Raw genomic sequence first — 496023 nt, forward strand, 5'->3', positions numbered from 1 at the left:
TCCATGTAGTTGTGCAATTTTGAGTGAGTTTCTCAATCTTGAGTTCTAGTTTGATTGCACTGTGGTCTGAGAGACAGTTTGTTGTGATTTCTGTTCTTTTATATTTGCTGAGGAGTGTTTTATTTCCAATTATGTAGTCAATTTTAGAATAAGTGTGATGTGCTGAGAAGAATGGATATTCTTTTGATATGGGGTGGAGAGTTCTGTAGATGTCTATTATGTCTGCTTGGTCCAGAGCTGAGTTCAAGTCCTAGATATCTTTGTTAAGTTTCTGTCTTATTGATCTGTCTAATATTGACAGTGGAGTGTTAAAGTCTGCCATTATTATTCTTGTGTGGGAGTCTAAGTCTCTTTGTATGTCTCTAAGAACTTGCTTTATGAATCTAGGTGCTCATGTATTGGGTGCATATATATTTAGGAGTTAGCTCTTCTTGTTGAATTGATCCCTATACCATTATGTAATGGCCTTCTTTCTCTCTTTTGATCTTTGTTGGTTTAAAGTCTGTTTTATAAGAGACCAGGATTTCAACCCCTGCTTTTTTTTGCTTTCCATTTGCTTGGTAGATCTTCCTCCATCCCTTTATTTTGAGTCTATGTGTGTTTTGCATGTGAGATGGGTCTCCTGAATGCAGCATACCAATGGGTCTTGACTCTTTATCCAATTTGCCAGTCTGTGTCCTTTAATTGGGGCATTTAGCCCATTTACATTTAAGGTTAATATTGTAATATGTGAATTTGATCCTGTCATTCTGATTCTAGATGATTATTTTGCCCATTAGTTGATGCAGTTTCTTCATAGTGTCGATGGTCTTTACAATTTGGTATGTTTTTGCAGTGGCTGGTACTGGTTTTTCCTTTTCATATTTAGTGCTTCCTTCAGGAGCTCTTGTAAGGTAGGCCTGGTGGTGATAAAATCTCTCAGCATTTGTTTGTCTGTAAAGGATTTTATTTCTCTTTCACTTATAAAGTTTAGTTTGGCTGGATATGAAATTCTGGGTTAGAAATTCTTTTCTTTAAGAATGTTGAATATTGGCCCCCACTCTCTTCTGGCTTGTAGGGTTTCTGCTGAGAGATCCACTGTTAGTCTGATGGGCTTCCCTTTGTGGGTTACCCAACCTTTCTCTCTGGCTTCCCTTAACAATTTTTTCCTTCATTTCAACCTTGGTGAATCTGATGATTATGTGTCTTGGGGTTGCTCTTCTTGAGGAGTATCTTTGTGGTGTTCTCTGTATTTCCTGAATTTGAACGTTGGCCTGCCTTGCTAGGTTTGGGAAGTTCTCCTGGATAATATCCTGAAGAGTGTTTTCCAACTTGGTTCCATTCTCCCTGTTACTTTCAGATATAACAATCAAACGTAGATTTGGTCTTTTCACATAGTCCCATATTTCCTAGAGGCTTTGTTGATCTCTTTTCACCCTTTTTTCTCTAATCTTATCTTCTTGCTTTATTTCATCGAATTGATCTTCATTCTCTGATATCCTTTCTTCCACTTGATTGATTCAGCTATTGATACTTTCATATGCTTCACAAAGTTCTCGTGCTGTGTTTTTCAGCTCCATCAGATCATTTATGTTCTTCTCTAAACTGGTTATTCTAGTTAGCAATTTTTCTAACCTTTTTTCAAGGTTCTTAGCTTCCTTGCATTGAGTTAGAACATGCTCCTTCAGCTTGGAGGAGTTTGTTATTACCCACCTTCTGAAGCCTACTTCTGTCAATTCTTCAAACTCATTCTCCGTCCAGTTTTGTTCTGGATGGTTTTGTTCTCTTTGCTGGCAAGGAGTTGTGATCCTTTGGAGAAGAGGCACTCTGATTTTTGTAATTTTCAGTCTTTTTATGCTGTTTTTTCCCCATCTTCATTGATTTATCTAACTTTGGTCTTTGATGTTGGTGACCTTTGCATGGGTTCTCTGAGTGGACATCCTTTTTTCTGATGTTGATACTATTCCTTTCTGTTTGTTAGTTCTCCTTCTAACAGTCAGGACCCTCTGCTGCAGGTCTGCTGGAGTTTGCTGGAGGTCCACTCTAGACCCTATTTGTCTGGGTATTACCAGTGGAGGCTGCAGAACAACAAAGATTGCTGCCTGTTCCTTCCTCTGGAAGCTTTGTCCCAGAGAGACACCCGCCAGATGCCAGCAAGAGCTCTCCCGTATGAGGTGTCTGTCAGCCCCTACTGGGAGGTGTCTCCCAAACAGGATACACAGAGCTCAAGGACCCACTTGAGGAGGCAGTCTGTCCCTTTTCAAAGCTTGAACGCTGTGCTGGGAGATCTGCTGCTCTCTTTAGAGCTGCCAGGCAGGGACGTTTAAGTCTGCTGAAGCTGTGCCCACAGCCATCCTTTCCCCCAGGTGCTCTTTCCCAGGGAGATGGGGGTTTTATCTATAAGTCCCTGAGTGGGTCTGCTGCCTTTTTTTCAGAGATGCCCTGCCCAGAGAGGAGGAATCTAGAGAGGCAGTTTGGCCCCAGCAGCCTTGCTGAGCTGTGGTGGGCTCCGCCCAGTTTGAACTTCCTGGAGGCTTTGTTTACACTGTGAGGGTAAAACCACCTACTCAAGCCTCAGCAATGGTGGGCGCCCCTCCCCCAACCAAGCTCAAGCATCTCTGGGCGACCTCAGACTGCTGTGCTAGCAGCGAGAATTTCAAGCCAGTGGATCTTAGCTTGCTGGGCTCCATGGGCATGCGACCTGCCAAGCCAGACTACTTGGATCCCTGGCTTCAGCCCCCTTTCCAGGGAAGTGAATGGTTCCATCTCACTGGTGTTCCAGGTGCCACTGGTGTATGAAAAAAAGAAACTCCTGCAGCTAGTTCAGTGTCTGCCCAAACAGCTGTCCAGTTTTGTGTTTGAAATCTAGGGCCCTGGTGGCGTAGGCACCTGAGGGAATCTCTGGTCTGCTGGTTGTGAAGGCCATGGGAAAAGTGCAGTATCTGGGCCAGAGTGCACCGTTCCTCCTGGTACAGTCTCTCACGGCTTCCCTTGACTGGGGGAGAGAAATCCCCTGACCCCTTTTGCTTCCTGGGTGAGGCAATGCCCCACGCTGCTTCAGCTCACCCTCCATGGGCTGCACCCACTGTCCAACCAGTCCCAATGAGATGAACATGGTACCTCAGTTGGAAATGCAGAAATCACCCACCTTCTGTGTTGATCTCCCTGGGAGCTGCAGACCAGAGCTGTTCCTATTTGGCCATCTTGCCAGCCACCCCACTTTCTGCTAATCTTTAGAGTCAATAACCATTCATTGTTGAGCACATACTTATGTGGTAGGCCCTGTGCCAGGTTCTTTCATTTATTAAAAATATTCAGCAAATTGCAGTTCCAGATTGTACCTGGCACTGTACTAGGTTGAAGATAATTATGCCTTCAAGAATCTCATATGCTATTAGGTGGTATCACATACATTACATCATTTAACTCACATAAAATCCCGTGAAGTAGATATTGTATCTCCATGGCCTCTACTTTCTTATCTGCAAAAAAAAGAAACAATATCTCTTAAGGCTACTATGAGAATTAAATAAGATAATGACTGTGAACATGGTACTTGCTCTCAAGTTCAGTGCTCCTCCCACAGTACCACACCTGCCAGTACCAGCATTTTCTGTTTGCTTCCTTCTGCCCCTTCATTATTCATATACCATTTTGAATTTCCACCTGCTTTATAGTTGTAATATCTTTACTCAATTTCAATTCCTCACTTTCACCATGACCTTTCCCCTGTCTTTCTCCCTCTGTTAAAATTTGAGCTTTCTGTTGTCTCTTCTCTAGCCACCCAAGATGCTAAAACAAAATAAGACCAAGGGGAAGAAGATGGCTGGGGCCCCTGCTGTCATGAAGAAGCAAGAAGCCAAGAAAGTGGTGAATCTCCCCTGTTTGAGAAAAGGCCTAAGAATTTTAGCACTGGACAGGACATCCACCCCAAAGGGATCTCACTCACTTTGTCAAATGGCCTCATTATATTAGGTTGCAGCAGCAAAGAACTATCCTCTGTAGGTCACTGGAAGTGCCTCTTGTGATTAACCAGTTTACCCAGGCCTTGGACCTCCTAACAGCTGCTCAGCTTCTTAAGCTGGCCCACGAGTACAGACCAGTGACAAAGCAAGAGAAGAAGCAGGAATTGTTGGCCCATGCTGACAGGAATGCTGCCAGCAATGGAGACATCCCCACTAAGAGTTCACCTGTCCTTCAAGCAGGGGTTAATACTGTCACCAACTCAATGGTGAACAAGAAGTCTCAGCTGGTGCTGACTGCACAAGATATGGATCCCATCAAGCTGGTTGTCTTCCTGCCAGCCCTGTGTTGTAAAATGGGGGTCCCTTACTGTGTTATCAAAGAGAAGGCAAGGCCGGGAAGTTTAGTCCACAGGAGGACCTGCATCATTGTCACCTTCACACAGGTTAAATGGAAAAAACAAGGAGCTTTAGCTAAACTTTGGGAGCTTCAGGATCAATTACAATGACAGATATAATGAGATCCACCATCAATGGGGAGGCAACATCCTGGGTCCAAAATCTGTGGCTTACAATGCCAAGCCAGAAAAGACAAAGGCTAAAAAACATGCCACTAAGCTTAGTTAAATGCACACTGTTGAGTTTTCTGTACAGAAAGATAATAAAAAATTCTCCTTCAGCCAAAAAGAATTCAAGCTTTCTTTTCTGACCTCTTATGCCCTACATCCCCACCCAATTGAAAGTATTTTTTTGAAAGAATGCCTTACTACTGATACAGTGTCAATTGGTGCTATGATTTGAATGTGTTTCCTCCAAAATTCAGGTGTTGCCAATGTGATAGTATTAAGAGGTGGGATCTGTAGGAGGTGATTAGGCCATGGGGTTCCTCCCTCATCAATAGAATTAAGGCACATATAAAAGAGGCTTCACGTAGCATTTAGCTAGCTTTCCAACTTGTCCTTTCATCATGTGAGGATGCAGCAAAAAGGCCCTCACCAGAAACCAGATGTGAGCACCTTGATCTTGGACTTACCAGCCTCCAGAAGTATGAGAAATGTATTTTATTTTATTTATCATAGATATAAATTACCTAGTCTCAGATTTTTTTTGTTACGGCAGCCCAAAATGGATTAAGACAATGAGAATGTAATTGGTATTAATTATGTGGAAAATAAATTGGCATTATTTATGAAAATTTTAAATTGATGTGCTCTTTTAAAAGCAGCAATCCCACTTCCAGGAATTTATCTCACAAATACACTCATATATGAGAAAGTATAAAAGAAAAATATTCCATAAAGCATTGTTTGCAATAGCAAAATAGTAAAACAAATATCTGTCAAGATACACAAATAATTTAGTATGCATAGAATATTACTGGAAGAATATAAAAAATGATTTAAAAATTAGAGATAGTGTATATAGTATTTTTATAAATACATAAGTATATTTCATAAGTTTATAATATTTTAAAAACTAGTCACCTTCAAAGCCAAATGTGGTGGAATGCACCCATAATCCCAGCTACCTGGGAGGCTGAGGCAAGAGGATCACTTGAGCTCAGGAGTTTGGAGGCTTGGGCACATAGCAAGACCCTGTCTCCAAAAAAAAAGAAAAAAAAAAACTGAGCCCAGGAGTTCAAGACTGGCCTGGACAAGATGGCAAGACCCCATCTCTACAAAAAATGAAAATGAAAATGTTAGCCAGGCACAATTGCACAAGTCTTTAATCTCAGCTACTTGAGAGGCTGAGGCAGGAGGATCCCTTGAGCCCAAGAGTTCGATATGGCAGTGAGCTATGATCATGCCACTGCACTTCTGCCTGGGTGACAAAATAAGACCTCATCTCTTAAAAAAAACAAGGCAAAACAAAAACCTGACATTTAATATTTTTCACGGTTTTGAACAATTAAAAAAACACTAATCACCTTCAGATAATGATAGAGAACCAATTTATTATGTTGATAACTGGTAAAAAGGGAAAAAAATTAAAAATTTATCTTGCTTTTCTCTCATGAATTGTACCATTGGATAACCAAATAGGTGAAGGGAAGCTCTCTTTATAAAAATATTTTAATTAATGCATTTATTAAATGGTAGAAATGGAATATTACCATTTTGTAACCCCCAACAAATAATGGATGCACTCAATGAGCGTCGATGGTTGCTAACATTCCAAAGAGAGACAAGAAGATATCTGCTTTCTGATGGAAGAAGATACCACTTCCTATAATCTTCCCAAAGGGATTAAACATGAGTATACTCCCTCTGCATCCAGCTGTCAATATGAAAAATATACAACTGACAGAACATGCAGACCTCCACCATAAATATAAAATCAGCAAAATCCAGACTGTGAGAAACTGCAGGTCAAACAGTTCACATTCTTCCACAGATTACTGTAAGGGAGAGAAAGAGATATATACTAAAATTATTTAAAATGTATATTAGTTGTTTTTTTTTTTTGAATGGGCAAGATTAAACTTAAGTGCCTTGAGATACACATTTGGGTGCATCACTTCCTTGATGACTACGAAAGTGAAAATAGCGGTTACTTTGAGGTGGAAAGAAGAGATTCTGGGGTGGCTGGCAAAGTTCTATTTCCTGACACAAATACAAGGGTGTTTATAATAGTTCCATTACATAATACACTTTTTCCGTATTCATGTTTTAGTTCATATTAAAGATGTTTAAAGATCAATTTTTTGAAAAAAAGGAATATGTGCATTATACAGAGGGAAGCAAAAGACTCTAATATGTGGAGCCTCTCCCTCTGAGCCATCTCTTAGATATTTTACATACTTGCTCATTTATTCCTTATAAGTAACCTATGAGGATTGAGGAAAATATTTTTGTAAACTTTGTAAACTGAGTTTACAGAGGTCGAGTAACTTTCTCAAGGCTAAGACCATGTCACTAATAAGTGGCAGAACCAGAGCTCTAATTTTTCCAGTACTCTGCACTGCCACTCATGAGGCTAAAGGAGAATGCTGCATGAACCCTCATCTCTCAAGCTAGACATTTCTCGGTGAAACACCTTCCTTCCTGTTGATCAATGTCTGCCACTACTTGAATAACTTAAGGTCAAGCATAGGTTAGGTATCCTGCAGTGGTTTTCTCTGATCTATCACTTGTTTTTCAGCCTAATTTGTGATGTGATTAGAGAAAGTTGCCTCCAAGGGAGAAACATAAATTCACCTGTAAAAAAAAAAAATCACACCTTTCCTCTAATAAGATCCCTTTATGTGCCAAGCCAAAGTGCATGACCACTTGGCCCTTCCGTACAGCTCCTTCACAGTCTGAAGCATTTTCTGCTAACTAGAGGCACCAGCTGTGCCAAGACAAGCTGTTTGTCCACCCCTTGCCTGCCTTGAGTGGGAAATAATAACATGACATTGTAAAACACAGGGGTGCCCAGCAGCCTTTCATTTGGTGAAAGTAACTGCAAGGGCTCAGAGCTGGGTTAATGGATACAACAGTGCCTGTAATCAGATCCAGGTGCTGTATATACTTGTTATTGATTACGACTTCAATAATTGCAAAATCAACCAACCAAAAGAATCATGAAAAAAATATTATGCAAGATGTCTAAACAGAGGCCCCAAAACCAGCAGTTGCTGGAGAAGTATTTATCACCTTTTTCAAGATCCAAGCTTAGGGTATTGTATGTTTGGCAAAATAGCTATATTTCAGCAGGGCTTAAAGAGATTACTTGTCTCAGGGCTTTCAGTTTGGCCGGTAACAGATGAAGACAGATTGATTGAAAGCATTTGAACAAATATAAACTTGAACAAGCTGAATGGACGTGATTAAGTTAATTAGGGTCGATAAATGCCATTGACAATATCTTACAACTCTTCCTTTATCTTGGAGTATTTCTTTCTTATATAACACAGGCAAGTGGATATGGTGACTCTAATATTAAACCTGTAACTGAGTAGCCATTCAGCCTAATTAACTAGACACCATCTCTCAATGGCCTGCTAGATAATTAACGTTTTATTTTATACATGTAATATTACTCATCATTTACTGTATGCCTATTATGTACCAGACACTATGGCATTTACCCTGTATTTTTTGTTTTTTTAATTTATTTAACTTTTATTTTAAGTTCAGGGGTACTTGTGCAGGTTCTTTACATAGGTAAACTTGTGTCATGGGGGGTTTTTGTACAGATTATTTTGTCACCCAGGTATTAAGCATAGTACCCATTAGTTATTTTTCCTGATCCTCTCCCTCCTCCCACCTTCCACCCCCCAATAGGCCACAGTGTGTGTTGTTCCCCTCTGTGTGTCCATGTGTTCTTATCACTTAGCTCCCACTTATAAGTGGGAACATGCCATATTTGGTTTTCTGTTCCTGCATTAGTTTGTTAAGGATAATGGCCTCCAGCTCCATCCATGTTCCTGCAAAGGACATGACACAATCTCATTCTTTTTTATTTTAAGACAGGGTCTGGCTCTGTCACCCAGGATGGAGTATAGTGGTGCAATCTCAGCTCACTGCAACCTCTGTCTCCTGGATTCAAGTCATCCTCCCACCTCAGCCTCCCAAATAGCTGAAACTACAGGCACATACCACCATGCCCAGCTAGTTGAGCTCATTCTTTTTTATGGCTGCATAGTATTCCTTGGTATACATATACCACATTTTCTTTATGCAGTCTATCATTGATGGGCATTTAGGTTGATTCCATGTCTTTGGTATTGTGAATAGTGTTGCAATGAACATATGCCTGTGTCTTCATAATAGAATGATTTATATTCCTTTGGGTGTATACCCACTAATGGGATTGCTGAGTTGAATAGTATTTCTGTCTTCAGATATTTGAGGACTTGCCACACTATTTTCCACAATCATTGAACTAATTTACACTCCCAACAGTGTATAAGTGTTCCTTTTCTCTGCACCCTCACCAGCATCTGTTATTTTTTGACTTTTTAATTGCCATTCTGACTGGTGTAAGATGGTATCTCATTGTGGTTTTGATTTGCATTTCTCTAATGATCAGTGGTGATGAGCTTTTTTCATATGATCGTTGGCCACATGTATGTCTTCTTTTGGAATATGTCTGGTCATGTCCTTTGCCCACTTTTTCATGGGGTTGTCTTTTTCTTGTGAATTTGCTTAAGTTCCTCATAGATGCTGAATATTAGGCCTTTGTCGGATACATAGTTTGCAAAAATTTTCTCCCACTCAGTAGGTTGTCTGTGCACTGTTGATAGTTTCCTTTGCTGTGCAGAAGCTCTTTAGTTTAATTAGATCCCATTTGTCAATTTTGCTTTTGTTGCAATTGTTTTTGGTGTTTTCACCATGAGATCTTTGCTCATTCCTACGTTCAGAAAGGTATTGCTTACATTGTCTTCCAGGGTTTTTATAGTTTTTGGTTTTACATTTAATTCTTTAATCCATCTTGAGTTAATTTTTGTACATGGTATAAGGAAGGGGTCCAGTTTCAATCATCTGCATATAGCTGGCCAGTTATCCAGCACCACTTATTCAATAGGGAATCCTTTCCCCAGTGCTTGTTTTTGTTAGCTTTGTCAAAGATCAGATATTTGTAGGTGAGCAGCCTTACTTCTGGGTTTTCTATTCTGTTTCATTGGTTTATGTGTCTGTTTCTTGTACCAGCACCATGCTGTTTTGATTACTGTAGCCCTATAGTTTAGTTTGAAGTCAGTTATTAATAGCATGATGCTTCCAGCTTTGTTCTTTTTGCTTAGTATTGCCTTGGCTATTCAAGCTCTCTCTCTCTCTTTTTTTTTTTTTCTTGAGACAGTCTCACTCTGTCACCCAGACTGGAATGCAGTGGCGTGATCTTAGCTCACTACAACCTCTGCCTCCTGGGTTCAAGTGATTCTCCTGCCTCAGCCTCCCAAGTAGCTGGAATTACAGGTGCACACCACCATGCCCGGCTATTTTGTATTTTTAGTAGAGATGGAGTTTCACAATGTTGGCCAGGCTGGTCTCAAACTCCTGACCTCAAGAGATCCACCCACCTTGGCCTCCTAAAGTACTGGGATTACAGGCATGAGCCACTGCACCCGGCCTTTTTTTTTTTTTCCAGCTTTGTCACCAGGCTGGCGTGCAATGGCATGATCTCAGCTCTCTGCAACCTCTGCCTCCTGGGTTCAAGTGATTCTCCTGCCTCCGCCTCCCAAGTAGCTGGGATTACAGGCATCAGAGCTTTTTTAAATTCCATATGAATTTTGAAATAGTTTTTCCTAGTTCGTGAAGAATGTTAGTGGTAGTTTAATAGGAATAGCCTTGAGTCTATAAATTGCTTTGGGTAGTATGGCCATTTTAACAATATTGATTCTTCCTATCCATGAACATGGAATGTTTTTCCATTTGTTTGTGCCATCTCTGATTTCTTTGAGCAGTGTTTTGTAGTTCTCCTTGTAGAGATCTTTCACCTCCCTGTTTAGCTGTATTCCTAGGTATTTATTTTATTTTATTTTTGTGGCAGTTGTGAATGGGATTGCATTCCTGATTTGGATCTCGGCTTGACTGTTTTTGGTATGTAAGAATGTAAGTGGTTTTTGCACCATCATTTTGTATCCTGAGACTTTGTTGAAGTTAATGAGCTTTTGGGTGGAGACTATGGGGTTTTCTAGATTAGAATCATGTCATCTGCAAACAGGGATAGTTTGACTTCCTCTCTTCCTATTTGGATGCCCTTTCTTTCTTTCTCTTGCCTGATTGCCGTGGCCAGGACTTCCAATACTGTGTTGAATAAGAGTGGTGAGAGAGGGCATCCTTGTCTTCTGCCAGTTTTCAAGGGGAATGCTTCCAGTTTTTGCCCATTCAGTATGATATTGGCTGTGGGTTTTTCATAGATGGCATTTATTATTTTGAGGAATGTTCCTTGGATACCTAGTTTATTGAGATAATCATGCAGCTTTTGTCTTCTGTTTATATGATGAATCATATTTATTAATTTGTGTATGTTAAACTAAACTTGCATCCAGGGATAAAGCCTACTGGATCGTTGTGGATAAGCTTTTTGGTGTGCTGCTGGATTCAATTTACCAGTATTTTGTTGAGGATTTTTGCATCGATGTTCATCAAGGATGTTGGCCTGAAGCTTTCCTTTTTGTTGTTGTGTCTCTGCCAGGTTTTGGTGTCAGGATGATGCTGGCCTTGTAGAATGAGTTAAAGAGGAGTCCCTTCTCCTCAATTTTTGGAGTAGTTTCAGCAGGAATGGTACTAGCTCTTCTTTGTATATCTGGTAGATTTCAGCTGTGAATCCATCTGATCCTGGGGTTTTTTTGTTGGTAGGCTATTTATTACTGAATCAATTTCAGAGCTCATTATTGGTCTGTTCAGGAATTCAATTTCTTCCTGGTTCAGTCTTGGGAGGGTGTATGTATTCAGGAGTTTACTCATTTCTTCTAGATTTTCTAGTTTATGTACATAAAGGTGTTCATAATATTCTCTGATGATTGTATTTCTGTGGGGTCAGTGGTAATATCCCCCTTGTTATTTCCAATTGTGTTTAGTTGAATCTTCTCTCTTTTATTCTTTATTAGTCTAGTTAGTGGTATATATATTTTTTTTTTTTCAAAAAAAAATCTACTGGATTCATTGATCTTTTGAATGTTTTTTTATGTCTCAATCCCCTTCAATTCAGCTCTGATTTTGGTTATTTCTTTTCTTCTGCTAGCTTTGTTCTTGGTTCTCTAATTCTTTTAGTTGTGATGTTAGGTTGTTAACTTAAGATCTTTCTAAGTTTTTGATGTGGGCATTTAGTGCTATAAATTTCCCTTTTAACACTGCGTGTCCCAGTGTCCCAGGGATTCTGGTATGTTGTATCTTTGTTCTCATTAGCTTCAAAGAACTTCCTGATTTCTGCCTTAATTTTGTTATTTACCCAAAAGTCATTCAGGAGCAGGTATTCAATTTCCATGTAATTGGATGGTTTTGAGTAAATTTCTTAGTCTTTGTTTCTAATTTGATTGTGCTGTGGTCTGAGAGATTGTTTGTTATGATTTCAATTCTTTTGCATTTGCCAACTCAAGTGTCCATGGTGGTTGAGGGGTCTCCTGCCAGGGTTCCAGAGGCCTGTGGTTTCTCCTTGTCAATTCAACTCACCCATTCCTCTGGAGCCATTGTGGGCCAGGAACAAGGTCCAGTGCACAGTAGACCATGCAGGGTTCCCAGCTTTCTCCTCCTTCAGCTCAGCTTCTGGGTCTTCCCTCTGTTCACTCTTGGTGCCTTCCCTCTGAAGATCTATTAGGAGCATGCCAGTCATCTCAGTCCCTCGGTGGGAGCTGTTCCACTTAGCTGTGTCTAGTCAGCCTTCTTGCCCACCCCTAAAGATGATTTTGCACGTACAAATATTGACACTCAGTGGCTGGGCAGAAGTTCTCTCATTTTAAATATCAATTTGAATTGGTAGCCGAAGTTTAAGAATTTACTTCAGAACTGTTCCCTGGTCCTGCTTGCCTCTGTGCAGCACAGCTGGACCATACCCTACAGGTTTCCCACTTCCACTGCAAACACCTGGGAATGCCCTGTATCATTTCATTTAATCCTCTGAACACTGCATGGTCAGTGGTATTAGCTCAATCTTACACAAGAAAAAACTGAGGTTGGCCAGGCGCGGTGGCTCACGCCTGTAATTCCAGCACTTTGGGAGGCCGAGGCAGGCGGATCACAAGGTCAGGAGATTGAGACCATCTTGGCTAACACGGTGAAACGCCGTCTCTACTAAAAATACAAAAAATTAGCCGGGCGCGGTGGCGGGCGCCTGTAGTCCCAGCTACTCGGGAGGCTGAGGCAGGAGAATGGTGTGAACCTGGGAGGCGGAGCTTGCAGTGAGCCGAGATTGTGCCACTGCAGTCCGGCCTGGGCTAAAGAGCGGGACTCCGTCTCAAGAAAAAAAAAAAAAGAAAAAACTGAGGCACAGAGGCAAAATAACTTGTTCAAGGTCACAATCAGTATATGGTAGAATTAGAATTCAGTTTTTTGTCTATAAAACCATGTTCTTCCCACAAATGTTAAGGCAAAAATTGTTAACTGCCTACTCAAATAGTCATTCTCTGCTTCCTTCTCTGTAACAAAACACCTATTTTACTCAGGGTAGCATTATTCCCTATTGAAAGAATATATTTTCCATGCTCCCTTGCAGGCCAAGTCCTGGCCAGAGAGATAAAAATGGAAATGTTGCGTGGAAAATATTATGAAACCACAATACTAGTCCCAGGCTACCAACCTCTAGACTTTCACATGATGACAAAAAACAAGCAAACAGACAAAAATCTTATTTTGTTGTCTCAGATTTCAAAAATTATATATAGCCAAATAATCCTAACCAGCATGCCACATATGTCAGTATTTTACCACATTTTGTTCTTGAGATAGGATCTTGCTCTGTTGCCCAGGCTGAGGTACAGTAGCACAATCATAGCTTACTACAGGTACAAACTTCTGGGCTCAAGTGATCCTCCTACCTCAGCCTCCCAAGTAGCTGGGACTACAGGCACATGCTGCCACGCCTGGTTAATTAAAAAGTTGTGGGGGTTTTTTTGTAGAGATGGGGCCCCACTATGTAGCCCAGTCTGGTCTTCTGGTCTTGAACTCTTGGTCTTAAGTGACCCTCCCGCCTCAGCCTCCCAAAGTACTGGGATTATAGGCTCAAGCCACCATGCCCAGCCCTCACCATGTGTTTTTGTTGTTGTTGTTGTTTTTGAGACAGTCTCACTTATTGCCCAGGATGGAGTGCAGTAGTGCGATCACAGGCTCACTGCAGCCTCGACTTCCTGGGCTCAAGTGATCCTCCCACCACAGCCTCTTGAGTAGCTGGGGCAACAGGCACACACCACCATGCCAGGCTTTTTTTTTTTTTTTTTTTTTTTTTTTTTTTAGAAATGGAGTTCCACCATGTTATGCAGACTGGTTTTGAACTCCTGGGCTCAAGCGATCTGCCTGCCTTGTCCTCCCAAAATGCTGAGATTACAGGCATGTGCCACTGTGCCCAACCACCACATGGTTGGGTGTTTGTTTTTGTGTTTGCGTTGCACAATTTTCTAAAGCCAAATAATTCTGCTCATAATGGCCCATCGATTAGTAAAACAGCTGTCAGTGTCCAAATTATTAGCATTATCTTACAAAAAAAAAATAAACCCAGACCTGGCACGGTGGCTCAGGTCTGTAATTCCAGCACTTTGGGAGACTGAGGTAGCAGAATTGCTTGAGCATAAGAGTTCAGGGCTGCAGTGAGCTGTGATTGTGCCACTGCACTCCAGCCTGGGCAACAGAAAGACATCCTGTCTCTAAAAAAAATAAATAAATAGACCTATAGGTTCTATATTTTTTAAAAAAATACAGAATCCATGCTTGAGGATATCAAAGATATATTTAAAACTTTTCAGATACAATAACGATATTATGGTTGTTTTTAAAACTCTTGTCCTTTAATGATACATACTGGAATATTTCTGGATGAAGTTGTATGATGAGCCAGGTGCAGGCGCTCATATTTGTAATCCCAGCACTTTTGGAGGCCAAGGTGGGAGGACTGCTTGAGGCCAGGAGTTCAAGACCAGCCTGGGCAATAAAGCAAGACCCCCATCTCTAAAAAAAAGTTATTAAATTAAATTGAAATTTAAAAATTAAGAAAAAAATTGTATGATGTATGGGCCTTGCTTCAAAATAATACAGAATGGAGAAAATGGGGGGAATATAGATAAAATAAAATTGACCATGAGTTGATAATTATTGCAATTATTGACCGTGAGTTGATAATTGTTGCAATTATTGACCATGAATTGATAATTATGTGTACATAAAGTATCATTACACTATTTTGCTTTTATCTATGTTGACATTTTCTATAATATAATACAAAGTTAAATAAGATATAGCCAGAATCAAGAGCACTTCCCACAATCTCCAAACTTACTCCTATGGTACAAGTCACCTTTTCTCACCTGCAGTTTACCAGTAGTCTCCCTAGATGGTTTCATTTCTTCTGCCTTTGCCCCTTTATAATCTATTCTACAGGGCAGCAGAGTGACCATGTTAAAATATAAATCCAAATTGCTCCTCTACTCAAAACCCTCCAAGGGCTGCCATTTTACTCTAGGTGAAAACCAAAGTCCTTGCAATGGCCTCCAAGGTGCTGTGATCTATGCCAGTATCCCCCTCAAATCTCATCTATCCTTGCCCCATTCATTGATTTTGTTTCACCCATACCAGAATCCCTGATGCTCCTAGAGAACCAGGAATTCTTTTGCCTTAATGTCTGTGCACATTCTGTTCCCTCTGCCTAGAACATGTTTCATCAAGATTTGTATACTGTTCCCTTCCTCACTTCTTTCAGGTCTATTTTCAAATGACACATTATCAATGAAGCCTTCCCTTGACCACCATACATAAATTAGCAACACTCCACCATCATGACCTTTCCCTGGTTTGTTTTTTCTTTCTCACCCTCACTCAGGCTGGAGTGCCATGGCACAATCACTGCTCACTGCAGCCTTGACCTCCTCCTCAAGTGATCCTTCCACCTCAGCCTCCTGAGTAGCTGGGACTACAGGCATGCACCAGCATGCCAGCTAATTTTTTGTATTTTGTAGAGAAGGGATTTCGCCATATTGACCAGGCTGGTCTTGAACTCCTGGGCCCAAGCAATCTGCCCACCTTGGCCTCCAAAAGTGCTGGGATTACAGGTGTGAGCCACCATGCCTGGCCTTATTTTCTTCATAGTCATTATCACCACTTGATGTACTATACATTTCTTTATTTTCTACCCCTTCCATGCTATGATGCAAATTCCACAAAAGTACCTTTTTTTTATTTTGTTCACTGCTATAGTTCCAGTCACTAGAACACTACCTGGCGCATAATAATAGGTAACTGGCAAATAAATGAAGACAAGCATTGAGATCCTCATTTAACAAATGAGAAAACCGAGGTGAAAACAGGTTAAGTAACTTGTCCAAAATAATATAGGTACTTTGGCCTAAAGCCTTTGTACTCTTCATTCCCTTTGCTCAGAATATTTCCATGTTCAAAGCAGTGTCTTAATCTTTGCCTTGCCTCAAAATCTGTATGCATTGTACTTCAGGAGCTGAAAGTACTTCACAGGGTTACGATGAAGATTAAATATAAATATGAGCATCAGTAAACTTTGTAGAATGTCAGGCCTCATACAGTTTTTAATTCTTGTGGGTTCATCTCTAAGATCAAAGTCAGAAACACTGTTTCTCCAAGCTTATTTTGATCTAGATGTGAAAATGTAACCATTCTATGGCCCGAATAAATTCCAGGCATGAAAATACAGATAAGATGTCTTATATTATTAACATGTGTTTCTTGCAAGTAATGGAAATAAGATATTTCAGTTCCTGAAATGTACTACAGGTCTTGAACTATTCAGATGTGAGCACCTGGCCGAAAGTACACCCATGTGATTATGGTTTAACTATAGCTCGAGGTTTCATCTCTCAGTTGCAGATGCGTTTTGAGGTATATAGATAGCATATATCAATTATAGTCTGCCAGGTAGCAGACATGGAATAACTGAGTCAATTAGTAATAGTGATCCTCAATGTTTTTCAAAATACTGATTTCCAGTTTGCCAAAGAATTGTGTATCTGTAGTATTACACTGCCCATGTGAGAAGCACAATGATCTAAACATTTTGATATTTTAGGAATAAACTGTATTTATGCTTTTTTTCAGTGATCTGTAATGATTTTTATATGAATGAGCATTTTAAAATTATATGCAAGTTTGCAATTTGTCCCATTTAACTAGTGGAAAAACCAATGTGCAAGGCAAACTAACTTGTCCAAATTCCCTTAGTGGTTAAAACAAAGCAGAATGAAAAAACTTAAAGTGGCATTTGCCTGCCAGTCTTTGCTGCTATGACTTACAAGATCATATTGAGAGGTGACAGCATGCTGGCAGCCCGCGCAGCGTCGCTCGCTCTCGGTGCCTCCTCGGCCTCGCCGTCCATTCTGGCCGCGCTTGAGGAGCCCTTCAGCCCGCCGCTGCACCATGGGAGCCCTTCTCTGGGCTGGCCGAGGCCGGAGCCGGCTCCCTGGGCTTGCGGGGAGGTGTGGAGGGAGAGGGACAGGCGGGAACCGGGGCTGCACGCGGCGCTTGCGTGCCAGCTAGAGTTCCGGGTGGGCGTGGACTTGGCGGGCCCCGCACTGGGAGCGGCCCGCCGGCCCTGCCGGCCCGTGCAGTAAGGGGTTTAGCACCCGGGCCAGCAGCTGCGGAGGGTGCGCCGGGTCCCCCAGCAGTGCTGGCCCACCGGCGCTGCGCTCGATTTTTCGCCGGGCCTTAGCTGCCTCCCCGCGGGGTAGGGCTCGGGAGCGGCAGCCCGCCATGCCTGAGTCTCCCCCTCACCACCGTGGGCTCCTGCGCGGCCTGAGCCTCCCTTACCAGCGCCGCCCCATGCTCCAAGGCGCCCGGTCCCATCGACCGCCCAAGGGCTGAGGAGTCCGGGCAGGCTCACGGCGCGGGACTGTAAGGCAGCTCCACCTGCGCCCCGGTGGCAGATCCACTGGGTGAAGCCAGCTGGGCTCCTGAGTCTAGTGGGGACCTGAGTCTAGAACCTTTATGCCTAGCTGGGGGATAGTAAACACACCAATCAGCACCGTGTGTCTAGCTCAGGTTTGTGGATGCACCAAACAGCACTCTGTATCTAGCTAATCTGGTGGGGACTTGGAGAACCTTTATGTCTAGCTAAGGGATTGTAAATGCACCCATCAGCACTGTGTCTAGCTCAAGGTTTGTAAATGCACCAATCAGTGCTCTGTGTCTAGCTGATCTGGTGGGGACTTGGAGAACCTTTAAGTCTAGATAAGGGATTGTGAATATACCAATTGGCACTCTGCATCTAGCTAATCTAGTGGGGACCTGGAGAACTTTTGTGTCCAGCTCAGGGATTGTAAACGCACCAATCAGCACCCTGTCAAAATGGACCAATCAGCTCTCTGTAAAACAGACCAGTCGGCTCTCTGTAAAATGGACCAATCAGCAGGATGTGGGTGGGGCCAGATGAGAGAATAAAAGCAGGCTGCCGGAGCCAGCAGTGGCAAGCTGCTGAGGTTACCTTCCACACTGTGTAGGTTTTATTCTTTGGCTCTTTGCAATAAATCTTGCTGCTGCTCGCTTTTTTTGGTCCACACTGCTTTTATGAGCTGTAACACTCACCTCAAAGGTCTGCAGCTTCACTCCTGAGCCAGCTAGACCACAAACCCACCAGAAGGAACAAACTCCGGACACGGCGCCTTTAAGAACTGTAGCACTCACCGCAAGCCTCCGTGGTTTCATTCTTGAAGTCAGTAAGACCAAGAACCCACCAATTCTGGACACAATATGAGAATGATATAAAATTGCAAGTATCTGGCTGTTTTTGACTTATAAGAATGCCAATTCCATGTGGTTCAAACTAATATTAATAATGGAACAGGTAAAAACCATGACACGTGTGAATTTAGAAAAGAAATTTCTGCAAACACATTCTTTTAGTGAAGGTGCTAAAATAGCAAAATTAAGAGCCTCCTACCAACTGCAGATAAGCTGACATAGGACAATAACAAAATTATAGCAGATGATTTTCAAAGCCCAATACTTTATAAATACCAAATAATAGTGGCAGAAAGGGTTACAGTTTGCCTATGTTCAATTAACTAAAGAACACTATGCCAGAGAGCCCAAGGTCAAAGGTTTGACCCCTTTGTCATCCTGTTAACTCTATCATGTTTCATGACCTACTGTACTCTTAGTCCAGGACATTCATCTCTGAAATGCACGCCCAAGGCAGAGGGTGAGAGGTAAGGATTGGAGTGGAAATGAATTTCAAGAAAAGGTACAAATCTATGACTTTTGCAGTGGAGATGGGGGCATCTAAAAGGCAGACTCTTGTGCCTGCCCTATGGTACATGTTCAATAAGTGGTGAATAAATGGATGGGTGAAGGAGTGAATGTCCTGCTAGTGATGAGTAATCTCATTACTAATTTTGTAGAAAATCTCTAGTAATATCACGTAATGTGTTTTAGCTGGAAGGGACCTTGAAGCTATCTAATCTGGTGTCCACATTTTGATAGTTGGGAAAAATAAAGTTTAAAATGAAATGACTAACCTAAAGTCACACTGACTGGGACTAGAATTTATGGCTTCTCAATGTCAGAACTGGGACTAGAATTTGTGGTTCCTAGTTCTCAGTGTAATACTCCTTCCAATATATATGATAGGATAAAGGATCTTTCTCACCAATAGAAATAATTAGCATGTAATTTTCACATCCTGAAATAGCAGAGTAGTCTCGTTTAGTGTTTATAATCGGAGGAGGCCTTAAAGATTATCTAATCTAGCCCCTTGTTTTATAAAGTAGAAAACCATAGTGCAAATGTTAAATGACTTGTCCAAAGTTAGCCAGTTAGAAAATCAACATTTAACTCAGGTCTCCAGATCCCCCAGATCCAGGGCACATTTTGCACCGTGCTGAAAGACATTAGTACACTTAAAGTTTGTTTGCTTTTTACATATTTTGATGGCATATGATTCTCCAAATGTGGGCAACAGGAAATGTTTATTTATATACAAGTACATGGGAAAGCAATTTCCATTTAGTTTTTTTAAAAAATTGTTACAAATAAAAAGTTTTTAATACATTCATCCTTTGCACACAAAATACATTCTTTTTCTTTTACTCTCAGTATGAATTATTTCTTAATAATAGAAAACATAGGCTACAATGAATGGACAGTCATATGGTTTGGTGATTTGACAAACTTTTTTCAAGAAGCAAAGTCCAATTTTAAAAGACAGACAATATATAAAATAACTTACATATTTAAAATGCTACTTCATTGAATCCTAAAAGATTGAATGAGTACTCTTATCCAGCATGATTTGTAGTTGTCCTTTAAACAATGCAGAGGACAAGAAATCCTCTATGTGATGGCAACTCAATTTCTACAAGACTGAAACAGTCTTCATGAAATTGATTGCTTATCACATCTAAATGACAGGCTCATAGAAAAATTCTTATGGATGTATTGGGGAGTTAGTCTTTATTCAGAGGTCTCCTAATTGATCAATTAAACTAAGATCGTAAGTTGCACTCTCCAAACAGGATTGCAAGAGGTTCTACGTAAATAAACATAAATGATTTGATTTGATTTGTCAGACTAATTGTTTTTAAGAGAGATGTGAAAACATACACCCATACAAAAAACTTTTACATAAATGTTCACAGCAGCATTATTATAATCAAAAGGTGGAAAAAACCCAAATGTCCATCAAATGATAAATGGACAAATAAAATGTGGCATATACATGCAATGGAATATTATTTAAACATGAAAACAATGTACTGATTTATGCTACAACATGGATGAGCTTTAAAAACATTATGCTTACTTAGAGAAGCCAGACACAAAAGGCCACATGTTGTTTGACTATATGAAATGTCCAGGATAGGCAAATTCATAGGGACAGAAAGTAGATTAGTGGTTGCCGGATGCTGGGGGAAGGAGGAGGAGGAGTGATTGCAAATGGTATGGGGTTTCTTTTGGAGGTGATGAAAGTGTTCTGAAGTTAGGGAGTGGTGATGTTGCACAACTTAGTGAATATGATTAAAAACATTGAAGTTTACACCTTAATAGGATAAACCGTATGGTGCATGAATGATATCTTAATTTTAAAAAGAGATGCAACTTCATTTAAGAATATTTTGTTCAAGTTTGTATTCCCTCCCCACTTCCCTTTTTTAATGTTGATTGAATTTTTCATACAATCACCTTTCTACAGAAGGTTTTCAGCTAATTGGACTCGGGTCATCAGTGGGTTATATTTCTAACAGGCTTTTTGTTAAGTAAAAAGATCAATATATGAACACATAAAATATGATGTAGTATACTGTTAATATTTGCATATTAACATTTAAAATCAAGTACTATTCTTATATTGAAGTTGGTTAGATTTTATATAACGCTGTATACAAATAATACTGATATCCTATGCTTAAAACCAATAGCCAAATATCAAGAATCGAGTTCATAAAACTCAGTGATTAACCTGTTTATTAGTTAAAACTATGTATGTATTAATATTAAAGATCCATGTTTCAATGGAGTGATAGGAAATGTGGGGGAGATCAAGGATTCTCTAAGTCTTCATAAAGCAGCTTCTCTAAATATTTTAACTAGCTGCTGAGATCTCCAGAATTATATATTTTGCATTTTATTTCATCTCTATACTAAAAGTCATGCATTAAAAGTGTGTACAAGATATATGGGGCACACTTTTCCCTTCAGATTATCAAAAACCTCTTTTTACTCCTGTATTATCTGAAATTTTGAGCAGAGTTTGTTGTTTTTTCTTTTTTTTTTTTTTTTTGCTGAAAACAGAAATTTTGCTCACGAGTTAGTTCAAATACATTTATGTAGCTCCCTTATATACTATCAAAGGAGCTCCAACCATCTGGTATGTCTGGAAGACACTTCAGTGAGTAGAAATTAGAAGCCAGCATTTGAAATTTTCTATCACAGGGACATGAAAGCCTAAACCGGCCTTAAAGGGATAAGAGGATTTTACATTTTTAAAAAATAAATCAATTAACATTCATTGTCAAATAACCTACAAGAAAGTTCCACTAGCATTCTGCAATTGTATAGAATAAGAGAATATTTGTTGCTAATGATTACATTCCAGAAAGCAATATGTTTAGCAGCTGTTTTTCAAAAGACTTGTCAAGTTTTACTATTGTTATTTAATCCAGGCATAAATGTGTAACCTTAAACAAAAACTGTGCATTATTCAACCAGCTAGTGACAAATTATCTTAACAAAGTAGATTATCTTTTGCTTTTCTGTACATGAATTTTTTCTTTATTAGGCATTTTGTATTCCAATTTTTGTTTTAGAATTTAGTGCACACGTAGAAAGGGGAAGAAACGCTTTTGGATGTTGGTAATTATGTACATCAAATAATGTCATATATGAAATTAAAAGCAGATCACAAAACCGAGATTCATGCCTCCATTTTTACCAAGGGGAGGAAACAAGAGCCATACAGCCAGAATAATTCTTCAGAAGCACACTTTGTTATCAATTATGTAACTAAAGAATCAAAGTATGTATATATAACTGAAGAGTTAATCAACAGTAAGACCGTGATCTACATCTGATACCAATAAGAAGCTAAGAGTAATAAATACCTATCCTGACATTCACTAAGTAAATAATGACTATCATTTTAATAATCATTATTTTTTCTGACTGTTATTTTTTTTAAATAGGCAAAAGAGCAATAATAAATGGCAAATGTGGCTCCTTAAAAAGAAGATAGGGATCAACCCAGTTTTCTTCCCATGAAGAATAGGAACAAGAAGAAAGAGGTTTAAATTGCTCTGTGAGGTATTTCAGTTCTAAGATTAAGCTTCCTGATAATGAGTTTACAACCCTGGAATTGCCTATTGGGAGAGAGAGAGAGACCACCTTGCCTGAAGTTTGTAAAGAAATGGAGGGTGACAGTAGTAATGCCCAAAGGCAAAAGGATGGATCAGACAAATGAATTCCTTTTAAGGCACCCTTTCAGAAATGGAGTTCTTTTCTTTGAAGCCAGGAAAGTTTCTTTGTTTTGTCTCTTAAGGATCTACACTTGGCATCAGACCATTCAAAGTCTGCTCTTAATTAAAGTGAAAAAGAACTAATATTTGAGTGCTAACTGTTTACCAAGCACTGTACTTTCAACTTATCTCATCTAATTTTCACAATAATCCTGACAGGTCTATCTCATAGATGAGAAGATTGATGCTCAAATATTGTGCTTCGTCTAAAGTCTCAGCTAATTTGTGGCATACTAGAACTCCTCACACCTAAACTAGTGTTTCCCCTTCTATATAACTCCCCACATCACTCTCCAAAGTGTCAAAGTCAGCAACCACCACCGATTCCGTCAGGAACTAGAACACAGCATCTCCAAAAATTCTGCTTTAAATCAATGGAAAAGTAAAATTTTGGCTCATACCTCAAGAAGTCAAAGAAGTGGTGACTAGCCTTTGTGCTCTGACCTCTTGTCCAAAGGAGTCCAAGAAAGTCTCAATCAAACTCAAATAGATTTGTCACCATACAGATTTAAGACCAATGACTTAAAAAAACAAAACAAAACCATAAAAAAAGACCAATGAAGAGCCGTCTATCAGCCTTGCAAGGGTGAAAGTTATTTTGCAGGTGGAATAATTTGGGCCATAGGCTTCAATAGCAAAAATTGCTTACAGTTACCTCTAATTTGCAAGTCAAAAATACTTGTTTTTATTGCTTTCCACATAAAGCAATTTGACCTCAGTTCTTTTAAACTCATGTATTCTCAAGAGAATCAAACCAACTAAGGAAATGTCATTGATACTTTTCTAAAATAGATCTTGTGGACTGCTTTATGTCAGTGACCCACCAGCCCATCTCTCTTGGGAGTTGGTCTGTTTGTGAGAACTTTAACAGAAGATTCTGCTCTGTTAAAAAGGCCTATCCTAAAATCTTGAAAGAGACACCCATTATTTATTAAACAGAGCAAGGCCTATGTTTAGCAAGTGATAAATGAATATACTTCATGTAACTTCTACTAAAACAATACCTTTTGATTCAACAGGACATCAATGAATGGACCGACAAAGCAAGTCCAGCATAGGGCATAATGGAGGGCCAGTCTCTTGGCCTAACAACGTGCAACCAACCTCTTCCCTGAAAGATAAAGGTGGGATGCACTTGTGGCAGAAGAACGAGGCCCCATTAAAAAAATCATTAGCTATGAATTAACAGATATTTAATTGAACATGTTATGAGAGGCAAAGTACTACATACAACATGGAATTTAGGTTAATAGGTCACCTGCTCCAATCTCCAACCAATTGGATCCTCTCCACATCTTTGCCTCTTGACAGAGGCTATTACCTGAGGCAGACTGTCCCATAGTGAACCAACTTTTTGAGAATGGTCGCCCTGACATGGAACCCAAATCTGTGTCCCTACGGCCTCATTCAGTAGGCCTCATTCCACCCCTCTGAACCACAGAGCATCTTGTTCTAATGCACTAATTGTATTCCCCTCTTTTTCCTAACCTAAGTCTCCCCAAATCCTTCAAGTATTCTTTAAATGGCTTGCATTTAAAATTCCTTCATCAGACTGGTAATGCCTCAATTTGTTTTTAATTTCAAAGTATGGCTCCTGGAAATGATAATAACATTCCAACATCAAGGGACTGAGGAGAGGAGATGAAATGCCATCTCCCTTACTCTAATGTTGCTATATTAATATGTGTTTTGAAGGGATGATAATTTCTTAATTCAGTATGAAAAAATTACCAGTGTGAAGAATGTAAAGGAAGGCATCTTTCCTTCCAAACGCAAATAGGCTCATGCCACAGAAATGAAATCCAAAAAGAAAGTAAAGAAAACATATCCCTCCCTTATCCCAAAATTAGTGTTTAACCATGCTGCTTAAATGGAACACATTTTGTCTGAAGGATGAGAAGCAAATGTTGTTTCACAGCTTTTAATTCTTTAGCGAAGTCTCAAAAGTATCATAGTATAAACATGTCAGGACCATGGTTGAGAAAAGTAACCAGTTGCAGTTAAAACAACAACAACAACAACAAAAAATTTTGGAAAAAAAGGAATGGCAAACTCTAGAAGATCTCTCCCAGAGGCTAATAGAGCAATGATCCCTAAGTACTCATTACTATGAAATACAGAGTTCTACAAGATTAAGAAATAAAAAAGACATTAGATTTTTGCCCTAAATGACAGGTAATAAATCTAAACTTAGGAACATTTCCTCACAGTTCAAAAAGTTCTGCCCACCTTGATTAACTTGTTTTCTGAATACCTTTAGTTGCTGGCTTAGTGGAGAAGGCCATTGGTTTGATATGCAAAAAAAAAAAAAAAGATTTTTTTCTGATTGTGCTATTTCATTCATGTGGCTTGGCTTAAAAGAAGATGTTTCACTTTAGTAGGAAGACCAATTCAAACATCATTTACAACTGACGTTTATTCAGTATGAGTCATGAACTGAAACTTGGTGTGGGATCTGGTGGAATTATGGGCTAGCTTAAAGGGTAATGTGGCAAATCATTGGCCTAATTCTGTGGGAATCACCAGTGTCCTCCCAAGGCATATATTCATGAATGAAAGAAGATAAGAACCCAGTCCTTTGCTAAATCTGGCGTCTCTGGCCAAATCTAAACGGCTTAAATAATCCTCATCCAAATATCTTATTTTGGCCAATCGTTTCTACCTTCCTTATAAACTCTAAATCAGAACTTGACACATTGTCAAATCAACCCATTTAACTTTCATTTTTAGTTTTCTTGCCACTTTACTCAGGGAGAGATAAAAACGTGAAATGATTAAAAGACCGAGAAAAAGAAAGGCCAGGAAGAACCCATGGCCTAATCTAAGTAATCCATCAAAAAAGATAATTGGCCCTGTAAATTCAAAAAATATTAATATAATTCAACAGATTTAATAAAAGCACACAAAGGGAGAAAAAGCCTTCTATGGGCAAAGAAGCACAAAATCCTTTGAGGATGTAGTCTATACAAAGCCATAAGAAAATATCATTATCAGCAAACTATTATTTCATAGATTTTCCCAAGCCTGACTCCATGACATGAGTATCATGCATTTTCACTGGAAACTGAAAAAAGTTTTGCCATATATTTAATAACTTTATTGAATGAAGAAAAAGATCACACCAAAAATGGAGGAATACATCAACCCTGGTGGTCTTAGTAGACCGAGCCAAATTAAACTATATGATAAAGCAATTTCTCTTTTTTCATCCACCACTAAATGAGAGTTCATTTTTATCTAAAGAAGGCTCATCTTAGCAAATATTGCCATGACAATAAGACTGTTAGGCAAACCAATAAATTTAGGTTCTGGCCTGGGTTAAGATGACTGTATTTAGTGTCCTTTCTCAAGTTCTACTTGAAGGAATTTCTGTTTAATCAAAAAAAGCTCCCCCAACCACTACCACCCCACCTTGGCACTTAAATGTTTATTTGACTAATATTTATTGCACCTACAATATTGTCAGGGATTGTTTTCAAACTTCAGATATATTAGTAGACAAGTATCCATAAGGCCTAATCTGGAATTCATACAACTAAGAAAAAAAGAAACAAAGTCCCACATTCTCATGTGTTCCTGCTGATGGGCTGTGGATGGGTAAGTTATGGAAAGGCTGGGAGGAGCAACAAGGAAGATAGAGGCCAAGACCAGAGCTTTTTAATCCCCTTCTGAGTCTGGCCAAGGGTATATAGAGAAGGCTAAACCCTAGGGAATAATACAAGTGTGACCCTAAAAGGTATTATTTTGCAACTAAATCAGTCCAATCTAACACAGCCATTTCCTCTAAGTTCACAAAGCAACTTTATTTTCAACACACTTGCAACTGTGAGACAAAGTTGGGTCATCATGTGCTGGGGACACTGGATTTTTGCCCTAAATGACAGGTAATAAATCTAAACTTAGGAACATTTTCTTACAGTTTAAAAAAAATTCTTCTGCCCTCCTTGATTAACTTGTTTTCTGAATACATTTAGTTGCTGGCTTAGTGGAGAGGATGGGGAGGGAAAGGCAACAATTATTATAAATTATTTTGGTTTTTATTAAAATGACTTTTCTTTCCTGCAGAGACAGATTCTAAAAGAAAAACAAGTCAAACTTCTGGGATGCCTTTCTCTTTCCCACAGGATCAGGAAAAACACAGTGAGGCCAACCAAAAGTATCAGCCCCTTAAAAAATATGCATAATCTCATGTGCAAGACACTGGTCAATCTAGAACCTGCTAGAGAAATGCCAGAAATGCTTTATCCACATCATGTCTCTACATGACTAATTTCTTTACAATTAAATAGCTTTCAAACATCAACATATCAGAACTGAGATTGTCACCATCTACAGCAACAGTGGAATTACACATCATATCCTTATTCCATTACTCATCCCTCAGTTATGCTAAGCAGCAAGCTACAGAAACATCTGACAGCATCAACAGCATACAGGTTTAATTATTTTCCCAATTTGCATTTATATCAGTGAACAAATTGGAAGCTATCAAAGTATGGCACTGAAGAAAAAGAAACACATATTCAGCAGCACATCTCCCATTTTGAGTCCTGTTTTTAAATTGGCTAAGTAAAGGCATATACACCTCCATTTGAATTGGAGATTTGCAGTAACACAGGCATATAAGGATGGGAGGGAAGGAGGGAGGGAGGGAGGGAAGAAGAAAAGGAGAGACCAGAAAAATAGAGAGGAAAAGAGAAAGAAAAAAGAAAGAACATATGGTTAAGCGTCTGAAGGTAACATTATTACAAGAAGGAGGGGATAAATGACAGTTCAATCTGCTTCCACGAGCAGAATTTTTCTAAGGTTATCATCGAAGATATAAAAATGGGTCGTGAGACTTTTCATCTGTTGCTATTCTCACTTATCATACTAAAAAATCTACAAAATCCTAAGCCTTGGTCTGTCCAAGATGGAGAGTACCAGGAAGTAAAAGATGTGACCTACTATCAAGGACTGTGCTCTGCTAGGAGCCCTGCACTACAGTCCATTAATCCACAGTATTTTGGTCATATCTGGTCTGTTTCCTCATACTACTCAAAATGTGTTAGAGCTAAGTTTTTATATTAGAATGTCATCAACCATTTGTTTATTTTTTTCATTTTGCAAACGTTTTCATTTACATAAAGGGCTGGAGAGACAAGAAAGTGGTAGAGATTCAGAGGGGAACATAAAAGGAAAAGTATTCTCTTTTCCCAAAAATCCACCTTTAAAAAGGTAGTAATGAGACTTTGAGAAAGAGTGCTGATTCATGGACTTCCCCCATTTTTTTATTTCTATATAACACATTTAAGGACATTAATGTACTAAAACGTTTGGTCTGTGAAATAGCGGAATCATTAGCACCAAAAGGAGTTATGGAGCTTGTATATATTATTAAAACAATGATTGTTACTGTTGGTCATGGGTAAAGGTTTCATTTCATTTTTACATCCCAAAGTTCTTGAAAGTGCCTGTGGACAAGAGAAATAACACTTTTCAAAATCTCCATGGGGTCGTCAATACGCACCACAGAGACTGTACTTGGCCTTCCCAGTTTTGGTTTATCTGGTAGACAAGAAAACCAGGGCCCCCAGATGATTACCACCGAAGCCCTAAAGAAGAGTTCCCACATGCACCCACTGATGTGCAGGAGGGATCCCTACAGTACATTTCCCCCCGGACTCTGTTTAGGAATGCGCTTTTACTTGCTTTTTAAAAAAACAAAAGCAACATGCTCTGCAGATCATGGAGTGCCTAGTGCAATTTTCTCCTTGCTCCAACTCCAGACTGGAAAAGGGTGAAACCATTATATGTTCTGCTAATGCTGGCCTGTGGTCGAGGCCCTTGGCCTGCCATGCTTTGTAAGCTCAGGAGCCCACAGGAGTCAGAAGGTCAGAGAGCGGGAGCCACAGTCATCGCCAGATCTCCCCAGCATCTCATGGCCCATCAGGGCAGTTGCTGATTCCTTTTCTTCTCCGTGCCTCAGCCTTTAGTTGAAATTACAACAAGTCAAATAGCTGATGCTTTTCCCTTCTCCAGGTAAGGGTGAGGATACATTGTTCACAAGTGTGTTCTGTCTGGCTTCACTGATGAGTCGGCATGCTAAGTCAAGGAAGAGTTTCTCCACATTATCAGATTCCTTGGCTGAGGTCTCCAGATAATACATGTCCTGAGCTTCTGAGAATTCTTCAGCTCGCTGCTGGGAAACCTCTCTCCTTTCAGCCAGGTCAATCTTGTTGCCTATAACAGTAGTAAAATCAAATAAAGAATCAGCATTTGACTTTTTGCAGGCTGAGAAGCATCAAAATTCAACTCCATATCTGAAGTCAAGCCAGACAGATGGGCGAGTAAAACAAAACAAATGTGACTGTGATTACTGAAATGTTTACTTTAAAATATGAGTGCCAGCTGGGCGCAGTGGCTCACACCTGTAATCCCAGCACTTTAGGAGGCCAAGGCGGGTGGATCACCAGGTCAGGAGTTCGAGACTAGCCTGGCCAATATGGTGAAACCCCGTCTCTACTAAAAATACAAAAATTAGCCAGGTGTGGTGGCACGCACCTGTAGTCCCAGCTACTTGGGAGGCTGAGGCAGAAGAATCGCTTGAACCCCAGAGGCAGAGGTTGCAGTGAGTCGAGATCATGCCACTGCACTCTAGCTTGGGTGACAGAGTGAGACTCTGTCTCAAAAAAAATAAATAAATAAAAAATGAGTGCCATTCATAATGGCAAGAACTGGAGACAACCCAAATGTCCATCGGTAGGGCACTGACTGAATAAAGTATGGCACATCCACCCAATGGAGTATTTGCTGCCATAAAAATCAATTAGGAGTATTTCTATATACTGCCATGTAATGGAAACACTGGGATATACTGTTAACCAAAAAAAAAGCGAAGCAGAAAAAAAAAGCATATACAATACGCAACTGTCTATCCAAGAAAAAGGGAAGGATATGAATACATATATTATACACACATTTTATTTATTTTTTTAATAGAAGACTAGACCAAAATCTTAATTTAAAAGAAAATGGTTACCTATGAAAGGAACAGGGTTGAGGTGAAAGGAATAGAAACCAGACCTCTCTGAATATACTTTGTTTTGTAGATTTTACTTTAGGAACTTAAAAATGCTTTATATAATTATACAATTAATTTCAAAATTAAATTTAAAAAGCAATCCCTAAAAACTGAGAGCAAAATTAAACAAATGAACATGTTCATCATGTGTGGAATAACCACACAGACCGTAACCCTTTTTTTCTTTTAACTGAGACAAGGTCTGGCTCTATTGCCCAGGCTGGAGGGCAGTGGCGCGATCCTGACTTGCTGCAACTCCACCTCCTGGGCTCAAGCCATCTTCTCCCACCTCAGCCTCCCAAGTAGCTGGGACTACAGGCAGGCACTACCATGCCCAGCTAATTTTTTTTTTTTATTTTTTGCAGAGACAGAGTTTCGCCACGTCCAGGCTGGTCTTGAACTTGTGAGCTTAAGCGATCCACCTGCCTCGGCCTCCAGAAGTGCTGGGATTACACGCAATTGAGCCACCGAGCCGGGCCAACAGAGTAACTATTTCAAGGTGCTTAAGATACAGTAATTTAACAGTGCAACCCCAGTGGTATATAGCCTAAGGACAAAAAGAATTGAAGGAAACAATCTTGAACTGTTTCAGTAATCATCTTTTTGGTGGTACTGTTGGTATTATTATTCTGAGGTTGCTATCTGTGTATTATGGGATAAAGCAAATGAGTAATTATGCTGGTACCATTGGGAACTGGGACTTTTGGCATAGGAAAAAGGAAATATAAATATAAAATTAATGTGGTTAAGTAAAATTTCTGCAGTCCTGAATTATAAATAGAAGTATCAGTATGAATAATTCATGATGTATTTTATCTTTAAAAAGTTTTCCACCTACCTCAAATTCTCCAGGAAACCTGACAAAGGTGTGTCAATTGTATTATCTGGCAACACCGCTTATGGTAAAAATGACCCCTGATTGATAAATGACTTCTGGCCTGGGAATTCTATCTAAGAATTATAAATACCTAATGGAAAGCCATAACTTTGAGCTTCCCTGAATGTGGTGACTTCATTTGAAGAGACCCTGGAAGTTATGATTGTGGAGTTGTTATAATAGATTTAGTCTCCTATGGGGTATTGAGGCTGCTAGGCCAAGGCAGATCCTCCATCTGTTTGACATGAGCCTTGTTCCCTCATACTAGAATCGTCTGGGGGTTGCGGACTGGGTAGGAGGTCCTGGAAAATTACGTGGACTGCTACTGGGATTACTTCCACTGAAGAGGGTTGCCGGATGCTGATCTGCTGTCAAGCTGTATTTCCTGTCCTGTGTCCTTCTAAGTGAACACGATGCCACGCGTGGTCTACGGTAGTCTTGTGAGTCGGAACGCTAGCAGAACCTAATAGGAAAACTCTCTTGAGGATACTACAGAATCCACCACACACATGCACACATACACACAAGCTCTGTCCACTGAAAGGCCTAAAAACAATGGCCCATCAGGAGGGCTCCTAACACCTCGGTTGTGGCCTCTAAATACGACTTCCCATTGAAAAGAAAGCACTTCTTGAAGAAATGGCTAATTCCAGGTCTGGGGCAGGAAATGCACAAGTTGTGGCTGGAACACTTGTCATACCAGAAAGCAAAAAAATTATCCAACATTCCTGGGGTCATGTCAAAAGGACTCAGGAGCCCATTTGAAGAAGCTCCCACTGGCAAAGTCGGAACAATGGGAGCATCAATAATAATAATTGCAAGGGACTGAAATACATCAAATTTACTTATTTAGTTAGTTTTTGAGACAGAGTCTCGCTCTGTTGCCCAGGCTGGAGTGCAGTGGTGCAATCTCGGCTCACTGTATCCTGTGTCTCCCAGGTTCAAGAGATTCTCCTGCCTTGGCCTCCCGCTGGGATTACAGGCATGCTTGGCTAATTTTTTGTATATTTTAGTAGAGATGGGGTTTCACCATGTTGCCCAGGCTGGTCTCAAACTCCCGACCTCAAGTGATCCACCCGCCTCAGCCTCCCAAAGTGTTGGGATTACAGGCATGAGTCACCATGCCCAGCCCATCAAATCTATTTAAATCTATAAATTTATAATAATATTACAAATATAAACAGATGTCAATAGTTAACTTTTAGAAGATACTGGAGAACCAGCTTATTACCTTGAAAAGTGGTGAACAAAAAAGAATCAAGCATTCTTCCTGCCTGTTCTATGAGAACTACCCCTCAGAGTATGATATATGTAGTGTTTTGTCTAAAAAGAAAACCAAAAAAATCCTGACTCTCATCAGGCCTCTAGACTTATCTATAAATCTGCAAGAAATATAGGTGATGGAGGTGATATCAAATGACACCTTGGGGCGATAAAACAAAATTTAGACTTGTAAAGCCTATAGGTCAAACAAATGCATTAGCAAAAAATTCTAAGAGAGAAAAAAAATGAGAGTGGAAACTTCATAAAAAAGGATGAAAAGATGTAGCTGTCAATTACAACATATGGACCTTACTTGGCTTTTTTTTTTTTTTTTTTTAAAGAGTCTGGCTCTGTCACCCAGGCTGAATGCAGTGGTGTGATCATAGCTCCCTGCAGCCTTCAACTTCTGGGCTCAGGTGATCCTCCTGCTTCAGCTTCCTGAGTAGCTGGGACCACAGGTAGATGCCATCATGCCTGGCTAATCTCGCTACATTGCCCAGGCTGGTCAGAACTGCTGGGCTCAAGCAATCCTCCTGCCTCAGCTTCCCAGAACACTGAGATTACAGGTGTGAGCCACCATGCCCGGCTTCTGGACCTTATTTGGATCTTAATTTGAACAAACAAACGAAAAAAAATCATGAGTCGATCAGGGAAATTTGAACACTGTCTAAGTTTTTAAGGATACTAAGGAATTGTTAACATATTTTAGGTGTAAAAATGCCACTGAGGTTAGGTTTTCTTTTTAAAAATCTATTAGAGATATACACAGATATTGAAACATGAATTAATACAACCTCTGAGATTTGCTTCAAAATAATCTGAGGGAGAAGGTGGACAGCATTGCTAGGGAAGAGAAAATAAGATTGGTCATGAGTTGGTAACTGTGAAAGCTGGGAGATGTGTAGAAGGGGATTCACTATACTGTTTCTCTACTCTTGTTTATGTCTGAAATTTTCCATAGTAAAATTGTGTTTTAAGCCAATTCCTCTTTCATATTGAACTAACTGTCTCCCCTCAAATCTTCATTTACCTTCCTTAGATAAAATCCCAAGTAGTAATGCTTTGACTCAAGTTCCCAAAGGCTTTCTGTAAAACAGAAGGTACAAATGCAGACCTCTCAAATGCTTTATGGCAAAGGTTCAACATTGTCCAAAAGGGTTTTACAGGGAGCACTAGCTCATAGAAACACAGATGCTTCATCCAGCAGCCTGAAGGAAAAGTCCAGCAATTTGTTACAACGTAACATATTACAGCTGGACAACTACAGGGCTTGGAGTTGATCTTACATGCTATGTGACCTTGGGAAAAGAACTTCACCTCTTTGAGCCGTGGTTTCCTGATCTGTAAATCAGGGATCATGACACATAAAGTTCCTCGTATCATTCCTGGCACATATATACCAATTATAACACTATTCTAAAGTGTTTACTGAGCTTATTATTAACCATAATTTGTAACTTAACAATGCTTCTAAGGATCTCTACTCAAATTTCCCTAATTCAGGTATTGCTAGACTATATAGGAACGTTCCTTTCTAGGAAGAAAATATGTTAATGATCAAATGGTTACTAACACTTTTCCACTACAAACAGAGAAGTTTTTAATGACCTGGTCCATTTCAATGCATATATCAGTCATGATAGAAAATCAAGGGTTGTTTTGTGCTTTCCCCCCATACTAAATAGAGGTTTTATTCTCCTACAAGATGAAACAAACTACAGCATTGCCCTTAGCAGATTCTTTCTGAAACACAGAATTTCTCAAATCAGCCTAAATGTTAGGAAGGGAAAAAAAATTACCAAAATCCACCTTTTAGGCAATAAACAATTGCTTCAATAATGAATTCCATATCAACTTAAAAGATACATTTTTCTTCTAGAACAGCCATTCCTTTCATCTTGTAATTAGACTTTTTAAATTTTTAGCAGCTCACATAACTTTCATGGCCATCCAACTTCTTCCCTAGAGCCTACATTGATAGAAAATGTTTTCTACTTTATTTTTCTAAACTGTCACCATGGGATAGGACCTATTTCATTTTCTCTTCAATTGCAGAAGAACTGAAGGTTGACTGCATGAATTATTAGCTAAAGACTATATTCTTGGAAGGCACCAATGTATAAGCTTTATGTGATTATAAATCCTCTAATGCCCACAAATCAATTTCCCTCCTCGTTAGCCCTTACTTACCCACTAACACAGTGATGACCTTGTTGCTGGCATATTGTTCTATCTCCCGCAGCCACTCAGGAAGGCAACGGAAGGATTCCTCACAGGTAATGTCATAGGTGAGGATCAAGGCATTGGCGCTTCGGTAGTAACTCTGGGTAATGGACCGAAATCTCTCTTGACCTGCTGTGTCCCAGATCTGTAGCTGTAAAGGCATAAGATAAGAATCAGGTGAAGAAGGATCAGGTTGGAGAAAAAAAGAAAAAAAAAGCTTTGCCTTGCTTTGGTTTGAAAATGGGTACACCTTTACCCAAACAATTTCATGGTTATTTTCTGCCCTAAAAAAAAAAAAAAAAAAAAAAAAAAAAGCACTGAAAATTAAAAAAAAAAAAATCTGTTGGGTGTGTTTCTGGTTAGGGAGAGGGGCTTATTTTGTTTTGTTTTGTTTTTTCTTTGTTAAGAGTTTCCTTTTCATTCTTAAAAAAATACATATAGGAAATTCGTCAAGCATTTATTATGTGCCAAGCTCTATTCTAAGCATTTTACCTGTGGCAACTCACTTATTCCTCACAGTAACCCTATGAGGTAGATACTATCATAATACCCATTTCTTGCATGAATAAACTGAGGCACAGTAAGATTAATTAACTTGTTCAGCATCTCATAGCCAATATGTCCCAGAACCAATTCAACCAGGCATTGTGGTCCCAGAGTCCCCGTTCTTACTCACAATGCCATATTACAAAAGGCATGATACAGGGCAAGCTGTGACTGTTGGCATTTAATCAGCAACTGGAGGGAGAGCCAACCTCACCACTTTTCCAGTTCAAAATTCAAATGGATGTATTAAGGTATTATCTTTGTTAAAGAAAACAGGAATCATGCCATGGCAGACAACAATATAATTTTCCTTCAGGTCTCTTAAGTTCTATGACCTTGGCCAAGTCACTTAATCTCTTTGGGCTTTGATTATTTCTTTATAAAAAGTGGTTAATAACACACAACCTGCTGAAGGTTCACTTTTTCTGCAGTTATCTACCAGTTCTAAGTCCTAATAACTAATAATTCTAATAACAAAGAAGAAGACAATACTTGTCAATTTCCCTGCACAGAGTAGACAACTACTGAAAACGAATTATTCTCCAGGGTGGCTGCTAAGTGTAGAACAAAACACAAGGCCTTGAGAAATAAGAACATCAACAAAAACAATAATCTTTCCTTCTAATTGCACGAATTTCACAGGTCACAGGTGTATTCATGTCCAGGGACATAAGATTGCTTCCTCAGGAAGGCTTTCCAGAACCTTCAGATTAGGCTAGGTTCCCCACCCCCCCACCCCACACAGTCTCTCTTGCGATACATCCTGTCATTCTCCCTCATGGCACCTGACATGCCTGAATCATTTATTTGTAATAATTTGTTTAATAGCCATCTTTCCCACTAAACTGAAAGCTTCATGAGGGAGACGTCAGGGTCCATTTAGAGCAAATAGAGCACTTGGCAAATAGGAGGTGCTCAAATATTTACTGATGGTCTCATTTAATCTTTACAACAATCCAGTGAGGTAGGCAAGTGTACACCTCCCCGTATTAATGGAAACTGTCCCTTAACTAACTGGTTATTCACAAAGCTAGGACATGGCATCCAGGCCTTCTATTTCCAGTTGAGGACTCATTCCATGCTCCCATGCTGCTGTTGCCACCAAAGACTAACTAAAATGTGCATCTGTATCCAAAGAGGATGAATCCATTGCTGTCACCCTCTGCTCATACTAGCTTAGCTAAAGAGACTGCTGAGTGACCCGTAGTCCCTGCCATGAATCAGCAGCACACAAAGGCTCTCCTTTGATCTGCAGTTGCAGCTGCTCTTCGATGATACACATGAAAGCCTGTGTATGCTAAAGGCCACTGTACAGATGTTACGGTTTTTGCTGGGACAAAGGCTATTTCTCTTCTCTGCCTCAAACCTAGGGACACGGTTCCCCTCTGCCAGGATGTGTCTTAGAATAATGGGCTATTGTTTTAAAGCTGCACTGAGCCCCTAAAACACTTGTGATTGCGATTTAGGAACTGTTCAGTATTAGAAATCAGTGTGTTCCCACATCTTGAGAACAGCTTCGAGGGTTAAAGTCACTGAAATATTTTCTAGAACAGCGATTGTATGAGCATGCCAAGATATGTTACCTTCTCATAGGGGGCTGCCTGTTTCTAGCTGACAGTTGATTATTGAGGATATTCATATTCTACTGCCTTTGTCACTCAACTTGGTTTCACCATTCTCTGCAATTCATTTGCGCCTTTCGGCATCTATAGGACATTAATATATGCAAGGTACTGTGCTAGGCACATGGAGTATATAAAGATGAATAAAACACAGGGAGGATATAAAGATGAATAAAATCAACGCTGATTTCAAACAGCTCACAGTCTATAGAAAGGACACACACAGTTAATTAACTATAGCAGAATACAAGATGTTCTATTAAAAAGGAAGAGAGCGTCTCCTGCTGTTAGTCTCATGCCTGTCAATATGTTTTCAATACTGTAGCCACGGGCTTTCTAACCACTCTCACCTTCAGCATGTGGCTACATTGTTTGTCTACTCTCTTCTCTGCACCACTACTTAAACTCCATTGCCTCACCGTCATAATAATGTACTGCAATCATTGGTTTACTACTCTACTACTGAGTTCTTTGAGAGCAAAGGCTGTCTTTTATTTGACCTTACACCCCCAGTACCTTCCTAACACAGCACACAGCACGTGGTAGAAACATTTGAATGATGGCTAACTAAATGAACAAAGGATTGTGGAATCACAAGGGAGGAACTGGTCAATTCTACTTAACAGATTAGTAGGGTATTAAAGAAGATTTCACAGATGGAGCTAGATGATAGTAAGTTCCTAAGGGGCAGGGATGCTTTACCACCACAGTGCTTGGCACAAAACATTTACTACAACACAGGATGGAGGAATGAATGGATGGACAGATGGTTGAAGAAACAAATACATATAAATACTTTCATGACTCTCCTATCTATCAACATAGATCTGACTGGAAAGAGATACAGCAAATCTTCTATTTCTATTATGATTTATCTCTTAAGGCTAAAATGGTTTAAATTGAGCTTAGAGTTTTTCTTATTACTCATTAATTTATAATAGACTAAAATATATATGAGAAAGTTCTGTGTTTTTTCCATTTTTTTTATTCTGCTAAAACATACATAAAATTTATCATTTTAACCACTTTTAAGCATACAGTTCAGTGGTCTATATATGTTTTAATTATATTTTCTACCAGAGGTCACCTTCATAATGCAGACCCTTTTAAGAGAAGGGCCTCTTCATTAATTTTGTTTTTACTGATTTGGCGCTTACTTGGCCTTAATAGCTACAAAAATCTAATACCTTGGATTCCCTGCCTTCAATCCTGGGAGCCATCCTGGAAAAAATGATACTTGTAGAGGACACTGATGAGGGTGTCAGGAGAGTGGTCCTGCCACTCACCAAGCGGGTGATGCCATACGAATCACTGGTGGATTCTCTTATCCACTGACTTTATGAGGCTCTGGGAAAGCCCGCAAACTACTAGCAAAAAGACACTTTAACATCACTGAGAAAAGATACTCAGTAAATGTTAAAGAAGAAGGATGACAGGCTGGATGTGGTATCTCATGCCTGTAATCCCAGCACTGTGGGAGGCTGAGGCAGAAGGATTACTTCAGCCCAGGAGTGATCAACATGGCAACATAGTGAGACCCCATCTCTACAAAAAATAAAAATAAAAATGAATAGCTGGGCATGGTGGCACACACCTGTAGTCCCAGCTACTTGGGAGGCTGAGGTGAGAGGATCACTTGAGCCTAGGAGGTCGAGGCTGCAGTGAGCTGTGATTGCACCACTGCACTCCAGCCTAGGCAACAGAGCAAGACCCTTTCTCAAAAAAAAAAAAAAAAAAAAAAAAGATGACAATAAGACAACTATGCAGTTCTGCCCTCTTCTAAGAAAGGATTAAAGAAGTTGTTCCTCATATGCCTACATGTTAATGAGGCCCTTAAATTCATGTGGTTGAAGAGGGCCACCCTGTATCTTTATTTTATATATTGGGCTTGAAAGAATCACAGGCAAGTTGATTTGGACTGGATTTGGGAGATGAGCCAACTGTCACTTTTTATAGATAAAGTTCTAGAAGCCTGAAGAAGTACTGGGGATAGAAAGTGTGCTGTGAATACAAATATGAGTAAGACACAAACCTTGCTCTTGGGGAGCCTGTGGCCTTATGGTGGAGTCAGATGTTATAAAAATATCAATTTTTGCAGTGTAATAAGCACTTTTTAAAATAAGGTTTGCAGAAAGTAGAATAAATGGAATATTTATGCCTGGGAATTCAGGAAAGAAAAATAAGCCTGTTCTTTAACAGCAGGGACCATTCCTTATTCACCCTTATTTATGGCCAGTGCCTGGAAGGTAGTAGGCACTAAATCAAATAAATGAACTCATATATATATGAATGGAAAACCCAAATATCTGGAAGTAAAATGCATGAAATAGTAGTTATCTTTACCCAACTCCTTGGGTAACTACCTCCCCTCCACTAGGACAACAGAAAGCTACAAAAGGCTCCTCCCATCAATGCCTCCTGAGCACACTCCTGTCTCTCTTTCCTGTCCCCACAGCCTAGCTCCTTCTTCCCACCCCCCACACTATTTTTGTTCACTTTTTAGTTAGCATTTATGTGGATTTCATACCCTGCTTTTATCTTCCAGTGCTCCAGCTCCCCATTCACTGCTGTATTTGGTGTGGATGTCTCTGCAGTATGAGCTATTTTAAGGAGTCAGGGCTGGAAGAGACACTGAGAGAGCTTCTGGCCCCCATTCAAGGACCTCCTCCTAAACACTTCTCTGTGATGGCAAGTATCTAGAAAATGCTGAAGAGCATTATGGAGCTTCTCTGCTCTTCCCAAGGCACTCAAAGGAAGGAGAGCATGTACGTATGGGAGAAGGATGCAAATAAATGGACCCAAACATAGGATGCTTAGGTTGGGAATCAAGGTAGAACTCTAAAATGCCAGTTTTCATTGTGCTGCTGATAGCTGGGCTATCCTTCCTTTCCTTCCTTCTTTCCATCCCTCCCCCAGCCTTCTCTCTCTCTTTCTCTCTCTCTGTCACCAACACACACACACACACACACACACACACACACACACGGTCTCGTTCTGTCACCCAGGCTGGAGTGCAATGGCACAATCATGGCTCACTGCAGACTCAACTTCCCAGGCTCAAACAATGCTCTCACTCAGCTTCCCGAGTAGCTGGGACTACAGGCGCATGCCACCATGACCAGACAATTTTTTATCTTTTGAAGACATGGAGTCTCGCTATGTCTTCAACTCCTGGCCTCCCAAAGTATTGGGATTATAGGCGTGAGCCACTGTACCAGGCCTTGGCTATCACTTCTTTCCATAAAACCCAGCTCTGAAGAGCCAACTGTGGAACTTCAGTAACTCTGACGGCAGGTAGAGCACAGTGCCAAACATCAGTATATTTATCCTCCTTCCAGGTGATTTAGTCTCCCTTCACATTTCTTTCCATCACCTTCCTCCTTTCCTTGCTCCAGGTGATAGGCCTAGTGTGCCTTTCTTCCCTTCTTCTTTCATGGCAGAGGAGACCCCAGAAAGGCAGTGGGGTGTACTGGTTGGTGAAATGGGTTCAAATCCTGCCTGTCCCCCTTCCTATACTTATCTATGTGTAGCCATGGATAAGTAAGTTATTTAACCTCTCTGAAGCCAGTAAAACGAGGATAATACCACTTACCCCACAGGTTTACAGTAAGGACTAAACTAAATATAACATATGTAAAAGCACCCAGCAGAGGCACTGACAGATTGTAGGTACTCAATAAACATTCTCTCCTTTGTCCTGTTCCTGGACACACCATACTTCTTCCAAGTACCAAATCATCCAGAAGCCACAAAGGCTGGAGGGGCAGGAAGCAGGGGCTAGAGAGCATGTATCCTTTCCCATACTCCTCATTTAGTGTCTTTCCTTTTTAGAGACAAGGATATGAGAGGAGACAGGATAATTTAAATAAGTGATTCATAATGAAATGTAGAAATCGGGAGGCTCTTTCATGGGGCTGCTGTTTAGAGGAGGTAGCACCTGCTTATTGGCCCAGCTCAAGAGATCCAAAAAGAAATTTCTTCCTTATCTTTATGTCACTTGTGACATGACAGGAGACAGGACAAACTTGCCTTAGCCATTTTCTGTCTTCTAATCTGTAAACACATCATCCAAAATTCCTTCCTTCCCCCATAAAAAAGACTAGAAGAACTCTGGAAATAAGCCATTATGGCTGAGTGCATTGTTTCCATGTGGGTTTCAATTAGGAGATTTAATAAATGGTTATGAAAGCAGTACTTCCCCTAACCTCTCACATAGCACCTGACAACCTTAGTGAATATTTAGCACCTTACCTTTACTTTTTCACCATTAATCTCCACTGTCTTAATCATAAAATCAACTCCAATTGTGGCTCCTTGACCTGGGGGGAAAAGACCCTGAAGAAGAAATAATAGAAAAGAACAGCTAAGCAAATATTTCCATTAAATGAAATTTTCTCCTCTCCCCCAGCAACACCCATCACCGGAGTCCTTCCTTCAGCTGAGGTGACTGGTAGAAAAGAGAACTCTGGTTACTCTCAAGGGAGCCCTGTGCAACTCTGTATGTATGTCTTGAGGGAAAGAGAAAGGAGGGAGAAAGTGGGAGAGAGAAATGCTGAAAGAAGAGGAAAGAGACAGGAGGACAGAGAAAAGGAGATAAAGACAGGTGAAGGAGAAAATTGAGAAAGGGCAGGGGAACCTGATTTTAAGAATGAAAAAGAAAAATCAGACACGAAGATAAGATTGAAGGGCATGCGACCACAGGGATGAGATCAGAATTGGAAGGGTCAGGGCAAAATGGATAGGTTCTTTCTAAAAGATAAAATCAAGGATACTTAAAACTAGTTATCAGTCTTGAGCATGGACAGCCACGGGAATGGGCAACAATATGAAAAAACAAATAAGAACTCAGCATGAGAAGCGGGAATAAGACAGTTTTGGGATCTGTCTTTTTGGATCTCCTGAAGCTTCTGAATTTTCCTTTGCCCCAGGGTGATCACTGTTTTCCTCAGTACAATGTACCATGCATGTGTAATTACATGGGATCAAAGCCAAAGACACTGGGAAGATAATCTAAGAAAATTAAGTCATCAAGGAGACAGTAGGGTAGAAACAGCACTAAACCAGGAGGCAGCAGCCTTAGGATCTCTGTGTAACCTCAAACAAACCACTCACCCTCTCTGGGCCTCAAATTCAATGAGTTTGAGGCTGATGTAAGCCATTTTAAAACAAATAAACAAAATGCTTTACTTCAAACTGGAAACTTAACCAGAAAGATGAGATTTTAACAAAGGTACAAGTATAATTTATGCAATTTACTATTACATAATGTTTCCTATACGCTTAGGGAGGGAGTTGGGAGTAGCAAGAAATTCTGTCAAGAAAGAACTCTTCACCCAGTTTCTCTTCCCTCTTCACTTATATTCCAGAATTTCCAGAAATTAAAGTAAAATGGACGTTATTAGTTCTGGCAACTATGACTCAGATATCTTTAATTAAGAATTATTTAAAGTTTTAGCTTAAAAGACTGAACTTCAAACCAAAAGAAAATGTTCTACTGCATGTTTGCAAAAGATGTAAATATAAACATTCATAACTTTACTTTCAAATATTGAATCAATTTTCTTCTATTTTGGCTTGGCTCAGATACAAAAGCTGTCAAGCTTCAAGTTTATAGCTCCAGATGTTTTGCACCTCAACAAATGCCAAGAAGTTAAACGAATTCTTCCCAATGTTTCACCTACCATTTTGTTCCCAACCTCTGTGCCTAAAAAACAGCTAGATCCAGTTCATTTTAACTGTCTGCTAAATAACAAAAACAAACATAATCTTGCCTCTGACATATGAGTTTATGGTGGAGTTGAGGAGCTGGGAGGGGTAAAACGTAGACATAAAAGACAAATAAGAAAGAAGAAAAAAGAGCTTGTTGGCAAAAAATTACTGTTGAAAATGGAGACATTTTCACATCTAATGACAGAGTTTGTGCTTTTAAAGAGAATGGTCTCAGAAGTTAGAATGTATAGGAGACAAATTATCAGGCTAAGAACCTGGAACCCGGGTTCTAATCCTAGCCTTGCCACTCTATCTAATCTCACAATATAAGATCCTAAGCAGGCATTTAGCCCCTCTAGATCTGACCTTTCATCTATAAAGTGAGAGAGGTGGGTTGAATAATCTCTAAGTGACCTTTCAATACTAAGACAAGGTCAAGGAAACTTTTGATAAAGGGACTGAAAACTTTACTACATCTCTGCAGTCTTATCCTTTTGTCAAAAGCAGAAAATATGACTAATGTTAGGTAGAAGTAAAACCAGCTGGAGTTTCCAATATATCTCCATGGCAGTTGACTGAGCCCAGATGCCTATTAGCTTGTTACTTTTGATTTCACCAGGCCACGGCTTAGTAAAAAGCATGGGTTCTATTCACTTATCATGGGAAAAACCCTGACATTTCCAAAGTGACTCTGGGCCCTCTAGCTATTTGTTATTCAATCTGTCTCTTTCGTTTTCCGCAAAACCACAGACTGTCAGAGCTGGAAGGGGCCTTGGAGCTCACCCAGCCCCTGATGTGCAACAGGCAGTCCCAGGAAAGGGAGGTAACTTACCCAGGCTCACAGAGCAAGCCAGGGGCAGAACCAGGACTAAGACCCATGTCTCAACTCCCAAGCCAGTGCTCTTTCCACAGCACCAGGTTATCCTATGCCTTAGATAGAGGAGCAAGTTCCAACTTGCTGAACAAGTACTTTATGAAAATTCAAGATATGTATGTAATGGTCCTACAAAGGGTATCATTCATATTTTTCAGGGGAAAACACACAAAAAAGGTCAACTTTGGAATGATTTCTATATAAAAGCAGTATATAATCTCCAGCAGTGATTCTCAAAAGGGCAGTCCCAAAGGGAACCTGTACTTAGATCATATGATAAGAATTGAATTCAACCCAGAGAGGCCATTCAATTCAGTTCAGATAATTCTTCACTATTTTCATTTCATTCCTACTGAAGAGGTTTAGAAAATTGGCCTATTTGGTCCTAAATGAAAATGATTCACTCAAGTTTCCTGGGAGGATGTAAGGGGGCATAGGCAGAGTTTGATTGGTTTAATTTGTATTAGAGTTTTAAAAAATTTAGGTTCAGTTTGACGTCCAGATTCATTTGTTTCCACCTGGGGATTATTAATTAGTAACTTCCTTTTATCCAATAATTTAGTTTTGATACTGCACACTGACAGCAAAACCACTTGCCTTTGTCATTAAAGGAAGCAAGAAGAGGCATGGGAGGGTTGGTGGAGACTCCCAGGGCCATGCTCCCGTGAGGTGGTTTAAAAACCCCTTGTCTTGGCTACAAAGCAGATGCAGCTTTCAAAGGGTGCATCAGGAACTCACAGCTAAGACCCTGGCATTGAAACTGGTCATCCATCTCGACAGATTCCCCCAACCCCTCAGGCTAGACTGACAAACCCAACCCTGGGCTTACGAGTTCCCTTACGAGTTCCCTTACCTGAGTGAATCTTCGGACGAGGCACGTCTTCCCCACACCAGCGTTGCCAATTAAAACAATTTTGAACAGGAAATCATAATCTTCCATACTCATTTACACAGCTGCAAGGCAAACACAGGCAAAAGTGAGAAAGGCCCAGTCAGACTTGCCCACAGAGCTCAAGCTGCACCAGCCTTCTCTCCGGGGGAACAGGTCTGACTCATTTAAAGAGCAATTTAAAGCTCCCCTCCGGTGACCCTGCCAGCTAGACAGAAACACAGGTGTTTGGTCACAGACGGACTTTATTCCTTCTCAGCTACCTCATGCCACAGAGAATAAATGACGCAGATGTCGTTTCACCTGGTAACCTTTATTCCTCCAAGCTATCATGTCGCAGTTTCCTCCTGTGATAAATCTGTTTTCTTTCAGCATGAAAAGGAGATGACAAACCTCTGTGCAGGCAAGCTGGGGTGCAAAAAAGCAAGGACAATAGCGAGCCCATCCAGAGCTTAAAGGACGTTTATGGAATGTGTATGACTCTGGAAAGAAGTACTAGTGATGCGCAGACTGAATGAAGAGGAAGGAACTATAAAGGGCCCTTTTAGTCTCCTGCTTCTGGAAGTCTTAGGGTCTTACAAATGGTAGTCATAGCCATCTTTCCCCTCTATCTCCTATACATCTCCTGCCAGCCATGCTGATGCTACAGGGCCTCCCAAAGTGCCTGTCTGTTCACTCCTCTGGGCTTTGGTATGTGCCATTTCTTCTGCCTGGGATGCCCTCCCTTCCACCCCTTCTGCACCTTGAAGTCCTTGAAGGTCCAATGCCAGCAATTCTTTCTCTTTGAATCTTTCACTGATCTTCCCCAAATAAAGTTAAACACTTTCAACACTTCTCTGTCCTAAAACTTCACTTGCTGTATACAATTGTTTGTTCAAATATCTGCCTCATCCTTAAGGGATGGGATTATGCCTGTCAGCTCTATTTCCTAGCCCCTGGGACAGAGTTACTCTTTTAAATGTCTATCCTATAGAAATAAAAAATTAATTAATGGGCATGTTGCTTATGTGTAGGCCTTAGTTTCTCCAACTGCGCTAGAAAGACTGTGACTAAAAGGGCATACTAAAAGAATGCTCTGTCTACTTCAGTGGACTGCTGTGAAGATTTTTTAAAACTTACAAAAGAACCTTATACAAAAATTACCCAGGTGTGGTGGCGTGCCCCTGTAATCCCAGCTACTCAGGAGGCTGAGGCACAAGAATCGCTTGAACCTGGGAGGCAGAGGTTGCAGTGAGCCGAGATCACACCACCGCACTCCAGCCTGGGTGACAGAGTGAGACTCTGTCTAAAAAAAAAAAAAAAAAACCAACCTTGATACACATAAAGCCCTATCCTGGTAAAAGCAATTGTAATCTACTGGGTGCTTACTATAGGATTCTGTTATCACCACAGGAAATACAGAGAAGAGACAATGTCTGCCCTCAAGACCAACATGAGAAAAGTTAAATAATGAAAAAAAAAAAAAGCTAAATAACAATTTGCGCCAACAGTGCAAGAGTGGAGCTCTTTTCTTAAGGTGTAGGCAGAACAGACCCAATAGACTCTGGAGAGAGAGGAAATGGGCAGTTAGGGAGCTCATGAGGGGAAGGGTGCTGGGAGATAGGAAAGCGTCAGGGTCACTCCTACCAGCAGACCTGGAGCTCAAATGCCTGCAGGCTTGTAGGGCAGAGAGGAGAGCCCAATTAGCTGAACCTGTCAAGTAGCCAGGGGAGTAAATTCCCTATGTGCAAAGATGATGTCTGTGTAGATTTCAATTAATCCTTGGAAAAATGACTGACAACCAAGCCAACATGTAGGTAGCTCATGGGGTTCCATCCCAGTTCATTGGGCCTGTGAAGGAAAAACATTTCTCTGTACAAGAATCTGGGTCCATAAGCAGTGGTAGCATTATACTTGGCCCTTTATGTGTATTTCCATTTGTTTCTACAAGTATATAAGGTTTGTATTTACTAACACATTATCTGTTTTACAGATTAGTGAACTGAGGTTAAAGGAAATTAAGAGGGTGGCCTGAAATCATAAAGCTAAGCACCAGATTCATGTTCCAAAGGCATATGGTATCATAAAAAATGGAGCCAGAGAGACCAAGGTTCATACCCTGGCTGCACTGACCTTCTAAGCCTGTGCCTTTGGGCAAATGACAATTTTTCAAAGCCTCAGCTTCCCCATCAACAAAATGGGGCCAATAACACCTATACCACAGAACTGTGATGCATGAAAGAATGAATGGGAGCCCCTAAGGGCAGTACCTGGCTCTTTGTCACCCAAACTCCTTAAAAGGATTCTCAAATTTTCCATGATCTGGTTCCTGCTGTCACTGCCAGCTCTGTCTCCTACCACTCTCCTCATAATCCACATTCTAGGCTCACTGGATTTCCTCAGTTACTTAAATACCATGGGATTGCTTTTCTCCTTAGACCTTCACATATATTGTTCCATCTGCCTAGAACACAAAACACAACTGAACCTCGCACCCTCCCCCACCACCCCAAGCCTCCCTGAGATCTCAGCTTCAACATGACTTCCTCCAGTCTGCTCCTCTGACCTACGAAGGTCCTGGGCCTCCCTGCTCTAGGCTCCCACAATGACCTCCTTTCCTGCTATAAACTCACCATGCTACCTGTAATTAATTATTCACATATCTCACACTCTGGCCCCATCCTCAGCACCTCAGCCCTACACACATGTACACTCATGACTGTGAGCAGCATGAGAGCAGTGACGTGTCAGGTTGAGTCCAGATCCTAACCCCTCCCCATCATCATCATCTCATTCTATATTATTAAGTCACTTAATCTCAAAACAACCCTATGAGGGGGACGCTATACTATTAGTATCCTAATTTGGTAGAGGGGGCTGCTGAGACACAAGAGAAGTTAAAAAAGCAGTCGTAAGGTCCCACAGCTGGTAACTAGTGGAGCTGAGATTCATACCCAGATAATCTGGCTGTCACATTCATGTCCTTGAACCACTACCCAAGTGCCTTTCACAATGCTGGCTCAGAGCAAAAGCTCAAGAAAGATGGATGAATTACATGATGAAGGCAAGCACTTAATCAATGTGATCACCCTTTCCTCTTCACCTCTGGCTTCAAATATAAAACTCTACCACCCTGTAGAAGTTTAAATAAGAATCAAAGTCAAACTCCTGATAAACACTCAGGGACATGATATATAAACTAAAATTCAATAACGCTATTAGAAAGAAAAATAATAAAACTCACGGAAGGCACATGGACAGCAGGAAGGCATGAGGCTCTGTGGACCACAACTCTCTGCTTTCATAAGCCCATAAGAAACAGGAAACACAGGACTGGACTGCATTCTTTTTCTGTGCCTAGATTGTTTGACACACACTCATTTCTACATCTTTGCTGGAGGTCAAAGAACCAAAGCAGGAAATCCAGAGGAGAATGTCAAAAGTAAAGACTTTAGAAACAGGGCTCTTAAAGAAAGTTAACGGTGCCCAAATTATGCACCTTTAGAAAAAGAAGGTGAAAAAAAGGCTTTGTCGGCCGGGCGCGGTGGCTCACGCCTGTAATCCCAGCACTTTGGGAGGCCGAGGCGGGCGGATCACGAGGTCAGGAGATCGAGACCACGGTGAAACCCCGTCTCTACTAAAAAAAAAAATACAAAAAATTAGCCGGGCGCAGTGGCGGGCGCCTGTAGTCCCAGCTACTCGGGAGGCTGAGGTAGGAGAATGGCGTGAACCCAGAAGGCAGAGCTTGCAGTGAGCTGAGATCGCGCCACAGCACTCCCGCCTGGGCGACAGAACGAGACTCCGTCTCAAAAAAAAAAAAAAAAAAAAAAAAGGCTTTGTCATGGTGAACATTATCTCATGTGGTTACCACCTGGAGCAAGCTACAGAATAAGTTAAGACACTACCCCTTTCTATAAGAAATTACTCTAATGCTCTGTTGAATGTGTTTTTGTTTGTTTGTTTTGCTTTCTTTTGTTTTTGAGACAGGATCTTGCTCTGTTGCCCACACTAGAGTGCAGTGGCGCGATCATGGATCAAGTGATCCTCCTGCCTCAGCCTCCCAAGTAGCTGGGATTACAGACACAAGCCACTGTGCCCAGCTAATTTTTTAAATTTTTTTTGTAGAGACAGGGTCTCACTATGTTACCCAGGGCTTGTCCTGAACTCCTGGCCTCAATCAGTCCTTCCACTCAGCCTTCCAAAGTGCTGGGATTACAGGCATGAGCCACCACGCCAAGACGTTGCATGTTTTTTAAATGGACCTCTGGGTAAAAATTGGTCTTTAATAATGCAGGCTGTCTATGTGTAAAGCTGGACTGTAAACTCCAGGTAATCTGTTGTAGTTACTGTTTTGCTTCTAATGGAAAACACATTACTGAATGAAAAGATCACAAGATTATCTGCAAACTTCTACTCTTTGACGAAGCCCTTCTGTTTGGTACATAAAGTAACAGCCCAGGCATCACCAATCCCCATGTGATGAGACAGCGTTTCCCCCTGAATAAGGGAAACCCATTCAAAAGCATTTACACCCAGCCCTAAATTGACAACAAAAGTCATGCCTCATCTAGGGAGTAGACACGCCACAAGATATGCTACTACCAAACACTACTGCAGTATTTTATATTCTATTATTGTTAACATTGATAACAGCTGGCACTTATTCAGTGCTTTTTATGTCCTGGGTACTCTTCTACATGTATTTGCTCATTTAATCCTCATAACTCTATGATGTAAGTACTCATATTATTATCCCTAACTTGCAGAAGAGGAAGCTGAGACAGAGATATCATCCTAAAATCACACAGCTAGTTAGTCTCAGGAACAGGATTCAAACCTAGATCCATCTGACCCCAAAGCCTAGTTCTTTCTGCAACAGGATGCTGCTACCCCCTGCCTTGTAATTGACATTGTCTCTCTGTCATGAGGGCTAGAGGCTCAGTTGAATGAGTCCCCAGGCCCTTTGAACTACAGTGTTCTAGAATCTCCCTGCTCCGGAAGCAACACACCCACACTGATGGAGCCAGACACTGACTTCAGATTACACAAGCGCTGCTCCTCACCGTGCCCTCCAGCCCAGGATTCTTTCAGGACCTGAAGTCACACTTTAGCTGCATCACTCTCACAATTCAGTCATCATTCATCCCTGTAACTAAGTACCAGGCATAGGGAATATAAACAGGAGCACAGATGAGCAAGCAAAATCCCCAATATCATTGTCACCACAATAGTTGTAAATAAGTGGATATATGGATAAGATTCAAACTGGAAAAATAGATAAGCAAGATGAAAAAATGAATTTTAAAAAGATACAGGAAAAGAAATCTAGTATGAAAAGCTTAAAAAGAAAAACAAAAACCACTGTAAGCAATGTGAATTTGGCAACATTTAAACCATTCTTTAAAAGTGGCCTTTACCAGGCGTGGTGGCTCACGCCTGTAACCCTAGCACTTTGGGAGGCTGAGGATCATTTGAGCCCAGGAGTTCAAGTTTGCAGTGACTCATGATCACACTGCTGCATTCCACCCTGAGCAACAGAGTGGGACTCTGTCGATAAATAAATGAATAAGTGGCCTTAAAAAAGCCTGTATTCACTGTTGCACACCTGTGCATTTTTCCTCTTTCCCTTTGGGGCTCAATATAACAGATAAAGTCAGAGGCCAGGTCTTCTCCCCAACTTTCTGACACACCTCCAAACCCTAGTCCCCTAAAATATTTTGGTGACTTGTCCTTATTCAAAAACTGTGTGTCTCAGGCAGGTCCTTTGGGCCTTGACTTGGTCTGTAAATGGAGGGGCTGGGTAAACAGGCAACAAGGCCCCTTCCCACAACAGCAAGTGTGGTTATGCTTCCATATCAAAGAGGCAGCATAGGCGATGAAGTAAGAGGGCCTGGATCTGTTAGAGAGCACTGTGTGGTTTCCTCATCCATAAAATGGGGATGATATTAGAATCTATACCAGTGAGTTACGTGAGAGGCAAATAAGATAATATATGGAAAGGTACTCCTTTTAAAAATATATAAATGGTTTTTCCCACCATTCTGACAAAAGTCATATATATTGATTGCAGAAAATACAGACAAGCAAAAAGGAAAAGAAAATCATCTATCATCTCTTTCCCTACCCAGACCTTCTCTGGGGAATAATTACAGTTAGCATTCTGGTATATATCCTCCTAGTCTTTTTCTTTTTTCTTTTTTTTAGACGGAATTTTGCTCCTGTTGCCCAGGCTGGAGTGCAATGGCGCGATCTCGGCTCACCGCAACCTCTGCCTCCTGGGTTCAAGCGATTCTCCTGCCTCAGCCTCCCCAGTAGCTGGGATTACAGGCATGCACCACCATGCCTGGGTAATTTGTGTTTTTAGTAGAGACGGGGTTTCTCCATGTTGGTCAGACTGGTCTCAAACTCCCAGCCTCAGGTGATCCACGCACCTCAGCCTCCCAAAGTGCTGGGATTATAGGCATGAGCCACCACACCTGGCTCTAGTCTTTTTCTTTATATACACTCGTGTCTATGTGTATATTTTATTACAAATTTGTTAATTTAAAAAAAAAACAGCATCATAGAATTATATAAATTTTTTTCTATAGAATGGTATTTTCCCAAAACCCAAAATCAGAACTCATGGTCTGCAAATAGAACCGATTACCAGAGACCCTCAAAATTTATTCAACATTTGTTCATATGACCCTAGATACTCAGTAAGTGGGGGATGTAGAGGATAGCTTCACAGTAACATAACTTTGAGAAATATTAAATACTATCACCCAATCTTGGAGGTTTAAAATGTTCTGAAAATTCCCATAATGAAGGCCAGTTAACTTCATTTAACACAGGATTTACCAAACATGATTTTAGCTGAGAATTCTTTTCTCATATAAAACACCTTTTATATATGCCTTGCTACTAGGGCTCCATGAAACATTAGTGTAGTAAACACTATTATATTTTATAGCATTTGAAATAAGAGCTGCCCAGGTAGGGTTGCCAGATATAGTTTTTTAAAAATAAATAATAAGAAATCCAGGTCATATCACCCTGACCATGTCAAATTTCAGTTTCAGATGGTCAGATGTCAACAAATACACTTTAATATAAATTTGTTCCAAATATTGCATGAGACATATTTTAAAGTTTGTTGTTTACCTGAAATTCAAAATGAACTGGACATCCCATCTGAGTACTCAGGTCACAGTAGAAATAGAGGCCCTAGGCATAACACCATGCTTGCCCAGAAGCTGTGGAGGGCGATGGGCAGGGCATGAGAAACAAGATATCCCTGATAAATCCAAAACAACCAGAGGAATAAAAAAGGGCAAGTAAAACTTCAAGAAGGCATCATAGGGGTTCTTTAGAATCTGGGTCAGACTCTGGAGGGTGGGTTCAGACTGGCACGGGGGCTCAGCAGGTGAATCTCACCCTCTTTGATGATCCCAGAGCACTGTGGACCTTCCTCCAAGTATATCCCCACATGTGTGTCAGGCCCATGGAAGGAGCCATGCTTTATGTGTCTCTCACCCCCTACTATCCTTAAGGACAAAGACTGTACCTCAACAAGACACCTGTCTCTGCTTGTCCCACTGCTGTGTTCAGTAAGTGTACACTGAATTGAAAGCCTTTCATCCATCTTTCCGCCTAACAAGGTTCTGTCCCTGGAAGCTCATTATTGCTTAATTACTAGGAGGCAATTACTAACCATTACTATAATCAACTGCTACAAGCTCACTTGCTTTACATCAGCTGCTAATTTCATGTTATTGCAAGTTAATTATTCTCCTTGGCCACAAATGTCAAACACCCACCTGTGCTGTGGCTGCTCCTTATTCACCAGACTGTAAACTCCAGCATTTTTACATTGCCCTTTATAGTTTACAAAATTCTTTCACAGACATTATCTAATCTGGACCTCCCAACAACCTCAAGAGAAAGCTCTAATCATTCATTCTGCAAGTGAGGAAACTGAGGGTTTAGGTAATGAAGTGACTTACTTACTCTGACACACTGGTGAGTCACAAGGTGGCCTCTGTATCCTGGCTACCTAGAATTTCTCCTCTGCCAGAACACACTATGTGTCCCCAGGTTCCTGGCCATTTGGACCATGATTTGAACACACTGTGTGCTAGGAACGGTGCTAAATGTTTTCCACATGTAATCTTATTTAATCTTTTCAGTAGGCCATCAAATGGGTATTAATATTCCCATTATACAGATAAGAAAACTGAGGTTCAGAGAGATTAATTAGTTCAAAAATCAAACAGCTAATGAGTAAAAGTGCCTGGATTCAAAACCCAGGTCTTTGTGGAAAAAAATTAAGTTGGAGGTCTGTCTCACTCCTTATACTAAAATAAATTCTGGATGGATTCAAAGTTTGGATCTAAAAAACTGAAGGCATAAAAGTACTAGAAGAAAACATTATATATATACATATATATAAAACCTTAAAGTAGAGAAGGCTTTCTAAGAATTACTCAAAATCAAGGCTATAAAGTAAAAAGGCTGAGAAATTTCACTAAATGTTTCAAAAATTCTGTATGGCAAAACAATAAAAATGAAGAACTGACTGCAATATATATTATTAAGGTCTAATTGATTACATGCATAAAAAGTTCCTACAAAATGAATAAGAAAAATTCAATAACCGACTAGAAAAAATAGGCTAAGGACATGAGCAGATAATTCACAAGAAAGGAATAAAAATAGCACTTACATTTTTTTTTTTAAAAAACTGATCAATCTTACAAAAGTAAATTCAAACTATAGTAAATTTATACTTATAAATTATAATTTTAACTATATGTAGTTATAATAAGAGGCCATTCATCTCAGATTGGCCAAGTTTATCCTGTACTGGTGACACTATGGAGAAATGGGGCACTTGTATACTACTGGTGGGAGGTAAATCAATGCAACCTCTATGGAGAGCACTATTGATTTAAAGCTAAAAACGCTATTACAAACCCTCTGACCCAGCAATTGCACTTCTAGGAATCTATCACATTTATACTCACAAAGGCACATGTAGTAGGATATTTATTACAACAGTATTTGGAATAGCAATTATAAAAACAACCTAAAAGTCCATTAGCAGAAAATGGTTATATAGATTAAGGTAGCCATACAACAATGGACCACCACACAGCCTGCTATGGATATCTGCAAGATGTATTAAATGAAAGAAGCAAGGCAAAGAATGGTGTGTTTACAGTATGAAGAAAGGGCGGGGGCATATGATTCTATATCTGTATAGGCACAAGATATTTTTGGAATGACACAAAAGAAACTGGCAACAGTAGTTGCCCCTGGGGAGGCTATAATATTTAGCTCTTTCTAGGAAAGAAGATAACCTCCAACTCTTAAATTATACTCTGCCTTTTTATTCAGTCTATAGTAGTGCTTCAAAAGCAAGACAGTTTTCCTAATACAGGGAGAGAGGCCCTGTTTAAAAAAAAATCTATTTGGGGTACTCTGTTTCAATCTTTGTGTCTTTCTCTTTGCCCAGCTGCACCCCTTCATGGGACAGGGACCCCAGGAAGGAATGTCCCACCCAGACTCTGGAGTTGCTTTTCCAGTTCATTGTGTGTATCACTGCTTTCTCTAAACCATGTCTCAGCACAGTGAGTCTCTACAAGGAGGATTCATTCTTTCAGACCAACTTCCCTCAAAACCAAGTATCCACAGTATGGCAGCCAAAACCAATGGATCAAACAATAGCTTGCTTGTGTCATGAATAAAAACAAAACTCTCACACATTCTTACAGCTTAGAAATTACTCTCACTTCACTCTGACACAGAACATTTCTGAGGAAGCAGAAGGAGCTCATCTTTTTCTCCCCATTTTACAGAAATGAGATTTGAAACCAAGATAGTGACTTGCCTCAGGCCACGCAGCATGTAAGCAACAGAGCCAGAAGAGCAAACACAGGTCCCCTGACTCCAAATCAGAGCTGCTGCCAGGACAAATAAGATCTGCACATATAAATCTCCATTGGGCAAGGCCACAGACAAAACTGTCAGGGGTGGCTGGCATGAACACATGCCATGGATTGGGGGTGGAGTTAGGAGGAAGGAGCTCAGAAGCAGCCCTTAGAATACTTTTCAAGATATGCAAAAAGTAAAAATGAAAATGAAAAATAAAGCAGGCCTGAGACCTCCATAATACTATTTTCAAAAATCAAGACAATCAAATATTTTATTTTATTCTTCATATATTATGTTTGATATTTTCCTAATTCCTAGAAATACAAAACGGATTTGGGATTCCAAACATGAGAATGATTCCACAAAGCAGCATTTCATCAGCATTAACCCAAGCAAACACCTGAATTATCTTCTGGTGCTCTTTCTGCCATAGTGAGAAGCTGGCCATGGGGAGCATCCCTACACTAAGCACAGATTTGGTTTTCCACATATAGGTGAGAAGAGAAGGGAAGAGGCCACCGCTTAGGACCCACTCAGTTAACTCCCCAGGCGGGGCTAATTTGTTTCGTACCACAGCACCTGGGAGCAGGTGCTTGACAAAGAGGCTCAGATGTGCCTGGAAATACTCCTGCTTTGTTTCCTGGGGGAAGAAAAAGGATACCCTTCCCACTCATCGACCCCCTTCCAAGTTGGAGACTTCTGTCTGCAAAACATGTTTGTTAAACTGCCCTAAAAAAGGCACTTGCAGACCCAACTTGCTGTTTCTGTCTTCTGCACAAGCAGGTGGGGCTCCCTCTGTTGTCCTCCTCCAACAATAAACAATACCACTGCAAAGAGCTCTGGGCTTTGCCCCATTGCCTTCCCCCTTGTATTCTCTAAATCAGGGACCGTGTCTAATCTTTCCTCTGCAGAAGCTTCCCTGCGCCTGCTTGGCTGGACCGGAAGAACCTTCTTATCAGCTTATTCAGTCTCCTCCCACCGGGCTGAACACACAAAGCAGCCTGGCCAGGGAGCCAGAGGTCAGGGCCACGGCTCAGAACTGGGCTCAAGTCTTTCCCCTGATGGTCCTCTGCCCCGGAGATCAGAGGCCTACCAGGAACAGAGATGTCTTCTCCCTGTTGGAAGACTGTCACACTAGGCTGGACCCCTCCTTCAGCTGTTCAGATTCCCTCCTCACTGGAAGCAGGAGAAAAAGTGAGAGGGAAGCAAGTGTCCACATGCTCAGCAACCTGAATAGATGAAGACAAAAAAAGAACTCTCCCAAGTTTGTGACAGGTCCTGTGTCAAGCAAAAGAATGACTACTTGTCTAGAGCTTTACACACACCAGGCCATTATTGCATCCTTGAATCAACCCCATTGGGCAGAATTTCTTACATACTGTTACTATCAATGTTTTTACATCTATAGAGCACTTTTAGTTTCCTAAGTGTTTTCCAGTGCATTATCCTGGCAAATTCCTGTATCATGGCAAATTCTTATGCAGAAGATAGGGTACAAATTTTCCCTCAGCAGGGATGGACGCACACACATGCACACACACTCACACAGCATACCATAACCTATCTGTCACCAAGGCCTGCTTGAATACACCCCTGCTTAACCCCTGTCCCCACTGCACCAACATGGCTCAGGGACTAGTCAGCTCTCCCCCACCCAGCCTACTGTGGACTTCTAACCAGGCTCCCTGCAGCCAGTCTACGAAGTGTTTTCCCAAAAGTGCCAACTAATTATCAGCCTTGAGGATGCAGTTCAACTCCTTAGGTAGGATGGTGTAACAAGGCTCTTCATAATCTGGCCCAAATTCACCTCTCTTCAATTCCCATATACGTTAGACTCCATCACATAACAATGAACCCTGAGCTCCTTAAAGTTGAATTCAACAAGTATTTATTAAAGAAATGGCCAAAAAGCGGGAAACCTTTTTTTTTTTTTTGAGCAGAGTTTCTCATCACCCAGGCTGAAGTACAATGGTGAGATCCCAGCTCACTGCAACCTCCACACCCCAGGTTCAAGCAATTCTGTCTCAGCCTCCCAAGTAGCTGGGATTACAGGCACCCGCCACCATGCCTGGCTAATTTTCATATTTTTAGTAGAGACTGGGTTTCACCATGTTCGCCAGGCTGTTCTCAAACTTCTGACCTCAGGCAATCCGCCCGCCTCGGCCTCCCAAAGTGCTGGAATTACAGGCGTGAGCCACCGCGCCCGGCCAAAAACGGGGAAATTTTTAAGCCAAAATAAGTAGTCTCTTTCAAAGAGTTCCAGATTTCAAAAAGTCTATGAAATCAAGAATTCTGTAACCATGCTGCAGGGTACAGTTTGAGAGCTGGGTGGAAGATGTGGATGTGTAAAATTTAGCAACAGATGGAACCTGAGGGAAATCCTAAAGAAAATATAAATTCTGGGATTTTAATCCCAGGAACAACATGCCCAGGGAGCCAAAAACACCAAAAATAAATAAAATAAAATAAAATAAAATAAAAACAAATAACAAAAGACCAGAGAGGTCCAAACTTATTTCAAGATAAACAGATAAATAAATGGCCACTGGTGTTAACCTACTGAAGGCAGGAATGGCATCCAAACATTAACAGGTGAAGTAGAAAGAGGCACAACTTTCCTCAATAGCAACTTTTCAATACTCATCAAAAGCCTTTCAATACTCATCAAAAGCCTTCACAAGGTCCACACACTTCAACCCAGCAAGAGGAAAATTCTGCTTCTGGGAATTTTCCTACAGAATGCTTCCTAAATGTGCACAAAGATTTACCTATTTACTTACTTTTACTTTCTGTAGAGATGTGGTCTCACTATGTTGTCCAGGCTGGTCTTGAACTCCTGCCCTCAAGTGATCCTCCTGCCTTGGACTTTCAAAGTGCTGGGATTACAGGTGTGGGCCACCACATCTGGCTAAGATGACCCCCAAGATGGAGGGAGAAGTAAAACCTCTATATACCAATAGAGAAGGGCTAACAGAGAAGCCACATGATACAGCATTATGAAATAAATACTTGGACTGGGCGTGGTGGCTTGTGCCTGTTATCCCAGTGCTTTGGGAGGGCAAGAAGGAAGGATCGCTTGAGGCCAGGAGTTTGAGACCAGCCCAGGCAACACAGCAAGACCCAACCTCTACAAGAAATTTAAAAATTAGCCAGGTGTGGTGTCATATGTCTATGCTCCTAGCTACTCAGGAGGCTGATGTGGGAAGATCTCTTGAGCCTAGAAGTTAGGCATTACTGTGAACTGTGATCACGCCATTGCACTCCAGACAGAGTGAAATCCTGTCTCTAAAAAACAAAAATAAATAAATAAATACTTAGAAGGAAATAAATTTTTAAAATTCTTACCTCTGGGTGGTGAGATTATGAATAGCTTATTTCCTTTTTTTCATATTTATATCTTTTCCAATGCACATTATTAAAATATCTTAGGGGCTCAATAGTGGGGAGGGAAACATGGGACAGGTACACATATATGAAGCCAGTGACCATCCACATTCAATGGGCTCTTCCAGAAGGCAGGGTCTTACTTGGCACATACCAAAAGCCATAAAAGAATCCAAACCTTTCATGCAGTTAGCTCACTGCTGAGAATTCACTTTAGGGAAATAACTGAACGAACCCAAAATGCCAAATGAACAAAAATACTCATTACCTCTTATCTAAAACAGTAAAGAACTAGAAACAATCAAAATGTCCAAAGGAAAGTTCCATATAGAACATCAACACCATGGGATGCAAGGCAGCCATTAGAAATGCCAATTATGAAAACTGTGTAGAAAAATGAAATAATGTTGACAATAGGCTGTAAAATGAAAAGAATTTGCAAAGCTGCATTTGTCAGGACTGCAGCTATGAAAAATACACATGTATATCAACAAGGGCATTTCAAAAGTAAAAATGTGTTATGCTAGAATTATGAGATTACAGAGACCTTTTATTTTTGAAGTTTGTTATTTTTTAAAAAACAAGTTGTTAACATTTTGTATGTACCATAGACACATTTTCAGAACTTTGGAAACACAGAAAAGGGAAAAATAAAATTGCCAATACAAATGCAATCACTGTCAACATTTTGATGTGTTTCTCCTAGTTTCTTTTTCCCATGTACTGGCTGGTTTGGTTTTGTTTTGATCGTTGTTGTAATCGCATCAACATTTCTTTAAAGCAGTTACAAAATCATTTCAATTTTGAGAAACCAGAGAACTTAATATAAATCTTGTACTATAACATAATGGTGGCTATCAAGAGACCCCACATAATGTCAGTTTGTAAGTAAAAAAGAGAATATTGTACCACTATGACAAAATAAATGGACCAATCAAGGTTCCTAACACCTGTAGATGACTCTTAGGTCTATTTCAGTAGCCATAAGCCAAGAACATGGCGAGTACTGTGTATTAAAGCTGGAAGACTGAATAATGTAGTTGGAATTAGAAAGGCATTTAACAGACTGAAAACAAGAAGATACAATGATGTACTAAGTTTTCAGATCAGAAGAAAGTTGAAGGAAACCAATTCAATTGGTCATTAGGTCCAGAATATTTAACTTTCTTTACATTTCTCATACCCTTACTCTCCTGGCCTCCTGCCCTGCCCTTCACCAAGGCCAGACTCTGGTAGCTGGGCAGCAGCTGCTGTGTTCTGCTTGTTTTCCCTGCCTTCTTCCTGCCTCCCCACTTGCAGGCTGTCCTTCTTCCATTCTGCTGCCAAATGCAATGCAGACCATCACAGGCCTAATGTGCACCCATATCACTATGGACTTCTCTAGAGAGAGAAACAAGGGCAGGGAAAAACACTATCTAAGCAACGCACAGGCTTGGATATGCACTAAATGAGGGGAGGCTGAGTCTGTTGTCACCACTGAGGGGCTCAGTTTCTGCAGGAGTGTGATACTTTTGTGCTTTTCAAACAAAAGAGTCCCTCAACACAAACTGATGATTCATCTATTATATGCATGTCTTCCAAAGACTCTGTCCTCTGTTCTAAGGATAGAGGAAAAAAGCTGCTGTGTTGGACTGCCTAAGATGTGGTACGCCACCACTAGCATAGCAAACCTCACTCAGAGGCAAGAAGAAATGGAACTTGGCATTTTTTGCCTCCAATGCTTTTAGAAATGAACACTTGTACAAGATGCAATGCGACTCCACTGCAGCCTCTCCAAAGAACTAATCTAATCATGTCATTCCCACACTTAAAACTCTTCCAGGGCTCTGGCTGCCCCCACAAAGTTGTCTGTAAGAAGTAGTACAGTGCCCTGGTTAAGAGGGCAAACTTTGGAGCCACACTGCCTGAGTCTGAATCCTCAGACTGCTCTTTCTGAATGCTCTGAATGCTCTTTATGAGTTGGGTGACCCTGGGCAAGTTCCTTGTCCTCTTGGTGCCTACATTTATTTATTTATTATTATTTTTAAGAACAAATTCAATACCTATCCTATGTGTATTTATTTACAAATAGGGATAATAACAGTACTTACCCCATAGGACCGTTGTGCAGATTAAAGGAATTAATACAATAAAGTACAAAGAAGAGGGCCTGGCAAAGAGGAAGTGCTCAGTAAATGTTAGGTGCTGCTACTGTTATTGTTATTGTTGGGCGAAAGTTCAAATTCTCCAGCAGGGCATGCAGAGCCCTCCACAGCCCAGCACCTCGTATCTTTCAGGCTTTGCTTCTCATGACCTGTTACCACTATGACTACCGCTATGATCACGCAGTCTTGCCAAGTTCCCAGAGCATGGGCCCCTAGACAGGTTCATCCCTTCACACCTTTACTCACAGGGCTCATCTCTCTTTATTGGGTGGTAAACAACCAATTATCTCTCAAACCATACCCCCACCCTCCCTGTGAATTGGTCACTCTCTACTTTGTGCCTCCTCTATGTTCTGCAGAGTTTCTCCATAGACACTTTTTTTTAAAATTTATTTTCATTTTTATTTTTATTATTTTGAGACAGAGTCTCACTCTGTTCCCCAGGCTGGAGTGCAATGGTGTGATTTCGGGTCACTGCAACCTCCGCCTCCTGGGTTCAATAAATTCTCCTGCCTCAGCTTCCCTAGTAGTTGGAATTATAGGCATGCACTACCATGCCTGGCTAATTTTTGTATTTTTAGTAGAGACAGGGGTTTCACCACGTTGGCCAGGCTGGTCTCAAACTCCTGACCTCAAGTGATTCACCTGCCTCGGCCTCCCAAAGTGCTGGGATTACAGGCATAAGCCACTGCGCCTGGCCAGACACTTTATTATTCTTGTTGGTTTATGTATCCTGTTTCCTCCACTAGGCCTTAAGGACAGAGGCTCCTGCAAATTCCTATCTGTATTCTCATCGCCTGACATTTCAGTAGACTAAATATTAAATAAATGCAAAAGAAAAACTGATCAGTACACACAAAAGCTGAGAGTGCTTTTCAGAGAAACTAAACACTATGATGAGGAAATCAAACCCCAAAGCAATTTGATCTTAAGGAGAGTTAATTGGCAAAGATCATATAACCAAAGAGAAGAAAACTATAATTTCCCAAGAGAAAGTCAAACCTTGCTACAATGCAGTGTCTCTGTGTGCGTTGGAGGACCCAAAGTGCAGGTCAATTAAATATAAAATACTGCAGGAGATCCAGACTGCAAGAAATAAAGAAAGAGAACTAACCTTTATTGCATGTCTACAATAAGCCAGATACTTAGAAAATAATAGTTTCTATAAAAACAATGTGCTAGACACAGACCTATCCACTTTACCTGCATTATCAAATTAAATAATGCAAGTCCTCAACAACTCTGAGACATAAGTGTTGGCCTCTCCATTTTACAGGTGAGAAAAACATTCACTCATTTCATACATTTGTACTGGGCATCTACTATGTGCAAGTCACATATCCAGAAGCAGGGGATACCATGATGAACAAGAAGACAAGTTCCCCCTCTCATACAGCATAAAAATAGAGCAATGAATGAATGAATGGGAAAATAAGCATATACACAAATAAACAAGAAAAGTATCAGACAGTGATAAGTGCTAGTAGAGAATTAAAACAGGAGGAAAAGACTGGATAGCTGTCACAGAAGTTCTCTCTGAAGTGGGTATATTTAAGATGAGAATTGAATAAGAAAGAGCCAGACCAGGCTTGGTGGTTCACACCTGTAATCCCAGCACTCTGGGAGGCTAAGGCAGAAGGAACACTTGAGACCAGGAGTTTAAGACCAGACTGGACAACACAGTGAGACCTCATCTCTACAAAAAATTTAAAAATTAGCTGGATGTGGTGGTACACACCTGTAGTCCCAGCTACTCAGAGCTGAGGCAGATGGGTCCCTTGTGCCCAGGAGGTCAAGGCTGCAGTGAGCTTTGATGATGCCAGTGCACTCCAATCAAGGCAACAGACTAAGACCTCTTTCCTTTTGAAAGGAAAGAGAGACAGGGGGAGACAGAAGAAAAGAAAGAGAGAGGCAGAGGCAGAGAGAGACAAAGAAAGAAAGAAGTAAGAAAAAGAAAGAAAGAAAGAAAGAAAGAAAGAAAGAAAGAAAGAAAGAAAGAAAGAAAGAAAGAGAAAGGAAGGAAGGAAGGATGGAGGCAAGGAGAAAAAGAAATAAGAAAGAAAAAGAATGAAAGAGAGAGAAAGAAAGAGAAAGAAAGAAAGAGAAGGGGAGGGAGGGAGGCAGGAAGGAAGGAAGGAAGAGAGAAGGGAAAGGAAAGGAAAGGAAGAAAAGAAAGAGGAAGGAAGGAAGGGGCGAGTCAAGCACATGAAGAATGGAAGAAGTACATTTCAGGCATAGAGATCAGCAAGTACAGGGGCCCTATGTGACAATGAGCTTGGCATGTTCAAGGAACTGAAAGAAGGGACACTGAGGCTGAGCACATGGTCAACAAGAAGAGAACTGGGAGACTGCTGTGGGACAGGTCACATAGAGCTTGGAAAGCCAGGGCAAGGAGTTTGGATTTCATTCTGAGTTCAATGTAAGGCCACGTAGAGGCTTTTAAGAAATGTGACACAAACCAATTAACATTTTTAAAATTTTTTTCTAGTCTCTATAATGGAGGGTATGATGGTGTGGATACCAGTAGAAACAAACAAGACTAGTTAGGAGGCTACTGCAAATAGTCTAGGTGAGAGATCATATGGCTTGGACCAGGGTGCTGGTAGTGGAGATGGAGAGAAGGGTATAAATTTTGGAGTGTTTTTGAAGATAGAGAAGACAGAACTTGCTAAAGGATTGGAAAGAGGATGGGAAAGAAAGAAAGAAATGAAAAGTAATACCTAGATATTTGACTTGAGCACATGGGGGGATAATGGCACCACTTTCTGAAGTTGGGAAGATTGGGAAAACTGAGATTGGAGTGGAGCTGAATCAAGAGTCCTCTTTTGGCCATGTTAGGAAATGTAAGGACTCTCAGACATCTATGTGGACATGAATCTGAAGTTCCAGAGAGAGAGTCTGAGGCTAAAGATACAAACGTGAGGGTCACTAGCAAATGGATGTTATTTAAAGCCATTGAATTATCAGAGGATATCTATGGAGAGTGGATAAATAGAGAAGAGGGCCATTTCAGAACCTGGGCATATCACCATTTAGAGATTGAGGGAAGAAGGTGACTGAAGAAAGCTCAGAGAGGTAGGAAGAGAATCAAGAAGTAGAGTGTCAAAGAAAATGGTGATCAGTCTTGTCAAATGCTGCTAAGAGAATAACTAAGATTAAAACAAAGAGATGGGTTGGGCATGGTAGCTCATGCCTGTAATCTCAACACTTTGGGAGAATGAGGCAGGCAGATCCCTTGAGACCAGCAGTTTGAGACCAGCTTGGGCAACATGACGAAACCCTATCTCTACAAAAAATACAAAAATTAGCTGGTCATGGTGGCACGTATCTGTAGTCCCAGCTACTGAGGAGGCTGAGGCAGGAGGATCGCTTGAGCCAGGGAGGTTGAGGATGCAGTGAGCTCTGATCATGCCACTGTACTCCAGCCTGGGCAACAGAGTGAGACTCTGTCTCAAAACAAAATAAAACAAACAAACAAAAAAACAACGAAGTGGCCTTAGATTTGGCAACATGAAGGCCACTGGTTGACAGAGACAAGGACGGTCCTGATGAAATGAGAGAAAGAGATTAGAATTGGGGGAGTGGAGGAGAAAGTCAGACCAAAACTATGGACAACTTATGTAAGTGCTTCTGAGAAAAGAAACAGAGAAACTAGGAGATAGCTACAGGGGATATAATGTCAACAGATTTTTAAGTTAAAAAATAAATTTATTTTGCAATATTTAAGAGACAAAATTTTAAAAGGTTATGGGAATTTGGGAAGGTTGGTTTCTTTTCAGATAAGAAATACTACAGCATATTTATTTGTTACTGAAAATAATCCAGTGATTAGATAAATTTAATGATGGCAGAGACATGGGGCCTAATTACAAATTACAAAGATCTATAAGACTTAATCTTAAAAAGTTAAAAATGTGCCCAAGGCTAACAAATAACATTGGTAGGCAGTGAAGCCAGGACACTAATCCAGGTGTTTTGACTTGCAAGTGCATTCTCTTTCTACACAATTGACCGTAATATATACAACAGCATTTGCAAAAGGTCCCAACTCCAGGCTCTGAAAATAATCAGAACAGAGTCGGAAGGAAGCTTCAGAGAACTTGGGAGCACCAATGCAAACACACACCCCCTTCTCACTTCAATGTAAGCAACCTCTGTTCCTCACACAGACTTCTATTATTGCATTTTCACTCAAATGTCATTTATGTGTGCACATCTGGCTGGGGTCCTACTAGCTGCAGGACCCTCAATGGTTGCCCTTTCATGTTCAGAAAGAGTTGGAGGGGAGGATGGGGACATGGAAAAATCACAGTGCAATGTAAGTGGAAAAACTTGAGGGGCTAAACTCTTCAGTGACTTAATAAGGTATAGAAGCTGGGCACGGTGGCTCACACCTGTAATCCTAGCACTCTGGGAGGCTGAGTTGGGCAGATTACTTCAGCCTAGGAGTTCGAGAACAGCCTGAGTAACATGGCAAAACTAAGTTCCCACAAAAAATACAAAAATTAGCTGGGCATGTTGGCGTGCTCCTGTAGTCCCAGCTACTAGAGGGTGAAGTGGGAATATCATTTGAGCCTGGGAAGTAGAGGGTGCAGTGAGCCGTGATAGTTCCAGTGCACTCCAGCCTGGGCAACAGGAGTGAGACCCTGTATCAAAATAATAATAATAATGTAGCAAAGAGATTTTTATTTCTTTTTTAAATTTCTTTTATTTAAATAGTTTTTGGGGAACAGGTGGTTTTTTGTTACATGGCTAAGATCTTTAGTGATAATTTCTGAGATTTTGGTGCACCCATCACCCAGGCAGTGTACACTGTACCCAATGTGTAGTCTTTTATCCCTCAGCCCCCTCCCACCTTTCCCCCCAAGTCCCCAAAGTCCATGTCATTCCTATGCCTTTGCATCCTCATAGCTTAGCTCCCACTTACAAGTGAGAACATACGATATTTAATTTTCCATTCCTGAATTATTTCACTTAGAATAATGATCTCCAACTCCATCCAGCTTGCTGCAAATGCCATTATTTCATTGCTTTTTATGACTAAGTAGTATATCATGGTGTATATATACCATATTTTCTTTATCTGCTCATTGGTTGATGGGCATTTAAGCTGGTTCCATGTTTTTACAAGTGTGAATTGTGCTGCTATAAACATGTGTGTGCAAGTGTCTTTTTCATATAATGACTTACTTTCCTCTGGGTAGATACCCAGTAGTGGCATTGCTGGATCAAATGGTAGTTCTACTTTTAGTTTTTAAGGAATCTCTGTACAGTTTTCCATAGTGGTTGTACTAGTTTACATTCTTACCAGCAGTGTAAAAGTGTTTCATTTTCCACTGGGCATGGTGGCTCACGCCTGTAATCCCAGAACTTTGGGAGGCCAAGGCAGGTGGATCACAAGGTCAGGAGATTGAGACCATCCTGGCCAACATAGTGAAACCCTGTCTGTACTAAAAATACAAAAATTAGCTGGGCATGGTGGCATGCGCCTGTAGTCCCAGCTACTCGGGAGGCTGAGGCAGGAGAATCACTTGAACCTGGGAGGCGGAGGTTGTAGTGAGCCAAGATTGTGCCACTGCACTCTAGGCTGGCTGCAGAGCAAGACTCCATCTCAAAAAAAAAAAAAAAAAAAAAAATGTTTCCTTTCACCACATCTGCACCAACATTTACTATTTTTTGATTTTTTAATTATGGCCATTCTCGGAGGAGTAAGGTGGTATCTCATTGTGGTTTTAATTTGCATTTCCCTGATAATTACTGATGTTGAGCACTTTTTCATGTTTATTGACCATTTGTATATCTTCTTCTGAGAATTGTCTATTTATGTCCTTTGACCACTTTTTGATAAGATTAATTTGTTCTTTTTCTTGCTGATTTGTTTGAGTTCCTTGTAGATTCTGGATATTAGTCCTTTGTCAGATGCATAGTTTGTGAGTATTTTCTCCCACTCTGTGGGTTGTTTGTTTACTCTGCTGATAATTTCTTTTGCTGTGCAGAAGCTTTTTAGTTTAATTAGGTCCCATCTATTTATTTTGTTTTTGTTACATTTGCTTTTGGGTTCTTGGCTATGAACTCTTTGCCTAAGCCAACATCTAGAAGAGTTTTACTGATGATATTGTCTAGAATTTTAATGATTTCAGGTCTTAGACTTAAGTCTTTGATCCATCTTGAGTTGATTTTTGTATAAGATCCAGTTTCATTCTTCTACATGTCGCTGGCCAATTATCCCAGCACCATTTGTCAAGGTGTCCTTACCCCACTTTATATTTTGTTTGCTTTGTTGAAGATCAGTTGGCTGTAAGTATTTGGCTTTATTTGAGTGTAAAAAGTTTTTTTGTGCTTTTTGTTTTGTTTTGTTTTGAGACAGAGTCTCACTCCGTCACCCAGGCTGGAATGCAGTGGCATGATCTCGGCTCACTGCAACATCCACCTCCCAGGTTCAAGTGATTCTCATGCCTCAGCCTCCTGAGTAGCTGGAATTACAGGCATGTGCCACCATGCCCAGTAATTTTTGTATTTTTAGTAGAGATGGGGGTTTTGCCCATTGGCCAGGCTGGTCTCGAACTCCTGACCTCAAGTGATCCGTCTACCTCAGCCTCCCAAAGTGCTGGGATTACAGGCATGAGCCACCACACCAGGCCAAAAGGTTTTTTTTAAAAAATAACAACTATGTATTTATGTTCAGCAAAAGTGAAGATGGAAATTAAGGTACAGGTCATTTTGTTTCTTTCCCTTTTGCCTGGCTATCTCAGGAAGCAAGTGGCTAGGAAGTGGCCTCTTGTCACCTGTTTTCTATGCCTACCCTGTTTTACCATGTGGCAACACAAACCCCCACTCCCCTGCCCCGTCTTTCTCTCACCTAGCTTCCCATTAACTGTTCCAGTTTGCTTCTTCCTTCAGGGCAGCAGACATGCCATCTCCCCCACGAAGTCCTCCCTCATCTCTCCATCTCTGAACCTTTAGAACACTAAGTTACTAGTACACACAAATTTAGCTCTTGATCATATTTGGTCTTATAATCATTCTCTGATTCAAATATCAGAGTGGGAGCAAGAGTACTTTTTTTCAGTACGAAATTCAATACAATTGTTGGCTATTGTTACCACGAGAGGTAGCTTAATGGAATGATTCAGATAGATTTGGGTTAAAATTATGGCTCTGTTCCATCTCTTACAGGCCGAATGACTTTGGGCAAGTCATTCCCTGAGACTCAGTTCCCCTAACTAGAAAATGTGAATAATACTGCCTACTGATGACAGTGGTGAGCTGTCTGGAGCAGCCACTGCCATCATGCTGGCTACAGCTGGAAGGCGTGGCCAGGACTGCATGTTCCATGGAGCTGGCGAGAGCCAGGGACAAGCAGGAGCTCCACCCCTTCTGAACTGGGGAGGGAGCTACCCAGGTGCCACTGCAGCTACACAAACCATGGCTGCAGACCCAGGCCTCCCACTCCACGGAGCAGGTAGAAGCCCCACCCTCTCGGGCACAGCTACAGCCACTCAAACCACGGCTGCAGACCCAGGTATCCCTGTACTCTTGGGGGTCCAGGAAGGCCCCCGCTTGCCTGTGCAGGCTCAGAGGTGCCTGCTCCCACTGCCTGGCCTCTCCCCCACTCCTTATGCCTGCTCTAATCTCAGAGCAGGGTTGGGGCCAAGCTCGGGCACTGTCACAGCCTGGCTGGGTGTGCTCATGCTAGGACTCTGTTGCCTCAGCCCCCTCCGGACTTTAGGCACCAACAAACATGGGAAAAAGCCAAGGTGGGGGCTGAGGGCGGCTCTGCGCTGGCCTGCACTTGCCCATTGGCACGAGCAGCCTGTTATGCCTGTTGCCACAACTGAGGCAGGAGGCAGACAAGCTCCTGGACAGAAGGGGGCGAGTCCCTGTTGAGACCCCACCTTCAGGCCAGGGGAGCCTGAAGCCTGGGAGCTGGGCTGTGAGTCCCACAAACCAGGGTGGCGATTTGTGGTGCCTTTTTCAGCCTGCCCATGGCCACCCATGGACCAATTGCATGCACTTCTTCCCCTCTAAGACCCATAAAAGCCCTGGGCTCAGTCAGACCACGGAACAGAGGGAGGATGGGACAACCAGTTGTAGAGAGGAGCTACCTTCTCTGCTGAGAGCTGCAGACAATGGGACAACCTGCTTGTAGAGTGGAGCCACTCACTTTATGGCCTCCTCTCTGCTGAGAGCTGCAGACAATGGGATGACCTGCCCGCAGAGAGGAGCCACTTCCTCTCTGCCAAGAGCTGCAGATGACAGGATGACCAGCTGCAGAGAGGAGTTACCTTCTCTGCTGATAGCAGGAGCTACCCTCTCTGCTGAGAACTGAACACTTGTTGGGACAACCTGCCTGCGGAGAGGAGCTATCCTCTCCGCTAGGAGTTAAACACTCATCAGGACATCCTGGCCATGGAGAGGAGCTGCTCACTGCGGGTCTTCTCTGAGCTGTTGTATTGCTCAATAAAGCTCCTCTCTGTCTTGCTTACCCTTCCGCCTGTCTGTGTACCTCATTCTTCCTGGTCATAGGACAAGAACTTGAGACTCACTGAATGGTGAGGCTAAAAGAGTTGCTGTAACACAAACAGGATTGAAACATGTCCCTTGCTCACCAGGTTATGAGTGAAGAGGAGAGACGAGCTGTGGCCCTCCAGGAAGCCCAGACCTGGGAGCTCCCTGATCCAGGGCTGTGACTCCCTCTTCTGGGCCCTGTGGTTCCTGGTGCCTCCAAGCTTCCAGGCACCACCTCATTCCCCAGTGCCAGCTGGGAAAGCTGCTTGCGGCGCACCTGGTCCAGCTGCAGCCTCACAGAGAGCTAGCGCCCATGCAAGCACCTTGAGCTGCCCGCCCGGCAGCAGCAGCTGGGATGTCTGGCTGTGCAGAGGCCAGACTCCATGCTCACTCACACACCTCTCTCTGCTCCACGCCTGACTCCAGTCTCCCTTGGAGGCATGGGATCCAGCCCGGTAGCATGAGCTGAGCACAGCCTGCCAGGCCGAGTGGGCGGAACAAGCCCAGAAGGCCTGAGCAAAACTAGGGCAAAGGCGCCACCGGCCACAGGTTTCCAGCCAGAAAAGCAACGCCCCAAAGATCCCATGTCACTACCTCAAGGGCTGTTGTGAGATTTAAATGAGATATTTTTGTAAAGCATCTGTCACAGTACCTGGCCTATAGGAAGTGCTCTATAAATATTAATTCCCTTCCTCCTAATGACTTTGTGAATGTCAGTTTTATCTCTCCAACAAGATGTTCTTGAAGACAGATCATATATTTTATGTATTTCATTAGATCATCCACATTCCTAGAACATAGCTCAATGCATCATAGGCACTTAATTAAGTACTTCTTGGTTTGATCACAAGTGAAAATCACGGCTGTACGTATGCCTGACAATAGACCAGTGTTTCCTAAATGCTGGTACCAGTTGAACTGCATTAAACTCATCCAAAGAGCTTCTTCTTATTAGGGGTGGGGGTGAAGGGGTGGGAGAGATAGGGAACAGGGCCTTGCTCTGTTGCTCAGGCTGGAATCCAGTAGCACGATCACATGGCCAGTGAAGCCTGGACCTGCCAGGCTCAGGTGATTGTCCCACCTCAGCCTCCCTTGTAGCTGGGACTACAAGCACATGCCACCACACTCAGCTAATTTTTAAATTTTTCTGGAGACATGGTCTCACTATATTGCCCAGGCTGGTCTTGAACTCCTGGCCTCAAGTGATCCTCCTGCCTCAGCTTCCCAAAGTGTTGGTATTACAGGTGTGAGCCACCGCACTTGGTCCAAAGAGCTTCTTAAAAATAAAACTGCTAGATCCCTTCCCTAGATATTCTGATTAAGAAAGTCTGTTCCATTAACTTCCAATAATGGAGAAAGGTCTTCCAATTTTTACTTTAGTATTTTTATTAGATATTTTTGCATTGCTTGAATTTTTAAATAAGTATCCTTTATTTTATAATTTTAAAATAAAGACAACTTTTAAATAAAAAAAAGAATAACTGACCAGAATCAGAAGTGAAATCTAGAATACTACAAAATGTTTCTTTCATTAGTAATGGGCAATTTAAAAAATAATAATAATGAAGTAAAAATACCCCCTGGTCACAACTGGGGAAATATGAACATGGCCTGATATCAGATGATCATTTTGTTTTTTGTTTTAGATACAATTTTATGTTGTATCAAATGTCTTTATTCTTAGAATACACATGCTGAAATGAGAGTTTCAGGTGAAGTGTTATAACATTTGCAACTTTCAAATGGTCCAGCATATATGTATATATGCATATGTATGTATGTGTATATATATATATGTATATATACACATACACACAAACATGAGAAATAAGACAAAATGTTAACAATTGTTTAATTTAGTTGGTGGGTATTTGGGTGTTCAATTTGTTACTCTTTCAAATTCTCAGTATGATTAAAATTTTTCTAATAGTTGGGGGAAAATATTCTCAGTTGATTCTGGTGATAATCTAGCTTGGGAACCACTGCTTTACCCAATAGATTTGTTCCTGAAGTTAGAAAAATAAGAATTCTGAGATACACAACATATAAATGCTCTGAAAGCAATAGTATTTAAAGAAATCTCATGTCACAATCTCCCCATAAAACACTGTCTCCTAATTAATTGTTCATAAACCTACATTTCACATAGGATTTGCTTAAGGTCAGCGCTCAGATAAGGGCAGACTTGAAATGTTGGTTAAGGGAAGAAGAGGCATGCACAAGCACAAAGCCTGAGGGTTGTACTTGACTCTTGTCTGCTCCTGTCTTGCTGATTTACCTGCTGAATATTTATCAAACCAGTCTCCTCCTCTCTTCTACTCGTGCTACTGCCGTGGGTCAGACTTCATCCTATCTCCCCTGCACCAGTGCTGAGAGCCCCAGCTGATGGCCCTGCCTCAGGTCCTACCCAGCTCAGATTCACTTCCACCTTGGCTAATACATATCCAAAACACGTGCTGGCTCATTGCTCTTCTACTGAAAACCCTACAATGGCTTCCCATTTCAAAATCAAGTCCAGAACTCTTCAATCTGTTTATAATATCCTCTCAATTTTGCCAGCCTCAATTCTCACCAAACTCACATTTTATAGCCCAGTAACAGTGAATTCCCCGTGATACGTCTCACCTCCATGCTTCAGCCCATGCATTCTTATTCCACCTTGCTCAGGCATCACTCTCCTTCTGAAAGCTTTCTTGGATTCACCACCTGCCATGCCTTCCCTCCCATCTCCCATACAGAGGTCAGAGTCTCCTATTTGGTTCTCCCACAATACCTCGACAGAGTTTAATCCGTGCAGTTACCCCACTGCTCACAATTATTTACTTATAAGACTATCTACTCCATATCCCGGGGCCTCTTGGGGAAGGACTGGATTTTATTCATCTTTGCAGCCCCAGTACTTACTTCTGCTTTGCCTTTCTGATGCCCCATTTTCTCATCTAGAGAATCAGAAGAATATCACCAACTTGAAAGGTTAGCGTTAAGTTTAAGTATTCAAAGCTTACCACAGGCATACAATAGGCCTTCAGCACATTTGATTTATAAGGTCAGCATCTCTTGTTTTTCGCTTTCCAATTCTGCCCTTCAGGACCAACTTCTTACACTGGCCCTGTGTCCAGCAAGGACACAGCGAGCAAGCTCCCCACCCATCTACATGCCAAAATAGTGAGGGTCTCAAACTCCAGATCTGCCTCAGGCTTCCCCACCCTGCCAGTGCCCTCTGGACTCTAGGATGACTCAACTAAGGAACCAATGCAGTACTGCAAACATTTCTTGAGCAGTTTTATGGAAGGCAATGTCCCTGATGCAGTGGAAAGTGATATAACATGTACAAAAAATGTATGACCTCTTATAGGGTAGGGGAAGGGTGAGGAGACAATTAGACAAGTGAAGGCAGTACAATTCAAAGAAGGAAAACATTGTATATCTCTGGGGGTAGACAGAAAAGCCTTAGAGGAAGTGGCATTTGAACAAGACCACAAAGGATGGATTTAAGCTAAGAGGCTGTTTCCAGAATTGTGTGTGTTCCACAAAACACAACACTGAAATGCTACTGTTACTCAGATGAAAAGTAAATTTAGAAAATGCTGCCTACGATGTACCCCTCTAGGAGATCTGCAATGCACAGTAACAAGCGTGAAGTAAAGAACCCTACTTAACTGTGTTGAACTCAGCATCCCAAGTTTGTTTGACTACTAGTTAATTCCCTATTTCTTTCCTCCTGGAGGAGAGAGTTATAGCATCTTTCAAGATCTGAGGTGTCTTGAAGTAGGAAACCCTATTTAACTCCGTTTAACCGAGCATCCCAAGTTTGTTTGAACGCTAGTAAGTTCCCTATTTCTTTTCCCCTGGAGGAAGATGTATAGCAACTTGGAGAACACACTTTAAGAAACAACAGGTTAAATGTTACCCTTTCAAAGCTATCCATTTGCATTTTACCAGGACTTCACATTGATAATACCTTCATATCTGATTTTTTAACAACAAAATCAGCAATTTTTTAAAATTCTCCTGACATTTTATCAGAAGAGAAAAAGCAATGGAAGATGCTGCAGAACTAAGAAGTTTCTCATTGTGAAGCACAGTGTAGACCATAAGCCTTTTAATCAAACGAAGGAAACAACACATCTCTGACTGAGTCCATTCATTCTTTGTTAGGATGTTTACACTGTTATAGCTGCCCTCACTCCCTCTGCAACCTGCTGACTGTGTAAAAAACACCAGACTTGAAAGCAAAGGGAACAACATTGCATAACAACAAGCCCTCAGGGCATGTTTTGCTCCTTTATATTTACCAAACAGTTGTGCTTGTAAAAGACAAGAAGGAAAGGGGCACTGCAGCTCATCCCCACTCCTGAAATTACAATGCTGAATTATCCAGTCTGAGAGTTAACATGTTTACTGGGAGTGAGGCACTGTGCTCATGATACAAAGAAAAATAACGTATAGCTGTTACTTCACAAGCCAGGACAGATAGGTAAATAAACTGTAATGCAGCAAAGTGCAAGCAAACACTTCTATAATAAGAGGGGAGTACACAGAAGCTGGGACTCCTTACCTTTGCCTGGGCTTAAGGTCAAAAGAGAAGCATGTTAAAATAAGGAAAAACTCCTCTTTGTTCTTAAAAAATTGAAAAGGAGTTTTCCAGGCAAATAAAATATATACATAGGTATAGATAAACAGATATAGATAGATGATATAGATATAGATACAAGGCCAGGCATGGTGACTCACATCTATAATCCCAGCACTTTGGGAAGCCAAGGTGGGAGGATTGCTTGAGCCCAGGAGTTTGAGACCAGCCTAGGAAACATAGTGAGACCCCCATCTCTTCAAGAAAATTAAAAAATTAGCCAGATGTGGTGGTGTGTACCTATAGCCCTAGCTACAAGGGAGACTGAGATGGGAGGATCACTTGAGCCTGGGAGGTTGAGGCCACAGTGACCTCTGATCATGCCACTGCACTCCCACCTAGGCTACACAGCAAGACCCTGTCTCAAAAAAAAGACATAGATATAGATACACATACACACATACATAAAAAAAAATAAGGCCATAGGGCTGAGTAGAATAGGATACGTGATATGATTTGGATATCTGTCCCCTTCAAATCTCATGTTGAAATGTAATTCTCAGTGTTGGAGGTGTGGCCTAGTGTGAGGTGTTTGGATCATGGGATAGATCCATCATGAATGGTTAGCACCATCCCCTTGGTGATGAGTGAATTCTGGCTCCGGTAGTTCATGTGAGATCTGGTTAAGAGTACGGCACCTCTGTCCTCACTCTCTCTTGTTTCCACTCTCACATGTAACATTCTGGCTCCCGGTCACCTTCTGTCATGACTGTAAGCTTTCTGAGGTCTCACCAGAAGCAGAGGCCAGCACCATGCTTCCTGTAAAGCCTGTAAAACTGTGAGCCAGTTAGATTTCCTTTCTTTATAATTTTCCCAGCTTCAAGTATTTCTTTGTAGTAATGCAAAAATGGACTAACAATAGGATAGGGCAAGATTGAAAAGAAAAAAAAGAGCAGCCAATCTGGAGAAGGTGTCACACTGAACTACTGCATCTAATTTCACTTATTCCAAAAACCCCACAAAAATTCAGTAAAGTGCTTTATTTTTATTAAAAAAAACCTTATAAGTACAGAGAAGATAAGACAATGGTGTCAAATTTTGGAAGCTTGGGAAGCAGATGAACAAGTAGTAATTGACTTAGCATACTCAGAAAATGTGGAATTCAGCTGATTTAAACCACAGAATCCTTAAAAAACACAGGAACTGACAGTACCTTGTACTCCTAGAGCAGGCGTATAGGATGCTAGAATAAAGAACACAAGAGAGAAGGCTACTCAAGGAGTTAGATACCTAGATTCCCCCTCCTCATTAACAAAACTCCAAAGGCCTGTCTCTGGGGAGCACAAAACAGAAATATCCAGCATTTGCTTGAAATAATCTGAGGAAGGGGATTGCGGGATACAAAGCAAACTAAAATATCCATCAAGTGAAAACTAGTGAACCTGAATGATGGGTACATGGGAATTCACTGTATTGCCCTCCCTACTTTTGTAAATCTTTAGCATTCCCCATAAAAAAAAAGTAAGAGTGTCTTTGGCCTGGCAGTATCCAGCGTGGATGAGGGGGAAACATATCACAGATAAGGCACTATGTCTACAGAAGGTAGAGTGCAAAGGTTCCCATGTTTCTTCTCCCGAGTACCAAAACATAGTCAGATAGAACCCCACCATCCGAAGAAGAGTGAAAGACTCTTTGCTGGTGAATGTACCCAAGGGAAAACCTGAAGATGGTAACATCAGGGGAGCCCAACAAACAGCCCATCCAGATCACCGTACCGTGAGGCTCAGAGCTAATTATCTCCATTCTGTATTCAGAGTTTCCTGACAGTACTTTTTAAAAAAAGCTTTATGTCACATACCATATAATTCACCCTTTTAAAATATGCAATTTTCTCTAGGAACTAAATGAAAAAAAATAAAATGTACATTTCAATGGTTTTTAGCATATTTACAGAGTTGTACAACCATCACCACAATCAATTTTAGAACATTTTCCATTCCCCCAATGAAAATCCTACACACATTAGTAGTCACTCTGCATTCCCCCCACTCCCCAGCCGCAAGTAACTACTAATCTATTTTTTTGTCTGTATAGATTTGTCCATTCTGGCCATTTCATATAAATGAAATCCTACACTCTGTGGTCTTTTGTGAGTGACTTCTTTCACTTAGCATAATGTCAAGGTCTTGACAGCTTTTTTCCTCCCCCTCTTAATCAGGAGCAACACAGCCAAGGATCACATTTTAGAGTGACATCTTGGGAAAGCCTCTAATAAAGATACAGACCATGGCAAACACAAAAAAAAGTGACTTGAAGGAAACAGATAATATGCAAGGGCGGAAATACCATTAATATTCTCACAAAAATGAAATAAAACTACATCCATGAAACAAAAATAGGATGCTATATAAAGGAAACATAGAGAACAAAAAGAGCTCTTAGACATTGACAACATAATAGCAGACTTTTTTTAAATCTTCAATAAAAGGATTGAATGATAAAATCGAAATCTTCTAAAGAATAAAATCAAAAGACAAAGATATGGAAACAGCAGAGAGAAGTTAAGAATATTCTAAAGGTCCAGTACAGGAGGGGTCCTATATCCAAATAAGAGAAATTCCCAGGAAAGAGCAGAAAAAAGAAAAATCATAACAATATATTCAATAAAATTTCAGAGAACTGAAGGATGCAGGTTGCCAGGTTGAAAGGGCCCAGCACACGAAGCACACTGTGAAACTTCAGAAAACTGCAGACAAAGAGAAGATTTTACAAACTGTCAGAGAGGAGGGAAAGACAAATAGGTTATATATAAAGAATCAGAAATCAGAACCCTTCCAACTTCTCTACAGCAACAATAAAAAGACAATAAAGCAATGCCTTTAAAATCTGAAGGAAAATGATTTTCAACTTAGAGTGCAATACCCAAATAAACTACCAATAAAGCACGAGAATAGAAGAAAGATACTTTAAAGTATACAAGACCCAGAAATTCATATTCCATGCACCGTTTTATAAGAAGCTCCTACTTTGGGAGGCTAAGACAGCAAGATTGCTTAAGCGCAGCAGTTTGGGAGCAGCCTGACCAACATGGCGAGACCCTATCTCCACAAAAAGTGAAAAAGTTAGCCAGGCATGGTGGCATGCACCTGTGGTCCCAGGTACTTGAGAGGATCACTTGAGCCCAAGAGTTCGAGGCTACAATGAGCTGTTTCACTTCACTGCACTCCAGCCTGGGCAACTGAGTGAGACCCTTTCTCAAAAACAAACAAAAAAAAGCTCCTGGAGGATGTCCTTCACTAAGTGGTATAAAAGAAACATCAAGAGATCTAGTCCAAAGACAAGCAACAGAGGACGCCAACATGACTACCACAGGAAGTAGCCAACCAGAATAAAGAAGTATAACTCAAGAGACAGACACATTGAAGACAGCCATCACCAACAACCCCACTGCCATTAAACCCTCTTTTGTGTTGTGTTCAAATATTTTAAATATATGATTATAAAGTTTTCAAATATACATAAAAGCAGACCCCCCAACACCCATTACCAAAGTTCAACACTTACCAAGATTTTGACACGTTAACTTAATCTATCCCTTTCCCCCCCTATTTTTTTCTTTGCTTAAATATTTTATTATTATTATTATTATTATTTTGAGACAGGGTCTCGCTCTGTTGCCCAGGCTGGAGTGCAGTGGTGTCATCATGGCTCACTGCAGCCTCAACCTCTGGGATGCAGCAAACCACCTGCCTCAGTCTCCCAAAGTGCTGGGATTACAGGTATGAACCTTAGCATCCAGGCTGTTTAAATATTTTTAAACAAATTCTACATCATATCATTTTATTCCTATGTACCTCAGAACTCATCTCTATATTATTCATCTTCTTACATTATACTATTATTATCACACCTGAATAAAAGTAACAGTAATTCCTTGATATCATCTCAAAAATTTCTTTTTACACACATCTACATGCATACTTGTAGCAGCACAATTCACAATTGCAAAGATATGGAACCGACCTAAGTGCCCATCAACCAATGAGTGGATAAAGAAAATGTGGTATATATCCACCATAGAATACTACTCAGCCATAAAAAGGAATAGAATAATGTCTTTTGCAGCAACTTGGATTGAGCTGGAAGCCATTATTCTAAGTGAAGTAACTCAGGAATGGAAAACCAGATACCTTGTTTTCTTACTTAAGTGGGAACTAAGCTGTGAGGACACAAAAACAATACAGAGCAATATAATGAAATTTGTGACCTGGGGAAGGAGTGGGCAAGGGGAGTGAGGGATAAAAGACTACATACTGAGTAGGGTGTACACTGTTTGGTTGACAGGTGCACTAAAATCTCAGAATTCACCACTGTAGAATTTATCCATGTAACCAAAAACCACTTATAACCCAAAAGCCATTTAAAAAAATTTTTTTAATGTCTTTTCAATGCCAGGTGTGGTGGCTCATGCTTATAATCCCAGCATTTTGGGAGGCCAAAGCAGGAGGATCGCTTGAGACCAGGAGTTCAAGAGCAGCCTGGGTAACATGGTGAGACCGCATCTCTTCAAAAAAAAAAAAAAATTAGTTGGGTGTGGTGGTATATGCCTGTAGTCCCAGCTTCTTGGGAGCCTGAGGTGGGAGGACTGCTTGATCTCAGGAGGTCAAGGCTATGTTGAGCCGTGTTCATGCCACTGTACTCCAGCCTGAGAAACAAAGCAAGACCCTGTCTCAAAAAAAAGTCTTTTTTTGGCTGCGTGTGGTAGCTCACCCCTATAATCCCAGCACTTTAGGAGGCCGAAGTGGGCAGAACACCTGAGGCTAGGAGTTCGAAACTAGCCTGGCCAACATGGTGAAACCCCATCTCCACTAAAAAACAAAAGTTAGCTAGGCATGGTGGCACGCACCTGTAATCCCAGCTACTCAGGAGGCTGAGGCAGGAGAATTGCTTGAACCCGGGAGGCAGAGGTTGCAGTGAGCTGAGATCGTGCCATTGCACTTCAGCCTGGGCAACACAGCAAGACTCCACCTCAAAAAAAAAAAAAAAGTCTCTTTGCAATTAAACTAAATTATGTCCCCCCACAAGTTCATACATATGTTGAAGCCCTAATTCCCAGTACCTTAGAATGTGACTGTTCATGTATTTGGAGATAGAGCCATTAAAGAGGTAATTAAGTTAAAATGAGATTGTTAGGGTGGGCCCTAATCCAATCTAACTGGTGTCCTTATAGAAAGAGGAGAATAGGACACGTAGCAGGACACTGGGAGTGTGCATATATAGAGAAATGACCATGCAAGGAGGTGGAAAGAGGGCAGCCATCTGCAAGCCAAGGAGAGAGGCCTCAGAGGAAACCAATCCTGCCAGCACCTTGATCTTGGACTCCTAGCCTCCAGAACTGTGAAAATACTAATTTCTGTTGCTTAAGCCACCCAGTGTGTGGTATTTTGTTATGGCAGGCCTAGCAAACTAACACATAGACTATCCGAATAAAAACAAGGTTCACACATGACATCTGGTTATAATTCTTAAGTCACTTTATTATTTTTTTCATGTCATTGACTTGTTGCGGAAGCCAAGTCAGTTGTCTGACAGAATGTTCTACATTCTAAATTTCTCTGTTTGTTTCCTTAGAGTGTAATTCCACTTGTCATCCTTTCCCCCATCTTTCCAATATATTAAAGTTAGCTCTAGAGACTTGATGAGATTTTAGGAGTCAACATTTGGGTAAGAATATTCCGTAAGTGGTTCTGCGTATTCTTTTTTTTTCTTTTTTTTTTTTGAGATGGAGTTTTGCTCTTCTTGGCCAGGCTGGAGTGCAATGGTGCAATCTCGGCACACCGCAACCTCCGTTTCCCGGGTTCAAGCGATTCTCCTGCCTCAGCCTCCAGAGTAGCTGGGATTATAGGCATGTGCCATCATACCTGGCTAATTTTGTATTTTTAGGAGAGATGGGGTTTCTCCATGTTGGTCAGACTGGTCTCGAACTCCCAACTTCAGGTGATCCGCCTGCCTTGGCCTCCCAAAGTGCTGGGATTACAAGTGTGAGCCACCAGGCCTGGCCTGCATATTCTCTTTTTAACCTGACAAAAAATGCATAGGTAAACTTAGTCGAGGTTCTTTTCTGCCTCTATTTGTCTTGACCATGTGCTGATGAAGCACCTGCTCATCTCCACACTATTTGTTTGGGTTAGTTGGTGACGTTCACTTCATCCTACAGAAGAGTTTTGCTTTGACCTACCCCTTGAGAGCTGAAAGGACGCCAAAGAAAGACTGGAAGTAGAAAAGACAGAGCCGTCCACTCTTTGTGACCATATTCCATATGTCCAGTGTGTGCCCACACTACAACCCTATCAGATGTCTCAATAGTAGTGATCCTTATTTCCTAGGACTCACTCACATCCTTGCCCACTGACTTCCCCATTAGAGCCTTTTAAACCCCCTGGGAATCTAAAGCTATATTATGACCCAGAGTTTAGATCTAACAGTAACAAAGCTTGCTAGGTTTGTGCTTGCTTCTTGGTTTTTTAAAAAACAACATTTGTTTTAGTAATACAAACACAGGTGGTTAAACTGTACAGAAAAGTAAGAGAACGATGAACACAAAAGTCAGGATAATCATTATGTCTGGTGAGGAGGAAAGGGGGTATGATTTCAGGGCAGAGAGTAGACAAACAGCTTCTAGGATACAAATAATGTTCCATCTGATAAATTGGATGGCAAATTCACAATTTTCTTTCTTTTATTTTTTGAGACAGCATCTCACTATTTTGCCCAGGCTGGTCTTGAACTCCTGGCCTCAAGAAATCCTCCAACCTCAGCCACCTGAGTAGCTGGAATTGCAAACATGTGCTACTGCATCTGGTCACAATTTTTATGTTCTTCTTTAAACTGTAAATATGTATTTAAAACATTCTTTCATATGCATTGTATGTTTCGCATTAATTATTTTTATGTAAGCAGTCCACCATAGCTAGAACACAGGGTTTGAAGAGTAGAGTAAAAGGAGAAAAGAATGGAAAAAGAGTGTACTCTAAAGGTAAATAGGAACCTTAATCATGCTCTCTTGGGAGTAACATCAGGGAACATTTATACCCAATATTAATTAAAATGACTTTCTCATAATCTATCTATCAAGAATGATAGGAAAAATCCATTTTTTCTAAGTTACCTAGATATGAAATACCCGACATCTTAAGCATCTCACTGGGGAACATAATAATATGGTTTTGATGTATTTTTCCAGGGAGAGGAGTTTCAGCTTGCCCTAGGGAACATGTTTGCCTCAAATTCTTTTTTTTTTTTTTTTTTTTTTTTTTTGAGACAGAGTCTTGCTCTGTCACTCAGGCTGGAATGCAACGGCATGACCTCAGCTCACTACAACCTCTGCTTTCCGGGTTCAAGTGATTCTCCTGCCTCAGCCTCCGGAGTAGCTAGGATTACAGGCACATGCTACCACACCCAGCTAATTTTTGTATTTTTAGTAGAGACGGGGGTTTCACCATGTTGGTCAGGCTGGTCTCGAACTCCTGACCTCAGGTGATCTGCTCACCTTGGCTTCCCAAAGTGCTGGGATTACAGGTGTCAGCCACTGAGCCCGGCCTGCCTCAAGTTCTTAAATGACACAAAGCTGGGAGGGATGTGGAACAAATGTTTTATATTACAGAATTAAAATATATCTTGGCAAGCTAGAGTGACAGGTCAAATTTAGGCCAATTTCTAATAACATCTCCCATTTGTTGAGAACACTCGATATGCCAAGAGCTTTACATAATTTATCTCACTTAATCCCTACAACCACACTGTGAAGCTGAAATCCAGGAAAGTAACTTGCCCAAGGTCATAAGGCAAGTTAATAACAGAGTTATGATTTGAACCTAGGTTTGCAGGCTCAAGTTTCAGTCTCAAGTGAGATTCCTTCAGCCACCAGAAATTAACATTCAAAACTGAATCCTCTGCTACCACACTGGGAATTAAGAAAACAATAATAAATAAATAAAAATCTCAATCCTCTTTAATTCAGCATGTCACCCTCAGAAAACTGCATCACCCAACCTCAAGCCCCTTGGGCATATGAGGGTATCAAGTACCTCCAAAGAATGATCAGATCAAATGAAAAAAAAACCAAACAAACAAAAACAAAAAAGAATAATCAGATCAGGCCATTTTCATTAATGTAACACTTGGGGACCTCGACAGCTGCCAGGAAACCTCCATCTGTCCTCAAGAGCAAGTCCATCCTCAAAAGCAAGCTGTAACAGGATTCTCTCTGCAACCCATTCCCAGCTCAGCCATGTCTGCCTCCCCATCTGTATTTAAGACTGCAAAACTCAAGCTCTGCAGTTATAAACGGAGGCCACTTACCACAAAGATTGCTGAGCAAGAGCCCTCAGCCAGGCTATTGCCTACCTTCAATTTTCTCTCGTCCTCAGGGGCACTGTGATTTGATGGGTGTGTACAGCTGAGAGAACAGCACAACCGGCTCCAGTGCACAGTCATATCCAATGGAGCTATCCCAAAAGACAGCCAGAGAATTTTAATGAAAACCAGAAAACCCCTGGCTGCTAAGTCCAACTGCGGTTCAGGCCTGCCAGCCCCTCCCCCTGCAGCTAAGAATCTCTGAGCCAGCTTTGCCCCAAAGAGCAGGGAAGAAAATCCATTTTGCACTCAGTAAATCCTTCCATAGCAGCCACTTCGCAGAGTCATTTAGGTTAAAGGTGAGGCATATGATAACTGCAACAGGACCCAGGGACCCTGAGAGGCACAGGGTGTGGCAGCAGCAGATTTGAGCCAACAGATTATGAAACAGTCATTTAAAAAAAAACAAAAAGTCTTTCCTTCTGCCAAAGCTCTCTGCCCACAGCTGCATACAAGGCTAGTGAGGAATCTTAACAAGCTTAAAGGGGCCGTATTTCAGATACTCCAGAACCAAGGTGGGAGGAAATAAGTATTTTGAGCACTTACTATGTATCAGGTGCTCTGATCTCATTTCATCCTCACTGTGAGATGGGAACTGTAAACTGCAGGTAACAGATAAGAACATTGACTCAGAGAGGTTCCATAACTTGTCCAAGGAACACAGTTAGCAAGAGGGGAAGCAAGACTGAAAGTTCAGTGTGGGTGAGGCTCATCAGAAGTATCAAACTTTTTGTTCACAGAGAGCAGAAAAAAATAAAAAGAAAAGAAAGGAAAAGAAATACTAAACTCAAAATCCTGACTAATAAAAAGAATGATCATTTATTGACCACTGGCTATGTGCCAGGCACTAAGCTAATATTTTTACATGCACCGTATCATCTAATCCTCACAGCAACTAGATAAGATACAGGTCATTATTACCTCCATTTAATAATGAGCAAACTATGGCTCAGACATTCAATAATTTGATCAAGGTCACTGCATCACCAGGATTGGAACCCAGGTCTACCTAATTCTAGAGTGCTCACCTTAAAACACTCATCCTAACAGCATTCAGAAGGGAGCCACCTAGATCATCATGCCAAGCACGCAAGTTGCAGCAAGATTTCTGCTCCCCTCCCCAGCAGGTAATGCATATTCCAGACTTGCCTTTCAATTCCTCCCAGCAATCTTCAGTGGAGGCACAGTATCACTGGCTCTGGGGAAGGTGATAGCTATGTCTCTACCTTCCCATGCACCATGGACTCAGTTGTCCCGACATGAGTGAAGGAGAAGGCCACCACCATGATCCAGAGACTCACATGAGTATAGAAGCAGACAGCTTCTTTCCCCAGGCCCTGCTCCATAGGCCCATGCAACCTCAAGCAGCAACCTCTTCCTCAACAGCTCACAGGCCTGTTTTGTATTCTTAACAGGAGACCACGTGCCTCCTTTTTAAGCAACTGTGATTTCCCAAGGGAGATGACTGTCTAGACACAGCATCTATCTTGACAACCAGACTGGGCCACACGATGTTAGGTTTGATAATTTAATTTTAGGGTCTGTGTTCAGCTCTCCAGTGAAGGCTCTGTGCTTGGCACCCCTGGGTAATCAGATCGAGTATCACTCAGTGCAACAGCTGACACCCTGGGTTAGAACTGTCTTTCCAGCCAGGCAAGTGTTACTTGCGGGAAGTCACAGGCATCTTATGGATCACACACACACAGGCACAACACACAAACAGTTCCATTAATGAGGCTGAAACTTGATAGAACTCTTCTATGCATGTTCAGAATTAAGTGCCAGGCTTTGACTGGTGGTGGACTGAATACTTAATATGTATCAGGTACTGTGGTGGGTACATTCACAGCCAATATCTTAACTGACCCGCACAACATTCTGTAAGGTAGATAGAACTGCTATTATACAGATGAGGCAACTAAAGCCCAGAAAGATAGCATAATTTGCCCAAAGTCACACAGGAAGTGGCAAAGCTCAGGTTCAAATTCTTTTTTTTTTTTTTTTGAGATGGAGTCTCACTCCACCTCCCAGGCTGGAGTGCAGTGGCACGATCTTGGCTCACTGCAACCTCCACCTCCCAGGTTCACACAATTCTCCTGCTTCAGCCTCCACAGTAGTTGGGAATACAGGCAGGCACCACCATGCCCAGCTAATTTTTGTATTTTTAATGGAGACAAGGTTTTATTATGTTGGCCAGAGCTGGTCTCGAACTCCTGACCTCAAGTGATCTTCCTGCCTCGGCCTCCCAAAGTGCTGGGATTACAGGCATGAGCCACCAGGCCTGGCCTCAAATTCATTTTTAATACAACTTCAACACCCTTTCAGTCAATTATGAGTCCATTCATTTATTCCTCAGATAGTTATTGAGCACTTTCTATGAGCCAGCTACTGTGACACCTACAGAGGATACAACTGTTAACATAAGGTAGGTCCAGTTACCAAAGAACTACTGTTCTCATGAGGATAGATGACAATGCAGATAGATAATTACAGAATGATGAGATGAGGCCTCAGAGGACTGATGGGATCAGGCCTCTCTGAGAAAGTGAGATGTGAGCTGAGACCTGAAAGATGAGAATAAGCCAGGCATTTGCAAAGCTAGGAAAAGAGCGCAGGCAATAGATACAAGAAGTGCAAGGGTTAGCTACCAGAAAAGGCTTGGCGTGTCCAAGGAACATAAAGGAGAACAGGGACCAAGGCTGGGTGAGCAACAGGGAAAAAAGAACGGTTGAGATGACACAGGGCCTCGTTGACCATGGAAAACACTTTGAATTTTGTCCAAAGGGCAATGGGAGATCAAAGAAGAGTTTTAATCAGGGAAATAGTGTAATCTGACTTGCGCTTTAAAGAGATAATTCTGGTTGCTGTGTGGAGAAGTGAGTGTAGGGAGTGGGCAAGACTTAAGAATAGGGGAGAGATAATGGTGGCCTGGACCAAGATAATGGTAGGGGAGAGGATTTTATATTTGGGAATAACAAAGAAAATACTTGAGGTGATACTAAGTGTTTTTTTAAAAAATAAATAAATAAAAACTTTGAAATTTAATTACAATTTTAAAAAATAAAAAGACAAACGAATTTTTTTTTTGAGACAAAGTCTTATTCTGTCACCCAGGCTGGACTACAGTGGTGTGATCTCGGCTCACTGCAACCTCTGCCTCCAGGGTTCAAGCAATTCTCCTGCCTCAGCCTCCCTAGTAGCTGGGATTACAGGCGCCCACCACCATGCCTGGCTAATTTTTGTATTTTTAGTAGAGACAGGGTTTCGCCATGTTGGCCGGACTGGTCTTGAACTCCTGACCTCACGTGATCCACTCACCTCGGCCTCCCAAAGTGCTGGGATTACAGGTGTGAGCCACTGGACCCAGCCGAATGAATTTTTTAAAAAATAATGAAAATACTTGCTGATGAATGGTATGTGAATGGTGAAGGGAACAAACTCCTGGGTTTCTAGCTTGAACAACTGGGTAGAGAGTGGTACCACGTATTAAGAGAGACTGGAGGAGAAGCAAAATGCTCGTGAGATAGCCAACTATATCACACTAAGAAGAAAAAAAAAGTGGACCCCAGTTGTGTTTGTTCAAGGGGAAGCTAGGAATTAAAGGCCTGAAGCTGCTACTCTGGTGAAGATAAAGTGTTTGGGGGTTATGATAGAGAGTAAAGTGCAAGAATCTGAAAGGATGCCTTAGGAAACAGGGGTTCCACTTACTTCATGTGGCCATCACTGCCAAACTGGGACCAACGTGCGGAAGACAGACAGGAAAGGAATTCAGTCTGACATAAGGAAGGCTGTCTCGTGGTCAGAGTGAAATAAGCTGCCTTGGGAGTGGGAGAGGGTGAATGATGACTTCTCTGTCATTGGAAGGGTTAAAGAAAAAAACAGATGACTCCTTGACTGGAGGGTTAGAGAGAGAATTCAGTAATTGAATAGGGAAAATGCTACATAAAATCCTTCTAAACTCTGGAATTCTGTGGTTTTAAGATAAAATCTTAATTAATCTAACCTTCAGGACTGGAGTTTCTCCAACAGGGCAGAACTCCCTTGGTATGTCCTACCTCTCAGAAGGCAAATGAGATCAACGTTAGCTAATTTTAGTCACTATAAAGTGACTCCTAGTTCATTTCTAAGTGTCAAACAAGATGCTGAAAGGCTTTTTGGTGTAGGTGAAAGGCATATGCTATGGAACTGGATATCCCATATCTGCAATTGATTAGCGCTGTGTCCTCTGGCAAATTATTTAAATCCTCTGAATCTCAGTTTATTTCTTTGAAATAGGGGGAAAGCAATGCCTACCTCAAGATGTTTACTGTGAGGACCAAAGCCTTATGCCTGATACATTCTATTAAGAAAAATAATGAGGCTGGGTGCAGTGGCGCACACCTGTAATCCCAGCACTTTGGGAGGCCAAGGCAGGCAGATCACCTGAGGTCGGGAGATCAAGACCAGCCTGGCCAACACGGTGAAACCCTGTCTCTACTAAAAATACAAAAATTAGCCAGGCATGGTGGTGGGCGCCTATAATCCCAGCTACTTGAGAGGCTAAGGCAGGAGAATCACTTGAACCTGGGAGGCAGAGTTTGCAGTGAGCCAAGATCGCACCACTGCATTCCAGCCTGGGAGACAAGAGAGAAACTCCATCTCAAAAAAAATAAAAAAAAAAAAGAAGAAGAAGAAAAATAGCTAACATCTATTACTACAGATCCATAACTATATGCTAGGCATGTGCTATGTGCATTTAAAAAAATCCAATCCTTACAACAACCCAGAAAGTAGCCACTATTGTTATTCCATTGTAAAAATCAGAAAATTGATTTCTAAAGGTAAAGTAACTTATCCAAGAGTCATATAATTAGTAATTGCACAAATTAGGAAAAAACAAACTTCGACAAAGTTGAAAGAAAAAGACAAAGAAAACCATATTTAGATAATTTGAAAGAAAGTTACCTACTGTTGAATTAACAAACAATTCATTTTACCAACTAGTCATTTAGTAAATATTTATTGAATATATAAATAAATAACTGAATGAATGAATGATTCCAATGAATATTTCTTGAGTTCCTGCTAGGCACATCATCAAGAAGCTAGGGTTACAGAAAATGTCCATCAATTTAATTGAGAGTTTGCCATTAACACCACAATCTTCAAACTCCAAATAAACTGCCAACATAACAACACTTAGTCCATGATAAAAAGTCCTAAGAAATGCCATTCTCAGCTAAGCGCAGTGGCTCCTGACTATAGTCCCAGCACATTGGGATGCCAAGGCAGGCAGATAACTTGAGCTCAGGAGTTTGAGACCAGCCTGGGCAACATGGCAAAACTCCATCTCTTCAAAAAATACAAAAATTAGTCGGCTGTGGTGGCGTGTGTCTGTGTTCCCAGCTACTTGGGAGGCTGAGGTGGGAGGATCACTTGAGCCTGGAATGTTGAGGCTTCAGCTAGCCGAGATCACGCCACTGTACTCCAGCCTGGGGAAGTCAAAATTCTTGGGGAAGTCAAAACTCTTAGAGGAGAGCTCTGAGCAGTAGGCAGATAACCAAGAGCACACAACAATGGAAGCTGAGAAAGGAGGCGGTCTCAAAGAAAAGATGAGTAAGACTTCCACAGGAAGCAGAAATCAAAAAGAAAAAAGGCTGAAAAAATGGCCGACTTAATAAGTAGGAGTTTGTCAATGGACTTCTCTGGAACTGTGGGGAAAGAAACCAAGTTTCAAAGGGCAACTGGATGAATGGGTTAAAGAGGAAGAGGAGGCAGTCTTTTAAAAAGTTTGGCAGTAAAAGGAGGGAAAGGGTAAGAAAAGTAAGTAGTCTGATGAGGAGAAGCAGCAAGACTGTTAATAAGAGTATAAGGTGAGGAGCAGGAGCCAAAAGAAAAGGAAAAGTTGAAGACAGAAGATACATGGAGAAGATGTAAGAAAGAAACAGGAGGACCAGACTCCAGCACGTCAAGAGGGAATAGGATACAACACACAAGTGAAAGGCTACCCTTGGGAAATAAGTCACCTTCTGCTCTAAGACAGAAATGAAAGAAAAGAGATTTTGACAAATGGACATGGTGAAAAGTTACTCTGAATCAACCTTGAATACAGTACAGAGAGTGATCACATTGAATAACACTATTTTGGGCTGGGTGCAGTGGCTCGGGCCTGTAATCCCAGCACTTTGGGAGGCCGAGTTGGGTGGATCACCTGATGAGGTCAGGAGTTCGAGACTAGCCTGACCAACATGGAGAAAGCCCATCTCTACTAAAAATACAAAATTAGCTGGGTGTGGCGGTGGACACCTGTAATTCCAGCTACTCAGGAGGCTGAGGCAGGAGAATTGCTTGAACCTGGGAGGCGGAGGTTGCAGTGAGCCGAGAGTGTGCCATTGGCACTCCAGCCTGGGCAACAAGAGCGAAACTCTGTCTCAAAAAAAAAAAAAAAAAATTGAATAACACTATTTTGAACTTAAAATAATATTGATTTTCTTGGATCACTCCTAACTTGGCATTGAAAAGGACAACCACCATTTGGATGTAAGTTCTATACAGTTAAAAATCAGAATCTTCTTTTTCTGGACAGGAAGTAGGATTTATTGGTGGGCATTAGGAGGGAGCAGCACAGTGGAAGCCTTCGTGAATGCAGGGCCTGCCACTTGCCCAGACTGGAGATGTATTTGACCCCACAGCCATCTGGGATGAGCCACTTCTCATACCAGAGCCACCACGTCTTCAAATTCATCTGCACTGGCTGGGCACGGTGGCTCACACCTGTAATCCCAGTACTTTGGGAGGCCAAAGTGGGCAAATGACTTGACGCCAGGAGTTTGAGACGACCCTGGCCAGCATGGTGAAACCGCATCTCTACCAAAAAAATACAAAAATTAGCTGGGCGTGGTTGCATGTGCCTGTAGTCCCAGCTACTCAGGAGGCTGAGGCAGGAGTATTGCTTGAACCCAGGAGGTGGAGGTTGCAGTGAGCTGAGATCACACCACTGTACTCCAGCCTGGGAGACAGAGTGAAACTCTGTCTCAAAAAAAAAAAAATCATCTGCATCGAACTTTGAAACGCCCCACTTCTTTCAGATGTGGATCTTCTGGTGACCAGGGAACTTGAACTTGGCCCTGTGGAGGGCCTCAATCACATGCTCCTGGTTCTATAGCTTGATGTGGATAGACAAGACAACTTGGCCAGTATGAACCCTGATCAAGGCTCCTTGAGGCTTTCCAAAGGCACCTCCACTGTCTGGAGCCTACACTGGGGACAGTACAAGGTCAGAGACATAAACATATATTAGAAAGGGCTGTCTCCAAGGTCCTTTAGAGCAACCCATACAAGAAACAGGCTGCATACACTACCAAGGAAGCTGCTGTTTGCAGCTATTGAACACCAGGCCCCAAAGAGGAAAGGAACTAGGTCGGCTTAATTGGTTGCAGAAAAATCAGTCTTACTGAGATGTTGGTTACGTTCTGTTTCTTAATCTGGATACTGGTTACCCTGATGTGTTCAGTTTGTGAACTTTATTAAGCTAAAAAAAAAAAAAGTTTTTATAAACTTTTTAACTTTAAAACTTTTTTTAAAAAGTTTTTAACCTAGGCCATGTGCAGTGGCTCATGCCTATAATCCCAGCACTTTAGGAGGCTGAGCTGGGTAGATTTCACTTGAGGCTAGAAGTGTGAGACCAGCCTGGCCAACATGGTGAAACACTGTCTCTAGTAAAAATACAAAAATTAGACAGGTGTGGTGGCACATGCCTGTAATCTCAGCTACTCAGGAGGCTGAGGCAGGAGAATCGCTTGAACCCGGGAGGTGGAGGTTGCAGTGACCACTGCACTCCAGCCTGGGCAACAGAGTGAGACTCTGTCTCAAAAAAAAAAAAAAAAAAATTAGTTTTTAACTTAGAATCACCACTCCTCTACTATTTGTTCAGTTTTTAAAGAGTAACTCAAGAAAACTATATATTCCTTCAGGCAGGGAACACGCCTTACCATTCTTTTAGATCCCCATAGCACTAAATCAGACTAGATATACAATAGGTATCTAATGAATATATGTTGATGTGATTGGAAGGATGCTAACACCAAATGTCGAGACTTAAAACAAATCTAGGCCAGTTGCAGTGGCTCATGCCTGTAATCCTAGCACTTTGGGAGGCCAAGGTGGGTGGATTGCCTGAGCTCAGGAGTTCAAGACCAGCCTGGGCAATACGGTGAAACCCCATCTCTACTAAAAAAAATACAAAAAATTAGCTGGGTGTGGCGGCACACACCTGTAATCCTAGCTACTCGGGAGGCTGAGGCAGAATTGTTTGAACCCAGGAGGCAGAGGTTGCAGTGAGCCAAGATGCACCACTGCACTCCAGCCTGGGCAACAGAGCGAGACTCCATCTCCAAAAAAAACAAAAACAAAAAAACCCACAAATCTTTCTCTAGGAAATGGCAACTTCATGACTACAAAATCTGGCAGCCCCCACTTTAGGCAGTGATTCCACTTAGCATCACTAATGATCTGGACAAACTAAAATTATGTGCCTCCTTTTGTGATGATATGGGAAATATACAACCTCAGCTTTAGAATTCTTGCCCAAAATATTTAACCTGTATATAATCATGTAGAAATAATTATACAAATTCAGATTGTGAGATATTGTTAAGAAAACAGATCTGGAATCTTAAAAATATCATAAAACACAAATAAGCAGGGAGACTCCTATAGATTTAGAGACTAAAGAGGTAAAACAACTACATTTAATGTGTAATCTTGTTTGGATCCTGGATTAAAAACGAACCAACAGTTATAATGATTAACATTACAACATTAACATTATTATTAACGGTATTTGGACAATATGGGTATGATAGATTGCAAAAATGGCTGTGATTGTTCATGCCCCTGTATCCATGCCCTTGAGCAATATGACTTTGCAGTTATTCCCATCAAGAGGAGCATGTGACTTGCTTTGACCAAAAGATTGCAGAAGTGATGCTGTGCCAATTCCAAGCCTAGGCCTTAAAAGGCTTTGCACTCTTCCACTCTCTTAGAACCTTCCCATAAGCCATGGAAACAAGCCTGTTCTAGCCTGTTCTAGACCCCTCTAGAGCAAAGAAAAGCCATCCAAACTGAGGCCGACTTAGACCAGCCAGCTCCTAGTCAGTCCAGCAGCTGACTCCAGAGGTATAAAGGAGCCCAGTTGATCAGCTGAGCCTAATCCACATTAGAAGAACCACCCAACTGGCCCGTGGAATTATGAGCACTAATAAACTGTGGTGGTTTTAAGCCACTAAGTTTTGACATGATTTGTTTATCAGCTAGCTGATCAAAGGCAAAATTTAAATGTGGACTCTATTAGATGACATAATGGAATCAATATTAAATTTCTAAGGCATGATAATGGTATTGTGAAGAAGAATATCCCCCTTACACTTAGGAGAATACTGATATATTTAGAGATAAAGGATCATGATGTCTGCCCTACCCCCTAGTGTAAATATGCATTTATAAAGAAAGATAAATCACATGTGGCAAAATGTTAGCAATTGGTAAACCTAAGTAAAGGGTTTTTTGGTTGTCCTTTGTATTAATATGTTTGTTTTAAATTTTTCAAAATAAAAAATTAGATAGAAAAAAAACCACACACCTCTATTTACCCCATAACACAGCAAGTTACCGTGCAGTGAACAGATCCTTTCCATCTCCCACCCCCTGACCCTTTTTACTGGAGGAAACACTACTACTGCTGAGTGGGGAGGGAAGTAGATATAAAGTGCAGTAAACCAGGGTTATATTATGATATAGTTAAATGAAAGACTCATTAATAGTTAAGAAATGTTTAAAGGTAGATGTTAACAGCAAGCAGCCATTAAGGTTTTCTTCCTAATATAATCAGAAGAAAAATTTGTGTAGGGTTGGATGGGACTTGAAAAGAACAAAGCTTTGGCAAGAAACGTGGGCAGGTCTTTGAATTATTTTTTGTTGGAAAACAAATATTCCTGTGTTTCTCTATTTTAAGAGATTTCTCAAACACCTGCAAATGAGAAGGGTATCTTGTATTCATCTCTACCCCCTGAAAATCCCTAAAGAATCTTACCAATATAACCAAAATCTGTTTATTCACAACCTAATGAAAGCCTTCTTTATTTAATTTGGATTTTCCCTCAAGGGATATGCAGCAATTATTAACGCTGTATATTGACTTATGTGAACAAACCCAGAGGCCTAGGTTCAAAGGATATGGCTTTCTGAACTAAAATCTAAGGACTTCAGCTTTATTATGCCATATAGAAAAATTCCACTTAGAGTGAATGGCAAACAAAGCCCATTCTCTATATAAAAAACAGTAATCCAGGTAGGAAGATTTTTTTTTTAGAAATATCACTACAAGTCTGTTCAAAGATCTTTGAACTTCGAAAAAGTCCAGAGCAATCCCATGTATTACCATTGTCAGATGAGAAAAACATTCAACTTATATAAGAAAGAGAAGAAAATATTGCCAGGTACTCTACATTTAATGAGTTGGTTGTTCTCGTTCATCAGAACTGAAAAATAAATGCAGCAAAGAATTTGTTTTAGGCATCATTGGGCTCAAAGCCAAATCCACCCCTCATTTTTCTTACAGAATTCCTTGATTTTTTAGCCCACAAACCCCAGGATGCTTCAGAATATAGTTTGAAACTATAGCTTTAAATTAAAATGGCTGTGCAAAAGGCAGGTACCACATACAGAGAGAATCTTCCAGTTATCTCTACAAACTTCATCAGATTCAGAGAAACCAAGCAGGCTATCAGGTCTTCAAGGAATCTTTGATGTTCAAAGAGAATTTTACTGTATACATTAATTCTCAAAAATGTTCAGGGGCACTGTAAAAACAACTGCAGGGCAATAGGCTTTCCTAGCCGAAATCTGCACATTAGCCTATCTCATGAAAGGACTAGCCGTCAGCAGACCTAGACATGGTCTAACACAGACACTGAACTCCCATTGACTCATCACCGGAAGTGTCAACTGTTTAAAGAAGGGTGGATTACTCATTTATTCATTTATTCTGTAAACATTTTTTTTTATAGAGACGAGGTCTCCCTTTGTCACCCAGCCTCCCAAGCAACTGAAACTACAGGCATCCACAACTGTGCCCATATATATATTTTTTTTCCTAGAGATAAGATCTTGCCATCTTGCCCAAGCTGGTCTCGAACTCCTGAGCTAAAACGACCCTCCTGCCTTGACCTCCCAAAGTGCTAGCATTACAGGCATGAGCTACCACACCCAGCTCTGTAAACATTTATTGAACAAATTGTATATGCCAAGCCCAGAGTAGGAAAACACAGATTAAAAGGGCATACCCACTGCCCACCAGGAGGTCGCAAATGAATGGAGAAGCACAATCCAAGCACTTAGTCAAACTGCAATAAACAGCCTTGCCACGGTTAAGCACTTGAGCCTAGATCCTGACTCTACCACTTATTGGCTTGGTGGCTTTGGACAAAATTGACTTAACCTGTACAAGTTTTGTCTCCTCAGCTGTAAAATGGGTATGGTAAACCTATTACATTGAGTTACTGTCAGAACTGAGATTACGTATATGACTATACATATTATAGTAACTTTAGGTAAATGTTGGCTATAATTATTAATCTTTGTTATTATCTGAGTGGTTACACTAGGTATCTAAAATCCACCCTGAGATTCTAATAATTAGCTGTGTGACCCAGAGTAAGTAATTTAAAATCTCTGGGTTTCATGCTCTTCATTTGTTAAATGAGAGGTTATAGCTAAGTGATCCTAAAATCTCTTCAAGCTCTGGAATATTAAAAGGCTCTATGATTGATCTTACATGGTTTCATATATGTCTCAATGACACTGCTCAGATAAACTGGTGAAACAAAGCAACTGCCAAATAAATCACCTTTCTTCAGTAGTTGTCTGAATCTTTCATTTTACTTCCTTTAACCTCATTACTTACCCAGGCATATATGGGATATACTAAGCTGACTGAGAGCTAAGGCTTTGTTGTACCAAATTGTGCATCCTTAATCCCAAACACCGTCCTGGAAAGTGATAGGCACCCAGTGTCTTAAAATTAAGATTCATACTTCCCTCGGGACCAAAGCTATACATATGCAAGGTGAGTGGACACTCTGAGGTGTAGGCCTGACCTCTAGGGATCCTTTTCTAAGTGTCACCACTTAGAAAAAGGGCTGGAGAGGTATTCCACCCTTTGGCCTTCAGTTTCCTCATTGGTAAAATGAAGGGAATCTATTAGATCAGGGGTTGGCAAACTATGGCTCATAGGCCAAATCCAGCCTATATCTCTACCCCCAGCTTAGAATAATTTTTACTTTTTTTTTTTTAAGAGACAGGGTCTCACTCTATTGCCCAGGCTTCAGTGCAGTGGCGTGATCATAGCTCACTGCATCCCTGAACTCCTGGGTTCAAGCCATCTCCCCACCTTAGTCTCCTGAGTAGCTACAACTACAGGTGTGTACCACCATACCCAGCTAATTTATTTTTATTTTGTAGAGACAGGGGTCTCACTTTGTTGCCCAAGCTGGTCTCGAACTCCTGGCGTCAAGTGAACCTCCCCACTTGGCCTGCCAAAGTGCTGGGATTACAGCTGTGAGTCACAGCACCCAGACAATTTTTACATTTTTTAATGATTGCAAAAACAAAGAACAATATGCATCAGAGATCATATGTGGCCCCCAAAGCCTAATATATTTACTTTCTGGACCTTTTAATAGAAACAGCTTGCTGCCTCTGGATTAGATTATCTCTAAAGTCCCTTTAAACCCTGACATTTTAACATTCTAATTCTGCTGGGTTTCCTTGAATTGTGTGATTCCGGCTCTTCACGCAGAGCAGTACCAAGTCTGAAACAATACCAAAGGCACAACAGGAACTCAACTACAATTTGCTAACTGCATAAATGAATTCTGCAGCAGCAACCCTAAGAACTAAATCCTCTACCAAGGGGGCAAGTTGGGTCAATGTGTATCCAGTGACTGCCTAATAAATGCCCCCAGGGTGGACGCCACAATGAGAGGAACAATCTACTCTTATTGGCCTTTTGGATGACGGTGGCACCTGGAAAGGCCTGGAGCTCAGATAACCAGGATTAAAACTCACCTTGTTCCACCAAATAAAAAAATACATGTAGCCATCCCCTGAACAAACCCCTTGGGCAAATTATAAAGCTATCTAGAAAGAGCTATCAGAAACACAGATCATCTAAACTGATCATCTTAATAGCCATGGACCCAAGAGAATAAATTCCATCCACAATAAGGCATATAGAATAATTTAGCTCACAACATTATTTCTTTTTCCCTCTATTGTTGTTAAAAATACACGATACCAAAACAAGGAATTCAAATATTTATGTCAGGGCAACAAGCCAAGGAAAGTCTTGAGTATATGATCCTATTAACAATAATAGAAGATAGAGCAAGGTAAAAGAAAAAATAAAGCTCCCTGCCTCGACTCTTGACCACACATACTTTCCCAAAATAAACAGCCAGCAATTATTCTTTTAATGTTCCTCCTCTGTTCACCCATAAATCACTGCTATGTATAAACCTCTTGCTGATTCAAAGGATTTTTTTTTTCTTTCAGTCTTCCTCTTTTTGATTGCTAACAATGAGTTCTGAAAAGGGCTGAGAGTGCTTTTCCACCATCCCTCAGTAGAGCATCTCCATTTACAAGTACAATACACTCCAACCACACACTTCATTGTCATACTGTTACGTATAAATCACAAAGTTGATCTAGAGATTCTGCCTTTTCTCCTTTCCTCTAAAGAAGCAACTTGGGGCTGGGCATGCTGGCTCATACCTGTAATCCCAACACTTTGGGAGATAAGAGGATGGCTTGAGGCCAGGAGTTTGAGATTGGCCTTAGCAACATAGCAAGACCCTGTCTCTACAAAAAATAAAACGATGCTCACTTCTCTCCACAAGGCCCCGTATGCCCAGTAATGACATGGAGTCACAAATCTCACCTTCTCCCCAGGCACCCTGCTCTAGATATGCTGGCCTAGAAGGTTTAAAAAGAAAAAAAATCCCACCTCTAATCCCAGCACTTAGAGGCTGAGGTAGGAGGATCGCTGAAGACCAGGAGTTCGAGACCAGCCTGGGCAACATAGTGAAATCCTAAAAAAGTAAGAAATTAGCCAAATGTGGTGGCACATGCCTGTAGTCCCAGCTGCCCAGGAGGCTGAGGTGGGAGAATCACTTGAGCCCAGGAAGTCAAGGCTGCAGTGAGCCGTGATAACACCACTGCACTCAGCCTGGGCAACAGTGAGACACTGTCTCAAAAAAAAAAAAAAAATCCTGAATATTATAATGCTCATTTCTAAGCTCTTCATAAACCAGAAGAGAGACAGTTTAAATTTGGATTCTTTCCCCGACTCAGTAGGTAAGCTTTTTCTTTTTCCAATAGCCAGAGGAGGTAGGCAAACATTGGCCCCTCTGCTGACCTTTCTATGAACCTCAAAAAAAATCTCTTTACTTCCCAACCTTGGGGTTGTCTAGCCAATCAAAATGAGTTTAATGTTAGCCTGCATCCTTGTTTGAGAGGTAAGGAGCCTGCATTAGGTTCATGCTGTCTGAGCTCTGCGACCTCTAAGGAAAGGTCCTGTCGTGGCTGCTCGCTGATGCCAGCCCCAAACAGCCTCACCCACCGTCTCTCCAAATCCCATTGCTGTAAGCCCTGCTGCTGGGCCCCAGCATGGCCCTGAGTGGCTGTACTCCACCCTTCTTAGATGCTCTGCCCTTCTCCCTGCTGGAGCATGTGAGCTGGAGCATCCACTCAAGCTCGAAAAAGAACCACATGGTTAAAAAGAAACTTTTTAAAGTAGGTAGATAATTAATGTAAAGAGGGGCAGACTGCCTCTACAATAAGATAAGTCTGATATCGCCTTGTTTTGTAACTATAAAAGTCCTTGCAAACTATTTATTAATGTTTGCAAAAAGATGCTGGGTGTGGTGGCTCACACCTGTGATCCCAGCACTTTGGGAGGCCAAGGCAGGCGGATCATGAGGTCAAGAGATCAAGACCATCCTGGCCAACATGGTGAAACCCCCATCTCTACTAAAAATACAAAAATTAGCTTGGTGTCATGGCATGCACCTGTAGTCCCAGCTTCTCGGGAGGTTGAGGCAGGAGAATCGCTTGAACCCGGGAGGCGGAGGTTGCAGTGAGCCGAGATTAAGCCACTGCACTCCAGCCTGGCAACAAAGCGAGACTCCATATCAAAAAAAAAAAAAGGAGGCCAACATTTGCCTGGTTTTTCTGGGGGGCAGAGGCGGGGGGTGCAGGGGGCAGTTTTTGTGTTTTTTTTTTGAGACAGGGTCTCACTCTGTTGCCCAGGCTGGGGTTCAGTGGCGTGATCATAGCTCACTACAGCCTCAACCTGCGGGGCTCAAGCAATCTTCTCATTTCAGCCTCCCAAGTAGCTGGGACTACAAGGTATACGCCACCATGCCTGGTTAATTTTTTTTTTAATTCTTTGTAGAGACAGGGTCTCACTATGTTGCCCAGGCTGGAACATGTGCCTTTTGAAGGTAAAGTTCAATAGAAAATTTGAGGTGATTCAAATAGGCTTTGGAAAACACCTTGGCCTACTTATTGATTATTATCAGGCATCTTTGGAAATAACTACACATCAATTATCCAAAGAGACTATTACTCTTTTAATAGTGTACAATCATTTTAACAGTAAGAATAAGAATGGTACAACTATTCTCACTCCTCAAAGTAGAATTGGCCATTCCCCTTCCTTTTGGGGCCCACAGTACCCTATAGAGATTTTAATAATGGGGCCAAGCATGGTGGCTCATGCCTATAATCCCAGTGCTTTGGGAGGCTACAGTGGGAGGATCACTTGAGCCTAAGAGTTTGAGACCATTCTGGGCAACATAGGGAGACCTCATCTCTAACAAAAATAAAAAATTAAAATTAGCTGGGCATGGTGGTGCATGCCTGTAGCCTCAGTTACTTAGGAGGCTGAGGACTACTTGAGCCTGGGAGGTTGAGGCTGCCCTGAGACATGATTGAGCCACTGCACTCCAACCTGGGCAACAGAGCAAGACCATGTCTTAAAAAAAAAAAAGACTTTAATAATAGGACCTGAATCCCTTTATTTACTCATTTGTTTGCATGATTGTCTCTCAACACCCCGCTCCCCTTACTACCCACACTGTAAGAACCTTGAGGTTCTATAAGAGCCATCATATTCCTTCTTGAGCCCTATTGTTCAACAGACTGTCTGGCACACAACAGGTACTTCATAACAACAGGATGATGGAAAAGGAGGAGAGGGGATCGCTGAAAATGAAAAGGGGAGAGGCAGTAAGAGTTAAGAAGGCAGAAGCTGAATTTGTTTTATTCATTGTTACCTGGCCTGCAAGTATTTTTTAAATGGACTGAAAAAACTAAATGAGCAGTGGTACCAAGGCATGAAATTATAGAGCTTTGTTTTAAAGTGATGAATATGATCCTTCATCAATTCTAAAAATACTTTTTCTTACATTTTTGACTGGTTGGAAACTAGGATGCATTTTATAATGGCATCTTAGCATTTTGTGATAGTGTATTAGGAACCTCATTTTCTTTTTCTCAGTGGTACATAAAATACTTGTACATGTTAGAAATGATGGTGACATAGATTCCATGAAATGCAATCATTTGGTGTGGCTGTGGTAATAAGGGTTGGAAAGGTTGCAGTGAACCGAGATCGCATCACTGTACTGCAGCCTGGGCAACAAAGCGAGACTCTGTCTCTTAACAGCTTTTGAGTCCCTGTGTGGTTCAAACTAGCTAGGTGCTCACCAAACCTATTTTGTTTTCTTCCTGGGCAAACAGGCCTTTCTCAGTTGTTACTGGGTCACAACTAAATTATGGGGTCACAAACTAAATTATAATCAATAGATTGAGGACAGAAGTGATATAAGCCACTTTCAGACCTGGCCCATGGAATCCTTCCATGTGAGATCCTTCCATCTCCTTCTCCATCTGCAGGTTAAAAGGAGAAAGCTCTAAGAACAGAGGAGTCACAAGATGGAAGGAGCCTGGGTGCCCGAAACATTAAAGGCAGCTTAGCCAGGAATAACCATGTTGAACTGCTGTACACACAAGAAATAAACTTCATTTTTATTGAGCCACTGAAATTTGGGGGCTGGTAGGGAAGTTACCTGCTCTAAAACCTCCTGGTTCCGGCTGTACCTGTTCTTTTCATGGTTACATAAAATACCTCAGTATCCTTCCCACACATTCTCTCTTTACCCCAATTAGAGTTGGGTTGCTTCCGTCCATAACTTAAAGAGTTCTAACACAGCCAGGAAGAATGAAGAGCTATCATTTGAAGCGGCAAGAAGGTGGAAGTAAGCAACGATCCCTAAGTGTCTTGGGAACACCTAGAAAATTTGTCAGAACAGGGTAATAATTCCAACAAACTGATGACAGTCCACGAAAGACCCTTTTCACTTTCCAAGGGCTTCTAGCTTTAAACTCATAAAGCACTTACAGTTAAAAAAAAAAAACAAAAACCCTCTTCCCCACCCTCATTTCATTCTCAGAAGCATGTATGAAGTTGTAATAGCCCTGACGTATGGTTTACCTACTAAGATACCCTCAGGAGTTCTCATCTAGCAAGTGAGATACACCTTATTTATCATACATAGCCAGCTCTGCTGTCCCAGAATCTATTGGAAAATGAATCACACATAGCTCTAAGAATTCAAATAATTACTCTGGGGTAAATAGTTCTGGGTATGAGTGTACAACCCTGGCTAGAGTTTTCAAAGATAAATATTCAACAATCACCAAAGCTTCTGGTAGCATTTACAATACTATAAATGAGATTACAAAAATAAACAGGAGAATGATGCCACAAATGCCTCCTTGAGCAATAATCAGGTTTGCCAGGAACTGGAGACCAGTGATGACAGAGCAGGCCTCCTGCTCAATTTCCAGAAACATTTCTCTTTGAGCCAAATTTGGTCTTTAAGAACAAGCTCTGGCATCTGTAAAACACGCTACAGGCTTGTTATAAAGCCCATTTATACTATATATTGAGTTACGTGACTCAGAACAGCAGCATGAAGCTGGGATTGTCATCAGTCCTTCCTTTTCAGCAATAAAAACAGGCTCAAACAGATCAAGTGCTCACAGCCCCAGGATTTGTGACTTGAGCCAAGACTTAAGCTCTGATCTCCTGACCTCGGATCCTCTATCCATTTCGCTATAGCCCAAACTATGGAATACCAGGGAAGAGAAATGGCCTGGCTAGAGGAGACTTTTCCCCACTGCCATAATTCATCAACCCATGTTGGAAGCTAGTTTTCCATGTTGCATGCAGCCATGTGTGGGAACTTAACAGCAAGGGCTAAAGGGCCTGAGAGAGATGTCTGGCCTGCCTCCAAAGCCAGCTGGGAAAACATTCCCTGACAAGACACTGTGCCCACAGGGGAACACGAGAGAAGAAGGAGCCTGAGGCAGCAGATTAGAAGTGCTGAGCCTTCCATGTGATCCTGTCTTAATCTTATAGTTCAAGGCCTCTAAGAACCAGTTGACAAGGTCTCTCAGAACTGCAAAGATAGAATCTGGAGCAAATGAGCTGAAGTTTTCCTTTGTTGGGGAGGGAGAAGGGATCCACTACAAACCTAGCTGACCTCAATCAGCATTCTCTCAGATGATTTTTATGAGCCACTTCTAAAAGACAAATTGCCAAGATCAAACACTCATACATTGACTGGGAAAAGAGACAGTGAGGTGCAAGGCAATATTAATATATTAATGTTTTAGTAAAAAAACTTTCCCTGTGACTTGGTGATCTACCACCTCAGAGAGAAGACACAGGGAACTGGAGCTGTCCTTCAGTGTGTTAGAAAAGTTGAAGAGCTGGCCTCCCCTAACTATCATGAATCCCCTGGGCTCCATAGATGGAAGGGAGGCGTCTATGCCCTGCACCCTGGGTGGTTCCTCCAGAAATAGAAACTCTAGTGTTTTGAAGGAGCATGAAGTAGAGGAAGGAGCCTTAAACCACTGTTTAGTCTCCTTCCAGCTGTGACCTTAAGCAAGTCACAACCTCTTTGAGCCTCAGTTTTTGTACTTATAAAGCCAGGATAAGAACACCTACATTACAGGATTGTGGGGAGGATCAAATAAAATTATAAATGCAAAGGGCAGAGCACAGCTGCTCAATTAATGGTTAGTGCCTAACTTTTGCCCCTCAACCTCCACTTCAATTTCTTAGTATTGAAATTGTATATTTAGTAATTCTAATCCTTAGTAACTCAGCGGTACTTAGTAATTTTGAGAAAATCACATATATTACCCAGTGTCTTGGCAATTTCACTTGCTTTTTTGAAGCATAACCATCTGTGACTTTAGTTGTGAGCATCTCCAATAACTCTGGACCCTTGAGTCTCTTACTAATCTGCTCTATGCTTCCTAAATGCCTTCAAAAAAAAAAAAATCTAACCCACAGGTCCCTTTTTAACCTTATAATCTTTCTCTAATCTGGAAGAGATTCTAAACCTTATAGATATTTGACAAATTGCTGGGAACTTAACTGTCATATATGACTAAATTTTCCATAAGACTTAAAATAAAAAGTTTGCCAAAGTTTTAATGACTTTAATAAATAAGTGGCCAAGTGTTATGGTTCATGCCTGTAATCCCAGCACTTTGGGAGGCCAAGGTGAGTGGATCACTTGAGGTCAGGAGCCTGAGATCAGCATGGCCAACATGACGAAACCCCGTCTCTACTAAAAATACAAAAAGTAACCAGGAGTGATAGCATATGCCTGTAATCCCAGCTACTCAGGAGGCTGAGGCAGGAGAAACGCTTGAACCTGGGAGGCAGAGGTTGCAGTGAGCTGAGACTATTCCACTACACTCCAGCCTGGGTGACAGACAGAGGGAGACTCTGTAAATAAATAAATAAATAACATGCTTATGACCATAGGGACAACAGGAAGGATGAGGTTCTTGTGGTCTTCTTCATTATCTTCCTGGAGTCATTTCCTCTTAACATCCTCTCATCCTAGACAGGGTCAGGTGCCCCTCCTCTATGCTCCAGTAGTTATCTCTATGTACACTGCCAGCATTATGACCATACTGTATGATAATCATCTCTTTTACGTCTCTTTCTTTAGCCTACAATCTCCTTATAGTCAAAAACAGTGTGCTGTCAAATCTTGATTGCTACTACCCATGAGCACAGTATCTGGCATATAATAGATATAAAACTTGTGTTTGATGAATGAATAAATTAGGTTTTTAGATCTGGGAGAAACTTTAGAAATAACCTGGTCTAATACAGGCCTTCATTTCACAGACAAGAAAGCTGAGCCTGTCCCTGGTCATCTAGGTGGCTAGGAAAAACAACATTAACAACAACAACAAAAAAGAAAGTTGAGGCCACGCATGGTGGCACACCTCTGTAGTCCTAGTTACTGGAGAGGCCAAGGAGGAAGGATCACTTGAGCCCAAGAGTTTGAGACCAGCCTGGGCAATAGAATGAGACCCTGTGTCTACGAAAAAAAAAAATACAAAAATCAGCCAGATGTGGGGGTGTGCACCTGTAGCCCCAGCTACTCAGGAGGCTGAGGTGGGCAGACTGATTGAGCATGGGAGGTTAAGGCTGCAGTGAGTCGTGATCATGCCACTGCACTCCAGCCTGGGCAACAGAACAAGACCTTGTCTCAAAAACAAAAAAGAAAAACGAAAAGAAAGCTGAGCCTCAGAAATGTAAGGTATCCTCAGAAGCAGCAAGAAGATGGCAAGTGGTGGCGGCCAGGTGCCATTTTGACTGTAGTTCAAAAGCAGACATCACCTGGCACTCACCTGCAAGAAGAAGCGTGTGGCTTAGTGGACACAGCATGGGCTCTATAGGAAAAGTCTTGCTCCTGCCACCTACCCGTCATGTGATTTTGGACAGGTTACTTCCTCTCTCTGAGTCACAATTTCTGCATCTGCATCTGCATCTGTTAATTGGAGCTATTAATAGCTCCAAAGTTGTTAGGGTTATTAAATCTGCCACCATACATAAAGTGCCTAGCATAGCACCTGGCACTATGTAAATGTTTACTGAATGAATCATGAATGAGTACCTGTCCAGCACACCACAACTTCATGAACCTGGTTTAGACTTTGCTTTCAGGTCTCTGACCACAGCAAAGATGGCTGGGACACCCACAATTATAGAACCATGAACTTGGAGATCTGTTCCTTGCAAGGACTGGACTTTAAAGCATGTCTATAACTTTGCTCACTGTTCCCTTCCCCTGAGTTGCCCTTCTCACCTTCCTCATTGACACACAAATTTTATCCATCTTCTGCTGCGCAGCCAGATCTACCCTGTCTTGGAAGCCATTTCTAACACTTATTACTTCTCAGTCCTTCCTGTCTCACTGATCACTTTCTACCAAGTAGTAAAGGAGTGCTATGATTTGAATGGTTTGTGTCCTTTTCAAAATTCATGTTGAAATTTAATCCCCAATGCATCTGTATTTAGAGGTGGGAACTTTAGGAGGTAATTAGGCCATGAGCGCTCCATGCTTATGAAGGGATTAGCACCTTACAAAAAGGGCTTGAAGGGGTGAGTTGTCCTTCTGTGCCTTCTACCATGTGACCACACATCCTTTGGAGGATGCAGGAACAAGGCACCATCCAAAGGGCACAAGAGTAGAAAAGCAGAGAGTATCCTTCAGCAGACACCAAGCCTGCTGGCGCCTGGATCTTGGACTTTTCCAGCCTCCAGAACTGTAAGAAATAAATTTCTGTTGTTCACAAATTACTCAGTCTCAGATATTTTGCTATAGTAGCACAAATGGACTAAGACATAAGGTGTATCTGTTTGGTTTTTTAGATATACATAACATAAAATTTACCATCTTAACAATTTCTAAGTATACAGTTCAATAACATGAAGTATATTCACATTGATGTGCAGCCAATCTATAGAACTTTTTCATCTTCTAAAACTGAAACTCTACACCCACTAAACAGCTTCCCACTTCTCTCCTGCCCCCAGCTCCTGGTAACCACCATTTTACTTTATATTTCTTTGTATCTGACTACTCTAAATATCTCATATAATTGAAATCATACAAAATGTGTTTTTTTGTGACTGGCTTTTATTTCACTTAGCATAAGGTCTTCAAGGTCATCCACGTGGTGGCATGTGTCACAACTTCCTTCCTTTTTAAAGCTGAGTAATATTCCACTGTATGTAAATACCACATTTTGTTTATCCATTCAACCATCAATGGGCACTTGGGTTGCTTCCATCTTTTGGCTATGGTGAATAATGCTGCTAGGTGAACGCCTTAATCATAAAGATGTGTTTCAACCACCTCTATAGTTCTCAAGGTGCCTGACATGTGATGGGCTCTCAATAAATACTTATCAAGTAAAAAAGGACTCAGCTTTCAAGATTATAAGGTGAAAAAATGAATCATCTTCCACATAAAATTGCAAATTGTCCAGCAGAAAAATCACACAGCACAGACTCTGCAGTAAGACAGTCTTGATTTCTGGTCCTGGATCTGCCTCTTAGCTAGTCATACGATCTTAGGCATGCTACTTAAGTTTTCAGAGATTCAGTTTTCTCATGTGATTTTTGCCAAAATTAAATGATATAACATGTTAACACAGTGCTTGGCAGGTCATCAACTAAAAAAAAGTTTGCCAATATTATTATTATAAAGTTACAGAATGAAAATAACTTACTATACTTGCAAACATGCCATTTTGCTTCCTGACCATAATTTTAAAAGCAAAAAGCATGCAGAATTCTAAGACCAAACAATCTGTGGCAGGTAATAGTCAAAAAAGGACAGTTCCACAGCAGTAACAGTAAGTACAGATTTGTATCATTGAATTTGGAATCTTGAGTTATACAGCTATAGCTCCTCAGAAGGTAGAAATTTTGTCACTTCAAAGGGACAGGCTTAAATGTTACACTAAGGATCTTCTTACTCAACAAAATAGTCTGTCTGATATCTCAGAAATGTTTTAAAATCCGGATCACTTGAGGGTTTTTTTTTTTTTTAGTGCTAAATCTATTTTGAATTTAATCATTCATATTTTGAGGCTGTTAGCAAAAAGATGAAAAAATAGATTTTTATTACTATTTCAGACAGAAGTATATATTTTAATCTCTCTCAAAAGAAATTGAGCTCTCTACCCAACTTCCAATTCCTGTAGGACATGAATTCCTTTTCAGGTTGCTACCTAAATTTTCCAGGCCAGAAACATTCTTTCCAATGTTAACTCTTAGAAAGCAAAGTTCTTGAGTTTTGGAAGGAAAAGCTTATTCAAGTTTCTTTTGTCTGCCAAAACAATTAACATTTAACATGGCTAATTAAAATAGCTCTCTGCAACAAAATCAGAAACTGGGCGTTGGGTTGAGGGAGAGGAAAGGGAAGAAAAGGTAAGAGATAGTTGCCCAAATGCTAGTAGTGGCCCCAAAATGGCCCAGATGGAAAGGGACCATTACCCCTAGCTTTCCTAGGACAATCACAACTTCATATAAATTTAACACTATACTGAGATGATTTGTTAAGTGGATAACTAAATGTGATTTGATGTGTGTACTTTTAGAAACTTTGCAATTAAATGAATTTATAAATAAGAGAGAAAAGTATTCGTCAGACCATGAATTCCAATTGTGGATTCAGAACAATACTGTCACCATATGCCACAGGCCAATTTTAATTTGGCTCCCACATGATGGCTAAGAGCTACTGTCGGCTTTGCCCATCCTACAATGCCAGCCTGTACTGGGAAGCACACCAGGTGACAGGCACCACGCTGAGACCTGAGCCTTGTTTTACCCTTGCAACAAACCCTGTGCTCTAAGTATTGGCATCTCCCCTCTCACCATCTTTACCTCTTTATTTTTAATTAATTTCAGACTTACAAAAAGCTTCAAGAAAACTACTAATTACCCTTCACCCAGATTACTCAAATGCTTTACATTTTCTTTATCATTCTCCCTCTGTAATGGACATTTCTTTACCCTGAAATACTTAGTATTTCCTAGAAAACAAGGACAGTCCTTGTGTTTCCACGGTATAATTATCAAAATCAGGAAATTAACATTCATCCTATACTATTATCTAATCTCAACCCTTATTCAAACTTCACCAATTAACCAAATAATGGCCTTTATGGCAAAAAATAAAATAAAATTTCTCTAATATCCAATCCAGGATCATATGTTACATTTAGTTTTTAATGTGTCTTTAGTCACTTTTAATCTAGAACCATTCCTCAGTCTTTGTTTTTCATGACCTTTACTTTTTTGAAAAATACAGAAAAAAAATATTATGTAGAATGTTTCTCAATTTTGGTTTATCAGATATTTCCTTAGCTATTTCTGATTAGATCAGGTTCTGTATCTTTGGCAGGAATGCCACACGAGTGATACTGTGAACTTCTCAGATGTTGATTTGTCCCATCACTGGTGTAAACGTTGATCACTTAAAGTGGTGTCTGCCTTGTTTCTCCACTGTGAAGTTACTATTTTCCTTGTAACTTGTAATTTCCTTGTAACTATTTTCCTTGTAATAAGTACCTTGTGAAGAAACATTTTGAGACTAGACATCCCCTATTATAGATGAAGAACCTGAGTCTCAGAGCAGTTATGACTTGCCCAAGATCGTGTAGCATGAAAATGCCATAACACAAATTCAAACTCCAGTTTGTAGGCTCTCACACTTGGGATCTTTTTAAAGCATCCCTCTGTCTCCTGACCAGCCACCAATGGCTAAAGCAGCCTTCTCTAATGTCTTTTTGAGACAGTTTCACTCTGTCACCCAGGTTGGAGTGCAATGGCACGATCTTGGCTCACTGCAACCTCTGCCTTCCAGGCTCAAGTGATCCTCCTGCCTCAGCCTCCCAAGTAGCTGGGACTACAGGCACATGACACCATGCCTGGCTAATTTTTGTATTTTTGTAGATCTGGGATTTTGCCATGATGCCTAAACTGGTCTCAAACTCCTGGGCTCAAATGACCTGCCTGCCTTGACCTCCCAAAATGCTGGGATTACAGGTGTGAGCCACCGTGCCTGGCCTCTTTCCAGGGTTTCTGTGTGCAAAATCGAATATATTTTCTTATCCTCAATTTAGTTCACAAATATATACTGTTCTGCACCTTCCTTCTTTCTTTTAATATATCCTTGGAGATTTTTCCATATCTGTACTTAGAGAACACCCTAATTCTTGTTTGCAGTTTCATAGTTTTCCCTTGTGTATACATACCCATTTATTTAACCAGTTCCCTACTGATACACATTTAAGGTGGTTTCCAATTATTTGCTATTAGCAACAATGATGCAAGGATTGTGCTTTCTTTTTAAATTGGTTTCAGCAAGTGACATTCTGTTCATGGTCCAACAGGATGCAGTGTGGAGTAGCAGGAACCAAGTAGCAGGACCAGCTTGAGTTAATCAAAACTGGGTTTTCATCTGGCCACCTCTGCTAACTAGGTATACGACCCTGGGAAAGTTACCTGTAGTTTCTGAGCCTTCATTTACTCACTTGTAAGTGCAAAATCTCGCCTACTTTATCAGATTGCTTTTGGGGCCAAATAAATAAGATAGGCTCACAATAGCTACATTTGGGACAATTTGAATATCAGAAAGCATAAGGTTGAGGGGGAAAAAAGGCAAGAAGATTAGTAATAGATTATAACACATTGTGAGAAAAAGAAATCATGGGTCCAAGTGATATTAACAAAAAAGCGGGGGCGGGGTGGTTGGGGCCAGACACAGTGGCTCATGCCTGTAATCCCAGCACTTTGGGAGGCCGAGACGGGCAGATCGCTTGAAGTCAGGAATTCGAGACCAGCCTGACCAACATTGTGAAACCCCATCTTTACAAACATTAGCCGGACATGGTGGTACACACCTGTAATCCCAGCTACTCCGGAGGCTGAGGCAGGAGAATTGCTTGAACCCGGGAGGCGGAGGTTGCCGTGAGCCGAGATTGCGCCACTGCACTCCATCCAACCTGGGCAACAAAAGCAAAACTCTGTCTCATAAAAAAAAAAAGCAGGGCGGCAGAGGGGTTGGGGGCTGAAAGCTAATCTATCATATGATAAATACAGAAGGAAAGAGAATTAGAAAATCATCCCTTCATGAATACCAATTGACCGAGGCCAGGATTATCGATAGATGTTAAAACTTTTGAATTAAAGTTATTGAGGAACAGGATACTCAAACAATCTCAAGATATCACCTCACAGATAATTTTATTAATTACAAAGGGAAAAGGGTGCCCTTTCAATGGAGAGATCTGGCAATACCACCTCAACCAAATGATCAAACCTCATGTCACCAGTGATGTTACAAACTGACATTAGGTGTCACCTATGATGCACGGGGAGGGATAGAACATTGCAAAAAATTCTCACCACAAGTGTTTAACTTGAATCTAATAATGAGAAAACAATCAGACAAATCCAATTCACAGACAACAAACTTGGAATCTTCAAAAATTTCAATATCATAAAAGGCAAAAAAGGCAAGGGTACTGTGGTGGTTAATTTTAGGTGTCAACTTGATTAGATTAAGAAATACCTAGAAACCTAGTAAAGCATTATTTGGGGGTGTGTCTGCAAGACTGTTTCCAGAGGAGATAAGCATGTCTCAGTGGACCAGGTGTGGAAGAACCACCACCAATGTTGGTGGGCACCATTCAGTCTGCTGGGGGCCTGGAGAAAACAAAAGCAGAGAAAAGGCGAATATGTCAAGCTGTCTGCTGGAGCTGAAATACACTACACTCTTCCTCTCCTGTCCTCGGACAACAACTCCAGGCTACCTGGCCTTTGGACTCCAGGACTTAACACCAGCAGCCCCCCAGTCTCTGGGTCTTCAGCCTCAGACTGAGAGTTCCACTGTCAGCTTCCCCAGTTCCAAGGACTTTCAACTTGGACTGCACTAAGCTACCAGCATCCCAGGGTCTCCAGCTCATAGACAGCCTGTCATGGGACTTCTCAACCTCCATAATCACACGAGCCTATCGCCCTAACAAATCTCTTCCCACCTCTCTCTCTCTCTCTCTCTTTCTCCCTCTCTCTCTGTCTATCCATCCATCAATCCATCCATCCATCCTATTGGTTCTGTCTCTGGAGAACACTGACTAATACAGGTAATATGCTACATTAAAGGAAACTAAAGAACACAACTGTATTGGGTAAGTAGTCTTGATAAGATTCTGGATCAGAAAAATTTTTTAAAAGTTATAAAGGACATTGGAACGACTGAGGAAATCAGAAAAATATGATTGTTTCCATGTAATGGTATTGTGATTACATGGGAGAATGTCCTTGTTCTTAGGGGATATATGCTTAAGGGCCTAGAGACAAAGCATGGCGATATCTGCAACTTACTTTCAAGTGGTTTAGAAAAAGTATCTGTGTGTGTGCACACGTGTGTGTGTATGTGTGTAAAGACAAAAGCAAATTAATCCAGATAAAAGGTACATGGAATGTTTTTCGTTTGTTTTTTGTTTTTTTAGGTGGGATTTTTTTCTTTCTTTTCTTTTTTTTTTTTTTTTTTTTTTTAAAGATGGGGTCTTACAACGTTGCCCAGGCTGCTCTTGAATTCCTGGGCTCAAGCATTCTTCCTGTTCCTGAGTAGCTGGGACTACCAGTGTGCACCACAGTGCCTGGCTTCACTGTACTATTTTTGCAATTGCTCTAAAGGTTTGAAAGGTTTCGAATTAAGTTGGAAAAAGAATCAAATAAAACATAAACCACCTGGCACCCAGTAGATGCTATGACAGTTCACATTATGGCTCCAGTGAACAAAAGGTCTACAGAAAACTCTTCCCCCGTGCCTGAAAATAACATGAACCATATGAAAGTAAATGCCACCAGACGGTCCTGGCTTCATGAAGCTTATATTTTCAATCAGAAGGCAAGGCAAGAACAGGAAGCAGCTACAGAAACAGTATAGTTTTGGTTTCAGAAAGCCTACCTAGGGTCTATATCTGCATTTTTCAGAGTGGGAGGGGAGGGCTAGGTCATGTCGAAAAACAAAACAAGTTTACTTAACCTTACTGAAAATTGGTTCCTCATTTGTATGTAAAAAATTGAGCTAAATTCTACTGCCTAGAATTGAGATAATAAGACAGCATCCACAATACAACTTTGTAGAGCATCTTTTATTGAAGACTCTCATTAAAAGATATTAGTTTCCTACAATTAAAGTGGTGAACAAGGAAAGCACTCAGATGGTTCCACCTTTGTTTTTTTATCAGAATACCCAGCACAGGACCTTGCATTTAGCACACAAACACTGGCTGAAGAAGGAACAATTAGACAACATGAGACAGAATTCCTTTCAAAAAGTCATTCAGCCTACAAAGGCCACTGGAGTTAAAGGAAAGACTAGTATGAACTTGCTCAGTTTGAGAGTTTGAGACATGAACCCTTTGACAACAGAATATATTTATGTGCACATAAATTTGCCAAAGTCCTTTTATACACAACATCTCCTTTGAGCCCCACAATAATCCCCATTTTATAGATAAAGAAACTGAGGCTCAGCCAGGCATGGTGGCTCACACCTGTAATCCCAGCACTTTGAGAGGCTGAAGTGGGCGGATCGCCTGAGGTCAGGAGTTTGAGACCAGCCTGGCCAACAAGGCGGAACCCCATCTCTACTAAAAATACAAAAAAATTAGCCAGGCATGGTGGTGGGCACCTGTAATCCCAGCTGCTCGGTAGGCTGAGGCAAGAGAATCGCTTGAACCCAGGAGTTGGAGGTTGCAGTGAGCCAAGATTGCGCCACTGCACTCCAGCCTGGGTGACAGAGTGGGACTCCGTCTCAAAAAAAAAAAAAAAAAAGATAAGTTGTCCACGTAGCAAACAGCTCAAATTTTTTGTTTGCTTCACCCAGCCACAGTGGCTAAAGAGTGAAAATAATTCATGGCTGCGATCCTCACAATCTCTTCCCCAGGGTTCCTGTTAGGGCAAAGTGACTCACTGATGGCCACTCCTAAGCTCACACCTGCTTCTCTAAAGAAAAATGCCAAAAATCTGCCCTTTGATTGCTTCTACTGAAATTCAGAAAAATGAACACTCGGGCCTTTTAACCACCTGCTTCAGATATTTTAAAAGTGGAGCTTAAATTCTCTTTGCAATGTGGTTGCATGACTGAGATGTAGAGGAAGTGAGCAGAAGATATTTTCATTTCAAGGTTGATGACGTCCACATTTTAGTGAAGTTAACTAACCGTAACTAGAAAATAAAATTTTTCTGCAGAATTCTCTGGGGAAAACTCTTGACTGCTTTATTGTTTCAGTTCACTTTTTAAACACTGTACTGTGTTGCAGGCAGGGATAAAGTATTTCTCTCTTCCAGGGATTTCTACATTATTTACACATCAACTTTTATTACCACCATCACAAAAACCAGCAGGAACTCCGTAGTTCAATTTTTGCCCCCGTTCTGTTCACCCTTCGCAACTAGCTTCCCTTAGTAAAAGAGTTCAGCCCAAGTGGCTAATGGACTTGGCAAAGGTATGTAGAGTTAGCCCTCTCAACATTGCTGACAAGAATTTAAATCAGGGGGCAATGCTAGTGCCCTTGGACTCAGCATTTCTGCCCCCTGAAAGATATCTTACAGAAATATTCCCACAAATTCATAATAAAATGAGGTACTCAAAGGCTCACTGTAGCACAGTTCCCAACAACCATTAAAACAGGTAAGTTGGAGCAATATGCAAATACATGGGGGAAATGCCCAAAATATATTAAGTAAAAGAGAACAAGCAGAATTACATGTGCTATAATAATATTGCTAGTACACATATGGGGAAAAATGACAGAAGAATACACATCAAAATCTAACAGTTGATTATCTTTGTGGGTAGAATTAAAGAGGACTTTCCCTATACAGTCCATGTGTTTTTCTGTAATGAATTTTAATTAATCTTATGTTATTTCTTTCTTTTCTTTTTTTAAGACAAGGTCTCATGATCAGGGCTCACTGCAGCCTTGACCTCTGGGGCTTAAGGGATCCTCCTGCCTCAGCCGCACCCTTCCCCATAGCTGGGACACAGGTGTGCGCCACCACACCCAGCTAAAAAATACAAAAATATCTTCATATTTTTTGTAGAGACAGAGTTTCACCATGTTGCCCAGGCTGGTCTCAAAGTCCTGGACTCAAGCAATTCACCTGTCTCAGCCTCCCAAAGTGTTGGGATTACAAGCATAAGCCACTGCGCCCAGCCAATCTTATGTCAATTCTAGAATCAAAAAACAAATTTGAGATATATATTTAGGTACCTTTTCCCTTCGATTTGGGAACAGCTAATGTTCCTCCTGCATTGCTCCCTCTAGTAATGTCACACATAGAGTGCCAGCTGTAGAAGTTTCCAGTCACAGAATACAGGATTGTATTTAGAAAGGATATAAAACAACACTTACAATGTCCCAAAAAGTGGTATCCCAGCCCATAGGCTGATTAAATACTTGAAATGACCAGGAAAATCACTACCTCCTGAAGCAGCCCTTGATGTGTTCTAGCTTTGCTATGACATTCCTGAAGACATTCAGGAACGCCAGCTGATCATATACCAATATCTACAACGTGTCAGGTTAAACAAATGGAATCATTATCACATCCAAGAAAACTAACATTGTTACTGATTATCTAATATGTAGCTCCCATTCAAATTTCCCCGATTATCCTGAAAATGTCTTTTGTAGCTTTTTTTTTTAAGTCCAGGATCCAATCTAGGATTACATGTTCCATTTGGTTGTCATATCTCTTTAGTCTCCCTTAATATAGATTGTCGTCCCTCATACCTTCCATTTTTGTTGTCTTTCATGCGTGACATTTTTGAAGATCATAAGCCAGTTATTTTGCAGTATGTCCCACAATCTGGATTTGTCTGATTATTTATTTATGGTTAGATTTTTTTTTTCTTTTAATAGAGACAAGAGCTGGGCACAGTGGCTCACACTTTGGGAGGCTAAAATGGGAGGACCACTTGAGCCCAGGAGTTCAAGACTAGCCTGGGCAACATAGTGACAGTTTGTCTCTACAAAAAAAAAATTTAATTTAGTCAGGCATGGTGGTGCACACCTGTGGTCCCCACTGCTCAGGAGTCTGAGATGGGAGGATCCCTTGAGCCTAGGAGGTAGAGGTTGCAGTGAGCTGTGATCACACCACTGCACTCTAGCCTAGGCAACAGAGTGAGGCTCTGGAAAGAAAGAGAGAAAGGAAAGAGAGAAAAGGAAAGGAATGGAAAGGAAAGGAAAGGAGAAGACAGAGTCTCCCTATGTTGCCCAGGGTGGTCTTGAACTCCTGGGCTCAAGTAATCTTCCTGCCGTGGCCTCCCAAAGTGCTAGGATTCCAGATGTGAGCTACTATGCCCAGCCCCATGGTTAGATTTAAGTTAAGCATTTCTGGCAAAAATTCTACATCAGTGATGTTGTGTACTTCCCATTGAATCAGGTTGTGTAGTTACACTAAATTATCTTTTTCCTCATTTTGTCACTGTGGATACTAAACAAGCACCACCCAATAAATAAAATGTTTAAAAGGATAAATAATGTTAAAAACAGCTACCATGAGCACCAGCTATACCAAGCATAGTGTCAGACATTTAAAACACATGATCTCATCATGTGAACCTCCCAACAACCTTACAAAGAAACAGAGGCTCAAAGAGATTAAGTAATTTGCTCAAGGACACACGCGTATGATACAAAAATATGTGCATGTACGTATGAACTCCAGCACATAAATATGTATACGTATACAATTTAACATGATCTCAAAGGTTCATGGTCTTCCTGAGGACCTTTCAGGCATGAATTAAGAACTGCTACGTTAGGCTAATCTTGAGGAGGCCTACGTAGTTCTCAAAAGTTGGCTTCCTATAAGGAAAAAACTAAAAATAAATTAACTGTGGTCCATATTAAATTCCTCCATACTTGGAAATGCCCTTATTTGGAGATGGATCACATTTCCACCACAGCCAAGAAAATAGGGCAATGGTTCCCTAAATTATTACACTATTCTGATGTTTCATTTCTGCAACAAAATGAGAAAACCCAATGTAGAGAATTTTTCATAAAGCTAAATATATTTTCTATGAGATAAAAGTGAGGAGGCATTTTCAATTTACTACAGAAGAATAACTATTGTTCACAGTACATTCAATTTTATTTTTTGTAATTTTACTAATCTATATAATTCAAAACTCTGAGACCCATTGATTCAGGGAACTCTGTGCAATTAGAATGATTTTTTTGAGAAACTGACTTGAATAAAGGAAGTTCAGCCCAAAAAGAAACCAGATCTGAAATATTTCTGAATTTCCCTAAAAGTGATCACAAAATATCTCAAAAGCTGAAAGTGTCAAGAATACTTTTTTTTGTTTTGAGACAGAGTCTCACTCTGTGGCCCAGAGTAGAGTGCCATGGCACAATCTCGGCTCACAGCAGCTTCCGCCTCCTGGGTTGAAGTGATTCTCCTGCCTCAGCCTCCTGAGTAGCTGGGACTACAGGCATGCACCACTACACCCCCGCCTAATTTTGTATTTTTAGTAGAGACGGGGTTTCACCATGTTGGCCACGCTGGCCTTGAACTCCTGACCTCAGGTGATCCACCCACCTCAGCCACCCAAAGTGTGGGGATTACAGGCGTGAGCCACTGTGCCTGGCCTAGAATACATTTTAATGGGTCTCTTAAAAGCATTTTACATTTGGCATCTGTATTATTACTAATAGTCCTCTTCCAATGTGTTGATATTTCCTGCTTTTGAATAGGCCCTTAGTGACTTAGGTTAATTCACTCACTCTACCAACATTTAGAGTCCCTAATTTGTGTGAGGCATTCTGTTGGGTGCCTGGAAACACAGTCTGGAGCGCTTTTGCTTGCCTTCATGTCTAGGATCAAAGGTGTGGATGCCTCCCGCACCCATCACCCCTACCCCCTAGCCTAGTATTGCCAAAGTACCTCTTTGTACGTGATTATTTACGTTTGTCTCCCTCACCTGAGTGAATTCCTCCGAAGTAAACAGTATCTTATTCAATGTTGTTTTCCTAGCATGGTGCATGGAAAACTGTTATAACAAATAAGTAAACTGAGTATACTGTTGTTTTCCATGCTGGGGTAAGTATAAACTATTGGAATAAATACATTGTACAGATGAGGAAACTAAAGCTCAGAAAAAAAAATGTGATATGTCCAACATCATACAGCTAATAAATAAGCAGTGTCCAGTGTGAGAAAGCCTCGTCCAGAGCTCTCTTCTACTCCATCATGCCACATCCTACACATGGACAGCAAGAGTGAAAGATCTTAGATGTCTTCCAGGAACCTCAAACTCAGCATGTCCAAAGGTCCTCCCTTCGGAAAACAAAAAGACCTGGTTCCCATTCAGTGTTCTCTTTCTCTGAAAACGTCATCCCCAGTTGCTCAAGAAAAAAACTCAAGTCATTTCATGACTCCCTTTTCTCCCTATCCCCCCATCCAATCAATCAACAAATCTTATCAATTACAATTTTCAAAGTTAGTGTCGGCCGGGCATGGTGGCTCATGCTTGTAATCCCAGAACTTTGGGAGGCAGAGGCAGGTGGATCACCTGAGGTCAGGAGTTCGAGACCAGCCTGGCCAACATGGTGAAACCCCATCTCTACTAAAAATACAAAAGTTGCCAGGTGCGGTGGCTCACGCCTGTAGTCCCAGCACTTTGGGAGGCTGAGGCGGGTGGACCATTTGAGGTCAGGAGTTTGAGAGATCAGCCTGGCCAGCATGGTGAGACCCTATCTCTACTAAATATATAAAAATTAGCTGGGAGTGGTGGGTGCCTGTAATCTCAACTACTTGGGAGGCTGAGGCAGGAGAATCGCTTGAATCCAGAGATGGAGGCTGCAGTGAGCTGTGATCATGCCACTGCACTTCAGCCTGGGCGACAGAGTGAGACTCTGTCTCAAAAAAAAAAAAAAAAATACAAACGTTAGCTGAGCATGGTGGCGGGCACCTGTAATCCCAGACAATAGGGAGGCTGAGGCAGGAGAACTGCTTGAACCTGGGAGGCGGAGGTTGCAATGAGCCGAGATTGCGCCATTGTACTCCAGCAAGGGCAACAAGAGCAAAACTCTGTCTCAAAAAAAAAAAACAAAAAACTTAGTGTCTCTCTAAACCCTCTGTCACCACCCTAGATCTAAGCACCATCATCCCTCATACAGACGACAAAAATTATTTGCTACTTGGTCTCTACACATTCACTCTGACCAAGTCTTTCCTTCAATCTCCTCTACTTAACAGCCAGGATAATATTTTAATATCATCCTACATATGCCATTCATCTAGTTTTTTAAAGCCAGGCTAGGTTCTCATTAGCCTTAGGATAAAGACCAAAATACACCTGTAGCTCAAAGAACTGCCTACTCTCTAGCCTCTGCCCACCTCTCCAGCCTCATTCTTCATTCTAGTCTTTCTCCTCTTGCTCTGTCTCTAACTTCCTTTCAAATCCTCAGGTTCACCACTCTTCCCTTTGAACTTTGAACATGAAGTTCCCTCTGCCAGAAACCTTTGTCCCACTATAAGCATCTCCCACTGCCATCCTGAATTACTACTTCCGTTTACCCTCCAAGTCTCTTGAAGTGTCACTTCCTATAGGAAACCTTTCCTGATAACCCTAGACAAGGGGAAAGTACCATGTCAGGCACTCCTACCCAACCCTTTTGGAAATGGCATTCATCACACTTGCAATTATTTATTAAGTATATCCCCTATTAGAATATAAGCTCCATGAAGTCAGGGAAAGCATTTGTTTTCACTGATGTATCCACAGTGCTTAGTACATGGTAGCTGCTCAATCAATATAAATTGTCAGAATTATAGGTTGGGGCCAGATTATAGAGGGCTATAACATCAGTAAACCAAAGAGCAAGGATCATTATCCCTTTGCAAATAAGTAAACCGAAGCAGAAAGAAATGAATAGTTATTTAAGGTCCCAGAGACAGCAGTGATGAGGCCAAATCTAACACTACATTCAGCCCATTTCTCCTCCCTAGGACAATAAAAGAAACTTTGGTGGGTAAGGAAGTATTTCAGAAGAAGAAAATTAGGAATGAGAAGATGGTGCATAAAAGGTCTAAGAGGACAGCTTCTGAATCTGCCTGTTACACTAGTTGCCTCCAGATGGATAGCAGTTAGACTTTCCACACCTAGAGGAGCACTGCTGTTACATAAACAAATATAGCCACTATCACACTCTTCCCGTTAAGAGAAGAGAATAAAATAACAAACTTCTTTCCTGCACAGAGGAGAAGAAACAACCAGGGTGGGTGGGGAACTGTTGTCCTCCAAGTATCTTCAAAAAACCAAATGGGCAGTTTGGCCACCTGGATTGCTACTCAGCAATCCACAGGGAACAGGAAGAAAGAGGGGGGAAAGATCAGCCTTCCCACCACCAGCTGCAGCAAGGATAAGGAAAAAAAAAATGTATTGTATAAGGCAAGCCACTTGAAGACTACTTATTCCTTGGGAATTATGAGAACATTTCATGTAGAGCATTTAAAAACCTTGCTAATCCATAGGCAGGTGCCAGTGAAAGGAAAAGTGGCATGAGCCCAACTGCAGCATTTCATTGTTCACATGCTGCTGGGGCTAAATTATGTCTGTCACAGGAACTACAAACCAGACCAGGGGTCAGGCTCATTGCTGCTCATCCTGCCAAGCACAGACTGCAAGAAAAAGAAAAGGCAAAGAAATTCTCTTCAAAGAGGATTCTGCAAAAATATTCACATAGTCTACATCCACCCAGGAGTTCCTAGTTGAAGTGGAGGACCAGGGAGTGTGTTCTAAGATTGAAGAGAAAGAGATGTGATATGCTGGTGATAAAGGAGGGGTTTTGAAACAGAAAGGAAAAATGTAAACTGCAAATGGAGAGATAGAGAAATAAACAGAATTTCAAGAGATGTGGGTGGGATGGGGTGGGGTGGGGGGAAGAAATGAAAGTACAGGAGAGAAGGGTAGGGTGTCCAGAAGAGCAGAGCGTCATCAACAGAGAGACGCAGAGGCAAAGGCTAACTGTTGATCTTTTCCCAAATCCAAAAGCTGCTCATTGGCATCCCAATAAATCACTCTACTACAAAGCCCATACAATGGACTGTCCTTTGCATTCAGCATCAAGCAGCATTTAATGAAATATCACACAGCTACAACTTTGGAGACCTAAGGATCTGAATTTAAAATGAACAAAATTGGCTTAGCAGCAGAAGACAGCCAGTAAAGAATTTCGCCCATGTCTGACTCAGCTAGGAAAAGGTTTAGCATTCTAGAGTTAAGCAAATACTCTGGCATTTCTCCTTCTTTTGACATTCCAAGAGGGGGTGTGGTTGACCCCAGGCCCATTCATTTCCAAGGGTGTAGATCTCTCAGCCAAGACTGGCCCCATCTGTTGTGGAGCCAGCCAGCTGTTTATCTCAAAGTAACATATCTATTGCCCTAATTATCCCTATAACTCTTACAAGAGCATCATGTAAGTCAGAATGCTTTCTCTCCTGTTAAATGTCAGTTCGTTTAAAAAAACAACAATAACAAAACAACCAAAATCACTCTTCCATGGGCACCTTTCAGTAATGGCAAATGAAGGTTAACAGCGCTTCTAACTTTCCCTTTCTCTAATGTGTTAAAATGAACCCCTCTTCCCTAATCGATCTCTTCAAACCGTTATTTGTGAGTAGTGACTATGCCTCAGGAAACAGCAGCTCATTATGGTACCATTGTCAGTGGCAAAGAGCCTATGCAATGTAATTTAAAACACACAAGCACAAATCTGTCGGCTCCACTTCCAAACAATCTTGAATCCAGCAGTCGGAGAACGGAAAACATTTAACAAAAACGCTGCTTCCAGCAGCCTGAAAGAACCTTCGCCAGACACGTGAAATGTTTCTGACTGGCACGGAGTGCACCATTAAAGGACACTGTCACCTCAAATCAGCAGAAAAGGCGAGACAAACCACATAGACATACACACATAAAATAAAGCCCTACAAAACTTAAGCACGTTCATCTTAAAAATTAATAACTAGTGCTCGTCCAAGCGACATTCAAATGTTCTAAAGTAGTGCGACCACATTAATTCACTGTCTCCATTTCTCCCCACGCATCACCCCTTCCCACTCAAACCTCAGCTCTCGGGCCGTGTGTGACAGGACTGCAGTCCCCCACCTCTGCCTTCCTCAGATTTTCCAAGAGCACTCCCCAACATCCTTCCCAGCCCAGCCCCCTCTCTCCGCCTCAAAAAGGTTGAGAGGAGTTGCGACTAGGGAATTGGCAGGCACCCGTCCTCTGGCGGGGGAAGGTTGCTGGAGTTGTTCTTTGCAGTGACCCAAATGGCACAGAGCTTTTCCCCTTAGCTGTGCCTGCAAGCCTCTCCCCAATCCCCCCCACCTCCCCACCGCTCACAGCTTCCCAAAAGAAAGCCTTGAGAACTAAGCGGGAGGAATAACTTGGTAGAAGCATTTGAATAAATCACTTCAACTCACCTGGTTTGGGATTTTTCTCCCCACCCCAGGCATAAACAGAAATGGATGTGCGAATGAGTCACGCACGCAAGGGAAGGTCTGCGATGTCCTGAGTCCAAGGGCTGGAGTCAGTCCCTGCCCTGGTGCTGCTGCTACACTTAGCTCAGCTGGAGCGAGCGGCAATCGCAAGCCCAGCAGCAGCAGGGGGTGGAGAGACCGTAGCACAATGAATGCAGTGGGGCTTTTGCAATGACATCATCCCTCTGTCCAAACGTCCCCAATAGCCATGCTCGGGAGCGGTGCTTTCTGGGAACTGTAGTCTTCTTACGTCCTGAAGGGATACCCAGGCAATCCCCGAAACTACAATGCCCAAAATGCTCCAAGTGGGACGCGCCCAGAGTGAAGGAGCAAAGGGGACTCGGCCGCCATGTTAGGAGTACTGGGACGATTCCGCGGAGCCGGGCAGAGGTTTTAGGGGTGCGCAGGAGTCAAGTGGTGGTTCAGTGGGGACGGTGAGGTGGAGGACGATCTGGTCGGATAGCCGCGGGCACGAACCTGGGAACCAGAGGGTGGAGGCCATGCTGGGGACTGATGTAGGGCGGGACCGACTGGAAGCGGCATCCAGAGGCCCAGTGAGCCTCGGTCTCAGCTCCTGAAGGGGTTGCATGGGGCCCTACGCTTCCTTCTCCATTTTTTAGCTAAGAGATTGAGAGAGTCGGTTTACTTTTGGGCTTGGAGTATCATTTAGATCTGTTAACAGTACAGTTGAGAGAGTTGGTGTCTTTTGTTGAGGTGCGAGGACCCGAGGCGGCGACCCTCGCCTTTATTCGGAGAAGCCCACTTCCACCCACAGAGTTGGGGTAGTCCTCCGAAATGCATTTTTGTTTTGCCGTTTGTTTTCCAACCCCCTTTCACTCTCCCCAAAGCTTCAGATTCACTGATTTTTCATACAGGAATGATTAACAAAGGCGTCCGAAGAAATCGTTGTTGGAAGGTGACCAAGGTGGAAAGAGACGTTGCTTTGGCCCTGCAAGTAAGAAGAGAGAGGGAATAGCCTGAAGGAGTAACACTAAATTTAAAATGACACTTTTTTACCAACCAGCGAAAGCAGATGTTCAAAGGGGATATTGGCCAGGTGCGGTCGCTCACGCCTTTAATCCCAGCACTTTGGGGGCAGACGCGGGGAGATAGCGTGATTCTAGGAGTTCAACCCCAGCCTGGGCAACATGCGGAGACCCCGTACCGTCTCTACAAAAACATTAAACAAAAAAATTAGCTGGGCATGGTGGTGTACCCCTGTAGTTGCAGCTACACTAGAGGCTGAGGTGGGAGGATCGCTTGAGCCCGGGATGTTGAGGCTGCAGTGAGCCTCGATCCTACCACTGTGCTCCAGCCTGGGCGACAGCAAGCCCGTGTCTCAGAAAAGGCGGGAGGGGTGGGATATTATTGATGATAGGCCTTCTGACGTCTGGCAATAGATTCCAGAGTAACATCGGTCATGGATAAATTTTTTTTTTAACTAAGTGACTGAAACCAAAGTTAATTGTCTTTTGAGTGATTTTGCACAGTATCTCAAAATGAACTGTACTTTTTTTCTTGTGTCACTGAAACAGTGCTGTGTGTTCTTTTTCAGAGTCTGTCACACTAAGATGAGAAATGTCCTTTCTTCCTGAAGGTGTCTGATGTGTAAAAATATGATATACTTTGTGCTGTTTCCTCCCTTCCCTTTTGCATATTATTCTGAAACAACATTAACTAGTTACTTTGCGTCATTGAAGGTATGCACTTCCCCTCTATGTTAGGAGTGAATAAAATTAAAAATAGATCCTTATAACAAAGAAAGGCAGATAGAATGATTAAAAATGACCAAAACATGTTAGAAACAGTCTCTCAGGTGTATGCAGATGGTAATTACAAAAATACTTTTTCAAAAAATGATCTTCTGTGTCATGTTTCTGGGAACAAGTCAAGATGAATGAGTTTGATTTTTAAGCAGAAGTAGTATGTGTTGGTGTCATCCATGAATACAACAATGAAAAAGGCTCAAAGTTGTTGTTATTCAGAAACTTCTCTAAGTAATGGTGGTAAGTACAGGAAAAGGAGCAATGTCTACCATTTTCTTTCTAACCTTCGATTTAACTATTGTAATGTTGTAAGCTTAACAGAGACTTACACTTAGGCTTAATTTCAAGCTCTTCAATCATTTTTCCCGGTTGGTGATTCAGGTGTATTCTCATGTCTTATGTAAACTTATCATGAGTGTTGTTGATTTATAATATATTTCTTTATGTAAGCCATAGCCTTGTCAGTTTGAGTTATATGGAAGACAAATTGTAGGGAAAAAGAGCAACAGATTACTCAGAAACCTTCTGTGTGAGCTGGGCATAGTAGTGCATGCCAGTAGGCTTAGCTACTTGGGAGGCTGAGGCAGGAGGATCACTTGATCCCATTAGTTTGAGGCTGCAGTGAGCTATGATTGTGTCACTGTACTCCAATCTGGACAACAGTGAGACTATGTCTGTTTTTAAAAAAGAAAGAAAGCTTGTGTTTGAGAAGTGATACCTCTAGAATACAGTGATTTCTATAATTTGTCATGTGTTTGGGTAGTTTGAAGTTTTTCTATCCTTGTATCTAATGGACATCTGACCATAAAGATGAAAAAATCCTGCACTCATTATAAATTTTATTTATAAAATTGATATTTGAGGAGTTGGGGAGGCCAGCTTCTGAAAAAATAACAGTGTCCCATAGAAACACCACAACTTAGGAAAATATTGTTAAAGTGGAATTAGGAATATCTAGAGGAGGTAAAGCTTTTCATCTCTCAAAAAAGAATTAGGGCCAGGCACAGTGGCTGACACCTGTAATCCTAGCACTTTGGGAGGCCGAGATGGGCACATCACTTGGGGCCAGGAGTTCAAGACCAGCCTGGCCAACATGGCGAAACCCCATCTCCAAGAAATAGAAAAGTTAGCCAGGTGTGGTGGCGTGCGCCTGTAATACCAGCTACTAGGGTGGCTGAGGCAGGAGAATCGCTTGAACTGGGGAGGTGGAGGTGGCAGTGAGCAGAGATTGAGCCACTGTACTCCAGCCTGGGCAACAGCAAGACCCTATCTCAAAAAAATAATAAAGAGAATTAGGACATGGATTTGTATTAAAATTATAGGTAGCTCATTTAAGAGTATGAAGCCAATTGCTGTTAGAGCAAGGGTTTTTTTCAGTAGAGGTGTCAGGATAACCTATACAGCTCTAAAAGTATATGGCTGTTACCTTCCCATCCCTGTTGAAATCTCCAGGGTTAGAACCAAGTATTGTGTTTTTAAAACTATAGGTGAGTCTACAAGAGTTGGGTGGAGTAGTCCTCTACATCCTGTGTTTGTATTTTTGCAGTAAGTCACACAATAACAAAAGCTTTGAGAAAGATTTTAGGTTTATTGCTAATTATACCCATGAATGAATTCTGAAAATGTGTAGATAAGGAATTTACCTGGTGAACGGTTTACACATGGCAATTGTGGGAGGGAGAGGGGAGTGAGAGGAGATGAGATCAGTTTTAGCTTTAAGAGGACCAACCGGGCCAAGCACGGTGGCTCACGCCTGTAATCCCAGCACTTTGGGGCCGAGGTGGGTGGATCACGAGGTCAGCAGTTCAAGACCAGCCTGACCAACATGGTGAAACCCCGTCTCTACTAAACATACAAAAAATTAACTGAGTGTGGTGGCGGGTGCCTGTAATCCCAGCGACTTGGGAGGCTGAGGCAGGAGAATCGCTTGAAACTGGAAGGCGGAGGTTGCAGTGATCCGAGATTGTGCTAATGCACTCTAGCCCGGGCAATAACAGCAAAACTCCCGTTTAAAAAAAAAAAAAAAAAAGGGACCAACCATGATATCCTGACTAACCTGTATATTTCTTAGAATGAGGGTTTAGCCTAATATTAAGAAAGTCTAATGTTAAGAGACACCTAGTAAGAGCTCAACGCTGTGGTAAAATTATGATAGTTATGCAGAAACTTAAAAGCTGAAGTATCCAGAGACAATATATTGTTTAGAATTTTCTGAAAATAAAAATTTTCTTGCCCTAAGTCTTGAATTTTTAAGTTATTGATGTTAATATTTATGATCTTTGAACAAATGATATTATAATAGAGTATCTTTTAGGTCACAGAGACCCCTTTTTAGAGCTGAGAAATCTTACAAATTCCTCAGCCCATGTTTTACAGATAAGGAAATGGGCATGCACACAGTGAAATTAAAAATTGCTAGTGGTCACACTGTACATTGATGGCAAAGGCAGGGCAGAATTAGAATCCAATTATCTTACCTGTTCAGTGTCTTTAATGATACAGCAAGCTCACCACTGTTTCTCTTTACTCTTTAAACAGTGGATTTTTTTTGTCATGATTTTGATTTCTTGTATAATGCAGTTCAATACTTGTTTAATTTTAATGTTGGACTCTCAATTTTTAAGACAGTAGTACACATGAAATGTGCTTTATATTTTATGTTTCAACAAGAAAATACACATTTTCCTTTTAATAGAGGAGCTTAAGTTCCTAATTTAAATAATTGAGTATGAGCTTCAGATACTTCAGAGTGGTATTAATAAACTTTGCTTTTCCAAATGGTTTCAGATAAGCATTTAATATTCAAAGCTTCCTCTTTACAGCTTAGGAAGTGGTCTGGTTAAGTGACTTGAGTTCATACAGGAATATATCGGTATGTTCCTAATTCCCATCAAGTGTACCATTATGTAATCATATAATCTTGCTAACAGATCTAACAGATTACTTTTTTTTTTTTTTTTTTTTTGAGACAGAGCCTTGCTCTGTCGCCCAGGCTGGAGTGCAGTGGCGCGATCTCTACTCACTGTAACCTCCGCCTCCCAGGTTCAAGCAATTCTTCTGCCTCGGCCTCCCAAGTAGCTGGGACTACAGGCAGGCACTACCACACCCGGCTAATTTTTGTATGTTTAGTAGAGACGGGGTTTCACCATGTTGGCCAGGCTGGTCTGGAACTCTTGACCTCAAGTGATCCGTCTGCCTCTGCCTCCCAAAGTGCTGGGATTATAGGAGTGAGCCACTATGCCTGTCCTCTAGGGAAAATCTTTAATTCATTCTGGACAATGAGAAAACTTTTATTTTTACTTTTAGTTAACAATACTCAGGAAAATAAAAAGTGTGCTTTTTAATCTTAGTAACCCAATTTGAGTTTGAAACAAATTTACATAATTTTAGCTGCTTAATATGCTGCTGAAGATAAATGCAGTAAATATCCCAAGGTCAAGATTTGAAATCCAAATGTCCATAGTAATGATTAACAGGAAAAGAGAGTCCTCTGTTAACTTTATTTCTCAATTTTTTACAGGTTTGGATAATTAAGGGAGCACTAGAAAACTTTTTTTTTTTTTTTTGAGATGGAGTCTGTTGCCCAGGCTGGAGTACAGTGGTACGGTCTCGACTCACTGCAATCTCCGCTCCTGGGTTCAAGTGATTTCTCTTGCCTCAGTCTCCTGACTAGCTGGGATTTACAGGCGCATGCCACCATGCCCAGCTAATTTTTGTATTTTTATTAGAGACGGGTTTCATCATGTTGGTCAGGCTGGTCTCAAACTCCTGACCTCGTGATCCACCCGCCTCGGCCTCCCAAAGTGCTGGGATTACAGGTGTGAGCCACCGTGCCCAGCCGAAAATGTTTCTTTGCAAGGATAAATATATGAAGATAAACTTGCCGAGCGTAAATATGTTCATGAATATAGCCACTTAAGGAAATTCAAACATGCAGAGATGTTCAGCTGTATGCAGTTATGTATTCATGAAGTATTCATGTATTCATGAAGCCTTATTTGATGTAGAATCTGAGGGTGCTGCCTATACATAAACTTGCTTAAAGGTTAAAACTTAAGGAATGTTCATCAAAGTCACTTTCTTACACCTAACTCCTGATTTCATGAATATAACACATAGGTGCTTATCAAACTGAATACCTTGGAGATGAGCTGCTCCAGCACCAGAAGATAAAATTCAGTAACTGTAATCCTTGAGGTACCTAAGTGATACATTTTTTTTAAGACTGAGCCAAAATAAAACAGCTTTCCTCCTTCCCTACCCTCTCCGACCAAACTTTTAGCCATTTTATTTATTTATTTATTTGAGATGGGGTCTAGCCATGTGGAGTGCAGTGGCTATTCACAAGCATGATCATAGCAAATGACAGCCACAGACTCCTGGGTTCGAGCAATCCTGCCTCAGCCACTCAAGTAACTAGGACTACAGGCGTATACTGGGGCTTCTAGCCATTTATATGGTATTAAGTGACAGCTTCTATAGTTACTTGGTACTTGTCCCTGTAAAACTGCACAGTGTGTATTCTCTTGGCTCAATTATTAGCATATTCTGCCATTTCCTTGTGAATGTTTTGTATTTTATATAGGAAAACTTAAGTTTTTAAATATCCTGAAATAACTGAAGAATTTTGTTTTTGCCTTTAAGTGGTAATGTATAAAGTATACTATTGCAGAGATACTTACAGAGTGCTTTCATTGCAATTAAAATACTGCAGCTAACTAGCATGTTCCATATGTGTAATCTAAATGACATACTGGTCATGTGCTATTTCTATGGAATACTAACAGTAGTATGGTACATTTATGCAGTCTCAACAGTTTAAAGTGTTATTTTGGTGATAAACTGTTTACATTTATTTGTTTTTATATTTGGCAGTCTAAATGCAAGAGTCTCCATTTCAGCTCTTTACTCTGCATATCTTTAATGTTGGGCATTATGCCTCTTTCTTGAGTTTCAGTCCTATGACTGTTCCATTTTCAGTATTCATGTTTATGTGTCTTTCTAAAATTGTTTTGCTTCTGTTTCTTGCTGCTCTTGAGACAATTTATGGGCAAATTTTGTTACTTTTCAACTGGCCGTGTATTTCCCTGTGAAGAGTTGCTGGATTGTCTCATTTTCCAGATAAACTGAATTAATGTAGTAGTGAGGAGAAGCCAGATTTCAGAGGTTTGACAAGTGAACAAATGGGAATGAGAAAAGAAGTAGGTACTTAAACTTTTAAGAAGTTTGGCTCTGAAAAAGGCAAGAAATAATGGGTTAGAGAGGGCAGGATTGTAAGGATTTAAGATAGGAGAAGAGGCATAAGCATATTTAAATTTCCCTACTTAAGGGCCAAAATCATACTGTACCTCAGTCTGAACTTTTTAAAGGAATTCAAGGACACAAAATTCTGCCCTGCCCTGAAATCCAGTCAGGAGGAAGGGAGAAGAGCTCTGAAGTACTTTTGTAATTTTCTTCTACATAATAATTGATTTTTGTTTGATTATTTTTCTTTCCTATAGCTCCTGTTTGCCAGGTTTTTCATAGCTGCCTATTTAACCAAACTTGTACTCCCAAGAATAGTGCATATTTATGATTCTTAATTCCAAAAACACATGGCAATGATAATGTCTCTGCTTCTTTTGAGAAATTAACTTGGTTCTGAAAGATGGTGTTTGCTTTTCACACCTGTATCATTAATACTTCCTTGCCAAACCTAACTAGGATCCTCACCACCACTGTTAGAGAAAACTGATGCTCAGTTGAACCAGAATGTTAAATGTGAACAGGATTTGTCTGTGTTGTTGCCCAGCTATGTTTATCCATACACATTACCTGGAGGAAGAGAAATCTGAGATAATTGAGTTGATTAGATTACTTACATGAAGATGGTTTAATTGTATCAATACAGAAAAATGCACAAGGAAAGAAACTGACACCTTAAGGCAACAAAGCCCTCCATAAAAAGTAACCGAATTTTGAGAGTTACGAACTAATGTCCATTACCTGAAGTCCTTCTCATTCCATTACCCAGTAACATAAATCAAATTCAGTAAATAAGCTGCTTTATGTCTTGAGAAATTTAACTGGCAGAATAAATGGAAAGAAGTCAGTAAAAAGGGAGCAGTTGAACAAGCATGGTGTCTCACACCAATAACCCCAGCACTTTGGGAGGCCGAGGCAGGTGAATCACTTGAGGTCAGAAGTTCAAGACCAACCTGGCCAACATGGTGAAAACCCATCTCTACTAAAAATGCAAAAATTAGCTGGGCTTGGTGGCAGGTGCTTGTAATCCCAGCTACTCAGGAGGCTGAGGCAGGAGAGTCACTTAAAACCCAGGAGGCAGAGGCAGTGAGCTGAGATCGTGCCACTGTACCCCATCCTGGGCAACAGGACGAGGCTCCATCTCAGGGAAAAAAAAAAAGAAAAAGCTGAGCATGGCGGCATGTGCCTGTAGTCTTAGCTACTCAGGAGGCTGAGGCAGGAGGATCACTTGAGCCCAGGAGTCGTAGGTTGCAGTGGTGCCATTGTGTTCCAGCCTGGGTAAGAGTAAGGCCCTGTTTCAGTAAAAAGAAGGGAGTAACCAAGACAGGTAGGGATTCAGTATAATAAAAGTCAAAAGTAGTTGTTTATTACTAGAGCCTGGCACTGTAACCTGGTATGTCCAAATGTGATTTAATTTGCTCTCAAGATGTGCACCAGAAGAAATAACCCGAGGCATTTCAAAGAAAAAACAAAATGTGACCTGCTAGTTCTGTTACTCTGCCACAAGTTAACACATTTTGAACTTAAGTGCAGAGTCCCATACATCCAGTGTGACTCCCCAAATCTCAAAAATTTAGGCTAAAACCTAATTTTGTGTCCAAGCCAGTGCCTGCTTGTTCCTGCTGAATTTAAAACTTTGGGTCCAGCAATCTTCTATCGCTGGAGGGAGGGAGAGGTATGAAAATAATGTTTAATGGTAATTGTTTATTGTCATGGGCCCATATTATACCCAGATTTAGAGAGCTATTTGACACACCTGTAACCTAATGTTTATTTTAACTTAATATCTGCTCAGTCAGGTAAGAGATGCAACTTCACAGAGGTCCATTTAACGTGCCTAAACCTAAGTAGAAACACAAAAGCTATGTATAGTCCCTTGTTTGAGATAACACTAAATTTTTAGAGAATAGCTTGGTACTGTGGTAGACAGAGTTCACTTAAAATGCATTTAACAATTTACAGATAACTGGAAAGTAATTCATTCATCTTAGAACCCTGGTAGGGACATTCTATTAAAATATTTGTGTACTAGTTAAAGTCAAAATAGAAATACAGCCTATCACACGGTATTTATACTATGCATTATGATTAATAAAGCCACCTAAGGTCGTTACTCCATGATCATGGGAAGTTGTTAGTCATTAAGAGTTCGGGTTTAGCAACAAAAATCTTGCGTTTGAATCTAAACACATTACATGATTTTAAGCATGTTCATCATTCTGAGATTAAATAAAAATTAAGGAAATATATGAAAAATGCTTAATAAGTACCCAAAAGGTAATATGGTGTAGCAACTTAGAATGTAGACTTCAGAGCCAGTCAGCTAGGATTAAAATGACACTTCGGCCAATCACTGTTGACTATAAGCAAGTTATTTAACTCTGCCTCAGTTTTGTCTGTGAAGTAGGGATAAAATCTTCCTCGCTAGGTTGCTATAAGAATTAAATGGATATATTAAGTACTATCATGTGAGATCACTTTATTTGAGGCTAAAAAAATTTTTTTTAACTAGGATTCACTGAAAATACATCTATAAAAAAGCCACTCTTTATCATGAGAAGTATGATTTTCTGTACCTTAGGTGTTATAAAGCAATATCCCCTCAGTTTTAACTTTACCAAAATACCTGTCTTAGTAAATGATACTATATATACCAAATATTGCATATGTGTATATAAACTTCAACTGTCTACTTCTATCACTGACAGTTTAAAAATTGAGATAAAGTAAGTATTATCTGAGTAATATAACCATTTTCTATTTATTTATTTATTTAGAAACAGTCTCACTCTGTCACCCAGGCTGGAGTGCAATGGCTCGGTCTCAGCTCACTGCAACCTCCGCCTCCTGGATTCAGGCAGTTCCCCCACCCCACCCTCCCGAGTAGCAGAGACGGGGTTTCACTGTGTTGGCCAGGCTGGTCTCGAACTCCTGACCTTGTGGTCTGCCCGCCTCGGCCCCCCAAAGTGCTGGGATTACAGGCGTGAGCCACCGCACCCAGCCAATCTAACCATTTTCAAGATTTGATCTGCAAATACCTGAAGTAAGTACAAGCACTGTGGCCCAGTTAAAGAGTGTTAGAACTGTAAGAAGTCCAAAGGCATAGCTAAGAATTGCTTTAGAGTCAGTTGTGGGTTCTGAATTCTTGCTCTGATAGTTAGCAACTATGTCTACTTTGGCAAATTTAGGTTTTGAAGCCTTCCATATCTTTAAAAGGAGGTAACATTTAACAGAGCACCAAATACAAGGTTTTCTGTAATATTAGTTCCATAGCATGGTCTGCAAACTTCCAACATCAGAATCTCCTGGGATATATGCTAAATGCAGATTCTGGTTTCCCAACCAGAATATACTGCTTAAAAATCTGAGGGTTAGTTCTAGGAATCTGCATTTTTTTCTATACAATGTATGTATTAGGGTTCCCTGGAGGGACAGAACTAATAGGAGATACATATATATACACACATATATTTATTAAGTTTATTGAGAACTTACACGATCACAAGGTCCCACAGTAGGCTGGCTGCAAGCTTGAGGAAAAGAGAGAGCCAGAGTCTGAGTCTGAAAACTGAAGAACTTGGGGGTCCAGTGTCTGAGGGCAGGAAGCATCCAGCGTGGGAGAAGGATGGAAGCTGGGAGGCTAGGCCAGTCTCTCCTCTTCACGTTTTTCTGCGTGCTTATATTCTACCTATGCTGGTAGCTGATTAGACTGTGCCCACCAGATTGAGAGTGGGTGGGCCTTCCCCAGCCCACTAACTCAAATGTTAATCTCATTTGGCAACACCCTTACAGACAAACCCAGGATCAGTATTTTGCATCCTTCAATCAAGTTGACACTTAGTATTAACCATCACAATGTATGATTTTTAAAATCTGCATTTTTAATAAGCTACTAGTTTATTTTTCCACCTAATCCAATTCCTAATTTTATTTGAAAGCACCAAGGTAAATAGTTCCTAAATCACTGTTATTTAAATTGTGCTCCAGTACCCCTTATTCTTGCTGCAATTCCAAGACAGAGATAACAAAAATTTTTTTTTCAATGTTTTGTTTTTTTGAGACAGAGTCTCGCTGTGTCCCCCAGGCTGGAGTGCAGTGGCTCGATCTCGGCTCACTGCAAGCTCCGCCTCCCGGGTTCACGCCGTTCTCCTGCCTCAGCCTCCTGAGTAGCTGGGATTACAGGCATGTGCCACCACACCCTGCTAATTTTTTGTATTTTTTTTTTTAGTAGAGACGGGGTGCATGCTGCATGCTCCGCCTCCCGGGCTCTCGCCATTCTCCTGCCTCAGCCTCCGGAGTAGCTGGGACTACAGGCGCCTGCCACCACGCCCGGCTAATTTTTTGTATTTTTACTGGAGACGGGTTTTCACTGTGTTAGACGGGATAGTATTGATCTCCTGACCTCGTGAGCCACCGCGCCCGGCCTGCCAAAATTTTTAATGTTTGCATGTACATAGTTACTCAACAAAGAGGCCAGGTGTGGTGGCTCACGCCTATAATGCCAACACTTTGGGAGGGTTGCCTGAGCCCAGGAGTTCGAGACCAGCCTGGGCAACATTGTAAGAGCCTGTCTCTTAAAAATATATATTTTGGGGAGCCAGGTGTGGCACCTCACGCCTGTAATCCCAACACTGGGAGGCTGAGGTGAGTGGATTGCTTGAGCTCAGGAGTTCGAGATCAGCCTGGGCAACATGGCGAAACCCTGTCTCTACCAAAAAAAAAAAAAAAAAAAAAAGTAGAGGCATCGTGGTGTGTGCCTGTGGTCCTGGCTACTGGGAAGTCTGAAGTGGGAGGATCGCTTGAGCCTAGGAGGTGGAGGTTGGAGTACGCCAAGATCACACCACTGCATTCCAGCCTTGGTGTCAGAGTTAGACCCTGTCTCAAAAAATATATTTTAAAATGATATTAAGTAAAGAATATAGTCCAGCCACATGAGCAAGTATTGCTTATCTAGAAAGACGTATAATAAAGTTCTTTTGGGGAGATAAACTATGATCCATTCTATGTTTCATGTAAATCAGGGGCAGCCAATCTTCTGGCTTCCTTGGGCCACATTGGAAGAATTATCTTGGGCCACACATAAAATACACTAACACTAATGATAGCTGATGAGTTTTTAAAAAGAATCACAAAAGCAATGTTTTAGCAAAGTTTATGAATTTGTGTTGGGCTGCATTCAAAGCTGTCCTGGGCCGCAAGGTGGAAAAAACTTGATCTAAAGTATTTGATTTTTTTAGAAAAGTTTTTGAATGGCCAGGTGTGGTGGCTCACACCTGTAATCCCAGCACTTTGGGAGGCCGAGGCAGGCGGATCACGAGATCAGGAGATCGAGACCATCCTGGCCAACATGCTGAAACTCCATCTCTACTAAAATACAAAAACTTAGCCAGGCATGCTGGCATGCGCTTGTAGTCCCAGCTACTCGGGAGGCTGAGGCAGGGGAATCACTTGAACCCAGGAGGCGGAGGTTGCAGTACAGTGAGCCAAGATCGCGCCACTGTACTCCAGCCTGGTGACAGAGCAAGACTGTCTCAAAAAAAAAAAAAAGGAAGCTTTTGAATAAGAAGCAACTCTACAGTACTCTATTGTAGACAACCAAAGTATTAATATTTGGGGGGCACAATTTCAACCAACTTTAAATTATTTCATTCTGGAAGTATGTGTTGAGTAAATATGAAGTATAAGGCCCCTAGAGGTACAGATGGCTATGGCCGTCTAAACCATTTTACTCTTAACTTTTAGTGTCATGGACCTCTTTGTCAATCTAGTGAAGTCTATGGACCGCTTTTTTTTAAAAAAGCCTTTAAACATATAAAGTACAGTACATTGAATTACAAAAGGATCCAAGAATATTGAAATAGTTACCAAAAAAATTTGATATAGAAATATATGTGGTTTATTAATGAATAAGATCTAGCAGTGGCCTTACTATAATTTCAACACAGTAGCGTGGTGAGCATAAATATTTCAACTTATCTGCAACAATTGTAATGTGATATGGAAATAATCAGTTTAATTGTGACAGTCACATTTACTGCTAACTACTGTGATTGACTGGCTATGTTTACATTTTATTAGAAGTTATTGAAAGTAGATGCCAGGCATGGTGGCTCATGCCTGTAATCCTAGCACTTTGGGAGGCCAAAGTGGGCAGATCATTTGAGCCCACGAGTTCGAGACCAGCCTGGCCAACATGATGAAGCCCTGTCTCTACTAAAAATAAAAAAAAAAATTAGCCTGGCATGGTGGCCTGCTGTAGTCCCAGCTACTCACAAGGCTGAGGCAGAAGAATCACTTGAACCAGGGAGGCAAAGATTGCTGTGAGCTGAGATCACGCCACTGCACTCCAGCCTGGGCAACAGAGCCCGACCCTGTCTCAAAATAAAAGAGAGATGTAATGGACCCCTTTAATTAATCTATAAACTCCTAATTAAGAACCCTGGTTAAAATTTTTTAATAGGAGCTTGTCTTCTTCACTGTTGTATCCAAAGCCTGACTGAAATCTGTAGACACCTAAGCAGTGAAAAATTTGATGCCTTAACCTATATAATTTAAAATCAAAATATTTACACTATAAGGTGAATTTAAGGAAGATCTCATTTTTCTCATGGTGAAGACTAAGATACTTTTTCAAAATTACTAAATTTTCATTTGTTTCATCAGGGATGAGGTTGGGGGAGGATCTAGCTCCTTTATTAATACCTGAATATATAGGTTTTAATATCCAAGCTTGACTATATCCACTACACTTGGTACACAACAGAACAAATGAATGAACATTTTCATGCCTGTAATCCTAGCACTTTGAGAAGCCAAGGCAGGAGGATTGCTTAAGCCCAGGAGCTTGTGACCAGCTTGGACAACATAGGGAGACCTTATCTCGACAATAAATTTAAAAATTAGCTGGTTGTGGTGGCACGTGCTGGTAGTCCTAGCTACTGGGGAGGCTAAGGTGAGAGGATCGCTTGAGCCCAAGAGGTTGAGGCTGCAGTGAGCCATGATCATGCCACTGCACTCCAACTTGGGCTACAGAGCAAGACCTTGTCTCTCAACTAAAAATAAAAAATAAAATTCACGATACTCCCCAAAAGCTGATGATAACATGTAAGAAGCGACTTGATTTTACCTTCTAACTCTCCCTCCCTTTTAGCACAATGCTGCAAAATGACTGGCTCATAAACCACTAAGCTGCCTTGGCAGCCACTTGTTATTGTTACCAGTAGGTAATATGCTGTTTTCTTCTGCTTGGCACATAAGCAGTAGGCATGAAATAATTGCTTAATGGATAAGTAAGTTGTTAAATTATAAAACTCTGATGGATTGCTTAGTCCTTTAACAATTTACACCCCCCTCCCACTTATCCAATTCTTTTGTGACAGATTTTGCACTAGCAAAGTGCACTGTTTCAGACAATCAAGGAAATAAAACATTTCTTGATGAAATCCTACCTCGCCTCAACAGGAAACTGAATTGGAGTCCTCAATTCTCAGTACATCAGAACTAGTGTGTGAAAGGATCAGGAGAGGACCATAGTATTGGAGAATAAAACATTATGTATTGATGGTTGAGCTTTATGTCATCGTGTAGTAAATGCTATGACCATAAAGCCATTACTGTTAACACTTAAGTTTATCTTCTGAAAGAAGCCTATGAAATATCTCCAGAAAGACTAGGGGATTTTCTTCTGTTTGTTTGTTTGTTTGTTTGAGATGGAGTTTGCTCTGTTGCTCAGGCTGGAGTACAGTGGTGCGATCTCGGCTCACTGCAACCTCTGCCTCCCAGGTTCAAGTCATTCTCCTGCCTCAGCCTCTGGAGTAGCCAGGACTACGCACTGCGCCACCACACCCAGCTAATTTTGTATTTTTGGTGCAGACAGGGTTTCCCCATGTTGGCCAGGCTGGTCTTGAACTCCTGGCCTCAAGTGATCCGCCCACCTCGGCCCAAAGTGCTGGCCACCGCGCCCAGTCAGACTTGTTTTTTAGTGAAATAAATTGTTTTCCTTTAGGACCTTATTCTTTATGATAACAGATTCCAAGAATATGCAGTCTTGTCAATGGCTGTTTCATCCTCAGTTTCTTTAAAAATAAAATACAATTAGAACATTTTTAGATATGCTATATCTATCCAATCTATTTTCCTGTCACCCAGTAAGGTTTTCTATCATCAGCACAGGTCTATGAAAGGACAGTAAAGGGTCTCCTGTTACATACCCTAGCACTAATGTTTGTAATAGAATGTTAAGATAAGTTGTTTCATGTAATCGGACTACATTCAGTCTTTCTCTACCCTCTGTCCTCTATTTACCCACCTATGCATGTGGCCTACTAATTATATTGACTGTACATGACCAGCAAGTTGTAAGTTCTTTTAAAAGCAGGAGCTCAACCATATTTGTATTCACATTTCCTTCTGCTTAAAACAGGGCTCTTGTTTCTTCAGTAAATATTCATTCGGTATCCACTAGGTGTCAGATAATATACAAGGTAGGTTCTAGGGATTCCAAGATAAATAAACACAGATATGCCAATATGAGTCTGACAGTTTTGGCGGGGAGAGGTGGAAAATAGATCTGCAAGCCAAAAAAGCTACAGTAGAATAATATAAATATTGTAATGGCAATAAAATACCAGAACTATTAATTTTACATTTAGTAATCATTCAGTATCAATTAAATGGGTAAAATGGATATGTTGGCATGAATGACATATAACTGAAAAAACACTAAGAACTGTATAGAAACTGAATTAGACATATGAGTAATATTAGTAGGAAGGGGAGAGAATATTTGATTCCAGGTAGGCTACCAAGCAGGATGTTTTTTCAGCACAGCCTTGGAATAAAATCTGTAACCTTTGAAAACAATCACATTTTTGTTCTTATGCAATCTTTGTTTTTAAATGTATTTATTGTTTTGGCTCTAGTCCCTGAATGTTAAAATTTTAGTGTCAGTGTTAATTCTCACTTATCTTCTCCAGACCTTACTCCCTAATTTTCTCATTTTCATTTGCCCCAATAAGTGCCAACCTTACCTTGAATAGAATAGTGGATTTATCAGCTTACAAGGACTAAAAAGTCGTCATTTCCAAAAACATCTGTCCAATAAGTCTGCCTCAGTGACTACATTTCTAGCATTACAATGTCATTCTTAGTACACTGATTTGATCTTTACAAATTACATAAATGTATAAAATTGTCGCATGTACCCTAAATTATATACATCTATTATGTATGTATCAATAAAAAAATAATTTTCTGTGCTTTTTCTCCTGTTAAAAAGAATTCTTTTCTTTTTGAGACAGGGCCTGGCTCTGTCACCCAGGCTGGAGTGCAGTGGTGCAATCTTGGCTCACTGCAGCCCCTGCCTCCCAGGCTGAAGTGATCCTCCCACCTCAGCCTCCTGAGTAGTTGGGACTACAGATGGGTACCACCATGCCTGGCTAAGTTTTTGTAGAGACAGGGTTTTGCCATGTTGTCCAGGCTGGTCTCAAACTCCTGAGCTCCAGCAGTCTTCCTGGCTTGGCTTCCCAAAGCGCTGGGATTACAGGTGTGAGCCACCACACCCAGCTGATTCTTTAGAAGACCAGTATTGCATTGTGATTGCCTCTGGGCAGGAAAACTAAGGGGCATCAGTAGACTATGCAATTACTTTCTTCCTCTTTAAAAAAGTATTGTTAATTTTTAAATTTACATATTTTGGTATACAATTCTATGAGTTTTGACAAATGCAAAGAATCATATAACCACCGCCATAATTGAGATACTAAACAATTCTATCACCTCAAAAAAAATCCTCTTGAGCTGTCTCATTTATAATTTTTGTGATTAAAAATGGTTATTTTTCAAAAAGTAACGTTTGGGCCAGTGCGCCTGGAGTGCACCAGTAGTCCCAGCTACTAGGGAGGCTGAGGCAGGAGAATTGCTTGAACCCGGGAGGTGGCGATTGCAATCAGCTGAGATCACACCACTGCACTCCACCCTGTGAGTGGGCTACAGAGTGACACTCTGTCTAAAAACAAAAACAAAAAAACACTTTAAATGTTTCATATAGTTATTCCTTATTCAAAAAGTATGCCTTTTTGGGTTAAGACAGTGCCATTTCAAATAGCCTTGTAGAAATATAAGCAAGGAAATGCTAAATTATACCATTATTGATCATTAGTACCTTAGCTTGTAGTTTAAACTGTTGAAGAGAATTAGGACTCCACCTGGCATTGTGGCATAAGCCAGTAGTCCCAGCTACCCAGGAGGCTGAGGCCTGAGCTCAGGAGTTCAAGACTAGACTGAGCACATAGCGAGATCTTGTCTCAAAAAATGAAAGAAAAAGAATTAGGACTCAGAAAAGGTAAAGGGTGTGTGTGTTTGATTAGATAGAGGATGGGATTGAAGGCTTAAGGAGGAGATTAGGGCCTGAGATGGAACAATGCGCATGGAAGGATAGATATGGGTAGTGTGTTCTGAGTAATATAAGAGACCTAGATTCTCAAAGATAGAGGGCACCAAAGAGATGAGTCCTGTAGAGGGGTGACCTTCATGTAAAAAATGATCTATCTTAATTGGGAGCTACAGACCTGGGATTCTGTACTGAACTTATACAGAATAAGTAATTTACTCTTCAAAAGTCGCTTCCCCAGCTGGGCGCAGTGGCTCATGGCTGTAATCCCAACACTTTGGAAGGCTGAGGCAGGTGGATCACCTGAGGTGAAACCCCGTCTCTACTAAAAATAAAAAAAAAGTAGCCAGGCATGGTGGTGGGTGCCTGTAATCCCGGCTACTCGGGAGGCTGAGGCAGGAGAATTGCTCGAAACCAAGAGGCAGAGGTCGCAGTGAGCTGAGATGGTGCCATTGCACTCCAGCCTGGGCGACAAATGCAAAAACTGCATCTAAAGAAAAAAAAAAAAAGTCACTACGCCTTTCTGGGCCTCAATTTCATAATCTGTAAAATAGTAAGGTTGGACTGAGTATATACCAAGGTCCATTTCAGAGTTCTCCAGCTAGAAGCAAAACCCTTGTGTGTATGTGTTAGTTTTTTTCCCCTAAGGTTTTGTCCTCTAGTTTTAACTAGAGAGACACATTTGGGATATTAATAACCGAATTCTAGCAAGCATTATGATCTCTTCAGATTTCATGTAGTTTGATGTCAGAAGCTGCATAGCAAAGTTAAGCCTGATCTGAATTGGCTTCAAGTGGATAGAGCTGTATGACCCTCAGTCTTCTCATGTATAGAATGACTTATATACTCTAAACTTCCTTGTAGTTTTCATATTTCATGACTATGAAACCTGTGAAAACTTACCAGTGTTTTTTCTATTCATACTTCCTTTGAGTCTGCAGCTGCTGTTCTTCTGATTTGATTTTTTTGTTGTTTATTTTTATTAGCCACTATTCATTCAGTACCTTTTATATGTCAAAACGTTTGATATTTAACCTACGTTATTTAAGGGCTTTTGTACTGCTGCTGTACTTTATAGGTGCATAGATATGGTAAAATCACACCATGCCTCCTGCTCTGACTCTGGATAACATATTCCTACAGCAGGATCTCATTTCAATAAAAATTAAAAGAAACACTAGAGAGAGGAAGAAGGGGAGAAGATAAATGTGGCTTTAAATTGATAAGTGAAAGGCAAGGAACTAACATTTGAGGATCTACTATGTGTTAGACACTTTATAACATGGATCTTCTTTAGATCATTGAGATAAGCAGGTAGAAAGACATCACAAAGGGAGTCTGCTTGTATTGATAGCAAGAAGAAAAAAATGACTTCATGCCATAAATCACTGGAATTATTCAGAATTTTTGTTTTGCATGTTATCCTCCATTATGAGGACAAAGACAGCATAATGTCTCTATGTAGTAAGTGTTTGGTGAATGTTTATTGAATAAGTAGGGATTTTTATCATGCATATAGTAGTGTTTCTTAATGTTTTGGATCCATGGACTTATAAAAATTTTATAAAAGCTATGGCTACATCCAGGATGTTACCTCCCTCCCCTGCCACACACAAAAGGAAACAGCCAAGTCCCTCCCCTCACTCTAACCATTCCCACATCTATATTTGTGTAAAACCCATGATTTTAAACTGTTTGCAGCCCCTCTGTAATCCATTCACATGACCCAAGAACTCAGCCCTGGAAACATCTCTGGGTATCCAGGTAGACTAAAAGCATAGTTCCATTAATTTATAGTGCTATATGGTTCTGCCATGCTTTATTGGTCCTTTATAGACTTGAGAAAATCACACCATGCCTCTTGACCATTAACAAATGGTCATGTTCAGTCTTCCTTTTTATGAGTGGAAATTCCATCCAATTTGCTTTTAGGTTCATTAATATGTACTACAACCAAAAGATCAGCAGCATTATATACTTTATCTTTTTTAGTCTTTTGAAGTACAAATTATGCGATTTTACAGATAAATTATCTCATGGGTAGCATATGTCTGGCTTTCTAGGTGGAATGATTCCTATTTCTTTTTGTACCTCTCCCCATTCAGAACTCACTTTGAGGCCAAGCGTGGTTGCTCAGGCCTGTAATCCCAGCACTTTGGGAGGCCGAGGCAGGTGGATCACCTGAGGTCAGGAGTTGGAGACCAGCCTGGCCAACACGACAAACCCCGTCTCTACTAAAAATACAAAAATTAGCCTGGCATGGTGGCACACACCTGTAATTCCAGCTGCTCGGGAGGCTGAAGCATGAGAATCACTTGAACCTGGGAGGCAGAGGTTGCAGTGAGCCAAGGTTGCAGTGGATCAAGATCACACCACTGCACTCCAGCCTGGGCAATAGAGTGAGACTCTGTCTCAAGAAGAAGAAAAAGAAAAAAAACTCACTTTAAACTCTGCTAGACCATTGCCCTTGTATGTGAAATTTTATCTGGATAGAAGAAGATGAGGAAAAAAATTTTCTTGTCTTTTAGTGGAGGAGAATGACATGTAAAACAAGTATTCTTTAAAAATTCCAAATATGATATGAGAACTACCCCATAAAGTTGTGAAGGTCACATTGGTGAAAGGAAAACTAAGTGCTGTGTAAATTACAAAGTTGTCTAAGTATCCACCTGGTCCTTACCTTGCTATAGAATCTTTTTTTTTTTTAGACGGAGTCTAGCTCTGTCGCCCAGGCTGGAGTGCAGTGGCGCAAGCTCCGCTTACTGCAAGCTCCGCCTCCTGGGTTCATGCCATTCTCCTGCCTCAACCGCCCGAGTAGCTGGGATTACAGGTGCCCACCACCACGCCCAGCTAATTTTTTTTTTTTTTTTGTATTTTTAGTAGAGACGGGGTTTTCCCATGTTAGCCAGGATGGTCTTGATCTCCTGACCTCGTGATCTGCCCACCTCGGCCTCCCAAGGTGCTGGGATTACAGGTGTGAGCCACCACGCCCAGCCTACCTTGCTATAGAATCTTTAGGCCTAATATAGTCTAGCCAGAACAGCTATTTGGATGCTTGCCTAATCTTCAATACTGGTTTCCCTTTTATACATGACTGCAAAACTGACTCTCACCTAGGTTTGTGATGTTAGAAACTCCAGTTGTTTACTATTATTATTAAAGTGGGAAACGGAGTTCGTTGATCAAATGGATTAATGTTTTGAGTACTTACTATACACCAGGGGCTCTTAAATTTTTACATAAACTTTCTGGATGGAGAGTGATAGAATCTCCATTGTTCACTTGCCACAAGCCACACCATTTGTAGCTAACATTTGAATGCTTACTATGAGCAAAGGCACTGTTCCAAGGGCATTACATGCACATCATTCATATTTCTCATTTAATCTTTATAACAACTCCTTAAAATACTGGTAGTATTCTTGTTCCCTAATTTGTCAATAAGAAAACTGAAATTTAGAGATTATACAATTTGCCCAGCACTATTGGAAAGCTGGGACTTTGAAACCTGGCTGATTTGACTCCAAAGTCTGCACTCTATTCCAACAGACTGCCAGTGCCTCCAGAATTAATTAGCATTAATATTTTCTGTTGTTTATGATCTAAGTATGGCTGTCCATGGCAGGGAGTTAATGAGGGAGGCATTAATGGGGAAACACTGGACCACTTCTGAGAGATGTGGTGCCCTCCCTCACAAACAGGTTTCTTGTGGTGAAATCAGGTTGGAAGGATAAGAGAGGCTGAAGAAGGTGGAGGTGGTGTAGTTGGGCCTGTTTAGGAACTGATTACATCTGAGCCTCTGGCCCTTTTTCCTGCCAGCTGACTCAGAGCTGGCAGATGGGCCAAAGTCCAGGCAGGTTGATTTCATGGGCTGTATACTTCAAAGGATCTGATTCCTGGTGCTACTAAGCACATTGCTTTTCCGAAGGCACAGTCTTGTGGGGGAGGGAACAGGATGGTCTCCATGAGGTGTTTGTGAAAGCCCTAGGCAATGTTTGCTCTAATCCAAATATATACAGCTTGTTTTGAGTTTGGCAATAAAACACAGAGCCAGCCCTAAGCAGGGCTGAAAACTGAGTATTTAAACCTTAAGTATTCTGCAATACAACAACAGTTAAGTATATGGGTCCTAGAGTCAGATAGAACTGAAATCTAATCTTGACTTCACCACTCAGCTGTAGATAAATTACTAGACCTCAGTTTTCTTGTTCGTGAAATGGGGATTTTAGTTATAGAGTACCTACTTCATATGGTTGTCGTGAGGATTAAACAAAAATGTATACCACAGTACCTGAGATGTAGTAAACACTCTTGAAACATTAGTCATTATTCATTTTTTAAATTTTTCCTTCAAATACTTTCCTATCCAATAGTCATTATTCATTGAAAACTTCTATTTTATAAGACGATCTCAGCACTTAAACAAAATAAATTGATTCATCATGTTTTCACTTAACAGGCATTCAAAAGGCATTTATTATTGTGTTGGGTAGATGGATGGAGAAAATAGCAATAATTTTTGTTGAACACCTAAAATGAGCCAAACTTTTTAAAAAATATTGTCTCATTTTATGCTCACAACAGCTCTATGAAGTATTTTCCTATATTATAGATGAGATCATGGGCCAAGAGAGGATTAGCAACATGCCTAAGATCATATAGTCAGCACTGTCTAATTCTGAAGCCTATGAATAAGGTAGCATTTATCCCCACGGAAGCATGGTATTCAGCAGGCAGGCAGACACATAAACAAGTACAGCTGGCCCATCTAGCCTCACGTTCTGCATCCATGGATTCAACCAAAAATGGATTTAAAATATTGGGGAAAAAACAAATAATAAAACAACTAAAAAATACAAATTTTAAAATATAGTATAACAACTACTTACATAGCTTTTACATTGTATTAGGTATTATAAGTAATGTAGAGATGGTTTAAAGTATACAAGAGAGTCTGGACACAGTGGCTTATGCCTGTAATCCCAGCTTTTTGGGAGGCCAAGGTGGGTGGATCCCTTGAGCCCAGGAGTTTGAGACCAGCCTGAGCAACAAGATGAAACCCTGTCTCTACAAAAAATACAAAAATTAGCCAGATGTGTTGGTGCATGCCTGTGGTCCCAGCTACTCGGGAGAGTGAGGTGGGAGAATCACTTGAGCCTCAGAGATCGAGGCTGCAGTAAGCTGTAATCACGCCACTGCACTCCAGCCTGGGTGACAGAGTAAGACCCTGTCTCAAAAGTAATAATAATAATAAAGTATACAAGAGGATGTCATATGTTATATGCAAATATTATACCTTTTTTTTTTTTTTTTTTTGAGACAGTCTCTTGCTCTGTTGCCCAGGCTGGAGTAGAGTGGTGCTATCATAGCTGACTGTAACCTCGAACTCTTTCCTGAACTTGAGTGATCTTCCTGCTTCAGCCTCCCAAGTAGCTGAGACTACAGGCATGTGCCATCACATCCAGCTAATTTTTAATTTTTAATTTTTTTTGTAGAGATGGGGTCTCACTGTGGTGCCCAGGCTGTTATGCCATTTTATATAAGGGACTTGAACATCTGCAGATTTCAAGGGGAAAGAGTTTGAGGTTACAGTCAGCTATGATAGCACCACTCTACTCCAGCCTGGGCAACAGAGCCAGAGACTGTCTCAAAAAAAAAAAAAAAAAGAGGAGAGTCCTGGAACCAACTCCCCACAGTTATGGAGGAAGGACTGTACCTACAGTCAAAGTGCTGTCGTTGAGTTTTACACTAGGTGCTTGGGAGAACAGAATGGAATAGGTGAACTCTGGGCATGAAGTGAAGGTAGTCCCCTTCACAGGAATAAATGCTAATAATGGGGCTTCAGGTGAGAATGAGGAAGGAAGCCTTTGCTGGTGGAGGAGTTAAGGGAGTTCTTTCTGGGTTTCCCTAAGTCACACTAGAAGAAAAGGGTTACAGGGAGGCCTTTCTGGAATTCCTCAAGTCAATATGACAGCCTCTTAGATCCAGCATTACAACTGCAGCAAATTTTATAGCTGCAAACAAAGAAACTGTCTCCAGAGAGACAGATTATGTTGTTTACTTGAGGCAAAATGGTGGGGGTTCTATATAAATGATATGTCTGCATCCGAATCATCTGTACCTTTTTGGGCTTTAGAACCAAACCTAATAGTAATAATAGCAACCAATTCTTAACTGCATGATCATTAGGTACTAATCACTGCTATGTTCACAGGCTAGAACTCTCAACTGGAGAAAGGTAGAGTTGTTTGTCTAAATCAATAATCTCAAATTAAGTACACTTAATTTGAGCATATACCCCCAATATATGTATATTACTTTATAAGTTATACACATCCACTATTGGGCTAATATAAAATATACATTATGAAATGTAAACAAAAAGTTTGAAGGAATACAATGAAAATGAATAAACTTTTATCTCAGGGAAAATATATACTTAGGTTTCTGTATCTTGTTATTAAGTGGATACAAATTAATACTGTATTTCAAATAGATTTTTTAATAGTTTTGGATGTTTTGAGTCAGCTGGTCAGATTTTGTTAATCATTGTATTTAACTTCATAATGTGACTGATGAAGGGATCATACTAAGTAAAAGTGTCAGTTCTGCCATTTGAGAGTGGGGGATCCTATGTATCATCTTCAATTCACAGGGTTTTCTTTTTCCCAGCAATTTTTTAAAACCAATTATTCACTTTGTAATATTTCATTTTGTTAAAGTTAGATTTTAAAAATCCATAAATCCCCTTTTGAACCACAATATGTCACTAATGCTCAAAGAAAGAAACTCCATTTGTATCTCATCTGATGTGAGCGTCAAATATAGAAACAATGTGGGGATGCCAACCTCAATCCATATGGATGAATAGGGCTTAATTTTCTCATGATAAACCTAAGTAGAAGCTATGAAAATTCTTACCACACTTCAGTGAATTATCTTGTATACCTCTAGAGTGAGCACATTCCACTTTGGAGATCAGTAGTCTCAGCAACAAGACCTGTGGCCATAAAGTGGGAATAAACAATCCAATTTTTAGCAATGCTTGGCCCAGATTCACTTATGAGTGACATGAGAAAGGTACAACATGATATTCCAGGAAATCAGAAGAGCTAAGTATATCTGAACCTTTGAGAGTATGGCCTGTCCATACAAAGGCAGAATCTACATTTGTCAAGTGCCTTCAAGAAACATTCTACCAAGATATGCACCTCCACAAAAGTAAGAAAAAGAGAAAAAAAAGATTTTAAAATTTTATTTTATTTTTTTGAGATGGAGTCTCGCTCTGTCCCCCAGGTTGGAGTGCAGTGGCGCTATCTCAGCTCACTGCAAGCTCCGCCTCCCAGGTTCACTCCATTCTCCTGCCTCAGCCTCCCAAGTAGCTGGGACTACAGGCGCCCACCACCACACCCGGCTATTTTTTTTTTTTTGTATTTTTAGTAGAGACGGGGTTTCACCGTGTTAGCCAGGATGGTCTCAATCTCCTGACCTCGTGATCCACCCACCTTGGCCTCCCAAAGTGCTGGGATTACAGGCGTGAGCCACCGCACCTGGCCTTTAAAATTTTATTTTTAAAAAATCACACACACACAAAATACATTCTACTTTTTAAGAAAATTGACTTAGATTTAATCCCAGCTCTGCTATTTGCTAACCATGCAATTTTGGGAAAGTAACGACCTATTGGAGCCTGTTTCCCATCTCCAAAGTGAGAATGATTAATGCTATACCTACTTCACTGAGAAGAAGAGTGTATCATGGTCATATTGACCCCTCACTATGTGCATAGAGATGCTGAGCTAAACTCTTTACAAGCGTTTATTTAATCCTCAATATACCAGTGACTAGAGGCTAAGCAGTTTACCAAAGCATTTTCCTTTCCCTCCTTAGCACACAGGACTATATTTCCTGGCCTCCTTTGCAGTTAGGTGCAGCCACATTACTGTGTTCTAGCCATTGAAATATGGAAAGAAATGATCAATACTACCTCCAGCCCTGGCCCATAAAACTTTCCTTTCCATTCTTCGTGCTCTCATTCTTCCTTCATCTGCCGGAGGATTCAGCAGAACCATTAGGTGCACAGAGCTCTTCTCTCCTCCCACTACTTCCAACGTGCATTGAACTGTGATGTGAGCCAGAAATAAACTCTTATTGTGTTAAATCATTAAGATGTGAGAATTGTTTGTTGCAAGAGTTAGCATACCCTGACTAATACAGCAAGGTTTGACAAGAACCCAGAAAAGGGAGAGATAAATTGTTTACAGTGTCTGCTAGATAATGGAAAATAAAACGGGCAATAAGCATCATTAACTTAAGGAAGATGAAGATTACCTTCATGAGATAACTTATGAGCAAGTGTCTGTAAAAGTCCTTTGGGTAAAGTGTGAAAAATGTCAAGAATCACAGATTTACACTCTGCTTTCCAAAGCTTTTTGCAGACACCACTGGGGACTCCTCAATGAATGGAGACATGACCCCTTTAGTATCTCATGCTCTACAGCCTACTAAATCAGTTCAACACATTCCTCTGAGTTAAAAAAAAAAAAAGGAATAACACGTATGAATGCATTTTTTTACACTGCCTTGGGAATCCTTCCTCTACCTTAACAATGTTTTCTGTTTATTCAGATCAAAGAGCTGAAGTGTTTTTAAGATTTTTTCCTCAAGTCGGCCTGAATGTAACCCATAGTTTCCTTTACTCTAACAAATTTTCAGGACATACAGTACTTAGCTGGAACCATATTTTTAGCTTGACTCATTATATTCCTGTTATTTTGATTACCCTTGGTAAACTAAATGATCTCATGGCATATTTTTCAACTAGAATATATTACTATGTTTTTCTCTTTTTCATACTTACTTGCAAAATTGATGTCTATGGAATTGCCTGGATAGCTAATTAGGCTCTTGGTTCATATTTTTTGCTCAAATGCAGATGAATTATTTATTGTTGACTTTGATGAATCAGATCATCAACACAGCCTCTCCAGACTATCTGTTGCTATCATGCTTATCATGCTACTTCCCTCAATCCTATGACTTTTTTTTTTTTTTTGAGACAGGGTTTCACTATGTTGCCCAGGCTGCTCTTGAACTCCTGGCCTTAAGCAATCCACCTGCCTTGGCCTCCAAAAGTGCTGGGATTAGAGGTGTTAGCCACCACCCACAGCCACAATCCTATGCTTTGGAAACATTCAGGACCCGGGCAGTGAGTTTTGAAGACTTAATAAATATAAATGTTCATGGAAGCTATGTGGAGGTTGCAGGGAGCCAAGATGGTGCCACTGCACTCCAGCCTGGGTGACAGAGTGAGACTCCACCTCAACAACAACAACAAAAAATGTAATTTACACCCTAACTGATTAAAGGCATAAACACATAGGGTCATTTCAATAGATGCAGAGAAAAAAATGCTTGACATTTATTCATTAAGAGGACACAAGCCAACTTCATGTTTAGACAGACCTGACTTCCAGGCCTGGCATAGCCACCAATTAGGTATACATGACCTTGGCAAGTTATTCAACCTCTTTGACATCACAAATACAATGGAGATGGTAAAACTCACTTTGCAAAGTAAATGAGATATATAGACTGTTGTCACTTTTGAACCTGGGTACAAAGATCATAAATAAAATACTAGCAAACCAAATTCAAAGTATATATCATAACCAAGTATATCAGAAATACAAGTTTCATTTAATATTTTTAAAAATTAAAAATGTAATTTACAGCCAGGCACTGTGGCTCACGCCTGTAATCCCAGCACTTTGCGAGGTCGAGGCGGGCAGATCACCTGGGGTCAGGAGTTGGAGACCAGCCTGGCCAACATGGCGAAACCCCGTCTCTACTGAAAATATAAAAAATTAGCCGGACGTGGTGGCGGGCGCCTGTAGTCCCAGCTAATCGGGTGGCTGAGGCATGAGAATCGCTGGAACCCGGAGAGGAGGAGGTTGCAGGGAGCCAAGATCGTGCCACTGCATTCCAGCCTGGGCGACAGAGCGAGACTCTGCCTCAAAAAAAAACAAAAAAAAAACAAAAAAAAAACCTGTAATTTACACCTTAACTGGTTGAAGGCATAAACACATAGGGTCATTTCAATAGATATAGAAAAAAAATTGTTTGACATTTATTCATTAAAAATAAAACTCTTGGCAAATTGAGTGTAGATTTCTTAAACTGATAATGGGTATCTATAAAAATACGGCTAAAAAAGCAGAGCTTTTTTAATTGATAAAGAGTATCTCTTAAAAGTATATCATTATACTTAATAAAGAATGAAAAATTTCCTTTGATACAAAACTTAGCCAGGCGTAGTGGTGCATGCCTGTAACCCCGGCTACTCGGGAAGCTGAGGCACGAGAATCACTTGAACTCAAGAGGTGGAGGTTGCAGTGAGCTGAGATTGCGCCTCTTCACTCCAGCCTGGGCGACACAGCGAGACTCCGTCTCAAAAAAAAAAAAGAAAAAAAATCCTTCTGAGACCAAGAATAAGAGACTTCTTTATTTACCATTGTCCTGGAGGTCCTAGCCAGCTCAGTAAAACAAAATACATATAAATAAAAAGTATTAAGGATTGAAAAGGAAGAAACAAAATCTAAAAACCACTATATATACATTATTAGACTTATTAGAAACTTAGAAAGTTTATTGAATACAAGGAAATATGGAAAAATCAATTGCATTTTTATATATCAGCTACAAATAGTTTTTTAAAGTTTTAAAGATAGAAAATTTATCATAGCATTAAAAATATCAAGTACCTAGGACTCTAACAAAAGATGTATATATCTCTAGAGGGAAGACTGAAACTTTGTTCAGAGACATTAAAGAAGACATAAGTCAATGGAGAAATATGCCATGTTCAGACTCACTGTCTCCTTCACCCTCCTTTTTATTGCTCTGGATATAGTACCCTACCTGGAACCCAAGTCCTGTGCTTCAGAAAACTTCCTGCCTCCAGTTCTTCCACGTGGAGGATCAGTCAGCTACAAACAAATGTCAGTATAAGAAGGAAGAACTCGGTGGCTCACTCTTGTAATCCCAGCACTTTGGGAGACTGAGGCGGGCGGATCACAAGGTCAGGAAATCGAGACCATCCTGGCTAACACGGTGAAACCCCGTCTCTACTAAAAATACAAAAATTAGCCGGGCGTGGTGGTGGGCGCCTGTAGTCCCAGCTACTCGGGAGGCTGAGGCAGGAGAATGGCGTGAACCCAGGAGGCGGAGCTTGCAGCGAGCTGAGATCGCGCCACTGCACTCCAGCCTGAGCAAGACTCCATCTCAAAAAAAAAAAAAAAGGAAGAACTAAAAACTGTTCAGAAACAGCTGCTGTTAATCTCAGCACTGTTGTATCCAGTCCTGGACACAAGGTTACTTTTAGTAGCGGGGATGGCAAGGAACACTCTACTGGGGCTGCATGGTGGACCCTGATCTTAGAGAGTTCTCCAGACAGAAGAAGAATAGACCGCATTTGTAGACTGGTTCACTCTATCCAAATCATATTATTTCTTTTGACCCTTAGTACAATCTTATGGGGAAAGAATTTGTGTTATCTCCATTTCATATGCGAGAAAGCTAAGGCTCTTCAAGGTTAATGCCGGCCAGTACCCACAGTCACTCATGGAGCTAGAACTCAAACTAGGCTCTTTGATATAAAATTCAATGCATTCTCATCTATAAAAGCAATATTTCTTTCTGAGAGCAGTCCTGACCTACCACATTCACCAGGGAAAATACAATGTCTTATGGATTCCTGAATTTTGGATGACTGCACAAACCTTTTGCTGGTGCCTCTATTTTCAAAGAATGAGTTTCTGTAGGGATTATATTTTTACCTCTTAAGAAGGAAAGGAAAGAAGAGAAAAAAGAGAGAAGAGACTTTACAGTATTTGTCTTACAAATTGGCAGTTGCTATTTTTAGACAAGCCAAAACCTCCCTTCTCTTACCTGTGAAACTGAGACAATAGACGTGCCTCTCTCTCAGGCTTTGGAGGATTAAATAAAGTAAAGAAAAAAGAGAATTAGACAGGCGCAGTGGCTCACGACTGTAATCCCAGCACTTTGGGAGGCAGAGGCAGGTGGATTGCCTGAGCTCAGGAGTTCGAGACCAGCCTGGGCAACACGGTGAAACCTTGTCTCTACTAAAATACAAAAAATTAGCCGGGCGTGGTGGTGTGCACCTGTAGTCCCAGCTACTTGGGAGGCTGAGGCAAGAGAATTGCTTGAACCCGGCAGGCGAAGGTTGCAGTGAGCCAAGATCGTGTCACTGCATTCCAGCCTGGGCGACAGAGCAAGACTCCGTCTCAAAAAAAAAAAAAAAAAGAGAGAGAATTAAATAAAATTTTTAAAAAGAGTTCACCACTGTGCTTAGCCCATGGCATGTGTTCAATAAGTGCTAGCTATTGCTATTGACAACTACTACACCATCAGAAGATAGCCCTGTGGGCTTTACAACCAGAGTGCTCCCCAAAGCAGGACAGAGGAGACATAACACCAGAATGACTATAGCCTTCTTTTGCCAGGTCTTTGTGCTATTCTTGAAGAAACGTCCGTTCCTGGTGAACTGCAGTGGGGAGAAAGACCCCTAGGAACTAAATGTTTTGACTCTCAGTACGTGATTCACAAGGAAAGTCACATTGTTTAAAATATCTTCTTTGTTCATTTGTTCATTCTTTCATTATTTTATTCAATAGATTCTTTTATTGAAGAGCCAGCTATGTTCCAGGCACTATGCTAGTATGGAAAGAAATATGTCACAAGATGGCATTGCAGAGGAAACTGTGGCAATCATCTTAGGCTTCATAGTATGGGGGTTCTGGGCTGTTCATTGGGAGGAAGAGGGGGCAGAGTATCAGGTATGGTGGAAAAAGCACAAGCTCTGGCATCAGAGAGATCAGGATTTCAAAGAGGTTGCTACTCACTTTCTGTGTGAACTTGAACAGATCCTTCACATCTCTAAACCTCCATTCCCTCATCTGTTAAATGGGAATGACACACATACATTCTATGATGGGTTATTATAAAGATTCAGTGGGTTCATGTAAGTGAAATGCCTGGCCCCTAATGGATCCTCCTTCTCACAAAAGCAATATAGGGGTGCTCTGCCTCTACAACTTCTGCACTCCACATTGCTTTTTTGTTTGTTTTTTTGAGGCAGAGTTTAACTCCTGCCTAGGCTGGAGTGCAATGCTGCGATCTTGGCTCACCGTAACCTCCACTTTCTGGGTTCAAGCAATTCTCCTGCTTCAGCCTCCCAAGTAGCTGGGATTACAGGCATGCGCCGCCACGCCCAGCTAATTTTGTATTTTTAGTAGAGGCAGGGTTTCTCCATTTTGGTCAGGGTGGTCTCGAACTCCTGACCTCAGGTGATCTGCCTACCTTGGCTTCCCAAAGTGCTGGAATTACAGGCGTGAGCCACCGCGCCTGGCCTCCACATTGCATTTTTATCTTTTGTGTCTTCTTTTTCCTTTTAAGCTTGACCTTAATTTGCTGTAAAACCTGCTCTTGTACACATAATAATAATAATAATAATAATATAACAATAATAAATGGAGAAGTGGGTAGAATACACCATGTACTTTGTCCCTAACTAGGAAGCCACCTTCCCACTTCTCTTCCCACACAGCCATTATTGCTTCAAGCACACATTAAAGGATCTCAAAGGCCAGCTGTCCTTAATTGTCCATAACCAAACATTTCAGGCCATCTCTGATTAGTACATCAAACGCATCCATTTGGTGCAGGTGGACTATTTCCACATTTGCTCTTTATACCTCAGTAACTGGTCAGACTATTTAGAGGGAAAAAGAATCTTGCAAGGCAGTTGGCTCTAAAGGAATGCTGAATATTTCATTCTTGGGCTCTTGATGCATCAGAACAAATCCCCTTTGTCTTCTTCTGGATACAGAGTGATGGCATTGGTTCTTTATGTATATTCAAACCCTGCCCTAAGCACTGAGAAAGTTGTTTTGCTCATTTATTTACATATGCCTTTATTCATTCATTTAATAGCCATTTATTGAGCAACAACTATGTTCCAGGCCTGTGCTAGATCTTGGGGATATATCGCTGAGAAAGACCGGCAGACTTACATTCCACCAGGATAGGCAGACCAAAAAACATGTCATCAAATAAGGAACAAGAAAATTGTGACAAGTACTATAAAGAAACTGTATCTGGATAGTGTAATTGGGCAGAGAGGGATGCAAAGAGAGATGGGGTGGTCAGAGTGGACCTTTCTGGGGAGAGAATATTTAAACTGAGTCCTGAAGAATGAGAAGCCAGTTATGTGAAGAGCCAGGAAAGAGGTTTCTCAGCAGGGCAAAGGTTAAATGCAAGGCCTCTGAGTTGGAGAAGAGCTTGATAGGTTTAGAGAAATGAAAGGAGAGTAGAGAGGTTGGCAGAAGACAAGTTAAGCAGGGTTTTGTAAACTAGGACTATAGATTTTACTTTAAGTACAACTCATTATGCATTCAACAAACACTAATTGAGTGCCTAATATGTGCCAGGCACTATTCTAGATGCTGGACATGGAGCAGTAACAAAACATAACAATCTTTCCCTCTTGTAAGTTATATTCTAGTGGGGAAGATAGGAAATAAACAAAATAAATAAGTAAAATAGTAATTTTAGATAGTGCTAAGGAGACTATAACAAACCAAGGAAAAGAGTTAAGAAGTGTAGGACTGTAATTTTAGGTAAGAGTCACCAGATAAGGCTTCACTGAAAAACTTACATGTAAGTAAAGGTTTGAGGTGTCCATGTGCTGCCCAGGAGCAAAATCCTGGGCCACTTTAATATTTAAAGGTCAGGGAGAAGACCAGGAAAGGAGAATGACAAGGACCATTGGGAAAAGTAAAAGAAAAATTAGGCACATGTCCTGAAAGCTGGAAAATATTTCAGGGAGAAGAGAAAGCAACCATGTAAAATGCTGCAGATGGTAAATAAAGATGAGGACTGAAACATGATCATCTGTTTTTTATTTGTTTGTTTTTTGAGACAGAGTCTCACTCTGTCACCCAGGCTGGAGTGCAGTGGCACGATCTCAGCTCACTGCAACCTCCACCTACCAGGTTCAAGCAATTCTCTTGCCTCAGCTTTCCGGGTAGCTGGGATTACAGGCGTGTGTCCCCACACCCAGCTAATTTTTGTATTTTTAGTTGAGATGGGGTTTTGACATGTTGGCCAGGCTGGTCTCCAACTCCTGACCTCAAGTGATCCGCCCACCTCAGCCTCCCAAACTGCTGGGATTACAGGAACGAGCCACAGTGCCGGCCTAACACATATTCATTTGATTTAGCCATGGGGAAGTTATCGATGACCTTGAGAAGAGCAGTTTCACTGCTATAGTGGAGATGAAACCTGGGTAGGAATACGTTCAGGAGAGAGTTGGAGAAAAGAAACTGGAGATTCAGAGTGTAGACAACACTTTCAAGGAATTTGCTGTAAGGGTAAGGGATTTGAAATGGGTCACCGGCCACAGGAGAATTTAGATCAAAAGAGGTTTTTCTCCAACTTTAAAAAAAATGTTCAAATGTACAGAAAAGTTGGAGAATAGTAGAATACTCATATACCCTTCATCTTATTGCAGCAATTGTTGACATTTTGCCATATTTGCTGTCTCTCTAGAGAGAGGATTTTAAAAATTTTTTTCAAATTGCTAAGTGTAATGCATATACAGAAAAATTGACCAGACAAAAATATATAACTCAATAAATGATCAAAAACAAGCACATGTAACCACCACCAATATCAAGAAATGTGCTTTTGGGTTGGGGTTTCGTACATAGCCGAGCAGCTCCCTCGCTGTGATCTATTCAGTCAGCCCTCAACACAGGAGTTTGTAAAAAAAAAAAAAAAAGGTATCATCCTCATAGTCCCCTTGTGCCCCCTCACTCCCATCAACACATAACCGCCATCCTGAATTTATGGTAATAACTTCTTGCTTTTCTTTCTAATTTTACCACATAAGTTTCTAAACATGACAGTTTAATTTTTGCTTGTTTTTGAACTTTAAGAATCAAATCATTTATGTAGTAATATTATTTTATATTTGACTTCTTTAGCTTAATATGTTGTTGTGTGTTTATTGTTCCACTGTAGTGTTCTGTTGTAAAAATATGCCAGCTTTTATTTATTCATTCTACTGTTTATAATGATGTTAGTTGTTTCCAGTTTTTTGCTGCTATGAATAATGCTGAGTGCTGCTATAAATATGCTTGTTTATGTCTCCTGATGCACATATTCATGCATTCTTATCCAGTACATTCCTAGGAGTAGAATTGCTGGGTTGTAGGAATGTATATATTCAACTTCCATAGCTAATACAGAGAGTTTTCCCGATTGGTTATACCAATTTACCTTCCCATTAGCAATGTATGAGAGCTGTTGCTCCATGTCTTCACCAACAATTGGGATTGTCTGTCCTCTTACGTGGGTGCACAGTCATATTTCATTGTTGTTTTAATTAACATTTCCCTGAATACTGACATTCATTGGCCATTTGGATATCTTCTTTTACAAAGTGCCTGTTCAAGACGTTTGCCCACTTATAAAATTAGATTTTTTAGACTTTTTCTTATGATTTGTAGCTGTTTTTCTTGTATACTAGGGATATGAGTCCTAGTAGATTATATGTGTTGCATATATCTTCTGTCACTCTGGTTTGCTTTTTCATTTTCCTAGTGCTATCTCTTGATGAATAAAGCTCTTCATTTTCATGTAGTCAAGTTATCAGTCTTTTCCTTTATTGTGCTTTTTTGGGTTATGTGTAGGAACTTTTCATCGTCTCAAGGTGGATACGCTCCTGTGTTATCTCCTATAAGGTGTGTTGTTCTATCCTTCATATTTAGGAATATAGTACACCTGGAGTTTTTGTATTATCTTTTCATTTTTAGCACTTGGATATCTAATAACCCAGCATCATTTATTGAAAAACTTTTTCCTACTGTTCTGAAGTGTCATTTTTGTCATAAATTAGATGTCCTTATGGAAGTTCATTTCTGGGCTTAGTATTTTCTATCCTTGCAACATTACCATACTGACTTAATTGCTATAGCTTTATAAGTCTTGATATTCAATGGGACAATTACTCCTACCTTGCTCCTTTTCAAAAGTTTATTTTCCATTCTGGGTCCTTTCCATGTTTCTATAAATTTGAGAATCACCTTATGGAGTCTTATAAACCAAGTCCTCTTGGAATTTGGATTGGAATTGCATTGAATCTGTAGATAATCTGAGATGAAGCAGTATCTTTAGTGTAACTGGGTCTTCCAATCCATGAATATGGTACAGCCTCTCCTTAATTTAGTTGTTCTTCTTTTTTTTCAGGTGGGTTGGGGGAGAAGGAGCCAATTCAATGTCTAGTCTTTACTGGAAAGAAGAAACTTTACAGCGCATTTTGAGCAATTTAGTGCAGAGTCTCAGTGGGTCAACTGGCGGGGCACCAGATAGTAATGGATTTCACAGTTAGGGCATTGCTGGGTCTCACCTTTGTGCAGCCAAAAACTAGAGGACAGCACTGTTGTACTCTTCACAGATGCAGCCCACTATTCACTTGTTGGTGATGGAGGAGACTAAATTAGGGTCTTCTTTGGTGCCAGAAGCTTCCTTTTGGAGTAGTGTATTCTATGGGTCCAGTCCCTTTCATGCAGCCATTATGACCTACATCTCCAGTCCAGACACATCACCATCAGTAGGAACACCACCTTCAGATGCCATGGAGCACATCAAGGCCACCCACTGGAACCATGGGCCCTCAGAGTCTGCAAGGGCAGCACTCCAACTCTGTGGCATAACCTCAAAGCCATATGCTCACGACAAGCAGCAGCACTTCTGGGAACAGGCTTCAGAGACAACTTGAGTTCTTCCTTAATTTCTCTCAGTAAGATTTATAGTTTTCTATGTACAGGTTGTGTACTTTTTCTTTGTGTGAACTTATTCCTATTTGAAACTTCAGATGCTGTGGAAATTGTATGTTTTTAAAAAAGTTTTCTAACTGTTTATTGTTGGTATGTAGAAATATATCTGATTTGCATACTGGTCCTTTATCCAGCAACCTTCTTAAATTCACTTTTTAATTCTAATAATTTATCTGTAGATTCTTTTGGATTTTCTATGTATGTAACTATATCATTTGTAAATAATGCCAGCTTATTTCTTCCTCTTCCTCACTCTGACATTCTAAAATGTCTCCTCTTTTCTATAAGTACTTTAAAAATAATGATTAAATAATTTATTTATCTGGAGTTTATTTTGAGCATTGAGTATGCAGTGTGGCTCTAAGCTAATTTTTTTCCCAGATGGATATCCTGATTTTTATGTAACAGTTATTAAATAAACCATCTTTCCTCAATAATTTGAAATGAGACCTTTATAATAGATTAAATTCCTATGTGTATTTGATTTCACTTTTGTGGGTTTTTTTTTGGATCACTGAACTCTTTTAGTTATTGTAACTTTAAAATGTTTTAATATTTGGTAGATCTTCTTATTTATTTTTGGAATATATATTTCTATTCTTATTTAATTTTTCATATAAATTTGGGAATCAGCTTATCTAATTCCAAGACAAAATTCTATTTAGATTTTTATTAGGAGAGCTTAAGTTATAGATTCTATTTATAAAGTTGAGCTTTCCGGATAGGTGCAGTGACTCACACCTGTAATCCTAGCACTTTGGGAGGCTGAGGCAGGAGGTCAAGGCTGCAGTGAACTGAGATTGTGCCACTGCACTCCAGCCTGGGTGACAAAGTGAGACCCTGCCTCAGAAAAAAAAAAGTTGAGCCTTCCTATCTTTTTCTCTGTTTCTTTTCTTTTCTTTTCTTTTTTGGCAGAGTCTCACTCTGTTACCCAGGCCGGAGTGCAGTGTTACAATCTCAGCTCACTGCAACCTCTGCCTCCCAGGTTCAAGTGATTCTCCTGCCTCAGCCTCCTGAGTAGCTGGGACTATAGGCATGCACTACCACGTCCGGCTAATTTTTGCATTTTTAGTAGAGACAGTTTTGCTATGTTGGGCAAGCTGGTCTCGAACTCTGGACCTCAGGTGATCTGCCCGTCTCGGCCTCCCAAAGTGAGCCACTGCACCTGTCCAAGGGCTACCTTTCTAGTGGTTCAAATTGTTTGTGTCACTTAATACTTTAATATAGATCTTGTGCATATATCAATTTATTTCTAGACATTTATCTTTTTTGTTGGTACTGTTAATAAAGCTATTTTCTTCATTATGTTTCCAAACTGGTCATCGTTTGCTTGAATGTTGCTTATTAACCTTTCTGTGAGTTAATTTTGGGTTTTTTGTTTGTTTTGGTTTATTTTGTTTTTGCTTTTTCTTTTTTTTTTTTTTTTTTGAGACAGGATCTCACTCTATTGCCCAGACTGAAGTATAGTGGTACAAACATGGCTGAATGTAGCCTTAACCTCCTGAGCTTAAGAGATCCTCACACTTCAGCCTCCCAAGTAGATGGGACCACAGGCGTGCACCACCATGCCTAGCAAATTTTTTTGTTTTAATTTTTATAAAGATGAGGTCTCTCTATATTGCCCAGGCTAGTCTCAAATTCCTGGGCTTAAGCAATCCTCCTGCCTTGGCCTCCCAAAGTGCTGGGATTACAGGCATGAGCCACTGAGACCAGTCATTCTGTGAGTTAATTCTGTAATCCAACCACTGAACTAAATTCTCTTCTTGTTTGTAATAGTTTTTCAGTTGATTCTCTTGTTTTTCTCAGGTAAGCAATTTATATAATTTTTAAACAACATGTAATTTACTTCTTCCTGCCTGTTTTTTATTTCACTGATTTCTATTAAGAGATTTTAAGCAGGAGAGCCCTCCTGCTTAAATCTAATCTGATTACAACATCAAAAGATTACACTGGCTGCAAAGGTGGAATCAAGAAAATCATTTAGGTGTCCAGTAACAAAAGATGGTATCTTGAGCTAAGAGAGTGGCAGTAGAGGTAGAGAGAAGTAGGGAGATGGGAGATATATTTTGGAGGTCAAATATGTGGCAGAGAAAGGTTAATCATATTATTCTAAAGATTTGGAAAATTCTTGGAAATCTTAGAATATAAGAATCATAGTTTATTAGAAGAGACCGTAAATATAATCAAGAGTCTCTAACCCGATGCATTCTCAGTTTCACTACAATTTCCTGGCTACTTCCAGTGGTAGAGAACTCACTACCTCCCATGTCAGCCATTCAATTTATTCAATTCACTCCACAAACCCTGCTCTTTGTCAGGTACTGTGAGGGACCCTAGAAAACATGGATAATGAAGATCCACTCCCTTCTCTGGGGAAGTAATGAAGATTCACTCCCTTCTCTGGAGAAGCTCATAGAAATGGACAACTCTTTTGGAAAGTCTCTTTCCTGGCTGGGCAATGTGGCTCAGGCTTAGCAACCTTTCTAATGGTTTAAATTGTTTGTGTCACTTAATACTTTAATATAGATCTTGTGCACTTCTTATCAATTTATTTCCAGACATTTATCTTTTTTGTTGGTATTGTTGATAAAGTTATTTTCTTCATTATGTTTCCAAACTGGTCATTGTTGGCTTGAATGTTGCTTATTAACATTTCTGTGAGTTAATTTTGGGTTTTTTGTTTGTTTGTTTTGGTTTGTTTTTGTTTTTGCTTTTGTTTTGTTTTTTCTTTTTTGAGACAGAATCTGACTCTGTTGCCCAGACTGAAGTGCAGTGGCACAAACATGGCTGAATGCAGCCTTAAACCTCCTGGGGTCAAGAGATCCTTCCACTTCAGCCTCTCAAGTAACTGGGACCAGTGGCTCATGCCTGTAATCCTAGCACTTTGGGAGGGCAACGCAGGCGGATCGCTTGAGCCCAGGAGTTGGAGATCAGCCTGGGCAATATATGGTGAAACCCGCATCTCTACAAAAAAATTAAATACATAAATACAAAAATTAGCTGGGCATGGTGGCATGTGCCTTTAGCCCAAGCTATCTGGGAGGCTGAGATAGGAGGATTAATTAAACCAAGGAGGTCGAGGTTGCAGTGAGCCATGCTCATGCCACTGCACTCCAGTCTGGGTGACAGAGCAAGACCCTGTCTCAAAAACAAACAAACAAAAATTTAAATGGCAAATCTACATATGAATTCAATACAGTAGACATTTAAACCTTGCACTGCCACATAATTATTTATTTTGTGAAAAAATGACATACTTTTTGAATATGTATACATCAAAACCAAAAACTAAATGTTTACTTTTTTGTTTATTGACAGCTTTTTGTTTGTTTCTTGTTTTTTGTTTTGTCTTTTGAGACAGGGTCTCACTCTGTTTCCCAGGCTGGAGTGCAATGGCACCATCAAAGCTCACTGCAGCCTTGATTTCCAAGGCTCAACTGATCCTCCTGCCTCAGCCTCTCCAGCAGCTGGGACTACAGGCACGTGCCATCATGTCTGGCTAATTTTCTCCATTTTTTGTAGAGACAGGGTCTCCTTATGTTGTCCAGGCCAGTCTTGAACTCCTGGGTTCAAGTGATTCTCCTGCCTCAGCCTCCCAAAGGCTGGGATTACACGCATGAGGCACTGTGCTAGGCCTCTACTGACAACTTTTTTTTTGTTTTTTGAGACAGGGTCTCACCCTGTTACCCAGGCTAGAGTGTAGTGGCACAGTCTCCACTCACTGCAACCTCCAGGTTCAAGCAACTGTTGTGCCTCAGCCTCCCAAATAGCTGGAATTACAGGCGTGCACCACCACGCCCAGCTAATTTTTGTAGAGACAGAGTCTCATCATGTTAACCAGGATGGTCTCAAACTCCTAGGCTCAAGCAATCCCAAAGTGCTGGGATCACAGCCTCCCAAAATGCTAGGATTACAGGTATGATCCACTTTACCCAGCTTTTACTAGCTTATTAAGTAACCGGAGAGTTTAGTCCCTACAGTTTTATGATGCATTTTTAGGTTTCAGTTCCCAGAGGTCATTTTTTACAAATGTTGAAGATGTACCTCTGTCCAGCTTGCCAGCCTTTTTCTGTTATTTCCTTGACTGTGTTCATATATATTCTGATTCTTTCCAATTCCTTCCTGCTTTACTAGCTGTTTCTTAGTATTAACTCCTTGAGTTGCCAAATAAACTCAAAACTTTAAATTTAATGTGTACATAGAAACTAAATCCACTTTCACTTGTTTAAGTGGGTCCAACTTCTGCAACAACTCATTTCAAGAAACAGACATCATGGTCTTTAGCATATTATCCACAGCACCAGTGTAATTCTCAAGCATTGACAAATATTCATGAATTTCCACTGGATGGTCTTCATTAATTTCTTCATGTGCCTTAATGACTGACTCACAGCCTTCAAATCCAGTCTGCCAGAAAGTGGCCAAGCAATGATGGTATCAATTCATACTTTCATTTTGGTTTAATGTGTACTTTTTTTTTTTATTATTAGAGACAAGTTCTCGCTCTGTTCCTACTGAAGTGCAGTGGTGGGATCATGGCCTTCTGCAGCACAGAACTCCTGGGCTCAAGCAGTCTTCCCATCTCAGCTTCCCAAAGTGCTAGGATTACAGGCATTAGCCACCAGGCTCAACCTAAAAAAAAAAAAAAAAAACCCTGTCTTTTTAGGAATTTATTATATCAAGTGTATGACTAGCTTTGGAAACAATATACTAAACAACTATGTAATCAATTACCTTGCTAGGCTCAGCAAATACTAGCTGATTACCATTACAAAAGTATTTGTCGACTGAAAAGCCTGGGAATAAAACTAATAACACATATGGAAGGAAGTTGATAAATGTTGATAAATGTTACAAGTGAAATAGAAATATTTGATTTATCCAAGATAAGCGATGATACAAAGTCTGCTTTTACAGACAACAGACACGATTATAATATCCATTTCCAAATAATCAACCTTTTTTTAAAATGGGCAACAGTCCACTACTCTTCCAAAGTATTAATAGTTATGTTAATCATGTGTTCAAAATCCTCATCCTAGTTAACCATCAATATATTTAATGAAGATATTATCTTCTTGATAAGGCATTTTAATGCAGCATTTGAATAGGACTAAATTTACAGTATCAAAAGTCTTAATACAATTTGATGTGTTTTCCCAAATGAGTTGCAGAAAAATGACAAGGGGAGAAGAGTGATTTTTCTATAAAGGGGGTAACCCTGGTCAATTCAGAATTAGAGACAGCTGTGAGTTATAATGGGTTCCTCTGAGAATTGCCATGTTTAAATTAAACTGATGATCTGATAGCTCGGGGAATAATTCCTGGTGCAAGTGTTGTGGGCATTTTGCATCCTGCATGATGTAAGATAATTTTTCTCCCTGAATGTTTTCTTTAAATCTAGGTAATTTGAACTAGTATAAACAGCATTGGTGGCCAGGTGTGGTGGCTCATACCTATTATCTCAGCACTTTAGGAGGCTGAGGTGAGAGGATCACTTGAGCCCAGGAATTCAAGACCAGCCTGGGCAACATAGTGAGACCCTGCCTCTAAAATAAAATAAAATAAAATAAAATAAAAATCATTGGTTATCCTATCAGAGATGTCTGACTTTGCATTCTGATATGAATGTTTTGGAGAAATCTAATAGTTTTTTTTATCTTGCACATGTTACTTTTCTAATTTTTTCATACTTAAATAGATTATAATATTTCCCTAATAAAGATGCTGTGAAATTGGATAAATGCAATGTGTTTATTTTCACTCATTTGATTTCCATATACATAAATGTATATATAACTAACATAAACCCTTACTTAGTAGGTGTTTAGTAATGTCAGAGAGCAAATTCCCTACCATGTATTCCCTTTCTTTTTAAGCCATTCATTTGCCTAAGTAATTTCTCTCTCTCCTTACCCGACATTTATTGTGTCATCAAGTTCTTTTGATTTGGCTTCTGCAATGCTTTTCCAATTGGTTTCATAATTTTCATTCTTTCCTGAATTCTCAGTTCAGGATTGCAACGACCTTTTAACTAATTTTTTTCACTCCCTCTAGTCTTGCCACTTCCATTCCATCTTCCACACTGTCCAGAGCTTCTCAAAACACAGTTCTGATTATGAGTCAACATTTCTTGCCTAAATAATTTTAATGACCAATCTTTATATTGCAGGGATCTTGTCTCCTTCATCTTGCATCTCCATAGTCAAACAGCATGTTCCATGTTTACCACCCCATTCTATCAGCTTCTGACGTTTTCTGTGATTGGATTAGGTTATAGCAAACTTTCTGAACAAAAGATCTATAACTAACTTTTTATTTTATTTGAGACGAAGTCTTGCACTGTCACCCAGGCTGGAGTGCAGTGGCACAATATTGGCTCGCTGCAGCCTCCACCTCCTGGGTTTAAGAGATTCTCGTGCCTCAGCTTCCCAAGCAGCTGGGATTACAGGTGTGTGCCACCACGCCTGGCTAATTTTTATATTTTTTAGTAGAGACGGGGTTTCACCATGTTGGCCAGGCTGGTTTTGAACTCCTGACCTTAGGTGATCCACCCACCTTGCTTTCCCAAAGTGCTGGGATTACAGGCGTGTGCCACCGTGCCCAGTCTATAACTGACTTTAAAACACATGAAAAAGATGTTCACTTAAAATAAGGGATGTGCAAATTAAAACTAAGATATTAGCTTTCATCAGTTTGGCAAACATCAACAAGTTTGACCATAAATTATTTTGGCCAGGATGTGGGGAAACATTCTCAAAGTTTATAGGAGGACAAATTGGAACCATCATTTTAGATAACAGATTTTTTTTTTTTTTTTTTTGAGACAGGGTCTCACTCTGTCACCCAGGCTATAGTGCAATGGCCTGATCTCACCTCACGGCAACCTCTGCCTCCCAGTTTCAAGCAATTCTTGTGCTTCAGCCTCCCGAATAGCTGGAATCACATGTGTATACCACCACGCCTGGCTAATTTTTGTATTTTTAGTAGAGACAAGGTTTTGCCATGTTGGCCAGACTGGTCTCAAACCCCTGGCCTCAAGCCATCTGCCCTCGCTTCAGCCTCCCAAAGTGCTGGGATTATAGGCATGAGCCACCACGTTTGGCCTAGAGAATAATTTCTTAATATTTATCAAGAATGACCAAAAGTTTGACCCAACATTTTTAATTTATCCTACAGAAATACACATGCAAAGATATATACAAAGAATATTCATTGCAGTATCATAACATAAGCATCCCAAAAGATGGGAAATAGCCAAAATGTCTATCAACAGGGTAATGGTTATGTAAACTGCAGTGTATCCATAAAATGTAATCCTACGGAGCCATTAAAAAGAATAATGCAGGCTGGGTGCACTGGTTCACATCTGTAATCCCAGCACTTTGGGAGGCCGAGGCAGGCAGATCACTTGAAGCCAGGAGTTCCAAGAACAGCCTGGGCAATATGGTGAAACCCTGTCTCTACTAAAAATACAAAAATTAGCTGGATGTGGTGATGCACACCTGTGATCCCAGCTACTCAGGAGTCTGAGGCACAAGACTCACTTGAGTCCAAATGACGGAGATTGCAGTGAGCCGAGATCACGCCACTGCACTCCAGCCTGGGCATCAGACGGAAACTGTCTCAAAAAAAAAAAAAAGTGATGTGCGTGTACTGATACGGAAAGATCTCTGAAATAAAGTTTAAAAGTGAAGTGCAGAGCAGTGTATGTAGTATAATTTTTATAAAATTTTAAAAAATATATACATATATATTAAATATTAAAATATCTCTGGAGTGATATACAGGGGTTAAGGGGAGTGGTTGCCATTGAGGAGGTGAGCAAGGGACAAGGGATTCAGAGTGGTAGAGAGACTACTCTGGCAAAGTTTTTTCATCAGGCACAGAGCAATGGTTAAGCAAGTTATGGCAGATCACCTTGATGATATGAGTCTGGTAAATCTCATATATCAATTCTGATGTCTATTGCATCTCAAAACAGTCCTATGAGGTGGCATTGTTTATCTCTAACAGAGAGGCAAATTGATGATGGATGAGATTGAGTATCTGGTTGAGATCCTTTTATTGTTAGAAGCAATAGGGATTATGAATCCAGGACTATCTGGCACCAACTCCCTGCAGCCTGCCTGGAAAGTATCTCAGCTGTAAAAGAGATCCCATTGTATTCCAAGTATCATTCATGTCTGTGCTCTTTCACCACTAGACTGAAAGCTTCTTGAAAAGAAGAACCATACATCACTTCATCATCGCCACTATCACAATGACTAGCGCACGACAAGTGTTCAGTAAAAGTTTATTGACTTGAACAGTTAGATGATTTTCTTTAAGCAATCAGATACTTATGAGATGTAAATGCCACGATCTGCCATCTTTTCTAAAAGGTAGACTATTTTGATTTGTGTCCTCATCACACGAAGCAATTTAAGAAAGAAAAAACAGGATGGTGAGTGTAAAAACTACAGCCGCAGAATTCAGGAGCAGGCTGTTTTCTTTGATGGTGTTTGGTTTTCCAGGGCATGAGAGAAGAATTCAAAACTTTCTACAAACACTTGCCTCTCCACAGAACTGACAGGGCTAAGTGTGAAACAGACTCTGCACTTTATCCTGTGAAATGTTTTACTAGATGGCTCTTGTTTCTAGCTCCATTTAGACTGCTCAGAGCAGAAGCTGGCCCCCGCCTGTTTGCCCCCTGGAGGATTCCCATCACATGTCAGTGATGTATGTGTTCCCACTAGCTCTAGTGACCTGCCTCTGCGATGTGCTGCAAACACTACACTCAACGGCAAAGCGTCCAGCCTCTGGAAAACCGGTATTGAGAGACTTTCCAGAGCATTAAGAGCTCTTAAAGGACACTCTAAAGTTACTGGGAATTTTCTAGAACAGTGCTTAAAGCAACATTTAGTTTCCTGAATCTGCAAGAAAGGCACTCTTTTATTGGTCTCCCCTAATTTCCCAGCTTCTCTGAAAGCATGAGTCAGCCAATGGAAGAACAGTGGGGAGGTGAGTATATCAATTTAGACTCAATCTTTGGGCTTAGCAACTTAGAATCTGGCGAATTCCTTTCCTAGGATCACTTGGACAAAGCAGAAAGGTGTAATGGAAATAGCACAGATAGAAAGCAGATTAACCTGAGTTTAAAACTAGCTTCTGTCAACAACCAGTCACATGACCTTAGGCAAATTACTTAATTTCTTAAAGGCTTTGTGTCCTCATTTTGCAATATTCTTGTGAAAATTTGGTAGGCCATCATCAGCACAGTTCCAGGGACAATAAACTTTTTTTTTTTTTTTTTTTTTTGAGAGATAGGGTCTTGCTCTGTTGCCCAGGCTGGGATATAGTAGCACAATCATGGCTTACTGTAGCCTCAAACTCCTGGGTTCAAGCCATCCCCCCACCTCAGCCTCCCAAGTAGCTGTAACTACAGGCATGTGTCACCATGCTCGATTACTTTTTAAAAAATTTCTTGGCTGGGCATGGTGGCTCATGTCTATAATCCCGGCACTTTGGGAGGCCAAGGTGGGTGGATCACCTGAGGTCAGGGGTTTGGGACCAGTCTGGCCAACATAGTGAAATCCCACTACTAAAAGTACAAAAAAATAGCCAGGTGTGGTGGCACGCCCCTGTAGTCCCAGCCACTTGGGAGGCTGAGGCAGGAGAATCGCTTGAACCGGGGGCGGAGGTTGCAGTGAGTAGAGATCATGCCACTGCACTTCCAGCCTGGGCAACAGAGCGAGACTCTGTCTCAAAAAAAATTTTTTTTTGGTACAGATAGGGTCTCACTCTTTTGCCCTGGCTGGTCTCAAGTCCTGGTCTCAAATGATCCTCCCACCTTGGTCTCCCAAAGTGCTGGATTTACAGACATCAGCCACCACATCCAGCCTCCAGCAACAATAAATCTTGTTGAACAAAATGAGTGAATAACATACTTAAGATGACAAGCATGTAGAGGAGCTTAATAAATATTAATTCTTCATCTGGATAAAGGCCAGAATTTTAAAATAAATACATAAATAAATAAATATTCATTATCTTCCCACTCTCTGCCCTACTCACCTTCAGTTCAGGCTATACGTAGCCCTTCAGCGAATTTTTCCCCTTCAAGGTCACTTCCAAAGGTCACCAAGACCTATTTTTAACCAGAAAAAAAAAATAATAAAAAATAAACAAGAATTAATGAAAGCACCAGCCTGGCCAACATGGCAAAACCCCGTCTCTACTAAAAATACAAAAACTAGCTGGGCGTGGTGGCACACGACTGTAATCCCAGCTACTCAGAAGGCTGAGGCAGGAGAATCACTTGAACCCGGGAGTCGGAGGTTGCAGTGAGCCGAGATCACGCCACTGCACTCCAGCCTGGGTGACAGCGAGATTCTGTCTCAAAAAAAAAAAAAAAAAAAGAATTATTGAAAGCAAAGAGGAAACATGAAGTGGAAATGTATTCACTTTCGGTTTCTAAGCCCCTAAAGATGGCCTTGTTTTTCTGTTTGTTTGGTCAAGAATGGACCTATCCATGTTGTTTAACAGAGAAAAAGTTTAATTTTTATTTTAAAGCCCATTTATCTATAGTGTTGCAAAATGGGTTTCAGATAAACAACAGACAGCAGCCATTGCCAAACAGTGCATTCGAAACTTTTATACTTTTCTTATGAAGTCACCATGGCTCAGTAGTTCAGTACATGACTTCAACCTCTGACCAACCTAGATTAGAGTCCAAACTTGTCACTTACTTTCCTTATGGGCTTGGGCAATTTTCTTAATCTGTCTGACCCTCAGTGTGCTCGTCTGCAAAATGTGGCTAACAAGGGTGCTCACCTCATGATTTTCATAAGGATTAAATGAAGTAATTGGCATGCCTACTGCGATGCCTGACACAAGGTTCCTGTCAACTAATTGTAGCTATTATTATCATCATCTCATTAATATAAACCCATGAGGTAGCTACTTCTATTTTACAGGGAAAGAAACAGAATCTTGGATGATGAATATAAAAATATTCAGTACAGCAGGGTGCGGTGGCTCATGCCTATAATCCCAGCACTTTGGGAGGCCAAGACGAGTGGATCGCTTGAGGTCAGGGGATTGAGACCAGCCTGGCCAACATAGCGAAACCTGGTCTCTACTAAAGATACAAAAATTAGCTGGGCATGGTGGCACGCACCTGTAGTCCCAGCTACTTGGGAGGCTGAGGCAGGAGAATCACTTGAACATGGGAGGCGGAGATTGCAGTGAGCCAAGATTGTGCCACTGCACTCCAGTCTGGGTGACAGAGCAAGACTCCATCTCAAAAACAAAAAGAAAAACAAAACAAACAAACAAATGAACAAACAAAAAATATAAAAATATTTAGTACATCACCAAGCAAATAGTAAAAACCCATAGGTGAGCTTAAAAAGAAATTCAACAGTCTCCAACCTGCAGATCAGGAGTACTGACCCTCTATTCTTTGTAAGCATTTTGTGTAGGAAGAAGAAACTGAAAACAGCCTGTTAACTTGTCTGTCTGTCCTTATCTGTTAGGAGGAAATGGTCAGAGTTCCTGTACAGCTAGTATGTAGGCACTGCAGTTGTTCAGTAAGTACTTGTTAATCAAATAAATGGAGGGGTGAGCACCCAGGAGCTCTGGTCTGGATGTTCCCAGTCAGGAGCTGCACCCACACTCATTTCTGCTCCCATCGCCCTATCTTCATTGCTACTTCATTCCTCACCTTAAAGCTTCAGGAAAATCCACAGAAGGTCTTCATTGGAAGATGAGAGGATGTAAACAAAAACCTGAGCCTTCCTTGAGATGTCAACCCTGAAAATTATATCCAAAGTTCAAAAAAATTGAGAAACTGTGGTAGACTATTAAAGTTGGGCACTAGAAAGACTGTAACATTCCTGTGGATGAGCAGGTCTCATGTTGCTTTAGAAAGAAACATGTTTAAAGTCTGAATAAATCAATGGTTAAGCTTTGGAGACCTTAGTTTAAACAAACATATCTTGACCTACAACAGGAATATAAACATGACCCTAAAAACACATTTGCAAATGATTTTCTTGGCCACAGACATAGAAGAGTACAAAACTATGATCCCCAAAAGAATCCTTAAGTTTGGATTTTATTTTGTAAAATAAATTTGAGAGTCCTCTTAGGGATCATAGTTTTGAACTGTTTTATGTCTGCAACAGAAGAAAACATATAGGAAAGAAATGTAAAAATTTAAACATGAAAGCATGTTTGTGTATTTCAAAGAGAGAAACATTAGTCTAGAAGGGAGAAAATGAAAGTCTGTAATAGTGGCTTTAGGGTCAGACAATCCTAGGCTAGAATGCTAGAATTCTGGCCCAGTCAATTACTCGTAGGTGAGGCTGAGCAAGTCATACACATATACAACTACACACACACACACATACACACTCACACACACGATTGTAAGATTAGATGGTTACTGTTAAGTACTTATCACAATGATGCATAGTACACAGAATGTCCTCAGTAAATAATCTTTTTTTCCGCTTTTTTATTTTTATTTTTAAAGAAACAAGGTCTCAGGCTGGTCTGAAACTCCTAGCCTCAAGCAATCCTCCTGTCTTGGCCTCCCAAAGTGGTGGGATTATGGCATGAGCTACCACACTCAGCCAATGATAGTTTCTATTATCAGAGAAAGAACAGAAAGAGAGGCCAAATCCCTTGACAATAATTTCTCTTATCCACCAGAGTTCCCAGACAGTCGCCAGAAGCAGTGTTTTATTGCTATGTTTACAAGGAATTGCCTAGAAGACAAGCACCTGTGATGTGGGGACAGCATGAGATTTAGGATTAGAAGAATCTAGGCCCCCAGTTCTGACCCTGACACTTTCAGGCAATGTGTACTTGAACCAATCACATATCATCTCTGAGATTTGGATTCCCCATCTGAAAATGAGTCCCAGGATTTTTCTGAGTACTAAGAGAAATAACGTGGGTTATAGCCCTTTATAAATTGTGACACTTTTAACCGTAGTGAGTCCTTTAGTCTCTGGCCCTGTAACAGTCTTGCCCTAAGAAAGTATATATAGTCCTGTAAGGTAAGGTGCCAGGTTTCCCATCAGATGGGCTGCAAAGGTCTCATGACCTAACAGCCACACTTATGTCAGATGCCAGGCCACTGACATTTCAGGGTAGAAGGGGACATAAAGGAGAACTCTGACACAAAAAAAGTTCAAAGTCAGCTGTCCCAGGCCCGTCCAGCAAGGAAACTTTCACCATCTCTCACCCTGATCAGAAAAGCTCACCTGTACCCTCAACATTTTCACATAAGAAATCTTTTCTAAGGGATTCAAGAACTTGAAGGAAAAAGAGGGTCTAGAGGAAGAATGCTTTTGCTCAGTAGTGAGAGCAGACTTTTCATCCTCATACCATTGCAAATAATTAGCATGTTTCATGAGCTAGTTCTTACAGCAGCAGTGTGCTGTCATGCAAAAAAGCTTCAGAGTGACTCAAGGCTTGGCTAAAACCCTCCATTCTTTAATTAATGTGTGACCCTCAGTTGATTGCCAGTTCCTTTGAATTATGGCTGCTTTTTGAAGCTAAGCAAAGCCACAGATTTAGAGGAGACACATCTTGCAAGTTCACCCAGTTGCTCTTAAAAGGCACACATTTTTTTTTTTTTTTTTTGAGACAAGGTCCCACTTCATCACCCAGGCTGAAATACAGTATTGCAATCATAACTCACTATATCCTCAAATTCCTGGCCTCAAGTGAACATCCTGCTTCAGCCTCCCAAGCTGTTGGGATTACAGGGGTGAAACAGCATGCTCTTCAGAAGGCACATTTTTAGTTTCCAAATAGGTTTCACCTCAAATTGTTCTTTGAATGTTTTACTTGAGTTAGTCTAGTGTCCCCTTTTTTTTTTGTAAGCTCCAGCACTATCTTCTTTATTTGACAATTTAGTACCAAAGCCTGAACCTAGCACATAGTATGTTCACATAGTGTGTTCACAATACATATTTGTACAATGACTGCCTATAGGAATTAATTTACAACTCACTGTAATCTCCTTGAGTCAAGCCCCCAAAGTACCTAGCAGAATGCATAGCAGATGCTGAAGAAACACAAATTGGTTAATTTATCTGTGTCGTATTTATCATCCCTTCCTCCTGCTTCACTGGCATCTTCTCTTCTCTGGAAAGTTGAAATTTCCTGCTGTGTTTTCCACTTCTCAACTTCCACCAAGCACTGGTACTAACTGCCATACTCTTGGAGGCTTTTGGAATCTCCCTTTATAGGAATGGTTGCCCGATTTAGCAAATAAAAATATAGGACACCAAGGTTAAAATGAATTTTAGATAAACAATGAATAAAAATTGTAAAGGTATAAATATGTCCCATTCAACATTTGAGTTATATTTACACCAAAAAAATTTTCATTGCTTATCTGAAATTCAAATGTTACAGTGCATTTTATGTGGCAACCTTATTTACAGGATCTCACCACAAGTATTGACACTAACATAGAAGTTGTCATTTCTCATAACTACACCTTTTAGGCTCTGTGATATTTATTTATTTATTTATTTATAGAGATGGGGTCTCACTTTGTTGCCCAGGCTGGTCTTGAACTCCTGGGCTCACATGATCCACCCACTTTGGCCTCCCAAAGTGCTGGGATTGCAGGTGTAAGCCACCACACCCAGCCTAGGCCCTGTGCTCATTAATTAGTCAGTTCCAAACACCCTAAGGAGACAGAAAGCTGCTTTATCTTCTTCAAGTACAGGCCTTGCTCAGAGTAATGTGCTGGGGAAGGGAGAATCAAGTACCTCAGTTTTTCTCCTGGATTTGAAGTTTCATTCATTCAACTAGTGAGCTGCTCTCTCTCCTCTCAGCTGAGGGATAGATATTTGTGTATATTCCACCGAGCCCAAATTAAGAGCATCCAAACACTAAGCATAGATTTCCTCCTTTGCATTGCTCCTGACACAGTTTATCCTTCCAGATCACCCAGCTGCTTCCATTGAAACATAGAAATCTTACCTACTTCTCCAAACATCAGACACCTTTAAAACTCTCTCCTTTGTATGCTTCTTAGTGTACTCAGTTACAAAGTTCTGGGTTTGTTTTTATTGCAGTTATTTATTTTCTGTTGTCTTCCCTACAGAAATACTTCTCATATCTGCCTCTTCCTCTTTCATTCCATTTCTCCAGTCTGTCCTGCCCATTTAATATGTCATCACCTGAGGCCTAGATTGCAGCAACAGTGTCTTAGCTCTTCTGGCTTCCTGCATCTGTACACCTCCTAGCAAATGTATCCTAATATAGTCTCCTTTTCCCATCTGGGATTCCCCTTTGGGGAAAGCTGGCATAAATCTTGATTTTCTATTTAACAAATCAATACCAGGCTCCATAGCTGAGGCTTCAAGATACCCCAGCCCTTCTATTTTCTTTGCCTTATCTGTCTTCCATAGACTGATACAGTCCAATTTCTATTTGCTCAGATCTGGGCCTCATCCCTACATCTGGCTGCATGAGCCCCATCATTGCTCCTGCCTTGAATACTCAAATCCCTTCCCTCCTCCTCTGGGCCAATCCATGTCCCTTACCTCCTTCAAAACCCAGCTTTTTAGAAGATAATACAGCCAATCTTGGGGTGGAGAAAGCCTTTTCAAAGAGAAGAAAACAAAAGAGGAAAATGCAAAGGGAAAAGTTTAGTAGATTTGATGACACAAGAATGAAAAGATTCCTTATGTCAAAAAGTACTGTAAACAGAACAAAAACAACTAGAAAAAAATCGCTACCTATAATAGACAATGTTAATATTCTTAACGTAATTTGCAAATTAGTAAGAAACAGACATTCCAAAAGAAAATGAAGAGCAGGTATATTTGTGTGACACACACATGAAGCAGAAGAGGCCAAAAACATGAGAAACCACAAAACCTCAGTAGTACTAGAGAAACACAAATTAAAAGAATGAGTTTCCTTTTTCTTTCATCAGACATTTTTTAAAGATTGATACTCCATGTTGATGAGAGTGAAAGAACAGGATTTTTCTTACATGCTTTAGCAGTGCTCTTTCTTACACTTCTTTTCTTTTCTTTCTTTTTTTTTTTGACACAGACTCTGACTCTGTTGCCCAGACCGGAGTGCAGTGGTGGGATCTCGGCTTACTGCAACATCCGCCTCCCAGGTTCAAGCGATTCTTCTGTCTCAGTCTCCCAAGTAGCTGGGATTACAGGTGTACGCCACTATGCCCAGCTAATTTTTGTATTTTTATTAGAGACGGGGTTTCACCATGTTGTACAGGCTGGTCTCGAACTCCTGACTTCAGGTCATCTGCCCACCTTGGCCTCCCAAAGTGCTGGCATTATAGGCATGAGCCACCATGCCTGGCCTCTTATACTTCTTTAAAATAGCATAGATTAGGAAAACCTTACTACTTGTTTACTTTGTTAACAGTGTTTTCCAATTTTCCTATAATAAATATGTATCCTTTTTAATAATTAACACAATATGTATATGCACTTTTCAAAATCTTATGAAAATTGAAGGGAGGATAAGGCAGGAGGAGAAGGAAAGTGCATTTTTCTTAACCAGATAGGCCTGGTTTAGAAATCCCTCATTGCCTCTAACTAGCTGCAATTGACTTCTCAAGTCTGGGATCCTCACCTCAGTGAGCTGTTAAAATAGAAAAAAGTATGTAACCTGTTATTACAATACCTGGCACTTTGTAAACATTCAAAAAGTGGTGTTATTTGTTATTATTTTGTTGTATCCTCAGAGAGCATATAGTTTCAGTCTTTTGCATGTAGTAGATACAACATTAAAATATCTGCTAGATGGTCTGATTATCATTATTATTATTGTTATTATTATTATTATTTGAGCTGGAGTCTCGCTCTGTCGCCCAGGCTGGAGGACATTGGCCTAATCTTGGCTCACTGCCACCTTCACCTCCTGGGTTCAAGCAATTCTTGTGCTTCAGCCTCCCAAGTAGCTGGGATTACAGGCACCCGCCACCATGCCCAGCTAATTTTATTGTATTTTTAGTAGAGACTCACCATGTTGGCCAGGCTCATCTCGAACTCCAGACCTCAGGTGAACTTCAGATAAGTCTGACAAACCAGCAGCTTTTGGAACTGAGTTTTATTTTTATTTATTTATTTTTAAGACGGTCTTGCTCTGTCACTCCAGCTGGAGTGCAATCACAGCTCACTGTAGCCTCAAATTCCTGGGTTCAAGCAATCCTCCTGCCTCAGTTTCCCAAGTTGCTGGAAACTACAGGTACATGCGGCACTGATTTTTTCTTTACCTTTGATATTCTTCTTCACTAACCCCATTTTCTCCTCCCCCTTTTCCTTTCCTCCTGTCTGTTCCACAACTGTCCTATTCATTCCCTTTCTTCTTATCACACTCTGTTTCTTATGGACCAATCTTTCACAAGTTCTTTGAATAGCATTTTTCAGGCATGGCCGCATGTACCTGTAGTTTCCAGCAACTTGGGAAACTGAGGCAGGAGGATTGCTTGAACCCAGGAATTTGAGGCTACAGTGAGCTGTGATTGCACTCCAGCTGGAGTGACAGAGCAAGACCGTCTTAAAAATAAATAAATAAAAATAAAACTCAGTTCCAAAAGCTGCTGGTTTGTCAGACTTATCTGAAGTTCACCAGCAATGACAATGGGCTCCCTTTTCTCCTTACTGTTACTCTTTATTTTATTAATATTTTGATTGAAACTCATCTGTCTTTGGAATGCTTCCTATGCTTGACGGCACCTGAGTCTATTAACGTCAGTGTTTCCTGGTAATCTGTGACCTATTTGTCTGCTGACCTTCTCTTTCCTCCAGGCAGAAGCTAATTCTGTGTTTCTTATGAGGCTTCTTGCATGTTCATGTTCATCAGTGTTGTAAATTAAATTAATAGTATTTCAGGTCAGCAAAATAGCTTCCCTTCCCTTCCTCTTCTTTTCCCCTTTTGTCCCTTCTACTCCTTTGCCCTCCTCCCTGAAAATATAATTATTAATTATTCCTTTTCTCTGACATAAATCTATATTTGCTTTTGGAAAGTAGAATGAATACTTTTTTACTTATAACCCATATTGAATATATGTCTTTTTAATATTTGGGAAACACGCACTAAACACTTTAGGACAGTTGCTAAGAGATTATAACAACAGCGGAAGGTGATTATGCAACAAGCACTGGATTCTCCCCTCCATATCTTTATAACTATTAAGGTCTATAATTATGGGGCTTGGCATTAGAACAGATGTGAATTCTGTCTCCAATGCTATACAACCTTAGGCAATTCAACTATCCTCTCTGGGATTTAGCTTCTTTGTCTATAAAAAGTTGATAACATCTATAACAAAAGATGGGAGTTAAATGTGTATAAAGTATATAAGAAACAATCTAACACAGAGTAGATGTAGGGATACTATCTAACATAAAGAGAAATGTGAATTTCCCCTTCCCTTTAGGAGGTTCATTCATTTCTTAGGGGATTTATAATCCAGTGGGAAAAATCAAGATCTACATAAACACTAAACATAATCAAAACTAATTTATTAAGCATGTAGGACATAAAATGTGTCATATACTCCACTAAAGGAATTTTGCAAAGACGGTCTTATTTAATCTTTATAACTGGTACTGTTATAACTTTATTTATATCTTTTTTTTTTTTTTTTTGAGGCAGGATTTTGCTCTGTCACCCAGGCTAGAGTACAATGGAATGATCGTGGCTAATTTTAGCTTCTACCTCCCAGGCTCAAGCAACCCTCCCACCTCAGCCTCCTGAGTATTGGGACCACAGGCCTGCACCATCACGCCTGGCTAATTTTTTGATTTTTTGTAGAGATGGAGTCTCGCTATGTTACCCAGGCTGATCTCAAACTCCTGGGCTGAAGCGATCCTCCCACCTTGGCCTCCCAAAGTGCTGGGATTATAGGCATGAACCACCATGCCCGGCCATAACCCCAGTTTTAGGATGAGGAAACTGACATCCCTATAGGTCCTGTAGTTAGTAAGAGGTACAGCCCATACAATTAGGTACCAGTGTCCATGCTCATAACCAACCACATCATATTGTTCTCACTCATGTCTTACACAGAGTAGGAACTCAATAAATATTTTCTAATATCTCCTCTAATTTCTTTTTCCAAAGCAAAGAATAACCGCCACACATCCCAGAAAAGCACATCTTACCTAGTCTTTGATAAAAACAGTTGGCTGCTTTGCACAGTCTAAAACTCAGATACAGTTTGGTGCAAAGAAAACAGGGAAAAAGACCGGGTGCGGTGGCTCACGCCTGTAATCTCAGCACTTTGAGAGGTGGAGGCGGGCAGATCACAAGGTCAGGAGATCGAGAGCATCCTGGCTAACACAGTGAAACCCTGTCTCTACTAAAAATACAAAAAATTAGCCGGGTGTGGTGGCAGATGCTTGTAGACCCAGCTACTTGGGAGGCTGAGGGAGGAGAATGGCGTGAACCCGGGAGGCAGAGCTTGCAGTGAGCCGAGATTTTGCCACTGCACTCCAGCCTGGGCAACATAGCAAGACTCTGACTCAAAAACAAAGAAATTTGGAAGGGCCAGGAGCGGTGGCTCATGCCTGTAATTCCAGCACTTTGGGAGAGCGAGGCAGGTGGATGATTTGAGGTCAGGAGTTCAAGACCAGCCTGAGGAACATGGTGAAACCCCGTCTCTACTAAAAATACGAAAATTAGCTGGGCAAGGTGGCACATTCCTGTAATCCCTGCTACTTGGGAGGCTGAAGCAGGAGAATCGCTTGAACCCGGGAGGCGGAGGTTGCGGTGAGCTGAGATTGCGCCATTGCAGTCCAGCCTGGGCAACAAGAGTGAAACTACGTCTCAAAAAAAAAAAAAAAAAAATTTGGAAGCACTCTGCGTTCTCAACCAACAATCAGGGGTGTAACTCTGGCAATAACAGTTTCTCTTAGAACATTTAGACTAAGTCTTCAGGACAACAAGTTAGTAGCTCCGATTTGAGGATATGATAATGGGCAGAAAACATTTTGTTCCAGCCAGTCTGTGGCTCTATCCATCAAAATTAATGATACCAAAATACTTTGAAGGTTCAGACTGCTATAAAAAGATGAATTGTAAAAGCCCTGGACCTCAACTGTATTTAACCCTGTTTCAGTATGACTAACATTTCACCCTGCTGGTTAGGTTTTACTGTGAGTGTCCCATTAGCACATTCGAGAATGTGGCTAGGAATAAATTGTTGACACCACTGATGTTGGCGCTCCTTATTCAAACCATTGTGGACACTAACTTTTCTTAAAGTAAAGACAAGGTTTCACCATGTTACTCAGGCTGATCTCAAACTCAGGGCCTCAAGCGATTCTCCTGTCTTGACCTCCCAAAATGCTGAGATCATAGGTGTGACTACCATACCCGGCCATGAATTTATTTATTTATTTATTGAGACAGAGTCTCACTCTGTCACCCAGGCTGGAATGCAGTGGCCCAATCTCAGTTCACTACAAGCTCCGCCTTCCTGGTTCAAGTGATTCTAGTGCCTCAGACACCCAAGTAGCTGGGATTCCAGGGATGCGCCACCCAATCCGGCTAATTTTTGTATTTTCAGTAGAGACAGGGTTTCACCATGTTGGTCAGGCTAGTCTTGAACTCCTGGCCTCAAGTGATCTGCTCGCCTCAGCCTCCCAAAATGCTGGGATTACAGGGGTGAGCCACCATGCCCAGCTGAATTTATATTTTTAAAGAGAACCTATGTGCTATCCAAAAATAAACCTGGAATGATTCCATCTTAAGACATATTTTAAATGAGTAAATTATCCAGTTATAAGATGAAGATCAAGTTTATAGCAAGATAACAAATGGATTCTGAATGCTTATTAATGTAGATATCATCTATTTAGACTTAGAGATAATTTTGACAGGGTTCTGGGTAAGTATACTTTGGCTTAGCAAACCCTTTCTTCTAAACATTAAGTCATAACATGGGGTTCCTGGATATTTAAGGGATCTGTAGAAGTGGTAAAGGAGGTTTCAGAACAAACTTCAACCTCAAATGGGGCTGTCCAGGCTAAGTCATGTGTTAACTTAGGGGCTGTGGTGATCAACTCAGAGTGACAGATTAGCTCTGATGGGCACTCACAAATGTTCTTGACTATTTAAAAAATAATGAAACAATTATGAATTAATATAGCTTTGCTGACAATACTTTTCAAAATTTGGGATCCATGATGGGAAGGATAGGGTCTATGTGTACCAAAAAATGTACTTGATGGTGAAATATTTGTAAATCGCTTTCCCAGAGTATAAATTAATAAAATTTTAAGACCATAGAGGAACATTTAAAATACAGTATGGTTTTGGGAGTGATGTCAGCTAGCTGGCAGAATAGGAGTTTTTAGTGCCTGTCTCCTTGCAGAAACACTAATTTAAACAGCTATCTACATGCAAAAATACTTTCATAAGAGCTAAGGAATTCAGGTAAGAGATGAGAGTATGTAGGTGGAACACAGAAATAAGAAAAGATGCATTAAAGAGGGTAGGAAGGACAGTTTTACATTACCCACATTATCTGTCTTCCAAGCCTTCTGAGGGAGGAAGAGGAGTGAACACCCATTTCACCATGAACCACAGCACCAGGCCCTCCTCATTGAACCCTTGTGGCTGGCTGGTCCCTATGGATCCAGACTCTAGGCCATCCCCTGCATCCCTGGGCTCCAGGCAAGACCCCACATCCCAAAGACCCAAGCTCACCCAACACCAGGCTGGCCCCCACATCCCCAGGCTTTAGGCTGGCCCCCACAGACTAAGCCTCCAGACCAGCCCCACAGACCCAGGCTCCAGGACTGCCCCAATGCCATGCCACCAGCCCCCATGGCCCTAGCCACCAGGCTGGCACCTGTGGCCCCAAGTTCCAGCAGACCCAGGCTCTGGGATCCCTCCCATGGACCACCCCCATGGACCCAGGACCCAGATCCAGCTCTGCAGACTCAGGTTCCAGACCTGTCCGAGCACCAGGCTAGCCCTTGTAGACCAGGCCCACCTTGAGAACCCAGACACCAGGCCTGCCCTAGCACCAGCACACTCCCCAGCAGACTCATGCTCAAGACCCATCCCAGGGCCAGGTTAACTCCAATGGACCCGGGCTTCCTGTCAGCCCCTGTGGACACAGGCTGTAGGCCTATTCCTGCAGACTCAGGCTCCAGGCCCTCTCCAGCAGACCCAATCACCAAGACCACACCAGTGAACCCCAGTGTCAGGCCATCTCCATGGACTCAGGATTAAGGACTGTATCCACAGACCGGGGTTGCAGATTCACCTCTGCAGACCCAGACACCAGATCAGCCCATCTGAGGACTTCAGAAGTAAGCCTTGAACTCATCAGATGGTCCTTCCAGAATCACAAAATAATAATCAGGGAAACATGACACCACCAAAGGTAAAAAAAATTAAAGCACTAATAACCTGACCTTAAAAAATTGAGATACACGGCCAGGCATGGTGGCTCATGCCTGTAATCCTAGCACTTTGGGAGGCCGAGGCAGGCGGATCGTCTGAGGTCAGGAGTTTGAGACCAGCCTGGCCAAGATGGTAGTAGAGATGGTGAAGCCCCGTCTCTACTAAAAATACAAAAATTAGCTAGGCACGGTGGGGGGTGCCTGTAATCCCAGCTACTTAGGAGGCTGAGGCAGGAGAATTCCTTGAAGCCGGGAGGCAGAGGTTGCAGTGAGCCCAGATCGCGCCACTGCACTCCAGCCTGGGTGACAAAAGCAAGATTCCATCTCAAAATATAAACGTAAAAATAAATAAAAAATAAATTGGGATACGCAAACTTCATGAATTTGTATCTCAAAATAATTTGTAATTATTTGAAAATTTGTAAGAATTCAAAATAATCATCTTAAAGAAGCTCAAGGAGCTATAAGAGAACACAGATAACTAAATGATTATTAGGAAAACAATTCATGAACAAAATGAGTTCAACTAAGGGAGATCTTCACCAAGAGACATTATGGTGAAATTCTCAAAAGTCAAAGACAGAGGCCAGGCAGGGTAGCTCACACCTGTAATCTCAGCACTTTGGGAGGCTGAAGCCTTTATCTCATACCATATACAAAAGGCAACTCAAAACCAGGCCAGGCGCAGTGGTTCATGCCTGTAATCCCAATACTTTGGGAGGCCGAGGCAGGCAGATCATTTGAGGTCAGGAGTTCGAGACCAGCCTGGGCAACATGGTGGAATCTTGTCTCTACTAAAATATAAAAATTAGCCAGATGTGGTGGCACACACTTGTAATCCCACCTATTCCAGAGGCTGAGGTGGGAGGATCACTTGAGCTCTTGGGGCAGAGTTTGCAGTGAGCCGAGATAGTGCCACTGCACTCCAGCCTGGGTGACAAAGCAAGACCCTGTCTCAAAAAATAAAATAAAATAGGCCAGTCATGGTGGCTTATGCCTGTAATCCCAGCACTTTGGGAGGCCAAGGCAGACAGATCACCTGAGGTCGGGAGTTCAAGACCAGCCTGACCAACATGGGGAAACCCCATCTCTACTAAAAACAAAAACAAAAAAACAAAAACAAAAACAAATAACAAAAGCAAAAACAACCAAAAATCCTTTTATCAGATAAATACAATTGCATCAAACTATACAGCACAAATTATACTGCTCACCAAAGAAAATGATCAACAGAGTGAAGAGACAACCTACAGAATGGGAGAAGATATTTTCAAACCATTTATCTGATAAAAGTTTTTTTTTCTTTTTGACACAGATTAGTCTCATTCTGTCACCCAGGCTGGAAAAAAAATATATTTTATATATATATATACAAATTGGTATAGCCATTGTAGAAGAAAAGCATGAAATTTCCCCAAAAAATTAAAAATAGAGCTACCATATGATTCAGCAATCTCACTTTTGGATATACATCCAAAGGAAATGAAATCAGTATGTCGAAAAGATATGTATATACATGTTCATTGCAGTGTTATTTTCAATAGCCAATATATGGAATCAACTTACGTGTCCATCAACAGAGGGACAAAGAATGAATAAAGAAAATGTGCTATACATAATGGAATATTACTCACTCCTCAAAATGAAGGAAGTCCTGTCATGTTCAAGAACATGGATTAACCTGGAGGACATTATGCTAAGTGAAATAAGTCAGGCACAAAAGGCAAATACTGCATGATCTCATTTTTATGTGGAGTTGAAAAAGTTTAAATTCATAGAAGGAGAGAGGAGAATGCTGGGGGTGAGAGAAGTGGGAAAATGTTCATCAAAGTAAACAAAATTTCAGTTAAACAGGATGAATAAGGTCTGGATTAATAAGTCCAGCATAATAACTATCGTTAATAATATTGTATCGTGTGCATGAAACTCACTAAAAGAGTATATCTTAAATTTTCTTAGCACCAAAAACAAAATTGTAACAATGCAACATGATGAACACATTAATTAGCTTAATTGTGGCAATCATTTCACAGTGTATATACATATCAAAACAACTTATATCACATTGTATAATATTAATATACACAATATTTATTTATTTATCTTTGGAGATGGATTCTCACTCTGTTGCCCAGGTTGGAGTGCAGTGGTATGATCTCAGCTCACTGCAACCTCTGCCTCCCAGGTTCAAGTGATTCTCGTGCCTCAGCCTCCCGAGTAGCTGGGACTACAGGCATACGCCACCACCCTTGGCTAATTTTTTGTGTTTTAGTAGAGATGGGGTTTCATCATGTTAGCCAGGCTGGTCTCGAACTCCTGACCTCAAGTGATCCGCCCACCTCAGCCTCCTCAAGTTCTGGGATTACAGGCGTGAACCACCACGCCCAGCGTAATATATACAATTTGTATTTGTCAGTTATAGCTCCATAAAGAGGAAAAAAAAGTAGCAGTAAGAAAAATAAAATAACATTTTATGTGATATTATGTATATTATTAAAAATTGGATGGAAATAACTGAAATGGAGAAAACATAGGCCAATATAAGGTCCCCAGAATGGCAGGCACAAGTTTGGTGGCCGGAGAGGTTGTGGTGGAGGCGTTGCCTTATTTTGATCAAGGTTATGAAGCCCCTGGTGTGTGGAAAGCTGCTGAGGTGCTGGTGGAAGAGCAAACTCACCTACTAAGAGCTACCTGAGCTGCCTAACAGCCCCGAATTATTCTGCATTTGAAATTCTAGACAGCATTTAACCCAGAGAAGAATTAGGGGAAGGAAAATAATCCATTATAATGACTGACATAATGAGAAATGAATTTGCAAGACTGGCTGCTCGACAACCAATTGAATTGCTCAGTACGAAATGATATGAGCTTCCAGCCCCTTTCTCCCATCAAAAAAATGACACTGCTGCATGGTAAGAATGTGTAAACAATTTTATTGCCCAGTTAAAGCAGCAAGCAGTTAGAACTGAGACTCTGGAACTAATGTCACAGCATGGATATAATGCCTAGAAAGTTTACAATGAAAATCTAGTTCGTATGATTGAACACTCACAGAAAGAACTTCAGAAGGTAAGAAAACATATTCAAGGCTCTCCCTCTCCCTCTCCCTCTCCCTCTCCCTCTCCGTCTCCCCACGGTCTCCCTCTCCTACGGTCTCCCTCTCCCTCTCTTTCCACGGTCTCCCTCTGATGCCGAGCCGAAGCTGGACTGTACTGCTGCCATCTTGGCTCACTGCAACCTCCCTGCATGATTCTCCTGCCTCAGCCTGCCGAGTGCCTGCGATTGCAGGCACGTGCCTCCACGCCTGACTGGTTTTCGTATTTTTTTGGTGGAGACGGGGTTTCTCTGTGTTGGCCGGGCCGGTCTCCAGCTCCTAACCACGAGTGATCCGCCAGCCTCGGCCTCCCGAGGTGCCGGGATTGCAGACGGTGTCTGGTTCACTCAGTGCTCAATGGTGCCCAGGCTGGAGTGCAGTGGCGTGATCTCGGCTCGCTACAACCTCCACCTCCCAGCCGCCTGCCTTGGCCTCCCCAAATGCCGAGATTGCAGCCTCTGCCCGGCCGCCACCCCGTCTGGGAAGTGAGGAGCGTCTCTGCCTGGCCGCCCATCGTCTGGGATGTGAGGAGCCCCTCTGCCTGGCTGCCCAGTCTGGAAAGTGAGGAGCGTCTCTGCCCGGCCGCCATCACATCTAGGAAGTGAGGAGCGTCTCTGCCCGGCCGCCCATCGTCTGAGATGTGGGGAGCGCCTCTGCCCCGCCGCCCCGTCTGGGATGTGAGGAGCGCCTCTGCCCGGCCGTGACCCCATCTGGGAGGTGAGGAGCGTCTCTGCCCGGCCGCCCCATCTGAGAAGTGAGGAGACCCTCTGCCTGGCAACCGCCCCGTCTGAGAAGTGAGGAGCCCCTCCGCCCGGCAGCCACCCTGTCTGGGAAGTGAGGAGCCTCTCCGCCCGGCAGCCACCCCGTCCGGGAGGGAGGTGGGGGGGTAAGCCCCCCGCCCGGCCAGCCGCCCCGTCCGGGAGGGAGGTGGGGGGTTTCAGCCCCCCGCCTGGCCAGCCGCCCCGTCCAGGAGGGAGGTGGGGGGGTCAGCCCCCCGCCCGGCCAGCCGCCCCGTCCGGGAGGTGAGGGGCGCCTCTGCCCGGCCGCCCCTACTGGGAAGTGAGGAGCCCCTCTGCCAGGCCACCACCCCGTCTGGGAGGTGTACCCAGCAGCTCATTGAGAACGGGCCATGATGACAATGGCGGTTTTGTGGAATGGAAAGGGGGGAAAGGTGGGGAAAAGATTGAGAAATCGGATGGTTGCCGTGTCTGTGAAGAAAGAAGTATACATGGGAGACTTTTCATTTTGTTCTGTACTAAGAAAAATTCTTCTGCCTTGGTATCCTGTTGATCTGTGACATTACCCCTAACCCTGTGCTCTCTGAAACATGTGCTGTGTCCACTCAGGGTTAAATGGATTAAGGGCGGTGCAAGATGTGCTTTGTTAAACAGATGCTTGAAGGCAGCATACTCCTTAAGAATCATCACCACTCCCTAATCTCAAGTACCCAGGGACACAAGCACTGCGGAAGGCCGCAGGGTCCTCTGCCTAGGAAAACCAGAGACCTTTGTTCACTTGTTTATCTGCTGACCTTCCCTCCACTATTGTCCTATGACCCTGCCAAATCCCCCTCTGCGAGAAACACCCAAGAATGATCAATAAAAAGTAAATAAATAAATAAATAAATAAAAAGAAAACATATTCAAGAGTTTAACGGGCAGAGAAAGAACATGCAACTCGCTGGATCTAAATTGAGAGAAATGGAGTCAAATTGGGTATCCCTGGTCAGTAAGAATTATGAGATTGAACAGACTATTGTTCAACTAGAAAATGAAATCTATGTGGCCGGGTGCGGTGGCTTATGCCTGTAATCCCAGCACTACGGGAGGTCGAGGCAGGTGGATCACGAGGTCAGGAGTTCAAGACCAGCCTGGCCAAGATGGTGAAAGCCCGTCTCTACTAAAAATACAAAAAATTAACCTGGCAAGGTGGCGGGTGCCTGTAATCCCAGCTACTCGGAAGGCTGAGGCAGAGAATTGCTTGAACCTGGGAGGTGGAGGTTGCAGTGAGCCGAGACTGCGCCACTGCACTCTAGCCTGGGCAACAAAGCAACAGAGCGAGACTCCGTCTCACAAAAAAAAAAAAGAAAGAAAGAAAGAAAATGAAATCTATCACATTAAGGATCAATATGGAGAAGCAAACAAAACATCCCATGAGACTTCTGAAAAAATTTTATAGGTCGAAGAAAAGTTTGGCTTTCACAGAAGGGATGTGAACTTTCAATGAACTATGAAGGATAACAGCATCTTCCAGAAACCATTGATATTTAAATGTTTAGAAATCATAGACTGTGTGGGCCGGGTGCGGTGGCTCACGTCTGTAATTCCAGCACTTTGGGAGGCCAAGGCGGGTGGATCACGAGGTCAGGAGATCGAGACCATTTTGGCTAATACAGTGAAACCCTGTCTCTACTAAAACTACAAAAAATTAGCCGGGCGCAGTGGCGGGCGCCTGTAGTCCCTGCTACTTGGGAGGCTGAGGCAGGAGAACTGCGTGAACCCGGGAGGCGGAGCTTGCAGTGAGCCAAGATCGCACCACTGCACTCCAGCACTCTAGCCTGGGCGAGAGAGCGAGACTCCGTCTCAAAAAAAAAAAAAAAAAAAAATTAAAAAAAGAAATAATAGACTGTGTGGATGGTTGTAGTAATTCTATTTGTATACCCTAGGAAAATAAAAATGTCTAGCTTGACGGTTAAAAAAAAGAAAGAACTGAAATGCAACAGTGGTTGTTTTTGGTTTGTAGTCTATAGGCAACCAATCAATTTGTTCTTTTCAGTATTTTCCAAATTGTATTTAATGTGTGTGTATTAACTTATAATTGGAACTATATATACTTTTTATTGTTAATAAGTTAAATCATAATTTCTAAGTAAGTATTGTGGAAAACACTAATTTATACACATTATGTATTATTCTTATCTGTTTCATTTAATCGAGAACCTTAATCCCTCTACCTTTCCCCTATTTCATCTACTTTAAACCTACCTTAGTCATTTAATGCTTTTAGATTAATGGTGAAATGACCCACTGGGGCCCAAGTCTTGATCTGATCTTGCAATTTTCAGAAAATAATGTCAAACCTGTCAATTGATTGAGATTAATCTGAGAGGGGAGAGACCAAAAGTGTACCCTGCAGATATGGCTACAGAGTATTCTCAAAAAGTAACTAAGTTTGCTCTAGCACCTAAGAGAATGAGGGAGTCAATTAAACTCTACACTGGACATAGCCAAAAACTATTCTTCCAGAACATAACCTGGAAGCTTTATTTAATTAATAATATTTTTAAAATATATATTTTAAAAAATTTAATTTTGTGGATACATAGTAGATATACATGAAATGTTTTGAAACAGGCATGCAAGGTGAAATAAACACATCATGGAGAATGGGGTACCCATCCCCTCAAGCACTTATCATTTGTGTTACAAACAATCCAATTACATTCTTTTAGTTATTTTTAAATACACGGTTAAGTTATTATTGACCATAGTCACCCTGTTGTGCTATCGTATAGTAGGTCTTATTCACTCTTCTTATTTATCTGTTTTTACCCATTAACCATGCCCACCTAACCCACCCAGCCCCCAGTACCCTTCCCAGCCTCTGGTAACCATTCTTCTACAGTCTATGTCCGTGAGTTCAATTGTTTTCATTTTTAGATCCCGAAAATAAGTGAGAACATGTGATGTTTGCCTTTTTGTGCCCTGAAAGCTTTATTTTTAATAAAAATAAAATATCGGTTTTTCTTTTCCCTTTCAAAAAATTAATACTGTACATGGTCAACGTGGAAAATTAGAAAACAAAACAAAGCTATAATGCAAAATAATTTTTAAAAGTTACCCCAGAAAAGTTTTTTTTTTTTATCTTTTGGATACACTTTTAAAATATAGATTCCAAAGTTGTCTTCTTAACCAACTGAATCAAAATATCCAGTGTGGAAGCCAGAAATCTGCATTTGTAAACCAATATGCCAGGTGAACTGGTGGTTCTATGTAGAGAAGACCCTCGTTACAATGTAGTCCACATTGTGCAAAGCACCTACGGAGTGTATCACTAAAGATAAATTGATTGCATAATGTACACCCAGGTTCTCAATGAGTTATCTTGCTGTATAAGGTAATTTAGCTTTATATTCCCTTCTTGTTTATTGTCATTTGGACTTTTTACCTTCTTTTTGGATACTTTGGCCTAATACACCTATGGAAGCCATCCATCTAAATAAAAAATGGAGACACATCTGATATAGGATTATATGATTATTATTACTATTATTTTATTTGGAAAATTGAGGCTTAGGAGGTGAGGTAACTTGCCTGAAGTCACACAAAGTGGTTGGGACCATATTGAAACTAATTCTACTAATTCTGTTCTAAGTATATAAATACTGAAGTTTTAATGGTGGTTTCTCTATAGAAATAAAATAATTATGATCTTAGGATTTGTTAACCTTAAATCATTGTATTACTTTTAGAAAAAATGAACAGCTTTGGTTGTGGAAGTTGTAGCTACTGACTACACAGACTGCCCACAAAAACCAACCATAAAAGAGAAAACTCTCAGAAATGCTCGATCTTTGCTTAGCATGCAAAGTTTTTCTCCTAGGATTTGTGGTTACCCCATATGCATTGATATTTATCTGATAATCAGAAATTGTGCGTGGGTTGGCCTCCCTGTTTCCAGGACTTATTTATTGGATTCATTATCAGTACCTTCAGCAGGGAACACCAAGACAGTGATTGTTAAGCCTGAGGAAGTATTTATGGGTTTTTAAAATTATTATTAGCTGACACCTGGAATTAAACTATCTAAAAAAAAGACCAGCAGGACACTCCAATTAATAGCAGATTCGAAATAAAATAGTAAAAATGCAAAATGATGACCAAAATTCTGAAATTAGTCATTAGTCTGAAATTGAAGAATGCTGATCTTTAAAGTAAATTTTCATCATTATTCATGAGCTCTCTACACTTGAGATTTTGTGAATTTCTATGAAGTTTGGACTGTCTTGTTCCCAGGATAGAAATAGATCAAAGTGGGAGCTCACCCCATGAGGACAGTTTCAGAGTCAGTGAGTGTTTAGTTCTAGATCAAGAGGTTGGAAGTGAAGTGTTGTCTTTTGGATAGGTAGAACCCAAATCAGAAAGAGTCAAAATAGTATAATTAGCACCAGGCAGGGAGAAGGCATAGGATAATTAAAGAAGGAATACAGAGGAGGAAGACCTGTGAGACAGAAAGAGGACTAGATGCAAAACATAACCTGTGTAACAGAATGTTCATTTTTAGCTGGGCCCGTTGCTACCCATCTTAAAAAATAATAATAACAAAAAATGATAACAAAGAAAAACCCTATTCTTCAAGTTTCCCTTGTAGCTAGGTAGGGCCACAAGCAATTAGAAATGATATATGATTCTTACATCTCTCTCTTTTTTTTTTTTTCCTGAGACGGAGTATCTCTCTGCACTCAGGCCGGAGTGCAGTGGCGTGGTCTCAGCTCACTGCAACCTCCGCCTCCTGGGTTCAAGCAATTCTCCTGCCTCAGCCTACTGAGTAGCTAGGATTACAGGCGTGCACCACCACGCCCGGCTAATTTTTGTATTCCATGTGGACCAGTCTGGTCTTGAACTCCTGACCTCATGATCTGCCCACCTAAGCCTCCCAAAGTTCTGGGATTACAGGTGTGAGCCACCGCGCCCGGCCGATCCTTACATCTCTTTAAAAGGAAGAAGGCCCACCCTTCTTTATTTCTCCATCCTGCTGTCTAGATGATGATAGGATTCCTGGAGTTCCAGCATCTGTCCTGGAACATAAGGATTAAAGCCACCTGTTAAGGATGTGGACTAGAGAGAAGGGGCTTGGGCCTCTGATAGTCTGATAACTTGCCATAACCATCTATCTCAAGACTTCTTTTACATGAGAAATAAATTCTGCATTGTGTAAGTCTCTCCTGTATTGGATTTTTCTGTTATGTGTAGCCAAACTAATCTTGAATAATGTATTTCCAGAGCTGATCTTCTCTGTGGTGGTGGCAGGTACCTCTTTACAAAACCCTTATCAACCCCTAACGTATTATTTTTTATTTTTTACTGCCTGTTTCTTCCCACTAGACTTTTTAAGGACAGGGACTTTTCTTGGCTTTTTGTATCCCCAGCTCCTTGAACAGTGCTCACCATATAGTAGGGGTTCAGTAAATATTTTCTAAATAAATGAATGGTGCCAGGAACTGCAAACTGCAGTTTGCACTGCAAGGAGTGGGCACTGCTGATTCAAAAGAGTCACATTAGGAAGTATAACTTTTGCACCCATTAGTGTATAATGAAACACTGAATTCATACTGTCTTATACTTCTATGCCTTTGCATGAACTGTTCATATTGCCAAGAATGTCTTTTCCCCCTTGCCCACCAGACACACTACTACTTATTTCTAAAGTTTTCCCTTAATCATCACCTTCTCCAGGAGACTCTACCCCAGTCACCACAAGTAGAGCCGATCTTTCTTTTACTCAACTCTATATCCAATTCTTAATTGAATTATAGCACTTAGCATGCTACATTACAACTAATTGTTTGTATGTCTGCCTCTTAGACTGGATTCTGGGACCTGAAGGGTAAAGTATATGACTTACTTAACTCTGTGTTCTTAGGACCTAGCCTAATGCCTGGCTAATGGTCAGACTCGGTGTATGTTTGCCAAGTTCTTAGTAAGATCACAGATCTGAGGATGTGGTTTGAATCTGCTAGTGGGAAATAAAAACTGTAAAGGCACTTTTGGATTACATGTTTAGTGGGAAATAAAAGCTCAAGCTGCGCTGCACCAAGAGAAGGACAACCTGGATTCTGGTCCCAGTCCTGGAGCTTCCTACCCAGCAACCGTAGCCCCTTTGAACATCTGACGCCTCATCTATAAATTGGGACATAAAGACCTCACAGGGCTGTTGTGAAGCTCAAGTCAACAACTGTGGACAAAAGCTCTTTTTGTAAACTATACTATTAGGCAAGAACAAATTTAAAACTGTCCAAGTGGAGAGTTTGTCCTTTTTAAGACAACAATAATCCCCGTAAAATTCTCCTCCCAGTTCTCGAGGCACGTAGATAAATATGCAGTAGTTTTGGTCTGCTCTCCATTCTTAGATCTTGAAAGAGCCTCTGTGAAGCTGGAGCAGCTTTCAAATTTTGAAGTCAGTCTTCTTGAATCAGTCTTCTTCCCTTTGACATAGCTTGTCATAGGGATTCGTATGTATTTAGTATTAATATTTACAATAAGGCCTTTCCCTCCCCTTTGAAAATTCTACGCCAAACAACAGCCAAAATCTGAGGCCTTTTTGTCCTTGAAACTTGGGCTAAATGGCTCCAGCATGTGGAAGACTCCTCCTCTCAGCCTCTCAAAATTGTGTCTCTTCAGAGTATGATAAGAGACATAGCTGGCCGCAGTGGTTAATGCCTGTAATCCCAGCACTTTGGGAGGCCAAGGCAGGCAGATCACTTGAGGTCAGGAGTTCGAGACCAGCCTGCCCAACATGGCTAAATCCCTTCTCTATTAAAAATATGAAAATTAGCCAGGCATGGTGGCTCACCTGTAACCCCAGCTACTTGGGAGACTGAGGCAGCAGAATCACTTGAACTCGGGAGGCGGAGGTTGCAGTGAGCCAAGATCGAGCCACTGTACTCCAGACCGGGCGACAGAGCAAGACTACATCTCAAAAAAAAAAAAAAAAAAAGGAAAGAAAGAAAACGAAAAAAAAAGAAAGAAACAGCATCACACTCATTTTGTTTTGCTCTGATCTTTTGAGTCTTACTTTGATTTGCTCTAGTAGGCTAAAGAATTTAACAACTCAGCCAATGGATTCTGAGTTCTGAGGGGCAGTCATGATTTAGTGGGAAGGGTGTATGAAGAGACAGGGGAAGATTGCAATGGAAGAGGTGCTTTTTTTTTCTTTTTTTTTTTTTTTGAGATGGAGTCTTGCCCTGTCACCAGGCTGGAGTGCAGTGGCATGATCTCGGCTCACTGCAACCTCTGCCTCCAGGTTTCAAGTGATTCCCCTGCCTCAGCGTCCCAAGTAGCTGGGACTACAGGCATGCACCACCATGCCCGGCTATTTTTTGTATTTTAGTAGAGACAGGGTTTCACCATGCTGGCCAGGATGGTCTCAATCTCCTGACCTCGTGATCTGCCCACCTTGGCCTCCCAAAGTGCTGGGATTACAAGCGTGAGCCACCACGCCCGGCCAGGAGGGGTGCTTTCTAATTGCTACCCTTAGCACTCAGGGATGTTTTCTCGGACCTCACCCAGAGCTATACGTAGGATCAAATGGAAATACGGGATCATTAACTCAGCCCTGGAATGCAGTCTAGCAGCATTGATGAAGCAGTTGCCATAGTCCGATTCCTCTGGGCTGGCTGTACACAGAATCTGTGTTGTTGTTGGGAGATCATGAGCACTTTGCAAGTTTCTCCAGTGCTCCTACAGCTTCTGTTCTCACGATGGTTGTGGCTACCTTTTCCCATTTCCCTTATGGGGCCTATAAGTTCTCAAGTTTGCCTTCTGGACTGGGAAGTCTTCCCTTCCAGCTCACAGGTGGCCCCATCAACACTGGAATAGCTATGGCCTTCAATTTTTCAGACTTCTACCTCTGCTCCATCCAGATTACTACTACCACACATACCACATTCGATCTTACTTCCTCATTTCTTTCCTCCACTAGTGCCGCCACCTGGAATGCTCTTCTCTTGTTAATCTTAAATCATGCTTTCATACCCAGTTCTCAAGTGACATCTCACTTTAGTTCAACTTTTCTCAAACTCCTACTATCTATTATGAAGTAGGCATTGCATTAGATTATGGGGCCACAAGGTTAATGATACACAAACATGGTTTCTGACCTCACAGAATTTACATTCTGGGAGAGAAGAAAGACAAGAGAACAAATGGAATACAATGTGATCAGAGAAATCACCTAGTGGCATGGGAAATAGAGATGCCTGGGAGAATTTAGGGCAATTTATGTATTTTCTATGAAAACTTCCTTGAACTATTCAATATACCCATGTGTATTTCCCAGGAACTCTTAATATGTTTGAAGTCACTTAGCTTAGTTCATGTTATTTTTGTGTCTCAACCAGATGTCAGGCCCTCATGTTTAAGAACCATGTTCTTTTGTATCCCACCCATTGTAAGTAACATTTCATAATACTTATCTGGCTTAATAGTTGGTTGCTTGCTTTGGGGTAGAATGGAGTTGGAGAAAAAGCTTTGGTTGGGGAACCAGGAAACACTGGGTTCTAATTTTAGTAATGGCATTTGTTAGTGGTAGACTTTGGCAAGACTATTAGCCTAAGTCTCAGTTCTTAAAATGGAGATAAGAACATTTTCTTCACAAGTTGTTATGATTTAATTAGATAATTTAAGTAAAGTGCCTGGTTTTAAAGTAAAATTCTCTTTCTTCCTCCTCTATTTTCTGAGAGGACTGTTCTTTATGTCTCTCCACAGCTAAAGTGGCCATATTTTTACAAATGAAAAATCTGGACACTAGCTTTGAAAAACTTTTTTCCAGTTTGTGAATTTATTCATATAGAAAAGTCTTACAAAAACATAAAAATTAAACCACATCTAGAGCTTGCCTCTTGAGGACAAGGATCATGTCTGTCTTGTTCAACATTGTAACAGTGCTTATCTCATAATAGGTATTCAACAAAAATCCAAGGATAGAACGAATACATTGATAATAGTAAATTTATATGAAAAGGATTATAAGAATTCACAAAAATCGGTTTCAAATATCAGAATAGGCCAGGCACGATGGCTCATGCCTGTAATTCCAGCACTTTGGGAGGCCGAGGTGGGTGGATCACTTAAAACCAGGAGTTCGGGACCAGCCTGGCCAACATGGCGAAACCCCGTCTCTACTAAAAATACAAAAATTAGCCAGGTGTGTTGCTGCATGCCTGTAATCCCAGCTACTTGGGAGTCTGAGGCAAGAGAATTGCTTGAACCCGGGAGGAGGAGGTTGAGGTGGGCAGAGATTACACTACTGCACTCCAGCCTGGGCAACAGAGCAAGACTCTGTCTCAAAAAGAAATAAAATAAAATAAAATAAAATATCAGAATATTTGAAATTTAGACTGTCTCAAAATGTCCAAATCAAAACTGTATACTCTTGGCTTCAATATGACTGCCTGTGGCACGAACCCACTGGCTTAGAGGAGCTTGATTGAGGATGATTGGCAGTAAGATTCCACACTGAAGGCAGTTGCCCCTGACAGGTAAGTGGGGCAGCTGCAAGCAGGATAGGTGGAGAAATGGTAGTTTCACACAGTGAAGTCTAAAAATGCCTCAAAATATTGATTTTAGAGAGAAACAGGAAGAGGGACACATATCTAGCCAACTGTTCCTGAAAAATAAAAACTGAGGCTTTGACTCATTGGTAGGGGAGAGGTAGCACCACATTTCTCCAATATTTTCTGTTTTTTTGAAATACTTTTATACACATTCTGTCATTTGATCTCTACAATAACTGTGTAGACTAGGTAATTCAGTTCAATAACATTTGAGCATTTTCTAGGTCCTAGTTACTGTCCTTAGTACTATGGGACATGAATATGAATGTCATTGTTCTTTTGCTACAATAATAATTACCATGTATTGGGCTCTAACTGCTTGCCAGGCACTATAGTAAGTTTCATTATTTACTTTTAAAATATATCATCACATTTATTCCTCAAATAATGTATGATATTGCTTTTTGTTTGTTTGTTTTGCTTGTTTTAGACATAAAGAAACTCATGCTTAGAGATATTAATAACTTGCCAAGGTCACATAGTTAAGAAGTCATATTAACACACAATTAAAAAGTAAGACGTGGAACTCTAACCTGGGTTTCTGTGACTTCAAAGCCTTTGTTCTCTCAACAGGTTACCAAAAGATGCTAGTAGTAATTTGGCTAACAGTTGATCAACCCTAGAAATGTGTCTCAAATCCCATATGAAATAAAATAGAATATACATTTAAATAATAAAAATGTTGTAGTCCTTGCAAAATAGGCATTTCTTACACCAACTTTTTTTTTTTTTTTTTTTTTGACACAAGATCTTGCTCTGTTGCCCAGGTTGGAGTGCAGGGGCATAATCATGGCTCACTGCAGCCTTGACCTCCCAGGCTCAAGCAATCCGCCTGCCTCAGCCTCTCGAGTAGCTGGGACCACAGGTGCACACCACTACACCTGGCTAATTTTTTAATTTTTTGTAGATACAAGGACTCACTATATTGCCCACACAAGTCTTGAACTCCTGTGCTCAAGCGATCCTCTTGCCTTGGCCTCCCAAAGTGTTGAGATTACAGGCATAAGTCACTGTGTCCAGCCTCTTACACCAACTTTTGTGGACAGCCATTTGGCATATATCAAAATTTAAAATGCTTAACCCTTGAACTAGCAATTCCACCTTTGTAATTATTGAGTGACTCTAAATAGGCAAATACAGTGTTTTAGGCCGGGTTCTTCCTGAAACAGTCGCTGAGACAAGGCATTGAGTATAAGTAGTTTATTTGGACAGTGACCCCAGAATCACTGGTGAAGGAGTAGGGAAATGAGAAAGTGAAAGGAAGGAAGACCATACACAATGCAAGGTTACTAATGTGGGAAACTGAGGCTCAATCCCACTCAAGGAGACTATATAAAATTTGTCTCAGGCCGGGCGCGATGGCTTATGCCTGTAATCCCAGCAATTTGGGAGGCTGAGGCGGGTGGATCACCTGAGGTCAGGAGTTCAAGGCCAGCCAGACCAACATGGTGAAACCCTGTCTCTACTAAAAATACAAAAAATTAGCCGGGTGTGGTGGCGGGTGCCTGTTATCCCAGCTACTCAGGAAGCTGAGGCAGGAGAATCACTTGAACCCGGGAGGTGGAGGTTGCAGTGAGCCGAGATCGCGCCATTGCACTCCAGCCTGGGTGACAAGAGGAAAACTCTGTCTCAAAAAAAAAAAAAAAAAACTGCCTCAGCGGTGCCTTACCCAAGGAAGTTGGGATATTTACAAATTCCTATCCATCATTGGATGGTGGGCTGCTGGGGAGAGGGGGTTCTTAATGCCTTACCCACCTGTGGACCAAGCTCTCTCCTACCACTGAGAAAGCCTAAGGCATAGTCACAGGTGGTCAAAGTAAAGATTTCACTATGCTTAAGGAAACAATGAGTGCCAAGGGACTATCAGTGAGGCACCCACAGTATCTGTTGTAGTAGATTAATGTACAAAGGTGTTAGTTGGGTCATTGTTTATAATAGCAAAATACTATAAACAACTGAAATATATTTTACTTCAGAAGGGAGGGGTTAAGGTTGCCTAAACAACCTATGACAAAGAGAAGTGATTTCTTTTAAGTTTTTTCAAAAACTTAAACCCAGGGGTCCCTCACTAAGTCTGGAGTATCAGGAAAATCCTTTTTGGGAAAGTGACAATAATCAAGTATATGTTTCAGGGAGGGAATGCTGGAGGGAAACAGTCCAAGCAGAGGAAATGGCATGGCTAAAGCCCTAGTGAAAAAGAGGCTAATGTGGCTGGAATAGAGAGAGAACCAAGGAAGACTGGCTTCCTGAGATTTAAGGGATAGGTAAGGGCAGAGTAAGTAGTACCTTGTGGGATTTGGGACTTGATACTGGGGACAATGGGAAGCTGTAGAGGGGTTTAAGTTTTTGCAGCACTACATCAGTGTAGTGTGGGATAAAAATTAAAAAAAAATTTTTTTTAAGTTTTTGCCGCAGATATTTAGAATGACGGCTCTGGCTGCAGAATAAAGAAATAGGAACCCACAGTACACTACATAGCCTCCAAGTTCTTTGATGGTTTCAAGTGAAGAATATCAGGTTGTCAGGAATGTATCTGAAGCTTGGATTATTTAACATGCTGATTATTGTTGTATTTAAACAAAAAAAATTGATATGTTATTTTCAAATAATAAGAGATACCTATAACTTGTATTACCTAATCTGACTCAACAAAGGATTTTTTTAATGAGAATTTTTAAACTGTTCTAGAATTTTTTTTTTTTTTTTTTTTGAGATGAAATCTTGCTTGCTCTGTCGCCCAGGCTGGAGTGCAATGGCATGGTCTTGGCTCACTACAACCTCCACCTCCCAGGTTCAAGTGATTCTCCTGCCTCAGTCTCCCAAATAGCTGGGATTACAAGTGTGCACCACCATGCCTGGCTAATTTTTCTATTTTTAGTAGAGATGGGGTTTTGCCATTTTGGCCTGGCTGGTCTCGAACTCCTGACCTCAAGTGATCCGCTTGCCTCAGCCTCCCAAAGTGCTGAGATTACAGGCATGAGCCACCGCACCTGGCCCTAGAATTGTTTTTATAAATAGGAAAGACTTTTCACGAGTTTTAAAAAATTAATATTCCATATATTAAGATGACAATTGAAGGACTTTGAATTAAAATAAAGCTAATTATTTTATTATTATTATATTGTAAAATATTTAAATTTACCTTATTAATGTTCAATCAACTCAATTTGAATAAATAAATCTTTATCAAACAAACCTATTTTCAACTTAATTAATTGAGTTTCTTTAAACACTTAAATTGCATTTATAAATTCAATACATTTTCTTTTCTTTTTCTTTTTTTTTTTTTTTTGAGACGGAGTCTCACTCTGTCCCCCAGGCTGGAGTGTAGGGGTGTGATCTTGGCTCACTGCAAGCTCTGCTTCCTGGGTTCATGCCATTCTCCTGCCTCAGCCTCCCGAGTATCTGGACTACAGGCGCCCACCACCACACCCAGCTAATTTTGTTTTTGTATTTTTAGTAGAGACGGGGTTTCACCGTGTTAGCCAGGATGGTCTCGATCTCCTGATCTCGTGATCTGCCTGCCTCGGCCTCCCAAAGTTACAGGCGTGAGCCAGTGCGCCCAGCCCATTTTATTTGCTTTTAAGCACTTTAAATGGTTGGCCTCATAAGCAAAACCTTTCTAAGTTCTTAAGTTCTTTTAAATATTGGAATACTATTTATAAACAGTAAAATTATTTTATAAGCCTAAAATCAATTACTCTGTTACATATTTTTAATTGTGAATTGGAAGATCAAGTGTCAGATTATCTAAAATGCAAAGTTATCTAAAATTATAAATAGTACTTTTTAAGAAGACATGCCTAAATTAATATAATACTCAATTTATTTAAACACCACCTATCTCAAATACAACAAGAGTCTCTGAAAGTATCATTGGAAATACAGATTATCTGAGGTATGGTGTGACAATTCTGATTCAGAGGTAGCAAGTTCTTAGAGTCTTTGGTTGTTGAGGCCTTTGATTTGTAACAGGAGGAGAAAAACATTTCATGGATGGTACAAATAAGACCATAGAAACTTGCAAACAGAATCTTTCTTTGATTACAAATGAAGTGAATAAATAGAAACATGAAAATCCTGGCTCCTCTGTGATCACAGAGCAGCTGATTTTTTCTGGGTTAAACTATAAACATAAAAACTATTTAAAAAATAAATGCACGTATTTGCTTCATTGTTATAGAAATACCTCTTAAATGTTCTAGATAGTGAAGATGTAAAGGTCATGAGTCCAAAACAGACTTTTGGTAAAAGGTAAAATATGCACCAAGAGAAAGAAAAGGAAGCAAATTCTCTGAGCAAAGGATTCACTACAGAGCTAGAATGTTAACGTGCTGCTGATGAGATCAAGATGTTTATCAAGTCTCTATCAGTTATGTCAAACTATCTCACTTATGTAATCAAGGTGACTAGGATATAATTGCCAGAAGTTTACTGAATTACATTTTTAACTTTAGATTTTTTTATTTTATTTCTGAGATTTCCATTTCGTTCTTTTTTCTCGCTTTAGGGATTCATTTCTCTGTTGAAATTGTTTCTCTTTCTATTCATTCATTTATATCTTCTCAAATTCCTTGAATACATTTATAGTAGTTTATTAATGTCCTTGTACACTAATCCATCTGGGTCATTTGCTTTTATTGACCTTTCTTTCTCCTTTGATTTTTAGTCACGTTGCCTGTGTCATCTTAAATTTTTTAATTTTTAATTTCTGTCTGCAAGATATTGTTAAAAAAAACATAGACTCAATATGTGCCTGTAGTCCCAACTACTTGGCAGGCTGAGGCAGGAAGATCACTTGAGACAAGGAGTTGGAGACCATCCTGAGCAACATAGCGAGAGAACCTGTCTCAAAACAAAACAAAACAAAACATGCCACCAGCCAACCAAATTATGCACTGAAGTATATAATTTAACACCCTCCTACCCCCGACCCGGGGCATGCCTTTTTTTTCTGTCAAGAATCTAAGGAGCTCATCACTTTGATTAAATCAATAGTTGAACTGGTCAGGAATGGGCTGCATCTTTAATTAGCTCCATCTCATCTTTGGTTTCAAATGTCTCGAGGAAAATACAGATTTTATGTATAATAGAGGGTTTCAATTTTATGCTCTGTCACACGCTGAGCCAAAATCCTGCTGCTGGATCTTCCCGTCTTCCAAGAATGACTCAGTGTGTGGGGGCAACAGCACCTTAAGCTGACATACTCAACAAGGTTGAAAGGCTGAAGAGTCAGCCTGGGTGACAGAGCGAAGTGGCAGCTTACCCTGGCCACAAACCCCTACTGCTGCCACTTTCTTGTTCCCTTCTCCTCCAATAAGGACTTTAAATACCAAATACATACAGATGATCCCTATATGGTTTTGATTTACTTCATTGTCTCTCTATTTACGAATCCAAGGAAACTGGGGTTACCAGCTCAGCAGAATGAAGTTGTTTATGGACCAGAGATTTTGTCTTGGGCTGCATATACCCAGAACCATTGTTCTTGAGCCAGTAAGGACCACTCTTAGCTCTTTTAAAATGATGTGATAGATTGAATTATTATTCCAATGCTTCATGAACTTCCTGTATTAGCATTCTCCATCTATATCCTTACCACATAACTCTTCAGTGTCTTTCATATGACTAAGCAGAGGATACATCTCCTCCTCCCAACTAATGATGTGCTTGGTCTTGTAACTTGCTTTGGTCAATGAGATGTGGGCCAAAGTGACAACTGTGCCAGTTCCAGGCCAACATCTCAAGGGGCATCTTACGTTTCTGCTTACTTTCTTAGACTCCAGTGACCCTTCATGAGAAGAACATGTCTGCGGTAGCCACTGGTCCAAGGAGAATGAGGAAATATGTAGAGCAGCTTTGAACCTAATCAGCAGTCTGAAGTCAAGCCCAGTGGATTCCAGCCAAGCACAGCAGAACCACAGCCAATCTATAGAACTATGAGAGAGGAAATAAATATTTGTGGCTATAAGCTATTGAGAGTTTAAACTTGATTGATAGGCAGCAAAAACTTTCAAATCAATTGTTCTTATTAAACATTTTGCTTTTGTTTTGTTTTGTTTTTGAGACGGAGTGTCACTCTCCTCCAGGCTGGAGTGCAGTGGTGCAATCTCAGCTCACTGCAACCTCCACCTCCCAGGTTCAAGCAATTCTCCTGCCTCAGCCTCCGGAATAGCTGGGATTACAGGCGCCTGCTACCACGCCTGGCTAATTTTTGTATTTTTAGTAGAGATGGGGTTTCACCATGTTGGCCAGGATGGTCATGAACTCCTGATCTCAAGTGATCTGCCTGCCTTGGCATCTCAACGTGCTGGGATTACAGGCATGAACCACTGCACCAGCCCTTATAAAACATTTTTTAAAAGTTTATGCTGATCTGGCTCTATTGGATTGACTAGATAACTCATATTTACTGCCTGATTGACTTGGACATTATTTTTAGAGCCATATTTGGCTATCTCCACAATTATTATGATCATTCTAATAAAAGATTTAAAATAACTGCAATAATCAGGATGTTTGGATTTTGTGTATTTAATTCTAAGGCAGTTTAATAAGTATGCATTCAGGATAAAAGTTTCTCTCAATTGTTTTACATTTTTCCTATTGTTAAAAAGGCTTTTGAAATAATGGTTTTATCTCAGAATCAAAAGGCATTATACTAACTGAACATCTACCAGGCATGTGGAAAGCATAAATATATACATATATAATCTCTTTATTTAAAAACAAATTATTTTTAAGATTTGTTAATACTTTCACAAGCCAGAAAGTTTTTTTTGTTTTTCTTTCTTTTTTTTTTTTTTACTGCAACCTCTGCCTGCAGAGTTCAAGTGATTCTCCTGCCTCAGACTCCTGAGTAGCTGGGACTACAGGCGTGTGCCACCACACCTGGCTAATTTTTGTATTTTTTAATTAGAGACAGGGTTTCACCATATTGGTCAGGCTGGTCTTGAACTCCTGACCTCAGGTGATCCGCTGGCCTCTTCCTCCCAAAGTGCTGGGATTACAGGCGTGAGCCACCGTGCCCAGCCTCTTAAGGTAAAAAGTTTAAAACACTAAAAAGAGAATTAACTGAAAAGATTTCTTCTTGCCCTGTCTTCTGGTTGCCTGGTCCACAGGCAATTATTGTTACCAGCTCTTTTTTATATTCTTCCAGTGATATTACATGTACATACAAATACATATTTATATGTATATATTTTTTCCTTGAATTTTTTTTAGTTAATGCAGTACTGGAATATCATATAAACAGTTCTGTATCTTGCCTTTATTTTTTTACTTATTCTTTCAATGAATTTTTTTTTTAAATGGTTGCTTTGTGGTATAGTTGAAACGAAATATATCTTAAAGATTGCTCTACAGTAGTACAGTTTCTTCATTCTTTTATTTTATTTCCCCGTGTTTGAGTAAATTGGTCTTTAGTGGGATTGCTGGGTCAAATATACAATGGTAAAGTCTCACAATAGAGTATGACATCTCATTCCGTCTTTATAACAACATTACGAGGTGAGAGTTGTCATTATTTTCTTTTTAAATATGGGAAAACGGAAGCTTACAGAAGTTAAATAACTTTCTAAGAGTCATGAGGCTAAGAAGCTGCTGCAGAGACAATCAATCATTTCATCAGACTTCATGCTTTAAACCACTATTCTGATTATGGTTTCTCCATGTAATAATCCATGTATACATCCCTTTGGTTTAACTCTCTTGTCTGATAACAGGCTCTATGCTTGCCTTGGCTTAAGTTATTTCCTGGCACAGGACAGTTCTGGAGAAAGCAGATGAACCAGGCCTCTCAAGCAAAAACCAGTAGCAGAAAACCACTTATGCGATGAGAATGAGCTCTTTTATTTTGACTCACAGAAACCACCACCAATTTGGGAAATGAATTTTACTTTTTTTTCCTTTTTTAAACTTTTTTTTTTTATATAGAGATGGGGTCTCCTTGCCCAGCCAGGAAATGAATTTTAGAATATAATGCAGTTATAACTAATTCACATAATATTTAGGCCTGGCAAGGTGGCTCACGCCTGTAATCCCAGCACTTTGGGAGGCCAAGGTGGGAGGATCACTTCAGGTCAGGAGTTTGAGACCAGCCTGGCCAACATGGTGGAAACCTGTCTCTACTAAAAATACAAAAATTAGCTGGGTGTCGTAGCACGCGCCTGTAGTCCCAGCTACTTGGGAGCCTGAGGCAGGAGAATCGCTTGAACCTGGGAGGCAGAAGTTGGCAGTGAGCTGATATCACGCCATTGTACTCCAGCCTGGGCGACAGAGCAAGACTCTGTCTCAAAAGAAACAAAAACAACTAATTCACATAAGTTTTAGAATAAACTTTATAACCAAACCCATATGTCAAAATAACATATTTGACAAAGAAGAAGCAACAACAAAAAATGGAGATTCAAACCATGGCAGTGTGTAAAATAAACAATCTTACAACCCCCACCAAATGTATGATATACAGTACATTTGCTTTTTCCCCATGACACTTCCACTCTGTCACCCTTCATTAAGCAACATTATATTTTACTTAGGCACACAAAGCAGACAACTCTTTTTTTTTTTTTTTTTTGAGATGAGTCGTGCTCTGTTGCCCAGGCTGGAGTGCTGGAGTGCAGGTGGCGTGATCTCAGCTCACTGCAACCTCTGCCTCTTAAGTTCGGGTTCAAGTGATTCTCCTGCCTCAGCCTCCAAGTAGCTGGAATTACAGGCGTTCACCACCGCGCCCAGCTAATTTTTTTTGTATTTTTAGTAGAGACGGGGTTTTGCCATGTTGGCAAATAATATTTACCTGTTAGATGTTATATATTTGCCTGACCTCAAGTGATCTGCCTGCCTAGGCCTCCCAAGGTGCTGGGATGACAGGCATGAGTCACGGTGCCCCACCCTGGTTTAATTTCTTATCTGACCCAGTTGACTATGAGCTCCTTGAGAGCATGGGCCACACTGAATGAACAAATGAAAGAACGAACAGAAGCAACTTTTTTCCCAAGAATATCTTTTATTCTCTTTCTTTCTCTAAATACGTGTATACAAATACACACACACACACACACACACACACACATATATTCCAGAGGATACTACACATTTTATAAATAAAATTTATGAAATAATATTTTTGGAAGTTTTCTATTAGCTTAGACTTTTTATTCTCTATTTCTAGAGAGAGACCCCAGATAATAATATATAATAATGCAGATTATTATGTGTACAATTAGTTATGAATTCATGTTTTGGAGGTGAGTATTCATTTGCTGCTTGTTCTTTTGCTTTCTTCATCTATATATGGAAGGAGATGCCAATAGATAAGATAAATATATGGGAGCAAAACTTAAAATTAAGAACTATTGTTCACTAAATCATATTTTTCTGCAAATGAGTGAAAAGATTGCTGGCAAAATATATTTTCTAAGTCTTAAAATGATGAACTGGTTTTTGGAATTTGGTTATCACGCATTTGAATTGTGAGCCAGGGTCCTTTCCTGATAATCACTATCTCTAAACTCCATAATACCAAGTTCAACCTCCACCCTAAGTTCTCAACTAATGCTGCATTTGTCTATTCATACTGTTGGAGGATAACAATGGACAAGCAAGGTGAAATTGAAATCAGGGCCTGGATCAGTCAACAAATATTCATTGAATATCTACTACATGCCAATTTTAGAGCCTGGTTTAGAGCCAACATTAGAATGGCTTGATTCTTGCCGTAGCTATCTTTCTAAGCCACAGACTTTAAAAACAAATGCTTTGAATTATACAGCATCTCGACTGTTCTTTAAAGGAAGTCCATGCACATGAAAGGATGAATGTGACACCTTGAGTTTAAAATGCAAGTTAGGACGGGCACTGTGGCTCATTCCTGTAATCCCAGTGTTTTGGGAGGCTGAGGCAGATGGATCACCTGAGGTCAGGAGTTCTTTGAGACCAACATGGCCAACATGGTGAAACCCATTCCCTATTAAAAATACAAAAATTAGCTGGGAATGATGGTGGGCACCTGTAATCCCTGCTACTCAGGAGGCTGAGGCAGGAGAATTGCTTGAACCCAGAAGGCGGAGGTTGCAGTGAGTCGAAATTGTGCCACTGCACTCCAGCCTGGGTGACAGAGCAAGACTCCATCTCAAAAAAAATAAATAAATAAAATATAAATAAATAAATAAATAAATGCAAGTAATTAATATTAAATAGATATATATGCACATGTGTATTATATTTTTGTAAAAATAAAACATAGATTTACACTTCCCAGTCAGAAAGGTGGTGAAATTAAAGAAACAAAAAAAAAGCTTTACATATTGTGTTTATGTGTACGTTCATTGAAAAAGGCATGGAAAGATAGATATTAAACTGTGAGCAGTGGTTACCTTATGGCCAAGGGCAGAGAGATGGAATTTTCATTTTTTCTTTGTGTACTTGTATTTGAATTCTTTAAAATAAGCATGCATTACTTTTGTGGTTATAAAACATGTAAATAATAATGTTGCAGGGAGCAGTGGCTCACTCCTGTAATCCCAACACTTTGGGAGGCCAAAGTGGGAGGATTGCTTCAGCCCAGGAGTTCAAGACCAGCCTGGAAAACATGCCGAAACCCCATCTTCTATCAGAAATACAAAAAACTAGCCGGGTGTAGTGGTGCAGGCCTGTGGTCCCAGCTACTCAGGAGGCTGAGGTAGGAGGATCCCTTGAGCTCTGGAGGCAGAGGTTGCGGTGACCTGAGGTCGCACCACTGCACTCTCCAGCCTGGGTGACAGAGTGAGACCCTGTCTCCAAAAATAAAAAAAGTTTATATAAGTAAACTACATATTTCTAGCAAGAATAAATAAATGTATATGCATATATAACAGGTAAATATTATTGCTGCATATTATCTACATACACTGGGTTTACATATAAAAGGGGGAAATTCTACCTGCTGACAGTGCTCGATAACTATTTGATTTTAAAGGGATTGGCTTTCAATTTTCATTTCCTTTTTTTTTTTTTTGAGACGCAGTCTGGCTCTGTCGCCCAGGCTGGAGGGCAGTAGCATGATCTCAGCTCAGTGCAACCTCTGGGGCCCAAGTGATCCTCCCACCTCAGCCTCCCACAGTGCTGGGATTACAAGCGTGAGCCACAGCGCCCAGTCTATAAATTTTAAAGGAGTAGCTGGGATTACAGGCATACACCACCACACCCAGCTAATTTTTTGTATTTATGGTAGAAGACGGGGTTTTGCCATGTTGGCCAGGCTGGTCTTGAACTCCTGAGCTCAAGCAATCTGCCCTCCTGGGCCTCCCAAAGTGCTGGGATTACAGGCATGAGCCATGGCACCTGGCCTATGTCCTTTCTACTTTTGTGTTTAGTGTCCACATTTCTGTCTTTCTAATGATATAAAAAATTTACATGAGAAGAGTTATTGATTAGATACAACAGAGGTTTCTAAAATTTAAATTAAATTAAAAATTTAATTAATTTATTTTTTGATAATTATTACCACTCCCAGGCTGAGAGATTTTTTTAAAGGAGGAATTAACTCCTCTTGTAAATACTCTGTGAACCAAGGGAAGGGTATAGCTATTTTCCTCAAAAACAATGGAAATGCTTCATATTCTGCAGAAACACAATAATTAGTGGATTTGATTATTGAAAATAGTCCTGGGATACCACTGGTTCCTGGACAAATGTAGTACTTTTTCACATTACTACATGAGGTTATGATTGAGGTATACATTTCATGAAGGTATGGCCAAGGGGCTATCTTGTTCACCACTGCACCTAGCATAGAGATAGGAAATAACCGGGGCTTAATGTTGGTGGAAAGTAAATTCGTTGCATATTCTGATGAAAGAACTGGTAGTGAAAATCCATGAGAGAAGTTTTGTGCACTTATTTGTATTTAAAATTCCAGTTATCTAGTTTGTGCCCTGTCCTGAGTATTTAAAGAAAAAATGTGCTTGTTACAGTACAGCACATGATTTGAATAAGATTGCTAGTCTCTTGAGTTTTCCATGTCATTTGTGGGGACATAAGTTTGTTGATTTATGTGCTAAGATATATTAATTGTTTACTCTGTATATAGTCTGTGAGGGATACAATAAAAGCCAAATCAGAGCTTTGGAGCCTTTTTTTTTTTTTTTTTAGAAGTTCACTTTGCTGTTAAAAGAAAGTTAAAAACTGTAAAAGGCAGACATTTCTATAATGAAATTCACCTTTAAAATGAAAAGAAAATGAACAGAGGACTATTTCACCCTGGTCATTTCCCTCCAGAAAATAAAACCTTTGGACGTTATTAGTTGAAACTTTCTAGTATATCTAAATAGCACCACTAACAATAGTGTGAAATTATTGAGATTATAAATACTTATTTAACAATACTTCTTAGCTTCAAATGAGGGAAGACCAGTTTTCCTCCCCAGGTTTTACTTTTCATTCATGTGTGATATCATGCTAAGAAAAAAATGGAAAATACATGTCAAAACTTAACCTTTGCAGCACACTTTATGCAGTTCATTATGTTTCAATTAGACAACAATAAAGATGCTAAAAAACTCAAAGAAACAAAAAGAAGAAATGAAAATGTTACTTTATATGGGACAAGTAAAGAGTAGTTTGTTTGTTTGTTTGTTTTTTGAGAGAGAGTTTCACTCTGTCGCCCAGGCTGGAGTGCGGTGTTGCGATCTCGGCTCACTGCAACCTCTGCCTCCCGAGTTCAAGTGATCCTGCCTTAGCCTCCCAAGTAGCTGGAATTACAGGCGGCCGCCACCATGCCCGGCTAAGTTTATTTTTTAAGAGCAATTTCTTCTGGGGAGCAACAAATTATCTCTCAAATGCCTAGTAGCCTACGGAAGGCAATGGAAAAGCAATTTTAGGTAATTGACACTTTTTTTTTTTTGAGACAGACTCTCGCTGTCACCAGCCTGGAGTACAGTGGCGTGATCTCGGCTCACTGCAACCTCCACCTCCCGGGTTCAAGCGGTTCTCCTGCCTCTGCCTCCCGAGTAGCTGGGACTACTATAGGCGCACGCCACCACGCCCAGCTAATTTTTGTATTTTTAGTAGAGACGGGGTTTCACCATGTTGGCCAGGGTGGTCTCGATCTCTTGATCTCGTGATCCGCCCGCCTCGGCCTCCCAAAGTGCTGGGATTACAGGCGTGAGCCACCGCGCCCAGCCCGTAATTGACACATTTTAAAAGCTTATATTTAGGTCAATATCGCTACTCAATGAAAAAATTACGTTTGGTTTGTGTTATGTCGCAGCTCCACGGTGAACTATTTGAAAGCTTTGTGTGTTTTACGAGCATCATTTCCAACCTGGGAAGACAGCCCCACAAGTTTAAAACAAAAGTGCATGCGCGTGTGTGTTTTCCTACGTGCCCCAAATAGTGTATGCTAAGGAGGTTCTGAAATGCAGATTCACAGTGGAGATATTACGGTCCAGCTGGGTGTGGCTGTTGTGAAAAACTCTTCCTAGAGCTCATAGTGGGCTCCTTAAAGAGCTCCTCCAAACCCCCAAGGAAAAAGCCTTTCACACTTAATCTCTAAATAAAAGGCATTTTCCTGGGGATTCAAGTCAGGCAAGCTCGCCTAGGTATTTTTGTGGGTGTGGGAAGCGGCGTGCTGGAAGAAACTCTCCAGCAGTGCTTTCCGAAGTTCCGGGTAAATTGGGCACCTCCCTCCCACTTCCCAGTTCCCAGAGGGGCAGCTGGACCCGCCCTGGCTCTCCAGAGCACCTGAGACGCTAAGGGAGAGGGGGTGCGGCGGCAGAAAGCCTCCGCTCCCTCCAACCCCCGCTCCCTCCAACCCCCACCGTCGGTAGCAGCTACGGGGCAGGCGGGAGGAAAGATGATTGACAGGCCCGCTCAGTGGCTGGGAAGCTAGAGGGAGGGACGAAGAGGGGACGGCTGAGTCTTCTTCTCAAAGTGGTTGGGTTGGGCCGCGGGAACTGCCTTCCCAGGCCTATTGGCTTCCCTGAATGGGTTGTTATGGTAACAAATGACCGAACAGTCCCTTATGAATCGGCCAATGAGAAGGGCCGTCTTTTCCAGTGCGCCTCCGAGCAGTAGATGTTGCGAAAGTCCGGGTAGAGGCCGGAGAAGAAGGCGGTGCCAGGGCGTCCTGCGGAAGGGCCGGGGGCGGGGCTCGTGACGTTGCCGGGACAGCCAATCACGCCTGGTTTTATCAGTGGCCCCGCCCTTTTACCGCACATTTCCCCTCCCCTAGTTCATTTCGCACGACGCAGCGGTTGGGAACACAGACATTTTCGGAGCTGGAGCCGCCACTGCCGCCGCCATTTTGTGTCTGTGGAGAAAGAAGCTTCTGTGGCGGCTGGAAGTGGACGGAGATCACCCGCGAGACGGCGGCGTTTCATACCCGAGGTTCCCCCTGTGTCGTCCCCCATCCCCCCTCCGCGGTCAGCATGTGGTGAAGCCGGAGCCGCGAGAGAGCCGGGGAGAGGAAGAGGAGTCGGAAGGGAGGCGGGGTATCCAGAGCGGCTTCAGCTTCAGCTGCAGCGGACCTCGGAGGGGGGCCGCGGCGCAATGTCAGAGCAGACGCCGGCCGAGGCCGGTGCTGCGGGGGCCCGGGAGGACGCCTGTCGGGATTATCAGTCATCGCTCGAAGACCTGACCTTCAATAGCAAGCCGCACATCAATATGCTGACCATTCTAGCCGAGGAGAACCTGCCCTTCGCCAAGGAGATCGTCTCTCTCATCGAGGCCCAAACCGCCAAGGTTTTTATACACCCCGCAGCCTCCTATTACTTCTAATACTCCCTGATTTTAGTGTCAGCCTCATCCCAGGTCTCGCTTCCATCCCAAGGGGGACAGTGTTCCTTCTCTCCAACCCCCCCACCCCCCTCCAACTCAGGCTCGGTCTTTGGCCCAGGCTTCGAGCATGGGCCTCTGGGGGGGAGGGAGTGGGGAGGATAAAGGGTGGAGTCCCACTTCCGCTTTCCAACTCCCTTTTTAGGCCACCGCATTGTATATCCCGACACACACACGCTTTGAATAGAGCCCTTTGGGGTGGGGGAGACTTAAAGGCAGTTTGTGGTTTGGGGAAGTAAGAGTTAACATAAGCCATTTTAATTCCCTGGGAAGTGGGAGAGTGGGTCTCCCATTTTCCCCAAGCACCCTTTTTGGTAATTGTGTTCTGTGGGTTGGAAGGAGGTGAAGGGGGACCTGGGAGCGAGCTGTTGGTGGGTGGGAATAGGGATTTGGCCCCGAGTGGAGCAGCCGCCTGTTAGGAGCCCAACATGGCGCCTGAAAAGCACATGATGCGAAAGGGAAGAGAGGAGAATCCATTCCCTGCCAGCCAGGCAGCTGCTCACTCCCGTCAGCCCCATTTTGGGGTGGGGGCGGCTAGATAAAACTTTTATTCTCCTATTGGAGGGTCTAATTTGTCCCAAAATAGGGGCAAGTGGGGTTGAGGGTGGGGTTTGGGTGGGGGGAGGAGATCTTATCCAACCTGTAGGTGGAGAACTGGCCCAGAGGGTAACAAGTACTTGCAGTTTCTCTGAAAAGTTCAGTCCCTCCTCCTCTTCCTTTTCTCTTTTTCTCCCTTCCCTGATAGCGAAGGAGTGTTTTTCTTTACCCCTTGACAGAAGTGGTCCTCTGCCACCTTATATTTCCCTGTAGTCCTCCTCTTCTGTGGATTCATATGGGAGCGATATGTCATTTAAGTAAAGTTACTGTTCAACTTAGTTACAATGAGTTTTAATAGCGTCCCAGTGCTACATTTTATTTTTCAAGCTTGTACTCACGGTTTAGTTTTTTCTAGTTGTTAGTGATTGCAATTATCAGGATGAGCCTCCTTTTAGCAGAGTGAACCCCTTTTTAAAGGCCACTTTAACAACAACCACCAATATATTGTTTAGAGACGGTTTCTGTCTAGTGTAAAACTTGAGTGGTCTGACTCTAATAAATGGTTTTGAAATGTGTGACTGGTATTATAAAATTTGTGAATAAAACATATAAAATATGTATTTGTCTTTTTTATTTACCTTTGTAAGGTGTAGAATCTGTTTCCAAGACTTATTTTTATCTACGTGGTTGTGTGTTTTAAACAAAAGTCTTTAAGTGACTTGGGTTCATTCTTCTTTAGGTTCCATCCACTCTTTTGGGTAAACCTCTTCACAAGATACACGGTTTCAGGTGGTCCTTTCATAATTTAAAGAGGACGAAAAGGAAGGGTTTTTTTTCTTTTTCCTTTTAAGGACCTCAACAAGTTTATCATGCTCAGTCTGACAGCTAAGATACAAGTTTTCGTTCACTTTTTCCTGTGAAAGTGTATGTAAAACAGCTTTTTTTTTTAAGTGTGAGATTTAAAAAGGAAGCATTCGTCATACTCAACATGCTTTTTATTGATACCACAAACATCTTGGACATGAAAACTTAGTTTTTGCCTTGTTGAAGGCTTAACTTGACATTAAATGCCTTAAAGCACTTGTGTTTTTAAGGCAAAAACATTGATTTTTAAAATCTAATTACCTCGTATCTTGGGATTTAATATTCCACAGCGCCTAATATTTAGCAGCTCAGGTTGTCACTCAAAGAACCTTGCTGGTTTTTAATGGATCCGGAAGACCTTCGAGAACCGAAAACTAAATGCTGAATATAGTGACCACATAAAACTTGTGTTTGTATATCGCTACACAGTGATGAAAATAGATGAGCTCTTTGCTGGTAAAAGACAGCTGAAATTTTGGGGGCACACGTTTCCTGGTTATTTTTGTAAAGCCAGGTTGAGGAAAAGATGTAAAAGTCACTTTGGGGGATCTATCTTAATCTGGGTTGGGATCGAGGGTGAGGGGAGGGATTTCCGTTATTTGGTAGCAAACTGGCCTGGTTTTGTGTTTTGGAGGTGAATGTTTGTGTCCTTATTCTTTAGCTTCTCTGCGTTACTAAACTTAAAGGATTCACACTTAATTTGACTCCTCCCAAGAGAGAGCAGTAGCGAAAAATAATACATAAAAGGACTTCACTTGTACAATAAAAAATTAGCCTACTTAACAGACTTTGGTGTTTAAGAGAGCCTGTTTATCTTCATAAGTACAATAATGACTAAAATGGTGTAAAACATGACATGGTAAGGTAAAGACACAGCAGTAAACCATTTGACATGTTCGTACTTAATATAGTTGACCCACATGCAGTGGGTGAACCCTTTTATTAGACAGTACCTTAAAAGAAATTTTTCATACAAAGTTATTCAAAGCTTCCCTTAGCCAACTTTTGGTTGTAAAGGTGTTATCAGAAGCAAGAGCATTTCCACACACTTGTATGGGCAATTGGTTTTATTATATATGATGGCATTGTGTACTCCAGAACTGTGAGCCTACCCTAGCTTCAGGCAGCTATGGGTAAGTGTTACTTAGGGTTAAGATTCCTATACACGTGGGGTGGGTAAATGGGGATAACCTAAGTTTTTTTTTTTTTTTTTTTTTTGTCTTTTTTTTTTATTTTAAATCATGGGTGCTCCTTTGGAGTCAGAGTTAAAACTATTATGGTGTGTCTTAATGCTCCTCAACAAGTCTGTGAACCTGCTGATGCTTTCTGGAAGCTTGCTGTGCCTTCTAAAAGCCAGTGGTGGGTAGGCATTGCAGTTGAACTGGGGCAACATTTCTTTACTTTGGAAAGGGCCACCTGTATCAGCATCACCACACTGGCTCTGCACAAATTTATAACCCCTGGTTTGTGCATGTCAGAGGAAAATATCTCGGCGGAGAGTCCAGGCTGTGAAGAAAATCTTCAGGACAAATCCTGGTTTCCAGAGTCAAGTTCAACCTGATTTACATGATTCAGCGGCTGCTCCATCCAGTTTTTCTTGTCTGAGTAACAAACTTGCAACTTCCTGCATGTTCGTGTGCAAGTTTCAGTGTTTTGCCATTGACTTCCTAGGTGAAGTGTTTTTAATTTTTGTTCATTTGGATTATAGAGAAGTAATCCTAATGATTTTACAGGTAACAAAAGCTTCATAGACTTGAACATATAAAATATGCCCATGGAAATTAGTTTCTACAAGAGGTCTAAAAACTGCTTTGAGTGTAGGCACACCGTTGTAAGTTAATATGGGTCACAAAACTGACACTTGGATTATATAAAGTAATTTTCCCTCGCCTCCTCCTTATTTTTGTCACTTAAAACACAGGTCTTTTTACCACATGAACTTGAAATTTCATTGAGTGTTAAATGAGTATATTAGGGATTACAGCTGTTGTTCATCCTGGTAATTCTGAGCTTTTTTGTGCTCAACTAAGGATTGTGAGAGTTGAGAGCTTGATTGAACACTTAAGTTTCATAAAGATTACTTCAAAAATATTTAGTATCAACAAAAATAGAGGTCTGTATTGTAGGTTTAAAAACTCATTTTTAAATAATTATTTGGTGGTAATTCATTATACTAAACTTCTCAGTTTCTTTTTATTCAGGCTCCTTCCTCAGAGAAGCTTCCTGTTATGTACCTTATGGATTCTATTGTGAAAAACGTTGGAAGAGAGTATCTCACTGCCTTTACTAAAAATCTAGTTGCAACATTTATTTGTGTGTTTGAAAAGGTACATATGCATTTAGAAACATTTGCGTTTTTTTTTAAAAAATGTGTTCCTGATTAAATAAATATTTGCTTTGTGTTGGGTTTTCTTGGGTGGTGAAATGTTTTATACTTTTGGACATTTATCGTTAGTACCATTTCAAAGAAAGAGGCTGAAGTTAATGTTTTATGTTAGATTTTTAGAACAGATTCTAGGGGTTTACATTATCCATTTAAGAATAGATGGATTTGCTTTTAGAATTGTGCTTTTTAAAAAAATTGAGTGTGTTCATTTGAACATCTGTTTCATCACTTACAAACCAGGCAAAAAGATCTGAAATCGTCAAGAGTAATTAAAATTTCATTGTTTACATTTCTGGTGTTAGGATGTTGACTGTTCTCTTGGGGGGGTAAAAAGCATAATCCCTCAGTGTCTCAACCTGTGATTGGTTCCTGAAACTTGTGTGTTTTTTTGTTTTGTTTTCTGGAAATGTTTACTTTTGTTACATTGTTCAAGGTATGTTTTAGGTGAATGTTGTTGGTATGTGTGAATGGTGGACCAGTTAATTGCTGTTGGTTATTCTGGAAATACTTTTGCCCCTACCTTAGTGTTCAGAAATTAGGCTTATTTTTCATATCTAGAGATTGTAAATTTCTTCCATAACACTGTAACATGGTGGTTTGGTTAAAGCAGTATTATGTTGAGGAGGACAAGGGATTTGCTGAGGTAATTCTCTGCCTGTCAGGCTATATCTTTCACATTGAACAAAAAGGCACTTATGAGATACTTAGGTTTAAAGATTGTTTCCTAACGTCAATATTTGGTGGTAGTTATTATATTTTAGTAGATGAACACCTGTGTGTCAGTTGTCAGATTTGTAGAATTGGAATTTTTTTTGGAAGAACTATTCAGTATTAGATTTTACATGTTTATTAGAAAATAAGTAGTTGCTATTTGAGAAATGTTTTTAAGTTCTTAGAGAAAAACAGTATATGCAGAAGAAATCTGGAAAGCTCTATATCATATAGCATTAAAATGCTTGTTAATAGAATATTGTAGACATTTGCTGAATACTGCTAACCAGAGGCTGTAGTCTTAAGGAGAAGCTTAACCAACCTCTTGGTTTCGGTTTCAGTATGTTCAAATTCACTTGGGTGTTTGGTAGCATACCTTTACTGAATCTAACTGGGCATTAACATGACAGTTGATTAAAATGACCTTGTAATAAATACATTATTATCTGAAGACTTATGAATATAGTTAAGGCTTTACTGTCTATCCTAATGTTGAAAATCTAACTCAGTTTTCCCAAGTCCTAGGTTTCTTGATGGCGAATTTTCTTTCTTTTTCTTTTTTTTGTTTTGAGATGGAGTTTTGCTCTTGTTGCCCAAGCTGGAGTGCAATGGCACAATCTCGGCTCACTGCAACCTCCGCCTCCCGGATTCAAGTGATTCTCCTGCCTCAGCCTCCCGAGTAGCTGGGATTACAGGCATGAGCCATCATGCCTGGCTAATTTTGTATTTTTAGTAAAGACGGGGTTTCACCATTGTTGGTCAGGCTGGTCTTGAACTCCCTCAGGTGATCCACCTGCCTCGGCCTCTCAAAGTGTTGGAATTACAGGCGTGAGCCACCGTGCCTGGCAATGGCAAATTTTCTAAACATTTTTACGCCATCACAAACCTGAACAGAAAAGTTATTTAAAACTAAGGCTTATCAGTGGTTAAGATTTTGTGAATTTCAGTTGTTAAAGTGCTTTCCACACCACAATATCTTGTTCCTATGTACCCAACCATATAGTATTGCTGAGCATTAGTTAGTGAGATAGTTTTGCTTTAATTTTAACTTTGTACTACTATGTAAATAATTTAAAACATTTAAGCCATCAGGTAATCAATTTTTCTAGTTGTTTTATATTTTTTAGTTTTATATTTTCTAGTTGTCTTACATTTTTTTTTCCCAGAGAAAGAGTAACTTTAGGAATATTATACTAAGCTCTAAGATGTGGAAACGTTTTGTATATAGAAAGGCTCACCTGGTTGGTTGCTTGCATGAAGGCTAGGTGAAAATGGTTTTAATTACTCTGTTTTTGAAGGAGAAATGCACCTTTAATAAATTATTACTGTTGTATATACTTACCAATGGGTAGTACAGTTCTGTATGTGAAGTAGAGCAGATTTATATAACTTATATTTAATATATAAAATATTCTATAGTAACTTAACAAGCCATAGAATTGTTCTGTTGTTCTAGGTGGATGAAAATACTAGGAAAAGTTTATTTAAGTTACGTTCTACATGGGATGAAATATTCCCTTTGAAGAAACTTTATGCCCTGGATGTCAGAGTCAATTCATTAGATCCTGCTTGGCCTATTAAACCTCTACCCCCCAATGTGAATACGTCTAGCATCCATGTGAATCCTAAATTTTTAAATAAATCGGTAAGTTTTAATATGAATAGTAAGTAACATACTTTTAAGTATCACATTTTGAATTCTTCTGCAGAACTTACTGCCAGAAAGTCAAAATAGAATACTCGGTAGTGAATTGGTTCAATTTGAAAAAAAAAAAAATAGTGTGTATATGTTTGGAATTTTTATTTAGAAATATATTCACCTTGTTTAGGTATTATGTAACATTTATTTTGGGTTTTAAATTTCTGATAAGTTTTCTGTGTGATAGGAATTTGGATCATATTAAGAGTTAAGCTGATAATTTTTACTCCCTAGCTTCCGTTTTAGCTGATACGTTTTTCTTAAACAAATTGTCTTTTCTTATAGCCCGAGGAGCCTTCAACACCTGGTACAGTGGTCAGTTCCCCTAGCATCTCCACTCCTCCAATTGTTCCTGATATACAAAAGAATCTTACACAAGAACAACTAATAAGGCAGCAGTTACTGGCAAAGCAAAAACAGTTGTTAGAACTTCAGCAGAAAAAGCTGGAGCTTGAGCTAGAGCAAGCTAAGGCACAGTTGGTAAGTAAGGGAGATTGTCATTTTAAATATTTTAAACCTGTCTAACAATAGGGAAGTAATGTTTATGTTTGAATTTTATTAACATGTTACTTTTATTAATAGTGTACTCTTTTTTCACTTTTATTTTACAAATGAGTATATTTATTAGACTATACTTTTATATCTTTATTGTAAAATTCACTTGATTAAAAACTGCATAGGCCAGGCGCAGTGGATCATGCCTGTAATCCCAACACTTGGGAAGTCTGAGGTGGGAGGATCGCTTGAGTTTAGGAGTTTGAGGCCAGCCTGGGCAACATAGTGAGGCCCTACCAAAAAAAAAAAAATTAGCCAGGTGGGGTAGTGCATCCTTGTGATCCCAGCTACTCGAGAGGCTGAGTTGGAAGGATCACTTGCGGCTGCAGTGTGCTATGATTGCTTCACTGCACTCTAGCTTGAGTGACAGATCAAGACCCTGTCTCAAGAAAACCCTCCAAAAACTACAAAACTACACTATTTCCTCCAAACAGTTTTCTGTTAGATTGCTATCTTATAAAATAGCATCTTAATTTTGTTTAATCATTACATTATGTGGACTTAATATTTCAGTCCCAAGATGGTAGGCATGTTGTGGCAAATATTTTTGCATAGTCTTTAATGTTTTATGAGCTTATGCTCCATGAACAGAAATGACAAAATTAAGGAGGCCAGGAAGATTATATCTTTCTACACATAAATGACTTTATACTAAGTTATTTTGCTTAGCATCTGAGCTTATTCGACAGTGAGGTGCAGGAAGGCAGAATTTTATAAGTTCATTAATAGCACCACTTTGGGAGAAACTAAATTTTAGGACTTAGAATTTAGCTGAAATGACTCTGATTCTTGTGCAGCCGGAGTGTAGTGATTTAGCAATTTCTTAGGAGCAGTATGGCTCAGAATCCTGAACAATAAGGAAGAGAAACAATTTTTTTTCATTCTATTTAGAGATTATATTATAAAGTCTCAAAAAATACTAGTAAGAAATAATGGGCAACTTAAATCATGGACTTTTTCTTTTCATTGTAATCTCAATTTATACATTATAAGTGTACAATTTAAATGTAGTGTTGAGTAAATATATTTATTGAATAAAGCATTATCTTCTTCAGTTGTTTGCAATTTCTTGACAATCTGCATGTTCTGCAGTGTTAACATGAACATTTATTTTGTGTTTTAGGCAGTTTCTCTTAGTGTTCAGCAGGAAACATCCAATTTAGGTCCTGGATCTGCACCATCCAAATTACATGTTTCACAGATTCCCCCTATGGCAGTTAAAGCTCCTCATCAGGTTCCTGTGCAATCTGAGAAAAGCCGTCCAGGACCATCCTTACAAATTCAGGATTTAAAAGGAACTAACCGGGATCCTCGTCTGAACAGGATAAGCCAACATTCTCATGGAAAAGATCAGAGTCACAGGAAAGAATTTCTAATGAACACATTAAACCAGTCTGATACTAAGACAAGTAAAACTATACCCTCTGAAAAACTAAATTCATCCAAGCAAGAAAAAAGTAAATCAGGTGAAAAAATAACCAAGAAAGAACTTGACCAATTAGATTCTAAATCGAAATCGAAATCGAAATCACCCTCACCTTTGAAAAACAAATTATCTCACACAAAAGACTTGAAAAATCAAGAATCGGAAAGTATGAGGTTGTCTGATATGAACAAGAGAGATCCAAGATTAAAAAAACATCTTCAGGATAAGACCGATGGCAAAGATGATGATGTGAAAGAGAAGAGAAAAACTGCAGAAAAAAAGGATAAAGATGAGCACATGAAGTCATCCGAACACAGACTGGCTGGAAGTAGAAATAAAATCATAAATGGCATTGTACAAAAACAGGATACAATAACAGAAGAGTCAGAAAAACAGGGGACAAAACCAGGGAGATCGAGTACTAGAAAGCGATCAAGATCTCGATCACCCAAGTCTAGGTCACCAATTATACATTCCCCAAAGAGAAGAGATAGGCGGTCACCCAAACGAAGGCAAAGAAGTATGTCTCCAACATCGACACCTAAAGCTGGAAAGATTCGCCAATCTGGAGCTAAGCAGTCACATATGGAAGAGTTTACACCACCTTCTAGGGAAGACAGAAATGCTAAGAGAAGTACTAAACAGGATATTCGGGATCCAAGGCGAATGAAAAAGACTGAAGAGGAGCGACCACAAGAAACTACAAATCAGCATTCTACAAAGTCAGGCACTGAACCAAAGGAGAATGTAGAAAACTGGCAAAGTTCCAAGTCTGCCAAAAGATGGAAATCTGGTTGGGAAGAAAATAAAAGGTATGATGTTAACATTTTAAGTCAAGTGTAGTAGTGTATATGTTTCAAAAGATAGTGTTAATTTAAAAATTGGAAAATGTTTATTAGGTGCTATTAGTACTTTTTTTCCATCTAATTCTTACATCTCTGTGGGTTAAATACTATTATTATTTCTATTTTACAGATAAGGAAACTGAAGTTTAGAAAGGTTAACTAATCTACCTAAGGCTGCAGTCCAGGACATGCAAGAATCAGAATTCATATCTGTTTTTGCTGATTTCATATTTTGTGCTCTTAATCATTTATTTAATTACTTTTTGTGGTTACATATGCCCATTTTAACCATATCCTTTGAAAAGAATCTTTAAATATGGTCCTGAGTATTTTTTAAAAAAACATTTCAATGTAACATACTGCTTTTATGGTTTCAGCTTACAACAGGTTGATGAACATAGTAAACCTCCTCATCTGAGGCATAGGGAGAGCTGGTCAAGCACTAAAGGAATTTTATCACCTCGAGCCCCAAAGCAGCAACAGCATCGATTAAGTGTAGATGCCAATCTTCAGATTCCTAAAGAGTTAACTCTTGCAAGCAAAAGAGAATTACTTCAAAAGGTAGTTACTATGATTAATCCCATGTAGTCATCATTATCTATCGTCTATTTTTTTGGTATTTTTTTATATTTAAAATATTTTATTTCCTTTTATCACCCCTATACAGACGAGTGAACGTTTAGCATCTGGTGAAATTACACAGGATGACTTCCTTGTTGTTGTGCATCAAATTCGACAGCTATTTCAGTATCAAGAAGGTAAACATAGATGCAATGTACGGGATAGTCCTACAGAAGAAAATAAAGGTGGATTAAAAAAGAAACCTCTCTTATCTGATGCTGAATTAACCTACTATGAACATAAAGCAAAACTGAAAAGGACACAGGTTCAGCATTCATTTCCAAGACTTGATCTCTTAGATCCTGATATTTTTGACTACCCTTTGACTGATGCCTTGTTGTCTGGAATAGAATGTGAGCCATCCAAAAGTAAACATGCAAGTAGGAATAGTGGAGCACAGTTTGACAGAAAAGAACAATTTAGTGAAAGAGCAAGACGTCTTTCTCCTATATCTGGGAGTCGTACTTATGCTGAGAATCTTTCACCCCATGAGGGCCGGAGAAGACATGACGAGCAAGTCTCTGCTAAAGGTAGAAAAAGTTAAATCAGATTATGCCTATTGAATCACACAGCAGTGAAGGGAAAATGAACAAGCTAAGTGGGGATGGATTTTTGTGACTGTTCAGATTACCATTTTTTTTCCCATTTATTTTGTTATGTTTTTTCCCTTTAAGGAAAGGGAAGGGAAGGGAGCTAATATTTCTAAGGCCAGTTGTGTGTCAGGTACTTCATTAGGTATTTTTTATATGTAATTTGATTTAATCCTCACAACAATACAATGAAGTGTATATTCTCCCTATTTTACAGATAGGAAATAAAAGAGAGGTTAAATAACTTGCTCTCAAAATGAAATAATTAGTATGTTGATAGGATGGTAATTTTTTTGTTACTCAGGTGTGTCTGACTCTAGAGGGCATCCTCTTATCTGCTGCTTTACGCTGTCGGTCTCTCCTGCCCCTCTAATGTAGTGAGATAGTTATATATTTGGATAAACATTCATACGAAAATAGAAGATTTTAAGATAACTTTAGTGAAAATAATTTTTTTCCTTTTTAAAAGGTGTGCGAGAAGAGCAGAGATCTCCATTCAATGATCGTTTTCCACTTAAGCGACCTCGATATGAAGATTCAGATAAACCATTTGTAGATAGTCCAGCATCAAGATTCGCCGGCCTGGATACAAATCAGCGACTTACAGCTTTAGCTGAAGACAGACCGTTATTTGATGGACCTAGTAGGCCATCAGTAGCAAGAGATGGCCCAACGAAGATGATTTTTGAAGGACCCAATAAATTAAGCCCTCGAATTGATGGACCTCCCACACCAGCTTCTCTTCGGTTTGATGGGTCACCAGGACAAATGGGGGGAGGAGGCCCTTTGAGATTTGAGGGGCCACAAGGTCAGCTAGGAGGTGGGTGTCCTTTGAGATTTGAAGGTCCTCCAGGACCAGTGGGGACACCTCTGCGGTTTGAGGGCCCAATTGGTCAAGCAGGAGGAGGTGGTTTTCGGTTTGAAGGTTCCCCTGGTCTGAGGTTTGAGGGATCTCCAGGTGGTTTGAGATTTGAGGGACCAGGAGGCCAGCCTGTGGGTGGTCTGAGGTTTGAGGGACATCGTGGTCAACCTGTGGGTGGTCTAAGGTTTGAGGGACCTCATGGTCAGCCTGTGGGTGGACTTAGATTTGATAATCCCCGAGGTCAGCCTGTAGGTGGACTTAGATTTGAGGGGGGTCATGGTCCATCAGGGGCTGCGATTAGGTTTGATGGACCTCATGGTCAGCCAGGAGGTGGAATCAGATTTGAGGGCCCTTTGCTACAGCAAGGGGTTGGAATGAGGTTTGAGGGCCCCCATGGTCAGTCAGTAGCTGGTCTGAGATTTGAGGGACAACATAATCAACTTGGTGGGAACCTTAGGTTTGAGGGTCCACATGGTCAGCCAGGGGTTGGTATCAGGTTTGAAGGCCCTTTAGTCCAACAAGGAGGTGGAATGAGGTTTGAGGGTCCTTCTGTACCAGGAGGTGGCCTGAGAATTGAAGGGCCTCTGGGTCAAGGTGGTCCAAGATTTGAAGGTTGTCATGCTTTAAGGTTTGATGGGCAGCCAGGTCAGCCGTCACTCTTGCCAAGATTTGATGGATTACATGGTCAGCCAGGTCCTAGATTTGAAAGGACTCCTGGTCAGCCAGGCCCTCAGAGGTTTGATGGACCACCTGGACAGCAGGTTCAACCCAGATTTGACGGTGTACCTCAAAGATTTGATGGTCCACAACATCAGCAAGCATCAAGGTTTGATATTCCTCTTGGTCTTCAAGGCACAAGATTTGACAATCATCCTTCACAAAGGCTTGAATCAGTATCTTTCAATCAGACTGGTCCATATAATGATCCACCTGGCAATGCTTTTAATGCCCCATCCCAAGGACTACAGTTCCAAAGACATGAACAAATATTTGATTCACCTCAAGGACCAAATTTTAATGGACCACATGGCCCTGGAAACCAGAGTTTCTCTAATCCACTTAACAGAGCTTCTGGACACTATTTTGATGAAAAAAATCTTCAGAGTTCTCAATTTGGAAACTTTGGCAATATACCTGCTCCAATGACAGTAGGAAATATTCAGGCATCTCAACAGGTAAGTCTGTTATTCTAAAATTGCGTTGTATGCAGATAAGTTAACCATTTTTTAATGTTTCTAGGAGGGTTTTCAGGACATAGTTTATTGTGTAGATTGGAAAGAAGTTTTTAATGTACTCTAAAGCCACATGCTAAGGAAGTGGGATGAGCATCTTTTGGGGATGAAATTTGCAACTTAAATCCAAAATTGATTTTAGCTCTTTCAGGATCTAGGGAAATATCTCAATCAAACCCCCACCTCCAGCTCTGTTTTTTCTTTTTCCTTTTTTTTTGCTTTAAAGCTTTTGAGATATTATACAATTGTGTGTCATAGACCTCTACATTGCAGAACTGTTGAGCCCTGACGTGCTTTAAGGTAGCCATAGAATTGATTGAACTGTTCTTTGACCAAGAATTTCCTTAACCTGAGTTAAATAAGAAGATCAAATTGTGTCCCTGCTTTCACAGTCTACAATTCTTTTTTTTTGGTCCTTTTTTCCTACTTTTTACCACCTTTCCAGTCACTTCAGTTAAACACAATTGTTTGATATTAATGACAACATAGCGAATAGCCTTCCAAATACACTCTGGTTACGAAACATGCACTGTTACCTGTTGGTATTCTTTCACACTTGTTCTGTATACATTTTAAAATGCATACTGAGACAACTTTAAGGCAGTATGTTTACAATTTGTGATTAATTCGGTTGGTTTTGAATGACTACTTTTGCTTGCGTGCTGAAATTCTCCTAGGCTGAGTTTTACTTCTTTTCCAGGTGCAGACATTTTCTTACTATGACAGATTTATTTTATAGTAGTAAGATTGCATGGAAGAAAATACAAAATAAGAAAGATTTTAAAAGTACATTAGGAACATTATTGATAGAAAGTAGTCCTTCTGTTCATCTCTAATGGTACGAAAAAACAGTTGGCTTGCCTAGATTTACTCTACTGTATATCCTTGAAAGAAATGATACTCTTATTGACAGATACTCTAGAATGGTACTTACTTAGTCTTGTTTCTACATTACACAGAATCGGTGGGGTTTTTATTATGTGTACTCACTACCAAAAGTCCACATGTATACTGAACAAGGATTATAAATGGATATTTATTCACATACCAGCAATATGTAGAAGTCCTGCCTCCCTCTGGACTGCAAATGCTGTATTTGTATGCCAGTATAGTTCTTGCTCCATGACTATTCTGTTTTTTAACATTCCCTTTGACATCTTTTACAAGACCTTTTACAAGATTACTTTGTAATGTGGCTATAACCATGTGCAAAGATGATGGCCAAGCAAGATGCTTACCTGCTTGGTAATTCAGAATGCTAATTAGAACAGGCTTTTGATATCTGTGGAAAAGTGGCAAGGGTTAGGAGTTCTGGCCTCAGTTTTGCTCCTAACTAGCCCTTGTGATTGTGTATAGATCATATTGCATTATGTCAGTTCTTCTATTTGTAAAATAAGGGAAAGCACCAGCAAGGTAAAGTGACTTGTGTAAAGTAACACAGCTAGTTACCTTATATTTGCATGGTATCTTACAGTTTCCTTTTTGGGGGGCTACTTTGCCTCTCTAGTAGGTACCTTAAACTTTTCAAAGAAGTTTTAACCCATTCTCAGTAACTTATACCTCTATGAAACAGATAAGGGAAGGTTTTATTGTTCCTGTTTGTAGAAGACCTAGAAGTGAAGTGATGCAGCCAAGTTATCTTTCTAAATCTTTATTTATAAGCCAGGCCTTGTGACATCTATGAATATTTTTATGTAATTAGGATGTTAAAAGTTTTACTTGAAATATAGAAAGCATGTTCTTAAAATTAAGGTTTTTCTTAAAGGTTCTGAGTGGTGTTGCTCAGCCAGTAGCTTTTGGTCAAGGACAACAGTTTTTACCAGTTCATCCACAAAATCCTGGATTTGTTCAGAATCCTTCAGGTATGTACTTTCTGAACTTTGTTTTTCAAAAGACAAATGATTATTGTTTTGTTGAATAGCTAACTTTGTGAATTTTAGGAAATGACAGTTTTGCAAAGGTATATTTAATTTAGAGAAATTTAATCTGGCTGACATATTTTTGTTCCTTTTCTAAGTTTATTTACATTGTGGATGTGTATTCATAATGACCCTATTTACAGCTAGAGATGGTTAGCGGGGACTTGTAGTCCACTAAACAAAGGGAAGGAAACCTATTGGGTGGAAACTGGGAGTGGGAGGGAAGGTATGACATTTGTGTTGAGATAGAATGAAATAAATGACAGACCTTAGAAATCTCAGTGAATACTGAGGATACTGCATTAATAAAGTTGATTAATTTTTATGTTTTTGTGGGCACTCAAATAGCAAAAAGCGGCTTTCCTAGCCAGGTTCACTGATAAGCATCTTTGTTACTATGGGGTGATGCTTAGTACTAGATAAAAGGACTTTTAAAATGGATTTTAGTTTTATTTATTTATTTATTTATGAGGCAGAATCTTGCTCTCTTACCCAGTCTGGAGTGCAGTAGTGTCATATTGCCTCACTGCAGCCTCTGCCTCCGGGGTTCAAGCGATTCTCCTGTCTCAGCCTCCCAAGTAGCTGGGACTACAGGCGTGTGCCACCAGACTGGGCTAACTTTTGTATTTTTACGGGGTTTCACCATCTTGGCCAGGCTGGTCTCGAGCTCCTGACCTCAAGTGATCTGCCCACCTCAGCCTCCCAAAGTGCTGAGATGGCAGGTGTGAGCCACCATGCCCGGCAAAATGAATTTTAGTTTTAATATGTGGTAATAGGGAAGTACATACATTAGTGATACTTGCTTTCATTTCTGAATCATTGAAACAGCTGTTTCAGAAACATGCTTTACTGTAGTATTGAGTTAATCAGTTTACAATAAATTTATGGAGTTTTCCAAAACTTCTGAAGTAATTAGGAAATCCTAGCCAAGCTCTTTTTTATACATTAGTCCTTAAATTGTGTCAAGAAATTCAATGAATTTGGAAGCTTTTAAGTTTTAATTTCTACATGGACAATTATGACTAATTAATATTTGTTATTATTATTATTTTGTTACTATAATGAAAAGAGAAGGAAAGAATTTGGGATCTAAAGCCCAGAAGACCAGGGTTGGAATCTCTACTATGTTACTTTATAAATGCGCAGGCTTTAAGCAAGTATCTCCCCTGAGGTTCAGTTTTTTCCCTCTGTAAACAGCATATGGGCCGGGCATGGTGGCTCACGCCTATAATCCCAGCACTCTGGGAGGACGAGGCAGGTGGATCACAAGGTCAAGAGATGGAGACCATCCTGGCCAACATGGTGAAACCTCGTCTCTACTAAAAATACAAAAATTAGCTGGGTGTGGTGGTGCATGCCTGTAGTCCCAGCTACTCAGGAGACTGAGGCAGGAGAATCGCTTGAACCCAGGAGGTGGAGGTTGCAGTGAGCCAAGATCAGGCCACTGCACTTAGGCCTGGTGACAGAGTGAGACTCCGTCTCAGAAAAAAAACCAAAAACCAAAAAAAAAACATGATATGGTAGTATCAGTATTTGTCTGTTTTGTTGTTGTTTTTTTTTTTTTAGAGAATCAAATGATATAGTATATGCAAAAGTACTTTGTAACTTGTAACTTGTCAAGTGCTATATTAATGTATTTTCCTTTAGAACTCAGTTTTTATTGTTGAGCAGAGGATTTGTTATATTGGGGTTAGTGGCATGAGATGCTCTACAGAAACTACAAATTTTCTTGTTTCTTTCTTTCTTTCTTTTTTTTTTTTTTTTTTTTTTTTTTTTGAGACGAGTCTTGCTCTTGTCACCCAGGCTGGAGTGCAGTGGCATGATCTCAGCTCACTGCAACCTCTGCCTCCTGAATTCAAGCAGTTCTCCCGGGCTCAGCCTCCCCAGTAGCTGGGACTACAGGCACATGCCACTACACCTGGCTAATTTTTGTATTTTTAATAGAGGCAGAGTTTCACCATATTGGTCAGGGTGGCTTGAATCCTGACCTCAGGTGATCCACCTGCCTTGACCTCCCAAAGTGCTGGGACTACAGGTATGAGCCACTGTGCCCAGCCTTGTTTTGCTTTTACAACCTTGGGTTATATGTGTATGTGTACAGGACATAGCAGTGTCACAGAGGAAATCATAATTATTCCCCTTGTTAGGGGGTATTGAATGGGACATTAGGTGTGTCTTCATTCTTCAAGTTCTTCTTACTCTTAAAAGATGTGTCAACAGTTTTCAGTGTGCTATATTTAGCTTCTCTCAAGGTTCCTTCTCTAATTTGAAAGTGTAAACATCCCTTTTCTAGTAGGAAATATACCCATGTTCATTTTTCAGACATATATTAGTCATCTGCTGTATGCTAGGCAGTATGCTAGGATGAATTTAATAAGGTTCATCCTTCAAAGACCTTTATTTTTATTTTTAAAGTTTTTTTTTTTTTTTTAAAGAGGGTGCTCACTATGTAGCCCAGGCTGGTCTCAAACACCTGAACTCAAGCAATCCTCCCACCTCGGCCTCCCAAAGTGTTGGGTTTATAGGCATGAGCCACCACACTCGGCCTCAAAGAGCTTTATAATATAGAAAGGCTATTGATTTTTTTTTTTTGGTTTAACAAAAAACACATAATAATGCCAAACACCTCAGTTCCTTAGAAATATTAATTCATTTAACCTCATATCAATCTTAGGTAGGAACTATTATTACCCTTTTTACAGGCACGGGAAACTGAGGCATAGATAAGGAACTTGATTATGTCACACAACTAGAAAGTGGAATTTCTGGTTAAAATCCCTGGAGTCTGGTTCCACAGTTTATGCTGTTGGTTACTAGACTTGGCTGCCCTCAGACATCTGAATAGCTAATTGTGCATCTTAGGCATATAAATAGCTAATTTAAAGGAAAGTAAAGGTTAAACTAGTGAGTTAAATGTTACTGTAATTGATTATTGAAGTTGATCTCTTCATTCATGTATTCAGACATTTAGTTTGAACAGACATTAATTAGCCTACGATATATAAGGCAGTATGATAAATGTATACAGTGGTTAAGGGTAGGGATTATCTGTATGTGGATGCAAATTGAATTTCTGCCATTAAGAGGAATTTTTAGTGGTTCAGAACTTTTCTGTATAGGTGTAGTGAGATGCATCATAGTGACATACAAATACATTAAAATATTGTTTTCTTTTTTTTGAGATAGGGTCTTCTTGCTCTTTTGTCCAGGCTGGAGTACAGTGGGGTGATCTTGGCTCACTGCAACCTCCTCCCAGTTTCAAACGATTCTCATGCCTCAGCCTTCTGAGTAGCTGGATTACAGGCATGGGCTACCACAACCGGCTAATTTTTGTATTTTTTAGTAGAGACGGGGTTTCACCATATTGGCCAGGCTGGTCTCAAACTCCTGACCTCAGGTGATCCACCTGCATCACCCTCCCAAAGTGCTGGGATTACAGGTGTGAGCCGCTGCACCTGGCCTAAAATATTGTTTTCATAGTTAAAGAATCACAATTATGGCCGGGCACTGTAGCTCACACCTGTAATCCCAGCACTTTTGGGAGGCTAAGGCAGGCAGATCATGGAGTCAGGAGATCAGGACCATCCTGGCTAACACGGTGAAACCCCGTCTCTACTAAAAATACAAAAAGAAATTAGCTGGGTGTGGTGGCACGCACCTGTAGTCCAGCTGCTCTGGAGGCTGAGGCAGGAGAACGGTGTGAACCCAGGAGGTGGAGCTTGCAGTGAGCTGAGATCGTGCCCCTGCACTCCAGCCTGGGCAACAGAGTGAGACTCTGTCTCAAAACAAAAACAAAAACAAAAAAAGAATCACAATTATTAGAATAGTGCTTGGAAAAATATGAGACTGGAATGATTCCTCACCAATGAGGATTCCTTATCAAGCAGAACAAGATTGTTAGGCTTATCTTATTTATTCAAGTTATTGAAGCTTTAGTAACCATGACACCTTTTCAGCAATAGCTTGAGCTGCTTTGCAAGGGCAGTATGCTTTTTAGCAAAGGTCATAGGAGCAGGTATACTCTGAGCCATCTGATTCATCTCCCTGTTTCAGTTTTCCTGTTACGTCAGGGAGCATTGAGGTCAGGAGTACTTCCACTTAGGCTTAGTGCTAAGGGGTAATAAACTATTTCATCTATATAAAACTACTTTTTCCAGTGTACTTAGAAGATGAGGAAGAGAGATTAGAAAGGTGGAAAGTTGGAGATGGGGTGGTGCTGCATTGCTTGGGAGAAGGGAGCATAAAGGGTCATTATTTTCAGTGTTGTCAGCATTTGTTTTAGAATATATTCTCAACTCCAGTGTGGTGATTCCTCAAGCATCTAGAACTAGAAATACTATTTGACCCAGCAATCCCATTACTGGGTATATACCCAAAGGATTATAAATCATGCTTTTATAAAGACACGTGCACACATATGTTTATTGTGGCACTATTCACAATAGCAAAGACTTGGAACCAACCCAAATGTCCATCAATGATAGACTGGATTAAGAAAGTGTGGCACATATACACCATGGAGTACTTTGCAGCCATAAAAAAGGATGAGTTCATGTCCTTTGCAGGGACATGGATGAAGCAGGAAACCATCATTCTAAGCAAACTATCACAAGGGCAGAAAAACAAACACCGCATGTTCTCACTTGTAGGTAGGAATTGAACAATGGGAACACTTGGACACAGGGCAGGGAACATCACACACCAGGCACAGTCGGGGGGTGGGGGGTCTGGGGGAGGGATAGCATTAGGAGAAATACCTAATGTAAATGACGAGTTGATTGGTGCAGCAAATCAACATGGCACATGTATACCTATGTAACAAACCTGCACGTTGTGCACATGTACCCTAGAACTTAAAAGTATAATAAAAAAACAAAAAAAAAAGAAGGAAAAAAGAATATATTCTCAAGTCATGCTGACTTGTAGACCTAAATGAAAAGATAATCTTAGGGGCTTTTGAAATTAAACTTATTAATAAATTAGATTTTGTCAAATTTACTGTTGGCAGGACATCTTGAAGAAAACTTTGAAAAATGCTTAGTATAATTTGCATCTTTAAGTTCTACATTCACTTCAAAAGTGGTTTTTTTTCTTTCTTTCTTTTTTTTGTTAGGAGCCCTCCCTAAGGCATATCCTGATAATCATCTCAGTCAGGTGGATGTAAATGAATTGTTTTCAAAATTGCTAAAAACAGGAATTCTCAAATTGTCCCAAACTGATTCAGCTACAACACGTAAGTGTGATTTTATACTTAAATTTACACAAAGCTTCATTAAGTTTTTGAGATGTATGATGTAATATAATGATATAAGTTATGATAAAGGTCCTTACAATAATTGAATTCCTAGGTATAGCTTTTATTTTTGATTTTCGGTTTATAATGAAATTCTTTTAGATTTCCTAAGATTGAACTACCTTATAGTGGACATGTGTTTCAGTTAACTAACATACCTAATGTGCAGGCTTTTTACCAGTAATTGTATGTTAGATTAACTTTTGAAAAGGTTTTGAATATTAATGAAATAAATGACTTTTATTATAGATGACTTTTAAGAAATCAGAGTTAACATCACATATCAAAATAAAAAATTGTATTAGGTTCCTTGGCCAGTAAACTTGAGATCAGAAGCACTGAATGGACTAGGTGGATTTCTCTATTTGCTTATAATACTATAGTGTTCCTCTGTAGAGAATACATGGAGAATGGTATTAAGAAATTTGTATGTCTCTTCTTAATTGAAGAAGTAAGTGAAGTAACTGCTCAGCCTCCCCCTGAAGAGGAGGAAGATCAAAATGAAGATCAAGATGTTCCAGATCTTACTAATTTTACAGTTGAAGAATTGAAACAGTATGTAATCTAATTTTCTTTAAGATAAAGAGGCAGTGACTTTAATAACACTGTTATAGTGGACATTGTTACTATTAGTGCTTTCCCTTTCCCTTTATCCCTTTTACTGTTTTAACATTTAGGAAGTCTTTTTTTTTTTTTAATGTGGTAAAATATACATAACATAGTCTTTGGGAAGCCTATTTTTAAATCGTCTTTTAAAATATGTCTGCTGTACAAGTACTTGGGCCAAAGGCCACCCCCAAAAGTCTTACTCTGCTGCCCAGGCTGGAGTTCAGTGGCGTGATCCTGACTCACTGCAACCTCTGCCTCCCAGGTTCAAGTGATTCTCCTGGGATTACAGGTGTGCACCACCATACCCAGCTAATTTTTGTATTTTTAGTAGAGATGGGGTTTCACCACGTTGGCCAGGCTAGTCTCGAACTCCTAACCTCCAGTGATCCACCTGCCTTGGCCTCCCAAAGTGCTGGGATTACAGGTGTGAGCCACCACACCTGGTCCCTCAAAATTTTCATTTTTTAATCTGTGATACAGAAAACTTAGGGAGTTTAAATATTAGGTATTGATAATTCATGTATTCCTGTTTAGTTTCATTTTCTGTGTATCATCATTTTTTCTGTATTGATATTCTTAACATTTTTGAGGTTCAGAAATGAGATTTTCATAGTTCAGCATTTACAATTAAAAAAAAATCGGCTGGGCGCGGTGGCTCACTCCTGTAATCCCAGCACTTTGTAAGGCCGAGGCAGGTGGATCACGAGGTCAGGAGATCGAGACCATCCTGGCTAACAAGACCATCCTGGCTAACATGGTGAAACCCCGTCTCTACTAAAAATACAAAAAATTAGCCGGGCGCAGTGGCGGGTGCCTGTAGTCCCAGCTACTCGGGAGGCTGAGGCAGGAGAATGGTGTGAACCCGGGAGGCGGAGCTTGCAGTGAGCCGAGATAACGCCACTGCACTCCAGCCTGGGCGAAAGAGCGAGACTGTGTCTCAAAAAAAAAAAAAAATCTATTTTTCATTTTATAAGTAATGTTAATTGTGGAAAATTAGAACATACTATAAATAAAATCAAGAAAACGTACAACTCTCACTTTATGGATAACAACTGTTAACATTTGGTGCATATCTTTTCATAATTTTCTATTGTATTATAAAAAACATTTAAAGATTTTTCTAGTGAATAAATTCATTAATCCTGTGAGTACTTTATAAAAAATAAAATAGTGAATGAGTTTTTCACTCTTAAAATCATTTTTTAAATTTGAATTAGATACTATAATGTAAAATCCTTTTTTTTTTCAAAGTAATACTTTCACATAAAGGCTTTTAATAAAAGATGGCATCCCTTTCTCCTTCACCCAACACTGTACCCTAGAGGCAATCATTTTATTTTTTTAACTTTTCAAACTATTTTTTCTGCCATTTACCTCTTTTTCCTTTTTTTTTTGAGACAGAGTCTCACTCTGTCACCCAGGCTAGAGTGCAGTGGCCCTGTCTTGGCTCATTGCAACCTCCGCCTCCCAGGTTCAAGTGATTCTCCTGCCGCAGCCTCCTGAGTAGCTAAGATTATAGGCACCCATCACCACGCCCAGCTAATTTTTGTATTTTTAGTAGAGATGGGGTTTCATCATGTTGTCCAGGCTGTTCTCGAACTCCTGGGCTCAAGTCATCTGCCCGCCTCGGCCTTCCAAAATGCTGGGATTACAGGTTTGAGCCACCTATTTCTTATAATACACATAATTTTCTGTTTCTTGATTTACCACATCTGGACATAATCTCTTAACTTTCTGAAAGTGATTTAGGCTGGGCGCAGTGGCTCATGCCTGTAATCCCAGCACTTTGGGAGGCTGAGGTGGGCAGATCACCTGAGGTCAGGAGTTCAAGACCAGCTTGGCCAACATGGTAACATGTCTCTACTAGAACCTGTCTCTACTAGAAATACTAAAATTAGCTGGGCGTGGTAGTGGGCACTTGTAATCCCAGCTACTCGGGAGGCTGAGGTGGGGAGAATTGCTTGAACCCAGGAGGCGGAGGCTTTAGTGAGCTGAGATCGGGCCACTGCACTGCATCCTGGGTGACAGAGCGCGAGACTCCGTCTCCAAAAAAAACGGGCGGGGGGTGGATTTAGCTAGCTCTTGTAGTGTCCTACTAACTCCCCTCCATGTAGTTATAAGACTGTTTTTTATTATTCAGTATTAATATTGTGACTAGATGTTTATTTTGTTGCTGTAACAAAGTACCAGTGTTCTGTTATTTGCTTTATTCTATTTTTTTTTTTTTTTTTTTGAGATGGAGTCTCACTCTGTGGCCCAGGCTGGAGTGCAGTGGCGTGATCTTGGCTCACTGCATCCTCCGCCTCCCGATTCAAGTGATTCTCCTGCCTCAGCCTCCTAAGTAGCTGGGATTACAGGCATGTGCCACCACACCCAGCTAATTTTTGTATTTTTAGTAGGGACAGGGTTTCACCACGTTGGTCAGGTTGGTCTTGAGCTCCTGACCTCGTGATCTGCCCACCTTGGCCTCCCAAAGTGCTGGGATTACAGGCGTGAGCCGCTGTGCCCGGCTATTTTTTTTTTTTTTCTTGGAGTTAATAACTGCTCTGTTTGTTCACTTACTTGGTCTTCTATATATACCTGTTTCTTCCCAAATAGGGAGCCCAGAATTTAAAAAACTAATTATTTGTTGACCACAGCAAACTAATTATTGTTTCCCAATGGTATTCTAAGTTTTCTCTTTAGTTATCCATACTATTATTATTTCTTCTGTCCTTTTTTCACTGTTACACCAGAGTGGAGAAGTTGAATTATTCAGAATGCCAAAGATCTAGAGAGGTGAAATTTAACTGTTCTGCCATGTCCATCTTGACTTGACTCCAAACTAAAATAAGCTAACTATTGCCTTGTTAGCTAGCACAGGATCATTTCATTTTTAGCTAAAAGGAAATAAATAACTGGGTCAGGGCTATCAATAAGAAGACAGGCTCCATCTTCCAAAAGTCACCAAAGTTAAGGTAAAGAGGGTCAATCACATTGTTAGAGAATAATACTGATCTTTGGGTATTAACTGTTTCAGCCAGCTCTTGGTTTCACCATTGTTACAGTATGGAAAATTGAAATATTTGTAATTGGCTTTTAAAGGCCATTAAGCCATATTATCAACACTAAAGATTATTTCTTTTTCAAAATAGACGTTATGACAGTGTTATAAATCGACTGTACACTGGTATTCAGTGTTACTCTTGTGGAATGAGGTTTACAACATCACAGACAGATGTTTATGCAGATCATTTGGACTGGCATTATCGGCAAAATAGAACTGAAAAGGATGTTAGCCGAAAAGTCACTCATAGACGTTGGTACTACAGTTTAACAGTAAGTAACCCATGTGCCTCCATAGTATCTTTTAGGCTTAAATTATATCATTCTAAAAGTATATTAATTTTAATAATTATTAAAATTTAATTTTAATTAAGTAATTTAATAATTTTAATAACTGCTGGAATCTAACATTGAAATTTCCTGAATAAAATTTGACCCCTAGAATATAAACAGATTTTTTAAAAAATGAATTTTGAAGAGTATTTTTTTTTTTAAATTAAGATTAGAGTATAGCATACAGGCTTGTTCTAGCTCTAAAAGTCCAAGGCTTTGACCCCTGGAATATAAACACATTTTTTAAAAAATGAATTTTGAAGGGAATTTTTTTTTTTTTAATTAAGATTAGAGTGTAGCCTACAGGCTTGTTCTAGCTCTAAAATTCCCAGGCTCTAGGACTGTTTTTTGTAAAAAAAAAAATATACTTGAAGCTTGTCTTTTTTGAATTAGTAGTTGTAACTATAGAGTTAATGGAAAAGATCTTAATTATTAGTTTCATGTTGTCATTAGTTATATGTTTCAAAGTATAATTTTAAATAATATTAGAGCATAATGTAGAAAATAGTATACCCCTACCTTTAAATGGCATTATATTGAAGATACACAGTAAAAATTTAGAAATAAATGGAATAATCTTTTAAAAATCAACTCCTTTTAAGGACTGGATAGAATTTGAGGAGATAGCTGATCTGGAAGAACGGGCAAAGAGCCAGTTTTTTGAAAAGGTGCATGAAGAAGTTGTGCTCAAAACTCAAGAGGCTGCTAAAGAAAAAGAGTTCCAAAGTGTACCTGCTGGACCAGCTGGAGCAGTTGAGGTGAGAGAAGAACGTTTAAGTTTTCTCACAGTGGGAGTGTCCCTCACTTCCTTTATGTAAATACTCATAAACACATCACTATATTTATATCCCTGTTTTAATGATTTTAAGACTTCTTGAAAGCTCTACTCTTCAATTTTACTCTTACAATCTAGCTTTGAGTTTCATAACTACAGTGGCCAAAAGCAGTGAAATGTTTACTCTTTTTACTGGAAAGATTGACAGAATCCCATAAATGTATTTTGAATCATACTGTATATTGGACATTATTCAAACTTTTGGAACACTCATAAATTCTTTACTCCACTTAACAGTGTTTGTATATTTTTACTTAATGGGGTTAAATATGGTCTATTATGTAAATTTCATTTTATATGATTCTATTTTAGAGTTGTGAAATCTGTCAAGAACAATTTGAACAATACTGGGATGAAGAAGAGGAGGAATGGCATTTGAAAAATGCTATTAGAGTAGATGGAAAGGTAATTTTCATTTCTTTATAAGGAAGTGTTAAGATTAGTGTTTTTTTGTTGGGTTAACACATTACTTTGAAAGGAGGCGGTTCATAATAGTTTTTGTTTGATTTTTGGTCTTAATAAAAAGGGTATTGGACTTTAGTAATAGAATGTTTGAATTAGAAGGGATCTTAGCAGTCACCCGGTTCTGTACACTTTACACAGGAGGTTGCACTATTAGTCAGTGACAGACCCAGGACTAGGTCTTCTGAATCTAGTTAGTCGTTTTTCTGTCGACCCACACTATTTTGATTGTGGATTTATATTTCATCATCAAACTATACTGTGCTGAAAACAAAGCAAGTTAGGCTAGATACTTAAATGGGCCAAGAGAAGTCAGTTTTTCAGACTCTTTAAGCATAAGGATGAAAATTTGGTTTTATCCATTTTGGGACCAAATAATTTTTGTCTTCTTTCCAAAGACTATCTTCTGGCTTAAAGTTAAAAAGAAATATCAGAATAGCCCATTAGAAATGAATACGCACATATTTACTTTTTTTCTTTTTGCTTCAGATTTATCATCCATCATGTTATGAAGATTATCAAAATGTAAGTTCTTTTTGGTTACTGTATTTGTTCTCATTTGCATTAATAAATTTTACTTTTCAGTTTTTTTTTTGCATCAGAGCAATATTGTTATTTTAAACTTAATATATTGAACTGTTTTTGTTTTTTGATATAGCATTTAGGTTGTTCAGTAAAAACTGGTGCCAGATTGACAGAATTGACATATATGAATATCATTTTCTGTGATAACGCAAACAATTAAAATTTTGAAATTTATCATTCCTTGCATTTTATTCACTTGAATCATGGTATCTTTTACTAGTCCACTAGGCCCAAAGAAATGTGAGGAAAAGTGAAGATAAGGATCCTGATGGGGATACGTTTCTAGAGCTATGGGTAGCATTTACTGCTATTTTTTTTTCTTACATCTCTATTCAGCCATCTAAATAGGTATATTCTTTTTGTTGTTTTGTTCTGAGACAAAGTTTCGCTCTTGTTGCCCAGGCTGGAGTGCAATGGCGCAATCTCGGCTCACTGCAACCTCCACCTCCTGGGTTCAAGGGATTCTCCTGCCCCTGCTTCCCAAGTAGCTGGGATTACAGGCGTGCACCACCACACCTGGCTAATTTTGTATTTTTAGTAGAGACAGGGTTTCACCACATTGGTCAGGCTGGTCTTGAACTCCTGACCTCAAGTGATCCACCCACCTTGGCCTCCCAAAGTGCTAGGATTATAGGCGTGAGCCACCGTGCTCGGCCAAAATAGGTATACTTTTTAATGATCACATACGGAATCTAAAAATGATACCAGTCGTTGACCTTAAAAGTTCAAATGGTCGGCTGGGCGTGGTGGCTCATGCCTGTAATCCCAGCACTTTTGGGAGGCCGAGGCGAGTGGATCACCTGAGGTCAGGAGTTCGAGAACAGCCTGGCCAACATGGTGAAACCCTGTCTCTACTAAAAATACAAAAATTAGCCAGGCATGGTGGCGGGTGCCTATAGTTCCACCTGATTGTGAGGCTGAGGCAGGAGAATTGTTTGAATCCAGGAGGTGGAGGTTGCAGTGAGCTGAGTTCATGCCACTGCACTGCAACCTGTGCGACAAGAGTGAGCTCTGTCTCAAAAAAAAAAAAAAAAAAAAAAGTTCAAATGGTCATATTTGTAGTCTGTTTTTAAAATCAAGTAATGGAATAAATAGGTTTTTAGAGATAATGGGTTGGAGGCAATTTGGAAGGTTTATTTAGGTTGTCAGAAGACTAGTGTTGAGGGTGATGGTTTGTGGGGATTTAAAAAATCCTCAGACTATTTGAAATTAGGGTAGTAACAAGTCCCAGGATATATGTATGAGTTTAACATCTATGTAGAGATTAAAATGTAGAAGCATGTCTAATCAACTTTTTTTGGCTGTATAATGTCCTATAACTTAGCTGTTAACTGCTTAACTCACTGCTGAGTACATATTGAACGTGCAATATATATTTTATTTCTGGTTGTCTTTATGGCACATTTTGTTGGGAGGCAGGTGTTTCATTTGCATTTGGTTGTATGTGTGTTCTCTTGTTCATACAAGGGTCTTACAAGACTAAATGTTATTTAATGTGAGAATTTTGAACTTTCATCAGTACTCATAGGGCCTTTCATTTTGTAGACATCTTCATTTGATTGTACACCATCTCCCAGCAAGACACCAGTTGAAAACCCCTTGAATATTATGTTGAACATTGTCAAAAACGAATTGCAGGAACCCTGTGACAGTCCCAAAGTTAAGGAAGAACGAATTGATACACCACCAGCTTGTACAGAGGAAAGCATAGCAACACCCTCTGAAATTAAAACAGAAAATGACACAGTCGAGTCAGTTTAAATAAAATGAGAAAGGTATGTTTTTCTTTTTTAAAAAAGCTGCTGTTGGATCTAGAAGGTGAAGAATTTTTTTATGTATATATAGACATATCTATATAAATTGTCTGGCTGAGGCAGGGCCTTCAGCTATCATTTGGTTAATAAATACATTTTAGTATTTGCATTTCCTACTGCCTGCAGAGTTTCAGGTGCTTGTTGTGTGAAAGTTCTGTAGATGTGTGCAAATTTAACGAAATGAAATTGTATGTGTAAAAATGTACGATTTTTCACTGTGCAACTGTAAATTATAAATAAAAAATATTTTTGCTATTCATGGAGTGTAATATTTATGCACACCATCAAATAGTTTCTGTACTTTTTATTGGGTAAAAATGGAATTGAACAGCAACCTCAACATAAGATTTTTTTTCTAGTAGCCTCCCACTGATTAAAGAAGCAAGTTTGAGGTTTCATCCTTCAAAAGGGGGTTCCGAGAGAGCACCGTAGGGCTTTTCTCAAATAGAAAAGCCAGATTTTGAAAAAATTTTAAAGATAAAATAGGACATATTTTGCAGATATATATATATATATACACAAACACATCTCCAGGTATAGAGAACCATCCAGATGTTCACTTTTGAAAATATCTAATGATGCAAAGTTTTATTCTTGAACTTGGACACTGATGCCATCAAACAATTAACAAATATATTTAAGTACTAAAGGTGATTTTTTTTTTAAAGACTTTTTCAAATTGTCAAATGATTTAATGCAGATGAACATATTTCTATTTTAAGTAACGGGAATCTGTAAGAATGTTTGCTTGAGATATGGTTAACTTTTTTCTTTTGTTGGTTTTGACTTAGATGGACACCATGAGATGTTAATATTCATACATGTAATAAATAGAATGATGAAGAAACTTTGTTTGTACTTCTTTATTTCTTGAAAAGCTTTAGAATGTGACTTTCTTGTTGTCTTTCATCTGTTTTTTGAAACATGAACATGGTACTTGCTATGAGCCAGGCACTCTGAGACAGGTTAGTCTTTTCTGCCATTTATTGGAGATAGGCATATAAAACACTGAGTTTTATTGAGCACATAGTATGTGGCAGGCACTAGCACTTTCTACATGTATTTTCTCTGGTATTCACATCTAATAACTACATGGTAGATGGTGTCCCCACTTTACAGATGAAATTAAGCCACTCACTTTAAAATTTTTATAAGAATTTGAACGTGGCTTTGTTTCCTCTAATTCCATACAATTTCTGCAATTTTAAAAGATACCCCCAAATTGATTGTTAGGATAGAAATAAGCACACCAAACTACTGGAAGGTGGCTAAGGAAGATTCTACAAAAGTGGTGACATTTGAGTCTTGGAGGATAACCAGGAGTGGAGTCCATACTGATGGGAAGGGTATCTTTGGAAAATGAACAGCAAATGTAAAGGCTTAAAATACTTTTGTGTTTTCAAAAATTGACTTCTTATGGTTAAAACTCAGTAGTTTTGAATAGATTATGATGAGCCATTAATTTTTTTAGTAGAAATGGAGTCTCACTACGTAGTCCAGGCTGGTTTCGAATTCCTGGGCTCAAGTGATCCTACTGCCTTGGCCTCCCAGAGTGCTGGGATTACAGGCATGAGCCACGTGCCCAGCCTTTATTTTTAAGTAGTGAAGAGCCTTCTTGGTCATGCTAAGGAATTTTTATTAAACTGATGACCAGAGCAGCCACTAGAAATTTTAAACAGGGTGACATCCTATCTGCATTTAAGCTTTTTTATTTTTTTAAGAATCAAGTGAATACAATTTTAGAGATTGCTAAATCCAGAGAGGTCCAGTGGGAAAACTGGTAGCCATTGGATTTGAGTTGTAAACACGTAACAGCTGAACTTACGTATATGAACACTGCCATAGGAACTGAGGTCTGTGAATCCAAAAATGTAGGCAAAACTTCCTGTTGAACATTTTTCTGGGGAAACCACCATAGCTTTTATCAAATGCTTAAAGGTATGGAACATTCTAAAAGGAAGGTGATATTCAAACCTAAAAGTGTATCAACGGTATCCACATGGAGAAGAGGGTCAAGGATGGGGGAACAAAGACTGGTAGGTGGGAAGGTCAAAAAGAAAATGGGAAAACCAGCAATGGGAAAATTTTTTTTTTTCTTTTTTTGAGACAGTCTTGCTATGTTGCTCAGGCTGGATCAGTGCAGTAGCACAATCTCGGCTCAGTGCAGTGGCACAATCTCGGCTCACTGCAACCTCTGCCTCCTGGGTTCAAGTGATTCTCCTGTCTCAGCCTCCCAAGTAGCTGGGATTACAGGTGCCCGCCACCACGCCTGGCTAATTTTTATATTTTGAGTAGAGGCGGGGTTTCACCACGTTGGCCAGGCTGGTCTCGAACTCCTGACCTTAAGTGATCTGCCCGTCTTGGCCTCCCAGAGTGCTGGGATTACAGGTGTGCGCAGGAAGAAAATTTCAATGGACGAGGTAGTCAACAAAATGAAGTCAAGAAAATATGTAAGACTCAGAAATACTCTAACTGTTGACCTAAGAACAGCTGAGTATGGGTGCCAACACCTGGTGCAATGGGTAGTGTGGATGAGAGGTAACAAAATATTAAAAGCTATTTTTTTAAATGAAGTTTAACTCCAGAGATTGAATTGTAGTTAGACAAATAGGAGAGGCATTAGCATGTTAAGAGGAGCTCAGTGGAGAAATGGGTTGAAGATGGAGATGACCGGTATACCAGTCTCAAGGTTGTAACAAGATAGTATCAACAATAGCACAGGAGGGGCGGGGCACAGTGGCTCATGCCTGTAATTCCAGCACTTTGGGAGGATGAAGTGGGTAGATTGCTTGAGTGTAGGAGTTCAAGACCAGCCTGGGCAACATGGTGAAACTCCGTCGCTACCAAATATATGAAAAACCAGAGGGACACTGTCTGCCAAAAAAAATAAAAGCACAGGAAGGATTTAGCTTTGGAATGGAGGTGGGCCAGTGTTCTCCAAGATGGCCACTAGTATTTACAGTTGGGTTTGAGTTCAATTCTTATTTTCTCTTTGAGGTAGAAGGCCAGATGTAAGGCAGTGATCCAGATCTGCCCCATATTTGGCTGTGCATTAGAATTATAGTGAATTTAAAACAAATTTTAATACTAAATTTAGAGATGGGGCCTTACCAGGTTGTCCAGGCTGGCCTCGAACTCCTGGGATCAAGCCAGTCTCCCACCTCAGCCTCCCAAGTAACTAGATTACAGGTGCACACCACTACACCTGGCTTAGAATTAGTGAATATTAAGAGATTCCTAATCTCTGGAGAGTCTCATTTAGTTGATTCGCATTCAGGGGCACTTCTAGTATTCAAGCTCCATAGTTTTTTCTAATGAACAGCCAGATCTGGTAAATAATTCAGAAATCAACATCAACAGCATCCCCAAAGATAGAAAAAGAGTCAATACATAACACTGTTAGCTAGAAGTAGTAATCTAACACTGTAAAGTGCAGTAAGGAAAATTAAATGAAGCCTCAGAGATGATGGAACATTTTCTTTTAAATTGAATTGAAGTTTGAGAGAACAAGTAAAAGGAAAAGTATGTGTTTCCTAAAATCTAAAGATTTCATTAAGTTTATATCCTCCTGGTTTTAGTGTAATTTTCCCACTGAAAATGTCCAACTTTGATGCTTTGGAAAATAGAAAGCAATCTCATTGCAATTCAGCTAAAAATAAAAAGCTTTGGGAAGAAAAATAAGGAATTACATATAAAAAATTAAAACATTCTCATATAACAGCTTAGTATATACATATTTTTTATATGACTGACCTTACAATTTAGTACCAAGTAAGCAACCTAATGGAGGTTTACACAAAATATTCAGGAAAATCTGAGGAGGCATCTAACCATGCTGCAGGTGGAAAAATGTAGCTGCCTAAATGGAGGTAGAAATGGAAAATAAAGACTATTATCAAGAAAGACCTGCACTCTTGTAGAATTGGGAAGTTTTTTCCTAATCCTAAATGGGGTCAGCTCCCAGAGATAATGGGCATTGTGTTGAGCAGGTGGGGAAGAGTAGCTAAATAAGAGCCAAAAGGTACCCAAGGAGTACCCCTGTGAAGATTTGGGAGTGAGCACCAAAAGAAGAACAAGAATGACTGGGAAATAACAGAAAATGGCACATAGGCAGAAAGGAGTACAGACTGTCACCAATATCCACTTCGTTTTTTGTTTTTGCCTGGGGTTGGCCCTGCTCCCTTCTCTGAAACAAGATATAAAAAGCTGATTTATGATATCCTGCTTTATCACCCCACTTTAGAAAAACTGAGGTAGAAGTGGAGGACTAGTCATATTTACTAACTGGAATCATACCTTCCTTCCTACTCACAAAAGGTTCCAGTTCTCTAGAATACTGAGATGACCACTCCAGGATGTATTCTGAACCCTGTTTCACTTAAGAAACTTCTTCCAGGCTGGGCGCGGTGGCTCACGCTTGTAATCCCAGCACTTTGGGAAGACGAGGCGGGCGGATCACAAGGTCAGGAGATCGAGACCACGGTGAAACCCCGTCTCTACTAAAAATAAAAAAATTAGCTGGACGTGGTGGTGGGCGCCCGTAGTCCCAGCTACTCGGAGAGGCTGAGGCAGGAGAATGGAGTGAACCCAGGAGGCAGCTTGCAGTAAGCCAAGATTGCGCCACTGCACTCCAGCCTGGGTGACACAGCGAGACTCTGTCTCAAAAAAAAAAGAAAAAAAAATTTCTTCCATAGTCAGGCACTTACCTTGAAATCCCATGCAGTCTGGATATTGCATCTTAGCTTTTTTATTAAAATTACTCTTATTATCAATGACTTCTTGCTAAAACCAGTGTGCTTTTCTTAGCTTCTTAATCTCTTCTGGACCACACTCACTTTATTGTTTTTGAGACAGAGTCTCGCTGTGTTGCCCAGGCTGGAGTGCAGTGGCGTGATCTCAGCCACTCAGATTTTGGATAAGGATTTCAGATTTTGGATAAGGACTGAAAATCTCAGATTTTGGATAAGGGGTGCTCAACGTGTATAATGTTATACAAAATAATTTCTTTCTGATTTTCACAGTCTCCTTTGTAAGATGTCCCTTTGCCCTTTTTTTTTTTTTTTCCCTGAGACGGACTCTCACTCTGTCGCCAAGCTGGAGTGCAGTGGCGCGATCTCGGCTTACTGCAACCTCCACCTCCTGGGGGTTCAAGCAATTCTCCTGCCCCAGCCTCCCACGTAGCTGGGACTACAGGCGCCTGCCACCACGCCCAGCTAATTTTTGTATTTTTAGTAGAGATGGGGTTTCACCATGCTGGCTGGGATGGTCTCGATCTCTTGACCTCATGATCCGCCTGCCTTGGTCTCCCAAAGTGCTGGGATTACAGGCGTGAGCCACCATGCCCGGCCTGTTTCTTTTTTTTTTTCTGAGACAGTGTCTAGCTCTGTTGACCAGGCTGGAGTGCAGTGGTGCAATCATGGCTCACTGCAACCTCAACCTCCTGGGCTCAAGCCATCCTCCGTCCATGGGCTCCTTTGTTTCCAATACCATTTTTTTTCCTTTTCTTCCTCAGATTTGTTGAGTTTCTATTTATTGTTCTTTTCAAACACCAGCTAATTACTATCATCAATTTTATTTGCTATTTCATTAACTTCTGCTTTTATTTTTATTATTTTTGAGACGATTTTATTGAGAAGACTTTATAATCTTGCTCTGTCACCCAGGCTGGAGTGCAATGGCATGATCTTGGCTCACTGCAACCTCTGCCTCTCGGGTTCAAGTGATTCTTCTGCCTTAGCTTCCCAAGTAACCAGAATTACAGGTGCACGCCACTACACCTGGCTAATTTTTTTATTTCTAGTAGAAACAGGGTTTCATCATGTTGGCGAGGCTGGTCTCAAACTCCTGACCTCAAGTGATTCACCTGCCTCGGCCTCCCAAAGTGCTGGGCATGAGCCACTGCACCCGGAGTCTGCTTTTATTTTTAATTCCTTCTATTTTTATTTTGGGAGATTTTACTTTTTCTGCTTCTCTGTTACCTGTTTCTGTTTCCTCTTCTAATCCTTCCTGTCATGTGTGTATCCTTTAAGGATTTGTCACGTGCTGTCTCATTTCCTCAGTAAATTTATCTACTACATATTGTATAGTGAAAAAAATAAAACCTTTACCATTATTATGTAAGTGGCTATAAACACTATATTAATTTGGAGTCAGTCATAGTGGGTTCCAATTCCTCAACTCCTACTTGTGTGATCTTGGTCAAATCTGAGCTGTTTCTTCATCTGTAAAAATAAAAATAACAATACAGATTAAGTTGGGTATTATTTGCAAATCATTTATCACAGAAACTGGCCCACATGAATAACTCGATAAATGCCTGGTATACAAAAGGCCTCAGCTGCCCCATGTCTTGTTTTGTTTTTTCTTTGAGGTGGAGTTTTGCTCTTGTCGCCCAGGCTGGAGCGCAATTGCGCGATCTCAACTCACTGCAACCTCCGCCTCCCAGGTTCAAGTGATTCTCCTGCCTCAGCCTCCCGAACAGCTGGGATTACAGGCTCCTGCTACCATGCCTGGCTAATTTTTGTATTTTTAGTAGAGATGGGGTTTCGCCATGTTGGCCAGGCTGGTCTCAAATCCCTGACTTCAGGTGATCCGCTCACCTTGGCCTCCCAAAGTGCTAGAATTACAGGCGTGAGCCACCGCGCATGACTCAGTTGCCCCATCTCTAAAAGTGAGGGGATTAGGATGACTAATCCCAAATTCACTTCCAACAGTGAAAAACTTTATCTTCAGCCTATTAGTTCACCTGCCTGACAGTTAACTCATCAACCCACCCACACAACAGTTACTAAGCCCTTCTCTTAAATGAAATATTCTAGACATCAGAAATGCCAAGATTTTAAGATACAGTCCCTACCTTCCAGAAGCTCAGGGTCCTTTAGGGGTGAGGAAAAATTGTTAAACAGATAATTATAATACAATGGGATAAGTGATCTAATAAAAGGTTGTGGGAATTCAGAGACTTTGAGGAGCTCCTGCAGAAAAATTCAAGACCTATTTTGGAATCCTAAGTCAGGTATTTATTATTTACTAGTGAAGGGGGAATTAATGAATTTTATAAGTATATTAGTCAAGAAGTTTATTCTTTTCCTTAGAGGTAGAATGAAATATAGCCCCCCACCCTCCGGAGGCCTGGGTTAAGAGAGAATATTAACCGCTTATTTCTCCTCTACGCACGGAGAGGCTTATCTGTGTTCCACCGTTTCACGTTCCTTGAGGCACCACGAGTTCCTGCTTCCCTCCCTAGCGCGCTGTAAAGTCACAAGGTTGATAAGCAATTGCTACAAAAGCATGCATTCCCAAGGATGTAAGACATGTGGTGTAACAAATGTAAAAGAATAATTAACTGCCTTTGTTCTTGCTTCTGCAAGTAGGCTTCCTGTAGCACCAAACTCCCGCCACAAATTGCTTAAAAGGTGATTGATCCCTTTGTTCCGGGCTCAGACTTTCTGGACCCCAGTCCGACTGAGCCAGTGATCACCTTAATAATAAAGGGTTGTCCTGAATTCTGTTTGGCCTCTCCCGTCTCTATTTGTCCCGCAACACTAGCAGTATATCCTCAGGCAATTAACTTTTTTTTCCCTTGTTTCTCTCTCTGTAAAAAGGAAGAGGAATACTTATTTTGGCAGGTTATAATAAGAATTGAGTCAAACTCATTTATGTTGGCATAAAAAAATGAACAAGAAAATATAAAGCACTTAGTACAATGCCAGGCAGATCATAGGAACTCAGTAGATGGCAATTGTAATATTACAAAAGGTGATGGAAGTCAAAGACAATTTACTGTACCTCAAGAGAGTAGCGGTAGGATCAGAAGAATTTCCCAAATGTGTTCACAGACCAAAACTGGGGGAAAAGCAGGGTAGTTTCCTGGTAAGACGAACAGCACATGACAAGGCAGAGATATTAAAAAGTAAGGTACGCTTCCAGGACGAGTTCATTATTCCTGAAGGGAGAAGGCAATAAGGGTGGAAAAACTGGGCCGAGAGGGGAATCCAGGTTGGTGATGCCCCTGGAGGGCAGGTAATTCTTACTAATTTCTGTATTTTCTGCTGCTGGCACAAAACGTGACCCATACGTTTGCAACAAATGGTGAAATAATTCATTCCTGTTGTTAAGCAATAGGGTTGTAGAAATATTTGAGCAGTAAACATGCTACAGTGAAAGGATTCTCGGATTTGGAGTCAGGAGACCTGAAGCACTCTTTTGACTAATGACCTGTGTTTTTTTACTGGTTTTACAACTTACCTGCTGCCTGGCCTTACCAAAGTACTGATATATTGAGTCTCTTGACCCATAAAACAGGGGTAACAACTAACAAGCGATTATTAAAGAGTTGGCGCTAGTAAAGTACGCAATAAAAACAGCGGCTGCAGCTGCTAAATTCTCCTTTAGGTCTTTTTCCATACTTGCGAAATGACAGGGCAACAAATTTCCTTCCAACCACCACTGAGAAAGTATACCACGTTTGCCCAAGGACAAAAAGGCCCCGCCCGGCCCGCGCCACACAGGTCACCTACGCAGAATGCAGTCCTGGGGGGTTCCACTTGTGTCGCTCAGCGATGGAGGGCGCGATCGATGACAGGCCACTCCAGAGACGGACCTAGATAGGTTCGCATGAGGCCGAGCCGAATTTCACCAAAAACCAGTTTACACCACCTCCCGATTTGTCCACACGAAAAGCCATGGAATAGCTGAGGGAAAGGAAACCGGAAGTAGCGTGGGCCGTGAGGAACGGGAAATGACCTCAGCACGTCGGAAGTGTACTCGTTTCCAAGGCGACGGCCCTGCTGCCTCTCCAGCCAAGTGGCTGGAGTCGGGAGGCTGGAAAGAGACTCCGAGAAAGTACCAGCGGAAGGCGGCCGCCGCTACGGCGATTCGCAGGGAGTAGCAGACGAAGACGGTGGCCGCCGCACTAGCCACCACGTGTGGAGGATAAACGGTCTACACGGCCATTCCGGCGCCGAGTCTAGGGAAAGAGTTAGCGACGACGGGGAAAGAAAATGTGAAGAGAGCGACCGCCGCTCCAGGGTCGCTGCAGGAAGCCTAAGTGCAGACGCCGGCTTCTCCCGCAGTGACTTGAGAAGGGTCAGTGAAAACCTCGGCCACTGCCGCAGCGTCTCTAGGGAGAGAGTTAGGGGAGATAGTGGCCACAGTCACAGCTGCTCTTGGGAGAGAGTTAGGGGAGACAGCACCTTCTGCAGCAGCGACGTGAATTTTAGTGAAGTTGGAGGCCACCAAACTACCGACTCCAGGGGAACAGCCAGAGAAGACCGAGGCCTCCGCCTCAGTGGTCCTTGGGAGGGAGTCAGTGACATTCGGGACCCGCGAACTAGTGACTTCGGGGATAGAGTCAGTGACGATCGCAGTCGCCGCTTCAGTGGCTCCTGGGAGGGAGGGAGTGTCGAAGGCGGCCACAGCGTTGGTAGTTCTTGGGAGGAAGTAAGTGGAGACCGCGGCTACGCAGCCAGCGACTCCTCTGGTGTGAGCGGCAGTGAAGACGCCAGCTACCGCTTCAGTGGCTTTTGGGAGAGAGAAAGTGAAGACGAAGGTTTCCGCTGCAGCTTCTGGGAGAGAGCAAGAGAGGACCTTGGGCCCCGTCCTAGTGACGACGGAGAAGAGGGCCGCTGCCGCTGCAGTGGCTCGTGGGTGAGAGCAAGTGAAGACCGCCGCAGCATCAGGGGCCTGGACTCAACTCCTCCCCAGAGTCGGAGGTGTTGCGCCATGCCCGGGGTGGCCAATTCAGGCCCCTCCACTTCCTCTAGGGAGACTGCAAACCCCTGTGAGTCAGACTGTCATTGGCCTTCATCTCTGTCGTATTCCTTTTCTCACTTAAGCCCGCAACAGCCTTAGCCCTTTCTGGCATTTCCTTTTCTCAGCCGTCACTCCCCCCTTTCCCTTTTTAATTTATTTTCAGGGGATACCAAAGCTGTTCAGCTCTCCCCTGTTCTGTATTATTTCCGCTTTCTTTCCTTTTTTCCATCCACACTATTCCTCCGAGTCTTCTTGCCCAGCTTGACATCAACTCTTGTTCAGTCTTAATGGACGGACCCTTTTAAGTTCTTCCTTGACTTCCCTGCAGCATTTGACCCTGTGGAGGTGACAAATTAGTACTTACTTAGTTTTCTTCTTTCACTCCATTGAGTGACCCTTTCCCTTACCGTTTTCTTTTCTTCTGCCATCTTCTTAAATGCAGCTTTTACCCCTTGATGATGCCATCATTGGTTCTCTTTTTCTTGTCATTTACTGTGACTTCAGTCCTACTGGTGGCCCTCAAATCGGTTACTCATTCAACCATCCAGTAAATATTTACTGCATATGCCTACTTTGTGCTCCGTCTTAAGGAACTTAAGAAGACAGGCACATTCTTTACCTTCTAGTGAGGAAGATAAATGCTGAGCAAATAATGACAAGTGAGATCAGTGTTATAAAGGACGGTAGAATGCCACTGATTCCAGTAGGGGGTGAGTATGGGTGTCAGAAAAAGCATTCTAATACAGAGACACACGTAACACTGAGACCTGAATTCCGTATCTCTCCTCGGAGCTGCAAACATATATATAGATATCTCCCTTCTGGAAATTTTCCTTGGGTACCTCAAGAGCAGCATGTCCAAAATGTAATTTTATATCTATATATCCTCTCTGTCCTTCAGTGTTTGCTGTCTCAACTAATGGCACCACAGCACTCAGATGATAAAGCCACACACCTTGGAGTTATCTTATTACTTTTCCCTTGTTTCACCCACTGTATCCATTCCAGTTTAGTTCATTCTAATTTTATTAATATTTGTTGAATCTTTCTCCTTTTCTTTTCCCAGTGTTCAGAGTCTCATTTTTTCTGGTCTAGACTATTGTAAACTGTATTCTTACATGATCTACCTACTCTCTCTCTCTCTCTTTTTTTTTTTTTTTTGGAGACGGAGTCTTGCTCTGTCCCCCATGCTGGAGTGCAGTGGCGCGGTCCTCAGCTCACTGCAATCTCCGCCTTCCAGGTTCACACCATTCTTCTGCGTCAGCCTCCCGAGTAGCTAGGGCAACAGGGGCCCACCACCACACCCGGCTAATTTTTTGTATTTTTAGTAGAAACGGAGTTTCACTGTGTTAGCCATGATGGTCTCCTCCTGACCTCATGATCTGCCCACCTCGGCCTCCCAAAGTCCTGGGATTACAGGCGTGAGCCACCGCGCCCGGCCAATCAACCTACTCTTTAGTCTTGCCTTTTTGCTCCCCATTCAGTAAATTCTCTTCCCTGAATTTAGCCTTGTAAACTCAGCCTTACAGCTCTCAATCATTATAATTCTTCTGTTTAAAATTCCTCAGTGATTCTCCACTGTCTGCTCAAGTCCAAGTTTTTAAAAATAAGTTTCACCATTGTCTGTTTCTTGTCTAGTTCTAGCCTATTTATCCCCTTAATACTTTAGTAGTAGGATTTGTGTGTGAGTGTGTGAGAGTGTGTGTGTGTGTGTGTGTGTGTGTGTGTGTGGTTTCTTGACCATGTCCTACTGTTCATGCTGTTTAGGCCTACTCACTGCTCCTACTTGCCTTGGCAAACTCCTGTTAATCCTTGAAGATTCTATCTTAGATGTAACTTTCCCCAGGAATCCTTCTGTGTTCCCCTTCCCTCCTACCCTGGCTGAGTTTGAAGTCATCTGTGCTTCCACAGGTTCCTATGAATATTTCCATCGTTGCTTTTACCACATTATTTTGTATTTTGTGTTTGTATCTTCTCTACTAATCTGTGAGTTCCTTGAGGGTGTCTTCATCTTTTTATCCTTATGGTAGACACCAGACTTACGTTGAGTAGATGGATGAGTGGATGAGTGAATAAATCGGGATGGAATGTAGTGAGAAAAAAGACCATAAAATTAGATGGAGCCAAATTATGGGAGGCCATAGAGGTCATACTGAGAGTTTGGGTTTTGTTTTGTAGAGTAGCAGTGACCAACCAGTGGCAGTTTAGAGTAGGGGCATGAAGTGATTAGGATAGTTGGTCTGTGTAAGATGGATTAGAGGAGTGTCTCTGTGTAAAATAAGTAGAGTGGATAGAACATCATTTGTAGGTCTGGCTGTGCTAGTTTAAAGAAGAATGAAGGTCCGGCCTAGGGATTAACATCACTGAACGTTTATTAAAGGTGTGTGTGTGTGTATGTGTACATGTGCACACCTTACAGATGCTCTCGTTCCCATTTGCCATATATCTTAATTGTTCTTCAAGGTCTTGCTTGAATGTTTCCTCCTCCTCTGTGACTTGTTTTGTTTCTCCTTAATTTTACCTGTACTCTCTGAGGACATTGCTGTCAGGTTTTTGTTTTCATTATGTATTTATCCAAATAGATTTTAATGTGTTGGCGGAAAAAAAATGTATTAAATCCATGTCCATTTTCTATCATGTTATCATAGTGCCTGACTCATGGTAGATGTTCAGAAAGGCTTTTTGAGTACAGTTATAGCAGTTTGCTAAGAGCAAAGATATAATTAGAGTATATAAAAAGATGTAATAAAAGTAAGATATAATTCCAGTGTAAAATATTATTTTTGCCCTTAAGAAATTAACATTCTGATTGTGGAGAGAGGACATGTACATAGATAAATAGTAGTACAAGGTTGCACAGATCATTTGCCAGATGTGTTGGTGAGCTGTTTTCAAAACAACTTCAGGTCAGGAATCATGCCTGTTTTATTTAGAGAATGCTGAAGTTGAACTGCTTACTCCTTCATTCTTCTCTAATAGTTATCTGTTCGTGCTTAGATACCTTTATTGCCTCTGGTTCACAATGCTTATTAATTAAATTATAAAATATGAAGCACTAAGAGTATGTGAATTAAAAATCGTGGCCTGCCATTCCTTTCTTAGTGTAAGACATAAATTAGAAATATAAGAAAGATGTTGATAAAATATATTTGCATGTATGAGATGAGGCTCTGGTGAAGTCTTTTTCACTAGGGAGGCCTTTGTTATGGAGAACAACACATGGGGCATATTTCAAAATGGTTACTTTCCCCTTCTCACTGCCAAAAACATGAGTTCCTGGCTTTTCACAATGGTAACCTGGTGAGGTTTCTGAAGGTAAAATCTATGAAAGTGTAGTGGCTCCCTAGGTAAGAGTGTGGCCCTTAGAAGTTTCTCATTCTTTGGCTAGTATGTACTCAACCTCTGGCAAGTCATCAACATTACCATGTAAGTGCTTCTACCACTTTATGGCTCCAGGACTGTATTTTTCTGTATTTGTCTCTCCAGATTTGGGGTGGCAGTTTGCCCTGAGACCTCAGTTCTCTGATGGGTCCAAGAAAAGTTGTTCATTTTCTGTTCATTCATTTTTCCCTATAAGGATGGGAGTGTCAACTTCCATGCTTTTTACATGTCAGTGTTGGAACCAGAAGTCTGTTTAAGATATTAATGACAAACATCTTTGTAGTAAATTATTTGGAAAGCCAAAGTAATTTTGTGCTTTCTGTTATATCACTGTTTTAGTCTTTTTTTTTCTTTCATAGTTTTGTAGTACATTGTAAGTAATTTGATTTTTCAATAGGTTCCAGGAAGAAGGTGCATTTTGGCAGCATACATGATGCAGTACGAGCTGGAGATGTAAAGCAGCTTTCAGAAATAGTGGTACGTGGAGCCAGCATTAATGAACTTGATGTTCTCCATAAGTTTACCCCTTTACATTGGGCAGCACATTCTGGAAGTTTGGAGGTAAGAAACTATACATATCACTAAACTGAGGTAAGTTTTAGCTATAACAGTTTTGTAAATTTAGCAAACAGGGCTGAGACCTTATGGTAGGTACTGCATATATTTTCTTTTCAGTCATAGTCAGTTTAATATTTGGGTATTCCACTTTGCTAGGGCTTTATAACAAATTATCCTAAAATTTAGCATAATAAACTAATGATTTATTTATACTCATGAACAAACCCAAGAATTTGGATCCCGGAGACAGCTTGTCTCTGCTCCATGATATCTGGGGCTTCAGCTGGAATATTAAAAAGCTGGGGCTAGATTCTTCTGAAGGCTTATTCACTCAAGATGTCTCTGGTGGTTGATGCTGGTTATGGATTAGGCACCTTAAACTTCATCCCTGTGGGCCTATTTGTGAGGTTTCTACATGTGAGCTAGTTTCTACTTCCTCACAATATGGTGACTGGGTTCCAAAGGTGAGCATAGAGGATTACTTGGAGTGGATAATAAAATGAATATGTATTCTAACATTTTTGCTTTAGTAGTGTCAGATTTTTAGAAAAGGAATGGAATGTTGCAGGTACATTTGAAGTCCCTAAGTACCCCTCTCAGGTGCCATTCCTCTGCTTCCAACTCCAGAGATAACTATTACCCTGATTTTGGTGTTTATTATTCCTATCTATGTTTTATGCTGTTATTACATATGATTATATCATTATTTTGAATGACATACATTATATAAATGATATCACATTATGTATATTATTCTTTAGCTTTTTTTTGTTCAACAATATGTTTTTGAGTTTTATCCATATGGTTACATATATGTACTCTAGTTCATTTCTTTCAGCCATGTCGTTTATTCTATTCTTAGACTGGTATCAGAATTTATCTGTTTTTGTATTGTTGGATATTTATTTGGTTTCAATTTTTAGCTAGTACTAACTGCTTAGTGAGTATTTTAATGCAAATCTGATCCTTGGGCTCTGTCCAAGGCTAACTAGCACTTTTCTCATGATTCAAGGTTATGTGTATGGGGGGCTTATTTTAGCTACATTTCCCCAGCCTATAAGCTACAATAGGTCTGTTGACAATGCATTGTCTTTTTACCCCTACCACACACACATGACTTCCTTCTGTGAGTATGGCAGTCCTGTGTGATATCTTCTTTATTTGTACTTCTTTGCTTCTTGTAACCAAATCTGGTTCAGAGACTCTCCCTCTACCAGTTTGTGTGCCTCACTTAAATGTTATTATAAACAAAGGATTTTTACTTGTGCCTTTCTTTGGAGCCTGATGGTTCTTTGTGAGCTGGTATCCGTGGGTAGGTGGTTCTCTCTGCTGTTTCCTCCCACATTCCTATTTGTTCTGCACTTTGGCAGGTTTTTTAATCTGTTTGTAGTTTGAGTTACAGATGTCTCCTAGTTTCATCTAGTTGGAGTTTTCTGGGTTTTTTTGCTCTTTGCTTTTGGGTGATTTTGGAGAGAAGGGGGAAGTACTGATTTTACTCTGCCATATTCTAATAGACATCAGGATATACCATTTATTTCATCTCTTTTCTGGTGCCCTTTCAGCTTCTCTTACTACTCTCACTCAGTCTACTTTGGTTAACTCACTCCTCCTATTGTGTAATTGTAGTATTGTTTACATTTCTTTCCTACTTTACAGTTTCTCCAGTCAGTCTTTTAAACTTCTTTGGCTTTATCGCTTCTACATAATTCATTTATTTGCTCTCTCTCCTGACTTTTGGATTATGTATTAAGTGCTTGATCATAGCTCATGCATATCTGACTGGCATCTCAAATTCAACTAGTCTAACACTAAAACTGTTATATTTTTCCCTCCATTTTGTAGTTTTCTAGGGCAATAGCCTTTGAATCATCATTGAGTTGTTTCAGTATTTCATATAATCAAAACACATTATCAGCATTTGTCTAGATGAAGGTGCAGTTCGTGTTACACATTGATGCAGTGAGAACTAGTCACTAGGTCAGTTGATTCTGCTCCATCTTTGTCTCCTGAATTTGTCCTCTCCATCCCCATAACCATGTTCTTAGATTTAATTAATTTTATTTTTTTGTGTGTGTGGTCCACCTGTAGTCCATATACTATATACAAAGCTATTTTCTCTGTAAAACTAAAATCTAATATTACTTGAGACCTTCCTTAAAACCCTGTAGTAACTCTCTGCCCTCCATAGGATAAAGTTCAAGCCATTTAACATGGTAGACTTATTTCTCTAACCTCATCTCCCATCATAATTGTTTTATGCTATAGTACTGGTGACTACCATCATTTCCCAAATTAGTCTACTGTTCCATATTATCATAGGCTTTGCACATGCTGTTTCTTTTCTTTTCTTTTTTTTTAATACTTTAAGTTCTAGGATACATGGGCAGAACCTGCAGTTTTGTTACATAGGTATACATATGCCATGGTGGTTTGCTGCACCCAACAACCAGTCTTCTAGGTTTTAAGCCCTGCATGCATTAGGTATTTGTCCTAATGCTCCGCCTCCCCTAACCCTCCACCCCCCGACAGGCCCCAGTGTGTGATGTTCCCCTCGCTGTGTCCATGTGTTCTTATTGTTCAACTTCCACTTATGAGTGAGAACATGTGGTGTTTGGTTTTCTGTTCCTGTGTTAGTTTGCTAAGAATGGTGGTTTCCAGCTTCATCCATGGCCCCGCAAAGGACGTGAACTCATTCTTTTTTTATGGCTGCATGGTATTCCATGGTGTATATGTGCCACATTTTCTTTAGCCTATCATTGATGGGCATTTGGGTTGGTTCCAAGTCTTTGCTATTGTGAATAGCGCTGCAGTAAACATACATGTGCATGTCTTTATAGTAGAATGATTTATAATCCTTTGGGCATATACCCAGTAATATATGACCAGGATTGCTGGGTCAAATGGTATTTCTGGTTCTAGATCCTTGAGGAATTGCTACACTGTCTTCCACAATGGTTAAACTAATTTACATTCCCACCAACAGTGTAAAAGAGTTCCTATTTCTCCACATCCTCTCCAGCATCTGTTGTTCCCTGACTTTTTAATGATTGTCATTCTAACTGGTGTGAGATGGTATCTCATTGTAGTTTTGACTTGCGTTTCTCTAATGACCAGTGATGAGCTTTTTTTCATATGTTTGTTGGCTGCATAAATGTCTTCTTTTGAGAAGTATCTGTTCATATCCTTTGCCCACTTTTTGATGGGGTTGTTTTTTTCTTATAAATTTAAGTTTCTTGTAGATTCTAGATGTTAGCCCTTTGTCAGATGGATAGATTGCACAAATTTTTTCCCATTCTGTAGGTTGCCTGTTCACTCTGATGATAGTTTCTTTTGTTGTGCAGAAGCTCTTTAGTTTAATTAAATCCTATTTGTCAATGTTGGCTTTTGTTGCAATTGCTTTTGGTGTTTTAGTCATGAAGTCTTTGCCCATGGCTATGTCCAGAATGGTATTGCCTAGTTTTTCTTCTAGGGCTTTTATGGGTTTAGGTGTTACTTTTAAGTCTTTAATCCATCTTGAATTAATTTTTATATAAGGCTTAAGAAAGGGATCCAGTTTCAGTTTTCTGCATATGGCTAGCCAATTTTCCCAGCACCATTTATTAAACAGGAAATCCTTCCCCTGTTGCAAAAGTCAGATTTGTTGAAGATCAGGTGGTTGTAGATGTGTGGTGTTATTTCTGAGCACTCTTGTTCTGTTCCATTGGTCTATTTATCTGTTTTGGCACCAGTACCATGCTGTTTTGGTTACTGTAGCCTTGTAGTATAGTTTGAAGTCAGGTAGCATGATGCCTCCAGCTTTGTTCTTTTTGCTTAGGATTGCCTTAGCTCTACGGGCTCTTTTTTGGTTCCATATGAAATTTAAAGTAGTTCTTTCTAATTCTGTGAAGAAAGTCAATGGTAGCTTGATGGGAATAGCATTGAATCTATAAATTACTTTGGGCAGTATGCACATGCTGTTTCATCTGCCTGTCTCATCTCTTCCCACTGGTTACCTGGTTGAAATCCAGGTCAGTCAGTACCCACTTGGTAAAGCTTTCTGTTTTCCCCCTCAATATCTCCCAACTAGTTACTGACTCCTTAGTGCTACCTCTAAATCTTATAAATTTTAAAAAGTGTATAACTTTAAATTTTATTCTCTATTAGATTTTGAGCTCTTTGAAGATACCATTTGAGTCTCATTCATCTTTTTTTCCACAATACCTAGTGTAATATCTGGCATATTATAGGAGTCACATCATAAGTTCACAAGAAATGTTTCTCATGTTGCTGAATTTGTTGAATTAAATTTACGTTTATATTTTTAGTGTCTAGCACAGTGCCTAGCAGATGTTCAATAAATGTTGGTTGGATTTTTTTTTTTTTTTTTTTTCAGACAGGGTATCGCTCTTGTTTCCCAGGCTGGAGTGCAGTGGTGTGATCTCAGTTCACTGCAACCTCTGCCTCCCAGGTTCAAGCAGCTCTCCCACCTCAGCCTCTTATGTAGCTGGGACTACAGGTGCATGTGCCACCATACCTGTCTAATTTTTTGTATTTTTGGTAGAGATGGGGTTTCACCACGTGGGCCAGGCTGGTCTCTAACTCCTGACCTCAAGTGATCCACTTGTCTTGGCCTCCCAATAGGGATTACAGGTGTGAGCCACCATGCCCCAGCCTGTTTGTTGGATTTTAACAAGCATAAACAGAAACCAAAAGATTTTAGTGCTTTTCTCTATTCCTACTTAAAGGTCATCTCCTAAGTTTTCCTTTTTTTCTTTCTTTTTTTTTTTTTTTTTGAGAGGGAGTCTTGCTCTGTCGCCCAGGCTGGAGTGCAATGGCACCGTCTTGGTTGACTGCAACCCCTGCCTCCTGGGTTCAAATGATTCTCCTGCCTCAGCCTCCCGAATAGCTGGGACTACAGGCATGTGCCACCACACCCAGCTAATTTTTGTATTTTTAGTAGAGACGGAGTTTCATTATGTTGGCCAGGCTCGTCTCAAACTCCTGACCTTGTGATCCACCTGCCTTGGTCTCCCAAAATGCTAGGATTACAGGCATGAACCACCGCGTCTGGCCCTAAATCTTTACTTGAGCACTACGTTAACACCTTTACAGTTTTTTAACCTTTCTGAATTTTCTTAAGATTTTTGATATTTATATATTGGTTGCAAGAAATAATCACTAAATTAATAATTGGTAAAAAACCATGCTTTATTGGACTTCAGTTTTTTTCAGATGAAATCTGCTATTGAGCTCCTAGTAAACTTTTCATTTCAGATATACTGTTCAACTCCAGAATTTCCATCTGGTTCGGTTCTCTTCTCTCTTCTCTCTTTTCTCTTTTCAAGACAGAGTCTGGTTCTGTTGTCCAGGCTGGAGTACAGTGGCATGATCTCGGCTCACTGCAACCTCTGCCTCCTGGGTTCAAGTGATTCTCCTGCCTCAGCCTCTTGAGTGGCTGGTACTGCAGGTGCCCGCCACCACGCCTGTCTAATTTTTGTATTTTTAGTAGAGACAGGGTTTCACCATGTTGACCAGGATAGTCTTGAATTCCTGACTTTAAATGATCCACCTGCCACAGCCTCCCAAAATGCTGAGATTACAGACATGAACCACTGCACCCAGCCGGTCAATTGATTTTTAACAAAGATGCAAATGTAATTCAGTGGAGAGCAGATATATTTTCATTAAATGATGTTGGCACAATTACACATATTCATATGTAAGAAAATGAACCTTTTATCCTAAGTGAATTAACACAGAAACAGAAAACGAAAAACCACATATTTTCACTTATATGTGGGACCTAAATATTGGGTACACATGGACAAAGAGATGGGAACAATAGACACTGGGGATTCCAAAAGTAGATAGGGAAGGAGGCAAGGGTTGAAAAACTACCTGTTTGGTAACCTGGTCACTATTTGGGAGATGGGTTCAATAGAAGCCCAAATGCCTCAGCATCATGCAGCATATCCATGAAACGAACGAACTTGGCACATGTACCCTCTGAATCTAAAATTAAAAAAAAAAGAAAATGAAGCTTGAGCCATACTTGGTACCATATGCAAAAATTTACTCAAAACAGATTGTAGATAAATGTAAAACTTATAAAACTTACAGAGAAAATAGAGAAGAAAACCTTTGCAAATCACGTACCTAAGAACTTGTAACCAGATTATATAAGGAACTCTCAGAACTCAGCAGTAAGAAAAAAAATTTTAATGGGCAAAAGACTTCAGTTGACACTTTCTCAAAGAGTACATATGGATGGCAATTAAACATATGAAAAGATGTTCAACATCATTAGCCATTAGGCAAATGCAAATTAAGACCACAATGAGATACCTGTAAGAATAGCAGAAAAAACAAAAAACCAAAAAAATGGCAATACAAAGTGTTTATAAGGATATCGAGAAACTGGAACTCCCATACATTGCTGGTGGGAATGTAGAGAGGTACAGCCACGTTAGAAAACAGTTTGGCAGTTTTTAAAATAAAGTTAAATATATACTTATTTTATGTTCTAGCAATCTCACTTCTACATATTCACCCAAGACAAATGTAAAACCAGTACATGAATGTCGACAGTGGCTTTATTCTCTAGTACCTGAACAATGCACATAATAGTCTTTTCATAAATATTGTTGAATAAATGAATGACTTACTATGATTATTATTGAGATTGAGGTTTTTTAATATTTTATTGTCATTAGTCTCTGCTGCAGGAAAATGATATTTACTTGATAAGCCTTTTAAACAAATAATATGATTATGACTTCTATGACAGTGTATCCCAATGATATGATCAATTCTTTTAAAAAGGAAGAGGTGGTAGCATATACAAACTTGAACATATAAAGACAGTAACACCGTATGTGGTACAGACCTTTAAGTACTGTATTATATTGAGATTTAGATTAATTTTTAAAAATCTTAAAGATACATTTGACTTCTCTCATTTTTTTTAAATAAACCATTTATTTTTTAGAATCACTAGAATAACAATGTTTGCTCTGATGCAAAAGCTCTGGACCCGTTTAAAGATCTATGTTTGAGATTGAAAACTGGCAGCCTTTGAGTGAATTTGACTCTTAGATCTGTTTTCTTTGGCCTGCACAGTATTGGTCAAACAGAATATTTACAAACATTGGATAAGCATTTCACTCATAGCAACCACTGACTGTAATTGAGTAGTGTCTACACCTTACAGACAAGAAATATGGTCTCCAGTTTGCCACAGTTCCCACTAGTCTCTATTGTTTACCCAGCAGTGAGGCCAAATGTTGGTTGCCATGTCACTGTGCTTGTGCTTTTGTTTTTCTTATACATGGATCTCTCATTCACTACAGTCTGCTATTTTATGATAACAGACCAAATTTAAAAGATAAAAATGTTAAAAACATCCACTTTATCACTTGTTAACATGGTTATTTTCTTAGTGTCTTCATTGGCTGCTCTGGCATGGAGCTGATATCACACACGTAACAACGAGAGGTTGGACAGCATCTCACATAGCTGCAATCAGGGGTCAGGATGCTTGTGTACAGGTAATAATATTACTTTTTTCAGTAAGTTCAATTACTTTAACATAGTTCTGTTGGGATATTGCTATTATTCTAATTATTTGACTCAATAGATTTAGTTTTATGTTCTAAACAAGAACTTACTGGATTCCACAACTCAGATATTCTGATACCAGCTATCCACTTAAACAAATGGTATGTGACCAGAAATCCTCTTATCTCTGATGTAGTTGGCTGTCTGCGTTGTTTTAAGAGATCTCACAGTCATAACCAGATTATCTCTTTTATAGCTTGCTGCTGTGGTCTGAATGTTTGTGTCCTCCAAAATAAATATGTTGAAATCTTAACCCCAAGGTGATGGTGTTAAGAGGTGAGGCCTTTTGGGAGGTTATTAGGTCATGAGGGGTTTGCCCTCATAAATGGGATTAATGTCCTTTTGCAAGAGACCTCAGAGAGCTAGCTCTCTAGCCTCTTCCACCATATGAGGATGCTGTGAGAAGGCACTATCTATGCAGAATGAGCCCTCACCAGACAGAATCTGCCACCACCTTAATCTTGGACTTCCCAGCCTCCAGAACTATGAGAAATAAATTTTTGTTGTTTATATGCTCCCCAGTTTATGATATTTTGTTATAGTAGTCCAAACAGACTAAGACACTTGGCCATGCCTAAAATTTCGTATTTAATGTATTGCCTGACCAGGGTGACACATTAATATATGGTAGGATCTAGTTTATTAGAGTAATTAATTTATTCAGTGTTTTGAAATAGACTGGAATTTGGAGGAGTACAGAGTCATATAAGCAAACAGCTGGTATTAGTCCATTCTCACACTACTATGAAGAAATACCTGAGACTGGGTAATTTATAAAGAAAAAAGGTTTAGATGACTCACAGTTCCACATGGCTGGGAAGGCCTCAGGAAACTTACAATCATGGTGGAAGGGGAAGCAAACACATCCTTCTTCACAGGATGGCAGGAAGAGAGAAGTGCTGAGCAAAGGGGGAAAGCTTCTTATAAGACCATCAGATCTCGTGAGAACTCACTCACTATCATGAGAATAGCATGGGGTAACCACCCCCATGATTCAATTACCTCCCACTGTGTCCCTCCCATGACACGTGGAGATTATGGGAACTACAATTCAAATGAGATTTGAGGGGGAACACAGCCAATGTACATCACAGTTCCTGCCAGGAAGAAGCGTGAGATTGTTTGAAGGGACAGGAGCTCTACTCAGTGAGTTACAAAACAATACAAAGCAAAATGTATGATTAAAGTTCTAATGAAAAATATAGATGAGAAGAATTGTGTAATTTAGGAGGAGGTAGAGGGATCATAAATGGAGGAAATAAAACATCAGCTAAGCCCAAAAGAGTGGGTTGATTTTAAAGAGGTAAGTAATGAGGAAGTATTATAGAGGCAGGCAATATGTTAGGAGCAAATAAAAATAATGATTGTCATTCATTGGAGATTTATTGTGTGTTAGTCTCTCATGTATCATTTCATCCAACACAAACAGTTCTGTGAGTTCCCTTTTATATAGGTTACAAAACAAATTCAGAGTGTTAAGTACCTTGCCTAAGCAAGTGACAGAGCTAGGATTTGAACCTAGACTTGTCCTATTAATCTCTATGCTATACTTCTGTAAGAAGCTCCTGAATTGGAAAATTGGGCTGTGTTCAGGGGATATACCATTATATTAGTTTTACTGAGTATAGATTATTTGTGGTGTGGACTGTTAAGAACCACGCTTGGATAGACTGGTTTTGTAAAGTGCCTCAGTAATATAATGAAGATTTTGGATTCATTTGTATAGAAAGAGAGTTTTTCCCCCCCTCCTCAACCCTGTGATTACCTGGAAAGAAAAGAGAGGTTTTGTTTTTGTTTTTGTTTTTTGAGACAGGGTCTTGCTCTGTCACCCTGGCTGGAGTGCAGTGCCCTGGTCATGACTCACTGCAGCATCAACCTCCTGGGCCCAAGTGATCCTCCCACCTCAGCCTCCCAAGTAACTGAGACCACCAACATGCATCACCTTGCCTGGCTAATTTTTTTTGTAGAGATGTCTGTGGGAGGGGGGGGTCTCCCTATGTTGCCTAGGCTGGTCTTGAACTCCTGGGCTCAAGTGGTCCTCCTGCCTTGGCCTCCCAAAATGCTGGGATTACAGGCATGAGCCACGGCATCTGGCTGAGAAAAGAGAGTTTTTATATACGTGTGTGTGTTTGTGTGTGTGTGTGTGTGTGAATATGTTTGTATATATATTTACACGTACACATAAACATCCACATGGACCTTAACCGGGGAATGAGATAATGAAAACAGTATTTCAGGGAATTATTCTAGCAAAGTGTGTCCAGGATTATTAGGATGAAGGAAGAGTTAAGAAGATCAGTTAGAGATTTTTTGCTGTAATCACTAACCAGAGAGGGTAAAAATAGGTGGTGGCAGAGGGAAAGAAAGAAAATGAGCCAAGATATCTTGCAAAGCAAACATTGACAGAGCGTAGTGAAAATTCAAATTTTGAGTCAGAATAACAGATAATTATGATGGAATGAATAGGGAAATCTGAAAAGCAAGGAAGATTGGGAGGAAAGATGTTGAGTTCAATTTGGCATACGTTGAGTTTAATGTGTCTGTAGGTCATCCAGGTAGAGAGGGCCCAGGCAGTTGAAAAGGGGGCTGGAGAAAAAGATTACAGGAATGGTAAAGTATAGAAGAGTCTCTAACTCCTGGGCTCGAGTGATCCTTCCACCTCAGCCTCCCAAAGTGCCAGGATTACAGGCATGAGCAACCACTCCTGGCTGGGACTAATCATTCTTTGAAGCCAATTACTCTGGATATGGTATAACCCATATATAGAAACTAGGCCAATTGCAAATTCAGATGGAACCTCTTTAGATGTAGTTAGAAACTTGATTTGGAGCTTAGAACTAGTCACTTTAATAATTAATTATTTTATTGAGTCCAAAACCCTGTTAACAAAGGATTCTGCTTTTGAATTAGTGAAAGTTTAATTTCAGTTTTATCAGGTTAGAATTAAAGAATTTAACTTAGCGGCAATTTATCTGTGCTCATGAAAGATGTGTCTTATAAATTATATATACATGCTCAAATCAGAATGTAAAATCAATATTATAAGTGTCTTCTAGGCAATGTTAAAACATTTTCTTGAGGCCAAAGTGGGTGGGAGTGCGTGCTGCTGGGAGTTGCTTGGAGGTTGGCAGCGCGGGGCTGCAGGCTAGCAAACCGAGCGATCATGTCGCACAAACAAATTTACTATTCAGACAAATACGACGACGAGGAGTTTGAGTATCGACATGTCGTGCTGCCCAAGGACATAGCCAAGCTGGTCCGTAAAACCCATTTGATGTCTGAATCTGAATGGAGGAATCTTGGCGTTCAGCAGAGTCAGGGATGGGTCTATTATATGATCCATGAACCAGAACCTCACATATTGCTGTTCCGGTGCCCACTACCCAAGAAGCCAAAGAAATGAAGCTGGCAAGCTGCTTTTCAGCCTCAAGCTTTACACAGCTGTCCTTACTTCCTAACATCTTTCTGACAACATTTTTTGTTGCCTTCTTGTTTCTCACTTTCATATTTAGAAGATGTTCAATGTACTGTTTCAATGTGCTGGTAACTGCTTTGCTTCTTGGGTAGAGCCACCACCACCATAGCCCAGCCAGATGAGTGCTCTGTGGACCCACAGCCTCAGCTGAATATGACCCCAGAAGCCACGATGTTGTCTGTATCCAGAATACACTTGGCAGATGGAGGAAGCATCTGAGTTTGAGACTGTGGCTGTTACAGGGATCATGTAAACTTGCTGTTTTTGTTTTTTCCTGCCGGGTGTTGTATGTATGGCAACTTGAGAATTTATGTTTCAGTGTACTGGAAACTTTCCATTTTATTCAAGAAATCTGTTCATGTTAAAAGCCTTGATTAGAGAGGAAGTTTTTGTAATCTAAAAAAAAAAACAAACATTTTCTTAGCATTAGCTGAGAATTTCTTATGTTTTGCCTGTAGCACATATGTAAGAACATACATAAGAATTTAGCTATAGATTAATAAATTGCTTGCCTTTGTATAATCTGCATCTGCATTTATGGTTTAACATCTATACTCATGTAAAGTCTTTCCTATTTCTCTATTTTTAGGCTCTTATAATGAATGGAGCAAATCTGACAGCCCAGGATGACCGGGGATGCACTCCTTTACATCTTGCTGCAACTCATGGACATTCTTTCACTTTACAAATAATGCTCCGAAGTGGAGTGGTGAGTGACTCCTGTTAATATGTGCTAATGTGTGATAATATAGATGGAATAGCATTTGGTAGTCTAGTTATCTCTTCCTGACTTTTTAGATCTCTTAATATGACTTTGGGAAACTAATTTAATTTTTCTCTCTAGCTTTTCTATCTTTAAACATAGAAGCAATAATTCAGACAAGTCTTCTCTTCCCCCCCAAAAACCAATTCAGTATTACAAAGTACTTGAGAGGTTTTGGGTTCTTCATGCCAGTTCAGAGTTTAACTGGTTAGATTACGAAGCTTCAAACGAATCTTAACCAGGTGATTGTAAATCTTTATGAATTTTTGTGTGTCTACCTATGTGTTTGTTTTGAAACTCTTACTTCATATAGTGATTTAGAAAGTGATTTATTTCTTCAGAAATTTTGTTTATTGCAATATTTAATTTTATTATGTAGTGGTTGTAATAAATAACGTAGAAGAAGAGAACTAAATATATTGAAGACATTGTGGTAAGAGTTGGTGTTTCTATAGTTTGAGAAAGAGTGAAAACTTATTAAATATTTTTTATTAACTCTGTTTATATTCTCAATGATAGTATTTGATCATTCAATCTATCCCTTTCATTTTATTGGTCAGGAATCTGTGACTGGTAAGATGACTAGTTAAGTTCGTTTTTAAAAACTATTTTATGTGACTCGTTCTTTTGAAAAGCCTGTTTTATAAAATTTTATTAGCTCATATATTCAAATTAGTGGTTGCAGTACATTTTTCTATTAAGTGTTTGCCTTCTTGTATTAAGAACAGCCTCCAATTCTTATTTACAGAATTAAGCTGCTAGGCTTAGTATTTCCCCTACAAAATGGGGAGAAACTAAGTCCTTGTGAATGTTACCTCTAGGATCCCAGTGTGACTGATAAGAGAGAATGGAGACCTGTGCATTATGCAGCTTTTCATGGGCGGCTTGGCTGCTTGCAACTTCTTGTTAAATGGGGTTGTAGCATAGAAGATGTGGACTACAATGGAAACCTTCCAGGTATTTTAAATAAAGCAAATATTTTAGTTTTTCATTGATGTAAACTTTTAAATGTTTGATCTTGTTTAAGAAATTTAAACTGTTGGTTGAGCGTGGTGGCTTACATCTGTAATCTCAGCACTTTGAGAGGCTGAGGCTGGAGGATCACTTGAGGCCAGGAGTTTGAGACCAGCCTGGGCAACATAGTGAGACCCACTCTCTACAAAAAAAAAAAAAAGTAAAAGAAAGAAAAAAGCTGGGTATTGTGGTGTGTGCCTGTAGTCTAACTTTTTGGGATGCTGAGGATTTGGGAGCCCAGGGATTTGAGGCTACAGTGAGCTGTGATTGCACCACTGCACTCCAGTGAGCCTGGGCAACAAAGTGAGACCCCGTCTCTTAAAAAATAAAGACATTGAAACCAATTGTTTTGTTAGTCCCTCACAAAACGAAGTAGTATATATGTTGACATGAATATTTTTTATCTTACATCACACCCATCTTATGTACCTTTCATTTGATTGATTTTTTTCTGGAACCATATCAGCAAAAGAGAAATTGGCAAAATTAAACATAGATTTGCTCTTCCTGCCAGCTCTTTCCTTCATCTGCTATCTAGTGTTTTTATTTTTTAACTTCACCTCTCTCTGCCCCATAGACAACTTATTTATTTTTAAATTTTTTATTTTTTTTTTGAGATAGGGTCTTGCTCTGTTGCCCAGGCTGGAGTGCAGTGGTGTGCTCTCAGCTCACTGCAACCTCTGCCTTCCAGTTCAAGCGATTCTTATGCCTCAGCGTCCTTCGTAGCTGGGTTTCAGGCACCTGCCACCACGCCTGGCTACTTTTTGTATTTTTAGTAGAGATGGAGTTTCACCATGTTGGCTAGGCTGGTCTCGAACTCCTGGCCTAAGAGATCTGCCTGCCTTGGCTTCCCAAAGTGCTGGGATTGCAGGCAGGAGCCACCATGCCTGGCCCAACTTTTTTATTTTTTAAACACTACTGCATAAATGGAGGATACTAGTTAATTTGGGTTAATTTGCTACTTCAGTTGTCTAACCTACAGTAAAGTGGCCAGTGGAGACTTAGACTCCACCTTCTTTAAAAAGTGGTCTACAAATTCTAAAGGATAGATCACAGTGAGATTGGAGTGAAAATGATACTTAAATGATACCTTAAAGAAACAAACACACAAAGGGGAAGGGCAGAATAATATGAACAGGCCTGATCAAATCACTTTGCTATTTAGAACCTCCTTAGATCCCTGTGGAGCCTCTGATTCCTTGGCTTGGCATGCTGGACTTACATAATTTGGCACCTACCTACCTGCATGGCCTCATCTTTCTATATCTTTACACTACTGTCCAGGATCATTTTGTTTTTTTCTGAAGGTCGTCTTTCAGTGTTCATTTAGTGAAGTCTTTTGGTATGAACTCTTTCAATTTTTGTGTATCTGAAAATTTATTTTGTTCTCATTCTTTTTACTTTGTATTTTGTAAGTTTTTTTTTTTAAAGTAAAATTTAAATTGAAGTCTCAAAAAACAAAAAGCCCCTCTCTCGGCGCTGCCTACGGAGGTGGCAGCCATCTCCTCCTCAGCATCATGGCCACCCTCAGACCCCTTGTGAAGCCCAGGATCATCAAAAAGAGAACTAAGAAGTTCTTCCGGCACCAGACTGACTGATATGTCAAAATTAAGTGTAACTGGCAGAAACCCAGAGGTATTGACAACAGGGTTCGTAGAAGGTTCAAGGACCAATCTTGATGCCCAACATTGGTTGTGGGAGCGACAAAAAAAACAAAGCACATGCTGCCTACTGACTTCTGGAAGTTCCTGGTCCACAACATCAAGGAGCTGGAAGTGCTGCTGATGTGCAACAGATCTTACTGTGCTGAGATGTTTCCTCCAAGAACTGCAAAGCCATCGTGGAAAGAGCTGCCCAGCTGTCCATCGGAGTCACACCAACCCCAACGCCAGGCTGCGCAGTGAAGAAAATGAATAGACAGCTCATGTGCATGTTTTGTGTTTAAATAAAACTGTAAAAACTGCAAAGAAAAACCAAAAAACAACAACAAAAAATTATTTTGTGTTAGGCTTCCTTCGCTTTTTCAGACTGCTTTCAATTTCCATTTTCACATATGGTATTATTAGTTTTTTTTTTTAGTTTTAGTCTTTCTGATGGATGTATCTCATTGCAGTTTCAAATTTACATTTTTCCTGATGACTAAAGATGTTGAACATCATTTCGTACGTTTAAAGGCTATTTGGTTTTTTTGTGTGTGTGATGTACTAGTTCAAATCTTTTGCCTATTGGCTGTTAGAGTGTGTCTTTTTCTTATTGAATCATAGGAGTTCTTTATATATTCTAGATACAAGCCCTTTGTCAGTTACGTTTATTACCAATATCTTTTCATGCAAATATCTTTCTAATCTTTCTACTTCATGGCTTGCTCTTTCATTCTTTGGTATTTTTTGATAAATGAGGTTTTAATTATTTTTTTTTTTTGAAATAGAGTCTTGCTCTGTCGCACAGGCTGGAGTGCAGTGGTGCAGTCTCGGCTTGCTGCAACCTCTGCCTCCCGGATTCAAGCGATTCTTCTGCCTCAGCCTCCCGAGTAGCTGGGATTACAGGTGTGCACCACCACGCTTGGCTAATTTTTGTATTTTTAGTAGAAACAGAATTTTAGCATGTTGGCCACGCTGGTCTTGAACTCCTGACCTTGTGATCCACCCACCTCGGCCTCCCAAAGTGCTGGGATTACAGGTGTGAGCCACCGCGCTTGGCCAGAGGTTTTAATTTTAACGTAGTCCATTTTAATAATCTCTTCCTTTGTAGTTAGTCCTTTCTGTACTTTCCCTATTTTGTGATCATGAAGACATTCCTTTATGTTATCTGTTAGAAATTTTATTTATCTTTCATATTTATATTCCCAATCCTCCTAGAACTGACTTTTCCGTGTGTAATACAAGGTAGGGGTCAGTTTTATTTTTGTATTGTCCTTTATCAAATATACTTGATCATTTTTGTTGGTCTTGTCTGGTCATTAAAAAATCCAATTGTTTCTTTAAACATGTATGATTATTTTATTTATAACCAGGTAGAGTATTTATAATAATATAGATGTTAAGAAAGAATGTGGCCTTAGGTCTAGACTGCTTGTGTTCAAATCGCTCTCATAAAATTATTTTTTATTGATAAATGTACATATTTTTGGTGTACATGTGATAATTTGATACATTCATTTGTATCAAATTTGATAATGTATAAAGATCAAATCAAGGTAATTGGGGTAGCCATCCCTTAAATATTTCTTTTATACTAGGAACATTTGAATTATTTTTTTCTAGTTATTTTTAAATACACAATAGATTATGGTTAACTATAATCACCCTACTGATCTGTCAAACACTAGATCTTATTTCTTCTACTCAATTGTATATTTATACCCATTAATCAACTTCTGTTCTTGCTCTCTCCGTGCTACCCTTCTGGCCTTTGGTAATCGCCAATCAATCTACTCTCTATCTTCATGAGACCAGCGTATTTTAGCTCCCACATATGAATGAAAACATATAATATTTGTCTTTCTGTGCTTGACTTATTTTACTTAACATAATGACCTCCAATTCCATCCATCTTGTGGCACTGACAGTATTTCATTCATTTTTGTGTGAATTATATTTCGTTGTGAATATACATTACATTTTCTTTATCCATTCATCACTGATGTGCACTTAGGTTGATTCCATATTTTGGCTATTGTGAATAGTGTGTTAATAAACATGAGAGTGCAGTTATCTCTTTGATACATTGTTTTTTTTTCTTGTGGATATATACCCAGTAGTGGAATTAACTTATAGTTTATTTAATATAAATATAGCTACTCTTTTTCTTTTTTTTTGCTTCTAGTTGCATGGAGTATCTTTTAGTCTACGTGTGTTTCTATAGATGAAGTGGGTGTTTTGTAGGCAGCCTATAGTTGGGTCATGTTTCTTTATACTCTGTGCCTTTTAATTGGAGAGTTAAGTCCATCTACATTCAGTGTTGTTATTGGTAGGTGAAGACTTACAGCTGCCATTTTGTTGCTTGTTTTCTGGTTGTTTTGTAACTCCTACGTTCCTTTCTTCTTGTCTTTCTTTGTGGTTAAGTGATTTTTCTCTGGTAGTATGTTTTAATTTTTTGCTTTTTATTTTTTAGTAAATATAGGTTTTTGCATTGTAGTTACCATGAGTCTTACATTTTATAGATATAACAGATTATTTTAAAGAGATGACGACTTACCTTAGGTCACAAAGAAAGGAATAGAAACAAGGAAAAAGCAAAATGCCCTACATGTTAACTGTTTCTCCCACATTTGGCCTTTTTGTTGCTTCTATTTACATATTTTTGGGGTTGTTTGTTTGTTTTTTTCAGATGGAGTCTTGCTCTGCTACCCAGGCTGGAGTGCAGTGGTGTGATCTTGGCTCACTGCAACATTCTCCTCCTGGGTTCAAGAGATTCTCCTGCCTTAGCCTCTCAAGTAGCTGGATTACAGATGCCCACCCCCATGCCCAGCTAATTTTTGTATTTTTCATAGAGATGGGGTTTCACCATGTTGGCCAGGCTGGTCTCAAACTCCTGACCTCAAGTGATCCACCCACCTCGGCCACCCAAAGTGCTGGGATTACAGGCGTAAGCCACTGTGCCTCACCTATTTACATATTTTTGTATTTCCTATCTCTTAACAGGTTGCTATAGCTATTATTATTGTTGTTAGATTTGTCTTTTAGTCTCATACTGGAGTTATCACACACCACAGTTACATTATTGGAGTATTCTAGGGTTGTCCATGTTTTTAATTTCACCAGTGATTTTTATACCTTCAAATGTTTTCCATTTGCACATTAGTGTTTCTTCTTCCTGATTGAAGAAGTCCCTTTACCATTTCTTTTTTTTTTTTTGAGACGGAGTCTCGCTGTCGCCCAGGCTGGAGTGCAGTGGCGCAATCTCGGCTCACTGCAGGCTCCACCCCCTGGGGTTCACGCCATTCTCCTGCCTCAGCCTCCCGAGTAGCTGGGACTACAGGCGCCCGCCACCTCGCCCGGCTAATTTTTTGTATTTTTAGTAGAGACGGGGTTTCACCGTGTTAGCCAGGATGGTCTCGATCTCCTGACCTCGTGGTCCGCCCGCCTCGGCCTCCCAAAGTGCTGGGATTACAGGCGTGAGCCACCGCGCCCGGCCCCTTTACCATTTCTTATAAGATGGTTCTGGTGATCGTAAATTGTCTCGGCTTTTGTTTGTCTGGGAAAGGCTTTCTGTCTTCTTTATTTATGTTTTGGTGTAAGGCATATTTTAAGCATATATCTTCAATATTATCCATCCAGGACCGAAGTAAGTTCTGATGCAGGAAATGAGTGAGTTTCACAGCTTTCTGAGCCACTACTTGACCCAGGAAGCCCAGCTGGCCCCTCCTCTGAGTCCCCCCTCTAAAACAGGACACCCCAACTGCTGTTGGGAACTGGGCGGCAGTCATTCTGGCTACTTCCTGCTGGTTAGGGGCGAAGAAGGGGCCCTGCAGTTGTGGTGTCCTCCAGAGGGGATCTTTTTAGGCCAGTCGGAGACCAACAGGTCAATCTGGGGGTCCTCGGTAGAAGCTGTGAGTTGAGCTCATTTGAGGTTCCATTTGTAATACCATTTGTAGCTTGATGGCCTTGATCTTGGAGGAAACAAATTTGACAAGGAGGTTAAAAATGCAAGGCCCAAAGGCAAGTAATAGTAGGATGGCTGTCACAGGGCCTAGAAAGGGGAGGAGCCCAGGTATCTATTGGTTAAACATATTCCAGGGTACTGAATGTTCAAGCTCCTTTTTCCTCTCTTAAATGTCTAACAATATCTGTAGAGGACAACAAATTGGTAATTTGTTCCCTATATTCATGTAGATAATAGCCCCAGCTTTGGCTAATATGTTCCTCCCTAATAAGGGTGTGGGACTTTTGGGCATAACAAGAAAGGCATGTGAAAAGAGCAAAGTCTCCTAATTGCAACCGAGCAGGCGAGAGTAATACCAGGTTACAGGCTGTCCTAAGATTCGTCGGATAGTAACAGACTTTGAGGACAGTCATCCGAGGCAGGAGATTGAAACTGTGAAGGCTGTGCCAGTGTCCAGGAGGAAGTCCACTTCCTGGCCCTCAGTGGTCAAACTTACCTGGGGCTCTGTGAGGGTGATGGCATGAGCTGGCACTTGCCCTGGCCACCCTCAGGCCTGTTGCTGAATCATCTGGTTGGGTGCTTCTGGCCCAGAGGGCCTTTGTCCTCTGGGGCAGTGCGCCTTCCAGTGATTGCCTTGGCATATTGGACATGGGTGAGGAGGCGGTTTGTTTCTGGTTGGACAATCTTTAAGTATCCTTGCAAACTGCACTGATAACAAGCCCTACTAGGCAATTGGCCTGCTCCTCTTTTGGTTCCCTCTGAGCCACCAGGGTCTACCTGTCTGAGAGCCAAGACTAAGGCTGCAGCCTTTTTCTTATCTTGCTTTTCCCTTTTGGCCTGTTCCTCTTGGTCCCTGTTACAGAACACCGAGGTTGCCAGGTTTAGTAATGCCTCCAAATTTTCTTCTGGGCCTAAGGCAAACTTTTGGAGTTTTCTCCTAATGTCAGCCACTGATTGGGTGATACATTTATCCTTTAGAATAAGTTGGCCTTCCAGGGAATCTGGAGTTAGGGAGGTGTGCTTTCTTAGGGCCTCCCTTAGCTTTTCTAGAAAAGCAGAGGGGTTTTCCTCTTTCTTACTGTGTAATTGTGGATAACATTGCGTAGTTCATAGGTTTTTCCTAGTCTTCCTCAACCCTTCTAAAATGCAAATTAGCAAATGCCTGTGGCTCTAATCTCCATGATTTGAGTCAGTATCCTAATGAGGGTCTACAGTGGGTACTGCCTGTTGCCCTGTGGGGAATTTTTCCTTTTCCTCCAGGGTCATTCGATCATTTACCTGGCTGAGATACCATAAATGTCCAAATTGCTGGGCTGCCGCTAAAGCTGCCTCATTTTCAATAGGACTTAAGGTCTGATCAAGGAGCAACATGATGTCCTTCCATGCTAGATCAGAGGACTGCCCTAACCCTTGTAAAACATCTGTATAGTTATAGGGATCATCCGAGAATTTCCCTAAATCTGCCTTTATTTGTTTTAAATCTGAGAGTGAGAAGGGGGCATGCAAGTAAATGGGCCCAAATTCTCATCCTACTGTTTGTGAGGGACATAGTTTGGGTGCCTGGCTTGCAGAGTTTATGTTCTCTTTCTGGGGTGCCTTTAACACTTCGGTGGGGCTGGATGAAGGAGAGTCAGTGGGGGAGGAGAGTGGGGCTGAGGGAAGAGGCCCTCAGTACGGAGGTAATTGTGGGCCTCTGTCATTTGGGCAAAGCTTGCAGGCTTGGTACAAGGCAGTATTGTCACGAAGGGCAAAGAAAGCCTGTACATAAGGGACTTCACTCCATTTACCTTCCTGTTTACAGAAAAGACTAGTTGTAGAAGGGTGTTATAATTAATACTTCCCTCAGGGGGCCAAGTTTCTCCATTTTGTAAGGAATACTGTGGCCAGGCAGTGGTACAGAAGAAAATTAGCCGCTTCTTTTTTAAGGTTTCAGGGTCAAATTTGTCCCAGTAATTCAGGATACATCTTAAGGGAGTGTCTGGTTTTCAAGGTGTGGTGCTCATCCGGAATTTTAAACAGAGGGATGTCTGCACCTCTGGTTAGTCCTGGGACTCGTCTTCCCTAAAGGCATCCCCTAAGGGTCAGGTCCAGTTGTATTCAAAGCTCATGGCTGCTTTTCCTGAGTCTTCCATCTACCGGATTTAACCATGCTTACCAGCGGGATGGAAACGTCCCTTGCCCCTGCCATGTGCCTGTTGACCACTAAGTGGGGCACAAGGACTGTTGAATTTATTGTGGTTCTTCTGCCAATGCGTCTTACCTATTCCAGGGTGGCAAGGCCTGGGTCGGGGGCACCACTGATGCTTGCATGCTAAGGACCAATTTATGTGGTCCTGGCCATAAAACTGTCCTTCAAGGAGAAATCTCTGAATTAGTGACAGGAGGCGTATAGTAAGTTTAAAGGGGGTGGTGGATGTCCTCTAGGCCAGGGCCAAGAGAACAGCTGCTGTACTTTAGCCTCTGTCCCCACTTGCCATCAAAGGAGTAAGCCCCTCTCTCAAGGCGGTACCAGTATCCTGTGTCCCAACTGACTATATTTTCTTCCCTCCAACACCAGTTATTGAATGGTCGAAACAACAATTCAATGGCTTTAAGACCTGTGCCTATGCACCACAGATTGTACTTGAGAGGCCCCAAGGAAGGGGAAAGTTTATCTGGGGAGCAATGGAGGAAATGCCCTAAGACTTCTACTATCCACATGAAAATTACCTGTCTTTAAATTGTCCTGATGTGGGGGACCATACGCTATGGTAGGGAACTGGCCCTTCAAAATGGCCATCAAATGGTGACACTTGCCTAAACCCTGGAGGGCACCATGAACAGGGATCTTCCAGGTGCCACTCCAAGAATTCAAGACTTCTAAATAGGGAGTCTTGATCCTGCCTAGTGGGAATAACCTTGCTTGCAAGATGAGGAAAGAAGTCTAGCCGGCAGACATTAGCATCCAGGAGGCAGGAGTCAGAAGATGTGGCTGTCTCATACTCAGTAACCCATGCAGGGGGAGCCTCTGGTGGGACCATTGTCTCAACCAGGATATCTGGGAGACTAAGACGTCCGCTGAGCACTCCCAGGTGTATTTTGGGACCACCACGGAAAGTGAAAGAGTTGGAACTGGTTCCAGGCCAACTAAAGCTCCCAACCCCGAAGGGTCGGGGGTTGTTAGAGAGCCCTTTTCCAGACAGCCTGACACCTGTGTCTTTAGTCTGGCGGCTGTGCTAATTGCCTTTAAGTGGCTGACAGGTGCCCAGTTTAGCCTCTGAATTCTAAGGAAGGACAGGACAGAATAGCAAGTGAAAGAGGTCCGATTGTATTCACCACGTGACGATCTAGATGCCTTTCCTGGACACTCCTGGCAGGCTCGCCAAAATGTAATGCCTAAGGTTCTTACCTAGCCATGCCAAAGAATTGGTGTGGTGGCTGACCGCGGTGAGTCACGGACTGATAGAAAAAGCTATAGGCTTTATTGAGCAGAGTGAAAGTACAAAGCTTCCACGGCATGGAAGGGGTCCCGAATGGGTAGCCCTTCTGTCTTCTTTATAGTTGAAGAAGCTTTGCTGGATTCTTGGATGGCAGGGTTTTGTTTTGTTTCCTTTCAGCACTTTGAAAATGTCTTTTTCCTTCCTAGCCTGTGTGGTTTTTCTTGAGAAGTTTTTTTTGCCAGACAAACTGGGGCACCTTTATATGTTATTCGTTTCTTTATTGTTTCTGCTTTTAAGATCCTTCCTTTGTCTTTGACCTTTGAGAGTTTGATTATTTATTATATGCCTTGGGTGGTCTTACTACGGTTGAATCTGTTTGGTGTTCTGAGACCTTACTATTTCTGGATATTTATATTTATCTCAAGTTTTGGAAAGTTTTCTGTTATTATTTCTTTGGATAAGCTTTCTACCACTTGTTCTTGCTCACTTTCTCTTGAACACCAGTAATTCTTAGATTTGGTCTTTTGAGATAATTTTCTATTTCTTGTAGGTGATTTTCATTTCTTTCCATTTTTTTTTTCTCCTATGACTGGGTATTTTCAAATAGCCTATTTTTGAGCTCACTGATTCTTTCCTCTGCCTGATCCATTCTGTTATTGAGAGCCTCTAATGAATTTGTTAGTTTGGCAAATATGTTTCTCAATTTTAAGATTTCTGTTTGATTTTAAAAATTATTTAAAATATTTTTGTTAAATTTCTGTGATCAATTTCTGAATTGTTCTTCTAGGTTTCTTTGAGATCACTAAGTTTCCTTAAAACTGCTATTTTGAATTCTTTGAGAACTCACATATTGCCATCTTGTTAGAGTCAGTCAGTAGTTTATTGCTTTGTCTGTTTGGGTAGGTTTTGTTTCCCTGTTTGCTATGATTTCTTACGGATGTACATCTATGTCTTTGCATTGAGGGATTAGTTTTTCCAGTCTTCTCTGTCTGGCTTCTTTTGGTTTTTATGGGGTATGTTTGTATAGAGATTCTTTGTAATTTTCTTGTTGATTTTCTTTCTTTTTCCAGGTAGGTCTCTGCCTCCTTTTTGGCCCTAAATGGCACCTTATGCTCAGGTTTGCCTTGACTCTAGTAAATAAGCCATCGGAGTGTAGCTCATTCCAAATTGGGGAGGTCCTAAATGGGATATTTCAGCAGTATGGGAATGCTTGCTAGCAGTTTGTGCCCAGGGGACCTGTGGAAAGAACCTTAGTATGGTGATGCTGAACAGCCACTCTGATTTGGTGTCTCCTTTGGCTTAGTTACAGAGCAGAGTTTCCAGGACTGAGGATGGTAGTCCTACCTCTCCCCTTTGTCTCTGGCTGTCCTTAGGGATATATTTGTCTTCAGGCACTCCCAGTGCTTCCTGTGGCTTGAGATAGGGACAGGTCTTCTGCCAGGGAGCCCAAGATGATAGGGAAGCTGCTTGTTTACTTTGATTTCACTTTTTCCAGTATAAAAACTGTGAGTTGGGAGAAATTTCCATGAACTTTGTGCTGGGCAGAATTGGGGGAGACATGTCTTGGATATGGAAGTCCAATTCTCTTACTGTCTGCTCTGAGTTTTTTCACTTGACTGTGGCCCCAGGACCTGTCTCATCCTCATATTTGAATTCTGGGCTATTGCTAGTGATAATCTCAGTGCTGTATATTTGTTTTTGTTTTCTTTGATAGAGCGTGAAATTAGCTTGCTTCTTCAGGGCCATTTTGGAACTAGAAACCCTCTCAAAAATTTTTATTAATTTGACATACATTTATTGAGCACATACTATGTGTTAGTTATTTGGGGTGCTGGAGATATTACAGCAAATAAAAGACAAAGTCCTGCCTACATGTGGTGCTGAGGGGAGAGACAGGTAATCATCTAAATAAATGAGCAAAATATATATTATATAGGGATATGTGTTTAGATAAATGTAAAGTAGGAAAGGAGAGAAGAGAGTATTAGAGGGCATGGAATTTGAAATAAGTCCTCAAGAAAGCCTTCACTGAGGAAGTGACAATTGGATAAACATCTGAAGGAGCTGAGGAAGCAGATTTTGTGGATATCCTGGAGGAAGAACATTTCAGGTAGAGGTAACAGCAAGTGTAAATCTCCTGAGGGAGGGATGTGCGTGGTGTGTATGAGTAATAGTAAGTCAGTAAGTTCCAACAGAAGTGAGGGGGTGAGTATTAGATGTTATGGTTGGAGAAGTAAGAGGAGCCATTAGAGGGTTTGTTTGTTTTTTCTTTCCTTCTTTCCTGTCTTTCTCATTGTGTTGCCCAGTCTGGTCTCAAACTTCTGGGCTCAAGTAAACCTTCTGCCTCAGCCTTTGAATACCTAGGACTATATGCATGTGCCACCATGCCCAGCTTTATTGGAGTGTTTTGATCACAGGAGTGACATGATCTGACCCATGTTTAAAGGGATCATTTTGAGCTGGGCATGGTGGCCCATGCTTGTAGTCCCAGTAGTTTGGGAGGCCAAGGGCGGGTGCATTGCTTGAGGCCAGGAGTTTGAGACCAGCCTGGCCAACATGGTGAAACCCGTCTCTACTAAAAATACAAAAAATTGCTGGGCGTAGTGGCACACACCTGTAATCCCAGCTACTTGGGAGGCTGAGGCACCAGAATCGCTTGAACCCAGGAGGTGGAGGTTTCAGTGAGCCAAGATTGCGCCACTGCACTCCAGCCTGTGCAACAGAGCAAGACCCTGTCTCAAAACAAAAATAAAAGGATCATTTTGCTGTTGTATTTATAATAGACTGCAGTTGAGGGTGCGGTAGTGGCATGCGTAAGAAATAGGGAGAGTAATTGGGAACCTGATGCAATAATTCAGGCTACTATTTCGGTTGGCCAGTATACAGGCAGCAAAGGTAGTGAGAAGTAATCAGGTTCTGTATATATTTTGAAGGAGCCAGTAAAATTTGTTGATGGATTAGATGTGGGGAGTAATGGAAAGGGGAGTCAAGGATGGCTCCAAGGCTTATGGGCCTGAACAATGTGGAGAGAACTTCCATTAACCGAGACGGGGAGATAATATAAGGTAAATGTGTGTGAGGAGGCTAAGGAGCTCAACTTTTGACATATGTTAGAAATGCTTATAAGACTTTTAAGTGTAAATGATGAGTAAGCAGTTAGAGGAATCTGAAGTTTCAGGGGGGCAGGGCCTAGTGTGAGGGGCAGCTGAGGGAGGATAGATTGATATGTGCCAGCAACTTGTCTTATCTGGACTTCTTTTCTGGTACTTCTTGTTTCACCTGAATTATACTGGCCACTTGGACATTACCCTGCCTCTCCATAATCAAGATATGTGAATTGGGCTTATTTCCCAAGCGGTCATTTCTTAAGTGTAAAGACTGTCTTGGTCTTTGTAATCATTGCCTCAAAGCTTGTAACAACTCCAGATTCATTCCTTTTTTTTTTTTTTTGCATGAAGTTTTAGGTTATGGCTGTCCCTGAGTCTCATCCAATATACTTTCTTTCAGGGATTCCTTAAAATTTCTTGTCTGTTCATGGCATTCTTGTTTTTTTCTTTAGTTTTTTATAGCTTTAAAAAATACCTTTTCTGTTATTTCCTGAAGGGCTATAAATGTTGAAGTCAGTGTATATACCTAGTCTGCAGTTCAATCCATTCTTCTTGTTTATAATAAAAAGAATAAATTATTATAGAAAAGTGACAAATGCATAGTGATAAAATATTATAATGTTCTTATTTGCAGAGTGACTATTGGTTTATTTCTTCCACTTCTTCCCAAAATATTAAATTTTACTTATTTATTTTACTTATATAATAAGCATTTTATCCTGTAATTATAAACTGCATAATTGGGATTTCACTTTCTAAGATAACTTTCTGGGCCTGCTCTTCGGTGACCCTCATCTGGTCTTTATAGACTCATGGTAAGTGTAACTATTCAACCATTTACTCACTGCTTTGAAGTGACTAGAAGGCTGACTGTGTAAAGAAATGCAGGCTGGGAAAAAGGTCTCTTCTCCGTGTTCCTGTCATTTGGGGCAGGGATAGTCATCTCCCTATAAGGAATAGAGCTAATGTGTTATTTCTTTTTTCAAGTTATTTTAGTTTCAATTTAAAAAATAAATTCTGCCAGGCATGGTAGCTCCTGCCTGTACTCCCAGCTACTTGGGAGGATGAGGTGGGGGGAATCACTTGAGCCCAGGAGTTGGAGGCTATAATGAGCTATGATTGTGCCACTGCACTCCAGCCTGGGTTACAGAGCAAGATCTTGTCTCTAAATACATACATACATACATAAAAATTTTAAAAAATAAAAATTAAATTAATTTTTTTTCCTTTCCTCTAGTTCACTTAGCAGCCATGGAAGGCCACCTTCACTGTTTCAAATTCCTAGTCAGTAGAATGAGCAGTGCGACGCAAGTTTTAAAAGCTTTCAATGATAATGGAGAAAATGTACTGGATTTGGCCCAGAGGTTCTTCAAGCAGAACATTTTACAGTTTATCCAGGGGGCTGAGTATGAAGGAAAAGACCTAGAGGATCAGGAAAGTAAGTAATTAAGTTATATGTTCTAGCATATAATGTGATGATGATGATGATGATAATATAATGAGTAGAATCAATGAAATAGGAAAAGATATAAGGCAAATGTTATATACGTTATATGTAAAAATATAAACATGTTTAATATATAACATATTAAAATTTATTACATATCGTTGTCTATACATTCATCTAGATTCTTTACTATGAAATATTTTAGACAAAAATGTGTAGAGGTTGGTTGCAGTGGCACATGCCGGTAATCCCAGAACTTCGGGAGTCTGAGGTGAGTGGATTGCTTGAGCCCAGAAGTTTGAGACCAACTTGGGAAATATAGTAAAACCCTATCTCTACAAAAAATACAGAAATTAGCTGTATGTGGAGGCATGCCTGTAATCCCAGCTACTTGGGAGGCCGAGGTGGGAGGATGGATTGAGCCCAGGAAGTCAAGGCTACAGTGAACCGTGATTGTACCTCTGCACTCCAGCCTGGGTGACAAAATGAGACCCTGTCTCAAAAAAAAAAAAAGAAAAAGATTAACATAATGAGCAGTGAATCACTAAATTTAAGAATAAAATATAGAGGCCAGATGCGGTGGCTCACGCCTATAATCCCAGCTACTCGGGAGGTTCAGGCAGGAGAATCACCTGAACCTGGGAGGTGGAGGTTGTGGTGAGCTGAAATCATGCAATTGCACTCCATCCTGGGCAGCAAGAGCGAAACTCCATCCTGGAAAAAAAAAAAAAAAAAAAAAAAGGAATAAAATATAGAGTTGAAGCCCTTTGGAGCTCTCTCCCTAATACCATTACCTTTTCTTCCTCCTCAAGGGTAAACTATTATTTTAGATTTTTCATTCCATTCTGTGGTTTTATATTTTAGTTATATATATGAGTTGGGGTCTCACTATGTTTCCCAGGCTGGTCTCAAACTCCTGGCCTCAAGTGATCCTCCTGCCCCAGCCTCCCCGCAAAGCACTGGGATTATAGGCATGGGCCACTGCATCCAGCCTGTATTATTCTTTATGTGCATTATTTGTTATTGTTGTATTGTTATTTTTATTTGTTTCTCCTTCAAATATTTTCCATCTGTTCAATCTGCAGATGTGGAACTTGCAGGTATGGAGGGCCAGCTGTACATCTGTACACATACATATGTACACATACACACACACACACACATACACACACACATACACACACACAACTGGAAGTACCTAACCTGATCCCTAGCATATAGGTGATGCTTAATAAAATGTCTTTAATGATAGTAACTACATAAACTGAGTCCTTACTAAAAATGCCAGACATGATAGTAAGCACTTGTAAGGATTGCATTGTTTTGTCTTTTTTAAAAATAAGATCTTCTTGATACTTGGTTACCAAAGAATTCATAATTTAACCCTCTCAATGCATCTGAAATGTAGCTATTCTCATTTTTACATATGGAAAGAAACAACCTAGAATAGCCAAAGAATATTTTTAAAATAACAAAGTTGGAAGGACTTACACGACTTGATTTTAAGACTTTTACTATAATGCTATGGTAATCAAGGCAGTGTGTAGTAATGGCAAACAGACATACAGATCAGTAAGACAGAATACAATAAAGACCAGCAAGAGTAGGGCATGATGGTGCATCCCTGTAATCCTAGCTACCCGGGAGGCTGAGGTGGGAGGATTGCTTGAGCCCAGGAGTTCAAAGTTACAGTGAGCTGTGACCACACCTCAGTGACAAAGTGAGACCCTGCCTCTAAACAAAACAAAACAAAACAAAACAGTATGACAACTATTTACATAGCATTTCTATTGTATTAGGTATTGTGAGTAACCTAGAGATTATTTAAAGTATATGGGAGGGAGGATGTGCATAGGTTTATATGTAAATATTATACCATTTTATATAAGGGACTTGGGCATCCACAGATTTTGGTATCTTTGGGGGTCCTGGAACCCTTAGGATTCCAAGGGATGACTCTATATGTGTGTGCACATACAGACTTCTTATTTGCTTCTAGTCTATTTTGCTGTTTTCACTATCTTATAAGCAGAAAAGGAGAGGTCTGTGCAACTGCAGGCCGTGAGAACAAGTGTGTCTTTATTTATTTATTTTTTTTGAGATGGAATCTCACTCTTGGCTCACTGCAACCTCCACCTCCCAGGTTCAAGTGATTCTCCTGCCTCAGCCTCCTGAGTAGCTGTGATTACAGGCGTGAGCCACCACACCTGGCTAAGTTTTGTATTTTTAGTAGAGACAGGGTTTCACCATGTTGGCCAGGCTGGTCTTGAACTCGTGACCTCAAATGATTCACCCATCTCAGCCTCCCAAAGTGCTGGGATTACAGGCGTGAGCCACCATGCCCGGCTTCTAAGTGTGTCTTTATACAAAGGGTTTTAAAGGGTTTTAAATGACCATCCCCTGTGTTTTGTGGTGATATGAGAGAGAAAGAGAGTATGGCTAAAAATTGTCCTGGTACAATACTTCTGGCATGTTTGAAGTCCTGAGGGTAAAAGGAGTAGAATGATTAGTAATAATCTCATTTTATAATTCTCTTTTTACTGGTAGTCATCAACTGAACTCATCCGATTACAACAGCCTTATATTTGAGAAAATATTGAAACCTGAAATATATGACAGCTTAAGACAGGGAAAAGAATAAACTCTTATGTTTATTGAAATGCTGAATTTTTTTATTCATAGCTTTAGCATTTCCAGGTCATGTGGCTGCCTTTAAGGGTGATTTGGGGATGCTTAAGAAATTAGTGGAAGATGGAGTAATCAATATTAATGAGCGTGCTGATAATGGATCAACTCCTATGCATAAAGGTGAGTTATGATTCCTCCTTTCAGTTCGGATACAATAGCTGCTGAGTTATTCATCTTTTAAAGTAATTATCAGTCAGAAACACATGAAACATGAAACTTTTTTCTGATACCCTAGCAGATATCAGTCTATCTTGTATGGTATATAGAATGCCTAATTTTCAATTCAAGTGTAATGTTTCTTTTATGATGCCAGATATTCATACATTATCTTATTCAAGGGTAATTCCAATAAAATTTCTATAGTGACATTGTCATGTTAGTTAAGATGTGAAATGTACTGCTAGAGAAGTTTCTTAGGATAACATTTTTAAAATGACCTATTAATTCATACTAAAATAGAAATCATCCCTCTCTCTCTCTTTTTTTTTTTTTTTTTTTTTTTTTTTTTTTTTTTTTTAGACCGGGTCTGGTTCTGTCACCCAGGTTGGAGTGCAGGTGGAGACCTCCTGGGCTCAAGTCATCCTCCCAAGCTCAGCCTCCCTAGTAGCTGGGATTATAGGCATGTGCCACCACACCCGGCTAATTTTTTGTCTTTTTAATAGAGATGGGGTTTCACCATGTTGGCCAGGCTGATCTTGAACTCCTGGCCTCAAATGATCCACTCGCCTTGGCCTCCTGAAGTGCAGGATTACAGGCGTGAGCCACCATGCCTGGCCTGATGGCAGGTGATTCTTACTAAACTCTTAGATTAAAATGATAGTAGGCTTATTAATATAATCGTGTTTGAATTGGACTTTATTTCACAAATACTTCTGGCAGTCCTCAGATCATATATTATGTTCCCATTGGTTAGGTTTTTAGCTTACTTTGTTTAATCCATAATGTATCTCAAAGTACAGAATCTAAGTGCTATGTGTACCAATGGTTTTATAAGCAAGGGAAATGAGAAGAGATGGGATGCAAAGGATGTTTTCTCCTACACAGAGAGAGGTCCACAGATTGGTGAGCTCTGTGCCCTCGATTTGGAGTATCTCACTCCATCCATTTCTGCTGGCCATCCAGGAGTTAAACTCTCTACTGTGAGATATGTGAATGGGGAGGAGGCTGAACATGTACCTAAAGTTTTTTTTGTTTTTTTTTGTTTTTTTTTTAATGTGGTTTCTTGGAGCAAAGCCACTGTATGAGTTTACTAGGGCTGATATAACAAAATGCTGCAGACTGGATGGCTTAAGCAACATAAATTTATTTTCTCAGAGTTCTGGAGGCTAGAAGTCTGAGATGAAGGTGGCAGCAGGTTTGGTTTTTTTTGAGGCTTCTCTCTTTGGCTTATAGATGACCTGCTGCCTTCTTGCTATACCCTCACATAGTCTTTCCTCTGTGCATGACCATATTTGTGTCTTGATGTCCTCCTCTTGTAAGTAAATTAGTCAAATTGGATTAGGGCCCACCCATATCACCTTATTTTTCTTTAGTTACCACTTTAAAGGCCCTATCTCCAAATACAGTTGGATTCTGAGGTACTGGAGGTTAGGACTTTAACATATGAATTTTGAGGGGAACACAATTCCTCCTATAACACATCCATTTTATAGCCCCCATTTCATATCCTACATATGTTTTTTATTGCTAATGCGCGTGTGTGGGGGTGTCATTTAGACACAGTAGGAAAAGATAGGCTCACTCATGGTGCTCATAGTACATCTTTGTGGGGACAGTAAATTAAGTTTCATTGATGGCTAGTTTTCAGCCTGTCCTAGTCATTTCTTCACCACTTGAACTGAAAGAGAAATGAGGGATCTGGAAGCAGGTTCTAAAGAGACTGTTCTACAACAACAAGGTGTTTTTAATATAGATGTTGGAAGTTGGGAAGGTGAAAGTGATGAGGAGCCAAAAGAGTTTGCTCTTCACCCTCTTTTCGTGAGTCCATCCATCAAGGACTCCTAGGGCTAGGAGTGGATCAGATGGTGTGGTGGAGGGGGATTATAAGTCGCAACAGCTGGAAAAGAGCATTGTTGGGGGACATTTACCTTTTCTTTTTTTCTTTTTAGTTTTTGTGGGTACATAGGTGTATATGTTTATGGGGTATGTGAGATGTTTTGATACAGACATGGAATGTGAAATATTCACATCATGGAGAATGGGGTATCCATCCCCTCAAGCATTTATCCTTTGTGTTATAAACAATCCAGTTACCTTCTTTTAGTTATTTAAAAATGTACAATTAAGTTATTATTGACTATAGTCACCCTGTTGTGCTATCAGATAGTCTCACTCTGTTGCCCAGGCTTGAATGCAATGGGGCGATCACGACTAACTGCAGCCTTGACCTCCTGGGCTCAGGGGATCCTCTCACTTCAGCCTCCTGAGTAGCTGGGACTACAGGCACATGCTACTATGCCTGGCTAATTTTTTGTATTGTTTGTAGAGACAGAGTTTTGCCATGTTGCCCAGGCTGGCCTCGAACTCCTGACTCAAGTGATCCATCCGCCTTGGTCTTCCAAAGTGCTAGGATTACAGGCATGAGCCACTGCATCCAGTCCCATGCTTTCTATTTTTTGGTACCCTTTAACCATCCCTACCTCCCTCTGACTCCCCTACTACCTTTCCCAACCTCTGGTAACCATCCTACTCTTTGTGTCCGTGAGATCAATTGTTTTGATTTTTAGATCCCACAAATAGGTGAGAACATGCAAAGTTTGTCTTTGTGTGCCTGGCTTATTTCACCTAACATGATGATCTCCAGTTCTATCCATGTTGTTGCAAATGACAAGATCTTATTCTTTTTTTTTTTTGAGACGGAGTCTCACTCGGTCGCCCAGGCTGGAGTGCAGTGGCGCGATCTCTGCTCACCGCAACCTATTTCTCCTGGGTTCAAGCGATTCTCCTGCCTCAGCCTCCCGAGTAGCTGGGACTACAGGTGTGTGCCACCATGCCCGGCTAATTTTTTGTATTTTTAGTAGAGACGGGGTTTCACTGTGTTAGCTAGGATGGTCTCGTTTTCCTGACCTCGTGATCCGCCCACCTCGGCCTCCCAAAGTGCTGGTATTACAGGTGTGAAACACTGCGCCCAGCTGATCTTATTCTTTTTTATGGCGGATTAGTACTGCATTGTGTATATGTACCACATTTTCTTTACCATTTATCTGTTGGTGGACACTTAGATTGCTTCCACATCTTAGCTATTGTGAACAATGCTGCAACAAACATAGGAGTGAAGATGTCTCTTTGATATACCCATTTCCTTTCTTTTGGGCATATACCCAGCAGTGGGATAGCTGGATTGTGTGGTAGCTCTATTTTTAGTTTTTTGAGGAACCTCCAAACTGTTCTTCATAGTGGTTGTACAAATTTACATTCTCACCAACAGTGTACGAGGGCTCCCTTTTCTCCACATCCTCACCAGCATTCGTTATTGCCTGTCTTTTGGATGTAAGTCATTTTAACTGGGGGGAGATGATATCTTATTTGTACTTTTGATTTGCATTTATTTGACTATCCATGATGTTGAGTGCCTTTTCATATATCTGTTTGCCATTTGTATGTCTTCTTTTGAGAAATGTCTGTTCAGATCTTTTGCCCATTTAAAAATCAGATTATTAGTTTTTCCTATAGAGTTGTTTGAGTTTCTTATGTATTTTGGTTATTAATCCTTTGTCAGGTGGGTAGTTTGCAAATATTTTCTCTCATTCTGTGGGTTGTCTCTTCACTTTGTTTCCTTTGCTGTGCAGAAGCTTTTTAACTTGATGTGATCCCATTTGTCCATGTTTGCTTTGGTTGCCTGTGCTTGTAGGGTATTGCTCAAAACATTTTTGCCCAGACCAATGTCCTGGAGAGTTTCCCCAATGTTTTCTTTTAGTAGTTTCATAGTTTGAGGTCCTAGATTTAAGTCTTTATTCCATTTTGACTCGATTTTTGTATATGGTGAGAGATAGGGGTCTAGTTTTTTTCTTGTGCATATGGATATCCAGTTTTTTCCAGCACCATTTATTGAAGAGACTGTCTTTTACCCAGTGTATGTTCTTGTATGTTCTTAGCATCTTTGTCAAAAATGAGTTCACTGTAGGTGTGTAGATTTGTTTCTGGTCTATTAGTCGGGCATGATGGTGTGTGCCTGTAATCCCAGCTATTGGTCTATGTGTCTTGTTTTTATGCCAGTATCATGCTGTTTGGTTACTATAGCCCTATAGTATAATTTGAAATCAGGTAATGTGATTCCTTCAGTTTTGTTCTTTTTGCTTAAGATAGCTTTGGCTACTCTGGGTCTTTTGTGGTTCCATATAAATTTTAGCTTTTTTTTTTTTTTTTTCTATTTCCGTGCAGAATGTCATTGGTATTTAGATAGGGATTGCAATGAATCTGTAGATTGTTTTGAGTAGTATGGACATTTTAACAATATTGATTCTTCCAGTCTATGAACATGGAATATCTTTCCATTTTTTGATGTCCTCTTCAGTTTCTTTCATCAGTGTTTTATAGTTTTCCCTATATAAATCCTTTACTTCTTTGGTTAATTCCTAGGTATTTAATTTTATTTGTGGCTATTATAAATGGGATTACTATTTTGATTTCCTTTTTGGATTGTTCACTGTTGGCATATAGAAATGCTACTGATTTTTGTAAGTTGATTTTGTGTTCTGCAACTTTACTGAATTTGCTTATCAATTCTAATAGGTTTTTTGTGTGGGGTCTTTAGGTTTTTCCAAATATAAGATTATATAATTTGTAAACTAGGATAATTTGACTTCTTCCATTCCAATTTGGATGCCCTTTGTTTCTTTCTCTTGTCTTATTGCTCTAGCTGGGACTTCTAGTACTGTGTTGAATAATAGAGATGAAAGTGGGCATCCTTGTGTTCCAGGTCTTAAAGGAAGTGCTTTCATATTCACTATTATACTAGCTGTGGGTCTGTCATATATGACTTTTATTATGTTGAATTTGTCCCTTCTATACCCAGTTTTTGAGGGTTTTTATTAAGAAGAGATGTTGAATTTTGTCAGGTGCTTTTATCAGCATCAATTGAAATGATCATATATGGTTTCTGTCCTTCATTCTATTGATATGTATCATATTGATTGATTTGCATATGTTGAATCATCGGTGTATCGCAGAGGTAAATCCCACTTGGTTATGATGAAATGATCTTTCTAATTTATTGTTGAATTTGGTTTGCTAGTATTTTGTTGATGATTTTTGCATGAATATTCATCAGAGATATTGGCTTGTAGTTTTATTTTTTGATGTGTCTTTGTCTGATTTTGGAGTCAGGGTAATACTGGCCTTGTAGAATGGATTTGGAAGTATTCCCTTCCCTTCTATTTTTCAGAATAGTTTGAGTAGGATTGGTATTAGTTCTTCTTTAAATGTTTGATAGAATTCAGCAATGAAGCCATCGGGTCTGGGGTTTTTTTTTTTTTTTTAACTGGGAGACTTTTTATTATGGCTTTGATATCATTACTCATTATTGGTCTGTTCAAGCTTTGGGTTTCTTCCTGGTTCAATCTTGGTAGGTTGTTTGTGTCTAGGAATTTATTTCTTCTAGATTTTCCAATTTATTGGTATATAGTTACTCATAGTAGCCACTAATGATCCATTGAATTTCTGCAGTATCAGTTGTAATGTCTCATTTTCATTTCTGATTTTATTTATTTGGATCTTCTCTCTTTTTTTCTTAGTCTGGATAAAGGTTTGTCCATTTTGTTTAACTTTTCAGAAAAAGCCCAGCTGTTTGTTTCATTGATCTTTTGTATTGTTTTCATTTTAATTTCATTTGTTTCTGCTCTGATCTTTATTGTTTCTTTTCTTTTACTAATTTTGTATTTGGCTTGCTCTTGGTTTTCTTGTTAAGATGCATCATTAGATTTTGTTTTGTTTTGTTTTGTTTTGTTTTTGAGATGGAGTCTCACTGTGTCACCCATGCTGGAGTGCAGTGGTGCCATCTTGGCTCATTACAACCTCCACCTTCCGGGTTCAAGCAATTCTCCTGACTCAGCCTCCCAAGTGGCTGGGATTACAGGCATGTGCCATCATGCCCAACTGATTTTTGTATTTTTAGTACAGACAAGGTTTTACCATGTTGGCCAGGCTGTTCTCGAACTCTTGACCTCAGGTGATCCACCCGCTTTGGCCTCCCGAAGTGCTGGGATTACAGGCATGAGCCACGGTGCCCGGCCTCATTAGATTTTTTATGTGAAGTTTTTTCTCTTTTTTGATGTAGGCACTTATAACTACAATATTTCCTCTTAGTACTGCTTTTGCTCTATCTCATAGGTTTTTGTATGTTGTGTTTCCATTATCATGTGTTTCAAGAAATTTTTCAACTTCCTTCTTAATTTTTTCATTGATCCTTCAGTCATTCAGAAGTACATTAAGACATTACCCTTTTCTTGGGTACCATCTATATGTTTCTACTGTACTAAAATTGGTCATATAAAAGTTGACATCTGTTTATAATTTAATTCATGTTTCTCACATTTTATCATACTGCTTTTTCCTTTAGTTTTAATTTCATTTAGTAGATAAGCTGTGGTATTTATTATTGAGGCATTCTTTTTAGTTATTTAATAATTGTTTAGAACTATGACTTCTCCTTTTTAAACTTGGTCTTAAATCTTAATTATTTCAAGTCATTTCTTAAAAATTTCTAACAACTATATAATTTTTCTTGTTCCTTTTAAAACATTGGTCAAATTAGTCACATATCCTAATCAATATTCAATAAAAATCTTGGGTAAAATTCTCTTATTGCATTTCATTGTAGATACATTACTTAACCTCCCTCCCTCCTGTTTTTAAACATTTCCCATATGATAAAATGAAATGTTGGGCTAAATTCATTCTGTCTCGTAAAATTCAGCATTATCCATGCTCATAAATATGATTTTTTGACTCTTAATGACAGAAAAGATCAATATGTTGCCATTTTTGTCTAAAGTGGGGTTTTTAATAGAGGTCTGAGAAATCCTGAAGTTTCTGTGTTAGTGGGTTCTGGATAGGCTGTAGGAGAGAGAGAAGCCCCAGACTCTGCAGAAGCCAGCTTGTAATTTGGCAGATGGCTCTGAGGCAGAGGACAACAGAACCAGAGTTCTTAGAGACTTGCCACCTGGGCTGTAGGACTGTAGTGATAGGGTTGTTTAGTCCCTTGATATTCCTCTGTGTCCTCTCTTTTGCCAGTAATGGAGGTGGGTTCGCTTTTTAAAGCACCAAATTAACACCCAAAGTTCCTGCTCTTTGATTTATTTTGCAAGGTCATGTATACATATTCAGCACCAACCATGTGCCTGTACTGTGAGCCAGAATGAGATCTGGACCTTACTGTTAAAGAGTTACACAATTATACCATAAAAGAACTAGAGATTTCTTTTTAAGATAGGATGCAATTAATGGCCAAAAATAATTAGGTTCTTAAAATACATGTCATAGGAGTTTGGGAATAGGAATTGAGGGATGGAAGAAGTTGCTAAGGATCAAATTATTGAGGAGCTATTCATAGGGATTTGGTAATAATACCTGATGTATATATACTACTTAGTAGAGTGAAAAGCTCTTATCACATTTAATACTTATTGCAGTTTTATAAAGCAGCAGTGTGCTTTGCTTATAAAACAATCGTCTATGTTAAAGATGAGGAAATTGATGTTTAGAGAAGTCAGGTGGCTTGACTGAGGTTAGATATATAGCTAGTAAGAGCAGAGCTAAGATTGCATTTTTTAAAAGTATTCATTCACTCATCAACTCTTTAGACATTGGTTGAGGGTCTGTAAGTTGCAGCCACTTGCTGTCGTCTGAGGATATGAAGATTATAGCCCTGTCCTCACATCTTATTGTTTAATAGACCTAAACTCAAGTCTTTCTTTTAAGTCTATTCAGTTTGTTTTCTTCAGCTTCCTTGAGTTTCAAGATGGATGAAGAAGAATAGTTACAGGTTAAATGAGCACATTGTTGAGTGATTGGCTTTAGGTGGGAAGACACATAAGCAGAGTTGTGAAGGTGAAAATAAAGACAGCATGTGTTATGAGGTGAAGATTTGGACAAAGGTGGTAAACAGTTTAGGTAATTAAGTGTGGCTTTACAGGCCTATAAATTTTGAGTTGTAAGAATCAGAAGAATACATATATATCATACATCTATCATATAAATATATGCTGAAGCAAGACTTTTTGAAGTCTGTGTAGGTCCTTATGGTTAGAATGTGCTCACATTCTTGTGAAATACAAGATTGGTTAGGAGCTATTTATAGCAGGAGATAAGCACTGGATAGTATTAGAAAAGCCTGGATTCTAGTTTCAAACTACTTTTTACTAGCTGTGTGATTTTAAATAAATACATAAATAACCTTTTTGAGTTTCAGCTTTTATATCCGTGTGTAAAATTATCTGTGTGGGGCCTGAGCACAGTTGATTAAATGTTTGTCTAATGAATCAGTAAGTGAAATAGAGAAAATAATATTTGCCCAATGTACTTTTGCCAGTTACTGCAAGGATCAATACTTAACTAAGTACTCTATAATGGTACTGTCCAAAATTTTAGAAAATTGTTACTAATAACTAACTTTTTTGTGTGTAATTCCTGTTCTTTTTCCTTTTTTTGAACAGCTGCTGGACAAGGCCACATAGAGTGTTTGCAGTGGTTAATTAAAATGGGAGCAGACAGTAATATTACCAACAAAGCAGGGGAGAGACCCAGTGATGTGGCAAAGAGGTATAAATCTCTGTCTTCTTTACTCCTTTCTTTTCTCTTTAAAGTTTTGCGTATACTTTTTTGGACTCAAAAATCTCTGAAGTTTTAATGGAATTTTAGAGGACTCAATCAAATACAGATGGAATGACAATTTTCAAGCTGAATTGACAGCTGCCATTATATCAGCTTTTCTTTTTCAAGCAGTAATTCTCCACTGGGAGGTAATATTTTCCCGTTTCCTCATGGGAGGGGTCTTTGGAAATGTTGGGGAAGGTTGTCACAATGACCAGAGACCTTCACCAACTGGAGGTCCGGTCTGGGAATGCTAAATGTTCTGCAGTGCTCAGAACAGTAATTCATGATTTGTCCCATCCAAATGCCTGTAGCATTCCCTGTTAAGAAATGCTGTGTGATAAAAATAAATAGTCAACATTAATAATAGAAAAATAAGTGACTTGGATTTTGAAACATATTTTGCAATTTACATCCGAATTAAATATAGCATGTATTTTTAAACCTAGCCAGCTCATTCAGGTTAGGTTCTCAAGAAATATTTACTCCATCTATTTGTTCGTTTGGTTGTTCTTTCATTCAGCTTCCCGTATACTTACCATGTTCCAAGTTCTGTGATTAGTGGTAGAAATACAAAGGGGAGAAAACACAGTCACCGCCCTCAAGGAGTTTACAGTATTGTGGAGAGACAAATATGCAAATAAAATTCTTATTAATTCTAATCATTATACTGTATTACATGGTATGTGTAAGGTACACTAAGAATATAGAAAAAAATCTTTCTGTTTGAAAGTTGTAAGGGAGAAACTTTAATACAGAGGAAGGTAAAAGTTATGAAGGAAACTGCATGGGGACAGAATTTAGATAGAGGTGAAAGAAAAAACTTTTCTTTTGAGGAAGCAACATTTCTGTTGACACTTGTAAGCGTAAGTGTAAATGTAAGGAGGAGTTGTAAGACAACACCTTATATGTTTGAAGAACTGCATGTGGATTAGAAGGCTGGAATCTAAACTAGGAGTGTGGGCTAACAATGGCAGATGAGTCTTGACAGTATGCTCTGGTCCAATCATTTGCTAAGTTGCCATGCAACTTTTGTTTGTGAGCTCATGTTCCCTAAAATTTTGTTTATGGAATTTCTTTGATGACTTGGAGTGTGGTTTTGTTGTACCATGTACCTGGGATCATTGTCAGCTCAAGTCTATTTTATTGGTTTAAAATGGCTTTATCAAGGTATAATTGACACACAATAAAATGCATATATTTGTACGGTACAACTGATGAGTTTTGATGTATGCGTATCCTGTGAAACCATTGCCACAATTAAGATAGTGAACATATTCATCACCGTCAAAGTCTCCTGCCACTTTATAACCTCTCTCCCTTTGACTGCTCCCCAGTGTGCCCAAGTAAACGCTGATCTGCTTCCTGTCACTGTAGATTGGTTTGCATTTTCTAGAGTTTTATATAAATGGAATCATACAATATATATTTATGTCTGGCTTCTTTCACTCAACGTAATTATTTTGAGATTCATCTGTGTGTATTAGCTGTTCATTTCCTTCTTACAGCTGAGTAGAATTCCATAGTATTCCATAATTCAATTATCCACTCACAGGTTGAAGGACATCTTGATTGTAGTTCATTTTCTTCTAACAGCTGAGTAGAATTCCATAGCATTCCATAATTCGATTATCCACTCACAGGTTGAAGGGCATCTTGATTGTATCATTTTTTGGTGGTTATGAATAAAGCTGCTGTAAACATTACTATACAGGTTTTTGTGTTAACATGTTTTCAATTCTTTGGTAAGTCTATGAGTAGGATTGTTGGGCCATATGCCAAGTGTATGTTTAACTTTATAAGAAACTGCCGAAGTGCCTTCCAAAGTGGCCATACAGATTTGCATTTCTAGGGGCTGGGTGCAGTGGCTCACACCTGTAATCCCAGCATTTTGGGAGGCCAAGGCAGTGGATCACTTGAGGTGAAGAGTTCGAGACCAGTCTGGCCAACATGGTGAAACCCTGTCTCTACTAAAAAGGAAAAGTTCAGGCCGGGCATGGTGGCTCATGCCTGTAATCCCAGCACTTTGGGAGGCCGAGGCGGGCGGATCACCTGAGGTCAGGAGTTTGAGATCAGGCTGACCAACATGGAGAAACCCTGTGTCTACTAAAAATACAAAATTAGCCAAGCATGGTGGTGCTTGCCTGTAATCCCAGCTACTCAGGAGGTTGAGGCAGGAGAATTCCTTGAACCTGGGAGGTGGAGGTTGCTGTGAGCCGAGATTGTACCATTGCACTCCAGTCTGGGCAACAAGAGCGAAACTCTGTCTCCGAAAAAAAAAAAAAAATTCAAAAAATTAGCCTGGTGTGGTGGCGTGCACCTGTAGTCCCAGCTACTACTTGGGAGGCTGAGGCAGGAGAATTGCTTGAAGCTGGTAGGCAGAGGTTGTGGTGAGCCTAGATCGCACCACAGCACTCCAACCTAGGCGACTGAGCTAGACCCTCAAAAAAAAAAATTTTGCATTTCTGTCAGCAATGGATGTCAATTTCTGTTGTTCTACATTCTCACCATCATTTGGTATTGTCAGGGTCTTTTTTTAATTCTAGTAATGAAATAGGTATGTAGTGGTAGCTCACTGTGGTTTTAATTTGCATTTTCTAATGAAAAATGATTTTGAGCATCTTTTAAATATACATACTTGCCATCTGTATATTTTCTTTGATGAAGTGATTATTCAGATCTTTTGCCCACTTTAAAAAATTGAATTGTTTTCTTGATGTTGAGTTTTAAAGGTTCTTTGTATATTCTGGATACTAGTTCTTTTTCAGATATATACTTTGCAAAGATTTCCCTTTTTTACCGGTTGTATCTCGTTTTTTCATTCTCTTAATGTCTTTGAAGAGCAAAATTTCTTACTAATTTATCCTTTTATGTATTATGATTTTGGTGTCATATCTAAAGAAGTCTGATTAACACAAAGTCATAAAAATTTTCTTTTATGTTTTCTTTTAGAAGTTAGTGTTAGCTTTTATATTGAGGTCTGTGATCATTTTGAGTTAATTTTTGTATATGATATGAAGTATGAGTCCAAGTTCTTTTTTTGCATATGGATATCCAGTTCTAGACTATTTGTTTAAAAGACTATCCTTTCTCCACTGCCTTTGTGCCTTTGTCAGATCAGTTCTTGATGTATGTGTGGGCTTAATTCTGAACTATTTTATCCATTGGTCTATTTGTATATTTTTGTATCAGCATCAAATAGGTGATTGAATACTATGGGTATATCTGAAGTTTTCCATAATTTCTGGTCCACATTTTTTTCTCATGCACCAAAATGCTTGGTGTGGGTGTAGGGTTATTTTAGAGATAACTTTGAATCTAGCATAAAGTAAGCACTCAGTAAATGACAGCTGTTAAATTACAACCTAGTCGTAGACTTAATGAATTCTATAAACCTTACAACTTCCTGCATATGTTTATTACTATGTCTTTAATGATTTGCAGTATCTGGTAGGAGGTAATGTGTGTGTTTGGTTATGTAAGTATGAGAAAATAGGATTTAAGGTTTTTATGTTTAGTGAGTAATTCTTCAAGTTGTAAGAAAATATATTAAAAATTCCAGTTAGCAAAATTGCGGAAAATATGCAGGTTGCATGCAATCACAACAACTCCAAAACCAAGAGTACATTACTGGAACGTTCACAGAGATGCAGGAAAGATTAAGGAGAATTAGAAAACATGAATGGAAAGGTCATTATTTTTTCATTAAATTTCAAAGCCGTACCAAATGCTTTGGCTTGAGGAAGGGTGAAGATAGAGGGGGCTAGAGCTATATTAATAGTTAGCCCTAAAACTGGAATGAAAATGAATTCTATAATCTAAATTAGGCCAAGAAAAGGCAATAACTGTAGGTAATCAAGGAGGGTGGTTCTGGGCCTTCTATTCAGTTGAGCAGCTCTGCTTGAGAGCATACTACATATTCCTTTGGTATTGGATCTCCATTCCCAGTGTATTTTTGCCAATAAAAATTATGGAATCAGTGTTTAATATGAATAATTGTCCGTAGTGCCAAGTAACTGAGTTTCTTACATAGTTGAATATATGTCAAATTGTCACTGACCTTCAGATTTTGGCTCCTTGGCTGGTGAGTGGATTGATGGCAGGGTGTACAGAGTGTAATCCCCTAAGTTAAGTGCAAGCTGCAGTTTCAGTTTGAAGAAGATTGTGGATCTGGTTAGTTATTGATTCTTTTCTACAGGTTTGCCCATTTGGCAGCAGTGAAGCTGTTAGAGGAGCTACAGAAATATGATATAGATGACGAAAATGAAATTGATGAAAATGATGTGAAATATTTTATAAGACATGGTGTTGAGGGAAGCACTGATGCCAAGGATGATTTATGTCTGAGTGACTTGGATAAAACAGATGCCAGAAGTAAGTATGCTGCCTCTGTTGTGATTTATCCTTTCAGAAATACCACAGCCACTTTTTACCACAAATTTGGAAACTATTCTAAAGACAAATACTGCCTACAAAGTAAAATAATTTGATATTTTTGGAGGAACTAGAACTAATATAAGTTTTTGTACTAGGGTTGTTGAACATATAAAAAGTATAAGACATAATCTCTGTCCCTCAGGGGGTGGAAAGTTATATAAGAAAATACTTAAGTATTTTCTTCAGTGGATCAAGGAAACAGGGCAGGGAAAGAGACATCTCAAGGATTTCCATGGTTAGTTGGCAAATGATTGTTATAGATAATAATAGCAACAAATATTTATTGTCTACTATGTGCCAGACACTGTTGTAGTTATTGAAGTAATGGTGAACAATACAAAGGAACTTCATTCGAATGGTGGTAGTCAGGAGGGAGGGTGATAAATAATTGATAAGAAAATAGATATATAAAGTAAATAGAGTAGAGTGGTGCTATAGATAAGAAAGTCATTAGGCCTCTCTGAGGTGGTGATGTTTGAGCAGAGACCTGAGTGATGAGAATGAGTCATATTAAGATCTTGGAAGAACGTGCCAGCAGAGGGAGCAGTGCACGTAAAGGCCATTATGTAGCATTGAGAATGGTCAGTGTGGCTTGAGTAGAATCCCTAAGGAAGTGGCGACAGATTGGTCTGAAAGGTAAGCAGGGACCCAGTCAGATCATGTAGGGCCTAATAAGGATTTTAGATTTCGATTTTTATTTGTTCATTTTTCCCCTTTTTTCACTACAAAATCTCAGCATATAGATTTTATTTTAAATAGCCATTGTTGGGATTCAGGGTGGGGAATGATGTGATCTGATTCACATTTAAAAACAGTATCACTCTACCTGTTGGGTGGGTGATAGACTGGGAGGTGGAAAAGAGCATAGCATTTCAGATGGGGTATGAATTAGGTGGGAAGAGAACATACTCCATCTAACAATATAAGGTTGGATGAAGTTCCTGATATAATTATATCCTGATGCCAAGGATACTAAATTAGAATTGTACAAGAGCAGACGTAGAATATCTGCACAGATTTCCTGGGCTCCTAGAGTTCCTGATGTAGGCCTGTAACTACCAGTGATATTGGACATCTCCATTCTTGTTTTGCTTCCACCTTTTCATATTAGAGGCTTTCATCACCATTTAAGAAGAGCTTACATTAACATTCTATGTATTCCCTTTAAGCAATATTTATATATATATCCTGGTTCTTGAAAAAAATCAGCATCAGTAATACCATACTTTGTTGGGAAGATAGAGTGAAAGCCAAGCCAAGATCTTGTTTGCCTTGACTGTTTTTGCCTCCAGATTTCTGGTGTTGTGGAAAGCCCATTTTCCTTCATAGGGCAAGAGTGGAAGCAGGGAAATCAGTTAGGGGGCTATCGCTATAGTTCAGGAGAGAGTTGTTTATGGCTTGGACTGGAGTGGAGATGATGGGGATAATGAGAAGTGGTGAGATTTGGTGTATTTAGAAGAGAGAAAGATGATAGGATTTGCTGATAGATGTGGCTATGAGGTGTTAGAAAAAGAGGGTAATCAAGGATGACAGATTTCTGGCCTGGGGAATTCGGTGAATGGTAGTTAAGTTTTTTTTTTTTTTTTTTAGATGGAGTCTCACTCCGTCGCCAGGCTGGAGTGCAGTGGCACGATCTTGGCTCACTGCAACCTCCGCCTCCTGGGTTCAGGCAGTTCTTCTGCCTCAGCCTCCCGAGTAGTGGTGACTACAGGCACGTGCCACCACAGCCAGCTAATGTTTGAATTTTTAGTAGAGATGGGTTTCACCATGTTGATCAGGCTGGTCTTGAACTCCTGACCTTGTGATCCACCCGTCTTGGCCTCCCGAAGTGCTGGGATTACAGGCGTGAGCCACTGTGCCCGGCCGCACCACGTTTTCTTTATCCGGTCTTCTGTTGATGGGCATTTAGGTTGATTCCATGTTTTTGCTGTGTGAATAGTGCTGCGATGAACATGTGTGCATGTGTCTTTATAGTTTGAATATAGTGTGAATATAGTATGAATATAGTGTGATATATATTCCTTTCTGTTTTGAGTTCTTTGAGAAATCGCCAAACTGCTTTCCACAATGGTTGAACTACTTTACACTCCCACCAGCAGTGTATGAATGTTCTTTTCTCCACAACCTCCCCAGCATCTGTTGTTTTTTGACTTTTTAATAATAGCCATTCTGACTGATGTGAGATGGCATTTCATTGTGGTTTTGATTTGCATTTCTCTAATGATTCCTGATGTTGAGCATTTTTTCATATGCTTGTTGTCCATGTGTATGTCTTCTTTTGAAAAGCATTTCTTCTCTGTGAGGATTAAAATGTGTAAGGTACTTAGTGTAGTGTCTCGACATCACAGACACTGCATAAATACGTGATTTTTATTGTTTTCATTGGAAATTTCCTCTTTTGTTGAATTGAAATCTTTCTTCCTGGAGCTAATTCCAATTAATCTTAGTTCTTACCTCTGAGGACCCCATAGAACAGGCTTTACGAAACACAGACTTTCAAATATTAATGAAATTATTATATAAGCTAAATACTCACTGCTCTTTCAGTCTTTTCTGACATTTTTTATCTTAATCCCCTCTATCTTCTTACTAGTGGTTATGGTGGTTCCCAAACCTGTCTGCCCTTGAGAATTGTCTGAGGAGACATTTTTATGTATGTATGTATTTATTTATTTATTTATTTTGAGACGGAGTCTTGCTCTTGCCCAGGCTGGAGTGCAGTGGCGCAATCTCGGCTCACTGCAAGCTCCGCCTCCCGGGTTCACGCCATTCTCCTCCCTCAGCCTCCTGAGTAGCTGGGACTACAGGCACTCGCCACCACGCCTGGCTAATTTTGTTTTGTATTTTTAGTAGAGACGGGGTTTCACCATGTTAGCCAGGATGGTCTCTATCTCCTGACCTCGTGATCTGCCTGCCTCGGCCTCGCAAAGTGCTGGGATTACAGGCGTGAACCACCTCGCCTGGCTGCCCTTTTTTTTTTTTTTTTTTTTTTTTTTTTTATTGAGACAAAGTCTCACTCTGTTGCCCAGGCTGGAATGCAGTGGCACGACCTCGGCTCACTGCATCCTTCATCTCCTGGGCTCAAGTGGTACTCCTGCCTCAGCCTCCCGAGTAGCTGGATTACAGGCATGTGCCACCACATCCAGCTAATTTTTGTATTTTTAGTAGAGATGGGGTTTCACCATGTTGGCCATACTGGTCTTGAACTCCCAACCTCAAGTGATCCGCCCGCATTGGCCTCCCAAAGTGCTGGGGTTATAGGCGTGAGCCACTGCTCCTGGCCGAGAACCTTTTATTAAGTACATATTCTTGAACTTATAGGTCTGGAATGGGGCTCAAGCACATACATTTTTAAAAAGCATCCCATTTGATTCAGGTATATGCAGTTTAGAACCTGCAGCTCTAACCTGTTGATAGATAAATCATTGGTGTTAGGAACAAGAGGCTGTGATTTGCTAAGCTGGTCCTGTAAAGCAGTTTCTCAACTTCTGTACTCTTGACATTTTGGGCCAGATAATTATTTTGTTGAGGCAAGCTTTTCTGTGTGCACTGTGAGATGTTTAGTAGCATCCTGAGCCTTCACTTACTAGATGCCAGTAGCACCTCCCTGTTCCACACTCTCAAGCTGTGACAAGCAAAACTTATTCAGAGGTTGCCAAATGACCCTTGGCAGAGAACCACTGCCATAAAGGATGGAGAATTCATAGTTCTAATAGTTGGAGAATAGTTCAAAATATCTCTCAATGTACTTCCTTCTCTTACTATTCTCTTGCATAGGTACTACAAGTGACCAATCACAAAATTTGTGGCTGGTACTTTAAAATCAAGTATATTTCAGTTTTTCTAATTTTCTGTTACATAGTAGATTGCACGTGGTCCTGTAATCCACCATTAGTCCTAAAACACTGCTAGTCTTTTTTTTTTTGAGACGGAGTCTTGCTCTGTTGTCCAGGCTGGAGTGCAGTGATGTGGTCTCGGCTCACTGCAGTCTCTGCCTCCCGGGTTCAAGTGATTTTCCTGCCTCAGCCTCATGAGTAGCTGGGATTACAGGCACGTGCCACCACACCGGCTAATTTTTGTATTTTTAGTAGAGACGGGGTTTCACCATGTTGGCCAGGCTGGTCTCGAACTCCTGACCTCAGGTGATCCACCCGCCTCGGCCTCCCAAAGTGCTGGGATTAAGGCGTGAACCGCCATGCCTGGTCAATACTGCTAGTCTTTTAAAACCTTCTTGTTCATAGCGTTAATAGTCATAACAACCTGATACATGCTCCAGTAGCAGGGAAAGAATCCTCCATTTAGGTATTCCATTGCGTGCTCATTTTAGTATTCTGTTACTGATATTTATCCTTCTTTGTATATACCAACCTTCCTCCACCCCCCTCTCCAAACCATACAGACACTAGTCTAGAGGAAGAATATGCTCAAGAATACCAGCACCCAGTGGACACATGAGCTGTTATATGTCTAACTAGGTTCCTACTCAACTCTGTCTTGCAGTGAGAGCTTACAAGAAAATTGTAGAATTGAGACACCTCCTGGAAATTGCCGAGAGCAACTATAAACACTTGGGAGGCATAACAGAAGAAGATTTAAAGCAGAAGAAAGAACAGCTTGAGTCTGAAAAGTAATGTCCTTAAAACTTTAATGATTTGTTTTTAAATACCTCTCTAAATGCCATGTGAGGGTTTGTTGATCAGCAACTTTTACTTTCATCTTGCCAAAGGGTGTTAGGTTCCATCCTGTTTTTCTCCTAAGCCCTTAGATGACAAAGGAGTTAAAATTTTTAAATAATTGTGATAAAATACACATAAAATTTACCATCTTAACCATTTTTTAAGTATACGGTTCAGTAGTGTTAAGTACATTCCCATCGTTGTGCAACCAATCTCCAGAACTCTCATCTTGCAAAACTGACATTCTAACATAGTCTCTGAACATTTTCATCAGGCTACACTGCCCATTCATAAATCTGAGACTAGGTCTTGTGTTCACTGATTATAGTACCCAACAGAGAATGCTCTTGCATCTAGAGGCAGTGAGCAAGTGCATGGTTGTCTCTGCCTTTCACTTCCTGTACCCTAAATTGGCTCTCTGGACAATGGGTACCTCTCTAATAGCAGTTGGCTCTCTATATCTGTGGGCTCCACATCATGGATGCAACCAAACTTGGATAGATAATAATCAGGAAAAAGAAATAGGATGGTTGTGTCTGTGTTGAACATTTGTAGACTTTTTTCCTTTGTTATTATTCCATAAATAATATGCTACAACAACTTATTGTATACTACTATAATAAGTAATCTAGAGATGATTCAAATTATACAGGAGAATGCATATAGATTATATGCAGATACGTATGTACTATACCATTTTAATGTAAGGGACTTAGCATCCGTGGGTTTTGGTGTCTGGAGCTTCCTGGAACCAGTTCCTCTTTGATACTGAGAGACTACTGTAGTTAATAGCTGCTGGGATAGAGGATGCCTCGAGCTTCTTTCATCCTACTGTCTCTCTGCTTGTCTGTCTATCTGCTTTCCAGAATGGACAGGGAGCAGAGAGAGACAGGAGAGGGAACTTTGGATTTAATCAAACATGGGTCCAGAAAGAGAACCACACATGGATTCCCTTCTTTGTCCTCTGCTTTTCCTGCCTTTTCCTTTGGTCGTGTCTTGTTCCGTCACACTCTTAGAACTGCCTGTTTCCCTTTCCTCCACCTGTTTCCAAATCTAGTTCTGAAAGAGGTCTGCTAACTGTATTCAGAGTAACATCTAAATCTTTGATAAGGATTAATGTGGTTAAGCTGACATTTGGCTCTAGTTTAAAAGAAAGAAAATAAAAAATAATATAAGGATTAATGTGTCATTCTTCCATGGATGGATACTTGGGAATTTAAACAGATGGCAAAACATTAGGCCAAAATACTCTTTTTTCTGTTTTTTTCCCTGCTACCCTATTAACTGAAACTACCTCTTGATGTGATTTTAGACACCAGGAAGCTGTGGCAGACTGATTTTTTTGTTTTTGTTTTAAATCAGGAGCTTTCTTGGTATCTCACAAATCATATCATATAGGTGGCTGTCCACTGCCTCTATACTGTTTGAAGTGTTTTGAGATGTAGATTTTTTTTTTTTTAGTGTTAGCCTTGGTCTAAGAGCCTAGCTGAAAGTTCTTAGATTCCTTGTAGTCTAGAAAAGTACCTCATGGTGGAAAAATTATTTCCTACTAATGACTTTTTTTTTTGTATTTTTAGTAGAGATAGGGTTACACCGTGTTGGCCAGGCTGGCCTCAAATTCCTGGCCTCAAGTGATCCACCTGCCTCCGCCTCCCAAAGTGCTGGGGTTACAGACGTGAGCCACCGCGCCTGGCCTCCCTTTTATTCTTTAAATGATTCTATCACATTGGCTTCTGTTTTTCTTGTACTTCATCAGGCATCCTTCTACTTTAGGGCCTTTGCACTTGTTCCTTTTGTCTGGAATGCTTTTCCTCTAATGTCTACAGGGTTATCTCTCTTATTTCCTTCAGGGCTTGGCTTAGAAGCCCCCTTCTCAATAAAGCCTTCCCTAGCCACTGTGTATGAAATGTTAAGCCCCTCTTCCACAACATTTTATACTACTCTTTCCTGCTTTATTTTTGTTTTCTCCTTTAGCACTTATTACCTTCCAACATACCATATATTTTACTTATTTATTTTCCTTGTTGTCTGCATATCTCTATTACTAAAGTAAGGTCCAGGAAGGCAGATTTTGGGCCTTTTGTTCACCACTGTATCCCCAATACCTAGGTCAGTGCTCATTCTTAGTAGACCCTTAATACATATTTGTTGAATAAATGATTTCTTTGTTTTATTTGCCTTAAATACAATGTATGAATGCTTTCCACTACTAAAAGTAATTATTAGTTGACATTGATGATTGATTTTTAAAAAATTTTGTTTTTGATAGGACCATCAAAGAACTGCAGGGCCAGCTGGAGTATGAACGACTACGTAGAGAAAAATTAGAATGTCAGCTTGATGAATATCGAGCAGAAGTTGATCAACTCAGGGAAACACTGGAAAAAATTCAAGTCCCAAACTTTGTGGCTATGGTTGGTGTCCTTTTTAATACATTTATTTTTCTCAAGAAGTATATACAAGAGTGGCCAAGAGTACAAGCTTTGGGCTGGGGCTCTTTGGACTTGAATCCTGGCTATAGTCTTTTTTGATTTGGGCTACTCATTTAACCTTTTTGTGCCTCAACTATAAACTGGAGATGATAACTTATACTTTCTAGAGCTGATGACAGGATTAAAGGAATACACACACACACACACACACACACACACACACACACACACTCTATATGTAACTATAACTTTCTAGATACATACACACATCTGTCTATCTATCTTCAAACAGCAGCCTAGTTCATAAGTATTATTGTTAACATTGTACCATAGAAGGAGAAAATGTTTTCATAAGTAATCAATCAGAATTCTAAGACAGCTAGAGGATATGTATATTTTAATATTCTAAATAACCAAAATAAAGTGCTTTGAATGGAATCCATATTTTCTTTCCATAGGGAAGTTTCTTCATCAATCATCATGGATGAATTAATTCTGTTTGAGGCTTGTGTCACCTCAAATCTGATCTATTAATATTATAGAATCTTCCTGGCTTCTTTTTATTTTGCACAAACTAGTCATTGGTCTCTTTAATAACCACTTTAAAAATATTAAAATAATAAAACATGTTTGTTGTATAGTGTTAAAAACAAGATAGATGTTCCTTCTGACACTAAGTTCCACTCTCCAGAGGAAGCTATTGTTAACAATTTAGTACATACCATATTAGACAAAATTCTATTTATCTGCAAACATGTATGTGTATTTCTATGCATATGCAAATATAACCACTTCCTCAGTTTCTCTGGGTTTTGGTGTCTCACCAGTGGTTGATTTTCCAAGAAATATAATTAACTATAATAATTAATCTATTCTCTTCATTTTGCAACCCTCTTCTTGTACGATCTTTAGCACATGGGGAAAATTTAGTATCAGAGAGGCCAGCTGTACAGTCATGTGTTGGTTAGAGGGCTAGAGGACACAGCACCATTTATAACTCACTGCTTCCAATCAAATCTGTTACCCCTCCACCTTGTGGCAGGGACTCTGTGACTCCCAGTCTCCTCAAAAGTAGAAAGGTAAGTTGTAAGTTGTTGTTCTTCGTTTTTTCTTTTTTTGGACAGGGTGTTGCTCTTGTCACCCATACTTCAATGCAGTGGTGCCATCATAGGGCACTGTAGCCTCGAACTCCCTAGGTTCAAGTGATCCTCTTGCCTCAGCCTCCCAAGTAGCTGGGACTGTAGGCATGCACCAACACACCTGGCCAATTAGTTTTTTTGTTTGTTTGTTTGTTTGTTTTGTAAGGACGGGATCTTGCTTTGTTGCCAAGGCTAAGTTGTTGTTCTTCAGCTGCCTAGGTGGGACAATCTTTTGGGGTGGTCACGCAAGCTGCACATTTTCTTTTGAGCCATTCCAAACTGTCTACTTTAGGAATGTTTCTGTCTTTTAGCTATTTAGAAATTCTCTTTGCTTACTCAGAAGCATCTGTTCTCAGGTTGGATCTGGTTTCATACTTCACAGTTTTGCTTCCCTAAAACTTCACTCTACCAACAATGTGTAGGCTTTCAGGAGAGCTGTCTCAAGGTCCCTGTGCTCAGAGTTCATTTTTTTTTGCATTCTTGCTTTAGGTTATACCTAATTTTTGTAAATAAGCAAATGTCACTGAGCTTTCATGGCAGCTGCAACTCTGGCACTGCTTATTTTCACTTGCAAAAGCTTGAATCTCAATTTCCTCATCTTTAAAATGAGGAATAATAATACCTACCTCATGGAATTGTATTGATGTTAAATGGAATATTGTGTAGAAATCCTGAATTTGGTTTCTAGCACGCAGAGGTATTCACTATATAGTAGTAGTCATTGTATTATTTACTCCCTTTCTTTTTTTCCATTTTCTATATTACAGATGAGTTGACATGGTCAGTGGATAAATAAATGTGTAGAGCCACATGCAGCTAAGGATAGGAAGAATTTATCTGGGAGTCTAATTATATGTAATGTATAAGTAAAATGAACTTTTCGTTCAGGATTATAAATACGGAATCCTCAAGAAGCTCTGACTAAGTCTTTCTCCTGCCACCTTCTGGTCAGGACCTATGATTGCATACTACTGTACCTTAAGATCCTCGGCCCCCAACATAATCTGCAATAGTATAATTTTTACTGAGAAAAAAAATTATTCGAATAGTTTCCTAGGATAGTTTGACATATATAAAGCACTTAAATGGTTTTTTGATAACAGCTGTTTTTATAGCACTTTCTCAGATATTATCTCATTTTAGTCTGCATCAACCCTATGAGGAGGTAGAATGATATATATATTTTTGATCCCATGTTATAAATGAGAGGGCAGAGGCTCAGAGAAGTTGAGAGTCTTGTTAGAGCATACAGCTAGTGTAAGGCAGGAGCAAACTCAGAATCTCTGTCTCCACATTATATTTTTCTAATACTTCTGTGGAAATGACTATCAAATCCATACTTAAGTACTGTGTCCCCACTAGGGATCCCCACCTGTATTTCCCACTGCTCGTCAACTGGACATTTCCACCCGAAATTCCTGGTGGTGCTTGAATTAAAAAAAAATGTCCAGAACCAAGCTCAATATCAAGACCAGATTCTCTCCCCTATCTCTGCATTTAAATTAATGGCATCACTATTTTCTCAACTACCCAGTCTTGGACTCTTAATGATTAGCCATGTTTTCTCCTTTAGATCATACAAAAAGCGAGTCCATCCTGTAGGTAGGAACATGTTCTCTACTTTCACTGCTTCCCTAGTTTAGGTTTCTATATCTTTCTATCTGAACTACTGTGATAGAATTTTGGTATTTACTCCTTCCCTATCCAAATCCATTTGACTCACAGTGGTCAGCTTGATTTTCTTGTCACTCCTTGGATTGAAAATCTTCCTTACCTGAATAAGTACTGATTCTTCAGTTTGACATTCAGCCTTAACCTACCTCACCAACTTTATTTTTGTCTGTTCTCCTATATATATATTAATAGCTTATTTTTTCTTAAGCTACCCTATGCTTTCCCATCATTAAGCCTTTGTTCAATTTGTCCATATACCTTGAAAACTGCCTGTTGACTCTGTAAAATCCCCTAGGAGCCATCTCATTTATCACCCCTTTCCTAGTCTCCCTGGTCACACGTGATCTCTCCTTCTATCAAGCACCTTGTACTGGTCTGAGGGCTTCTCGTCATCTGTATCACAGCATGATTGGGCACTTACTTTACCCGCAGTACTGAAAATCTAAGTTTTATAAGATCACTTAACTTATGTTAATAACATCATCTTAGTCATCATTAACAACAGGTTTTGAGTATGTTGGGCTTAGTGTTAAGACTTTATATTCAGCAGATACCATCTTCATTTTATAAATGAAGAAATCAACTCTCAGATAAAATAAACAATTTATAAAGTTACAAAGCTTGTTAGATGGCTAGCCATGATTTCAACCTGTCTAGCCCCAAGTCTATGCTTTTAACACCACTTGTTACTGCTATTATAAACCCCTCACATTCCCTCTTTCTGTGCTTTTAAGAACATTTATTTTGAAAATTTTTCTTTGAAAACTTTTGATGATAGCTTTTTAATTTTAGTAAATTAATTTAGTAAATTAATTTTAGGGTTAATTTACTTATGAAAACTTAAAAATTGGTAAGAATTTTGTTAAAATGTTACACTATAAGTTCAAACATATATTTCAAGATATGTCTTAAATTGGAAGTTGAGATGATAAAATATAACGTAGGATATCTTCATGACCTTGGGGTAGGAAAAAAATGTGTAGACTGGACTTCATTAAAATAAGACTTCAGTTCATCAAAGATTATATGAACAGACTTGAAAAGGCAAGCCAAAGTGTAGAAAAACATATTTCCTTTCTTTCTCTCTGCTTTTCTTTCTTCTCTCCTATCTGAAAAAGAAGTTGTATCTAGAATATATAAATCAACGTGAAAAAGACAGTCCAGTAAAAAAACTGGGCAAGACTTGTGTAGGCATTTCACAAAAGAAGATATCCAAGTGGCCAATAAACATGAAATTGTGCTCAAAATCACTGGTTATCAGAAATGTAAATTAAAACCCAAACAAGATACCAATATATACCCATCAGAATGGCAAAAATTGAAACAGACGTTACCAAATGCTGGTGAGGATGTGGAACAACTGGAGATTTTATACACCAGTGGTGGCAGTGTAAATTGGCTACCACTTTGGAAAATTAATTCCTAGTGGAATTAGTACATGTTTCTTTGTGTACACAGATGGACACCAAAAATATATAATGTTCTTGTCAGCATTATTACATATATCTCTCAAACTAGAATCATCTAAAAATTCCCTCAACAGTAAGAATCAATACATTTTGCTATATTCATACAATGGAATATTATATAGCAATGAAAATGTGTGAATTGCTACTCTACACATCACCACGAATGAATTTCACAAACACTATGCTGACTAAAAGGAAACAATATGAAAGAACACATACCGTGTGATTACATGTAGTCCACAAATCAGTAAGATAAATCAAGTCAGTAGTGCCTAGGAAGGGGCAAATGGAGGCTTCTGGGATACTGGTAATGTCTAATCTCTTTATCTCAGTCATGGTCACAGGGGTGTGTTCACTTTGTAAAAATTCATCAAGCTGTACCTTTTTTTTTCTTTGTGCTCTTTGGTATATATATTGTACTTAAAACATTAAATTTAAACTAATATTTTAAGTATAATATATATTTAGATATATACTTAATACATATACTTAAATATAATGTAATAGCTTTGGCAGAGCTGTCTGTCCAGAGAGAGAGTTATGTAGCACTGAACTCATAGCTTCTGTCTCCAGAACCAGTATTATTCAGGAAGTCCTTGATCTACAGCTTTGGGCCATGTTTGCTAATCAAGAGTGACTGACCGGGAACCGGTAATATTCCATGGTTACCTTCCATGTTTCACTTAACCTTATTTTCTACCTACAAAGGTCTGGAACAAGGTTGAACTTTGATGTGGTCTCTGCTGGGCTTCTCTCTGACCTATGACATCCTAGCTTATGTACCTAGAGTGGCCCATGGAGCAATATGAGGACTTCAGTGAGTTTATCCATGTTCAACTCTTAGCTTGGGGAAGTTCTAAAAGTTTGTGATTTCCCTTTCTTTCTCTTTGTTTATACCCTACTTTTTTGGGGGAGAAGGGTTAGTTTTGACACTGTTAAGAAGAGTCTGTACTGGTAAGCAAGAAGGTGGAATTCTCTTATAGTTTCATATGCTGTCTAGAATTTCTCAGAGTGCATAGGCTTTTTGAAAAATAAGAATTCCATATATCCCAGCAGTAATTTGTAGATCCATAAACTCTTTCAACAGTTTTATATGTAGAATTTTAATCTGTTCGACAAACCTGTTCTTTCAGGGCAAAAAAATACATACATTTTCCCCACAAGGATTTTTGTCTAATTTTGTTGTAGTAATAGACTGCATTTACATTTAGAATTGCTTTTGGTGCCTAAGCATTATGATTCATGTATTTAGTATCTTAATATACAGTTCTATTGAGTTTAGGAGAAAACATGTATTGGGGAGAAATATATTTCTTGGCTATGATGTAAGATAAAGAAACGAGTAATCTTGGTGAAAAATGTTCTCCAAATGCAGAAACTTTTAGAATTGGGAGATTTGGAACCTTCAGTGAACACTTATGGAAGGCCTGTTGAATGCCAAGCACATATTTTCTTTTGAAGTTGTATTTTAAGACTTGGTTTGATAGAACAAGTTACATATTTGGTGTTAGGAGGGACTTTGGAAAATTTGGAATCCTCTTCTAATACATAAAAGGTAAAGAAAAATAAGTATTGCTGTCTTTGGAAGTCTTTAATTAATTTTTTTGAGACACTATCTCACTCTGTGCCCAGGCTGGCATTCAGGGTCATGATCTTGGCTCACTGCAACCTCCAGTTCCCAGGCTCAAGCAATCCTCCAGCCTCAGCCTCGTGAGTAGCTGGGACTACAGGCATGAGCCACCATGCCCAGCTAAATTTTTTTGTATTTTTTTGTAGAGAGAGGGGATTGTTGTCCAGGTTGGTCTCAAACTCCTGAGCTCAAAGTGATCTGCCCACCACAGCCTCCTAAAGTGCTGGGATTACAGATGTGAGCCACCATACCCTGCCTGTTTCTGGAAGTCATAACTCTATTAAAGCACTAGGAAATTGGCTACATCTGACAAGTAGCCACCTCTTCCCCCTAAATTTTCTATATTCTTTTTCTAGTTCCATCTAGTTGGATTAGGTTAAACTCCTGCCCCACCTGAGTGTTTTTCTTTTTTCTTTTCTTTTTTTTTTTTTTGAGACAGGGTCTTGCTCTGTAGCACAAGCTGGAGTGCAGTGGCGCAGTCTTGGCTCACTGCAGCCTCTGTCTCCTGGGTTCAAGCGATTCTCCTGCCTCAGCCTCCTGAGTAGCTGGGATTACAAGTGTGCAGGACAAGCCCAGCTAATTTTTGTATTTTTAGCGGAGATAGGGTTGGCCAGGCTAGTCTTGAACTCCTGACCTCAAGTGATCTGCCTGCCTTGGCCTCCCAAAGTGCTGGGATTATAGGCGTGAGCCACCGCACCTGGCCTCATCTTTAAAATACTGGTAATGCTACTTACTACACTTGATTTTGTATGTATAGTATGAAGAACAGTTGTATCATATGCTAAGTCCCAATCAAAGGTTTGTTATTTTTCTTCAGACTAGCCGCTAAACTTTTTTTCAAGAGACCATCTGTATTACCCTATGCCCACAAACACCTGGCCACTGTAAGAGAAAGCTAGAAGTTTATCCTACTCTCAAGTTTGCAGCTGAGGGATATGGGAGGGACCAGATGCATGGTTGTTTTTCCAGGCGGTGTTGGATAATGGCAGCTTACTTACGTGTTCACACACTATTGAGTTAAACTAACTGGACTCATTAGAAAAGGTGTGGGCAGGAACACCTTGGAGAACTAACTCCAGCCATGGGCTCTCCCCAGGGATATGCACCTTTTGCTGTTCTTGGAGCCTCTGTGTTCGGAGCTGGCTTGCCTAACTAGATGCAGAGCATGTTTGATTAGAAGAATTACTCAAAGATGATTAATATCTAGTGACCATCCATTGTGTTTCTAGCCCTGCTTGCTCCTTCCCATGGTATTTATTGATTTTTCTGTGCTGGGTCTTAAGAATACCAAGATGGATAAGAAATATTTAGAAACAGTGAGACCAGGAGACCAGGCAAAGTGCAAAATGAGACTAGAGCAGTAGAGGGATGCAGTACAAAAACAAAAGAGGGAAGCGGGGAAGCTAGGGAATGATTCGCAGCACTATGGGACTGGCAAAAGAATCCAGAAGATGACATACTAACACTTGCAGTTACCAATATGTTGTTAAATATTAGTGTCTGGGGATCTGTTAGGTAGAGATAAAACTTAATGAGATAAGACGGAAAATTGGCTATATCTGACAAGTAGCCACTTCTTACCCACTAAATTTTCTATATTCTTTCTCTAGTTCTTAAGGTGCCTCCTAGTGATATGATTCAGCACAATATAATGCACTGTTACTTCACATTTGGGAATTTATTCACATAAAATCCTAAAAGAAATTTAATCAGAGTTGAAAATACTAGCATGGTTAATTTTTTTTTCTTTTGAACAGGCAATGTAGAAAGACGAAAATGTGTGCTAGCATGAAAATTGTATTTGACCCTCTTTTCCTTTGCTTATAGGAAGACAGCGCTTCTTGTGAGTCAAACAAAGAGAAGAGGCGAGTAAAAAAAAAGGTTTCTTCTGGAGGGGTGTTTGTGAGAAGGTACTAATCAGTGAAATAACTAAATTGACCTGCTAGATTTTTCTCTTTCATTAAAAAAATTGATATAAATGTGAGTCTATACAAACTATCTCAGAATTACTCTGATATGCTTCTGTTCCAATTCTGATGGCAGAAATGTTATATTAAAGAGATTTAGAGATTTTTTAAATGACACGGACTCAGTTGTGCACCTTCTCCCGATATTCTTCTTATATATCTCTACACAGGCAAGTCAAGAGATTTATGAGTAATTAATTTTACAAGTATTCACATAAGCTTTAAAATATTAGCTGGTATAGTAATCAAAAGAAATCTAGTTCTAGATATTAAAAATTATTAAAAATTCAATTATGGTTCCACAATAGAATTATATTTCTTTCACTTTCTAGAGAGTACCTTTCACTTCTAGTGTGGATATGTTTAAAAAAATTTTTTTTCAAATGGCGTAACTGCAAGCTTTTTAAGAATATAGAGAAGAGGCAGATTGGACAGGATAAGAAACACTTGGCTTTATTTTTTCCTCTTTTTCTCCTTGATCTTAAAGATTAGTAGTGCTTGGCCAACTAAAAAACAACTATGGCTTTTCAGTTCAGTTCTGACTTCAATTCCCTCTTTTTTCCTACCCCCCTCTCTTTTCTCTTCTCTTCCCTCCATGAGCTAGCAAAGATTTATAACTCTTGGGTCCAGCTGTGTAGCTCTTGTCTCCCCCTGAAGATCTGTCACTGGTTTTGGGCTTCCCTGGCAGCAGCCATCTCACCATTCCATAGACTGCCCACCCTTTGGACCCTTGCATATACTTCATGTGGACGCTAAAGTCATTTTGACATGGTATCATCAGAACTAGTTTGCTGTGACAAGAGTGCATTTGATTGCTGAAACCAGTTCAGCAGGTTAAGGGTCTGTAAACAAGTGTTAAAAAATGAACTTTGGCTTCCAAGGTTAATCCCAGCTCTGCATTGTTGTGTAATCCTAGGCACAACTACTTAATCTCTTTATATAAAATATACCTACCTCATATGGCTGTCATTGGGAGAATTAAGAGGTAGTAGAGGACTTGGAACAGATCTTATACAAAGTGCCCAATAAATGTTGACAACTGTTATTACTATAGATTGAAAGCCACAGAAGAACTAAAAATAGTGAATATAAGGGTTATTAAAAGGATAGGTGAGTCATTTTTTAACACTTGCTTACGGACCCTTAGCCAGCTGAACTGGTTTCAGCAATCAAATGCACTCTTGTCAGGGCAAACTAGTTCTGATACTAGGTCAAAATGGCTTTAGTGTCCATGTGAGATAGATGCAAGGGTCCAGAGGGTGGGAAGTCTGGGGTATGGTGAGAGGGCTCCTGCCAGGGAAGCCCAAAACCAGCGACAGATCTTCAGGGGGAGACAGGAGCCACAGAGCTGGCTCCAAGAGAGTCATAATTCTTTGCTAGCTGGAGGGAAAGGAAGAGAAAATAGAGGCAAGTAGGAAAAAAGAGGGAATTGAAGTCAGAACTGAACTGAAAGCCATAGTTGTTTTTTGGTCAGCAAAGCACATTTATTGGGCACTTTGTGTGAGATTTGTGCCAAGCCCTTAACTATCTCTTAATTCTCACAAGAGCCATATAAAGTAGGTATATTTTATAGAGAAAGTAGTTGTGCCGAGGATTATATAATGCTGATCTGGGATTCCAACCTTGGCAGCAAAAGTCTGCATTCTCTTAACCATTACTGGGATTTCAAAACCATTTATCTTCCCTTCTGGGACTACAGACAGCCTTACTTTTCCCCTCTAACTTGATGCTAAAGTTAATCCCAACCCTGGAAATAGTTTGTTGTACTTGCTCCAGTTTTCTCTAATTTCTTCCTGTACCAGTGAGGTAGAAAACACCAGAATAGTGTTGTAATAAAAGCATACACACCCTGTGGCAGAGGTTCCCTGGTTGTCCTCCAAAATCCATTCTCCCTTCTTCTGTAGTGGGAAGGATTTATGTGGTCTGTGGCCGCGCAGGATAAGAACTAACTTCCCAGCTTGCCTTTGCAGCCAAGAGACCAAGTTGTGTTCAGAAGGATGTGAGCAAAAATGTTACGTAAAACCTTAGGGTCATGGCTATAATGCCACCTCTTGCTCTTTTCTTCTTCTGGAATGTGGATGTGGTGGTGAGTCAGCCACTGGACCTTGTGAATGAGGGCAACACCAGGATGGCAGAGCAGTAAAATAAGGAGCAAGGGCCCTGACACCATGGAGCTGACATATTAGCCCTAGAATGCTTACATTGGACTGTAAGAGAGAAATAAACCTAATCTTATTTAAGCCACTGCTATTCTGGATCTTGTTACAGCAGCTAAATTAAAATTATAATACAATTCCCAAATTGTGTATATTTATTCATAAATCATATACCTATATTATTGACACATTTAGGTTAATGAAACAAAAAAAAAAGGTTATTAAAGAGATTTAAGTTATTTTGTTCCTATGACTTAGTAGATTGTCCATCTCATGAGAAAGAGTACTCAGGTTGAACCCTACTAGTATATTGAGTGACAGCATGAGAGGGTGAGATTTGGAGTTAAAGACTTGAGTCCCTGTGACTTACTTGCTGGGGGACTGTGGACAAGTTACTTCACTTGGCTAAACTTGTTTCTTCAGCTGTAAAATGAGGATACCATCTACCTAAGAGGAGAGCTGTGAAAATAGGTGAGCACATATATGTTATTTAGCATATTTGCCCTCATATAGTCAATGATAGCTATTTTTTTTCAAAATAGCAATCAGTAGTTTCAGTGATAATGACTACAGCCTTTCCCACTGCCCTTTTTTTAAATATTAAAAAATACTTAAAAAATAAACAAGTGTTACATATCCAAATTCTTCAAGTTTGACAACATTATAAGCTTTTAATTGTTTTTCCAATAGGTGAGGGTTTTTCCTGACTCTTGCCAAGTCCTTACATACTCTTGCCTGGCCTATTTTGTCACCAAAGCAGTATGGATAGGCAGGTTAGGATCTACACTGTGGCTATAAACATGGTGAAAGTAGCTAATCCTTGTGGAGGCTTCTTACCACTCATAGAAAATGCCTAAAAGGTGTATTACGCTCACTCAGTATGAATGCAGTATTTTCAGCATACCCATAATTAAATATTTAAAATATTAAAAAGTTTGGATTAAGGTCAACTGAGATTTATGAGTATCATTTATTCCACAGGCGTTTAACAAGTACCTCACATGTGTCTAGAGGCCTTCTGAGAACTTGTAGTTTAGTGTAGGAAAAAGATACGTATAATTGCTGTTTCATAGTGAAGTGCAAGTGCTGGAATAGAGGTATAGTTTTAAGGCATATAGAAACACAATCCTCTCATCCTTATTTCATATATTTCCATCACTGAAACAAAAATTTACCTGAACCCCAGAACCACCATCAAAATGAAGTTTCATGGAAAGGATATAGGATCTAAAAGTAATGGGGACAGGGTATGGTATGCATATTTCTATTCTTCTGTTATTGGATACAAAGCACTTTGTTTGCTAAACCCCTACAATGAGAAAGAACGCAGATCTATTTAATATTTAGTGGCTGTATAACCTGGGAATAAGTATATTTATTTGTTGGGGCTTGAGAAGGTCCAATAAATGGCATACCTCCTTTCCATTCTGGGTTGTGAATATAACTAAGATGAAGAATGAATAAACTAATATAGAGGCCTAAAAAACACCTTTATTTGCTGATAAAACTATTGGAGAAGTTTTTTTTTAGGAGACAGGGTCTCATGTGTTGCCAGGCTGGAGTGCAGTGACTATTTATAGGTATGATCATGGTACACTTTAGCCTTGATGAACTCCTTGGCTCAAGCAATCCTGCTGCCGCAGCCTCCCAAGCAGCTAGGACTATAGATGTGTGCCACTGTGCTCAGCAAGAGAATATGGGTTTCATCTTAAGGCCAGTAAGCTTCTTATCACTGAACTCTAGAACTGGACAGATTTACCCTGTCTCAAGCATTGCTCTACTGGGCCAGGCCTCATCCTGCAGAGGCAGAGCCTGATCCCATAGAAGCAGAACAGAATGAATGTCTCTTCAGATGGGCTGGTCCCAAACAGGAGTGGGGAGGAAGTGGGCTAATTGCACCTTGTTTCTCCTTCCAGATTTACAATTGGGCAAGTCACTTTACCTAGGGCAGAGTGGATAAGGGGATGAAGAGTGACGACAGTGTTATGCTACTGGAGCTTCCTTCACATGGAGGAAAGACGCATTCCCTCTTAATATTTTAGAATATTTTAAATCTTAACAAACCAATAATTTACTTGTTTATGTCTCTCTCCTTAAGATTGTCAATTCAATGAGAATGAAACCATGTTCATCTCTGTGCACACAGGGACTAGCATGCTGTTTGGCATATAGCAGGCAGTCATATTGGTTAACTGAACAAATGCAGTATACTTTGTTACAGTGGACTTTAATATATATGGTAACTTATTAATTGACTCAGTGAAAATTAATCTATAATATACTAAGAACTCTCTTAGGCAATAGAGATAAAAATGAATCAGAATGTAACAGGATAATGTCAAGGTTTTTCTTTTGAAAACAAACCAGCAGTTAGATTTTTGAGGAAAATATAGTTGGAAAGCCTGACTCTCACTCACTGGACCATATGGACCAATCTCTTGACTGCTCTATACTGCAGATTCCCTGTTTATAGCTAAACAAATGACAAGGCTATTTTGAATAATGATTGTCAAACTTTTATAGCTATTACCAAGGCATTATGAACTCAAAATGTTTACTTTCTGGTCTTGTCTTCTTGATCTGGGTAAGACTGAAGAACTAAGATGAAAAGGATATTTTAAAATTTCTTTGAAATTACATATGATTTACTAATAGATATTACTTTGTAAGAAAAAATATATCTAATAACAAAACAAAATACGAATTTAAATTTTCCTATGAGTTTCTTGAGAGTAGGTACTAGATATCAATGTTTGCTGAATTGAAGTCATTAAGAAAAGCTTTGTTTTATGTAATAAATTTAAGATGGGTTAACTTAAACTACATTAAGAAGCAGGGATAAACTGGTTTTTGAGTATCAAATATTTAAAAAATACATGTAATAATCAGAGCTCAATATTTAGCAACTCTACAGATTTCATATTAAGTGTTGTAATTTGCACTAAAGCACACATTTATTTATTTAGGTAATGGAGTCTTGCTCTGTCACCCAGGCTGGAGTGCAGTGGTGCTATCTCGGCTCACTGCAAGATTCTCCTGCCTCAGCCTCCCGAGTAGCTGGAATTACAGGCATGTGCCACCATGCCTGGCTAATTTTTGTATTTTTAGCAGAGACGGGGTTTCACCATGTTGGCCAGGCTGGTCTAGAACTCCTGACCTCAAGTGATCCACCCGCCTCAGCCTCCCAAAGTGCTGAGATTACAGGTGTGAGCCACCGCGCCTGGCCTATCATTTTAAAATTTATTGTTTTAGTTCATTACCAAAAAGAAATCAATCTCCAACTATATGGTAAGTCACTTTGAAAACCCACACAACTTTGTTGTAATAATCTTTCATTTTATAGAAAAATGTAATTATGCAATGGTTATCAGGAAAGTTAATTCAGTAATAAATATGTAGGCTAGGGAATGGTTTACAAATATTCAACCAATACCCACAAAATCCTGTATGATTTACACAACTGTTCAAGCAAACATAAGAAAACTCTGGTTCAATTTCTATTAACTATCAAAAGGACAAAATGCTCTTCTATCTCAAACCAGGTCTGAGTGACAGCTTTTCAATATAATAAAGACACACACCTGCACTCACACACACACAATAAAGACACAGTATCTCTTCTCATTCTAAAACACTTCCTCTTTTAGTCCGTATACACTTCGAATAATCTTGTGTAGTAAATTTTTGCTGCAACTGACAATGTTCAAAGTAAATCTCTCCCGGTTTGGTGTTCTAAGAAGCCAACAGCCACAGCAGGATGAGCATTAATACTACTTCCAGAATCTATAAAATCCCAATGCTATTGCCAGGCAAGTAAACACCGAAGCTGTGAAAAGAAGAAACTGTGTTATAGGTCTTGTATCTGTAATTATTTTGCAGAGATAAAGAGAATAATGTTATCTTTAAGTGAAGAGCAAAAAACAGGAAATCCAACCAATTTTCTATCCTATGTTTTTTATTCCCTAGACAATTAAGTATGAAAGACATTCTTAAGGGCAGCCTTAATGCCTAATTCTTCTTAAAAGCACCTGTATATTAAAATGTAAATTATGTCATTTAGAAACCTATAACCTGTATTTAAAATCATTAACGCTAGCATTATTGACTACTTTAAATAATTATAAGCTCTAATTTCAGATCTCATGATAAATGAAATCTTTCTTATATTAAAAAATTACGTAGTTAGGCTAGTAAAATATACATATATCTGTGAGAAGAGAATTTTAATTGCCTTTTCAGTACATTTTTAAATAATTTCTCATAATTCTTAATAAAATTTTAATAAAAACTCTTTAAACTCAATGAGGTAGAAGAAAAGGCAGAAAAAGCATTAGGTTTTTAAAATAGTTAATATACTACCTGTACTTTAGCTTACATCATTTTGGATAAAAAAAAATTCAGTTTTCCCAGCTTTTAGAAGGTAAGTCTGAGTGAGGCCTTTAGGGACTCCCTAGTCTCCAGTTTGTTTAAAACACCGATGAATGAATTTTTAAAAACAGACAAGTGAGAGATGAATGGAAAACTTTTATGAATAAAGACACAAGAAATTAGCCTTTCAAAGTAAAGTTATTCATAATGTATAAACCCATTTGTACACCACCCCATTTGATCCTACTACTTACTGAAACTTGGTTAATGATAAGATCATTTTCTCAGTTTTAAGAAATGGGATTAGGCATCTCTAAGAAATATAGAGAAGTAATAACACTAAGAGTTTCTTGTCTTACAGCCACTGGGCAATTATATATTCTCCCATTTGATCCTGCTACTATTTGCTGTGTGTCAAGTACTATGCTACTATGCTGAGCAATTACACACACTACTTTATTTAACCATGAGATTGGTGGTATTATCCCCATTGTACAGATGAGGTAATACACCCAGTTACATCGCTAGCAAACAGTGGAGCCGGGATTTAAGACTAAGTGTACTTGACTCCAAAGCCATTTTTTTTCTCTTAATAAAAAAACACACACACAAAATTTGTGATCCTTATTATATACTGTGACACTTGAAAGACTCAATCTGTCATTTATTTGAGTCACATAGTGCTATCTAAGTGGTTACATCCTCTGCTGATTCAACAGCTGATAAATTAAGTTTTAGATAACCAAATGAACACTTATTGTGAGGTGAAGTATACTCTACTTCAGTAGAGTATACAATCGTTACTGCATTTAAGTTTCTCTCTCATGTCTTGCTGCTGTTATTTCAGCTTTTATTTCTCATGGCTGTTGTTGCAGTAACAACAACAATTGGAGCCATCTCCAATTTCTTTTAAGTTTGCTGTTTATCCTCTATACCCTGTCTAGGGAGACATTCTACATATATGTAAAATGCTTAGGTGAGCATATGCCTGGTACATTTTAAGCACTCTGTAAACATTAGCTTTCATTATTTATCTGCCACGAACAAAATCTGCCACATTATCTACATAGATTAAATGGAAATTGCCATTATTCCTTGGTGGCAGTGTTCTGGGTCAAAAGGTGGCGTCTGACCCACGATGAACCATTCAGACTCCTTTCTGAGGATTTTAAAAATTGGAACTAAGGAAAGAGGGCAATCTCTCCTGATTAGTGAAAGTGGAATGATAAGAGTCTAGGTGGTAATGTTTCCAACCTATGGAGAAAGCTGGTATGAGAAATTGAGGCACACAGTCACAGATTTAAAGAGTAAGTTCTGATTCCAATTATGCTTGTAGGTAGGCTATTTTACTTGTGCCCCATCCACGGTTCAGCTGATGGCTGGGGGCTCCATCTTCAACCCTGCTGGCACCTCAACATCAGTAGTGACTGCCCAGAAAATGACTAAGAGTATAAATCGGCAGTTTTCTTTTAGACAGCAATTTGTTAATATCAAAAATCTTAAATGTGCATATCTTTTTGACCCCAAATTTTAAATGTACATAGCAAGTTGTTATATAGAAATACTAGCACAGGGCCACCAAGATATGTGTGTGTGTATGTGTATTTACTCAAACGTTAACACATATATATGGCTGTTCAATACAGTATTGTCCTTAATAATAAAAAACTGAAGGGAGAATGCCTGTTAATAAAGGACTGGATACATAAATTGTGGCATTTTCATATAGGGAATACTGTGCTTTCTAATAAAAAGATGTCTGTGTGGAAAGAAATAGGACATTTGGTTAAACTTTAAAAAGTTGTAGACTATAAAAAATACGTGATCTAATTATTTTTAAGAAGTATATAAGATGTTTATATACAGAAGAAAAAGCCTAGAAAATGTTTACTACTAATAGTAAATACACACGGGGAGGGGCTTTCACTTTTTCGGCTTTTGAATTCTATGAATAATTTATAATGAAATTCTGGGTTGAAAATTCTTTTCTTTAAGAATGTTGAATATTGGCCCCCACTCTCTTCTGGCTTTGTAGAGTTTCTGCTGAGAGATCTGCTGTTAGTCTGACGGGCTTCCCTTTGAGGGTAACCCGACCTTTTTCTCTGGCTGCCCTTAACATTTTTTCCTTCATTTCAACTTTGGTGAATCTGACAATTATGGAGTTGCTCTTCTCGAGGAGTATCTTTGTTGGAACCAACCCAAATGGCCAACAATGATAGACTGGATTAAGAAAATGTGGCACATATACACCATGGAATACTATGCAGCCATAAAAAATGATGAGTTCATGTCCTTTGTAGGGACATGGATGAAATTGGAAATCATCATTCTCAGTAAACTATCACAAGAACAAAAAACCAAACACTGCATATTCTCACTCATAGGTGGGAACTGAACAATGAGAACACATGGACACAGGAAGGGGAACATCACGCTCTGGGGACTGTTGTGGGGTGGGGGGAGGGGGGAGGGATAGCATTGGGAGATATACCTAATGCTAAATGACGAGTTACTGGGTGCAGCGCACCAGCATGGCACATGTATACATATGTAACTAACCTGCACATTGTGCACATGACCCTAAAACTTATAAAAAAAATTTATAATGAAAATACATTACTTTTTATAAAAGGAAAGAAAAAAGACAAGTAATAGTTGACTAGGGCATTCTTCCTAAATCACTGGGGCCCTGTAATTGGGTCAGGTCAGATGGTACTTGAGGAGCTCAGTATGTGACAAATAATCTAATTTTGGGATAGTGTCTATGCTGAATCAGTTGATTCAAGGTAAGGTCATCTGTCCCTCCTCCAGGTTTTTAATGGGCTTATATCTAATTTATTGATCTTTTTTCTCTAACCTCTTTCAAATCTTTATGGAAGAACATAAGCAATAAAAAGAAAATTTTCATTTTTTTTTCCACTGTGGAGTACCACAGTTTATCCTTCTATCATTTTCTGCTTGTGTTTATATATTTCTTTTATATCCACATGCTTTTTCTATTAGTCAGCTGCAGAGTTGCCTGCTAAACTTAGATTCTGAAGGGTAACACATCTGTGAGGATGACAGAAGCTTAACATTTAGAACTGTCCAATACTACACCCTATATGTTCCTTCCTTTGGCTGCGTCTAATTTGTAATCTGCTATAATAAAAATTATAAGTATTAAAAATAAAACCCAAGACTCCAAAAAATATATCCTGAGACTGGAACCTTCTTTAAGCACTACAGGGGACCAAGCAATAAAGGAGCCTTGTTATCTAGCTCCTCCTTTTTTTCCTGTGCCTGCTCAGTTACCTTGATAGGTAGAACTAACAGGAAAATTAGATGACAGCAATTTCTTTCTCTGACAGTCTTACCTGCAAGATAACGAATTGTCTCAAGTTTGTTAGATTCCATCAGTGTTTTTAAGGAAGCAATTTCAGCGTCAATTTTATTACTGGTCTCTGAAATAATACTTTTGGTTTGAGTATCCTGTGGTAAACCAGAATAAGAGAACTTAATTTTGTCCCTATGTATTAAATGGACAAAAGCATTTACATTATAAACCCTCACTTATGGGCTAATTGTGATATAAAAGTCTTAGTTGGGGAAACATTAAAAGCATAGTGGTGTAAAAAAATTTGAAGTGTTCCAAGATGGCCAAAAGGGAACAGCTCCACTCTGCAGCTCCCAGCGTGATCAACGCAGAAGACGGGTGATTTCTGCATTTCCAACTGAGGTACCTGGTTCATCTCATTGGGACTGGTTGGACAGTGGGTGCAGCGCACGGAGGGTGAGCTGAAGCAGGGTGGGGCATTGCCTCACCCTGGAAGCGCAAGGGGTCAGCGGATTTCCCTTTCCTAGCCAAGGGAAGCCATGACAGACTACCTGGAAAAATGGGACACTCCTGCCCAAATACTGCACTTTTCCCAAGGTCTTAGCAACTGGCAGACAAGGAGATTCTCTCCTGTGCCTGGCTCAGCGGGTCCCACGCCCACGGAGCCTTGCTCACTGCTAGCACAGCAGTCTGAAATCGAACTGTGAGGCAGCAGACTGGCTGGGGAAGGGGCATCCGCCATTGCTGAGGCTTGAGTAGGTAAACAAAGTGGCAGGGGAGCTTGAACTGGGCTGAGCCCACCACAGCACAACAATGCCTACTGTCTCTAGACTCCACCTCTGTGGGCAGGGCATAGCTGAACAAAAGGCAGCAGACAACTTCTGCAGACTTAAATGTCCCTGTCTGACAGCTGTGAAGACAGCAGTGGTTCTCTCACGACAGCGTTTGAGCTCTGAGAACGGAGAGACTGCTTCTTCAATTGGGTCCCTGACCCCTGTGTAGCCTAACTGGGAGACATCTTCCAGTAGGGGCTGACACACACCTCATATAGGCGGCTGCACCTCTGGGACAAAGCTTCCAGAGGAAGGATCAGGCAGCAATATTTGCTGTTCTGCAGCCTCTGCTGGTGATACCCAGGTAAACAGGGTCTGGAGTGGACCTCCAGCAAACTCCAACAGACCTGCAGCTGAGGGTCCTGACTGTTAGAAGGAAAACTAACAAACAGAAAGGAATAGCATCAACATCAACAAAAAGGTCATCTACACCAAAACCCCATCTGTAGGTCACCAACATCAAAGACCAGAGGTAGATAAAACAACAAAGATGGGGAAAAACCAGAGCAGAAAAGCTGAAAATTCTAAAAATCATAGTGCCTCTTCTCCTCCAGAGGATTGCAGCTCCTTGCCAGCAATGGCAAGAAGAAAACTGGACTGAGAATGACTGATGAGTTGACAGAAGCAGGCTTCACAAGGTCGGTAATAACAAACTCCTCCAAGGTAAAGGAGGATGTTTGAACCCATTGCAAGGAAGCTAAAAACCTTGAAAAAAGATTAGACGAATGGCTAACTAGAATAAACAGTGTAGAGAAGACCTTAAATGACCTGATGGAGCTGAAAACCATGGCACGAGAACTTCGTGATGCATGCCCAAGCTTCAACAGCTGATACAATCAAGTGGAAGACAGGTACCAGTGACTGAAGATCAAATTAATGAAATAAAGCGAGAAGACAAGGTTAGAGAAAAAAGAGTAAAAAGAAACGAACAAAGCCTCCAAGAAATATGGGACTATGTGAAAAGATCAAATCTACGTTTGATTGGTGTACCTGAAAGTGGGAGAATGGAACCAAGTTGGAAAACACTTCAGGATATTATCCAGGAGAACTTCCCCAACCTAGCAAAGCAGGCCAACATTCAAATTCAGGAAATACAAAGAACATCACAAAGATACTCCTTAAGAAGAGCAACCCCAAGACACATAATTATCAGATTCACCAAGGTTGAAATGAAGGAAAAAGTGTTAAGGGCAGCCAGAAAGAAAGGTCAAGTTACCCACAAAGGGAAGCCCATCAGACTAACAGCGGACCTCTTGGCAGAAACCCTACAAGCCAGAAGAGAGTGGGGGCCAATATTCAACATTCTTATAGAATTTTCAACCCAGAATTTCATATCTAGCCAAACTAAGCCTCATAAGTGAAGGAGAAATAAAATCCTTTACAGACAAGCAAATGCTGAGAGATTTTGTCACCACCAGGCCTGCCCTAAAAGAGCTCCTGAAGGAAGCACTAAACATGGAAAGGAACAACCAGTACCAACCACTGCAAAAACATGCCAAATTGTAAAGACCATCGATGCTATGAAGAAACTGCATCAATTAATGGGCAAAATAACCAGCGAACATCATAATGACAGGATCAAATTCACACATAACAATATTAACCTTAAATATGAATGGACTAAATGCCCCAATTAAAAGACACAGACTGGCAAATTGGATAGAATCAAGACCCATCAGTGTGCTGTACTGAGGAGACCCATCTCACGTGCAAAGATGCACATAGGCTCAAAATAAAGGGATGCAGGAAGATGTACCAAGCAAATGGAAAGCAAAAAAAAAAAAAGCAGGGGTTGCAATCCTAGTCTCTGATAAAACAGACTTTAAACCAACAAAGATCAAAAGAGACAAAGAAGGCCATTACATAATGGTAAAGGGATCAATTCAACAAGAAGAGCTAATTATCCTAAATATATATGCACCCAATACAGGAGCAGCCAAATTCATAAAGCAAGTCCTTAGAAACCGACAAAAAGACTTAGACTCCCACATAATAATAATGGGAGACTTTAACACTCCACTGTCAATATTAGATAGATCAACGAGACAGAAGGTTAACAAGGATATCCAGGACTTGAACTCAGCTCTGCAACAAGCAGACTTAATAGACATCTACAGAACTCTCCAACCCAAATCAACAGAGTATACATTCTTCTCAGCACCACATCACACTTATTCTAAAACTGACCACATAATTGGAAGTAAAGCACTTGCACTCCTCAGCAAATGTAAAAGAACAGAAATCACAACAAACTGTCTCTCAGACCACAGTGCAATCAAATTAGAACTCAAGATTAAGAAACTCACTCAAAACTGCACAACTACATGGAAACTGAACAACCTGCTACTGAATGACTACTGGGTACATAACGAAATGAAGGCAGAAATAAAGATGTTCTTTGAAACCAATGAGAACAAAGACACAACGTACCAGAATCTCTGAGACACATTTAAAACAGTGTGTAGAGGGAAATTTATAGCACTAAATGCCCACAAGAGAAAGCAGGAAAGATCTAAAATCGACACCCTAACATCACAATTAAAAGAACTAGAGAAGCAAGAGCAAACACATTCAAAAGCTAGCAGAAGGCAATAAATAACTTCTGCTGCTTCTTATCTCTTTCAGAGGTAAGAGATAAGAGACACAACAAACCCTTAAAAAAGAGATAAGAGACACAACAAACCCTTAAAAAAACAATCAATGAACCTAGGAGCTGGTTTTTTGAAAAGATCAACAAAATTGATAGACCACTAGCCAGACTAATAAAGAAGAAAAGAGAGAAGAATCAAATAGATGCAACAAAAAATGATAAAGGGGATATCACCACCGATCCCACAGATATAGACTACCATCAGAGAATACTATAAACACCTCTACACAAATAAACTAGAAAATCTAGAATAAATGGATAAATTCCTGGACACATATACCCTCCCAAGACTAAACCAGGAAGAAGTTGAATCTCTAAATAGACCAATAACAGGCTCTGAAATTGAGGCAGTAATTAATAGCCTAACAACCAAAAAAAGTCCAGGACCAGACAGATTCACAGCCAAATTCTACCAGAGGTACAAAGAGGAGCTGGTACTATTCCTTCTGAAACTATTCCAATCAACAGAAAAAGAGGGAATCTTCCCTAACTCATTTTATGAGGCCAACATCATCCTGATACCAAAGCCTGGCAGAGACACAACAAAAAAAGAATTTCAGAGCAATATCCGTGATGAACGTCGATGCGAAAATCCTCAATAAAATACTGGCAAACCGAATCCAGCAGCACATCAAAAAGCTTATCCACCACGATCAAGTCGGCTTCATCCCTGGGATGCAAAGCTGGTTCAGTATACACAAATCAATAAACGTAATCCATCACATAAACAGAACCAAAGACAAAACCACATGATTATCTCAACAGATGCAGAAAAGGGCTTCAACAAAATTCAACAGCCCTTCATGCTAAAAACTCCCAATAAACTAGGTATTGATGGAACGTATCTCAAAACAATAAGAGCTATTTATGACAAACCCACAGCCAATATCATACTGAATGGGCAAAAACTGGAAGCATTCCCTTTGAAAACCGGCACAAGACGAGGATGCCCTCTCTCATCACTCCCACTCAACATAGTGTTGGAAGTTCTGGCCAGGGCAATCAGGCAAGAGAAATAAAGGGTATTCAATTAGGAAGAGAGGAAGTCAAATTGTCCCTGTTTGCAGATGACATGATTGTATATGTAGAAAACCCCACTGTCACAGCCCAAAATCTCCTTAAACTGATAAGCAACTTCAGAAAGTCTCAGGATACAAAATCAATGTGCAAAAATCACAAGCATTCCTATACACCATTAACAGACAAACAGAGTCAAATCATGAGTGAACTCCCATTCACAATTGCTACAAAGAGAATAAAATACCTAGGAATCTAACTTATAAGGGATGTGAAGGACCTCTTCAAGGACAACTTCAAACCACTGCTCAGTGAAATAAAAGAGGACACAAACAAATGGAAGAATATTCCATGCTCATGGATAGGAAGAATCAATATTGTGAAAATGGCCATACTGCCATCCCCATCAAGCTACCAATGACTTTCTTCACAGAATTGGAAAAAACTACTTTAAAGTTCATATGGAACCAAAAAAGAGCCCGCATGGCGAAGACAATCCTAAGCAAAAAGAACAAAGCTGGAGGCATCAAGCTACCTGACTTCAAACCATATTACAAGGCTACAGTAACCAAAACAGCATGGTACTGGTACCAAAACAGATATACAGACCAATGGAACAGAACAGAGGCCTCAGAAATAACACCACACATCTACAACCATCTGATCTTTGACAAACCTGACAAAAACAAGAAATGGGGAAAGGAGTCCCTATTTAATAAATGGTGCTGGGAAAACTGGCTAGCCATATGTAGAAAGCTGAAACTAGACCCCTTCCTTACACCTTATACAAAAATTAATTCAAGATGGATTAAAGACTTAAATGTTAGACCTAAAACCATAAAAACCCTAGAAGAAAACTTAGGCAATTCCATTCAGGACATAGGCATGTGCAAGGACTTCATGACTAAAACACCAAAAGCAATGGCAACAAAAGCCAAAATAGACAAATGAGATCTAATTAAACTAAAGAGCTTCTGTACAGCAAAGAAACTACCATCAGAGTGAACAGGCAACCTACAGAATGGGAGAAAATTTTTGCAATCTACCCATCTGACAAAGGGCTAATATCCAGAATCTATAAAGAACTCAAATTTACAAGAAAAAACAACCCCATCAAAAAGTGGGCAAAGGATATGAACAGACGCTTCTCAAAAGAAGACATCTATGCAGCCAACAGACACATGAAAAAATGCTCATCATCACTGGTCATCAGAGAAATGCAAACCAAAACCACAATGAGATACCATCTCACACCAGTTGGAATGGCAGTCATTAAAAAGTCAGGAAACAACAGATGCTGGAGAGGATGTGGAGAAATAGGAACGCTTTTACACTGTTGGTGGGAGTGTAAATTCGTTCAACCATTGTGGAAGACAGTGTGGCAATTCCTCAAGGATCTAGAACTAGAATTACTATTTGACCCAGCAATCCCATTACTGGGTATATACCGAAAGGGTTATAAATCATGCTACTATAAAGACACATGCACACGTATGTTTATTGAGGCACTATTCACAATAGCAAAGACTTGGAACCAACCCAAATGTTCATCAATGACAGACTGGATTAAGAAAACATGGCACATATACACCACGGAATACTATGCAGCCATAAAAAAGGATGAGTTCATGTCCTTTGCAGGGACATGGATGAAGCCAGAAACCATCATTTTCAGCAAACTATCACAAGGACAGAAAACCAAACACCGCATGTTCTCACTCATAGGTAGGAATTGAACAATGAGATCACTTGGATACAGAAACATCACACACTGGGGCCTGTCGGGTGGTGGTTGGGTGAGGGAGAGCATTAGGACCTAAGGTAAAATGATGAGTTGATGGGTGCAGCAAACCAACATGGTACATGTATACCTATGTATCAAACTTGCACGTTGTGCACATGTACCCTAGAACTTAAAGTATTAAAAAAAATTTTTTTTTAAAAACACTATAAACTGACGAATTACATTCCTTCTGCTTTCATATTTGGAGATCATCTTTTAGGGGTATGACATACTGGGCATATTCTAAAAACCTCATAATAACATATTTATACCTGAATACATAAGATGATAAACTAAGAAGCAAAAAATTAGGTCACAGAACTATCATTTTATGTGTGTGAAGTCCTTAGGATATTATGGTTAAAACTTTAAATATATTCTGCAAATGGAAAAAAAAATAACCAGGTGTATAATATGAACTGGCGCCAGTATTAAAGGAACTGGCATAAATAACCTGATGGGTAACACTGATACAGGTATAGGGGACAAAGGGTAGGGAGGACAGATGAGACCTAGAGCACAGAAAGTAGTTGTAAAAGATTTTGCTGATTTCCTTGCTTATCTCCTTTATCTGGCCAAGAAGTAAGGGAAGAGAATAAGATCTTTGAAAGAACAAATGTGACCTTCTCTTCTATTAAATTATGAGCAAGAGTGACATATTTTCTGTTAGAATGTGGACAAATGGCTTTGAACTTTTAAGAAAAGGACAAGGCTGAGTCAGAAAGCTGGGTTTTACTCAAGCCACAGAGATGAAGTCATGATTACATTGTAGGATTACTGAGAAGGAGAGCAGTAGTTCCAAGTTAGGGATTTAGAATCCAGGTTCTTTTCCCTAGTGACACCACTTATTAACTGTGGGACCTTAACCCCTCTGTGCTTCATTTTCCAAATTGTTAAAATGGGAATAATAGTGCCTACCTCACAGAGACTGAAATGAATATTAAGTGAATTAACAGATATAAGTAAAGCATGTAAAATGGTATCTGGCACATTAAATAAACACTAAATATTAGTGTTTATATGTTATTAATATATAGCTTTTTTAAAACCTTAAGATAATTATTTAACTGAACCTAGGCACTCATTTAAGTACCAATTATGAAATACCAATAGTGAATCTTTGTCTTTTAAAAAATAGTTATTTTCTTTTTTTTTTTTTTGTTTTTGAGACAGGGTCTTGCTATGTTGCCCAGACTGGTCTTGAACTCCTGCCTCAGCCTCCCAAAGTGCAGGATTAACAGGTGTGAGCTACTGTGCCTGGCCCAAAAAATAGTTATTTTCTATTATAGAAGTAATTTAGTTTAAAAAAGCACACTATGTGGAAATCTTGATTCTTACTTCAAGGTCATGGCTCATGGGCGACCATCTACCTGGTGCCAGGTTCCCCAAAAGTGCTGGTTAACTATAATAGCTATGAGGAAGCCAGAGACTCTACAAGGGTAGTTTTTAAAAGTCTAAACTTATAAACTGGTACACATAAAAGCAGTTATACAAGGCACAAGAACTGTACAAAAGAGACATTTTTACATATTACTTTACCTTTTTTGTAAATTCTGTAGTTGTTTCCATAAGTTGCTTTTCTTGATCTGTAAACTATAGGATATGAAGCAGCAGGAAGTTAAAAAAAAAGTCTAAAAATAAAAAAGGAGTAAGTAACCAAGAAAGTACATTTAAAAGAACATTACCATATCTGTTACTCTGCTCCTTTCTAAGTTGATATCCAGTTTATTATCTGCTCTGATTCGACTGGTTTCATGCTTTAAAGAAAGCAAAGATATTTAAAAAATGATCTTGTAACGAATATTTGTTCTGAAATTAACAGCTAGAAAAAAAATTCACTTACCATTAGTTGTTGCTTAACTTGGTCTAATTCAATTTTCATTTTCTAGGTACAGGAAAGATCACATGCAATTAGCATTAAACCAAGTCTATATTATGATTAAAAAAATCTGAAACCCTAGATTACCAAAATTTGGACAATCTATGGATTTCTAATACAGAATTGATAAGGAAAAAAATCTTCAAAAGAAACTAGTAAGCCACTGTATTCAGAAAATAATTCTTATGAGCAAAATGCATTTGTTTTTATATTATACTTTTAAAAACTGATTTTCTAAATTTAAAAATAAGCTATAGTGGATAACATAACTTAAAATTCTGACTTAATTACAGAAATATACTTTTAAGTCACAAAGACATTTAGTACAGGATTAAATAAAATAGAAAATGCCGTATTACTCTCAGCTCTGAAACCATTATATACAAATTTTATATATATAGCTCAAAGATTTTGTTTTATGTGGTTTTATATGTATAAAATGTAACTCTTATTCTCTTCAGTATGCAAAGCACTATGATTTATATAGAAAAAGATTAGGTATGGTTAAACAAATAGTATGTTTTTAAATCTAAAAACTTATTGTTTACTAACCACATGGAATTATTACTTGGTCTTATTAACTTATTCCTTAAGTAGGATGCTTATTATGAGATCAGTTATTTTATAAGTAATAAATTAAAATTTGTATCACCTCATTCTCTGCTCTCAGATTTGCAAATTCACTTTTCTCTAGGATGACCATGTCTTTCCTGATAGCATCCAAATGAGCCATTAGCTGTTGTACTGTTATTTCCTAGAAAACAAAATAAAAATAACCTAGTGATCTATAGAAAGCCATCTTTTTATTTACAGAATTGTTTTCATGAAATTTAAATGAATTTGTTAACATGCTACAAGGTATAATGTTGACTGGTTAAGTAAATATGAAACCTACATATCTGAAATATCAAAATGAAAAGAAAGAGATTCAAGGAAGAAAAAAAGGATTTCCTAGTGAAGAGAGATAAATTTGTAGGCCTTTGAATGAAAAGAATCTCAATAAAATGCTTCCTTAGACCCTAAGAGTTCCTCAAAAAAAATAATGTTTTGTTCTTATTTTTTGAATACCCAGATGGAAAGGGTTTTATCTCTTATTACTTTGATTTTGAGAGATTTTCTACCACTGGAAAATTCCATGGTATTGGATACGACTCAGAAGTCAGGCAGTAAAACAAAATAGATGTATAGTTAAAATAATTGCCCTTTGTCCGCACAACATAACCAATTTTGTTTAAATTCCTGGGTATCCTCCCTATTATTTGGCACTACAAAGAATATGTGAAAGGTAGCACTTACCTGATAGATTTATAAGCTTTTGCCTCGTTAGGGAGGGACAATTTTGTAGAAATGATTTAAGACAGCCTTACAAAGAAAATATAACTGTTACAGATTGAATATCCCTAATCCAAAAATCTGAAATCCAAAATCTGGAACTTTTTGAGTGCTGACATAACACTCAAAGGAAATGTGCATTGGAGTATTTTGGATTTCAGATTTGGGATGCTCAACTGGTAACTGTATTGCAAATATTCCAAAAAAAAAAAAAAAAATTTGAAATCTGAAACAATTCTGGTCCCAAGCATTTCAGATAAGGGATATTCAACCTGTAGCACTAAACTTCTTAAAATCAGGTAGCTTGCTAATTTCTCTATCCTTTACCAAAAGAAAAAGCAGATGAGGTATAACCTTATTAAGGACTCTGTATAACAGTTTAGAAATAAAACAAGAAAGCCCAAAAAAGAGTGTGAGTTCTGGAGTCAGGCTGTCTAGGTTTGAACCCAAACTCTGCCATTTACTGTGAGATGCCAGCAAGTCATTTAACTTCTCTGGTCTCCTCATTGGTAAAATGGAAATAGTAACAGTACCTGGTACAACTTAAAGAGTTGTTTTGAGGATTAAATGAGATTATGTACATATAATGCTTAAGACAGTACTTGGCATATGGTTAGCACTGAGATGTTAGCTATTATTATTACCGATGGGACAGGGATCTAATGGCTGAAGCAGGATAGTCTAATGCTAATGTATTAATGTGGAGGAAGTTTGGACTTCTTATAATACATAAAAGTTTTTAACTGTGTACAACAGACATTGCTGACTCATGCCTTTTCTAACCCTCATATATTACTGGGGAGGGTTGTTCATTTTCTTTTATTCAGTTCTGCTTGACATATTTTATGAGAATTAATTCAGAAGTCACACAGATGTGGCCTCTAGGGGCTGGCAGTCGTGTTTGCCCCAAATATCACTATAAAGGAATTATATGACATTAAAAATAATGTATTCTTATTACTGAGATTACATAGAAGTTGGAAAGCTAATTACAGACTTCTTGTGGTGTCTGAACCTGAAAATAAGGGATTGTACTGTGGCCTTTTTGAGACAGAGCCTTGCTCTGTCACTCAGGCTGGAATGCAGTGGCGCAATCTTGTCTCACTGCAGCCTCCACTTCCTGGGTTCGAGTGATTCTCGTGCCTCAGCCTCCTGAGTAGCTGGGACCACATGCACCCACCATCATGCCTGGCTAATTTTTTTGTATTTTTAGTAGAGACAGGGTTTTGCCACGTTGGCCAGGCTGGTCTCGAACTTCTGACCTCAAGTGATCTGCTCACCTCAGCCTCCTGAAGTGCTGGGATTACAGGCGTGAGCCACCACACCAGCCTTAATGTGGCTCTTAAGAGCCTCTTTTTACCTCATTCTTCCTTTAAATACAGACTCAAAAAGCCTACAAAACTGCACAGGTGTCCATCTGTAACAACTTTAAATGTACACATAATCCATTGTTAAGTAGCTAAATCTATTAAAAGTGTGATTTTTTTAAACTACTATGGAGCCATCAGAGAATATTCAGATTTTAATCAAAATCACAATATAATCAAATTTTCAGAATAAGACTTTATTATTTTATTTTTTCCCCCTCATCCTGCTAGCTGACTTGTTTTCATATGGCCCTTTCTGAAGTGATCAAGTATGCAGCTTAATGGCCTATGACCCTGAGCCTTAGCTTCACCCTTCATGACATCTCTGTGCCTTATTCTATACTAGAGGTGGGGTCAGCAATTGAATTAGGTTCAAGAACAGAACAGGATTATTTAACTTCAGACAGCAGTAATAAAAAAGCCAAAAGTTTAATAGTGATATTTCTATACTCAATCCTACCTCTTGTATATAGGATTAAATGGTCCTGGCAGCACAAATATTCCTCAAATCACAGCTTTATTTCACTCCCTATATTATAGGTAAACTTAAAAATTTAAGACAAAATTACTTTATTAAAAGTATCAGTAGCTCCATATAGCTCTTTCAGGACAGCTCGGAGCTTAGGAGTAACTAATTAGATGTTTGGCTTTTTCTTTAGTGGATTTAGTAGTCTGTTATGATCCTAAAAATGCATGTACAAACTTAAAGGTAAGTTAAATGTAGGGATTGAATGTTTCAATTTTAAATGTCTAATTAATTGGACATTTGTCTACTATAATTGGAGATTACAGTTTTAATTTTTGTTTTTTTCTTTTTTTGAGATGGAGTCTCTGTCACCCAGGCTGGAGCGCAGTGGTGCAATGTTGGCTCATTGCAACCTCCACCTCCCCAGTTCAAGCGATTCTCCTGCCTCAGCCTCCCGAGGAGCTGGGATTACAGGTGCCCACCACCATGCCCGGCTAATTTTTGTTTTTTTTTTTGTTTTTTCAAGTAGAGACAGTGTTTCACCTTATTGGCCAGGCTAGTCTTGAACTCCTGACCTCAAGTGATCTGTGTACCTCAGCCTCCCAAAGTAATGGGATTACAGGTGTGACCCACGGCACCTGGCCATAGTAGAAATCTGTAAGATCTTTTGATCTACCATGACCCTTTAATGAAATTTTATGCAAAATATTCTAATTTTATATAAGAAATCCTGATTTTTCTCTGTGCTGTAAAATACTTATCTGAGGAAGGAAGCCTAAATTTGAAAAATTAAAATGAAAAAAATATAACCATAGGAAGAAAACAGATTCCTAAACATAATACATTATTTCATGACTGACAGAAATGAATTATTATTCCAGTTAAGTTCATTTAGTTTATTCAGTCCTTTATATAAAATTATTGCTTTTTGTCCATACCACCACAGTGAAAACTCTTGCAAACTACTCAATTTCTCTGAGCCTGTCTTCAGTGGCCAAATAGAATTCTGCTTACTTTTCAAGGTTATTAGAGATTAAATAATATACGAAAAGTACATAGCATTGTGCCACTTACATGTTAAATTCTTATGTTTGACTTTAAGGATTTTTATATTCAGTTAAATTAAGGCGTCTTAGCCAGGGAATTTATAAAGTCCCTCCCAGCCAACTAAGTCCTTTCCAGCTATGTCTGTGAAAATTAACCAATGTGTATGTATAGCAGCAATAAAATATACTGAATATATAGAAAGATTAGCTCTTCTGTGGTGAGCTTTCTAGAGGGAAAAAGTTGTTTCACAAACAATCTACCACCACTCATGAATAACACAATATAATGATCTCATCCCATCAAAGATTTGGCAAAATACCATTCTCTGTTACCACAATATTATTACAACTATTCTAACTATTCAGTCTCTCTAAATACTGACTTTATTCAATGTTTTTTTTTGTGGTCCCTTTAGAGAGAACAAGGAAGATATAAGCATGTTTGGAAGGTCAGTAGGTAGACAGAGACATAGTTATGAAATGATTGTCTAATGAAAGTATCAGAAGTGATAGTAATCAGTGTATTACCTGTTGAGCTTGAGTGACCATCTCTTTATAGATAGTATCCAGGCTGACATTTGATAAAGCAGTTAACGCTGATACAATTGTTTCTGCTTGTGTTTTGTCAAATCCTGTAGGCAGCAAATAGGTATTTTATTTTTTTTAAAGTGTATATCCTTATCAAAATAGACAGCAAGAGTAACTCCTCAACATTTAAATTGTTATACTCTTTTAAATAATGGTTACAATTAAAAAATTGACAGATAATACTAAATTACTCTCTAAAAGAACTCTACAACTTTAGGCCGGGCATGGTGGCTCACGCCTGTAATCCCAGCACTTTGGGAGGCCGAGGTGGGCAGATCACAAGGTCAGGAGATTGAGACCATGCTGGCTAACACGGTGAAACCCCATCTGTACTAAATATACAAAAATAGCCAGGCGTGGTGGCGGGCGCCCGTAGTCCCAGCTACTCGGGAGGCTGAGGCAGGAGAATGGTGTGAACCTGGGAGGCAGAGCTTGCAGTAAGCCGAGATCGCGCCACTTTACTCCAGCCTGGGCAACAGAGCGAGACTCTGTCTCAAAAAAAACAAAAAAAAAACAAACAAAAAAACAAACTCTAAAATTTTAATTCTCATTCTGTATCTCCCCACATCTACATTAACACTGGATATGACTTTTTTTTTGAGTGTGTAATTGGCATAAAAAATTGTATTGCATTGTTATTTTAATGTTACTTAAATTTGCATTTCCTTGGTTTGTAGAGAGGTTAAGCATTACATATACTTTTTGTTATTTATATTTATTTTTCTGTGTTCTGCTTGTTTATAGCATTTGCCCACCTTTTTCTGTAAAACTGCTTGTTCTTCTTTTACATTTAGCTTTTCATCTATCTGAAATTTAGTTTTCAATAAGGGGATCTAATATATTTTTTCCCAGTGGCTAGTCACTTATTATGTCTCATTTATTAAATAGTCCTTCCTTTCCCTAATTTGTAATGCCTTCATCACATATTAAATTCATGTCTGTGTCTCTTAATACCATTTTGTTCTATTAGTCTATTCCTTTAATATCACATAATTTAAATTACTGTTTTGATATCAGGTAATTTTTTGTGCTTTTTTTTTATTTTTTAATCTCAAACATTTGTACTTCCACACGGACTTTAGTTTAACCTAGAAACTCTAGTTTTTTTTCACTTAATTGGAATAATTCTGCACATATTATTTCATATGCTTTTTTCAATTAACATATCTTGAACATTCCCCATATCAGTAAATATTTCTCAAACAGTATCATTTTTAGTGACTATAAAATATTTCATTGTATGGATGGTACATCTATTTAGTTACTTTTGATTGTTCATAATAGTGATATTGTCTTAACTAGGCATTATGAGTGCTATTAATTTTCTTCTTTCAGGAGGTATCCATGTTTCTCACCATGAGTTTCCAAGTCCTGAACCAATGCATGGGTATCAAAAGTTAATTTCCTTTGTTCTAAAGGAGTTATATCCACTGGCCGCCTATCATATCCCTCCTTGGTTGTGGTAGTGAAGAACTCTGAAAGAGAAGACAATTTTTTTCTTTTGTAGTAACTGATAGCTTACAAAGCTACTTTAGCTTACAAAGCATTTTCCCCATCCATTTATAATATAGTTCCAGCTCTTCTAGTTTTGTCATCTCACCCAAGTTAATTGACTCCTCTGAGCCTCTCTTTTATCTGAAAAGTCTCTGACGTTCTTCTGTACACACCAAACATTCAATAAATGTTTCTTTTCCCTCCTTTGGTATTCAGAAATGTTAAGAGTCAGTATAAACTTGTAATAAAACACACATCAAATGCTTTGGTTATCACCACCTCAGCTCTAATTACTGAAAAGCAGAAACTGCACAATTCAATTCTTCTCTGTGCTCAGTAATAGTCTTTCAAAGAGCTATGAAAATTTTTTACACTTAATCCCTGTTTAAAGTAGCTTTCCATACTCCCACTCACTTATATATCCACAGTTTATTTCCTACGTAGTTCTCAGCTCCAACATGAAATTATCTTATTTGCTGTTTGTATCTCTGGATCAGAATGGAAGTTCCATGATGCTTTGACTGTGGTTTTCACTACTGTATCTTTAGCACGTAGAACAGTGCTTTGGCACATAGTTGGGCCACCAAGTTTTACTGTTGATTCAATCAATGAATTTGATTTGAAATCATGGACGTATTTACTGGTATCAACATAAGAACCCTAAGAAAAATTTCTCATTTCTGAAATAACCCTTCTTGTCCTATTTCAATAAATTCCCCAAGTTTTAACCTAGACACAGTAAAGACCTTTTCTATATATTGCTGATGAATTTATTACAAGGTGCCCTGCCCATAAACAACTTTTGGGAAGGTGAAGGAGTTACCTTTACAGAGCCAATGGCAGAATTAGGATTCAGACTCAGGTACTTCTGACTCCAAATCTTACACTCCATGCTGTCTCTCTTATGTATCTTAAGTCACTTAAAATATCTAGATATTTAAAAGGCTGCAACTTCAGGCATTATTTTTCCACTAGTACTGTGTAGGACAAATGTGATTCCTTCTTTATATCCTTCTAGCCTAATGAATATTGATTGAGTGCTAGAACTTGTGCCAGGCATAGGGGATAAAATCATAAGCAAAACCAGACATAAATGATATTCTCACTGATTTTATGGACTAGAAGGCAGGAAACAGATATTGTTTTTTTTAAAAAATCTAACAATAAACTCTAAATTCAAATGATAAAAGATTCATTAAAATACTCCAAAAAATTCTATTTAACTGAAGAGATAAAAGCAAGTAGCTGTAAATAAAGGTGGAGCAATTTTTAAAAACACACATATTAGTACACTGGTCAGTAATCTTTTTCACTTGAATGTCATCTAGAAGGGTAAAGAACTATGCCTTTGTGTGTAAATATCAGACCTAAGGTAGGAGAGAAAAAGAAAAATTAGAGGAAAAAGGGGCAGATTTCAGTAGTTTCAATAACAACTGCATTAGGAGTAATGATGGTACTCTTAGTTACATATTCCTGATTAGAAGTTTATTTGGATTTAGAAAAAAAAAATCAGTAATAATATTTAAATAATATTTTACTGTTTTCACATCTATTACCCCATCCTTAAAATTCTCATTTTATGGATGAGGTAAATTGAGGCTCAGGGCTAAGTATGGATGCTCCTCAGCTTATAAAAGGGTTATGTCCCAATAAATCCATCATAAATTGAAAATATCCTAAGCTGAAAATGCATTTAATACACCTAACCTGCTGAACATCACAGCTTAGCCTGGCTTACCTCAAGCTTGTCGAGAACACTTACGTTAGCCTATAGTTGGCCAAAATCATCTAACACAAAGCCTACTTTATAATAAAGTGTTGAATATTTCATGTAGACACCCAGATGGGCATTTTGTAAACACGATGGGATGCAAAAACAAAACCCAAAAACCCTGGCAATACTAAGTATTGGTTGTTTGCCCTTGTGATCAATGGCTAACTGGGAGCTGCGGCTTGCTGCCCCTGCCCAGTATTGCAAGAATACTGCATTATCGTTAGCTTAGGAAAGGATCAAAATTCAAAGTACAGTTTCTACTGAATGCACACTGTTTTTGCACCATGGTAAAGTCAAAAATTTTTAAGTTAAACTATCTTAAGTTGAGGACTGTCTGTAATTAGTCTGAGATCTTATGGTCTCATAGCTAGGCAGATTAGTACAGTTCCTCTGACTTAGTCAACAAACACTCTGAATACCAGCAGCTTCCTGCTAAATTTGGGATAGAGACCAAATACCTTAACAAGCCAATAAATCTTTGTAGGGTGCAGCTCGTCTCATGTCCTACTATGCTCTCTCTGGTCCTCTGCTTTCAAGGGCTCTTTGATTTTAATTCCACAAACATGCCATGTGCTTTCCCTTCTCAGGGCCTTTGCCTAGCCCCTGCCCTGTTCAGAAAGCTCTCCTTTTCTTTGCCTGCTCATGTTTATCCTTCAGAGCTCAGTCTGAATGTTTCTTCCTCTGGAAAGCCTGATGACTCCTTTAGGTTATGTCTCTCTCATGATGGTTTTTCATAGTACTGCACAGGATTCTTTTGCAAACCCTCTCATAATTTACACATTTATGTGACTCTCAGTTGTCTCCCCAAGAGACCAGCAGTCAGCCAACTATAGCCCATAGACTACCACCGCCTGTTTTTCTAGTTTTATTCATTAGAACTAGATAGTTTTATTAGAACACAGCTCATTCATTTATGGATTAATCTATGGCTACTTTCATGCTACAGTGGCAAAGCAAATAGTTGTGACTGACCTTACAGCCTACAAAGCCTGAAATATTTATTAGGCTCTTTACAGAAAGTTTGTCAACCCCTGCACTAAACTATACAGTCCTTGAGAGCAGGGACCACATCTGTTCTTGCTCACTACTGAATCCCCAATGCCTACACAATTCTGGATGCTCCATAGATACTTGCTGAATGAAAGGCACTGTGCTTGGCATTATGTATACACAATGATGAATAATACAAAGGAGAAGCATTTGGCCCTCCTTGAGAATAAAGGATCAAGAATGGCTATTTGGATGATGGTAGAACTATATTAAATCTGAGAGAAGTTATCCAGACAGGATGAATGAAATCAGCAAAATCTAGGCATGGGCTGCCTTTGCTATTCTCTTGGCTTCTATTTATTATGGGGTTAAGGAGAGCTGAGAATACAGAAGGATATGTAAAACATTATTCCTTATATGTGCTCAAATATTCACATAATATTTTGCTTAGTCCTCCCAATCCTATGAGGTAGGTATTGACACCCACTGGCAGTAGAACTTTGGGTTTCACTCCACTTTGGAAGCCATAAGGAACTGGAAAAACCATTGGATATTCATAGTAGGGTGTCATAATCACTATTCCAACTGTGTCATGGGCAGTTCAGTGCATAAGCACTCATTAAGAATGTCTTTACAGGCCGGGTGCAGTGGCTTATGCCTGTAATCCTAGCACTTTGGGAAGCCAAGGCAGGCGGATTGCTTGAGCCTAGGAGTTTGAGATCAGCCTGGGCAACGTGGGAAGATTCTGTCCCTACACAAATTACAAAAACTAGCTGGGCATGGTGGTGTGTGCCTGTAGTCCCAGCTACTTGGGAGGCTGAAGTGGGAGGATCACCTGAGCCTGGGAGGCACAGGCTGCAGGGAGCCGAGATGGCGCCAAGGCACACCAGCCTGAGTGACAGAGACCCTGTCTCAAAAAAATAAAAAATAAAAATAAGTAAGTCTTTGCAGCCATATTAATAGGTAGGGGAGATGAAGTGCCCAGAATCAGTGTTTCCAGCTCAAAGTGGAATAACAGATCCTTAATAATTTGAAGAGTTTTGTACAGACTTAAACATCTGTACAAAACCCCAAACCTTTCCTTTCATTGTTACTACTTTTGTTTCTTTGATACCTATCTTGTGGATTTGTTTGTTCGTAATAGCGAGATACAAACTCAAGAGTTTAAAGGTTTAACCAGTTTCACAAAACTACTAAGTCATAGATTGTGGATTGGAACTCTGGCCTATCTTGCACCAAGCTCCTCTTTGCTGGAAAAGGTCAAATTTTACTTTTGAAAAAACAACCAAGCAAACATGTAAAGTGTTGTCCCATTAAATTTAAGCTGCAAGTTTTATATTAATTTACTGCTAATTTTACAGCTGAAACACTTCAGTGTATAGCCAGTTACTTTTCTGTCAGGAATTCAAAAGAACAGGCATTAACAGCATATATTCTTACATGCTGGTCTACTAACGTGCTACACTAGTTGCACTAGAATAACTAAGGTCCTTCCATTGGTCAGAGGTCAAGGTTTTCAAATCCCTTGATTATTGACATTATTAGGCAAGTTTAAACTACTTGTATAAAATAAACATTCAATATTTGTTTAGTGAGGAAGGACACAAATCCTACTAGTTGTAAGAAGAGATTTAAGGTTTCTCCAAGAACACTCAGATTCAAGTGGGATAACTTTTATGTTAAAACATTAACATGTACTTATGGTCATTTATTTCCCAGTATGATATACACTTCAAAGTTCATTCTCTAAGAACATTTAATTTTGTTTTCATTTGGATATGTAAAAGTCAACAAAGATGGCAGCTGGATGACTTCCTGGAGTTCAAAAGTGCTACCTCCTTTTTGTAAAATCCATCATAATGTGTATGTATGCTAAACACTCAAATACCTAACAAAAGAGACCTTGTGAATGACCCTGGCAGCTAAACAGCAATCTCACAGATGGAGGATCAACAACTGCAGTTTTGACTGCAGCTGTTACTGGTGTGGATTAAAATGAAACAATGAGCAAAATAGCACAAGTAACAATATGGAGTATAAATAACAGCGTAGAAGTGTTTGGGTACCGAATGGCTCAGCGTACCTGGCACTGAAGATTCAAGAAGGTGAACAGAGATAAGAGGTGCCTATTCGCCTATTTTGTGGACAACCTTAAAACGGTTTAAAAACTGGGAGGGAAGTTAAAAAACTGGGGGTGAAAAACAACGACGACAACAAAAACCTAGCCCTAGAAACATTTCTCTGAATAAAGTTAGATGTCTTCAGGACACCCTGTTAACAGGGGTGCCAACAGGTTGGAAACTTGTGGGTTCCAGTATTCACTTATTTTCCCAAAGTCTACAATGTGACTGAAATGTACTGAGAATTCCAGTGAGAATAAGGCAGACGTGGCCTGAAATTTATGATGCTGTCTACCAAAAACCTGGGCTCGAGGCCAGCACCTAAAAAAACAAAATCAAAATTTGATCAGGCCACAAAAGAAAACAGGACACCCTCAAACACAGATTACCTTACGTTGGCTCCTGACGAGATTACTAGCCTCTTGTCACCAAAAAACGGAAACAACGGCTGAGAAAGAAGCCGGGCGCGAAGCCCAGGCCTTCAAAGGTTCGCTTTAAGAACAGAAAGGCAGTGCTTTCCTCAGTCCTCGCCCCTTGGGGCGAGCTGGGCAAGTCGGGGCAGCAGGCAGCGGCGTCGCCCAGCACAAGGCGTGAATCCGGGAGGAGGGCGTGGCACCTTCTCTTCCCGTTCGCTCGAGCAGGCGCGACCCCACGGGCATCGTCTCCCTAGAGAGCACTCAGGCATCTATGACACGACGCCTTGCCTCACCTCTCCGCAGGGCCGGCGAGAAATGCCCGCGGGGCCTTGAAACCCAACGATCTCCTCTGCCTTGGGAGAGAAAGAGCCGCCAAGCCTGGCGACTATTCATGTCCTCAGAGTTTTCCGGTGGGAGGGAGGCGGAAGACGGGGTAAATCTCGCACAGGCTTTCGGGCAAGGTAGTTCTGGCACCACAGGAATGCTGGGAATTGTAGTTTTCGCTCTGTCACAAGCTCACCTCCCAGCGCAGGCGCCACCGTGGTCCCACGAAACTGGGTCTCTTCACAGACAGACCCACAGTTCGCGAGCATGGCTCAGCGCTGCCCCGCTTCTCCCAGCGCCCCTTCCCGACCTTTGAACGCCTTCACCGCCCTAGGAAAGCGAGATCTTGTCAGAGAACCTTCCGGCGCCTGTTTCCTGGCAGTGGGGCATAGTCCAACAGCTGGCTCCCCCAAGATAGCCAGCGGCCATTACGCGCTTGGGTCGGGGGAGATGGAGTCGCATTTAGCCGCACAGCAGCCTGGAACCTGAAGTTTTCGGCCGCTGAGCGTTCTGGGTGATTGCGTAGTGCGAGGGCCAACGAAACCTTCTGGGAAGTGTAGTCCAGCAAGCCGCTCACTTTTCGTGAGGCGTCACATCCTGCTGCTTCACCCTCTGGTGCACGGGAGGACCAACTATTTCAGTCGGTATGTCCTTTCTTTAGGGAAGCCGAATTCCTCCGTTTCTAGGAGAAATTCCTTGAATTTTCACCATTTATCCTTCTCAGACCTCAGTTACTCAAGACTGCTCCGCATAGTAAAATGCTGAAAGCAACAATGCACAGTAGTTGTATTAAAATGCACTAATACTCATGAATATTCTCTGTAAGTTGTAAAATGGCACACAGTTGTGCGGTGTTAGTGGCTTACTCTCTCAAGATTCTAAACAATTACGGCTAGGTTTCTATCTATATGTATTCAAAGCTTTGTGAGAGTCAACTAAGTAACAAACACCATTTCTAAGGCCCGAAGCACATTGAAAGAACAAAACTTGATTCCCGCCAACAACTGCTTTAACAGACAATTCATGAAGAGGAAATATAAATTGCTATTTAAAACACTGGGATGGCTGGGCGTGGTGGCTCATGCCTGTAATTCCAGCACTTTGGGAGGCCGAGGCGGGCAGATCACCTGAGGTCGGGAGTTCGAGACCAACCTGACCAACGTGGAGAAACCCTGTCTATATTAAAAATACAAAATTAGCCGGGCGTGGTGGCACATGCCTGTAATCCCAGCTACTCAGGAGGCTGAGGTAGGAGAATCGCTTGAATCCTGGAGGCGGAGGTTGCAGTGAGTCGAGATCACACCATTGCACTCCAGCCTGGGCGACAGAGTGAGACTCGATCTAAAAAAAAAAAAAAAAAATTGGGAAAAAAGTTTGATCTTACCAGTTTCAAAATACAAAACGCAAAACCTTAGGGTATATCGAGGTTAGGGGTCCCAATGATCCCAACAGGATGTAAGCATAGTACTCAACAGGTGCTTTTTCAACCCATGCCCCTCTGTCCGTCTCCCCCTTTCCTCATCTAATGATCCTCAATGCCTGTTGTTTCCACGTTTACCATCATATATTCAATGTTTAGCTCCTACTTATAAGTGAGAACATGTGTATTTGGTTTTCTGTTCTTGGCATTAGGTTGCATAGGATAATGGCTCCAGTTCCATCCATGTTGCTACAAAGAGTATAATTTCCTTATTTTTATGGCTGCATTATATTCCATGGTGTATATGTACCACATTTTCTTTATCCAGTCCACTGTTGATGGGCACTTAGGTTGATTTCATGTCCTTGCTATCGTGAATGGCACTACAATGAACATACGGTTGCATGTGTCTTTTTTTTTTTTTTTTTTTTTTTGGCTTGAGGCAGGGTTTTGCTGCGTCACTCAGGCTGGAGTGCAGTCGTGCATGGCTCACTGCAGCCTCAACTTCCTGGGCTTAACTGATCCTCCTGCCTCAGGCTTCCAAGTAGCTGTGACTACAGGTGTGCACTACCACAACTGGCTAATTTTTGCATGTTTTGTAGAGATGGGGTCTTGCCATGTTGCCCAGGCTGGTCCAGAACTCCTGGGCTCAAACTATCCACCCGCCTAGGCCTCCCAAGTGCTGGGATTACAGGCATGAGCTGCGGTGCCCAGCTCTGTGTCTTTTTGATGGCATGAATTATTTTCCTTTGGGTATATACCCAGTAGTGGGATTGCTGGGTTGAATGGTAGTTGTATTTTAAGTTCTTTGAGAAATCTCCAAACTGCTTTCCATAGTGGCTGAACTAGTTTGCATTCCCATCAACAGAGTATAAGCATTCCCTTTTCTTCACAGCCTAACCAATATGTGAATTTTTTTTCTTAATAATTGCCATTCTGATGGGTGTGAGATGGCATCTCATTGTAGTTTTGATTTGCATTTCTCTAATGATCAGTGGTGTTGAGGATTTTTTCATGTTTGTTGGCTATTTGTATGTCTTCTTTTGAGAAGTGTGTGTTCATGTCCTTTGCTCATTTTTTAATTGGATTGTTTTATACTTCTTGGTTTGTTTAAATTCCTTATAGATTCTGGATGTTAGACCTTTGTCAGATGCATAGTTTGCAAATATTTTCTCCTTCCCATTCTTAGGCTATCTGTTTACTCTGTTGGTAATTTCTTTTGCTGTGCAGAAGCTCTTTAATTAGGTCCCACTTGTCAGTTTTTATTTTTGTTGTAATTGCTGTTGGGGACTTAGCTATAAATTCTTTTCCAAAGCCTGTGTCAAGAAGGGTATTTCCTAGTTTTTTTTCTAGAGTTTTTATAGTTTGAGGGCTTACTTTTAAATCTTTAATCCAGCTTGTGGTAATTTTTGTATATGGTGAGAGGTAGGGGGGTCCAGTTTCATTCTTCTGCATATGGCTAGCCAGTTATCCCACCACCATTTACTGAATAGGGAATGCTATCCGTGTTGCTTATTTTTGTTGATTTTGTTGAAGACCAGATGGTTTTAGGTGTGTGGCTTTATTTCTGGGTTCTCTATTCTGTTCTACTGGTCTATGTGTCTGTTTTTGTAACACTACCATGCTGTTTTGATTAGTTTAGCCTTATAGTATTGTTTGAAGTCTTGCTTTGTTCTTTTTGCTTAAGATTGCTTTGACTATTCAGGCTCTTTTTTGGTTCCAAATTAATTTTAGAAGAGGTTTTTCTAGTTCTGTGAAAAATGATGTTGGTATTTTGATAAGGATAGCGTTAAATCTGTAATTTGTTTTGGATAGTATGGCCATTTTAACTGTATTGATTCTTCCAACCCATGAGCATGGAATATTTCTCCATTTATTTGTGTTGTCTCTGCTTTCTTTCAGTAGTGTTTTGTAGTTCTCCTTGCAGAGATCTTTCACCTCCCTGGTGAGATGATCCTGAGTATTCCATTTTCTTTGTGCCTATTGTAAATGGGATTGTGTTCTTGATTTGATTCTCAGCTAGAACATTATTGGTGTATAAAAATGCTACTGATTTTTTGTGCATTGATTGTGTATCCTGAAACTTTACTGAATTTGTTTATCAGTTCCAGGGGCCTTTGGGAGAGTCTTTAGGGTTTTCTAGGTGTAGAATCATATCGTTGGCAAAGAGAGATAGTTTACCTTCCTCTCTTCCTATTTGAATATCTTTATTTATTTCTCTTGCCTGATTGCCCTGGCTGGGACTTCCAGTACTATGTTGAATAAGGGTGGTGAGAATGGGCATCCTTTTCTTGTTCCAGTTCTCAAGGGGAATGTGTTTCCAGTTTTGGCCTTTAGCAATTTAGTAATATATTTATGAAACTCCAAAAAGTAAATAGCCAGAGTTTCACTTCTTCTTTTTTTTTTTTTTTTTTGAGACAGAGTCTTGCTCTATCACCCAGGCTGGAGTGCAACGGTGTGATCTTGGCTCACTGCAACCTCAGCCTCCCGGGTTCAAGCAATTCTCCTGCCTCAGCCTCCCAAGTAGCTGGGATTACAGGCATGCGCTGCCACACCCAGCTAATTTTTGTATTTTTAGTAGAGGTGGGGTTTCGCCATGCTGGTCAGGCTGGTCTTGAACTCCTGACCTCAGGTGATCCACCCATCTCGGTCTCTCAGAGTGCTGGGATTACAGGCAACTGTGAGCCACCGCACCTGGCCTAGAGTTTCACTTCTAAGAAGCTATCCATAGTAAATAATCACATCTGTAGCTAAGATTTTTGAAAAGGATGACTATTGCAATGTTATTTATAGTAGTGAAAAATTGAAAATAGTCTAAGTATTCAAAAGTGATTAAATAACTTGCAGAAGTGTCCCAATTTGGAATATTATGCAAGAATTTAGTATTTTTAAAAATAATCTTAGTGACAGGAAAATCCTTAATACATGTATATACATAATTATAATTCTGTATAATTCTTATATACAGGATTATAATTATAATTATATACATGATTATAATTCTGTTAAATGATAGGATCCCTGCTTGGGAGGAGCTAACAGGCTAGTGGAAGATACAGACCAGTAAGTGTTATCACAATATTTTACTTAACTTAAGGAATTATTATGAAAAAAGTGGATCTCTTTATATATTAATTCATGTTACTATTATTTATATTAACATAAAGCTCTCTCTGTAACACACATATACAGTGTTGATTATGTTCTCTTTGATGGAAGTGGCAATTAGATCCAGGGATTCTTAATCATTCTCTGAGGCTGGCTGGAACTATATCAAGTGAGTGCAGGAGCTTGGGTCATCCATAATCTACCATGCAGGCCAGAGAAGCATAGGAAGGAAAAGCAGGAATAGCAGATGAAGTGAGTCCAGATAGTATTCAGCTAATAGATACAGCTCCTCTCTGAGACCTCCTAATGCTCCTGTGTATTTTCAGATTCTCCTTGGTTGCTATTGTTTCTTTGTTAAACATCTTAATTTATAAAAATATTTTTCCATAAATTTGTTAATGTTTTCTCATGTTTGTTGAGAGGAATAGAAAAGATGATGCATCTAAAATACTTAGCACTGGACCTGGCATATACAAGCACCCAATAAACAATAATAATACCTGCTTACTCAGAGTTAGGAAATAATTTCCATGGGTGTCTCATGTTTCTGTATGTTTTACAAATGGAGGTCTTCTCTGCCTTTTGTTGTGGCAGTTTTGTATAACGAACAACCTTAGGAAATATAGCATCTCTCTCTGGAGCAAAAGGCCTCATGCTTACTGCCTATTATAAAAGATTTGTGTTCTCATAGGTCAGGGTTCCTCTCTGTAATGCAATGTACTGTACGTGCTCAGGCATCTACGTAGCCCCAGCTGCATCATCCCCATGAACTTGGGGCCAAGGGGAGCTGACACAAATATGCCGATACTCGTGCTGCTCGCTGCACCATCAGTAATTGGGTTCTTTGTTTCTAGCAAGGAGTCTCATATCTTCTACCAGCATCCATGCAACCATGACAGGATAACTTGATAGCCTGCTAATAGGGTAAGATCTCGGACCCTTCACAATATTATTCTTCTCTGGACTTTTAAACATTTTTCATTTTTCCAGTTTTACTTACAGAAATATCTGAGTGCCAGCTAGGTTTAAGGTTAGATGTGAGGAATGTAAAGAAAACCAGTTCAATCCAACAACTATTCAAGTTCTTACTACGTGCAGGGATTTCTGCTAGGATACGCAAGGATTGCAAAGATTTCTGCTCTCCAGTAATTTGTAATATATTAATAACTGAGAGAATAGAACAAGCATTTTAATAGCCTTCAACACAGAGCTTTAATAGGTTAGTGTCATGTAAATGTTAAGAAAATAATAAATCCTATAATTCAGTTGAAGGTTAAATGCTTTTTGATAATGGTTATCAAGAAGAGATAGGATTTGAACCTTAGGGGTTTTAGTTAGTAGAGGTTGTAAGGCAAGGGGTCCAGGAGAGAGGATTGGAGTGAGCAAGTACAATTTACTCATCGCTTTGCTCCTTCCTACTCAGGGACTTTGCATATGGTAAAGCATCACTACTCAACTTGGAGCTCTTTCTCCTCTTTATCTGGCCAATTCCTTTATATCTTTCAGATTCCAGTTTAAATGGTGACTTTTTAGAGTAACTCTTTAAGAAGTCATTCCCACTCAAACAACATGCAGATTTGGTACTTTTGTTATGGACTCATACAGCAACCCAGCCTTCCCATGTCTCTGCACTTAATATTTGTTTTCTCCATTATGGTAGAGACCATATGTGTCATGGTGTCTCCAGTGCTTATCATGCCTGGGCCATAACAAGCTTTTGGTAAGTGTGTGTTGAATGAATGAGTGAATGTTCAAAATATGGTCATAGTTTGGTGAGGAAACTTCGTAGACTGGGGCATAGGAATTATATGAAGACTGGGTGGAATTGGGGTGAACAAAATGAAAAAGGTAGAATAAAAAAGACTAAGGAAATTGAATTTCATACAGTGGACTTGCAGGAGATTTTGAAATTTTTTGAGCTAAAATAGATAAAAATCAGTTTGAATTTCTTTCTAGAAAATAACTATTTGCCATTTGCTAGTGTAGGCAAATGAATCCTTTCCTCTTCCAATGTCTGATGAGATGGCCTGGACATGAGAAATGCTCCCCTGCTGAAAGCAGCCTAGTTTATCTAAATCTCAAAGGCCAACAGGGTAGCAGGGAAGTGGGTCCTGGTTTTTTTCATTGCAAATAACCACTTTTTTTTTTTTACCTTTATAAGCTCCCATTTAAAACACAGCTTACACTCTTTACCAACAACATGTATGAAGCCACTACTTATTTTCCTATTTTCCATTAATTCAAGATAAGTTACTGTTGGTGAGTGGGAGATAAGCAGTGCTGATTTAACAGTAAGCTGATAAATTTACAGGGGAAGGCGAAGATACTTGCCAATTTCTTCAGTGGTTTCCAATTTCATCTCCAGCAATGATACAATTTTTTGAGGCATTTTAATATGTCCAAATCCTCTTGAGGACCCCATTGCTCCAGTACTCTTTCCTCTGATGTTTAGAGGTCTGGGGTCCCAGCTTGGGCACAATTGTATCAGATGACCAGAGATCACCCAGGACTACGACTATAGCTCTGGTGACTTCACGGAGAGAGAATGCAGCCTGGACCACTCACATGTGTCAGTCATTTTCTCTTGGAATAGGTGATGTGAAGGAATCTCGATGTGTTTTAAAGCCTGTGAATGAGGCATTGAGAAAGAGAGAGCTCTGGACCAAATGGGTTTCATTTTCTTCCTTAGCTTACTTGGAGCTCTTGCCACTAGGGGGAGGATGTGAAAAGAACCAAGGACAATTCTTTGCTTCTTTGCTCTCATCTCTGAAGCTGAGTCAGAGGGCCCATTGTCACAAAAGCTTTGTGTAGCTTTATGTTAATTTCACATTTTGCATGGCTGGAAAGTGACTATCAGCCCGTATTCCCTGAAAATCTGGGGAAATTTTTTTTTTCCTAATTATACAGGGAGGCTGGCAATGACACCCGATTCCGAGTTTGCCCATTAAAATAAATCAAAGAAAAGAATGATTAAAAGAATGGTAGAAAAGAAGAAGAAAGAGCTGTCAAAACATTATATACTTTGCAATGTTACATCATAACCTGGTGTCTCTCATCGATTACTCATTTTTTCTTTGAATGACTATTGAACACTATTTATGGTGCCAGGCACTGTGCTAAGCCATGAAGATATAAACATAAAACACAGTCCTGCTCTCAGATTGTCAACAGTCTATTGTAATAAATATTATGATGAAGGGTAGTATAGGCTGCCAAGGGAATGCATAAGAGAGGCTTATATTACCCTAAGCAGGGATCCGTCGGAAGGCATTAGTTTGAAAGGATGTGTGAAAGACAGTTTGGTTAAATGGATTTGGTGAATGGTGGTGTGGAGTACGTTGTGTGGAAAAGGCAACAGCACTTGCAAAAGCCGGGAAGTGTGTGTGAGAGAGCCTGGTTCATTTGGGAATGGAGAGAATGGCTGGAGCAATGGGTTAAGGGTAGGGAAATTCAGAAGGTGAGGTTGGAAAAGGTGAGGCTGGCCTTCAAGGTCTTTTTTACTTTATCCATGAGTAAGAGGAATCACTGAAGGGCATTAGGCTAGGGAGTAGCTTTGAAAAGAAAGGTGGCCAGGCATGGTGGTTCACCCTGTCATCTCAGCAGTTTGGGAGGCCAAGGTGAGAGGATCAGTGGAGCCCAGGAATTTGAGACCAGCCTGGGCAACATAGCGAGCTCCTGTCTCTATAAAAATTAAAAAAAATTAGCCGGGCAATGGGACACATGCCTGTAGTCCCAGTTACACAGGGGGCTGAGGTGGGAAGATCTCTTGAGCCCAGGAGGTCAAGGCTACAGTGAGCCCTGATTGCACCACTGCACTCCAGCCTGGGCAACAGAGACCCTGTCTCAAAAACGAAAACGAAAAAATGAAAAGAAAAGGAAAAAAACCAAAAGGGTGTTTGCCTGCCCTTTGCTGAGTCCTTCAGCGGTCAAGGCTGTGTATTTCACCTAGATTCCCTGTCCTAGGTACTGATCTGGAAAACCCTAGACATCTGCCCCTTTCCTGGTCAGAGAAGACCCCTGGCCTGGCAGAGCCTACAGCTCCAGCCTCAAGGTACCTGATTGGAGAAGTCCTCCTCATTGTATGACTTGGCTGCCTTGGACCTCACTGGGAAAGACTAGGGAAATAGGATTTTGGGGTCTTGACTTTGGAATTCATTTTCCGCACTGGGGTATAGCAGAGCTGAAAAATCTCACTAAACTCTCAGCATGGTCTGTATCCTTCCTGTCTCCAACAACAAGGTGGGGCATTCTTCCTCAAAAATTCTTCACATGTAGGTGTTGCCTCATCTCTTATCTCACACACATGAGCTCATTTGAGCTCTTTGGCAACTCCGTGAGCTGGGTACCATTGCTCCTGTTTCATAGATGGGAAAACAGGTTCAGAAGGCTGAAGTGACTTGTCCCAGGTCACAGAGCAAGTACGTGGTAGAACTCATAATCGATTGTGCTGCACACTGCATAGATAAGTCACCCCTGTTCCTTCCACCAATTTATTTTAACTGGGTACATGGCACAAATTGTGAAATTATGTGTACTCTTAGGGACACATCATCCCTCATCCTCCAAGAAACTGTTAGTACAGAAGTGACAAATGGGTTTCATCTTCATGCCAATACCCTTCAATTGACCGTGGCTGCTTAGAACAAAGTGATGAGTGTTGTGAGGCCATATCTTGGTGCAGCAGTAAAGAATACATGATTGATTGGTAGTATCTGATATGAATGCAGGAGAGAAAGGGGGCAGCACATATGCCATTTCTAGATTATATATTCCCCTTAGGCTGCCATAATCCTGCACTGGCCATGACATTTCCACTGACTCCCACCTTCATCCCAACACCCATTTTGCTCATTTTCTCTTATTCCTTCCCTTCCTTGCTGAAATTGTTCCCACCCATTTAACAATAGCTTCAACTTACTGAGGGTTTAGTGGGTACCAGGCACTTTGCGTATATTATTTCTAATTCTCCAACAATCATGTAAGGTAGGTAGAGACAAAAACAAGACTTAGAGGGGTTAAGTAGCTTGTTCAGGGACATACAACAAGCTGGAATTTCAACCCTGAAGCACATGGAAAACTTTGCATTTTTATAATGGGTAATGAAAACCTTCATATTCACTGTTTGCTTTGAGCCTCACAACAGCCTCGGGAGGTAGTTTTCTGGGTTTGCAACTGAGGGAGCTTGAGGCTCAGGGGAGAGGCGCTGATTATTTAGTGACATAGTCACAGCTCCTGACTCCTACCTCAGGCCTTTTCCTGCTACTACCTTAGGCTCTGGGGAAGAGCCCTTGACTCCACAAAGCTATCTCTTAAGAACTGATCTATACTACTGTGGGGAGAATTTGGGGGCCCTTCATTGATTTTACTCCTGCCAGCCTTACCCTGTTTTCAGCTCTTATCATCAAGAAGGTCTTTCTTTTATTGTTAGCTCTTTGTGTAATTTAGGTCATTTCTTTAAAAAAATTTGTTGAGAAATTCACGTCACATAAAATTAACCATTTAAACGTGAACAACTCAGTAGCATTTAGTACACTTACAATGTTGTGCAACTACCACCTCTATCTAGTTCCAAAATATTTCCATCACTCCAAAGTAAAATTCCTGACCTATTTAGCAGGTTTTTCCCCTTCCCCACTCCTCTCAGCCCCTGACTAACACCGATCTGTGTTCTGTCTCTATGGATTCATCTATTCTGGATGTATCACGTAAATTGAATCATACATGTGACCTTTTGTATATGGCTTTTTTCATTTAGCAAAATATCTTGGAAGTTCATTGTGTTGCAGCATGCATCAGTACTTCATTCCTTTTCATGGCCAGTATTCTATTGCACACAATCAGTACCATGATTTGTTTATCCATCCATTCGCTGATAGACATTTGGGGTCTTTTTACTTTATGGCTATTATGAATAATGCTGCTATGAGCATGTGCATACATGTACTTGTCTGAATATATTTTTTCAGTTCTTCTAGTATCTATGTAGGCGTGAAATTGCAGGGTCATGTGGTAATTTTACATTTAAAAGGCCCACTTCTGTTTGTTTGATCTTACTGGATGTAGATGTACATGTTGATCATGAAGAAAGCCAGCCTTTTCTGAGCTATATAATTTTGACATCTGGCTTTATTTGGGAAACTTTTAAACCAGGGTTACCCATTACAGTTACAGTTTCCCTGAGGGAAACCCTAAAATAGGCATTTAAAGAAATAGTAGTTCTTTCTTATCACATCCATCCTATGTGCCAAGGAGAGTGCTAAGCACTCTTTGGACATGAGTTTTAGTCCCCAGAACAACATTGCCTAATGGTAATTATTATACCCCTTTTACAGATAAAGAAGCTGAAGTCTAAAATGGTTAGAGAGCTTGTTCAGTGCCATGTAGCTTCTAGTGGTGGGATTTGAAGCTTTGGATGTCTGACCCCAAAGAACATCTTTCTGCTACACCAAGCAGTCTTCCTCAAGAACTTTCTAGGCTGCTGCTGTCAGCTATGTTGTTGACCTTTTATGAGAAATTACTAGCCAGCTTTTGCTGTGAGATTTTTTGCAATAAAAGCATAGCATTTATCAGGATCACTTTGATTGGTAAATGCAGAAATCATAAAAGGGGAATATAAAATAATAACTGTATAGGGATAGTTCAGGAAATCCAAAGGCAGTAATGCATGAAGGTCTCAGAAAGGATTGGAAGTGGAGCTTGGAAAGTTTCTAAGAACCAGGGAATTTTCTATCTCCATCTCTTACCCACGCTTCTCTCCGTGTCTGCTGCCTTATTTCTCTACATTGATTGGTTTTCTCTGATATCTAGTGCATGGGATAGAAAATGGTATGCCACAGTGTCTGCATTTATATCTCCCCTGTTCAAGGGAGTAGCCAGCTGAGTCTGGCATCACTTAGTTCCAATTTCAAGTTGCCAGGGAAGGGACTTCTATTGGCTCCACTTAGATTGGTCACTGAACCTTTGACTGAAGACTATGGCTACATAGCAGGTCCACATTATACATTCGTGCTAAGACCATTTGGAGGGAAATGGATTGATAATCCTTTGCAAAATAGGTGAACATTCATTGGTGGAAGACCCAGAGATGACAAAGCGTATCCTCTCCAGCTTTCACGAGAACATCTGTGAACCAGACATGAGAGAATTTGAAATGGAGAAACTGCAATACTCTAAGCTGTTATAGGCAGAGAGGGATGTCTGTGAAACATTGGAAGTAGCCTGTATAGTAGAGGACCTCTGGATAGTGTAGGAAACTTCTAAAGGTGGTACTTGCATCTGGAAGTGGTGTTCTTCTCTCTAGAAGGAGACACATGCAACACTGTTCAGCTCCAGAGCAGCTGCAGAGATGCCAGCAGGACTGTGAACCTCTTTTAACATTTTATGGTCATTTGCATTGGTATATTAGGAATAACAGCCACTAGACCCATTAGAATATTGAGGTAGTAACCCAATTCACACTTAAGGTATGAACTTGGAACTGCTACAAACAGACAGACTAAAAATTCTCAAACTCTCAAAACTGGAAGGTGGCCATTAAAGGCAGATGTGTAGAATGTGGGCCCTCTGAGGCCTAGAGAAGGATTGTAATGCAGAATCAGGATGACAAATGGGGACCTTCTGGACAAGAATGGGGCAGAAATGTGCCTTTAGACATACCTGAAGGTATAGCTAAGGATCAAGGATTTCACCATTCCTGAAGACCCCCTCCTACTCCACTGTGGTGGTTATAATTGGTTTTATTAATATGTATACTTAAGGTTAAATAATTTGCATAGTAGTGTGTATGGAGGTTATTCCATAGCATGGGCTTGTTTAGTCTCAACTTTTTTGCAGGCATTATAAGGTTCCAAACTTTGAATTTTACAGATAAGATTGTGTTGTCCAGAATGGGTAGAGCAGATACACAGCTTGCCGTAAAAAATGCAATCTGAATATAGCTTTTTTCTGTATTTAGGGCCTTGAGAGAGACACCACTTATGTTGCCACCTTGGTCAAATCGATGCCAAGATGACAGCATGGTTTTTGACAAGACAGCAGGCTCTTGAGTTGATAGGCATGTGCAAAGAGCCTAATCCTCCTGGCTTAAATTATTGAGACAATTGCCTTAGACAATACCCTTAAACTTAGCAGCCCAGCCAGTACAAAAGAGAAATGTCCAAATCTTTATCCTTTTGGAAAGGAAGGAACTAGAAGACATTCTCATCTGATTCTGAAATATGAAGTCTGTGGCCCTAGAACATAAGCAGATTCTTCACAGAAATTTACAACAAGGAGGAGCAAATCTTGGAACCAGTCTTCCCTTTGCCTACCAAATGATCAAACTGTAATTATCACATTTACGGGCTAATTGTTCCAATTGTAGCAGAATGAGGTGCTCCAGCCCTCTTCTGCAGACACAAATAGAATTGCTATGAAGATGGAACGATGCTTCAAGAACAGCTTGCTTTGAGCTAGTTCTTTTTATAGTGAATCTAGGGTCAGGGAAAGGTGCTGTGTGGGCACCCCTGAAACTCTTCCCTCTTCTCTCTGCATGGCCGGACCCTTTGAACACCCACCTGCAGACACAGACACAGACCCCAAGTAGCACCAATTGTGACCCAAGACCTTAGGGCTTAAAGTTGTTCTTATCAGATCCCTGAACTTGGACAGGAGTTGGTATTTCTCAGATATGCCACAGGGCAGATGATGTGGGGAGTTTGGCTTGAGATGCTTTTACAGGGCAGGATGAGGACAATAATCCTTCAATAATAGGGTTACCAGGAGAGGAAGAGAGGAAGGAAGGAAGCGAAATATCACATGGTGAGCAACTACTATGTTCTAGGCACTGTGCAGCGCATTTCCTTATATGTCATTTAATTAGGCATCAGGGTCCCAGGGAATTAAAGCACAGTGGACAGAAATGACAGGGTACAATGTTTGGGAGTCAGCCAGGTAAGCAGTCTTTATGTGGGTGTGCTGAAGTCCTGACCTTATAGTCTTTGGCTTCTGCCTCTGGAGTAGGAAATAGCAAGGCAGATGCTAATCAGGAGAGCCACTTGTGAGCCACTGGAGAGAACTTAGACAAAATAGTGACAGGGAGATGAGCCCAGGGGAGTTCAGAAATTATTTTTTTCTCCCTTGAGGTGTAGAGTGTCATGGAAAGGAGGTGAGGGCAGGGGAATGGTGAGAAATGAAGCAGGAGCAAAATCCTGAAAGGCCTTGTATGTTACAAAGAAAAGTTTGGACTTTCTCCTGGGATTTTAGAAAGATATAGAAGGGTTTTAAGGATACAATTTCATTTGGAATTGGAATCTCGTCTTGGCTGCCCAGTGGAGATGGGAAGAATAAGATGCAGGGTGAGAAGGTTGTTGGTGGAGAGCATGCTACATGCTAGAGAGATAGTATCTTGTCAGGAATTTTTTAGTTGCTAGTGACAGAAACTTACGTTGTTAACCAACCGCATTTTGGTTGCACAAACTTCCTCCTCTATAGATACATGGCAGCATGGTTGCAGACGCAGTCTGCCTTCAGGAACTACTGGAACAGGGGCTTGACCATGACCACGCCTCTTGCCATCTCTCAGTTGTACTCCCTTCTCCCTGCCAGCTCTGCCAGGTATAGAGTAGTGGTTGAGACGATGGGCTCTGGAGCCAGAGGGTTGTTGTTACTTACTAGCTGTGTGACTCTGAGCAAGTCACTTAACCTTGCTGCACCACAGTTTTCTCATCTATAAACAAGAATGATCATATCGTTTACCTCCTGGAGTTGTTGCGAGGACTAAATGAGTTAATGCACTTAAAGGGCTTGGCACAGTCCCTGGTGCATAGAAGGTGCTTAATAAGTGTTAGCTGTTATTGGTGTTATTTATATTATTTGAATGCAGACTGTCTTTTTCCAGATGGTAGGAAAATAGGCTCTGACAGCTCTTAAATGTTACATCTGACTTCAGGTACCAGAGACATACTGACTAAATGTTTCCTAGTTCCAAGTCCAAATATCTGAAGGGAAAAGACTTGGAGGCCAAGTTGAGTTTGATTCCACTCTTGGCCCAATCAACCTGGTCAAGTGGACAAGTGCCATGATTATTCCACTTTGATCTGTGATCTTATAGATAGATACAAGGATCACCAAGATGAGGCCCTGGCCAGTCTAGAGGGTGAAGAGGCAGGATCCCCCCCTTCCCCAGATGATGGGTGTTGCGAGGGAGGCACTCACCAAATCCAGTAGACATTCACATTTAGAGGGCACCTGCCAAGGCCTTTGAGACCTGTTCACTTGGGGCATCCTCTATAGGACAGGCTTGATCAGTAGATGTAACAAAGGAGTATGGAAATAGGGATGCATGGCTGCTGGGTACCTGGTCAGCCCTCTGGCCCTACGGCCCTGAGCTCCTACTTGACAATTGGCGCCTTAGCCCTGGTCCCTAACCAGCAGTTCTTCAGTCCTGCTCCCTCAGTGCTTGACCATTTCTCCTAGGCAGGCTTCCTTTTTTCCTTTATTAGAGGGCCTGGTCTGTACCTTCTGATACCCCCAGACCCTTTTGCTGTGGTTTAAAAACCAGATCCCACTCTCTTACCAATCCCATCTTCTCTATCTGGGTGGGTTAAAGGTGAAGGTAGAAATAGGATGCTCTGTCATTCTCTGCCCTTTTTATCCTCCAGGGCCTCATTTATACCAAACCTTCTCAGTACCCTCTTGGCTCAGTGACATTTTCCTGTACACCAACCTGTCAATAGCTGCGATTCAAATTCTGTGCTCAACGAAATTCCAAATCAGTCCAGGTCTTGGACCTTTAGGATCACTTGAAAATAGTCAAAATAGAGAATGTTAAAATTTGTAAGTGTCAAGAGTCTATAATACAGATGTAGAACAAATTAACCCTGTCTCTAGTAATTGGTTGAAGGCTTTTGGTGCAGGTGACATTTATCGGAGCCATGGAGGGTGGGTAGGATTTTGACAAAGCAGGAGAGTGATATGGAAGATTAGAGTGAGGCATGGGGATGGGGACAGGGCAGTTTGTATTTTCAGGGTGGGGAAGGTCAGATGTGCCTGAAGCTCAGGATGAATGGAGCAATTAATGGGAGATAAAGCTAGAATGCTACAAAATTCTCAGAACCCCAAGGCAGACAGCATTTTCCTTCCAAGGAAAATGTGGGTAACACTTTTGAGGGTCCCATGCATTGTTGTAAGCAATGAGTGAGAAAGCCTTTATTATGAAGGAACAGGCTAGAGTCAGTGGAGCATGTGTGTATTTTGTTGTGCTCGTGGAAGTCAGCCTGAATGTGGTGAGCCTGGTTTTTTTGTTTGTGGTAGATTTCAAAATCCATCACCTCATAATATGTTTACTGGTCCCTGGTTTACTTTCCAGAAGGTGCTCAGAGTAATGCTCATGAACACTTGTGGACCAGAGATGAGCTGCCTTCCCAAAACGTAAGCATCTCCCATTTAAAACTTGCAGAAATATCAGTGTCTTCCATTTAAACCATCTTGGATTCCCTGTCTCTGATTGATAAATTATTTGATTACATGGTTAGTTGCTTCATTAGACTGTAAACTCTAGGAGGGCAGGGACCCATTCACATCAAGACTGTCATGTATTACAGCATCTGGCCCAGGGCCTGGAGCAGAATGAGTTCTTAATATAGCTTAGGTAAGCTAAGCTGCACTGGACTTTGAGAGTTTGAGTGTGGGAAAGAACTTTGAAAGGTAGAAGGCCAGGAACAGTTTGAGAGGGTGTGAAGGGGTCAGTCAGGGCAGTGCGATTAGAAATAACAGAATCTGTTCTACCTGGCTAAGCAGAAAGAGGTTTATGAAAAAGTATTTGTAGCTCACAGAATTGCTGGGAGAGTTGAAGAAACAATCTAAATTGACCTTCTAGAAATGGCTTCCCAAAATCACACTGCACAGTTGCTGCCTCTGCCAAAATCAGGAAGCTGCACTATTAGGAAGTTGCTGCCCCAGTTCTCGGCTCCACAGCCAAGTCAGTTTAGCTCTGATCTGTACAAGATAATTCTTGCCTCCTGCTATGGCTCTTTCCCCATGCAACTCGGTTCTAGCACTAGACTAGTGCTTCTGATTAGAGAAACTGAATCACAGTTTCTCTAATCTAGGTGACATAATCTAGGTAACAAAAAGTTTGGAAAATAGCGTATTTAGTATTGTAGTCTTCGTGTGGAACACCAAAGAGGGTCTCGAATAAATCAACTCATGGTTTCTGGGGCTGCTAGGAAGCCTACAAGGATATGGGTTTAGGCATAGGGGGTGTCACTCATCCATTCAAGTGCACATTCTCTGAGAGCCTACTGTGTCCAGGGCCTGATCAAGGAGAGGTGCAGAGACACAGTCCCCACCCTTGGGACACTGACAGTCCAAGGGAACAATGCAGACATGGTCAGGAAGAAACTATCATGCCTGTCTCAGAGGATGGTTGAGGATATTGCTTCAGATAGGAGCTAAGGAACGCTCTCCAACTCATCACCAGGGTACGAGGGGTGCAGATCCTGGCAATGGATGTGGCTGGGCCTACCAGCATGATACTGAACCTTTTAGGCAAAAGCTACTCTCTCAAAGATTCTCAGAGCTGGAAGGGGACTTAGAAGTTAGTTAATCCAACTGTGATGGCTGCACAAACTTTCTCCTCTCTAGCATCTCTGAAGAGTGATTGAAGTTATTTTTAGCTTTTATCTAGATTCTTGGTTTATTTTTTAGTCTTTAGGTTCTCCTTTTACAGGTCAATACTCTGTGGCAGGTTGTCTCCCAGATAAAATATGCAAACAGGTGTAAGAAAATTTAGTAACAGCGAGTTTAAAAATGTTAATGAAATCAGGACACGAAGGAATTGCAAGAGTTTAGTTCCCACAGCAGCTTAGTTAATATGCTAGGTTTTTGAAGCTGTGAACAAATCTGTGAGGTTGAGCTGTGAGTCTCCTCTGAAGGATATGAGATGGGAAGATAATCATCACAGGAAAAACGGCCGAGGGGATACCACCTTAATCAGAAGGAAATGTGTGTAGATGAGCCTCCCTTTTAACAGGGCACTAATTGCTCCCGCTTTGTTTATTTTTGTCTCCTTGATATAACTGTGTAGAGTCTCTGGGCCCAATTCCAAGTCCATATCCAGGCTCCCAGTGGTCCTTTCCTCCTTCTGATGAGCCTAGAGCTAAGCTAAAGGTGGCTGCCATAAAGCAGGCTTTCCCAAATGCTGTGCCAGCTCTCCTAGCCACCAGCAGCTGTGAGGGAACTGCCTGTCAGCTGCTTGGCCATTGAAGGTGGTGAGCGAACAAGACAATGGAACATTTATTAAAAAGACAGGTAGTAATATGCAAAACAGATGTGTAAGCCCAGCTCTAGGGATCAGGGAAAGTCAAGGCTTCTGCTCAGGGGAAAGGAGGGGTCCTCAGCACAGCTGGGCAGAATGAGCCCTGGGGCAGGAGGGACATTCAGGATCCAGGGCTGCAGGAGTAGGACCTTGTAGCTCCTCAATGTGTTGCTGCACCACTAAGTTTCTCTTGGAAGTCTTTGGATCATTCTAGGGACCTGCAGGACACAGATGGCATTCCTTGGCTGGGATTTTTGAAGCAACTTTTTAATGCAGGGACTATTTGCAAAGGTGTTGGCAGAGACACAACACTAGGAGCCATTATCACTCTGAGGCCTGGGGAGATGGTGGTCTTGGACCCTGGTTAGAAGTTGGAGCTGTTTAAAGGCTGCCTGACAGGAACTGTGGCCACAGAGGAAGGCAGACATGGTGGGATGGAGTGGGTGGGGGAATAAATACCATGACCTTTCCCTCCTGCAGTCTTCAACCTCCTGCCAGTTGCCCCATTGGCTGGAAGCTAGAGGGTAAGGGACCCTGGGAATGCACTCATAGAGATCAGCCCCACAGTAGAGGAGAGGAGAATGGAGAATGGATCAGGGGCCAAGGGGCCAAGGGCAAGCAGAGAATAACCGGCAAGGTATTCTTGAGTCCTCTCTCTCCCAGATGTCTGACTTTCCTTCCTCTCCAGCCAAGTTCCTGAGGGAATCAGATGGACTGACTCAGTTAACTACCATTGTCCCTGGGGAGAGGCAGGAGGTGCTGCTTATAGGCTTGTGCTGGTAGCTTGTCTGCTGCATGTGGGGCTCCCCATCTGTCTAGACCATCTTGCCACACAACTCACCCTCACCGGGAAAACTCTGCTGTCTGCCTCTTAGAAGAAGCAAGGGGTGCAGTAGGACCCACAGACTCAAATACTGCTATTGAAGTGCTTTAATTGAGCAGGGTCCTTTCTGTCCCTTATATATTTTGACTCCAAGCTTGGTCCTTCTCTGGAACTATCCCCAGTAATCTCATCATATTTTGGGCTATGATTATATAATCAATATGATCTCACTTGTTTTTTTTTTTTTATCTTTCAGGAATTCCCTAAAAGTTCTGATTTGGTTATGGGTAATCTTTTTTATTTTTAGTGTTGCTACTAGTATGTATATATCTCTATATATCTCTATCTCTATATATATCTAACTGTGACAGGTAGAATAATGACTCCAAAGATATCCACATCCTAATCCCTGGGACCTATGAATATGTTACCTTACATGGTAAAAGGGATTTTGCAGATGTGAGTAAATGAAGACTCTTGATATGAGGAGATTACCTTGGATTATCCATGTGGACCCGAGGATATCTATGAGGGAAAGAGGGATGCAGGAGAGTCAGAGTCGGAAAAAGGAATGTTCAAGGAAAGCAGAGGTCAGAGTGATGTGAAGATCCTGGCTTTGAAGATGGACTGCAAGTGGTTTGTAAAAACTGGAAAGGGCAAAGAAATTAATTCTCCCCTAGAACCTGCAGAAGAAACACAGACCTTGACTTTAGCCCAGTAAGACCCATTTGGGACCTCTGACCTCCAGAACTGTAAGATAATAAATTAGTGTTGTTTTAAGCCAATAAGTTTGTGGTAATTTGTTATAGAAGGAATAGGAAACAAATACACTTACTATATTAACTCTTCTAACCCTCAAAACAATCCTTTTCTTTTTTGAGACTGAGTCTTGCTCTGTCACCCAGGATGGAGTGCAGTGTTGCAATCTCAGCTCACCGCAACCTCCACCTCAGCCTCCAAGTAGCTGGGATTATACAGGTGTGTGCCACCACGCCCAGCTAATTTTTGTATTTTTAGTACAGATGGGGTTTCACCATATTGGCCAGGCTGGTCACGATCTCCTGACCTCAAGTGATCCGCCTGCCTCAGCCTCCCAAAGTGCTGGGATTACAGGTGTGAGCCAACACGCCCGGCCAAAACAACCCATTTTGAAAATGAAGACACTGAGGCTCAGAGGTTTAAACAGTTTGCTAAGGTCACATAGCTGGTAGATGGTAGAGAGCTGAGATTTGAACCTAGGTAGTCTGACTCTGGTGTCTGGGTATTTACCCAATGTACCCAATGCCTCTCATGTTAATTGGTTTATTATTTTTTTCAAAATATCTTTTCCTGCAGTTTTACAAAATTTTAAGAGGGAGGTAAGTTTGTTTTCTTAGTAGGTATTTTGGTTTCATTTTGGCGTATTCCTCATGAATGCCAAGATTCCACTCTACAAACCACCACAGTTTCATGGTTAAGAATGGAACTAAACCAGTCTTAGTGTTGCTTCTTACTAGTTGAGTGATGTTGTGGAAGTTATTTAATAGAGGATTAGTGTTCTCATTTTTAAAAGTGGGATAATAATCGTACTTACCACGCGATTGTTTTAAAGTGAGATAATGCATACAAAGCACTTGGCACAGCATTTGACACAGAGTAAGAAGGTGGTATTTATTGAGCTATTACCTAACTAATAATGATAGCATTACTAGAGCTAATAATATAATATTAGCATTATTTTTATTTACCAGAAGTGTATACTTCAGGCCCGCTCAGTCCAGTTCAGATTCTAAAGCTTACACAGTGGGAGGGAGGGAGAGGCTTATCTGGCATAATGCCCTTTCCTCAGATTCTAGAATATTGGTAATAACAGGCGTGGGTCCCGGCATGTCATTAGAAGAAAGCTGGCAGCAGCCTCACTCTTGTGTGCCTTTCCACCATCTGAAGCAGAGACAAAGGACACTTATCCAAAGAGAAAAATTAGATTAGGCAATTTACCAATTCATGGAATTCATTCAGTTGTTTCTGTCCTTTCCTTTTCAAGTAGCTGTGTCCCTATCTGCCTCCTACAGGCAGTACCTGGACAGGTCAGCCTGTGTGTCTGCAGAACTCTCTACTGCTGGGGGACCCTGTCCAGGATCACTGGATTGATGTCACTGGAAGTGAAGGTAGAGGGCTGTTTCTTGGTTCAGTTAGCTGATTTAGCTACAGTTCATTTCCCTTCTAATTTTGGGCTTGACAAGGCAGACCTGAGGGGAAAGACAGGCAGAGGCAGCTTTTGATGTCAGAGCTCTCCTACCTACCTGCCCCTCTCCTGCCTATCCTGTTCTATGCTCTCCCCCAATCCTACAGTAGAATTATCAGAGGAAGAGAGGGCGTGATTGGCAGCTGGGAGGGAGCAGCCATCAGAGCTATGCCTCTCTCATGGAGCACCTGGAGAAAAGAAGATTCTAGCTTTTCCAGCCCATGAACAGCCCAGTGCTTATCTTCCACTGCATCCAAAAGGGAAGCTGGGGGTGTAGTGGAGGGTGGGCTTCTACTTTTTAAGAAAATGCATTTTTTTTTATTATAAATGTATTGCTTCCTTAGAAATAAAAAGGTATGAAAATGTATAGAGTTCAGAATAAAATTATTCTCTAATTCCTTACCCTGAAGATGATATTGTTAACGGATTGGTGCACTTTCTTTCCAGTGTGTTGCAGCTTAATTTTCTCACTTATCATTATGTCTTGGACATTTTCCCAAGTTTGTACATAGAATTCTATTTCATTCTTAATAACTCAATAGTATTACAGGGTATAGGCATAACATTATTCATTTAACTGGTGCTCCTATTAATGGATACTTTGTATTCTTTTTTTGTTATTATAAACAAAACAAAGCTGTACTGCACATCCTTTTAGATACTTCTTAGTGCATGTACGTAAGAATGTCTATAGGAAGAATCCCTAGAAATGGAATGGCTGAGTCAAAGAGTTTGCATATTTAAAATGTTGGAATGTATTGCTATATTGCCCTCTAAAATGTTTTAATAATTTACATACTCTTAGGTAGGTGTTCTTTAACTTTCAAGAGCCCTTACCAGTATGCAATATGTGAATTGCCTGACATTTTGACAACCTTCAATAACCTCTTTCAGTGAAGCTCAATATACTTTGTGTGCTTGGTACAGATACTATGGTAGGCATGGGGTGTTCAAGAATGTCTGAAGGTTGAATAGTACTCCAAACCTAGCCTACAGTGTGTGTCCTATGAAGCCTTGAAGTTAGGCATTGTACTCTCTTCTCTAGCTACAAAAGTCCTGGATGGCATCTTCTTCCAATAGAAGGCTATTTAATCTCCATGGAAAATTTGTTGTTTTGTGTGGCTACCATTATCAATAATCGCAGATCATCTGGATGAATTGCTGCAGCTTCTACACCAGAACTTGCTCCTTCATCTTATACTTTTTTGTTCTGGAGACAACTTCTTTCCTTAGAGGAGTTTTTGAGTAGGGGAAGAGACAAGTACAGCCATAGCTCAGAAATAATGTGGTTTAGTTCCAGACTAACACAATAAAGTGAGTAAAAAGAATGTTTTGGTTTCCCAGTTCATATAGAAGTTATGTTTACCTTATAAACTCTATTAAGTGTGCAAAGCATTATATCTACAAAAGTACATACCTTAAAAGTACTTTATTTGCTAAAAAAATGCTAATGATATCCAAACCATCAGCTACTTGTAATCTTTTTGCTGGTGGAGGGTCTTGTCTCGATTTTGGTGGCTGCTGACTGATCAGCGTGGTGGTTGCTGAAGGTTGGAGTGGTTGTGGCAATTTCTTAAAATAAGACAACAGGCTGGGTATATTGCCTCATACCTGTAAATCCCAGCACTTTGGGAGGCTGAGGTGGGAGAATCTTTTGAGGCCAGGAGTTTAAGACCAGCCTGGGCAACATAGTGAGACCGTGTGTCTACAGAAAATAAAAAGAAATTAGCTGAGTGTGGTGGTGCATGCCTATACTACCATCTACTAGGGAGGGTAGGATGGAAGGGTTGCTTGAGCCCAGGAATTCAAGGTTGTGCCACTGCACTCCAGCCTGGATGGCAGAGTGAGATCCTGCCTCAAAATATAAAACAAAATAAAATAAAATAAAATAAAATAAAATAAAATAAAATAAAATAAAATAAAATAAGATAAAATAAAATAAAATAAAATAAAGTAAAATAAAATAAAATAAAGTAAAATAAAATAAAATAAAATAGTAAAATAAAATACAAAAATGAAGTTTGCCACATCAATTGAACCTTCCTTTCGCTGAAAGATTTCTTTGTAGCACATGATGCTGTCTGGTACTATTTTAACCACAGCAGAACTTTTTTCAAAACTGAAGTCAATTCTCTCAAAGCTTTCTATTGCTTTATTAATATTGTTGTTTCAACAATATTCACAGCATCTTCACCAGAAGTAGATTCCATCTCAAGAAATCACTTTCTTTGTTCATCCATGAGAAGCAACTCCAACTCCTCATCCATTCAAGTTTTACCATGAGATTGCTGCAATTTAGTCACAGCTCTCCAGTTCTTTTTGAAACAGTCTTACTCTGTCGCGCAGGCTGGAGTGCAGTGGCACGATCATGGCTCACTGCAGCTTTTGCCTCCTGAGCTCAAGCAATCCTCCCACCTTAGCCTCTTGAGTAGCTGGGACTACAGGCACATGCCACCATGTCCAGCTAATTTTTGTATTTTTTATAGAGATGGAGTTTTGCCATGTTGCCCAGGCTGATCTTGAGCTCCTGGGCTCAAGTGATCCACCCCAAAAAGTGCTGGGATTACAGGCATGAGCCACTGTGTCCAACCTGGGCTCCGCTTAACCCTTCAAAGTCATCCATGAGGATTGGAACCAACTTCTTCCAAACTCCAGTTAGTGTTGATATTTTTACTTCCTGCCATGAATCACAAATGTTCTTAATGGCATCTAGAGTGGTGAAAACTTTCTACAACGTTTTCAATTTACTTTGCTCCAATCCATCAGAGGAATCACTATCTATGGCAGCTTTGGCATTAGGAGATATATTTCTGAAATAATAAGACTTGAAAATGGAAATGGCTCCTTGATTCATGGGTTGCAGAATGAGTGTTATGTTAGCAGGCATGAAGGCAGCATTAATCTCCTTGTATATCTCCATCAGAGCTCTTGAGTGGCCAAGTGCATTGTCAGTGAGAAGTAATACATATATATTTTTGAGATGGAGTCTCGCTTTGTCATCCAGGCTGGCATGCAGTGATGCAATCTCAGCTTACTGCAACCTCCGCCTCCCAGGTTCAAGTGATTCTCCTGCCTCAGCCTCCCTAGTAGCTGGTATTACAGGCATGCACCGTCACACCTGGCTAATTTTTTTTTGTATTTTCAGTAGAGATGGGATTTCATCATGTTGGCCAGCCTAGTCTTGAACTCCTTACCTCAAGTGATCCACCTGCCTTGGCCTCCCAAAGTGCTGGAATTACAGGTGTGAGCCACCATGCTTGGCCTGCAGTAATATTTTGAAAGAAATCTTTTTTTCTGAGCAGTAGGTCTCAACAGTGGGCTTAAAATATGCAGTAAACCATGCTGTAAACAGATGTGCTGTCATCCAGGCTTTGTTTTTTCATTTCTAGAGCACAGGCAGAGTAGATTTTACATAATTCTTAAGGGTCCTAGGATTTTCAGAATGGTAAATGAGCACTGGCTTCAACTTAAAATCACCAGCTGCATTAGCCCTTGAGAGTCAGTCTGTCCTTTGAAGCTTTGAAGCTAGGCAATAACTTCTCTAGCTATGAAAATCCCAAATGGCATCTTCTTCCAATGGAAGGCTATTTTATCTATGTTGAAAATCTATTGTTTAGTGTGGCCACTGTCATCAATGATCTTAGCTAGATCTTCTGGATAAATTTTCATAGCTTTTACATCAGAACTTGCTACTTCACCTTGCACTTTTATGTTCTGGAGACAACTTCTTTCCTTTAACCTCATGAACCAACCTCTGCTAGCTTTATACTTTTGCAGTTTCCTCATCTTTCTCAGCCTTCATAGAACTGAAGAGAGTTAGGGCATTGTACTGGATGAGGCTTTGGCTTAAGGGAATGTTGTGGCTGGTTTGATTTTCTATCCAGATCACTAAAATTTTCTTCATATCAGTGATAAGGTTGTTTTGCTTTCTCATCATTTGTGTATTCACTGGAGCAGCACTTTTAATTTCCTTCAAGAACTTTTCCTTTGCTTTCACAACTTGGCTAACTGGTGTAAGAAGCTTGGCTTTCCACTTATCTTGGCTTCCAACATGCCTTCCTCACTAAGCTTAATCATTCCTAGCTTTTGATTTAAAGTGAGAGATGTGCTACTTTTCCTTTCACTTGAACACTAGAGGTCATTGTGGGGATATTAATTAGCCTAATTTTAATATTGCTATTTCTCAGGGAATAGGGAGGCCCAAGGAGAGGGAAAGAGTTGGAGGAATGGCTGGTCAGTGGAGCAGTTAGAACACACACAACATTTATCAACTAAGTTTGCTGTCTTATATTGGTGCAATTCATAGCACCCCAAAACAATTACAGTAGTAGCATCAAAGATCACTTATCACAGATCATCATGACAAACATAATAATAATGACAAAGTTTGAAATATTGCGAGAATTACCAAAATATGACACAGACACGTAGTGAACATATGCTGTCAGAAAAAATGGCACTGATAGACTTGCTCAACATGGGGCTGCCATAAACCTTCAATTTGTAAAAAAACACAGTATCTGTGAAGTTCAGTAAAGCAAAGTGCAATTAAATGAAGTATGCCTGTAAACCAAAATTATGATAATGTGCCAGGTATTAGGATATGAATAAAATACTAAGAGATCATGGGAAAGAGAGTAACTTCCTTTTTGGGGTCCTTCGAAGGAGGCTTCCCAGAGTAAGTGGGCCTTGAAAAATGAGGAGTTCTCAGCATGAGAACTCCTGATAGGGAATTCATGTGCTCTCTGGGGAGTGCTTCTGTTGATCTGTAGTTTGATTGGGAGGAGTAGAGAGAAATCAGTCAGGAGGGGTGGGTCACATTAGGAAGGACCTCAAATGCCATAGAGAGGAGGAAAAATTTCAGATGAGATGGAGGAAAGGCTGGAGAGCAGAGAGCCTGGAGCCCAGGAGAATGATTAAGAGACTGTGCAGAAGGTCAGGCAGATGTGATAAAGAACAAGATCAGGCTGATGGTGCTCAGGAGAGAGAGGGGAGGGCGGAGGAATTGGAGACTGTTTGGATGCATTCCTTTGGTATCTCAGACTCATCTTGGATTGGTCAGATTTGGACCTAGAGGCTGTCATCTGGGGGCAAGTTTATTACATTGGATGGCTAATAAAACTGTATTGATTCTGTTTTGTTTTGAAACAAGAAATCCCCCTGCTGGGAGAAATGTCAATCTGATGTGCCGGAAGGGAATGAGCAATAGAACTGCTTGGATTGTCTTAACTGAAAACTGCTGTTTCAGTATGACAGGGGATTGTGCTCTGTGCTGGGCCAGGCTCAGACCTTTATTAGATTATAATTCTCTTCTTGATTTGGAGCCCTGACACTGACCTGGGTTAGACATTGGAGAGGATGCAGGGTTGGGGAGGGGTGGAACCAAGGTGCGTGCAGGAAGCCTTGTGAAAGACAAAACCTGGAGTTAGTGTGGACACATAGTGATTCATTCGTTTATCCATTCATTCATCAAATCTATATGAGATTTTACCCTGTGCCCAGGAAGGCACGGACCACTGGAGATGCAAAGCTCTTGTTCCCCAGGAGCACCTAGTCTAGGAACCAAGGGAGAGAAAGCTTGCAAATGGGTTGGTTTGGCACTGTCAGATCTAGTCTTTGATAAAAAAGTGGATTGGAGTTTAAGATGTTTGTCCTTGGAACCCTCCTCTTCTCCCCTTTTCTCTATCCTACCCCTCCCCAGGCTTCCTCATGGTGGTGGATTTGTGTACCATTCTTATTCACAGCTGACCACTAGCTCAGCCCCATTAAAGCATCAGCTGATGATCAGAGAATTTCTAATAATAGCTTAAGGGATGATCCATCCTGAGCTTTCTTTTCCAATGTGTGTGAGAGAAAGCCCTGGCTTAGGCTCTGGTCCCAGCCTGACTGCTCACTAGCTTTGTGACTTTGGAAAAATCATTTAGCCTTTTCTGAGCCTCATTAATCATAATTCCTGCTCTGCCCTCCTCATGGGATGGTTGGAAGGCTCAACAGGATGTGGATATGCTTTGAAAATTGTTGAGCTCAGTACAAAAGCAAGAGCCTGTAATTACTCCCTATGCTCTCTGTTGCTCAGAGACAGATATCTAGATTATCATGTCAGGATCCTCACAATTCACAGGATGCCCCTTTCTTTACCCCAACTCTTAAGGGAATAAACATACCACACCTTGGTTCACCTCCTCTCAGTCAAAGGTAGTGAACTCTGGGGCCAATGGGGTTGGACTTATTTTCCCCTAGATGATATCTATATGAAGGGCAAGGTGAGTGAGATTTAAAAAGGAATCACTAAAAATTTCTATGTCAGTGGCAAAATAAGAGTGGATAGATAGGCTGAGACCAAAGCAGGAGAGGTTAGGTTAAACACTGGGAAGAACAAACATGGTGTTTGGAATTGGGAGACACTGGACTCTGCAAAGTTAGTACTTTTTAAGACCTGGGCGTCATCTTTTCTGACCAATTGTGTGACTTTGGGCAAGTTACCAAGGTCACTCAGGTATCATTTACTAGTTATCAAAGGTCTCTAGGCTTTATTTCTAAGGATTGCACTGAGCTAACATAGTGCTTACACTAAAATGTGAGCTGAATTGAATCTCCTTTTCTGGAACTTATTCTGATATGAAAGATGGAGGCAGCTTAATTAGTATAATTTTGGGGGCAGTGGGATAAGTTAGGGAGTTAGAATCCTAGTATTCTGCAAAGCCCTCATGGAGAATTCACATTTCAGATTGCATGAAAACTTGGTCAAAGTCTAGTTAGTAATTGTGAGCTGAACATAGCTGTTCAGTTGCTGAAATGCCATTATTTGTGTGCAGTTGGAGGAGGAGAAAGGGACATTTGTCAGGCTATGTGTAAGTATCTTGAGCTCTTCCCTACAAAAACCTATGACAAATATAAAATTTTATTTAGGAGGCTAAAGGGAAGTAGTAAGGAGTTAAAGAAGTCTGGCTTAAATAGGAGAAAGCTGAATTTACTTGCCACTCATAAACATGTCTTCACAGGAGGAAAATGAAGGCTGCAGTTGATTATTCACATTAGAAGGAGAAGTTCCTGTCCTGTCTCTCATCAAGAAGATGTCCCAAGTGGAATGGTTTCTTGATGAGGAAGCCTTCCCAAAATTTCCTATGTGGAAACCTTCCCAATTTGCAGTTGTTGAGTGACATCGACATGATTGTCAATGATGATGATGATTACAATGATGGTGGGAATATATACTATGTGCCAGGCCCCGTGCTAAGTACTTTACTGATTATCTCCCTGAGATGATGCATTACTACCACATGATGCATTATTAGCTTCAATTTACAGGTGTAGAAACAGAGGTTGGTGAAGGTAAAAGCTTGTTCAAGCTTACCTTTCTAGTAAATGAACAGGCTGGGCACAGTGGCTCACATCTGTAATCCCAGCACTTTGGGAGGCCGAGGCGGGAGGATCATGAGGTCAGAGGTTCAAGACCAGCCTGGCCAGTATGGTGAAACCTTGTCTGTACTAAAAATACAAAAATTAGCCTGGTGTGGTGGTGCATACCTGTAATCCCAGCTACTTGGGAGGCTGAAGCAGGAGAATCGCTTGAACCCAGGAGGCGGAGGTTGCAGTGAGCTGAGATCGTGCCACTGTACTCCAGCCTAGGTGACAGAGCAAGACTCTGTCAAAAAAAAAAAAAAAAAGCACACACCCAGGCAGTCTCATCCAAGAGCCAACAAGTATATATTGCCTCGTAATTTGAATTAGTTTCTAGCTCCTGCTTTAATCATTATCTTAAGTTATAAGATATTTGAATTAAATTGAAGCAGTATACAGAGATTTTCTTTACTATTGCTATGTCTGAGTTTTAAACTTCCTTGAAACAATTCTCTGAGCTTTCAAATAAAGGTATCTTACTGCTTGCAAGTTACCTTATTGTCAATTTTTTGGGAACAAACTCTTAAGGCAGACACTATTATTCCCTTTAACAGATGAAGAAATAGAAGCTCAGATAATTTAAGTCAGTGCTCCTCAAACTTATATAATCTGAGGGTCTTGTTAAAAGCAGGTCTGGGGTAGGTCTTGAGATTCTGCAGTTCCAACAAGCTCCTAGGTGCTGTCGAGGCTGCCGGTCTGGGGACCATCCTTTGAGGAGCGAGGAGAAGTAACCTGCTCAGGATGACATAGCATATAAGAAAGAGATCCTTGGCCGGGCGCGGTGGCTCACGCCTGTAATTCCAGCATTTTGAGAGGCCGAGGTGGGTGGATCACGAGGTCAGGAGATTGAGACCATCCTGGGTAACACAGTGAAACCCCGTCTCTACTAAAAATACAAAAAATTAGCTGGGCGTGGTGGTGGGCGCCTGTAGTCCCAGCCACTCGGGAGGCTGAGGCAGGAGAATGGTGTGAGCCCGGGAGGCGGAGCTTGCAGTGAGGCAAGATTGCACCACTGCACTCCAGCCTGGGTGACAGAGCGAGACCCCGTCTCAAAAAAAAAAAAAAAAAAAAGAGAAAAAGAAAAAGAAAGAGATCCTTGAAGCCTAGTTTCTTTTTGTTGTTGTTGTTGTAGTATTTATTTATTTATTTATTTAGAGATGGAACCTCACTCTGTCACCCAGGCTGGAGTGCAGTGGGGTGATCTTAGCTCACTGCAACCTCCACCTCCCAGCTTCAAGCAATTCTCGTGCTTCAGCCTCCTGAGTAGCTGGGAATATAGGTGTGCGCCATACTCAGCCAGTTTTTTTTTGTATTTTTAGTAAAGACAGGGTTTCACCATGTTGGCCAGGCTGGTCTCGAACTCCTCACCTCAGGTGATCTGCCCACCTCAGTCTTCCAAAGTGCTGGGATTACAGGCATGAGCCACTGCACCTGGCCTGAAATTTTTTTTTTTTTTTTTATTGTTCATTCTTGGGTGTTTCTCGCAGAGGGGGATTTGGCAGGGTCATAGGACAATAGTGGAGGGAAGGTCAGCAGATAAACAAGTGAACAAAGGTCTCTGGTTTTCCTAGGCAGAGGACCCTGCAGCCTTCCGCAGTGTTTGTGTCCCTGGGTACTTGAGATTAGGGAGTGGTGATGACTCTTAACGAGCATGCTGCCTTCAAGCATCTGTTTAACAAAGCACATCTTGCACCGCCCTTAATACATTTAACCCTGAGTGGACACAGCACATGTTTCAGAGAGCACAGGGTTGGGGGTAAGGTCACAGATCAACAGGATAAGAATTTTTCTTAGTACAGAGCAAAATGAAAAGTCTCCCATGTCTACCTCTCTCTACACAGACACGGCAACCATCCGATTTCTCAATCTTTTCCCCACCTTTCCCCCCTTTCTACTCCACAAAACCGCCATTGTCATCATGGCCCGTTCTCAATGAGCTGCTGGGTACACCTCCCAGACGGGGTGGTGGCCGGGCAGACGGGCTCCTCACTTCCCAGTAGGGGCGGCTGGGCAGAGGCGCCCCTCACCTCCCGGACGGGTCGGCTGGCCAGGCGGGGGGCTGATCCCCCCACCTCCCTCCCGGACGGGGCGGCTGGCCGGGCGGAGGGCTGACCCCCCCACCTCCCTCCCGGATGGGGCGGCTGGCCGGGTGGGGGGCTGACCCCCCCACCTCCTTCCCGGATGAGGCAGCTGGCTGGGCAGAGGGGCTCCTCACTTCCCAGTAGGGGCGGCCGGGCAGAGGCGCCCCTCACCTCCCGGAAGGGTCGGCTAGCTGGGCGGGGGGCTGACCCCCCCACCTCCCTCCCGGATGGGGCTGCTGGCCGGGCGGGGGGCTGATCCCCCCACCTCCCTCCCAGATGGGGCGGCTGGCCGGGCGGGGGGCTGACCGCCCCACCTCCTTCCCGGACGAGGCGGCTGGCTGGGCAGAGGGGCTCCTCACTTCCCAGTAGGGGCGGCCGGGCAGAGGCGCCCCTCACCTCCCGGACGGGTCGGCTGGCCGGGCGGGGGGCTGACCCCGCCACCTCCCTCCCGGACGGGTTGGCTGGCCGGGCGGGGGGCTGACCCCCCCACCTCCCTCCCAGGCGGGGCGGCTGGCCGGGAGAGGGGCTCCTCACTTCCCAGTAGGGGCGGCCGGGCAGAGGCGCCCCTCACCTCCCGGATGGGGCGGCTGGCCGGGCGGGGGGCTGACCCCCCCCCACCTCCCTCCCGGACGGGGCGGCTGGCCGGGCAGAGGGGCTCCTCACTTCCCAGTAGGGGTGGCGGGGCAGAGACGCCCCTCACCTCCCGGACGGGGCGGCTGCCGGGCAGAGACGCTCCTCACTTCCCAGACGGGGTGGCTGCCGGGCGGAGGGGCTCCTCACTTCTCAGACGGGGCGGTTGCCAGGCGGAGGGTCTCCTCTCAGACGGGGCGGCCGGGCAGAGACGCTCCTCACCTCCCAGACGGGGTCGCAGCCGGGTAGAGGCGCTCCTCACATCCCAGCCGGGGCGGCAGGGCAGAGGCGCTCCCCCCATCTCAGACGATGGGAGGCCGGGCAGAGACGCTCCTCACTTCCTAGATGGGATGGCGGCCGGGAAGAGGCGCTCCTCACTTCCTAGATGGTATGGCGCCGGGCAGAGACGCTCCTCACTTTCCAGACTGGGCAGCCAAGCAGAGGGGCTCCTCACGTCCCAGACGATGGGCGGCCAGGCAGAGACGCTCCTCACTTCCCAGATGGGGTGGCGGCCGGGCAGAGGCTGCAATCTCGGTACTTTGGGAGGCCAAGGCAGGCGGCTGGGAGGTGGAGGTTGTAGCGAGCCGAGATCACGCCACTGCACTCCAGCCTGGGCACCATTGAGCACTGAGTGAACCAGACTCCGTCTGCAATCCCGGCACCTCGGGAGGCCAAGGCTGGTGGATCACTCGCGGTTAGGAGCTGGAGACCAGCCTGGCCAACACAGCGAAACCTCGTCTCCACCAAAAAAATACGAAAACCAGTCAGGCGTGGCGGCGCGCGCCTGCAATCGCAGGCACTCGGCAGGCTGAGGCAGGAGAATCAGGCAGGGAGGTTGGAGTGAGCCGAGATGGCAGCAGTACAGTCCAGCTTCGGCTCGGCATCAGAGGGAGACCGTGGAAAGAGAGGGAGAGGGAGACCGTGGGGAGAGGGAGAGGGAAGAGGGGAGAGGAAGAGGGGAGAGGGGAGAGGGGAGAGGGAGGGGGAGAGGAAGAGGGAGAGGCGAAGCCTAGTTTCTTAACAGCAGCTTGTTTCTAAGGTGTGGTATTGGCGGTACTGGCAATGCATGATTGCCCTTTGTCTGGTGGGACAGGCAGCTGGACAAGTATCTGGACTTGAGTCTGGCTCTGACTGCTCTGCCTCTTGTCCATGCCTTATCCCCTCTCTGAGCTTCAGTTTCTTTCTATGTACAAATTTGGGGTTAAATTACATAACTTCTGAGATCTCTGAATACTATAGTACCATGGTAAATTATGAGGAGAAGTGCCAGGATGCAGGCAGAACCCTGGATGGAAAGACATTTCCATGAGACAAGAAGATTAAAAGGAGTCACCTTAGAATGCAGATCATTTCTAGGCAAGCTCCCTGTTCAGGATCAGTAGAGAAAATATTTTATCTCTGTGAAAGGGAATGATTAATGTGCCCCAGGGTGCTGATTTTCTCAGGGACTGTGAGTTAGCACCAGAAACCTGGGTAGCTGCGTCAGACTCTCCAGACTGTGCTTTAAACAGGAGGGAGACAGCAGCTATTGGATCTCTGTCAATCTGTGTGACTTTCCTAAGCTTTCAGCCTTGTCTGGAAAGGTGGGGACTTCCTTCTCATCCACTATTCTAGGGCAGAGCACCTTATCTTACATTCAAGAACCTTACAGTAGATGGGCATGTTCATTGAGGTGTGTGTATATAGTAAGTGCTCAAGTTTTAAAAGCTCTCTTGTGAACAGCAAGGTGGTTTTTAAGGAACCAACAATAACCCAAACAGAGAACTTTTCTGTCGAATTTATTCCTCACCAGGGGTACCTGGAAAAGTAGCGTTGACTCTCCAGGACTGAAGCCAGATAGGAAAGGTGTTTACCTCAGGACAGATGCCAATAAAGAAAGAGGGTTAATGATGCTGATTATCGCAACTACTCTTTTTTATCTCATTTGATACACAAAACTACCCTATGGGGTAGATATTATTAAGCTCATTAAGAAACAGAGGCTTTGGAGGTTAAGATGCTTATCCAAGGTGACAGCTTGTGAGTGGAATTTAAGTGCTCGTCTGATTACCCCAAAGCTCTCCTACTCTTTCCATTCTGCTACACTGCTTATCCTATAAAACCATTTCCAAGAGAGGGGCTGAGGATCACATTGGAGAAGTCATGTTTGTCTGGAGAGTTGACCTTGGACCTCAAAAGATAAGATACAAGCAGAAAGAATAGAGAAGTAAGGAGCAAAGGTGGGAATAAGCTGAGGGAGTCCAGGACTTTAGCTGTAAATAGGGCCAGGAAACCCAGAACTCTGATAAAAGACCATGTAAAGGGCTTATCACCTTCCTGGTGCTGCTTGCTCAAGATGTAATAGTGTTTCTGGGTTCAAGGTAAGCTATTGCTTTTTGGCTCTAGATGAAGCTGCAACTTCCTTTGCGTTAATTCACCCTGGTTAGCTATGGCTTCATTTTAGCCCCAAGGTGCATGTATCTCTTCTTTAGCCGTGGCTTTCCTCCCTCGGACTCTTCCTGTCCTCATCCTTCATCTGATCATCAAGATGAAATATAATCCTCCTGGAGAGTATGAGTGCATGCCTTCTTGAGATGTGTATAGGTTAATCACAAGAGACAGTCATTTCATCTCTCCTGGGCAGAGTTGACCTAGTTGGATAGACTCTCTCAGCCTGGTTTTCCACAGTTCATGATGCAAGGGTCAGGGATAAGTTTTGACATGAGAAAGCTCTGATTCAGAGAAAAGAATGCACAAGTGTATAACCTATTCATCATTTCATCCACAATAATAATTGTATTCCTATGTACGTGATACCGTGCTACTCCCTAAGATGGGTGGGGATAGGTAGAAAAAAGAACACAAAAAAGTAGAAGACTAGTCCATGCCAAGGAGAACTTTTCTACCTAATTGAATATTTCGGTATAAGAAGAATGGGGAGCATATGTGAGGTTGAGATGATCAAATTTAATGGCTGAAGTGCTCGTTCATTTGAAATATCTTTATTAGATGTCTCTTATATGCCAAGTACTTTGCAAGGCACAAGGTAAGCCAAACAGTTATTCCCCAAAAGAAGCTTAGTTCTAGAAGGAGACGTTTACAAACAAGTGAAAAGGTCATTGCAAACCTTTATTGGGTGTTTGCTAAGTGATGAGCACTATACTGGACTTTGCCTTATAAGTTTTCCCTTTGATGTGTTTATTGATATACAATATTATACACATTTATGGTGTACATGTGAGTATTTGTTACAGAATGTGTAATCAAGTCAGGGTATTGGGGTTATTCATCACTCTAAGCATTTATTATTTCTATTTGTTGAGAATATTTCAAGTCCTCTCATCAAGCTACTTTGAAACATGCAATACATTGTTGCTGATAACAGTCACCCTAATCTACTACTGAACATTGGAACTTCTATCTTAAAATTCTTTAATTTTTAATTTTTGTGGGTACATAAGAGATGTGTATATTTATGGGGTACATGAGATATTTTGATAGAGGCATACCATGCATAGTAATCACATCAGGGTAAATGGGGTATCCATCCCCTCAAACATTTATCCTTTGTATTACAAACAATCCAATTGTATTCTTTAGGTATTTAAAAATATATAACAAATTATTTTACACTGCAGTTACCCTGTTGTGCTATCAAATACTACATCTTATCCATTATATCAAACTATATATTTGTATCCATTTACCATCCCCACTTCTCCCAACCACCACTGCCCTTCCCAGCCTCTAGTAACCATCATTCTACTCTCTATCACCATGAGTTCAATTGTTTTAATTTTTTTTTTAGCTCCCACAAATAAGTGAGAACTTGCAAAGTTTCTGTGCCTGGCTTATTTTGCTTAATGTAATGATCTCCAGTTCTATCTGTGTTGTTCCCAGTGACAGGATCTCATTCTTTTTATGGCTGAATACACTCCATTGTGTAGATGTATCACATTTTCTTTATATATTTGTCTATTGATGGACACTTAGGTTGCTTCCAAATCTTGGCCATTGTGAATAGTGCTGGAGCAAACATGGGTGTGCAGATCTCTCTTTGATACACTGATTTCCTTTCTTTGGGATGTATACCTAGCAGTGGGATGGTGGATCATTTGTAGTTCTATTTTTAGTGTTTTGAGGAACCTCTAAACTGCTCTCCATGGTAGTTGTAATAATTCACAGCCCCACCGGCTGTGTACAAGTGTTGCCTTTCCTCTGCATCCTCACCAGCATTTGTTATTGCCTGTCTTTTGGATATAAGTCATTTTAACTGGGGTGAAACAATATCTCATTATAGTTATTGCATTTATCTGATGATCAGTGATGTTGAACACCTTTTCATATACCTGTTTGCCATTTGCATGTCTTTTGAGAGATGTCTATTCACATCTTTCGCCCATTTTTAATCAGATTAGATTTTTCCCCAAGAATGTATATCTTCTATCTCTATCTAACCATATGTTTGTACCCATTAACTAACCTCTCTTCATCTCTCACTCCCACCCACACATCCTTTCCAGCCTCTGCTATCATTTTACTCTGTACCTCCATGAGATCAACTTTTTAGCTCCCACATATGAGTGAGACTATATGATGTTTGTCTTTCTGTGCCTGGCTCATTTCATCTGACATAATGACCTCTAGTTTCATCCATGTTACACAACTAACAGGATTTCATCCTTTTCTATAGCTTAAAAGTATTCCATTGTGTATGAATGCCACATTTACTTTATCCATTCATCTGTAGATGGACTCCATATCTTTCCTTTTGTGAATAGTGCTGCAATAAACATGTGAGTACAGGTATCCCTTTGAAGTACTGATTTATTTTCCTTTGGGTAAATACCTAGTAGTGGGATTACTGGATCATACGGTAGCTCCATTTTTAGTGTTTTGAGAAATCTCCGTACTGTTTTTCACAGTGGCTATACTAATTTGCATTCTCAACAATAGTGTATAAGTTCCCTTTTATCTGCATCCTTTCCAGTGTCTGTTGTTTCTCGTTTTTTTTTTTTTCATATAATAACCACTTTAACTGGGGTAAGATGGTATCTCACTGTGGTTTTGATTCGCATTTACCTGATGATTAGTAATGGTAATCATTTTTTAATATACCTCTTGGCCATTTCTATGTCTACTTTTGAGAAATGTCTATTCATGTCCTTTGCTCATGTCTAAATGGGATTATTTCATTTTTTAATTGAGTTTTTTGTATGTTTTGGATATTAATTCCTTGCTGAATGAATAGTTTGCAAATATTTTTTCCGATTCAACAGATTGTGTCTTCACTGTGTTGTTTCCTTTGCTGTGCAGAAGCTTTGTAGTTTAATGTTGTTCCATTTGTCTATTTTTGTTTTTGTCTGTGCTTTTGAGGTCTTAGCCATAAATCTTTACCTAGACCAATGTCCTGAAGTGTTTTCCCTATGTTTTCTTCTAGTGGTTTTATGATTTGGGGACTTACATTTAAGTCTTTAATTCCTCTTTTGTTGATTTTTGTATGTGGTAAGAGATAGGGATCTAGTTTCATTCCTTTGCATACGGATATTTATTTTTCCCAGCACCATTTATTGAAGAGGGTATTCTTTCCCCAATGTATGTTCTTGGTGCCTTTGCTGAAAATCAAAGTAAACATGTAAATATGTAGATACGTAGATTTATTTCAAGAATCTCTATTCTGCTCTATGTTTCTGTTTTATACCAATATCACACTGTTTTGGTTACTATAGCCTTGTAATATATTTTGAAGTCAGGCAGTTTGATACCTCCAGCTTTGTTCTTCCTCCTCGAGATTGCTTTGGCCATTTAGACTCTTTTTTGGTTCCACATGAATTTAGGATTCTTAAAAATAAGTCTCTGAAAAATGATATTGGTATTTTGATAGGGATGGCATTGAATCTGTAGATTGCTTTGGGCAGAATGGTCATCATTTTAGCTATATTAATTCTGCTCATTGAGCATGAGATTTCTTTCCATTTGTTTGTGTCCTTTTCAATTTCTCTTATCAGCAATCTGTAGTTTGTCTTGTAGAGATCTTTCACCTCCTTGGTTAACTTTATTCTCAGGTATTTTAATTGTTTGGTAGCTACTGTAAGTGGGGTTGCCTTCTTGATTTCTTTCTCAGCTAGTTCATTATTGGTGTATAGAAATGTCGATTTTTCTATGTTGATTTCATATCCTGCAACTTTACTGAATTTATCAGATTTAAAAAAACTTTTTTTTTGGTGAAGTCTTTAGGTTGTTCTAAATGTAAGATCATATTATCAGCAAAGAGGGACAATTTGACCTCCTCTTTTCCAATTTGGATACATTTTAGTTCTTTTGCCTGATTGCTCCGGCTAGGACTTCAGTACTAACTTGAATAGGAGTGGTGAAAGTGGGCATTTTTATCTTTTTCCAGTTCTTAGAGGCTTTTAGCTTTTCCCCATTCATTATGATGTTAGCTGCGATTTTGTTGTGTATGGCTTTTATTATGTTGAGGTACATTCCTTCTATGCCTAGTTTGTTAAGAGTTGTTTCTTTTTTTAAGAATGAAGGGATTTTGAATTTTATCAAATGCTTTTTCTGCATCTGTTGAGATGATCATATGGTTTTTGTTCTTCACTCTGTCCTTGTGATATGTGATGTTTATTGATTTGCATATTTTAAATCATCCCTGCATCCCTGGGATAAATCCCTCTCGATTGCTTTATATTATTTTTTGATGTGCTGTTGAATTCAGTTTGCTAATATTTTGTTGAGGATATTTACATCTATATTCATCAGGAAGATTGGCCTGCAGTTTTTTCTTTCTTTCTTGTGTCTTTGTCTGGTTTTGGTATCAGGGTAATGCTGGTAGAATGAGTTAGAATTCCCTCCTTTTAGATTTTTTGGAATAGTTTGAGGAGAACTGGTGTTAGTTCTTCCTTGACAGTGTGGTAGAATTTGGCAGTGAAGCCATCTGGTCCTGGACTTTTCTTTGTTGGAGACTTTTTTATTACTGCTTTAATCTCATTACTTGTTATTGGTCTGTTCAGGTTTTCTGTTTCTTCCTGATTCAATATTGGTAGATTGTGTATGCGCGGAATTTTTTCCATTTCCTCTTGGTTTTCCTGTTTGTTAGTGTATAGTTATTCAAAATAGTTTCCAATGATCTTTCGTATTTCTATGATATCAGTTGTAATGTCTCCTTTTTCATTTCGGATTTTGTTTCTGTAGTTATTCTCTGTTTTTCTTGATTAGTCTAGCAAGTGGTTTATCAATTTTGTTCATCTTTTCAATTTTTCATCTCATTGATCCTTTGTAGTTTTTTAATTGATCATCTGTAATTTTTTAAAAGTCTCTGTTTTGTTTAGTTCTGCTCCGATCTTTACTATTTATTTTGTTTTGCTAATTGTTGGTTTAGTTTGTTCTTACTTTTCTAGTTCCTTGAGGTGCACCAGATTGTTTATTTGAAATCTTTCTCCTTTTTTGATGTAAGCCCTTATTGCTATAATATTTCCTCTTAGCACTGTTTTTGCTATATCTTATAGGTTCTGGTATGTTATGTTTTGATATTCATTTCTTTCAAACATTTTTTGATTTACTCTTTAATTTCTTCCTTGTTCTAATGGTCATTCAGTAGCATGTTGTTCAATTTCCATGTATGTGTACAGTTTCCAAAGTTTCTCTTGTTAATGATTTCTAGTTTTATCTATTGTGGTCTGAGGAGGTATTTGAATATGATTTTGATATTAAAAATTTGTTCAGACTTATTTTGTGTCCTATCGTATGGTCTGTCCTGGAGAATGTTTCATGTGCTGATGAGAAGAATCTTTATTCTGTAGCTGTTAGATGAAATATTCTGTATATGTTTGTTAGGTCCATTTGGTCTAAAGTGCAGTTTAAATCCAATGTTTCCTTCTTATTTTTATTTTTTACTTGTGCTTAATACAACGTAACCAATATTTCTTTGTTAAATTTCTGTCTACATGATCTGTTTAATGCTGAGAATGAGGTGTTAAGTCTTGAAATGTTACTGTATTGGAGTCTATTTCTCTCTTTAAATCAAATAATATTTGCTTTATACGTATGGGTGCTCCCATGCTGGGTGCATAAATAAGTCTATGTTTAAAATTATTATATCATCTTCCTTAATTGATCCCTTTATTATTATATAATCACTTCTGTGTCTCTTTGTCATGTTTTTATCTTAAAGTCTGTTTTATCTGATATAAGTATAGCTACTCCCTCTTGCTTTTGGTCCGTTTGCATGGAATGTCTTTTTCCATCTCTTTACTTTGTCTATATGTGTCTTTAAAAGTGAGATGAGTTTCTTGTAACCAGTAAATCATTGGGCCATTTTTTTAAACAAAATTCATTCACCCAGTCTGTATCTTTTAAGTGAAAAGTTTAATCCATTTGCATTTAAGGTTATTATTGATAGGTGCCTTCTGGGACTCCAGAAATTCTAATATTTGGTCACGTTATGGTGTCCCATATGTTATTTAGGCTTTGATCATTTTTTTTCTTTATTTTTATCTGACCGTGTTACTGCAAAAGACCTGTTTTCAAGTTCTGAGATCTTTTCTTCTTCTTGTTCTAGTCTATTGTTGAAGTTTTCAAATGTTGAAATTTAAAAAAACCAATGTTTTGAATTATTTTTCTAGGATTTTGTAAATTTCTTTTTCATTGATATCTATTGCTGAAGAATTATTGTGTTCCTTTGGAGGGGTCATATTTTCTTATTTTTTCATATTTCTTGTGTTTTTACATCGATGTCTGCACATCTGGTGTAACAGTTGCTTCTTCCAATTTTTTGAATTTACTTTTGTAGGGGAAGACTTTTTCCTGAAGATGTTTCTATGGTATTGTTTAGATAGGGCACTTTGGCTTTGATACTGAATGCACATAGTAGTCTAGTCTTTGTATGATTTCTTTAGCTGTAAATAGTGTCAGTGGTATCTGTGATTTCCTTGGTAACTTAGGGTGTGATTATTAGTGGAGGCTATGATGAAGTTTTGCTGAGGACTGGAACAATGGGAAGGCCAGTCTTTGGGCCCCAGTGGTGGCAGTAGTAGGCTGAGCATTCTCGTCCTTGGGCCTCCTGAGCGGCATATGCTGGCACTGGTGTTAGCAGGTCTAAGTGGGCTGATTCTTGGGCATCCAAGTGGCTTGCTCAGATGCTGATAGTGTCAGCAGTGAGTTGGGTGAGTGGATGGGTTCCTGGGCTCCTGGGCAACAGGTGTGGTGTGAGTGATGGCACTGGCAGTGGCAAGATAACCATCTGTGTCTCGAGTGATGTGTGCTGGTGATAGCAGTGGCTGTGATGGGCTGGACAGGCCACTCTGCAGGCCTGCAAGTGGTGTATGCAAGTAGGTGCCAGCTGTGGTGGTAGCAGCAGGGTGGGTGGACCCAACTTCAGGCCCCCAGCAGGAGTGCTCAGGTGCCATTGGTGATGGACTGGGTGATCCCCAGGTCCCTAGACTACATGCTCTGGCATGAGTGGGTGGATGTGGGCAAAGCCAGGCTGGGCAGGTGGGGGACTGTCTCTGGGTACACTAAAATGTGTAATGGCTCCACTATTGGAGGCCGTAGAGTGACTGCCTGTGGCCTGCACCTTGGCCCAGGTGGCAGCAGCCAGCCATGGCAGTGATGCAGGTGGGGAATGTCAGTGGAGCTCCAGGAATGTGGTGATGCAGGTGCTGTTGAGCCTCAGGGCAGTGTGTGGTCTGTTGGTGGTTGGGCTCTCAAAATGGCACCATGTTATAGCTGTTTATGACTCAAGGTGTGTGGGGGGCTAAGCATGAGCTCCCACTCTGGAGCAGTGCCTTTGTGTGCTCCCCAGGCAGCTCTCTATGTCAGTTTCAGGCCCACAAAGGTTAAGAGCTTCTCCTGTGACTAGGATTGTGGTAGTCCACAGTGGAAATGTGGACCACTGCGGTGGTCTCTCAGTTACCCTTTCCCCACACTGGGGAGTCTCTCCAGGCTTCCAGCCAGTCTTGCCTGAGCAGGCTACCTCACTTCCCTTTCTGCCTTGCTTTAGGTATTTCCTGTCACGTCTCAATTGAATTCCAGTTTTCTCTCTTGGACAATCTATTTGAAGTGTGATTATCTACTCACTATTTTGGTTCTTTCTGAGGAGGCTGAGTACAATATGCCTCAAGTCAGCTGTCTTGAAGCCCCTCTTGGGCTTTGTCTTTTGAACTGAGGGTAAAAAGATGAATAAAGACAAAAACATAATCCTTTAACAAGATCATATATTAATAGTGATGACAACCATGTAAATATATTTTAATGTCCATATGAAATGTGATCAATAGAAGTGTAAGCCAAATACTAAAGAAACTCAGAAAAAAGAGAATGTAAGTCTGTATTGTAGGAAGTGTGTGTGGAAGGTGGGAAAGGCCAGGGAAGAAGGAAAATTTGGAATGTGATGATGGAAGAATGAACATTTTCCATATAAGCAAGACATTACTAGTAGAGGGAGCAGCACTTGAATTGTCACAGGGCGTTTGGAGCCTGCAAGTAGCTGTCTAGGTTTGGGGTAAACAAGATGCAGTGGTGAGAGATGAAGCTGGATAAGTGATCAGGGGCAAGATCAAGAAAAGCCTTGTGGGCCATACCTTATGGAAGTTAAATTTTATTTAGTAAACAATGGAGGATAACTGAAGCATTTTCAGAGAGAAATGAATTTAATGGTTTTGAAATTTAACAGGAGGGTGAGACTCGAGGCAGGAAGAACTGTTAGGGGGCTATTTTAACAATTCAGGTAAGAGACAATGGTTTGTCAGTAGGCATGGGGAAGAAAAGGAAGGAATCAAGTCTAGAAATATTTGGGAATTCATATTTTCAGTACTTGGGTATGCAGGGTGAGGGAGGAGAAAGGATCTAGAAGATTCTATGTATTTTACTTGGGCATTTGGGTACACGGTACTGCCATTTACTGAGATTTGGAAAATGGAAAATGTGATGGTTAATTTCATGTATCAACTTGGCTAGGCTATCATATCCAGTTGTTTGGTCAAACACCCATCTGGATGTTGCTGTGAAGGTATTTTTTAGATGTGATTAATATTTAAATCAGTAGACTGTGAGTAAAACAGATTACCCTCCATAATGGGAGTGGGCCTCATCTAATCAGTTGCAGGCCTTAAGAGAAGACAGAGGTCCCACAAGGCAGAAGAAATTCTGCCCCCACACTGCCTTCAGATTCAAGATTATGAAATCAACTCTTCCTTCAGTCTCCAGCCTGCTGGCCTGTCTTGGACATATCAGACCTGCCACTTCCCACAATTATGTGAGCCAGTTCCTTAAAATGAATCTCTCTATGTACACATCCTATTGGTTCTGTTTCTCTGGAGAATCTTGACTAATGCAGGAGGATTTCTTTTTGTTCAGGTTTGTAGTTGACAATTGCTTTGCTAAACACAAATGTGCCCGAAGGACATTATGTTAAGTGAAGTAAATCAAGTGCGGAAAGATAAATGCCACATCTTCTCCTTCATATGTGGGTGATAGGGTTTGGCTTGTCCCCACTCAAATCTCATCTTGAAGTATAATCCCCATGATCCCCACGTGTCAAGGAAGGGACCCAGTGTGAGGTGACTGGATCATGGGGGCAGTTTCCCCCCGCTGTTCTCATGATAGTGAGTTCTTATGAGATCTGATGGTTTTATAAATGGTTGACAGTTCTTCCTTCACATGCCCTGTCTCTCTCTCCTGCTGCCTTGTGAAGAAGGTTCCTCCTTCCCCTTCCGCCATGATTGTAAGTTTCCTGAGGCTTCCCCAGCCATGTGGACGTGTGAGTCAATTAAACCTCTTTCCTTTATAAATTACCCAGTTTCAGGAAGTTCTTTATAGCAGTGTGAAAATGGACTAATACAGTGGGAGCAAAAAAAAAAAAAAAAAAAAAAAAGAGGGAGAGACACCCCGTAGAAGTAAAGAGTAGAATTGTGGTTGTGAGAGCATAAGAAGTGTTGGGGGAAGAAGGATGAGTAAAGGTAGGTTAATGGATACAAAAAGTAGAGCTAGAGAGAGTGTGATGTCCAGCTTCCAAATGGGAACCTTTGTAGCACCAGTGACAAAAAAGAGAATTAAATATAGGTGATGCTGAGAAAGGCAAGAAGACTTTTGTTGAGGAGTGTGTCCAGTGCCACACCATGGAAAAGGGAGGCTAGCACAAGACTGCGTCAAATCTTCACGGTATCTTTGGGCAGAAGACAGATCAGGATGCTGGATTCTCTTACACAGATGCCAATAAGAATAAAGGTACCACCTAGGGAGAGGATGATGTACTCACTGATGGAGTATTTGGAGAATCCCAAGAAGTATATCCCTGGAACAAAAATGAGCTTCACCAGCATTAAGAAGAAAGGCAGAAAGGGTAGGCTTGATAGCTTATCTCAAAAAAGCTGCTATGGAGTAAGAATTGGCCACTGCCTTATTTATTACAAAACAGAAATGTCTCATAACTTTTTTATGTATATTATAAGTTAATAGATTTCATAAACCAGAATTCAGATCATAAATGACAGAATATTTTTTGATGAGCAGTCCTGGTTTAACTAAAACTGACTTGTGGTTAAATGAATATGCTTGCCTTTTTAAATTGTAAAAGTAGTTCTGATTCAGTAAATGCTATCACGGTTTTCCACTTCTAAAGAGAGGATTGAACTTCGCTGGTAATGTTCAAATGTTCACAAAGATGGTGAATGCCATCTTAAAAATCTATTGGAAATTGGTTTTATATTTAGATTTATGTAACTGGTTATACGAATATATTTAAATACTGGGGAAATTCCTTCCCTATCTCGGAACCAAGCAAGATTCATCTGTGCTTTGTGTTCATTTGCCTCTTAAAGGCAAGGGCTGAAGATGAGATAGCAATGTCTACTTTACATTTTTGGTCTTAACTGTGCCAGTCTAATTAGAATTCCCTGTATCTAAAATGGTTTCTGTTACTCATTGAAAGGCATTTTAGTGTGGTTTATGTGTAATATCAAATAAAGAATATTTAACACTTAAAAAATTACACCTAGATAGGAGAAGTAAGTTCTAGTGTTTTGCAGCACAGTACAGGGTGACTATGGTTAACAATTTAGGGCATACTTTCAAAAAGCTGGAAGAGAGGATTTTGAATGTTCACAACACAAAGACATGATAAATGCTTGAGGTGATAAATATGCTAATTACCCTGATTTGTTCATTACACATTTATTGAAATATCACTCTGTGTCCCATAAATATGTATAATTATCCTGTGCCAATTAAAAATAAAAGAAAAAAAGAAATGGTTTGCTGAAGCAAATGCTGAGGATTTTTAAAAGAGAAAATAAGTGTTTATTTTTGTTGTTTATGCCAGGGCGTGTTGTGGTTCGATCAATGTTGTTTATTTATTCCTTTGAATTGTTGGACAATGTCACTTCTAGGCTTCTGTTGTTGTATATTAGAGAATGTGGACTATCCAAATGTATAATTCTCACTAGTAATGAAATCCACCATACACTGGAACTTACTATTATTTTATTGAAGCTAGAGTTGTTGGCTGGTTTCTTTGGAATTTATGCAGATGATTTGTACTTGTAAGGAAGTACTAGAAATGCTTCTCAGAAATACGCAGCACTTGAGTTCAATACTAGCACTTTAATTTCATCTATGGAAAGAGAAGTGTGTACTTTACTGAGTCATAGGAGGTAGTAGGATGGATGAGATTCTCCTACAAAACTACAACTGGAGAGGTCTGGAACAAGGAGAACTTTGCATTATTTCTTGAAGCTTTGCTATTTCTTTATTCACTTCGTTTCCTGAAGAGCAAAGCTTTGGAATCAAACAAATATTGGTCCTCCACCAACTGTGTTTGTGCCTTTGGGCAGGTAAATTCATTTCTCTGGGCCTCAGTTAGGGTTTTTCAAAGATTCATTAAGATGTTATTTATAAAGTGCCCTGTCCAGGGCCTGGTGCAGAGTTGGCTCTCAAGTAATGGAAGCTATTTTTATTATTCTTTAAATTTATTTGTTTCCTTATAGGCTTTCAAATTCCGGATCTCCTAGGATAGTTACATACGCGCTATCTGTTGGAACTTGTAGAATTTTCTCCTGTCCGAAGTGGAGTTGCAGATTCTCAACCCCTGAATTTTCTCAAGAATGAAGGGAACTGACAGGAAGTAGATATGATATCTTCATGAATAAATGATTCTAGGTGAGGAATAAACCTTGTTTTATGAGGAACAAAACTATACCAGCAAGCATATCTCCCCCATTTCTTCTTTACCCAGTCAGCTCTATTCATTCTCCAAACCCAGGTCACTATCGTCTTCTAAAGGTCTTTATTGTCCTCACCAGCCCTTCCCTGAATTTCAGTGCCATCCTCAGTACTCCTAAGAGACATCTCCAGGGATCAGCGTCATGTTGTATTTTATGACTGGTGGCCCTGGAGTTATTCTATAGGTGGTCCTTCTTGACAAGGGAAGGTGGCTTTACATGAATTAAAACCATCTGTTCTCATCTTTGTATTCCTGTCTAATGGGGAGCTCTTTAAATGGAAAGGAATACATTCAATTTTTTATCCCCTAGTGCTTAACACAGTGCCTGGAACATTGTCTATGGAAAACATGAGTGATGGATGAATGAATGAAAATCTGCAGTAAGATACATTCAGGACTATGTAATAAATATTCTTTTTCATCATTCACTGTTCTCTATCATGTCTGCATCTCCTCCAATTACTGCTGACGGCACGGCAATCTAAATGTAAAATTTATCTGAGAGTTCTGCAAGTCCATCCCCAGGCTCTGCCCATCACAGTCAGATTCAATAAGGCAACTTTCTGTGTGCATAAGTAGGATGAGGTAGGGGGGCAGTGAGTAGAAATGTGATTAGTTTTTAATGAGGCTAATCGTTCTGAATATGAAGTTGGTTTGCATTCTCATTAGCAATTTTCATAAATTGTTTGAAATGCTTGCCCATAAAGTCAGGATTGCAAACTTACAGATGAATCACTTCTACCTTGGCTTCCTGTTGAGTGGAGATTATTAATTGCGTCCTTTCTCATCAGAGCTCCCCACACAACTGCAGCCTTTATTTTTAGAACACTATCTCTTGCCAGCTCCTATCTGAACCAATTCTGCTTTAGTCTAATCAGGGAATATGAAGTTAAATCTAGGGCAAAGAGAAGGGAAAACCTAGAAAACTGAGTCAAGAGTCCTGTTGGATACAGTTTCAAAACTCCAACTTTGGAAAGAAGTCATTGTAGGAGATCTACAGCAGCCTTCTGGTTATAGAACCCATAACTCCTTCTCATACCCCACTGGCTCTTCCTGGCCACAAGTAGGAACCCTACCTGCAGAAGCTTTAGCAAGCATTTGTGCCAGTGTACTGCCAAAGTGCCACCCACTCTATCACCTTTAAACCTTGGGCCCCTACCCACCCAGAGAGGAGCCACCATTCAGAATCTGTCTTTATGATTCCTTTAGTTTTAGTTACTGATAAAACGTATGCATTCCTAAGCAGTATCATGCTAAGTTTGTTAGAATCTAAACTTAATGCAACATGCATCATGCTGAATGTTTTTTCCTGTGACTTGCTTTCTTTCATTCAACCTGCTTTTGAGATTCATTCATGTTGATATATGTAATTGTAAATCATTCATTGTCTTGGCTAGTGGAATCCCACTGTTCGGTTATACAGGCCCTCAAGTCTTTTTTTTTTTTTTTTGAGATGGAGTCTTGCCCTGTTGCCAGGCTGGAGTGCAGTGGCACGATCTCAGCTTACTGCAACCTCCGCCTCCCAGGTTCAAGCGATGCTCCTGCCTCAGCCTCCCGAGTAGCTGGGACTACAGGTACATACCACCATGCCCAGCCAATTTTTGCATTGTTAGTAGAGAAGAGGTTTCACAAAGTTGGCCAGGATGGTCTCGATCTCCTGACCTCGTGATCTGTCCGCCTCGGCCTCCCAAAGTGCTGGGACTGTAGGCATGAGCCACCGCACCTGTCCATAGCCCTCAAGTCTTTAGTCCAAATTCCTGGGGCCAGATGTGTTTGCAAATACAGACTTTTTGCTTTTTTCCATAAAGGTAATAGGATATTTATTCCATCAATAACATGGCACTCCCAGTAGGGTCTGGAGAAGCATTTTCTGATTAAACACATGAATATTTCTCCTTAAAATATAGAAAATATTCACACTAAATGGAATAATAAAGACACTAAATAACCTCATGTTAGTTCATGTTGGGCTTTGCTGCCAAATGAGTTATAAAATCACTTTTAGCTTTCAGAGTTTAGGAACTGTGGGCCTATTTAATGATTATTTTTTCTATTCTGTCTTTGATGGAGATATTTGGTTGACTTCCAGTTTTTCATTATTACAAGTAATGTTACTAAAACCATCCATATATGGCTGCCTCCCTCTAGGAGACTCTTTGAAGACAGGGACTGGGTCTTATTCAGCTTGGTATCTTCATGGCCTAGCACCCAGCCTCAGTAAATATGTTTTGAATGAATTAATAATAGACACTTTTCCCTTCTTGAAAATTATGGAGCTCTATTTCAACCACAAAAATTAGTCTGAAGATAGAAGCTCAATTCACCTATACCTTTAAAAAACTACCACAATAAATCACATAAACAAAATCCCCAAGCAACTCTAGTGGAAATTACCTCTATTGTTCATTAGACAGATTACCCTCAGGTGTCTCTCTGTTAAAACAGTGAGGCCTTTCAAAGGACATTCTATTACTTTTTAAGTATAATATTAGTATAAATTAGGTACTGCCAACTCCCCTCCATACTCACCTTGGCTTCAGGGGCTATTTGAAGAGTCAAATACAAGACCAAGAGATGGGGAAGTGGGGAAGTAGCCTCTGAATTTATTGGACAAAATCCTACACTCCATCAATCACAGTCTCTACCTGTGATTCAGATGGCTCAAGAGCCCTTGCTGGATGCAGTTCCATTCCCACTCAGAGACCCAGTGAAGGAGACCAGCTACAAAAGCAAATGTCACATGGTCTTAGCTTTAGGGATAGGCATGGCATACCCTTTCTCATCCCTGGACACAGGCTTATTTTTCTCTTTGCAGGATTTGTTCTTAACATTTTTGCCTAAAGATTAAGAATATCTATCAATCTCTAAATAGAACATTGCCACCACTTTAAGGGTTTTTTAAAAAATAATTATACTAAGTCAAAAGAAAATGATAATGTCTGGGGCTGTAGCGAACTGGATGTTTCAAGTCGCTGAGAAGGTTGCATCACCATTCATTGGACATCATTTCATTCAACAAACACCCTGTATATTAAGGCTTTGCTGGTGCTGAAGATGTTAAAGGCAATTGGGACAAAGTCCCTGTTACAGTTAATTTTATGCGTCAACTTTTCTGGACCACAGTGCCCAGATGTTTGGTCAAACATTATTCTGGTTCTCTGAGAGTGTTTTTTGATGAGACTTACATTTACATCAGTGGACTTTGAGTAAAGTAGATTGTCCTCCATGATGTGGGTGAACACTATCCAATCAATTGAAAGCCTGACTAGAACAAAAGGCTGACCTCTCTAGTGAGAGGGTGTTCTGCCAGCGATGGCCTTTGGATTTGAGCTGCAACTCTTTTCTGAATCTCCAGCTTTCCAGCCTCCCACATCAGATATTGGACTCACTAAGCCTCTACAACTGTGTGAGCCAGTTCCTAAAGTGAATCACTGTACACACACACATTTATATATGTGTGTGTATGTATATACACACACACATTTATATATGTGTGTGTGTAACACATTTTGTTGGTTCTGTTTCTCTGGAGACTCTAATACGGTTCCTTTTCTCAAGTACCTCAGTGTCTCTTAAAACAGACATGCAAACAAGCCATTTTAATCCAGTGTGAAGACTGCTCTAAGGGTCATCTGTACAGGAGGAAGTGGCACAAAATAGAAATTCGGAGTGTGGCAATGGAAGAACATGCTCAGAAGTTAAGAAAAAGCAACAATATGCCTGTATGCACCAGTGGACAGGCTCTCCTTAGGAACAAGGACTGGAATGGGCCTCATTCTGCACTAGAATCCAGTGCAGAAAACAAGGCAAACAAACACTGAGGCAACACTCATATCAAACCCAGATGAAACTGGCCTGCTTTAGAGAATTTGAGAGCTGGAGGGAGCTTCAAGTACAGGAGTAGGCTTCTTGTAAACATCCATGACTAGGATAGCCTTCTCTAGGTGGCACTCCAGGGCTTAATCTCATTTTGAATATTTGTTAAAAAGCACCGACATTTAGTACACTTTCTCATTGTCTTGAATCCACTGGTGCTTGAAAGCAAGGGTTTATTCTTATAGCTATGATTACGTAATATAAATAAATGGGCTTAAAAAAGCAAGAACCAGTAGTCCATTAAGATACAGAGTCAGTAGAGAATTCTGCCCCATTTTCTGCAAGAAGTTTTGGAGAAAAACTAAAAATAGACACTGAGAATGAAATGATAGAAATGTGAATCAAAAAGTCACACCTCTAGGCTAGAGACTGATTCGGATTGGAAGAAGATACCCTTAACCTAATTGTGATGCAGTAACTGTAATTAGGTTAAGGGAAATGTAGAGTGTTAACATTTCAACCGCACCTAGATCTATATCAGTTTTCCAAATGGAGATGTTGGGTAGAGAGTGGGCATTGCTTTGAGAGTCTTATCCATCATAAGGATAGGTGACAGCATGGTGTGGAGGCTGGAAGGAGTATTTGTCTTAGTTTGGACCCTTTTGAGCTCCTTTCCCACCACTCAGGTGCCTGTTAGCTCCCCCAAATCCTCATATTTACCTCCTGTCCAAGGGCTCTCCCTGTGCTGAGCTCTTTGTCTTGCTTGGCTTTCATCCATGGCCTACGGCAACAGTTGCCCATCAACTCCAGCAACACTCCTAGAAACCTGTCTCAGATCCAATACCTACACTCTGACAGAAGCAATTTTTAATGACATTTCAAAGTAAATCGAATGGAGCTTGTAACAGCAACATTACATTATTATACCTTGTGTAGTCATGTTTTCAGAGCCTGTGGTATATGGAAAGGCCTTTGCTTGGTAAACTACATCCAATCAAAAATGTCAAGATGTCAAAAAGAAAATTCAATTTGCCTTCAACATTCAGTGAAAATGGCATCTATCATGCCTACAACACATGTATGGAAGTTCAAACTGCACAGAGTTTACGCTGATCTCAGAGTGTCCACATATGTGTGTATGTGTGCATGTGTGTGTTGGTGAGGTCGAAAATAACTCTGGTATGTCACCACCAACCTCTTCTCATCAAGGCATCATATGTTAGGATAAAGTATTGGCAACACAGTACGAGTTTGTTTTATCTATGTGACAATTAAGACTTGATGACAGAGAGTTTTGCAACTAACTGGCTGTTTGCTCTTACGTCACTTAATCTCTTGGAGCTTCCAGGTCCTCATCTTTAAAGTGGGATACAGGAATTGCCTACCTCACATGGTTTTTGCGGGGATGAAAAAGATAACGCTTGTGACAGTGCCTAGTCTAGCATTCAAAGATCATCATAATTGGGTCATTGATGCCCTCATCTTGTCTTGTGCTCTTCCCCTAAGCAACCCCTTTGCTCCATCCAAGCTGGTGGGCCATAACACCTCCCACCTGCCATGCTGTTGCTCACTTTGTTTTCTCTTCCTAGGATGCTCTTGTTTTTTCTGAATGTACGAGGAATATGAACATTTCCAAACCCAGCTTGAATCTATAGTCTTCATGAAGCCTTCTTGAACTATGTTAACTTTGATGATTGCTCTTCTTTTGAACTCATATGAACTTCTGTAAAACCTTAAGTACTTAAGTATTTAACACAAGCCTCTTGGACTGCTTCACATTTTATGTGTGTGACAAAGATGATAATATTTTCAAAGTAACTCCTGTTGCATTTTTACCTGTTATGAATTCTGTTTCTTTTCCCCTAGTGTTTTCTCTAATAGGACTAGACTAAGAGGTTGAAACGAGGGGAGAAGGCTATAACATAACATGAGGAGTGTCCCTTCTGGGAGGTAAGAGGAAATTTGGAAGACCTTCTGGTACTGGGTGGAAGAGGTGAGAGAGAAGAAGGGAGGCAAAGTTCAGATGCAAGTCACCTTCTATATAGTGTCCTCCAGTTTCTCTTTAAGATAAACTTGTGTGAGTGTGGCCAGCAGAAGTGATGCTGAGGCAGAGGGCAGAGCAGGCCATCCATACTGGCAACCTCAACACGGCTGCAGAGGCCTCAGAGGTCCAGTAGTTCCAATGAGAGCCAGGGTGGGGCTAACCCAGTGAGCAAGACATCAGTCTTCAATGTCAATGGGAGAAAGGCCCATATGGAGCATAGAGAAAGAACAGGGCTCACAAACATGCTAAGGAAAGGGCTGGATATCTCAGAGTAAATATTTGCTGAGGGAGTTCTATTTGAATATCCTTTTCTAGAGCTTCAGGTGAAATAACAGTGATCAACATAAAATAATCTCCAATGGTTGAGTTTCAGCTCTCACAAGTCTTGGGCCTTGGGTGTGTGTGGTTTTACACAGTGCTCCTTAAATTTTCTCCCCACAGGCTCACCTGAATATGGTGACCTAGAAGTCTCTGTTAAACCAGTGAATATTTCTGAACACTCATCCAGGAGATTTTCTATTTGACAGGCTTCATTTATGTGAATAGCTGTGCCATGCTAAAGAATTGAAGGATGATAAAGAATACTGTTGGGAAAAATATTCACAAACTATGCATCTGACAAAGGTCTAATATCCAGAATCTGATAGGAACTTAAACAAATCAACAAGCAAAAACCAAACAACCCCATTAAAAAAAGACATTAACAGCCATTTCTCAAAAGACAGTCAAGCAGCCAAATAAACATATGAAAAGATGGCAACATCACTAATCATCAGAGACATGCAAATCAAAACCACAATGAGATACCATCTCACACCAGCCAGAATGACTATTACTAAGAAGTCAAAAAAATAACAGATGCTGGTAAGGCTATGGAGAAAAGAGAATACGTATACACTGTTGGTGGGAATGCAAACTAGTTCAGCCACTGTGGAAAGCAGTTTGGAGATTTCTCAAAGAACTAAAACAGAACAACCATTCAACTACTGTGCACTAGTATGCAGCTCCAGGGCCACATGATAACTTCTGGATCCCCTTGGGAACAGATCACAGGGAACTAAGGCTCATCTATTAGGTACCTCCATCTGCCATTCTATCCTACTACCTCTGCAGTGTCACTATTGAGTATCTGCCCAAAGGAAAATAATTCATTCTATCGAAAAGACACATGCACTCATATGTTCATTGCAGCACTATTCATGATAGCGAAGACGTAGAACCAATCTAGGTGCTCATCAACAATGAATTAGATAAGGAAATATTGTACATATACACCATGGAATACTATGCAGCCACAGAAGAGAACAGAATCATTTCCTTTGCAGCAACATGGATGGAGCTGGAGGATGTTATCCTAAGTGAATTAATGCAAGAGCACATGTTCTCACTTACAAATGGGAGCTAAACATTGAATACACATAGACATAAAGATGGGAACAATAGACACTGGGGACTTCTAGACTGGGGAGGGAGGGAGGAAGGAGTGGGCTGAAAAACCACCTATTGGGTGCTATGGTCACTACCTGGGTGACAGAATCATTTTTACCCCAAACCTCAGCATCATGCAATATATCCATGTAACAAACCTGGATATATTTAAATATTTAAATTATTTAGCAAAAACAAGTTAAAAAAAGAATACTGTTGGGGCTCAGACTATGATATCCCAAAGTATGGCACGTCGGCTTACTGAGTATTTTAAACTGAAGGGAATTGAGAAAACTGCAGAAACACAAAGGTCACTCTATGACCTTCTCCTACCTTTCTCCCCTGAAAACCCTCATGTAACAGGTGTCTCTCCTATACTCAGAGGAAAGAAATGTCGCACAGAGACTCCAAGAAGAATCTGAACAAACTGGCCTTGCTAAGTTTCCCGTAGTTTATTAGTATTAGATTCTCTTTAAGTTTCCCTTTATTCTCCAATTGTACTTTTGCCCAACTGTCCATAAAAATAGTTTTCCCTGGGTTGTTGGTTCCTTGTCACTTAAAACTTTCACTAAACAATTTTGTTATCCTTTTCTCTTGTTAATCTGTCTTTGTTATAGGGGTGTCAGCAATGAACCTTGTGATGGGTGAGGAAGAGATACTACTTTTTCTCCCCTGTGATGTCAACCTTTGAAAATCCTGGTTGGTGGCAGGGGTGGGGGAGAATGTGTAAGAAATGAAACTGACATTCTTTGGATGAGTTTTTTTAAGCATAAGAATACTATAAAATTATGTTCTGAATAGCTCATTTATTTTGTAGGTGCTCCACTCTGATGATAAGGAAGCTCTAGTGCTGAGGACACTTAGCGATTTCATGAAATGGCTGTAACAGTAGTAAAGTGATATGGGACTTACTTTCATAAACACAGAGGGCAGAGAAGGAAGGATCTGGAAACCTGGGGGAAGAGGGGTAAAAATGAAAAGAATGGAGACCATAGAGAGGCTCCTCCTAATATTTATGTTGTGGGGCAGATTCTGATATCATTTTTTTTCTGATATAATTTGATCTTTTTCTTCTACTTCCATTCTTAATCAACTCTCATATCATTCCCCCCATACCTCTATTTTTAGGTTTGTATCTACTCTTAATTTTTGTATTTCTGGATCACGGTGTTTTCCATATCCCCAAATACTTGTTTGAGTATATTTCATACAGCTTAGAGTTTTGTGTTACGGGTTTCTTCAGTTTTATAGTTGGTTTTTGGAGAAAGTTTTCAACACAGTAATGCTTTGACTTGTGTTTTGTGATTTTTTAAATAGTTTTATGTGGTTGTGGTTTGCTTTCTATCTATGCCAAATCATTTCATGAACAGCGATCCTAGTTTGAGAACATTCTCTTACGTCTTATGTCAATTATGCCTTCTATGCAGTTTCTTTTGTGGAAAAGGGAAGGATTGGTAGGTCTTATTTCTCTTTTGTTTCTGTAGTATCCTTAATTTTTTCCTTTTATTTCCTTACCTACTTCTTATTGTCTTGTATTCAACTAATACTACCATTTTTCTTTGTACCTGCTGCTCCCCACAAAGTAACCATCTTGGGGCTGCCTCATCTGGTTTCACACTTTTTTTTAACTTTTATTTTAGGTGTGGGGGCACATGTGAAGGTTTTTTACATAGGTAAACATGTCCCTGGGGTTTATTGTACGTATTATTTCATCACCCAGGTATTAAGCCCACTACCCAATACTTATCTTTTCTGCTTCTCTCCCTCCTCCCATTCTCCCCCCTCCTCCTCAACTAGACCCCAGTGTCTATTGTTTCCTTCTTTGGGTTTTACACATTTTCAAGCCCCTTCCCTATAATTAGTGCCATAAGCTATCAAGGCCCAGCCTATATTCAGTATTTTGCCATTTGTTGTTGGACTGGCACTTTCTGGAAGTGCTTCTGTCTACATGTTATCCAAGTTCTTTGCTCCTCTCTATTCTTTTTCATGAAATCTCTTAAACCTCTCCCTCTTCACTCCTTGCCCTCACAGGTTTTCAATGGCAGAAGAACCACGGTAGTCCATTATAATTTTATTCCCCTTTACTTACAGATAACTTGAAGGTCATGATGTTCTGTTTTCTAGTTATGCTGACGACTCAAATCAGGTATGGTTTTATTCATTCTCATTGTCAATTTTGTTTTTTTGAGGGGCGGAGTGGGATTGGGAAGAGTGTAGGGGAGATTCAAATCAGACGGCTGCCATTGTTCTCCAAACCCAGAATATCCTGGGCAGAAGACTGCTCTGATTGAAAGCTAATTCAAAGAGAGTTATATATAAATATGTTCCCCAAGATCTGAGCTCCAAGTGTATGCCTGATTGGCCCTCAGTTCATTCCAGTGGTGAACTGAGTTCTGCTGTTTCAAGATGAAATGTTAGGTTTTTGTTTTCAAATGCTATACATTTCCCCTGTTCCACTTCTACCAAGCAAATAGTTCCCCCACTTGGCATTTATTTTCCTTTATCTTCTTTTAGGTGTGCCCTTGTTGAGCTCTCTTCAGATCCTTCCTTCCTAACTTCCTTCCTAAAACAATACAGTTGTCAAAAGCAGGTCATGATCTTTGTTCCTTCACTGATCTGATGCCAACCTTGAGGCTCGTGGACCCTACATCCTCACTGAAGACTGTTTGATGGCTGGGGTTTCTTTCTTTTTTTTTTTTTTTTTTTTTGAGACAGAGTCTCACTCTGTCACCCAGGCTGGAGTGCAGTGGCACCATCTCGGCTCACTGCAAGCTCTGCCTCCTGGGTTCACACCATTCTCCTCACTCAGCCTCCCAAGTAGCTGGGGCTACAGGTACCCACCACCATGCCTGGCTAATTTTTTGTATTTTTAGTAGAGATGGGGTTTCACTGTGTTAGCCAGGATGGTCTCGATCTCCTGACCTCGTGATCCACCCGCCTCGGCCTCCCAAAGTGCTGAGATTACAGGCGTGAGCCACCGTGCCTGGCCAATGGCTGGGGTTTCTTAATTAATGAATTATCACACTGATACAGAAACTTAAACTTACAGACTTGATTTGTGTTTAATTAATATAGACTTATTTGTTTGTCTGACCTGGAAATGCATTTTGTACATTTTTGACATATTCCCAAGGCCAAAGACAAGAGAAATGTAAAAATAATAATTTAGAATGAACAGCTTCCGATCACTGCAAACATAAATGATGGCTCTTGGCATTATTATTTACATTTCAATACAACCATTGCTGTAGGATACCCAGCACAATTAAGCCTCTAGGGACACATTCAACCAGCGCACACTTTTTGCATCAGAAAAATCGAATCAATATACAGTGAGTTTCTGTATTAACATGAAATTTAGGAGGCATTTATGCTAAGCTCAAAAATCTAATTAGTAGTTTCCTGTTTAGAGGATAGTGCCTGCTTATTACATTTTCAGTTCATCTGGATCTGTAATCAGTTCTCAGGCTTGTTTTCCATTCAAATGGTAACAGTTTACCTTTCATCCCCAACTCTCCACATAAGGACTCAGGAACCAAATGTACCAGAAACAAATGGCACTGAGGATTCAAAATGAGGACTTTAATTAAAATGCTTAGGTCCCTACTTTCACGTGCGTCTGTGTGAAGAGACCACCAAACAGGCTTTGAGCAACAAGGCTTGTTTATTTCACCTGGGTGCAGGTGGGCTGAGTCCGAAAAAAGTCAGCGAAGGGAGACAGGGGTGGGGCCATTTTATAGGATTTGGGTAGGTAAAGGAAAATTACAGTCAAAGGGGGGTTGTTCTCTGGCGGGCAGGTGTGGGGGTCACAAGGTGCTCAGTAGGGGAGCTTGTGAGCCAGGATGAGCCAGGAGAAGGAATTTCACAAGATAATGTCATCAGTTAAGGCAGGAGCAGGCCATTTTCACTTCTTTTGTGGTGGAATGTCATCAGTTAAAGCAGGAACTGGCCATCTGGATGTGTACGTGCAGGTCACAGGGGATATGATGGCTTAGCTTGGGCTCAGAGGCCTGACATTCCTGTCTTCTTATATTAATAAGAAAAATAAAATGAAATAGTGGTAAAATGTTGGGACGGCGAAAATTTTGGGGGGGAGTATGGAGAGATAATGGGCAATGTTTCTCAGGGCTGCTTCGAGCGGGATTAGGGGCAGCGTGGGAACCTAGAGTGGGAGAGATTAAGCTGAAGGAAGATTTTGTGGTAAGGGGTGATATTGTGGGGTTGTTAGAAGAAACATTTGTCATTTAGAATTATTGGTGACGGCCTGGATACGGTTTTGTATGAATTGAAAAACTAAGTGGAATAAGAGAAGGAGAAAAACAGGTATTAAAGGTCTAACAATTGGGAGGACCCAGGACATCTAATTAGAGAGTGCCTAAGGAGATTCAGCATAGTCCTGCCAGCAAAGATTATTTGTTTACTTTAAGAGTTAAGAGTGGCAGTTTGGGGATAGCACCAGGAGATATCAGCTGTGATGGCTTGGAGAAACAGCGTAAACCGGCAGTGTAAACAAGAGCAGGGCATGTATGAGTAGTTGAGAACAGCGAATAGGAGTATGACTAGACAGAAGATAGTAGGGATGACAAGTTATTTGGGGCACAGTACAAGTTGGTCTGGTGTCTGGAAAAGGTGGTGTGTAGCCCAGGAATAGTCAGGGAAGCAGATAATTTAGTTAAAGTGTCTCGGCCTAATAAGGGAACTAGGCAGGTGGGGATAACTAAAAAGGAGAGCTTAAAAGAGTATTGTCTAGGTTGGCACCAGAGTTGGGGAGTTTTAAGAGGTTTAGAAGCCTGGCCGTCAGTACCTACAACAGTTATGGAGGCAAGGGAAACAGGCGTTTGAAAAGAAGGTAATGTGGAGTGGGTTGCCTCCGTATTAAGAAGGGGACGGACTTACCTTCCACTGTGAGAGTTACCCAGAGTGTCTGTGATGGTCCTGTAGGCTTCCGAGGCAATCGGGCAGTCTCAGTCTTCAGCTGCTAAGCTGAGAAGATCTGGGAATGAGTCAGTCAGAGACCCTTGGGCCAGGGTTTCAGGGGCTCTGCGAGTGGCTGCCAGGTGAGTTGAACAGTCCGATTTTCAGTGGGATCCCACACAGATGGGACATGGCTTAGGAGGGATCCTGGGCTGTGGGCATTCCTTGGCCCAGTGGCCAGATTTCTGGCACTTGTAGCAAGCTCTTGCAGGAGGAGATTCTGGAGGAACCCCTTGCAGCTGCGGTTCAGGTGTTTGGAAGTTCTTGTGTGCTGGAGATGTGGCTGGAGTTTGTCTCACGGTGGAGGCAAGGAATTGCAACTCAGAAATATGTTGCTACCTGGCTGCCTTTACTCTATTATTGTACACCTTGAAGGTGAGGTTAATTAAGTCCTGTTGTGGGGTTTGAGGGCTGGAATTTAATTTTTGGAGATATATTTAATATTGGGAACAGATTGGGTAATAAAATAAAATGTGTATTGAGAATAAGATGGCCTTTTGACCTTTTAGGGTCTAGGGCTGTAAAGTATCTCAAGGTTGCTGCTAAAGGAGCCATAAACTGGGCTGGGTTTTTTATATTTGATGAAAAAGAGTCTAAACGCTGATTTGGGAGAGGTCGGGTATAGAAAAAGGAGCATTAACCTTGACTACGCCTTTAGCTCCAGCCACCTTTTTAAGAGGAAATTGCTGGGCAGGTGGGGGAGGGCTAGTCGAGGAAGGAAACTGTAAGCTGGACCGCGTGTGAGGAGGGGAGATGATAAAAGGATTATAGGATGGAGGAGCAGAGGCTGAGGAAGAATTGGAACCTAGCTCAGCCTGGCGAGGAGGGGAGAGGTCAGATGGGTCTGTAGAAAAGGAAGATTAGAAAGACTCAGCGACGCTTGGGGTTGGGACCGAGGGGGCAGGTGGGAGGGAAAGAAGGAAGATTTGGGATGAGTTGCATTGGGAACAGAGACTGGGGAGGGACCGATACGTAAAAGAATGCCTGGACATCAGGCACCTCAGACTGTTTGCCTATTTTATGACAAGAATTATCTAGATCTTGTAGGATGGAAAAATCAAAAGTGCCGTTTTCTGGCTATTTAGAGCCATTGTCAAGTTTGTATTGGGGCTAAGCGGTGTTGCAGAAGAAAATAAGATGCTTAGATTTTAGGTCAGGTGAGAGTTGAAGAGGTTTTAAGTTCTTAAGAACACAAGCTAAGGGAGAAGAAGGAGGAATGGAGGGTGAAGATTGCCTATAGTGAAGGAGGCAAGTTTAAAGAAAAGGGTAGAGACACGGAGAAGGGGGTGGGGAGCAGCCCTGGGGTGCAACGTGGGTGAGCAGCCAAAGCAAGCATCCCTGTAATTGACTTGGCACCAAGGAAACGTGGATGAATGATCAAGGCAGGCATCCCTGTGGAGATCAGACACCAATGGAATGTGGGTGAATAATCAGAGAGGCGTCCCCACAATGATTAAACACCAAGGGAAGGCCGCCTTCCCGAGTCCGTGACCGGCACCGGAGTTTTGGGTCCATGGATAAAATGTGTCTCCTTTTTCTCTACCAGAAAAGGAAAGGAATTGAAATTAAGAGAAGGGAGAGATTGAAGTGTGGCGCCAAGATTGAAAGGAGAAAGAGGTTGAGGGACGGAGAAAGAGGTTGAGGGATAGTGAGAGAGGTTGGAGAAGAGAGTAAAAAGAGGCCGCTTACCGGATTTGAAATTAGTGAGATGTTCCTTGGGCTGGTTGGTCTGAGGACCCGAGGTTGTAGGTGGATCTTTCTCATGGAGCAAAGAGCAGGAGGATGGGGGATTGATCTCCCAAGGGAGGTCCCCTGATCTGAGTCGTGGCACCAAATTTCACACGTGTTCGTGTGAAGAGACCACCAAACAGGCTTTGTGTGAGCAATAAAGCTTTTTAATCACCTGGGTGCAGGCAGGCTGAGTCCGAAAAGAGAGTCAGCAAAGGGAGATGGGGTGGGGCCGTTTTATAGGATTTAGGTAGGTAGTGGAAAATTACAGTCAAAGGGTTCTTTGACTGGCAGGGGTGGGGGTCACAAGGTGCTCATTGGGGGAGCTTTTGAGCCAGGATGAGCTAGGAGAAGGAATTTCACAAGGTAATGTCATCAGTTAAGGCAGGAACAGGCCATTTTCACTTCTTTTGTGATTCTTCAGTTACTTCGGGCCATCTGGATGTATATGTGCAGGTCACAGGGGATATGATGGCTTAGTTTGGGCTCAGAGGCCTGGCAATGATCATAGGTGTATTAGTCAGGGTCTCAAAAGGAACTACACCACATATTCATATTATAATTTTGGGAGGGTTTGCAAAGATGAGGGCAGGAGGAGTGAGGGGTACGTTGTAACGGCTGATGGTTAAATTTTCAGAAATTTTTGCAAACAAGTTGTTAAACATTACTAAAACGTAAATTTTTAAAGCAGAATTAAATAAGTTATATTAAAAATAAAGGTAATAAATATTCAAAACATCATTTCCTAATTACTGTTTACCTTCTACTATTATATATGTTCTTGGGGGTATTTAACTTCTATTATATCGCTATGGTAGGAACATTATATAACAGTATGATACTGTGCGTCTTTTCCCAACTTCATGCTCAACAACATGCCATTGATACCTTGAAATCAGCCAAGGTAGGAGTATTTACACCACAGAAATTGTCAAATTCTGCAACTCAGGGCTCCTTCTTCCAATCTTGCCCCCGGCCCCCAAGGAGACCCAGTTATTAGGTTGGTGCAAACGTAATTGAGGTTTTTGCCATTGAAAGTAATGACAAAGTAATATTAAGTAATATTAAAACATTTACCAGCAGGAGCAAGTTTAGGAAATCCACAGGGATCTTGCAATGCTCCAAGGCTGTTAGCACCTCCAGGTCCAAAAAGATGATAAGAGGGAGCAGTTATCAGACTCCGGAAGAAAAAGGTTATGAAGAAAAATCACTTCAACAGGCACTATGACCTCTTGGGTGAAGAAACATCACTAACCAGAAATGACCCTGGAAAAAGAGAACCAGGAGAGTAAATCTGACCTTACTCTCCTCTCTGCTTCTAGGACTTTACTTTCCCACCTCCCCTTCCAAGGTCAAACAAAACAGATGTTAGAGGAAAGAGGAGCTCATACAGTTCAGTTCCTGGAGCAGAGAGAAGGATGGAGAAGGGCTAGAGAGTAGGGCCTGAGGGACAGATGGAAGATATCTAGACTAACAAAGTAGTGCTGTATCTGGCACATAGTAGGAGCTCAGTTAATATTTTCTATTATTATGGTTTAATTCAATAAAAATTTATTAAATATTATGCCAAATACCTTTCTCTCAAGGAGTCCACAGTCCAGTGCAGAGGTGTATAAATAAATAAATTCCACATCAGTGTACAAGGTACTATTATTGTGTAGGAGGCCAAGCCGCAGACAAAACCCCTCAGACACTGAGTTAAAGAAGGAGGGGCTTTATTCAGCTGGGAGCTTTGGCAAGACTCACGTCTCCAACAACCGAGCTCCCTGAGTGAGCAATTCCTGTCCCTTTTAAGGACTCACACCTCTAAGGGGGTCCGTGTGAGAGGGTCGTGATCGGATTGAGCAAGCAGGGGGTACGTGACCGGGGGCTGCATGCACCGGTAATTAGAATGCAACAGAACAGGACAGGGATCTTCACAGTGCTTTTGTTCTGCAAATAACCAATTAGTTCTGGGGTCGATCTTTAACTACCAGGCCCAGGGTGTGGCGTCGGGCTGTCTGCTTGTGGATTTCATTTCTGCCTTTTAGTTTTTACTTCTTCTTTCTTTGGAGGCAGAAATTGGGCATAAGACAATATAAGGGGTGGTCTCCTCCCTTAAATGAAGAAAGATATGTCTGTTTTTCCCATTAGATGACAAATACCTATAAAGTAGAAACTATTAAAATGATCAATGAATATCTGCCTGTCAAATGAATGTATTTTTATTTCCCCTCAGTGCCCAACATTGTTTCTTGTAGAACCTTTAAAAGCTTGCCTTTAAGCTTCAGTAAGCAGGACCAGAGCAGCCTTTAGCCCATGGTAATTTTTCCCTACTACCAGGGCAAAAACCTTCACAGTACTTTGCTCAGTGTCCCATGAATTACAGTATTTTTCACTCAGACTCATGAGAGCTGAAACTATTTCAAGCTCTATGTGATCACCAAGGATTTTTCCCTCTATTCATTCAGTAGTTCTTATCCTGACCTCACTTAGTTTTATTAGTTTTCTTATACACATGTGCTGATCAGTATTCAGCTACAGACCCAAGAGGGATCCTCTCTAGCTCTCTGGACAGGTCTCTCCTCTAGCTTTCTTGTGACCTTCAAACTCTAACCACTTTGGCCTCCCTGGATTTCCCAACTCCATCTCCTCATCTCAGAAAGTATTCTGGTTCTGGCTTGGTTCTTCCTCCCTGCTTTCTGCTTGGAAACACTCTCCAGTCTGGGGCAATCACAAGGCTCATGTTATTTGTGTCCTCTTTCTCAGAGGAATCACTGTTGTACGTTTTCTGAGAAAACCATGTTTCTTATATTTTATCAAGTCCCTGCTACTTCTCTATTCCTGTAGAACAACTTGTACTGTTTATCTGCTTTCAGCCTTAACCAAATGCTGATTCTTCTTTTATCATATTTGACAATGTCTCTAATTTCACACATATCAAGGAGCCCTTGTGAATGGGACTAGTGCCCTTAGAAGAGTGACCCCAGAGTGATCCCTTGACCCTTCTGCCATCTGACAGCCATCCACAAGGAAACAGGTTCTCACCAGAAACCAAACCAGCTGACACCTTTATCTTGAACTACCTACCTCTAGAATTTTGAGAAATAAGTTTCTGCTGTCTACAAGCTACCTAGTCTATTCTATTCTGTTATAGCAGCCCCCAGTAGACTGAGGTCTATTTGGTTCCTAGAGAGGGCTTGCTTTCTGGCTTGTAGACAACTATCCTCTTGTGCTCACAAGAACCAACAACTGGGCATCCAACATAAAACGCCTCCAATACTAGGTTGTGAGTGCCCTGGCTGTGTAAAACTGATCTTTTCCTCTAGCCCTCCCTGTATATTGAGCCTACCAGAAACACAGCTGCATTCATGAAAGGAGGAAAGAAAGGAAGGAGAAGCTTCTTTTGTATGGTTTCTGAGCTGGAGTTAGGATATTAAAAAATGTTAAATTAGATGAGATTGTACAGCTTTGAAATAGAATGGGCAGGGCTTTCTAAAACCAGGGATCAACAAGGAGAGCTTTGGGATATATCTAAACATGAGTTGTTGAAAAAATATTTTATTCTTTACACATCAGGAGTCAGCTTATTTAATAACCTGGCTACATGTGTGCCCCTCCTTATGAAGCAGGAGTGCTGAGATCTGTGGTAGAGTATGGTAACGGGAGCAAAATGTTTAGGGTCAGACCAAACTGTATTCCGCCCAAGCTAGCACTTGATAGATGAGTGGCCTGAAAAAATACTGCATTGTTTTCTTATCTATACCATGGGAATAATAATCATCTCTACTCTATTTAATATGGATATTGTAAGAGTAAAATTTGATAAGATATGAAAGCCAGCATTTAAACTGTATGATCTAAAACTCATAATAAGATTTATACTGATATTCATGGTAACATTATTACACTGCTGAAAATGGGAAACAACCAAAATTGTGTGAAAATAGAAGCATGATTAAATAAACTGTAGCATATCTTACAACTGAATGTTCATTTCTGTACACACCACACACACACACGCAGACTTCCACCTTTTCTCTTCTGAATGCCCATTATGGTATGTATGCATTTGTCCCTTGACACCATTAATGAGTAGGATCACCAGGCAATAGAGAGTCATTCAGTTCCCAGAGAGAGGAGACTTACTGAATAAAATCAAAATATAGTTGCATTAGAGGCCTTTAAGACAGCTCAACTTACTACTGTTGTGTAAAAATGAAATATCTCATGAATCATGGAGACTTGCAACTGCCCCCAAATTCTAATTTTATACGAGCTATTTCTCTTCTAGAAATCATCAAACCATACACGGTGCTGACACTGAAAACATCTGTCTTTGATGTTTCACTTGGCCCGTTTTTTGAGTGTTTCTAAGAAGCAATCTGTCGGGTCAGTTCAGAGGGGTATAAATTCATTTTCTCATGACATAACCAGAAATACTTTCTGCACCGCCAGTCATCACATCCCATTTCTCTGTCACCATCTGTTGCATTGCCTAGCCCAGACTGCTTTCGTACCACAACCCTGTCAGCATTGGGCATACTCGTCAGTGCTATAAATACAGATTCTGATTGTTACTGTTTGGGGGAGAAGTCTACTCATGATAGGAAAGCCACGAAAGTGAGGTCATGGATCAAGCCATTATGAAGTCAGGGGTCTTATCTCCTAGCACTTTAATAGCCAGCAAATGCATCTGTTTCTGTAATCCAGCTAGTGGAGGATTAAGCTGTAAGTGCTGGGGACCCTGACCCTAACAATGTTATCTTTCTCCCAGAGCCTCTGATACCTTTAAAGTAGCCAATCCCAAACCTCACCTGCTTTTGAACTCTACTCATTGTCTTACTGGTAATGGGCTTCCCAGCCCCTCCTTATTTGCTAGTGTGACATTTGTAAAATGTAGTGGTTCACTTCTAGGAAAATGTGAAGAAACACTGTCCATGCTACTCAAAGTAATGTCAAAAATAACTCAAGTCTCTTACTTGCATGTAATTTTTTAAAATCCCCCTTTATTCTCTCCTATCCACTGCCCTCCCCTCTTACACCTGGTCCCTTTTATTTCCTTTAACCCTTCCCCCCAGTTCTTCTGGGCCCCCTCAGGACACACCTTGTTGAATTCTGCTCCCTCTCCCCTCCCTTTCATATTCTTCATAAGAAAGGCCAGAAACTGGTGTGGCAAGTATACCTCTGCTCCAGGACAGGGAAGATAAGTTGGGGGCTTTCCCACTTTAATGGATGCAGCTAATCCCACCAGCACCACAGAGTGATCAGAGCTCTGCTCCAGTGTAGTCAATAGGTAACGACAGCAGCCATTTTGAATAGCAGTCCCTAGTTCAGGAGGAACTATCTAACGAGAATGTTAGCGTTCTCCTTGGAGTTGCTGGTTGAGATCTATGGTCTTAGGTTGCCCATAAAGAGAGACTCCATCTCCCCATCCTTCTCTGGCTGTGATCCAGGAGGGCAGACAAAGGGTTGTAGGAAGAATGGGAGGCAGCAGAGGCTTCTGTCAGGCCAGGACTTTCTAGCAAAGCCTTGCAGGATGGTTCTTTCAGTGATAACTTGCTTCTAGCAGATTGTGTCCATTGTGTTAAACCTAACAAGTCTCTTTTGTTTTTTGTATTTCCCATCTGAAGACAAGTTTTAATTTTATTTCTGAAAACCATAAAGTAGTATGACGAACATATCTAATCAAAGATGATACAGCATTTTTTTTTGAAATGGAGTCTTGCTCTGTCGGTCAGGCTGGAGTGCAGTGGTGCGATCTCTTCTCACTGCAACCTCTGCCTCCCAGGTTCAAGTGGCCCTCCAAATGGCTGAGACAAAATTGCCTATGTGGCCATTTAAAATGGTGTCTTTGAAGAACATTGAATGACATGAGGGAAATGCTCACAAAAAAATAAACAGGTTACCAATTGCATAAAGTGTTACAGCATAATCCTGCTTGCTTAAAGAGAAAAGACATGCACCTGGAAAAAAATGTTAGCCACTGTTTATCTCCAGAGCTGTATGATTTTTTTACTTTTATTTATTCCTTTATATATTTCCAAGGGTATTATTGTTTTAAGCAAAAGTTAAAAAAATAGGTAAAACATACCCCTGAGAATGAGCAGCTCTCCAGTGGCCCACAGGTGCTCAAGGAGATGGCCATTCAAGCTCCCCTGTGCCCTGCACTGCTCCCAGACTCCCCAGCTCACCATCATGCCCACCCTCATCTCTGACTAGCACCTATTCCCAAGGCCTTAACTCGGCCTACAGCCTGAACTTTCGGGGAGACATAGATAAGGAGGATGGTTGAGCAGCAGCTATGCAGAGAGCAAGGAAAGGGAAAGGAGAAAAGGGGGCAGCTGCACTCGTTTAGGTAGAAACTGACAGCAAGATGTTCTGGGTCACATCCGCTTCTGTAGGAGGTAGAATAAAGCATCTGTAGAAGCCTCTTTAGACATAAACTCAAGGGCATTGCGGCACAAAGCTAAATTTGGCTGCTGCATTTCCATGGGAACAAACATAGTTCTAATCTTAATGCCTTGTTTTTTAATGAAGGGCAATTTGTGGGCAATATGGTCATCTTCAATAAGCCTGTAAACGTTTGCAGAAATCAAGGCTGGTAGCCAAGAGACCTTGGTGAACACACCCAAGTGTGGAGTCTGGGTCTTTAGTCTTGCAAGCTTAGAGCCCAGTTTTGTCAGCTCACCAAATAGCTTCATCTCTCAGGTATGCACTCATCCAAATAAGCTCATAAGAGACTGATAACATGAATGCAAATTCAATCATTGAAAAATCAAAATTATGTTAAGTATAGAAGTACCATATAATCCAGCAATTCCACTCTTAGCCTGTTCTACTCAGTAGCCTATTGTCTGGATGTACCACATTTTTAGACAATAAAAAGAATGATACATTGTTCAACATAGATGAAACTTGAAACTTTTAGGCTAAGTGAAAGAAGCCAGACACAAAAGGCCATACGTTGTATGATGCCATTTATGTGAAGTGTCCAGAATAGGCAAATTCATAGAGACAGAAAGTAGACCAGTGGTTGTTAGAGGTTTTGGGGAAGAAGGAGTTGGGAGAAACTACTAACCATTACAGGGTTTCTTTTCAGCATGATGGAAATGTTCTGGAATTAGATAATGGTGGTGGTTACATAAACTTGTCAATAAGCTAATGAATTGTACACTTTAAAAAGGGAAATGTTATGGCCAGGTGCGGTGGCTCACGCCTGTAATCCCAGCACTTTGGGAGGCCGAGGTGGGCGGATCACGAGGTCAGGAGATTGAGACCATCCTGGCTAACACAGTGAAACCCCATCTCTACTAAAAATACAAAAAAAATTAGCTGGGTGGCGGGTGCCTGTAGTCCCAGCTGCTCGGGAGGCTGAGGCAGGAGAATGGTGTGAACCCGGGAGGTGGAGCTTGCAGTGAGCCGAGATTGCGCCACTGCACTGCAGCCTGGGCGACAGAGCAAGACTCCATCTCAAAAAAAAAAAAAGGGAAATTTTATGTTATGTAAAATTTTATATATGTTTTATGTCAATTTTTTTAAAAAAATAGAAGAATGGCTGCTTAGAGAGCAAACTCGTCTGATCAGCTCACCCCCCAGGCCCTCATATGAGAAATAAATCATAACCAGAATATTTGAGAAGCACGGATTTTGAGCAAGGGGGGATTTGTATGAATTTAGTGCATTGTAGTAATGATCTGTCCCTTGGTGTGGTCCTGCCCACCACACAAACAGAACCACCTGGTTGGTACATAAGGTGCCCATGCATCTCTTGCTTCCTCTCTCGCCATGTGACGTGCTGGCTCCCCTTTGTCCTCCACCATGTTTGTTAGCTTCCTGAGGCCTCACCAGAAGCAGATGCTGGCACCATGCTTCTTGTATAGCCTGCAGAACCATGAGCCAAAATAAACCTCTTTTCTTTATAAATTACTCACTCTCAGGTATTCTTTCATAGCAATGCAAACAGACTAACACAGATATAGAATGCTCTAGTGATGTGGCTACACAGGCAGTTTTCTTTCCATAGTAATGGATCTGTCTTTTCAATATAGTTGTGCTTTCAAACACAGGTCTCTGACCTAAGTAGAGGCATCAGCAGCCTCTAAGAGGCTAAGCCAAGGCCAGACAAGTGTGACATTCTGCATTAGATGTTATTTCCCATTTTGTACAACCCATCTTCTCATTTTTCTTTCCTTCTTTTAAAAACTTTAATACTTATGGAAATCATATCTGTCAATTTAGATGCCTCTCTTACAAAGAACTTTCATATGAATTTGGTTTGTATCATCTCTGCTTAATTCATCATTCTCACACTCTCTCTGCACTCCCACCTTGCCACATCTTTATCTTCTCGAATTCATCTGTGCCTCTCTCACCAAAGGATGTTTGCAGAATTAACTGCAAACATTATATAGCATTTCAAGGCTCTGAATGGTTTCACTTTTTTTCTTACCAATTAAGGAAATAAATTTATTAAACTATAAGAAAAAATAGTTTGAAAAAAATCCTTCCCTTTTAAATATTGATGAAAACTTCTCAAGAGTCTTACTTAACATTGCCACCACAGCCAATTGCAAGTAGAGCTGAAAAAATGTTCAACTGTGTCATTTTTCCCTCACCCACTTCTATGCCTTCCTTTCCATCTTTTTTAGTTGTTGGTAAGTTAGAAAATTTTATGTTGCCCAAAAAATTCCCACAGCCATTTTGAAGTAGTCAGGGTGCCATTTTAGTCTAGTTGCAGAAAATTAAAACATCATATATATCTTATAGTTGAATCCTTGCCTGTGTTAAAATATTTTCTACCATCTTTTCTCAATTCAGAACCAACTTGTATCACCATAACAACTTATATCCTATAATAAGCAGAATCATTAGAGGAATGACAGGAGAGGCTAGGTTGCTATTTGTCTTTGGGGGAGGAGAGGGATATCAGTAAAATATGTATCTCCTCATTTCATAATCTATGTCCTACTAAGTTAGGCTCAGAAATTTTAGAACCATTTTCCTACTTCAACTCCCAGTTAGTACCATGACCCTTTATTATCAAATGTTCCTCTTTCAATCACCCAACATCTCTGTGTCAAAGATCATAGAAGTGGTGAGGATTTCTTGTTTTAATCAACACAGCCTTCCCTGCTACTCTTTACTCCACTCTGACGACAACCTGAACATTTTCTGTGTTCTACTTCATTGTATCCTAACATTCATTTGTTTTACTTAATTACCTCTCCTCCTAGACTGCAGTATTCATGAGGGATGGAACTATGTCTTATTTATTGTTTTAGTTCTTACTCCTAGAACAGAGGAGGAGTTCAGTAAATAACTATTACATGGAACAAAAGAATTACTGGATTTAGAAGGTGTAGATTCCAAGAACGTCAGAGGTAACTCAAGTTTAAAAATACTTGTGAACTGGCCACATCATTTGTAGAACATAGGCAAAGAGTAACTGTGCAGTAACTGTATAACTGGCCCAAGCAATTCAAGGCCATAATGCAGCAACTCCAGTCATTTTTTCCTAAACTTTCTTATTAAAAAATTCATACCTAAAGAAAAGTTACCCAAAAAGTGTTATAATGAACATGGGTATACTAATCAGGTAAATAACAAAATGTTGACAGTTGTTAGTATTTAGCCACATTTGCTTTATCTCTGTAAAGACATGTAGGTGTTTTAAAATAACTGTCGTGTTTAATTAAAAAGACAGTCTTCTTAGAAAGCACATCTATTAAAGTGTTGTTCCATTGCTCACGGAATGGAGATCCCTCATGGAGGCTTTCAAGGCCTTTGTGATCTGAATCATATTAGCTTCTCGTGTATCTGTTGCTGCTCTTCCACTTCATACACTTCTCCAGTAAGGCTGGACTGCTTTAAATTCTAGGATCAGCAACCAGTTTTCTCTCTCCTCCCTTTGGGTCTTTGTGCATGCTATTCCATTTGCCTCATATACTCTAACTCCATCTCTCTTTATCTGGCTTGTTCCTTCTTCAGTTCTTAACTTAAATATCTTCTCCCTCCTCCAGGAAGTATTTCTGACACCCTCAGGCTGTTTAGGAGCACCCCACAAGCTGCTTCCCCTGTACCCTTATCAGAGCTTTTAAAACGTGGCACAATCCCCTCTCCCCCTACCTAGTCCTGACCTAGATGATAAGGACCATATGCCTTTATCTCTGCATCTTTCATACCATGCCAGGGCTTTCCACATAGTAAGTGTTCAATGAATATTTGTTGAAATGATAAATTCACGAAGAGGTCCTAGACTAGGTTGGCATTATAGGATCCGAGAAACTGGATGCCCTTGGCAAATTCCTTTTTTGGCCTTAGTTTTCCCATTTGTACTTGATGACCTTTAAGGTTCTTTCTAGCCCTCAAACTTCATTATTCTATAGTGTAGAAGGAAAAGCTTCTAGAGCCACGAAATACCAAGCAGTTTCTATGGCAACCCCAAAGTTCTGTTGGCTCAGACTTGCAGAATGTCAGCCTGAATGCACCAGACTAGGAGATCCCAGAGGCCCTTCCTTCTCCCAGAGGCCACCCAGAGGCACATTATATGATTGGTCCTCTCCTCCTCTTAGCTGGCTCCTCCATCCCAGGCCTATTCCTGAGACTCCCAAAGATTTAACAAGTGGTTGCTATAGAAACAGCATTACTCCTAGACATTTTTATCTCTGTGTGCCAACTACTCCTGAATATGCAGGTTAACACCTGGTGAATCCAGGACAGGCTTCTAATAAAAGCTGACTTAATGTGTGGGGAACCAGGAAATAACAGTAAGTATAACATATGGCATTTGTAGTGGGTTTCACTTAATACCCGCTCATCTGATTCTCATGTCAATGGGGGGAAGTGATTACTAGTATCCCTATTTCATAGATGAGAAACTGAAACTCAGCTCAGAGAATTTAAGAGGCTTTCCTGTAGTTACAAAGTTAGAGTGGGATTGTTACGGAGGCAGTGATTCAAAGCCAAGTCTGATTTTAAAACCTGTGTTCTTAACCACTAGTAGTTACTGCCTCATAATTCAAGCAGATATCAGTAAGATCTTAGTGCTATAAGCTTGGAGAAAATGAGATTCCAGGAGCTAATCAGGTATCAGGGCCTCACCAGCATTCCAACCTCCCAAATCTGAAAGATAATTTCTGACTGACTGGAGCTGGTGCTAATGCCCTATTGGATAGGTAAGGCAGAACTGCAGGATGCACCAGGCACTAGCAGAATTCAAGGTCATAGGGTTCTTTTGTGGACAGCTACACCCTCCTAAAGTCCTACCCTCTCACCTTTAGTTCATTGAATTGTCACAAAAGACCCATGAGAGGCAGGGCAAGGGTTATACCCATTTTTATAGATGACATTGAGGCTCAAAAAGTGACTTGCCTAAAGCTAAGTAGCAGTAAGTGGCTAAAGAGTTTGTTCTAGATATTCTGACTGTAATTCAATGCCCCAAGCACTAAAATTTTAACCATCTTTAGTCACAGAAGGCATGGCTAGCATAGATGTTACATGAATAATGGTTACCCATTTATTGAGACCTGTGTGTCTAAGAGGCTGGAAAGTTAAGGGACTCTCCTAAGATTAAATATTCTCTCCCATCCTCACAACAGCCTGTGGAGTAGATACTACTGTTCCCATTTTGCAACGTTGCCTCACGCCTGTAATCCCAGCACTTTGGGAGGCTGAGGCAGGTGGATCACGAGGTCAGGAGTTCAAGACCAGCCTGGCCAACATGGTGAAACCCCATCTCTACTAAGAAATACAAAAATTAGCCGGGTATGATGGCAGGCGCCTGTAATCCCAGCTACTCGGGAGGCTCAGGCAAGAGAATCACTTGAACCCCGGAAGTGGAGGTTGCAGCGAGCTGAAATTGCACCATGGCACTCCAGCCTGGGTGACACAGCAAGACTCCATCTTGGGAAAAAACAAGAAATGAAAAGAAACTGAATTCAGACAAGTTAAGGGACTTACCAAAATGATACAGTAAGTAACTGAGAGAAGCTGAATTTCAACTCAGACATGTCTGATTCTAAAGCCCAAGTGTTATTTCAGTTAATGTTTATAATATCCTCTACAAGAAAAGTAGACCTGGAAAGAATAGCAACAATTTAGTTACTCTTTACCTTGCTCACACCCTGATAGATTCCTCAGCTTAGTATGCTCTCACTTACCAAATCCAAACCCTCCCATCTGCATCAGCCTGCTGGCTGTGTGTGATGCAAAATAATAACAGCTTAAAGATTGGACATTGTTTTTCTTTGACCTAAGAAACTCCCAGTGGTAGGTAGCCCAGGGCTGGCATGGTAATTTCAGAATGATCAGAATCTCAGGCCCCAACTAGCTCTCTTCTCTGTCATCCTTATGGTGTGGACTTCATCAGTTGAGATATCATCAATCCCATAGGATCATTGTAAGAAATGAAGGAGAAATAGAGTGACTAATATTTAATGAACACTTATTGTGCAACCCAGTCACACCTAGCTGCTTCACCTAGCTGCAAGAGAGGCTGGTAAACACATTCAACAGGACCTTTTCTTACTGAGGAGGAAGGGAAGAATGGCTGACAGAGCAAGGAACTAACAGTGCTAAGCACACCATTCTTCAAGGCCTAGCATTAGTTCCATCTCTCCCTTGAAGCCCTCCCGACCATCAAAGCTCAACGTGTGCTTGCTCTTCTCTCAACTCATATCACATTTATCAATATGGCTTTTAGCATGTACTGTATTAGCTTCTGAATTATTTGTGTATCAGATATTACAGGCATGATAGATAATAGGGAGCCAGATAGATGTATCTGGATATGGATACAGACATAGATATGAACATAAATAGATCTAGATGTAGGGGCAAATAAAGATAAAAACAAGCTTTCAGATCAGTAGCACAGTGATTCTAAAAAAGTACAGACTCTGGAGTCAAACACATCCAAGTTCAAGTCCTATCTTTACCCTTAATGTCTGTGCAAACTTGTGGATTAATTAACCTAAGCCTCCATTTCCTAATCTGTGAAATGAAAGATCACAACTGTTACCTCCCGGATAGGGCTCTTGTGATGGCTAAATAAGATAATGCACGTGAAGAACAGAACACTATTTCAGGAATATAGTAAGTGTTCATTAAATATTAGCCACTCTATTTCTCTTGCATTTCTTACAATAATCTTATGAGATAGATGATATTATCCCTACTTTAAAAACAAGAAAGCGAGGCTCAGGAAAGTTTAAAAATCTGCTTAAGGTAACAATGCTAGTGGTGGTACTACTGAGACATGAACCCAAATCAAACCTCAAATCCTCAGCTCTTAATTCAAGACCCTGTCTTCTGTCTCTTCTTACCCTTGCCATATCTAATACTTAGTAGGCTTTCTGTAATTGTCTGCTGTAACAGATTCAAATGAATCAGCTGTCTTTCTGTCTTTTGCTTTAAGGCCTTCTAAGCTGTTATCTCTACTGCACATTGAAATACAGGAGAGAAAATATTTTTAATTTTCAGGATAAGGATCAATTTCATATTAAATCCATATAGGGTGGAAAATATGATTGGATTTTATATAGAAAGAAATTAGCTCAGGGTGGCCTTTTTGACTAGGAGAAAAAAATACAGAAAATTAGATGCATCTAAGTCAAACATTGAGCTGTTCTCCCTTGGAGATGAAATTTAGCCTTCCAGCTGCCTACTTCATTTGCTCCAGGTACAAAATAATTTGAGTCTTTTTCTTACTAAAAATCAAGATATTTTCTTTCTTTCTTTCTTTTTTTTGAGACAGAGTCTCGCTTTGTCGCCCAGGCTGGAGTGCAGTGGTGCGATCTCGGCTCACTGCAAGCTCCGCCTCCTGGGTTCACACCATTCTCCTGCCTCAACCTCCCGAGTGGCTGGGACTACAGGCGCCTGCCACCACGCCTGGCTAATTTTTTGTATTTTTAGTAGAGAGAGGTTTCACCATGTTAGCCAGGATGGTCTCAATCTCCTTACCTTGTGATCTGCCTTTCTCAGCCTCCCAAAGTGCTGGGATTACAGGCATGAGCCACCATGCCCAGCCGGACTCAAGATATTTTCATAAGCAATAACTCAATTTTGAGAGATAATTATCCTTGGGGAGGGAGGATTAGGTACATCCACATATATTTCTAAAAATTGAGATATGCTCAGTCCATTGTAACTGATAACAGGAGCGGGAGGGCACTCCTACTGCACATGCTGAGCTGTGATAGACAACAGATTCAATTTCCTTTGCAATCCTCTAAGTTGGGTCCTTTACAGTGGTGCAGCATGAAGAGTCTTGGGCTCAGCATCAAAACTGGGCTGTGCGGGAGGCGGAGCTTGCAGTGAGCCAAGATAGCGCCACTGCATTCCAGCCTGGGCAACAGAGCGAGACTCCGTCTCAAAAACAAAAACAAAAACAAAAACAAAACACACAACTGGGCTGTGGTTCCAGAGTTGGGTATACAACTTGCCCATTTTGTGTTTCAGTGTCAGCTTCAATAAAATGAAGGGAGTTGGACTATCTGACTGTTTAGATCTCTTCTAGCTGAAACAATATTTTCTAAATCTAAAATTCTGGACATTTGCAAAGGATTAAGTAAAGCATATTAAATGTTACAGGTCTCATTCTATTTGTTTTATCTGCTGAATTTGTTTTTTTTATAAGGCATCTTTTTGCTTTCACTTTTTTCCCTTCTTTGAGGGGGTGTTCTTAGAGTTCGTACTCTGCAGAATATTACATGTTGTTGACTTGCTGATTAATCTTTTAAAAAAAATTTAACATCTATATGGTGTTTTACACACTCCAAAGCAATTTCACTGTCATTATCTCACTCAGTGTTCACAATTAACCCCTGACTGGAATGATATTATTGATGCAATGGAAAATGAGTGGGTTTGGGAGTCAAAGATCCTGAGGCCAAATTCCAGTTCAACCCTTGTAAGTTAACGGAACTTGGGAAAGTTCCTTAACTTTGCTGAACCCTCCAATTTCCTCATCTTGAAAACCAGGAAGATGGTAACAATAAAATGGGTTTTTAGGTAAAGCACTTAGCAGCCTAATAGCTCAGCTTTTCCTTTAGCTTAGAAGAAAACTGGGAGGCCAGAAAGGTAAAGGACTCTCCTAGGTTAACAGCTGCTTGGGACAATCAAACTAGAGGAAGATAAGAGGTGAATCAAATTTAATACACCTGCAAAAACTGCATTTTGTTGATATGGTTTGGCTGTGGCGCCACTCAAAGCTCATCTTGAATTGTAGTTCCCATAATCCCCATGTGTTGTGGAAGGGACCAAATGGGAGGTAATTTAATCATAGGGGCAGCTACCCTCATGTTGTTCTCATAATGGTGACTGAGTTCTTACAAGTTCTGGTAGTTTCATAAGGGGCTTTTCCCCTTTTGCTCCTTCTCCTTTCTGCTATCACATTTGCTTGCCCTTCAGCCATGAAGTTTTCTGAGGCCTCCCCAGCCCTGCAGAACTGTGAGTCAATTAAAACTCTTTCCTTTATGAATTATCCAGTCTCGGGCAGTTCTTTATAGCAGCAAGGGAATAGACTAATACATTTGGTTTTCTCATACTTTTGTGTGAAAAATAAGGAACGGGTGCATTTAATAACTGGAAAGGGACTGTGGAGAGTGCTAGTTTGTGTAGGGAGCTCAGGAATTCTGAAACTTCTGGGTGGCCCTATCATTCATCCTTGCATCTAGTGAGCACTGAAAGCGCATATACTGTTTGCAAAAAGATCTGCTAGACCTCCAGGAATAATTAAAAAAAAAAAAAAAAAGGTGGGAGGGATCTGGAAGTTATAGCAAGGCCCTGAAGGCACAAGATTTTTCTTTTCTCTGTACTTTGCTGAGGTGAGGGAGTCCATCAGGCTAATGGTAGATGCTGGGTAGATTCTTAAGTCATTGGTTTATTCAGAAACTATGTTGGATACTATAGGCACCAGTTCTTGTCCTCCTCAAGTTGCTGATGGTCTAGAGCGGACAAGGCAATGACCCAGGAAAGACATGAATGCTCAAACAGAGGGATAAGAAGGGTGTTAACAAAAAAACCATGAGCTCTCTGGAGAAAAAGGGGAGAGCTGTATTTTCTTTTCTTTCTTTCTTTCTTTCTTTCTTTCTTTCTCTTTCTTTTTTTTTTTTTTTTTTTTTTGAGACAGGTTCTTGCTCTGTCACCCAGGCTGGAGTGCAGTGGCACGATCTCAGCTCACTGCAACCTCTGCCGCCTGGGTTTAAGCGATTCTCCTGCCTCAGCCTCCCGGGTAGCTGGGATTATAGGTATGCGCCACCATGCCTGGCTAATTTTTGTATTTTTGGTAGAGACGGGGTTTTGCCATATTGGCCAGGCTGGTCTTGAACTCCTGACTTCAGGTGATCCACCCACCTCAGCCTCCCAAAGTGCTGGGATTACAGGCATGAGCTACCGTGTCCAGCAGACAGCTTTATTTGCTTTCTTTCTTTTTTTTTTTTTTTTTTTTTTGAGACAGAGTCTCATTCTGTCGCCCAGGCTGGAGTGCAGTGGCGTGATCCCGGCTCACTGCAAGCTCTGCCTCCCGGTTTCACGCCATTCTCCCGCCTCTGACTTCCTGAATAGGTGGGACTACAGGCGCCCGTCACCACACCTGGTTAATTTTTTTTTTTTTTAATTTTTTTAGTGGAGACGGGGTTTCACCGTGTTAGCCAGGATGTTCTCCATCTCCTGACCTCGTGATCCACCTGCCTCGGCCTCCCAAAGTGCTGCGATTACAGGCGTGAGCCACTGTGCCCGGCCCGACAGCTTTATTTTCTATAAAAAGCAATCTGCAGATTGGGGAGATGCAGCCTCCAGGGTCAAGTGAAAGCATGCTCAGAGGAGAGGTCACGAAGTAGGAGATTATAAAGGCAAAAACTTCAGAGTAGACGAAGAGAGTCAAGGGAGTAGGAAACAGAGTATTGATTGGATGATCTTTAAGCCTAAAGTCACCAGTCTCTCTTAATTGGTTGGCTGGTTCCAGGTGGCTGGTTGGTGCCAGGTGACCTATTTGTAGACAGTTGGGTAATTTCCAACAGCTTGTATCTCTGCACCAGCGTCAAAAACTGGTTTGGCTTGATTGTAGAAAACTTTTTTTGTAGAGAACTGCATCTGTAAATACAGTTTCTACACTTTTACAGTATCTTTCCGAGAACAGAGAGTATGTGACCACTTTCTCACCCATGAGGCCATGGTCACCTCATTCTGTTTTAACTTTGAGCATCTCAGTTAGCCACAGGAGTCTATTTTGTCTGTCACTAGGTGCATACTTTAACAAGGGAAAGTGCTTCTGTCTGGGAAGATCACATAGACTTCCCAGAGAAAGTGATATTACAGCTGAATCTTCAAGGCTTAAGAGAAGTTTACCAGGCTGACAAGAAGAGAAGTCTTTCCAGTTAGAGGTGAGACAAAGCCTAGAGTATTTAAGGAACCACAAATAGTTAGAAATTTTTAGGGAAGAAGAAGAGGCAAGACTAGAGAGACAGGTGGTCAGGGTAAGATCCTAAAAATTTTAAATAGAATATTAAATTACATTACCCTATATGTAAGGAGAAGCCAGTAAGGTTACAAAAGAAGATAATACATCTACTGGGCCTCTCTGAGAGATCCTACAGACCACCACTCAGAAATGGACTCGGGTGTGTAAGAGTGGGAGCACGGTTTAGGAGGAACAACTGGAAGATTAAACAAATGCAAATTAATTGAAAATTCTAGTCACCCGAATGGTACGTAATTTTTAATTATTTTCCATACAAATTTAGAGGGAAATAATGCACTTTGCAAACACATTTCTATTTTGAAGCAGCTGTGGTTTAGTAGGCTGAACTTGAAACCAGTTTACATTCTGGCTTTATCACTTATAATCTACATCACAACAGGAAAGTTCCTTAAATTCCCTGCCTTAATTCCATCATCTGTAAAATAGAAATAATGTATCCTATCCGTAGGGTTGTCATGAGATTAGGATAATGCACATAAGGGTTTCTCATTCAGTAGTTAACCTGATATATTTTTATATAAATGTTTTTATTTTAATTTGCCAAATTAAGAAGTCAACTCTCTGAACATATTTAAATATGACTTAGAGTGTTCAATCTATAACAATTTGATTTGCACATGACATTCCAAAAACACATTTATTCCTTAAAATGAGACTTGATAGCATCCTCTTTGTAGTTTGTCTGTCCCTAAAGACAAGATTCTTAAAATGGTAGGTGGGAGAAAGAAGAAGAAGGAAACTAGGCAGGAAACTGTTAAATCACTAAATTATATGTTTTATCCTATCATTTGAATCATATGGTGACACTTAACCTTTCTAGCTTTCCTTTGATTTTTCTCTTTATCGCTCCAGTCACCTCAGACAAACCAATTAAATTTCATAAACCCTTTAAGGATTAAGTGTTCCCAGCATAGCCTCACTTAGAATTTCAAATGAGATGCTATCTTCTCAGAGCTTACTCAATTGTTCCTTTATCAACTCCTGTGATTTCCTAATGTCAGTCATTCGGCCAGCCTTATTAGGTAATTTCTATTCTTAGTGGGTAGTACAAAGAAGAGAAAAAGACAAATGTTTCAGATGTGGAATTAACAGTCTGGGCTCTGTGCAAAGCCTCCTGCAAAAAGGGCTTTCTCTCTCTACAGTCGAATACCATCTTACAATCTACGAATCACTTTGTAGTTTTTAAGGTGCTTTTAGAGACACTACAGTTTTTGATCCTCACACAAACTCTCAGTGTATGATAACCAGTATCTTACAAATGAGGAACTGTTGCTTACAAAAGGTTTGTGACCTACTTAAAAAATTCAGAATTAGCAACAGGCATGATTGGTACTTCAACCCAGGTCTCTCTGACTCTTAAGTCCAGTCTCCTGAAACACAGTGGTGTGAAAAACTGAGCCTGAGAGACTTTAATGAAAAGTCAAAATATTGTAAATTTATTTAAAGACCTATTGTAACTGATGCAAATGTATGAGCAACCTCTTCTCTGGTAGAAATGAAAGTAGACTTCTTGAGTTACTATAAAATACAAGTACAACTTAGAAATGTGTCTCTGTCTACGTAATTACAGTGTGTTTTAAAGTTTTAAAAACTGTATTTATTCAATACATGTTTATTGAGGGCCCACAAGTATCCCACACCATTGTATGCACTGGGAATATGGCAATGAATAAAACAGGCAAAACTCTCACTTTAAGTGAGCTTACATTGAGGGGGTAGATAAATAGAAAAAAAAGAAACTGATAAATGCTGTTAAGAAAAATTAAGCAAGATAAAGGATTATAGTATTGGAATGCTGTGATTGTTAATGTTATGTGATAGTATTGGAATGCTATGATTGTTAATGTTGTGTCAACTTGAATGTGCCACAGGGTGCCCAGATTGAACATTATTTGGGGGTGTGTCTGTGAGGTTGTTCCCGATGAGATTAGCATTTGAATCAGTGGACTCAGAAAAGTTTCCCTCCCCATGTGAGTGGGCATCACCCAATCCATTGAAAGCCTGAATAAAAAATAAAATAAAATAAAATAGGCAGAGGAAAGAGAAATGCATTCCCTTTGCTTCCTGCCTGCCTACTTGAATTGGGACATCCGGCTTCTCCTACCCTTAGACAGGGATTTACTCTGGTTCTCAGGATTTTAAACTTGGACTCGAATTACACACTGGCTTTCCTGGGTCTCCAGCTTGCAGGCAGAGAATTGTGGAACTTATTAGCATATCTTTTACCCCATTCCTTTCTTTGAAAGTATTGTCAATGAAAAGAGTCAAACTCTGTAAAATATTTAAAGAGGCTTATTGTGAGCCAAATATGAGTAACCAAGGTCCATGACACATCCCCAGGAAGTCCTGACAACATGTGCCCAAGGTGATTTGTTTACAGCTTGATTTTATACATTCTGGAAGGAAGAAGTTACAGGCAGATATCAATCAATGCACATAAAGTATACATTGGTTCAGTCCGGAAGATGGAACAACTGGAAGCCAGGGCTTCCAGGTCATAGGTGGATTTAAAGATTTTGATTAGCAATTGGTTGCCAACAATAAAGAGTTGTTACTATCCGAAGACCTTTCTAAATCAATAGAAAAGATTGTCTGAGTTAAGTTAAGGGTTTGTGGAGACCAAGGTTTTTGTTATATAGATGAAGTCTTACAGGCAGCTGCCCTTAGAGGCAATAGATGGCAAATGTTTTCTATTCAGACCCTTAAAAGGTGCTAGACTCTCTGTTAACCTCCTCAGGATTAGAAAAAGACCTGGAAAAAACGGGAGGTTCTCTACAGAATGTAGATTTTCCCCACAGGAGACAGCTTTGCAGGGCCATTTCAAAATATGTCAAAAAAATATGTTTTGGGATAAAAGACTTCCAGTTTTTTCAAGGCCTGCTATCTGCCATGTGATGCTACCCTAGAGGCAGTTTGGAATTTGGTAACTTATTGCTACAAAGAGTCTGTTTTGTCAGTCTTAAGATCTCTATTTTGTGTGTGTGTGTGTGTGTGTGTGTGTGTGTGTTTGTTTCTTTGAGACAGTCTCTCACTGTGTTGCCCAGGCTGGAGTGCAATGGCATGATCTTGGCTCACTGCAATCTCTGCCTCCTGGGTTCAAGTGATTCTCCTGCCTCTGCCTCCTGGGTTCAAGTGATTCTCCTGCCTCAGCCTCCCAAGTAGCTAGGACTACAGGCATCCATCACCAGGCCTGGCTAATTTTTTCTTATATTTTTAGTAGAGAGGGGATTTCACTATGTTGGCCAGGCTGGTCTTGAACTCCTGACCTCATGATCCTCCCACTTTGGCCTCCCAAAGTGCTGGGATTACAGGCGTGAGCCACCTTGCCTGGCCAAGATCTCTGTTTTAATGCTAATGCTGCTCAGTTGTACCTGGATTCCAAAGGTGGAGGAGATAACAGGCATGTCCAAGCCCCACTTCCTATCATGGCCTGAACTTGTTCTTCAGATTTATTTTGGAATGCCTTTAGCTGAGAGGAGGGTCCATTCAGTCAGTTGCAAGGGTTAGAATTTTATTTTTGGTTTACACTATACAAATTCAGAAAAGGGCACTCAACAACAAAACAAACATACATATCCACTAGGAATGAACAAATGTCTTCTTTTTTTTTTTTTTGGAGACAGGGTCTCACTCTGGAGTGCAATGGCACAATCTCGATTCACTGCAACTTCCACCTCCTTGGTTCAAGCAATTCTTGTGCCTCAGCCTCCTGAGTAGGTGGGATTACTGGTGTACACCACCACACCCAGTTCATTTTTTTTTTTTTTTTGTATTTTTAGTAGAGACGGGGTTTCACTATGTTGGCCAGGCTGGTCTTGAACTCCTGACCTCAAATGATCCACCTGCCTTGGCCTCCCAAAGTGCTGGGATTATAGACATGAGCTACTGTGCCTAGCCATTTTTTTAAATCAAAGAAAAATATTTCAGATAAAGTCATTTTTGTGCCAAGCACAGTGGCTCATGCCTGTAATCCCAGCACTTAGGGAGGCAGAGGCACGAGGATCACTTGACTCCAAGAGTTCAAGATCAGCCTGGACAACAGAGTGAGACCCCATTCTCTTTATTAAAAAAGTCATTTTTGTTACCTTCTATACTCATCCTCTAAAAAGAAATCATTATGAATTTGGTTTTAACCCTTCCAGTTTATAATTAATTATTTTACTAATAGGTGGAATCATATGAAGTTTCTGGTAGTCAATCACTTCTGACTTAAGAGAAACAACAACTCTACATAGCTCATTCTACTTCCTATATATGATCTGCAGTCACATCATAAACTGTCATATTTCTATATATACAAATGTTATACTGTATTATTTTACAACTTACTTTGTTACTCAAAAGTTTGCTTTCGAGATCCATCTGTGTTGTTACATATATAACTAGTTTCTTTTAACAACTGATTAGTACTTATTTAGATGTTTTCTTTTTAATATGTACTTAGATTGTTTCCAATTTTTCTCTATAACAACTGTTTCTCCTATATGCATGGGAGTACAGAACTTACTCCAGAGTGTCTAGATTTGAATACTTGAGTTGTAAATTACAGTAGTTGTATTAAGTTATAAATTATTGTTGTGCAGGTTTTAATCAATGCCTTCTCCATTGATTAAGAATCTGTAATGATTTAATTATCCTTCTCTTCCTGGTGCAGCAAGGAAGACACCCTTGCAAATGGACAGTTTCTCTATGGATGTAAATTTATCTTACAAAAGGGTAACTTTTCAGAGCTTTTCCTGTGTCTACAGTTTCTCAAAATAACCAGTTCAAAATAATTCTTATGCCAAAGAGGCATATCTGGGGCAACATATTCTGGTCTTCTACAGTCATATTTGGAGCAGTGTGTCCTGAACCCCATCATTACACAGTTTCAGTATTTTCAGCTTGTCCTAATCTGCACCAGCGGTAAATAAGAGTTCACATTTTCTCAGAACTTTACCAATACTCAGAATTGTCAGATTTTTTAATGTTTTTTTAATTTGATGGGTGTAAGTCACCCTATTTCTTTTTTATTTTGCTGATCAGTAGTGTAAGATACAATGAATGTTTCTCTTCAAAGGTTTAGCCTGTTAACTTCCTTGTCCTTTGTTCTCAAACTCAACTTTCTCATTCTACATGCCTCCTTGCCTCTGGTTACTATAAACAGCCTACCCCCTTCCCATCAGCTCTAATCAATAACTCACATCTGTTCCCTTGGTTACCTGCACCCATTGTTCCCCTGAAACTGCACATCTCACCAATGTACCCCACATCCCCCTTCCCTTCCATATTTAGAAAAATATTTGCAAGTAGCCAATCGGGTCAGCTCAGATTGTGCGGTCCGACCGCATCCCATGAGGGAGTGACACAGAGGTAAGGGCTGCGTGTCAGAGATGAGAAAAAAACCCTGCTCTCCTTTGTTCCCTGTGCTCTTGCAATCTTGATTGACATGAGTGGCACCCTTCTGCAGAAGTAAATTGCCTTGCTGAGAAAACGTTTGCCTGAGTGCCGGTTTCACTCTGTGGCACTGAGCATTTATTCTTAGAACATTTTTATATCCAACAGTAGTGAGGCTGAGATCATTTTATTTGTTCATGTTCATTTTGTGTATTTCCTGTTTCTATCCTTTGCATCTTTGTAAAAAAAAATGGTTTGTTTTACTCATACATTGGAGTTATTTTTGACTCTTGTCATTTATATAGGTTGTAATTTGCAAATTTCTTCTCCCCTTCTGTTTGTCTTTAACTGTTTATCCTTTTTTTCATACAGAAGTTTTTAGTTTTCATAGAATCTTATCTTTTCCATTGTTGGGAGGAAAACTTTTTTCCCCTTCCAATTTAGGCCCACTGGTTGGGGGCCTGCAAATTAACTGACAATGGGCAGAGATTAACAGGGGGAAAAGACAGTTTATTTACACTGCAACTGAGAGTTGCTCAATAATGAGTAATTCACTGAATAGCCAGAGACACAGTTTCTACCCCAATTTAACAAAGTTGGTAGCAGGGCCAGTAGTTAAAGGCTTCAGTGGGAAAGTATGGAAGTCTCTGGCATTTTTATGCTAATAGAAGTGGGCAATCTGTCTCCATGGCAGTTTAATTCACAGGAAAAATCCTTGCCACAAGGAGTTAATGACAGTTGGATTTGTGGGAGGCTCTGCTTTAGTCAGATAAGGCAAGTTCAGATAAGATTTCTTTCTGCATCTCAAATGTTTTCACTTTAAAATAATCTTTGTACCGACCCTGGGGGGGGGATCTGAGTGGGTCCCCATAACATTATAAGTTACACTTATTGTCTAAGAAATGTTTCCCTACCTGAAGTCTTAAAGATACTTCTAAATTTTCTGCTAATAATTTTAGCAGTTTGAGCATGATATGCCTAGGTGTTTGGGTTTAATAAGCTTCTAAGAAGTATAAGACTTTAAGTCAGTGTTTTTCATCAAATTTGGGGGATTTTTGTCTATCATTTCTATAAGTTTTGTTTTTTTCTGCCCATTCTCACTCTTCTCTTTCAAACACTACAATTACATTTATGTGAATCACTTGGTATTGCTCCACATGTCCCTGAAGCTGTGTTTATATTTTTTAATTAAATTAACTTTTTGTTTTGTGAACCCTGAATATCTGAGACAGATCTCAGTTAATTTAGAAAGTTTATTTTGCCAAGGTTGAGGATGCATGCCCGTGACACAGCCTCAGGAGTGTCCAGGGTGATCAGAGCACAGTTTGGTTTTATACATTTTAGGAAGATATGAGATATCAATCATCATATGTAAGATGAGTATTGGTTCAGTCTGGAAAGGTGGGACAACTCAAAGTGGGGAGGGAGCTTCCAGGTCATAGGTAGATAAGAGACAAATGGTTGCATTATTTTGAGTTTCTGTTAAGCGTCTGCAAAGGAGGCGATCAGATATGCATTTATTTTAGTGAGCAGAGGGGCAACTTTGAATACAACAGGAGGCAGGTTTGCCTTAAGCATTTCCCACCTTGACTTTTCCCTTTAGCTTGGTGATTTTGGGGCCACAAGATTCATTTTTCTTCCATAGTTTTTAGGTATCACCATGCTTCACTCATTTTTTAATTTTTTTTTTTTTGGTAGAGAAGGGGTCTTGCTAGGTTGCCCAGGCTGGAAGTTTTTATTTCTCCAGGATAAATGCCTAGGAGTATAATTACTGAGTTACGTGGTAGTTACATGTTTGATTTTATGAGAAATTGTCAAACTGTTTTTCAAAGTATCTGCGTCATTTTAAATCCCCATCAGCAATGTAAGAGTGGTATAGTTTCCCACATCCTCATCAACCACTGGTGTTGTTACCAAATTATTTTAGCCATTCTGATAGGTGAGCAGTAATATCTCATTGTGATTTTAATGTGCCTTTTCCCTAATAGCTAATGATGTTAAATATCTCTTCATATGTTTATTTCCTATCATTATATCCTCATCAGTGAAATGTCTATTTATGTCTTTTGCATATTTTTTAATTAGATTGTTTGAGTTTTATACTGTTGAGTTTTGAGAGTTCTTCAAATAGTCTGGACACCGCTCCTTTGTTACATATGTGGTTTACAAATACTTTTTCCCAATTTGTAGTTTATCTTTTCATCTTTCAAGCAGGGTTTCCCCCAGAGCAAAAGTTTTAAATTTTGATGAGGCTGAATTTTTCAGTTTTTGCCCTTAATGAACCATACTTTTTATCTTAAGTTTAAGAACTTTTTGCCTAGCCACAGATTCTAAAGATTTTCTCCCATTTTTTTTTCTAAAATCAGTATACTTTTATACTTTTTCTTTAAGTCCATCATCCACTTAAGTTAATTTTTGTGTTAAGTTGTGGGGTTTAGGCCAAGGTTCATTTTTCCCTCCTATGGATATCCATTGTCTCTAACATTTTGTTTATTTGTTTTTTATTCTTTTTGAGATGGAGTCTCGCTCTGTCGCCCAGGCTGGAGTGCAGTGGTGCCATCGTGGCTCACTGCAACCTCTGCCTCCCGGTTCAAGCAATTCTTCTGCCTCAGCTTCCTGAATAGCTGGGACAACAGGCGCCTGCCACCATGCCTGGCTAATTTTTTGTATTTTTAGCAGAGGCTGGGTTTCACTGTGTTAGCCAGGATGGTCTTGATCTCCTGACCTGGTGATCTGACCTCGTGATCTGCCCGCCTCGGCCTCCGAAAGTGCTGGGAGTACAGGTGTGAGCCACCACGCCCAGCCTGTTTTTTATTCTTAATAAATTTTGTTTTAATCTCAGAGGTACAGAAAAACTGTGAAGATAGTACAGTGTCCCTAGACCCTGCACCTAGTTTCTCCTTTTTTTTTGAGACAGAGTCTCACTCCATCACCCAGGCTGTAATGCACTGGTGTGATCCTCCGCCTCCTGGGTTCAAGCAATTCTCATGCCTTAGTCTCTTGAGTAGCTGGAATTACAGTCATACACCACCATGCCTGGTTAATTTTTTATTTTTAATAGAGACAGGGTTTCACCATGTTGCACAGGCTGGTCTCAAACTCCTGAGATCAAGTGATTCGCCTGCCTTGGCCTCCCAAAGTGCATTACAAGCATGAGCCACCACACCAGGACCTAGTTTCTTCTATTATTAACATCTTACATTAGTATGGTATATTTATCACAATTAATTACCCAATATTGATACACTATTATTAACTAATGTCCATGTTTCATTCAGGTTTCCTTAGTATTTTTTTAACCTAAAGTCTTTTTTCTGTTCCATGATCTCGTCCAGGATAGCACATTGCATTTGTTCTTACATATCCTTATACTCCTCTTGAATGTGACAGTTTCTCAGACTTTCCTTGTTTCTGGACCTTGACAGTTTTGAGGAGTACTGGTGAAGTATTTTGCAGAATGCCCCTCATTTGGAATTTGTCTGAATTTTTTTTTCATCATTTGACTATAGTTTCTGAGAGGCTTCTGGGAGGAAGACCACCGAGGTAAAATGTCATTTTTTTACATCATATCAAAGGTACATGATTTATCACTGTTGATATTGACCTTGATCACCTGGCTGAAGTAGTATTTTTCAGATTTCTCCACTGTAGTTACTCCCTCTACCCCTTTCCATATTGTACTGTTTGGAGTTGAGTCAATTAAGGAGTGGGGATTATGTTCTACTTTGTGTTTGTTTATTAGAGACAAGGTGTTACTCTGTTGCCCAGGCTGGAGTGCACTGGCACAAATGTGGCTTATTGTCACCTTGAACTCCTGGGCTCAAGCAATCAATCCTCCTGCTGAGACTACAGGTGTGCACTACCATGCCTGGCTAATTTTTTTTTTCATAGAGATGGGGTTTTACCATGTTGATGAGGCTGGTCTCAAACCCCTGGCCTCAAGTAATCTTCCCATCTCAGTCTCCCAAAACACTGGGATTATAGGCATATGCTACCACACCTAGCCTCTTTGTTTTTTATTTTTATTTTTTTCTTTTTCAGATTGAGACAATTTCTATTGATCTATCTTCAAGTTCATTGACTCTTTCTTCTACCATATTTAATTTACATAAAGCCCATCCTGTGAATTTTTCATTTGAGTTATTATACTTTTCCATTCTACAATTTCTGTGTGATTTTTTTTGTTTTTGTTTTCATTTATTTGGTGAGAATCTTTATCTGTTAATTCATTAAGATTATATTTTCATTTAGCTATTTAAAAACTTAGTCTGCTAAATGCAACATCAGGGCTGTCTGAGGTTCAACTTCTGTTGGCTTTTATTTTTATTGACTGTGAGTCACTTTTTTCAGGTTTTTTTCCATATCTAAATTTTTTTGTATTGAAGACTTTGTGGATTAGACATTGTCAAGATTCTGAATTCTATATCTTTCTGAGGAGTGCTATTTTTTTCTCTAGAAGGTAACGTAATTAGTGGTTAATCACCTTGAATTTTTATAGGTTTAGTTTTATGCTTTATTAGGGTAAATCTGGGGAAGCCCAAGGTTTGTCCCAAGCTCCTCTCTCTTAGCAAGACTCATGCTTGTTATGGCTCTATTTTAGACTTTGTTAATTCAATTCTAGAGTAGTCCGTGCTCTAGGGTATGGTCCTTATTCCAAGGAAATTGTCTTCCTGGTGTCTCAGCTATATTCTCAGAGTGTTAATGAGGTTTCTCTACTCTGGCTACAACAAATTGTCAGTGTCCTCCAACACTACTTGACCTCTAATATCTCTATTCCACTCTCTAGCCTATAATAGCCACTCTTTGTTAAGTCATTCTATCCTCTTTCTGCACAGTCTCAGCACAGGTCTAGGTGAAAGACTAAGAGGGAACCCACACATAGATTTCCAAAGTCCCTCATCTACTCAGTTTCCTCCTCTCTAGTGCCCTACACCAGACAATTCAGGTCTTTTACTGCCTCAAATTCTAATCTCTGCCTATTCAACTCAACAAAACTACCATTCTGTTTCAGCTCCAACTCACTGACCTACAATCAGGAAACTATCCCCAGGGAGAGAACCCAGAAGATGATAGGTAGCACCTCATGAGATTTCCTTCTTTCAGACATCAGACTTGCATGGTCAATTGTCCAATGTTTGAAACACATGCTTCATATATTTTGTTCAGTTTTATGGGTATTTATGGTTGGAGGGCTAGCTAGTACCAGCTACTCTGTTACAGACAGAAGCAGAACTCAGCTATTATTTTTTGAATTTTTTGTTATGAGATAATTTTAGACTTATAGAAGAGTTGCAAAAATAGTGTGAAGAGTTACCTAGCTTTCCTTAGTGTTATATCTTATCTAACTATGGCACAGGTATTAAAACTAAGAAATTAACATTGTTAACAATACTATTATTAAAGTATAGACTTTATTCAAATCATATCAGTATTTCTACAAATGTCCTGTTTCTATTCCAAGATCCCATCCAGGAACTCACATTACAGTTAGCCACCATATCTCCTTAGTCTCCAGTCTGTGACAGTGCCTCAGTCTTTCCTTGTCTTTCATAACCTTGTGGCTTCAGAGACCTGGTCAGTTATTTTTAGAATGTCCCTCCATTTGGAATTTTCTGGTGTTTTCTCATGATTATATTGCAATTATATATTAATGAGAAGAACATCACAGAAGTGATGTGCCCTTCTCAGTGTTTCATATTAGTTGGTGCTTTTGTCTCAAATGTCATTGCTAGTGATGTTAAACTTGATTATGTGGGGCTGGGCACATGGCACATGCCTGTAATCCCAGTGCTTTGAGAGGCTGAAGCAGGAGGATCGCTTGAGGCCAGGAATTTAAGACCAGCCTGGGCAACATAGCAAGATCTCATTTCTACAAAAAAAAAAATTTTTTTTTAAACCTGGTTAGGTTGTTAAGGTGTTTTCTGCCAGGTTTCTTCACTGTAAAGTTATTATTTTTCCTTTCATAATTAATAAATATTTGGGGGAAATACTTTGAGATTATGCAAATATCCTGTTTCTCCTTAAACTTTAATCCACTAACTTAGCATCTATCTGTGGATCTTGTCTGTGGTTCTAACAATAATTTTTCATTTCCTTCATTTATTCTACATTTATTTGTTGGAATTCTTCTTTTTATTTTTTAAGAGATGGAATTTCACTATGTTGCCTGTAGAAGTTTGGGGTTTTCCTTCCATTATTTTCTATTTATTCATTTAATTTACTATTTTTTAATTCTTAATTTTTGTGGGTACCTGGTAGGTGTATATATTTATGGGTTATATGAGGTATTTTGATACAGACACACAATGCGCAATAATCACATCAGGTAAATAGGGAGCCAATCACCTCAAACATCCTTTGTGTTTCAAACAATGCAGTTATACTCTTTTAGTTATTTAAAAATGAACAATGAAAATTTTTTTTACTGTAGTCTATACTATAGTTTTTTTACTTTTTTTTTTTTTCTTTACTAAGTGAGAACATGTCATGTTTGGCTGTCTGTGCCTGGCTTATTCCACTTAGCATAGTGACTTCCAGTTCTATCCATGTTGTTGCAAATGACAGGATCTCATTCTCTTTTCATGGCTGAACAGTTCTGCATTGTGTATAAGTACAACATTGTCTTTATCCATTTATCTGTTGATGAACACTTAGGTTGCTTCCAAATGTTAGGTATTGTGAACAGTGCTGCAACAAACATGGGAGTGCAGATGTCTCTTCAACATACTGATTTCCTTTCTTTTGGGCATATACCCAGCAGTGGGATTATTAGATCATATGATAGCTCTATTTGTAGTTTTCTGAGGAACCTCCAAACTGTTCTCTATAGTTGTTGCACTAATGTTCATTCCCACCAACATTTCACAAGGACTCCCTTTTCTCCATATCCTTGCCAGCATTTGTTATTGCCTGTTTTGGATGTAATCTATTTTAACTAGGGTGAGATGATATCCCATTGTGGTTTTGATTTACATTTCTCTGATGATCAGTGATGAGCACCTTTTTATATATATCTGTTTGTCATTTGAATGTCTTCTTTTGAGAAATATCTATTCAGATCTTTTGCCCATTTAAAAATCAGATTATTAGAGTTTTTCCTATAGAGTTGTTTGAGCTCCTTGTATATTGTTGTTATTAATCCTTTGTCAGATGGGTAGTTTGCACATCTTTTTTTTTTTTTCACTATTTGGGTGCCTCTTCACTTTGTTGTTTCTTTTGCTGAGCAGAAGCTTTTTAACTTGATGTGATCCCATTTGTCGATTTTGCTTTGATTGCCTGTGTCTGCAGGGTATTGCTCAAGAAGTCTTTGCCCATTCCAATGTCCTGGAGAGTTTCTCCAATGTTTTCTTCTAGTAGTTTCATAGTTTGAGGTCTTAGATTTAAGTCAGTAATCCATTTTGATTTGATTTTTTATATGGCAAGAGATAGGGGTCTCATTTTATTCTTCTGGATATGGAGATCTAGTTTTCTGAGTATCATTTATTGAGGAGATTGTCCTTTCCCCAATGTATATTCTTGGAATCTTTGTAGAAAATGAGTTCACTGTAGATATATGGATGTATTTCTGGGTTCTGTATTCTATTCCACTGATCTATGTTTCTGTTTTCCTGCCAGTACCATGCTGTTTTGGTTACTATAGCTCTGTAGCATAACTTGAAGTCAGATAATGTGATTCCTTCAGTTTTGTTCTTTTTGCTTAGAATAGCTTTGGCTATTTGGGGTCTTTTGTGGTACTGTATACGTTTTAGGATTTTTTTTCTATTTCTGTGAAGAATGTCCTTGGTATTTTGATAGAAATTTCCTCAAATCTGTAGATCGCTTTAGGTAGTATAGACATTTTAACAATATTAATTGTTCCAACCTATGAACATAAATATCCTTCCTTTTTTGTGTCCAGTTCAATTTCTTGCATCAATGGTTTATAGCTTTTATTGTAGAGAAGTTTCACTTCTTTGGTTAAGTTTAATTTCTAGGTATCTTATTTGTAGCTATTGCAAATAGAGTTACTTTCTTGATTTCTTTTTCATATTGCTTGCAGCTGTCATATAAAAATGCTACTGATTTTTGTTTGTTGATTTTGGTATCCTGCAACTTTACTGAATTTGTTTATTAGTTCTAATAGCTTTTTGATGGAGCCTTTAGGTTTTTCCGAATAGAAGATTATACTGTCTGCAAACAAGAAGAATTTGACTTCTTTTCCAATTTGGATACCCTTTGTTTCTCTCTCTTGTCTGATTGCTGTAGCTAGGATGTCCAGTATTGTTGAATAACGGTGGTGACAGTGGGCATCCTTGTTATGTTCCAGATCTTACATGAAAGGCTTTCCATTTTTCCCTATTCAGTATCACACTAGCTATGATTCTGTCATATAGAGCTTTTATATGTTGAGGCATGTTACTTCTAAATCCAGTCTTTCCAGTGTTTTTATTATGATGGGATGTTGAATTTTATCAAATGTGCTTTCAGGATTAATTGAAATTACCATATGGTATTTCTCCTTCATTCTGTTGATATATCACATTGATTGATTTGCATATGTTGAACCATTCTTGCACCCCTGGGATAAATTCCACTTTTTAATGTATTGTTGAATTCAGTTTGCTAGTTTGTCGTACTAGCAGTACTAAGCAGTACTGGCAGTACTAAGAGGGAAATTTATAGCTATAAGTGTCTGCATTTAAAAAGAAGAAAAACTTCAAATAAGCAACCTAATGATGCATCTTATTAAAGAACTAGAAAAGCAGCCAGGTGCAGTGGCTCCTGCCTGTAATCCCAGCACTTTGGGAGGCCGAGGTGGGCAGATCACTTGAGGTCAGGAGTTCGAGATCAGCCTGACCAACATGGAGAAACCCCATCTCTACTAAAAATACAAAATTAGTCAGGCACGGTGGCACGTGCCTATAATCCCAGCTACTCGGGAGGCTGAGGCAGGATAATCGCTTGAACCTGGGAGGCAGAGGTTGCAGTGAGCCAAGATCATGCCACTGTACTGCAGCCTGAGCAACAGAGCGAGACTCTGCCTCAAAAAAATAAAATAAATATTTCCAGAAAATAAATTTCTTGGACATATACTACACCTGTGCCTTTTCCACATATACAAATGGGAATATATTATTCATATTGTTAAGCTGATTTGTTTTCCACCTAATTCACCCTGGAGACCTTCTCCAGCCACTCATATGCACCTACTTTAATGGCTATTTTGCAATCTACTGTGTGATTGTACCATAACTAAATCCATTACTTTTGCACCTTTTCATTTTTCCCCATTTTTTAAAAACTATTAAAAGTAATACACTGGGCATGGTGGCTCACACCTGTAATTCCAGTGCTTTAGGAGGTAGAGGCAGGAGGATTGCTTGAGGCCAGGAGTTCAAGACCAGCCTGGGCAATATAGCAAGACACTGTCTCCACAAAAAATAAGAAAAAATAATTTTAAGAGAAAAAGGTAGTGTTGCAGTCACTTTTATATGTGAATAAGTCTGTAGAAAGACTTCTAATGGTGAAACTGAGGCTTAAAGTATGTACATTTGAAGTTTTTATGGATATTAGTACATTTCTCTTTAAACTATTGCAACAATTTAGTTTCATTGTTAGTATATGATAGTACCTGTTGGTTTTTTTTTCCCTCATCCTCACTAATACTGGGTGTTATCAAACTTTAAAATTTTTGCCCATCTCATAAGTGAACACCACAAATAATTTTTCTAGAAATAACTCAAAGAGCCTTTCTTGGTTTCTGACCAAATGCCTTTATTTTCAGTGTATTTTCTTGAGCATCTTCTCAAAACATTTTACCTTTAGATTTTTCTGATTATTTTAATTCTATGAATTTTCACCTCTGAATCAACAATCTCCATTATACAGAGATACCAAAAAAGAAATTCAAAAGCAGGATTTTGACCCATTTTACTGTAGGTAAACTCCCTCTTATCAATGAGTTATGAGATACCTTAAGTTGTCATTTTCAGTGTGTGTTACTCACTACAGTGAGATTCAATGTCAGAAAAAAAAATTCTGCTTTCAGAAACAGACAGGAAATATGGGATAGACATTCATTCCTAGGACAGGAGATAACAAGGCAAAGCCTTCCAGATACTGGTGATGTTCCTTAAGGATTTTATATTTCCTCTTCAGAGTTTTTAAATAGATAAGGTTTTAATATTGTATTCTACTTTTTCTTAGAGAAAAGACCTGGATTTCTGACAGCAAAAATACTTCTTATATTGGCATAACTCAAAATCTTTCCCATTACAAAATATATTAAGACTGGAAGACATTGAAAGGGTCAAGAAGAATAAAAACCGTGGAAAATTAAGAGAAAAAAAAGAAAGCTAGCTAACATTATTCAGAACACCTATTATTTCTCAAATGCTTTACATACATTATCTCTTGGAGTCTTCACAACATTTCATGAGCTAAATCTCCTTTTATATTTTTTAATTGATTTTTTTGGCGATGGGGCCTCACTATGTTGCCCAGGCTGGTTTTGAACTCCCGGACTCAAGCTCTCCTCCTGCCTCAGCATCCCAAATTGCTGGGATTACATGTGTGAGCCACTGCATCCAGCTCCCATGAGATAAGTTTTACTGTTCAGGTATTAGTTTGCTAGGGCTTCCGTAACAGGGTACCATAGATTGGGTGGTTTAATCAACAGAAATTTATTGTCTCACTGTTCTGGAGATTAAAAGTCCAACATCAAGGTGTCAGCAGGGTTGGTGTCTTTCCCCTTGGCTTATAGAGGACTGCCTTTCTCCCTGTGTCTTCACACAGACTTCCCTCTATACCTGCTTGTGCCCAATTTTCTTGTAAGGACACCCATCACATCGGTAGGGCCCACTCTATTGACCTTGTTTTAGTTTAATTACTACTGTAAAGGCCCCAATCTCTAAATGTAGTCACATCTGAGGTCCTGGGGGTTAGGACTCCAACATCTGATTAGGAGAGGACACAATACAGCCCATAATAGTTCACATTTGGATTCATTTTGTAGATAAGAACATGGGGGCTCAGAGAAGTTAAATTGTGCCTCAAAAGTTATTCTGCTGGTAACTGTCAGGGCTGAGATTGGAATTCAGGACATCCTGTCACCTTTCTTCAGAATTAAACTTTGTCTTCTAAAGGCAGTCATGAAGTATGAAAAGAATAAAGGGTCTAAAGTTCTAAAATGAGTTAATAAAAAGACAAGTGCTTTCAAATATGAATATTATTTCATGACTATATCAGTCATAATTATTAGTCGCAAACAACAGAAAAATCTGTCTGGGTTAACTTAAGCAGAAAATAAATTTAGTAGAATATTGAATAGCTGACAGACCTAATGGGGAAGTTAAGAAATAAGGATTGGAAAATAGAGCAGAACCAAAGAAAGCTAAACAGCCAGAACAATGACCAAATTATGCCCAGTCAAGTTGGTACAGGCACTGTGGCCACCAAACACTACATACCTTTGATGCCCTTGTCTCTATAACCCAGGATGAATTCAGATCTGCTTCTTTTTATTCACTTGCTTCAGACAAAGTCCCAAGCTGAGGTATCTGGTTAGCCCAGCCTTAGGCCATACCTGTTCTCTGGCTGCCAGGGAGCTGAAAGCAGGAAAATCTACCATTTCAGCTTCTAGACTAGGTATTAAAGATAGGAAGAGTTTTTGGATATGAGGTAGCATAAATGTAAACAGCATAAATGGGACTCAAACTACACAGTTTTAGTAATGATCAAAATGGACCATAAACCAAATATTTATTATAAGCATTCCACAAAAAAAAAAGAGTGCCAGGTTTGATCTTGGTAGATGACACTAACTACATTTCCAAAAGTCAGAGCATAAATATGAGCTATGAGCTTGAAGAGAGAGTGTGATGTGGAGGCCAGCAGGCCTGTATTTTTAGAAAGTATATTGAATTTATATTCTCATGTCTGTACACCTATCTGATCTAACACTCCAGAAATACGTATTTTGGAAGCCATGTATAACGCCATGAAAAGTGCAATCTGTCTTTAAAAACCAGATATTCATTCACTGACAAGCATTTATTCAATACACATGCTAAGCACTAGAAATAAAACTATCAGCATTATATAGCCTTTGCTTGGGGAGAGGTTACTGTAATGTGAGGTGGAACATTCAAGTATTACAGATGAGGTCCAAATGAAGGATTTGGAGAGGTCACCAGAGGGAAAGGACTTGTGAGTGGCAGGGGCTGTATTGAAAAGGCAGTTTATGAATGGGTTCTTTCACTCTGGTATATACATCAAGGCTATGGAAAGAGATAGGGCTTACCAATGCTATAGACTGAATATTTATGTCTTCCCAAAATTCACAGGTTGAAACCTAAGCCTCAGTATGAGGCTATTTGGAAGTGAGGCCTTTAGGAAGTGATTAGGTCACAAGGATGGAGCCCTCATGAATGAGATTAGTGCCCTTATACAGAGACTCCAGAGAACTCTCTTGCCTCCTTCCACTGTATGAGGTTACAGTGAGAAGATGGCCATCTATGAATGAGAAAAGAAACCCTCACCAGACACTGAATCTGCCAGCACATTGATCTTGGACTTCACAGCCTCCAGAACTGTGAGGAATAAATTTCTGTTGTTTCTAGGCCACCTGGTCTATGGTATTTTTGTTATACCAGCTGAAACAGAGTAAGACAACCTCTTTTACCACATGAAAATGTTCAGAATATTCCACCTTAGGCTTTTATGATGTCTTGAACAGTGAATCATGGATAACTGTCAGTTTTTTGAAGGCTGGAAACAGGTCTAACTCAAAATCTCACAAGAATCTCAGACATAGTTTGTACTTGGAAAACATTTTTCCAACCAAATGGAACAAGAATATGCTCTTCCCAGCTTTAGAGCTCAGTTTTCTTCACTATTAAATTTAAAATATAGACTAAACTTGGTGATTTCTGAGGTCCTTGCTGGTGCTATAATTCTATGACTCCAACTTACATACCTTTTTAGAATATTCAACTGTAAAGTTCAATTCAAGCCATTCAAATTTTTGCAAATTAATTTATTATAAAATTGTGCATCCCAGCTGTTGAGATTTTGAGGGCAGCCAACTTCCCAGTCTGATGGGAATAGTCAATTCAGTTAAAATGCTTACTTTTATGACCTCAGGCAGTTACAAATCTCATTGACTGATCTTTAGTGAATCAAAGGCACAGGTTCATCAATCTCTCTAATCACAGGAAAAACAAATTATGGTAAACATGTGCCTTGCGATCATTTATGAAAAAGCACTTTGCAAATATAATGTGCTACCAGAATGTGATTTACCACATTATTGCTAATAGGTAGGATGCTATAGAAGAAATCTGGGATAATATAAAGCAAACTATTATCAGTGTTTGTAACCAAAAGGTGAGATTAAAAGACACTGTCTTAAATTTGCATTTCCATCATGTTTGAATTTAAAACAATGAACTTATATTGTATATCAGGAAAACCAGTTAAGGGAAAAGATAAGTCATGTGCCTTATTCTGTGTGTAGAATTATTCTGCAGTAATAGTAACAACCTTTTGTCCCTGGGCTGGGAGTTACCTGGTATCCTGATGCTGCCATGTGCTAGCTGGGTGACAATAACCCAGCCACCTAACATCTCAAAGATTGTTCCTTTTTGTGTGAAATAGGGATAGAGTTGTCTACTTCCCAGAGCCAGATAGAGAACTTAAGAGATGAATCTGAAAATACAATAGCCTAAATAAATTCAAGGAAACACTATTATCTTACTGGATCTTTCCAGCAACCATGTTACTTTTGGCTGGATTTTGTATTTTCCAATTTGTGAATGACACAACAAAGAGCTAGGTAGGTTAAGTAAATGGTTTCAGATAATAAGCCCAGTTAGCCCAGACGTTTATTTTCCATTTGCATAGAAAATGAATGTTTTATGCATACATTTGTTTGCCCAGGGCTAGGATATTACTTGCATATGATGTTCTTATATAATTAAAAAAAAGAATACAACCTTCAAAGAAGAAAATCTCAGCTAACAAATCTATCATTAACAAAATAGTTTTCATCATCTTGGGCAGCAGTGAAGAAAGAACCATGAATCCGTGCCCTATTGAAGCCTGCCAAATGTCATTTTCCTCAGCTTTATTTATCTCTATAAAGCAATTAAATAGGCAGAAAAGATGAAAGAAAAAAATTAACTCATTTCAAACTAAAGCAAGCTATATTCTTTGCACTGTCTTTTCCCTTCCCCCAAACCCCACTTCAGCTGCAGCCTGTAGAAATGCTGGTGAATACTCAACATGTGGAGGCTGTGTCTCACAGTTCACAGTTCCTAAAATGACAAATAGTGCACAGGTTGTCACTGTGAATGGCAGATCCAAAGACCTGGGGCTCAGCTGTCTCCATCGTTCAGAAAGGAATTGAGAGTTATTTCTATACCAATCTAGGCAGGCCTGGCTGGCTCTGCCACCTGCCAGCTGTTTTACCTTGCATTTGACTTGTTTGAGCCTCTATTTTCTCATTGGTAGAATAAATTTATTTATATCTACTTCATAGAGTTGTTTTAAGAATTAAATGAGATAAAATATATAGAATTAAATGAAATTAAGAGGAAAGTACAAGCAGGGAATTTGGCATATAATAGGTGCTCAAAAGCTGCTTGCTGCCTGTGGTACAAGGGCTAGGTGCCTGGACTCTGAAACAGGCAGCCTGGGTTTGAACCCTGGTTCTGCCATTTACCAGTGTACACTTGACCAAGTCATTTGTCCCTCTGCACTGCCTCTATACAAGTATGTACCATGTTAGTGCCTAGAGTTGGTTCTGGGCAAGATGGCTGAGTAAAAACAGCTCCAGTGTGCAGCTCCCAGCAAGACCAATGTAGAAGGCAGGTGTCTGCACTTCCAACTGAGGTACTCTGTTCATCTCATTGGGACTGGTTAGACAGTGGGTGCAGCCCATGGAGGGCAAGAAGAAGCAGGGTGGGGTGTTGCCTCACCCAAGAAGTGCAAGGGGTCAGGGAACTCTCTCCCCTAGCCAAGGGAAGCTGTGAGGAACTGTGCCATGAGGGATGGGGCTATCCAGCCCAGATATAATGCTTTTCCCATGGTTTTTGCAAACCCGCAGACCAGGAGATTCCCTCGGGTGCCTACATCACTAGGGCCCTGGGTTTCAAGCACAAAACTGGTCTGCCATTTGAGTAGACACTGAGCTAGCTGCAGGAGTTTTTTTTTCATACCGCAGTGGTGCCTGGGACCCCAGCAAGATGGAACTGATTACTCCCCTGGAAAGGGGGCTGAAGCCAGGGAGCCACCCCCATGGAGCCCAGCAAGCTAAGATCCACTGGCTTGAAATTCTCGCTGCCAGCACAGCAGTCTGAAGCCAACCTGGGATGCTCAAGCTGGGTGGGGGTAGGGGAGACTGCCATTACTAGGCTTGACTAGGAAGTTTTCCCCTCACAGTGTAAACAAAGCCACTGGGAAGTTCGGACTGGGCGGAGCCCACCATAGCTCAGCAAAGCCACTGTAGCCAGATTGCCTTTCTAGATTCCTCCTCTCTAGGAAGGGCATCTCTGAAAGAAAGGCAGCAGCCTCAGTCAGGAGCTTACAGATAAAACTCCCATATCCCTGGGACAGAGCACCTGGGGGAAGGGGCAGCTGTGGGCGCAACTTCAGCAGACTTAAACATTCCTGCCTGCTGGCTCTGAAGAGAGCAGCAGATCTCCCAGAAAATTGCTTGAGCTCTACTAAGGGACAGACTGACTCCTTAAGTGGGTCCCTGACCCCCGTGCCTCCTGACTGGGAGGCACCTCCCAGCAGGGGTAAACAGACACCTCATACAGGAGAGCACCGGCTGGCATCTGGTGAGTGCCCCTCTGGGATGAAGCTTCCAGAGGAAGGAGCAGGCAGCAATCTTTGCTGTTCTGCAGCCTCCACTGGTGTTACCCAGGCAAACAGAGTCTGGATTGGACCTCCAGCAAACTCCAGCAGACCTGCAGCAGAGGGGCCCGTTAGAAGGAACACTAACAAACAGAAAGCAAGAACATCAACATCAACAAAAAGGAGGCCCATGCAAAAACCCCATCCAAAGGTACTCAGCATCAAAGATGAAAGGTAGATAAATCCACAAAGATGAGGAAAAAAAACAGCTCAAAAATGCTGACACTTCCAAAACCAAGAATGCCTCTTCTCCACCAAAGGACCACAACTCTTCACCAGGAAGTGAACAAAACTGGATGGAGAATGAGTTTGACAAATTGACAGAAGTAGGCTTCAGAAGGTGGGTAATAACAAACAGCTCTGAGCTAAAGGAGCATGTGCTAACCCAATGCAAGGAAGCTAAGAACCTTAATAAAAGGTTACAGGAACTGCTAACTGGAATAACCAGTTTAGAGAAGAACATAAATGACCTGATGGAGCTGAAAACACAGCACAAGAACTTCATGAAGCATACACAAGTATCAATAGCCAAATCGATTAAACAGAAGAAAGGATATCAGAGATTGAAGATCAATTTAATGAAATAAAGCATGAAGACAAGATTAGAGAAAAAAGAATGAAAAGGAACAAACAAAGCCTCCAAGAAATCTGGGACTATGTGAAAAGACCAAACCTATGTTTGATTGGTGTACCTGAAAGTGACGGGGAGAATGGAACCAAGTTAGAAAACACCCTTCAGGATATTATCCAGGAGAACTTCCCCAACCTAGCAAGACAGGCCAACATTCAAATTCAAGAAATACAGAGAACACCACTAAGATACTCCTCAAGAAGAGCAACCCCACAAGACACATAATCATCACATTCACCAAGGGTGAAACAAAGGAAAAAATATTAAGGGCAGCCAGAGAGAAAGGTCAGGTTATCCACGAAGGAAAGGCTATCACACTAACAGCAGATGTCTCAGCAGAAACCCCACAAGCCAGAAGAGAGTGGGGGCCAGTATTCAACATTCTTAAAGAAAAGAATTTTCAACCCGGAATTTCATATCCAGCCAAACTAAGCTGCATAAACAAAGGAGAAATAAAATCCTTTACAGACAAGCAAATGCTGAGGGATTTTTGTCACCAACAGGCCTGCCTTACAAGAGCTCCTGAAGGAAGCACTAAATATGGAAATGAAAAAATGCTACCAGCCACTGCAAAAATATACCAAAATATAAAGTCCAAAGATACGATGAAGAAACTACATCAACTAATGGGCAAAATAACCAGGTAGCATCATGATGACAGGATCAAATTCACACATAACAATATTAATCTTAAATGTAAATGGGCTAAATGCCCCAATTAAAAGACACAGACTGGCAAATTGGATAAAGGGTCAAGACCCACTGGTGTGCTGTATTCAGGAGACCGATCTCACGTGCAAAGACACACATAGGCTCAAAATAAAGGGATGGAGGAATATTTACCAAGCAAATGAAAAGCAAAAAAAGGGGGGGGGTTGCAATCCTAGTCTCTGAGAAAACAGATTTTAAACAAACAAAGATCAAAAAAGAGAAAGAAGGACATTACATAATGGTGAAAGGATCAATGCAACAAGAAGAGCTAACCTAAATATATATGCACCCAATACAGGAGCACTCAGATTCATAAAGCAAGTTCTTAGAGACCTACAAAGAGACTTAGACTCCCATACAGTAATAGTGGGAGACTTTAACACCCCCCGTCAATATTAAACAGATCGAGACAAAAAATTAACAAGGATATTCAGGACTCGATCTCAGCTCTAGACCAAGCTGACCTAATAGACATCTACAGAACTCTCCACCTCAAATCAACAGAATATACATTCTTCTCAGCACCACATCACACTTATTCTAAAACTGACCACATAATTGGAAGTAAAACACTCCTCAGCAAATATAAAAGAACAGAAATCATAACAGTCTCTGAGAACACAGTGCAATCAAGGTAGAACTCGGGGTTAAGAAACTTACTCAAAAACCGCACAACTACATGGAAACTGAACAACCTGCCCCTGAATGACGACTGGGTAAATAACAAAATGAAGGCAGAAATAAGTAAGTTCTTTGAAACTAATGAGAACAAAACCAATAAGAACAAAGACACAACACAAAGAATCTCTGGGACACAGCTAAAGCAGTGTCTAGAGGGAGATTTATAGCACTACATGCCCACAGGAGAAAGCAGGAAAGATCTAAAATTGACACCCTAATATCACAATTAAAAGAACTAGAAAAGCAAGAGAAAACAAATTCAAAAGCTAGCAGAAGACAAATAATTAAGGTCAGAGAGGAACTGAAGGAGATAGAGATATGAACAACCCTTCAAAAAATCAATGAATCCAGGAGCTGGTTTTTTGAAAAGATTAACAAAATAGACTGCTAGCCAGACTAATAAACAATAAAAGAGAAGAATCAAATAGACACAATAAAAAAAGATAAAAGAGATATCACCACTGATCCCACAGAAATACAAACTACCATCAGAGAATACTATAAACACCTCTACACAAATAAACTAGAAAATCTAGAAGAAATGGATAAATTCCTGGACACATACACCCTCCCAAGACTAAACCAGGAAGAAGTTGAATCCTTGAGTAGACTAATAACAAGTTCTAAAATTGAAGCAGTAATTATTAGCCTACTAAGCAAAAAAAAAAAGCCCAGGTCCAAACAGATTCACAGCCGAATTCTACCAGAGGCAGAAAGAGGGGCTGGTACCATTCCTTCTGAAATTATTCCAAACAATAGAAAAAGAATGACTCCTCCCTAACTCATTTTATGAGGCCAGTATCATCCTGATAACAAAACCTGGCAGTGACAAAACAAAAAAAGAAAATTTTAGGCCAATATCTCTGATGAACATCAATGTGAAAATCCTCAATAAAATACTGGCAAACCAAATCCAGCAGCACATCAAAAAGCTTATCCACCACAATCAAGTCGTCTTCATCCCTGGGATGCAAGGCTGGTTCAACATATGCAAATCAATAAATGTAATCCATAACATAAAAAGAACCAATGACAAAAACTATGTGATTATCTCAAAAGATGCAGAAAAGGCCTTTCACAAAATTCAACACCCGTTCCTCAGTGTTGCCCAAGCTAGCCCTCCAGCCATCATCATGCTACTGCCAGACTCCAGATGTCTAAGGCACTCCTTGGCTCCCACAAGCTCTCTTCTAGTGCCTCATCTTCCTCTGGTTGCCTCTCGACTCCCCACTTCCCCAGTTTCCCTCATTACCCCCACACCTTCCACCCTCTCCTTCACCCTCAAAAATAATTCATGAAGTTTAGATAAATCAATCAGAAATGTATAGCATTAAATTTTATAATAAAGGAGAAAATTAACAAAATGTCTGATTTTAGAATTATAAAAGGCACAACAAAGATTATTAGCAGATTTCTCAGCAGAACCCGTACAAGCTGGGAGAACATGGAATGATATAGTAAAAGTGCTACAAGAAGAAAAAAAGAAAACTGCTGGCCAAAAATACTATACTCAGCAGAGTGATCCTTCAGAAGTGAAGGAGAAATAAAGTCCTTCCCATACAAGCACAAGCTGAGGGAATTCATCACCACTAGACTGGCGAAGATCTTAAGTAACCAATAACATTGCACCACAAGGAACTAAGGAAAAAGGGCAAACCAAACACAAAATTAGTAAAAAGAAGGAAATAATGATCAGAGCATAAATAAATGAAAGACTAAAAGAAATAGAAAAATCAACAAAAAGAGCAGTTGGGTTTTTGAAAAGATAAAGAAAGTAAACAGCTTTTAGGTAGACTAAGTAAAATAGGAGACTCAAAATCAGATGAAAAAGGAAACAATATGGCTGAGTGCAGTGGCTCACACCTGTAATGCCAGTACTTTGGGAGGCCGAGGTGGGCAGATCACCTGAGGTCAGGAGTTCAAGACCAGTCGGGCCAATATGGTGAAACTCCGTCTCTACAAAAATGCAAAAATAAGATTAGCCAGGCATGATGGTGGGTGCCTGTAATGCCAGCTACTCGGGAGGCTGAGGCAGGAGAATTGCTTGAACCCAGAACACGAAGGTTGTGGTGAGCTGAGATCACGCCATTGCACTCCAATCTGGGCAACAAGAGTGAAACTCTATCTCAAAAAAAAAAAAAAAAAAAAAAAAAGAAAAAAGACAAAAGAAACAACTGATAACATAGAAATACAAAAAATCATGAGAGACTATCATGAAAAATTATACTCCAACAAATTGGATAACCTAGAAAAAAATAGATGAATTTCTGAACACACACAACCTACCAAAATTGACTCATGAAAAATAGATAATTTTAACAGACCATAATGAGTGAGAAAATTGAATCAGTAATAAAGTCTCCCATCAAAGAAAAGCCCAGGACCTGATGGCTTCTTCTTCTCAAACTATTCCGGAAAATTGAGGAAGAAGGAATACTTAGAAACTCATTTAATAAAGCCAGCATTACCCCAATACGAGAATCAGACAAGGACACAACAAAAAAAGAAAACTACGGGCTAATATCACTGATGCATATAGATGCAAAAATCTTCAACACAAAATTAGCAAAGAGAATTCATCAGCACAATTTCAAAGATGATTCACTGTGATCAAGTGGGATTCATCCCAGGAACGCAAGGATGATTTAACATATGCCAAGCAGTAAATGTAATACATTACATTAACAGAAAGCAGGGCAAAAAATATATGATTATTTCAACAGATGCAGAAAAAGGATTTGACAAAATGCAACATTCTGTCATGATAAAAATTCTCAAGAAATTAGGTATGGAAGGTCTGTATCTCAACACAATAAAGGCCATAATGACAAACCCATAGCTAACATCATACAGAACAGAGAAAAGCTGAAAACTTTTCCTCTAAGATGCAGAACAAGACAAGAATGTTTCTTGTCTAAAAAAAATCTAGACAATCTGAAGAAGTTTATCTCATATAGGTGGTGAATAGAACGGTGGTTACCAGAGACTGGGGAGAGTAGGAGGGAGAGTGGGATAGGGAGCGGTTGGTAAATGGGTACAAAGTTATATTTAGAAAGGAAAAATAAGTTATAGTGTTTTATTGCACAGTATGGTGACTATAGTCAACAATAAGGTAAGGTATTGTATATCTCAAAATAGGTAGTAAAGAGGATTTTGAATGTTCCCACCACAAAGAAATGATAAATATTTGAGAGGATGGATATGCTAACAATGCTGATTTGATCATTTCACAAGGTATGCATGTATTGAAACATCGCATCGTACCCACAATATGTACAATCATATGTCAATTAAAAATAAAAATAAACAAAAAAGCACACAGAGAATAATTTATGTGGAAGCACTTTGTAGAATGCAGCAGAATTTATGAGGTAGTGATTATTATGTTAAGTGCAAGAACTGAAGAATAAATAAGGTTTCAAGATCCCCTACAATCCTTATAGAGAAGCTGAGTTTTGCTTTCTTGACCAATGTCTGTGCCAACATATATGTCTGGAAGAAAGAACTGGGCAATTTGAAGCTTTCTACAAAAGTTGGCAGGACTTGGGGTGAGCAGAAAATTCATAGAAAAACTGGCCAACTGCAGTTACTTTTGATTCACAAAGCCATGGATGGTCTTTGTTGAAGGGAAGCTACGGGTTGGAAGCCGTTCTATAAATAAGCATACGACTTCCAAAAACCTGAGGGGCTGAGGAGTCACAGTGTGGTGCCTACAAAGTCAGCCTCAGCCACCTTCACCCAGGGAGTATGAGTGAATGTGACAAGTTGGTGGCCTGGATGTTGGCGGAAATGACATGGCTACTTCCAGAAAGAAAACTACCTTAACCACCAAGAGTCACGGGGAGTCCAGCTTTCAGAATTCTACTCATGGCTCATTGCTGGAACAGAACTGACAGCACTAGCTAGCAGCTGCTAAAACCCATCATTGTCTTCTTTGGCCCTGAAATCAACCTACAAAACAGCCTTTCACAGGGAGTACATTAAGTACTGATGTTCATAGTCCTTGCATGCTGGGATTCCAAGTCTTATAATTGCTTAGATAGTATGATTCTGGGAGCAATAGCTCCCACAAAGATAGAATTCATGACTATCTAAATCCAGTACCACCAATAGATCTGAGCACCCAAAGGTCCGGTCTGGGCTGCATGATTTAGAGGGCCCCACTCTAGTTCTCCAGTGTCCAAGCTCCTCCCCACAGGGTAAACAGCCTTCTAGATCCTGTTTGAGAAACCTCAGACTCCTGCATTCCCTGTCTTACTGCCTTCAGGGTCTGCACAGGCCTGTTCCCAGGCCCATTCTCTGGAGGACTGCACAATCAGTGTGTGCTGCCCTAGTCCTGAGGAGTGGCTAAGGGATGGCTGTTTTCAGGGAGGAGAGAATGGTAGAGCTTGGACGTGCAGTAGGGATGTCCATACTCATGTGTGAGAAGCCCCTCAAAGTGCTGAATGGAGCCAAGGGTGAGAAAGACAAGGAGGACTGGCTTGGTGAGGGAATGGGGGGAAGAGGAATGGATAGATATCCATTGCTTATCCATTCATCAGTTGATGGATTTTTGGCTGTTTCTACCTTTGGCTATTATAAATAATGTTACTGTGAACACTTATGTACTGTTGCTTAGTGTTCCAGGGTCTCAATGAATCACAGTTTATCTTTTGCTCTATTGAGGGAAACATAAGTTTCTCTTGTCCTCTTACTAACTAAAGTTTGCAATTGTAAGTATGTCCTCTTGCGCACATTTGGAAAAAGTTTATCTTGAGTAGCCACCTTTTAAAAATGAATGACAGTATTTTTTACTGTGGTAAAATACATATAACATTTGTCATTTTAAAGTGTATAATCCAGTGAAATTACATGCACTCATAACGTTGTGCAACAATCAGCAATATTTCAAGAGTATTTTCATCACCCCAAGGAAATCCTGTACCCATTAAGAAGTTACTCCCTATCTCTCGCTTCCCTCTGGTCCTAACAATCACTAATCTTTTTCTGTCTGCATAGATTTGCCTGTTTTGGAACATTTCACAGAAGTAGAACCATACACTATCTAGTCTTTTGTGTCTGGCTTTGTTCGCTTAGCATGTTTTCAGAGTTCATCCATATTGTAGCATGTTACTTCCAATGTGGTATTAGTAGCTGTGGTGGACTGAATGTTTGTGTCCCCCTAAAATTCATATGTTGAAATCCTAACCTCAATGTGATGGTATTAGGAGGTGGGACCTTTGGGAGGTGATTAGATTTTGATGAATTTAAGATGGTGGAGCCCCCGTGATGGGATTGGCACCCTTATAAGGAAAGAAAGGGACACCAGATCTTCCTCTCTCTATAAAGATACAACGTGAAGGAGGCGGTCTGCAAGTCAGAAAGAGAGCCCTCACCAGGAACTGAATGGCAGGCACCTTGATCTTGGAATTCCCAGCCTCCAGAACTATAGGAAATAAATGTCTGTTGTTTAAGACGCCTAGACTATGGTATTTTGTTGGAGCAACCAGAATTCACTAAGGCAGTAACTAATGAAGTATTTACACTTCATTTCTTCTTTTCCTTCTCTCTTTTTTTCCAATTAATAAACCTTATTTTTTAGAATAGTTTTAGGTTCATGGCAAAATTTATTAGAAAGTGCAGTGTTTCCACACACCTCCCTTCATTCCTTTGTGGCAGAATAACATTCCATTATATGGATATATTTTATTTTGTCCATTTATCAGTTGATTGACATTTGGGCTGTTTCTGCTTTTGGCTATCATGAATGATACTGCTATGGACATTCATGTACAAGTTTTTGTGTAGACATACATTTTTATTTTTATTGAATATATATCTAGGAACAGAATTGCTGGGTCATATGGTAATGCTATGTTTAACTTTTTGAGGAACAGCCGAACTGTTTTCCAAAGTGGTTGTACCATTTTGTATTCCCATCAGCGGTGTATGAAAATTCCCATTTTTCTGCACCCTTGCTAACACTTGTTATTTTCTGTTAAAAAATTACTATAGCAATCCTAGTGTGTGTGAAGTATCTCATTGTAATTTCGATTTGCATTTCCCTAATAGCTAATGATTCCAAGCATCTTTTCATGTGCTTATTGGCTATTTATGCTTTTATGAGAAAAAATCTATTCAAGTTATTTGTCCATTTTTTCTTTAATATTTTTATTCTTTGCAAATACTTTATAGCAATAAACATATAGAAGAAAGTCACCCACTGCCTTACTAACCCAATGCATAATAAATGTTTTTGTGTTTCCAAGTTTCTCGTCTATACACATATTTAAAATTCTATTTTAAAATCATGATAAAGTATATGTAACACAAAACTTACCATCTTGACTGTTTTTAAGTGTACAGTTCAGGGGAATTAAGTACATTCACACTGTTGTACAACCATCACCATTATTCATCTCCAGGTTTTTTTTCATCTTCCCAAACTGAAACTCTCTATCCATTAAAAACTGACTCCCCATTTCCCTCTCCCTGTAGCCCTTGACCATCACCATTCTACTTTGTGTCTCTATGAATCTGACTTCTTTAGATACCTCATATAAATGGAATGATACAATATTTGTCCTTTTGTGACTGGCTTATTTCACTTAGCATAATGTCTTCAAGGTTCATCCATGTTGGATCAGGTGTCAGATATTCCTTCATTTTTAAGGCTATATAGTGTACCACATTTTATTAGCTAACAATAGTTCTATAATTCTACAAATTTTAGATTCTCTTGGGATTTTTTGTGTAGACACATGTATCATCTGTGGATACTGACAGCATTGTTTCTTCCTATTTAAATCTCCAAGCCACTCATGGCTCCAGATTTCCTGTTCTCCTTTTCCCCATATACAGATGGCAAAGCCAAATTCTGCTAACTAACCACAGCTATGTTGTGTCTGGAGCCTTCCCCACAAACCCAACAGCTGCTCTCCTCAGTGGGAGAATCCTGTTGTAGTTGTGCTGCCATGGACAGGACCCTGCCTGGCCAGGCCCTCCCTAGGGAGAGCTAGCTTTCATCTTTGGCCCCCTCTCTGCTCTCTGCACCTCAAGTTCATGCCAAACCCTGTGGCTCGCTATTCCAGGGACACTTCCTGATTATTTCTACCTTTGCTCCTATGATCTCCCTGGCTGGAATAACCCCCATTCCACCTCCACCAGTTGAAATCCCAATGTTTCCATGGATTATGTTAAATAACATATTCTCTCTAAAGGTTTATTCAAGTTCCCTCTTGCCTCCTTAAATCTGGATGTGATCTCTCAGAAAATGGCATAATGGAAAGGAATAGAATTAGAGAAAGATTAGCTCAAATGCAATTCTATTATGGTTCTAACCCATAATAGCTCTGTGATCTGCCCAAGCTATGTGGCTTAGTTTCCTTATCTGTAGAATCAAACACTGATGCTTCCTGTAGAGGGTTTTCTTGAGGATGACTTGTATAACACAGTCAAAGGACCTGATACTAAGTAAGTGTGCAGTAAGTATTGGCTCTTCTCCTCCCAGTCTTCACACCAGCATAATCACTTGCACCTTCCTGAGGCACTTGCCCCACCCAGCTTTGCATCATGGACCCATGTGGGCTGGTGTGATCCTCATTCCAGGTGTGAGTGTTCTCTTTCTTCTGAAGGAAGAGAAAATAGGCCTCAGAGCCTGATGAAACTTGTTCTCATTATGGCACACAGTTACCAGCTGTGTGACCTTAGTTTACTCATCTGGCAATGGGAACTTTCATGAGGTTTAAACTACATAAAATATGTAAGAGATTTGCTCACTGCTTGGTACATAGTGTTTGGACTATACATATTTGTTTACCTGATTTGAAATAAATAAAATTCAATAACCTACTCTTTTCAGAGTCAAATCTGTGCTTTTATAAGCAGTACTGGACAAGGTGTCACATCATGCACCCTCTTATCTGGGCACTGCTGATGACCTCAGCAATGCAACAACATCTGTGGTGGAACTTGCCACATCTCCTAATTCCTGACTTAACCTCTGGCAACTGTAGAAAGTTAAGCAGTCATTAGAATGGTTGGCAAATTATCTTCCTTCCAATTAATCCTGCCAATCACCTTCTGAATGTGTATGCTCCACACCGTGTGGAACACACTGCTGAAATTTCCTGGTTGTGGGCCTCTCCCCACAATCATGCTTCCTACAGACACTGCTAGACGTTTTTAAAAGAAGGGTGATTGGGGCCAGAGGCTGGGCTTACAGAGTGAAATGGGCATTTGCTGTCAGGACATGGAAATATTTTGTCTTTCCTTGACAGCTATCATTTCCTGAATACCTTCCTCAAATCAAATCAAAGAAAAACACTCTGAAGGCTTGATACTTGTCTCCTAGAGATTGAGGCCACCAGGACTGAGACCTGGCTGATGTCTTTAAAAATTCCAAATAGAAAAAGTGGCTGGAGGGCAGCAGAGTGGAGAGAGTGAAGGTCTTGGACATCCAGGACCTTCCTTGGGCCAAAGCATGAACCAAAATTAGTCAGAATTACAAAAAGTGGAGAAATCCACATTTATAGTAGGAGATTTTTATCATACCAATATCAGGAACTAATAGAAAACAGATTAAAATTAGTAAAAGCTGAAATTTTGAATCACACAGTTTAAAGCTTTATCTAATACAGGATGACAAATTTTTTTCTGGAAAGGTCCAGATAGTAAATATTTTAGGCTCAGCGGGCTGCATATGGTCTCTGTCACAACCACTCAACTCTGCCATTGTAGCACAAAAGCAGCCACAGGCAACATGCAAATGAATGGATGAGGCTGTGTTCAAATAAAACTTGACAAAAGCAGGCTGCAGGCTGGTTTTGGCCCCAAGGCCATAATTTTCTTTTTTTTTTTTTTTCTTTTTTTTTTTTATTATACTTTAAGTTTTAGGGTACATATGCACATTGTGCAGGTTAGTTACATATGTATACATGTGCCATGCTGGTGCGCTGCACCCACTAACTCGTCATCTAGCATTAGGTATATCTCCCAATGCTATCCCTCCCCCCTCCCCCCACCCCACCACAGTCCCCAGAGTGTGATATTCCCCTTCCTGTGTCCATGTGGTCTCATTGTTCAGTTCCCACCTATGAGTGAGAATATGCGGTGTTTGGTTTTTTGTTCTTCCGATAGTTTACTGAGAATAATGATTTCCAATTTCATCCATGTCCCTACAAAGGACATGAACTCATCATTTTTTATGGCTGCATAGTATTCCATGGTGTATATGTGCCACATTTTCTTAATCCAGTCTATCATTGTTGGACATTTGGGTTGGTTCCAAGTCTTTGCTATTGTGAATAATGCCACAATAAACATACGTGTGCATGTGTCTTTATAGCAGCAAGATTTATAGTCCTTTGGGTATATACCCAGTAATGGGATGGCTGGGTCAAATGGTATTTCTAGTTCTAGATCCCTGAGGACTCGCCACACTGACTTCCACAATGGTTGAACTAGTTTACAGTCCCACCAACAGTGTAAAAGTGTTCCTATTTCTCCACATCCTCTCCAGCACCTGTTGTTTCCTGACTTTTTAATGATTGCCATTCTAACTGGTGTGAGATGGTATCTCACTGTGGTTTTGATTTGCATTTCTCTGATGGCCAGTGATAATGAGCATTTTTTCATGTGTTTTTTGGCTGCATAAATGTCTTCTTTTGAGAAGTGTCTGTTCATGTCCTTCGCCCACTTTTTGATGGGGTTGTTTGTTTTTTTCTTGTAAATTTGTTTGAGTTCATTGTAGATTCTGGATATTAGCCCTTTGTCAGATGAGTAGGTTGCGAAAATTTTCTCCCATTTTTTAGGTTGCCTGTCCACTCTGATGGTAGTTTCTTTTGCTGTGCAGAAGCTCTTTAGTTTAATTAGATCCCATTTGTCAATTTTGTCTTTTGTTGCCATTGCTGTTGGTGTTATGGACATGAAGTCCTTGCCCATGCCTATGTCCTTAGACTCCCACACATTAATAATGGGAGACTTTAACACCCCACTGTCAACATTAGACAGATCAATGAGACAGAAAGTCAACAAGGATACTCAGGAATTGAACTCAGCTCTGCACCAAGCAGACCTAATAGACATCTACAGAACTCTCCACCCCAAATCAACAGAATATACATTTTTTTCAGCACCACACCACACCTATTCCAAAATTGACCACAAAGTTGGAAGTAAAGCTCTCCTCAGCAAATGTAAAAGAACAGAAATTATAACGAATTATCTCTCAGACCACAGTGCAATCAAACTAGAACTCAGGATTAAGAATCTCACTCAAAACCACTCAACTACATGGAAACTCAACAACCTGATCCTGAATGACTACTGGATACATAACAAAATGAAGGCAGAAATAAAGATGTTCTTTGAAACCAACGAGAACAAAGACACAACATACCAGAATCTCTGGGACGCATTCAAAGCAGTGTGTAGAGGGAAATTTATAGCACTAAATGCCCACAAGAGAAAGCAGGAAAGATCCAAAATTGACACCCTAACATCACAATTAAAAGAACTAGAAAAGCAAGAGCAAACACATTCAAAAGCTAGCAGAAGGCAAGAAATAACTAAAATCAGAGCAGAACTGAAGGAAATAGAGACACAAAAAACCCTTCAAAAAATTAATGAATCTAGGAGCTGGTTTTTTGAAAGGATCAACAAAATTGATAGACCGCTAGCAAGACTAATAAAGAAAAAAGAGAGAAGAATCAAATAGACGCAATAAAAAATGATAAAGGGGATATCACCACCGATCCCACAGAAATACAAACTACCATCAGAGAATACTACAAACACCTCTACGCAAATAAACTAGAAAATCTAGAAGAAATGGATAAATTCCTTGACACATACACTCTCCCAAGACTAAACCAGGAAGAAGTTGAATCTCTGAATAGACCAATAACAGGAGCTGAAATTGTGGCAATAATCAATAGTTTACCAACCAAAAAGAGTCCAGGACCAGATGGATTCACAGCCGAATTCTATCAGAGGTACAAGGAGGAACTGGTACCATTCCTTCTGAAACTATTCCAATCAATAGAAAAAGAGGGAATCCTCCCTAACTCATTTTATGAGGCCAGCATCATTCTGATACCAAAGCCGGGCAGAGACACAACCAAAAAAGAGAATTTTAGACCAATATCCTTGATGAACATTGATGCAAAAATCCTCAATAAAATACTGGCAAACCGAATCCAGCAGCACATCAAAAAGCTTATCCACCATGATCAAGTGGGCTTCATCCCTGGGATGCAAGGCTGGTTCAATATACGCAAATTAATAAATGTAATCCAGCATATAAACAGAGCCAAAGACAAAAACCACATGATTATCTCAATAGATGCAGAAAAAGCCTTTGACAAAATTCAACAACTCTTCATGCTAAAAACTCTCAATAAATTAGGTATTGATGGGACGTATTTCAAAATAATAAGAGCTATCTATGACAAACCCACAGCCAATATCATACTGAATGGGCCAAGGCCATAATTTTCTAACCCTCTGACCTAATGGGTAGAGAGAAAGTTTTGTACCCAACAAATAAAAAATATACATTTTAATCAAATACCCATGGACCATTTAAAAAATTGACCATGTAAGAGGAGCAAAGAAAGCTTCATCAAATTTTAGAGTCAATAGCCTATCACCATTTCTCTAATCTCAGTATAATTAAATTAGAAATAAAAAGTATAAAACTATACTTTGTTTTTTGTTTGTTTTGTTTTGTTTTTGAGACAGGGTCTGTCTTTGTTGCCCAGGCTGAAGTGCAGTGGCACAATTATAGCTCACTGCAGCCTTGACCTCCTGGGTTTAAGCGATTCTCCCACCTCAGCCTCCTGACTAGCTGGTACTACAGGTGTGTGCCACCATGCCCTGCTGTATTTTTGTATTTTTGTAGAGATGGAGTTTTGCCATGTTGCCCACGCTGGTCGCAAACTCCTGGATTCAAGAGATCTGCCCACCTCAGCCTGCCAAAATGCTGGGATTTCAAGTGTTAGCCACCATGCCCAGCTAAAAATATACTCTGAAACACACCTCTAAACAGAGCTATCATACTATCTTATTTATTTGTTGTTTTATTTATTTTTAGTTGAGAAATAATAATTGTGCATATCCATGGGGTACACAGTGATGTTTCAATACATGTATTGTGATCAGATCAGGGTAATTAGCATATGCATCATCTCAAACATGTATTATTTCTTTGTGCTGGGAATGCTCAGTATCCTCCTTCTAGCTATTTGAAAGTGCATGTTATTGTCAACTGTAGTCATCCTACAGTAGTATAGAACACTAGAACTCACACATCAAGTGTAGTAGTAAAAGGTTTATGGAAATTTAAGTGCCTGTCAACAGAAGAATTGATAAAAAAGGAAAACTATGATATATGTGTCATACAACAGATTATAGCAGATAAAAATAACTGATAGAAATTTAAAAAATGAGAAAAGCAAGTTACAGAATTTTAAATATTTATATAATTCCTGGATACATGCAGATATGGTTTATGGATATTATGGAAGAGGATAATAATAAAGGCTTTTCATATTGATCCAATTGTGTGTTTGTGTCCCAAGCTGAAAACACCCATATGTGCTAAAGTGGTATGACAAATCATCCTCTCCAAGTCTGTGGCTTCTCTTTTTTTTTTTTTTTCTTTTTTGAGATGGAGTCTGGCTCTGTTGCTCAGGCTGGAGTACAGAGGTGCAACCTCTACCTCCTGGGTTCAAGCAGTTCTTCTGCCTCACCTAAGTAGCTGGGGTTACAGGCACATACCAGTACACCTGGCTAGTAGAGATGGGGTTTCACCATATTGGCCAGGCTGGTCTCAAACTCCTGACCTCAAGCGATCCACTGGCCTCGGCCTCCCAAAGTGCTGAGATTACAGATGTGAACTGCTGCACCTGGACTGTGGTTTATCTTAATGGTTCGTTTTATTTTAATAGTAACTTTTAGAAATAATAATTTAAAAACGTTATGTTGTTGAATTTATCAATATTTCTTTTTGTATGTGAGTGTCTTGATGAAGAAATCCTTCCCTGCTCTGAGTTCATGAAAATATTTTCCTGTGTATTCTATAGTATATTCTACATAGGAGAATATATATCCATATGTGTATATATAACAATACAGTATATATTTATAGACATGAGAATAGATATAACTTCATATATTAAATACATATAACTATGTAAAAAGGTATATTTAGGTCTTTAATCAAAGTAGAATTGATTTCTATTTTGATCATTTTAATGTATCTACAGTGTTTTAGTTTTACAAAATGTGTGTATATGTATATATTTATTTTTCTACAAGATTTCTAATTCCTTTTCATGGCCATCTTTAGTCTGTTATGATATCATTTTGTTTTCTTTTTTAATAAATGAAAGTTATTTTATTAGTTTCTTTGAGCATTTTAAATATATTTAAGTTTCTGTAAAATTTAATCTTTAAAAAAATTTATCTGGAATTTGTGTTTCCATTCCTGACTTTGTTCGCTGTTTTGTCAGTAGGTTTGTTATTTTGATTTACAGGCTAGTTTTCTTTAAATGAGGGTGTTTTGCCTTGTTTTTTGTTGTTGTTTGCCTCTTTATCCCCTTCTGTGCTTAATCTGACTTCCTTGTCCAGTAATTTTGCAATTTCTTCCAATTGGCATCCTGGAAATGCCAGTATAGAATAAGGCTTTGTGATGGAATCTTGATTCTCCTATTCCATAGTGATACGTGGAATAACACAGATTTAGTCACTAGTGGTTCAGTTTTTGGATTAGGACTGGTCTATGTCCTCCCTCCTATTTATTAAATAAATTAATATTTTTAATAAATAAATATTATTTATTTACGTTCTGGTGCCCAGGCTGGAGTGCAGTGGTGTGATCATGGCTTGCTGCAACCTCGAACTCCTGGGCTCAAGGGATCCTCCTGTCTCAGTCTCCCAAGTAGCTAAGACTACAGGTGCATGCCATTACATCTGGGTTTTTTTTTTTTTTTTGGTAGACATGAGATGTCATTACATTGCCCAGGCTGATCTCGAACTGCCAGCCTCAAGCTGTCTTCCTGTGTTGGCCTCCCAAAGTGTTGGGATTACAGGTGTGAGCCACTGTGCCCAGCCTTTTCTTTTATCTGTCATTGCTATGTGTTTGGAGGAGAGGGGTGTATCAAAGCATGAATTTTATGAATGTATGTAGCCAGTTTTCTTTGTTCTCTTATTTGACTGTTTCTTCTACCATACAGACATCCTCTCTCTTCTCTGAGACTCTTGATGATGGATATGAGAAATTTTTATTTTATCATTTTTATTTTTATTTTTCATTTTTCGTATTTTATTTTTATTTTTCATTTGTTCTTTCAATCTCCTTATCTCTTGTACCATGTCATTTTTTTTTTTACCGTCATGTTCCCAGTGCACCATGATTAGTATATAGTAGGAACACATCTCTGCATCTTGTTTGATCACATATTTGGTGAACAAATGAATTAATGAATAAACATTTATTGCATATATACTGTAAGCCAGACACTGTGCTAGACTTTGAGAATTCAGAGATGAGCAAGGCCAGGCATGGTGGCTCATGCATATAATCCCAGCACTTTGGGAAGCTGAGGCTGAAGGATCACTTGGGGCCAGGAGTTGGAGACCTGCCTGGGCAACATGGCAAGACCTTATCTCCACAAAAAAATAAAAAAAAAATTAGCTGGGCATGGTAGTGCATATCTGCAGTCCTAGTTACAGGGGATGCTGAGGTGGTAGGATTGCTTGAACCCAGGAGGTCAAGACTGCTATGAGCCACGATTGCACCACTGCACTCCAGCCTGAGTGACAGAGGAAGACCCTGTCTCTAAAAAAAAGAGAAGAGCCGGCCCCTGTTTTCACCCTTGTGAAACTGACAGTTCAGTAGGAGAGGTGTCATGCACATAGATAAGTGACTTCAAAAGCTAAGGGAGTATGGCGGAAGTTGGGACTAAGTAGAGAGGAGGTATAAAGGGGGCTTGCTCAGGTCCACTCTGGAGGGAGTGAGGCTATCAGAAAATGGTAGGAGATGATGCTTGGGCTGAGCCTTGACAAGTAAACAGTTACTAATGAGGTAGACAAAGTGGGAAGAGGCTTTCCTGAACCCCCAATTGAATACAGGTCCTATTTTCTTGTTATATATATATTACTAAGGTAAATATATATAATATATAATAATATAAATTACTTAAATAAGGTAAATGTTATATATATTTACCTTTAAAGATATGTGTGTGTGTGTGTGTGTGTGTGTGTGTGTGTGTGTATATATATATATGTATATATATATATATATATATATATATATATATTTTTTTTTTTTTTTTAAATTGAGATGGAGTCTTGCTCTGTCCCCCAGGCTGGAGTGGAATGGTGTGATCTCAGCTCACTGCAACCTGTGCCTCCCAGGTTCAAGCAATTCTGCCTCAGCCTCCCAAGTAGCTGGGATTACAGGTGCCCACCACAATGCCCAGCTAAGTTTAGTATTTTTAGTAGAGATGGAGTTTCACCATGTTGGCCAGGCTGGTCTTGAACTCCTGACCTCAGGTGATCCACCCACCTTGGCCTCCCAAAGTGCTGGGATTACAGATGTGAGCCACCATGCTCAGCCATTAATTTAAATATATATCAGTGATTACTTAAAGTCTGTCTCTCTTACTATATACTCCACAAGGTTAGGATCATCATCTTGTTTCACCATTGCATCTCCAGGGCTTGGCTTTTAGTAACTATGTAATAATATCTTTGAATGAATGAATGAATAACTTCTAGGCGAAAAAGTAACAGGCAGAAACATAAGTGGTAACAAATCTGGCAGGTTTGAGGAAGGCAAGCTGGTTACTAAGACTGTAGTGAATATAGGGAAGTAGGGTTGATGTAACTGCAAAAACCTTGTCAGAAACCATGCAATGTGAAAGATTGTATGGCCCTCTTGTTTAGGATTTGAGGTATACCCAGCTTATGCTGAAATTGGCTTTAAAGCAAATCATGTGACTCATGATTTTGAAAATAAGTAAGTTTCTGAGGAGGTTTTGTTATGAAATATTATATTTTAAATCTGCTTTTCTCTGTTATGTTGATTATATTCACTTACTAATTCTACAGATATGGATTGAGCATCTACTATGTGCCAGTCAGACACTGTGGGTGACCCTCATTCATAGGAACATGATTCAATGTGGGTGATATTCTTAGGAACATGAAACAGGAAGTGATCCTGCCCTAAAAGGGCCTACTCTCTAGTAGGTGGCAATATAAGTAAGAAAGCAACTACTTGCCAAAAAATATTGTTCAATATGGCCAAAGCTTCTAGATCCAAGTACCAGTTTTCAGGAAATGGAGAAGATGGAAGAACATAATACTCCACCATGGGGATTCCATCAGTAAAATGTAGACTGTGGGGAATTTATAGAATGAACAATTCCATTTCTTCAACAAATAAATTGCAAGGAAAAAAACTGATGGAGATGGAATCTGTAGAGTAAAAGAATCTCAGAGACATAGCAACCAACTGCAATGATGGAATTTATTTGGATTCCTGATTCAAACAAACATAGTGCTAAAAAACATGACATTTATGAGATATTTAGGAACGTGAACTTTGACAGAATATTTAATGATTAAGAAATTATTCCTGCCGGGCACAGTGGCTCACGCCTGTAATCCCAGCACTTTGGGAGGCTGAGGCAGGCGGATCACAAAGTCAGGAGTTCGAGACCAGCCTGGCCAATATGGTGAAACCCCATTTTTTCTAAAAATACAAAAATTAGCTGGCTGTGGTGACGGACACCTGTAGTCCCAGCTACTTGGGAGGCTGAGGCAGGAGAATCGCTTGAACGCAGGAGGCAGAGGTTGCAGTGAGCCGGGATCGCACCACTGCACTCTAGCCTGGCAACACAGCGAGACTGTCTCAAAAAAAAAAATTATTCCTAATTTTTTAGTTGTGATAATTATGTTAAAGAGTCCTTCTCTTTTTAACATACATAATGATATGTACACATGAAATAATGTGATGAAATGGTTTGATATTTGGGATTTGCTTTAAAATAATGTAGTGGGGAGGGATATGGATGGGCATCAAAATGAAGCGAGATTAGCCATGAATTCATAATTGTTGAATCTGAGTGATGGGTACATAGGAATTCATTACATTATTGTGTTTAGATGTTTGAGCTTTTCCATGATAAAAAATTACAAAAAGACAAATTACAAGATACTCTTTGAGTTCAGTAAGACTGGAGTAGTTATGGAAATACACAAAATGTTCATGTGACTCAGACCAGAAGGGACAGAAGACTTCCTAGAAGAGAAGTGTCTGAAGCTCTTCATGCCCAGTTCTTATGGACACCAGGTTTCTTCCTCCAGTGCTGGGAGACAATTACAATCTCATCCTCAGACATAGCTGCAACTTTCTCCAAAGCCCATGGCCACGTGTAGCCCTAGCATGCTTGGTGCTCTGTCTCTGGCTCACTCTTCTCCTATAGCCTCCCTTTAAACTCAAGATTACAGTATCAGGCCAAGGTATATTTGCCTCTTTGGCTTTGAGGCAGAGCAGGCACCTAGCAGCAGCCTCTTGGTTGGAAATAGACTGGCTTTGGGTTTTTAAAATTTATTTATTTAATTTTTTTAGAGATGGCGCCTCATGGTGTTGCCTAGGCTGGATTCAAACTCTTAGGGTCAAAGCATATTCCTGCCTCAGCTCCCCTAGTAGCTGTGTGTGCATGCATGCATACATGTGTGTGCATGTGTGTGTGTGTGTGTGTGTGTGTGTGTGTGTGTTTAAACAAGGAGATCCATAAGCCACTACTGTTAGCTGTACTAAACCTACAGAAACCAGACTCAGAGATGAACCTTAGAGATTATCCAGAACAACTCTCTAATTTTTAAGGGTGGGATAATTGAGACCTGGAAGCTTGTAACACTTTGCCCAAGTACCCTTACCTTCCTAGCAGTGGGACTTTGACAGAATGCAAGGGATTTGCTTTGTCTTGTTTTTCTCTCTGTTACATTTCTCTCTATGCCTCCCTCTCTAAAAAAACAGCTGCCTGATTTCATAATATGCATATTCTCATGTTACAGGCTCTGAGAATAGTTGTAATTCTATTTAACAGAACATTTCTTAAATTCGAGTACCCTCCCATGCCCACATTTTTGTTGAATACCTATTGTCCTTGAGAATTTGTGCTCTACAGCGAACACTTTGGGGGCTCCTAGTCTACACTTTATTAGTTTCTCATTCCTCCATTTATCTATCCCTGATCTCCATTGCTGTGAGAAGCAAAGAAGGAGTTGTAGCGGTTGGCAGTCGGGCCCCTTCCCCCAACAAGGAGCTCTTCTTTTATCTGCGTTTTTCATCTGCTCTTCCCTGCAGCAGAAGCTTTTCAGTGTGGACGTTTCTCAACTGGAATGGGAGCACATGGTTTGGGTAAATGTAATTAGCGTATTCCTAGGGAAATACAATGAGCTATGCAGAATCCAAGTGCTTTGCATGCTTAGAGAAACATCATAAAATATGTGCCCAGTACTTTTCTCCTTATTGAAGAAAAAAAAGCAGATGGGGATTATGGTAATTAAAATGTAGGATCATTAAAAAAAATAGGGATAATGGTCACACTTCCTGGTTTTGTGTTCCTTCAGTCCCAAGCATTTGAAATGCCTTTCATAGGTGTGAATAGCTATGAAGAAATCTGCTGATCAGAGGATCCCAAATAAGAAAAACTACACAAAAGCCCCATAGTTATAATCCCTATTAAGGACCTCAGGGAGGGAGGCAGCAGGAAGATGGCACTATTTGTACTGTCTGGGAGAGAGCAGGTACCGACCTGTGCCAGGGTCCTTGTGTGGGCTGCAACTTCTCCCAAAACACCAGCTCTCCAGGTGGAAGACAACCTATAAGGGGCACATCTGAGAGCTTTGTGACCTTGGCAAGTCATCTTAACTCCTTGGATTTAGATTTCTCCTTATAAACTTGAAATAAAGAATTTTAAAGATACTTTGTGGTTCTAACTTTTCTTGAATTGAGAAGGACATTGGAGACATAACAACTACATTTTATGTGTTGTGTCATATGGTTTTGTTTTGTGTCCCCACGCAGATCTCATCTTGATTTATAATCCCCAGGTGTTGATGGAGGAATCAAGGGCAAGGCGATTGGATCATGGGGGCAGTTTCCCCCAGGCTGTTCTTGAGATAGTGAGTGAGTTCTCACAAGATCTGATGGTTTTATAAGTGGTTGACATTTCCTCCTTCACATGCTGTCTCTCTCCTGCTGCCTTGTGAAGAAGGTGCCTGCTTACCCTTCGCCACGATTGTAAGTTTCCTGAGGCCTCCCCAGGCATGTGGAACTTTGTGTCAATTAAACCTCTTTCCTTTATAAATTACCCAATTTCAGGGAAGTTCTTTATAGCAGTGTGAAAATGGACTAATACAGTATGTTATCTCATTGTTTTCTCCCACAGCAACTTGGGATGATAAGGGCCCATCATCCACAATTTCCTGATGAGGACAGGAAGGTTCAGAGTCCTTAGCTGATTAGGATTAGGCAGCTATTAAGTGATCAAGTCTGAATTTGAACCCAGGTCTGTCTGAGTCACTACATTATACTTTTTTCACCTCAGGAAATAATGTTTCCCTGGGTCCTAAAGATTAGGAACATGGAAATGCCAGTGAATTTATTAAGCACCTACAGTTGCCGGCCCCTGTGCTATGAGGTGGAAATATGGTGGGAGCCCTGATGTAGCTAACAGCCCTGAGAGGTTTGAAGGTGCGATTGTTAAGGTTCTTCTTTGTGGCTAAAGAAGAAATACAAAAATACACTTTGATCTACCTTAAACTTATGCAGCCCTCTACAATTTCCAGGTTCTTCAGGTTCATTTTCTTATTGTGATCTTCACAATAAGTGAGAGAGGAAATATTATAGACAGTACTAGCCCCATTTCCCAGATAAGAAAACTGAGGCTTAGAAAAGTCGAAGCATGGCCGGGCACGGTGGCTCACGCCTGGCCTGTAATCCCAGCACTTTGGGAGGCCTAGGCAGGTGTATCACCTGAGGTCAGGAGTTCGAGACCAGCCTGACCAACATGGTGAAACCCCTTCTCTACTAAAAATACAAACATTACTTGGACATGGTGGCACATGCCTGTAATCCCAGCTACTCGGGAGGCTGAGGCAGGAGAATTGCTTGAAACCAGGGGGAGGAGGTTACGGTGAGCCAAGATCGTGCCATTGCACTCCAGCCTGGGTGACAGAGTGAGACTCCATCTTAAAAAAAAAAAAAAAGAAAAGAAAATTCATAGCAGAACATGAGCCTTCCTAGGCCATGTCCAGTGCTCTTCTATTACACAAGGCAGCCTTTTGCATTCAGTAGAAAATTGTAATTACTGTTGAATTCAGCCAGTAGTTTTTTTGTTTTTTTGTTTAGCTGTTTTTTTATGTGGTGCCAAGTAGCTTTGGTGGCAGTTTTCATTTTTCTTTGGCCTTTGTAGGCATAGAAAGATCTGCCTGAAACGTCCCTGGGCGGAGGCCCACTCTCACTGTTTGCAGACTTCTGGGCTGATGTCTTACAACACAGGCAGTAGTAGTGGCCCCAACTGTCACTGCCTCTTAGCAAGGCCACATTGTTTTGAATAGACATACCTCTAGCCCAGTTCAGCCTGCATCCACACATGGTGTCCAAAATGGTCCCAGCTAGGGCCATAATTTCTGGACCCTTCATTCAACCCACCACTCTTTTCCAGGACTGGGCACCATGCTTGAGGAGAGGCACACATAAGTGGAAATGAATTGGGATGCATCCCAGTGTCCATGCTGGCTGAGATGCAACTGAGGGGACTACAGAGGTTTTGAGAAAGAAACACATAGATGGATGAGGGAGGAGGCAGTGAAAATAAATATTGATTGAGTATTATGTGTCAGGCATTGTACTAGGGTCTGGAAATAGAGCAACATTCTTGCCCTCGTGGAGCAAATGCCAAATAATAGAAATAATAACTTAGTTTTTCCGAGAGCTTATCTCAGCCAGACATTGATCTGAGAGCCTCATATAAATAACCACATTTAATCTCCCCAAATCCCCTATGAAGTAGCTATTATTATCATACTCATTTTGGGGGTAACAAACACTGAGGCACAGAGGTAAAGAACTTGATCCAGATCTTCTTTTCCAGAGACAGGGTCTCCTCTGTCACCCAGGCTGGAATGCAGGGGCATGATCATAGCTCACCACAGCTTCAAACTCCTGGGTGCAAGTGATCCTTCCACCTCAGCCTCCTGAATAGCTAGGACTGCAGGTGCCCATACCACCATCGTCAGCTAGTTTTTTGTCTTGGCCAGGCTGATCTGAAACCCCCAGCCTCAAACGATCCTCCTGCCTCAGCCTCCCAAAGTGCTGGGATTACAGGCGTGAGTCCCCACACCTGACCTTGCTCCAGATACAATCAGCACAAGGCAGCTGGAGGCTGATCCTGTGCTTTCAGGCTGCAACATCTGTGTGCTGAGCCACCACCAAGCACACTGCCTTTCTAGAGTCTAAGGAAGCAGCTATAGTGTGTAAAATCTTCACACACGTAGTATGATCCTCACAATAGGTCTACAAGGTAGGTTTTAATGCCACCATTTTATAAGTGAGGAATCTGTGGCCGGGGGAGATGAAGGGATTTGCCCAGCAGGTTAGTGTCCCACAGCTTGACCTGCAGCCCACCACAGGACCCAGACAGCAGGATCTCCTTTGTGCTGTAATTTAAACACTCTCTGCAGTGATCACATATTGCTTTAATAACTATAAAACAGTATTAAGGCAAAGAAAATGGCTTTTCCTTTTGTTTTCTATGGTTACCTTTCAGCAGTGAGGGGTGCCTATATTTCAGAGATAGCATCCAGGATGCTTTGTGATCAGGTCATCTTGGAGAACAAGGTGCTCTTTCTTTCTTTCTTTTCTTTTTTTTTTTTGAGATGGAGTCTCACTCTTCTCACCCAGGCTGGAGTGCAGTGGCACGATCTCGGCTCACTGCAACCTCTGCCTCCTGGGTTCAAGCAATTCTCCTGCCTCAGCCTCCTGAGTAGCTGGGATTGCAGGCATGTGCCACCATGCCCAGGTTATTTTTGAATTTTTAGTGGAGACAGGGTTTTACCATTTTGGCCAGGCTGGTCTTGAACTCCTGACCTCAGGTGATCTGCCCACCTTGGCCTCCCAAAGTGCTGAGACTACAGGCATGTGCCACCACGCCTGGCCTTTCATTTCTTTACTTGCAATTTTATACTTGTGAATTATGTGATGTGGAGAACTCAGCAGTGAAATTTCTGGAGGCATCAAGAACTATCTCAGCATTTCTGGTCAGGGCCACTCACGGATGTCTTTCCTTCTGTGTGCCCTGTGGGGTGCGTGAATCTCAGATACAACACATTTTTCTTCTCAGTTATCCACATGTCTTAGGGCAGATTGCCCTACCTTGAAAACAACATTGGCTTGACCAATCATATCCTTTTTTCTCACTCCACATTTTGGTAATTAGCCCTGAACATTATGGGGTGGTGGCGGCAGGTTATAGATTTTGTAGCTTTTAGAGCTGGAGAAGGTGAGAGGTCATTTGGACCAACTCCCTTGCTTTACAAGACAAGGAAACTGGGGAAACTGAGGAATTGGAGGGGGCATGACTTGCTTATCCAGCAAGTAGTGGCTTTTTCCGCTATCTACACTTCTTAGCTCTCTTAGTCCAACTCCTTCTTTTAAGAGATAACTAAACAGATGTTAAAATGCATGTGACTTGGTCAAGGCCAATAAGTGGATAGTACAAATGAACTAGAAGCCAGGCCTTCTAGCTCCCACTTTCAGCAGCTGTGAAAGGGAAATGGGGAAGCACAAGTGAGGGAGTGGGGAGAGTGGCGGAGAAGGGAGAATGCCCCAGAGGTGCTTTAGTGAGGAGGCTTCACAGGGACAACTGGGGCTCAGCCCCAAGGGGACCAAGGAACTGTGTTAAATTGCCTCATCTGGAGTCACCATCCCACCCAAACTGCATGAACAGATATTTGTCCCAATAATGGGGAAACCATGTCCATAATCAGTGCTTTGGCCAGAAATAGCTCTCTCATTTCCTCATCTGGAGTTGGAGAAACTGGAGTATTTTTCCAGACTCTTGTTCCTCATTGGTTGAAGATGATTATTCCTGGCTGGTGCTTCTGGGCTGCCCTGTATGAGTGGAGCAAGCTTAGTGTCCTGGAGAAAGCCTGCAGGTGGAGAAGTAGAGGTGCAGGTAGAAAGCTGAAGTGTTCTGCAAACTATGTATTGCAGCTGCTTGTGGACTCAAAAGTGGCCCAAGGGTATGTGGGCTGGAGTCTCGTAGTGTCTGTTATGGAATGTGGTTCAGATTGGACCCAGGAGATAGCAGAAGCCTTCCCTCTCTGTGATGCACCAAATGCTCTGTTAAGTGCACCAAATGCTTAGTATGAGTCAATTATCTTGGGGAAACAGATGAAGGGACTGAAGTATGCATCTGGGGTGATGAGGGGCAAAACAGAGAAAGTTGCACAGACCCAAGAGCTGGATCATGAGAGCAAAAGCCTCAGGAATTGCCCAATCCTGAACAGAGCCTCATATACTTCCATAGGGTAGGTGACTAGGTCTCTAAGGGGCAACTCAGTACATACACAGCCCTTCTGTGCCCACTCCAGGCATTGGAATGAGATGTGTGGGAATAGGCGAGGTTTTCTCCCACCAGAATAAGGACTCTAGATGTAGTCTCATGGCCCAGGCCTGGCAGCAACTCCCCTCTCCTCTGCCCAGAGCCCACCTGCTCTTTGAGGTCTGTGAGCAGTTCCAGGCCTGGGCAAGCTCACTCACCATTTCCAGGTGTCAGCAGGGCACTTGAGGCTGCAGGTAACTTTCCAGCTGAGATGACCCTTCATGTCAAATGATTTTATGCCACACTGACAAACAGGTATTCATAGTGAAGTGCCTTAGGAAGGAGGCAATGAGAGCTATTTCTGGCTAAAGCACTGATTATGGACATGGTTTTCCCATTACTGTGACAAATATCTGCTCATGCAGTTTGGGTGTGATGGTGAGAGAATAAACTTGATTCTCTCTCTTTCTTTCTTTTTTTTTTTTTAAAATTAAAGTCAAGGAAAGGCTGCTAAGAGCCCAGAGGAGGAAGCTGGACAGAGGAACCCAGTCCCTTTGGGTTCGTTGTGTCCCTCAGCTACCAGGGCCAAAAACAGTGGCTGACACAGCTGGGCTGGTGAATACTTGGCCTCTCTGCTCTTGGCACAGTGGACAGGGACACAGATGCCATGCTGCCAGCTCTCCTGGTATTTTATCATCATTTCCTTCTCTGTCAGTATCAGTATCCAAACAACTGAACTACTATCCAGAGAAGCAGAGAGAGGCTCTGTATGCTAAACAAGACGGTGTGTTGGACTGGGAGGCAGGGGATCTGCCACTAACTGGCTCTCTGGGCCTTGGGGTCCTCATCTCCAAAGCCAGGGAGAAAGACTAGAGGGTATCTGTCTCCTTTTCCACATCAGGAGGTGATGGTGTCTCATTTTATTTTTATTTTTTCCCTGGGAAGGAAATCTGAGATTGAAGTTCTACTGTGAGCTAAGGTTTTCTCATTTACTTTAGCAGTTACTTTGGCCTCTCTGAGGTTGTTTTCTCATCTGTAAAGTGAGGATAATAAAGCCTGCTGTTTCTAGCTCAGGAGGGTTTTGAGGGAAAATCAGGTGAAACGATGATTATAAAAATGCTCTATAAACTATATAATGTTTTATTAATTCATCCATCCATTCATTCATATGATTAATGAGCATCTATGCACATGGTGGTTCCTGAGAACCAAACAACACATGTATAGATGCAGTCCCTGGCCTTGACGGGGTCTCAGTTTTATGTAAATGGAGACAAAAAGCACGTAGATTACTGTGACTCATACTAAAATAGCTATGAGAGCACAGAAGACCTGGCAGCTCTCAGGGGCAAGCTGACCCACACACCTAACAGGAGAGTGACACACATATCCAATCCACAGCCATTTACAGAATTTGTGCTCAGTATGTGTGTATCTGTCTCCTGGTTGAGGCCTGCACTTACCTGGCTCTTAATGTCACTGCCTTTTTTTCCCTCCTGTCTCCTGTTTCTTGATAAGTCTGTTTTTGGCAAGCCCTCCTTCCCAGGCCACAGGGACAGAGCAGGTGTGCTGTTCCTTCTTGGGCAAACATCCCACAGAGGGAGTGGGTCCAACTTCCCAGGCAGTACAGGCTGTTCTTAAGTGCACACAGCCTCAGGGACAAGTCAGCCAAGCTTAACATGCTTCTTTGCATATATATTGTTTATGAAGTCATAGCATGCCATGGAATAAAAGACCAGTGATCCTAACATTCCCTTTCTCCTCATGAAGTGCAAAACTCCCTTATATCTACTAAGTATATAAGGAGCTGGGCACTGGCCCAGCCTCATGGCCACCAGCACTTTTTTCCAGATGGCAGGAAGCAAGCCTGCAGGAGATCAGAGGAACTGTCTCTTTAAGAACCTTTGAGCTTGTGGGAAAGGGCATATCAGTAGTGACCAACAGTGAGACTGCCCACTGATGACTAGTCTGAGGGGTGATCACTGCCCAGAAGAGAGAAGCCTTCTAAGATGCCTTTCTTTCTCATCCTGGTCACTTCTGGAAGTGTTGCTGTATCTCTTCTACTCATCTTTTTCCCCCAAAGACCCCAGAAGTATTCCTGTGCCTTTTGTTTTTGTAGTAGAAACTCTCCGAACCTTCATGTTACTGCCTAACCAGGTAAACTGGGGCTCTCTATCTCATCTGCAAATGTTCTGATTGATACCCGTGGGAAGTGAAGTTCTTGCAGCTAAGAGGCTACTCTGTTTGCATGTAGACTTTCACTCCCACTAATCGAGTTATTTTTAACGCATTATTAGTTATTGCTTACCAAGAATTAGGTCTATTTGATCCTAAACTGTTTATTCCAATTGTAGTTATTGTTATCATGTAATTCAATATAATAGGTAAACTGATGAAATAAAGCTTATTTTCACAAAAACTAAGCAGCATTTTTTAAACCTTCAATAAAAATGAGGAGTTTATAAAAATTGATATCAAAGGTATAGGTGAAACAACTGGACACGATATAGTAAAAGTTGTACCTGTCACTTTTGTCACATCCCATTGGCCAGAACTTGTTTCCATGGCCATGTTTAGTTGCTTGCAGGCTGGAAAATGCCTAGGAGGCCACATGCCCAGCTCAAATCCAGGTTTCCATGACTTCAAGAAAGATTGGGAAAAGAGATACTGGGGACACGTAGCACTCTATATAAAGGTACTTTTTTCTATGATTCACTGATTTGATCAAAATTTTTTTTGACTAACTAATGGATTATTGGCCCAGATATCCTCAGATAAGAGGATTCTTACTGTATGGCTACTTTCCCTGAACTCTCATCATACTCTTCACTGGTTTAAGTCCTATTCCGCCATTGTTCATTCATTGGCATTTTAATCATTTATTTATTCCACAGATATTTATTGTTGTACGAGGCACTGGACACTGAGGAAACAGGAACAGGCAAGGAAGACAGGTCTAAGGTATTTTGTTAGAGCAGTACAAGAGGTCTAAGACATCATCTATAAAATAAGAGGGTTAGATTTAATAACTGCAATGCTTGTCACTATACCATAATTCAAAATGCTTACACTCCTATTACCAGCTTCCTAGGGCAGAATTTGCTGGGTTTTGAGTCATGGGACGTTGCAGCCATGGTCACTGCTAAAGACTGGAAGTAAGAGAGGCCAGTGGCTTCAGAGGTGGTCTGGTCTGAGATCTGTGCCTTAGGGGAAGGGAGCCCTGAGTAACTACACCAATCAAATCCTTTCTGTCAAGGAATTTGAAGGCACTCAGTGAGACACAGAGGACAGAGAAGCTCAGAGTTAGGCAGAGAAGCCAGTGACAGAGCCATGAGGCTTATACAGGAGTGAGGGAACAAGGAGTTGCTGGGAGAAATAAAAACTGAGGAATGAGGGGTGCTGTTGGATCATTAGAAGAGTTGTGGTATCCAGAGTGACTACGGCTGGGATGGGTCCCTTTGCTTCCTTATTTCCCACATGACAGTTTAGGTAATGTATGAGCTCTTGGCAATTTATTTAATATCTTCATAGTGCTAGGCACTATTCTAGGCATTTTATAATTTGTATATAGGCACTATCTTTTATTTTATTATTTTATACTTTAAGTTCTAGGATACATGTGCAGATGTGCAAGTTTGTTACATAGGTATACATATGCCATGGTGGTTTGCTGCACCTGTCATCTACATTAGGTATTTCTCCTAATGCTATCCCTCCCTTTCCCCTGCACCCCCCAACAGGCCTGGTGTGTGATGTTCCCCTCCCTGTGTCCATGCGTCCTCATTGTTCAACTCCCACTTATGAGTGAGAACATGTGGTGTTTGGTTTTCTATTCCTGTGTTAGTTTGCTGAGAATGATGGTTTCCAACTTCATCCGTGTTCCTGCAAAGGACATGAACTCATTCTTTTTTATGGCTGCATAGTATTCCATGGTGTATATGTGCCACATTTTCTTAATCCAGTCTGTCATTGATGGGCATTTGAGTTGGTTCCAAGTCTTTGCTATTGTAAATAGTGCTGCAATAAACATACGTGTGCATGGGTCTTCATAGTAGAATGATTTATAATCCTTTGGTTATATACCCAGTAATGGGATTGCTGGGTCAAATGGTATTTCTGGTTCTAGATCCTTGAGGAATCACGACACTGTCTTCCACAATGGTTGAACGATTTTACACTCCCACCAATGGTGTAAAAGCATTCCTATTTTTCCACATCCTCTCTAGCATCTGTTGTTTCTGACTTTTTAATGATTGCCATTCTAACTGGCATGAGATGGTATCTCATTGTGGTTTTGATTTGCATTTCTTTAATGACCCGTGATGATGAGCTTTTTGTCATATGTTTGTTGGCCTCATAAATGGCTTCTTTTGAGAAGTGTCTGTTCATATCCTTCACCCACTTTTGATGGGGTTGTTTTTTTCTTGTAAATTTGTTTAAGTTCCTTGTAGATTCTGGATATTAGGCCTTTGTCACATGGACAGATTGCACAAATTTTCTCCCATTCTGTAGGTTGCCTGTTCACTCTGATGATAGTTTCTTTTGCTGTACAGAAGCTCTGTAGTTTTACTAGATCCCATTTGTTGATTTTGGCTTTTGTTGCCATTGCTTTTGGTATTTTAGTCATGAAGTCTTTGCCCATCCCTATGTCCTGAATAGTACTGCTTAGGTTTTCTTCTAGGTTTTTATGGTTTTAGGTCTTACATTTAAGTCTTTAATCCATCTTGAGTTAATTTTTGTAGATGGCATAAGGAAGGGGTCCAGTTTCAGTTTTCTCCACATGGCCAGCCAGTTTTCCCAACACCATTTATTAAATAGGGAATCCTTTCCCCATTGCTTGTTTTTGTTAGGTTTGTCAAAGATCAGACAGTTGTAGATGTGTGGTGTTATTTCTGAGGCCTCTGTTCTGTTCCATTGGTCTATATCTCTGTTTTGGTATCAGTACCATGCTGTTTTGGTTACTGTAGCCATGCTTATGGTTTGAATTCAGCCTCCAGCTTTGTTCTTTTTCCTTAGGATTGTCTTGGCTATATGAGCTCTTTTTTTGGTTCCATATGAACTTTAAAGTAGTTTTTCTAATTCTGTGAAGAAAGTCAATGGTAGCTTGATGGGGATAGCATTGAAACTGTAAATTACTTTTGGCGGTATGGCCATTTTCACAATATTGATTCCTCCTATCCATGAGCATGGAATGTTTTTCCATTTGTGTCCTCTCTTACTTCCTTGAGCAGTGGTTTGTGGTTCTCCTTGAAGAGGTCCTTCACATCCCTTGTATGTTGGATTCCTAGGTATTTTATTCTCTTTGTAGCAATTGTGAATGGGAGTTCACTCATGATTTGGCTCTCTGTTTGTCTATTATTGGTGTATAGGAGTGCTTGTGATTTTTGCACATTGATTTTGTATCCTGAGACTTTGCTGAAGTTGCTTATCAGCTTAAGGAGATTTAGAGCTGAGACGATGGGGTTTTCTAAATATACAATCATGTCATCTGCAAAAAGAGGCAATTTGACTTCCTCTTTTCCTAATTGAGTACGCTTTATTTCTTTCTCTTACCTGATTGCCCTGGCCAGAACTTCCAATACTATGTTGAATAGGAGTGGTGAGAGGGTATCTTTGTCTTGTGCTGGTTTTTAAAGGGAATGCTTCCAGTTTTTGCCCATTCAGTATGATACTGGCTGTGAGTTTGTCATAAATAGCTCTTATTATTCTGAGATGTGTTCCATCAATAGTTTATTGAGAGTTTTTAGAATGAAGGGGTGTTGAATTTTGTTGAAGGCCTTTTCTGCATCTGTTGAGATAATCATGTGGTTTTGGTCATTGGTTCTGTTTACGTAATGGATTATGTTTATTGATTTGCATATGTTGAACCAGCCTTGCATCCTAGGTATGAAGCCAACTTGATCATGGTGGATAAGCTTTTTGCTGTGTTGCTGGATTTGGTTTGCCAGTATTTTATTGAGGATTTTTGCATCGATGTTCATCAGGGATATTGGCCTGAAATTTTCTTTTTTTTTGTTATGTCTCTACCAGATTTTGGTATCAGGATGATGCTGACCTCATAAAATGAGTTAGGGAGTATTCCCTCTTTTTCAATTGTTTGGAATAGTTTCAGAAGGAATAGTACCAGCTCCTCTTTGTACCTCCGGTAGAATTCAGCTGTGAATCCAGCTGGTCCTGGACTTTGGTTGGTTGGCAGGCTAATAATTACTGCCTCAATTTCAGAACTTGTTATTGGTCTATTCAGGGATTTGACTTCTTCCTTGTTTAGTTTTGGGAGGGTGTATGTGTCCAGGAATTCATCCATTTCTTCTAGATTTTCTAGTTTATTTGCATAGAGGTGTTTATAGTATTATCTGATGGTAGTTTGTATTTCTGTGGGATCAGTGGTGATATCCCCTTTATCAATTTTTATTGTGTCTATTTGATTCTTCTCTCTTTTCTTCTTTATTAGTCTGGCTAGTGGTCTATATATTTTGTTGATCTTTTCAAAAAAACCAGTTCCTGGACTCATTGATTTTTTGAAGGGTTTTTCATGTCTCTATCTCCTTCAGTTCTCCTCTGATCTTAGTTATTTCTTGTCTTCTGCTAGCTTTTGAATTTGTTTGCTGTTGCTTCTCTAGTTGTTTTAATTTTGATGTTAGGGTGTCAATCTTAGATCTTTCCTTTCTCTTGTGGGCATTTAGTGCTATAGATTTCCCTCTACATACTACTTTAGCTGCGTCCCAGAGATTCTGGTACATTGCGTCTTTGTTCTCATTGGTATCAAAGAACATCTTTATTTCTGCCTTAATTTCATTATTTACCCAGTAGTCATTCAGTAGCAGATTGTTCAGTTTCCATGTAGTTGTGTGGTTTTGAGTGAGTTTCTTAATCCTGAGTTCTAATTTGATTGCACTGTGGTCTGAGAGACTGTTTGTTATAATTTCCGTTCTTTTGCATTTGCCGAGGAGTGTTTTACTTCCAATTATGTGGTCAATTTTAGAATAAGTGTGATGAGATGCTGAGAAGAATGCATATTCTGTTGATTTGGGGTGGAGAGTTCTGCAGATATATATGTCCACTTGGTCCAGAGCTGAGTTCAAGTCGTGAATATCCTTGTTAATTTTCTGTCTCATTGATCTGTCTAATATTGACAGTGTGGTGTTAAAATCTCCCATTATTACTGTGTGGGAGTCTAAGTCTCCTTGTAGGTCTCTAAGAACTTGCTTTATGAATCTGGGTGATCCTATATTGGATGCATATATATTTAGGATAGTTAGCTCTTCTGGTTGCATTGATCTCTTTATCATTATGTAATGCCCTTCTCTGTCTTTTTTGATCTTTGTTGGTTTAAAGTCTGTTTTATCAGAGACTAGGATTGCAATCCTTCCTTTTTTGCTTTTCATTTGCTTGGTAAATATTCCTCCATCCCTTTATTTTGAGCCTATGTGCATCTTTGCATGTGAGATGGGTCTTCTGAATACAGCACACCAATGGATCTTGACTCTTTATCCAATTTGCCAGTCTGTGTGTTTTAATTGGGGCATTTAGCCCATTTACATTTAAGGTTAATATTGTTATGTGTGAATTTGATCCTGTTATTATGATGCTAGCTGGTTATTTTGCCTGTTAGTTGATGCAGTTTCTTCATAGAATTGATGTTCTCTACAATTTGGTATGTTTTTGCAGTGGCTGGTACCAGTTGTTGCTTCCTTCAGGAGCTCTTGTAAGGCAACAATAAGCATGTAAAAAAATGCTCAACATCAGTGATCATTAGGGAAATGCAACTCAAAACTACAATGTGATACCGTCTCATGCCAGTCAGAATGGCTATTACCAAAAAGTCAAAAAGTAATAGATGCTGGTGAGGTTGCAGAGAAAAGGGAGCACTTATACACTGCTAATGGGAATGTAAATTAATTCAGCCACTGTGGAAAGCAGTCTGGAGATTTCTCAAAGAACTTAAAATAGAACTACCATTTGACCCAGGAATCCCATTATTGGGCATGTACCAAAAGGAATAGAAAGCACTCTATCATAATGATACATGCGTGTGTATGTTCATTGCTGCACTGTTCACTGTAGTAAAAATGTGAAATTAACCTAGATGCCCATCAATAGTAGACAGGATAAAGAAAATATGGTACATATATACCCTGGAATACTACATCGTCATAAAAAAGAACAAGATTATGTCCTTTGCAGTAACATGGATGGAGCTGGAAGACATTATCTTAAGTCAATTAATGCAGGAACAGAAAACCAAACACTGCATGTTCTCATTTATAGGTGGGAGCTAAACATTGAATACAGATGGACACAAGGGAACAATAGACACCAGGGCCTAATCGAAGGTGGAGGTTGGGAGGAGACTGAGAATTGAAAAACTACCTATCGAGTACTATGCTTATTAACTGAATGACAAAATTATCTGTATACGAAACCCCCACGACATTCAATTTAGCCATGTAACAAACCTACAGATGTACCCCTTGAACCAAAAATAGAAGTTGGAAAGAAAAAAATAAAATAAAATTTGTGATCTTAAATAATCTATAGCCAGGCTTTACCGATAAGAATCCTGTACAGCTTGGGTGAGGGAGTGTTCTTTTGGGATGAGGTCATGGCAAAAGGACTCAGGACCAACTTGAAGAGGCTTCCATCTGACAAAGATGTGAGGATTTAATCATCAAGAAGAATAATGTCTACAATTGGTTAGAATATATCATTTATGTTTAAAGCCATAATTATGATACTTTAGAAACATTTTTAGTTATTTATGAAGGATGCTCTTTCTTCCACATATTTTACCTAAAGGTAACAGAAAATTGATAGGACATCTGTTTTTATAGAAGTATCCACTTAATAAACGAAGAAATGATACAATCAGAAATCACCATTTTGCAGCTTCAAATGATATAATAGATCTAGTCAATGATCATCAATGTTACAAAGAGAAAGATAAGCAAGACAAAATGTTCTTTCAAAGGACCTACAGAACTTCGCTATAACCAATGTAACCCTTTAACACATAGTACTTAAGTGCCGCCAAGTTTCAAGTCTTGAATGGGAGAATACGGTTTTAAACATTTAAACACATGGATGGACCATCACCTACTTTGACTGAGTTGTCAATTTTTTGAAAAAGGAGCACTCCTTGAGATGAAATCACTTCCCTGTAACGTGTAACTGTACAATTCAAATATATCTCCTGTACTCTGAAGGCCCAGTTATTTGGGTGCACAGAAATCTCAATGTGCTTCCTTTATGTGCTTCACAGGTAACAACCCATGCCTACCCATTGGGTAACCACCTGGTGTCCAGAGCCATTTGGATGACAATTTCTTGCTCTCATTGACTCTTCCCCTAGGCACATAAACTCAGCCTTAAATGATAGAAATAAACGGGTTGAGAAAGATGCTTTAAAATACCCACAAACATCAGCTCTTCCTCCTGCAAGTCTTAGTTGGGGCAGCAGCAGAATTATGGCATCTAGACTTTCTGTAAACCCAAGAGTAATGAAACAATAGCAGTTTATTACTTATAGTCATGAGGTATACTCAGAGCCACAGATGGGAAGTAACCAGGCCCTTGGTGAAAAATAAAATCAGGCTTTTCCAGAGGAAAAAACCCTAGAAAAACACATTGCACATGTCCTCTCTCATTATTGATATAATGAAGTTTATCAGTTCCCTTCAATTAATGATGTAGGTGTCCGGCATCTGAGTCCAAGCTAAGCCATCCTATCCCCTGTGACCTGCACGTACACATCCAGATGGCCAGTTCCTGCTTTAACTGATGACATTCCACCACAAAAGAAGTGAAAATGGCCTGCTCCTGCCTTAACTGATGTCATTATCTTGTGAAATTCCTTCTCCTGGCTCATCCTGGCTCAAAAGCTCCCCTACTGAGCACCTTGTGACCCCCACACCTGCCCGCCAGAGAACAACCCCCCTTTGACTGTAATTTTCCTTTACCTACCCAAATCTTATAAAATGGCCCCACCCCTGTCTCCCTTCGCTGACTCTTTTCAGACTCAGCCCGCCTGCACCCAGGTGAAATAAACAAGCCTTGTTGCTCACACAAAGCCTGTTTGGTGGTCTCTTCACACAGACACGAGTGAAATTTGGTGCCATGACTCAGATCGGGGGACTTCCCTTGGGAGATCAATCCCCTGTCCTCCTGCTCTTTGCTGCGTGAGAAAGATCCACCTATGACCTCGGGTCCTCAGACCAACCAACCCAAGGAACATCTCACCAATTTTAAATCGGGTAAGCGGCCTCTTTTTACTCTCTTCTCCAACATCTCTCACTATCCCTCAACCTCTTTCTCCTTTCAATCTTGGCACCATCTTTCAATCTCTCCCTTCTCTTAATTTAAGTTCCTTTCCTTTTCTGGTAGAGACAGAGGAGATGTGTTTTATCCGTCAACCCAAAACTCTGGCGCCGGTCACGGACTCGGGAAGACAGTCTTTCCTTGGTGTTTAATCACTGTGGGGACACCTGCTTGATTATTCATCCACGTTTCAGAGGTGTCTGATCACCATGGGGATGCCTGCCTTGATCCTTCACCCTTAGTGGCAAGCATGGCTATTTTGGGGGGCAAGCCCCCCCAACCCTTGTCTCCATGTCTCTGCCCTCTCTTTTCTCTCCACTTTCCTGGGGGGCAAGCACCCCCTACCCCTTCTCTCCATATACCTACCCCTTCTCCACTTTCCTGGGGGCAAGCACCCCCCACCCCTTCTCTCCATGTCTCTACCCTCTCTTTTCTCTCCACTTTCCTGCGGGGCAAGCACCCCCCCCCACCCCTTCTCTCTGTGTCTCTACCCTCTCTTTTCTCTCCACTTTCCTGGGGGCAAGCATCCCCCACCCCCTTCTCTCCATGTCTCTACCCTCTCTTTTCTCTGGGCTTGCTTCCTTCACTATAGGCAACCTTTCACCCTCCACTCCTCCTCCTTCTCCCTTAGCCTGTGTTCTCAAGAACTTAAAACTGCTTCTAAATCACAGCTGACCTAAAACCTAAACACCTTATTTTCTTCTGCAATGCCGCTTAACCCCAATACAAACTCGACAATGGTTCCAAATAGCCAGAAAACGACACTTTCAAATTTTCCATCCTATAAGATCTAGATAATTCTTGCCATAAAATGGGAAAATGGTCTGAGGTGCCTGATGTCCAGGCATTCTTTTACACAGCCGTCCCTCTCCAGTCAATGTTCCCAATGCAACTTGTCCCAAATCTTCCTTCTTTCCCTCCTGCCTGTCCCCTCAGGCCCAAACCCAAGTATTGCTGAGTCTTTCCAATCTTCCTTTTTTACAGACCCATCTGACCTCTCCCCTCCTCCCCAGGCTGCTCCTCCCCAGGCCAAGCCAGGTCCCAATTCTTCCTCAGCCTCTGCACCCCAACCCTATAATCCTTTTATTACCTCCCCTCCTCACACCTGGTCTGGCTTATAGTTTCATTCCACTACTAGCCCTCCCCTACCTGCCCAGCAATTTCCTTTTAAAAAGGTGGCTGGAGCTAAAGGCATAGTCAAGGTTAATGCTCCTTTTTCTTTATCTGACCTCTCCCAAATCAGTTAGCATTTAGGCTCTTTTTCATCAAATATAAAAACCCAGCCCAGTTCATGGCTTATTTGGCAGCAACCCTGAGATGCTTTACAGCCCTAGACCCTGAAAGGTCAGAAGGCCGTCTTATTCTGAATATGCATTTTATTTTATTACCCAATCCACACCGAATATCAAATAAAGCTCCAAAAATTAAATTCTGGCCCTTAAACTCCACAACAGAACTTAATTAACCTCACCTTCAAGGTGTACAATAATAGAGAAAAGTTATAATTACTTGCGTTTACTGTGAGACAAAACCCAGCCGCACCTCCAGCACACAAGAACTTCAAAATGCCTAAGTCGCATGTGCCTAAGCCGCAGCAGTCAAGCATTCCTGCAGGACCTTCTCCATCAGGATCTTGCTTCAAGTGCCAGAAATCTGGCCACTGGGCCAAGGAATGCCCACAGCCCAGGATTCCTCCTAAGCCATGTCCCATCTGTATAGGACCCCACTGAAAATCAGACTGTCCAACTCACCCGGCAGCCGCTCCCAGAGCCCCTGGAACTCTGGCCCAAGGCTCTCTGATTCCTTCCCAGATCTTGGCTTAGTGGCTGAAGACTGATGCTCCCCGATCACCTCAGAAGCTTCCTGGACCATCACAGACACTTTGGGTAACTCTTACAGTGGAGGGTAAGTCCATCCCCTTCTTAATCATTACAGAGGCTACCCACTCCACATTACCTTCTTTTCAAGGGCCTGTTTCCCTTGCCTCCATAACTGTTGTGGGTATTGACAACCAGGCTTCTAAGCCTCTTAAAACTCCCCAACTCTGGTGCCAGTTTGGACAATATTCTTTTATGCACTCCTTTTTAGTTATCCCTGCCTGCCCAGTTCCCTTATTAGGCCGAGACATTTTAACTAAATTATCTGCTTCCTATGCTACAGCCACACCTCATTGCCACCCTTTTCTCCAGTTCAAAGCCTCCTTCACATCCTGCTCTTGTATCTCCCCATTTTAATCCACAACTATAGGATACCTCTACTCCCTCCTTGGTGACCGATCATGCACCCCTTACCATCCCATTAAAACCTAATCACCCTTACCCCACTTAAGGCCAATATCCCATCCCACAGCACACTTTAAAAGGATTAAAGCCTGTTATCACTTGCCTGTTACAACATGGCCTTTTAAAGCCTATAAACTCTCCTTACAATTCCCCCGTTTTACCTGTCCTAAAACCAGACAAGCCTTACAGATTAATTCAGGATCTGCACCTTATCAACCAAATTGTGTTGCCTATCCACCCCATGGTGCCAAACCCATATACTCTCCTATTCTCAATACCTCCCTCCACAACCCGTTCTGTTCTAGATAAACCTAGCTGACCCCATAAATCCTAAATCCTTTCCCCACTCCCCTTTCCATTCCTTAAAAAACAGCCCTAAAAGCTGCTCCCACACTAGCTCTCCCTAACTCATCCCAACCCTTTTCATTACACACAGCTGAAGTGCAGGGCTGTGCGGTCAGAATGCTTACACAAGAGCTGGGACTGCACCCTGTAGCCTTTTTATCCAAACAACTTGACCTTACTGTTTTAGTCTAGCCCTCATGTCTGCATGCAGCTGCTGCCACTGCCTTAATACTTTTAGAGGCCCTCAAAATCACAAACTATGCTCAACTCACTCTCTACAGTTCTCATAACTTACATAATCTATTTTCTTCCTCACACCTGATACATATACTTTCTGCCCCCTTCCACTACCTCTCAGCAAGCCGAACTCATTGCCTTAACTTGAGCCCTCACTCTTCCAAAAGGACTGCACGTCAATATTTATACTGACTCTAAATATGCCTTCCATATCCTGCACCACCATGCTGTTATATGGGCAAGAAGAGGTTTCCTCACTATGCAAGGGTCCTCCATTATTAATTCCTCTTTAATAAAAACTCTTCTCAAGGCCGGTTTACTTCCAAAGGAAGCTGGAGTCATTCACTGCAAGGGCCGTCAAAAGGCATCAGATCCCATTGCTCAGGGCAACGCATAGGCTGATAAGGTAGCTAAAAAAGCAGCTAGTGTTCCAACTTCTGTCCACCCCCAAAATTTTTGCTGCCCCAACACTTCAATACTATTTTATGTGATTTTTCTTATTAATATAAGAAGACAGGAATGTCAGGGCTCTGAGACCAAGCTAAGCCATCATATACCCTGTGACCTGCTTGTATACATCCAGATGGCCCAAAGTAACTGAAGAATCACAGAAGAAGTGGAAATGGCCTGTTCCTGCCTTAACTGATGACATTACCTTGTGAAATTCCTTCACCTGGGTCATCCTGGCTCAAAAGCTCCCCCACTGAGCACCTTGTGACCCCCACCCCTGCCAGTCAAAGAACAACCCCCTTTGAGTGTAATTTTCCACTACCTACCTAAATCCTATAAAACGGCCCAACCCCTATATCCCTTTGCTGGCTATATCCCTTCACTGGCTCTCTTTTTGGACTCAGCCTGCCTAGACCCAGGTGATTAAAAAGCTTTATTGCTCACACAAAGCCTGTTTGGTGGTCTCTTCACACGGTCGTGTGTGAAAATCATTTTTTAATTTAATCTACACAATGAATTCTATGACTCAAGTGCTATTATTATTTAAACTGCCTTTACAAAAATCATAATTGAGGAAATTATGACAGTGGAAATTATGACAACCCCATCTTCCTTCTAACCTCTAAACTGTCTTTGTCCATTCCTGGGCATAGGCCTTGGGAAAGAATTTAGTTTATAGTTTAAATTCTGAAACAAAATATTGCTAATAGTCTTTTCCCAAAAAAAACCCCTTCTTGCCTGAGGACCAGTCTGTCTTTGTCAGACTAACAAATCAGCCACAAAATTAGAGATTGTGGTTCAGGGGCCATGCAGCCTCTGGCTGTAGGAGTCTGAATCTCCCCAAATTGCTCCTGGGAATAACATCACTGTTGCAAAACTTAAGATAGGTGCTTGAGATATTTTGCAATCCCGCAGCAGATAACACCACTCAGGCCAATAATCTGGCTCAACCAATTTGGCGATCCCACCCAGGAACAGAAGTCATCAAGAATAACTCACTTCGACCCCCCTATGATTTCATCTTTAAACCGACCAATCAGCACTCCCACTTTTCTAGGCCTTACCTGCCAACTTATCCTTAAAAACTGATCCCTGAATGCTCTGGGAGGCTGATTTGAGTAATAATAAAACTGGTTTCCCACACAGACTTCTCTGCATGAATTACTTTTGCCATTGCAATTCCCTTCTTAATAAATAGGCTCTGGGTAGGCAGCAGGAAAGGTGAACCCAATGGGCAGTTACATTATATTTTATAAATGAAGAACCTGAGGTTTAGAAAGATTAAGTAATTTAGCATAGGTAGTACATGTAATAAATGCTGGAGTTGAAATACAAACACAGAGAAATTCCAAAGCTGATATTCTTTACCATGACACTAATATAAGGCAGAAGTTTTAAGAGTGGTTGAAAAATGCTCACAGTCAACTTGGAAGAAAGACAGGTAGGAGTGATACATATACATGGAGATTGAGGAGAGGCTGGAAAGAAGACAACTGGCAAAGAATGTCACATTGGCAAAGGCAGGGAGGTAGGCGTTTACATAGAGATTTAGGCATAATGGGTTGAAACTATTTATAGAGTTTAGGGTGATAATAATGAAAAGCTAAGAACCAAAACTGTGGAGATTATCAGGTTGTTTCTCATTTAGTTGAAAGTGCAGGGGGAGGGAAAGAATTATCAAGCTTAGTCAGAAAAACATCTCTTAACCACGAAATGCAAAGACTTGAAAAACAAACCCTAAACTACAAATGTCAGAGAGTACTTCACTCTGAGATTTGAATCCAAATGCCATTAAAAGTTTATTACTTCCTGAAGAAATGCAGTCATTGAGATGTTGATGGGTGAACTTTTACTTAAAAAGGTTATTCTGAAATGCTGTGGTTCTTAATGGAGTTTTTTTTTTAAACCATGCTTTCTGATAGGAAACTTAGCAACCAGGGACTTTGCTCACCCTATACCCTTGAGACACTACTGTCCTCCAAATGTTGTAGGACTTTCTGCTTTCTCCTTAGTTCAGCTAAAAATGGGGTTCTTGTCACATGACCAGGAAGGATGAAGCTCATGAATACATAGAAGTGTGCAAAAAATGGAATTTATTGGGTGAAAAGGAAAAAAAACAAAACTAATCTCACAGATTGGATTCCCAGGTGACCACCCAAGAACAGAAGAGGCCAGGCTCCTCCCCACTGCAAATGGTGTGAACTTCCTGAGGCTCCACCCCAGTTTGCACTCCTCCCAGTGCAGGTTGGTCAGAGGTTCTCTGGGGACCTCTTTTTACTTGGCTCTCTCACAAACTTCCTTTACTTGGATTATGCTTAACTATCCTTCAAAGATCAACTCTGGTAGAAAGAGCATTGGAGGGATCCAGATGGTAGACAGATCACACACATTTATTCCTGGAAACTGAGCCATAGCCCTGCAGACTGCCTTTCCATCATTCATATTAGAAGCCATGGCCCTGTTGGCAAGGGATTTACAGAGGAAGGAGAATGTCTGAAAACTGTATTTCAGAACACCAAACTGGAAGGGGTGTTCTCTGGGTCAATACCTCCCTAGGGGTTGCTGTAAATAATAAGTGATCTCAAGTCCTTTCTAGAAAAATGGCTCAGAATAGGCTACTCAAAATATGGTGCCTTCATGTATTGAATATTTTAAGCTGAAGGAATTTGAGAAACAGCAGGTTTTCTCTCCTGAAGCAGGTCATAAGACTCTCATGTGAGAGGTGCCCTTCCTATACCTGGAAGAAAGGAGCATCCTTATCTCCGAACATGCCAAGAATAATATGAACAAACAGGCCTTGATCAGTTTTCCCCAATTTACTACCCTTAGCTCATACCCTTTTATTTTATCACTTTCTACTCCTCACCAAACTTAGTGTAAAAACACTCAGGCTTAACCATTTCTTCAGATCTTTATTTCCTTGTGAAGACTCCCATGTTATGTAAAACTTATATTAAATAAATTTGTATGTTTTTCTCAATAATATTTCTTTTGCAAGTCCAGTTTACAGGGCCCCATATGGAGAACCCAGGAGGGTGTACAAAGAATAATTTTTTCCTCTACTACACCAGTATCTTCCCAAACCCAGCACACACTAACCATTTACTTACAGAAGTCCACTCAGATGAACCAAGACATCAATCTTCTTGTCTTTAAGCAATAATTATTTTAGCTCACAGTGGTAACACTGGTTTACCTGTGATCATCGGAAATCTTGATTGACAGTTTGCCTTTGGTTACCAAAAGATGAAAAGAAAAATTTCTAATGATAAAATAACACAACAAAAGTGAAATACTAATAAATAAATATGGCAGACATTTTTGTGTCTTCATTTTGTTGATAAGGAAGTTGAGACTCAGAGAGCTGAATGAACTTGTCTAAGCTAGTAAGTGAAGCTGGGACTTGAACTCAGAGCATTTGATTCCAAAATATGAGCTCTTTACTGTTATTTAACTGTTATTATGAGGGGAAGGAGCTTCTACATAAACCACAGGAATAAGGGGAGGATCCTCAATAAGAAGAATTAGAAAAGTAAGTAAAACTATAATTATGGGAAGAATTAGAAAAGTAAATACAACTACAATTATGAGTCTAGATTGAATTAGATGGCTTCATGGTTCTAAGAGTCTCAAATGACTTAAAGTCTGAATATGTTCAGGTTGGGCATGGTGGCTCATGTCTGTAATCCCAGCACTTTGGGAGGCTGAGGTGGGTGGATCACATGAGGTCAGGAGTTCGAGACCAGCCTGGCCAACATGGTGGAACCCCATCTCTACTAAAAATACAAAAACTAGCTTGGCTAGGTGGCAGGCGCTCAGCTACTCAGGAGGCTGAGGCAGAAGAGTCATTTGAGCCTGGGAAGCGGAGGTTGCCCTGAGCTGAGATTGCACCATTGCATTCCAGCCTGGCTGATAGAGTGAGACTGTCTCAAAAAAAAAAAAAAAAAAAAAAAATCTATCTATCTATCTATCTATCTATCTATCTATCTATCTATCTATCTATCCTATCTATCTATCTATCTATCGATATAGATATTGATAGATAGATAGATATATCTGAATATGTTCAGTTAAACCAACTGTCAGATCAGGAACAGTCATTCTAGGAAAGTTCTGTTGATTGACAGTGGCAGCAAGTGTTGTAGACAGAGCCCTGGACAGGTAATCAGGTGAGCTAGGTTCTTCCTCAACTAACTAGGTGATCTTGGGAAAGTCACTTCCCAACTGGGGCTCCCTGGACTTCAGTTTTTCTATTCACAGAATAAAGGGATTTTCCAAAAACAATTCTTGGGAACAACATCAGATCTGTGGTATATTGTATTAGTTATCAATGCCTGTGTAACAACCCACCTCAAAACCTAGTGGCTTAGAGTATCAACTATTTATTATTTTTAAAGATTCTGCAGGTTGCTTGGCTTCAACTATATTGTTTTGTATTCTGTATGGTCTTGGCTGGATTCTCTTACCTGGTTGTATTCTGCTGGGAAATTGGTTGGGGTTAGAACATCTAAGAAGGCTCCACTTACTCAGCTGAGGTGGCTGGAGAGGCTGGTGACTAGGTAGATTTCTTTATCCAATAGCATAGTTAAAGTTCTTACATAGCAGCCAGTTGCTAAGAGAGCAAAACAAGAATCTGGCAGGCCTCCTAAGGGCTAGGTCCAGAACAGACACAGCATCACTCTTGCCACGTTCTACGGAACAAAGTAAATCACAAGGCCAGCTTAGATTTTAGGGGTGGGGAGATGGACTGTTGATAGGAGGAGCAGCCTGTGCATATAGGGATGAGAGAAATTGGTGGTGGCCAATCCTGGAGACAATCTACACACACTATGAATAAAGAATTCCATGGTCATGTAAGTGTAGGAAATCTGGGTAAAACGCAATTAAGAAGGTTTCTTAGCAGCAAATCTTATTAGAGTTGTTAAAATGCTCATCAAAGTGCCAAGAATAATGTAAAGTAAAGGCAGTAAAAGAAGGGTTACAACTTTTAATTTCTAGCCTAACTTCACCCTTCCTGACCTTCCTGCCCAGATCAATCGATATGAGAGAAGAGGAAAAAAATGTAGCTAGCCAACCAGGAAATATTTATGGTTAAACTGGCTACTATACACAATTGCAGTCTTTGAGAGATGTAAAATGTCTCCAGGAAGTTGCAAAGGACCTGGACCAATTTCAGTATTTTTTCCATCCTTCATGGAAACAGATACTTTTCTTATTAAAGCCTTCTTCTGCATTAATAGGGACTCTGGACTTGTTGCTGAGCAAATGATTTCTTTCTGCCTTCAGAATCAGATTTTTAATGAGTTGCAATTATAATTGTTGTGGGAAGATAATGAAATCTGGGATGACTTTTCAATTTATGTCTCATATTAAGCAACTGGCATTTTATTAACTGTCTGGTCAGCTCAAAAGCACAAAGATGACCCAACAGAGTGGCTGATGCTCTGCAGAGACGGTGTGTGTGTGTGGAAGCAGCCTCATGTGGAAGAAATGAACAGGCTCTGCAACCTGCCTGACCTGGCTTTGAAGTCCTTTTTCTCTGCTTACTTCTTGGGAATCCTTGGGGAAGTTACAGAATTTCTGTGAGCCTCAGTTTTCTTATCTATAAAATGAGGATTAAAAGTACGTAACTTCTAAAGGTTTTAGATTGATTAAATGTAATATTATATGCTTATCTTTTTATTCCAATCACTCATTTAACAAATATTTAGTTATTGAGTGCCTAGTGAGTTGCAGGCAAGGTACTATGTGCAGGGTAGCTAGTTATGTGGGGAGCAAAGAGAAACTTCCAGGCAGAGGGAACAGCAAATTCTAAGTTTCTAGCCTAATAAAGAACTTAGTGTGTTTCAGGATCTGATACAAGAATGATCAGCATACAGTGAGGGGAAAGCTGATAAAGTAGGCAATGGAAGGAACGTGTAGGATGTAGGTAAGAAGCTTCAACTTTACTAAGTGCAATAGGAAGGCATCGTGGGATTCTGAGTACAGAAAAACATGGTCCAATTTACAGTACTCAAAAATCACTTCAGCTCCCTCTGTAGATTGGATTGAAGGTGAGCAAGAGTGGAGAGGAGGGAAACAATTAGGAAGACATGGCATAGTCCAGGAAAGAGTTGATGTTGGCATGTGCTGGGGTGGTGGTAGTGAGAATAAATATAAATTGACAAAATATTTATAGTTGAACTGGCAGGACTTGATCATGGACTGGATATAGAAAGTGAGAGAGATAAAGGGGTCAAAATTAATTTTTCTGGGTTTTGGTCTGGAAACTGGGCAGGCAGAGATTCCATTTTCTGAGAGGGGGCAAGGGCAGGTTTGCAGTGGGTGTCAGGGAGAGCTTCAGTGTGGGCATGCTATGTTTGCAAGAGAACCAGTTTAAGATGCCAAGTAGTTGACTAAATGTCTGAGACTAGGGACAAGATCTGAGGTCTTGGCTGCAGATATGAGCTTGGGGTTGTTAGCATACAGACACGGTTTAAAGCTGTGGCACTGGGTGAGATCAGAGAGGAGAAGGGCAGGAGTGAGTCTTGACCTGAATAAGATTGAATAAAGAAGAAGGAGCTAGTGGCAGAATGAGGGATGGCCAGCAGGGTGGGGGAAAAACAAAAGCATGGTGCTGAGGAAGCTAAGAGAGGAAGGAGAGTGTTTGTTAGAGGAAATATTTGAATGCTACAGAGAAGGTGAGCATGAGGAACAGTGAGTGGTCTGCCCATTGGATTTAGCACCATGGTGTGGTGTGGGTACTGGAAGAAAGAATGGGAAGTAAGGAAGTAAACGTAGTACAAATTGATACCTCTTTTGAGAAAGTATATTAGGAAGAGAGGAATGGAGGAGGTGTCTTAGAAGGAGATGTGAGATCACAGGAAGTGCAGCAGGTATTCTTGGTTGTTTCCAAAATACCCATTCTCCCCTTCTTCCTTATTGCTCTGTTTTGGGACAGCAGGATGTTTAGTTAGAAAACTGTATTTCCCTGCCTCCCTTGCTATTTGGGGAAACCAGTGAGATGTAAGTAGAATTCATTGGGTGGAGTTTGTATCTAATCTCTCTTAAAGGGACAGACTCAGTTATCTTCTTCCCTCCATATTTCCTAGATGGCAGACATGATGCCTATATTGTGTCAGGCCAGGTTTCACTAACAGCTGAACAGGCAAACCTCTAACAACTGTTTCAGCACTGACTGAGTGGTTAAGTTAAATATTAAAAGCTGAAAGAGTCAGTACCCTTATACAAAGGCTGGAATGTAACAAAAACCCACCAAGAGTTTTGCCCAGGCCTTTCTTGGGCCTTGAAGTATGATGAGATAATGAAGGAATTCTTAACAAGACCCGTTTAGGATTAAACAAGTTTTATTGAGGGTCTGAAGAAACTCCCAAGACCTCTAAAAACAAGTTTTATTGGGGATCTAAAGGAAATCCCCAAACCTCCATGATTTAGCAGGAGAGAAGATTGCCCCCAGCACCTGGATCCATCCAGATTAAGTAAATTTACAGAGGCTCCAGAGGAAGGTCTTCAAAACTCAGACCTTAGTTATTCACTCGTGTCCATATGAAGAGACCACCAAACAGGCTTGGTGTGAGCAACAAGGCTGTTTATTTCATCTGGGTGCAGGCAGGCTGAGTCTGAAAAGAGGGTCAGTGAAGCGAGATAGGGGTGGGGCTGTTTTATAAGATTTAGGTAGGTAAAGGAAAATTACAGTCAAAGGGGAGTTGTTCTCTGGCGGGCAGGAGTGTGGGTCACAAGGTGCTCAGTGGGGGAGCTTTTTGAGCCAGGAGAAGGAATTTCAGAAGGTAATGTCATTAGTTAAGGCAAGGACTGGCCATTTTCACTTCTTTTGTGGTGGAATGTCATCAGTTAAGGCAGGAACAGGCCATTTAAAATTCACTTCTTTTGTGATTCTTCAGTTACTTCAGGCCATCTGGATGTATAGGTGCAGCTCACAGGGGATAATGATGGCTTAGCTTGGGCTCAGAGGCCTGACATTCCTGTCTTCTTATATTAATAAGAAAAATAAAATAGTGTTAAAGTGTTGGGGTGGTGAAAATTTTTGGGGGTGGTATGGAGAGATAATGGGCGATGTTTCTCAGGGCTGCTTTGAGCGGGATTAGGGGTGGCATGGAAACTTAGAGTGGGAGAGATTAAGCTGAAGGAAGATTTTTTGGTAAGGGGTGATATTGTGGGGTTGTTAGAAGGAGCATTTGTCGTATAGAATTATTGGTGATGGCCTGGATACGGTTTTATATGAATTGAAAAAAGAACAGAATAAGACAAGGAGAAAAACAGGTATTAAAGGACTAAGAATTGGGAGGACCTAGGACATCCAATTAGAGAGTGCCCAAGGAGGTTCAGCATAGCCCTGCCAGCAAAGATTTATTTACTTTAAGAGGGTGTTAAGAGTGGCTATTTGGAGATAGCACCAGGAGATATGAGCTGTGATGGCTTGGAGAAACAGTGTAAACCGGCAGTGTAAACAAAAGCAGGGCATTTATGAGAAGTTGAGAATGGTGAATAGGAGTATGACTAGACAGAAGATAGTAGGGATGACAAGTTTTTTGGGGCACAGTCCAAGTTGGTCTGGTGTCTGGAATGAGACTGGGGCCTAATAAAAAGGAGCGTCTATACAGGAGCTCAAATGGGCTGTACCCTGTAGCATTCTGAGGACAGGTCCGAATTCTGAGAAGGCAAGTGGTAAAGGTATTGTCCAGTCCTTTTTAAGTTGGTGGCTGAGCTTGGTGAGGTGTGTTTTTAAAAGACCATTAGTCCGTTTTACCTTTCCTGAAGATTGAGGACCATAAGGGGTATGAAGGTTTCACTTAATACCAAGAGCCTGAGAAACTGCTTGGGTGATTTGACTAATAAAGGCCAGTCTGCTATCGGAGTGTATAGAGGTGGGAAGGCTAAACTGAGGAATTATGTCTGACAAAAGGGAAGAAATGACCGCAGTGGCCTTCTTAGACCCTGTGGGAAAGGCCTCTACCCATCCAGTGAAGGTGTCTACCCAGACCAAGAGGTATTTTAGTTTCCTGACTCGAGGCATGTGAGTAAAGTCAATTTGCCAGTACCGAGCTTGATGCGTAGGGAGGGGAGGGGGGGCCTGAGAAATCCCTGAGGAGGAGTAGAATAGCAGATGGAACACTGAGAAGTGATTTCCTTGAGGACAGATTTCCATGATGGAAAGGAAATGAGAGGTTCTAAGAGATGGGCTAGTGGCTTGTAACCTACATGGAAGAGGTTATGAAATGACGACAGAATAGAATGGGTCGGTAAGACTAGAAAAGCAGCCCAAAGTAGCTGCATGGTCTGCAAAGACTTTTCCGTATTTTATTCAAATAGCACCTCATCAGCAAACCTTAGCGAATATTCAAACTCGGTTTCGACAGTCTTCTGAATCCCAGTCAAAACATTTCAACGTACATCACTTCATCTGATCCCCCCGCAATAGGCCTGGCAGTGACTTGGGGCTGGAACCAGTATCCAGTACCTACCACAGTGCTTGGCACATGGTAATAGCTCAGCGAACTGCCATCATTTTATAAAGGAAGAGACAGGCTGGAAGGAGATATTTTCCTTGGTCTAAGAACCATTTGCCTTGTGTGGGAAGAGATTGATAAGTGGAAGTTTCAATGGGGGAGTGGGAGGGAGTGACCAAAGTGAAGAAGAAAAACTGACCGTGAGGGACAGAAGTTGGAACGCTAGCTGCTTTTTTAGCTAACTTATCAGCATAAGCATTGTCCTGAGCGATGGGATCTGATGCCTTTTTGATGGCCCTTGCAGTGAATGACTCCAGCTTCCTTTGGAAGTAAAGTGGCTTTGAGAAGCGTTTTTATTAAAGAGGCATTAATGATAGAGGACCCTTGTGTAGTGAGGAAACCTGTTGCATGGTGGTGCAGGATATGGAAGGCATGTTTAGAGTCAGTATAAATATTGATGTGTAGTCCTTTTGCAAGAGTGAGGGCTTGACTTAAGGCAATGAGAGGTAGTGGAGGGGGGCAGAGCTGTAGCCTCAATGATAGATGTGGAAGATACAATGGCATAGCCTGCCTTTGCTGGTGAGTGGCGATTAGGCCTGTTGGAACTGCCATCAATAAAGCAAGTGTGTTCACGGTGAGGAACAGGAAAGAAGGAAATATGGGGAAATGGGGTGAATGTCAGGTGGATCAGAAAGATACTGTCATGGGGGTCAGGTGTGGTATCTGGAATAATGTGGTAGGCCCAATTGAAGTCTGGGCCAGGAACAATGGTAATTGTGGGAGACTCAACAAAGAGTGAGTACAGCTGAAGGAGCCGGGGAGCAGAAAGTGTATGTGTCAGGTGTGAGGAAGAAAATAGATTTTGGAAGTTATGAGAACGGTAGAGAGTGAGTTGAGCATAGTTTATGATTTTAACGGCCTCTACAAGTATTAGGGCAGCGGCAGCCACTGCACGCAGGCTTGAGGGCTAGGCAAAAGAGTCAGGTCAAGTTGGATAAAAAAGCTACAGGGTGTGGTCTTGGTCCTTGTATAAGAATCCTGACTGCACAGCCCTGCACTTCAGCTGTGGGTAATGAAAAGGGTTGGGATGAGTCAGGGAGAGCTAGGGTGGGGGCAGTCTCTAAAGCTGTCTTCAAGGAACAGAAAGAGGAGTGGGGAAAGGATTTAGGATCTATGGGGTCAGCTAGGTTTCCTTTTGTGAGTTTATATAATGGTTTTGTTAGGATGGCAAAACCAGGTATCTAAAGTCGAAAGTATCTAACCATGCCTAAGAAGGAAAGGAGTTGTTTTGTAGAAGGTGTTGGGGTTTGAGAGATCAGTGGGACATGATCAGCAGGGAGAGCATGTGTGTTTTTATGAGAATTATGCTGAGATAGGTAACAGATGAGGAAGAAATTTGGGCTTGACTGAAGTAATGGGAGCTGTCTGTGAAGCTTTGTGGCAGTACAGCCCCGGTAATTTGCTGAGCCTGATGGGTGTCAGGGTCAGCCCAAGGGAAAGCGAAGAGAGGCTGGGATGAAGGGTGCAAAGGAATAGTAAAGAAAGCATGTTTGAGATCCAGAACAGAATAATGGATTGTGGAGGGAGGTGTTGAGGATAGGAGAGTATATGGATTTGGCACCACGGGGTGGATAGGCAAAACAATTTGGTTGATAAGATGCAGATCCTGAACTAACCTGTAAGCCTTGTCTGGTTTTACGACAGGTGAAATGGGGGAATTTTAAGGGGAGTTTATAGGCTTTAAAAGGCCATGCTGTAGCAGGTGAGTGATAACAGACTTTAATCCTTTTAAAGCGTGCTGTGGGATGGCATATTGGCATTGTGCGAGGTAAGGGTGATGAGGTTTTAATGGGATGGTAAGGGGTGCGTGATCAGTCACTAAGGAGGGAGTAGAGGTATCCTATACTTGTGGGTTAAGGTGGGGAGATTCAAGGGGAGGATGTGAAGAAGGCTTTGAACTGGGGGAAAAGGCAGCAAGGAGGTGTGGCTGTAGCCCAGGAATAGTCAGGGAAGCAGATAATTTAAAGTGTCTCAGCCTAATGGGGAGGTCGGGATAACTGAAAAGGAGTGCTTAAAAGCGTATTGTCTAAGTTGACACCAGAGTTGGGGAGTTTTAAGAGGTTTAGAAGCCTGGCCTTCAATGCCCACAACAGTTACGGAGGCAAGGGAAACAGGCCCTTGAAAAGAAGGTAATGTGGAGTGGGTAGCCTCCGTATTGATTAAGAAGGGGACGGACTTATCCTCCACTGTGAGAGTTACCTGAAGATCGGCATCCCTGATGGTCTAGGGGGCTTCTGAGGTGATCGAGCAGCGTCAGTCTTCAGCTGCTAAGCTGAAGGAGTCAGTCAGAGAGCCTTGGGCCAGAGTTCCAGGGGCTCTGGAAGCGGCTGCCAGGTGAGTTGAACAGCCTGATTTTCAGTGGGGTCCTGCACAGATGGGACATGGCTTAGGAATCCCAGGCTGGGGGCATTCCTTGGCCCAGTGGCCAGATTTCCGGCACTTGTAGCAAGCTCCTGGGGGAGGTGGGGTTGGTGGAATGCCTGGCAGCTGCGGTTCAGGCGTTTGGAAGTTCTTGTGTGCTGGAGATGTGGCTGGGGTTTGTCTCACAGTGGAGGCAAGGAATTGCAACTCAGAAATACATTGCTACTTGGCTGCCTCTACTCTATTATTGTACACCTTGAAGGCAAGGTTAATTAAGTCCTGTTGTGGGGTTTGAGGGCCGGAATTTAATTTTTGGAGCTTTATTTAATGTCGGGAGCAGATTGGGTAATAAAATAAAATGCATATTGAGAGTAAGACGGCCTTCTGACCTTTCAGGGTCTAGGGCTGTAAAGTGTCTCAGGGTTGCTGCTAACTGGGCCATGAACTGGGCTGGGTTTTTCGTATTTCATGAGAAAGAGCCTAAATGCTAATTTATTTGGGAGAGGTCGGATAAAGAAAAAGGAGCATTAACCTTGACTATGCCTTTAGCTCCAGCCACCTTTTTAAGAGGAAATTGCTGGGCAGGTGGTGGAACAGAACTGTAAGCCGGACCGAGTGTGAGGAGGGAAGGTGATAAAAGGATTATAGGGTGGAGGAGCAGAGGCTGAGGAAGAATTGGGACCTAGCTCGGGCTGGCGAGGAGGGGAGAGGTCAGATGGGTCTGTAGAAAAGGAAGATTAGAAAGACTCAGCGACGCTTGGGGTTGGGACTGAGGGGACAGGCAGGAGGGAAAGAAGAAAGATTTGGGACAAGTTGCATTGGGAACAGAAACTAGAGAGGGACCGATTTGTGAAAGAACGCCTGGCCATCAGGCACCTCAGATCATTTGCCTATTTTATGACAAGAATTATTTAGATCTTGGAGGATGGAAAAATCAAAAGTGCCATTTTCTGGCTATTTGGAACCACTGTCAAGTTTGTATTGGGGTCAAGCAGCATTGCAGAAGAAAATAAGGTGTTTAGGTTTTAGGTCAGGTGACAGTTGAGGTTTTAAGTTCTTGAGAACACAGGTGGATCTTTCTCACAGAGCAAAGAGCAGGACAGGGGATTGATCTCCCGAGGGAGATTCCCCCCTCCCATCCAAGTCAGGGCACGAAAATTTCACTCGCGTCCATGTGAAGAGACCACCAAACAGGCTTTGTGTGAGCAACAAGGCTGTTTATTTCACCTGGGTGCAGGCAGGCTGAGTCTGAAAAGAGATTCAGTGAAGGGAGAATAGGGGTCGGGCCGTTTTATAAGATTTAGGTATGTAAAGGAAAATTACAGTCAAAGGAGGGGGGTTCTCTGGCGGGCAGGAGTGGGGGTCCAGGGTGCTCAGTGGGGGAGCTTTTTGAGCCAGGATGAGCCAGGAGAAGGAATTTCAGAAGGTAATGTCATTAGTTAAGGCAAGGACTGGCCATTTTCACTTCTTTTGTGGTGGAATGTCATCAGTTAAGGCAGGAACAGGCCATTTAAAATTCACTCCTTTTGTGATTCTTCAGTTACTTCTGGCCATCTGGATGTATAGGTGCAGGTCACAGGGGATATGATGGCTTAGCTTGGGCTTAAGAGGCCTGAGAGTTATAGATTAGAAGTTAATCACTTGCGTCTTTAGAGGCATACACACTTAAATGTAGACGTATAGCTTAGAAGGTACATAAGCTCTGGAAAACTTTGTAATTTTGAGTTGGTCTGGCAATATTTTCCAGGCCTTCTTTCTGTACCTGGTTACAGAAAAAAACTCCCCTCTTTTCCCAGTTCATCTGCATCTCATTATTGGGCCATAAGAATAAACAGCCTGACCCTCGGTTTGGTCCAGGAACAATATGAAGCAACCATGAGAAGACCTCCAGGAGAGAAGCGCCAGTTAAGGAAACAGAATAGAAAGATTGGGAAGTAAACTAGGGCATGAAAAATATTTTTAGAGATGAGATACCAGAGTATGTTTGCATGTTGGTGTGAGCCAGGGGCATGATGGCAGGACTGCAGCCCTTGAAAAGGCCAGAGTAGAGAGATCCTGGGCATATGTTGATGACTTGGCCTTTGACAGGCTGCTGCAGAGGGTGTAGGACACTTCCAGTGCTCCTTTCCTGAGGAAAATACCTGTGGCAACTCTCACATTCCATTGCCCTTTTCATCCTTTGTCCTTTTCCCCACAGACTGGAAACTTCTGTCTCTTCCTCCTCAAAGTCATTCCTCACACTGCTGCCACAGTGAGCGTTCTAAAACGCACATATGATTTTTAAAACACTGAGGAGCTCCTCATTGCTTACAGGATGAAGTAACATCCTTGCCTTGTATTTAGACATTCTCTCCTTGGTCTTTTCAGCTTCCAGTCTTCAGCATTTCCTAAGCATTCTATGTACCAGGCATACCTGGCTGTTTGCACGTCCCTAAAGGTGCCTGTATTTTCCCCACTATATGCATTTCTTCATACTTTCCCCTTGTCCTATACCCTTCTTTCTTTCTCTTTGCACAGATTTACCTTCAAGGAGCATTCTCTGCCTACTCCCACTCCAGGTTCCCACTGCAGATTCTCCTTAACTCTGTGAGCTGCCCAGAAGTCTCCCATAAAATATATATTCTTGACTAAATTAGCTGGAGTTTATGGATCAGAGATGCCATATAAAATATAATTTTGGCCAGGTGTGGTGGCTCACGCCTGTAATCCCAGTACTTTGGGAGGCTGAGGTGGGTGAATCACCTAAAGTCAGGAGTTCAAGACCAGCCTGGCCAACATGGTGAAACCCTGTCTCTACTAAAAATACAAAAATTACCAGGCATGATGGTGGGTGCCTGTAATTCCAGCTACTATTGGGGAGCTGAGGCAGGAGAATCACTTGAACCTGGGAGATGGAGGTTGGAGTGAAAATTATATATATTATTTTATATAATACAGTTAGTCCCTTGCAATAATTTCAGACATTCCCTTTAAGCAAAGATTATTCTCCTCAGGTGAACATTCTGTCCCTCAGGTTTCTGACTGCAGTTCTGCTCCTTGCTAAGACAGCCTCTGGGTGATCGGGGCCAGGTTGTGGCTTACAGTGTCCTCTTGGCAGTGGGAAGGAAAGAGTCCTTTGGATTCACGTGGTGTCCTGAGATCATTCTGGTTGCTATGACAGTGTCTTTTGTTTCTATGACAACATCCCTTGTTGACTTGAGGGATGCTTGCCCTACTGGCATTTGTATCTGAAATCAAAACTGGTATTGCTTGCAGCCCAGTTTCTCTAGGTGTGGCAGAGGCTGCAGTGCTTCCTGGCTACCAATCTCACTCTCCGCAGAGCCTCTCATGTTCCCCATTGGTTTCAGGTTGGGGGTGGGATGGGGCGTTGGAGTAGGGCTCAGCCTTCTCTGCTAAGTCACCCCTTACCACAGGAGGTCCCATGGTTGGAATGCTGGCTCTCAGATTCAGCCACCTTCTGGTTCCCATTTTTAGGGCCCATTGGGGACTCCCAGGTTCCAACATATCTTACAGAAAGAGCAGCTCAGGAGAGCTGAGCTCTGGCTGTCCCATTCTGACCATGCTGTGCCACTGAGTTTTACTCTGATGTGGCCAATCCCCAAGTTCTTATGGACATGCTAGGGTATCTGGCCCACAAGATGAGACTTCCTCTTTTTTTTTTTTTGAGACAGTCTTGCTCTGTCGCCCAGTCTGAAGTGCTATGGCACAATCTTGGCTCACTTCCTCTCAGGGTTCCAGATAGGTCAGAGGGCTCCTGACCATGCCCTAATTGTTCTCCTCACTTATAGGGTTTCAGCCCAAGGAGAGAAACTGGAACAGTTTGTCTACCTCCCGACCTTTTTTTCCTTTCTTCTGTCCACCCTCTGCCTTCTGTAGCCTTGGATTATAAGGGATGGGCTTCTCTTTTACTTCTTCTATTTCATGGTATCTTCCTTTTTCCCTGCCTGTAGGAATTCTCTTGCCTCAGCCTCCCGAGTAGCTGGGATTACAGGTGTGTGCCACCATGCCTGGCTAATTTTTGTATTTTTAGTAGAGACTGGGTTTCACCATGTTGGCCAGGCTGGTCTTGAACTCCTGACCTCGGGTGATCCACCTGCCTCGGCCTCCCAAAGTGCTGGGATTACAGGCATGAGCCACCGCACCTGGCCTTCTACCTCTAGTTTTATGGCTCTCTAATCTACATTATAGGGAAAATTCTATATCAAGCTGATATGTTAAATGCACATAAAAATTTTAGACTTTCAGACCTATTGTCTTGCTTTCAGCAGCTATTATTTTTCTTTACATTTCTTCTTCAACAATCCAACTTTCCCTTTGCCCATCCCTTTCCCCACCTGCTGCCAGCAAAGGTAGATAACATGGCTGACTGGAGAAGTACGTGTAATGTACATGTAAGTCTATATTAGTATTTTCAAGTATTTTCTACCTTTCACTAAATAATCCTGACACAAGCAGCATGATACACAATTCATAATTTGCCTGCAGATAACTTAATCTTGTCTATTTGCTAAGGCCTTTCCAAGTATTATCCAAAAGGGAGTTGATTCAGAGCACAGAGAAAAACAGATGGGACCAGTGCATTGGCAGTGGCAGGAAGGCAGGAGGCTCAGGTCAGGTTTGATGAGCGGAAGCTAACCCCACACCTCCTGATGCCGTGGAGTGTTGCAAACCACCTGGAACCCAAGTGTCACCTGTGGAGACTGCAGGAAGCAGAGGCAAGGGGGGGTTGACAATCGTAGGTCACTGGATAAACCACTGCATTTGACTGAGTGGATCTACACACGAGTAGGGTACTTTATGAGGAAAACTGAGGGCTGACTTAATAACAATTCAAAATGATGCTACATAAACAAATTTTTACCTTCGGATTTTTTACTACAAACATTATCTCCCTCTTAAGTTGGCTTTGTTGCCCTTTATATCAATTATTCACTAGTTATTTTTCCATGCCTCAGATGTGTGAAACCCTTAAAGAATTACAATGAAGATGTTTACCATCAAGTGTGGAAAAAAGTAGCGTGAGCCTGAGATAATCAAGAGACCATTAAATGTCAGAATGTGAGAGACTTGAAGCCTCTTGAAGACTCTTTTTTCTTTTTGTTTTGAGACAGTCTCGCTCTGTCGCCAGGCTGCAGTACAGTGGCACAATCTCAGCTCACTGCAACCTGTGCCTCCCGGGTTCAAGCGATTCTCCTGTCTCAGCCTCCCAAGTAGCTGGGATTAGAGATATGTTCCACCATGCCCAGTTAATTTTTGTATTTTTAGTAGAGACAGGGTTTCACCGTGTTGGCCAGGCTGGTCTTGAACTCATGACCTCGTGATCTACTTGCCTCAGCTTCCCAAAGTGCTGGGATTACAGGTGTGAGCCACTGTGCCTGGTCTCTTCAAGATTTTCTTAAGCAGAGGGTCCTGTACTGGATCTGCTGAGTCAGAAAGAAATAAAGAGATGAAAAATGATTGGCCTCAGGTTTCTCATTGTTGGAGTAAGAGTTTACACACAAGTCAGAGGAAGAGGCTTGATTGGTCCATGTGGTGATGAGTTAGACTAGAGATATCAGTAGAAACTCATGTTTAGCTTAATATAGATACAGATGGTTGCATATATAAATGTTTCTATATTCACCAGTTACTATACACATATTCATTACCTTGCTCTGTCAACTGAGAGGATCTAGAGGAAATAATGTCCCATTAGCAAAGAACACACCTAGTACCCAGATTTTAATTTTTAATAACATTCTCCAATAAAAAAGCCTTGGAGAAATGGCTGACTCTAGGATTGGTAGGACTGGGCAAGAAATATACAAAATAAGCCTGAGCCTCTTGTAGTATAGAAAGTAAGAAAATGCTCAAAAAATCCACAATAGTGGGAGTATGTCAAAGGAGCATCAGAGTTAACTGAAAAAGCTCTCAATGGACAAAGCTGAAACAATTTGTATAGCAAAATAAAGTAGTTCTGGATTATAATACTATCAGATAAACTAAACTGCAAAACTAAACTAAATAAACTATAAAACTATCAGATAAATATCCAAGAATCCCTCTTGATAGAAACAAATTATTGAATAAATAGAGGCAAATGGACAACTCTTCCATACAGAAAAGTTTCAAATAATTCATGTAGCTACTTTGCACTTGTATTAGTCCACTTAAATACTGCTGTAAAGAACTGCCCAAGACTGAGTAATTTATAAAAGAAAGAGGTTTAATTGACTCCCAGTTTAGCATGGCTGGGGAGGCCTCAGGAAATTTACAATCATGGCGGAAGGGGAAGGGGAAGGGGAAGCAAGACACCTTTTTCACAAGGTGGCAGGAAGAAGTGCCAAGTGAAGAGGGAAGACCCCCCCTATAAAACCATCAGATATTGTGAGAACTCACTCACTAGCTAGCACAAGAACAGCAGGGGGCAACCACCTCCGTGATTCAGTTACCTCCACCTGGTCCCTCCCTTGACACGTGCGGATTATTTGCATTACAATTCAAGATGAGATTTAGGTGGGGACACAAAGCCTAAAAATATCAGCAATCAAGGATGAAAAGCATGACTCCCTACTCATTAAATGTGGGCTTCACACAGTGACTTCTTTCCAAAGAGTACAGTATGAAATGGAGGAAAAAAGAGTAACTTTACAGTAGAAAAACTTGAAAAACAGTACCTGGGCCAGGTGATCAAGGTTAGATCCACAGTAATAGTCGTGGACCCTTGATGTGGTAAGAATGGCACTTATCTACCCAAAACCTGTAATATCAGTCTAATCATGAGAAGAACATCAGGTAAATTCCAGTTGAGAGGCATTCTGTGAAATACCTGACTGGTATTTCTTAAAACTGTCAAGGTCATCAATAACTGAGAAAGTGTCAAAATGAAAAGGAGCCTAAAAAGACATAACAAAATATCACACAGTTCCCTGGTTAGAACCTTGGAAAAGTGTAAATGCCAAAAAAAATCAGAATAAATCATAGTCTTCAGTGAATAATGATATACCAACATTGGTTTATTAATTGCGACAAGATATTAACAATAGAGGAAACTGAGTTTTGGTGTGTATGGAAAGTCTCTGTACTACTTTTGCTTTCTTAATGTAAATCTAAAGCTATTCTAAAATAATGAGTTTTTTTAAAAACATGGCATGATGGGGAAAAAAATCACTGATAAATGGGAATCATTTTTTTGTATCTCTCATGTGATAAATAAGTTTAACTCTCTAAGCCTGTTTATCATTTTCACTTGCATCTGTGTGAAAAGACCACCAAACAGGCTTTGTGTGAGCAACAAGGCTGTTTATTTCACTGGGTGCAGGCAGGCTGAGTCCGAAAAGAGAGTCAGTGAAGGGAGATAGAGGTGGGGCCATTTTATAAGATTTGGGTAGGTAAAGTAAAATTACAGTCAAAGGGGGGTTCTCTGATGGGCAGGAGTGGGGGTCACAAGGTACTCAGTGGGGGAGCTTTTGAGCCAGGATGAGCCAGAAGGAGTTTCACAAGACAATGTCATCAGTTAAGGCAGGAACCAGCCATCTGGATGTGTACGTGCAGGTAACAGGGGATATGATGGCTTAGCTTGGGCTCAGAGGCATGACATTCCTGTCTTCTTATATTAATAAGAAAAATAAAATGAAATAGTGGTAAAGTGTTGGGACAGTGAAAATTTTGGGGGATGGTATGGAGAGATAATGGGCGATGTTTCTCAGGGCTGCTTCGAGCAGGATTAGGGGCCGCTTGGCAACCTAGAGTGGGAGAGATTAAGCTGAAGGAAGGTTTTGTGGTAAGGGGTGATATTGCGGGGTTGTTAGAAGAAACATTTGTCATGTAGAATTATTGGTGATAGCCTGGATAAGGTTTTGTATGAATTGGAAAACTAAATGGAATAAGAGAAGGAGAAAAACAGGTATTAAAGGTTTAAGAATTGGGAGGACCCAGGACATCTAATTAGAGTGCCTAAGGAGATTCAGCATAGTCCTGCCAGCAAAGATTATTTATTTACTTCAAGAGTTAAGAGTGGCAGTTTGGGGATAGCACCAGGAGATATCAGCTGCGATGGCTTGGAGAAACAGTGTAAACCGGCAGTGTAAACAAGAGCAGGGCATCTATGAGTAGTTGAGAATGGTGAATGGGAGTATGACTAGACAGAAGATAGTAGGGATGACAAGTTATTTGGGGCACAGTCCAAGTTGGTCTGGTGTCTGGAATGAGACTGGGGCTTAATAAAAAGGAGTGTCCATACAGGAGCTCAAATGGGCTGTACCTTGTAGCATTCCAAGGACAGGCCTGAATTCTGAGAAAAGGAAGTGGTAAAAGTATTGTCCAGTCCTTTTTAAGTTGTTGGCTGAGCTTGGTGAGGTGTGTTCTTAAAAGACCATTAGTCCGTTCTACCTTTCCTGAAGACTGAGGACTGTAAGGGATATAAAGGTTTCACTTAATACCAAGAGCCTGAAAAACTGCTTGGGTGATTTGACTAATAAAGGCCAGTCCACTGTCAGACTGCGTGGAGGTGGGAAGGCCAAACCGAGTAATTATGTCTGACAGAAGGGAAGAAATGACTGCGGTGGCCTTCTCAGATCTTGTAGGAAAGGCCTCTACCCATTCAGTGAAAATATCTACCCAGACCAAGAGGTATTTTAGTTTTCTGACTTGGGGCATGTGAGTAAAGTCAATTTGCCAGTCTTGGGCAGAGACAAATCCCTGAGCTTGATGTGTAGGAAAGGGAGGGGGCCTGAACAATCCCTGAGGGGTAGTAGAATAGCAGATGGAACACTGAGAAGTGATCTGCTTGAGGATAGATTTCTATGATGGAAAGGAAATTAGAGGTTCTAAGAGATGGGCTAGAGGCATGTAACCTACATGGAAGAGGTTATGAAATGATGACAGAATAGAATGGGCCTGTGAGGCTGGAAGGAGATATTTTCCTTGGTCTAAGAACCATTTGCCTTGTGTGGGAAGAGATTGATAGTTGGAAGTTTCAGCGGGGGAGTAGGTGGGAGTGACCGATGTGAAGGAGAAAAACTGGCCGTGAGGGACAGAAGTTGGAGAGCTAGCTGATTGTCTAGCCACCTTATCAGCATAAGCGTTGCTGTGAGAGACAGAAGTTGGAAGGCTAGCTGCTTGTCTAGCCACCTTATCAGCATAAGCGTTGCCTAGATCAATGGGATCTGACACCTTTTGATGCCCCTTGCAGTGAATGACCCCAGCTTCCTTTGGAAGTAAAGCGGCCTTGAGCAGAGTTTTTACTAAAGAGGCATTAATGACAGAGGACCCTTGTATAGTGAGGAAACCTCTTGCATGGTGGTGCAGGATATGGAAGGCATATTTAGAGTCAGTATAAATATTGACGTTTAGTCCTTTTGCAAGAGTGAGGGCTTAACTTAAGGCAATGAGTTCAGCTTGCTGAGAGGTAGTGAAGGGGGGCAGAGCAGTAGCCTCAGTGATAGATGTGGAAGATGCTATAGCATAGCCTGCCTTTGCTGGTGAGTGGCGATTAGGCCTGGTGGAACTGCCATCAATAAACCAAGTGTGTTCAGGGTGAGGAACAGGAAATAATATGGGGAAATGGAGTGAATGTCAGGTGGATCAGAGAGATACAGTCATGGGGTGTGGTATCAGGAATAATGTGGTAGGCCCGATTGAAGTCTGGACCAGGAACAATGGTAATTGTGGGAGACTCAACAAAGAGTGAATACAGCTGAAGGAGCTGGGAAGCAGAAAGTATATGTGTCAGGTGTGAGGAAGAAAACAGATTTTGGAAGTTATGAGAACTGTAGAGAGTAAGTTGAGCATAGCTTGTGATTTTAAGGGCCTCTGAAAGTATTAGGGCAGTGGCAGCCACCACACACAGACTTGAGGGCTAGGCAAAACAGTAAGGTCAAGTTGTTTGAATAAAAAGGTTACAGGGTGCGGTCCTGGTTCTTGTGTTAGAATTCTGACTGCACAGCCCTGCACTTCAGCTGTGGGTAATGAAAAGGGTTAGGATGAGTCAGGGAGAGCTAGGGTTGGGGCAGTCTCTAAAGCTGTCTTTAAGAAATGGAAAGAGGAGTGGGGAAAGGATTTAGGATCTATGGGGTCAGCTAGGTTTCCTTTTGTGAGTTTATATAATGGTTTTGTTAGGATGGCAAAACCAGATATCTAAAGTTGAAAGTATCTAACCATGCCTAGGAAGGAAAGGAGTTGTTTTGTAGAAAGGATTGAGGTTTGGGAGATTAGTCAGACATGATCAGCAGGGAGAGCACGTGTGTTCTTATGAGAATTATGCCGAGATAGGTAACAGATGAGGAAGAAATTTGGGCTTGACTGAAGTAATGGGGGCTATCTGTAAAGCCTTGTGGCAGTACAGCCCAGGTAATTTGCTGAGCCTGATGGGTGTCAGGGTCAGTCTAAGTGAAAGCGAAGAGAGGCTGGGATGAAGGGTGCAAAGGAATAGTAAGGAAAGCATGTTTGAGATCCAGAACAGAATAATGAGTTGTGGAGGGAGATATTGAGGATAGGAGAGTATATGGATTTGGCACCACGGGGTGGATAGGGAAAACAATTTAGTTGATAAGGCTCAGATCTTGAACTAACCTGTAAGGCTTGTCTGGTTCTAGGACAGATAAAATGGAATTGTAAGGAGAGTTTATAGGCTTTAAAAGGCCATGCTGTAGCAGGCAAGTGATAACAGGCTTTAATCTTTTTAAAGCACACTGCAGGATGGGATATTGGCGTTGAGTGGGGTAAGGGTGATTAGGTTTTAATGAGATGGTAAGGGGCTCATGATCGGTTGCCAAGGACGGAGTAGAGGTATCCTATACTTGTTGGTTAAGGTGGGGGGATACAAAAGGAGGATGCAAAGGAGGCTTTGGATTGGGAAGAAGGGTGGCAATGAGATGTGGCTGTATCCCAGGAATAGTCAGGGAAGCAGATAATTTAGTTAAAGTGTCTCGGCCTAATAAGGGAACTGGGCAGGTGGGTATAACTAAAAAGGAGTGCTTAAAAAGTATTGTCTAAGTTGGCACCAGAATTGGGGAGTTTTAAGAGGTTTAGAAGCCTGGCCATCAATACCCACAACAGTTATGGAGGCAAGGGAAACAGGCCCTTGAAAAGAAGGTAATGTGGAATGGGTATCCTCCATATTGATTAAGAAGGGGACGGACTTACCTTCCACTGTGAGAGTTACCTGAAGCTCGGCATCTGTTATGGTCTAGGGGGCTTCCAAGGCCATCTGGCAGCATTAATCTTCAGCCCCTAAGCTGAGAAGATCTGGGAAGGAGTCGGTCAGAGAGCCTCAGGCCAGAGTTCCAGGGGCTCTGGGAGTGGCTACTAGGTGAGTTGAACAGTCCGATTTTCAGTGGGGTCCTGCACAGATGGGACATGGCTTAGGAGGAATCCCGGGCTTAGGAGGAATTCCTTGACCTGGTGGCCAGATTTCTGGCACTTGTAGCAAGCTCCTGGGGGAGGTGGGCCTGGGGGAACATCTGGCCACTGTGGTTTAGGCATTTGGAAGTTCTTGTGTGCTGGAGATGTGGCTGGGGTTTGTCTCACAGTGGAGGCAAAGAATTGCAACTCAGAAATATGTTGCTACTTGGCTGCCTCCACTCTATTATTGTACACCTTGAAGGTGAGGTTAATTAAGTCCTGTTGTGGGGTTTGAGGGCCAGAATTTAATTTTTGGAGTTTTATTTAATGTTGGGAGGATATTGGGTAATAAAATGTATATTGAGAATAAGACGGCCTTTTGACCTTTTATGGTGTAGGGCTGTAAAGCATCTCAGGGTTGCTGCCAAATGAGCCATGAACTGGGCTGTGTTTTTATATTTGATGAAAAAGAGCCTAAATGCTCTCCAATTTGGGATAAAGAAAAAGAAGCATTAACCTTGACTATGCCTTTAGCTCCAGCCACCTTTTTAAGAGGAAATTGCTGGGCAGGTGGGGGTGGGCTACTCATGGAATGAAAATGTAAGCCTGACAGGGTGTGAGGTGGGGAGGTGATAAAAGGATTATAGGGTGGAGGAGCGGAGGCTAAGGAAGAATTGGGACCTAGCTCAGTCTGGCAAGGAGGGGAGAGGTCAGATGGGTCTGTAGAAAAGGAAGATTAGAAAGACTCAGTGACACTTGGGGTTGGGACTGAGGGGACAGGTGGGAGGGAAAGAAGGAAGATTCGGGACAAATTGCATTGGGAACAGAGACTAGGGAAGGACTGATGTGTAAAAGAAGGCCTGGGTGTCAGGCACCTCAGACCATTTACCCATTTTATGACAAGAATTATCTAGATCTTGTAGGATGGAAAAATTGAAAGTGCCATTTTCTGGCTATTTGGAACCACTGTCGAGTTTGTATTGGAGTCAAGTGGCATTGCAGAAGAAAATAAGGCATTTAGGTTTTAGGTCAGGTGTGAGTTGAAGAGGTTTTAGGTTTTTAAGAACACAGGCTAAGGGAGAAGAAGGGGGAATGGAGGGTGGAAGCTTGCCTATAGTGAAGGGGGCAAGCCCGGACAAAAGAGTAGAGACACGGAGGGAAGGGGTTTGGGGGTTCTTAACCTCCAGAAAATTAGGAAAGGGGTCAGGGCGTGGAAATAAGGGGTTGGGGTGCAGAGATAAGTGGTCAGGGAGCAGAAATAAGGGATCGGGGTGCAGAGATAGAGGTTGGGGCACAGATATAAGTGATCAGGGCACAGAGATAAGGGGTCAGGGCGTGGAAATAAGGCATTGGGGGGTTCTTGCTCCCCCAGAAAAGCAGAGAAGGGGTAGAGACAGGGAGCGAAGGGGTCGGGGGTTCTTTCCCCTCCCCCAGAAAAGCGGGACTTGCCACTAAGGGTGAAGGACCAAGGCAGGCGTCCCTGCGTGGTCAGACACCTCTGAAACGTGGGTGAATAATCAGAGAGGCGTCCCTGCAATGATTAAACACCAAGGGAAGGCTGCCTTCCCAAGTCCGTGACTGGCGCCAGAGTTTTGGGTCCGTGGATAAAGTATGTCTCCTTTGTCTCTACCAGAAAATGAGAGGAATTGGAATTAAGAGAAGGGAGAGATTGAAGGGTGGCACCAAGACGGAAAGGAGAAAGTGGTTGAGGGATAGTGAGAGAGATTGGAGAAGAGAGTAAGAAGAGGCCGCTTACCTGACCTAAAATTGGTGAGATGTTCCTTGGGCTGGTGGGTCTGAGGACCCGAGGTCATAGGTGGATCTTTTTCACGGAGCAAAGAGCAGGAGGACAAGGGATTGATCTCCCAAGGGAGGTCCCCCGATCTGAGTCATGGCACCAAATTTCACTCGTGTCCGTGTGAACAGACCACCAAACAGGCTTTCTGTGAGCAACAAGGCTGTTTATTTCACCTGGGTGTAGGCGGGCTGAGTCTGAAAAGAGAGTCAGTGAAGGGAGATGGGGTGGGGCCATTTTATAAGGTTTGGGTAGGTAAAGGAAAATTACAGTCAAAGGGGGGTTGTTCTCTGATGGGCAGTAGTGGGGGTCACAAGGTACTCAGTGGGGGAGCTTTTGAGCCAGGATGAGCCAGGAGAAGGAATTTCACCAGACAGTGTCATCAGTTAAGGCAGGAACTGGCCATCTGGATGTGTACGTGCAGGTAACAGGGGATATGATGGCTTAGCTTGGACTCAGAGGCCTGACAATTATGTGGAGGTGATAATGCCCACATCACAAAGTTGTAATGGTAAAATGAGATAATACACCTTAAGTTCTGTGCCCAGCACAGAGAAAGTTCTTGGTAACTTCTTTTCATTCCTTTTTCTTCCGCCTCTCTCCCCCTCCCCCATTGTCACATAAGGCTGACACAGTGCTTTTGAGTAGCTTCACTTTGAGAATAGTCCATCCACTCTTAAAAGTCTTCTGTTCCTCCTGTCATCTGACAAGCAAATTCCTGCATTCATACTTGCTGAGAAGTCCTTCCAGATGCTATCATTGGCTTTTGGCAGAGTAACTCATTCCCAATGTGGAGTGTCAGGGCAGGTGACTCAGGTGGTAGGCAGGTGGCTGTCTGCTTGCCCATCAGGCCAGCTTTCTGGCCCTTTCCTAGTAATCACTGCTCTCCAGACCAGAGCCTTCGTTCACTTTCACCAAGCCCGTCTGGCTAGCAGTAAAGGACACTGAACTAGGCAAGCTGAGCCTGAGTGTGAGGCCAGCTCTGCCTCCAGCTGTGCAGTCATAGGGGCATCACTGCTTTCCTGGGCCCTGATTTATTCACCTTTAAAATGGGAAAGTAGCCAGGTGCACTGGCTCAAGCCTGTAATCCCAGCACTTTGGGAGGCTGAGGTGGGTGGATCACCTGAGGTCAGGAGTTCAAGACCAGCTTGGCCAACATGGTGAAACCCTGTCTCTACTGAAAATACAAAAATTAGCCAGGTATGGTGGTGTGTGCCTGTAATCCCAACTACTTGGGAGGCTGAGGCAGAAGAATCACTTGACCCCAGGAGGTGGAGGTTGCCATAAGCTGAGATCCCGCCATTGCAGCCCAGCTTGGGCTACAGAGGGAGACTCTGTCTCCAAAAACAAAATAAAATAAAAAATAAAATAAAATGGGGAAGTAAATGGCCTTGTCTCTTTCAAATGGTTGTCATAAAGATCAGTGACTAACTATGATTATGACAACTGAGACTAGCTGAGTGCTTCCTGTGTAGCATGCAATTTTCATGGGTTTCTCACAACAGCTCTCTGAATGTGAGAGAGGCAGGTGCTGTTGTTAGTGTCACGTTTCAGTGAGAAAATTTGTCCTGGGAGATGTTAAGTCCCTTATACAAGATCAC

General features: G+C 40.5%; 4 protein-coding genes, 8 long non-coding RNA genes, 1 other non-coding gene and 7 pseudogenes across 36 annotated transcripts, besides 30 other annotated features; 11 read left to right on the plus strand and 9 right to left on the minus strand.

The window, feature by feature from the left end:
• RPL7AP54 (ribosomal protein L7a pseudogene 54) lies at nucleotides 3738-4620 on the plus strand (annotated as a pseudogene).
• Nucleotides 7065-7224: an enhancer, noted in NCBI's record as "active region_5337". NCBI's record gives its function as "activates an Ori minimal core promoter by ATAC-STARR-seq in GM12878 lymphoblastoid cells {active_cell/tissue: GM12878}" and the evidence as "EXISTENCE:reporter gene assay evidence [ECO:0000049][PMID:35858748]".
• Nucleotides 18026-18105: an enhancer, noted in NCBI's record as "active region_5338". NCBI's record gives its function as "activates an Ori minimal core promoter by ATAC-STARR-seq in GM12878 lymphoblastoid cells {active_cell/tissue: GM12878}" and the evidence as "EXISTENCE:reporter gene assay evidence [ECO:0000049][PMID:35858748]".
• Nucleotides 18166-18255: an enhancer, noted in NCBI's record as "active region_5339". NCBI's record gives its function as "activates an Ori minimal core promoter by ATAC-STARR-seq in GM12878 lymphoblastoid cells {active_cell/tissue: GM12878}" and the evidence as "EXISTENCE:reporter gene assay evidence [ECO:0000049][PMID:35858748]".
• Nucleotides 19479-118243, minus strand: RAB30 (RAB30, member RAS oncogene family). 4 transcript variants are annotated; one of them, NM_014488.5, is made up of 6 exons: nucleotides 118037-118243; nucleotides 80518-80618; nucleotides 43570-43670; nucleotides 40385-40468; nucleotides 33933-34116; nucleotides 19479-28761 (listed from the first exon to the last, which is right to left on the minus strand). In NM_014488.5, exons 3-6 carry the CDS (start codon nucleotides 43660-43662, stop codon nucleotides 28511-28513), a joined length of 612 nt encoding a protein of 203 aa, NP_055303.2. In that variant the 5' UTR covers nucleotides 43663-43670; nucleotides 80518-80618; nucleotides 118037-118243; the 3' UTR covers nucleotides 19479-28510. The 4 variants fall into 4 exon arrangements, with proteins under 4 accessions (NP_055303.2, NP_001272989.1, NP_001272990.1 ...); NM_001286060.2 differs by lacking the exon at nucleotides 80518-80618; NM_001286061.1 differs by lacking the exons at nucleotides 80518-80618; nucleotides 118037-118243 and adding an exon at nucleotides 117678-117808.
• Nucleotides 42286-42465: an enhancer, noted in NCBI's record as "active region_5340". NCBI's record gives its function as "activates an Ori minimal core promoter by ATAC-STARR-seq in GM12878 lymphoblastoid cells {active_cell/tissue: GM12878}" and the evidence as "EXISTENCE:reporter gene assay evidence [ECO:0000049][PMID:35858748]".
• Nucleotides 54213-54272: an enhancer, noted in NCBI's record as "active region_5341". NCBI's record gives its function as "activates an Ori minimal core promoter by ATAC-STARR-seq in GM12878 lymphoblastoid cells {active_cell/tissue: GM12878}" and the evidence as "EXISTENCE:reporter gene assay evidence [ECO:0000049][PMID:35858748]".
• Nucleotides 87810-87944, minus strand: SNORA70E (small nucleolar RNA, H/ACA box 70E). Its single transcript, NR_033347.1, has one exon. It is a non-coding gene; the product is annotated as a small nucleolar RNA, H/ACA box 70E (small nucleolar RNA).
• Nucleotides 91610-92164: an enhancer, noted in NCBI's record as "OCT4-NANOG hESC enhancer chr11:82756306-82756860 (GRCh37/hg19 assembly coordinates)". NCBI's record gives its function as "activates a minimal SCP1, AML or CMV promoter by ChIP-STARR-seq in naive H9 embryonic stem cells {active_cell/tissue: H9 hESC(naive)}" and the evidence as "EXISTENCE:reporter gene assay evidence [ECO:0000049][PMID:30033119]".
• Nucleotides 101223-101382: an enhancer, noted in NCBI's record as "active region_5342". NCBI's record gives its function as "activates an Ori minimal core promoter by ATAC-STARR-seq in GM12878 lymphoblastoid cells {active_cell/tissue: GM12878}" and the evidence as "EXISTENCE:reporter gene assay evidence [ECO:0000049][PMID:35858748]".
• Nucleotides 116133-116182: an enhancer, noted in NCBI's record as "active region_5343". NCBI's record gives its function as "activates an Ori minimal core promoter by ATAC-STARR-seq in GM12878 lymphoblastoid cells {active_cell/tissue: GM12878}" and the evidence as "EXISTENCE:reporter gene assay evidence [ECO:0000049][PMID:35858748]".
• Nucleotides 116203-116432: an enhancer, noted in NCBI's record as "active region_5344". NCBI's record gives its function as "activates an Ori minimal core promoter by ATAC-STARR-seq in GM12878 lymphoblastoid cells {active_cell/tissue: GM12878}" and the evidence as "EXISTENCE:reporter gene assay evidence [ECO:0000049][PMID:35858748]".
• Nucleotides 118196-118685: an enhancer, noted in NCBI's record as "active region_5345". NCBI's record gives its function as "activates an Ori minimal core promoter by ATAC-STARR-seq in GM12878 lymphoblastoid cells {active_cell/tissue: GM12878}" and the evidence as "EXISTENCE:reporter gene assay evidence [ECO:0000049][PMID:35858748]".
• On the plus strand, nucleotides 118412-120058 carry RAB30-DT (RAB30 divergent transcript). Its single transcript, NR_038903.1, has 3 exons — nucleotides 118412-118492; nucleotides 118969-119150; nucleotides 119649-120058. It is a non-coding gene; the product is annotated as an RAB30 divergent transcript (long non-coding RNA).
• Nucleotides 118748-143542, minus strand: LINC02951 (long intergenic non-protein coding RNA 2951). Its single transcript, NR_186233.1, has 3 exons — nucleotides 143481-143542; nucleotides 142415-142493; nucleotides 118748-119042 (listed from the first exon to the last, which is right to left on the minus strand). It is a non-coding gene; the product is annotated as a long intergenic non-protein coding RNA 2951 (long non-coding RNA).
• On the minus strand, nucleotides 152834-153327 carry COX5BP4 (cytochrome c oxidase subunit 5B pseudogene 4; annotated as a pseudogene).
• Nucleotides 157381-157847, minus strand: C1DP5 (C1D nuclear receptor corepressor pseudogene 5; annotated as a pseudogene).
• On the minus strand, nucleotides 157868-163610 carry LOC124902725 (uncharacterized). Its single transcript, XR_007062802.1, has 2 exons — nucleotides 163471-163610; nucleotides 157868-158046 (listed from the first exon to the last, which is right to left on the minus strand). It is a non-coding gene; the product is annotated as an uncharacterized LOC124902725 (long non-coding RNA).
• Nucleotides 178362-180704, plus strand: BCAS2P1 (BCAS2 pseudogene 1; annotated as a pseudogene).
• Nucleotides 187710-187789: an enhancer, noted in NCBI's record as "active region_5346". NCBI's record gives its function as "activates an Ori minimal core promoter by ATAC-STARR-seq in GM12878 lymphoblastoid cells {active_cell/tissue: GM12878}" and the evidence as "EXISTENCE:reporter gene assay evidence [ECO:0000049][PMID:35858748]".
• On the plus strand, nucleotides 191411-195227 carry LOC124902726 (uncharacterized). The gene is made up of 2 exons (XR_007062803.1): nucleotides 191411-191520; nucleotides 195036-195227. It is a non-coding gene; the product is annotated as an uncharacterized LOC124902726 (long non-coding RNA).
• Nucleotides 203053-203132: a silencer, noted in NCBI's record as "silent region_3819". NCBI's record gives its function as "represses an Ori minimal core promoter by ATAC-STARR-seq in GM12878 lymphoblastoid cells {active_cell/tissue: GM12878}" and the evidence as "EXISTENCE:reporter gene assay evidence [ECO:0000049][PMID:35858748]".
• Nucleotides 203333-203382: an enhancer, noted in NCBI's record as "active region_5347". NCBI's record gives its function as "activates an Ori minimal core promoter by ATAC-STARR-seq in GM12878 lymphoblastoid cells {active_cell/tissue: GM12878}" and the evidence as "EXISTENCE:reporter gene assay evidence [ECO:0000049][PMID:35858748]".
• Nucleotides 203447-204236: an enhancer, noted in NCBI's record as "NANOG-H3K27ac-H3K4me1 hESC enhancer chr11:82868143-82868932 (GRCh37/hg19 assembly coordinates)". NCBI's record gives its function as "activates a minimal SCP1, AML or CMV promoter by ChIP-STARR-seq in naive H9 embryonic stem cells {active_cell/tissue: H9 hESC(naive)}" and the evidence as "EXISTENCE:reporter gene assay evidence [ECO:0000049][PMID:30033119]".
• Nucleotides 203477-233797, plus strand: PCF11 (PCF11 cleavage and polyadenylation factor subunit). 5 transcript variants are annotated; one of them, NM_001346414.2, is made up of 16 exons: nucleotides 203477-203977; nucleotides 207673-207798; nucleotides 210025-210213; nucleotides 210553-210747; nucleotides 211946-213060; nucleotides 213471-213654; nucleotides 213761-214244; nucleotides 214774-216341; nucleotides 218164-218260; nucleotides 223431-223550; nucleotides 224063-224165; nucleotides 227354-227537; nucleotides 228200-228355; nucleotides 228745-228837; nucleotides 229384-229419; nucleotides 231025-233797. In NM_001346414.2, the coding sequence occupies exons 1-16, from the start codon at nucleotides 203786-203788 to the stop codon at nucleotides 231238-231240; spliced, it is 5058 nt and encodes a 1685-aa protein (NP_001333343.1). In that variant the 5' UTR covers nucleotides 203477-203785; the 3' UTR covers nucleotides 231241-233797. The 5 variants fall into 5 exon arrangements, with proteins under 5 accessions (NP_001333343.1, NP_056969.2, NP_001333344.1 ...); NM_015885.4 differs by having other exon boundaries at nucleotides 213761-213851; nucleotides 224060-224165; NM_001346415.2 differs by having other exon boundaries at nucleotides 213761-213851.
• Nucleotides 203533-203782: an enhancer, noted in NCBI's record as "active region_5348". NCBI's record gives its function as "activates an Ori minimal core promoter by ATAC-STARR-seq in GM12878 lymphoblastoid cells {active_cell/tissue: GM12878}" and the evidence as "EXISTENCE:reporter gene assay evidence [ECO:0000049][PMID:35858748]".
• Nucleotides 204583-204642: a silencer, noted in NCBI's record as "silent region_3820". NCBI's record gives its function as "represses an Ori minimal core promoter by ATAC-STARR-seq in GM12878 lymphoblastoid cells {active_cell/tissue: GM12878}" and the evidence as "EXISTENCE:reporter gene assay evidence [ECO:0000049][PMID:35858748]".
• Nucleotides 212782-213981: an enhancer, noted in NCBI's record as "MED14-independent group 3 enhancer chr11:82877478-82878677 (GRCh37/hg19 assembly coordinates)". NCBI's record gives its function as "activates an origin of replication core promoter dependent on BRD2, BRD4, P300/CBP and CDK7 cofactors, and independent of MED14, by STARR-seq in HCT116 cells {active_cell/tissue: HCT116}" and the evidence as "EXISTENCE:reporter gene assay evidence [ECO:0000049][PMID:35650434]".
• ANKRD42-DT (ANKRD42 divergent transcript) lies at nucleotides 230837-240015 on the minus strand. Of its 4 annotated transcripts, none has more exons than NR_149011.1 (4): nucleotides 239813-240015; nucleotides 239082-239138; nucleotides 238774-238887; nucleotides 237266-237514 (listed from the first exon to the last, which is right to left on the minus strand). It is a non-coding gene; the product is annotated as an ANKRD42 divergent transcript (long non-coding RNA). The 4 variants fall into 4 exon arrangements; NR_149010.1 differs by having other exon boundaries at nucleotides 239082-239162; NR_149009.1 differs by lacking the exons at nucleotides 238774-238887; nucleotides 239082-239138 and adding an exon at nucleotides 230837-231199 and having other exon boundaries at nucleotides 237401-237514.
• Nucleotides 231867-233830, minus strand: PCF11-AS1 (PCF11 antisense RNA 1). The gene has a single exon (NR_133914.1). It is a non-coding gene; the product is annotated as a PCF11 antisense RNA 1 (long non-coding RNA).
• Nucleotides 239765-239984: an enhancer, noted in NCBI's record as "active region_5349". NCBI's record gives its function as "activates an Ori minimal core promoter by ATAC-STARR-seq in GM12878 lymphoblastoid cells {active_cell/tissue: GM12878}" and the evidence as "EXISTENCE:reporter gene assay evidence [ECO:0000049][PMID:35858748]".
• Nucleotides 240045-240154: an enhancer, noted in NCBI's record as "active region_5350". NCBI's record gives its function as "activates an Ori minimal core promoter by ATAC-STARR-seq in GM12878 lymphoblastoid cells {active_cell/tissue: GM12878}" and the evidence as "EXISTENCE:reporter gene assay evidence [ECO:0000049][PMID:35858748]".
• Nucleotides 240058-310628, plus strand: ANKRD42 (ankyrin repeat domain 42). 8 transcript variants are annotated; one of them, NM_001433541.1, is made up of 13 exons: nucleotides 240058-241074; nucleotides 244825-244988; nucleotides 252404-252511; nucleotides 256646-256762; nucleotides 257641-257776; nucleotides 271201-271401; nucleotides 274093-274218; nucleotides 282750-282855; nucleotides 287105-287280; nucleotides 291844-291970; nucleotides 294289-294433; nucleotides 302191-302273; nucleotides 306403-310628. In NM_001433541.1, the coding sequence occupies exons 1-13, from the start codon at nucleotides 241017-241019 to the stop codon at nucleotides 306452-306454; spliced, it is 1599 nt and encodes a 532-aa protein (NP_001420470.1). In that variant the 5' UTR covers nucleotides 240058-241016; the 3' UTR covers nucleotides 306455-310628. The 8 variants fall into 8 exon arrangements, 7 of the variants coding, with proteins under 7 accessions (NP_001420470.1, NP_001287901.1, NP_001287902.1 ...); NM_001300972.2 differs by lacking the exon at nucleotides 306403-310628 and having other exon boundaries at nucleotides 256646-256765; nucleotides 302195-302445; NM_001300973.2 differs by lacking the exon at nucleotides 306403-310628 and having other exon boundaries at nucleotides 302191-302445.
• Nucleotides 240289-240467: a silencer, noted in NCBI's record as "fragment chr11:82904985-82905163 (GRCh37/hg19 assembly coordinates)". NCBI's record gives its function as "represses an EF-1alpha promoter that drives an FKBP-Casp9 reporter gene in an ReSE screen in K562 erythroleukemia cells {active_cell/tissue: K562}" and the evidence as "EXISTENCE:reporter gene assay evidence [ECO:0000049][PMID:32094911]".
• Nucleotides 240675-241034: an enhancer, noted in NCBI's record as "active region_5351". NCBI's record gives its function as "activates an Ori minimal core promoter by ATAC-STARR-seq in GM12878 lymphoblastoid cells {active_cell/tissue: GM12878}" and the evidence as "EXISTENCE:reporter gene assay evidence [ECO:0000049][PMID:35858748]".
• Nucleotides 255680-256455, plus strand: CKS1BP4 (CDC28 protein kinase regulatory subunit 1B pseudogene 4; annotated as a pseudogene).
• On the plus strand, nucleotides 259299-259797 carry RPL32P24 (ribosomal protein L32 pseudogene 24; annotated as a pseudogene).
• Nucleotides 304253-304547: a silencer, noted in NCBI's record as "tiled region #3734; K562 Repressive non-DNase unmatched - State 15:Elon". NCBI's record gives its function as "represses a minimal TATA promoter and a strong SV40 promoter by Sharpr-MPRA in K562 cells {active_cell/tissue: K562}" and the evidence as "EXISTENCE:reporter gene assay evidence [ECO:0000049][PMID:27701403]".
• On the minus strand, nucleotides 305427-332713 carry CCDC90B (coiled-coil domain containing 90B). 7 transcript variants are annotated; one of them, NM_001286116.2, is made up of 9 exons: nucleotides 332446-332713; nucleotides 326487-326606; nucleotides 325072-325175; nucleotides 320985-321086; nucleotides 320297-320338; nucleotides 320139-320210; nucleotides 319993-320046; nucleotides 312211-312325; nucleotides 305427-308312 (listed from the first exon to the last, which is right to left on the minus strand). In NM_001286116.2, exons 3-9 carry the CDS (start codon nucleotides 325090-325092, stop codon nucleotides 308257-308259), a joined length of 462 nt encoding a protein of 153 aa, NP_001273045.2. In that variant the 5' UTR covers nucleotides 325093-325175; nucleotides 326487-326606; nucleotides 332446-332713; the 3' UTR covers nucleotides 305427-308256. The 7 variants fall into 7 exon arrangements, with proteins under 7 accessions (NP_001273045.2, NP_068597.2, NP_001273048.1 ...); NM_021825.5 differs by having other exon boundaries at nucleotides 332219-332713; NM_001286119.3 differs by lacking the exons at nucleotides 325072-325175; nucleotides 332446-332713 and adding exons at nucleotides 331473-331557; nucleotides 332219-332324.
• Nucleotides 331486-332082: an enhancer, noted in NCBI's record as "H3K27ac hESC enhancer chr11:82996183-82996779 (GRCh37/hg19 assembly coordinates)". NCBI's record gives its function as "activates a minimal SCP1, AML or CMV promoter by ChIP-STARR-seq in primed H9 embryonic stem cells {active_cell/tissue: H9 hESC(primed)}" and the evidence as "EXISTENCE:reporter gene assay evidence [ECO:0000049][PMID:30033119]".
• Nucleotides 331971-332050: an enhancer, noted in NCBI's record as "active region_5352". NCBI's record gives its function as "activates an Ori minimal core promoter by ATAC-STARR-seq in GM12878 lymphoblastoid cells {active_cell/tissue: GM12878}" and the evidence as "EXISTENCE:reporter gene assay evidence [ECO:0000049][PMID:35858748]".
• Nucleotides 332083-332678: an enhancer, noted in NCBI's record as "H3K27ac hESC enhancer chr11:82996780-82997375 (GRCh37/hg19 assembly coordinates)". NCBI's record gives its function as "activates a minimal SCP1, AML or CMV promoter by ChIP-STARR-seq in primed H9 embryonic stem cells {active_cell/tissue: H9 hESC(primed)}" and the evidence as "EXISTENCE:reporter gene assay evidence [ECO:0000049][PMID:30033119]".
• Nucleotides 332083-332750: a biological region, named in NCBI's record as "H3K27ac hESC enhancer GRCh37_chr11:82996780-82997375".
• Nucleotides 332101-332750: an enhancer, noted in NCBI's record as "active region_5353". NCBI's record gives its function as "activates an Ori minimal core promoter by ATAC-STARR-seq in GM12878 lymphoblastoid cells {active_cell/tissue: GM12878}" and the evidence as "EXISTENCE:reporter gene assay evidence [ECO:0000049][PMID:35858748]".
• CCDC90B-AS1 (CCDC90B antisense RNA 1) lies at nucleotides 332466-472735 on the plus strand. The gene is made up of 3 exons (NR_186344.1): nucleotides 332466-332893; nucleotides 465882-466039; nucleotides 467915-472735. It is a non-coding gene; the product is annotated as a CCDC90B antisense RNA 1 (long non-coding RNA).
• On the plus strand, nucleotides 352104-353488 carry LOC105369420 (uncharacterized). The gene is made up of 2 exons (XR_950379.2): nucleotides 352104-353044; nucleotides 353229-353488. It is a non-coding gene; the product is annotated as an uncharacterized LOC105369420 (long non-coding RNA).
• Nucleotides 372095-372595: an enhancer, noted in NCBI's record as "H3K4me1 hESC enhancer chr11:83036792-83037292 (GRCh37/hg19 assembly coordinates)". NCBI's record gives its function as "activates a minimal SCP1, AML or CMV promoter by ChIP-STARR-seq in naive and primed H9 embryonic stem cells {active_cell/tissue: H9 hESC(naive and primed)}" and the evidence as "EXISTENCE:reporter gene assay evidence [ECO:0000049][PMID:30033119]".
• Nucleotides 375204-375791, plus strand: CYCSP28 (CYCS pseudogene 28; annotated as a pseudogene).
• Nucleotides 484756-485256: an enhancer, noted in NCBI's record as "H3K27ac hESC enhancer chr11:83149453-83149953 (GRCh37/hg19 assembly coordinates)". NCBI's record gives its function as "activates a minimal SCP1, AML or CMV promoter by ChIP-STARR-seq in naive H9 embryonic stem cells {active_cell/tissue: H9 hESC(naive)}" and the evidence as "EXISTENCE:reporter gene assay evidence [ECO:0000049][PMID:30033119]".
• Nucleotides 487367-488060: an enhancer, noted in NCBI's record as "OCT4-NANOG hESC enhancer chr11:83152064-83152757 (GRCh37/hg19 assembly coordinates)". NCBI's record gives its function as "activates a minimal SCP1, AML or CMV promoter by ChIP-STARR-seq in naive H9 embryonic stem cells {active_cell/tissue: H9 hESC(naive)}" and the evidence as "EXISTENCE:reporter gene assay evidence [ECO:0000049][PMID:30033119]".

The sequence above is a fragment of the Homo sapiens genome, chromosome 11 (assembly GCF_000001405.40).
Source record: "Homo sapiens chromosome 11, GRCh38.p14 Primary Assembly".
Taxonomy (NCBI): Eukaryota; Metazoa; Chordata; class Mammalia; order Primates; family Hominidae; genus Homo; species Homo sapiens.

Coding starts and splice junctions, on each gene's coding strand:
- RAB30 (NM_001286060.2), bottom strand. CDS start 43,662: ATGAGTATGGAAGATTATGATTTCCTGTTCAAAATTGTTTTAATTGGC. Junction 40,469..43,569: donor TCGTCCGAAGATTCACTCAG/GTAAGGGAACTC, acceptor TTTCTTCTTCAG/GGTCTTTTCCCCCCAGGTCA. Junction 34,117..40,384: donor TTAATGGTGAAAAAGTAAAG/GTAAGGTGCTAA, acceptor ATGCCTTTACAG/CTACAGATCTGGGACACAGC.
- PCF11 (NM_001346413.3), top strand. CDS start 203,786: ATGTCAGAGCAGACGCCGGCCGAGGCCGGTGCTGCGGGGGCCCGGGAG. Junction 210,214..210,552: donor CTAAATTTTTAAATAAATCG/GTAAGTTTTAAT, acceptor CTTTTCTTATAG/CCCGAGGAGCCTTCAACACC. Junction 224,166..227,353: donor ACAGTTGAAGAATTGAAACA/GTATGTAATCTA, acceptor TTTTCAAAATAG/ACGTTATGACAGTGTTATAA.
- ANKRD42 (NM_001433541.1), top strand. CDS start 241,017: ATGCCCGGGGTGGCCAATTCAGGCCCCTCCACTTCCTCTAGGGAGACT. Junction 241,075..244,824: donor TAGGGAGACTGCAAACCCCT/GTGAGTCAGACT, acceptor ATTTTTCAATAG/GTTCCAGGAAGAAGGTGCAT. Junction 271,402..274,092: donor AGACCTAGAGGATCAGGAAA/GTAAGTAATTAA, acceptor TTTTATTCATAG/CTTTAGCATTTCCAGGTCAT.
- CCDC90B (NM_021825.5), bottom strand. CDS start 332,318: ATGAATAGTCGCCAGGCTTGGCGGCTCTTTCTCTCCCAAGGCAGAGGA. Junction 312,326..319,992: donor CTACAGAATTTACAAAAAAG/GTAAAGTAATAT, acceptor GGTTTACCACAG/GATACTCAAACCAAAAGTAT. Junction 308,313..312,210: donor GACAATTCGTTATCTTGCAG/GTAAGACTGTCA, acceptor TTCTTTTCACAG/CTTCGGTGTTTACTTGCCTG.